Source organism: Bos javanicus, chromosome 14, assembly GCF_032452875.1.
Source record: "Bos javanicus breed banteng chromosome 14, ARS-OSU_banteng_1.0, whole genome shotgun sequence".
NCBI lineage: Eukaryota > Metazoa > Chordata > Mammalia > Artiodactyla > Bovidae > Bos > Bos javanicus.
Window position 1 is genome coordinate 14,949,659 of NC_083881.1, and position 576,716 is coordinate 15,526,374.

Below are 576,716 nucleotides of genomic sequence, written 5' to 3' on the forward strand. Positions count from 1 at the left end.
GGTAGCTCTGCTGACCAGAGACACTTTCTTCTCTTCTGCTGGCATCCACATGAGCCGAGCTGACAGGAAGGAAGGCATTTTCTCAAAACTCAGATAATTGCCCCATAGTCTCCTTGAGCATCTCCCAGGATTTGGGGAAGCCCCCTGTCCTCAGACCTTGCTAGCTCTGCCTCACAGTGAGTCATCTCAATATGTAAAAATTCATCACACATACACACGCCTCCTTTGGGCTGCCTTTTCCCTTTTCTCATTAAAAAAAAAAAACAAAACTCTACCCTACCCTGATCTGATCTGAGATCTTCAGGCTATCTTGAGGTAATTCATCTTGCCTCTTCAAACACTCTCCCCCACTCTGGTGGCAGCCAGCCAAGCCCATCTCCCTTCATTCTCAAAGGAAGCCTGGCCCCGAGCAGAGGACTGTTTGGTTTCTGAGATTTTCATTAAAAAAAAAAAAAAGCCTCTTCTGCAGCGTTTCTGAGGAAGGCTGCAGGCAAGAACTGAAGGGTGGAGGAAGCGGGGTGCAGATCACATTGGGTCACGGGAACTGCAGGGGTTGGGAATGCTATTTCAGCCCTGTGGTTGAAAGGCCCCCAGCTCTGGATTCCTGGCTCTCGGTGCGGAGGTCTTTTCCCCTTTGGTCTAAATGGCAGCTGCAAGTTCAGTACGGGCAGCTGTCAAGGGGTCTGCAGACTTTATACCTCTCCTTATGCAAGCCTGGTAGACAAGAGTCAGGCTTTCTGTGGAAGGTTGCGGAGGGATGGTCCATACAGCCTGTGGATTCGGGCAGCCTCCTTCACCGGGACGCTGTCAGTAAAAGGCGATTTGCCTTTCTCGAGGAAGGAGGCCCACCTCTCCTGAATCCCCACTCTGTGTGCTTTGCCTATGTTGGGTCATTTATCCTCACAACAGCGCTACAGATTGGTAAGATCATCGCCACTTGTCAGCTGAGGCAAGAGAGGCCCAGAGAGGCTAAGTAACTTGCCCAGAGTCACACAGCTAGAGACATTAGGAGCCAGGGTTCAGTCCAAGGTTGGACACTCCTCCAGGCATTTGTTCCTCCCTCATTCCTTTGCTCCTCCATCTCTCCCTCCCTCCCTCCCTCCCTCACACTCTCTTTCCACTTCTTTTGAGGAAACCATAGAGTAAGTACTTCTGCTTAACCTATATAGGGTGAGACTACTACGGTTTCACCTGTATGGGTTCGAGGGAGAGCTTACCTAGTGCATGGAAAACACAATCCAACTTCAAACTTGTTTAAATACCTTTGGAGAATATTCCTGTTTGGGGCCTTGAACCTGGACTGGGGCTCGGGAAGGGACCTTTGTCCTTGGTCAGAGTCAGTCTTCAATCGGCCCATTCTTACTGAGCTCCGGCTGGGCACCAGGCATCACATTAGACACCTACAGTGGAGCACAGCGCAGTCCTCCGGGAGCTCCCAGTGGGAGGAATGGGGAGGAAGGCGGCGGCATGGAGACCGCGGTCTGAGCGGAATGAAATAGATACCAGAAGAGGGGCACAGAGGAAGGAGAGGTCAGTCCTGCCAGAGGGCTCCTCACGGACCAGGCTGGAACCTGACGTTGTCCTGGGCAGGGTCTGAATACACGTCAGAGGCAGATTCACTCGGACCGGCTTCCAGGAACTTGATACACAGCGAGAACTACGTTGATAAAAGCAGGCATCCGGCAGGAGGTACTCATCTGCAGATCAATGAAAGCATTCCTTTGCCTGACAATGCACCCACAGGAAGCCACTTTATCGGAAAGTTACTTGCACAAATGGATTCCATAAAGGGCACCTGGCAGATATTAAGACATCTATTTCAGCCTGGGTAGCTTGAAGCCATCTCTGACCCTAAAAGAAAAGTCTTCTGCAGGAAACATTCGCCATCAACTTTGCTCTGGTAAAACTCTCTCCACCCTTAGAATAAAGACGAGGTATTATTATTAAAGCAAAGCTCTACTGCTCTACCAAAGATCTCCCGAAAGCAGCAGCATGAAGAACACATAACCTGTGTGTCTCCCCTGTGACCATTCTGGATTGACAGATTTTAGGGGCCCAGGTTCCCTCCATGCTGGGGCTCTAGCACGTCATCCACGTGATCAAGGCCAGGTCCCAGCCACACCAGGTCCCCTCTGGCTGGCAGGGGAGGAGCCAGTGAAGTAGCCAAACCCCTTCAGCCTGGAGATGGCCGGTGTCCTGCGCTCATGTTCATTCCCATGCCTTTTGGTAGAACTTGGTCACATGGTCCCACCCAACTCCAGGGGAAGCCGGGAAATGAAATGTGTCCCACCGTGAGCGCAGGGAGGTGGAGAGAGGAGGTGTAGGTGGAACCCTAACTATCTCTGCTTCAAATGGCAGTTAGGGTGGTTTCCAGGTGTAACCAAAACCTTAACTTAAACCAGCTTCAACCCACAGGACAGCTTTGGGCTGACTTCAGGGCTGGCTGATATACCACCTCAACCCTGTAGAGTTCCCAGTACCCACCCTGGGCACCCCCAGGCCTGGGTATCACATTCTAACATGACAGTTTTTAAAGGAAGAAGAGAGCATCTCTCCCTGTGTTCTGCCTTAGGTGAGAAGAGAGTTTCCCGAGACTCCACTCTACCTCCAGCGAGTATCCATCCATATACCATTGACTTGAATTGGGCCACATGCCCGTTTCGGAACAATGATTGCTGTTAGAGGCTGAACTGCAGCCTCCCCGCCCCCCATTTACATGTTGAAGTCCTCAATCCCCAGTACCTAAGACTGTACCCATATTTGGAGATGGGGCCTTAAAAAAGGCAATATTTTACGTTTATTTATTTATTGGCCACACTGAGTCTTCACTGCTGCATGAGGGACTCTTTCCAGATGCAGTGAGTTGGGGCTACTCTCTAGCTGTGGCGCAATGGCTTTTCACCACAGTGACATCTCACGGCGCAGAGCGCAGGCTCTAGTGTGCGGGCTTCAGTAGTTGCGGCTCACAGGCTTAGTTGCTCCTCAGCACGTGGAATCTTTCCAGACCAGGGATTGACCTTCTCTCCTCTGCATTGGAAGGTGAATTCTTAACCACTGGACCACTAGCAAAGTCCTTAAAAGAGGTAATTAAGTGAAAATGAGGTTCTGTGGGTGAGCCCTAATCCAATATGCCTGATGTCCTTTTAAGAAAAGATTAGGACACAGATAACACACATTCCAAGGGATGACCATATGCAGACACAGTGGCCATCCACAGGACAAGGAGAAAGGTCTCAAAACAAACCAAACTTGCCAACACCTTGAACTTGGACTCTGAACTCCAGAACAGTGAGAAAATAAGATTCTGTCATTTAAACTACCCAGTCTGTGGTGTTTTGTCAAGTAGCCCTAGCTAGCTGGTACAGCTGGCAATCAGAATGGATCAATCTGGTCCACTCCTGGGGCGCAGTCAGTGTGAGACGCAGCTTGTGGGAGAGGGAGGTCTGGGTTCTGGAGAAGAAAGCTGATGGGAGGAGGCTGGGCGCTCGCGGGACAACGCCTGTGACAGATGCCAAGGTTGACCTCCACCCCCACGGCTGCGGCTTGACCCCTCTTCTCAGACCAGCTCCCTTTCTGTGCACACCAGCCCCCTGCTGATTTTCTCCGACAGACATCAGTACAACCGTCTTGTTAGACTTCTGCTTCCCCCTTATCATCACTCTCCAGTTCTCTTTCTAACAGCTGCTCCAGGCAATTTTGCTAGCAGTTTGGCAGGCTGGGGTGGGGAGGGTGTCTCCCAGCTCCTCCCCCACGTCGCTATGCTCTGCCACCTGGTTCCCTCCACTGAAGACCAGTCCTACTTTTACTCTACAACAGCCTCACGTCCCAGTTGTTGGGGGACACAGGGATGCTGGTGAATGTCTAACAACCTGTTTAGTGTTGCTGTATTTGCCAATTTCCGTGGTGTAAACACCCACCGTGGTCCATTCTAAAGGACCCACAAGAGGCCACTGAGCACAGATTTGGGAAGAGATGGCACACGGTGGCAACCCCAGTCCAGCGGTACCCAGGGAGACCTCCCTGTCACCTTCAGGGAGGACAATAAGGAGTTCTGGTATCATCCGAGTGTCAATCCTTGATGATTGGAAAACATCTCCTGGGGCAGGAGAGGGTTAAAAACGTTTTATGAGCCCCTGTGGGAACCTGCGAGCATGAGGAGGGCATGAGAAAATCCTGAGGGTTCCTGGTGCCGTGTCCTGCAAGGGCTCCCTCCCTCGATGTCCCCAGGCTGCGAGGATGAATGCCACCGTAGAGAATCAAGTGGAAGTAGGGCTCAGCCAGGCTCGAGCGCCCAGGACTGTCACTGCCCGCCCCCGGGGAGGCCCCTTCCCCCACTCACCTCTGTACAATTGCTTCCTCTGTTCCCCAGCCCCGCTTCCCTCAGGGTCCCATGCAAACCAGACTCGTGATAAAGGCCACCATTGATGGGCACTTCCTCTGCACCAGGCACTGCGCCGGGCCCTCCAGACCCATTTTCTCATCGAGTTCATAGCACCACCCCCACAGACTTGGTAGGCGTAGTCCTGTCCCCAAAATGAGGTTCACAGAGGTCAGAGGAATGATCTCAAGGTCATGGCGGCAGAGCCGAGGTGAGTGAAAAGCGGTGGGTTTTCCATGGTGCTTCTGGGGTCAAGCAGGCCAGGCCGAGTCATAGAGTAATACTGACAACAACGATGGCTAGAGCTTACCGAGAACTTCATTTCAAGAGTGCATATACGCACTGACTTCACCGTGCGATCGAGGTGAATTATGGCTCCCATTCTGCAGATAAGGAACCCAAGGCCCAGAGAGGGTGTGCGGCTTGCCCTGTGTCACAGCTGGTTAGTGGCTGGGCAGGACTTTGGACTCTTTGGAGTAGGGTGGGGCGGGGGCTGCCGCCCAGTCCATCTGTGTTCCCTGCTCCCCAGGCCAGCTTTGGTTCTCATGATATCCCTCCCAGAGGACCAGCATTTTCCTGGGGGTATTTGGGCTCGATCCAAGGTCTGGCAGGCACTGTCTGGGTAGGGGGAAAGGAAATACGTATCCTTCCCCCTGGTGTCTGACCTCCAGCTGGCTGAGCCAGCACCTGGGCGGGGAAGAGGGTAGAATGGCGCTATTCAGAGTTTTCCTGATGCAATAACTGATTGCAAAACCTTTGCCATCCCTGAGCATTTTATGAAGGGTGGTAATTTTGCACAGCAGCAGGAAACCCCAAACTCACCCGGCTGCCAGAACAAGGCACTGCAGGTCAAATGCCAGTCCAGGAATACAGTAACCCTGAGGCTGGGGTGTTAGAAACACCAACCAGACCACCACCAATAACCGCACAGTGGATCCAATTCTTCCAGCACTCCTAATCACATTTGATCAACAAAGTTCGCTCAGGTGGGAGCGGCAAACCCAAGTCTCAATTTACTGCCACAATATGGGTTCACTCAAGGTCAGCAGATGTGGACAGGACAGAAGTAAGACTCAGACCTGACCTCCAAACTCCAGCTCTAGCGCTCATTTCTCCATAGTTGGGGACGATGGGTAATGCTGTCAGGAGAGTTCAGAGGCAAACAGAGGTGTCAGGGTGAGAGCAAGTACGGGAAGCTGTAGCCAGACTGACCCAAGTGCAAATCTTGGCTCTGCAAATCAGGCAGATTACTTAACCTCTCTGAACCTTAAGTTTCCTCCTCTGTGGGTGAGAGAGGGTTGTGGTTAAGGGTTTGAGCTGTGGAGTCAGAGTGCCTGGATTTTAATCCTGGTTGCGCTACTTATGACTTCGCTGGTGGCTCAGATGGTAACGCATCTGCCTACAATGCGGGAGACCCAGGTTCAATCCCTGGGTCGGGAAGCTCCTGGAGAAGGAAATAGCAACCAACTCCAGTACTCTTGCCTGGAAAATCCCATAGACAGAGGAGCCTGGTAGGCTGCAGTCCATGGGGTTGCAAAGAGTTGGACACAACTGAGTGTAACCTGTGTGACTTTGGACAAGTCACTTAACCTCTCTGTGTTCGTTTCCTTGTCTGTCAAATGAACATTTTTAAACCCACCTATAGGCTTGAGGATTTGCTTAGCTAATATTAGTGAGGCTTTTAGCACAGGCCCAGGTTATGGTAAGCAGTCAAAAATAATGAGCCATTATTGTTATCTACAAGATGGAGAAGAAAAGAGCTTTTGGGATGGAAGGAGATAACCCATTCCTGGTGTATGTGTGTGTGGTATGTGTGTGGGGAGGTGTTTGAAAGGAAGTGCATTCTTCACAGATGGAACTGGGGCCTTCTAGAAAGGAAGAAGAAACAGAAGAACGGGACCTGGGCTGGCCCTGGGCCTGCTTTGAGATGTTTCCTGCTGAACAACCACCTGGCCTTCACCTCTGTGTTTCATCGACTTCTTGCTGTGAATCAAGTGCAGCCTCTTTCCAGCCACTCCCCAGTCCCAGCAACAATTCCTTTGAGAGAACAACCTCAGGCCAGAAATCTTCCTGCCCAGAGCAGTGAAAGGGCCCAAATGTAAATACATGCAGGCCTCAGAGTTTCACAACTGCCCTGAGTCACTTCTCTTCACAGAATACAGGGCCAAGGCCTAAGAGTTCCCAATCTTATCAGTGAGGCTGAACCCAGGTGTCTTTCAGACTTTTTTCATTTGGTCATTTCCAAGTTCTCTCTATTGGAAGGAGGTTCTCTGGATGTTTATGCTGATGGCAGAAAAGGAAATAGAACACAGCTGGGACCCAGGTTTCAAATTTCCCCCATGAAACATGATTTCTGTCTTAATTCTTAATTATCTCTGACCCTTTCCCAGCTGCCTCAGAGGCCTGGCACCTTGCCATGTATTAGTTAGACGCTCTTTCGTTTGCAAGTAGCTAGAATTATAGTATTACATAAATAGGAGGAGTTATTTTCTCACATAAAAAGAAATTCAAAACTGAATAAAGACTGTTGTTATTTTGGCAGCTCAGTGATGTCAAAGCCAGACACACCATGATTCTGCTGGTCTTTTTGTCAAGTTGCAAGATGGTTGCTGCGGCTCCAGATGTCACATCTGCCCTCCAGGCTGAAAAAGGAGGGAAGAGGACAAATCAGTGGCACTACTGGTGTTGAATAGTTCTTTATCAGTCATTTATTGTTGCTTAAAATACTGTCGTAAAACTTAGTGGCTCAAAACAACAATTATTTATTGGTTCATGTTTCTTGGCATCAGAGTTTGGGCAGGGGTCAGCTGGCAGTTCTTCCTCTGGTCTGATGGGTTCACTCAGCGACAGCAGTTGGTGACTCAGTAGGCGCTATATTGTCCAAGAGAGCCTAAGTTGTGTATCGCATATCTGGTATTTGCTGCTGGCTTTTAAGATGTGATGACAGAAGCAGAGGTCAGAGTGATGCCATTGCTAGAAGGGGACCACTACCCAAGGAATGTAGGTAGCCTCTGCCAGCTGGAAAAGGCAAGAAGTGGACTCCTTCCCTGAAACTTCCAGAAAGATCAAACTCTGCCAACACCTTGGTTTTACCCCAATAAGACCAGTTTTGGACTTCAGACATCAAGAACTATAAGAGAATAAATGTGCTATGTCACTTATTACAGCAGCAATAAGAAACTATCTCCCTCCATTGCTCTCTCATTCTCTAAGGTAGAGGTTAGCCAACTATGGCCTCATTGCCTGATTTTGTAAATAACTTGTATTGGAACATACATGTCCTTCCCTATTATCTATGTCTGCTTTCATGCTGCAGCAGCACAGGAATTGTGACAGAGACTGAATGGCCCACAAAGTCTAAAATATTTACTATCTGGCCCTTTGTAAGAATAGCTTGCCAGCCCCTGCCTGCTCTAAGAGGCTAGCTGAGGCTTCCTTGCATGGTGGTTTCAGGATAGCAAGAGTACAAGAATTTGCTTCAAAGTTCTGGGAAACAGCCAACAGTTTCAGAGCCTCCTTTTATCAGGAAAGCAAAGCCTTCCCACGGATTCCCAACCAGACATCCTTTCAATCTCATTGGCTAGAACCCAGTCACATGGCCACTCCCAGCCACTGGGGGAGCTGGGAAAGCAGGAACAGGATTCTCATGATTGGCTTAGGCTACTGGTGATCCAGTGTCATAGTCATACTTTTTGCATTTTCATACTGGCATGGGGAAAAAGTGAAAACAGTGACACTATTTTGGGGGGCTCCAAAATCACTGCAGATGGTGACTGCAGCCATTAAATTAAAAGACACTTGTTCCTTGGAAGAAGACCTATGACACACCTAGACGGTGCATTAAAGAGCAGAGTCATCCCTTTGCCAACAAAATTCTGTATAGTCAAACCATGTATGGATGTGAGAGTTGGACCATAAAGAAAGCTGAGTGCCGAAGAATTGATGCTTTTGCACTGTGGTGCTGGAGAAGACTCTTGAGAGTCCCTTGGACTGCAAGGAGATCCAACCGGTCAATCCTAAAGGAAATCAGTCCTGAATATTCATTAGAAGGACTGATACTGAAGCTGAAGCTCCAGTACTTTGGCCACCTGATACAAAGAGCCAACTCATTGGAAAAGATCCTGATGCTGGGAAAGATTGAGGGCAGGAGGAGAAGGGGCTGACAGAGGATGAGATGGTTGAATGGCATCACTGATTCAGTGAACATAAGTTTGAGCAAGCTCTGGGAGACCGTGAAGGACAGGAAAGACTGCATGCTGCAGTCCATGGGCTCTCAAAGAGTTGAACATGGCTTAGTGACTGAACAACATCAAGAATGGCAATCCTCTAATTGGCGGGTGTGTTCCATTAGCAAGGAAAGGAAAAGGGATTTAAAGAGGCAGTTAGCAAAGTTTTCCCTTGATGTGTTGTCTGGGTGGCTCTGAACTTCTTGAATTTATTCGTTCAACAAATAAACATCCAGATATCAAAATCAGCTATGTGCCCACTTCTGGACAAGGTTGGGGGAGGGAAGGGCTATAATTTCTGTCCTCAAGGAGGCTGCAAGACCCTGGAGAAACTCTTCCCAACAAACAAGAGAAGGTGTGTACAAAGATTTTTCACTAAAGCCCTATTTTCATAGGGAGTTAGTAGAAGCAAGAATGCCTCCATCAGGAATGGATAAACTCTAGTTATATGATGAGCATGTTAATAGCAACTAAAATAAATGAACTAAGTCCTCACACATCAACCCAAATAATTCACCAACACATCTTAAGTAAAAAAAAGAAGGAAAATGCAAAGTAATGTGTGCTCAACTTATTGATGTGAATTACAAAACATAAAACAATGGTATAAATTGCTTATAGATAAATACTGTCTTTTCATACTGTTCATGGGGTTCTCAAGGCAAGAATACTGAAGTGGTTTGCCATTCCCTTCTCCAGAGGACCACGTCTTGTCAGAACTCTCCACCATGACCTGTCCGTCTTGGGTGGCCCTACACGGCATGGCCTATAGTTTTAAGTTATTTTCATGAGTTTGAGTAAACTTCCGAAGTTGGTGATGGACAGAGAGGCCTGGTGTGCTGGGATCGCAAAGAGCCAGACATGACTGAGCAACTGAACTGAACTGAAATACTGTCTAGTAAAAGAAGATAAACATAGGGGAAGAGGGAAGGGGTATATAGCTGAAACTCTAATAATGTATTTCCTTAAAGAATAGATAAAGGATTAAAATAAACAATAAATTTAAATAACAAGGCAAAATAAAATCTGAAAAGGTTTTTTTTAAAAAGTGGAAAGACACACAGATGGCAAACAGGAACACGAAAAGATGCTCAGCATCACTAATGATCAGGGAAATGCAAATCAAAACCACAATGAGATACCACCCCACACCTGTCAGAATGACAACTATCAAAAGAACAACAAATAACAAGTGCTGGGGCTCATGTGAGGAAAAGGGAGCCCTGGTAATGTGACCGAGAAGGGCACGGCAGCCCACTCCAGTGTTCTTGCCTGGAGAAGCCCAGGGATGGGGGAGCCTGCTGGGCTGCCGTCTATGGGGTCGCAGAGTTGTACACGACTGAAGCGACTTAGCAGCAGCAGCAGTAATGTAATGTGGGAATGTAAGTTGGTGTAGCTGCAATGAAAAACAGTATGGAGATTCCTCAAAAATTTAAAAATAAAACTGCTATACAATCCAGCAATTCCACCTTTGGGTATTTATCTGAAGAAAATGAAAACACTAATTCCTAAAGATATATGCACCCCTATCTTCATTGCAGCATTCTTTACAATAGCCAAGATATGGGAGCAACCTAGATAGATCTGTCAATAGATAACTGGATAAAGAGGATGTCGTATGTACATGCAATGGAATATCAACCATAAAAAAGAGTAACATCTTACCATTAATGACAACATAGTTTGACCTGGAGGATATTATGTTGAGTGAAATAAGTCAAGTAAAGATAAATACTGTATGATTTCACTTACACATGAAATCTGAGAAACAAAACATATGAACAAACGTAATTAAACAGAAACAGTCATAGATACTGAGAACAAACAGGTGGTTGCCAGAGGAGTGTTGGATGGGGGAGTGAGAAATAGGTGAGGGAGGTTAGAAGGTACATTTCAGTCACAAAATAAATGAGTCACAGATATGAAATGAATAGTGGGGGATTATGTTCAATAACAATGTAAGATTTTGTATGGTGGCAGATGACAACTAGACTTAACCATGGTGGTAATTTTGAAATGTGTAGAAATATTGAATCACTATGCTGTGTACCCGGAGAACGCAGTGGTACCCCACTCCAGTACTCTTGCCTGGAAAATCCCATGGACAGAGGAGCCTGGTGGGCTGCACTCCATGGGGTTGCTAAGAGTCGGACACGACTGAGCGACTTCACTTTCACTTTTCACTTTCATGCTTTGGAGGAGGAAATGGCAAGCCACTCCAGTGTTCTTGCCTGGAGAATCCCAGGGACGGGGGAGCCTGGTGGGCTGCCGTCTATGGGGTCGCACAGAGTCGGACACGACTGAAGCAACTTAGCAGCAGCAGTAGCAGCAGCATGCTTGTGTTCCAGGAGCTAACATAGTGTCGTTGGTCAGTTGTACTTCAAAAACAAACAAACTTGTTACAGAAAGAAAAAAATACCAGACTTGTCAGTACTGGAGGCGGAATGTGGGGGAGGGGGAATTGGATGAAGGTGGTCAAAAGGTATAAACTTGCAGCTGTAAGATAAATAAGAACTAGGAATATAATGTACAACCTGATAAATGTAACACTGCTGTACATTATAATTGAAAACTGTTGAGGGAGTAAATCCTAAGAGTTCTCATCACAAGGAAAAAAATCTTTTCTCTCTATTTGATGTTAAATGTATATGAGATGATAGGTGTTCACTAAACCCATTGTAGTAATTATTCCTTGATGTATGTCAGTAGAATCGTTATGTTATAGGCCTCAGACTTATACAGTGCTGTATGTCAATGATGTCTCAATAAAACAGGAAGAAAAAATAAACAAAATTTTAAATTTTTTAAAGAAAATTTAAAAAATAAAAACCTAAATTATTTAAGAAAAAACAAATTACCAGGATTTCAAAGGGACAGCTCCAATGACTATGAGGGTTTCTGGGTTTTGGTTTTTGAATTTTCTTTGTTTTTTTCTGTCATTTCATTGAAGATTGAAGCTGGAGTTCAATTTCTCCATCAACACTAACGTAGGGAAAATCAGAAGTCAGCCCAAATTCTGTCACTGGTGCAAATCCTTACTTCTAAGCCTCAATATCCTCTTCTGTAAAATGGGCTTGTGGCAGAGCTGTCTAAATGACCAACTGGACACAATAAACATTTTTTATAGAGCTGCTCAAATGCACACCTTCTTGCCAATTTCTCTTTCCCTCTCCATGCCCTAAGCCTACAGTCAGGGACAGGGAACCCTGAGGTAGAATAAGGCATCTCCTGTCTTCATGCAAAATACACCCTCTGAGTTGAGAGTCAACTATCATTACCTCAGGGAGGGAATAAGCGACATCACCAGGGTCAGCAGGTGCTTCAGTGGGAACTGGGGGAGTCTGTGGACGCCCTGAGTAGATGGCGGAGGAGGCACCCCTGCACTTTCTCTTTTGGGGCTACAGCAGGGATTTCCCTCGAGAAGAGCCTCCTTCCTCCTTGCCTTCTGACCAGCCCGTGGAGTCCACTTGCCCGGTGTTTCACATCCCCTGGGCGGGTTCTGTCCCTTCCAAGGAAGGTACTCAGGGTGCCCAAGTCACCTCCCCCAGAGCAGCCACTGTTTCCGTGGTGACCCTGAGCCTGTGCAGAAACCAGATGTGGGGAGAGAGCAAGCCCAGCCGTCCCTCGGGCATCTGGTGGCCTCCCACGTCCACAGGGCATGGCCCCAAGCACCACCATCATCGTTGTTTGCGTTGTCATCATCCTTGCCAGTGTCTGCACGGCCTTCCTGTTCTGAGTGCCCTGGATGCGGCACGTCCTTTGTGGGCATGAAGACATGTAGACCTCGCTGAGCCCCCTGAGCTGGACTCAGTGGTCCCTTCTTCCTGAGCAGCCGCAGAGTAGTGAAGCTAAGCGGCCCAGCTCACACAGCTGTTCGGTAACAGAGTTAGAACTTTCCCTGAAAGTGAAAGTGAAAGTCACTCAGTCGTGTCCGACTCTTTGTGATCCCATAGACTATACAGTCCACGGAATTCTCCAGGCCAGAGTACTGGAGTGGGTAGCTTTTCCCTTCTCCAGGAGATCTTCCCAACCCAGGGATTGAACCCAGGTCTCCCGCATTGCAGGTGGTTTTTTTTACCAGCTGAGCCACAAGGGAAGCTCAAGAATACTGGAGTGGGTAGCTTATCCCTGCTCCAGGGAATCTTCCTGACCCAGGAATCGAACCGGGGTCTCCTGCATTGCAGGCAGATTCTGTACCAACTGAGCTGTGAGGGAAGCCCAGAATTTGGCCTGGAGTGTCAGTATCCATCTGGCTGCAAAGCCCGAGCTTTTACCTCTTACAGTCCCCATACCCTGTTGCCTCTCTTCCCAGGGAGAGGCAGGATGTGGGATCTGAACACGCTCCCCACCTTCATCCCCTGCGAGGCAGCAGGGGAGGCTGAGCATTCTCTGGAATTGCCCTGAGGATGACTCATGGCCCTCAGCCATCTCCTCTCAGGAAACACTAGGTTAATTGTGGTCCATTGTTGCTCTCCCCGCTCGCATGTGAGTGAGTGTGAGTGACTGTGGAACAGAGAGGAGGCAGTTCCTGGGCAGGGGGCACAGAGAGAGGAGGGGGCATTCTTGGGAGCATGAGGTGTCCCTTTCCGGAGCCGGAGGTCTGAGCGCCACCTCATCAGGGGCAGGGAGAAGAAGAGAGTCGGGGACCTCTGCCCAGCTCTCAAGGATGCCCTGCAAATTGTATTACCAACTGCCCTCCATGTGCCAGGCATGGGGACATGGTGCAAGAGTGGGAGAATGGGGCAGAGATGATTCAGAAGCCTGACAGGCAGGAGAGAGATTTGAAATCGCTTCTGTGGGCAGAAGAGAGCGGACTTGGGAAACCGAGGAGGTTGCCGGGCAGGGTTGAGAAGCAGGTGTGATGGAGACCACAGATCTCTGGGGCAAGCGAGGGCCTGTGGGGATGGATATACTGGGAAAGGAAGGAATAATTCCAGATTTACAGGTGTTCCCGACACCCTGCCAGCCTGTTCCTGTTCCTGCCCCCACAAGGCGGGAACATTTGTGAGTGGCCACCGGGATTAAATGAGGCGGCCTAGGTTCCGGTGAGAAGAACTGACTCATTGGAAAAGACCCTGATGCTGGGCAAGATTGAAGGTGGGAGGAGAAGGGGACGCCAGAGGATGAGATGGTTGGATGGCATCACCGACTCAATGAACATGAGTTTGAGCAAGCTCCGGGAGTTGGTGATGGACAGGGAAACCTGGCGTGCTGCAGTCCATGGGTTTGCAGAGTCAGATACGACTGAGCGATTGAATTGAGCTGAGGTTTCAGTGCAGGGGCTGCCACTTGCCAGGAGTGGGAGAACTTGAATGAGTCAGTGCACCTTCTGTAAGCACAGAAAACACAGACATCAAGGGCGGCACGCCTGGCTGGATCCCCATGGCTGGGTCCATGGCTCAGAGTGAAGCCAGGGGAGGGACAGTGGATGGTCTGTGGGTTGGCCCAGTACTACTTCCTAGAACATCCACCAAAACGTGTAAGATCTTTGTCAAGCATAACAAAGTCCACTGTTTTGTAGACGTCTTTCCATTTGAATAAATGTAGATCTACACAATTGAAAAATAAAACAAAATACAAGGACTTCCCTAACAGTCCAGTGGTCAAGACTCCATGCTCCCACTGCAGGGGCCACGAGTTCCATCCCTCGTCAGGAAACTAAAATCCCCATGTGCCATGCAGTGCGGCCAAAAAATAAATAAATAACATTTTAAAATACAATACAAATAATAAAAATTAATCTCCCTGGTTTCTTTGTACTTTTAATAGTATGTTGCCTATTGAATTTAAAATTACACACATACCAGAGTCTAAAAAATGATATAAATGAACTTATTAACCAAACAGAAACAGACTCATAGAAACAGGCATAGAAAGCAAACTTATGGTTACCAAAGGGGAAAGGAAGGGGTGAGGGAGGGATAAATTAGGAGTTTGGGATTAACAGGCTTCCCTGGTGGCTCAGATGGTAAAGAGTCTACCTGTAATGCAAGAGACCTGGGTTCAATCCCTGGGTCAGGAAGGTACCCTGGAGAAGGAATGGCTAACCCACTCCAGAAATTCTTGCCTGGAAAATTCCATGGACAGAGGAGCCCGGTGGGCTACAGTCCATGGGATCACAAAGAGTCAGACACGACTGAGTGACTAACAGACACATACTGCTGCTGCTGCTGCTAAGTCACTTCAGTGGTGTCCGACTCTGTGTGACTCCACAGAAGGCAGCCCACCAGGCTCCCCCATCCCTGGGATCCTCCAGGCAAGAACACTGGAGTGGGTTACCATTTCCTTCTCCAATGCATGCACGCATTCAGTCGTGTCCAACTCTGTGCGACCCTATGGACAGCAACCCACCAGGCTCCTCTGTCCACAGGATTCTCTAGGCAAGAACACTGGAGTGGGTTGCCATTTCCTTCTCCAACAGATACACACTACTATATATAAAATAGATGACCAAAAAGGACCTACCATTTAGCACAGGGAACTATATTCACTATCTTGTAATAAACTGTAGTGGAAAAGAATCTGAAAAGGAATATCTATATCCATATCTATATCTATGTCTATATTGCTTGTTGCTAAGTCGCTTCAGTCGTGTCTGACTCTGTGTGACCCCATAGACGGCAGCCCACCAGGCTCCCCGGTCCCTGGGATTCTCCAAGCAAGAACACTGGAGTGGGTTGCCATTTCCTTCTCCAATGCATGAAAGTGAGAAGTGAAAGTGAAGTCGCTCAGTCGTGTCCGACTTTTCAAGACCCCATGGACTGCAGCCCACCAGGCTCCTCCATCCATGGGATTTTCCAGGCAAGAGTACTGGAGTAGGGTGCCATTGCCTTCTCCATAGCGACCCCATGGATTGCAGCCTAACAGGCTCCTCCGTCCATGGGATTTTCCAAGCAAGAGTACTGGAGTGGGGTGCCATTGCCTTCTCCGTATGTCTATATATATGTATGTATATAACCGATTCACTCTCATATGTATATATATAACTGTACACCTGAAAATAACATCACATTGTAAGTCAACTATACTTCAATTAAAAAAAGGAAACTCCCCAAGATAAGATAAAATTGCATGCACACTCACATCTGTGGCTTGTCTGTCACTTCCTTTGGACAACACTGGTCTAGCTGACTCCTTAGGTCTAGTCCCACTTAGATTAGAAGATGGAATGACAGCCCATCCCTCCTCATTTAAAAGTCCTTCCTTAGGGCAGAGGCAGCTGCATTAATTAGGCTTTTGTTGCATAACAAACCACCGCAAAATGTAGTGGCTTCCAACACGTGTTTACTTAGCTAACAGTTCTGTGAGCCTGCAACTTGGGCCAGGCTCAGCTGGTCCATTCTTCTCTCAATCTTGGCTGGCTATACTCAGTGTTCACAGTCAGTTGGGCAGCTCTGATTCCGGGGTTTGGCTGGCCATGGCCAGGGTGACAGAGAAACAAAGTCTGTGTCCCTTGTCACCCACCAGGCAAGCCCAAGATTATTCACACAGTGGGTCTGAGACTCCAAAAGCTACAGAATACAAGCTGCAGGACGTTTGGCAGCCTAGATCAGAACTCAGCCCAGGGCACCAGAGGCATAGCTGTTGTCCAAAGCTAGTGTGAGGCTCAGCCTAAACTCAAGGGCTGGGAAAACAGACTGCCTCTGTAGTGAGAAGCCCTGCCAAGAATTGGGGCCATTTTTGCAATCCACTTTCACCAGCTGAGTGGCTCCAAACAAGGAAAGGACTCACCTTGTTCCCTGGTCCCGCTGTCTGTCAGGACTTTACTGGTGACTTTCATGGGCCTTAGGCACTTGGCCCCCATGGGCTCCTTCCTCCATAAAATGAATGAACATTTGAATAAAAGTTGGGACTTTCCTGGTGGTCCAGTGGCTAAGGTGCAGAGGGGCTGGGTTTGATTCCTGGTCAGGGAATCAGATCCCACATGCTACAACTGAAGATCCTGCATGCTGCAGCTAAGACCTTATGCAGACAAATTAATTACATTTTTTTTTAAATTAAAAATTACTAAATAAAAGTTATATTTTATGACTACATTGATACAATGATGAACATATTCATTTTTTTTTCTTCAGATTTTTAAAAGAAAAGAAAATTGAACCATTTTCATGGGCACCTAGAAGTCTCCTGGGCCCGAGGTATTGGGTGTCCTGCGCCAGGCAGATGAGTTGGTCCTGCTCTTGGTGGCTGCGTGGGCACAGGGCACAGGGCACCTGAGTGGCTCAGAGGCCCAGCAATTGCTCAGCCACCTGGGAGTCATTCAGGGTGCCAAAGGGTGGGGCAGGTGTCCTCTGACTGAGTTACATATTTCCCCAATTAACTGTGTTTCTAATACCCTATGAGAACCTCAGTGCTTTGTCCTTCATTTAAGCGATGAACCATTGTTAGGCTCCCAGGGAACCTCCCGGAAGTCAGGTGAAACCAGGAAGTGCATTCAGGGCTTCAGAGGGTGATACTGACATCAGGGCCCTTCCCCTTTGTCCATCACTTTCCATCTGCCAAGGGCTTTCCCACGCTTCCCTGCCTTTGAACCTCACACCCACTGTTTGAGGTGGATGCAACAGATGGTCCTCCCCCGCTTTTCAAAGATGCAGAAACTGAGGCTTGGAGATATCACAGGACCTGCCAGTTTAGAGGCAGAGTCACCAAGGAGCCCCGGTTCCAAGATAGGAAGTGCTGGGTTTCCACATGCCAGGTGATGTGGCCCTCGCGGTCACTGGTGTGGCCGCCGGCCCTGGTAACTGGAGCCTCCCCTTACACCTGAAGGAGGCCGGCCACAGAGTGCAGGCCTTCACTGATGACCTGTGTGGAGATTTCCTGACGGGCCAGAGGTGTAGGCCACATGAATTTGGGGTGGGATAGGCTGGGCGGTTCTTTCAGCTTCTTGAGGAAGTAATTTATGGCAGCTCTTCAAAATCAAAGCCTGCTTTTTGCTTCTTCTCAGATATGCATACTAGTCTGTTGTTTTTTACAAGGCTATATTACCACACGTCCTATTTATTTAAAAAGCCTATTAAAAACTAAAACTAGAGCTACTGTATGACCCTATAATCCCACTCTTGTGCGTATATCCAGAGAAAAACATGGTCCAAAAGGATACATGCGCCCCAATGTTCAGAGCAGCACTATTTACAATAGCCAAGACATGAAAGCAACCTTGGGCTTCCCTGGTGGCTCAGACGGTAAAGTGTCTGCCTGCAATGCGGGAGACCCAGTTTCGATCCCTGGGTTGGGAAGATCCCCTGGAGAAGGAAATGGCAACCTACTCCAGTACTCTTGCCTGGAAAATCCCATGGACAGAGGAGCCTGGTAGGCTACAGTCCATGGAGTTGCAAAGAGTCAGAAGTGACTGAGTGATTTTACTTTCCTTTCCTGCCCACAGTGCAAGAGACCCAGATTCGATCCCTGGGTTGGGAAGATTCCCTGGAGAAGGAAATAGCAACCCACTCCAGTATTTTTGCCTGGAAAATCCCATGGACAGAGGAGACTTGCAGGGCTACAGTCCATGGGGTTGCAAAGAGTCGGACACAACTTAGTGACTAAACCACCACCATAGGAAGCAACCTAAATGTCCATCAACAGAGGAATGAATAAAGAAGATGTGTTACATATATATCATGAAATACTAATCAACCATTAAAAAGAACGAAATAATGCCATTTGCAGCAACATGGATGGGCCTAGAGATTTTCACACTGCTGCTGCTGCTGCTGCTTCTAAGTCGCTTCAGTCGTGTCCGACTCTGTGCAACCCCATAGACGGCAGCCCACCAGGCTCCACCGTCCCTGGGATTCTCCAGGCAAGAACACTGGAGTGGGTTGCCATTTCTCCAATGTATACTGAGTGAAGTAAATCAGACAGAGAAGGAGAAACATCGTATGACATCCCTTATGTGAGGAATATAAAGAGAAGTGATACAAATGAACTTACAAAACAGAAAGACTAACGGTCTTAGAGAAAGAACTTTTGGTTGCCTGGGGGAAGGGATAGTTAGGGAGTTTGGATGGACATGTACACACTCCTGTATTTAAAACGGATAACCAACAGGACCCACTGTACAGCACAGGGAACTCTGCTCAATGTTATGTGGCGGCCTGGATGCCAGTGTGGTTTGGGAGAGAATGGATACATGTATATGTTGGCTGACTCTCTTTACTGTTCACCTGAAACTATCACAGCATTGTTAATCGGCTATAACCCAATACAAAATAAAGTTTTTTAAAAAGGAAAAAAGCATATTAAAAAGGACAGAACTTAAAAGTCAAGTGGCCCTGTCTTTTCTACCATCTTCCAGCAGGGCAGCTGACCTAACCTCTCTGACCTAGCCTCCTGTATCTGAAATGATCAGCCAACACCTGGAACTCCTTTGTGAGGTTTAAGGAAGAAGGATGCAGCAAGTCCCTAGCCCAGAGCTCAGAGGCTAGCTCCAGGCCTCCTGGAAGCACTCACGGTCAGGACTCTCTGCTGCTGCTGCTGCTAAGTCGCTTTAGTCATGTCCGACTCTGTGCGACCCCATAGACAGCAGCCCACCAGACTCCCCCATCCCCGGGATTCTCCAGGCAAGAACACTGGAGTGGGTTGCCATTTCCTTCTCCAATGCATGAAACTGAAAAGTGAAAGTGAAGTCGCTCAGTCGTGTCCAACTCTTCGCAGCCCCCTGGACTACAGCCTACCAGGCTCTTCCATCCATGGGATTTTCAAGGCAAGAGTACTGGAGTGGTTGCCATTGCCCTCTCCGTCATTACTCCTAGACATAACCAATTAGATCATATCTTCTTATTTTCAATAAGCAGTCAGCACTTCTCAAATAAAGCAGGACATTGATTTTCAGGTACTTTTCTCTGTATGCTATTTATCCAAATAGATTTACATTGGAATTGAGCACTTTAGAAATGTATTAACAGCAAAAATATATTAAACACTCATAATTGGACCACGTATGGCTTTCCTTGTCTTCTATATAGATATACTTACTCATTCATTAATTCACTTATAGTAATACCATCCAGACCTATGAATATTAATAGCCTGAGAACAAAATCCTGAGCATTAACTTCTGTTGTATAGGCATTAACTAGGTCTCTGACCTCAGAGTTACAGGGTTTAACCAAATCATTTATTCACACACATCTCTAGTCTCTGTTTAATTTGCCCAAGGCCTTGCATCCAGCATCCATAGGGGCAGAGAGGACCCCGCCCCTCGCCAGGCAGTCTTAAAACCCCTGTTGGCTCCCCTGTTCCTGGCCATTCCCATGCGGCCTCTGTGGATGAAACACGCAGTTCATCACCGCGGACCAAAGTAGCCTAAATGCTCTAAGCGTCATGGACATTTTTCTGTGACAACATGAAAAATCGGAACTCCCTCACAGTGCCTGTCAGGGAGTGTGGGGTCCAGCCCTGCCTGCCCCCCCAGAGCCAGACCGGTGTAAACTGAGATGCAGGAGGTGGGGGGGGGGAAGCCTGGAGCCTGCATACCAGTCATATTTCCCACATGCGCCCGCCCGCCCAAAGCCATTCCAGTTAGCTGGCTGCTAAGGATGCCCTCCCTGCTGGCCCTGAGAAACCACCCTGTGCCTGGCTGGCCCCTGTGTCCCTCAGGCGGTGGTGACAACATGTTTCCTGCTCTAGCTTTGGAGCCCTACGTAAGGTCAGATCCCAGAGCGGAGGAGAGGGCTTCAGCTCTCAATTCAGTGCTGCCACATACATGCTGGACTCAACATGCCAGACTTGGGACATAGAGACAGCCTGGACAGCCAGAATGCCTGGAGTAATTTGCCGATGAGTTTAGTGGACTGTGGAGAGGAGCAGGGGGCCCTGAAGGTACAGAGCAGGGGGTACCTAATATACCTAGTTGAGATGGGTCTAGGAAAGGTGAGATCAGGGCAGGCTTCCCAGAGAAGGTGATAGCTGAGCTGTATTCTGGATACCACACAGAGATGGGAAGGGCATTCCAGGCAAAGGGTTCAATCAGGGCAGAGGCTTGGAGGCACGTGAGCCTGGTGAGGGGGAGGGGATTAGGAGAAATGGGGACACCCACACTTGGAGGGGCCTGAGTATAAGTTGTAGACTTTGTCCCGGGGCCCTGGGGAGCAGGCCGGGAGGGAGGGATGGCCAGCTCTGTGATTCTAGGTCTAACTCTAGCTACCTTGCAGGCATGGACAATGGACAGAAAAGGGTAGGACACTTGGAGGCAGAGGTCCCTTCGGAGCTGCTGCAGAGGCCAGCTAGGAGGGGAGGGCAAGGGTCCTATGAAGACCGTGGCACTGGCAAGGTGGAAGTCAGAGAGGAGGGGACCCAGATCTGGGTGCCTCGTGTGAGAAGGGGTGAGTGAGGAGCAGGGGACCCAGGAGAGCACAGCTCCCAGCCTGTGGCGCCAAGAGCCTGGCCCACTAACAGGAGGACAAGCCCATTTTCCAGATTGTGTCAGGAGACAGGGCTGGAGATAAAAGATCTCAAGATACTAGCATACCTCAATCTATTGCACTTTGTTTTGTTGTCCTTTGCAGATACTACGTTTGTTTTTGTTTTACAAATTGAAGGTTTGTGGCAACTCTGCATCGAGTAAGTCCATTTGTGCTATTTTTCCAGCAGCATTTGCTCATTTCATGTCTGTGTCTCAGATTTTGGTTATTCTTGCAGTATTTCATCTTTTTCCTTGTTATGTTTGTCATGGTGATCTGTGATCAGTGATCTTTGATGTTACTATTACAATTGTTTTGTTGTTGTTATTGTTTTGTATTTTTAGATTAAGATATATACTTTTTTTTAGACACAGTGCTATTGTACATGTAATAGACCACAGAAGAGTATAAGCATAGCTTTTATATGCACTGGAAAACCAAAAGCTTGTGTGACCTGCTTTATTGCAATATTCATTTTACTGCGGCAGTCTAGACTCGAATCCACATCCTCAAGGTCTACATGTGTTTGTGCAGGGCTGGGCCACTAGTTCCCAAGTGTCCACTATGAGAGGTAAAGCTCGGCAAAGCCTGGGTTATCGGATGTGAACAGCCATTGGAAAAGACCTGAATGCTGGGAAAGATTGAAGGCAGAAGGAGAAGAGGGCACCAGAGGATGAGACGGCTGGATGGCATCACCAATGCAATGGACATGAACTTGGGCAAACTTTGGGAGATGACTAGGGACTGGGAGGCCTGGCATGTTGCAGTCCATGGGGTCGCAGAGACTTGGCCAAGACTGGGCGGCTGAACAACAACGACAAAGGGAAGCGAAAGGGAAGATCAATGTCATCCCTGATGAGGATGTGGGGCGGTGTAGATGAGCATTCATTGAAGACAAGGGGACAGCTTAGGAAAGCCATCTGGCAATATCTACTGATGTCAAGCTCATTTCAACATGTGGTGGATGCCCAGCAAATGCAGAGCCGGTGAATGAATGAAGAAGGCGAGCGGCAGCCACAGGGCAGACAGAGAGGGGCGATCAGAGAGGTGGGTGGAGAGCAGCCACACTCTGACGGGGGCGGGAAGATTCTGGGACACAGTGATCATGCCGCAGAGGGCCTGTGGCTTAGACACCCTTTGGACATATTGAACGATTTGCATTCCTTCTTTTAATCCTCTTTCCCACAGTCATTCACTTTTCTTTTCTTCCCAGATATTTCTGTATCACCCACTACTTGCCAGGCACCTTGCCAGGCTGAACATCCAGTAATGACCAAGAAAGACCCAGTCCTCACCCTCATGGAGCCTACAGACTGGACATGGAGATGCAGAAACGAATAGGTACATGGAACCATCACGTTTCCTGGGCACAGATGTCTTCCTGGGCACTTCTCTGGGAGGTGGAGTCTTAGCAAAGATGGCAATTACAGGCTCTAAGGCCCTTTTACTCTGTGATCCCATCCGCTGGTGACCACCTTCCTGAGGGTTGACACAGCCATGACTGTTTCCATTTTACAGATGAGAAATGGAGAGGTGACCTGCCCAAGTTCACACAGGCTCCACACTATAACCCAACCCTGGGCCCCTTATATAAACCTTGGGGAAAAAGTATGTTAGGAAACTGCAGGGGAGCAAGCCCTGGTTCTGTAGATTTGCTTATTCTGGACATTTTAAATGAATGGAATCATATCATATGTTGTGGTCTTTGTAGCTGGTTTCTCGTACTTAGCCCAGTGTTTTCAAGGTTCACCCGTGCTCTAGAATGCATCCGTACCTCATTTGTTTTCGTTGCTGAGTAATATTCTGTTGTATGGATAGACTGTTTCATTTATCCATTCACCCACTGATGCACATTTGTGTTGTTTCCACCTTTCACATGTTACAAACGATGCTGCTGGGAACATTGTGTATGAGTTTTTGTGTGAACACATTTCTCATGGGTCAACACCCAGGAATTTCTGGGTCAGATATAATTCTATGTTCACACTGCCACTGTTTGGCAGGAAGCAAAATCAGTCCCAATTTTCAGATAAGAAATAGAGACTCCAAAAAGTCCAGTGACCCTCCCAGTTGTATAGAGAAAGTGACCGAGGAGGTTTTCTGTATAGTATCAGTTTAGTTTAGTCGCTTAGTCGTGTCTGACTTTTGCGACCCCATGAATCGCAGCACACCAGGCCTCCCTGTCCATCACCAACTCCCGGAGTACGCTCAAACTCATGTCCATCAGGTCAGTGATGCCATCCAGCCATCTCATCCTCTGTCGTCCCCTTCTCCTCCTGCCCCTAATCCCTCCCAGCATCAGGGTCTTTTCCAATGAGTCAACTCTTTGCATGAGGTGGCCAAAGTATTGGAGTTTCAGCTTCAGCATTAGTCCTTCCAATGAACACTCAGGACTGATCTCCTTTAGAATGGACTGGTTGGATCTTCTTGCAGTCCAAGGAACTCTCGAGTCTTCTCCAACACCACAGTTCAAAAGCATCAATTCTTCAGCGCTCAGCTTTCTTCACAGTCCAACTCTCACATCCATACATGATCACTGGAAAAACCATAGCCTTAACTAGACAGACCTTTGTTGGCAAAGTAATGTCTCTGCTTTTGAATATGCTGTCTAGGTTGGTCATAATTTTCCTTCCAAGGAGTAAACATCTTTTAATTTCATGGCTGCAATGACCATCTGCAGTGATTTTGGAGCCCAAAAAAATAAAGTCTGACACTGTTTCCACTGTTTCCCCATCTATTTCCCATGAAGTGATGGGACCAGATGCCATGATCTTCATTTTCTGAATGTTGAGCTTTAAGCCAACTTTTTTGACTCTCTTCTTTCATTTTCATCAAGAGGCTTTTTAGTTCCTCTTCACTTTCTGCCATAAGGGTGGTGTCATCTTCATATCTGAGGTTATTGATATTTCTCCCAGCAATCTTGATTCCAGCTTGTGCTTCTTCCAGCCCAGCGTTTCTCATGATGTACTCTGCATATAAGTTAAATAAGCAGGGTGACAGTATATGTGATTTTAAAAGCCAAGATCTTTCAAGCCACTCTGCTGTGCCTTGTAAGGGCTCAATTCCTATACCTTTAAGATATATGGTGGGTCTGGGGGGAGAAGATGCTGTCAGAATTAAACCAATGAAGTAAGCAGGGTCTCTGCCTCTGAGTGACTTACTATGTCACTCACATGATGAAACTTAACCAGCAGCTGCTTTATGCGAGGCTTCGTGCTTGGTGTGGCGATGGCCACAGAGGTAAAGGGTGTGCTCTTCTGACTCCCAAGGGGCTCTTGCTCATTTGAGGGATGCCGTGGGCAGGTCAGTGGATGATGCTGCTGGGCGACAAGTGCTGTGGCCCAAAAGAGTGCTCAGGGCACGTGGCGGGAATGGAGGAGGCCATCCCGAGCTTCTGGCTAGCCAGGTGCGCACTGAGCAATAAGCAAAAGCAAGACATTTTAAGGTGAGAGGACAGTTTGCTTAAAGGCATTACCGTGTTAGTGGGTCAGAGTGGAAGGTGCAGGCAGAGACCTGGACAAGAAGCTGAGGGCTGGTCAAGGCGTCTAGCACTGCACCGAGGAGACTGGCGTTGGCCTTTTGAAGTGTCTGAAACAAGAATAATACAGAATAATTTGAGGGTTGGAAAAATCCCCTGGGGCAATGGAGAGACTGAGAGGCAGAGGTGAAAATGGGGCAGGTTAGAAGTCTATTGCACCTGTCTCAGCAATAGAAGAGAGAGCCTGAACAGGACAGCAATGATGGAGTGGAGAGGAAGTGACTAATGAGAAACACATCTAGCAAGGGGGAAGCGTCTGTGCCATTAACTGTCTCTGACAGAGGTGACCTCTGGGATGGAGTGGATTGAATGGGGCCCCCCCGAAACCATTTGTCTACTCGGGACCTGCCTATATGGCCTTATTAGGAAAAAGGGTCTTTAGAGATGTTATTAAACATCTTCAAATGAAATTGTCTTGGATTATCCCAATAGGTCCTTAAATCCAATGACAGGAATCCTCATAAGTGATAGAGAAGAAGAGACACAGATGAACATATTTATAAAACAGAAACAGAATCACAGACACAGAAAAAAAATGTATGGTTACCAAAGGGGAAAGGTAGAGTGGGAGAGTGATAAATTAGAAGTTTGGGATTAGCAGATACATACTGCATGCATGCGTATATGCTTAAGTCGCTTCAGTCGTGTCCAGCTCTTTGTGATCCTATAGGCTGTAGCCCACCAGGCTCCTCTGCCCATGGGATTTTCCAGTAAGTATACTGGAGTGGCTTGCCATGCCCTCCTCCAGGGGATCTTCCCCACCCAGAGATCAAACCCAAGTCTCCTGTACCTCCTGCAGTGCAGGCGGGTTCTGTATCACTGAACCACCAGGGAAGCCCAACAGATACATACTACTATATATAAAACAGATAACCAACATGGTCATACTGTATAGCATAGGGGACTATATTCAGTATCTTGTTATAACCTATAATGGAAAAGAATCTGACAAAGAATATATATATTTGAATATATATGTATATATCTGAATCACTCTGCTGTATACCTGGAACTAACACAACCTTGTAAATCAACTATACTTCAATAATAAAAAATAAATGGAAAATAAGACAAGAGAGAGCGAGAGGAGAAGGCCATGTGAAGATGGAGGTGACACAGCCATAGGCCAAGAATACCTGGAGCCCCCAGAAGCTGGAAAAGCTAAGGAGGGATTCTCTGAGAGCCCTGCTGGAACCTTGAATGTGCACTTCTGGACTCCAGAGTAGTGAGATAAACCATTTCTGTTGTTTTGAGCCACCATGTTTGTAGCAATCTGTTAGAGCTGCCCTGGGAACGCTGAATATTCATTGGAAGGACTGATGCTGAAGCTGAAACTCCAGTACTTTGGCCATCTGATGCGAAGAGTTGACTCATTGGAAAAGACCCTGATGCTGGGAGAGACTGAAGGCAGGAGGAGAAGGGGACGACAGAGGATGAGATGGCTGGATGGCATCACTGACTCGACGGACACGAGTTTGAGCAAGCTCCAGGAGTCGGTGATGGACAGGGAAGCCTGGTGTGCTGCAGTCCATGGGGTCACAGGGAGTGGGACACGACTAAGCGACTGAACAACAACAGGAAGACTAATACGCGGGGCAATGCGGGTTTCAGACGAAGAGGGAGGAAGCGCCCTACTCCCAGCCTGCAGACCCAGAGGCTGCAAGGAGAAGCTCTCACCCGGGCCATGCCTCCTGCTAAAAAAACAATGGCCAGTGTTGCCACATGAGGATTAGTCAAATAAGGATGAGCTCTGACTTTCCTTGGGTAATGCAGTCGGGCTGGAGGCCAAGGCTTCTGGAGGGGTGAGTGGAGTCGTCACCCGGTCAGCCAGCAAGGAAGAGCCGCATCAGATACTTCCCAGAAAAAGCCAAGCTCCGTGGGAACCTTCGAGAAACCCAACCAGGCTCGCAAGTGGCACACCCGAACATGAACCAGTTCAGCAAACTCTAGGTCACCAGCCCTCCACACCCCTCTCCATATAGTGAGCTCACCCCCTGTCGGCCACAGAGCTCTCTTGGGATCAACCCTGCTTGGGGTGAGGTGATCCTGGCCAAGCACTCTCTAGACTCTGGCTCATGGGGTCCAGACAGCTCAGAGACAGGACAGGAAAGGTCGTATCCTCACTGGCCCCTCATCAGAGGCTGGGGGAGCCCCATGTGGCTCGAGAGCTTTGGAATCTGATAAGCTGGGGTTCACATTTCCAGCACCACCTCTTCATACCCCTGTGTCTCTGGATAACTTCAGTCATTTTACTCAGCCTCAGTTTTCTCGTCTCTAAAATGGGGACGGTGAGACCCTCATCACAAGACTGTTTAGAAAATTAAACAAGCTGTCATATGCCAAGTGCCCTGCACAGAGGCTATTTCTATCAATTGGCAAACACGTGTTGAACACCTACTGTGTGCCAGCTCCTGGGGAGGCTGCTGGTGAACAAGCAGGTCACTGCCCTCATGGAGCCACTTGGTAGCAAGGCAGACAGAGTCCAGAGTTCAGTAGAAAGGCAGAAACAGTCCAGAGTGGGAAGGCTCTGATGAGAGGGTCAGGGGGTCAAGGGGAATCCCAGAGGAAGGTAGGCTGAGTTAGAATCACATTTCTGATGTGCTAGAAAGACTCATGGATCAGCTTGGGATCATAAAGCAAGTAATGGCCAGGTCAGTATTCAGATCCACGCTTCAAGCCTCCACCAACTGCCACCTCTGTTCTAGGGCCTGGCAGTCCCTGAGGTCCAGGCGTGTAAGATTGGACCAACTCAACATCAGAGAGTCAGCCTGCCTGGAACATCACTGGCCAGAGGCCCTGAGGCTTCCACCCTGAGCACGGCCTCTGACCCACTGCCCAGGGGGATGTGGATGAATAATTGGGTTGTTTCCCTTTTGTGGTGATTACTAGTATATTTTCGATGAGTATGTGTGGACAGGTCTTTGTGTGGGCACCTGTTTTCATTTCTCCCGGGCAAATTCCTAGGAGAGAGTGGCTGGATCGTGATGCATATAATTGAACTTTGCAGAGAGAGAGAGCGCACCTCAGTCACTTTCCTCTATAAGGGCACCAACCCCACTGTGGGGGCTCCACCCTCAAGACTTTAAATACCTCCCAAAAGGCCCCACCTCCACATATCTTCACGTTGGAAGTTAGGTCTTCAACATATGAATTTGCAGGGGACTCAAACAAATATTCAGACCATGACAGCCATTCTGATATATGAGTCATGGTATCTTACTGTGGTTTTAACTTGCATTTCTCTGATGACTAATGACATTGTGCATCTTTCAACGTGCTCATTTGGCATCTGTTTATCTTCCTTGGTGATAAAAGATCTGTTCAAATCTTCTGCCCATTTTTTTTTTTCTAATTACTGAGTTTGAGAGTTCTTTATGTGTTCTGGATACAAGTCCTTTATCAGATCCATAATTTGCAAATATTTTCTCCTGGTCTGTGGTTTAGCTTACCACCATTTTCTTAATAGTATCTTGAACTCGATGAAGTTCAATTTATCCATTTATTTCATGGGTTACACCTTTTCTTTTCTTTTTTTTTTTGGCCAGCTGGCATATGGGATCTTAGTTCCCCAACCAGGGATCAAAACCCCCGCCCCCTGCACTGGAAAAGCAGAGTCTTAACCACTGGACCACCAGGGAAATTCCTGATGGATTCTACTTTTGAAATACCAACTAAGAAATCTTTGTCTTATACAAGGACACAAAGGTTTTCTCCCACATATTTTACTCTAAAAAGTTTATCATTTAGGTTTCACTTTGAGACCTATGATACATTCTGAGTTAGCTCTTCTATATGGCACTGCTGCTAAGTCGCTTCAGTTGTGTCCGACTCTGTGTGACCCCATAGACGGCAGCCCACCAGGCTCCCCCGTCCCTGGGATTCTCCAGGCAAGAACACTGGAGTGGGTTGCCATTTCCTTCTCCAATGCATGAAAGTGAAAAGTGAAAGCAAAGTCGCTCAGTTGTGTCTGACTCTTAGGGACCCTATGGACTGCAGCCTACCAGGCTCCACCGTCCATGGGATTTTCCAGGCAAGAGTACTGGAGTGAGATGCCATTGCCTTCTCTGCCTGTATGGCACAGGTATGGTCAAGTTCATTTTCCAGCATATGGATACCCAATTGTCCCCAAAAGACTATTCAGTCTCCACAGAATTGCCTTTGCACCCTTATTTTTTAAAATCATTTATTCATCTATGTGTAGGTATGTTTCTCTTTCAGTTCCATTGAGCTATTTGTCTATCGTTAGGCCAATCCTAATCTGCCCTGACTATTGTAGCTTTTTTAAAAAATTTATTTGATTGAAGGATAATTGCTTTACAGAATTCTGTTGCTTTCTGTCAAGCCTCAACATGAATCAGCCATAGGTATATATATATCCCCTCACTTTTGAACCTCCCTCCCATCTCCCACCCCTTCCGACCCCTCTAGGTTGATACAGAGCCCTTGTTTGAGTTTCCTGAGCCACAGAGCAAATCCCCTTTGGCTATCTATTTTACATGTGGTAATGTAAGTTTCCGTTTTACTCTTTCCATACATCTCACCCTCTCCAGCATTTATTGCTTGTAGACTTTTTGATGATGGCCATTCTGACCGGTGTGAAGTGATACCTCATTGTAGTTTTGATTTGCGTTTCTCTAATAATGAGCGATGTTGCACATCCTTTCCTGTGTTTGTTGGACATCTGTATGTCTTCTTTGGAGAAATGTCTGTTTAGGTCTTTTTCCCACTTTTTGATTGGCTTGTTTGGTTTTCTGGCATCGAGTTGTGTGAGCTGCATGTATATTCTGGAAATTAATCCTTTGTCAGTTGTTTCATCTGCTATTGTTTTCTCCCATTCTGAGGGTTGTCTTTTCACCTTGCTTATGGTTTCCTTTGCTGTTCAAAATCTTTTAAGTTTAATCAGGTCCCACTTGTTTACTTTTGTTTTTATTCCTGTTACTCTAGAAGGTGAGTCATAGAGGATCTTGTTTTGATTTATGTCATCGAGTGTTCTGCCTATGTTTTCCTCTAAGAGTTTTATAGTTTTTGGTCATTTATGTCCTTAATCCACTTTGAGTTTATCTTTGTGTATGGTGTTAGGAAGTGTTCTACTTTCATTCTTTAACATGCAGCTGTCCAGTTTTCCCAGCACCATTTATTGAAGAAGCTGTCTTTGCCCCATTGTATATTCTTGCCTCCTTTGTCAAAAATAGGTACCCATAGGTGCATGGGTTTATTTCTGGGCTTTCCATCTTGTTCCATTGGTCTATATTTCTGTTTTTGTGCTAGTACCATACTGCCTTGATGAATGTAGCTTTGTAGTATAATCTGAAGTCAGGAAGGTTGATTCCTCCAGCTCCATTCTTCTTTATCAAGACTGACTTTGGCTATTCAAGGTCTTTTGTGTTTCCATATGAATTGTGAAATTTTTTGTTCTAGTTCTGTAAAAAATGCCATTGGTAATTTTATAGGGGTCACATTGAATCTGTAGACTACATTTGGTAGTATAGCCATTTTCACAATATTGAGTCTTCCTACCCAGGAACATGGAATATCTCTCCATCTGTTTATGTCATCTTTGATTTCTTTCATTAGTATCTTATAATTTTCTGTGTACAGACCTTTTGTCTCTTTAGATAAGTTTATTCCTAGATATTTAATTATTTTTGTTGCAATGGTGAATGGGATTGAATCCTTAATTTCTCTTTATGATTTTTCATTGTTAGTATATAGAAATACAAGTGATTTCTCTGTATTGATTTTGTATCCTGCAACTTTGCTAAATTCACTCGTTACCTTTAGTAATTTTCTGATACTATTTTTAGGGTTTTCTATGTACAGTGTCATGTCATCTGCAAACAGTGAGTGCTTTGCTTCTTCTTTTCCGATCTGGATTCCTTTTATTTCTTTTTCTTCTCTGATTGCTGTAGCTAAGACTTCCAAAACTATGCAGAATAATAGTGGTGAAAGTGATCACCCTTGTCTTGTTCCTGATCTTTGGGGGAATGCTTTCAGTTTTTCACCATTGAGAATAATGTTTGCTGTAAGCTTATCACATATGGCCTTTACATGTCAAGGTAAGTTCCTTCTATGCCTATTTTTTGAAGAGTTTTAATCATAAATGGGTGCTGAACTTTGTCAAAGGCTTTTTCTGCATCTATTGAGATTATCATATGATTTTTATCTTTCAATTTGTTAATATGGTGTATCACATAGATTGATTTGCATATATTGAAGAATCCTTGCATTCCTGGAATAAACCCAACTTGATCATGGTGTATGAGCTTTTTAATGTGTTGCTGGATTCTGTTTGCTAAAATTTTGTTGAGGATTTTTGCTTCTTCTCAAGTGCACATGGAACATTCTCCAGGATAGACCACATCTTGGGTCACAAATCAAACCTCAGTAAATTTAGAAAACTGAAATCGTATCAAGCATCTTCTCCAACCACAACACTATGAGACTAGATATAAATTACAAGGAAAAAAAACTGTAAGAAACACAAACACATGGAGATTAAACAACATGCTTCTAAATAACAGGTTATTGAAGAAATCAAAAGGGAAATAAAAAAAATTTCTAGAAACAAATGACAATGAAAACACAACTCAAAACCTATGGGATGCAGCAAAAGCAGTTCTAAGAGGGAAGTTTATAGCAATACAATCCTACCTCAAGAAACAAGGAAAACATCAAATAGACAACCTAACTTTACACCTAAAAAAACTGGAAAAAAGAAGAACAAAAAAACCCCCAAAATTAGTAGAAGGAAAGAAATCATAAAGACTGTTGTAGCTTTATAATAGGACTTGAAATCAGAACGTATTAGTCCAACTTTGCTCTTTTTCAAAATTGTTTGACTGTTCTAGGTCCTTTCCATTTCCGTATGAATTTTAGTATCAGTTCGTCAATTTCTCAAAAAGAAAACAAGATGTGGACAGACTTTGTATCAAGTTGTTGCTCTAGAAATTGTTCTAGATTTCAGTCTTTGACTCTTCACACTATGATAGTGCCTCTTGGTTTACCGGGCTCTTTGACGCCTTCAGCTGAACTCTCTTAACAAGCCTGTTACCCAGGTGTGACTGGTATACAGTAAGGAAAACTGAGGCTCGAAGGCAAAGAGCCTTTCCCACGGTCACACTGCTATCAGGTGGCAAATAGGCAAATACGGCAAGTAGGTTTTCAAGCATGATGTCATCGTCTCAGATTCCAAATCCACAACTCTCTGTACCACACCACCACTGAGTAAGGTCTCAGTAAGGATTCTTAATATTGTGTTCTTAGTGGCTCAGTCCAACTCTATGCGACCCCATGGACTGTAGCCCACCAGGCTCCATTGTCCATGGAATTGTCTAGACTAGAATACTGGAGTGGGTAGCCATTCCCTTCTCTAGGGGATCTTCTCAACCCAGGGATGGAACCCTGGTCTCCTTCACTGCAACCAGATTCTTCACAGTCTGAGTCACCAGGGAGGTATTCTTAATACTCCAGAATTTAACAAACCGGACAAAAAGCGGCATTCACTGTTTTGATACCTTTAAAAAAAAAAGCCAGTTTCAGACGCTGGTGCCATCCATGCAAATGCATTTCTGTTGCCCTATGCTGAACTCTTTCCTCTGACTCTCTAAACCATGGGTGTCAGTCTTAATAGGAAAACCGTATGTCTCTGTTCCCTTTAAAGTTTCTTTCTTGGCAAGAACAGAGCTCCATGGAGGAAAAGGGAGAGGAAATGGGGATACATCACAGAACGAGGTATTCCGGTTTGAATGAAGGAAGAACTTCCAGATGGTGAAGGCTGTCGATCACTGCATAGAAATGCCAGAAAAGAAAAAAAAAGAAAAAGAAAAAGAGAGGAAGAGAGAATTTTTCCAGCTTGGAAATTCTGGGGTTCACATGTGCCCAGGGAATAGTGATGATCTGGACCCTCTTTGTCCTCAAAGGCCATTAGAAGTCAGTTGTGTGGCCCTTCCCCAAGGTACACAAAGACATTCCCATGGTTTCTTAGGCCAACCCACAGTGCCCGTGGGACCCCCTCAGAGAATCCAGTGTGCCTGATGGTTCTGAGGTGCACATTTTGCTTTGCGTCAGGTTCCCTGCAAACAGTTTCTGAGATGGAGATTTGCATGTGGGTAGGTTGTGGGGAGCGCTCTTGGGAGCCACACCTGTTGGCAGTGGGTTGGGGTGGGGGGGAACAAAGGGAGCAGATTGGGCTGAGGGAGATGAGCAAGCCCCTGCAGCAGAGGCTCTGGAGGTGGGGTGGGTCTACAGAGCTGGTCCCTGTGTGATCCCGTCAACCAGTCCTTAGATGACAGCTGCCTGGGGGAAGACAGACGGCCTCAGCTGTGTGGCTCCAGCTCCTGGCAGCTGGGGAAATGACTGCTTTGGTCCTGGAGGGGCCTGTGGTTGGCGCCTCACCCAGTCACCAAGGTCTAAGATGGTTCTGAACATTCCTTGGTCCCTCAGCATTTCCTGGAGTAAGACCCCTGAGGTTTGAACTTAGAACCCCAGCAACACCCTCTCAGAAGCCATTTCTGAGGCCACAAGTCCATCACTGGCTCCTCCTCCTACCAAGAAGGATGGAGTATATTGTGACCCTTTGCACTGTAGCCCGCCAGGCTCCTCTGTCCAGGGAATTTTCCAGGCAGGGATACTGGAGTGGGTTGCCATTCCCTTCTCCAGGGGATCTTCCCAACCCAGGGATTGAACCTGGGTTTCCTGCACTGCAGGCAGATTCTTTACCATTTGAGCCACCAGGGAAGCCCCATGAAAATCACATCAATGCCTAAGTATCACCAAGAAGCACTGCTTCTGGGCCCGTCACAGGGCTCATTGCACCCACTTGGATCCTTGCCTCACCCTCCTGCTCGGGTAGGGTCCTCTCAAGCCCTCCCTGTTCGGGACCTCACAGCAGCTGGCCCGAGGCAGGTCCCCAGCCTATGTCTGAAGGTGAAGTAAACCGCAGCTCTCTGCTCACAGAGCTGTGTCCCATGGCTTCATTTCTTTTCCTCTCTCACAGTCTCTCACTAGATTTTTTCCATTTTCACTCATCTCAGGGCTCCTCTTGATATTAATGAAAGACAAGATAATTCTAAAACTCCGTAATTTCCTTCACGTCACCCATGGTGATTAAAGAAAATCCCTTGACTCGTTCATGGACCAGATAACAGTACTCATGGTTTCTGCTGTAGTGGACTCAAACAACCAAGGATTGAAAATGTTTGGGGGAAAAAAATCATTCCAGAAAGTTATAAAAAGCAAAACTTGAATTTGCCACCACTGCCAAATATTTATATGGCATTTACATTGTATTCACAACTACTTACATAGTATTAAATTGTATTAGGTATTATAAGTAATCTAGAGTTGATTTAAAGTGTATGGGAAGATATGTGTAGGTTATATGCAAATTCTACCCCGTGTGTGTGTGTGTATATATATACACACACACATACATATGCATATATATATATATATATATATATAGGATTCCCTGGGGGTCCTGGAACCAGTTCCCCAATACTGATGGAGTGTAATTGATTAACCACCCCAGGAAGGTCCCTCTCCATACCCCCATTGGGGAAGGTGGCACTTCTACCTCAACCCACACTATCAGGAAGCTCCTGGAGGAAAAAGGAAACACTCCTTACAGAATGCTACCCAAAAGGGAGAAGTTTTACCTAAGACCTAGAGGGGGTTGGTCCTGATAGAGCTCCCAAGAGAGGCTGGAGGGGACAGTGCTCCGGGGGAAGACACACTTTTCTGGACTCCTTTCACAAACACCCTTCCATGTGGCAGCGCCAGACCCTGCTCAGAAGGAACCCACCTTCTGGCGCATCCTTGTGTCTGCTCTGGGGTGGAGAAACAGCCCAGGATGCAGTGGAACCTGGAGACAAAATACTCCACGCAGACTGTGGGTGGGGCTTGCAGGGCCAGAGAGGGTCCACAGAGGAGAGGACAGCCAGGCTGAGACCTGGGGGAGGAGAGGGAGCTAGCAGGTGAGAAGGAGAGGAGGTGAGGGTGCGAGGAAGGGTCCAGGCTAATAGGGTGGCACCTGTACAGGTCACAGACAGGCGAGGGCTGCGGAGCTTTGGGGAAGGAGGAACATTCTGTCTGGCAGAGTGATGCACTGGGCAGGGCCTGAGGGGAACAGCTGGTTCTGAGACAAAGCCCTTGGGGAAGCATCCCAGGCAGCACCCAGTCTTCCCTCCCCCGACCCCAGTGGGAATGGAGGCCTGGGTTGCAGCATCACCATTGATGCGGTGGGTGGGGCTCTCCCTCCCTGGACCACGCTTCCCCCACATTCGCATCCTCAAGGTTAGGGCTTCCTCACATTTTCCCAGTCTTTGTCAAAACATCACGGTCTCCCATGGCCTGTCCTAATTAGTCTATTTGCAACTTCGACACTTTCCCCAGCCCTGCTCTGCTTTTCTCCACCCTTGCCATCATTCACACACTATACATTTTGCTCCTCTACCTGCTTACTGTCCAGCTCTCTCATTTCTTGTCTGTTTTGTTCACAGCCCAGATGCTGGGCACGTAGAAGGCACTCAAGAAACATTAGTGGGATGAAAACTGCTCACAACAGCTCCTATATACTGAGGACTTACCATGTGCCAGACTCTGCCTTCACACTTTACATACGTTCCCTTATTTATCCTCACAACCAACCTACCCCCATTTTACAGATGTGAAAACAGGCTGAGGGACGGAAAGTAACTTGCTCCAAGTACACATCTAGTCAGTGGTAGAGCTGGGATTCAGACTGTTAGGTCTGGGATCTGCAATTTTACTGTTGGGTTCCCTCAGGAGACAGCTTCAGCATTTCCAAGAATAGACGAGATCCAAGAAGTGTGTGTGCTTGCACATCCCTCCTCATCGTGCGCACATGCACAGAGCTCAGTAAACAAATTCCTACGACTGCATGTTCAAATTCAGAGGGCCGATTAGCAAATCCAAAGCGGTGGTGTTGGCTAAGTCATTGGCATGAAGCTTTAACTTGGGGATGTGTGTCAAGAGTTTTGCAGTAAATCTCTAGGGTGGAACTCCTGGAAATGGGGATGCGCTTTCCCATAGCCTGTGGTTCCCAGGCTACCCTGGGAGTCTGCTAACTCATGCATCCTTCCCAGAGCTTCATACTTTGCCTTGGCGCCTGGAGTCCAGACAGGAGGCTGCCTGCGGGTGATCTTATAGAAAAAGCATTCTTTTTCCCTATGAAACACAGCATAGCCATGCCCAAGTGTCTTATCTGAACTGTGAATAAACAACAAGGACAGAGAGCAGTATCCTGACTCATTTCACCCTTTCAACCTCTGCTCGAGGGTGTGAGGGGCTCTTGTCCTTTTATCTCAGGGATGGAGGCTGAGAGATCAGGGACTCACGTCAAATCCCCCAAAAGCCAGGCTTGGGGCCCTGAAGGGGACTCCAGCCCAGGACACTAGCCCTCAGTCCCCTGCATGTCCCTTGAAAGGTGCTGGTCAACTTGGTTTCCACTGTGAGGTCTAGGTCCATCTCCTGCACAGCCCCTGGGTCTGAGAGGGGAGTTATCAGGTTTTATCTCTGCTCCCCCTCCGCTGCCTCCATCAGCCAAAGCCCACATTTTGAGTAGTTCTAGGTTGGTTTCCTTGGGGGAGAAAAGGATGACACAAATGACTCTGTCTTTCACTTCCCAGACCCCACCCAGTGAACTTTTAAGATGTGGAAATTTTATTAAATCCCTCAGCATAGCTTCTGTCTACATGTTCTGTGGTTTAACTCTCCCTGGGTCTTTTCACTTATGATTTTAGCTTTTCCCCCACCCTCTTTAAACCTGAGCTGCCTCTTAACTGCACCCAAGTGCTAACACTTCCAGTCTTTGTATTCATATTGCTAGTATTTGCTAATGGCCTTGAACAGAGTCAATAGGTAGGGACCCATATCCAGTGAGTGGCTCACTCTGTGGGCTCACGTCCTCTTGGGATGAACCTGAACTCTCATCTGTCCAACCTCCCCTCCCTCGGACCAGTCACTGCGTATTTCCTCCTGCTGGTGCCCATGACCTTCGCTTCCTCCCGTCCATCCAGATTGGTCCCTTCCTCATTGGAGACAGCCCTAGGCGAGTCTCCTGGGTCCACAAAGTCTTTTCTGACCACTGTGATGCCCACAAGGTTTTCTCAGTCCTCTTATATCCTGAAGGATTATGTCAGCCTCACCGAGCTGGTGGCACATTCGATTCTAGAATTATCCTTAGAAAAGACAAAATGAATTATAAAGACACAAATCTGTATTTTATTATTATTTTTTAAATTTAACTTTTATTTTTTTTTATTTTTGGCTGTGCTGGGTCTTTGTCGCTGCGCTCAAGCTTTCTGTAGTTGCAGACGGCAGGGGCCACTCTCTAGTTGAGGTGTGTGGGCTTCTCATTATTGAGGAATCTCTTGCTGTGGAGCACAGGCTCTAGGAAAGGCGGGCTCCAGTAGCTTCAGCACATGGGCTGCGTAGTTGTGGCTCACGGGCTTAATTGCTCCAAGGCAGATGGGATCCTGCCAGACCAGGGATTGAACCGGTGTCCTCTGCATGGCGAGATGGATTCTTAACCACTGGACCGCCAGAGAAGCCCAGGAAAGTGTATTTTAGAAAAATGAACTACTCCACCCTCAAACCTGGTCTCTCCCCAGTCCAAGCCCCCAGACAACCTACTATAAATTTGGTTGGTATTTTGCATTATTTAATTTTCATACATTCACATGCATACAAACTGTCTTGAAAGCAGGAACAGGGGTTGAGGCAGGCATCCAGGCTCCCCAAGCAGCATCCAGCCAGGCTTTTGCCATTATCATTTAATTGCTCCTACACGGGTTGTGCCACTGACTCTGGACAGCCAAACCCAAGAGCAGAGGGTAAAAACCTCCTCCTCACAGGTGAAGCCACCAAGACGCAGTGGACTTCAGAGTCACCTGAGGTCACACAGCTAGTGAGAAAGAGAGTGAAATTGGAACTGGCGTCTTCTGACAAGCCCAGCTGTTCTGGGAAAAACACTGAAGGACGCTTGACTTCCCTAAACCTCACTCCCCGAGTACCCAGCCCTGCAGAGCTGAGGTTAGCGAAAAAACGTGTCGCAATCCTTTATTGCTCTGGGGGCAGCCAGACGGGGCTTCTCATCTGCGACTCAATACGGGCCCTGGGTGGCAGTTCCTTTCAGGCCACTGGTTCAGCGTCCACCTGGGTGAATCATCAACCATCGGCCAGCTGTCGCCTCACCTTTAGCTCCATGCGGCGTGAAGCTTGTTTTCTTTTGCTGGCATCAAACAGTCACCTCTGACACGTGGTGAGATGCAGGACATTGCCTCCAAGTCAAACACAGACCTGCAGGAAAAACAGATTTGTGGAATACAAGTGCTCTAGGGTACCAGGAGCTGGCTTCTCCCTACCAAGCTCCCACGGCTGGTGGGGATGTCACCTGCCTCCAGGAAACAGATGGAATAGGAGGGTTAGCTGGGAGCGTGAACCAGGCCAGGCAGTCCTGGGGGCCCAGAAAGCCCTGTTCCCGGGCTCACATTTCTCACGTGAAACTCAGATCTGTGGGTCAGCGTGGCCTTGGTCCCTGCCCTCCATTCTGCAGTCCCTGCTGAAATCCCAACCGCAGTGGGTGGGCGGGCGGGTGCGGTGCCATGATTAATTGCCAGAGCTTCATGCTGGTGTCAATGTCCTGTCAAGGGATTTGATTTCAGCACTGGCAGCCAGTAAAAGAAGGTTCTTAGGAGGTCTTTGGTGACTGTGGGAAGGCTCTGGGCCCTGGCGTGGACCCCTTGCCCTGCTCTGTGCAAGAATTTCCCAGGGAGTCCCTCAGGATAATTATAGATGCTTCAAGACACCTATTTCTTTTACTTCAAGAATTACATATTTATTTTAATACATTTTAAAGTATACTCAGCACATCAAACTGCAATTTCATGTATATTATTGCTTAGGAGGAGGCTGAATATTTTTTTAAAGTGACTTGGTTAAAACTTAAGCAAATGATAATCCAGGTTATGAGGATATAGCAAAACTCTAATGGAGGAGCTAGAACAACTAGAGTTTGGAAAACACCACTACTTTCCTGGAGAATCCACTATTCATGCCAAAAATATGGACCAGGCTGAGATCCAACTGAGGATAGTTAGAGATTTCTGTCTCTGGAACTACCTCAGTCCATTTCCAAACTTTCAGTTTGTATGAAACTTAGACTGGTAACAAAGAGTGAGGAGGAGGACTTTTTTGTTTGTTTTGATTTGTTTTAATTGAGACTTTACCATATATGGGGCCCTAGGGGATAGAGATGAACAGATGCCACCACGTAGCGCAATTAAAAATAGTCTGTGCAGGGCTTTCCTGCTGTCTCAGTGGTAAGGAATCCGCCTGCCAATGCAGGAGACACGGGTTAAATGCCTGGTCCGGGAAGATCCCACATGCCACGGAGCAACTAAGCCCCTGCACCGAAAGTATTGAGCCCATGCTCTAGAGCCCAGGAGCTACAATTACTGAGCCCAAGTGCCACAACTACTGAAGCCCATGCACCTGAAAGCCTGTGCTCCCCAGCAAGAGAAGCTACTGCAATGAAAAGCCCATGCACAGCAACTAGAGAGTAGCCCCACTCGCTGTAACTAGAGAGAAGCCCCATGCAGCAACGAAGACCCAGCACAGCCAAAAAAAAAGAGGAGTCTTCGTAGTGAAATCTAAAATGGCTGGGAGGGTGTGACACGTGGAATTGGAATGAAGCAGGTCACCAGGCCTTCACCTCAGCAGATGATATTCAAAAAAAAAGAAAGAAAGAAAGAAAAATACGCACAACTCTTTGTATTTACTTATGATCTTCTTCTGCCCACATGGCTCAGAGGGTAAAGAATCTGCCTGCAGTGCAGGAGACCCAGGTTCTATCCCTGGGTTGGGAAGATCCTTTGGAGGAGGGCATAGCAACCCACTCCAGTATTCTTGCCTGGAGAGTCCCATGGACAGAGGAGCTGGGGGGCTACAGTCCATGGGGTTGCAAAGAGTCGGACATGACTGAGCGACCAACCCTCTCTCTCACTCTTTTGAGTGTTTGACATAAAAATGTGATGTTTAGATAGCTGTAACTCCAGTGTATATATACACGTCGCTCTGTTTGGCTTTACTAATCCAACATGGTTTCATTTGGGTCTGTCCTTGTATGTCAGGTGCCTCTTGTCCTCACAAGGAGTGTGAATCACACTCAGCTGGAGAACTGGTAAAAACGAAGATTCCTGGACCTGCCTCCCAGGATTCTGACTCAGTTGCCATCTGCATTTTCAACAAGCTCTTCAGATCCTCGGATAAAGATGTTCCTGGACCTCACTTGGAGAAACCTTGAAGCTTGGGGACTACACGTGGTTCAGATGTGGAGTCCACCCTCAGAACCCAGTCAAGAGAGGCATATAAGACACTACAATCAGTCACAAGGTAGAAGGTAGCCAGTGCAGCGGGACAGCATGAGCCAAAGTGCCAGGGAACTCTCACCACCATCCCCGACACCCAGGGGTGCTGAAGCTTGAGCCTCTGTTCCCAGAGGTTTCCACACTTTTGCTGTATTGTATTCCAGCAAACCTTGACTTATATATTCATAGTATTACTTCTACATCTAGTGGAAGATTCACTTCAGCGATGTAGGAACTTATTTTTCATATTGGGTGAAGGATAGCAGATAGGAAAACCCTTACTTGTCTTAGACAGAAGTAGTTTTTGGGTGGCAAGAACTGGGTGCTCTTCTGAAGCTGTGTGGTAGTGAGGTGTTGCTTAAAACACAGCTTCCCAAAACCCCATCCTCTACTGCTTATCAACAGAATCAAGAAAGAGGCCCCGAGGGATCCTTGGAAGGAAGCTGACGATCTTGTGAGAAGCTGAGGCAGGCCCAAAAGCTGGGACCTCCTCTCATGGTATCCGGTTCCTCACCACCCACCATCCCTCCTGGAGGGCTCACAGTGGCTTCACCTTAATGAAAAGTCATTAGACCCACGTCTTAGAAGAATCTGGGGACTCCATCTGAGAGGATGTGGTTTTCTCAGGGATTTCACACACCGGCTTCCTGGTTTGTTCCAAGATTGGATCTTCCTTCACCCAACAGTTCTCGCCTGTCAAGCCACAGCCACGACAGAGGAGAATGTGCTTTGGAGGCTCTGGTTCCAACCCTGGCCCCATCACTCACAATCTCAGAGACCTGGGAAACGATTTTATCTTTGGTCATCAGTTTCCTTATCTGAATCCAGGGCAGTTGGGAGGATTAACGGGGATAACGTATGTGAAATGTGTCAGATGAACTCTGACAGATGCTAACTCTCATGAGTCTGGGAGAAACTTTAATCTGCATTAACTTATGCATATTTCTTACTTAATCTTCCAAGGACATAGAGAGCATTCATTTTCCCCCCCCATGCCCTCTTTACTAATCAGTGAGCATCTGTGAGGTGACAAGGCTCTGTGTTAGGGGCTAGGGATGTGGAATACAGCAGACCTGGCCAGAGGGTGCCCCAGAACCATGGGAGGGGCCCACAACAGAGGTGATTACATTTGCCCACAGGGCTGCACGCCTTCACTGGGCCCTGGGATCTTGGCTGGTGAGTGAAATATTCCACCCCTGTTCAGAACAATGCTATTAAAAGCATAAGATTACAAAGGAAACCGGTTGTATTGAAATAAAGTGTTACTCAGTCGTGTCTGACTCTTTGTGATCCCATGAACTGTAGCCCACCAGGCTCCTCTGTCCATGGGATTCTCCAGGCAAGAATACTGGAGTGGGTTGTCATTTCCTTCTCCAGGAAATATAGTTATGGTGCCATTTAAAAACTGAATTTGTGGACTTCCCTGGTGGTACTGAGGATGGGAATTCACCTGCCAATGCAGGGGACAGGGTTTGATCCCTGGTCCAGGGGATTCCTCACGTCGTGGAGCAACTGAGTCTGTGCGCTGTAACTACGGAAGCTTGTGCGCCCAGAGCCTGTGCTCCACAAGAGAAGCCACCGCAATGAGAAGCCTGTGCTCCACAGCTGGAGAGTAGCCCCTGCTCGCCACAGTTAGAGAAAGCCCATGTGAAGCAGTGAAGACTCAGTGCAACCAAAAAAAAATTTTTTTGTGATCTAGTTGATATGGTGTTCTTTTAACACAGTAAATGAGATCTAACAGCAGATTTAGTAGTTACCGTTTTTTTTTTTTTCCAGAGACTTTTTCTGTTTCTTTCTTATCTGCTTTCCTTCCTTTGGGGCTCCAAATACATGTGTGTCAGGCTGCTTGATGCTGTCCCCTCAACTCACTGATGCCTTGTTTTTTCTGTTTTCTCCCTGTGTTTCCACTGAATCATCTGTATTGCTATATCTTCAGCCCCACTAGTCTTTTCTACTACAGTATCTAATCTGCTATTAAGCCCACCCAGTGTAATTTTCATTGCAGATATATTCTTTACTTCTAGGAATTTGATTTAGTACTTTTTCTAACTCCCATGTCTCCCCACAACATTCTGTCCTTTCCTTTACCTTTTATACACATGGAATAAATTTTCAACTGCTGTTTTAATGTCCTTGTCTACTAATTCTACCATCTGTATCATTTCTGGGTCTCTTTCAATTAAATAACTTCTCTCCTCGTTATGGATCATACTTTTCTGCCTCCTTGTACACCTGGAACTTTTTCATTGGATACCAGACATTGTGAATTTGACATTGTTGGGTGCTGCGTCTTAATTTCTTTCATAATACTCTTTTAAATATCTTTGAGCCTTGTTCTGGGACACAGTTAATTAGAGACAGTTCAATCTTTTCGATCAGACGTCAGCAAACTACAGTCCAGAGACCAAATCTGGTCTCTTGTCTGCTTTTGTATGGCTCATGAGCAAAGAATGGTTTTTCCATTTTGAAATGGTTGAAAAAAATCAAAAGAATAATATTTTGTGGCCTGTGAAAATTGTATTAAATTTTCAGTATTTGTAAATAAAGTTTTATTGGCACTCAGCCACTAGCATTCATGTCCACACTGAACATGGATATAAACTTTTATTGGCACACAGCCACTAGCATTCATTTCCATACCAAACGTGGCTGCTTTCATGTTACCATGGTAGAGTTGAGTGATTGCAACAGAAACCAAGTGATCCGCGAAGCTGAGACTATTTACTGTCTGGCCCTTCACACAAAAAGTTGCCTACCCTTGTTTTTGAGGCATGCATATAAACACTGCTAAGCAGGATGAAGGCATCCTTTGGTCCAGGGCTAACTTTGCCCTACTCTGGCTGGTGGGAGAAGGGACATTCTGGGGCCTATGTGAACTCTGGGGCCTATGTGAGCTCTGGTTTTTGTCCCTGCTGATCCTCTGGGAGGTTCTTTCCCAGCCTCAGGTAGTTTCCTCACAGGCCTGAGCTGATGATGACTCAGCTGGAGGCTCCAGGGGGACCCTCTATGTCTCCCGAGCTCAACCTCTGAGCAGCTCTCCGCTCTGCAGACTCTAGCTGCCCCACCCCCCTGATTTTCAACTCTGTCTCCTCAACCCAGACAGACCGCCAGGCTCCAGCTGGATCCCTCTCGCCTGACAGTGGCCTGGGAACTCTTCAGGCAGGAAGCAAGAGCAGCATCCAATGTCTGAAAACCAAGATTTCATCCATATATTGTCCAGATTTTTAACTGTTAAAGTGAAAAGTGAAAGTGTTAGTTACCCAATGGTGTCCGGCTCTTTGCGACCCCGTGAACGGTAGGCTCCTCTGTCCATGGGATTCTCCAGGCAACAGTACTAGAGTGGGTTGTCATTTCCTCCTCCAGGGGATCTTTCCGACTCAGGGACCAATCCCAGGTCTCCTGCATTGCAAGTGGATTATTTACCACTGAGCCACCTGGAAAGCCTTAATTGTTAAAAGTCAAGTCAAGTCACTCAGTCGTGTTCGATTCTTTGCGACCCCATGGACTGTAGCCTACCAGGTTTCTCTGTCCATGGGATTTTCCAGGCAAGAATACTGGAGTGGATTGCCATTTCCTTCTCCAGGAGATCTTCCTGACCCAGGGATTGAACCCGGGTCTCCCACACTGTAGGCAGACACTTTTACCGTAAAAGTGGGAGTTAAATCCAATTTCTGTTAGTCCATTATTGATAGAAGCAAATTAACTACTGTATTTTAAGAGAAGAGATATGTGTAAATTCATCTTGACGGCAATAGGAATGCTATGTGGACACGTCATTTTTATTGGTGATGAAGTCACAGATACCAATAATTCTATTGGAGTTCATTGCCTACATTAAGATTGTAGAAAGCCTTAAATTCCTAGTAGAGGTCAGTAAAAGTAAAGATGCCATTTTTCTTCCCATACTAATTCATATACCTTCTGAATTTTTCACAGTCTCCTGGGGCATCCATGGTTCCCTGGATAAGAGCTCTTTTGCTGAGATGCTAACAGTTAAGTTTTTCTTCTGAGTACCAAAGAAACTTTTAATAGGCTCTCTCATGGAGTTTATTGTCAATTGCCTTGCAATCCTTTTTTAAAATCCCATGTTTTGTATAAAACAGAGGACCTCAGTTGTTTTTTTTTTTTTCCTCTCTATGGGCAAAAACATCCCAACACCTTCCAGCACAGCATCTATGTTTCATCATCCTGGGCCTTGTTTGTGCTGTTCTGTGAATTCACCAGAGTCTCCGAATTCCTTGTGAACTGTGGTGACCGTAACCAGCTCAGGGTCCCATGCAAAACCCAATGGCCAGTCACTCTGAAACTCTGAATGACAGACAGCTTTTCCGTACATCCCAGCGGCCTTCTGACTTCTTTTTTAACAGCACTGCACTTCTGGTTTGTATTCTGGTTTTGACGGAGGATGGTCTTTGGGCTGCTTCCTTACATAAGAATATCTTGCTTTTCCTTTTTGTTTTAAAACAAATTCTGTATTTCTTCATGAAAAAAAAAATCCCACCCACTAAATGTTCCTTTTTATGGTCATAAATTTTTATCTTGTTATACGTTTGGATCATCCTGCCATTCCCCAAGTGCTTATAGGGGGTCATCTTTCAGTTCAGTTCAGTCGCTCAGTTGTGTCCGACTCTTTGTGACCCCATGAATCGCAGCACACCAGGCCTCCCTGTCCATCACCAACTCCCGGAGTTCACTCAGACTCACGTCCATCTAGTCAGTGATGCCATCCAGCCATCTCATCCTCTGTCGTCCCCTTCTTCTCCTGCCCCCAATCCCTCCTAGCATCAGAGTCTTTTCCAATGAGTCAACTCTTCGCATGAGGTGGCCAAAGTACTGGAGTTTCAGCTTTAGCATCATTCCTTCCAAAGAAATCCCAGGGCTGATCTCCTTCAGAATGGACTGGTTGGATCTCCTTGCAGTCCAAGGGACTCTCAAGAGTCTTCTCCAACACCACAGTTCAAAAGCATCAATTCTTTGGTGCTCAGCCTTCTTCACAGTCCAACTCTTACATCCATACATGACCACAGGAAAAACCATAGCCTTGACTAGACGAACCTTTGTTGGCAAAGTAATGTCTCTGCTTTTGAATATGCTATCTAGGTTGGTCATAACTTTCCTTCCAAGGAGTAAGCATCTTTTAATTTCATGGCTGAAGTCACCATATGCAGTGATTTTGGAGCCCAGAAAAATAAAGTCTGACATTGTTTCCACTGTTTCCCCATCTATTTCCCATGAAGTGGTGGGACCGGATGCCATGATCTTAGTTTTCTGAATGTTGAGCTTTAAGCCAACTTTTTCACTCTCCACTTTCACTTTCATCAAGAGGCTTTTTAGTTCCTCTTCACTTTCTGCCATAAGGGTGGTGTCATCTGCGTATCTGAGGTTATTGATATTTCTCCCAGCAATCTTGATTCCAGCTTGTGTTTCTTCCAGTCCAGCGTTTCTCATGATGTACTCTGCATATAAGTTAAATAAACAGGGTGACAATATACAGCCTTGACGAACTTCTTTTCCTATTTGGAACCAGTCTGTTGTTCCATGTCCAGTTCTCTCTGTTGCTTCCTGACCTGCATACAAATTTCTCAAGAGGCAGATCAGGTGGTCTGGTATTCTCATCTCTTTCAGAATTTTCCACATTTATTGTGATCCACACAGTCAAAGGCTTTGGCATAGTCAATAAAGCAGAAATAGATGCTTCTCTGGAACTCTCTTGCTTTTTCCATGATCCAGCGGATGTTGGCAATTTGATCTCTGGTTCCTCTGCCTTTTCTAAAACCAGCTTGAACATCGGGAAGTTCATGGTTCACATATTGCTGAAGCCTGGCTTGGAGAATTTTGAGCATGACTTTACTAGTGTGTGAGATGAGTGCAATTGTGCGGTAGGTTGAGCATTCTTTGGTATTGCCTTTCTTTGGGATTGGAATGAAAACTGACCTTTTCCAGTCCTGTGGTCACTGCTGAGTTTTCCAAATTTGCTGGCATATTGAGTGCAGAACTTTCACAGCATCATCTTTCAGGATTTGGAATAGCTCAACTGGAATTCCATCACCTCCACTAGCTCTGTTTATAGTGATGCTTTCTAAGGCCCACTTGACTTCACACTCCAGGATGTCTGGCTCTAGGTCAGTGATTACACCATCGTGATTATTTGGGTCATGAAGATCTTTTTGTACAGTTCTTCTGTGTATTCTTGCCACCTCTTCTTAATATCTTCTGCTTCTGTTAGGTCCATACCATTTCTGTCCTTTATTGAGCCCATCTTTGCATGAAATGTTCCCTTACTATCTCTAATTTTCTTGAAGAGATCTGTAGTCTTTCCCATTCTGTTGTTTTCCTCTATTTCTTTGCATTGATCGCTGAGGAAGGCTTTCTTATCTCTTCTTGCTATTCTTTGGAACTCTTTATTCAGATGCTTATATCTTTCCTTTTCTCCTTTGCTTTTCGCTTCTCTTCTTTTCACAGCTATTTGTAAGGCCTCCCCAGACAGCCATTTTGTTTTTTTGCATTTCTTTTCCATGGGGATGGTCTTGATCCCTGTCTCCTGTACAATGTCACGAACCTCAGTCCATGGTTCATCAGGCACTCTATCTATCAGATCTAGGCCCTTCAATCTATTTCTCACTTCCACTGTATAATCATAAGGGATTTGATTTAGGTCATACCTGAATGGTCTAGTGGTTTTCCCTACTTTCTTCAATTTAAGTCTGAATTTGGCAATAAGGAGTTCATGATCTGAGCCACAGTCAGCTCCTGGTCTTGTTTTTGTTGACTGTATAGAGCTTCTCCATCTTTGGCTGCAAAGAATATAATCAATCTGATTTCGATGTTGACCATCTGGTGATGTCCATGTGTAGAGTCTTCTCTTGCGTTGTTGGAAGAGGGTGTTTGCTATGACCAGTGCATTTTCTTGGCAAAACTCTATTAGTCTTTGCCCTGCTTCATTCCATATTCCAAGGCCAAATTTGCCTGTTACTCCAGGTGTTCCTTGACTTCCTACTTTTGCATTCCAGTCCCCTATAATGAAAAGGACATATTTTTTGGGTGTTCTAAAAGACGTGGGGTCATCTTTACAAGACTGAATTTCATCCTCCCCAATGGCAGGATGAACAGAGGAAAGAACTAGCCTGGGTTTTCACTCCATTATACTTAAAAAATCCGACCAGTCCATTCTGAAGGAGATCAGCCCTGGGATTTCTTTGGAAGGAATGATGCTAAAGCTGAAACTCCAGTACTTTGGCCACCTCATGCGAAGAATTGACTCATTGGAAAAGACTCTGATGCTGGGAGGGATTGGGGGCTGGAGGAGAAGGGGACGACAGAGGATGAGATGGCTGGATGGCATCACTGACTCGATGGATGTGAGTCTGAGTGAACTCCGGGTGTTGGTGATGGACAGGGGGCCTGGCGTGCTGCGATTCATGGGGTCGCAGAGTCGGACACGACTGAGTGAGTGATCTGATCTGATCTGATACTTAAAAAATATTTTAAAAAGTAGCTCATTTGAACTATTGATTACTATTAGTGATCATTGCAGATAAAATGAATCTACAATTGGGAGATTCAGGCATACAGATGGATAAAATCAAGTTCCTTTTTGTTATCAATCATTGTTTAATCTTATCTTCTCATTAAACCTTAACAGATTTTTTTTAAAGCATTGCTTCTTTTAATCTTGGATTCCATGAAGCTTTGAATACAACACTTTTTTATTTCCATCTAACCTTTGAGATTCAAAAATGTTTCCTAGAATATTGATAGACATGTGGTTCCGAGCTGAACTGGGGTTCCCAGTAGCTGTTCTAGCTGCCCAGTCATTTCAAATAACCAGAAAGAAAGCCCTCCTCTCCCTCTCCTGTAAAGCAATCCCCTCTTCAGTTTATTTAATCATTTATACATAGTAAAATATACCAAATATCAATAACCTCAGATATGCAGATGACACCACCCTTATGGCAGAAAGTGAAGAGGAACTCAAAAGCCTCTTGATGAAAGTGAAAGTGGAGAGTGAAAAAGTTGGCTTAAAGCTCAACATTCAGAAAACTAAGATCATGGCATCCGGTCCCACCACTTCATGGGAAATAGATGGGGAAACAGTGGAAACAATGTCAGACTTTATTTTTCTGGGCTCCAAAATCACTGCATATGGTGACTTCAGCCATGAAATTAAAAGATGCTTACTCCTTGGAAGGAAAGTTATGACCAACCTAGATAGCATATTCAAAAGCAGAGACATTACTTTGCCAACAAAGATCCGTTTAGTCAAGGCTATGATTTTTCCTGTGGTCATGTATGGATGTAAGAGTTGGACTGTGAAGAAGGCTGAGCACCGAAGAATTGATGCTTTTGAACTGTGGTGTTGGAGAAGACTCTTGAGAGTCCCTTGGACTGCAAGGAGATCCAGCCAGTCCACTCTGAAGGAGATCAGCCCTGGGATTTCTTTGGAAGGAATGATGCTAAAGCTGAAACTCCAGTACTTTGGCCACCTCATGCGAAGAGTTGACTCATTGGAAAAGACCCTGATGCTGGGAGGGATTGAGGGCAGGAGAAGAAGGGGACGACAGAGGATGAGATGGCTGGATGGCACCAGTGACTTGATGGATGTGAGTCTGAGTGAACTCCGGGAGTTGGTGATGGACAGGGAGGCCTGGCGTGCTGCGATTCATGGGGTCGCAAAGAGTTGGACACGACTCAGCGACTGATCTGATCTGATCAGTGACTTAGTAAGTCTAGAGCTGTGCAACCCTCATCACATGACAGTTTTTAAAAAATTGATTGATTTATTTGACCTCGCTGGGTCTTGGTTGGGGCTTCCCAGGTGGCGCTGGTGGTAAAGAACCTGCCTGCCAATGCAGAAAACCTAAGAGACGCGGGTTCGATTCCTGGGTCGGGAAGATCCCCTGGAGGAGGGCATAGGGGCATTCGGAATCTAGATCCCTGACCAGAGATGGAACCCAGGCCCCCTGCATCGGGGGCTCGGAGTCTCAGCCATTGGACCACCCGGGAAGTCCCCACAACCCAATTTCAGAATTTTTCCTTCACTCCAAAGCAATTCCATTCTCACCTCCAGCCTCAGGCTACCAATAATCTCCTTTCTGTGCTTACAGAGCTGTCTTTTTGGACATTTCATGTAAGTGGATTCACACACTATTCGATCTTTGTGACTGGCTCCTGTTCAACCACGTTCCAAGCATTGATACTTTATTCCCTTTAATCACAAGTAGTATTTCCTTGTATGGCTCCACGGCTTCTGTTTAGCCATTCACCAGCTGGACATACAGATCACTTTCACTTTTTTGCTATTATAAAGCATGTTGCTTGTGAATATTCATACACAAGACTTTGTATGAACATAGTTTTGACTTCTTTTGGGTGGATCCCTAGGACTGGAATTAATGTGTTGTGTGGTAAATTCATGTGTAACCTTTTTTTTAAAAAAGCCGAACTTTTCAGTGACTGCACCAATTTGCATTTCCACAAGCAATGTTGAGAATTCCTGTCCCCAGATTTAACTGCCTTCTTTCCAGAACAGTTAACCCCCTTCATGAAGTTTCACATGAGCTTGAAGCCAGATTTCCACAACATAGCAGATTTCCCGTACCGCTGGGTAATCCACACTCAGGATTTACCCTCACCCCATCTCCCAGCTGCAAGGTTTCACAGGCTTTTGATAAACTTGTTTTGAATTTTGTTACCTGATTTACTAAAACTCAATTTTTACTCGATAATTTTCCTGTATTTCCTGTCTTTGTCCTGCTGTCCCCTAGACATGACATTAATATAACCTTTTATGGAGTTTATTTTTGTGCATATCTGTCTAGTCCAACTGAACAAGAAGCCCTCTCAGAAGGACTTTTTATATCCAAAGAGACTAACACATAACACATCACAAAGTACCTCAAAAAGCGTTTCTTTAAATACTTAAAGATGCAATATACACATTGGGTTCAAATATATTCTAATTTCAGAGTCAGCTTGTTTTCCTTCTAATGGGCCATAGTCTTTGCATAGGACCAATTCATCAAACAGGAATCTTAGGAATCTTAAAGAAACCCTGGGGAGAAGTCCAGATCTTTTAGTTTATGAGACACGTCTGAGGCCTGGAGCAGTAAAGCGACTTGCCCAAGGTCAATTGTATGTGCTGGTCAGGAATATGCCATTACTTCTGGAAGAAACCCTGCCATAAAGAGAGCAGGTGAGCTGAAGCTGGGGAGGTAAGAGTGGGGCTGCAGTATGGTAGAATCCTGAATGCCAGGCCTAAAGTTCACTTGGTAGGAAAGGATGCAGGATTATCCAATCAGCATTCTTGTAGATCAACATGGGAGGCGGCAGATGCGAGGTGGGAGACCAGTCTAAGTGGAAGCTGGGAGGGAGGGCCTGGACTTGGTGGGGTGTGTTTGCAGAAGGAAGGAAGGGAGAAGCACTGGGCTATGCAAAATGCACCAACGCCTGGAAAATGGGACTCACCTGGGACACAGCGGTCTCAGGATTTAAGCTAGGTGGGATAGAAATGCAGGTCCGCTGACCATTCGGACATCCTCCACGGCCCCAGAGCAGGGAGCTTAGTGGGTTGGAGTGCTCCCTCTGCACTCTTGGTTATGTCCCAGTATAAGCTCTACCAGCACCACTCAAGCCAGTGACCTCAGGCTAATGACTGACTGACTCTGAGCCTTAGTTTCCTCATCTGTAAAATGGGGCGATAACACTTCCCTCCAGGGTTACAGGGAGGATTCGGTTAGGTGATATGTTTAAGGCACTTAGCCCTGAGCCTGGTGTGTGGCCAGCCATCAGTTCCCGGAGGCCTCGGTTCCCCTGAGCCCTGCAATTTCTCTCTCCTCACAGGAAACTTCAGCTGGGAGCAGTGCAGGAGTTGCTTCAGGCTGGACACTCCATGTTTGAAGTTCTATATATGGTGAGTGAGAAATTATCTTATTGTTTGGAGCTTGTGGTCATGTTTTAAACTTACTCAATTGGAAATTTCTTAAAGGAACTAGCACTTTTTAAAAAATGCCATGTTCACACAATTGTCCCAGTCCTAAACCAGTCATATATGAAATGATTTCGCTACAATGTCTGGTGCAGTTTTCAAATGCTACTCACAGGCTCTTGGGTGATCTCAGATTAGGCTGGGGCTCCTGGGACTTCCCTAAGACTCTGCACTTCCAATACAGAGGGCACCGGTTCAATCCATGGTCTGGGAACTAAGATACCATTTGCTTGGCAGTGTGGCCAAAAGATACAAAAAAGAAAGAAAAAAAGGCAGCCACAAAGACTCAGAGCAGCCAAAAATAAAATAAATACAGCAGTGAAAAAAAAAAAGGACTGGGGTCCTCTAGGAAAAAGGGATGGAACCCTCACCATCTGTTTGCTCCCCTTTCATTTTTTGTATATTATTGGGTTTCTCAATAAGGCAAATAAAATTTCATTTCAAGAAAAGGCTTCACTTTTTGGGAAAATTCTTATAAAGGAAATTTAACAAATATACGAGATTGATCATGACAACCAAGCAGTGAAAGATAAAAATAAGTTTTATATACAAAACTTCAAATTCGTTAATTGGTTGGACAAGTATATATGTTTCTGAGGAATAAAGAAGGAAAAAATGTTACAGGCTACAAATACTTTTCCATAGCAGGATGGTGTTTGCATTTTTCTAACTGGTATAAATGTCTACACCAATTTTCTGGAATTCTCTTTAGAGTTGGGGAAAATGCAAATTGAACCTTAGGCAAACACTTCATGCTTGTCTCTATCTGTTTAGGAAACAAATTATTTCACAAAAGAACCACATTCCACGAGAAGTATGTTTGTTCTGGCTGAAACATCATCATTTCCTCAGGAAGTCTGATTCAGATAAAGCATCTAAGAAACTCAAAATTACTTAGTTTGTAGACAACTCAATGTCATACTCCTTTCTGAATTCCATGAGTGTTTCCAAAATTAATCCTGCCATTTTAGACTATGCTTTGAAATTCAAACATATGTTATTATTTCATGGCCATTACTGTCTATTAGATATCAAATCCAGTTATTACCTGCATTTTAGTGAATTTCTTTTTCACAAATGCATGTATCTTGTTTCTTTACAAAGGTTTCATTTTTATTTTTTCTTTTTAGTTTTAAAAGATTTCATTTTTAAATGTGGACTTGGAGTATATTTTTAGAACCTAAATAAATCAATAGAGAGGAGGAGAGGATGTGATTAAGAACTCTGAGCTTCTGGAAGCTCAGCGGTAAAGAATCCACCAGCCAATGCAGGAGATGCGGGTTCGATCCCTGATCCAGGAAAACCCCACAGACTGTGGAGCAACTAAGCCCATGTGCCACAACGGCGTGCAAGCCTGTGCTCTCCAAGAGAAGCCACAAAGAGAGAGCAGCCCCCGCTCGCTGCAACTAGAGAAAAGCCAGCAACGAAGGAAGACCCAGCACAGCCATTAAATTAAAAGGGAAAACCCCCCACCCCAAGAATCCAGACTCTGGACCCAGATGACTGAACTATCCCAGCTCAGTCACTTACTATGATTTTCCACAGGCCACTTCACTTCTGTGCCTCATTTTACTTATTTGTAAAGTGGGAATAATAACTGTATCTCTCTCATCAGGCTGAGAAAATTATGAGTTAATATTTTCATATATGTGAAGTGCTTGAAATAGTACCTGGTACACAGTATGTGCTCAATAAATGCTAGCCGTTGTTAGCTCTTCTGGGTTTTCTAGTGTAGTAGCAGCATGCTTCGTAGGGTTTCATTGATTATTCTAGTTGATAAAAGGCTGCTGCTGTTGTTCAGTTGCCAAGACGCGTCTGACTCTTTGGGACCCCACGATCTGCAGCATGCCAGGTTTCCCTGTCCCGCCACTGTGAATAGACTAGTCCTTTTCACATAAATAGAATATAATCAATGACACTCAATTTAAAGACCCTGCTGCTCATAAGTCTACAGATTTTCAGGGCTGAAGGGACGACAGAGAACATCTTATTTAATATCTTTATTTTGTGGTTGAAGACCCCCAGGCCCAGGGGGCCGAAGGCACTTATGAAAGCCAGGCACGGAGCAAGGCAGAGAGCAGCCAGGATGTGGTTCCTTCCGACAGCGCTTTAGGCTCTCAGAAGGCTGAAGCAAAGTTTCCATTATGGCATCACTTATCATCGCACTGATAAGCCAGCTACTGGAGCAGTCCGTGCTCATCAGAATGACAAATAAGAGCATTTACATATTTGGAACTGTCAATACACAAAGTAAAGATAGGTAAGGAAACTGGTTTTGCTTTATACCTTCATGCTATTCTTTACTATCCTGATAGAAATTCCTTGCAACTGGGTTGTTTTTATGTGTTTCCATTTCAAACATCCCTTGCAAAAAACATTTTTTTCTGTTTGTTAAAACTGTAATAAAAAATAGTCTGAAGGATTAGAAATAAGCCTGGCACCACCCAGCCAATACCACTGGAACCATTTACACCTCAGGTGGCACACACATACGACACACACAGATAATCAAAGTTTTATTTAAAATTACAGAACACTTAAAAATAAACAATATAATAGACTTGAATGTTTATTGGAACATAGAAAAATGCTTTCAAATACACTAAAACCTTCAAATTTACCCCAAAGTATGCTATGCAGCCAGTCGAAGTGCTTTGACAAGCATCACTCTCCATGGATGGCTGGGGTAGGAGGTAGGCTGCGGAGTCCCCTGCAGGGAGGGGGGTGTCCTAGTTGGACTGGCGACGTCTCTTCTTGTGGCTCTCAATCGCTCTTCTCAGCGCCTCATCCTGGATGAGGTCTGACATTCTCATGTCTACGTGGCTACAGCCGATTTTCGGGCAACTGTGAGAGATGAGAAAATCAAGTCAGGCCGCGTCACCTTAATGCATTCAGAATCAACTTCTCTCCGTGCAAGAATGTAAGCGCACACTTAAAAAAAAAAAAATGAAAAATTCTTTCAATTCTATAGGGTTTTACAATTGTCAAAAGTTTCACACAGATGATTTCTCATAATCCCATAATAACCCCTCCCCCTCACCTTTTTCCCTCCAACCATGCCAGCCCCCACAACTGGTAACCACTGGTCTGTCCTCTCTCTGACTTTGCTTCTTTTTTGTTTTATTCACTAGTTTGTTCTATTTTTAGACTCTACAGATAAATGATATCACACAGTGTTTGTCTTTCTCTGACTAATTCCACTTAGCAGAATTACCCTCCAAGTCCATCCACGTTACCGCAAATGGCAAAATTTCATTCTTTTTTTATGGCTGAGTAGTATTTAAGTGTGGCAACCCACTCCAGTACTCTTGCCTGGAAAATCCCATGGATGGAGGAGCCTGGTAGGCTGCAGTCCATGGGGTCGCGGGGAGTCAGACACGACTGAGCGACTTCACTTTCACTTTTCACTTTCATGCACTGGAGGAGGAAATGGCAACCCACTCCAGTGTTCTTGCCTGGAGAATCCCAGGGACGGGGGAGCCTGGTGGGCTGCCGTCTATGGGGTTGCACAGAGTCGGACACTGCTGAAGCGACTTAGCAGCAGCAGCAGCAGTATTTAAGTGTGGACATTTTACCAAAAAGGGGGTACATTTAAAAAATCAGGACTGATGTGCACTCATTCACTAGTTCAGAGTGCCTACCTAAGCCAGGGTCTGTCCAGCACTGGGGCGGGGGCAATGCCCACTTCATGGCACTCACTCTCCAGTGGAGGAGAGAAACCATTGCTAACCCACTGCATAGCGTCTTTAAGTGCCACAATGACTAAAAAAGCAGGGTCAAGGGAGAGAGTGTGAGCTGAGGGGCTTATCTAGCAGGGGTCAGGCATGGCTCGCTGGGGAGGGCTTATCTATTAATAGAACAAAGGCTGCATGTGGCCGGGGCTGGGGCAGCGGCATGTGTAGAAGTTGAGGAGGCAGCTGCTTGGTATAAGAGCAAGGTCAATGTGGCTGGAATGCCCAGGGCAAGAGGGAGGGCATTTGGAGATTTGACTGAAAGTGCGTGGGACTTTGGATTTTATTTTAAATATGAAAACCCTGGAGGGGTTAAGATAGGGGAGTGATGAAATTTAGCTTACATTTAGAAAACATGATTCTGGCTGCTTAATGCGGACACAGGCAGAGAGGAAGCAGGGAAGTGAGGGGGTCATGCAGCAGCTGGGAGAGAAAGGGAAGCTTGGATGAGGGTGTAGCTTCTGGATACAGCCGGAAGTAGAACCCAGGGGGCTTGCTGACGGACCCAATGTAGAGGGTAAAGCAAAGAGCTGAGCTTTGTTCAGAGTTTGGCTGGAGCTGAAGGGCCTTGGTGGTACCCTTTATCTCCATGGAAACAACTGGAAAACTAGGTTGGGATGGAATCAGGCAGGAGTCCTGGCTGCTACATATTCTCTCTGAAATGCCCACCAGTCCTCTCAGTGGAGAGGCTGAGTGGGCTGATGGAGACTCGGGGGAAGAGCTGCGGCTGAAGAAATCAGTGGGTGAGTCATGGTTCTGTTTAGATGTGGTCTCCTCTGAAGGCAGTGGGCTGGATGAAGTCACCTGATTTCTTCTCAACATGAACCAGACTTGGGTAGAGTAGAGCACCCAGTTTTGAAGTCAAAACCGACCTAGGTCTCCACCGCTTACTTGCTTGTTATGAGACCACCAGCAGCTCACTTTGACTTTTGGAGCCTCTGCATCCTCAGATTTACAGGGCTCCAGGCAACACAGTGCTCAGTAGCAGTCATTCCCTTCCCTGCCTATAGCTTGCGTACCTCCAACACAGACACGTGTGCATTCGTGCGCTCATCTGACCCTCTTATGCGAGTGGCCCTATGAAGGGTTCGAAGCATCCAGCTGTAAAATACAAATACAGGTTCCTGCCCTACACAGAGCTCTGGCCCAGTGATCTGAGACAACCCTCCAAAAAGCACAGATCAAAAATAACAAAAACAAGACAAAAGCTATAAACCAGAAGGGGAAGAAAGCCGATCATGTGAGGTCTAATCTGTCCAGTAGTAGAGGGCTCAACTGTGTAACACAGAAGAGAAACTTTTTCTTGGTCTTGATTTCTGGACCAAGGCATCTTTCTATGAGAAGAGCATGAATCAATGTAATGAATAATATGCCTGCTAACAATATTTATATTTACTGAAATGGGTCCTGTATGGTCAGGTACTTGTAAAATGTGAGGCTAGAAAGGTGACCATGTGAAAGAGGATGGGGGTGACTGGACCAGGTATGATGACTTGGCTTTGTGTCAGGGGGTGGCTTGGAGGTGCTTGAGAAGAGCTTTACACTGGTTTAAAACACCCTGAGGTCTCAGAGTGAGTTTTTTCTTTCAGTATGAAAGTCAATAAGCTGAGATTATGAAAAGACGCTTTCCTGACTTTGGAAAAGGCGTTTCTCACCACTTGATCTTCTGCGACATGGAGATGCAGCTTGAACTCAGTGCCTGAGATGACCCTTAAGCTGATGCTTATAACCCATCTGATCATCTGCTCTGACTGCCCTGCCTGGCTGGAGTCTCCCCCCACCCCACCCCCGCCCCCCTCCCCAGGACAAAGTCTTTAACACCAATAGCCAGACAGTGAATAAGCTGCTTTAGGGAAGTGGAGAGTGAGGTGGGGAGGACTTCCTGATGACATCAGTGGTTTTAGTCAGTAAATGAGAGCATTCTGAGAATGTGTGATGGGATTAACCACACCACTCAGCTGCAGAGCTGGCTGCACATCATCCCAGGGCTACCCTTGTCAGACAAAGAGGTCTGAGCTCATTTAGGGGATTAACTCGGGGGACAGAGGCATTAACCCAAAAATCCTCTTGAGGGGAGCCAGACGGCCTAGAGACACAAATACAGGCTCAGGAGTAAATGAGAGCTGGGCTCCAGCCTCCTGGCTGTGACACTCTGGGCAAGTGACACCAGTAATGGGCCTCAGGTTCTTCCTCTAAGAAGGTGGAGCATATAGGGCTGTCATGAGGAATGAGTGGGACGCCGCGTGACAAGGGTCCAGGAATCCACTCAGGTGCTTGGTAAGCCGGTTCCTGCTCTAGGACACTACTTCTGTTCTCAAGAAGCTTGCGGAGCAGAGCCAGACCCACCTACAGTGCTGGTGGGAGGCCGACATGCCACAACGCAGAGGTGCCGTGGGAGCATGGGGACAGGGCACTCTGCAGCAAGAATGGGGGTCCTGGGAAGGCTTCTTGGAGGAGAGGTTGATACAGGAGAACCTTGTTTCTCACCCCATCTCAAATAAACACACACCAGTTTCTAAACTGAAGAGGAAAAGACAAGGTTCATAATCACATGATACTGAATCAAGGCGCTCCTCTGGAGAGAGAACACTCTAAGCACAGTGCATCCGTCCCCACGACATCCTGGTGAGCTAGATAGGTGTGGCCACACCAGTCTAAGCCCTCGCGTCATCACTGTGCAGGAGTCAAGCCCACAGGCCTGGGAGGAGACGCTGGGTCCTGAACTTGGGTCACTGACAGGGCAGAACATTCCAGCGCAGCAGCGGGCAAGCGTGTGTCTACTGAACAAAGGGCCTGGGTCTCAGGGGTCCCAGAGGCTGTGGGGAACCTTGACCTCAGCATTAGCACACACGTACAGGATTCTGGGTCTTACGAGTTCCTGGATTTGGGCCCAAGCATTCCAGGGTCCACCCAGCTCTAGAAAGCAGGTCTGGAAATCTGAGCAGGATGGATTCTCATCATACCTAAACCCAGAGGGTAACTCGAGCCTACATCCTCTGCGTCTGAAACGATGTGTCACTAAGCAGTGAGGTAAGTAATACAAACATGAACAGTCTCGACCTCAGTAACCCGGCTGCTATTTGTTTAGCGCTCTGTAAGCCAAAAAAAGAGCTTTCTTCTAAGTGGTTTGCTTCTCCACTGCCAAGAAATATGCTGGTGCAGACCTAGACTGGAATTCCCCACTGTTCCTTTGATCCTCAAATACTGTGAGATGTTGCTCTTTTCATTTTACAGATGAAGAAACTGAGACTCTGAGAGGTCAATGGTTGGTTCATGGTTAAAATAGGGCCTCTAAGCACATTGCTGGAGTTCTGCTACTCAACGACACCTTTCTGTTCAACCTAACTGTCCTCTCCACACTCTTAAATGTGACTGTTTGCTAATACAGTCTCTGTTCTTAAATCAGAAAGCAAAGAAATGACTATGGATAACTGGAAGTATCTCATATATGTGAAAATCATGTGAAGATAATAAACAGACTGATTATTCAGAGATCTGCTTTAGGAAATTATTTTAACTAACAGTATTTAGTTAGGGCTAAAGTCTCAGCCGTTTTATTCTGACTTAAGCCCATGCAGAGAGATGTATTAAGAGGCCTCATGGACAGGAAAAGGGAGTCAGTGCTAGTAACACAGTGTACCTGGGACTCCTGTCTAACAAATCAGAGTTGGAACCAACAAGGAGGAAGAACTGAGAAACTGGGATTTCTCAAACCGGATGTGTCACGGACATTTTCAAACAAAGGGAACCCAGACGTGCTCATCGCCCAAACATGCGTCCTGGGAGATGACACTAATTCATACTTCATCAGGAACCTCTGGGGTAGGCTTTGAAGAGGCCCTGGATTCCAACCTGCTGCCAAATGCAGTGTAGCTCATCCTCAAGGCCCTGTCAACCACCCCCCTCCCCACTGGCTCCTGTGAAGCTCAACTCTCTAGTCTCTCTTCCCCTCTCTCCCAGCTACGTCTCAGACTGCTTTGTTGGAATCTTCTTCCTCTGACTGCCCTTTTAGAATGGCAGAATGCTTTTTTTTGTGGGCCTCCATCAGGTGCTCTGGGAATATAGTAAGCAGAGCAGAGCTGCATCCTGGCTTCGCGTTGCTCAGAGCCAGGCCAAGGTCCCATCCTTGGGGGCTCTCGGTTGCCTGTCACATCTGGTCCAGAGCTGCACCTGGCAGATGTGTGGGTCTGACTCTTCTGTATCAATAACCTGTCAATCAACATCCCACTCAGAGTTTCTCCAGAGGTCAAACACCCACATTTTCTGCACCTCCTGGATACTTCCAAACGGCTGCGTTGCTAGGGACCTCAAACTTAGCATGACCCTCTTATCGTCCTTCCTAAATGCATTCCTCTTACAGGCTCTCCGTTGGCTAATGACATCACCATCCTTCTAGACACCCCATTTAGGCATGTCAGTCATTCTTCCACTTGTTCCCTCCAGCTTTTGTTTTCTGTCCATCGTACCTCCACAATCATCTTCTCCTCAATGCCCTTCCACCTATGACTCTGGTCTCAATCCCAGCTCTCATGACCTATAACTTAACTACTGCCACAGCATCCTAACTGACATCTTCACCCCAGGCCTTTGTTCATTCATCCCTTAAATTGCTACTGGAGTAACTTCCTAAAACCCGGGTTGACTCGCATATTCCCTCAAAACCCTACAGAACAATGATGGCAAGAAAGACGAGGAGGACGGGATAATGTTTACTTACCACATGACAAGTGCTCTCAGTGCTTTCTGTATATCTTATCCAAATTTCAAACACACACTGAGGCAATTTACAGCTATGACCATCAATTTATACATGAGAAAACTAATGAAATCATAACATTTAACGTCCTCTGAGATGAGTACAGAATGGAGAGAATTTACATACACCACTCCCCTCTTACTAGAGCCCAGAGCATCCTTCCCATCACCCTCTAACAAACAATAATTGCACCTGTATCTACTTTTCCCCAAGTGGAACAGACTCTGAATGTGGTGAGCCTCTTGGCTGGAAAGACTCTTCTTCACCCTTTCTGAAATCCTTTTCATTTTTCAAGGCCCAGCAAAAATACTACCTTTGCTGTAAACCTCTCAGACGTCCTCCTCTTGGACTTCACTGTATTACTAAGCTATGAGGATCTGCAGTGTTCACGGAATCTGTGTCCAACTTATAGAAAAGCACGGCAGGAAAATACCCACACTTTCCAAACGCCGGGTGTTGCTCAAGTGCTTCCGAATGTCATTTACAATTCAGAAAAGGCAAAGGACATTAGAAAGTCAAAGTATGTAATCAAGAAGATGTGTTTCAGTGCAAGCCTGTTCTGGAGTCGCTCCCATCCCTCCTGGGACTTGGGAAAAATGTGCTTTGTTATCAGTACCTGTCCTTTCCAAATCTGACTTGAGGAGAATATCACAGACTTTAAGGAAGAAGAGCTGTGAAACAGAACTATCTGGGAAGGCCTATTCTTAGCAGTTATGTTAACAAATTAAACTTTTGCTTTTCAGAGAATAAACATAGGGAAAAAAAAAAAAAAGAAGACACAGAAGGCTTAGACATCCAAAAACAAGGAAAATTACACTCACAGGGAAAATGGAAGGTTCCCTGGGGAAATGGGACGTTTCAATTGTAAGGTGGAAAGTCAAAACAGACAAAAATGTACTCAGACAATCTCGATTTTGCAACCATTAGGCAGGTTTTCTAGAATAAATAGGGCAAATAACTTGACTGAATAACCATTAAGATATCTACAGTCACAAATGCCCTATCTCTAAGTCCACACCCAGATGAGGAGTGGTGGGGAATTCCAATTTAGGTCTGGACCAGCAAATTTCTAGATGATGGAGAAGCAAAGCCACACATCAAAGGGACTGTTATCAAAGGTCCATTGAGAACTGGTCACACCTGCAATTCCATTCCTTCAACAAATCTGTGATAAGAGCACAAGAAATGCCAACCAAGTCAAAGCCAGGCTAGCCAACTCAGGCTTCTATGTCATTGCAGGAACAGAGCTGTGTGTGTGTTTGTGCGTGAAAGGGGTTAAAAAAAATACATATATATATGTATATATACATATATATATATACATGTAAAAGATTCTCTAAACATTCCAATTAAAAAGAAAATTTCTCATTGAAGTCATCCATGAATTTACTTAAACTATTCGTGAAGTTATTGATGTAATTAAAGATATGAAAGCTTTTCCCAGACAATCAAATCTTGATCATCAAGACCAACAGAAACCAAGACTTCTCTGGTGGTCCAATGGTTAAGACATCACACTGCCACAGCAGGTGGCACGGGGTCTGGGAACTAAGATCCCACATGCCATGAGGCACAGCACCCCCCCCCCAAAAAAAAGACCAGTGGATATGAATTCTTAGAATGACAACTTGATACTTTTTTAAACAAACTATCTGTATTGCAGAATGCAAAAAAAAATTTTTTTTTAAACCATTCCTTCTCATTTGAGTTAGGACATAATAGAAAGGGGAAAAGAAATCTCTCAGCATCACAATTCTCCTTTATTTCTTTCAGGCTACAGCACACACAGGGCTTTCCAAGTGGTGCTAGTAGTAAAGAACCTGCCTGCCAATGCAGGAGATATAAGAGATGCGGGTTCAATCCTGGGGTTGGGAAGATCCCCTGGAGGAGGGCATGGCAACCCACTCCAGTATTCTTGCCTGGAGAACCCCAAGGACAGAGGAGCCTGGCACGCTGAGGCCCATAGGGTCACAGAGTCGGACATGACTGAAGTGACTTAGAACACACAGCACACACAAAATTATAAAAATTCCTGTTACCTAATGATGAGAATTACATCCAGCTCCCTTTTCTTGTATTTTGAAGGTGTGTTTGAAGCTCCTTCAGCTTCTTCCCAAACAGATTACTAATTTTTCCCCTCATGTGTTGTGTTTCCTGAAAACCGGCTTCCATGTTTACACTATCCCCCTGGGCGAATGGACTTCAGGGGAGGTTTAAGCAGCTTTCCCTCCAGCATGAACACACTGCTTGGGACTGACCACCCCTGGGAAGGGCCACTTCCCTTCCTGCAGCAACTCACCAGGCCTTTTTCTTCCGCTTGTTCTTGGACTCAATCATGCGAACAATGGCTTCCTCTTCATAGGTGTGGCCACACACTTTATTTTTCACTGGTTTCTTCATTTCCAACTGTAATCAAGAAGACATTAGACTTTCAGGAATGATGATGACCAGCTTCCAGTAACTTCTTCAAGTCACCAATTATTTGGCACTGCTGTCGCCTAGACCTGGGGCTTCCGAGGTTTAACCTCCCCATCTCGTGGCTCTACGTAACTCAGGGCAGAGGGCCATAGCAGAAAATGCAGGGAGACCAGAGGCCTCAAAGGCACCTGGCCAGTGGGGCAGGAATATACTCGTAGATGCCTAAGGATATCGTGGACTGCAAACTCTTTCCCAGGTCTCCTCCTGGACCCTCATCACTTTCCTTTCCTCCCTCGTCAACTCCAGACAGGAAATAAAGTCAGAAAGCAAATGGGAACTTTTTGCCTCCATGAAGCAAAGTGCTTACAGTACCTGTGTAATGGGGCAGATGAAGTTGGTCTGACTTTGAGTCACAATCATATCTTCATCAACTCCTTCTGTGATGTCAACCTCTCTGTCTGATTGAAGACCATCTAGAGGGGAGAAGGGAAGCTGGTGAGTCTTGTTGCTCTAATGTGCCAAAGACAGGAAGGGTGGGAGGAAGGAGATTGACAGATTTTCAGGGTCTCTTTGATGTGCACCCTGTGTTAGGCGCTAGGATGCATATTAACTCTTTTGCAGCGGGAGGTGGGGCTCTGCCCATGTTTGGTAAGGAAATAAACTTGGAGCAATGAAATAACTTTTTCAGAGTCACCGAGAATGATTCTGTCGGGGAGGACTGTTCAGTCATCAGGAATGTGGCTTTGGAGTCAGAAGGACTTGATTATCTCTGTCACTTCCAGCTGTGAGACCTCGGGCTAGAAGGTCTTTGTTTTTTAACTTCTCTACTTTATAACTTTATTGCAAAGATTAAGAGGTGAAGAATTCCGTGTGTTCTGCACAGCTCAAAGACACATTCAATAAATGGTAATTACTGTTGGATAGTACAAGGATTCTCAAATTTTGAGCTTAGAACCCTTCTGTACTTTTAGAAATTACTGAGGACGCCAACACACTTTTAAAATGTAGGTTATGTTTATCAAGATTTGCCATGTTAGACATTATTAAGACTGAGGAATTTTAAAATACATATTTATTAATTCATTTAAAAATAACAACCACATGACAAGCTAACATAAATGATATCTAAAAAAATTAAAAATAATTGTATTTTCCAGGGTAACAAAAAAGTTAGAGATATTTTTGAAAATATCTTTAATGTGTGACTTAATAGAAGACAGCTGGGCTTTGATACCTGGGCATACATCTAGTCTGTTGTGACATTGCATCACGCAGCCTTGGGAAAAATTCACTTATGAAAAGAAAGAGGGTGAAAAGGGCACATGACATCTTAGTATTATTATGAAGATAGTGTTGACCTCATGGGTACCCTGAAAGGCTCCCCGAGTACCCACAGGGCTCCTGGCCCACACTTTGGGAACTGCTGAGCGAGCGCGTGGTAGGGTTGACTTTGAGTGTCCCGTATGTGATTCTGAAATGTATGTACTTTTCATGGCCCTTGCCCTTCAGCAAGGGAAACTAGGTAATACGTGACATTTGACTGGGGGTGCTGACAGAATCTCACATGAAAGCCTTTCTTTTTGGAGAAGGGAACTTGTCATTTTGCACAGAAATCAAAGATCAGTAGTGTTTTAAACACAAGTATGACAGTGTAGTCGTTCTTCCTCCTTTTCTCCTTTTTCCCTTCCTTTCCTCCTTTCATTCTGGGAAAATAATACAGATGTTAAAAATTGCCTTGCTTTTAACGTGTGAGGGAAATCCTTTTCTTAAGCTGAGATGGTTCTGCACAACTTTTAGTTCCTAGAACTGCGGGCCCTGGCCTTCCCCTTCTGCCAGATACAGTATCTGCTGGAAAAGCACCCCTGGGGACAGGAGAGGGCTGCAGAGCCCCTGCTCAAAGTCACCCAGTGAACTCACGGCTGAAACCCAGGCATTCTGCCCCCAATTATTCTGGTTTTTCTGGTGGGGGTTTCTCTTTGCTTTAGTGACTGCTGCTATTTATATGCCAGCTTGTTGTATTTTCTTAGACAGATGTCCCCCAAACAGCTCTTACTCCTTGAAGAAGGCAAGAGGGACGCCCTCGGAGCTTAGGACTTCCTGGACGGAACATTTTCTTTTAACCATTGGTGGTTAAGGTACAGTGCCTGGCGCCTCTCAGCTTTTCAAGAGGCTATAAAAATGTCTGAGACCTTGAAAACCACATATTGGATTCAAAACAGGATTACTACAAAAAAAAACTGAAATTAATCAGTTTTAAAGGTCTACAAAATGTAATGTTGGGTTAGCTTCATTAACAGTTGATTTGGTCATCAAAAATATTTCATTTGAGAGCAATATGTAGGCTGGATTTCGGTATTAATTTAATAACTCCCAAGTATGCGGAGATAATTGCTGAGAAATTAATAGCCAATTATAGGCTAAATCACTTATTTGGAGCCAAACTTTTTCCAAACCAAAGCTGTATGGATAGAAATATGTTCAAAAATGTTGCCAGCAATAAAATTATATTGAATGTGAGGTTGCCAAAGTTTAGTATGCTTGCTGTGATATGAGCTGGGGCTTCTGAAATAATTTTCCTTAGATCTATGAAGGGTTTCTGTGCTTCCCAGGACATATCATTAGTATTAAGAGCACAAGAGTCAGACTCTTAAAAGAGGCCTATTATCGACCCAGTGATTCTTCAGGTTGTCTCAAGAAAGCTGGGCAGGTAAGGAGAAAAGTCAAGGGGCAGGATTGGGAGCTGTTCTGATTCTTTGATTTACTTTCCAAAGCCTCCTCTGGGGGCTGCTGGAGTCCCTTTTGGATTATGCATTTGACAGTCAAAATAGAAGCACCTCTTTGTCCATTTCTTACAGGGCTTATTCTGAACGGATAGCACATTTCTGACTATAGATGTTACACTGTAAACTCACCAGAAAATCTGTTGGGTGAATCACAGAGTTCAGACAATGTGAAAGACTGCAGGTTCTCTTTTTCTTTCTATTTTTAAATTTCAAAAGGTAGAGGAAGCAAGAAAGCACAACTCAGATGCAAAACCAACCACCAGGGAAGGCTGAGCAGGGAACTCAGAAGCTGTAGGTGGCTATCAACAGCAGTGATCATGAAAGAAGAGGTGACAAAGTGAGACTGCGGAAGAATGCCAGCAGTGAGTAATAGCCCATGGACTGAGAGTCTAAAAAGAGAAAGAGCCTCAAGAGCTAAACTTCTCTTGAGTTAGAACATTTCCTCACCCGAAATCTGTATTTATAGAAAGTGATATCAACGTTGGGATTCTACAATGTGCTGAACAAAAGGTCACATCTGGCAATAAGTATCACTTACACTAATCTCAGATGGTAAAGAATCTGCTGGCAGTGCAGGAGACCTGGGTTCGATCCCTGGGTCGGGAAGATCCCCTGGAGAAGGGAATGGCAACCCCTTCCAGTATTCTTGCCTGGAGAATTTCATGGACAGAGGAGCCTGGAGGGCTACAGTCCATGGGGTCACAAAGAGTTGAACGTGACCGAGCAACTAAGACACATACACACACACTGATCTACACACACACACACACACACTGCCTACACAAAAAGACACAACTTTTTTGATAAGCCCACTGAAAGGAAGATTGGAGAGAAAAAATAGAGATCGTCTACTAGAATCACAAAAGTTTTTAAATTGAGGTTTAATTTTGAACCTCAAATAAGGTTTTTAAATTAGAAAATAAGGATTGTCTCATTTACTTGAGAAAACGGAGATCCAAAGACATTACAGGTTTTGTCCAAAGTCATGGAGGGAGTTAGTAAATCAACACATGGCTCTATTTTCTTGGTGTGGTTAACTGGAATACTAAAACCAGTGTAGGTTCTGGAAGCCATCCCTCCCTCCCCCAGATAATTATTTTATTAATAATCATACCTCATTTATTGACTGCTACATACAGCTACTGTGCTCAGCACTTTATATACATTTCACTTAATCCTCACCAAACACCCATGAACAACAACTCTACTGCTATCCCCACTGTAGAGACAAGAAAACTGAAGGCCCACAATATTTTTAAGACAAAAGTAGAAAATGTCAGCATTATAATAAAGAAATAAGTGGATTAAATGAGTTTGTTACTCAAGAGAGCTCAAAAAATTTTTCTGATTAAAAAGAGAAAGACAAGATGATGAGTCACAGTCTATGTACATCAACAAGGCATGTTTTCAGAAGCATATGTGCCAGCTGTTAGCTTCTGATCAGATGGGCAGATCTCAGACCCACACCCGACATCCATGCCTGGGCCCAGGGCACCCAGATGAAGTGCTGAGGAGGGAAAGTTGGGTATGAACTAACATTTATAGAGCACCCACGAGGGATGTAACAGGGTTGATTTAGTTAACTTGAATGGGATTTTTTTGATGTCATAAAATAAAAACCAAAAGGAGAAGACACAAAAAATGCTGTAGTAGTAATGAAGTAAACAAGCAAGGATTTCCAAAGGTCTGTGAATATTCCCCAGTGATGCAAGGTGAGGGGCTTGGTGAGGGCACTGATTGGATCCCCAAGACAGGGGTTCACAGTTGGCCAGCTGTGACGTCAGTGAACAGCTGGATCGTCGTGTCTGTCGTCCCCCCTCCTGGTTCTCCAAGCCCAAACCTTTGGACTCATTCTTGATCACTGTATTCCTCTCCCTTCATTCCTAACATCCAAACCACAGGCAAGTTCTGGTGACTGGTTCTAAACTATATTCCCTAAATCAAAGCCTAGCCTTCTCTTGTGATTTCTACTACATCTTAGTCCAAACCACGATGGCTTCCTGCCCAGACCTCTTCAGAAGCCTCCTAACTAGAAGCCCTCCTTCAACAAGGACCACCATCTACACGCGCACACCGCCCCCGCCCCGCCACTCCGACCTGCTTCTCACAGGGGCCTGCATGGCCAGCATCTTGGACCAGTCCCCTTCTTGCCCACCTGCTCAGGTCACACTGGTCTTTTCTCTATTTCTGGAACATGCTATGCTCCTTCCCATCTTTGACTTCTATACTAACTGCCTGGAATGTTCTTCCTCCTGATCTTTGTTTGTCCTACTTCTTCCTGTCATTTTAAAATGCCAGTTTAAATACTGTCCCTCTGGAGAGGCCATCTCTGACATCGTGAGCTAATAAAGAAGGCACCCAGGCCTTCGCTACCCCGTGACCCTGCTGTGACGGCACAGCACATCTCTGTAAGTGCGACCTTCTTGTCCGTCTCCCCCTCTTCTTCTTTCCCCCTCCCCTGTTCTCTTCCAGGAAAGCAGGGACTTGACTGACTTGTTCACTGACCTGCTTTCTGGGAAGAGAACAGGGGAGGGGAAAAGAGAAGAAAGGGAGACAGACAAGAAAGACGCACTTACAGAGATGTGCTGTGCGGTCCTAACAGAGAGATGGGGCAGAGAAGGGCTGGCTGTCTTCTTTAGCTTACGATGTCAGAGGAGGCCTTCCCAGATTCTACAATGTCCTTGGGCTTCCCAGGTGACTCAGTGGCAAAGAATCCACGAGCCAGTGCAGGAGACTCAGGAGACATGGGTTCGATCCCTGGGTTGAGATCTCCTGGAGAAGGAAATGGCAACCCACTCCAGTATTCCTGCCTGGGGAATCCCATGGACAGAGGAGCCTGGTGGGCTGCAGTCTATGGGTCACAAAGAGCTTGACAGGACTAGGAGACTGAGCATGCACGCACAAAATGTCCTTGGCATGCAGTGGTAGGTGTTCAATAAACATCTCATTAGTGAAGTGCTTCATCCAGCAAGGTAGGAGTGGGAGTATTTTACACAAGGATATACTTTACATATTTAACAGATGTGGCCACACACACACACACACACACACGTTTCACACAATGATGATTTCATAGGTTTTAGGCAAATAACAGAGGACCTCACTCTAGCTCAGGGTACAGCCTTGGACCCTGAATTCCATGTCAAAGGCAGGAAGTAAATGTAAGTGTTACAATTATAGTAGGCTGTGTGGTAATTACAAAGGAGAATCCAGACATGGTTTTGTGGTCAGAAAATACACTTGGGCCTGGCCACACACAGCCCTAGTATTAGTCACTTGTCTGTCTTCAGGCAACCCAAATTTGGCTGACAGTTAGACAGTTTTATGCCAGCTGGGAATAAAAGTTGATTGCTATGTGCTTTTTCAATTAAGTCTGAACATTTTTGTAAAAGCACTTTTCTCCTGAAAGTTAGTAGCAAATATTCTACAAACATTTGCTGCCCCCTTGAAATGCTTATTGGACTGCCCAGATTATTTTACTTGCGCTATTCTGGGACGGCATATTTAGAGAGGTTGAGTTGGTACACGGAAGATCCCCTCCCTACCCTGCAAAAGAAGACTGAGTTCAAGTTGGAAACTCTATAGTTACAGTGTCTGCATATGTGTCTGCGCCAACTCCTGACTTGTTTCTCCCACCCAGCAACCCACAGCTTGGGCTACGAGCGGCTGCCTCTGTGAACTTGGACATACCTTAGACTCTGAATGGAAAGGGGTATGTCAGCAGGCTCAGTCCCTTTGGCTTGGAACTGAGGAGGGGTGTGTGTGTGTGTGTGTTGGACACTCTATACTAATGGGTGTCTAGCTTTGTTCTTGTGGCTTCCCTGGTGGCTCAGATGGTAAAGAACCTGCCTATAATGTAAGAGACCGGGGTTCAATCACTTGGTCAGGAAGATCCCCTGGAGAAGGAACTGGCTACCCACTCCAGTATTCTTGACTTGAGAATTCCATGGACGGAGAAGCCTGGCGAGCTACAGTCCATGGGGTCTCAAAGGGTCAGACATGACTGAGCAACTGATACTTTCACTTTTCAGCTCTGTTCTTAGTTTCTTCCTGGGACAAGTGGCCTGCCTTGAATGCTAGCGCTTCGGCTTGGCCAAGCTGCCCTTGAGGGAATCCTAGCTTTGGTAACTCTGACACAGGTTAAGAGATAAGACTCTTCTGTCTGTGAACGGCTTTTGCAGAATTAAAATGCAGATGATGTCCAGATAGGGCCTACATAATTAAAAATTTCCTAGGAGTTATAACCTTCATAGGAGAGCAAAATTCAACTGACACAATTTCAACAGGAAAATATTCAACAAAGGTAGATTGAGTTAATAATCAAAACAATGAATAGAACATAATAAGGATCCAATAAGTGTTATTTATCATATATGTATATATATATACACACACTTCTATTTTATTATAAACCAATGTTATATGATTGTAAATTGTTGTTGCTATTGTTATTTTTTGTCTTCCCTGGTGGCTCAGATGATAAAAGATCCACCTGCAATGTGGGAGACCTGGGCTCGATCCCTGGGTTGGGAAGATCCCCTGGAGAAGGGAAAGGCTACCCACTCCAGTATTCTTGTCTGGAGAATCCTCATGGACAGTGGAGCCTGGTGGGCTACAGTCCATGGGGTCGCAAACAGTCGGACACAACTGAGTAACTAAGCACACACGTGGTGTTATTTTTATCACTACTTTGTGCCAGGCACTATGCTTGATATTGGCAAAAAATAATCCTTGCCCTCAGGGAGCTCAGTCACACAGGACAGATATAAACAATGCAAAGCAGTCTTGTGTGGGCTACGCACATACGAGATATTGTGGAAGGAAGCTCCCAGGAGGGAACAGGGTCAGTCTCTCTGAGGAGCTCATAGTTGATCTGTGTCAAAGAGGAGGCTCTTTCAGCCACATTGTCTGATACAACTCTGCCGCCCCCTTAAATGTGAGCATTTCACTCACACCTGCCTCAGGTCAGCATTCTGATCAATATTCTTCCTTCTTTGGCTAGCTATAATCTTTACTCATCCCAGATTCTACATATTTCAAAGAAGCTATATATATCCAATGCTACTCAGTCCAATCCAATCCAGTCCATCCAAATCCAATACAACCCAACCCAATTCAACCCAACCCAATCCCTACAATCAATCTCTTTTCTTTGAAATCCGTTAACATCTACTGTATATACCATACTCTTTTAGCTTAAACTTCCTCATTATTCAGTTGTTTTATGTGGATGAAACTTCTTTTTTGGGTAGACTGAAAGCTCCTCGAGGATAAGCTGTGTGTGTTCAAGTCAAGCCAGCTCAAGTCAAGTTGCATGAATTTAAACACCTGCTCTGTGCCAAACACTACACAAAAGAGGGTTAAAATCAGGTGTGGCAAGAGGACAAATACTAACATTTTGTGCAATGAGTGAAATAACAAATCTGTTTTGTACAAAGTACAAAAGTAACCTAGAGGCTCTTGCAAGGTGGGGTGAGGAATCGAGGTGAACCTCCCTGAGAGAGTGATGACTAAGCCAGGCTCTCCAGGGAGGTGTGATAAGAAGAGGTAAGGACACTCAGGCAGTGAGGATTAGTGTTTAGGAATGTGGGTTTGGGGACAGCCCGCCTGGGTTTGCAATCTGGTCCTATTACTTTATTAGCTGGGTGCTCTTGGGTGAGTGACTCTACCTTTCTTTGTATCTTCTCAGCTGTGAGATGGAGCTTATAACCGTACCTACTTCATAGAGCTGTATGAGGATTAAATGAATTAATGTGTGAAAAGTTCTTAGAAGAGTGTCAGGCAAAGAGCAGGTGATCAATAAATGTTGTTATGATGATTAGTATTATTACTCAGAATTTGCATGGAGCTAGCATAGAGTGGGTACCAGGAACATATATACTCTGTTCATTAAAAATGATATGCTGAGGAATCACCCAAAGAGAAACCACAACATTGTTCAAACTGGAGTTCTGAATGGGATGAGCCTCCCATGCCCAGGGCAGAGGGAGACCTAAATTAGCCCTGTTGTATTAGCTGACCCAGCACTAGCAGCATCTTAGGTTTCCCAGCCATGTTCACCTCCACGGCTCTTTCAACAAACCCCTCTGAAGATCTTGAAAGTACACGGATGAAGAGTTTCAGCTTACATCCTCCAAAGGAGCTGACTTTCATAGATGTACCCTTTCATGTTATCATGCACTTGTTAAGTTATCTACTGTTGTTTTAGACACATTCTTTGTCCTCAGCTGATGTACTAATTTGCTCCCATTTCTTTCTTTATTATTTTTTGTCATGCCGTACAGCATGTGAGACCTTAGATCCCCAGCTAGGGATTGAACCTGTGCCCCTTACCATGGAAGTGCCAAGTCCTAACCACTGGACAGCCAGGGAATTCCCCCTCCATGTCTTTAAATACTGTCAAAATACGTCATATGTCAAAACATGAGGGTTTTAAAGTAACCAGAACCCAATGCATTTTACTGGTGGGACAAAAAAACCAATCCTTTGAGATATGGTCATACAATATCCATGTTAAGTCAATAAATACTGAAAATATCCTCAAATTCAGTACATGCATTCAGTATGTCTTATGCAAGTACAGAGAAGGTTTGATGCTCATCTCTAAGTTTCTAAGCAAAAGCAGACAGTCAAATGCACACATTCTATTTCTTTGCTTTGGTTAAGTAACTAGAAAATCACATGATAGGAAAACTGATTAGCTAGCATGGAGATGGTCTACAACTCTCAACTGTTTAGAGCCATAGAAGAGTATGAAGCAAGTAAACATCAGAAGATGAGAAATCCCATTCGGGTTCATCTTACGTTTTCTTATTTCAGAGGGCTGTAAATACCACCCATCCAGGGACCCAACACAGTACAGGGGACTTATTCCTATATGCTTTCCAACCTCTGTCTATAAACTATCTTGACTCTGTCTCCTTTTCATGCTCACTGGTGCTGTCCTAATTCAAGTCCCCAGCATGTCCTATTTAGAACTTCGCAAAAGTTCTTTATCTCTCTGCCTCAGTCCCTCCCCGATCTTTACCAACACTCTAGCTAGTCACCTTTTTAAACCCATGGCCTCCCATGTGGGTTTGATCCCTGGTCAGGGAACTAAGATGGCACACACCATGGGACAGCTAAGCTTGTGTGCTTCAACTGGAGAGCCTGTGCACCGCAATGAAGACACAGGACAGCCAAACAAACAAACAAACAAACAAAACCCAAACAACAACAACAAAAACCAACCATGGCCTCCTCAGCAAGACAAGACTTTTCACTACTTGGCCCAGAGTATATTCACCTCCCTCCTCAATCCCTTTCCCCATATCCATTTCAAACTAATTATAGTTAGCTCACAGGTGCCAGGCTGCTCTGCACCTCTGCCAGCCCTTCACCTAGCAGTCTGTGACCACCCTTCAAGATTCAGTTAATTTCAGTATTTCCTCTGTGAAGTCCCAAAGCAGAGGTGATTCCTCCTTTAGCCTCCGGAGCACCTTTGTAGATGCTGAAATCGTTTGTTTACGTCTCCATCTTCCCTACTAGACTGTGAATTCCACGAGGGGAGGAACTCTGCCTTATTTATCTTCACATCCTCAGGGTGCCAGGCAAGGTGCAAGAACTTAATAAATGTCCATTAAATGACTGGTTGCCAAAAATAGAGAATGTTTTGAACATTGTTATATATATGAACTGACTGTGAAAATAAGACGAAAACAGTAAAGAAGACTGTTTTGAAGGCAAATATTTTAGATCTTTAGATATGGTCTTTGATCTAATTACCTTTTTCCCCCCTGAAAGGGAGCCGTTTTACACTGTCAGGTCATTCCATTCTCCATTCTCTGTTCCACGTCTGTGCAAAAGCAAACTACCAAAAAGCAAGATGACAGGGGCTGTATTCTAAGAAACAAACTCTTCTACATTATGTCTTTATATCATCTCTGATTCTGTCATTCCCTTGCCCCAAGTCCTCTATGTCCAGAGGAAAGTACAATAATCGTCAGTTGTGAAAAATGTGTAAATCATCTTAAGTTCCCTGAGGCTTAGAGAGAGAGTGTACACACAGTGACATCCAGCTACAACAGTTTTTAGAACAGAAACACTGGGGAAATCTAGATATTTGACAGACTGAGAATTTACATGAACTGTGACATCACCACTCAAAATCTGAAATTAAAAACAATCTTTGTCATCAGAAAATGAGGTGGGAAAAAATGAAATGAAAACTATATAGGTTGTATGGTTAATTTATCTTAAAAAACGGTATCTAGAAAAATGACTGAAAGGAAATAGGACAAAACCCTGCAGCCCGCTGTGCCCTGGTGACATCACTGTACATGTGCACTGGCAGTAAACGAGGAGTCAAGGACATTGGTTACCTTTTGAAGAGTAATTACTTCGCTTGCACTTCTTATATCTAGTACTCTTTATGAGGCCAAGTAATATTTAAGAAGTAAGTAGGGCTGATGGCAATGCAGATGGATGGATTTGTTTATTCAATTTGTCAAACTGAAACACATTATGAAACCAAGTCTAGAGATCATAATATTTCAAAAGGGAACTTTAAAATTTATAATTGCTCAACTTGAAAACTGCAACACTTCAGGTTTGGGTAAGACAGGGGCTATGACACCATTTTCATCCCTGATACATTGGAGATTTATTATCCTAACGGCAGTTACAATATTTCAAACTTATCTGCTCCATCACAGATAATCCATCACAATGTAATTTAAATAACATCATGTCTTCCATCTCTAATTTCAAAACTCTACAGAAAACAAGAATGAAATTCTTCTAGTAAATGTAAGACTTCAACAGAGTAAAGCCAGTACCGATATCATACTTTGTTTTGTAAAGCTTCTCAAAATAAATGATATATTTAAGCCTCAGAGGATAAAAGGTAAGAGGCACAGAAGACATCCGCTGTGGGATAAAGCACAGGGAAGGGGAAGTATTTGTCTTACTAACCGAGAGCAGGCCTCAAGTCTAATCAGATACGTTCCTCCATACGATTTATCCAGCACAGTAGTTACGAAATGCCCCGGATCTGGCATTAATTAAATATGCTTATTTTTCCTTTTCCCATGTATCTGATGAAGCATATCAAGGTTTTTTTTTTTTTCAAGGTTTATTTTTGATCCATTTAAAAATTCTCCTTTATGGTGGCACAATGTAGTCATGTTTAAAAAAGAAAAAAAAAAAAAGAACAAAAAAAAGAAAGGGGAACAATCTCCAAAGTATATTACCATATGGAAGAAATTAAAAGAGGTCAGAGCCCGAGGGACCAAATCGAGCGAGGCTTAACAAGCCTGTCAGCAGCAAAGTCAGCGAAGCCACCCAAAACGCAGACCAGCTCCCCAGCCTGCAGAGAGCGCGGAGCCAATCAGGGCTTCCAAGAGCCGTGGACCCGCAGACAGACGCTCTGGGCCACCTCGACATCTGTTTTCAGTTTGCAGGGTCTTGTCTGAAGTTAGCCTAACAGAAAACATACCAGAGTTGGGGGAGAAAATCCCTGCCAACTAGAAGGAAGAGGAAAAATGAGAAAGAGAGTGAGAGGGAATGGGAGAGAGAGATGGAGAAAGAGAAGGGAGAAGATGGGGAGGAGGAAGCGGGGAGGAGGAGGGGGAGGACAGGAGCAAGGGCTGAGGGCCCTGGGGCATCGTCCACACCAGGGCTCACACACCGGGAACCAAGTCCCTGTCGCCAAGCCTGCCTTCCACGCCCCCATCCCCTCCCTCCTCCTCCACTTTCCACCTTCTAGAAAATCCTCCCGACATGCAAAGGAAGACACATGACTTCAAAATCGGGATCAGCTTAGGACACAGCTCTTGTGAATGTGTACAATAGATCTGAGTCACTGGTTCATTTTGTAAACATGAAGAAATCACACTTTTAAAACTTCCTCCTCCATGACATTCACAGTGCTTGACAATACGCTTAGCTTGGAACATTGACTCTTCCTTATCCACACCCAGGGATGTCAGGAGGGACGGATTTTCTTTCCCACTGAAAGCTCACAGATTCCAGGGCAGGTGGCAGATTCAGAGGGAGCTCGCGAGGGAGGCAGAAGTGGAGCTGAGGTGGCTGTGAACCTGGGCTGGGCCATGTAGAAACACACAGAACTTAGCAGCAGCCCAGGACAGCCTTTCACCAGTGGCACTGCCTTCCTCGGGGAAACCTTCCCACTCAGGGGCTCCCCCATCCACACTGTCCCCTCCCCATTTAAGTCATTGGTATCTGTTTCTGCCACTGTCTTCCTGGTTCATCCATAAGCAACTCATGGAAAGGGACGACCTGTGCTCATCATCTCTAACACAGTGCGTGGCCCATGCTGGGGGCTCAGTGTTGATACCTGGGATCCAATCTTAAGGGGGGCTTACAAGTCACTCTGTTCACTCCTGAGTTCTTCTGCAGAAAAGTGGTTCAGCTGGGGACCCAGAGAAGAGCTCTGTAAGGTGGAATATGTTAAGACTAGGTCGAGGTACCACATGGTTCCACCATAATTTGGGGAAAGAGGTGTTAAATTTCCTGTAGACGATCACTCTCTCTTCTCAGCTGTTTCATTAGGATACAGTGAAGATGAGATAAAATATTTTGCCCTCATTAGAGAAAAGGACCTGATAAACATCCAGGCAGGAAGAGAAACATCATGAGGAAGGGGAACCCTGGAGACAGTTTCTGAAAGGGCAGAGCAGAATGACTGGCTGATCATGTTCATTTTCAAAGTGTTTGGGGCTCCAAGTTCTAGTGCTGCTATTTAGAGTCTGTGAACATTCTCATGCTTCAGAAGGGAGCACTAATGGGGGTGAAAGAGCAGATGGGAAGAAGGGACAAAACCAAGGAAGAAAGGAAGGAGAAAAAGAGAAGAAAAAAGGATCTCAGAACTTGCTTTACAAACTCGATAGGAAAAGGAAACAATCTCAAATAACTACCTTCCTGAGCTTCTAATGACGATGATGCGGTCTGTTGGAGGCACCATCTCCAGGCTACAGTGTGGCCCTCATCTGGATGGCAGGGAGTAGTGAGAGGTACCGAACCACTAGCACACACACCCCAACACTGCAGGTCGACAAGGCTACACCACAGCTCTCTGATTTCTCTGAGGACAATTCTCTTTGTTAGCGAAAAATTCTCTTGAGACAAAAGGCAAACCTGGGGTGGGATGAATTGGGAGATTAGGATTGACATATATACACTGTTGATATTACGTATAATGACAAACCTAGACAGTGTGTTAAAAGTCAGAGATGTTAGTTTACCGACAAAGGTTCGTGTAGTCAGAGCTCTGGCTTTTCCAGTAGTCATGTATAGATGTGAGAGTTGGACCATAAAGAAGGCTCAGCACCAAAGAATTGATGCTTTTGAACTGTGGTGTTGGATAAGATTCTTCAGAGTCCTTTGGACTGCATGGAGATCAAACCAGTCAATCCTAAAGGGAATCAATCCTGAATATTCATTGGAAGCACTGATGCTAAAGCTGAAACTCCAATACTTTGACCACCTGATGCGAAGGGCCGACTCATTGGAAAAGACCCTGATGCTGGGAAAGATTGAAGGTGGGAGGAGAAGGGGACGACAGAGGATGAAATTGTTGGATGGAATCACCAATTCGATGGACATGAGTTTGAACAAGCTCCGGGAGATGGTGAAGGACAGGGAAGTGTGGCATGCTGCAGTCCATGTGGTCAGAAAGAGTTGGACACAACTGAGTGACTGAACAACAACTATTATAAAATAGATAACTAATGGGGACCTACCGTATAGCTAAATCACTTCAGTCGTGACTGACTCTTTGTGACCCTACAGGCCCACAGCAAGCTAGGCTCCTCTGTCCATGGGGATTCTCCGGGCAAGATTACCCAACAGAGTGGGTTGCCATGCCCTCCTCCAGGGGATCTTCCTGACCCAGGGATTGAACCTGTATCTCTTATGTCTCTGGCATTGGCAGGCAGGTTCTTTACCACTAGTGCTACCTGGGAAGCCATATCTCAAGGAACTCTTACTCAATTCTCTGTGATGACCTAAATGGAAAGGAGGGGGCTACATGTATGTGTATATACACATATAGTTGAATCACTTTGCTTTACAGCACAACACTATAAAATAACCATAAAGTAATAAAAATTAATTAAAAAAAAAAAAAAGCCAAATATAGTGAGGCAGCTGGCTAAGACTCGCTTTGAGGCCCTCCCCCAGCAGCCCCGGGAAGGAAAAGGCAGCAGGGTGTTCAGGACCTGACAGAGGAGGCAGGCTAAAAATACACAAAGGGCGAACAGCAAGGAGGAAGGGAATTGCACAGGGGAGGCAACCGGCACACTAATTATAGGGTCATAATTAGGAGCGATGGAATGAAATGAAGAAAGGGAAAATGTTAATTGTCAGGAAAAACTTGGTTGGGCCCTCAGTGAGGGAGAGATGGGTTTCTCCTAGTCTTCAGAGTCTGAAGGCCATTCATCTCTCCAGAGCTGGTTCAGAATGAGCTAGAAATTATTTAAAGGCAATTTTATTTTTGTTACCAAAAGTAGATGAGGTTACTTGATGACACACACAAGGCGTCTCATATTTAATTTTATCATTCTGTTCTCTCTTCTAAATTAAATTGTAAAATAGTTAATGATGAAAAAAGTCTATGACTATTTCATTCCAAAAATATGATTCAACATCTAAGGAGACTGAAACCGGCAAAGTGAGAACAAGTGAGGAGAATGGAAAACAGTCAAACGGGCTTCAATTGACAACAGATTTACATATGACAGTGAACTAGAGAAAAAAAGTACTGAAAATACGACGGGTTTCTCGAGTTCAGTTACTTTATTTTTCAGAATTAATACAGAGATGGCAATTAAACTTAACTGACCATCGTCAAGACACCATAAAGAGCCTTAGCTTTCAAATTCTAACCCAGTTTCAGTCTGGTAGCTGTCTCACAGCTGTTAGATTACTGAAACTTGCAGCCCTAAATAGGTTAAACTTTAGGTCATAAGAAGAGACTACAGTATTGAAAGCTCATAGATTGGGAGTCAAATGGCAAGAAAATCTATTTTCTCTTCCTCATTTAGGAGCCCAAGGAATGATTCATGTAACTTTCATTCAGTAAACGTCTGCTGACAAAGCCTGTTTCCTAGGCGCGGAGGATGCAAAGGTCAGGGGTTGAAATGAACCAGAAAACATAAAACTTTATACTGGGGGGCTGAGTAGCAGGATGGACATGAGTTTAGCGGGGTGGGGAAGCTTACAGTGAGGCTTCTAAACATGACTACAGCAGGGACAGTGGCACTGGAAAGAACCCTGAAGGAAGAGGAGGTGAGATGAGCAAAGGCAAAAAGGTGAGAGAAAGCAACGTTGGCTGTTCCACCATCCTCGGCGGTTGAGTTTAAGAGCAGCAACTCCAGCGATGGGCACAGGTTCCCTATTACGTACATTACAATAAAGGAAGCAGTACAAGCATCTTAAAGTCAGGCTTTCTGATATTACTGATACTTCTCCAGTATTATTACTCTAGAAAAAGGAATAAGTTTGAAAACACGATGGGTTTCTCTTATTTTTCAGAACAAATTCAGTTACTTTATTTTTCAGAATTAATACAGAGATGGCAATTAAATTTAAGTGATCATTGTCAGGACACCATAAAGAGCAGTGTAAGAATATAAATATTCTTATATTTGGCTGTGCCAGGTCTTGAGTCTTAGTTGAGGCATGCGGGATCTATTTTCCTGACCAGGGATTGAACCTTGGCCCCCTGTATTGGGAGCCTGGAGTCTTAACCACTGGACTGCCAGGAAAGTCCCCCTAGTATTATTATTATTACTTTACAATATCCTAATAAGTAAGCTGGGGCTTCCCTGGTGGCTCAGTGTAAAATATCCGCCTGCCAATACAGGAGACACAGGAGTGGCAGGTTTGGTCCCTGGGTCAGGAAGATCTCCTGGAGAAGGAAACGGCAACCCACTGCAGTATTCTTGCCTGGGAAATCCCATGGACAGAGGAGCCTGGTGAGCTACAGTCCATAGCGTCTGAGTTGGACACGACTTGGTGACTAAACAACAACAACAGCAAAATGTAAGCTACCCAGCAGACTGTCTGCTTGCTTCTTCCTCTTCCACCGGCCCACCCACCCACCACCATGGACTGAGGGCCTGCCATCTTGGTAGGTCCTCCACGCACCAAGATCAGCCGGGCCGCGCACAGCCCTTGACCTAAATGACTCACTGTCAGGCGTCAGGGGAGAGAGTGCCTTTAAAACACAGTGGGGTAAGTTCTATGAGCTTCAGCAATGGTTTCCAGAGAAGAAAGGGGATTCCAAGCAGGGTGGGGAGCTCCTGCTCCCCCCAGAGGCAAGAGAGATCCAGATGCATTTTGGGAGAGGAAGCTGGGAGTAGATGGGACGTAAGGAGGCCTGATGACACCAGATACTGCCAAGCAGTGACCCTTGCAGAGCAGCAAGGCGTCGGGGAGCTTGTTAAAAATTTTCCTCTCCCTATGTGAATTATCTACATGTAACATTTTGGACAAGATTTCTCAGGATAAGTTATGTCTGATGAGGTACTCTGTGTTCTCCCCAGCGTGTCTACTCATTCTTGCCCTTCAGGTCATTTGCAAATTCAGGGCTAAAGCTATAAATAAGTTTTCAGAGACTCTCTTAAAAACCTTTGGTCTGATTTCAAATCCAAAGATGTCTTAAGCATTGTGATGGCCTGATTCTGTCCTTATCAAAAAACCTGTTCCATATACATTCAATTTCACCATCCATACTATATTTATGACTCCTGTAACAAGTTTTATTTCAAATCCTACTTCTGACAAGAGGCATTTCATTTTGAAAGGACAGACAGCCTGCAGGCAGATTCAAAAGTTGAGTTTACAACACTCAGGATTTTCTAATTCAGGCTTTCATCTTGTATAATGTTAACTATGTAATTGCTAACTTGATTTTTCTTTTCTTCTCTGTATAGCTTCTGAGGTTCTGATGAAATGTTGGCTGCCATTGCTAATGAGATTCAGAAAAGGAGTATTCATTTTTTTCTCCGCTTGGGAACTTTGATGCAATGGATGTTTGCACACTGCTGTCAGAACAAATAAGATTCGCTATTCCTAAGCGCAAAGGGAACACAGCTTTTCAAAAGAAAAGTGAGAAGAAAATTCAAGCAGAGGGGACTTGGGGAAATTTGGCAGGCAGAAACTTTTGTGTTCTGCTGATCTGATTGTTTGAGAAACATTTTGAAGAGCTTTAATGTAAAAGGCAGTTGTTTCTTTTTTTCTCCCAACCAACATCTAGGGTAGAAAAACACAGTGTCTTCAAAAGAACTATTTGCCAATTAGAAGAAAGCAGTACTTTGGCAGATAGTGAAAGGGAAGTGACTGAAAGTTCTGGGTTCTGCCACTGGGAGGTCATGCCACTTAATGTTCTTAACCTTGTTTTTTTTCCAATCTGAAAAATAAAGGACTGAGAGTAGGTAGGAAGGTAGATTCTACAGTTTCTAAAATCCATTCTAGTTTAAAATCCCTCATCCTTATAACCATTATCAAACCTTAACAGTATCTGAAAACCAGAAAAACAAAGATTTGCATGAATATTTAGGTAGTCAACTCAAAGGATTCCTTGCACTAATTTTAAGGTAAACGTTGCCTTCAAGAGTCAACCTACTTGTAAACCAAACTTGCACAACATCCTAATTTATGTTACAGAGAAATAAGTGGCCATTAGTAACCTAGCAAATAAAATTTGGATTTCAAGTGATGAAAATATGTTTCGCTATGACCAATGTTAAGTATAAATTGAGCAACAGAGATGGTTACCCAAGTACAGCAGGTAGGTGCAATGTGGTTATTACTAACATTTTGAAAACTGTGTTCAGGAAGCCTTATAATCACAGCATTATTTTACAAGAGTCAGTGGACTACAAAGAAGAATTATGTTCAGACCTGACACATACTAAGAGGGGGAGTAGGGCTATAAGTCAACAACAATAACAGAAATTAAATCAGGGGCTGAAATACATTTTCCCAGACTTACTGTGCCATGGACACTTAGATCTTTTTATTAATTTTTTAATATTTAAAAAAATTTTATTGAAGTATAGTTGCTTTACAGTATTGTGTTAGTTTCTGCTGTACAGCAAAGTGAATCAACCCTACATAGAGTATATTGGGCTTCCCTGATAGCTCAGTTGGTAAAGAATCCGCTGCAAGGAGGGAGACCTGGGTTCAATCCCTGCGTTAGGAAGATCCCCTGAAGAAGGCAAAGACTACCCACTCCAGTATTCTGGCCTGGAGAATTCCATGGTGGACTGTATAGTCTATGGGGTTGCAAACAGCTGGACACGACTGAGCGACTTTGAATCATACATACATGCCCTCTTTTTTTGATTTCCTTCTCATTTAAATCACCACAGAGCACTGAGTAGAGGTTCCTATGCTATTCAGCAGGTTCTTGTTAGTCATCTATTTTATACATAGTGGTGTAAGTATGTCAATCCCAATCTCTCGAGTCATCCCGCCACCACCCTTTTCTCTCTTTGGTGTCTACGTTTTTTCTCTATGTCTGTGTCTCTATTTCTGCTTTGCAACCTAAAAAATTAGGTACTTTTAAAATAAGACATTTGCCCAGTCTTTTTTTTTCATACTTCAAGATTACAAAATCCGCCTACAGATTAATCCTATTTCCCCAAATTATAATCATTTTTTCACCAATCATTACAATTTACATAAACCTGTAATCTCACAAACATGAAGTGGCCCTTCAGTCACTGAAAAGGGCAAGGAGGTCAGACTTGGGGACATTACTGAACACATATGGCCAAATCTCTGGATGAGCCGGGGTAGACGATTCCCATAACTTCCAGATGTCCTGCTCGTGTGAATGTATAGGTAGCCAACAGGACTATTAGTTCAAAAATATGAAAACCACACGCTGGAGCCAGTATTTTTCTTGGAAGTATTATTTGAAGAGGCATTGATCTGGAAGCCCAACCTTATTCCCATGTAGACTAAAATGTGGCTTGCAAAGAATTTGCAAACAAGCAACTCACATTCATTTACTCTTCCATGTTTCAGACAGTAAAATGCCACACATGGCAAATGAATCATGAACTCGACCATGTGAATTTCCTTGTGGTCAACGTCTCCCATTTCTGCTCCTCGGCAGTCTCACTCAGTGAGACCACCAGCATCCTTGTCACTTCTCTGAACCCACTCTGATCCTCGTCATCCTTTCACAGCTTACGACTCTGCACATAACCAGTTCCCCTCTCCCCACCCTACAAGCCCCATCTCCCACCCAACCTGTGACTGGGGCAGTAGGGAGGAGCAAGGTCTTCAGAGTCAGATCTAGGTGGAACTTGCCTCCACTAGCCCTCTGATTGCAGGAAAGGCACCACCTGGCAGAGCCTCGCCTGTAAAACGGAACAACACTCAATTGGCGGGACTATTGCGTGGACTGAGAATTTAACTGAAGACCCGATTTAATTTGAGCAAATGGATTATCAAGCACACATCAGCTCTTCTCTCCCTCTCTCCCCTTGGATTCCAGGGGACTGGATGTGTTTGCTTTGGTTTCTGTCTCAATTTTTTCATATCTTCTTCAATGATCCCTTCTTACTGGGACTGGGGTCCTGCCAGGGCTTAACATGCCCTCTCCTAGTTTGTTATTTTCCTAGTCCTGACTATTCACTTCCTTGTTATAGTGTCTTAGTACAGTGTCATATGCACACAGGGCCACAAATAGTGTTTTCTGAGGATCTAGCTCACTCAGTGCCACTACCTTATGTGTTTAGATGATACATCAACCAGTATCCACTCTGAACTTTTCCCTTCAGTTGAGCAATGCCTAGTTCTCAATCTTAAACACCCCAAGTCATTAGTAACTCTTTTTTTATATGACATATGCTCATCTTTTTTCTGAGTCTTCCTCTGCTTTGTCTCAGTTGATCAGGCCCCAGGTCAGTGATCTGTCAAATCAGTAACCTCTAGCCGTGTTCCACTTGTCCTCTCCAGGGCATGATTCAGGCTACTGGAAGGGCCTGTATCAGTCTCCCACCTCGCAGTCTGTGCAAAATCCCCTCTATTGGTCCTGTCTTTGTTCACAGGCAAAAAGGGATAATTTTAGTTACTTTCTGGCTGGATATCCATAATTTTCCTCCCAATATTCTCAGACAGACTTCATAGAAGGAGACAACATGAGCTTAACTTCTGCCTCCCTCAGTACCTCTGTGTTTTTGAGCTGGTTATCCAATCTTTTCTGAGTGTTTTTCCTCATCTGTAGATGGGAAAACCTCACCTGTGGGGTAGGGCTGCTCTGAGGATAAAAACATTTGGGGTAAAATGTTAAATATGGGCCTTGGCATGTGACAGCTGTCAAGAAAAGAGGGAAAAGATTCTTCTTAAACATCCAGAGCTGCTTCCTACCACCCAACCGCTCCATTGTGCTCCATCCCTGTCCTCTCATTGGCAGTAATTTTGAGTGTCTGGCTTCCCTTTCAGGGTCCCACTGTGACTTTCTTCTGAGGTACAAATCATGCCCAAGAACTTGATCCACTGCTTCAAGGCTTCTTTCTAGATTGTTTCAAGACATTTCACGATCCTTTTTGGCTCCAAATCCTCTCACACACTCTGCCCACCATCCCCTAAGCCACATTCTGAGCTCTCTCATCTCGAGATGTCCTTGAGATGCCAACTCCAAGATGGTGGTCCAGTGGCTAAGACTTCACCTTCCAGTGCAGGGGGTCAAGGAGTTGAGATCCCACATGCCTCATGGCCAAAAACCCAAACATAAAACAGAAGAAGTAATATTGTAACAAACTCAATTAAGACTTTAAAAGTGGTCCACAGCATAAAAAAAAAAAAAAAGAGAAATGCCAACTCCCAACTTTCCTGATTAAAATATAATGGACACTGCTACCTTCCAACCCTTGAGAAAAACAACTCTGCTCCAGCATGGGGAGGTGGGAAGAAGGCTGGTCAGATCAGGCAATCTGCTCCCAACTTGCTATATGACCTGGGCTAAGGCACTTTGCTTCCCTAAGCCAGGGAGGAAGACCGGAATGTTTCCCAGCTCCTTCCATGCTGGAAGATTAGACTCTCTGAATTTGGTATACTTGGATGCGTAGTCTCGTCCTCTTATCTGTGTTGTTCTGCTGCTGTGTGAATAACCTTTAGGCCCCTCAGCCTCAGCGTTGTTCTCAAGGGCAGAGACTATTATCTGGGTAACTCACTTAGCACAGCCTGGAGCGCGGTGCCACAGATAGTGTAATACTTAATGCACGCATTTAGATGACAATGATCAAAGCACCTCCAGTGAGGCACAGACAGCTGCCACTAGATGACTCAGACCTCTCTGCAAAATGGCTTAATTTAGCACCCTTTCACTCATCTACAGAACAGACTCTGAGCGAAGAACGAAGTGAACTGAATACCCTTTAACTAATTTAACTTTGCGATGGCCCTGTAAGGTCAGGAGTTTCTATCTCTAGAACACAGATGAGAATGCACAGACACAGACAGCTCCGTCCATGTCTCCTGAGTCAACGGTGCACCCAGGGGCCTGAGGGAGTCGTGGAGAAATCCTGGACTGACGGGGAGGTAGACCTGAGCTCCAGGCAGGCTTCCGCCACTAGCCATGTGTGTGACCTGGTAGGTGGTACTTTGAGGGTCTGACTTTCTTCACCTTGAGCAGTGGTTCTCAAGCCTGGCAGGGGATTGGGACCACAAAGGAGATGATATTAGAAACAAATCTAGACTCTCAGGTCCACTCCATGGGTCTGGAGGAGGCCCAGTCCACTTGACCTTCTGTATGTGCTTCCATATGTGAACAAAAGTCACAGGCATCGAGAAATGAACACTAAGTTTCAGCTTAGTGTTCCATTCAGACAACTTGGGAACCAAGTTCCCAAACCCATTAGATCATCTAATCCTTCTTTCTTTCTGAAGAACCCAAACTGGACCACTTCCAAGCGTATTGCATGGGAGCTTACCACATGCATGAGAACCCAAAGAATTTTGAAATCAAATGTTGGTTCATGGGACTCACAGGGTCAAGTCAAGAAGTAACCTTGTTTTGACAGAAATCCAAGCTAAAGTGCAGTAACTCCTCTCTGAGCAAGTTTCTTGTAATCAGCGTGGAAGGCTGAAGAAGAAAGGGAAAAGGCAGCAGGCTTGTGGGAGCAGCCTAAGAAGCTTCTTTTCAAAACAAATTCCTGTAATACATCTGGATTTGCTTGACTAAATCTTAAAGATTTAGTGAAAGTCTGATTAACAAGGGAAGAAGGAACCTAAGTATTGGTTTGCTTCAGAGTCTGAGCACTCTTATCCATTGAAGGCTTACTGTGGGTGTCAGGCCCCATGCTAAACATTTTACACACATTATTGCATTTCATTGAACCAACTCTGATTCAAGTAACTTGCTAGTCGCTCAGTTGTGTCTGACTCTTTGTGACCCCTTGGACTGTAGCCCGTCAGGCTCCTCTTGTCCAGGGAATTCTTAAGGCCAAGAATACTGGAGTGGGTTGCCATTCCCTTCTTCAGAGGAAACTTTCTAACCCAGGGATAGAACCTGGGTCTCCTGGATTGCAGGCAGATTCTTTACCATTGAAGCAACAGGGAAGTCCTCAAATACCTTATTCACATTTTATTGAAAACTGAAGTTCACAGAGCTAGCCAAACCCAGGTATAATTTGACGCCATAAACCATGCAATACTACAATAGGTCAAAATTTCTTGAATATCTAACACTGAATGGCAAAGCTCAACAAACTGGTCAGGTTTCTAGGAATCTATGAATTGGAGAAAAAAGTATATCTTTTCTGGAATTCACAAATGTGCTTTACTTAGAGGAAGTTGGACAAACATAAAGAAAATAATAAAACATAATTTAGAAAATTTGAATCCAACTCCCATTCTTGATGTTGGTTTGATTGTGAATGTACCCTTGAAAAGACAGTTTTCATATCTTGCTGTGGGTTCCATATCATCAGACTGAGGGTGATAGGAGCTACTTACATGGCGGGGATGTTGTGAGAATTAAACAAATTAAGTCCACAAAGCAGCTTTGATCTCTTTAGAGAAAGGTGCCAAATAAATGAAATATGGAATTATTATTTGTCCTTCTGAATGCTGTAGCTGATTGAAGCTTATAAGAAACACCCCAGAGACCAGACTCCTGAGAGTCCCTTGGACTGCAAGGAGGTCAAACCAGTTAATCCTAAAGGAAATCAGTCCTGACTATTCACTGGAAGGACTGATGGTGAAGCTCCAATACTTTGGCCACCTGATGCGAAGAACTGACTCATTGGAAAAGACCCTGATACTGGGAAAGATTGAGGGCAGGAGGAGAAGGGGATGACAGAGGATGAGATGGTTGGATGGCATCACTGACTTGATGGACATGAGTTTGAGCAAGCTCAGGGAGTTGGTGATGGACAGGGAAGCCTGGCATGCTGTAGTCCATGGGGTCACAAAGAGTTGGATATGACTGTGAGACTGAACTGAAATGAGAGACCAGACTTCCTCCATCATTTTCTAAACTTTCCAAATCTTACCCCACAAATAAATCTGTGACAGCAAGAGGTGGAGCAAGCTAAATAGGCTGCCAGTTCATTGTTGACTGGAATTTGAAATACAGTAACAAACCAGGAGGGAGGAGGGGCAGGGAGGGATAGGGGATAAAGAGGGACAAACTATTATGTATAAAATAAGCTATAACACGAAGAATACAGCCAATATGTTTTAATAACTGTAAGTGGAATGTAACCTTAAAAACTGTGAATCACTACACTGTACACCTATATATAATATTGTACATCACCTATATTTCAATTTAAAAAAGCACAATAAGCCTGTCTTAAATTCTTTCCAAATTCTTTCCCCTTTCCAAGGGGATTTGGGTTCTGAAACTCCATTTGGGTTCTGTTGAAGTAACCTCTTACAACAGGTCTGATTTTGAAGGTAGTCCCTCAAACTGTGCTATTAAAAAGTATTAGTAGAAAAGTGTACAAAAAGCATTCAGTTGTTTTCTGTTAAAAAGCAGAGAGGAAAGCATGTGTTTTTTAAACCTCAGGAAGAAGAAAAGTTATGGTGTTCATCTTTCGCATGCTGTTTTCCTACCCTGTTTGAGGTTACTCTTTCCCATGACACAGTTCCTGACATTTACACAGTGTTTTACAATCTTTTTATTATCTCATGTTCATAGACACCCTATGGGGGAGGGCCTGGGGACTGATAACCCTTTCACAGGTGAGGAAACAGTCATAGAACCCTCATGACGTGTTCAAAATTGGGAGGAAACCTTTCTTCCTTAATATACAGCATTGTACCACCTGTTTGAGAGGGTCTGCATGAAGTCAAAAACTGAACATGATGAAATTCAAAAGTCAGATATATTCCTATTACATGAAGGCATCATGAAAGCTTGGAGCTTACCCTCTTCCTTTGCTTGAGGATTCAATTAAATTAATGTCATCAACTACTTATTGGACATTATGAAAGACTGTTTTTCATAAAACCGATCACAACAATATTTTCCATTCCTCATGCTTTTCTGTAAGGTAAACTTAGATTTCCCCACAAAGGGAGGGGTCTAATTTCCTTCTCTTTGAGTAGTTTTTAGTGATTCAGCTGTAACCCATAGAATCCAGAGGCAGTGACAGTGCATGCTTTCTGAAGGCAAGTCAGACAAATGACCAAGCTTCTACCTTGGTCACTGTCAGGACTCTTCCTCTCACAGGGGCCATGCTTTGAGAAGCCAAAGACACAACAAGTCAGGTAGGGTCTCAGGTCTGGAGTCAGAGCTTAGCCCATACTTTGAGTCATCCCATCTCAGATGCAAGAGACATGAGTGCAGTAGCTTCTGATGATTTCAGCCTCCGGTCACTTCTGTCAGTCACTGGTGTCTGTGTTACCAGTCAAGTCCCTGGACAACATGCAGGAAGGAGAAGCCATCCCCACTACAATCTACACAAATTCTTAGCCACAGTACACGTGAGCATAATAAAATGGTTGCAGCTTTTTGCTACTGAAAAAAATAATACCTAAACACATAAAGGGAACAAGGTTTGGGTTTCTCTTTTAGTGGAATCAGTATTACATTAAAACCGAAAGGAGCCTGTGGTCATCTAGGTCAAACCTCGAACTTTACAGATGGGACCAAGAGAGGCGAGTGCTCAGGCCTCACGCTCTTTAGAACCTGTGTCAGGACGCCCATTGCTCCTCAAACCTGAGACTTGCAGGCTTCCCACATGGACCATCCTTTCTTTTTGGGATGTGAAATTCTAAAAGGTTAGATCTAAATTGTTTTATTTAGCACATAGTATACATTCAAGCAGAGAAGGCAATGGCACCCCACTCGCGTACTCTTGCCTGGAAAATCCCATGGAAGGAGAAGCCTGGTGGGCTGCAGTCCATGGGCTTGCTAAGAGTCGGACACAACTGAGTGACCTCACTTTCACTTTTCACTTTCCTGCATTGGAGAAGGAAATGGCAACCCACTCCAGTGTTCTTGCCTGGAGAATCCCAGGGACGGGAGAGCCTGGTGGGCTGCCGTCTATGGGGTCACACAGTCGGACACAACAACTGTGTCCGAAGCAGCAGCAGCAGCAGCACACATTCAAGGCTGAAGAAATGAATGTCATTAGGTGTGGAATTTAAATCTAGAGTCTTCCAGGTGTCAGTTTAGCACTTGTCTGTGAATTCCTCAAACCTGTGGAGTAGATCTGTGTTCCTCTGAGACCAGCCTCCTCCCTGAGGTTGGATATTATCAAAAGGGCAGTGGAGCTGACCGCCATGCTTCTCACTGTGGGTCACATTGTGAGCTCTGTTTTCCCCAAGCAAGTGAAGTGAAAGTCTCTCAGTCATGTCCAGCTCTTTTCGACCCAATGGACTATAGTGTCCATGGAATTCTTTAGGTCAGAATACTGGAGTGGGTGACCTTTCCCTTCTCCAGGGGATCTTCTCAACCCAGGGATAGAATGCAGGTCCCCCACATTGCAGGCGGATTCTTTACTAGCTGAGCCACAAGGGAAGACCAAAAATACTGGAGTGGGTAGCCTATCCCTTCTCCAGCAGATATTCCAGACCCAGGAATTGAACCTGGGTCTCCTTCATTGCAGGCGGATTCTTTACCAACTGAAGAGAACTGCTTTATTTCCATCCCTCTGAAAGCTACATGCTTTTAAAGCTACCCATTCCCTCCTGTTCTTACATCATCATCACCCACCCTTCAGCTAACCTACTTTTGACTCTAACTCCCAACCTCACTGGCCCCAAAGTCAACAGTTTAGGTAACTGTGGATCTTTTGGAGGGGTCTGGAGAGTAGCAGCAATAATGACCATTCTTATTACTAATATCACCGCTATCACTGCCTCTGCCACCCATTACTTTTGGAAGGCTCACCGCTTTCCAGGCCCTGTGCTAAGACAACACTGTGTATTAACCTAATTCTTTATGTGTTTCACTACAACACTCTGATGCAGGTTACAGACAAGGAAACTGAGGCACAGAGAGGTAAAGTGGCTCAGTGTCCCACTGCAAAGTCTGGCCCCAGAGGCTGTACTCGCTACCACTCTCTATACCGCAGTGGGGTCAAAAGATAAAGAAGGGCCTCCAGACTCTGCGTTTATCCAGGGATACTGGAACAAGCTCGACAGGTGTGCTGCTGGTGAATAAGATAATCTAGCAATGAAGCTGTCTATAATCGAATGCTGATGTGGATTCCAAGCGGAAATCCACATAAATCCCTAACGCTGAATGTAAACAAAGCACAGTATTTGTTCCAAAGGAAATGTTTTTGTTAACTAAAAAGAAAGGAAACAGGATATCAAAAAACAATGGCAATTCAAAGGTTCTGTGGCAGCTTTGAAGGAAGAGCCAAGCTGAGTAGCCCTGCTCACAGCTGAGGGCTCCTGCAACACTGAGCTGCTGCTGGTTCCTGGGCTGAATGAACCCAAGTTGCAACAGCAAGGCTGTGCTGGGTTTTCAAACTCTTCGAAGAATATCTTTATCGTCTCAGGGAGAGAACCTGTTAAGAAAGGATGTCCTGCTGTGGACTGAGGTCAGCCTGATCTCGCTATACTTGAGACTTGGTTTCCCAGGTAGTGACATCACTGGGAATATGCTTGATGCTGCAACGTGATTCAAGAGTAAAGTTTTCTCTGCATCTAAACTCACAGCTTAATCTTGGATGAGTCTGAACAACGCTCCTCACTTTTCTTTAGTCTGCAGACTGTTTGTTGGAGGGGACACGTGTGACGTAAAAGGCACTGAGCTGGGGTCAGGAGATCGGACTTCGGGTCCCACTTGATGTACTAGCCAGACATTTCCTCATCTATGAGAGGATTAGAACTAGATGACCTGGGATATGGGAGAAGGCAATGGCACCCCACTCCAGTACTCTTGCCTGGAAAATCCCATGGATGGAGGAGTCTGGTACGCTGCAGTCCATGGGGTCGCTAGGAGTCGGACATGACTGAGCAACTTCACTTTCACTTTTCATTTTCCTGCATTGAAGAAGGAAATGGCAACCCACTCCAGTACTCTTGCCTGGAGAATCCCAGGGACGGCGGAGCCTGGTGGGCTGCCATCTATGGGGTCGTGCAGAGTCAGACACGACTGAAGCAACTTAGCAGCAGCGGCAGCAACAGACCTGGGATATTATTGCTGTTGTTAACTATAACATTTGAAGACTCTAACTCCCTGGCCACTAAAAAGGAAAATCACCAGAAAGTGGAAACCCAGCTGACCAGAATTAATGGAAAGGTTGATGCTGTATCTGATGAAACAGTGATGATGGATATCCTATCACTGATTCACACGAGAAAACAAATAAGGTCACAACTGTGTGCACCAACCTCTGAATCATATGGAGGATCCTCAAGACCACATGTTGAAAATCCCTGAGCTGGGCTTTCACGAGAGAACTACTCATCACCCACTTCTGGCTTGGCATCTAATCAAGTTTCCAAACCAACGGGGCTCAGCATCTCGATTTTCTCCAATGAAAATGTGCACCAAGATACCACTTTGCCTGGCACAGACCAGTCCTGGCTCTTGATATGCTCAGTCACAGGTTCACAGCCCTCAATGTGCTTTTTAAAAAAAATTATTACTTATTTTTATTGGAGGATAATTGCTTTACCATATTGTGCTGGTTTCCTGCACACATTAACATGAATCAGCCACAGGTGTAAACTCCATGTGCTTGTATACACATGTATGTTACTCTCTTTTCACTAGACGCTGATAAGACAGGCATGGAAACTGGAAACTGATCTTTAAATGGGGAGTATCATTATTACACTTGGCTCCACTTCACCTTGTGTTAATGCATGATATGATAAATGAACACTTGTAAAGAGAGATACATCATGAAGGTCTCTAACATCAGGTTTAGAACCTGCTACTTGCAGACAGGATTCTCATAGTCAATTTCAATGTATTTTTTTTTAAAAGGTCAAAGAATCTGTAAAAAGGGCCAGTCTTTGGGGGATGTCTGCCTCTTGGAAGTGATTAACAAACTTGAAAAAAATGTTCACTGCTATTTCCTTAAAAGTCAGTTTTACTAAAGCAAACAGTTAAAAAGTGTTTTTCCTTGGGCTGGAAAACCTCACCCATAATTATGACAGTTCTCAAATATGGCAATCTTTCATTGAGGAGGAACTCTTTAATTCATACTAATCTCAAAAGATTCAAAGGGAGTTCCCAGATTACCTATTTATAATCCATTCGGACCCATTTAGAGATGTTGAGAAACTCTGTTAACCCTATTCATGATAATCTCCATGATAATTAATTACCTAATACAGTTTTGCCTTTAAGTCCTTCAACAATTATGTACATGAATTTTGTGGTTACTTACCCATATTGGAGAAATGACTCCTTCAGGTCAAACATTCAAATCTATACTCCTACAGAAAGGTTACTTTCAACAGCTTTTATTTCTGGACATTCTGTGCCCAATACCTATATAAAAAGTACTTGTTGTTGTTTAGTTGCTAAGTTGTGTCCGACTCTTGCAATTCCATGGACTATAGCCTGCCAGGCTCCTTTGTCTATGGGATTCTCCAGGCAAGAATACTGGGGTGGGTTGCCATTTCCTTTCCAGGGGATCTTTTCAACCCAAGGCATCTCCTACTTGGAGGGTGGATTCTTTACTACTGAGCCACCTGAGAATTCCAATCTCCTTAATTCTGCACCTGAGTTCTTATAATATAGCTGTCCCTTGCACACAACACCAAGAAGTTCATTTTTTAGTTCAATATAAAGGGCAATGGCACCCCACTCCAGTACTTTTGCCTGGAAAATCCCATGGATGGAGGAGCCTGGTAGGCTGCAGTCCATGGGGTCGCTGGAGTCGGACATGACTGAGCGACTTCACTTTCACTTTTCATTTTCATGCATTGGAGAAGGAAATGGTAACCCACTCCAGTGTTCTTGCCTGGAGAATCCCAGGGATGGGGAAGCCTGGTGGGCTGCCGTCTATGGGGTCGCATGGAGTCGGACTGAAGCGACTTAGCAGCAGCAGCAGCAGCAAAGGGCCTTTTGAAATACAATATTCACTTGCTTCAACTTGACCAGGAAATAAGGCAAAAAATTTAAGCTATTTTGGACAAACCCATAAAATCAATTTCTTAACTCAGAATAATCTTTAAAAATCTCCTTTAAAGAAAACATCCTATAATGATTCAAAAGAATAAAAAACAAGCACTTTTCAATTGGTGACTATATTCATTTGATGATTATATTTCAATCAGTAATTCCCATTTTTTTGTTTTTCCTTCTTTTTTTAAAACCACAGTTTTCTTTTTAAACTTATTAAAAAAATTATGCACACATATGGTTAAAAACTCAACACAAGTGAACAAAATGAGAAGTAAAACCTCCCTCACTGTCCACAACCCACAATCCCAATCCTCAGAAATAACTACTGTTAGGTTTTTGTGTATGCTTCGAGAAGTGCCTTACACACACACACACACAAGGTCTATTTTTCATTCAAAAGAGATCCTATGTTAATATATATTGTTTTGCATCTTGCTTTTTATATCCAATAATATATTTGGGTGATTATTTCCTCCAGAATACTGGAGTGGGTTGCCATGCCCTTCTCCAGGGGATCCTCCTGACCCAGGAACCAAACCCAGATCTCCCGCATTGCAGGCAGATTCTTTACTGTCTGAGCCACCAGGGAAGCCAAGAATTCACTTAATGAGTCCCCTAATAAATAACATTTAAGTAGTTTCCTTTCCCTTCTTTAACTGAGGTATAAATTGACATACAATGAACTAGTATATAATTTGATATACTTGACATAGGTATGTATCCATGAAACCAATACCACAATCTAGACAGGGCACCCCCAATTTCCTTGTGTCCTGGGTGATCCCCTCCCTTCCACTCCTTCCCATCCCTACTTCTAGGCAAGAGCTGATCCATTTTCTGCCATTTGAGGTCAATTTGTAAAGAATTTCATTTAAAGAATCATATAGCATGTGTTGTCTTTTTTTGTTTTGTTTTGTTTTCTGGTTCCTTGCTGCATGTATCAAAAGTTTGTTCCTGTTTTTTTTTTCTTGCTGAGCAGTCCATGGCTATATCATAGAATGTTTATCCATTCATCAGTTGATGGACATTTGTTTCATTTTGAATGACTATAAATAAAGCTGTTGTGAACATCTGTGTGGGAGAAGTCTTTGCATGGACATGTGTTTCCAGTGCTTCTGTATATACCTAAAAATGGGATGGCTGAATCATATGGCTGCTGTGTCATGTCTGACTCTTTTGCGACCCCATGAACTGTAGTCTGCCAGGCTCCTCTGTCCATGGGATTTCCCAGGCAAGAATACTGGAGTGGGTTGCCATTTCCTTTTCCAGGGGGTCTTCCGGACCCAGGGATCGAACCCGAGTTCCTTGTGTTTCTTGCACGGGAAGGTGGATTCTGTACCACTGAGCCACCAGGAAAGCTACCATATTACACTTGATCTTGGCCAAAAGGCTGAGAAGTGATTCACAGGTTTTTCACAAACACCCTTTTTAGGTTTAAGTAGGTTCCTTCTTTTCTTGGGGCTTCCTAGGTAGCCTGACAATGCAGGAGAACTAAGAGATGTGGGTTAGATTTCTGGGTTGGGAAGATCCCCTGGAGGAGGGCATGGCAACCCACTCCAGTATTCTTGCCTGGAAAATCCCATGGACGCCCAGGGAGGGCTCCCACACTCCCAGGGAACGTCAAGACAACCTCCACACGTTTGCTCGGTCACATTTGCTCTGCAGGAGAGAGCTTCTGAGCCTAGGAGGGCTACAGTCCACGGGGTCGCAATGAGTCAGATAAGACAAAAGCGACTTAGCGTAGTACTTCTATTCTTAGTTTACTGAGAGCTTTAATCAAGAATCAATACTGGATTTTGTCAAATGCTTTTTCTGCATCTACTGAGATGATTATATGATCTTCTTTGACCAATTAATATGGTAAATTACACTGATCAATTTTCAAACTTTAAATTTACTTTGCATTTGTGAAATAAATCCCACTTGGTCATGATGTGTATCTTTTATAGATACACAGATTCCATTTGCTAAAAATCTGCTTAGAATTTTTACATGTATGTTTATGAGGGATATTGGATTAGTACCTTTCCTATAATAACTGGTTTTGGTATCCGAGTAATGCTGACCTCAAAGAATATGTTGGGTAGTAGTTTCTCTTTCTGATTTTCTATAAAAGTTTGTGTAAAATTGGCATTATCTCCTTCTTAAATACTTGGTGGAATTCATCATAAAGCCACCTTGGACTGGAGTTTTCTTTGTGGAAACGATGTTTTTCTTTTTAAGCACAATTATATTTCATTAAGAGATACAGCACTATTTTTGATAGCACTATTTATCCATTTCTAAGGGAGATCTGGTAGTCTGAGGCATTAAAGGCAATTGTTCATTTTATCTATGGTGTTGGATTAATTTGCATGAAGTTGTTCACAATATTATCTTATCCTCTGTTATGTGCAGTATCTATGTTGATGTAACATCTCTCATTCCAGATGCTGGTAATTAATATACTCTTTTTGTTTTGCTTTGTTTTTTTTTCCCCTTGGTCTGGCTAGAGGTTTATCCATCTTCTCAAACAAGCTGCTTTTAGTTTCACTGAGTTTTTATGCTGATTATCTAATTTCTATCTAGCACTGCTCTTATAATTTCCACTCTGCGCTTTTTCTTTCATTTGCTTACCTTTGATTTCACCTGTTCTTCTTTTCCAGTTTTTAACATGGAAACTGAGGTGATTCATTTGAGAACTTCCTTCTTTTCTAATACAGGCAGGTGTTTAAAGCTACACTTTTCTATTGCTTTCAGATCAGATCAGATCAGTCGCTCAGTCGTGTCCAACTCTTTGCGACCCCATGAATCACAGCACACCAGGCCGCCCTGTCCATCACCAACTCCCGGAGTTCACTCAGACTCACGTCCATCGAGTCAGCGATGCCACCCAGCCATCTCATTCTCTGTCGTCCCCTTCTCCTCCTGCCCCCAATCCCTCCCAGCATCAGGGTCTTTTCCAATGAGTCAACTCTTTGCATGAGGTGGCCAAAGTACTGGAGTTTCAGCTTTAGCATCATTCCTTCCAAAGAAATGCCAGGGCTGATCTCCTTCAGAATGGACTGGTTGGATCTCCTTGCAGTCCAAGGGACTCTCAAGCGTCTTCTCCAACACCACAGTTCAAAAGCATCAATTCTTCGGCGCTCAGCCTTCTTCACAGTCCAACTCTCACATTCATATATGACCACTGGAAAAACTATAGCCTTGACTAGACGAACCTTTGTTGGCAAAGTAATGTCTCTGCTTTTGAATATGCTATCTAGGTTGGTCATAACTTTCCTTCCAAGGAGTAAGCGTCTTTTAATTTCATGGCTGCAGTCACCATCTGCAGTGATTTTGGAGCCCAGAAAAATTAAGTCTGACACTGTTTCCCCACCTATTTCCCATGAAGTGGTGGGACCGGATGCCATGATCTTTGTTTTCTGAATGTTGAGCTTTAAGCCAACTTTTTCACTTTTCACTTTCACTTTCATCAAGAGGCTTTTTAGTTCCTCTTCACTTTCTGCTATAAGGGTGGTGTCATCTGCATATCTGAGGTTATTGATATTTCTCCCAGCAATCTTGATTCCAGCTTGTGTTTCTTCCAGTCCAGCGTTTCTCATGATGTACTCTGCATGGAAGTTAAATAAGCAGGGTGACAATATACAGCCTTGACGAACTCCTTTTCCTATTTGGAACCAGTCTGTTGTTCCATGTCCAGTTCTAACTGTTGCTTCCTGACCTGCATACAAATTTCTCAAGAGGCAGATCAGGTGATCTGGTATTCCCATCTCTTTCAGAATTTTCCACAGTTTATTGTGATCCACACAGTCAAAGGCTTTGGCATAGTCAATAAAGCAGAAATAGATGTTTTTCTGGAACTCTCTTGCTTTTTCCATGATCCAGCGGATGTTGGCAATTTGATCTCTGGTTCTTCTGACTTTTCTAAAACCGGCTTGAACATCAGGAAGTTCACGGTTCACATATTGCTGAAGCCTGGCTTGGAGAATTTTGAGCATTACTTTACTAGAGTGTGAGATGAGTGCAATTGTGCGGTAGGTTGAGCATTCTTTGGCATGGCCTTTTTTGGGGATTGGAATGAAAACTGACCTTTTCCAGTTCTGTGGCCACTGCTGAGTTTTCCAAATTTGCTGGCATATTGAGTGCAGCACTTTCACAGCATCATCTTTCAGGATTTGGAATAGCTCAACTGGAATTCCATCACCTCCACTAGCTCTGTTTATAGTGATGCTTTCTAAGGCCCACTTGACTTCTATTGCTTTAGCTGTACTCAATTTATTTTGATATGTTAGATTTTCATTTTATTTTAAATGAAATATTCAAAATACTTTTAAAATTCCCTTTGATATCTCTTTGACTACAGGTTATTTAGAAGTATTTAGTTTCCAAATATTTAGAAATACTCCAGATATCTTTCTGTTATTGATTTCTAACTTAATTCCATTGTGGTCAGAGAACATTAGATAACTTGAATCCTTCAAATTCACTGAGACATGGTCTATTTTAGTAAATACTGCATATGCACTTGAAAAGAATGTGTTTTCTGCTCTTGTTAGGTGAAGTTTGGTGTTATTTTCCTATATCCTCACTGATTTTTGGAGCACTTGGCCATCAATTGTTGAAATCTCTAACTATAATTGCAAATGTGTCTATTTTCCCTGGCAGTTCTATCAATTTTTTGTTTCAGTAATTTTGAAGCTTTGTTATTAGAAGCATTAATGTATTTTATGTTCTCTTGAGTAAGTGACTTCACATTATAAAATGACTCTCTTTATCCCTGGGAACAGTCTTTGCTGTGAAATCTACTTTCTCTAATATCAGCTTTCTCTTGTTTGGTGTCAGCATGTGCTTCCGTTCTTTTACTTTTAGTCTGTCTGTGCCTTTATATTTAATGTGGCTTTCTCACAGGTCCATACAGTTGGAGTTTGCTTCTATATAAAGTCTGATAATCCCTATTAACCGTGAACCTTAGACCACTTACATTTAATGAGTATTGAGAAATTTGTATGCAGGTCAGAAAGCAACAGTTAGAACTGGACATGGAACAACAGACTGGTTCCAAATAGGAAAAGGAGTACGTCAAGGCTGTATATTGTCACCCTGCTTATTACTTCCATGCAGAGTACATCATGAGAAACGCTGGGATGGATGAAGCACAAGCTGGAATCGAGATTGCCGGGAGAAATATCAATAATCTCAGATATGCAGATGACACCACCCTTATGGCAGAAAGTGAAGAGGAACCAAAAAGCCTCTTGATGAAGGTAAAAGAGGAGAGTGAAAAAGTTGGCTTAAAAGTCAACATTCAGAAAACGAAGATCATGGCATCTGGTCCCATCACTTCATGGGAAACAGATGGGGAAACAGTGGAAACAGTGTCAGACTTTATTTTTTGGAGTTCCAAAATCACTGCAGATGGTGACTGCAGCCATGAAATTAAAAGACGCTTACTCCTTGGAAGAAAAGTTATGACCAACCTAGACAGCATATTCAAAAGCAGAGACATTACTTTGCCAATACAGGTCCATCTAGTTAAGGCTATCGTTTTTCCTGTGGTCATGTATGGATGTGAGAGTTGGACTGTGAAGAAAGCTGAGCGCTGAAGAATTGATGTTTTTGAACTGTGGTGTTGGAGAAGACTCTTGAGAGTCCCTTGGACTGCAAGGAGATCCAACCAGTCCATTCTGAAGATCAGCCCTGGGATTTCTTTGGAAGGAATGATGCTAAAGCTGAAACTCCAGTACTTTGGCCACCTCATGCGAAGAGTTGACTCATTGGAAAAGACTCTGATGCTGGGAGGGATTGGGGGCTGGAGGAGAAGGGGACGACAGAGGATGAGATGGCTGGATGGCATCACTGACTCGATGGACGTGAGTGTGAGTGAACTCTGGGAGTTGGTGATGGACAGGGAGGCCTGGCGTGCTGCGATTCATGGGGTTGCAAAGAGTTGGACACGACTGAGCGACTGAACTAAACTGAACTGACATGATTGAGTTCAAACTTACCATCTTACTATTTGTTTTCTATTTGTCCCATCCACTGTTTATTCCTTTTTTCCTCTTTTTTGGGGGGAGGGGTGGTGCTAGTAACTTTTAGATTAATTGAGTATTCCTTATGATTCCACTTTATCTTCTTTGTTGGCTTATTAGCTATAATACTTTGTTGCAGCATTTTAGTGACTACTTTAGATTACAGTACATATCTTTAACTTATCACAGTCCACCTTCAAATGATATTGTTATACTATTATATTATCCTATGCATATTGTAAGAGAATTAAAACAATATACTTCCATTTTCCCCTGCCTGGACTTTGTGCTATTATCATATATTTTACTTCTACAGCTGATATAAACATTGTTATTATTTCCCCTTTTAAAAGTTAATAATTAAAGAGGCCAAAATAATAAGGAAAAATATTGACATATACCTATATAGTTATCATTTTTGGTGCTCTTCATTTTTTTGTGTAGAACCAGTTTTATATCTGGTATCATTTACTTTTCTCTTGAAGGACTTCCTTTAATATTTCTTGTAATACAGGTTTGCTGATGAATTCTTTCACATTTTATGTGTCTGAGAAAGTCTTCATCTCATCACTTTTTAAAGATATTTTAAGAATTTCTGATTGATAGTTTTGTTCCTTGCAGTACTTTAAATATTTTGCTCTACTGTTTTCTAGCCTGTATTTTTCTTTTTTAAAATGAGAAATGTACTGTTATCTTTATATCTGTCATCTTGTATGTAATGCATCTTTTCCCCCTCTGGTTGCTTTTAAGATTTTTCTCTTTATTACTTGTTTTAAGCAATTTGATTATAATATGCTTTGGTGTAGTTTCTTTCATGTGTTCTTATGTTTGGGGTTTGCTGAATTTGGATCTATGCGTTTAAAGTTTTCAACAAATTTGGAAAATTTCAGCCATTATGTCTTAAAATATTTTTTCAGCCTTCCTATCTCTCTCTTTTCCTTTGGGAACCTCAGTGATACATATGTATGATTCCAATGATACATATGTATGATTCCAATGATACATATGTATGACTCCTTGAAATTCCATAGTTCATTGGTGCCCTTTTCATTTTTTAAAGTCCTTTTTTGTGTGTGTGCATGTTTGATTTTGGATAGTTTTTATGGCTATGTCATCCGGTTCATTAGTCTTTTTTCCTGCAATGTCTGTGTTGTTGTTAATCCTATGCAGTGATTTTTTTTCTTTTTAAAAATTCAGCCATTGTAGGTTTCATCTCTAGAAGTTTAACCTGTGTCTTTAAAAAGATATGAAAAGATCTATTTCCTTACTTAATACGGGCAATCTTTCCAGTAGCTCTCTGAACATACGAAATGCAGTCATAACAATTATAACATCCTTGCCTACCTATTTTTATATCCATGTCATTTCTGAGTCAGTTTCAATGAGTTTTCTTCCCCTCATTATGGGTTGTATTGTTTTGCTTCTATGCTAACCTGGTAATTTCTGACTGGATGCCAGGCATGGTGGAGTGATGTTTATTTCTGTCTTCTCACAAACATTCTTGAGTTTTGTCCTGGGATATAGTTAAATTAATTGGAAATAGTTTGGTCCTTTTGGGCCTTGTTTTTAAGATTTGTTCACGGTCAGAGCTGTGTATAATCTACGGTTAATTTTACTCTGAGGCAAGACTTTAATATTTCTGAATTATGAAATTTTGTTGTTTTTGCTGTTGAGAACAGACATTACCCCCATCCTTCCACAGAGTTCCAGGCGCTGTTCTCTCTAGTCCTTTACATAGTTCTTTCTCTGACCTTGGGTCACCGAGCCATACGCATGCACTCCTCTGAACTCAAGTCAACACACAAGGGAGACAGCTGTTCAGTGCTCCAGATTTCTGTCTTTGTGCAGCTTTCTACTCTAGACTAACTATCTTGGCTTCCTTGGACTTTTAGCTGCACCTCCTTCAACTACGGAGACAAATAGGAATCTGCCTGTGTTCTGTTCACTGTACTCTGGCCTGGAGACTCTCTCCAAGCAGTAAACTGGAGCATTCGGGGGCTCATTTTCTTTTCTTGTCTTCAAAAATCATTGCTTTCTGATGCATGATGTCCAACATCCTGGAAGATATTGTTTCACATAATTTATTCTTTTTTTTTTTTCTTTTTTAAAGCTTCAAGTGGAGGTAAATGTGGTCTGTGCTACCTAATCTTAATCAGAAGCTAAAGTCTCCTATTTTTTGACTGATATAATAAATGTGGCAATATACCTCACTGCATACACACCATTGATTTTGTGTATGGATCTATTTGTCAAATAAATTATCTAAGGTGTCTTTGTCAGATTAAACAGTAAGTGCATTTTAAGTGCAAATGATTTTGCCAACTGCCCTCCAAAAAGCTTTCACAGTCAGTCTCCTACTAACAGTTTTTTAGTATGCCTACTTTTCCATATACTCTGAACACTAATATTATCAAATGTGTTAATCTTAATGACTTTGATAGCTAAAACAGTTATTTTATCTTCATTTCTTTTGTAAGGTTAAACATCTTCTTACATGCTTACTGATGACCAGTACTGCTTTTTTCTGGAACTATTTGTCCTTTGAATTTTTAGAAAATTGATTTTTCATTTTCCTATTGATTTGTAAGAAACTGTGCAGGAAATTAATCCTCTATCATATGAATTACAATTTTCCCCTTTGGTCAGTTGATGATTTCTTATGACTTTCCTCAGGTTTTTTTTTTTTTTTTTGCCATGAGTAATTTTTAATTAAAAAAAAAATGTAGTCCAAGTTATCAATCTTTTTCTAGACTTCTCATAGCTCCTGGATATATACATGTATACAATAGTAACAGGAGTTTATATATTAAACTCATAATTAAGTGAGACAGTTTACTTGTTTTTGTTTTTGTTTTTTTTCAATAAACTGAAATTAGGTAACAGGCTGCTATGCTGAATTCATGTTTTTTATGCTGATCAAGATCTCTGTTGGGCAATTGTCTTTGATTAATAAAACACAGAAGATACAAATTATTACTTGTAAATACAGTTTGGCAAACAAGAATTTCAAAGCATAGAGGAGAGTAGTGGTATAATACAGGGATCTTTTGGGGAATCACTGACTTTAAATCACAGTCTTATTTTCCCCAAGATGGACTCATCTTTAGTTTGCTGGGAAGACTGAGCGATGATATGAAACCAAAAGTGATGATTATTTTAAGACATGTTGGTTGGTTACAAGACAGTTCCTAAATTTTGGAGCCTCCCCTAAAAACTCCAGCAATGTCTCCCCTGCTCCCTCTCCCATCGACCAATATAATTACTGCTGGTGTCATAAACATAGTGAGAAAAGACTTTGTACCTTGTCACACTTTCTTCATAAAATTGCCTAACTGTAAGTTTTCTGTAAGTTCTATTTTCCCAACCAGGCAGTCAGCCACTTGAAAGCAGGGCCTTGGCAATACGCTTTCCCAATACTGAGCTTAGAAATCTATCGCTGAGCGGTACTGAGCTTAAAGCATGTGCTGTTGAAGGTAGTAAAACTGTATAGAAACTACCAAACTAGGAGAACAGAATCCTAGAAGAAAGTATGCTATTTATTTGCCTGGGGACGACACTTGTCATCATCAGGCATTTGACAAAAATGACACTACTGTCCAACAAAGGAAAATAAATGCGTGAGGCCTGGAAGGAGGCCCCTCCAAGGAGAAAATGCAATTGCTAGAAAGGCCAGTTCTCTCTTAGCATAGTCGGAGTGAATAAATTACCAAGGAACTGAAAAACTGCATACATCGTATTTTCTTAGGGGAAAGGAACTAACTTTCGGTGAGGGTCTGTGCTATGTGATGGAGAAGGAAGAGGATGGCTAACATTTAATACTTATCATGTACCCAGCACTGTCCTAATAAACACTTTACATGAATTAGCTAATTGAATCCTCTTAAGTCCATGAAAAGGATACTACTATTCCCATTGCACAGGTGAGAAAACCAAGGTTCAAGGAGACGCACAATTAGTTGGGTAATATAAGAAGGCAGGTCTATCTGACTTCAAGTCCAGCCCTGACTATGCTATAGACTATCCACCTCATGTCATCCTCAAAAGCAACCTCAGTAGAAGCTTTTCCACACTGCTGATGTGGAAACTGGAGTGCTGAGGCAACCACCGACTGGCTCTCTGGGTCCTTCTGACTCTAAAGCTTAAATATTCCTCGCTTGCTATATGGAGTCTTCTGACCCCCGCTTCTCCACCTGATTGTCCCAGTCCCTCTATCCCTGTAACTCTCCTTCCATCTGCTCCCAACACACACACTAAAAGGAAAAAGCAAAAACGTTTTAGTCACACTAGAATAGTCAATGATGAAGGAACATGCTCTCCATGGTCATTTGTCTGCATCTGCCTTGGCTCATGTTATTTTCTGTACTTATTTATACTTCTTCCTTTAAACCCATCCATGTGAGTTATTTACTCCTTGGAGGCCCTCCTTGATTTTCACCTCCCTTCCTGAATCAGTTGTTCTGACTCTGCCCTTACATAAAACTTTCCTTACAACTCTGCCCCTACAGTCCTTCTCATACTCTGACCATTTCCCCACCTAGACCTCACTAGCATCTTAACTGTGGTATCATCAATGGCTGGTGCAGGGCTCAGGCATGGTGCACAATGAAGGAACCCAATAGCTTAAGAGAGAGCCTGCAGGTCCCTATAGAGCACTTGCTCTGGAAAAGAAAGCAACCACCAGGTTTACAACCCCACGTCCAAAGTTGGACAGACATTCACTACCTGGACAGACAACCCACCTAGCCTTGGTTATTTTCAGGGAGGATTGAGTAAGGCTACTTGAAAGGAAACTGTAAGCCTAGAAAAGCACGTTACTGATGTATGGGATCTGTGTGAGCTTTTAATGGCACAGAAGAGTTGGCCTGCTGCTCTGACATCCACTCAGTCATTAAGACTTTGCTCCTAGTTGCGAAATTATTTTGAACAAATCATCTCCTACACCCATCCAACTCAAATCTCTGTGTTTGCTACCCTATTCAATTACCAGTCTTTGAAGACCTCATGCCTTTAAATACCACAAGGCAATCTTAGTCACTTTCCACTATACTAAATAACTGGAAATGCTCTATAGTAAGTGACCCTTAGGAAGCATCACCATGAACAAAGCTAGTGGAGGTGATGGAATTCCAGTTGAGCTATTCCAAATCCTGAAAAATGATGCTGCGAAAGTGCTGCACTCAATATGCCAGCAAATTTGTAAAACTCAGCAGTGGCCACAGGACTGGAAAAGGTCAGTTTTCCTTCCAATCCCAAAGAAAGGCAATGCCAAAGAATGCTCAGACTATGAACAATTGCACTCATCTCACACGCTAGTGTGAGATGCTCAAAATTCTCCAAGCCAGGCTTCAACAGTACCTGAACTATGAACTTCCAGATGTTCAAGCTGTATTTAGAAAAGGCAGAGGAACCAGAGATCAAATTGCCAACATCCGCTGGATCATCGGAAAAGCAAGAGAGTTCCAGAAAAACATCAACTGTTTATTGACTATGCCAAAGCCTTTGACTGTGTGAAACACAACAAACTGTGGAAAATTCTTAAAGAGATGGGAATACCAGACCACCTGACCTGCCTCCTGAGAAACCTGTATTCAGGTCAAGAAGCAACAGTTAGAACTGGACATGGAACAACAGACTGGGTCCAAATCAGAAAAGGAGTACGTCAAGGCTGTATACTGTCACCCTGCTTAACTTTTATGCAGAGTACATTATGAGAAATGCTGGACTGGATGAAGCACAAGCCGAAATCAAGATTACCGAGAGAAATATCAGTAACCTCAGACATGCAGATAACACTACCCTTACAGCAGAAAGTGAAGAACTAATGAGCCTCTTGATGAAAGTGAAAGAGGAGAGTGAAAAAGTTGGCTTAAAACTCAACATTCAGAAAACTAAGATCATGGCATCTGGTCCCATCATTTGATGACAAATAGTTGGGGTAACAGTGAAAACAGTGACAGACTTTATTGTGGGGGGCTCCAAAATCACTGCAGATGGTGATTGCAGCCATGAAATTAAAAGAAGTTTGCTCCTTGGAAGAAAAGTTATGACCAACCTAGACAGCTTATTAAAAAGCAGAGACATTACTTTGCCAACAAAGGTCTGTCTAATCAAAGCGATGATTCTTCCAGTAGTCATGTATGGATGTGAGAGTTGGACTATAAAGAAAGCTGAGTGCCGAAGAATTGATGCTTTTGAACTGTGGTGTTGGAGAAGACTCTTGAGAGTCCCTTGGACTGCAAGGAGATCCAACCAGTCCATCCTAAAGGAAATCAGTCCTGAATATTCATTGGAAGGACTGATGTTGAAGCTGAAACTCCAATACTTTGGCCACCTGATGTGAAGAACTGACTCATTTGAAAAGACCCTGATGCTGGGAAAGATTGAAGGTGGGAGGAGAAGGGGACGACAGAGGATGAGATGGTTGGATGGCATTACTGATTCAATGGGCATGAGTTTGAGTAAACTCTGAGAGTTGGTGATGGACAGGGAGGCCTGGCATGCTGCAGTCCATGGGGTTGCAAAGAGTTGGCCATGACTGAGCTACTGAACTGAACTGAACTGAAGTTGCTCACACAGGGCTACATGGGAGATCTCAGTAAGAAGGTAAGTAAGAAAGCATCAGTCACTTCCTGCCACGATTTGGTTGTGGTAATTTCTGGTAAACTGTTGTTCCCTCATTTTGGGTCCCTTGGATTTTTCATTTTGTCCTGCAAAACCAGTATCTCTTATCTGAGGGAAGGACAGTTAAGTTGTGGGGGTTTTCCCTTTCTTTGTCATCAGACTTAGCTATGTCACACTTTGTCCATGAAGGAATGGGGGACACTAGGAAACTATCAGAACACGCGTAGCATGAATGCTGGGGTTAAGGGCTGATGCAGAAGAGCGGTCATAAGGCAAAACATTCTGAGGATTTGTTTCAGTGTCCTTAGTTTATATGAAAGTTGACAAAAAGAGAGGTGTAGCTGGGAAGTCATGAGGTCCTGCACTTTACAGCTAAGAGTATAGCCTATCTGTTATCAAATACAAATTAGGAAGTTGCAGTTGGTTCAGTCTTGGCATACAGGCCCTTACTATTTCTTCAAAGTGTTTTTCACATGCCATATTTAGACTTGGAATAATTCTGAAACACACGAGTGAGAAGCTTTCATAAAATGAACCCAACTGCTAATTCTTTTCACCCAGTAATGGACTGTTTTTTGTTTTTGTTTTTTTTTTCCATCAGGGCTGCCTCTTCCTACCTTTCAGGTCTTACCCCACCCTTCCTGCCTTATGTTCCAACTGCATCTGTCTCCTCATTGTTTCTGGAAGAAGTCATCCCAGCCCCAGGGCCCTTGAATATGCTCTTCCTTTCCTACGTACCTGCTGAGTTCTTCCCTGTGCTCTATCCGTGATGATTCCTTCTGCTTCAGTTCCAGTCACTTCCTCTGAGAGGCTTTCTCAAACCGCTCTTCTCAAAGAGGCCCCCCACTCTTTATCACATCCACCAGCTGTCTCCTACTTACTCCACCCCATCCTGTCACTGGGCAGAAAGCTCATTACATAATCCCTGCACCTGAAATAGATCTCTTTCCTTTCATCCTGTCTAGTATACATAATGCTACCCCAGTCACCATCTTTGTTCTGATGGCACTAGGGATGCGACATGGATCATCAGAAGGTTTTCTAACAGTGCCTTAAAAAAGGCTTCTGTTAACTCTAAGGATATCAAGAAATTAAATTAAAAAAATCCCTTTCCAAGCATCTGAAACGTTATTTTAATGTTTCTCTTTCAGTTGAGCTCCTAGTGTAATACGTGCATCGTCTGAAAGGCACAGAACAGAGACACTGAGGTTTATTAAACGTTTGAAAGACTTTATTATCGCTGAGATTTCTCTAATTCCGTCTGCAACTCTCTAATGCTCTCATTTTCAAGAAAAAGTCACCTTGATTCTATTTCACCACTAAGATTCACACAAACTATTTCACATTTCTTAATTTCCAAGCAACACTTAAGTTCTTCGGACTTCTTTCAAAACAGCTACAGGGAAATCCCTGATGATTTCAGCTGACAATTCCTTAATCAGGAAAAGACTTTAAATGCCAATCACCAGAAAAGTTACAATTTACAGGAAAGAAAGGGGAAATGCTGACATATTGTGCAACACAGCACGGATAAAGCATGGTTTATGAATTGCATGGCATACTCATGCTGACCGTTTTATAAAGAATTTCTGGTGACATCATAAACTATGTTAGAGCAAATGAACTGTTTCTATTGTCCATGCTTCTGAGAGTCTAAGGTGAAAATAGGATTCCCTTCTTTGGAGATTTTATGGGTAAAATGAGGTAACAATTTGTGCACTTTTTCCCTGCCCCTAGACTTCTACAAAGATTCTGGGTTTTCAATGAAGCAAAGGACTGAGCTAAAGCGAATTCTTATCAAATATCTAATTTCATCCAGAATGATGAGAGTGCTTTTCTTCTACATTTCTATTACTTGGTAGAGGAAAGGCATGATCTGCTTCTGCCTCTAGCTCTGGGTGTTCAGATCCAAGTTCTCTGCAAGGGCAAATGCTACAGTAGGGTCCCCAGGACAAAATCCTCCCCAAGTTACAAAAAGAAGATAGTCTGAAGGCAGTAACTACCAGGATGTAACTGTGACCCCTGATTAATCTGGTAATAAAATCAATTAGGTTTCAGTTGTAGTGATTATGTAACATCTTAGAGATGAGATCACCATGAGCAGTGGGTTTTCCTCCTTGGAGTCTATATAAATTCATCAATAAACTATATTCTTTATTAACTTTATTTTAAGTGATTACAAACATAAGGCATTTCATAAACATATTTTGTCATTTGTTACATTGTAATTCAGCAGTATGACACAAAAATTTTAATCTTCAGTAAATGAACAGGAAGTAAACAAACATAAAAAAAGAAAACCTCCAGAAGGCTAAAATAATAGATCAGTGACTCAGTCCCAGACTCAGCCTAAACCTCCATTCAGATTGGGTCTTAAGCATTTACTCATTAGAATGGTATCGTCAGAGAGTGAAAAGCGACTGGAGAATGAACAAGACACTGGTAAGTATACATAAGACTAAGAAAAGGGGCAGAGAGCAACTGAGGATTTAAACATAACTATGGAAAACTTAGAAGTAAACTATGATATCGGCCTTTATTTCGAAAACCATTACTGAATATCCAAAATAACAAGTAATTACAAATTTCTGTTTAACCGAATAGCGATGACCATCACTTATTGGCCATTCATAGGCTAGGTACTGCTCCAAGAATTCTCCACACATTATCTCTTTTTAATCCCCATGATATTTCCATAATGTTCCAATTCCCATTTTAGGGATAAAAAAAATTGAGGAGCAAAAAGGTTAAATAACTTGCTTCAAATCTCACAGTGGAAGCCTGGGAATGGAACTCACTTCTGACTCCAATCTGAGTTATTAACCAATGATGTATCTTCTCTATTTGGGCGTTTTGGAGCTAGTCTCTCTGAGTACCCTTTGGGGCTCGAACAAAACGTTTCAAGTATTTTCAGATGCTTCATCTTACTGATTACACAAGCAATTAGAGTTTCCCAATAGAAAGATACTATCTATTGTTTCTGTGGACTCACACTTCATTCCACTGCAGTTTTGCTGCTTGAATAGGCGGATGTCCCACCTATCAGAATAGACATGAAAAAGAAACTGGCTTCCAACCTGTTTTATTATCTTTCTGAGGTTCTCACAGCAGAGTTTTAACATTTTCTTTGTAAAAATCTTGTAATCACAGACTAGTGCTTCTTGTTTTGACAGTCCAATCTTATTAGATCATGTTCTAGCTCAGGCCTTGCTCAATATTCTGAAATTTCAGACCTACCAAAGCTACTAAAAAGCTTTTCAATTGAGGAGTCTACGACCTCATGTGAAACTGGAGTCATGGGAATTTGAACGAACTAATAAAACATCTCTATGGTAGACCGAAACAGTGATGACAATGGAATGGATGACTAATACGCACATATGACTTTTTTATCCAAAGCCCCCAGTGTTCAACGCATTTTTGTAAACTGATTAAACTTCTGCACAGTAATAACCACGCTTTGTACTTTCATGACACGATTCTTTCATGAACAGCTGTGCGCTGGCCTCATGTTAGCACACTCTAATTGCCCTCAGGTGGCTGGCAGGTGGTATGAGAAATGTACTCTTCCACCTTCAGAATAAAGAAAAGGTACAAAGGAAGAATTTGAACTGGGCAGATTTCAGGAACTGAGGTATGCCTGCCTGAATGGGGGGGCCTGTAGAACCTTGTGGGCGAGGCTTGGCCATGCAGCTCAGCAAGAAAGGCGAATGAAATTCCCAAGGCAAGCAATTAACAAATACTTGGGCACACAGTACCTTTGTGTCCTGTGGCCCCATGACTCAGTGGAAGTGAAACATGTATCTTATTTCCCTTCTAGACCTCCACCCTCCCTTCCCCAGAGCCAGCCCATAACCTCAAATCTCTCTGCAGCCAAAAGCAGATGACTAAAGACAAGGCCAGAGGGTTCACCTTTGGGTAGTCGTTTAGCCTGTATTACTGGTACTAACCAGAACAGCATAAAATTTTACCATGAAAAAGGTTAAAGGACAAAAACTGCTCTCTGACTCAGGGAAAACATCAGGCAAGGATAATGTTCAAATGTGTGATTTTTAAATAAATGACACAAAGAATGTTTTACTTGAGATTCTGTCTTAAATCAGAGAGCAAAGGCCCGAGACTCATTATTTAGCATCTTGTTACATCTGGGTCACCAAGTGTAATGAGGTTTTCACTTTTCATTTGGGGTTATATTGTAAAGACAATGGCACCAGGCTCTAAGAGATTTATATATTTTAGCTCCTCTGGGGTTAGGCAATGAGCTGGTGTAAAGGATGTGGGCCAGGTGGGGACTATGCAAAGTGGAGGGGCTGCTCCCCGACTCAGGCAGACTGTTTCCCATGGGAGGGAAGGGAGACCCAGTGTTGTCAGATCTGGCATATTTAAAATAAAAAGTTGGAAATGTGGATCGTTATGTGGAATCTCCCAACTGTTGTACATTGCAACTAACTGATATATGTGTACACAACCACATGGGCCAAAGCAAACACAACGTGGGCTGGACCCAGCGCACAGACTCTGGGGTCTGACCTCTGTAACCACAGTCATGGTTTTTAACCTGTAAGCAGTTAAAAGGAAACAAGATCTGACACATCCTCCAGGGAATAAATTACACCACTGCTTAGTCAAATGGCCCTTTATAACTCTACCGTTTGGGGTTTAGAAGTTAAGTCCAAAAGTTGATGATCTACTAACTATATTAAAGTCTCCAACTTTGCAGGTTCTTGTAAGGAGGGAGGTATCAGAGGATTTTAGGGCAAGTGAGGGAAGAGGTTTAGAAGGGAGATGTTCGGTGGCATCACAATGAGGTCTGACTAGCTGACTCCAAGCTGGAGCTCATTCCACCTGTCTAAACATCTAGAATTTATTCTCTGCTGCTCTTAGAGGCAAATTAGCCCAAGAAATGTGCTAACCGGGGGCTTGAAGTTGGCAGCTGAATAGGACTGACAGAAAGGTTTGGCTACAGAGAAGAGTCACATTCCCCTTCTGATCTGAGAAAGTGCTACGGAAAAGACAAGGCAAGATGGAGAACTGGCGGGCTGCCCATCTTCCTTATCATCCACAAGGCATCATGCCATACACCGTGCTTTCAGCTATATTCCCATACTGCTCCTCGAGGATTTCTAAACATAACCGTTGCACATGTGTTTGGAAGGAAGGAGGTTTCTATTTTAAAGAAGAGAAAGTTCCTTGTCTCTGGCTATGGGTCTTGCAATCAACTAGCTGCTGTGTTCTGCCATGGCCCAGTGGTCCTCAGTGTTAAAAGTGAAGAGGGCAATATATGCTGGACTCTTCCCTCCACGCTAAGTGCCAGGGGAGCTGACCTGTGACTGATTTGCAGTGGGTTGGGGAGACTGATCCTCACTGGCCTGGCTACCATCTTCATGTGCTGTTTCATCCACTAGCATCATACAGCAGTAACACCCACACCTAACCTTTACGGTTTGTTCGCTACATACGCCAGGTACACATGCTTACTACGGACATGCCAGATACGGTTCTAAGTGCTTTAGACAGATTAACATATTCCTCACATAACCCTAAGGATGGAGGTACTATTATTACCCTCATTTTACACACGTGGAAACTGAAGCACAGAGAGGTTAAGTATTTTGCCCAAGGTCACACAGTCAGTGACTGGTGGACTAGGAATTCAAACCCAGACAGTCTGGCTCCAGGGCTGGGCTAGATAACCTCTCAAAAGGAGGAATGGCTCTCAAGGTAAAAGCTTTGAGACTGAGCTACTTACAGTACAATATGAAGGTTTGGCAATTTTCTATTCTGATGGCAAAGAAATTTTCTGTTTCCCCATTTTATGCAAGTGTCAGAGCAATTCAGGAAAAGAAATCTAAGAAATTTCAGGGTGCACATTTGACTCTTCATATTTGCTACAGTGGAGTGCCTCATATCATTTTATATGCAGAGATTCAAGCATGGTAGGGGGAGAAGGAGACACGGACAGGATTCAGACAGAGCACTGGGGTCCCAGAAGGGGCATGGGGTGGGCGCCGAAGCAGCTCTCTCTTGGTGGTCCTAGTCCCCCGCGCGCCTCTCTTACTGTGCAGCTCCGGTTGTGTGGAGTGCAAGGCTGTGATTAAAAGATAAGTTTTTTTTTGTTTTTTTTTTTTTTTTAGTATAACGTGGCTCCTCACAGCAAGCCAACTACTTCATCTGGTACACAACTGAAAAAATTGCAACACTTGAGAAAAAACTGTTTGTGGGAGACTGACTTAGAGACCATGCCTCTGCCTGCCTCAAGGACTTACAGAATCATCTTCCGTAGATTTAATTTTTGCCTTACCTCAAAAACCCAGCTTCCTGCATAACCTGTAGGCAAATTAATTTCAGTATATATTACAAGAAAAGATTTTCTTGTAATCATTCTCAAGCATTTCTTCAGAAACAGAATCTATAGTTATTTTTAGGTCCAGCAATTGTTTTCCAAGTCTAGCTTCAGAGTCGACCTTTTATAGGACCCTCAGAGAACATCCTATGATAACCCAGAAGCCTACACTGTAATTGACAATGACTCGCTACTGTTTCATTGCTTTCTTATTTACGGCTCTCCACTAGACTACAAGTTCTATGAAGGCAGGGGCCAATTTTTCATGATGACTGGCATGCAAGAACACTCAATATCTAACCACTGAAAAATAAAAGCATTCAAATTTATATACCAAAGCACAGGGCTATACTTTGGTCAGAAAAAAATTCCACTGCATATAGCTGTATGGGTGTTTCTAAATTCCTAAACTAGGTGAATATTCATCTTCTAACCTTCATTTTCTTAGGGTCTGTTTCTCTTTAATTAATACACCCCTTGCTGGGTGATCTCATTCATTCCTCCATGCCAACCATATGCCAACAATGCCCACATTTTTATATCTCCCCCAACCCCTCCCCAGAGCTACAGGCCTGGTTTTCTAACTGCCCTCAAGATATCTCTGCCTGACATAAGTGACTCAAGGCTAACGTTTCCAGAACTACATTTTATCTGCACCCTCCCAACCCTACTCCATTTCCCCTTCTCTGGAGTAAAGGCTTGTTTCTTGCTGCCGTTTTAAGTGAGGTTTTGGGGTCAGAAAAATCTATATCCAAATCCTTGGGAGACACTGACTGGCTGCACGGCATCGGACTTCTCTGAGTTAAAATTGTTCCAACAGTAAAATGGCCCAACATAACTGACTCCATAGAGTTGGCATGATGACTAAATCAAATGATCCATTAATGCCTTAGCTCAGTGCCAAGTATAAAGCTTCAGCCTGCAATAAAATAGTTCCTTCTACTATTCTTTGTTCTGGTTAATTCGGTATCTCCATAAGCTGGAAAACTTAAAAGTCATCCTTTACTTCTGATCATCCTTTTACTCTCTCTTAACTCAACTAGACCTCAGATTCTCTCAATTCTACTTTTAAAACCTCCTCAACCTGGATTCGTCCTGCATCTCCACTGTCACAGCCTTCACTCGGGCCCTTGTCTTTGTCACCATTTATTTGATTATTCTTTCCTTGTTTCAGGTCTCTCTACATTTAGCCCACACATTACAGTGACCCCAAAATCATTGTTCTTAAAACCTGTATGAATCATGTCATTCCCCTGCCTAAAAACCTTCACTGGCTCCCAGAGGTGCAGTCCACATCCACGTTTCTTAGGAATGGGGCGGAAGTACCACTTATATAAAATGACCTGTCAGGATCTTTATATACACATTTTCACTTACTCATCACAACAATGCCAATGAAAAAAATAAATTTGTAAAATGAGGCTATTCAGTAGCTACTAACGGAAGTCCAACAACTTGCCTGTGTCTGAATCAGTCAGAGAAACTGAAGTTTACAATCAGGCTTGATGCTAGCTTGTACATCTGTCAGTACAATGAATCCACATCTTATCTCAAGAATGAACTCTAAAGTCAAACATAAAATAAAAGTTTCATATGACTCGAAGCCAACTTGACCATTTCTTAGAAAAGTTGAGCAATATCTCTTTCCACGTTAGAAAGAACACTGTTTCTTTGGCTGACACAAGATGAAGCAGTTGACAGGCATCACCTGTACTGTTTCATTGTAGTCATTGTCTCTCTCCATTTTTGCTGGGTACTAACAGCTGGATTTATGTACAGCAACTGGAATACACAGCTAACAGAGCACCTAGGGTGTACCACGACTGAACATTACCTATCCCTCACAAACAGCTAGAGGAGGCAGAGACCATATAATCTGCACATATTAGGCAGCTAGTTTACATACTTGTTGGAAAATTAATCCCCTCTATTCATCATGGGGTATCCCTGGTGGCTCAGATGGTAGAGAATCTGCCTGCAATGCAGGAGATCTGGGTTTGATTTCAGGGTTGGGAAGATACTCCAGAGAAGGAAATGGCAACCCACTCCAGTATTCTTGCCTGGAGATTTCCATGGACCCGAGGAGCCTGGCAGGCTACAGTCCATGGGGTCACGAAGAGTCGGACACGACTGAGTGACTGATGCTTGTCTGCTTGCTTCTTTATCTTACAGTTCAGCTCCTTCAACAATCATCACAGATTTCAAAATAACTTAGTATGGATTAAGAGGCTTCTGGCTAGGTCCTTACTTAGTCCCACAATTTGCAAAACAAATGATCTTATTCCCAGCAAAACTTCTGTCCTTCACGTTCTGCACTACAGTTCGGTCTGGAACACTCAACCTGACTTTGGGGTGTCCATTCAGTTGAGAATAACTTTTTTCAGGGTAAGGAGTCTGAGTTCCCATGGGTTCCTGTGAGTCAAAGCTGAACTACAGGTTCACAGGTGGGGACAGCTGCTCTGAAAACTGCCTCATTTTCTGGTCTAGTGTGGTCAGGAACAGGAAGTTGAACCCTTGGTATTTTGGGCTTTGATTCTACCCTGCCCTGAAAAAGCATTCACCCATACTGGGGTCTTTAAATATGGAGTGAGCACATTTATAGTGTCTGTTGGAAAAACAGAAGATGCTCGGAGGTGTGAGGTTAAGGCTTCAACCCCGTGTCCTACTGCTTGGTGTCCCTGGAAAGCATGTCTGTGTGGTGAGCGCTGTGCACTCTGAGTCTCTGTCTCTGATGTCCAGAGTCCTTTGGAAGCAAGGGCACCCAGTTTCTAACCATTCCTGGGCAGTGGCCAAGGAGATTCTGAAGTTAGTTCCACTCCAATCCATTTGGTGGCAAGCAAGTCCATATGTGTGTGCATATGTGCTCACTAGTGTCAGATTCTGCAACCCTAAGGGCTGTGTAGCCCACCAGGCTCCTCTGTCCATGGGGTTTTCCAGGTAGGAATGATGGAATGGGTTGCCATTTCCTCCTCCAGGGGATCTTCCCGACCCAGGGATTGAACTCACGTCTCTTGGGTCTCCTGCACTGGCAGGCAGAGTCTTTACCACTGCGCAACCTGGGAAGCCCCAAACATATCCGTATGCTCATTCAATTACAGTCCACAGATCTGGGTTTGAACACTGCCCCAGGCAGCCTCCCTAACCCCTCTATCTCAGCTTCCTCCCTGGGGACAGTGTCGTTTGCCTTACATCATCATTCTAATCTGTTCTCTCTCTCTGATCCAAACCAGATAACTCAGGTGAAGCAATTCTACAAGCTCCCTAATCAGTAGTAGTTGCTAGAATTCCTCTCACTCCATACTGACCTCAAAGTCAAAGTCTTTATAAAGGTCTATGAGGCTCTGTGAGATCTGTCCCTTGTTGCCACTCTGATCTCATTTCCTGTATTTCCTCCCCCTGCTCATTCTACACAGACCTCTTGGTCATTCCTGGAACATTCTAGGGCTCTTCCTCTGTGTGGACTGATTTCTCTCATTTTTTTCCAGGTGCTCAGATCGGTGCCCAACACCTAGGAAACACCCAACAGACATGCGTTGAATAAGTAATGAATGAATAAATTGCCTTGTGTGGTCAACTAACAGCTCACAGATCATTCGAAAGTATGAAAATGAAAGTCACTCAGTCTTGTCCGACTCTTTGCTACCCCTTGCTCTATACAGTCCATGGAATTCTCCAGGCCAGAATACTGGAGTGGGGTAGCCAGGAGATCTTCCCAACCCAGGGATCGAGCCCGTCTCCCGCATTGCAGGTGGATTCTTTACCAGCTGAGCTACCAGGGAAGCCCCCAGAGCATTCAAGCTTGGTACTAAACACCTCACGCAACTGCACAGGTCTTGGTATGTTTATTTAGGTTCCTTTCTGAGAGAACTGGACTCCGTCTGCTAACACTTAACAAGAAACTCTTCCAAGTGCTTTCTATGAATTAGTTCATTGAATCCCCACCTTCATTTCTAGTCCTTACTCTAAAGAAGACAAAGCACTGAAAAGCGAAGCAATTTGCTGAAAGTCACCAAGTTAATAAATGATGTAAGCTGGCTGGTGAGAGCCATTGGCTACTCTTACTTTTGGCCAAGGGACCAACCTTTTGGGCTGATGACTGCTGTGAATGATGCTTACTGTCCGGCTCTCGCTGATTTTACAATCCCCTTGGGCTGCCAGCCAAGCAGGCGGGTGATCTTCCTCAGGGCCCCCTCTCTCCCCCGCCCGTGCACACTCCCCAGCCAATTCTGCTCAGGTTACAATGGAGAAGGTCAGGCCAGATGGGTAAAGCAGACAGCTTGTTTCAGGGACACAAAGGCCCACAGGGTTTTGTAGTTTTTTTCTTATAGCTTCTACTTCACAAAATCAGCTAATCAAGGAGACCCAGAAATGAACTTTTTCTTTAACAGTCAAATAAGGATGGGGTTTGAAGTCAGCAAGTCAGGACATTATTTGCAGCTGATGCTGCTGGTTAGGTAAGAAAGAACTGCTCACAGGGCAACAGAGGCCGCGGGAAGGTCCCATTCCCCTTCACCTCACTGGTGTCGATCCATCCTTGAGACTCATCTCAGCACTCCAGGCCTCAGGAAGCCTTCTTGGATAAGCCCCATGCTCATCCCATGCCCGCTTTCCCAAGCGAGCCTCTTCTCTACTCTCCAAGCACCAGTATCTCCCTCCACCGTAACGCCTGCTGACCTGTACTGAAACCACCTGCTCCTGCCACCCCACAGGCTGGACACATGAGTGTGGGGACAGTGTCCACTGCACGTGTGTCTCCTCTGTGCCTTGTGAAAAATGTTCCGCAGATGACTGCTGAACTGAACGGCATCACTCTGCTGAGGTAAACTTCTGACATTTTCCAAATCGTCCCTGTTATCTTTGATCTGGCTCAGACCGAGACCTGAATGACAAAGCCCTTGAAGTGACCCAGTTACAGCCCATGAGAGGCAAAACTATGGGGTCAAAGGAACAATCCTCAAACTCTATGGCACTGTCCTGCCATGCACTCAAAAGTCCTCCCCTTTGTTCTCAATGAAATTAACTAGCCCCTGAGTCTCCTTAAATAAATGTGTGAAAGGAGTTGTGACATTTTCTCTAGGGGTCCTCCTTTCTCTTTCAAAAGGCAGCACAGGGATAAAAGATCTCTGGATTTTGCACTTTTGATGAGAAGCCACATCAATCAAAATACCTATAACCTCTTGAGTCTCACCATATACAGATTAAAAACTGCAAAATGTTTGCAGGTGATGCTATTCGTATTTTTAAGGGTTTACTTTCAGAATAGTTCATTGGGTCAGAGTAAAGAAGCCATCAAAAAGAGGGAAGAAATGTCACACTCCTTGTGACTAGCACCAGCTATTCATGAAATATACTGCCTTGAATATCCATGCAGATAAATATTTCAGCAATAAATGGAGAAAGGAACAACCCCGTTGGGATTATGAAGTCAGATTCTTTAATATCAGCCCAAACTGAATCCTACAGCTGACTAATGCTGTAATGAATTTTGCAGTTATCAGGAAGATTAATTAAGAAAAAACCCACCCTGTTTATTCTTAAGCAATGTTGACATGAGTCTCAAATCGGTGACAGCAAACCACATACCACAAAGTATTTAAATGAATCAGAAGTTCCGGGTGGGGCTTAAACTTAAAAAAAAAAAAAAAGGCAAAACGAAACCCTCAGATGTTAAGAGCCACTGGTCATGTTCAATGGCATTCCCTTTAACTCTTACAATAAACTGGCCCATTTTTACAGGTGAGGAAACTAAAGTGAAGGCAGTTTAAGGAAACTCTACACCCGCTGGCTTAGAAGGTGCAGCCGCAGGACTGGATGCTCTGACTGAGTCAACAGAGTCTAGGGGTGGGAGTGGGGTCTCTGCCGGCTCCGACACCTACTAGTCTGGTGACTTTGAGCAAGTTTCTTAACTTTGTGTCTCAATTTTCTCATCTGTAGAAACGGAGATATCAGTAGTACGTATTTCAGAGGGCTGTGGTCAGGATTAATGAGCTAAATTATAGAAAGTGCTTACAACAGTGCCTGGCATACAGTCAGCATTATTTTTGCTCTTATCTGACTTCAAAGCCCATGCCTCTTCTCCCTCATCAACGGTTAAGCATACATACTACTGTTTTGAAACATTTCGCAACTGCCCACCGTGAGTAACAAATACATGTTTATTAATTAAAATATTCCACCGTGTTTCATTCCAGAAAGGGTCAGTGTTGAGAAAAGCAGGCATCAGAGAACACAACATATGGCTCAACAAAGGAAATCCATTTTCACTGTTGAGAACTTCCTGAAAATGGAAGGAGCTCAGTTCCCAGGAAGTGCCTCAATCAAAGATGACTACTTAGTGAAGGTTTTATAGAGCAGATTAAAAAAGGGCTACCTTGATAGCACAGGGGAAGGACTGAGGGAGATAAACTCCAGGGAGTCTGTTTTACACTGGAGAAGATTATTGGCTTAAAGAGCTGCTTTTTGGCAAGGCTCTCTTACAGGAATGTTACTTCAGCTATGGTATACTCAGACACTTACCTTGACTAAAAAGCATGAATGGTATGAAATAGAGGCTGTTAAAAATGGTGTGTGGGAAGCGTGTGTGTGTGTGTGTGTGTGTGTGTGTGAGAGAGAGAGAGAGAGAGAGAGAATGTAAGACTTAATTCATTGATTTTAGTATATCTCACAGTAAAATGGCCCAGTGAAGTGATCACAGTAATTCAACTGAATAAGTGACTATAAAAACTTTATGCTTACAATCAGAAAGAAAACACTTTCTGAGTTTCTACATCTGCTCTATATTTCTATGCAAAATAGGTAATCAGAGGTGCTTGGCTTTCTGAAGGAAAACCAGTATAATATTCTTTTTTTATTCTGATTTCTTAACAGAAAAAAACAAGAAAAAATCTCTGATCTGTTTTTGTTTCATCAAAGATACACCTTGGCCTTTTCCTATAGGAATAACCAGCCTTGAGTGTGCCTCTCCTAAGCAGTTATTGCTTTATGTTTATATGCAAGAATATAAGAGGGAAAAGAAATCATAAAAGCTTTGGTAAAAATTACCATGACAAAAATAAAAACAAAAACACAAACTCTACTATAGCAAAACTCATCAATTTGCTTCCCTCTTTGAGGTCTGCTATCTCATTCATTCATTTATATCTCTCTCGCATTTCCCCACTGCCCATCCCTCCACTCCCTCCACTATTTCTAGAATGTGATTTGGGGGAGAAAAGGGGAGGCCGTAGTACTCAATATGACATGTACATAAGGGAAGTTGCTTGTTGGAGAGCTCAGGGCACACAAGCTCTGGATAAGGCAAGCACTACATTTCATTAAACTTTGGTTTGTAAAATGGGGATATGATAACAGTACCTATTTCAGAGAACTATGGAAAGAATTAAATGAGATGATCTATGTAAAGTAATTAGTATAACCCCTAGCACATAGTCAATGCTCAATAAGTGCTAGGCAGTATTATTTTTTATACTCAACAGCTAATCATTACAAAACTAAGAATCTGAACTGTAATTCCTACTTTTATAAACACACTTCAGGTCTTCTTTGATAGTTCTAAAGGCACATGGGCAGGGTTATGGGGTAGTTGGAGATCTTCATTAGAGGCAACAATTATCATTGTGTCACGACATGCTTGAGTTTTAGCCAAAATAATATTTTAGGTAACAGAATGCTCAAAATAGAATTTACTAAAGCGTCAAAAAACAAATGCAGCTCTGTAAATGTATAAAGTTATTGCTTCCCTTTCCCTTGTGGGAGACAAAAGTCAAGCTCTGCCCATAAGCCTGACTCATATACTTCCAATCTCCCAGGCCTCCCTCAACCTCACCCCAAACTACAAAAAATGCATATTAAAAGTTGAGGAACAAAGAAGGCAGAACATATGATGATACATTATGAAAGGATTAATTATCCACTGAGTTATTTTTCCTTCCCTCTTTGATTCCTTCCTGACCTACTCTGAACTGTGCTAACTGGACACAGACATGCAGAGACTGGGGGAGAATCTGAATCTCTGTGGTCATCCCCTCTATGGTCAGGAAACATGATCAGGCTACCATCAGGATCTCTTTTTTGGGGGTGCTTTCTGAGAAATCTCAGGACCTTCTCTGAAGAAAGCATCCTCTCAATTTTGACCAACTTTTCATTTTTTTCTTCTCTCATCAAATGGCCTTTGTGGACACTCTTTCTACGCATCTGCCAACTGGCGAAATCAAGATGGTGAAACTCTGATACCTTCTAAGCTCCACAATTTTTTTTTCTTTGACAGAGATACAAAGATAAGCACAGTAGGAGCCTCAGTCTGTAACGAGAAGAAATGTACAACAGGTACATATAAAGTCTAGGCATATAAGCAAAGGCTAAAAAATCAGTGCTTTTACTGGAAACGAGGGATACGGAGGCAACCACAAGTTATAAAACAGTGCTTTCCCTTCTTGTGCAGCCAAACCCCGATGTCATCACAGCAACACGATAGTCAAGAAAGCCCAACCTATTTTAAGTAGTTTCAGGTGACAGATTATTGGCCCGCAATGAGACGCAGGCTGATGGATCACAGAGGAGAAAAGTTCACTGTGCTGTGAAGCACTGCTAATCTAGACTGATAAAACCAGAAGAGACATGCATCTCCACTTTCAAGTGTTTACTGGATGACATCACACTGTGGATTTAACCAAAGTGCTGTCTAGATTATCTAGCAAATGTCACATAAGAGTACTTGAGTAGCTTAGATAAAGGTCTCAGAACACTGTGAATGAATTCATCCTGCAAAACAAATTTCCCAGATGAGTTCATAATCTTAACTTCATGTCATTTCACTTTGTATTCTTTCAGGCATAACTCTAACCCCATAAATGACATTCATCTTGTATAGAACAACTGTGTTGTTTGAGAAAGTCAACCCAGTAATGTAAGGCAGTTTCCATTATGTGCATAAGAAAGCATAAAGGTTGAAGCTCTTGCCTTAGGTTGGTAAAATAAATATTACAATATTAATTCATCAGGGAAACACACATCAAAACAATGAGATACCAATTCACAACCACTAGGATGGCTACAATCAGAGAGACAGATAGTGACAAGTGTCGGCGAGGACGTGGAGCAATTGGAACCCTCACACACTGCTGGTGGGAATGTAAAATGGTGCAGTCGCTTTGGAAAACAGTCTGGAAGTTCCTAAAAAGGATAAACATAGAGTTACCATATGACCCAGCAATTACACTCCCAAATACCACAAGAAATGAAAATGAAAACATAAGTCCACTTGTACATGAATGTTCATAGCAGGATTATCCAAAACAGTAAAAAAATAGATACAACCCAAATGACCATCAGTTGATGAAAGGATAAATAAAATGTGGTCTATCCATACAATGAAACGTTATTCAGCACTGAAAAGAATGGAGCTCTGATTCATGCTACAGCATGGATGAAACTTGAAAACATTATGTTAAGTAAAAGAAGCCAGTCGCAAAAGACCGCATATGCATATTTATATGAAATGTCCAGAAGAAGTAAATCTTTTAAAGACAGAATGTAGATTAGTGGTTGCCTAGAGCTGGGGGGATGGGGGGTAGGGGTTGGAGGAAAATGGGAAGTGAATGCTAATGGATACAGGGTTTCTTTCTGAAAATGTTCTAAAATTGATTGTGGTGCTTGGTTTCACAACTCTGTGAATATACTAAAAGCCACTGCATTGTGTACTTTAAATGGCTGGACTGTATGATATGTGAATTATGTCCAATAAAGCTGTTATAAAAAGTAATAATAACATATCAGATAGAAGGAGAAATGGTCATCTAACTACAGCAAGGATCACTTCTGTCACAACATTAAGTATGAAACCTATCAGCTAAAGGCTCAAGACCTAAATAATGGCTTTCAAATGTTCGTGACCTCACTAATGTTTAAAGTAATCCTGCCATGTCTACTAATCAGTACCCTTGGTAATTAAGCATTCCTCCTGTTTGGATTCCCTATGATAATTAATTAATTCCCTGCATAAAGCTTTCCACATAGGAGATGCTCAATGTTTATTGATTTCAAGTACATTTAAAAAATAATCAACTGAAATCAGTAAATAAAAATCAAACCAAATCTGGGGAAAGCTGACTGGCACTACTATAGCTGCTTGCCAAGTTAAACCTGGGGCATCTAAAATGCAGTCTCCTCTCCCAAATTTTAGTCAGTCATTACTGGCTACAAAAAGATCGATGCCCTTCATTTGCCTGGGTTGCATCTCCCTGGATAAAATCTGGAACTTTCTAGGCAGGGGTTACTTCTGATGTATATTAATACACAAGATCCCTTAAGAGAACAGACTCAATGATTTCAATACCTTTAGACCGTGAAATTTTTGCACCTTATTTTATGTCCCTGGATATGTTCCAGTGTCTCCTAGTTTACAGGAGAATAGAATTTGTATCCTACTGCTGTATGAGAACTGGAAAAATCTTAATTATGCTGAATTGATTCACAGTGCTTTTCAGGTCTACTATATCCTTCTACTTCTCTGTATATTCATTCTATTAACTTTTGAGATTTTGATATTGAAACTCCAATTAAAAATCTTAATTTACCTATTTAAAAAAATATAGTGGAATTATATGTAACCTTATTCTGTATTTTCTAAGTCTCTTACAAATGCGTTATTATACTCCCATAATTAAAGAAATATTTTTTAAAAATATACAAGATCCCTGAGCACACAAGGTGAGACAGTACTGTTATTTCCTACTTATTGTCAGAAAATCCCCAGGTATTTATTTGTGGTTGTTGTTATTTTGTGTTTTGTTTTTTCCTTCTAATCTAACCTGATGTTTAAAAGCATGATCTCTGGAGCTAGTCTGCCTGGGTTTAAATTTGAGCTCTGGTCTTTATCAATATCTCTGGACCTCAGTTTACAGGGCACAGGGCTTTCTGTGAAGATGTAAAGAACTTTGAAGGATGACTAGAATATAGTAAATCTCAACAGTGTAATGCTATTACTATATTTAGATTTGCAGAATCCCTGAAACAGAATTTGGGGATAGCTATTGTTATCACAGAGAGGAGCATATGATATCAGATATAAACCAGCCCCTTCCTGAGTCAAAGGTAAAACTATAGAATCTCATTCTTTCCCAAATTTCTGGTTGGGAAATGCCACTCCAAACCAAAGGAGGTTTTTAGCAAGTATGACAATTAAATTTTGTTTTTCACGATGTAAAACCCTCCTGGAGGCGGAGATGATATTCTTGGCTAGGTATGTCACTATTACAGTTGTGTTGGACAGGAAGATGAGAACTACTGCCATTGTGATTAGATATGGTACTTTTTAGAATCTGTCTGCATTTAATTTTCTTCTGGATTTTCATCACTGAGAGGGAAGCACACAAGTAGCCTATAGAAGCCAATGATAATACCAGTGGTAAAAGCCTTCTGATAGACAGTTCCTAAATCCCTAATTTTTTAAAAGACAATTTGAAAAACTTTTTAAGTTTTTCAACAAAATTCTTTTGGAGATACAAAGGGCTTTGTCATGATATTTTCCTTTGCCCATGTTTTCCACAGCTTCTTGAACCTTCACATTGTTAGTGTGGTAGACACTAGGAATATTCACCTATATCCACATTTTCCTCTTCTTCCTGGGTTCCTAACTACATGTTTTCCCAGCCTTCCCATAGGCAGGTGTGGCACATGTGACTCAGTCCAGGCCAATGAAGTGTGAGTGTTATGAGATGTGCACTTCGTTGTCGAGACCTGGCCCAATCTCGCACTTTCTCCATGGACTAGCTTGAATGGAGGGGACTCAGGAGGAGGGAGCCACAAGATGGAAAGAGCCTGGGTCCTTGAATAACTTTATGGACCAGACCTGCTCCACCCCAACACAATGTGCAATGAACTTTATATAGGGAAAAATATACAATAATAAGCCACTGGGGATCTGTAGCTGTTTATACAGAAGCACCTGTAGGTTATTCTTAATTAATACAGGCAGGTAAAGGTTTTGTTAACTATTGTTCAGGGGAGTTGGTTTTCTTCCAGAATAGTTCTTTCTCTGTTAGATATTGGCAACAAGTATACTAATAAAACACATTTATTTGATCCCTTCTCCTTTAGTCTCTCTTACTAAGATCACCAGATAGAATCTTTCAATCATGTCCATAAAGCACATCTAGGTGTATCATCTAATCTCACCAGATTCTTCTTTAGAGAACATGTCTCTTTCATTGGATTATTTGTAATCTTAATCTAGTTCTCTTTGTAGAGTTTGCCAAAGTGTATCTCTAATTGTGCATTTGATTAATTGTGTACCATTCCAGAGAATCAATTTAAAATTATATCAAGTTCTGAGTTAGGAGCTGAACAATTACAAATTATCAGATAAAAATTAAAAGCTATCAATGAACACTAATCACATTTATTTATAATTCTTCATATAGCAATCTATTTATTTATAATTCTTTATAGCAATCTTTTTGTAGCCCATGTGATTTAATGTAAATCACATTTTCTTTTTGGTATTAAAGTTATAAATGGAACGAAATGTAAATGGTATCTTTTATGATTATTGTCTCTGGCCTCTTTGGATGAATAAAAAAAGACAGTATAGCTACCCTGGGTTTGTAGCTTAAACCCAGTAATGACCTTCTGGAAGTTTCTATTCTTGCTAACTCCTCCTTTCTCTCTCTCCCCTTTAAAAAATGTTTTTAATGCTTACTATATATAGGTTTTTATTTTCTTGTTTACTCCCTTTCATTACCAGACTGTAATTCCCATAGAAGGCAGAACTTACATCTGTTTCTGTTCATCTAATAAATATTTACTGAATACCAATTACCAGGCATTACTCCAAGTATTAGGATTAAACATAGTTGAAGATTAAGATTAAGCAAAATTAAGATATGGTGCCTGGCCTTGAGGCACATATACTTAGGTGGAAGAAGTATATGCTTATTGCCTGTAAGCTCTTAAATGTTACATACTGAGATAAGAGCTACTATGTTGTACTTTTCACTTCAAGCTTTCTTGATGTTGGGTGGTAGTCAGGGTTGTCTGTCTAGCCCATCCCATCTGTCCCCTTGACCACACTGGATTTCTGGCCTATACTATTAACATATAGAACGACTTCTCTCTTCTGAGAGGTTGGAATTGGAACTGAGAGATTCTAATTCAATCTGAATTCTTCAGCTGAAAGGAAAGAGGGTATACAGCTTAGAGGGCTATGCCATGGGCATCTTCCCACTAGATGGAAAGGGAAACTGAGAAAGCTAGTCTAGAGACAGAAAAGAAAGAAGCACAAATCATAAACAGAGATGGAAGATTTATGGTCTGAGAAAGACCTAAAAATCCACTTCATATTTTGTTTCTAGTCCCTTTCCCATAAGAACCCTTACTTCCTTATAGCTTTTTTTTTTTTTTTTGCTAAGGTTAGCTCATGTTATATTCTTTTGCTTTCAATCATACTGAGACATTTCTATTTAATATGAAATATTAATAGAGCCTACTGAATCTCATTCATTTTCATAGCATCAAGTATAGGTGCTATTCTCCAGAAAAGTACCTTTCCCCTCTGTGTTATAAACAATCCATCTGTTGGATTTTAATACTTAGGAATGCTAACAATGCTTCTAAGGTGCTTGCCTCGAAGTTTCCCATTTTCCTCACCGGTGATTTTAAAAAGCAGGCTCATTTCCATTCAAGGGCAGAACATCAAAGGCCAACATTCTTTAAACTCTGTGAAAAACACTATCACATGTGTCCACCAGCTTTTGTGGCTAGTTAACATGCAAGGCAAAAAATAATTCTTCTTATAAACATCAATGGTGTATTTGTACTCATAAACAAAAAGGCTTTGATAATGAATGCTTTGATTAAAGCTCAGTAGTTGATCAGCTACTCTGATTAACAACTCTTAACTGGAGACACCAGAATCTGAACACACCTAAAATGCATGGCTTTATGAGGTCCTACTCAAGAAAAAGAAACTTAAGCTTTTTGTTTGTGGGGTGGGAGGTGGGGGCAGGGAGAGGCATGGATATACTTGAGAGATTTCAACAGCAGCACACCCACAAACATCTGCTACTTTTAAAGTGTCTTCTCTCATTATTCCTCAGAGATCTGTCAGGCACCGTGAACGTAAGAGGAGTAAGACTTCGTCTCTGTCCTAAAACGAGCTCACCGTTTACGGGCAAAGACAGACAAGGAGACAGGAAACCGTAATGCCCTCTGCTAAGTGCCACTGCTACCAGCATGGAGGAGACACATCTCATCCAATCCGGGGCTCTATGAGCTCAGTCCGAGAAAATAAGCAGGAGTCAGGCAGATTGCGAGCAGAGGTAGGGAGGGCTGTGCTAAGAGAAAGGAGTGTGTAAACAGTATGTTCAAGGCAAAGATGTGAGGAAGAGGGTCTAGGTGTTAAAAGCCAGTTGTCCTATAAGAGGGGCTTTCCAGGTGGCTCAGTGGGTTAAGAATCTGCCTGGAATGCAGGAGACACGGGTTTGATTCCTGGGTTGAGAAGATGCCCTGGAAGAGGGCATGGCAACCCACTCCAGTATTCTTGCCTGGAGAATCCCATGGACCCAGGAGCCTGTTGGGCTACAGTCCAGAGGGTCGCCAAGAGTCGGACACGACTGAAGCAACTGACCACGCATGCATGTGCACACGGTCCTATGCGTGAACAAGGTGCTTAGGATGACTGCCTATACTGTCCTCCAAAGCTCCTGTTCCCAATGTTTTTCATGCGCTCCAACTACTTTATTGATTTAGTTCCACAAATATTTACTCAAGTCTTGGTAAGTTTTAGGTTGTAGGCTCTGGGAGCACAAAGATGAGTAAGACCAGGGAATAGTAGGGAATAGTATTTGTACTGAAGCAGCTCAGCCTGGTGGGGAAGAGAGATCCGGGGTATCTGGAGAGCATTAAGAAAGACATGAGCATAAAGTAAAGAGGCAGTAAAGCTCATGATGAGTCTTTAAAAACGAATAAGAAGAAACTGGCCATGTCAGAGACAACGAGTCAAAAGTGAGGGAAGCACTTCAGACAAGGAAGAGCATAAGACAAATGCCAGGATAAAGGAAGGGCCAGGGCATAGGGAGAGAGCAGATTTGAGAAATTACCTAGGAGGCTAAAGAACTGAGATGTGATTACTGGGAGTGAAGGAGGCAAGTCAATCTATTAAGACTATAGGTTTTGTTTTACTTGAGTGGTGTTCAGTCGCGTCCGACTCTGCGGCCCCATGGACTGTAGCCTGCCAGGCTTCTCTGTCCATGGAATTCTCCAGGCAAGAATATTGGAGTGGGGTGCCATTCCCTTCTCCAGGGGATCTTTCCAACCCAGGGATTGAACCCCTGTCTCTTATGTCTCCTGCACTGGCAGGTGGGTTCTGTACCACTAGCGCCACCTGGATTGGACGACCCAATAACTGGGATTGCCGGAGGAAAAGCTGATTTTCTAAGAAAAGAGGGCACGTGGAAGCTGCAGTGCTCCACACCCAATGGGTAAGAAGGATAATAGGGAGGACTTTGGCTGGAGATGTCACCCAGCAGCAAAAAGGTGGGGCTGGGGCAATAACTGACACGATACAAGGAGAGTCAGTATAGTAGAAAAGAGGGCAAGTGGCCAGATGCACAATCCTACAAAGCATCATTTAGGTGCAGGCAGAGGAGTCAGGAAACCCAACAAAGGAGATGGAATAGAAAGCAGTGTCTAGCAGCATTAAGTCGTCAAAGATTTGAAATGAAGCAAAGAAACTCAGTAAGAAACAGACTAAAAATCTGTGCCAGCTGCAGGTAGCTGGAGATTTGTTCCAGGGAGGTTTTCTCTGGTGCAAGGGAAGAGACCAGGCTGCCGTGATGGAGGAGTGAATGGAAGAGAGGAAGTGGTCCCTGGGTATTCAGACCACTCTTTGAAGCAGCCCGCTGGAAAAGGGGAAGCGAGGGAAGAGGCATCAGCAAATGTGGGATGATCTCAACCTCTCTCTTTATGATCCATCAATCATTCTAAAAGGAAAGATGGAAAGACCTGAGTGGGCCCCCAGGCTGAGAGGAAAGCCGCAGAGATGGAGACTGAGGATGTTGGGGAAGAGACATAACTGAAGGAAAGGCTCCCAGAGGAGAAAGCTGTCCTAATTACGTAATCAATGTGAACAAATTTTAGCTTCTAATTGTCTTCAGCCAGGAGAGTTGTCAAGCCATACATGTCACAGGATCAGGCATCTGTGGGAAGCAGTAGCAGAGTGAAACGGTGACACTGGGCTTGAAGCAACATCAGAGAGCAGGAGACAAATTCTAAATCTTATCAATCTGAAGATTTCTTACATGCTCAATAAAGCCCCACAGAGAACACTGCTAGTGGGATTAGAAAAAGTTTATCATCTCATCAGTGTCTCCTGAAGTTCTGGAATAAACAATGAAAACTACATTCCTCAATCCAGTGGATTACAATCTCTATACAAACGTGATTTTGAGGGCAGCAAAGGAGTCAGACTGAGCTGGAGTCTCGGCTTTGCTAGAAAATACTGACTTTGGGACAATTTCTGTGCTCTAGGCCTGGTTTATGCTATAGCCCAGAATGTGAGGTTTAAGCAAGTTCTTAGACATGAAAGTGTTTAGTAAAATATAATGCTCTCTGCAAATATATGGTGCAATATGGTGCATGATGCACTTTTAATCATGTTATTTGGAGTCTCTGAAAATTGGGAAAATCTGAAAGAGATCGCTGATTGAATAGGTTTTGTCATTATCACTGCAAAGTCACATCAATACAAAGGAAAGAAATTGTTAAAGCAAAGACCTTCAACTTTTGGTGATGATTAATTCCTTTTGATTTTCAGGTAGCTTTGTGATTCTGAGAAGAAACCAGGAGATTAGACATTGATAAGGAAGTACACATTAGTTACTCCAGGCACTGGGAGGTGAGTGTTGACAGTGGCAGAGTGGAGATTGGCCAAGTAAGATTTCAAAGTCTATCCTAAAGGTTAAGAGCTCACGTTTTAGTCAAGAGAGATCTGGGTTTGAATCCTGGCTAAGTTACATATTAACCATATATAATCTTGGACATTCCAATCTCATTCACTGAGCTTCAGTTTCCTCATCTGTAAATTGGGATAATAACATCCACCTTCAGAATGTTAGGGGAGTCCCTGGTGGCTCAGAGGTTAAAGTATCTGCCTGCAATGTGGGAGATCTGGGTTTGATCCCTGGGTGGGGAAGATCCCCTGGAGAAGGAAATGGCAATCCACTCCAGTATTCTTGCCTGGAGAATCCCATGGATGGAGGAGCCTGGTAGGCTACAGTCCACGGGGTCGCAAAGAGTCGGACACGACTGAGCGACTTCACTTTCAGAACGTTAGGGCTTCCAGGTGGCGCTAGTGGCAAAGAACTCACCTGCCAATGCAGGAGACTAAGAGACATGGGTTCAATTCCTGGGTCGGGAAGATCCCCTGGAGAAGGGCAAGGCAACCCCCTCCAGTATTCTTGCCTGGAGAATCCCATGGACAGAGGAGCCTGGTGGACTACAGTCCATGGGGTTGCAAAGAGTCAGACATGACTGAAGCAACTTAGCATGTACAGCACTGGGTAATTATGTAAGAGTGTGTGTGTGTGTGTGTGTGTGTGTGTCTGTGTGTATGGAATTCCTGGCATATTATAAGTGCTCAATAAATAGTACCTATTATATTGGACCTGTGGTTACAGACTTCCCAGAATCTTGTATTCTTTTCACATATAGGTGTTATTTACTTCTATTTATTAAGAGCTTTGTTACAGTGTTATCTAAGCCTCCATGTTTAAAGCATAAAATCCACTATGTCACTTAAATACTCTGTTGAGAGTAAAAAACTGTATCTACTTTATTTTTCTCTGGATCCCCAGGGTGTAATAAAGTACTAAGCACAGAGTGTGTATTTAAGAAATATCTGTTGAAGGAAGGAAGGAAAGAAAGGAAGAAGAAACGAAGGGAGGGGAAAAGAGAGGGAAGGAATTTGGGATGTCAAGAGCTGCTAACTCAGGTGCTATGAAATTCAAGGGCTGAGAAAAATAGAAAAAGGCCTTCCTGAGGTATCAAATGTGACGGAAGACTTCTTATAAAAAGCTATTTTCTTGGACCTGTGTGATTATTTTTGCTTCTCTGAGCTCTGGTATTTCTCCCCATCTGGCAAGTGGGAATGGACCAATTAATGTTCAAGTTTGCTAACAGAGATTACTTAAGGTAAATATTTGGTGCTTTCCAGAGCAAATCACACCATTTTAGTTTTAGGTTATTTTAATGATAAGCTCCTTCAGATCTAGCTCCATTGATACCCTGTAGCACAGAGGTACATTGGACTCCAATTCCAACTATATTTAGAATCTTTTTCACATGGCATCATTCAAGCACATGTGGGGCCAGCTGTTGCTATTCTTTCCTAGAATCTTACCGAGATAGAGATTTCAGTAAGATTTTTAAAAATAAATCACACAGGTGTTATCTCTGGGCCAATTAGCACATTAGCTATAAAAAGAATACACACAAACGAGCTCTCTCTCCACAAGCTCAAGAGGGGAACAGGGTTTTCACTGTTTGGATCAACCTATTTTCATCTGGTTGTATTAAGCTATTTTTTTTTCACCAAACAAAAAGAAAGTGCTGCCCGGACTGTGGTACTACACCTTTTGCTGCTGTTGTTGTTAGTAGTTATGCTAATATTACCACAGAATACAGTGATGCAGTAAATTCTTTAGATTCAGATTCAAGTATTTAAGCCCGGCCCAGAAGCTCTGTGGGTGCTCCTATACCCATGACATCATTTTCCTCCTCAAAACATTTAAAGATACCAAAACTCACTGGAATGCTGTCTTCAAAAAACATGGGAAGTCAGAGAGGCAGCTGAAATCCTAACAATGACAGAATCTAAGTATCTTGAGGTGGTGCAAAGATCACTGGTTCAACAGTGCTGGATCTGGGTGGAATCTCTCTCATCCTGTTTGCTCATTTCTAACTAATGCATTGGTTGGTGTCAAGATCCTGGGCTGCTCTGCTGGGTGTCTCACACTCTGAAGTAGATTACAGCCTTAGCTCGGCACCTGCGTGTCATCTTGAGTCTTAGCCACAGCTTGGAACTCTTCTAAAGCAAGCTGAATAAAGGAGTTGTGAGAGTTGAGGAGATACTCTCTCCTTAAGGGAGTTTTTTTTTTTTTTTTAAACAAAGTGGAAGTGTCCCAAAATAAAAAAAAATTTTTTTCAGAAATAGGCAAAAATCAGCCTTGGGTTTCCCCTGTGATCAATATATTGATCATGTGATGTCATTAGGATCCTGCCCCCTCCCCATGCTATTATGTTGACAGCCTTTTTCTATTATCAAATAATACTTTTCATCTATGTATCCCTTTATGTGTTATAATACATAATCACATTTAATCTTCACATTATCCTAATCTTAGTGATATTCACTTAGAGGCTAAGTGATTTCTAGTTGGTCATAGCTACTGAAAGAGGCAGAATGGGTGCCCAAAATCAGTTCTCTTGATTCTGAGAACAATAGTAGCAGAAGCTAATAACTGACCATGTGCTAGGCATTGTGCTCAGAGCTTCAAATATAACATTACTTTATTTCATCATCATCATAATTCTACAACAGACATTATTACTGTCCTCACTTACAGAACATGTACCTTGGGACCACAGACAGATTACATAGTATACCCACCAGGGAAGCCCATAGTATGCCCAGTGAATCAGTGAAGTTTCTCAGTCATGTCCAACTCTTTGCAATCCCATGTAGTGTAGCCTACCAGGCTCTTCCATCCATGGAATTTTCCAGGCAAGAGTACTAGAGTGGGTTGCCATTTCCTTCTCCAGGGGATCTTTCTGACCCAGGGATCAAACCCAGGTCTCCTGCATTGCAGGCAATCCCTTTAATGTCTGAGCTACCAGGGAAGCCCTAGTATAGTATGCCCAAGGTCCTACAATTATCAAGACGTACAATCCAGATTCTAATTCAGGCAGTTTGCTTTATGACATGCTCTTTCAACATCTATGCTAAAGAGCCTTCTTCTTATGATAGTATAGCTGCCTCCATCAAGTGTTTTCATAATTTCCATCTACTATGTAGGCAAAATTTGTGCAAGAAGGAGAGTCCAAGGTTGCCTAATACAGCTCTGCACTGGAGCTCCAAGTCCTGTGTAACACAGGGCATCCTGCTCTGGCACAGCAGACAGATGCTTTGAAGGCGTGGGCTGTAGGGTATCACTGTCATCGCTGTGCCCGAGCTCAGTGTATGATCCACAGATGATGCATAGTAACCGTGTGCTGAGCCGAACTCAACAGAAACTACCAAGTCTTCACGGACATACTGAAAGGCTGACTTTCTTAGGGTTACAGTTGCTTTTTAAAGTTTTATTTATTTTAAAAAAATTTTTGGCTGTACTCGCTCTTTGCTGTTGTGTGGTTTTTCTCTAGTTCCAGCGAGCAGGGGCTACTCTTCATTGCAGTGCGCGGGCTTCTCACTGTGGTGGTTTCTGCTGCAGAGCATGGGCTCTAGACAGCAGGCACAGTAGTTGTGGTACACAGGCTTAGCTGCTCCATGTTATGTAGGACATTCCCAATCCAGGGATCGAAGCATGTCTCCTGCATTGGCAGGCAGAGTCTTTACCACTGAGCCACCAGGGAAGCCCCTATAGCTGTGTTTTAAAGTTAACAGACAAAAGCCCGAAATCAAAAGGATAAATTCTGACTCTCAAATCAAGGAAATCAGTGAAGCAGGTATAATATGCACCAATCACATGCAGGCTGCAGACAAATTTTGTTTGGCTACATATTGCTTTTAAATTTCCACCTGACAGCTAGTATTTAAAAACTAAGAGATTTCATTCAAAAGTCCCAATTTTCAAATTCTCTAGAAAAACTGCAAGATATGCTACTAGACAGGGCATCTGCTCTCTAGTTAACCAATTTTCATGGGACCAGACTTATCCATTTATTTTCTTCTGTGGCCCCTACCCGATTCTGAGTTTGTAAACTATGAGCTAAATAAGAGTATAAAGAAGATTTGGAAGGGCATTAGAGCCTTCTAAGATTCTTAAATCACCATTTCGATATACCAAATATACTACTCGGCCAGCCTTTCTGTAAAGTACATTAACATTTTTAGTCATTTAGTGACTGAGATTTCCTCTTTACTACAGATAAACCAACAGCTTGCTCTCAACACGGCTTAGTTGTCTCCAAACTTAGAATGTCTCCAGCATTACGGCATTATCATAAAAATTACACATTGGGCCAGCATCCTTTCACTGGCTCCAGGTTAAATGGCCTGTGCTGTTGTGCGGTCCTCTGCATAGTTTGGGCAAAGAGCGAACTATATCTCACCCACGTGCTTTAAGGAAGAAAGGCTGTTACTGGTGGAAACTGATTCTCTTTTAATGCCATCCTAATCTGCTTATAATTGTCACATGTGTCGTAGGCAAAAAGTTGACACTGGCATTCACTGACCCCTTCTGGGTGGGTAGGATTTTCTTTCCCCCAAATTCTGTGGTCTCTGCAGTTGTGCTACTATTTTGGTAGCCTGGAGCCCAGGAGAGCAGCAGCTAGGGAGGCAACTATGCTTTTGAAAAAGGCTTAAACATGTCTATTTGATCCAAATACAGTTATAGATAAACTACACCAGTATAAAAAGAGATTTCCCTTACCGAGTTTTGAATTTTATAATGTAATAAGAATATTTCCTCAATTAGTCAGTGAACTGCTACTGAATTCTGTGCCTTAAATAAAGAATCTATAGACACAGAAGGACTTTCTTCTGTTTAGGGCCCCAACAAAAACCTAAAAACATTTAAGGAGCCAAAAGGATAGCTAAAATTACACATTCAGTATCATTTTTTATTAAAACCCACCAGACTTCAAATAGTAACTTTCTTTTTCTTAAGGAGGTTAACAGAATCTTTTCTGAATTTCTTTTTTTTTGTTGTTTTATTATTATATATAATGATAGGAAATATACAGTTTCTTTCACTATTAAAAAAAAATCATGCTTTTTAGAAAGTCTGCAGTCAACTCAGCTTTATTGCTTTGAATAGGCAGTTTGCACACAGAACAGTAAAACTGTTTAATAAGAGAACATAATAGGCTTAGCAGATGTTGCAATCAGAACATTTTAGGTAAATGGTTTTAAAAGGACATTTTGTCAATTTAGAAATACTCTTTGGAAAATCAAATTCAGTTACTGAATTTATGCAGGCTCTCACTGAGGCAATGCTTGGACCTATTTTTCTCTAGCAGAAACACAAGACTAAATTTAGAATACACCAACTTCTATTCAGTCCCCTCTGGATGAGGACATAAAGATGCTTCCTGCATCGAGGAATTTATACCCCAGCAGGAAAACAAAAAGTGACAGATGAAATACATGCTCAGTGGTTAGAGTTCAAGGTGCTGCTTGCTAACTCATGAGGCGTGTAGAAGACTGTGCTCGGTGTACCCTGCCACTTCTCTGCAAATAACAATGCCACCTTCACAAGGGCACATTTTTTTAAGGCTGATGAAAGACAAGACTAGCTCAAAGGAAAAACAAGTGTTACAATTTTAAAATGTTATTTAATGCAACCGATCTGCCAGAAGACAGGCAAGCAGTCACCATTTTAAATGTGCATGTTTATTTGCTAACAACTAAGTTGGATGATGTACTTGATTATTTTAATACATTATAAGTTATGATTTAACTCTGCTTAGTGTTCCAACTCTAAGCTTGGAAAAACATTAAAAAAAAAAAGAGAAAAATCAAAGTAGCAATCTACCCCTCTTAATGCATCTTTCTGGCCATATGGCTGGTAAATGTTCCAGCCCTAAACACTTAGGTTTATCTGGTCTAAATTTAGCAGTTCTTATTATTCCAGTCCAGCACCTTGATTCTAATGACTGTAGGTCTCTTACCTAAAATGTTTGTATTTGTCATCTACGCTGTTGTAAATTCACTTGACAGAAGTCTTAGTATGGTCATTATCATTTTAAATAACAAGACCATTTTTCATTAGGAAGCTGCTTTGCTGACAGTGGCAAAGAAAATGTTAATAGTCACGCCACCACAATCCACCATTTGCGATATACATGGGGAGAAAAAAACAACCCTTGGTCTGTCTCAGTGCGGCATCTGCATGAACTGCCTCGGCTCGGCCATGGCTCCCTCAGCCCCCAGGTGCACAAAGCCACATCTATCAAAATATTTACCCCCAAATTAGCTTTGTAATAAGAGTGGAATGTCCTTTCTGATGATTTCCTTAGAAAAAAACATGCGTATCTAACTGGCAACTATAAACTTTTGGAAATCGTAGATCACAGGAATCCACTTATTTAAAAATGAAAACAACTCCCTTCATGGTGGTTACAGTTGATGCATTTGACTTAGCGACTGAACAACAACCAAATAACTATATAAACGCATAATGCAAGTAACAGACTTTACACTTTCACCCTGGACTATGGCTCTGACCTCCACCTGACTGTTCCTCAACTCCAATCCCAGCCTGCTTCTCTCGGGGAGCTGAATACTTGCTGGACAGTTAGTAAGGAGGTAGCATTAGGTATGAACCTCCAGCATCAAGAACATATGAACATTAGGCAGAATGAGTGGAAGCTGGTGAAATCTACAGCAGTTTTCGAACAGGTTAAAGCAAACATCATCTTCTGGGATGGCAATTTATATTATGAAATGAAAAGAGTACATTCACAAGAAAGGGGGGAACCCTCCTGATTGAAGCAAAAGCGTGTGAAAATACATGTTCCTTTTAAATATTCAACACTCACTGCTGAGGAAATATCTCTACCATACTGTCCACAGGGTCGCCGAATAATCAGCAACCAAAACAATGGTTCAGGAACTTCGCTGGTGGTCCAGTGGTTAAGATTCCACTTGCCAGTGCAGAGGACATGGGGTTGATCCCTGGTAGGGGAAGATTCCACATGCCTGGGAGCAAGTAAGTCTGTGCGCCACAACTACTGAGCCCACGTGCTGCAAATACTGAAGCTCATGTGCCTAGAGCCTGAGCTCTGCAAAGGGGAAGCCACTGCACTTTGAGTACCCCCTACAGTGAAGGGGGAAGAGGTCCGTTCCCACATTTATGAGCTCATGTGCCTTTGCTCTCATGCTGCTCCCAGGTCCTGGACTCAGCATCCCTTGGCTGCACTGGCTCCACCCTTATGCCCTCAAGTCTTGTGTGCCTCCCTCAACGTCCTATACTCACAGAAGGAACTAGAAGGATGGCAAGTAAACCCGAGACCAGGGCTATGACACAACATTCATGAAGTCTCAAGGGCCCAAAGATTGCTCAGTATGCATGTAGGAATGTGGCACTCATTCCTCCCAAGGAGGGAGAATTCCCTTCGTTCTTTCTTTTTTTTTATCAGTAAGATAAAGTAAAACACAACAGAATAAAAGATAAAATATTCATGCTTCCTTCCTTCCGTAACAAAAAAATCACCATCATTTAACGGCAACCAATTAAAATCCAGCAAATACTCCCTGGTCTATGTGCACAGCATTGCAAACCTAGACAATTTATTTTTAAAATCTCAAGTATGTTTAGTTTTTTGGAACCCCCTCCCACCAAAACATCATATCAAACACACTAAGAGCTGTATTCAGAACCCAAACTGAAAATAATTTTACGGCCAAAACAGTTATGCAAGAAGTTTTGTAGATTTGTTTTTTAAGTTATTTGGCCATCAGCTACTCAATTAATTTCCAGTTTGCTGACTTCTCAGTAAATCACCACTAAATTTAACATTTTATGAAGAAGATAAAATATTTGGTTTTGTTTGCTTATTTTTGACACTGTACTTTTTTGTGTTTTGGAGCTAATAGTTTTTCTTTCGAGATTGCTAACATTTTTGAGGTTCTTGCAAAATACAATAGCATTTAGTCATTGTGCCTCTCCTGGCTAATGAATAGAGTGATGGCCTTGACCGGAACAGCTAGGGAGAGGCCATCTGAGGAGGAGATGCCTTCCTCTGGAACTGGCGGGAAAGATACAGGCTGGGCGTAGAGGAGGGGGCACAGAGGGGGTAAGAGTGGCTAGCAGAGCTCATGTCACAAAGGTGCAAACTCAGTAAACGGGAGACAGGATGGCTGACACTCAGTGTCATTCAACAGCCACTCAGTGAACTTCCCACAGGAGACACAGACGCAGGGCTTCCCTGGTGGCTCAGCGGTAAGGAATTCGCCTGCCATGCAGGAGACAAGGGTTCAAACCCTGGTTCAGGAAGATCCTGTGCGCCACAACTATTGAGCTTGCACTCTACAGCCTGGGAGCCACAACTCCTGAAGCCTGTGTTGCCCTAGAGACCGAGCTCTGCAACAAGAGAAGTCACCACAGTGGGAAGGAATTCACCTGCCATGCAGGAGACAAGGGTTCAAACCCTGGTTCAGGAAGATCCCGTGCGCCACAACTATTGAGCTTGCACTCTACAGCCTGAGAGCCACAACTCCTGAAGCCTGTGTTGCCCTAGAGACCGAGCTCTGCAACAAGAGAAGTCACCACAGTGGGAAGCCTGCACGCTGCAAACCAGAGGAAAGCTCGTTCAGCGAAGAAGACCTAGCACAGAGGAAAAAAATTAAAATTAAATAAATAAAATTATTAAAAAAGAGAGAGAGACACGGATGCAGAAAGCACTTTTCTGCCCCTCAAGAGTTTTATAACCTTGAGGTTAGGGGATATAGGTAGGGGATACAGCACTTTAATACAGGATGTAAGGCAAAGCGTGAAAACTGCTGGAAGCAAGACCTCAAGTACCATGTACTTTCCCCCCAGGAGTCAATGTAACGGATGTGAGAGTTGGACCATAAAGAAGGCTGAGCGCCAAAGAACTGATGCTTTTGAACTATGGTGCTGGAGAAGACTCTTGAGAGTCCCTGGGACAGCAAGGAGATCAAACCAGTCAATCCTAACAGAAATCAGTCCTGAATATTTGTTGGAAGGACTGATGCTGAAGCTGAAGCTCCAATACTTTGGCCACTTGATGTGAACAGCTGACTCACTGGAAAACACCCTGAAGCTGGGAAAGATTGAAGGCAGGAGGAGAAGGGGACGACAGAGGATGAGATGGTAGGATGGCATCATCAACTCAATGGACACGAGTATGAACAAACTCTAGGAGATAATGAAGGACAGAGAAGCCTGGTGTATTGCAGTCCATGGGGTCGTGAAGGGTCAGAATGACAGCAATTGAATAACAAGCACCGTGAAAACAGAGGGAGCTGCCACGAGAGCCACCAAATGGCATGACTCCAGGGGGTGCCAGTCACAGTGCCACTTATGTGAATGGGGTCCCCCACAGGTGTGTGGTGCTGCAGTCCTGGCTGAGGGAATAACTAAAGGCTTTCCAGAAGAGATGACATTTGGGCAGGTCTGTGAGAGATGTGTCACAGGCTCTTCCATTTACTGGCAGAGTCACTTCTATGGGCTTCCATTTGCTCATCTGGAATAGAGATGATAACACTGAGTTTTTGGGGTCATTAGGAGGAAATGAAAAGATATATGTGCAGTATATATGTGCCAAATATATCCTTCCTTCCATTTTTCTTTCCTTCTTTCTTTATTCAGATGCTTGCTGAGTTTCTACCATGTGTCAGATACTCTATAAGGCACTGTATATACAATGAGGAACAATACATGCACATTTGCCTTCAATGAAACTTACAATAAAGTGGGACTACAATTACGAATTAGCTTACAGATAGGATGACATGAGGAAGGTGGGCCACATGGTGGGCCATGTGGAAGAATCAGCGAAAGCAAAAGCCAAGCAAAGTTGTGTCCAGAAAACAATCAGGCACCCAATTTTTCAGGAGTAAGGAAGAGGGTTCTAGGGTGTTAAGTTCCTTTGTTAGTGGTAAGACTAACAGAGTCGGAAAATGACTCAGCAGCAGCAAGTCAGGGAGTAGATCAAAGTGGCAAGTAGGTTTTATTTCCTATCTCAACCCTCATTGGTTAGTAAGGGCTTCCTGGAAGGCTGCACTGAGAAGGCACGCATGACTGTCAGAGTCCACCACGGCACTGCAGGGGCTGGGGGGTTAGGCGTTCTTTGTCTAAATGCAACTGGGCAGCCTGTCTCTGTAAAAAGTCATGTCTGGAAGAATCTGTGTGACTTCTTTAGCAAAGATCTAGAGCACTAGAGCAGGACAGGAGACTCAAAGCGGGTGGAGACCTCTGGTTGGCTGATAGCACAGCAGAAGGCCAAGAGATCAAAGGAATACAGGGTGGCGGAGACTGCTTTAATGAATTGGCTTAGTGCAGAATTCATGTTGGGATGAGTCATCAAAATGGAGCCAATGGATTAGAAAAAGTGAAAGAGGTTGGGTTTTGGAGACAGTGAGTCCTCTGTTCAAATACTAGGTCTTCCAATAAAATTAGCTTCTTATGCCACTTAATCTTTCTGAACCTTAGTTTCTCATACAAAAAATGTGGATATTAAAACTTACCTCACATGGTTGTGGGAATGACTAAAACACACTGCACAGGACCTAAAACACATGGGGTGCTCTATAAACTGAACGTCCCTTCCTCTTTTCCTGAAGTGACTGGAGGTTGATACATAGGAAATTCTGTAGGTCTAGAGAAAAGAAGGTAAAAATTTGAGAATTCGGAAGGTAAACATCCAGTGCATGTGTGTGCGCTCAGTTGTGTCTGCCTCTCTGCGACCCCATGGACTGCAACCCGCCAGGCTCCTCTGTCCATGGGGTCTCCAGGCAAGAGTACTGGAGTAGGCTGTCATTTCCTCCCCCAGGGGATCTTCCTGACCCAGGGATCCAACCCGAGTCCTTAGTCTCCTGCACTGAAAGGTGGGTTCTTCACCACTAGTACCACCTGGAAAGTGAAAGCGAAAGTTGCTCAGTTGTGTCCGACTCTCTGTGACCCCGTGGGCTATACATGGAATTCTCTAGGCCAGAATACTGGAATGGGTAGCCCTTCCCTTCTCCAGGGAATCTTCCCAACCCAGGGATCGAACCAGAGTCTCCTGCATTGCAGATGGATTATTTACCAACTGAGCTATCAGGAGTACCACCTGGGCTTGGCAACAAGAGAAAATACAGATGACCAGGGTTTAGGAAGTCAGGGAGTGATGAGACGGAGCCAATACACTGGCTGGCTGGCCATGGGCATGGTCTTACATGCTGGATCCCATGGGAAGATATGGGGAGGAATACAGAGTGGTTTATCTCTGGAGGAGTTCATTGTTAACACAAAGGATGATTGTTTTCACCCAAAGTTATAATGTACAATGTTAAGTATGCCCAAGAATTTGGGTACAAATGACATGGGAGAGTCAGGGAACAGAGTGGGAGAGAAACTGGGGAAAGTTTCATAGAAGCCGCAATGAGAGCTGCAAAGGACATCGTATTTTTTCTAAATGGGGTGAGAGATATTACTCTTTGAAGAAGGAACCATATGTAAAAGAGAACAGAGGTGTAACAAGTCGTATCCAGCTTAGATGCTCAAATCATATAGGATAAAGAAATGGGGAAGAAGAGGAAAAAATAAAGAGTTAGGTGGTCAAGCCACCAGGGATAACTTATCATTCTATTATTATTTTAACTAATTAATTCATTTATTTTTGCCTGCCCCAGGTCTTAGCTGCAGCCCTCCAACTCTCTGTTGCCCGAGGACTCAGTAGTTGCAGCACGTGGGCTTCGTTGCTGGGAGGCAGATGAGATCTTGGTTCTCTGACCAAGGATTGAACCTGAGTCCCCTACATTGCAGGGCAGATTCTTAACCACTGGACTACCAGGGAAGTCCCTTATTTTTCTGTTTTCAGATTGGCCAAAGAAATTTCAAGAACAACTAAGCACAAGCAGATTTTTATCATTAGAATTCTAACCCTAGTTGGCAAAACTAAAGCTGCATTTATCCTACCTAGAAATCAATCTAATGAGGCAAATAAATAGGCATAGAACTGGAATAGTCACGGCCCCTGAAACATGTGCCCAGTGGAAAAGTGTAGGTGACATCCAGTTAATTGAGAGAAGAAGAGCTTGCCTCACGACTCAGAAAGCACCGATTTTTAAAAGCCAGTCTTGTCTTTAAAAAAAGTTAGGTGAACTAAAAAATAAAATCACTAAGTTGACAGGAACTAAAATGAAGTTAATACAAATTTACTTTGGAACTCTCTCAGTTTTAGTAAGTTATAACATTTTTGGGGGTTTCGGTTTCATTATCTTTGTTTTGAAATCTCGAGCGCTCAAAGCTTCCTTTGTACTGAGGGTCTCTCACCTGCCAAACGGTTTGGCTTATGTCCTGCCTGGAGACCGGGGGTGAGCAGGGAGGGACGGAGAGTAGGTACGCCTTTTTGGAACGCAGTTTGAGAGGGCCTGTAAGAGCCCTGGAGTCCTCTGAGAATGACATCATCACTTCGGTGACTCATCTGTGGTACAATCTATCTTGCAAAAGGAGAGGAACCTGAACGCAGCATGAGTTATGCTGAGCAGGGCAGAAGAGGCCGTGGGGAGGGGTTGCCTGAGAAAAGCTGGGCATCTACCTTCTCCAGGTCCCACTGGAGGACCCGCAGGCCATCAGGAAATGAGCACCTTCATGAGATCTCAGGGTTTTAACACTCGAAACGCAGCACTTCAATTTCACAGGTACAGAAACTCGGTCATAAGGGCACCAGCTGACCCCAAACCACAGTCTGAGTCAGAAACAGGGCCAGAATTCAGAAGCTGGTCTGCAACATCACACCATGTCCTAGCCCACTCTACTAAACTGAAAGACACACTTGAGAGGATAAACTGATGAATCATAATCACACTGTGGAATAAAGAAAGAATTAAATAAAAACCAGTTGCAACCTCAAACATGTCCATAAACTCTAAGTTGGAAAGGTAGTCTTAAAATACACTTTCCAACTCTTTGGAACTAAAATCAAATTTAGGACGCTGTAGCAAGGCAGTTCAAACAAAAGCTAATTTTGTTTAATGAACTAACCAGGAAGGCATTGTGAAAGTATTGTGCAACTAAATGCTTAGCTAATTACTGTGAGATCAAATAACTGTTACCATAGTTACTGCACACTGTTTTCCATAATAACTTTTATCACTTCAATAAATCTTTGTGACGCAACAAATATAAAAAGTTTACTGTAACATGACTATAATGTTTTGGAAGGCACCACTGATGACTGACCTACCAAAATTACCTTCCCATATTTGTCAGTGAACAAGGGCTGATACTGTGTCTAGTTGACTCAAGATCAAAATGTTTCCCTGGCTTCTTTAAGAGGCTGTCATTCCTCAAAAGTTGACTTTACCTGGTCCAGTCATTCAACAGGGGAAAAAAAAAAAAATCAAAGGGCCTTTAGAGCATTACCTCTTGTTTCTGAATGAGGATAAAAATAACAGCAAGCATTAATGAAGCCCTAATTGTCAGGTTCCATGCCAGGCAGTTGACATACATCATCATCCAATTCTTCCTACCTGCTGTGGGACAAGGATCTGGCCCAGAGTCATTCAGCTCCACCTTGGGAGAGGTTTCAACCCAGGTCTGTCTTGCTCTAGGTGAAAAGTCTGTTTTCTTTTGACCAGACCACACAGTTCTATATTTATATTAAAAAGGTGATTTCCGTAACTGTTTTCTTGCTCTGCGTATTGCTAAAGTTGCACCCAAAGTGCCACAGGAGACTCCCCGACATAACGCCTGGCTGGTCTGTTTGCTGAAAATGTCACTTCGTTGGATGTCACTGGAAAATGAAAATTCTGTCCCTGGCTATACCAGAGTTGAGACTTGGTTATAATTACTATTCCCAGCAACCCCTCCACCCCCGCCTGCTCCCCCCATGCAGGGCTTAGTCATTTTGTCACTTTCACTCTTTCCTGTATCCTACCCTTTTTGAGAGCTAAATGCTGAGATTCTTGAATAAGTGAAGCAACAAACATGATGATCTAATAAGTTAAGACTGACAGTAAATTTATTAGTACAATGAGTACGATAAGATAAAGGCAGCTACAGGCTCAAAGTTCAGTCCTGTGCATGTGAGCCTGCGTTGCCTTGGGCAAGTCCCCGAGTAACTCTCTGGGTTTTCCCATCTGGAAAATGGGGTAGTAGTCCCCAGTAACTCACAGGGATATCATGCAGATCATTTAATGTGCTTGAATTCCCTGAAGATGCAAAGTGCTAAGTACCATAATCATTATCAAGGTGAAATGTGAAACATACAATTACAGAGTATTAAAAAGCAGGACTGAACTGATGAACCTATTTCAGAGCAGCAATGGAGATGCAGAAGGACAGAACAGACTTGCGGACAGCGTGGGAGAGGGTGGGACGGATCAAGAGTGGAAACATACATACTACCACATGTCAAACAGCCAGCGGGAACTGCCGTGTGACACAGGGAGCTCAACCCAGCGCCCTGTGACAACCTACAGGGGTGGGTGCGAGGCTCAAGAGGGAGGGGACATTTGTATACCTGTGGCTGATGCAAATATCTTGCAATTAAAAAAAAAAAAAAAGGCAGGCCCAAAAGCCACTATCAGAAGGGTATCCCACTGCAATAAAATAAAGCATTTTTATATGTTCTGCAGAACCCTGATGCAGGAACTCCAGGGTTCCCACCTATGAAACCTGATTCATACCTATTCAGCACTATTCCAAAGGTCTCAGTGTTAAGAGGCCAAAGCCATTTCATCGTTGGTTTCAAAGATGAACAGGTAGGATTCGTGTCATGGGCTGAATCAGCCTAGTGTGACTCAGCGGCTGTCATCCCCCTCCTGTTAGAGATAGCCAAAGGCTGACACCTCTGTCTTTTGTCCACCCTCTCCCCCTGCCATCCCAGGGAATTTAAGTTGGAAACTTGTCCTTGACTTTACACTGTCTCTCTATCTCCTCCATCCAAGCAGTTACTGCTACCTCCAAATCTCTCCCAAATTCTTTCTCTTTGCCCATCCTGATAGAGCCTTAGATGAGACCCTCCTCACTTACTCCAATGACTGCAACAGTCTTAGATCAGCTTCCTGCTTCAGTTTCCCCTCCCCGCTTAAACAGACTGGTCATCATCCGACCCCTGCACATAGCATAATGATGGCCAGGACTTGATTTTGTTTAAAACAGTTCAGTGCAGGCCATTGCTTTCAGGATAAAATTCAGATTCTTTTGCAAGTGATAAAGGAATTTTTCTACACTGTCTCCAACTTCATTTTTTTTTTTAATCACTCTCCTTATCATCCTCCAGTCACTCTCTCTCTCTCTCTCTTTGCTTACCACTACTACTATAATATCTACTACACTATATTGATATTCTTGTTACTTGTAAAGATACTAGTCCTGAAGAACCCTAAGGGCAGTGACTGGCCTTTCTTTCAACCTGCCATAAACCACATACATACCCAATAAATGTTAAGTGAATGAATGAATGAATGAATGCATGTACATAAGCTTCCAGAAGACACGGTAACCAGTTACGTCTTTTTTGTTGTTGTTACACTCTCAGCTTGGTAAAGGGCTCTTGAGCAATTAATTTGATGGATATTTTTAAATACAGTTGATGATAATGATAACTGGTGCAGAATGTCTTGTTATTAAGACTCAAGTGAACTAAGTTATACTTTGTAATGCAGACCTCAACCATGCAAGTTTGCCCTTTAAGCGTTTAGATTTGGTCAGATTCCATGAACTATTGCCAAAAAGTAAACACTTGAAACATAATACAAGAGCCTTAATGATTCTGTAAAAAGCTGTGATCACAGAATGTTTACACCTATCAGAACCCCTGCTGTAAAGAAAAATTCTGCATCAAAGTTATGACAGGGACAGGAAATAAATCAAACAGTGAGTGGCATACAGAGGAGTGCCATTTTAAAGGTTTTGTCTGCTCCCCAGATACAGGAGAAAAAATGAAAGAAAAAACAGTATTTTACTTCCCTGCTTGGGCATGCTTTGGGACACAGAAAACCCAAATCAGTCCTATAGAAACCAGCTTCTCTTACTCAAAGTAGGAGTACCAAATTCTGTCGTAAATCATTTTGGAGGATGAGCAAAGACAGCTGTGAACAAGAATCTCATATTTTGTGGAAATAAAAAAGAGAATTATGAAGCTTAAAAATACATAAAAATAAGACATGATCTCTACCCTGATATCTGCCAATTTTAAAAAAGTCTTTGAAAGTGGTAAAATGTGAGCGATTTAAATGTCCACCAGTCATCCAGGAATAACATCATCTATTGAGTTAACTTCAGTTATAGTTCACGCAGTGGTCATCCAAGAGAACCATCTCTTATTTTAGCTTCCTACTTTTCGACACTCTTCCTCCTCCTGGATCTCAATTTTCATCTTCTAAGCTTAAGACAGCTCCTGTGATTACTCATTAGTTTTGATCTGCAGGCTCTGGCACTGCTGGCCACATCATTCTTCCTGAATTCACTTCCTCCCCTGGCTCCTGCGCTGCTATGGAACCCTGCACCTCCTCCATCTCAGACCATCCCTCCTTATGGCCCTTTTTCCTCTTTTTAGCCAATGGATGTTGTCCATCTTAGTCCTCAGTGTTGTTCCTGCTAAAACACCAACATTATATCTGGATATGCAACTTCCAAATAATTCACTTTTAGCCTTGATCTGTTTTCCCAGTTCCAGGTCTGTGCCCTCAACAACCTAAGGGATATTTCAATTGCTCATCACACCACTGCATCAAAGAAAACATGTTTGAAACTGTGCCTTCGTAGCCCAAACAGTTCTTTTTGCATTTTTTGGAAATGGACTGACATTCTCTATGGTACTCATGCTAAAACCTTGAGGTGATTTTTTTTTAACCTCATACTCCTTCTAACAACCAGTGCAAGCTCCAGTGCCTAATTTCCGGTGTCCTCTGCCACATCTAGCAACCCTTTACTTACAGTTCTAGTCTTACCAACCAAAAAATACTGCTCAAAGATATTTAACTGTTTTAACACAAAAGTAATCACTCTTCCTATCTCCAGTTTCTTTTCTCCAAAATGCCACCAGGTTGAACATTTTAAAATATTAATCCAATTAGGCCCTCCCCGACTCAAAAGTTCTTCTATAGTTCAATATCACCTTTGTAACATAAAAGTATTGATTTCTTAGCCTAGCTTTCACCTACCCTGGGAGTCTGGTCCTGAACTTCTGGTCTCATTTCTCACAATCTTCCATTAAAATACCATAAGGATGAAAGCCTCTACATAGATCTATTCTCATTAAAGAAAAGCAATAAAAAGAACATATGCTTAGGAAAGGAACCTTGTCCTGCTTCTATGTCTGTTCTTCAAAGAAAATATTCACTGTCTTTTATTTATGAATCTGAGTTTTTAATCTTATGATATCCCCAAAGACATTTCTCCTAATCCTTCTGAATAAATATCAGAATATAATTCCAACGTCTGTTTCCTTGCCCTCAATTCCCTTTACACCTGCTAAGACTCAGTAGGGAAGAAAAAAAAATCTACTGTTGTTCTTTTTCTTTTTTCTCCTTCTACTTCTAATCTTAAACTTCTAGCACTTTCTTTTTATGTGTATCCCCAACTGTGGACCTGAAATTCTCAAGGATGCCCATAAATTGTTCAGAAACCAAGTGTAAGGAAAATGATTAGTTAGAGAGAGTTTTCTTTTTCTGTTCTTCCCAACTATATAAAAAGACCCAGCGATACATCAGAAAAACAAAATCTTAATAAAGGGATCATTTATACCTCCATACAGTTCTATTAAGTATATATCAATACTTTGGCCACCTGATGCGAAGAACTGACTACTGGAAAAGACCTTGATGCTGGGAAAGATTGAAGGCAGGATGAGAAGGGGATGACAGAGGATGAGACGGTTGGATGGCATCACCAACTCAATGGACATAAGTCTGAGCAAGCTCCGGGAGTTGGTGATGGACAGGGAAAGCCTGGCGTGCTACAGTCCATGGGGTTGCAAAGAGTTGGACATGACTGAGCGACTGAACTGAACTGATAGTTCTATGAACTCTCTTCCCATGGATGGTAAACATAGATGATACTGTTTGTCCTTATGATCATGTATTGCTTTCATTATTTAAGAAACTTCACTGAAGAGCAAAGTCTGTACAGAAGATAGATGGATAAAGTCTACAATAAACAGAAAAATGAAGAGAAACTTCAATGACAATAATTGCAGCAGGTCACTGGGCTCTGACTCAGACTTTCTGGGACTAAGTTCCACTCTTCCTTTCAGGGCAAACTCAAGGGAGAAACTGGGAAGTCCTGATTTTGCAGCAACCATCATGGTCCTTGTCCAGGACTGTGAACCTGTTCTTTGACCAGCATCCAGGACACCAATTACGGGCTAGACACTGCAAAACCAGAGACAAAGTATAGCTCCTGTCTTCAAAAAGCCATCTAACTGGGGGTATCAGAGTATCAGAATGCTACATGGTAGGCAGATGGAGGCTTTCATTTATTAAGGATATCTTTAGTGAATAGGCCACCCTTGTGGTAAACAGTCTGCCTGCAATGAGAGCCAAGTTTGATTCCTGGGTTGGGAAGATCCCCTGGAGAAGGAAATGGCAACCCACTCCAGTGTTCATGCCTGGAGAGTTACATGGACAGAAGAGCTTGGCCGGCTACAGTCCATGGGCTCGCAAAGAGTCAAACATGACTGAGCAACTAACACTTCAGTGAGTAAAAGTTGTTAAGCACTGGTTTAGGCACTGAACCAGGGGACACAGCAATGAGTAAAGCATTATACTCTAGAGCCAATATCTGAGAGGGATCCTTGAGTGAATCTAGGATTGGGTTTGCTCTAGGAAAGATGGGACCTCTTATGGCATTCTAGAACATAAACACGGTAGACCTAAAACCTAACAGTAAATCAAATAAGAAGCCAGAAGTAATTTTTTAGTTTCCTTATATGATCATCTATTCCATGATCCAACAGGGATTACTGGGCACTCCAATGTCTAAGAGAAAAGACCCCCCAAAACATTACAGAACCAAGTGGACATTCCTGTACAGACCCTTTTTGCAACCCAGTGGACTGTAGCCCACCTGGCTCCTCCGTACATGGGGGTTCTTCAGGCAAGAATACTGGAGTGGGTTGCCATGCCCTCCTCCAGGGGATCTTCCCAACCCAGGGATCAAACCCAGGTCTCCCGCATTGCTGGTGGATTCTTTACCATCTGAGCCACCCGGGAAGCTTGGCAAACTGCAACTAAGGTAATGATTTACATTTGGCCATGTTGAATTTTGAAACCCAAGTCTAGGCTTTTTGAAGATGGATGCCACTTCATATCTTATTGCCCTTTCTCTGCTCACTTAGTCTTAACACTTGCTGACTTAATACAGTACCATGGACTGAATAATATTTTCAAATAAGCTTTACCAGCTGTAGATATCATTCCTCCAGTTACCTCATTATGAAGTCTCCACCCCATGGACAGAAAGGAGGGTGGTTATGTGTGTAAAGGAAATTGCTAAGGCTGACTATCATAAACATACAGCTCTAGTTCCAGAGAATAACAAACACGTACTCATCCTCAGCCCTTTTCGGAGAGGCAAGGAAATGACCATAACCACTACCGTGGTCTCAAAATTACTACTTGTCTTTATATAATGCCTGAAACTTTTCAAAGTTCTTTCAAAATCACTATTTTATTTGACTTTTACATCAAAGCTACAAAGTGAATAGGGTGTGCACTATCATTTCAGAGATGAAGAAATGGACACAGAATGGGTCCCACCTAAAGTCAGACAGCTTACCAGAGAGTTTAGGAAAACAACCGATCCTTGGTCTAAGACTCATCACATTACACCAGACTGTGCAGCTATGAGTATTGAGTCCTCAAGTTTCTAAGTGCCTGGCATAGACTGGCACTTGGTAAACCCTGGCTGTCTTATTTATCTCTGTTATCATTATCCCTGCATCTAAAGCGGTATTTGGTGAAGGAAGGAATAAACAATGGATGGATGGGAACTTTCCTGGCGGTCCAGTGGTTAAGACGCCACACTTCCACTGTAGGGGACATGAATTCAACCCCTGGTCAGGGAACTAAGATCCTGTATGCTATGCTGCACGGCCAAAAATTCAAACAAACTAAAAATGGATGGATGAATGATAATAGATGGATGGAGGAGGAGTGGCCAAACTAAATGAAGGTTTAACTTATACTCAGCTATATAGGCAGCAGCTTTCATAAAGTTACATAAAACTGATTTTACAAATGCTTTTCCAAAGCTTCTAAATTGCTTTTTTAAAACTTCCTGACCTGATTAGCTTTAAACCAAAGTAGACGGTTTTTTTTCTCTGACCTATTTCAAAGCTAATCTTTAAATCCCTTGGTTACAAAATTGTAAGGATTAAATAAATATTTGCTCTGTTAAAACGCATAATGGGTAAGGCAAGAAAAAATCCACAAGTGAGAGTAAACTGACTAAATTTCCAGAATTCAAGATAAAAACAAAGGAGTTCAGTGCAATGAATCTCCAACAAGAGTTTAGGTGCCATTATTTCAAAAGTTACTAAAGTCATAAACCCAATTACATGAAAAGAGTTCACAGCAGAACACAGCAGCCAAACTGAAAACGTGAAAAATAGATGCTTTCTGAAACAAAGAAGGCTTTAAGATGTTGGATATAGACTACACTTGAGCACCTGATGCCATTTTCAGATAGATAACCAGAAGGGATGCATTTCCAACCTTATGAACTGGGTCACCCTTGCATGCCCTCCCCAGATAACAAAGCAGAGGCACAGCTTACATACATTTGCTCCACACAGTATCCAGTGCAATGGTGACTGTCAATAAACGTCAAACAATGGAGTGGGGTAACTACACACAAAAATCGCAGGTAAGGACCTAATTCTGCAATGACTATGGAGTGCTTGTTGTTGTTTAGTTGCTAAGTTGCGTCCGACTCTTTCGCAACCCCGTGGACCTACAGCCTGCCAGGCCCCTCTGTCCATGGGATTTCCCAGGCAAGAATACTGGAGTGGGTGCCATTTCCTTCTCCAGGGATCTTCCCAACCCAAGGATCAAACCTGGGTCTCCTGTACTGGCAGGCAGATTCTTCACCATTGAGCCATCTGCGAAGCCCATGAAGTACTTGGGCTGACAAATAAACACAGGTTTTTCTCCCCTTCTTCACTGAAACGTAAATATCAGGACTTCTTTGCAAGCTCTTTGTCTACAGGCGTCCTTCCACACCTTGTGCTCCTTGGCACACATGAAATGAGTGAGACCTCACATGTGGGCTAATACAGCCCTGCTCTGACGCAGCATTATCTGTGTGGTATGGTATACTTGAAAGGAAAGAATTAAACTGTGTGAGAATAGTAAAGGGCTCTCCTAGATCCAAATTCTCATTTTATACAGGAAAACTCCAGCCCAGAGAAGGGGAGTGAATTATCCCTGGTCCAGGATCCAGTAAGTGAGGGAGCCCACAGGACTGGAATCCAGATCTACTGGGGATGCACAAAAATGCAGTCGTATATATTTTTGTTGTTCAGTCATTATATATGTATGCAGATATACATTAAATATATATATATGTGTGTCTGTGTATGCGTGTCTGCGCTTAAACGCGTAAACACTTAGTTCTGGCCAACTCTTTGCGACACTTTGAACTTCAATCTGCCAGACTTCCCAATCCATGGGAGGCAATAAGATTATAGTTTGTTTACTTTGATTCACTGGGGCTAAATATAATAGTATATAATATAGAGTATATGCATGCATGCTAAGTTGCTTCAGTCATGTCCAACTCTTTGTGACCCTATGGACTATAGCCCCCCAGGCTCCTCTGTCCATGGGATTCTCCAGGCAAGAATCCTGGAGTGGGTTGCCATGTCCTCCTCCAGGGGATCTTCCTGACCCAGGGATCAAACCTGGGTTTCTTTATGTCTCCTGCATTGGCAGGCTGGTTCTTTCCCACTAGCACCACTTGGGAAGCCCTAGTATGTAGCATATTTTATATATATTTATACATATTATATGGGCTTCCCTGGTGGCTCGGATGGTAAAGAATCTGCTTGCAATGTGGGAAGACCCAGGTTCAATCCCTGGATCAGGAAGATCTCCTGGAGAAGGGAACAGCAGCCCACTGCAGTAAACTTGCCTGGAGAATTCCACGGACAGAGGAGCCTGGTGGGCTGCAATCCATGTGGTTGCAAACAGTCACGTGTGACTGAGTGACTCCGTAACAACACAGCACACGTATTACACACTGTTGCACTTACCCCAGTGAGTCAAAGTGAACTGTAATCTTCTTGCCAGAGCTATTTTAGTGCAGCGCTGCCACTCAGTCGACTCCATCTTTCACCTTATCTTCCTGCTTCCATTCTGAGGCACACATTTGCACACTGGGCTCCCACCAGTGACTAGCCTAAGGAATGACTCTCCAGGTGAAGTCACATTCAAGGGCCCACTCCCTTACACTACACTCTTGACTCACCACACCGAGACCTCCTCCTGTTTGTGGACTTGAAGCCTGAACTCGAGAGTATGATGCATTCCAACTCTGGCTCTGGTACAGACTTTGGCCTCTAGGAAGTCACTGCGTCTTTCTGGAACATTTTTAAATAAAATATTTATGGAGTAACTTTCATGGCAAGTATTATGTATCTGCCACCCAACTACGGTGTGATAATAACACCCAATTTTCTAAAAGTGACCAGTACTCTGGTAACTTTATGACCTCGCTGGATCCTCTTAACAAGCTCCCCTCAAAGGATGGTCCGATTATTTTTCCTGTTTCACAAATAAGGAAATCAAGGCTTGGTGAGTTCTCACATTATTTCTTCTATTTTCCAGGAGAGGATGCTGAGACTTAAAGACACTACCCAGAATCCACCTCACAGTAACTAGCTAACTGAGCAGCTCAGAAGCAGCAGAGACAGGATTCAAAGCCTTGTGGGGCTGATTTCAAAGACGCTCCTTAGGAATGAGGCGGCTGAGAGACCACTGACAGAGAGCCCTCTGCTCTCAGCCTCCTCTGGGGACCACTTTAGCAGAAGAGAGTCTCCTTGCTCAAGCTCATGCTCTTGTCCTGGGGTGACCGGCATCCAATGGCTGGTCCACAAGGTGATAAATGCCTGGCCCCACGTCCCCAGCTCAGGACAGCTCTGAAGGGTCCTCCATCTTCAGAGCTCCCTGCAGCTTCTGCTGAGGCCATGTCCTCCCAGCCTGACTTTTTCCTCTGCCCAGTCCTCCTTCCCTCCTCTCCCTTCCAGGGGTGCCGGGCCCCAGAGCACTCCCTGACAGGCTTCTTCATCCTCATCTCCACCTCAGAGCTGGCCTCCCAGAAAACCTGACTGCAATATCCACATTCTCTTTACTGTGCTGCCTCAGTTGCTTCATCTCTAAAAGGGGAGGTTGGATTCAGTGAACCCAACCTAGGTTTAGTTTTAAGATTGCAGTTGGCACAGGTGAAAAAGGTTAGGAGTCAGAAGAATCTGATTTCTAGGATCATCTCAGCCACTTACTAGCTGCATGAGCTTGACCTCTGAGATTCCCACTTTCTAGACTATTAACTGGAATGACATGATGTACCTATCCTTCTATCAGCATTGTTGAGAGCACCAGATTAAAAACTACAAAGCCCGTAATAACATAAGTTACTACTTTCATGATACAGCTTCTCAGGTGGTGCGGTGATAAAGAATCTGCTTGCCGATACAAGAGATGCTAGAGAAAAGGGTTCGGCCCCGGGGTTGGGAAGATCCCTGGAGTAGGAGATGGCAACCCACTCTAGGATTCTTGCTTGAAAAATTCCATGGACAGAGGAGCCTGGCAGTCTACAGTCCATGGGGTCGCAGAGAGTCAGACAATGACTGCATGTTTAAAATAGCTATTACTGTTAAGTTTGTGGAAGCTGCCATAACAGGAACAGACCAGCAAGGACTAAAATGCTGCTATCCTACAATTCTCTGGGGAGACCCAGCCAAGGTTCTTGGCACTCCAACCGCAAAGCCTGTGGCATCCCTGTCCCATCTGTGTATCACGACGTACATCTCTGTTTATGGTATTCCTCCAGTCTCAAAGAACTGTCCTTGACCCTCTGCCCGTATATCTCCAACTGGAGGTTACTGCATGGATCACAAGTTCTTCTTCTTCTTTTTAATTTTTATTGGCGTATAGTTGATTTACAATGTTGTGTTAGTTTCAGGTGTATGGGAAAGTGAATCAGTTATACATACATCCACTTTTTTTTAGATCCTTTTCCCATATAGGCCATTACAGAGTATTGAGTTTCCTGGGCTATACAGTAGGTCCTTATTGTTTATTTTATACATAGTAGTATGTATCTGTTAGTCCCAATCTCCCAATCTTCTTCCAATAAGGCCTCATGCCTTCTTCTTCATCACTCTTCTATTTTTTCCCCTTTACTGGCATGAATTCCTTGGGAATTTATCTATTTTCTGTCCCCCTAAAACAGAGGATGAGATGGTTGGATGGCATTACCAACTCAATGGACATGAGTTTGAGCACGCTCCGGGAGTTGGTGATGGACAGGGAGACCTGGCATGCTGCATGCAGTCCATGGGGCTGCAAAGAGTTGGACACGACTGAGCTAGAGAACTGAACTGAAAACCACCACCAGCCCCAGTACCAAATCTTCTCATGCCCCTGTGTTCTTCTCCAGTTACTTCTCATCCCTTCCCTGTGCCATCTGTGTCTATCTTCTTACTTCCCATTCCTCTATCCACTGATAACAGGCTTTGCCCCGCCTGGTTAAAGTCACTATTGACTTCTCATTTATGCTCATCTTACTGGACTGGTTGATTACATTTGACACACAAGATCACCTTATCCTTGAAGCTCTACTCATTTGGTTTCTGAGTCAACTCTTTCTTGGAACTTCTTGAATCTGTTGTGAGCTCCTTTTCCTTTCATCATTTTTTTTTTTTTTTGGCTATGCCATGTGGCATGTGGCATCTTGGTTCCCTGACCAGGGATTGAAACCATGCCTCCTGCGATGGAAGCATGGAGTCTTAACCACTGAACCACCAGGAAAGTCCCTGACCATCTTTTAAACCTCAAAGTACCCCTAGGGCGTCACCCCTGGAGCTCATCAGTTAATAATTTCTAGTGCCACCTTTGTGACAGTGACTGGCAAATCTTTATGGCTTGAATCTCTTTTAATTTTTGACTTGTATACTCTCCCTTACACTGTCCTGCCCTCCCTGCTGTTGGCACTGGCATCCAGCCAGTCATCTTAGCATTCTAAGTCTTCCTCTGCTCTTTCTCTCCATAGTTACTAAGTATTATCCTTTCTGCCTCCTAAATACGCCCTTATCTTTTAACCCCCTAAATATTTCTTGAATCCATTTTTCCTTTCCCACTCCAACCACTGTAGTGTCAATTCAGGCTCCCACTGTCCTTGTCTATACTTCTTCCATGACCATCTAGCTGGTCTTCCTGCTCCCAGTTTTAAAACCCTTGAATCTACTTTCTTAAGAGTGGTAGAAGGATCTGTCTAAAACACAAATCTGATTAGATTGCTCCAGTATTACTTAGGACAATAACAGAAACGCCAAATTGTCTAGTTACAGTATGCCTTCTCTGGTGGCCCGTCACGTTCCAATCCTGGCCCACCTCTCTGGCTACATTATCAGTAACTTCCTACCCCCAGCTTTATGCTGCAGTAACTACTACGTACTCATAATCCCCGTGCTCACCATGCTGCTCCGTGCCTCCACTCCTGGCCACACTGTTGTCCCTTCCATCCAGAACACTGCTCTTTCCCCCCTGACCTGGCTAACCCTTCCTCACTCAAGACTCAGTTGACTTGTCATCTCCCTGAGGAAGTCTTCCTTGATGGTGCAGGAAGGATTAGGTGTCTCTCCTGAGTGAGCCTGTGACAGTGCATGTTGCCATCACTGCAAATCTAAATTGCTTCAAAATCGCTAACCTCCTTGTTCTGATAAAAAAATCTTGGTGGCTTAACACATTAGTCACATATTTTGCTCACAAATCTTCAACCTGGGCAGGGCTTGGTGAGAAGGGCTTGTCTTTGCTCCACGCAGTGTCAGCCAGGGCAGCTCTCCTGATGCTGGGGAAGCTACTCCCTCGATGGTTCATTCACAGAGCTGACAAGCGGGTGTTGGCTGTTAGTTTCTCTCCACCTGGGTGTTTGATTGGGGCCATTCAGACTTCTTCATGACATGGTAGCTGGGTTCCAGGAGTAAGTGTTCCAAGAGACAGGAAGTGGAAGCTGCTAGGTTCTTAAGGCCTGAGTCCAGAAACTGATACAGTTTCTGGGTGGAAATGGAATGTATGCATGCCTGTGGGCTAAGTCTCTTCAGTTATGTCTGACTCTTTGTGACTCCATAAACTGCAGCCTGCCAGGCTCTTCTGTCCATGGGATTTCCCAGGCCAGGATACTGGAATGGGTTGCCATGTATCCAGGGGATCCTCCTGACCCGGGAATGGAACCCATGTCTTCTGTGGCTCCTCCACTGCAGGCGATTCTTTACTGCTGAGCCAGTGGCAAAGCCCAGAAATGGAACAAACTTCTGCTATAATGTATGGTCACCCAGGCACAGGGCCCAGATTCAAGGGGAGGAGGGTTCGAGTCCTACCTTCTGACGAGAGGCGTGTCAGAGACTTTGGGGGGGTCAGAGACTTTGGGGGGCCATGTTTTAAAACCACCATACTCTTCTATTGGACCATGAGCTCCTTCAGGAACTCATGGTCAGGCTACATGTTTGCTGAACAAAGTTATTCATTTCTGGACCAAACTACCATCATAGAACTTCACATTAACTTGCACCAAGGAGGCTGATTCCAGACAACCCACTTATCATTTAGCAAGAGGATTAAGGCTCAAAGGAAATTAGGCTGAAAGTCTTACAGCACTTCAGAAGTTGGAGGTATTTATTATAAGCTAATCAAATTATAGTCTTTCATTTTACCAAATCAAACCAAACAAAAACCCTGAGGTGCACAGATAAAAGAATACAGCAAAGACTCCATGTGGGTCAGTTACATAAAAAAGCGATTCATTATTTACTATATATAGGAAGTATATGCTATTTATTTGCTCACTTTCTTTCCTTTAACAAGTCAGTTAATTAAACCTCAGAGTCTGAATGATAAGCATTGTTCATTTTCTTTCTTTTAAAGGGGAACACTATTTACTTTTGTGAGCTGGGTCCCATTTACAACTATCATCGTAACTCAATCATCTGATGATGCACTATGTGTCTGAGAAAAATGTTCTGTGGCACATCAGTGACTCAAATACTATGCACTGACATGCATCCAGCCATTAAATAGAACAGGGGAGGATGCATAAGATCTCAGTTATGAGGCATCTTTAAACATGACTGACTCAAACACAAGTGTTAACAATAGAGGAATTTGAGTTTGAATCATTAAATTAACAAAGTCAAAGGAAATGAAATAATCTGACATTTTAAGGTTCAAATTACAAACCTAATTCTAAAAGTTGAATTCTGAACAAATTGTTAAAAAATCAGCTTACTGAATATAGAGAGAAAACTACTTATAGCTTTAGAAACACACATTTAGACTTGAAAATATTTAATTTAGTCTAAGCTTTCTGAGGAGTTTTCAAAACATTAGATAATCTTATAGGAGAAGTTATAATGACTATAAATACCCCCACCCTCCCAAATTGGTGGGGACTGTCAATTCACTGAACACACAGAAGCATTCTACCAAGAAAGTAAAATCAGTTTTCCCCTAGGGAATAAACTCCACCCCCCTCCCCCCACCTCAGAATTCTTTCCTGTGTGGCAGAATGCTGAGGAAAGGTAACTTTCTAAATAGTTACTTTACAAATCAGACTGCCTATACAACTTTATTTTAAGCTATCAGAAGGAAGGGCACAACACTAATTGAGCAATTCTCTAGTAAAGGTAAGTCACATGGGATGCTGGTTTCACTAGACAAACTAAGAGGTATATTTATAACATTATCTGCATTCCCTACCCAATGTTTATGCAGTGACTACGTCTTGCCCAATATAACAACTGAGAAAAAACAAGATCCTTAGTAACAGATCAGAGATAAACTGGAAAGAAAAAGAAAAAATCCAAAACTCTTGCAATCCATCTGAAACACACTGTAGGAATTTCCAAACACCCATCCACAAAGCCTGCACCTTTATTGTTTACAGCAGAAAGACAGACTGTCCCGAGGGGTTAATCATTATCACAGTACTTTATGTACCAACTAGAAGCAAGACATTGAGCACAAAACGGTTTAGAATCTGTGTGTGCTCATGTGTGCATGCTCAGTTGTGTCTGACTCTTTGTAACCCCATGGACTGTAGCCCACAAGGCTCCTCCGTCCATGGGATTTTCCCAGCAAGAATACTGGAGTGGGCTGCCATGCCCTACTCCAGGGGTTCTTCCAGACCCAGGGATCGAAGCTCCGTCTCCTGCACCTCCTACATTGCACGTGGATTCTTTACACCTGAGCCACTGGAGAAGACCATTCAGAATCTGTGTACACCTGCTAATTCAGATTCTCTTAATAGATAATAGTTCAACATCCTTCAAAACAAGGCAACACGGAGTTCACATAAGCTTAAATAATCTACAACATATTTGCCTCTTTCAGATGGAACCTGGCTTAAAGAGATGTGGCAGTACCCTGGTGTGGAAAGGGAAGGACAGTTACCACTCTGCCATCAGAAATAGCAATACAAAAAACCCCAGTAATAATAGCTACAGCTGACAGACAGTCTACCATTTGCCAGGCACAATATTAGGTGCTATATGTGTACTTTTATTCCCCACCCCAGTCTTTAGATATAAGTTCCACTTGTGAATCCTTGTAGTACAGTAGAGAAAAGCAAGGTTCAAGGCAGTAAAGAGATCTGCTCAAGGGACAGGTGAGGGTGATCTGAACAGCCCAGCTCTGCTCCCAGAGCTTGAGTCCTGAATTTATGAACTGCTCACTCCACATGTAATTGTTCATTTAATTTAGGTACTGCTTACATAAACCATACAGGTGAAACATGTGCTTTTATTATAAAATAATTTAGAAACAGATTCATACAATTGATTTTCAAACCATTAATGACATTAAAATACAGCTGACCCTTGAACGACATGGGGGTTAGGGGCACTGACCCCTCTACCCAGGTGAAAATCTGAGTATAGGTGAATCCATGTAGTTCAAAAATGTGTTGTTTGAGGGTCAACTGTGTTTCTTCAGTTATAAAATGCACCATTATTTTCCACACTAAGCAGAAAAAAAAAATTGCTGCCAGTTACAAGATGATAGTAAGACATGTACCAATTTTAGAAATACTAAATATTAAATATTAAAACTTGTCTTAAAAACTGATGAGGGACTTCCCTGATGGTCCAGGGGTTAAGTATCCACCTTCCGATGAAGGGGACACAGGTTCAGTTTCTTGTTGGGGAACTAAGATCCCGCATGCCATGGGGCAACTAAGCCTGAGCACCTCAACTAAAAAGAAGCCCAGACACAGCAACCAAAGGTCCCACGTGGACAGCTAAGACCCAACACAGCCACATCAATGAATATATATATACTGATGAGATACACACGCTGATGAAACGCAGTGTGTTTATCTTGCCCACTTGTTCCTATTCACCGTCCCTTTCCAGTTTCATACATTAGCTTCTCTTTACTTACTTAATGGTTGGTGTTCCCAGAATTAGTTCTGGCCTTTTTCTGCTGATTACTCTCTCCCCCTGGGCAATCTCATCTATTTGCAAGGTTTCAACCACCACCTGGTAAGGATATTGTAGCTGTCTTTCCCCAGATCACATTTGCAATGGTTTACCTCCAAACTGATATTGTGTTAATCTCTTAAACTTAATACGTTAAAAAGTCAAACTCACTGTCCTTATCTAAAGCCTGCTTCTCCTTCCAGGGTCTATCTGGTAGTGATGGCATAACGGAGTATATACTGAAGAAAAGACTTTAGACTACACGTCCAAGTTCAAATCTCAAGCTCTGACACAGCCCCCTGTCAGACTTTAGTCAAATGATCTACTGTTACTCAAAAAGTCTGCTTCTTTATCTAAAAAGTGGGGCTAATAACTTTCAGATAGCAGTAAAGATGAATTCAGCTAATTTATGGAAATAACTATCACATGGTCTAATACATAATAGACCCTCAATAAACAGTTGCTATTCAGCTATTATTAATGAGACCCTCTTCTGCCTAGGAACCTAAGTTGAGAAAGATCCCAGGGAGAAGGGAAAGGCTACCCACTTCAATATTCTGGCCTGGAGAGTTTGATTGACTGTATAGGCCCTGGGATCTTTCTAACCCAGGGATCAAACCCAGGTCTCCTGCATTGCAGGTGGATTCTTTACCAGCTGAGCCACAAGGAAAGCTCAAGAATACCGAAATGGGTATCCCATCCCTTTTCCAGTGGATCTTCCCAACCCAGGAATCACACTGAGCTATGAGGGAAGCCTATTCATAAACATTTATAAGTAACATTATTATCAACATAAGCCTCACTATTTAAAGATCAAGATTCAGATTGATTTAAAATATAAAAACTAATAAATGTTTGGAAGTAACATGACAAGTAAGTGATAATCAGAAGAAATTATATCTATAATAATTTCAGGTGAACCTGAATGCTTGAGCGTAAAAATGAAACAAGTGGGTTATTTTAAATTAATGACTTCACCTGTAAGGAAATAACAGACTCATGCTATAAACATTTCAACAGCTATCAATTGAGATATACCACGTTTACTTTCAAAAAGAGAAGGATAAAAAGAAATTCAAGAGTACTACAAGATTCCAGCATCTCAGTTTTCTGATTAGTTAGAGGGATAGAAAAACCTGAGAGGATGCAGAAGGCATGCTGTTTTGGGAAAATCCACTGTGAGCATCTTTACATTTCCATACCAACAGGCATACATATAAAGTAGTTTTCCTCAATGTTTTTAGAAGTCCATGCCACCTTTAAAGAAACTTAAAAAAAAGAAAAAAAAAAAACAAAACCCAAAAACCTCAATCCTGCCTTTAATGCTTAAAGTATTTTTTTTTTAATCCCAAATTTAAAATATTAAAACAATGGCAGATTTTGGAGGAAAAAAAAATTTAATTGAAGTAGAACTGCCCTACAACACTGTTGTCCAGGTGTACAACGCAGTGATTCACGACTTCTACACATTACAAAAGCACCACCGCAGTCAGTCTAGTTACCATCTGTCACCATACAAAGTTATTACAGTATTATTGCCTGGATTCCCTATGCTGTACATTTCATTCCCGTGACTCATTCATTTTGTACGTGGAAGTTTCTACCCCTTAATCTCCCTTACCTATTTCACTCATCCCCTCATACCCCAGCCCTCTAGCAACCACCTGTTTGTTCTCTGTATCTATGAGTCTGTTTCTGTTTAGTTACGTTTGTTCATTTGTTTTCTTTTTTAGATTCTACATATAAGTGAAATCACACGGTATTTATCTTTTTCAGTCTGACTTATTTCACTTGGTTCATCTATGTTGTTGCAAATGGCAAGATTTCATTCTTTTTATGGCTAATAGTCCATTATATGTGTGTTTATATATATATATATATATATATATATATATATAATTTCTTTATTATTCATTCATTTACCAGTGGACATTTAGTTTGCTTCCATATCTTGGATATTGTAAAAAAATGCTTCAATAAACATAGGGGTTTATATATCTTTTCAAACTACTGTTTTTATTTTCTTGAGAAAAATACCCTGAAGTGGAATTGCTGGATTGTATGGTAGTTTTATTTTCAACTTTATTAAAAACCTCCATACTGTTTTCCATAATAGTTGCACCAATTTACCTTCCCACCAACAATGCACAGGCTTCCCTTTTCTCCACATCCTCGCCAACACTTATTATTGGTTGTCTTCTTGAGATCAGCCATTCTGGCAGGTGTGAGGTGTTGTCTTGCTGTGGTTTTGATTTGCATTTCTCTGATGATTAGTGACGATCATCTTTTCATGTGCCTCTTGGCCATCCGTATGTCTTTGGAAAAATGTATCCTCAGTCTCTGCCCATTTTATAATTGGTTTGGGTGTTTTTGATGTTGAGGCAAACAATTTTTTTGCTTAAAATCTTTGATCAACATAAGCACTGAGTATTCTTGCTTGATGAAAACGTTTGCCTTCCAGCCTAAGTGGTGTACAAAACAAGAATTCGACGTGGACCACGCTGATCAAACCGCTTTGCTTTTTTAGTCACAGATGGAGAAAAACCAGCCTTGTAGATGGAATGAGGGCCATTCAAAGTCCACTAATTTGTTTTGGAGTAAACAGAGAAATATTTTATTTAAAATTCTTCAAAGTGACTTTTCTAGAAGTTATTTTGGCAACAGAATAAAACTTCAGCTATAAACACTTGCCACAAGGACCTTCCAGCAAAGACTGAATGCAGGTGAGAAAAGTATTCCTCACAAACTCTCAATGGATTTTCAGCTGAGTTGAAAAGCTATCATCCAAATTTGTTCTTCACACAGATTAAGCTAAATTTATCCCCTCCCTGAGCCTTTTTTGTTTTCTTTTTTTTTTTTGAGAAATTCAGTAAGTCAGAAAATTAAGAGGCTTGGTACAACTTAATGCTTAGCAAAGTGGACTCTGGCACTAGACTGAGTTGCAAAGCTGGTTCTGCCAATTATTAGCTGGGTGCCCTGGGGCAAGCTACTAAGACTTCCTGTACCTCGGTAGCCATATCTGTAAAATATGTAAAATACTATCTGTACCTATTTCAGATGACTGTTTTGAGCAGTATAGGAGATAGTACACGTAAGGCATCAGAAAAACATCAAGTGCTTGCAAGAAGCACTTGAAAAATGTTTGTGAGCCTTATTAGTACAGCTGAATTTTGACTGCAAACACTTAATGTATGAAGTACTGTAATGAAGTTGGGTTTCACCCCTTGAAGTTTCAGTTCTTGGTATATAAAACTTTGAAAAACATCTTCCAAATGTTATGCTTTGCTGAATGCTTGCAAATTTGAAGCAGTTGCTTTTGTCTTTATTGTCTCAGAAACAGAGTGACGTTATCCTTCAGTTCATAAATCTTTCCAAGCACTTTTCCTTTTGACACGACTGAAAAGGTCTAACAGAATATGTTGTTGTTTTCAGTCACTAAGACGTGTCCAACTCTTTTGATTGTAGCCCGCCAGGCTCCTCTGTCTACGGGATTTCCCAGGAAAGAATACGGGACTGGGTTGCCATTTCCTTCTCCAAGGGATCTTCCCAACCCAGAGATCAAACCCGCATCTCCTGCATTGGCAATCGGACTCTTTACCACTCAGCCGCCAGGGAAACAGAATATGAGGCAATATAAATATTCACTGATTATTTCTTCTCATAGGTTGATTTCAATTTTTAACATTAAAACCTTCAATTCATTTGGAATGTATTTTAATGTGGAATATAAGGGCTTCCCTGGTGGCTCAGACGATAAAGAATCAGCCTGCAATGTGGGAGACCTGGATTTGATCCCTGGGTTAGGAAGATCCCCTGGAGAAAATTCAGATTTAAGTAGTGTCATTAAAGCATTAGTCAATGGTTCCAAATATTTTTTTCCTTGAATAAATCAACTTTCCCCTATAATCTGAAAATCTATACACAATGGAGTATTACTCAGCCATTAAAAAGAATACATTTGAATCAGTTCTAATGAGGTGGATGAAACTGGAGCCTATTATACAGAGTGAAGTAAGCCAGAAGGAAAAACATAAATACAGTATACTAACGCATATATATGGAATTTAGAAAGATGGTAACAATAACCCAGTGTACGAGACAGCAAAAGAGACACTGATGTATAGAACAGTCTTATGGACTCTGTGGGAGAGGGAGAGGGTGGGAAGATTTGGGAGAATGGCAAGGAAACATGTAAAATATCATGTAGGAAACGAGTTGCCAGTCCAGGTTCGATGCACGATGCTGGATGCTTGGGGCTGGTGCACTGGGACGGCCCAGAGGGATGGTATGGGGAGGGAGGAGGGAGGAGGGTTCGGGATGGGGAACACATGTATACCTGTGGCGGATTCATTTTGATATTTGGCAAAACTAATACAATTATGTAAAGTTTAAAAATAAAATAAAATTAGAAGAAAAAAAAATTTCACATGTGCTTATTACAGTATTTGTCTATTTCTTATTGTTTTCTCAGTGGAAAAAGTGGCTTGATTACATTGGTTAGTCACTGAATCACCAGAGTAATGCCTTGGTGATAGAAATAAATGGCTGGAAGAGGTTTCCTCTCCCAGCTTCAACAGGTTTAATGGATTTTCTAATGATAAAAGGTACATTATTGAAACAAACGCAAATTTATCATAGGTACAATTCTTTCAATATGCTGGAAGATTTTACTTGCTAATATTTGACTTAAGATTTCATAAGTGTAGATTTATGTGAAAGTGTTCTTAACTTTTAAAGAAAAGACAAAACATGGAATTTGGTCATAAGTCACCCAAGTTTCTTAAAATAAACTAGGAAATGGTCCCAATTTTCCCAAGGTGTAGAACAGATTAGCTAATACAGAAAATATCCATTCCTTTAAGATCAGACAAAATTTAACAATTAATATGTCTAGGATTTTTATGTTTGGGAATGAAAGGACCTTTCTTTTAATCTTATTTTTGTGTCATTCACAGTTTTGACCATTCTGAGTCCATTTTGGTTATTTTTGCTTTAAATCTACTTTTGGCCATTCATTTTGCAGATTTAATTCATTGTTGTAATCTTAAACATATTACTCTTTTCAAATCCATTAAAAAAAATTCCCTTTGCATCTATGGTTACAAACCTCTTTCTTTTTTTTTTTCTTTTAAAGGTGTGTCTCAGGATAATATTATGGTTAGATTAAAAAAAAAAGTCAAATCCTTGCCTTTTAACAGAACAGTGTAGTCACTGTGTGAAAAGTTCAGGTTTAATTTTAATCTGTATCCTGTTTTTTATGCTTCCAAAACCTCTGCTTTCCCCCTCATTCTTAGCCAACTGATTAGGAAGTTATTCATTCTATTTCTACTCAAGCATTGCTTGACTTGACTTTCTTGATCCTGTCACTTCTTAATTAATGTCAATAAGAAAATAACATTTTTTAAAAATTTCCTTGCACTCTTCCATCTTCCCTCTGCATGCCAAACTACTGAAACATTTTATAATCACAGATTCCCATTACTGTAAGTCTGTCTCAGTATTCTTTTTTGAGAACTCATTTATCATTAGTCTTATGAGTGAGTGAGTGAAGTTGCTCAGTCGTGTCCGACTCTTTGCGATCCCATGTACTGTAGCCCGCCAGGCTCATCCGTCCGTGGAATTTTCCAGGCAAGAATACTGGAGTGGATTGCCATTTCATTCTCCAGGGATCTTCCCCACCCAGGGATCGAACCCACGTCTCCCACATTGCGGGCAGACTCCTTATTGTCTGAGCCACCAGGGAAGTCCTATGACTTATGACTTAGTACTATATTAACAATTCTTATTCACAATTAATTGCATACCACTTAAAAAAAAACCAAACAAACAAAACCACCCTACTATCATTTCTTCCCCTTATCAGGTTCTTTATTCTTACTACTTATTTGGCTCTTGCAAGTCTTTGCATAATTTCCCCCCTCCAGGGCAAGCACATGACTGGGATATTTTGCAAGTCATTCACTGTCAATGATGATCTCTGTGGTGCTCTTTCAAGATGCCTCAGCTGGCTGTGAAATCTGAGTAACAACCTTTTCCTGTTGATATCTAAAGTGATGCTCTGTTGCTTTTAGCATATAGTGCTACCACTTAACTGGATACAAATTTATTCTCCTTCTTTCATATGGATAACTTCTCCCTCACTTCACTCTATGCCACCCCCACATGATGTTTAGAGTTTATTCATTTTTAAAATACAACAATTTTGTTAGAATACATTTAAAGAGTGAATTCTTTCATCATTATTATTCTCTTAGTAACAGCTTTCTTGAGATATAATTCACATAGCATAGAATTTCCTCATTATTTATTGCTGGCCACCGTTGATGTCAAGATTCACGATTCCCTTCAGCTAAAGTGGTGGTGAACCTGAGACATTTAATATGTAAGCTCGGGTTATCAGAGGCCTATCTGATAGGCCCTGAAGCTGACTGTTGCTGCCACACGGTGCCTCCTCCCTTCGGTTCCACTGGCTCCATCTTGGAACACACTTTGCATTCTTCACATACTCCTGGCTTTCTCACCAGGTTCCTCTTCTTTCTCCATTGTTTTGCCAGGTCCAATCCTCACCCTTCCCCTCTCATTCTATACACTCTTCCTGGGTAATCTCATCCACTTTGGGGCTCCACCTGTCATCTCTATCAGTGGTTCTCAAGCCCCTCCCAAATACTGTTTCTGCAGAAGCATTCTTCCATCAGTAGCATCTCTCATCAGACACAGCAATTCACAACTGCAGGGACATTCTGAAATCTCAGGAGGTACATTTATAGCTTCAAGAAGCACTTTTCTGGGAACCTTTAGTTGGAGACACATGTTTGCTCCATCTGTGGAGGACACTGTCCAGTCCAGGGGCCTGGGGGTCACGACCACTAGACCTGAAGATACAGATGGTACAGTTCACCACCACATCTCATAGAGCGTCTAACTCAAAGCAGCACAACGAATATCTGCTGAAGGAATGAATTCAATCACTAATTGCTGTGGTTTCCAATTCATACCCTTTCGACTCATCCTCTTCTCTTCATTTGCACTGTCAGAATTTGAGTTAATGTCACGATTACTGTCTACTGACTACTAGTGAAGTCTCCCAGCCTCGAATCCTGCTTCTCCCAACCCATTCTTCATGCTAGAGTCAGTTATCTTTTTCAGTTATAAATTAGTTCTTACCATCCCTCAACTTAAGGTCCTTTAAAATCAAACCTAAATTTCTCAACAGATATATAAGTCTCTAATTCTTTTGACTTTGTACACAGCATTTCTTCTACTTAGAACAACAACTCAGATATTAATGTAAAGAGAATTTCTTGATGCCCCAAAGCTGAATTAAACACTCATCTTTTGTGCTCTCTGAAGTACCCTGTTCTTTTCCTACTACTGTACATATACTGTATTACAACTGTGTGTTTACTTGTCTGTCTCCTCAACTACACTATACATTTTGCTAGGTGGGCTAATGTCCTTTTCACTGAATCTCAATGCCCTGCCTGGAACAGAGACGGCATTCGATGAGTGTCTGGTGAATGAATATCACTAGTGACCACGGAAGTAGGTAACTTTGGAATTTCATCACAGGGACTCTGAACCCAGTGGGATCCATAAATAAATACTAAGAGGCCATAAACACCATGAAATTGTACCCAGCATTTTTTGAGAGTAGTTTTCAGACTGTGTGAAGAGTCAATAATCCTAAAAACTTAAAAAAAATATATCCCTGTTGGAGTTTATTTGGTTAGACAGAAACTTGCTAAAGTGTATTACAAATGAACAAAAACAAAACGTAAATACATAAACACAACACGCAGACACACTAATATACACACACAGAGACTGACTGAATTATATCGAGCCTTACGGTAAATCTTTTATTGGAAAGGGACAAGAGTCAGAAAGTTAAGAGGGCTGTAGCAGGACTGAAGAAAACCAGACGATGCCAGAAAAAGAATTTAGAAAGACAGAACAGAGAATGAAAGGGAAATTTGGTCTACTCTGTCATTTCATATAGGCTCCTTATGTAGCCGGCCTGTGAAAGGTTAGGGCTTTACAAAGGATGTCCCAAGTCTGAAGATATCTGTATAGTTTGGAAAACTGCATCTTCAGCTTGCTGAAATGCTGCCCAACTTCAGCGTAATTCTGTCTCACCAGTCTAGTTGTCTTTTCAGTTCTGTCCAGTGAATCTCTGTCTCGACACTGACCTTTGACAGAAGGAAAGAAGGAAAAAAGGCAGGCACTCGCCTGGGCTCGTGAGAAAAGAGACACAGGGAGAAGAGTAAGTCACATGCTCATTACTTTTCAGCTTAATCTTTCTCTGGCTCACTCTATTCCTTTGTCTTTGCTTAGGGTAAACTTTATGTACTTCTTTATTTGCAAGAATCTTGACAAGATACCATGTACTTTGGTAAAGTAAGGAAATATACTTAAATTCTGAAAAAATACAGGCAGTTTTGAGAGTTGTGGTTTTTTTAAAATAAATGTTGACCATGGTTAGCCTCTACTCACTAATTAAACATTTAATGAAACTAGGAAACATGATTTTTCTTTCTTTTTTGGCAGAGGGGAGGTTATTTCCATATAGAATGTAGCATATTATACAGCCCGGTTTGCTTTAGAAGATGCTAACTTCTGTATCCTAAGATTCTGTTACTGATTCACTAAAGTAGGACAAGTACTTCAGAGGTGGGGACAGGCTTGGCTTTGAGAGTTTTGATGCTACCCAGGCTAACTTCCACTATGGACCTCCTGTCGGGTCCTCAGTATAGCTACTGTCTTACTTACATTCAGGCTGTCTCTGGCTGTGAAACACATCCTGTTCACATGGGAATGAAAAATGGACCCTTTCCTCCTCCTCCTCATCTTTTATCCAAAGGAAATAAAAGCCAGAGGATGGTAAATCTGGTCAAAAAGCCTGAAAAATTTACTGACTGGTTAAACAGCATCTAAATAATCAGGAATGGCCCACAAACCTATAAAGCAATTCATTCCCATAGTATTCATTTAACATCAGTCTACAAGAATAACTCTGATATACAGAGATAGCAGTCTCATGAATTTTACATGTGCCTTATTTTGCGGCAGAACTCCACTGTATAAAATAGACAAAATTGTGATTGCCAAAACAATAGTTTTAAAGAACCAAGTAAGTCTTAAAGATTCTATATTTTTCTGTCCTATTTGAGATCTTTTTGTCTTAATCTACCAATAAAATATAGATTTTAAATCAAATTGATAACTGAGGATTGCTCTAGGTACCTTCTTGCTAAATTTATAGTGAAATGTAGTGATCAATTATTCTGGCTGGAAGTTGGAGTGACAGGGGAGGAATAGGAGAGAAAGAGGAAAAATTTCCATTTACCAAAGTCCCACCTGATAGTGTACTTATGTAATACAAGAATCAATTTTTAAAAAATTCCAGGATACACTTGAGAGTTGTAGTGAGTTTTGCCCTGTTATCTACTCTGATATCCTTTTTGACAAGGTACTGCTGTTAATGATTTATTGAAATCTGGTTTACATTCCGTTACAGGTAAGCAGAACATGGCGTTGAGAACTTGTGCTTTATTTTTTCCATAGCAGTGTGTGGAATTTTGAAACCCTTTCAAATGCTACTGGGACTGTTTGGAGGAAAGAGAAAGATGAGAGTGGAAGAAAAAAAAATTCTATAACCTCGTTCATTGCCTGCTCTACTTCCATCCTTATCCTTAATCTTGTCGAACTCATTGTGTCCTCCATCTTCTTTGGGTTTCACTGCTGCAAGAGAGACCCAGGTTAGGAAGTGACTTGAGTATGACACCAGGATCGATGCTGACAATGAGATGGGAGCCAGAAGTGAAGCCACAAGGGGCTGTGAAGCCAGAACTGGAAATGAGTTGTTGGGGGTTCTCAGCATGTGGCATCTACATAACATCATACATTCCATTTACCCAAATGGGTGTGAAATTCACCAAACCAATAATACTCACCCAGAGGATAAGGGTCTATTATCATTGATACAGTATTATTTGGTACTCTTCAGCTAAAATGCACACATTATTAAGATGTCCTAACATACTACTTCTGGGAAGACCTTTTCTGGTGAAGTGTGGAATGGAAAGGGAACATGGAACAAGATGACACAGATGGGCATCACCTGGGAAATCCAGCAGTCCGCTCCAACGGATGCCCACAAGGTAGTATTTACCTTGATGAGCCTTGCAGACTCTGATACCCGATCTCACTGACTGGACCCAGGAATGCAGACTCATGCTAACAAAACTCACAAGACACTGATGTATACAAAAAAAAAGAAGGCGACTTTATTATTTACAGTGAACAACAGAAGAATCAGGCATACTGACTCTGCATCAGTCTGATAGTGATGACTCTGCATCAGCCTGATAGTGCATTATCTCCTTGGGAAGGCAAATCACCAGAGGGAAGCTTGGTGCACACAGAAGCAGAACAAGTGGAGTTAATTACACAGGATTCCAGTGCAGAATGGCATGAGGCTCTGCAGCTCTGTACCACAGGGCTATCCACCTGCCACCACAGGTTGGATGCTTTCCTCCACCTGGCAGGTGCTATTGGTCAGACAGTGCTTTGTTAGGTATCGTGACAATTTCATTAAGAGTTTTTCTTTTCTTCTGTTTTGGAGAGAGAGAAAATGCTCTCCTGAGCATTCTTCTATGTTTGTGTATTTTAAAGATGTCAGTACCATCAATCAGGTTAATCAAATCTCTGTGCCCAGGGTCCTTATGTCTCGTAAGATCATGTTGCCTTTCTTGACTTTAATCACTTAGACGTTCATTTCTTAGTTTAATTTTCAGAGAGTATTTGCATTTTTCTGCTTTCTGGGATCAAGAGGGGCACCACATGGTGGACTCCACATTTGCCTACAGGTTCCACAAAGTGTCAGTTAAATTCAAATCAACCTGTATTCACTGTGCCAACTTTACTCCCACTGCTGTGCCAGATACAAAATAATACTCAAAAGCATAAAGAGAGACTCTAAAGAGACAGTGTATCTACTGGATACCTACAGTCCTAAATTCTTTTAAAGGTACATTTATTCATTCATTTTTTACTAGCATTTATAGACCCTATCCTATATATGAGGATTAATTAGATACAAGAAATATAAAGATAAAAATTGTCTTGTTCCCTTTAAGAGCTTACAGTCTAGCAAAGGAACAAGACATTTAAACAAAAAAAAAAGGTACTGTGCCAAATGGTATGGAACCTGGTGGAAGAACACTTTTTTTAATCTAAGGGCAGAAACAGAAGCCATCCTTTTTAATCTGTTTTTTAAAATAAGGCTGTCCTCAGTAGTTGAATACTCTTTCACATCTTTTTTTGTGTATATGAAACACACATAAACTTCTGCATTCCCAAACACATGTATTTTAAAATTTCTGTATCTTATCAATACGTGGAATTTATATATTACACATTCTATTCATAGAACATAGACACACATGCACATATACATTTATATAATGCACATATGTGTGAGATATTATCGTTATCTCACATCTAACTTTTTGTTTTAAATTTTAACACGTACACAGAAAAGTACACAAAACAAAAATGCCTTGTTTAGAAAATAAATTGCCCTACTGAGCTCCCACTAGGTCCATAAACAGAGGATTCTGAGTACCCCAGAAACTCTGCACCACCCCCAAATCACTATGCTAATCTTAATATTAATCATTTACTAGCTTTCTATGTAGTGTTACTACCCAATGCAGGCAAAGTCCAAATTTGCCTGCAGGAGAAGGCAATGGCACCCCACTCCAGTACTCTTGCTTGGCAAATCCCATGGACGGAGGAGCCTGGTAGGCTGCAGTCCATGGGGTCGCTAAGAGTCGGACACGACTGAGTGACTTCCCTTTCACTTTTCACTTTCATGCATTGGAGAAGGAAATGGCAACCCACTCCAGTGTTCTTGCCTGGAGAATCCCAGGGACGGGGGAGCCTGGTGGGCTGCCGTCTATGGGGTCACATAGGGTCGGACACGACTGAAGTGACTTAGCAGCAGCAAATGCCCTCAAGGGAAAAGCAGCGTTAGTTCTGAATTTTCATTCCTTTTGATGCAATGGTAAGTGGAACTGCTTCTTGAATTTCTCTTTCTGATCTTTTGTTGTTAATGTATAGAAATGCAACAGATTTCTGTGTATTAATTTTGGAACCTGCAACTTTACCAAGTTCGCTGATGAGTACTAGCAGTTTCCTGGTAGCAGCTTTAGGATCTTCTATGTATAATGTCATCTGTAAACAGTGACAGCTTAACTTCTTCTTTTCCAATTTGGATTCCCTTCTTTTTCTTCTCTGACTGCTGTAGCTAGGACTTCCAAAACTATGTTGAACAAAAGTGGTGAGAGTGGACATCCTTGTCTTGTTCCTGATCTTAGAGGGAATGCTTTCAGCTTTTCACCATGGAGTATGATGCTAGCTGTAGGTTTGTCATACATGGCCTTTATTATGTTGGAAATATGCACCTCTATGCCCACTTTCTGGAGGGTTTTTATCATAAATAGGTGCTGAATTTTGTCAAAAGCTTTTTCTGTCTAAGCTTCTCTGAATTCTTGTTTTTCCTTACAGTTCCTTAAGAGTTTCAGGACTTCGCTCCTCTGAGGATGTTTTCTTGTACATATTCAACAACTTCAATAATTTTCAGCAAGAAAATTGTTCAAATAACTTAATCAGCCATATTTCCAGTAACAAAAATTGGTGACACTTCTCAATTTCTTCCTGTGTTACAGTTCTAAAAATAAATATAGATTCTTATCTACTAGATCCTGACCCCTTAGGGATTATGAGAAGTAAACATCTTTGATTTCCCACAGCATAAAGTGTGAAACACGCAATAAATGCACAAGGACTAAAGAATAAGCGAATGGAAAAGAGAAGGAATATGTAATTATCCTGCCCTTGAAGAGTTTCCATTTTCCTTCTGCGAAGGAAGATGAGATATATATGTATACAACATTTTAACATAATAAAGAGACATGTTTAAAGGAAATCACTTATATTCACTGACATGGACAAATTTCCAAGATACATCATCAGATGGAAAAAGAAAGTTATAAGATGGTGTATGTGTGTAAAATATATCTAAATCTATAGCTATCTCCATGTGGATAAACATGTATGTGTGTACTGTGTGCCATGTATATTCTTGCTTATATGCAAGAATATATATTGCTTATATGCAGAAATATGACAGTAAAGACACATAATGGTGGTTATCTCTGCAGATTGGAATTGGGAAGCCAGGAGCAATCTTTTCACTTTCAAATATCCTATGAAATAATTTTACATGAAGCGTATATTACTTTTATAGTTAGGGGGAAATTTTCAAATTATATTCAAAGGCAAACATACCTGACACAGGAAATCAAGAACTAAAAACAGCCAGAAACCAGATCCCAATAAAATGGTTATTTTGAGACATTAGTCTGCCATCTTCTCAGTCTGTCAGCTTTCCGAATAAAGTCATACTTCTTCCCTCAAAAAATAAAAATAGCCAGGAAGACAGATATTACTGGGGAAGGCTTATTTGAAAAGGTAGGACTTGAAATGGATCCTGCAGGATTGGCAGAACATAAGTTAGAGAAGAGGAATGGGGGGAAGTGGCCTTAATGAACAAGAGTTGTGCTGTGATCAGACAGCAGGGAAAGAGTTAGAGTGGCACCCAGAGAGGCCATGAAGAAGTGCATTCACCTGGCTAAAGTTAACTCCAGTTTACACTGAGAGGCAGGATTAAATGGACATAAAGTCAAGGTCTAAAATGGTGAAATGTCATCAATATTGAGTTTATAATTGGGTTGATAGGAAATAGAAGTCAATACAAGACACTACTCGTCAAATGGAGTAGTTTGTGCAGAATGAGATCAAAGGAGAAAGACCCCTGGTAATTTGCAGTGTTAGATTAATAACAATTGGTTGAGAAATGCACAGTTTTGGACTATTCAATTGTTGCAGTGGGTAAAACTTAGCAATACCTTGTTCAAAATCAAAAATGTCTCTACATTTGACTTTAAGGAAGAAAAATTCTAAATAAGTAAAATTTGGCAGAATTAAGTATCTTTAGGGTTTCAAATTGTTTGGATCTATATATTTATCACATTAAGGCCCAAATCACAAAATTATGAGAATCAAAAAAAGATTACTATAAATTCATAATACAAGTGATACTTAAAAATTTTTTCTTCCAAGTAGATTTTAACTTCTGAGTGACATATTACAGCCTGGGGCTATAGTCTTAAAGTGGAGTTTATTATAGTTTTACAGTATTTCAAAAGTTTCAGTCAGATACTTTTCTTGCCTAGCTAGAGGTCAAAAGCTTGACGATTCTTACATGATAGAAAACAAACTTCAAAAAGCTTAAAAAGTGACCTGTCATACTTCAGACTCTTTACTTTTCTGTAAGGTCACATTTCTGAGGAAGATGACAGAGTTGGTGATTGTGTAACTAAGCCTCCAGAGCTACTTACGACTCTGGAATGTGATCATTGTTTTGCAATGGAGTTGGTCACCATCATATGAAAATCTTGGGAAATAAAATATCTTGTTTACCTGCTAGTTCCTGTCATAGAATAGCTCATTCACACACAGCATTGTATTACTTTAGTCTAAATTCCCAGCCTACCTTGCTTGGCACTAGTGATTCTATCTTAAAAGAATGTTAAGAATATTTCTACATACTTGGAAAGGTAAGCAAAAGAGGGAAGAGGGTCAGGGGATAGAGAAGAGTGGGAGAGAAGAAAAGAAACGCTTCACAGTAAGGAAGCAGGAGATAGGAGAGGACACAGATGAAACTTGGCTCTGAGTTGCTACCTGTTGGTAGAAGGTGGAGCTGAGTACACAGCAGTCCATCTTATACTGTGTCTACTTTGTATGTTCTATAATTAACTGTTCCATAATTTAAAATGTAAAAATGAAAAAGAAAAAGCACATACTTAATTTTTCAAGACTGTCTCCTAACTTGTAACCTAAAAAGGGATAATACAGTACTATTAATAGTACTGCAATAAATAAGTCATCTTTAGAACACTGATTTAAGGGTTTAAGAGTTTCTGAAGCTCATCTGCCCAGCAACAATAACAAAATTTATGCTGGATGATAATCCTTATTCTGCACATCATCCTTACAATAAAGCACTTTCACATTCATATCTCAACCACTCTACACATGAACACTGTGAGATCTGGTGGGTGACATTCTAATTTAGGAAAAACATGAGGTTCAGAGAAGTTAAGTAGATTTCAGTTCTTTCATTCATTCCACAAACACTTACTAAACACCTGTGTTAGGCAAATCTATTCTAGCTATTAGAAATTAAGAGACAAAGAAAATGTGATTCCTTTTTTCAAGAGGTGCATAGTCTAGCAGAGGGGACGGATTTATAAAACAATTACATGGTGATATGGTTTATACTACAACAAAGTGTTTTTCAAGAAAAAAATGTTTAATTATGACCTAAAGTAAGAAATACATTGTATACTGCAACCCAGGATAAACAAACAAGTTTAAGTGAAACAGAAGTTTTATGAAACACAACTCTTTCTATACATGATTCACTCTGTGGTATTTTCTAATCTACCCTATTCTGTATCTTTTCTTTTTTTAATAAAATGCTGGTCACAACCTTTTACAACTGGATTGCTGCTTACAACATCTCATTATTCACTACTGGGTGTGACCTACAGTGTACAAAAGTGTCAGGATGAGTATGATTGGAGTTCTGCGGCAACACAAAAAGAAATATAGACTGTTTCAGGGAATGAGAAAGGTCTGAAAGAGGTCAGTCTCTGAGTACTCATAATACTAAAATGGCAGAACCAGAACAAAGTCTTAAGAGACTTTTTGCTCTTGGAATTATTGTACTGTTGCACGCTGGCCAAAGACACGGCAGCGACAGACTGTGAACTCACTGAAAAGCTACCAAAACAAGTTGTTTTCCTGAAGGGATGTCGGCAATCATTCGTTCACATTTACTACCTCTTTACTATGCGGCACAGCACTTCCTGTCTACTGGCTCATCCTGCTACTACCTGTGAGACAACTGTAAACATCCTGAGACCATGAGGTTTACTCTATGACTAACAGTCCCAGATATTTGTTTCCTCAAATCTCTGGAAGACCTAAAAACAAGAGATCAGGCCAATATGTGTTAGATGTAAAATCAGATACTGTAATTTTTATCAACCACTGATCTAATCTGTGATTTTGTTCAAGGCCTTGATCTTCTATTTCAGCCTCAAAAGTTTGCTGTCCACGCAGCCAGCTGTGGCTGCTGTGTACAGGGCGCAGGGAACAGAAAGGGTAGCAACCATTCATATCTTATGCCGCTGCCCCCTGCCGTCGAAGAAAGAGAGGGGCAAGATTACAGGGACCTGTAGATTTGATTTTGCTTTGTCATTTTGTCCAATAGGAAGGTTTCCATTTTCAGGTACTTGTTCTGAGAATCTATTTTGCACGAAAGACTCATTTTGTGAACCTGACATAGTTCTTTGGGCCTTTTATCCAGTAAGCAATAAAAGAGAAAAGGTGCTTTTCCACATCAACATGTGCTCAGCTTACAACACTGCTACTATTCCTTGGGCATTCAATAAATATTCATCAAGGATACGGATACTGACACTGAACAGAAAATAGACAAAAGGAAGAAAGTTAATTGAACTTCATGAAATATAGAGGAACTACAGCTGTTTCTCATCCCTACTTCCCCAAAGGGAAACATGGTTTGAATATCAAGATAAAAGATTTTGTGGGCTGAAGTACCCTTAATTAAAATAAAATCAAACTGAACTGAACCAAACCAAAAACATCAACCAGCATTTGTGCCTTTAATCATATAATTGTAGGGTCTCAGTAAATTGAAAGTATTCTGGGTTAGGTTTTATAGGTATTAACTCAGTAACGGAGGGTTGGCCAGAAGGAAATGAAAATTATAGTTTTGAGAAAGTCACTGAAAAACAAGCCATTTGTAAGACACTCTGAGCTTTGGAGAATCTCTTGCTTTGGAAGACCTGTTTAGGGCTGATACCTCTGAATATTCTAAGACGTCTAAACAGGTGAATGAACTACAATCTAAAAGACTTTCATGTTTTAGGCTATACAAAAGATTTATTTTAAGAATATTCACTCTTTAATTTAGACCGCCAAGTATAACATTTTCAAAATGCTGTAAATATTTAGTTGAGAATCAAATGATAAAACATTAAAACAACCAACATAAGCTTGGTATCGTTTTCCTTCTACAATCTTTAGGACTCACTTCCAACTTTGTATGAAGCATCTTCAAATGACTGCACTGCTTTAGGTATCCTGGACCCATCATGTCCAAAACCAACTCTAATTCAATTCTACTCTTTTTTCCTGCCAACCTCCCAGAACACCCATTCTTCTTCATTAATTCCAGTAATCCCTATAATGAGTATTCACAGGAAAAATCCACAGGATAAGGAATTAAATACGAAAACTTTCATATTGGATTCATGCTCAAAAGTATTTATTAAGGGTATGTGATTTTTACTTTTTCTATTTCATATTCAGTGCTCCCATTTCACTTAGTTTATGTCTTCCAATTTCTCTGTCTCTTTTTGTTATTGTTGTTCTTTCTTAAGCCTTTACCAAGCCAAGTTAAAAAGCTTTTGTATACATATATGTATATAGTACAGAGAAGACAATGGCACCCCACTCCAGTACGCTTGCCTGGAAAATCCCATGGACGGAGGAGCCTTGTAGGCTGCAGTCCATGGGGTCGTGAAGAGTCGGACATGACTGAGCGACTTGACTTTCACTTGTCACTTTCAAGCATTGGAGAAGGAAATGGCAACCCACTCCAGTGTTCTTGCCTGGAGAATCCCAGGGACGGGGAGCCTGGTGGCTGCCGTTATGGGGTCGCACAGAGTCGGACACGACTGACGCGACTTAGCAGCAGCAGCATGTATACAGTATGTATAATATGCATATTTTAGAAAATGTATGAATTTTTGCCTAACTAAAAAAATTATGACATTTTGAGTCCACTTGTTTGACTTCTCATGAACAGAATGCTAGACTTCTTTCTAATTTATATTCACTCAAAACTTTTATATAGCTTCATGTATTTTGGCATCTAGCATTACTGCTAAATGTCTAGAAAATTTATAATCTTAGTGATTATAAAAGTTCTTTCTGAATGAGGAGTGAAACTAATTCAATTCTGAGAATATAAAGAAATATTATGTTGTAAAAAAACCAGGAAATTAACAAGTCATACAGTATCATTAACTAAAGTACAGATTTTGCTCAAATTTCATAAAATTTTATGCTGCTGCTGCTGCTAAGTCGCTTCAGTCGTGTCCAACTCTGTGCGACCCCACAGACGGCAGCCCACCAGGCTCCCCCGTCCCTGGGATTCTCCAGGCAAGAACACTGGAGTGGGTTGCCATTTCCTTCTCCAATGCATGAAAGTGAAAAGTAAAAGTGAAGTCGCTCAGTCGTGTCTCGTGTCCGACTCTTAGCGACCCCATGGACTGCAGCCTACCAGGCTTCTCTGTCCATGGGAGTTTCCAGGCGAGAGTACTGGAGTGGGGTGCCATTGCCTTCTCCAAATTTTATGCTAGTGACTATTATTAGCTTTCAAACTATATTCAAGACTCCACATTGTATTTAATTGCATTAAGCAGCTTCAGCTGTATGCAACAAATTCTGGTAAATTCTCTTTTCATTTTTATTCTATTACAAATACTTTCTAAGTTTCCTTGTTACGGCTTCTTAGACACAGCTATATAACCATCATCTAAAACTGGAAATTTAATTTTCAAATACATGGGATTTTGTTTAAAGTAAAACAAACAAAAAAAAGAGTACGTGATTTTTAAAAAGTCGAGACGACTAATCTAGACCTCCTAACTGCCTTCAGATCATCAGTCTACTAAGGGCTTCCATTCTACGCCTCTTCCACCTCTTTCTCTTCCATTCCTACCACTTCTGCAGTAGCTCAGTTTCTCCATGTCCTGCTTGGATTTCTGCAAGAGTCTTCCATCTTGTCTCACTTCTTGCAATATCCTTTTTCAATTCCTCTTTGCTCTGCCACTAGAAGTACCTTCATTAGTCAGATAACATCACTCATACAAAAAAAGATATCAAAGGGGCAAGGGGGGTGGTGGTGGGATGAACTGGAAGATTGGGCTTGACACACACACACTATTGGCACTATGTAGAGAAGAGATAACTAGTGAGAACCTACTGAATAGCACAGGGAACTCTGCTTGGTGCTCTGTGGTGACTTGAGTGGGAAGGAAATCCAAAAAAGATGGGACACATGTGCATGTATGGCTGAGGCACTTTGCTGTACAGTAGAAACTAACACAACATAGTAAAGCAACCACACTCCATTCAAAAAAAAAAACAAAGGCACTACCTACACAATAATCCAAACACTGGAAAGTGGTTTTTATGACTCTCTACACTTGTAGTGGGGAAAAAGCATGACCTTCAGGCCTAGGTTTGAGTTTTGGTCCTGCCTCTGATAAAGCTTTGTGATTTTGGGGGAAATCACTTAGGCTTCTTGAGCTTTTTATTTCCATCTTCCAAAGTGGTGATATTAATAGCTCACAAAATTGTTACATAAATCAAATGAGACCATCTATGAATGAGAAGGAACGTAGCACAGTCAGACACACACTACCAGGGAAGTTGCTCAGTCATGTCCGACTCTTTGTGATCCCATGGACTGTAGCCTACCAGGATCCTCCATCCATGGAATTTTCCAGGCAAGAATTCTGGAGTGGGTTGCCATTTCCTTCTCCAGGGGATGTTCCTGACCCAGGGACTACACCCAGGTCTCCCGCATTGCAGGCAGACGTGTTACCATCTGAGCCTCCAGACACACACTAACTGATCATCAACTGTTTGATCCCTTCTTGCTCTAGCCTTGATGCTACTACTGCTCTCTGTCTCACTCCCATTACACCAGACCCCACGACTCTGGCACATAAAACACCAGCCCACCTAGGAGACGTGACTTCCTCAAATGTGACACGTGCTCTCAGGCCTCTGTGGTTCTACGTTTTATGCCCTTGCTTCACAGGTCCTTCAACTGCCATCTCAAATGAAATTCTACCCACGCCTCAAGGCCCAGCTCAAATGTCAACTCTTCCAGGAAGTCTTCTACCAACCAGAATTAACCGCTTTTCCTTCATGTTCTCCATGCACACTGCTTACAGCTTTATTTTTGTATTTATTTCTGTTATATTACTATTATATTTGTATTAAATATAAAATTATGCTTACATATGTTACCTGTGTGAATTACAAGCTTCTTGAAGGCAGAAAGCATGCTTCTTCTCAGCAACTAGCACCTTGTACTGGGAGGGATTTAATAAAAGTCTGCTGGTTGAATAAATGTATCAAAACATTTTCAAAATGAGTAAATTTTTACCAAAATGAAACACCAATTACTTGTTTCAACTACTGAAATAATTTTTAGAAAACAACTTCTACTTGAAAAATATACTATTAATCTTTCTAATATGTAAATTAAAAACAACAAAGAAATGACCTGAAAATGGTAAATTTTTGATATTTCAGACTCAGTGCAAAGAAAAAGATATTACTTTTAAACTATTAAACTGATAATATCAATTATCATCCACTGATAGACTACTCGTGAGTGAATATTAATAGAGAGTAATGACTCAAAGAAGAAAATCATGCTACATAAATGTATTATTAGATATCAATTTAAAATCATATTTTCAGATACTTTATGAACTCACACTATAGTAAGGGAAATAATCAGAACACAAAACTGATCCCAATCTTGCAAGGATATGTTTTATAAGAAAAAAGACTATGGAAATATAGAAGCTATTACTATGTGGTGCGACTAGAGGTGATTTTTATCTTTTGTCTTTTGTATTATTTCAATTTTCTATGACATAAACATTTGCATACTTAGAAAAGTAATTTTAAAAAGGATTGAATATCAAGAAATTCTAATTAAAACTTAACCTGATTTGCAAATACTAAAGAAGTTTTATGAGCCCAGTAAAAGACTTTCTGATTCTTAATATTAATTGCAATCTATTTGTGTAGACATCATTCAACACCAAGAGTTAATGCTACAGTTTAAAAGATGTTAATAAAAGCTTTCCTGAATTCTAAATAGAGTAAGTAAACCTTTGACCAGTTATTCAGCCAGCAGCAAAGCACCAGCTCTGGAGGCGCAGAGACTGAACTGGCATCCAGGTCAGCTGCTTGTCAGCTGTGTGACTTGCCCTGTCTGAGCAGCACAGATGCGGGAAAACCCCCAAGCTCCCTCACTGTTCTCCACACGACCAATGAGGATGCCGTTAACGAGAACCCCACATAATGTCTAGGACATGGCAGGTCCTCTCCTATCTTGTGTCTCAGATCTGGAGACGGTCCAAGCTTACTGGAAGATGGACAAAGATGAGCACAGGGTTTCATTCCGAGTTGAAGGGAACCTGAAAGGCTGGTTATGCTTGCTGGGTTGTCAAGGCTGATTCTAAGAAAACAGATCCTAAGTGATTCCAGCTGCACCAGCCTGGCTGTGACCATGGCACTCCCAGGTGGACCCCTCTGCAAAGTGGGGCAGGGCCACTAACAGGAAGCTGATGGAGGTGGATGAGTGGGCTGGAGACAGGGGATTGAGAGGACACAAACAGATGAGGGAGAAGGAGGAGAGAACAAGTCTTGGAGGGCAGTGCCATCGAAGGGGCAGGGAAAAGAGGAAGCTAAGGGAGAAAGCGGAAACAACCAGATTGTCAAACAGGGAGGAGCAAGTGGGGAGAAAGTTGTCTCTTCCTCTCCACTGTCTTCCTCCCCAAAGTTTCTCCCCCATTTGCGTCTATTCCTCTGCTTCTCCCTCTTTTATACATACCCACCCCAACTCCACTTCCAAAACCATACTCTTATTCTCAAGATTCATTCCTACTCCCTCTCCGACAAGTGGCATTCCTTTCTCCAGAAGTCAGAAAGTGAAAACCTAGAAAAACACTAATCGAGAGTTGCCTGCAAGGCCTAAACTGGCTTCCCAAACCCTCAAGGTCCCCAAACATCGAGGGTAAGATCTAGAACTGATTCCAGCTGCAGGCATTGGTCGGGGTGGAGGGAACACAGCACAGAGCAGCTGTTCACCTCTCTATCCTCTGTTTCCGGCCACCCCATGTCCTCATTTGCACTATCTTCAATTACAATGGATGCACTGTCTTCAATTACAAAAGACCCATGCGAATGTCCCATGATTAGAATTTACCATCTGATAATTGTATGGTCACCTTCCCTTCCTGGCAAATTTATAAAATGTTATTTTAAAATGTCAGGATTGGACATGTTTAAAAGAAAGAGCACACAGAGACTGGGCCACAAGAATATTTAGTCAAAAATGATAATGCACCTGGGGTAGAACTGCCTTTATTTCCCAAGTACAGGATCTTGACTCCCAATATATCAGTTTAATGTGCCAAGGAAAAGCTCAGGACGAAATGCTTGATTCTGGTTGTCTTGAAGGAAGTTTATGTATTCTTTTTTACAAATAAATATAAAGGTTGCATTGACTCAAAAGTGCCAATAAAGTGCTACATAGGTGGGTGCTGAGTGGGGGCAATTTGGACAGAAGGATATACTTGGATTAAAAACTAACAACTCTATTAAAAAATCATCTTTTAGAAATCATCACATGAAGAATAAGAAAACGCTAATACTGTACTGGGAAATGCATTCAACCTCGAGTTAAAGTGTGTTATTTTATACCTTACCAAAAAAATATGATAATTTGTTTACAACTGCCAAAAGCAGTGCTGCCTGAAGTGAAAACTCGAGCATCTGTGCAAACAACTCTGTTCAGCAAATAAGTGTAATCTGCTCCCAATGTTAAGAGAATACTTCCCTGTAAAAATGAACCAAGAAATAAAAAAGGGAGCATCTTACTAAATAAAAACAAATGTACCCAAATGCACAATAAGAACAAATAAACTATCAGGGACCTCCCTGGAGAAGCGTCTTCACTCACTGTACCTTTAGACCCTGCATTGCAGGGAGATGCTGGCGGAAGACTGGATGTGGAACAGGGTGAACTCTTCCTCCCCTTCTGAAGCTCTCAGGAACTTGGACAAAGCGAAGGAAGAAACAAGAGCTATGGGGCTCTGAATAACTGTTTAATAGTGTTGACTATAAAAAAAAACAATCAGAGGGTTTGAAATGAATGGAGTTGAAAGGGCAAGAAAGAGGATGTCAGAGAGCTTAAAAGAGCCACAAGATGAGGAGTGGCTCTGCCTTCTGTTGACGGAAGAGGCTTCACTGTTAGCCAGGTTGTTTCCAGAACCCAGCACTGGTTTAAGAGCTGGTTTTTGTCTCTGAGGTAATGTAAAAGAACATAAAGTTTTCAGATTCTGCTCCTTTTAGGGATGAGCACACATGGCCTAAGATATGCTGGATATGCGATCAGTCTCTCTCAAAGATGTAGCCCACTTAAGAGGCCACTTCATTTCAGCAAGAGAACTCCAAAATTATCATTAATTAAAAAAAAAAAACAACTCATGTCTCACAAAAGAGATCATATTATCACTGGTGTGTTGACTTCCCCCTTTTCTCCTACTTTTAAAGAGTCCTTTCTTTTTCCTCAACAAAGGCAGTCACCAAGGGGCAGTTTACGTAATGGCTAAGGGCATGGACTCTGCAGCCAGATTTCCTGGGTTTGAATCATGAATATGAAGTTGGACGAGTTCCTCAACTTCTGTGAGGCTCCATATCGCCTTCTGTAAAATGGAGATGATACCACGACCCAGCTCACAGCACCTTGAACAGAGCTGGCTGCACAGGAAGTGGGCAAAGAAGGGCAATGACTGTCACTGTGTTTGTTTGTTTTAAGTTAACTGCAAGGTAACAAAACCTTGTAACCAAACTTAAAAAGAAAGAACAAAAGAAAGCATATGACTAATGTACTTAATAACTTGCCTTTCCAAGTTAAGAATATACTTCTTGAAGACTTACTAATTTTTTTTCTCAAATATCTCATAGTTTCTGGCATATAATAAGAGTTCATAAACGTTTTGAGAACAGGAATGAGTGAAAGGAAAAGAACAAAGCTTTGTGGATCAAATAAGGCTGTAATATTTGCCACATAAATAAATTCAGATTTAATGAGCTTTTATTAAGTGCCTACTTTGTGCTAGGCCCTGTGTGAAGTCTTTATGTTGTTTTAATTAATACATTTCTATGGACAAAGCACGTCTACGTAACTGCATAACAGAGTGGCTACTAGGCTATGCTGAGTCCCATTTACAACAGGCCCCCTCAGTTTGCAACCCAGAAAAGGCTGGTTAACTAAAACTTGTTAATTTTCAAGCCATACAAATTCCTAACTCATTTACATGCTGCCAAAATGTAGCAGCAGAGAGACCACATGACTGAGACACAAGCGAAGGCTATACCTGGACTGGCACCCTCTCTTCTAGATCTACAGCAGGGTGATGGTACCCCTTTGGGGGTACAGAAAGCACCTTGGGATATTTTTAACACCCAGCAGGCCCAAATCAGAAAGCCCAGCTTTACAGGATCTCTTTAACCACAGAATAAGGAACCACATATTACATTCAAGATTTGGCAGCAACTCAATTTCCAAATGTTAGTTCTTCATGAAACCATCCTATATCTCAGAGAAACTTCACATCGATCTCAGCTCTTCTACTTTTTATTTTACTGGGAAGAAAATTCTAAGCCAGCATAAATGAATAAGTGGATTTCAGTCTTATGAAAGGGTTTTTTGGGTGTGGTCGAGATAGCTAACTTTGAAAACTTAGCAACACAGGATACATTATGAGTAAGTCCTTTCCTTTTTTTTTAAAATAATGATGCTAACTCACCAGATCCTTCTGAAAGAGTCCTTTTATTAATTTCAATGAAGTCAAGCAGAGAACAAGTTGTAATATGAAACACCATTTATGCAACTATGTTGAAATTCTCTGCCAGAGTTACATCTCTTCATGTAAGAATTTTATGGTAAAACAATTTCAAAATAATATCAAGCATTAGCTTAGGCTCATTTTGGTTTTAGGCTGTCTTTCCATATAAATCACTGAATTCTACTGCAAAATGATAGTGCCCTTAAATAGAAAAAAAGAAAAGAAAGAAATCCTCTTCCTCCACAGTTCATATTATAATAAAAGAGCTGAAACTAAGCTTCAATTGAAATTATATTGTTAGGCAACTCCAGAAACTAAACACAAAAACATGTTAAAGATTGCAACATCAAGGGAAAACCATCCTCATATATGCACTTTTCGATTCCTAGCTGTTTCTGACCCCAGCCCAGATGAGATCAGCTGGAACCTTCGGAGGCTTTCCTGCAGTCAGCCAAAAAGCCACTCACTCCTTCCTCAACCACAGGGGTTACCCAGGGAAAGACACGCAATGCATTTAAAGGGCCAATAGAAATCCTGTGGGTGGGTTTGGTCTGCCTTTCAAAACCAATGAACGTCCCATTATATAACCTTTATAATAAGAGAGAAGTTTACAGTCATACACCCAACTAAACCCAAGGCAAGCTATGCTGCGTGCCTCAATGTACTTTTTTTTCTTAAAGAAGTGGTAAGAAAAAGTAAAAGAAAAAGCTGTCTGAATGGCACAATCCATCTTGTCAGGTAATGTTGGAAAATTAATGAATCAGACTTGGTAGTAAAGCTTAGGCTTGTTTTTTGCAGTGGGTTTCGTGGCAGTCTGATGTTTTTGATCAGAAAAGACCAAGCATCTAAAACAAAATCTCCATGACATCTGATTAATTCTTTATAAAATAAAGTCCTTAACCACAAGAGAATTCTGAGAATCTGGCTTTTCCAGAAAGCCCAAGAAAAATACTTTAGTTTCACCATTCTCAAATTCATTTGACTTTGAAACAAAATAAACATATTACTCTATTTAATATCTTGCACAAGCGAATTCACAAGAATGAAATGTGTTCAGAGTTCCTAGAAAAAATGTAGCAATACAGGCTGCCAACTCGTTCAATGTCAAGCTCTAGGCAGTATAGCCCCACTAGCAGTAAATGACTCAGAGTGAGTCACGCTGAAGCTATTTTTGCTTTTAAAGTACTGCCAGGCACTGTGCTAATATTCAACCCAGAGTAAATTTAGCCCAACAAGAAAACAAGTGTTTCCATGGTTGCTTCTTCACAGTGTTTATGGTATATATGCAGCCATTAGGCACAGGAATCTAGCCAGATAAATTAAATAGAAATAATCATCTTTCATTTATATCCAAGCTTTGGAACACTGGAAACACTAAGTGCAACTTATTCTTTCATCTCCTGACTGTCTGCCCCTCCAGACCCCAAACAGCAACTACATAGAGAGGATCCTCTTAATGATGCATATAAAGGTTTGTACCATTAAAGTACCTTTAGTGCATTGTTGTTCATGGATTTTATTTGGCTTTGTATTAAGAGTCACAAGCTGCTGATGGTGCAGACACAGGGAACTAAAGTGCTTAAAAAGTATCCAGCAAAACCAGCAGGAAATGTGGACTACGGATACTAAACGCATCATTAGGCAGTATCATACCCAGTGAATGGTCAGAGTCTGCGAATACAAACACTCACAGGGTGTCTGAAGAATATTAGTTGTTCTAATTCAAAAAGATATATACAAGCCAATAGCAGCACTATTAACAACAGTCAAGATATAGAAGCACCCTAAGTGTCCATCAACAGATGAATGGATGAAGAAGATACAGTATATACACACAATGGAATATTACTCAGCCATTAAAAAAAGAATGATACAATGTCATCTGAAGCAACATGAATGGATCTGGAGATACCATATTAAGTAAAGTAAGTCAGATAGAGAAAGACAAACATCATATATCACTTGTATGTAGAATCTAAAAAAATGATACAAATGAACTTAATTTACAAAACAGACTCTCAGATAAAGAAAACAAACGCATGGTTAGCAAAGGGAAAAGTGCAACAGCTACTCACTTGAGTAGCACAGTGACTACAGAATAGATGGTAGGCCTTTCCTCTAATTAAAGCTACCTGTCTATTTAAAGCTGTTAGAAGTCTAAGTCTAGATAAAGCTGTTAGAATCCTTAGCTTTATCTACAGAGTCAATGATACAGTTGTATACAGTGGTTAGCTGTTATGCTCAGCAAAGAAATATTACAGCTAGCTGTCCCAGTCCAGGTTTTCAGAGTAAGAAGCATGCGCTCCAGGATGCAAACTCTTGTAATTTTTATTTAAAATGAACTTTTGTCTAAACAATGAGGGGGAGTAAGACTAGGTTTCACTAGTAATGTACATATGGACGTTATGCAGACCATGCATAAAAATGAATAAATAAGATATCACAAGGGCGTGCTCCTCCCCACAGGAGAAAACAATCAAAAACGTGGAGACCACTGCTATCACAAGCACAGCCACCTGAAGCACGGACCCCTCTCTTCTTCACATGTATCTCAGTAAACGCTTGCTCTTTTCCCCACCTACACTTTAATGGGGCACCAGCACAAAGGAAGAGCAGTGGAAAAGCCTAGGTCAGCAAGCCCCTGGAGAAGACAGAGAAACGGCAATCCGAGCAAGGCAAGTCTGGGAAACAGCCACACAGAGCACCTCAGCACAGCTGTAACGACAGCACTGGGCACAAGGACAGTCACTCTGAGTCAGAAAGCTGACCAGTCAACTCTCCTATCAAGATGCCAAGAACACGCGGACTCCCTGAAAATTATAATGGGGGCTCAAAAGCTATTGAGAATGAACTGAAAAAAGCCTAGTGCAAGTGTAGTTACATAACAGACATCTTTCGCAACACAATTCTTGGGGAACAACTGTGAAGGGGTTGCTCAGTCAATGCAAAAGGTGGAAATTCCTAACATCGCCTCTGACTTGCATGAATGGCATCTTAACTTTCACAGAAAGCATCTAGCTCAAGGCTTGACATACAGCAGATGATTAATATAGCTCTCTGAAATAAACAGGTAAATTATAAAACTATCTCCCCAAAAAACATCTTATTTGAAACCCATGCATTCTAAAGCTCTGTATTTGTTACCCGTGTGTTTATTGTATAGGTAAGTTTCACAATCAAAAGCCTAAGGGATGAAAAATAATCTATCAGAATTTCTTGCTTTCTGACTCCCTTGCTCCCCAATTTCACTAATTCTATTAATCCCAGGGATTCTACTCTTCTTTACCTGAAAGTTCCACATTAAGAGAAGTATAAATAGTAATTAAATCTTCACAGAGGGAACATTTTAAAATTTAAGCAGAGACAAAGATGGGGAGGGACGAAGAACTGAAGTAGATTTTCAGATCAATGAAACTATTCTTTATATTACACTGGTGGATACATGACATTATGCATCAAACACCCACAGACCATTTGATTCAGCAGTTCCACTTCTAGTTGTGAACTGAAAGCAGGAGTTAAAAACATATTTGTACACCAAAGTCCATTAGTAGCATTAGCGCTCTTAGGTGGTATTTGTTGATGGCTGAATGGATAAACAAAATGTGGTATATACAGGCAATGGAATAATATTCAGCCTTCAAAAGGAATGAAATTTGGATACATGCTACAGCATGGACCTTGAAGACACTGTGCTAAATGAAATAAGCCAGACACAAAAGGACAAGTATTGTATAATTCTACTTACATGAGGTATCTAACAGAGTGAACAGTGGTTACCAGGAGTTAGGAGTGCGAAGGGGCACATTTCATGGGTATAGTTTCAGTGTGGGATAATGATGAGGTGTGAGAGAGGGACAGTCATGATGGCTGTACAACAAGATGAACACACCTGATGCCACTGAACTGTAGGCTGAAAAAAGGCTGCAATGATAGGTTTCATGTTACATATATTTTACCACCAAAATGCCCCATAGAACAGTATAATACAAAGACTAAGTTCTAATGGAAATGATGGACTTTAAGACCCTGATGCTGGGAAAGATTGAGGGCAGTGGGAGAAGGGGATGGCAGAGGATGAGATGGTTGGATGGCATCACCGACTCAATGGACATGGGTTTGGGTGGACTCTGGGAGTTGGTGATGGACAGGGAGGCCTGGCGTGCTGCGGTTCATGGGGTGGCAAAGAGTCGGACACGACTGAGTGGCTGAACTGAACTGAATGTGTTAACACTGGTTCCTCAGCTGTAACTGATATAACACACAAATACACAATGTGTTAAAAATGGCAGCTTCAGGGGCTGGGCATATCAAAAAATCTCGGCACTATAGGCTCAAGTTTTCTGTAAACCTAAATCTGCTTTTTTTAAAAATGTCTATTAATTAAAAAGAAAAATCTAAACAAACGAGGCTGCTCTGTGGCAGACTCCTTTCTTTGATACCATGCCCTGTACTGACTCCCCCGGTGATCTGTTTCCTTATCAAGGACCCTTAGTCCCTTTGTCTGGACCGTAGGCCCCCAACACTTAGCTGCCTTGCTCAGTTCCAGCCTCCTTTTCTGCCAACTCTGATCTCATCCCTTTCATGTTCGTGTATTTCCTGGTGTCCTTAGAGGCCCAGAATCTGGGTTCTCCTTTTCCCATGAGCCCTGGAGGCTATTACAATTTTCTAGTCTGTCTACCTTGCTCTGACCTATGACTTGTCTTGACCTCACTGTTTGTATATATTCTGGTTGGAAGTGACTGGGCTACTACTGACCCTTGGTACTCTAAACCTTGATACAGTATTCTAATATTGTCTACCAACCTGATGTTTATCTTGCTATAAGGCCCAATCCAGGTTAATGGTAATTCAGTATGAGGAATGCTTGGGGTATGATATCAGTGTGAAATGATAATATTTAAGAACATTTCAAAACTGGAAGTAAAAATATTATTTATTCAATGTAAAATCTTCTCTAAATAACTCTCAGGGGCAGAATTTTATTCTATCTTCCGGTTTCCTGCTGTAACTCTATGATCACAGGGAATCCTAAATGTAAAGTAAGGATGGCAAACTTACATCCTACTAAGGATTTTAAATTGCAAACTTAAAAACCTACCAAGGTAACACAGTTAAAATATACCAGATACAAGACAAAAGGGAATGGTCAGAATAGTGACTAAAAAGCACAACTCTTATCTAAATGCATTTAAAAACAACACTGTGTGTCAAATCACAACAGTGAGTGAGCCAAACCAAACTCATATTTCAGGCTAATGTGGCCTACAGACCTCCAGAGCTATGTGATTTGGAACATTTTATACAGAGAGAGAGAGAAAGAGAAAAGAAAGGGAGAGTATGAAGGCCTTATGTAGACTCTCTTGTTTATGCCACTAAATGTAAGCCAAATCAATCCATAAAAATGTTTATTTATCAAAATACCAGAGAGATGCTTAGGCCTGGGAAGGATATAGACATTCAAATCACTTTTCAGAATGGCTAACCCTTTGGCCAAATGAGAATGCAATTAATAACAGGAAGAGTTTCGTCACGCTGTTGGGATGGAGATAATTCAATAAAGGCTGAAAAGACATTCTTCTAAGGCCCCATGCACTCTGCTGTCACTGTTCTCAAAACAGAAAACAATATGGATGAGAACAGAGTCTTAAAAAGAAAAGAGAACACAAATGTCCAAGACTTGTTTTTCATAAAAGAGTCTACTCTTTCAAAGCCAAATACTTACGTTCTCTTCTTTCGTATTCTCATTTCATAAAAGTGAACTGAACTAAGACCGGTTGTAATCATTTCCTGCTGAATGCAATTTCTGGACCAGAAAATATTATTACATTTTAATCCCAGGATTTTAAAAACAGATCAGAGAATGTTCTTCACATAAAGTCCATGACATGAGATAAATGGAACAAAGCCTCTGCTTGCCTACCCTGAGCATTTGAATGAGCAGGTGAATTACCAAAAGGCACCCTTTCCTCCAGGCACTCTGGGTGCATGCCTTGGCGATTAGAACACAGGCTGGTGTTTAGTCACCCCTTGCAACCTCAGCCAGGTGCTTTTGTGTAGTGTATAATAAACTGTACAACTGTACACAGCAGACCTCTCCTATCGCATGGTTAGAAATGCCATTTTAATAAAGGAATTATTTCGATTCTGAGTCAGTACTTTCTAGCTCACTGTGTCTCTTACCTGATTAACAATCCCAAATTTCCAAACTACCTAAAGTATCAAAATAATTCATACCCTGGCAATGACTTTCAATGGTTTGATTCTAAGCCACTTACCTGAATCCCCTCACACCTGCCCCCCTCAATCTTCAGCCTGGCTAACAATGTCACTGCCCACTCTGCTTTTCTCATCCTGTTCCCTGGAGGAGTGCACATGACCATCTGATTAAGAACTAGACCTCCCTGCACAGCTGTCTGGATCTCATGGCCTCAGCTCTGCAGGGCACTCCACTGGCTCAGCTAAGTCCATGAGCTTCTTCGTTACCCAAGACAGCCATCTTTTAAGAGATTCTTCCCACTTAACTCATGCAGCCTGTAGAGCAGACCCAGAAAGGCTCTCTCTGGGGTTACTAGGAAATAAGTCATAACATCTTATTGATATCTTTAAGTGAATTTGTGTTAGCATCTCTGACAAGGTAAAAGCCAGAACTAGCAAACAGGCTGGGTTGGAGTACTCAGAATGAGTCATTTATACATAGTAACAAACACTGGCCATATTTGTTAAAATATTTATGGAATTCTGCAGGCCAGAATATGGGAGTGAGTACCCTTTCCCTTCCCCAGGGGATCCTCCCGACTCAGGGATCGAACCTAGGTCTCCCGCATTGCAAGCAGATTCTTTACCAGCTGAGCTACCAGGGAATCCCAACTAGTATAAAACAAATTACAAAAACAGATTCTGCCCATTGAGGACAATGACAGAGCACTACGACATGGAAGTAACTGAGAGGGAAAACAACGCAAAGATGCATAAAAGGGCACGTGTACTTTCCATGTTGGAACTTGGGCTGTATGGTCTGTCAAGCAAATGTCAATGGAAAAGAACATCAGAAAATAGAATGCTCCTAAAAGTTAAGGAACATAGTCAATGAAAATATGAGATTATTCAAGATTGCAAAGGGCTGATAACGTATGTAAGATAGAAATATTCTAAGGATAACAATAAGAAGTGGAATAAAATCAGTTTCCCTGGGTTATGTACACAGCAAAGACCAAAAAGGTTTAGTAACACCTGAGTTGGCCAGTATGTAGGAAATGGGCTCTCCCATACATTTTTGATGGGAATCAAAATTAATATAATCTTTATGAAGGACAATTTGTCCTCCAAACTAAAACATTTTTAATTCACATATCCTTTAACTCAGCAACTCCCCAGGATTTATCTCACAGATACAGGCCTACTGGTGTGGAGTTTTATATACATTAAGAATATTCATTGCAGTAACGCTGGCGACAAAAAACAGTCATTCCCACCATCAGGGAACTGGTTAACAGATGAGCTGCCATGTAGCCATTAACACGAATGAGAGCACCCTAACGTACTGATGTGGACGAACACCCAAAATCTATTAAGTGAATTAAAAATAAAAAAGTCAAGTAAAACAGCGCGCACACACACACACACACACACACACACTTTAAACAAGGGCACATGAGAAAGCAGCAACAGTAACTGCCTCTTAGGGAGGCAAAGACCCTTCTTTTTACCACATAGTCTTTTGTACTTTGTGAATTTTACACTATGTGCATATATCCCCTAATCAAAAGATAAAAACATTAAAGAGGGCCAGGGAATGTGTGTGTGTGTGTGTGTATTTGTACAGCACACAGAAAAAAAGAGTTTATCTTGGGTGGCAGTGGTCAACAAAGCTTTCCTACAGAAGGCACCAGAGTGGTTACTTTGAGGCTGGGGAGGTTTCCAGGAGGACAGGTTGGACAGGCAGAAAGGAACAAGAGGAAACCATTTTTTCTCTGCAAAGAAAAGGTAGATCAGAAAGAGAGACTAACCGTGTGCAGACACCGAATGCTACCAACTTTCTCACGCTTCTCCTAGAGTACCTCTCTCTGAAAAAGTCATGTGTGTGATTATATAATATAATCCATTCAGTTCCTGAATGTCTATTATAAGCCAGGAACTATGCTCAATGCTGAGGACATGAAAATGGATGAAACTCAGTCCTTGACCTCAATAAACTCTCTGATGAAAATGCAAGTCACAGAGTAGAAGGAAAACTCCACAAAGAAAAACCTGATTAGCCTGTATCTAAGAGCAGTTACTAATATCTACCCATTCTACATGATGGGGTGATAATGATGTTGGTGATGAAAATAAGACCTAACATGTAACATTTACTATGCGCAAGATACTCTTCTAAGGGACTTTCATATATTAATTCATTTAATCTTCACAACAACCCTATGAAGTGGGTATACTCTTTCTGTACCACTTTAATAGAGAAACTGAGGCACAGAGTTTTTTTGTTTGTTTTTAACTTACCTATAGTTACACAAGTAAACCCAGACTTGAACTCAAAAAGTGTGACTCTAGAACTCAGCTATGAACTACTAGTGTGACCCTGAAAGAATTAGTGCTGATCTCAAAATAATAATACCATCTCATACGTACATCTATCTGCATAGGACTTTGCAGCTTACAAAGTACTTTCACGTGCTATCTCATTTTCAATATAGAATAGCCCTCTGATACATTCTTTTTGAAATGAACACACATTTCAGCTATTAAATGCAATAATAAAAGCTATTATAAATTCTCAAAATTCTCATCACTGAAAAATAACTGAAGAGGTAGAAAAGTTTTAAAGACATCTATATGAATTCATCATGTGGTAATGTTAATGTTAGACAGTATTAGTCAACCATCACTGCTCTCATAGGACAAGGCAATGACAGACTAAACAATGGGATTTATATATTTCAAGTACCATTTAAACAGTGAAACACTGGCTTTGATTTACTAAAATAAAAATTATTATTTTTAAATTCTATTATTAATTATATAAATTATGTTGACCACTTTGGTGATTGGTTTAGATATGATACTATTCAATTAGCATTGAATAAAAGGCATTTTTTAAACATAGTAGGATTCTGACTTAGAGGCATTCAGTCATAATTCCAATAAAATGCATTTTAATCAATCCTCCTCCAAATAGTTGAAGTTGTTTAAATAGAATAAACTAGAACAGAAAGTTTGTCAAATTTAGGAAAGGAAATTCCCCAATTAATTTCTACCAACATAGATCTTAAATAGATCCAGGCATGCTTGTAGAAAGTACCAGTCTGACATCAGTCAATGGGGGTTTCCTTACTTTTGTTAATTTTGGATTTCCTTGTCAGTGGGGACACACAATATTTATTTCTATTTTTCAAATCAATATATAAGTAAAGTGTGCATTACTAAGTGAAAATGAAGTGCACACAGCACTTATAAAGTAAGATAAATATTCGTTGCTCAGTTTTCCAACCAAAGTACACAAAATCTGATGAAAGAAAACTGAACCTAGGCACAACTGGAGGGGAAAAAAAACTGCCGGCCATCCTGCCAGTACAATGTTTTCTACAGAGTCTTTCTACAGTGTTATCTCATGCTCTTTAATATCTGCCACTTTGAAAGGTTCTCTTTAATTACCTACTTTCTTGGGAAAACACAACTCAATCCTAAGCTGAAAACAGAATTCTCACCTCTCCACTTAATTCAAATTCTACCTCTTCTTCAAAGTCTTATTCAAAACTCATTTTCTCCATGAAGCCATCACCCTCGGATTTCAAAGATCTCTCCCTTCTCAGGTGTTAATTATATGAATCACATGTCCTGGCAGCAGATCATCTGCCTGCTCTTATTCTTTTTGTAATTCAGCAGCACTCAGTTTATATTTCTCTTATAGCACTTATTATTTTGTTTTGAGTGACAGTGATTTTAAATATCTAGTTCTCGTTCCACCAAAAGAACTAAGCCATAGTCATCTGTGCACAGTCTCTGATAAAAGCCCAGTCCCTGACACATCAGCAACAAATGCTTGCTGGTTTGAATGCATATAAATTTTGCCCGTTCCGTAAGAATACAAACTTCTTGAAAGAAAAGAATATGTCACATTTCTTTCTTTTCTATTCCCAGACACTAAGCCTAATGTGAAAGTACGTGTGTTAGTTGCTCAGTCGTGTCCGACTCTGCGGCCCCGTGGACTATAGCCGCCAGGCTCCTCTGTCCATGGGATTCCCAGATAAGAATACTGGAGTGGGTAGCCACTCCCTTCTCCATGGGATCTCTGTGACCCAGGTTTCGAACCCAGGTCTCCTGCACTGCAGGCAGATTCTTTACCAGGGCACTAAGCAGCCATTTTCTAACATATATTTGTTGAATGTATATTCAACATGCTATTGTTGTTTAGTTGCTAAGTTGTGTCCAACTCTTTTGGGACCTCCAAGGACTGTAGCCTGCCAGGCGTCTCAGTCCATGAGATTTTCTAGGTAAGAATACTGGAGTAGGCTGCCATTTCCTCTGCCAAGGCATCCTCCTGACCCAGGGATTGAACCTGCATCTCCCGCATTGGCAGGCAGATTATTCACCAGAGCCACCTAGGAAGCCCATATTCAACCAGTTGTAGTTTAATGTTACTTATGCTAAATTATCTCTTCAGTTGGTTTGATATCCGAATAAACATGTCCTTGATCAAAGGGATGACTCAAAAAGATGAGCCTACTTCAATAATCCCTTATTTTGAGGGTTGCATATTAAAGAGAGGTTAGTAAACACACGGACACACACACACACACACACACACACACACACACACACACACTGTTGTTTCAGTAGTTAAAAACTGTTATTTCATTGAAAACCTGGCCATAGTATCAATACTTTCTATCTCCTCCCACCAAAACAGCAGGGTCCACTCTACTATCCCTTGAGTCTAGGCTACTTGGCAACCACTTGGACCAACAGCCTAGCAAAAGTTACACTGCATGATTTCCAAGCTGAAATCTCAAGAGCTCTTCTGTTTCTGTTCTTTCTCCCTTTTGCCACCATGTGGAAAACCCTAAACTAGTCTGCTGGAGGCTCAGACCACATGGAGTAGGGACAAGCTGTTCTAACTCAGGGCGCCCTAGATCATGAAGCTCCAAGTCAGCCAGGCAGCTGGCTGCGACTGTGTGAGGAAGCCCAGCCACACCAGCAGCAGGATCACCAAGCTAAGGGATCCAGCCCATGTCTCCCACATTGCAGGCAGATTCTTTACCATCTAAGCCACCAGGGAAGCCCCCAATCCAGAGAAGCACAAGCCAAATATATGGTTAGTTAAGTCACTAAGTTCTGGGGTGGCTCATTTCACAAGGTGACTGAGTTGGAAACCCAACACTAATTTAAAACTGAACACTTGGATGATGTCACAATGCCAACTGCTATCCCACAGCAGTTTTGAACTTCAGAACCAACACAAATCATTTCTGTATATCTAATTATAACTGAATAAAGTATTCCAATTATCAATAAAGCACAATTTCTAAATAAAAAGTAATTGCTGGCTTTTTCATGGGAAATAGATGGGGAAACAGTGGAAACAGTGTCAGACTTCATTTTTTGGGGCTCCAAAATCACTGCAGATGGTGACTGCAGCCATGAAATTAAAAGACGCATGCTCCTTGGAAGGAAAGTTATGACCATCTAGATAGCATACTGAAAAGCAGAGAGATTACTTTGCCAACAAAGGTCAGTCTAGTCAAGGCTATGGTTTTTCCAGTGGTCATGTATGGATGTTGAGAGTTGGACTGTGAAGAAAGCTGAGTGCTGAAGAATTGATGCTTTTGAACTGTAGTGTTGGAGAAGACTCTTGAGAGTCCCTTGGACTGCAAGGAGATCCAACCAGTCCATTCTAAAGGAGACCAGCCCTGGGTGTTCTTTGGAAGGAACGATGCTAAAGCTGAAACTCCAGTACTTTGGCCACCTCATGCAAAGAGTTGACTCACTGGAAAAGACTCTGATGCTGGGAGGGATTGGGGGCAGGAGGAGAAGGGGATGACAGAGGATGAGATGGCTGGATGGCATCACTGACTAGATGGACGTGAGTTTGAGTGAACTCCAGGAGTTGGTGATGGACAGGGAGGCCTGGCGTGCTGTGATTCTGGGGTCGCAAAGAGTCGGACATGACTGAACGACTGAACTGAACTGACTTAAAAAATCTATTCTCTAACAAATGAGTACCTGTCATCTCTATTCCCTTATGCACCATGAGAATTTTTTTTAATCTACACAGTGGATTTCTTGCTTCAAAACTGGATAGGGGAAGTCTGGTGTGACTTCTGTACTTTATTGCAAAAGAAGTGAAGCAAACTCTCAATCAATACTACCTACAAGGAGAAACACAGAAAATCAAAAGTTATAGCTAACTCCATACCCCTATCTTATTATTTTATGGAATTTAGTTTATGAATTTTGAAATATGGCTAATTTTTGGATTAAGACTGAGAAGTTTGTGCATACGTGAAAAAAGAAAGTGGAAGTTGCTCAGTCATGTCCAACTCTTTGCAACCCCATGGACTTTACAGTCCATGGGATTCTCCGGGCCAGAATACTGGAGTGGGTAGCTTTTCCCTGCTCCAGGGGATCTTCCTAACCCAGGGATCGAACCCAGGTCTCCTGCATGTAATAGGAAATTCAACTAAAATAAGCAAACAACTCTTTCTCCCTTTAATATTTTGACCTATATGTCTCTTGGACCTTTTTCTACTTCTATTTATGGCTTCTTACCCACTAACGGTGATCAGAATCCATATACAATACTTATACTGCTTTAAAATTCAATATTATATGATAAAACATTTTCTAAACATCTCTTTGTCTCCAAATTTTCCTACTAAATATCACTGAGAAATATCTTTGTTACAGTTGATTTGCCCAAAGCACAATTACCAGGAAAACATTTTAAAGAATCTCATTATATACTCTGTACCTTTAATATTCAGTTATTATAATTATCTTAAATTATCATTGTATTATCAAAGCCGAAGCTTGATCCTCACATACAGTTTGCATATTTTATTAACAACAACGTTGGTGTTTATAACCTATAATTTTAACATGCTTCTCCCAAACTTCTGCCCCTCTGGGGCCTCCATCTCTCTTCCAACTTCAAACTCCAGTCTCTAGCTCATGTGACTATCAGAATTCAGCTGTAGGCCAATGGCCATCAGAACAAAACAGAGTAGCTTACTGCTTCTCAAAGCCTGGAATTCTGAAAACATAATAATATACTTTCTATTTTTAGAGGTGGGGTCATAGGGGAACTTGCTATTCGAGTCAAATGAGTCACTCAAGATGAGAAAGTTAATATATTTCAGTCAGTATGTCTGTGCTGGCATGTGCCATCGCCTAAAGCAGTGGACAAAGAACATTTTAAAGGATGGTATGCATAGATGTTGAAATATCAGATTATAAATAAGGTATCTCAGTATTGGTTTCCACTGTGCACATTATTTAAACAAAAGAGCCTATTTTAAAGCCACTATAAACCTTACTTCAAATTCCTCTTCTTGTCAAATAATCTCACATGCTGATCTTCGCCATTAGATATCCCTCACCAGATTAAAGTTCCTTTAAAGGTCCTAATACTTTGGCCACCTGATGCAAAAAACTGACTCACTGGAAAAGACCCTGATGCTGGGAAAGACTGAAGGTGGGAGGGGAAGGGGATGACAAAGGATGAGATGGTTGGATGGCATCACCAACCTGATGGACACGAGTTTGAGTAGGCTCTTGGAGTTGGTGATGGACAGGGAAGCCTAGCATGCTGCAGTCCATGGAGTGGCAAAGAGTCAGACATGATTGAGCGACTGAACTGAACTGACTGAAAGGTCCCACGTAATAGCTGTGCACTTATTCTACCTTGGGGAGGACTCCACAAAGTCCATGATATCTGTATCAAGGCAGATGGGTAAACTTTTTCATAACCAAGTGAAGAGAGGGGTGGGTACAAAGAATATTTCATGAAGAGATTACTAAGTGTGAAAGCCTGGAGGTGAAGGAGAACACAATACTTTCTGGGAACTGCAAGTGTCTGGATCAAAGGGCTAGAGAGAAAAGTGGTGAGAAAGTGAAAAAAGAAAAGAAAAAAGAAGTCTGGTTGCCAGAACAATCTTTATTCCAGGAGGGTTGGGAGGGCCTTTGAAAGACACACAGTGGACAACCATGACCAGACCTATACTTTTAGAACCATCACTCACTCCAGCAAAAACTGACAAGAAGCAACTCCTGGGACAGGACACATAAGAGACTGAGAGTAGTGGAGCAGCAGGAGCAGAAAGAAATGGAGAAAGGCTTGGCAGAGGGTTTTAGGAATGGGACTAGACAGTACGTCTTGGTGACTGGCTGAACATTTCTACACATCTCTTGGTAGGAATAATTTTTTGCTTTTAGTAAATGTAAAAATAAAATCATTATGCTCTGAAGCAGAGCATAATACCTACATAAGCAACTACTATATTTTCTTAACTCTGTAATACTCTAAAATGTAAGAAGCATAGTCAATTTAATGCTTTGTGTGTGGGTGGAAAAATCAATGCTACTGTATAACAGGAGAGATGGAGGTTACTTAAGCCTGATGGTTGGGGAAGGAATTAAAAACTCTTAAGGGTAACTTGTAAGTTTCCTGCTAAAGCAGTTGAAGTGAAGTCACAGAACAGTGTCCCCCTAGGGAAAGAGGAAGGAAGTACTTTCCACCAGTAAGCAGCCAATGGTCAAACGGGGCAAGGAAGGTTGCCAGAAAGTCTGGGAACACCTCCAGCCAATTGGCAGCCACACTTTGTACTTAGTGCACAGTTCTGCCTGAGTCTGCCAAAGGGCTTGGATGAAAAGGGACACGACGCCTGACCCTATGCTCTCATTCCAAGGACAAGTGTGCGTCAGAGGAGCTGCCACGGAATATTTGTCCTGTGGGAGAAAAAAAGGTTCCCTCCCCTTAACCCTTTCCCTTATAGGTCTTCACTCACTTCCCAAATATACAGGAAGCACTGTTGCCATGCCAAGGTGCTGTCCTAGGTGCCACAGACAATGCGCGGTGCCTGCCCTCACTCAGTAGATGCTCCGACCAAACGCAAACTTCCTGATAAACACCAAGCACCCCACAACTAAAGCAAACTGATTCTTCTGCCCCAGAAAACTTCAGTATTTTATTTTAAAAAATTAGCTAGATTTATCTTGGAAAGCTCTACTCAACATCTTTCATCAACGTCCCTACCCCACTCTCATCTCTCCAAGTTTTCTGAGTCAAGTTCTAGGGCCCGTCATCTCAAGAGGCCAGTTCGCTTTTTGTCTCACTCTCCAAAACATGGATTACTTGCCTGCGGTCCTGGTGTCTAGCCTTGTGTTCTGCATTATCAGAGGTGCTAATTCACTAAAAAATGTAATTTGAAATAAGTCACTGGGGGATTTAAAAAAAAGAAAGAAAAGCTAAATAGCCAGATTCAGACACAAAGGGGGTCCTCCGCAGTTAAATGCTGATCTGTAAGAGAATCCCTAACACAGTGAAGGCCCACGCACAGCAGTAATGAACAGCGGCAGCTCCAGCGCATCTGCTCATAATGAACACACGTCAACAGGGGCAGCATGGCTCGCTATGTGACTAGGGCTGTTCTTGACACTTTACTCTCTGCCTCCTATCAAGAAAAGGTTGCCAAAACCAATACTGTACTGAAAAATGATTTGTCACCTTATCAACATTTTTGGTTCACACTCTTGTCAATGACAGAACATTCCTTAACTACTTGACAGTCTATTTTATCCTTCTTTATGATCTCTTAACACTTTTACAAAAGGACTAAACATTTTGTCTCCTTGTACTTAAGGACGTATGCCAACTGCTAATCAAGTATAAAATATTTAACTTTTGAAATAAAAATTATTAAAGTTAATGCCTTTAAGCAACTTTAAAAAAGATTAGGAAACTAATATTTGAGAGAGTATATTACAGTTTATAAAAGCACTTTCACTTTTCATTTTAAAATATCTGGTTTAATCCCTATACAACTCTGGGGGGCTAAGAAGCATTATTATTATATTACCTATACTTTACAGAAATGTAAAATTCTATTTATTTGATCAAAAACACAAACTATTATTTAGAATCTCAATACATATTTTCTGATCCCAAATTCTAGGATCTTTCCATGGGTTGGACAGTCTCTGCCCTTAACAGTGTTATTAATGGAGATGATTAAATACATGGCTTAAAAAAGTTACCAAGAAAATAGATTTCATGACTAAAATATTAACAAATACAAGGCAAATAACTCTGCAGGACAATACTTGAATATAAAAAAATATGATCATTATTAAAGTTATCAATTTTACATATGAACAGACTACTTTGTTTTAGAGCTAGTAAGATGTGTACTATATTCCACTTAAAGACTGTAAAGTGAGTAGAGGCTACCTAGGTGCCAAAGACCAGAATGTAAGCTCCAATGTAAACTAGGGATTTGTCTAGTTTATTCACAACTATATTCCCAGCATACTCAATAAATACTGCCTGAACGAATGAATGTGAAGTACAACATGGAATACAAAAATGAGGCTCTCAGAGAGTTATATATAAAGGTAGTTTACATTCAAACCCAGGACACCAAGTACAGTTTAATTTATTGGGTAACTGCTGAGCAATTTTGGAGAAGGCAATGGCAACCCACTTCAGTACTCTCGCCTGGAAAATCCAATGGATGGAGGAGCCTGGTAGGCTGCAGTCCATGGGGTCGCTAAGAGTCGGACACGACTGAGAGACTTCACTTTCACTTTCATGCATTGGAGAAGGAAATGGCAACCCACTCCAGTGTTCTTGCCTGGAGAATCCCAGGGACGGGGGAGCCTGGTGGGCTGCCGTCTATGGGGTCGCACAGAGTCGGACACGACTAAAGCGACTTAGCAGCAGCAGCTGAGTAATTTATATATGCCTGTAACTATGCTGTGTATTTTTGGACCTTCCCTTTTATATAATAAGCTACATGAGACATGGAATTAGAAGTCAGATTTGTGTCCTCTACAATGCCTAGCTAAACAACCTTTGGTAGACAAGCTACTTTCAACCTTGATTGTACATTAGCACCACCCAGAGAACTTAAAAAAAAAAAAAAATGCCTAGAGCCCCATGAGACACCAACTAATTAATTCTGAATCTCTGGGGGTTGGAATTGGACTTTTTTAAAGGTTCACAGCTGATACTGATATCCAGTGATAGGTAAGCACCACTACTGCAAACCAATGGTCCTCAAACTCTGGCTTAGAGGAGATCACCTGGAGGGCTTGTTAAAATTCAGCCCCATCCCCAGAGTTTCCGATTCAGTTGCTCTTATGTGCATCTGAAAAATCTGTATTTTCAGTAAGTTTCCAGGTGATGCTTATGGCTGCTGGTGTGGGAACAGACTGGGTGAGAACCACTGCCACAAACTGTCTAAAATGATTCTTGAATAAACTAAATAATAAATGTAGGAGATACACGAATAGAAAAACATGAACATTATATGAAAAATTTAAGTACAAAAAAGGAACTTCATGTTCAGCATCACTGTCATTAGAAAAGCACAAACTAAGTCTACAATGAGCTAACGTTACAGACTTACTAGAATGGCTAAAATTAAAAACAAAACCAAAATAATCCAAGGGCTGGTGAGGGTACACAGCAACTAGTAATACAACGCTCACGGAAATATAAGATGGGACCATGGAAAACAGTCTATCAGTGTCTTGTAAGTTAAATGCGTACTCACCACATAAGTCAGCAGTCGCACACCTTGATATTTATCCAAGAGAAATTAAAACTTACATTCACATTAAAGCCTATACATGACACTTGGAACAGCTTTAAACATAACGGCTCCAAGCTGGAAACCACGGAAACGACCTTGAGTTGGTGACTGAACAGAAGAGCATATAACTATGGTACATCTATATGATGGACTATTATAGCAACACGATGCAACAAACTGTGGATGAAACTCACACGCATTCTGCTTCAGTGGAAAAAAGCCACTTACAAGGCTACACCCTGTATGATTCCATGTATGCAGCAATCTGGAAAAGCCAAAACTATACGGAGGGGAAAAAAAAAAAAACAGTGGTTCCCAGGGGCTGGTAGGAGCCAGATGTCAACTACAAATGGGTACCCATTATATACATCTAATAATTACAAACTAGATGCTTCCAATCCAACAAGATAATTCTTAAGCGTGATGTGCATCTCTCCAGGACACTTACTCGTGTTCTGGGGTCAGGCTGCTTTCTGGGCACGGATGACATCACACTCTCTCAAAATAAGCCACCAGGAGAGAAACACCCGCAGTCCACAGTTTGTTTAAACTTGGTGCTGACTCACTGCTCCCTTGATACCTGAACCTAATAACTTTAATTATAGTCATCTCTCATTCTAAAGCTTCCCCTCTCCTCAGAGATGTATTTGTTATCCTTCTGACCTCCTGATGGTGAGACACTGGGTAAATACGTCACCTCTAGGAACCAGTCTGCTAAAAACAGAACCTGCATTTTCCACGCATTCCTCTCCGGCACGTGGATGCTGCAAAGATTAAAAGAGATGATGGACGTGCATGGGATTACTGCTGTTATGCTTGAAGTACATTTCATGGAATTTGTTCTAAACTTGAGGTGTAATAAACATCCTATTCCTTTCTCCCTAGCACAGCAACTATTCACACCGTAAAAGGCATTCTCATGCACTATTTACTGAATGTATTGCCAAAACCATGGGATCGGGAAAAGGAGGACTCAGTTTCACTCTGTAACTTACTTTGTGACCTTGACCAAACTACTTGCCTTTTGAGTCTCACTTCTCTATAAAATGGGCTCAGCTACAACGTGATTCTCTAGGGGCTGCTTTGAAAGCAATATCAGCACAGACAAAGTACTATATAAGGCCTGATATGAACCCTACACCCTGATCTCTATACACAAGTGACTAAGCAAGAGCTTCTCAGCCAGATGAAGCAGATTCCACCAGAGTCACCAGAGGGCATCAACAGAGATCCATAATCTGGGTTCACTGTTCACTACTTGACAGTCCCAGGACACATCAATTTTTAAAGAGATGCACGAAATGCTTGAATTGAGAGAAAAGAGAGAGAGAGAAAAAAAAAAAAGGAAAGGTTTTCAAGAGTTGATGTGGTATACAAGGGAAAGAACATGAACTCTGGTGTCACCTAAACCTGGGTTTGAATTTCAGCACTTATGACCTTCGGAAAGCCATCTCACCTCTCTCTGCACATTTTCTATTCTATAATATGGGTACAGTTGTAGAACTGTGAGAAGTAAACAATAATGTATATAAAGTATACAAATACCTTTTATAGGCAAGCCCTCAAACAATGCCTGTGCATTAATAATTCAACTAGCACTGATTAAGTACCACATGTAGTAGTCATCGTACAAAGCCTGGTTATTACTTCTATTAATACAGTAATGTTCAAAATTCTCCAAGCCAGACTTCAGCAGTACATGAACTGTGAACTTCCTGACGTCCTGGTTTTAGAAAACGCAGAGGAACCAGAGATCAAATGGCCAACATCCACTGCTGGATCATAGAAACAGCAAGAGAGTTCCAGAAAAACATCTATTTCTGCTTTATTGACTATGCCAAAGCCTTTGACTGTGTGGATTACAATAAACTGTGGAAAATCCCGAAAGAGATGGGAATACGAGACCACCTGACCTGTCTCCTGAGAAACCTGTATACAGGTCAGGAAGCAACAGTTAACAGACTGGTTCCAAATAGGAAAAGGAGTACATCAAGGCTATATATTGTCACCCTGTTTATTTAACTTATATGCAGAGTACATCATGAGAAAGGCTGGGCTGGAAGAAGCACAAGCTGGAATCAAGACTGCCGGGAGAAATATCAATAACCTCAGATATGGAGATGACACCACCCTGCAGAAAGTGAAGAGGAACTAAAAAGCCTCTTGATGAAAGTAAAGGAGGAGAGTGAAAAAGTTGGCCTAAAGCTCAACATTCAGAAAACGAAGATCATGGCATCCGGTCCCATCACTTCATGGGAACTAGATGGGGAAACAGTGTTAATAGTGTCAGACTTTATTTTTGGGGGCTCCAGAATCACTGCAGATGGTGACTGCAGCCATGAAATTAAAAGACGCTTACTCCTTGGAAGGAAAGGTATGACCAACCTAGATAGCATATTGAAAAGACATTACTTTGCCAACAAAGGTCTGTCTAGTCAAGGCTATGGTTTTCCAGTGGTCATGTATGGATGTGAGAGTTGGACTGTGAAGAAAGCTGAGCACCGAAGAATTGATGCTTTTGAACTGTGGTGTTGGAAAAGACTCTTGAGAGTCCCTTGGACTGCAAGGAGATCCAACCAGTCCATCCTAAAGGAGCTCAGTCCTGGGTGTTCATTGGAAGGACTGATGTTGAAGCCGAAACTCCAATATTTTGGCCACCTCATGCGAAGAGTTGACTCACTGGAAAAGAGACCCTGATGCTGGCAGAGATTGGGGGCAGGAGGAGAAGGGGATGACAGAGGATGAGATGGCTGGATGGCATCACCGACTCAATGGACATGAGTTTGGGTAAACTCCAGGAGTTGGTAATGGACAGGGAGGCCTGGTGTGCTGTGATTCATGGGGTCGCAAAGAGTTGGACACGACTGAGGGACTGAACTGAACTGCATACTATTTTCCTAAAAGACTAGGGGAAACTCTGGAGTGAAGGTGGAGTATACGGGCATCTTTTATTGCTTATTACAACACACATGTAGAAAAGCCAATTTTTCACTCCCAAAGAGCTCCCTGATAGCTTAATGCCCTGATTAAAACTCCACCACAAGAGAATCAATCTGATCGGAATTAGTTTCACTAGCTCTTGAGAGTCCCCTGGACTGCAAAGAGATCAAACCAGTCAACCCTAAAGGAAATCAGTCCTGAATACTTATTGGAAAGACTGATGCTGAAGCTGAAGCTCCAATACTTTGGCCACCTGATGCGAAGGACTGACTCCTTAGAAGAGATCCTGATGCTGGGAAAGATTGAAGGCAGGAGGAGAAGGGGACGAGGACGAGATGGTTGGATGGTTTCTCCGACTCGATGGACATGAATTTGAGCAAGCTTCGGGAGCTGGTGATGGACAGGGAAGCCCGGTGTCCTGCAGTCCATGAGGTCGCAAAGAGTTGGACACAACTGAGCAACTCAACTGAACCCCAAATCTGCTTTAAAGTGTAAAACTTCCTAGGAAATAACTGTATGAAACAGAAGAGAGAGGATAGTTACATCTCTTTCTAATACTCTCTCTCCCCTTGGCATCTCCTGTCATCTGGTTCCACTGTTTATGAACTTTGTAACCCTGGGCATATCACTTAATCTCTCGGAAGCTGCTTCATCATTAAGATGGGAATGGTAGCACTTAGCTACCCCTGATGTAAGTAAAGACCTACGGGAAAGAGAAACCATCTGGGTGAGAAACACAAAGAAAGCAGAAGGGAGGAAAGAGCCACAAAAGAATCAGACAGAATGACTCAAAGAGGAAGAAGGAGAGAGGCAAATACACAAAGAATAAAACATTTGCACAGGGCGTAAATTTCACTCAATGAGCATGAGTCCTCAGGATATAATCCACTGTGGAAAAATCAATCTCTGTTGTGAAACTTATGACTTTTAGCATTTCCCAACCGTTAGTGGTCATCCAGCAAATGAATGGTGATGGTATCATCAATATTAAAGAAAAAATGAAGATCAACTAAGGGCCACAGAGATGAAAAATTGTCTATAGAAGAGAGAGCAAGCCTAAACTTTTATAAGTTTGCTTAAATGTTCTAAGTAAGTGAGCATCAATTCCTGAGTATGCTGCTGCTGTGGTGTTAAAAACTATGTGTTGCTACATATATGATACATTTACACCAACATATCACTATAACAGGTTATAACACAGGATCATGCATGCTGTCTTTTCTGAATAATTAAAAAAATAAAGGACTGTCAAAGGCAATATAGTTATTAACCCTCTGCTGCTGATTTTAGATCCCAAAGCCATGTATGCCAATTTTCTTCCTCTTCTTTTCTTCTCTACTGATGGCACAGTATCGAAGGGAAAAGACGTTTTACCATCAGACTACCTTAACTAGATTCTGACCCTCTTTTTCTAGTTGAATAATTCTGTTCTATAAATATTACCTGAGCTCTAACTAGATAAGGAACAAAAGGAACACAGAGATGAATGAGAAACTATTCCTACCTTAAAGGGTCTTGGGCTTTGGTTAATTGCAGCCCAGCAATATATGTTGTTTGGATAGACAGTTATATTGCACGACAAAGACATTTATAGGTTGAAGGGGATCAGCATTAACTCAGGTTGGCCAACACCTGGTGTAGTTTAAACACATCCAATGTGTATCTAAGCACCTCCTTTGCTTCTTCCTCACCTCTCTCCTTCTAGTAGGCTTCAAAACTCACATACACATTTCCAATCCTCAAAAGAGCTCATCTTCCCTAAAACTCTACTGTTCATCTGCAACTGGTGTAGGGATTCCCCTATTTGGCCCCTCAACATAAAATCTCCACCTGCTTTTCAACAGAATCCACTGGGTTCCTACTCCACATTCCCAAATGGCAGGAAATGCACAATCTGGCCTTACTTTGAAGTATCTTTAAATAAAAGCATCCCTTTCCTTGAAGAAATCATAATCTACTGTTAATTGGCCAAATTAATACTGATGTCCCATTAAGTGCTTAGCAAGGCAGTGAAAAATGGTATTACAAGGAGGCAAAATCAAAGCTCACAAACTGACAGTTCTGTTCATACAGTGTTTCAAAAATTTAGTAACTGAAAAATAATCAGCTAAACTTCTGGGTTTTCCCAAAAACCTGAAGATCTGGTAACACTGTGTCCACCCTCCCTCATAGCAGCAGGGATTGGCCAGGTTGCAGGCATCTCCTTTAGGTAGGGCATAAGCTCTTGTGTGGGCTTCCTAGAATCTGCTTGCCAATGCAGGAGACGCGGGTTCAATCCCTGGGTCGGGAAGATTCCCTGGAATAGGAAACGGCAACCCGCTCTAGCATCCTTGTCTGGGAAATTCCGTGGACAGAGGAGCCTGGTGGGCTACAGTCCATGGGGTTGCAAAGAGACACGACTGAGCAACTAAGCACAAGCTCTCAAGTATATGGCAGTTCTCCTGAAGACTCTTGTGACCATCAAGGATCTGTGCATTACATACCAGGTACCTAGACCTCAAGGAATACAGCAGTAGGCAAAATACAGAAGGCCCTGCTCACGTGGAATGACACTGTGGCTTTGAACAGATGATGAAGGATGGGGTAAGCAACCCACAAGGAACAGTAAAGTTATTCTAGTATTCCTAAGGAACTCCCTATCTAACAGAATCTGTGAGCAAATCTTTTGTGAAGTGAATGGCCACTCCCTATTTTATCAGTTTTGAGCCCTATAATGAGCATGTTTCAAGTGATGGCACACAGTTATTTTCTAAACCCATATAATTTACAAGATTATAGTGTGAATTCCTATGTTGTGTGTGTGGTATTATGAGAAGTGATAATGATTTCTGTGTCCAGATATATGTATCACTTAAATTGATTTCTGAGTTTCACACATGGATTCAATTATCTCTGTATCTCGTATTCTGCATATCTCATATATGACCTAAGTATACTGTTAAATTTGTGGTGAACACCTTCAGATTAGCAAATATGCATTAAAAAAGACATGCTCTTTTAACATTTAAAGGTACCATCAAAATTACATTTCCTATTATTTAATACTAAAGCTCTCAGATTTAGAGTAAATTCTATTTTGACAACAAAGTGATGCCCTTAAATTGTAAAGGTTCCTAAGTATGAACTATTGTAAAATTCCCTCGATTTCTGCCTTGCTGACCTATACTAAAACTTTCAATGCCTCCTAATTATATAATTATATAATGAATAAGGAACACCAGAAAGATTACTTGAAAACTTGAGAAAGTGTTTATACAGAAAGTGAAAGTTGTGTCCGACTCTTTGGGACCCCATGGAATTCTCCAGGCCAGAATACTGGAGGGGGTTGGCATTTCCTTCTCCAGGGGATCTTTCCAACCCAGGGATCGAACTCAGGTCTCCCGCATTACAGGTGGATTCTTTACCATCTGAGCACCAGGGAAACCCAAGAATACTGGAGTGGGTGGCTGATCCCTTCTCCAGCGATCTTCCCAACCCAGGAATTGAACTGGGGTCTCTGGCATTGCAGGCAGATTCTATACCAGCTGAGCTACCAGAGAAGCCCATTTATACAGAGGCGTCTGTCTGCCTATTCTAATTAAGTTCTCCTGACGTTAAAATCACAGGAAACCATGAGTTGCAATACTGTAAACTGTTTAAGTAAAAGAGACAAGGAAGAGAGAATATTACAATATGAATATACTGTTCAGGTATATTAAAATAATTTTATCCAACTTGGTCTGGTTCTGTCTGCCCTAAACCAAGTCATATTGTTTATTTTACAACTTGGGTTAGTAAGACCATGATTACCATTTAGGGGAACAGAATTCTCTTCTGTGAAAACTGTTTCCTGGCTCATTTATCATCACTGCCACCAAATATAAAAATTATCTTCAATCACAATCTTGATTTGTATGACTCTAAGAATTAGCCCTAAGAAAAATGGGTGGTACTGGTACAGAGATCAGGCTACTTATTTATTGACTCAAACCCAGGTCTTCTGGCTGCTAAACTCACATTCTTTCCACTATGCTTTACTAGCTCTTTCTCAATAATAACTTAAATGTAAAGTTTCAGAGTTTGCAAAGATCTACTATCTCATTTAACCTTGGTAATAATCCTAGGAAGTTGAGGCAGACATAATATCTCTAATACTTAGGACACTGGGTACCCACACAGAAAACAATTTGCCCAAAGAAGATGGATTGAATGCCTGGCAATATCTGCAAGACACAAATAACTACTAAAAAACCTTACTGTGTACAACTGAAGTATGTGACCTTCAGAGTAAGCATAGCCTCAAATGAGTATAATTCATCTGCTGCTGTTATATTCTAGAGATGGTAAATACCAGATATCTGCACTGCTTCTCTTCTTTTCCCACAATCCTTCAGCACACCCTTTCTTGCAAGGCCTGAACCCAGCCTCCGAAGCATTTTGAACACATAGTTCCAGGCAACCCCTATCAACCAACGCAGATAAAATCTGCATTCCTGTTCTTCCTCCATTAAGGCCCACTTGTATAATATTTGTTTTTGACATTTTGTCTTTGCTTTTGCTTGGATATTTGCTTTCATGGCTCTACCAGAATTGTATATATTATCTTCTCCAGGTCCTGGAACTCTGCCTTATTTTGATCTCAGAGCACCAGCTGCAAAGATTCATATACAGCAGGCACACAAGGTGTTCTGAATATACCTGAGACAAATGCATGGTACTTAGGAAAAAGTCTTGGAGAAGGAAATGGCAACCCACTCCAGTACTCTTGCCTAGAGAATCCCGTGGACAGAGGAGCCTGGTGGGCTGCTGTCCATGAGGTCGCACAGAGTCGGACACAACTGAAGCGACTTAGCATGCATGCATGCGTTGGAGAAGGAAATAGCAACTCCCTCCAGTATTCTTGCCTGGAGAATCCCAGGGACAGAGTAGATGGTGGGCTGCCATCTATGGGGTCACACAGAATCGGACACGACTGAAGAGACTTAGCAGCAGCAGCAGGAAAAAAATCTAAAGTTAACAACAACAAAAATACCTTCCCTTATTTCTAATTACCATTCAGGAAAGAGTCAGATAGTAAAAACAAGTTTTGTGGGTCAGATGGTCTCTGATGCAACCACTCAACTCTGCCATTATGATGTAAAGCACCTATAGACAACATGTAAATGAATGAATGTGTCTAGATTCTCATAAAAATTTACATATGAACACTAAAATCTGAATAATTTAATTTTCACATCACATTCTTCTCTTGACTTTTTTCCGCCCAACAATTGAAAAATATTAAAGAAAAATCTTAGGTTGCAGGTCACAGAGAAACAGGGTGTAGGCTGGATTTGGCCAATGGGGCCATACGTACTGACCCTTGGCCTAAATCTGTGGTTTTCAAAATGAGAATTTCAGGGGGTCTGCAAGATCCTTTCAGCAAGTCCAACTACCTATGTGTGAAGCTGGACTTTCTTTGGTTCAACCCAAACACTTAAAAAAAAATCAATCATCAATCAAAACAATGCACAACAGATTAAATGCATGAGCAAATATGAAGACCCAGCTGCATTCTATTAAGCCAGAAATTGAAAAGACTTGCAAAAATGTAAAATAATGCCACTCTTCCCACTAATTTTTCTTTGTTTGGAAAATACCTAGTTATATGTCATCAGTCAGTTCAGTTCAGTCACTTAGTCGTGTCCAACTCTTTGCAACCCCATGAATCGCAGCATGCCAGGCCTCCCTGTGTTCTTTTTATTAACATGTAATGGACTTATGATTGATTTTTTTAAGTGCATTAATATTTTTTAAGTTCCTCAGTTTTGATTTCTATTTAGATACCAACAGCTACAACCTATGAAAAGTTAAAAAGCTGTCTGGGGGACCTAAATAAAAAATAATTTTAAAAAATATGCTGTTTATACACAGACACACACACACGTAAACTGGCCACACCCCATGGCACGTGGGACCTTAGTTCCCTAATCAACCAGGGGTCAAACCTGCATCCTCAGCATTGGAAGCAGAGTCTTAACCACTGGACCACCACGGGAGTCCCTGGCCCTCAGTGAGTTTAAGAATGTAAGGGGTTCTTGACACCAGTCACTTTGAGAACCAGCCGCTGAGCTGCAGCAGGATTAACTGCTGTAGGCAGAGCTGCCTTGAGAAATGAGGGCACCTCCTCAGGTCAGGGCACCAGATAGACCTCCTCATTTCAGTCTCCTTGATTCCCCCCCCGCCTAAGAGCTTCCTGGTATTTCTTTCATTAAATCCTTATCTGGTAAAATGTAATCCCATGCAATTTATGTTCTTGAATAATAAAGTTGGTGAAAATGTGGGGTGATTTTCATTGGAAGAACTCTTCTACTATGTGCAGACCATAAAAATGCTTTAGCCTTCGTCAAAATAGGTAACTAGATTCAAGTATCTCTCCCTGGCTTGTCTTTTCCAATCTTAAAAAAAAAATCCACAAAATTACTATTGTAATTCCTTGCCTTCAGAAAATCTCTCAAAATAAATAGATTCACCAGCTTCTTTATAAATCATAGTTTCTTTGACTTGGCTCCACAAAACTGCACAAGCCTCGTGCTAACCAACATCCTCACTAGCGTTACATTAAAAGAAATGAAATCCAGGAGGCATGGCATCAGTTTAACTGATAGCGCTAATAATAATGCACTAAAAATCACATTTCTGCAAGTAAAGTATATACATCTTACAGAGTATCTTAAAAGAGTATTAATATTTTGCTTGTTTCACCATTTGATATTTTAAAATTTTTAAAAAGATTACTTCAGGAGACATAAAAGGAAAGTTCTCTTAATTCTAGTGTTACCATATGTAAGGAAACCCTATATAAGGAAGTTTTCTTAAATATAAATTTACTCTGTAGTAAGGTTTAACTGTCCAGACAAATGATGTATACTGCTGGCCTGGGGAAACCTCTCCCTCATTCCTCATTTTAGAGAGAATTAAAGAAATGATACTATAATTCCAATAATTATAATTCTGTTGAATACACACTGTTAATTAGAAGGCACTTCCACATGAGTATATGATTCTAAAGATTTTTATAGTTTTCTCTTATGGAATAATAACTTTGTAAACAATAACAAAGTGGGAAGAAATTTCTGTTTTTGAATATTTGTCCTTTAATCTGTATTATAAAATATCTAAAAAAAAAATCAAGAATTATGATCAGATGCTAAATCTGCCATAATTTGTGATTATTGTCTCCAAGAAGAAAAATAAAATGATTTGGTTATTTTGACCAAAGCAAAAACTTCAATTCACTAGCATCTAGACCAGAAAGGCACTAGCAAATTATTACCTATTTGGAGAATTGTTATCCATCTGGGGAAACAGTACAAATTAATTTAGAGAGATTTGGTAGCTGTGCTGTTCAATGAAGAACAACCACCACCAAAAAAACACATAGATTTGAAATGTGGGGAAAATGCTTACTATTTAAATTTACAGTAAAAGAAAAGTCTCATCATGATTGCAAAACATTCCAAATTGTGAAACTTAAGTTATTTGTAAAATAGACAAAAGTAAAGCTGCTTCCTCAGTTATTTTTTGAGATCTCAGCATCAATTTAAAGAAAATGCTTATATTTAAAAGAAGGCCTATTTAAAAATAGGAATCCTTCTGCTAAATACAAATATGAACATGAAGTAAATTTATCTTGTATCATGCATTCCTGTCCCATGTATATGCAAATGAAGGTGATATGAAACCAAAGTTTGAAAAAAAAATTACTTTCTTCAATTCTCTAAGGAATAAAAGAGCCTCAAACCTAAAGAACAACGACTGATGCTAGTGTAAAAACAATAAAATTACATAAAATTGGTATGTGGATTATATGGGGAAAAAGGGAGGAAAAAAAGGAAATGTACTTCACTGTACAAAAAACATACATTTCTGCCAATACTGTCTTCAAGACTTCTGGGGTACAACTAATAATTTTTATACTCTCATTTTTAAATTAAAATTATGTGCATTAAAACCCTGAGTATAATAAAGTTTCCTGGGAAGGCAAAAAAAAAAAAAAAAAAATGAAAATCACATGGAATTTATACTACCACCAAGACAGAAGAGATCAAGAGAATTTTGGTCTCACATTTGAGAAAACATTGCTCCTGCTACTCTAAAACAGAAAAACTAGAATCAAGATACAGTTATTTTAAAGCTTGGCACAGCAGTTTAAAATTTGAAAACTACCTTTGCTATTTTAATAAAACAGCTTTTAGTTTTATTTTCCCAATTTCTTTCTCAGCAGTGGGACAATAACAGTGTACCTTTCTCTACCTGCTGGGGAATTTTCTTAGCACTTTGTGGAAACCGTTGGCTTTCAGAAATGGATAGCTGATTTGAACCAAAAGTTAGACAAAATACAGAATTGCAACAACAATAAAAAAGCGATTTAGAAAGATCAAGCCAAGCAGATAAGCAAACTCTATAAAAATCAGTTTCTGGGACTGTTAATCCAGTCAGTTCCCTAATTTAAAAAAGCCAAACCAAAGCAAAGCATGCTGACTTACATTGCTTCTTTAGTTCTTTCAGCTGTTGTTTAAATTGGACAAATTTTTCATTATTTTGAAAGTCTGCATCGGAATTCTTATTCTGTAAAGCCAAAAACTTCTTCTCCACTAATAATTTTAGATCAGGTATTTTCTCTGAACGTTCTTCTTTTACCTGAGGAGGACAATAAAATTACTGTAGTTGAATGTTAACAATGACACAGTCTTGTAACAGTATTTTTCTTGCATTTTATTCAAAAAACATAGTGGTAGAAAACAGAATTTCCTTCAACAGAGAACCAGGGGGGCAGGGCCCTGTTTCAGAAACAGACTGCTAGCGGACAGCAGAGAAACTCATTTACCCCACCTACCCTTTGGTTTCTTACACTATCCCCTCGTTGCCCTGCTGACTTGCCGTGTCCAGACAAGTACCGCGCAACTGTGTCCTCCACCTTCACCAGAACCTGAGCGTGACGGCGCCTTCTTTTCATTTAGGTCTATGCGGTCCCCTCTCCTTCCTCTCGAGTCTGTCCTGCATTCTCTCCAGCACTCCTCTTCTCTGGTCCTCGGCCCCGGCAGGTGAGGCTGGCTCCTCCTTCACAAAATGAGTGGAGACTTTAACCTTGAACTTCCACCATCTGCGGTCACCAGGAGTAAGTGCCCCTAGTCTGTTCAAGGCTAACCTCTCAATCTTTATTCTCCCCTCCCCCAATATTTTATTATAAAATTTTCAAACATGCAAAAATGTTGAAAGCATCATATTTTACCATTCAAAGTCAAAAGATTATCTGTAAGTCCTCTGCTTTGATTATCTTCTGTCATGGAGCAAAGAATTAGATAATATTCTTTTGTTTAATTGCTATGCATGCTATGCATTAGCCAAATCAAAAATGAAAATTAAGCATGAAATCAAAATACCTAAATCTATATGAAATCAAAATACCTAAATCTACATGTAAAGTACAGAGTATAGGAAATGACTGTCTTCTCATTGCACTGATGAAGCTCAACCAGTGCCGGATCCATCATCAAAGAGAGGTGTGAAAAACATGGCGAGGCTTTAGTGACAAGTTATATGTAATTAAAAATTTAAAATAAGTCCTATAAGGCTAAAGAAACAATAAAGCTCAGTTTGGAAACAAGAAGGTACAAAGACAATCAATCGAATAACGCCTAATACCACAAAAATAACTGCTTCTACCCAGTGCATAGTTATTCTCTGTCTCTACACTGGAGAGAACAAGATGAAACAAGTTCAAGGCTGTAGCAAGAAGAGGGCACAGAGCAGACACAGAAAATAAATGAGTTCTCAAAAAAGAATAAGGGGCTCCCTTTCTGGATTTGTAAAATAAAAGCATACATATGAAGCTTCTCAAGGTCTTTGATTAGTATGAAATTATTATTTAATCTTCCATGATCAGAAAAGAGCTAATCTGAGCAGATATCAGTAACTGCAGATGTCCTTTTCCAACAAAGTCTCTAACCCACTCAACATACTTCATCTCCCCAAATCAAATACAACCACTGCTGAGGAGTTGGGTAGAAAAGTGTTGGGGCAGGGGGTGGAGGCATTTTGGAGTTGACAATGTAGCAATTTGAAGTATGACAAGGAAAACCCGAATACATCAAACTTAGCGATTCAGAGTACTTTCTTCCCCCACAGCTAGAACCTCCAGAGAACTGCTGTAAAGCACACAATTTCACTGCAGCAAATACCTTCTCTGGAAACTTGATGCTGCAGTTGGCATAGCTATCTGTTGCAAAGAGAACTTACTGTACTCCAGCTCTCAAAATGAGAGCCTGGAAAATATTAAACTCATTATCTGTTTAAATCAATGCAATAAATAGGGATTAATTCTATTTTTTAATGGTTTCTTGCATTGTTTGTATTCTCAAGATAAAGAGACACAGAATCCCAAATGAGGAAAGAAAAAAGCCATTCTTTGAGTTGTTAGTTGACCATAAGTGTTACCTAGTCTGAAAAAGTAAGGATGGCCCTCTTTTCCTAAGACAAACACAAAAATACCTCCAAGAAGTCTGAGGGGGAGGAGAGGATCTATTAGAGCCTTAGTCCATCCTTTTCCTAAGGATAAACTGCCTGGATACAAGACTTAAAACCTGAGTTTTAAGTCACTGGGTGTACTAGTCTGGTAAGACTGTCATAGCAAAGTAACACAAACTAGATGGCTTAAACCACAAAAATGTATTTTCTCATAGTTCTGGAGACTAGGAATCTGAGACCAAGGTGACAGCAGAGTTGGTTTGTAGATGGCCATCTTCTCCCTGTTATACGGTCTTCTCTCTGTACATGTCTGTGTCCAAATATTCTTCTCTTGAAAGGACACCAGTCACCACATTAAAAGGAAGCACTCCAATGACCTCATTTTACCTTTGATTATCTCTATGTCCAAACACATTCTGAGATACTAGAGGTTAGGCCTTCAACATATGAATGTTGGGAGAACACAATTCAGTTCATACACTGGGTTAAAGAAATTTTAAGAGAGAATTTTAAAAATAGCCTACAGACTGTTAATCTTTATGCCATTATAATTTTTAAATGATAGAAACTAACCGAGAAGTAAACTTAGCAGACACCACAGTTAACAGAATGGGAATTTAATATTGTCCTGGAAAGAAAAGGTCATGTTTTTGAGTAGCACCCACTTATCAAGTGAGTGCCTTCTCTGTGTAGCTAAACAGGAGAGAAGACCAGAAAAGCTGATCAGGAGTAGGTAGTGAACAGCTTTGGGAGCCAGGCTGTGAAAGTGAGGCTTGATCTGATAGGCAGCAGGGAAAGACATTAAAATACTGTAACGAATAAAGTGATAACACCATGACAATTTTCTTTCTCTAAAAAAGAAAAAGATTGCTGTAGTTAAAGCATCGAGGATGCACTAAGACAGGAAAGGAAAAAGAAGTTACTGGCCTATGCTAACTAATGGCAGAGGGGCTGGCAACTTGATCAAATTCTATTGCTATTTTTGAAGCAGAATTACTGAGTCATTTTGTGAGAGGAAGACATGAAACTGATGATGACTTCAAGATTTTTAATATGAGCAACTAATTACATAAAATTTTCTTGAGGAAAGAGAGGGCAATCCTGAACGTCTGGACAACATCTAAATGGAAAGATCTAGTAAGCAGCTGGAGAGACATTTAAAATGACAGCATATGAAGAAAAAGAAGAGAAATGCAAAAGGAATTCTTTAAAAAAAAAAAAAGTGAAGAAGAAAACCAGGAGTTAAGGCCAGTCCAAGAAGAAAAGAAAAGAGAAAATTTCCTTAAGAGACGCTTGTCCTTTGGAAAAAACGATGCAGGAGAGCTCGAGTAAGATAAGGGCTAAAAAGAAACCACTGGATTTAATTACCAGGCACTGGTACACTGCACTGGAACTACTTATCTGTTTCAACCTACTAGCCTGCAAAGCTTCTCTCAGGCAAGGATCATTTCATGGTGCCCAGTATACTCTATGTTTCAGCAGCTGCTCAAATGACACTGATGAACAAGTGAATTACAGAGACGGCAAATTCTACTCTAGTGATGTGAGAAGAGGGACTAAGGGGTACCGTATCAGCAAGTGAATCAAGTTTGGCAGCAAGGGAAGGAGAAAGAGATGGGAAGCAGATCGCGGGAGAGAGCAAAGGACACTTGTTTATTCGTAGAGCAGTCAATAGTAGCTTTAAGTGAAGTTGACATGATGGTGGAGAAAGAACATGGACCCCAAGGTCAGACAGGTCTGGGCCCCTAAGTTGTGGATTTGGGGACAATCCTTCTAGGCCTTGGGTTTCTCTCACTTCTTAATCAGAAATCTGGAACGCTGTCAATGCCATGAAGACTTAAATATGCCACGTTTGTGTTTAACTTTGGCGCACAGAACATATTTTTTTTTTCTTTCCTTCCAACTTTAGCACAGAGTCTTCAACATGTTTGCGGACTGAGAAGGAACCAGTGGGGGAACATAAATCAGAAACACTAAGAGAAAGCAAGTAGCAGATTTCATTTGAGGAAATCCTTCAAGTACTTGGGGCTTCCCTGGTGACTCAGCTGGTAAAGAACCCACCCGCAATGCAGAAGACCTGGGTTCAACTCTTGGATTGGGAAAATCCCCTAGAGAAGGGGACCGCTACCTACTCCAGGATCCTGGCCTGGAGAATTCCATGGACTGTATGTATAGTCCATGGGGTCGCAAAGAGTCAGACACGACTGAGCAACTTTCACTTTAAGTACTAGGGCAAAAACTAGAGAGGGAAGAAGACTACCTGCACAAGCATAGGAGTCTTTACCAGGGGTCCTAACTGCCCATGGGGCTGCACATGCACGGACCTGAGGAAACCCCCAAGAAGCAAGGACAACAGGGAGTGGTGAGCACCATGCGGAAGCAGCCAGCAGCAGCCCCAGGTGAGATGAAGCTGCCCCACAGCTCTGGGGGACCAATGCCATGTGACAGCAAGTCCAGGTTTCTAAGGAAAAGGTACAAATCTAGACTTCGGTGAGATCTTTTTTTCTTTTGGTCTTTAAAACAACATATAGACCAAACAATACATTATCAGCCTGAAGCCAGGAATTTGAAACCTAACCTTATTAATGCAAACAAGATGTCAATATTGTGAACACAAAAAAGCAAAGTACTACTGTGATCCACAGTCTGGGTCAAGTGCAATCCCTAGACATCTACCTTAGGGATGAAATATGGTCCTTCCAAACAGGACAGAGAATAACAGGGAAAGGAGAGTGTGGGGAAGAGAGGGGAAAGTAAAGGATTCCATTCTGACATGCTAATCCCCAGTATTAATGAAAACCTTGGGCTCTAGACTTGAGATTAAAAATGAGGCTCTTCTGCTAACTGAATGACATTAGAAAAGTTACTAAATGCATCTAACCTTAGTTTCCTCACTTGTAGACAGAAAATAGTAACAGGATTTCCCTCCCAATGTTGCGGACAGGAATAGCTGGGATGAAGCAATACAGCTCTGGTGAGCTATTTGTCATAGAGAACAGTCAGTGAGGCGTAGGTGTTATTGTTGTGATTATCATTATATGTATCTCCAGGGTAGCTGGATACCCAGGCCTGCAGCTCCACAGACTGACATGAACACCCACGTAGAGAAATCAGGGCATGGATTTTAATGGAAATCTGGAAATGAATGGGATTACCAAGGAGAGGAAATAAACAGAAACCAAAAAAAAAAAAAAGAGTAAGGCAAGAACTCTGAAGAATACTGAATTTATGGGGTAGTTTGAAGGATCAAGAAATAAAAAGTGCAAGAATTAACAGGATAACCAAAAGACAACGTCCCAAACGTCTAGGATATTTCAAGATCTGTCAAATGCTGCACAGAAGTCAAGCTAAAGAAGGACTGAGAAGTGTCCGTTGGACTCAGTGACTGGGTCACTGGAGACTTTACCAAGAGCCAGATAGGCACAAAGTGCTGACTTCAAAATACACAGATTTTTGTTGAATGAAGTGTTTCAAAATGATGGAGCAGTGAAGACAAAATACATATTGCCAAATCTTCCAGAGACTCTCCAACTAACTGCTCAGTTTGAGTTCAAAAGCACTTGAGAATGTCTAGCTACATTTAATGGGAACCCAACATTCCTGTGACTTTAGTATTTGTCTTATGTCAGCCAGGGAAGGCAATTAAGGAGCTGACTGTAACAATGAAGTCAGATCTCTGGTGGCTTGTCCCTATGAACAGAGGCTCGTTGTTTCAGAAAAAGAAATAAAGGTAGGAACAAAAGGCAAACTCGTGGTCTTTACCCATACTGAAACTATGTATTATTTTTAGCATACTTTAAACTAAAATCTGTAATATTTATATGATGATCACACACTTCATTTCTTTCAAACAATACTGTACACATATGCAGTTACTCAGTGTGTCATTTTATTGCCACAGGACAAAGTCAAGGTCTCCTCCTCCAATCATCATTACTGCCTTATAGCTATTATTTCACTGGGAGAGAAGATCACAGGAGTGAAGGATATTAATGGGCTGAGTCATTTACACACTTTTGAATCATGTGAGAATCTAGTATAAAATTAGTCATTCTTGTAACTGGACCAAGACTCAAGATGGATTTACTCTCTCCAAAACAGCCACTGTTAGATGTTTGGCTCCCAAAAGAACATACACCTAATGATTTATATTTTGGATATCACACAGCCTTGAGAAGTTTATTATGGGTACACAGTGGTGATAAGCAATATGCTTTGTGTTCTGCTCAGTATGCTTAGTATCCCAAGTTCCAATTCATGATCTAAGGCTGTGGGACCTACTTTCATGCTGGGAATCCAGACAGAATTGTCTCAACTGGTCCTAGAACATTCATTCAACAATATTTACAGAGTCCCAACTGGATACCAGGCAGCATAATGCATTTAGCATAATTGCTGAGACATTTATGGAGGTTGGCCCAAACTTATGACACACCACCAACCCAACTGGTCATGCACTGGGTAAATTTATATAGGCCAACACTATCTCCACCTATATATAGCAAAAAAGCTTGCAGAAGTTTTCACTGAAAGGCACATCCAGGCTACAAATCACTACGCTTTCACTGACTACAACCTAATTGCAATGGAGACACATTATATTTTCTAGAGACTTTACTATACTATCCATGACCTTTAAAAAAAAAAAAAAAAGGACAAAAACACATATGTCACACACACGAATGATGACCAGCATGGATTATACCCTTCATCTCAGGCCAGTTTCTGTTGTCAATTGCACAATCTGCACTGAACTCTGTTGGACTCAATTATTTGCAGTTGAGTGAGTTTCCTAGTGCCATTATTTAGTTTGACTCTTGACAGAAACACGTAATAGGGAAGGAACACTTCCTTGTTGAACATTATGACACACTGAATGGACGTCTCAGTTTGCCCAGGTGTTGTAATACACCATTATTGGACATGGAAACATCTTTCCCTCTTCAAGCCTTTCAGAAAATTTTTGAAAATGAATAAATTTAAACCTGTGGGAAACTGCCACTGGTCTAGTTCTAATGGACATGTCCTATTGGAATAGAGTTGTCCCACAGATAGCAGTTGAATGAGGCAACCTCATCTTGTGTACATCTGTTACTAAACATTTCTGCTGTTGAAAATTACTCCGATCATTCCTCATGGCACCAATCCCACTATAAGACTATGACCAAAGGAATGACACATTTGTTACAGAATTCCAATATGGTGGGGGAGTGGCGGGAGACGGGTAAAGGAACCAAACTGCTGATTTGCCTTCTGGGCTTTGTTGTTGTTTGCTTTATTTTCTTCTCTATTTTCCTTTTCTTTGTTTCTTAGGCAGAACTTATAGAAATAACCATTATTTACCTCTTCTATTTATTCACCCATTCAATAAATATTTACCAAATGCCTACTGCATGCAGGCACTGTGCTAGGCATTGGAGATTCCTTAGTAAACAGACTATCCTAGTCCCTGTTGGTCTCTTGGGGTTTGGGGTTTGGTGGAGGAAAACAGTACTATTCAAAGAGTCAAATACACTATCATCAGCTGTGAGAAGTGCTGTGAAGGAAATGTATTAGATGCTAGGAGAGCATGCGACAGCATAAATGCCGAGAACATCATTTCACAGGCAATCTTTTTATGTACTGCTCGATTTAAACACAGGTCAGGCTGAGAGGAGAGTGAGAGGAAGATTTTTACTGTTGTTATTAACAAACACGTTGCAATTGCACAAAACCTTTCATCTGAGTGGTTCAAAGCCTTCTATACACAAGTATCATTATCCCAATTTGACAGATGTGAGAAATGGGCAGTTCACAGTGATTAAGCATCTTGCCCAAGGTCATACTGAGTCAGTGACAAACGACTGCAACTCATTCAGATCTCCTTTCAACTTAATTTTGCTTTGCATGTGCCTCCAAGTGCCAACTCAAAATGAACTTTCATAACTCATCTTAACTTTATGAAAACATACCTGATTTCAGGCAGATATCCTTCACCTTCAGTGGCCATTTGTTAGTTCTCATACGAAAAGACGTTAATTCTGATTTTAATAAAATTGCATTCCTATCCACTAAGCCTGTCAAAATCTACAGAATTATTCAATGCCTTATTTATCACTACAGTATCTCACTCAAGATTTCAGAATAAAAAAAGGACAGAAATGGGTTGACACTAATGGGATATACTGGGCTTCCCAAGTACCCCATTATCCAGAAAGATGATCTCCTAAAAATGCTAGATCATCTGCTGAAGATCCAGTTCCAGTGCTGCTGGAGAAACAATACCCATGAGGTTAATGTCACCCAGCATGAGGGTAACCAGTGAATAATACATGAGAGTGTTTCTCCAATAGCCAGAAAACCAACCAAGGGACAAAAGTTGAATTAGCTGTGAATCTTGCCCTCCCTCACTTACACCTAACGACCAACTTGCATTTTTTTTTCTGCCATGATTGCAACTCGAGCTCTGCAGGTCTAACAGTCTTAGTATCCAAGAGAAGACTGATTTCACCCAGAGACTCAACAATGCCTTCAGTGATTTTGGGAGCTTAAACGGGCTTCCCTGGTGGCTCAGACGGTAAAGCGTCTGCCTGCAATGCAGGAGACCCGGGTTCGATCCCTGGGTTGGGAAGATCCTCTAGAGAAGGAAATGGCAACCCACTCCAGTATTCTTGCCTGGAAAATCTCATGGATGGAGCCTGGTAGGCTACTGTCCATGGGGTCGCAAAGAGTCGGACACGACTGAGTGACTTCACTTCACTTCAAACAGCAACCTAGCAATTTTGAGCTTCTCATGACACTGACCAGACAGACAAAAATTGAGGTTACAGATTTGGTTGGGGCAATGAACCTTAATTACCAAGGGTAAACAGGATTACTGCTACAGAGTGAGGAAAAGGAGGTATGTGTCTGGAACCTGGACTACCTCCTAGGTTTGCCACATCATTATCTAAAGATAATGAGAGTCAAAAGCAACTCCATACAAACAGGATCACTAAGAACACATATACCCCAATAACTGCTGTTGTAGTCAGGTAAAAACCTACATCATTTGAGAGTCTATTGAGGGCAAAGAGAATATACAACAGGTACTAGAGAAGGGAGTTAAAATACCAACTATGGGTTCAGAATAAATAACAAAAGCTGAGTATCCAATATTTCTTCCTTGGTCTGACATGTACACATTTATGTTTCTAAATAATTTCTTCCTTTCTTTTCCTGCTCCTGCTCTGGAGAAAGCGATGGCACCCCACTCCAGTACTCTTGCCTGGAAAATCCCATGGACGGAGGAGCCTGGTAGGCTGCAGTCCATGGCGTCGCCAAGAGTCGGACTGAAGCGACTTAGTAGCTTAGCAAGCTGGTGGCTCACTAGTTACAAAGGACCATAATGGAACAGGAGGCACGTAAAGGAGTAAGTGTGTCCCAAATATCCTAGATTTGGAAACAGACACTTAAGATGTTGTATGGGGGAAAGACAGAGCATATTTTCACTTTTATCAGAGAGCTGCAACATGTTAGAATGGAGCAATTTCCTATTGTTGCACTGTTAGCAAGTTTAAGTCTGGAAAGGAAGTGCATACAAAGGCTGAGTGGCCGAGCTTAGTGGTTGAGAATCTAGGAACCTTTCCTTTGGGGAATTTTCCACTTTATGAGTGATACCTCACTGGGACAGGAACAGAAATTCACTTTCTCAGTTTCCATGCAAGAAGAACACAGACATGTCAGCTTGACCCCTGGCCTGTGGGACTTCAGTTATTGAGACTGACACAAATGAGGTGCCAGTAGAGCCCCTGCAGCCAGATTACCCAAGGATTTAACATTTCAATCCCAGCTCTGCTTCAGACAAGCTGTGAAGTCTTAGGCAACCTCTGAGAAACCTGATCTCTTCATCTCTAACTCTACAAAAGTCTCTGCATTGTCATGAATACTAAATGAATTAATGCATTTAAAGATTGTAGGGCTTTGGAATTCAAATACAGTAGCCACCAGCTACATGTGGTTATTCAAATCTAAAGTATTTAAAATTAAATACAATTAAAAATTTATGAGGTTGGTGCAAAGGTAATTACAGTTTTGGACTGTGAATTTTAAATCATTGTAACTAGGCTCAAACACATCTTTATTAATCAAAATATGAACCATTATAGTCAACACATTTTTGCCAATAAGTTTGTCTATTCCTGTAGCAAAAAAATCTCTGCTTCGGGATTTGACAAACTCTTGGAAAGCATTTTCTGCATCATGCTGGTTGCAGAAGTGTTTTCCCTGCAAAAAGTTGTTGAGATGCTTGAAGAAGTAGTAGCCAGTTGGTGAGAGGTCAGTGAACATGGCGGATGAGGCAAAACTTCATAGCACGATTCATTCAATTTTTGAAGAGTTGGTTGTGCAACATGCAGTCGGGCATTGTTGTGGAGAATAGGGCCAATGCCCTATTCTGCTGACCAATGCCAGCTGCAGGCATTGCAGTTTTCAGTATATGTCACTGATTTGCTAAGCATCCTTCTCAGATGTACTGGTTTCATTAGGATTCAGACCAGCCACATACCACCAAACAGTGGCCATGACCTTTTTTGGTGCAAGTTTAGCTTTGGGAAGTGCTTTGGAGCTTCTTCTTGGTTCAACCACTGAGCTGGTCATCAGTGGTCCACTTTCACCATACATCACAATCTGAATGAGAATGGTTCATTGCTGTTGCATAGAATAAGAGAAGACACTACAAAACGAGATTTTTTTTTTTAAATTTCCAGTCAGTTCATGAGGTACCATTTATTGAGCTTTTTCACCTTTCCAATGTGCTCCAAAGGCCAAAAGACTGTAGAATGGTCAACACTGAGTTCTTCAGCAAATTCCATGTAGTTGTAAGAGGATCAGCTTCGATGACAGCTCACAATGGTTGTTTTTACCTTCTGATGGCCGGCCACTATGCTCCTCTTTTTCAAGGCTCCATCTCCTTTGCAAAACTTCTTGAACCACCCCCGCACTGTATGTTCGTTAGCTGTTTCTGGGCCAAACATGCTGTTGATGTTGCGAGTTGTCTCCGCTGCTTTCCCACCCATTTTGAACTAAATACGAAAATTGTTCCAATATGCTTTTTGTCTAACATCATTTCGTACTCTAAAATAAATATAAAATAAGCAGCAAGTAATAAGTCATTCACAAAAAAAAAAAACATAAAATGAGAAATGTGTGTTAAAATGATATATAACATAACTACATTTATTCAGAATATATTCCAATATCAAATGGCAAATTTCAACAGTGCAGAAACCACAATTACTTCTATACCAACCTAATAGTTCTTCAGTCACACTGTCACATTTCAAGAGCTCAAAAGCCACAGGTAGCTAGTGGCTCTTTCTACAGTGCTTATACAGAATACTTCCTTTACTGCAGAAAGTTCTACTGAAAAGCACTGACTCACAGAAGAATTCCTGGCACTCAGTAAGCACTATTATTATTAACCAGTACTGTCACCATTGTTATTATTTTACAATACATCCCCAGAACTTCTTCATCTCACATCTAAAAGTTTGTACTTTTTGAGTACTTTCACCCGATCCCCCTCCTTCATCCCTTCCCCTCAACTCTGGCAAGCACATTATCATTACTGTCACAAAAGCAAGTTTAAGATACACTTGAATTTAAAACCTGGTGGACATGCAATTAAATGATGTCTTCTGACAAGAATCAGCAGAGTATCAGTTGCAACAATTTCTCTCAATTTACAGCTTATTATGGGCAACGTATTGAGCTAAGCACTTCACAGAGCTATTTTATTTAATCTTCCTAAACAAATAAACAACCTGAGAAGTAAGCACATCCCTATATTACAGATTGGGAAGTTGAGGCCAAGGAGTGGTATAACTACGAGCACTCAAAATGCTCATCAGTACGGGATGTGCGATTGCCAGGTCTGCAAAACTACTAAATCCATGACAACTTCAGTTTCATTTCCCTACAGATTTACTGAGTGTCCACTAGGGGCCTTGCACTGCATAAATGCTGGGAATACAGCGGAAACAAAAGAGACCAAGACTCTCCCCTCATGGACTCCGCGTTCTAGTTAAGAAGAACAGTCAGAAAAGATATAATTAGCCGGATGGTAATAAGTGCTATGGAGAACAATTAAAGAGGGTGGGTGAGCTCCTCTATGATGGATGGTTATGGAAGGCCTCACTGAAAAGATGACATCTGAACAGAGACCTGATGAAAATTTAAAAGGGCAGGGAGGGAGTAGAAGGAGACAGAATCAGAAGTGAAGATGGAGTTGTGGGGTGGGGCAGACCAGGGAGGCCAATGCGCGGCCTTTGGCCCCTGCTCTGAGAGAGATGGGAAGGACTGAGCAGAGGACTGAGAAGATCTGGTTTGCTTTTTTAGAGGATCACTCCGGCTACTGTGATGAGATCAGATTTTAGGGGAGGAAGGGCTGCAGCAGGAGACCGCTTAGCAGCAGACCAGTCAGTAGGCGTCCGCTGGCCCAGGAGACCCTGGCCCAGACCAGGGTGGCAGCAGAAGTAGCAACAGGCGGTCAGATTCTAACCACATTCTGAAGGTAGAGAAACAGGGTTTATTGATGAACCCTGCGGATGCGGGCTGTGGAACATTAATGAACTGAGGACAACTTTGGGTTTGGCCTGACTAGATGAAATGGTACAGATGCCATTTCCTGAGAAGGGGAAGCTGGGAGGAACAGCTGGTTTGGAGGAAAAAACAAACAAAAAAACAAGAGTTTAGTTTTAGAAAGTTAAATGTGAAATGCCTATGGGAATGAATTGAAGTGGGAACGAAAAGGAGACAGTTGTACGTCTGAGACATGGTTTTGGAGAAAAGACAGGGTTATAGCTATAAACGCTATGAAAGATGACTAAGTGTGTGGTGTTATGAGAACACAAGATACATCTGGCGGACAGAGGCTGGGTGATGTCAGGGAGGGCCGTGAAGGAGCCAGACTAAGTTTATGAAGGGCAGGAAGGCGACAGTGATCTGAAAGGGAGAGAAGAGCACCTCTACCAGAAAGAATAATGTGTATTCAGCCCAGAAGCAAGAGAACATTCCTGGAACTAGCATAAAAGAATGGTAAAAAATGAGGCTACCAACTTAAGCAGGGGTATATGAATTTAATCCTGAGGGTAATCAGGAATAACTTAAAAAGGCAGGTAAAATAATCAAATCTGCAATTTAGACAGAGTTCTCAAGCTACTAGATAGGAAGCAATATTTGTTGTGTTGTTTAGTCACCAAGTCGAGTCTGCCTTTGTGACCCCATGGACTGTAGCCTGCCAGGCCCCTCTGTCCGTGGGATTTCCCAGGCAAGAATACTGGAGTGGGTTGCCATTTCCTTCTCTAGGGCATCTTCCCAACAAAGGGACCAAACCCGTGTCTCCTTCACTGGCAGGCGGTTCTTCACCACTGAGCCACCTGGCAAGGCCAGAAAGCACGTTAGAAGAGAACAAAACTCCCTGTAGCAAACTCTCCATGGGAGACTAGAGATTATGAAAATGGCGATGAAAATCATTTGAGAGTCAGTAAATGCTGGTGATGGAATGAGCGCTATGAGGAAGTAGGAGGAGTGAGGATGATAATCAGGTTTCTGATGTGGGCCACTGGGTGTAGGATGTTGCCATTTCCTAAGTTACAGAATCTCCGAAGAAAATCAAGGGGAAAACTCTATGGGCCATGCCAAATTTAAGGGGTACACTGAAGCAGAAAGATCAAACAGATGACATGTGTGATTCTCAGACATGTGATCTGGAATGGAAATAAGGAAATAATGGAAATGGAAGTCGGCAGCACAGAGATGGGCTTCCCAGGTGGCGCAGTGGTAAAGGACCTGCTTGCCAAAGCAGGAGATGAGAGAGCCATGGATTTCATCCCCAGGTTGGGAAGATCCCCTGGAGGAGGAAATGCCAACCCACTCCAGTATTCTTGCCTGGAAAAACCCAGGAACAGAGGAGTTTGGCGGGCTGCAGTCTATGGGGTCATGAAAAATCGGACCCAAATGAGTGCATACACACAGCACAAAGATAGTAATTTAAGTTGAAAGCTCAGGAAGAGAGTGCAAAGGAGAGAGTCTAAGAACAGGTAGGAACACCAAGATTTCATGGCTGGAGAGGTAAAGCTGGGTCTACCAGGAGACTATGGAGGCGTGGCTGAAAGCAAGAAGAAACGTCAGACGTGTTGTCATGAAATTTAAGAGCGCATAACAATTCAGGGAGGAGTGAGTCCTCCACAGTAGCAAAGTCAAAGTCAAAGAAGAGAACAATGTCCTCTGAATTTTTCACCAGGTGTGGAATCTCGGGCCATTTCTGCAATTCTTCTAACCTCAGCATCCTCATCTATGTAAGAACGTTAAAGTTCCCACTGTACGCAGTTTTTGTGAGGCTACACGGTGATGCAGACCAAGTACTTAGTGCACTGTCAGACATACAAGGCACTGAGAAAGGTGCTCTATTCTCAGTGCCCCACATTTCACGGGATGTCAGACAGGCCAAGGCAACAAGGAGAAAGGGGGCTGAAAGCACGAAACCACACGGAACCAATGGCCTGGGAGCACACTATGCATTTTGAAAATTCGCAATGGAGAGAGAAAAAAAAAAACAAACTACAGACTTTGTCCTTTTCTTCCTCCCCTCTCCCAATGTTCCCGTCAGTTCAGTTCAGTTCAGTTCACTCAGTTGTGTCCGACTCTTTGCAACCCCATGAATCGTAGCACGCCAGGCCTCCCTGTCCATCACCAACTCCCAGAGTTCACTCAAACGCATGTCCATCGAGTCAGTGATGCCATCCAGCCATCTCATCTTCTGGCGTCCCCTTCTCCTCCTGCCCCCAATCCCTCCCAGCATCAGTCTTTTCCAATGAGTCAACTCTTCGCATGAGGTGGCCAAAGTACTGGAGTTTCAGCTTTAGCATCATTCCTTCCAAAGAACACCCAGGGCTGGTCTCCTTCAGAATGGACTGGTTGGATCTCCTTGCAGTCCAAGGGACTCTCAAGAGTCTTCTCCAACACCACAGTTCAGAAGCATCAATTCTTCAGCGCTCAGCTTTCTTCACAGTCCAACTCTCACATCCATACATGACCACTGGAAAAACCATAGCCTTGACTAGACAGATCTTTGTTGGCAAAGTAATGTCTCTGCTTTTCAATATGCTATCTAGGTTGGTCATAACTTTCCTTCCAAGGAGTAAGTGTCTTTTAATTTCATAGCTGCAGTTATGTTCCCTTTCTCCCCATTTAAATGCAGTTTATAATGCAGAAATTCCCCAGAACCTGTCAAAGGAACCTTTTAAGCATATCTTGGGCTTCCCAGATGGCTCAGTGGGTAAAGAACCTGTCTGAATGCAGGAGATGCAGGAGTCACAAGTTGGAGTCCCAGGTCAGGAGATCCCCTGGAGGAAGGATGGCAACCCACTCCAATATTGTTGCCTGGAGAATCCCATGGACAAAGGACCCTGGTGGGCTACAGTCCACAGGGTCAAAGAGAGTCAGACACGAATAAAGTGACTGAGTGTGCACGAACAAGCATATCTTAATAATTACACAAAAAATTGTGTCAGTAAGATATTTACCACAGTCGTCATAAGTTGGTGATAACAGATGTTACGTTAAGAAGGGCAGCTTAAACTCAGGAGCAGTCCTCAAATAAATAAATGTTCTGTAGAAACCAATTCTATCGACCAGTGATTTCAAAATTTTTTCCAACCGTTTTTAACACGATAACCCAGGTAATGTTTATCAAATGAAACATTCTAACTACATGATTAAGGAGACCTTTGGACACCCTAACTTACTTTCAGGTTAGTTTTGACACTGACAAAATGATAGTTATCAAGAAGTTTCCCAGATGGCATAGACTTTCCTGTCCAGGATTAATGCTCTCACCTCCTCAAGGACACAGGGGCAGGTGGAACTGGGAAAACTGTATCCAACTTGCTTGCTTTTCTAATGGAAAAAAATACAGTGCTTTACAAAAACAAATACCACTGATTTTTTTTTTCATATCTAAACTATTTCCATCCTTCTAGCATAATTTCGTTCAAAGCCTCCTTGCTTTAGGAATTCTCTTGATGAAGTTCTCAATGCATGAAGCCTATATTATAGTCCCTTCCCTATCTGCTTATTTTTTTGTTGTTATTGTTGTTAGTTGCTAAGTCGTCTCAGATTTTTTGCAACTCCATAAGCTGTAACCTGCTAGGCTCCTCTGTCCATGGGATTTCCCAAGCAAGAATACTGGAGCAGGTTGCCATTTTCTCCTCCAGGGGATCTATCCAACCCAAGGATCAAACCTTTGTCTTATTGAATTGGCAGGCGAATTCTTTACTGCTGAGCCACCTGGGAAGCCTCATTGCTGCTATGTTGCTTCAGTCGTGTCCAACTCTGTGCGACCCCATAGACGGCAGCCCACCAGGCTCCCCCATCCCTGGGATTCTCCAGGCAAGAACACTGGAGTGGGTTGCCATTTCCTTCTCCAATGCATGAAAGTGAAAAGTCAAAGTGAAGTCGCTCAGTTGTGTCCAACTCTTAGCGACCCCATGGACTGCGGCCCACCAGGCTCCTCCGTCCATGGGATTTTCCAGGCAAGAGTGCTGGAGTGGGGTGCCATTGCCTTCTCCAGGAAGCCTCATTATTTTGTGTTATATCCAACAAAATCAAGGCTCCAAAGAAAGTCCTAACTAATGGGGAACTTGATTTTCTTATACTCATTTAGATAAACTTTTCCATTCAACTCAGCAGTGGTTGGTGATACAGAAGCTTATCCTGCTTTAGAATCTGAACAATGAAAGAAGTTATTTCTTGCTCCAGCCTGTATGTGTGAGTGCGTGTGAAGGGGAGATGCTAGGGGGCGGGACATACACATGTGGTGCTTTCTCTCCTGATGAAAGGAAAAGACCCGGGAGGACACAGGGACAATGCTCAGTATCATGGAACATTCGAGACCAGAAAGACCAGCCTTCACCACCTAGGCCATTGGAGAGTGCCCCCAGCCACTACATGGTTGCTGATGTAAGGATGGTGAGGACTTCCTGCTCATGTCCCATGTCTTTCCTGGGTCCTCCAGTCACCCACCATGAGCTTGAAGATCTGAATAACCAAAGGAACAAATTTACCATTTCCGTCTTAACCAAACAGAAAGAGACACGCTCATTGTTCTTTCCTCTGTTCTTGCCAAGCATCCATCGGAAAACCTAGTTTATGTGACTATAGGGTCTGAAAAAGAAGCAAAATATCTATTTTGTGAATACTACATTTTTTAAAAAATCCGTAAGTTATCGTCTAACATTCTGATAGACAGTAAGTCTGATTTCAGGGCCCTTGTCTTTATATCATGGCATGTGTCTATAGCACAGAATAAGGGTAATTCAAGGATACCAGCTGGCTGTTTCTCTCATTTGTATCTTATCCAACACAATAAAGACCGTGGAATTATGAACAATCCAGTGGTTCATTAAGCTCCTTCTGCTTAGGTTGGTCCATTCAATCTCATCTAGAAGCCTATCAAATTCTCTGTTCTTGCTTTCTCTGTAATTCATACAGCTTCCTGTTGTTTGAAATGACTTCCTATTATTACAGCTATCAAACTGACTTTCACCTTACATTTTGTCACTTATGAGAAAAATTTTCTGAGCACATGACAATGACTTCTAATTTAATCTAATCGAAAGCCACTGTACCACAAGCAAATAAACAAAACAAAAATCAGTTAGGTGATTCACAGCATACAGAGCACTTTTTACAATAACTTATATAATTTGATTCTCACTGCCCAGAGAGATTAAGTAACTTCCTTGAACCAAACACCGAACAGGTGATAAAGCTAAAACTACAAGGTGGCTACCAAGTCTGAAAGCATACAATTTCATACAACTTACAATTTCATATTGTAAAGCATACAATACAATTTCATAACAGAGGATACCATTAAGCCATTTATCGTGTATCCACCTATTCACCTATGGCCACCCTGTAAAATCCAGATTCTCCAGCCATAGTCTGTTTTCCTTGATTCCCTGTATGTTTACTCTGAAGCACTCAAGAAGGCAGCAGTCAATGGAAAATACCATCTTTAAATTGTATGATATTTTAAACAAAATTATAAACTAGGTTTAATAGTCCATTCTCCAATTTAATTTCTCAACCACCTTGTGCATGGAGATTAAAAGAAGCAATTGGGACTTCTGGGTGTGCCAGTGGTTGAGACTCTACGCTTCCACTTCCAGGACAGAGGTTCTTATTTCCCCAAATCAGGGGCGGGGGGGTGGGGGAAGAACTAAGATCCTGGATGCTGTATGAAGTGGCCAAATTTTTTTTTTTTTTAATTAAAAAAAAAAAAAGAAACAATTAACATTCTCTCATGAAGCCTCACGTCCTGTGAGGGCATGAAATTAAGTGCTTTACCTACATTACTGCACTTAATCTGTGCAAAAGCCCCATGAAGTATCATTATCCTCTTTCTTACAAATAAGAAAACTGAAGATTTTAGAGGATATGTCAGAGGACCAATGTCACAGTTAGGCAGTGGAAGAGCAAGGATGAACCTGTAACTCCTGATTCCAACTGGTATTCTTTCCACTACCCCAGAGAGATACCCTTTACATGTTCCCTGAAATGCCACTTATTGACCATTTCTCTGCCTTCTTCCATGCAGAGACTTCCCCCTCACTGCTTCTAAAAACTGATCATGAGCAAATCTGTAGTCTAAGCTGGCAAGACGGAGAAAGCGATGGCATCTCACTCCAGTACTCTTGCCTGGAAAATCCCATGGACGGAGGAGCCTGGTAGGCTGCAGTCCATGGGGTCGCGAAGAGTCGGACACGACTGAGCGACTTCCCTTTCACTTTTCACTTTCATGCATTGGAGAAGGAAATGGCAACCCACTCCAGTGTTCTTGCCTGGAGAATCCCAGGGACAGCGGAGGCTGGTGGGCTGCCATCTATGGGGTTGCACAGAGTCGGACACGACTGAAGCAACTTAGCAGCAGCAGCAGCAGCAAGCTGGCAAGAAGGAAAATGTTTCTCAACCTGAATTAACCAACACCACTTAAGAGTACTGCCTGGCAGCAAGCACTACAGAAATGTTAACTAGGCTTACTGTTACTATGGAAAGACTGAGTATCCCATCTTTTTAATATAACAGTTCCATATAATAATATTCCTCAAGCAGTTCTTTAATACTAACAGAATCCTGCCCTGTGCATGTCAAGGCAGTGTGAAGAGTCACTACTCATTTAGACTAAAATTTTACATTTAGGAAATTTACAGTAAGATGTGTAAGATCATAAGCATATTTTATAATGAAGATTAGATAAAAACACTCCTACTCCCAAATGAAACTGAATTCAATGAACTACATCTGTCCTGAGGCACAGAGACATCATGAAAAGAGCCCTGAATGACACATCAAAAAACCAAGGTTCAAGTCTCAACTCTTGAGACTGAGCATGCAACCTGAGCATGCCCCTTAACCTTGCAGAGGCTCAGAGTCCATCACATCCACCTTACCTAACTTGGAAGGTTTCTGTGATCATTAAAGAGGGCAGGGATTCCAGAGGGCTCCTCACCCATTGCCTGGGGCAAAATAAGTTGGCTTCAGACTCTTTTAGTCAAAGTGCCAGGGGACTGAAGAAAAGAAACTGATTATTTCTAAATCTGGTTTAAGTAAACCATCAACAGCCTGTAGACAAATATCAAATAACTGGGGAAGTCAGAAGAGAAGTTAATTTGCTTTCATCCACTAGGCTAAGTTCTCCAGAACATCTGAAACACCAAACTGACACCAAGAGCACAAATGGGTTTTGTTACTGTTTTATGGAAATTGAATTACAAAGAACCGTTTATGATTAAATCATTTAAAAAAAAACTGGCTAGCCTGGAAACCTAGCCACTGAATGTTCTATGGGAAACTGTATTCCATGAGTCGATTCAGAAATCCAAACACTGGGAATGTGTCTTGTCTCTTTCAAGCTCCAACAGCTAACAGAGACTCCCTTCTGATCCTCTGAGGCAGATTCAGGAAGTCTCTTTCACTCTTAGGGCCTGTGGCCATTCAGATATGAGATGTCAGATGGGGACAGTCAGGATATAATAACTATATACCAACTTTCACTTTTTGGGGGGAGGGAGGGCCAAAACATATTCCTATTTATAATAACACATCCTTATTTATAAACTCATTTTATCCACAATTGCCCAGTGAAGTATGTAGGGCAAATATTGTGATAACTCCCATTTTAGAAACGAGGAAGCTGAAGCACAGAAGTTTCCGTGACTTGTCCAAGGTCACAGCCTGGCAGAACAAGGATGAGAAGTCAGATCTTTACTTCCCAGCCCAACACTCTTATCAACGAAATGCCAACTGCTGAGAAAGGGGGAGAAAGTAGTACAGGTGCCTGTGCTGTACTGAGACTTGACTTTTAGACTAATTTCATCTGGCTTTGTGAATTTTCATTAATTTCCTTCTTTGGTGTTGCCTGATGAGTTAGTCACTAAAACCATCAGATCAGAAAGTATAAATTGTCTCATATTATTTCCTCATTGTTACCAATCGATGTTCAACTTTAAGTGTTTCATAATAAAGTGACTCAGAGACTATGCAAGCCCAATCTGCATTAGTCACTTGTTGAACTGTTACATGAGATTTCTGCAGAAATAAGCATTTACCAAAAAGATGACTAAATTAAGGACAAAAAGTGAATGTAAAACTTACACATTTTTTCCTTCCAGTTTAAGCTGTGGCATGAGAAAATAAATGTGAGGAAACAAAGCACAAGCCACCTATAAATGGCAATACATTTATTCTGAGTTTAGGGGGTTTAGAAGAGTGTACCAATTTAAACAGCATGTAGCAGACATTTTCATGATGAGAAAAGAAGTTAAAAGTTAACAGGCCAGAGTGCTGAGCCCTCGCCTTTATACAGCACTTTTACCTCTCAAGTGCTTTCGCACAGGTTATCTCATTTCTTAATCAAGAAATCACTCTGTGAGAGGTAGCAGCAGATATTACTGAGTTCATTTTGCAAACCTGCTTAAGGTCAACACAACTTTTCAGTAGATAGGTATAGACAAAAACACAATAATTAACCCGAACAGTAACACCAAACAATTTACTACTGCAATGGGGACACAGTTCACAAAGGCAAAACATGTTAATTCCATATTTTGGCTGAGCAATACCATTCCTATTATAGACAATATCGCATGACATTCTAACTTCACCTATATTATTTATGGGTGCTTTAAGTAATACGGTAAGAACTTATTCCAAGAAAAAAATTGAGGCTTTTTTCTGTTTTTGCTGAAGCATTTTAAGACACAGTGTAACCACACCTCATGAGCCATATTTATTTTCTGATTTTGTAAGAGGGATGCTCTGAATACACCCAGGATTTAGTTCATTTAGGGCTCCGATTTAGTACTTCATGTGGCTTTACTGGCTTCTGTGTCATGGTGGAGGCTAAAATAATCCTCAGGGTGACAGAGAGTAACCTGATGGGTGGAGTGGGTTTGCTGCTTGGTAGCAGTGAGATTCCAAGAATCACAAATAAATGAGGCAACTGAACGGCACTTGAAGCATGTGAGACCCTTGGGTGTCTGTCAAGGGGAAAGTTAAAAGCAAGCAAGTCAAGGCATCTGGAAATCAATTGTGTGATGCAATCATATTAAATTTATTCTCGGTTTTGCTTCCAATTTTAAGTAACAATGACTTGGTCTTTTTGGGGGGTCAGGGGAGGTGGTGGAGCTCCTTTGCACAACATGAAGGATCCTAGTTCCCGGACAAGGGATGGAAACCTCACCCCCTACAGTGGATCTGCAGTGGGAATGTGGTGACAACAACTGGACCAGCAGGAAAGTCTCTCCTCCCCCCCCCAATTTATTTTGGCACCTGGACAGGGACTTGAACTCTGGGCCTTCATATTAAAAGTCTGATGCTCTGCCAGTTGAGCTACCTGGGCATGGTCCTTATAAAGATCGTTTTCAATTAGAAGATAATTAAAATTTTTTTTAAGATCAAATAAAGAGAAGAAATAATTAAACTGGTGTATTTACTCTAGCCTATGAGAAGTGTGCATAAAGATTTTCACTATTTTTAAAGAATCTTATAATATGTGACACTAATTTTCCTTTAAAAAAAAAAGCCTCAAAAGAAATAAAAATCCAAAAGCTCAAGTGATTAAAATATCAGGCTGGTCATGATACAAAAGAATGAAAGTCACTATTGCTAGAAGCTTGATGCTTTAAGAGAGAAACAGTAAAAAGAAATTCTCACTGTTTTCTCAATGACAATTCACCAGGCACTGGCTCACTGCAGGATCAAAGAGCTCTCCTCACCAGCACAACTGCTAACTCCCATGCATTTACATTCTCTCCACTTATGGACTTTCTTTCTTTCATCTGTCAACAATTTATATAGACTGCATATTTGAAATAGAGCTGATAACCCATACATAATGATACTTCAGAGGAATAAAGCCAACACATTTTTCTCTCCCAACGATTTGTTCAAATGGGCACTAATTAACAAACACTACTTAATGGTGGAAATGTAACTGAAGAAATATTTATCTCTGTGCACATGGGTATATAATTATGCTGTTTATTGAACTATCTTGCTTACATGGTTAAGTAATTTTTGTTTACTTTAGGAAACATCAAACGTTAATCCTGAATTACCAAAGTTTTTACTTAGCTGTCTGGTCCTTGCTATAGCATCTTCATACTATTTGGGCTTCCCAGGGCGGGCACAGTGGTAAAGAATCTGCCTGCCAAGCAGGAGACACAGGTTTGATCTCTGGGTTGGGAAGATCCCCTGGAGAAGGAAATGGCAACCCACTCCGGTATTCTTGTTTGGGAATTCCATGGACAGAGAAGCCTGGCAGCCTGAAGTTCATGGGGTCACAAAGAGGCATGACTGAGCACAGAACACACAGCTGGTCCTTATACCTAGTAGGGCCCCCTCTGCCATTAACTAGCATATGTTAAGGGGCACAATCTCTTCTTCACTGCTGCAGACAAAAGTAGACTTACTGACCAAGGGACTTCACATCCAATTGGCCAAATGCCATGCTTCTCACTGGCCTGGTCCCCCAGATTCCACCCCATCCTTTCCGCTTACAACACTATGAGCACCAAGTTCCCCCCAACATTCTCACCGCCCCCATTACCAGAAAACTCCTCCTAAGGAAAGAGGGCCTTCCTTCAACGTCTCAAGGACATAATCAACTCTGGCCTTTCCCAATGGTTTCCTGCTGCCTACTCTGCTCTCTAAATGTTAACTCAAATTTCCTCTTCAGATACTGTTTAAACTTGATCAAAAGAAATGACTTCTCCTTTACAGAACTCTCTGAGCAACTTTATAAATGAGCCTTGACAGAACTGTTTTCGCTGCTTTCACGCTATCACTTTTCATTGTTTCCAGAACTCTCTGACCTGTATTTGATCACCCTCACTTAAAAAGAGATTGAGGCTTAAAGGGTAGAAAAGCCAGAATTTAAGCAAAGGCTCTTTTCCCTTACTCTGAATTTCTTAAGCATGTTTATTTTATCTGTGTCAAACTATTTCATTGTTAATATTATTTTGTAGCCTACTTTATATACACATGTCAAGAGGCTTTTATATCTTCATTAAACTAAGCATTCTATTGGCACTAACTGAACAACTTAATTATGAGATTAATAAACAAGCAGCTGTTTCAACTCCACACTTGGCAAATGCATTCATTTTATAGTGAGTCTTAGCATTTGGTGATCAATTCCGTGGCTCAGTCTATTCTCCCATCTCTCTTCCACAGTGAGCCCATGCTCACAAGCACCAAATAGTGGGGAAAGGCCAACATCTCAAGATCTGTAATACTTACCAAGTATGGTGAAAAGTCTGATGTGGAAGAAGGCTCAAGTGATTATCTAAAATAAGGGTTTGATGCTAAATGTGGACTATGCCCAATGTCATACATGAGCAAGAGCTTGCTGTATTAAAGAATATTCACATCATTTAAAGAATTCAAGTGATTAGCTGTCAGCATTGCCCAGTACCACCAAGGCCAAGGTGTTCAATAAGCACTGAGAGCTGTGCTGAACCAAGTTTTCAGAGTCTATGTGCTTTTCCTGTCCACACCACTGCTGTGTCCTTTCTGCCTATATTATCCCTTCCTCTCTTCCTTTCCTTCCCCCCACTTTTCTGAATCAATACCCCACACATGGGGTCTTATTTGCTTCAAAGAGAGGCTCTGATGGCCAAGCAACCATTGCGTGTTTTTAAAAAGAGCTGTTCCTTCCTCTTTTTACTGCTGGAATAATGCAGATTCTTTTCAGAGGTCTGGCCCGTTCCTGATTTTATGCACAGAAACATCCTGTAGGTCCACTTCAGGTAGGGAGTTTGAGTACTTCCTAGATCCCTGGATGCCATGAAATTTGTACCCACATTGCTGGATCCATCATCTCTCAGCCTCCTCTGTAAGGAACGGGGATTGAGACAATAGAAGCATTTTCCAAAGTGGGTTCTGTAAAGTATCAGTTCTTCCCCAAAGAGATTTTCAAACAAGTTTAGGAAATAACTAAATACTCTCCTTTGGAGAATCACAATGCACAAAAGCATCTTAAAGGCTTTGGAGTCTTGAAGGAAATTCTTTTAATCAAGCATTCCCCAAACTTATTTGACCACAAAATCCTTTTTTTCCTATTATATTTATTCACATCCTGATTAATTAGCATTATGGAATGAACTTAAAATGTGCACGAGAGGCACGTTAAGGCCCAGTAGAGTGTAACTATTTTAGAACTCTGAATAAAATCCAGCATTTGATACCTACAAAACACAAAGATTTCTATAAACCACCCATGATAACCAGTCTTAATACAACACAGACCAGAAATTTCACCAATTAGCAGCTACATTACTTGGGAATCTAAGAGTTTTATATCTCGATTCCTTTCTATAAAGGCAACTCAATTAGTGAAATACTATACCCAGATCTACTCCTTCTGTGTATTAGACACAATGCTAAAGACAACCTTAATTTAGGAAGAACTGCAGAGGGAGTTCTACAGTAATGGAATAGAAATTAATTACCAGTAATCACAGAAAGAGACACATTCTGGGGCCAAAAGGCTGAACAGTGAATATATACATCAACTTTTTTTTTTTTTGGTGGCTGTGCTGGGTCTTCGTTGTCGCTCAGGGGCTTTCTCTAGTTGCAGTGAGCAGGGACAACTCTCTAGTTGCGGTGTGCAGTGAGTGACTTCTCTTGTTGCAGAGCATGGGCTCTACAGCACATGGTTATCAGTAGCTGAGGCTCCCAGGCTCTAGAGCAGAGGCTCAACAGTTGTGGTGCTTGGGCTTAGCTGCTCCACGGCACGTGGGATCTTCCCAGACCAGGGATTGAACCTGTGTCTCCTGCTTTGGCAGGCGGATTCTTCAACACTGAGCCAAGAGGGAAGCCCTCTACATCAACCTTTCTCCCCTGGTTAATTACCACATCTGGGCAATATCCCTCGAGATAAAAGGAGCATTTGTTAACATGGACGGAAAGGCACCACACGCTGTTCTGGAGGGCTAGTGGAGGGTTTCACAGTACTTTCCCACCTGGTTCTAGGAGCTCTTCACTAATTCCATTGTCATCCCTTACCTGACAAGAGGCATTTCTCCCATGCTCGGGAATCTTCTGTCCCCAGTGTCACAATCCCGCCTTCTATCCTTGTCAATGAGTCACAGTGCAAGGTGTGCTACTACATCCAGTCACCACATGGTCATAGCCAATAAATCACATCCTCTGCCCTGGAAGTTTCTTCAGATACTATAAATCATTAGTTTTCTCTGTGAGAAAGGCTCCCCAAATCTGGTATAACTAAAAAAGTAACTCCCAACTTACAAGATACCCCATAAGATTTCATGTTAAAGGAGAAGACGTTAAAGTAATTTTAAAATAAGATCTATAAAAGGCAAAGTTTACCAGGTGATGAAGGGTGAAGGGTGAGGAGGCAGTGGGAAGTGATATGTCAAAAACATTCTAAACTAGTTGCATAATGTCAAGGCTGAGGTAAGCTATACCTTTGACCCACCTTGTTCTTTTATTATATCTAAGATTGTGTTGGTTTCAACAACTTACACGAGGTATATTTCCACTCTTCTAACTCTCAACATACTAGCTTTCAAAGGCAGATAAAATGTTCGTGTTAGCTTATCAAGTAAAAAAGCCACAGTGCACAGGGCATATCCATGAACAGATTTATAAGGAACAACCCAAGTAAGCTGATCCAGCAACTAACTACCCCTCTAGTTAGAAGAAAAATAGCCTCCTCCTTTATACTTGGTAGGAACTGTTATAAAAAACTAATTTTAAAAACTGCAAGAAATACGTGGTAGCATCTTTAAGATGCAGGTAGCACAAAAGAGAGCAGCTGGGGAAGGTGAAGAAAATACAAATGCTCTGGGTTTTCCATAAGGTAAGATGTTCAAGCAGCACATACTGAAAGAACCATACACGAGTAAAATCTGACATTTCCTTTAAGATATGAAGTTTGTTACAGTAAAACCACACAATTAACTATCATGATAAAAAAAATGCAAAGTATAACGTGAATCTCAAGCTTTAGTTATTTTTACTAAACTCTAGGGTTAGATTGCTCATCAAAAAAGCACAGAAAATGAATATTTCACCACTGACTGTTAATAATATCAGTAACTAATAGGAACCTCTTGGGCCATTTGTTATTTAGCTTGGCGGGGGTGAGGGGCATCCTTTTTCACTGTGAGAATTAAGGTTATAAAAAAGTTACAAAGACCACCCCCATGATAGCAGCTGGACTCTTTATCATCTCTTATTTGAAAAAAAACGTACCTGAGACTCAATCTGAGGACTCTCTGGATCAAGCTGTTACCCACCTTCTGGACTCGAAGCCCACAAGACGGACTCCAGGTTTAGTTTAAAACCATCACACAAATCCAGAACCAGAAGGACACAGTACACAGTATCACTACTGCTTATCTGACAGATGGAATAAGGCCTCCTGATCATGCAATCAGCTTCCCTGATAGCTCAGTTGGTAAAGAAACCACCTGCAATGCAGGAGACCCTGGTTCGATTCCTGGGTCAGGAAGATTCCCCTGGAGAAGGGATAGGCTACCCAGTCCAGTACTCTTGGGCTTCCCTTGTCACTCAATTGGTAAAAAATCCGCTTACAATGCGGGAGACCTGGGATCGATTCCTGGGTTGGGAAGAGCCCCTGGAGAAGAAAAAGGCTACAAACTCCAGTATTTTGGCCTGAAGAATTCCATGGACTGTATAGTCCTTGAGATAGCAAAGAGTCAGACATGACTGAGCGACTTTCACTTTCACTTTTCGATACATGGTAAGAGTCTCACTTCAAGAGGGATAATCCAGGTGACCAGTAAAATGGCTTGAGAAGCAGAGTATCAGTAATGAAATTATTCTTATTAATAAATCAACTACTGTCATAACTGGCTTTACTAATAAGTGCAGTTCCTGGCTCATGGCAGGCACTCACATCTGCAGATGAATGAACCCTTGACCAACCTTAGGTAGGTTACTCGGCTACTCTACAGACTTTAACCTTTCTGTGTATAAAAGCAGGCTTTCTCTGACAATTTTCTCAAATTAAGTCTTCGGATTGATCAAGGCACTTTGAAACTCTGACATAAAGGAGAAGGAAAAAAAAAAAAAGATGCTTCCATTTCATGCAAAAAGTCACATAGACAGGGGAAGTTATACATCATGATCCCCACGTTGAAGCTCATCAGACTTTCATCTTAGATTAAATATCACTTTATCAGGAAGAAGTCCCCTAACCACCAACCTACTGCCCAGAGGATATTATGCCCCCTGAGTTAATAACTCTCCTTAAAAACTTTATTTTCCCTTTGCAGTACACAGCACAACAATCATTAAATAATGACTGTACTGCTCTTTGTTAAACATTTGTCTCCCTCTCTAGACTTCAGACATTCTGAAAGTGAGGTCATGTGGGCTTTGCTGATTGACCTCCAGATTCTAGCACCAAGAAATATCTGGCATATAGGTGTTTAGAAAACGTGTTCAGTGAACGTTTGAGAACAAAAAGCCAGTCAATGGTGCCCTTCAAGATACTCAAATAATAAAAGCTTAGAAATCAAGAAAGGGAACATTAGGTCATCAAAAGCTAATGTTCAGAACATCACTCTGTTCTCAACATGAAACCGAGAAAAGTTTTTCCTTAGCAGTCACAGCGATAAAAGAAGTAAATGGATCATAGTATATCTATTTGCCATTTTATAGCTTTCAAAACACTTTCATCACATGTGTGGTCTCATGACTGAAAATCTCCATAGAGTTCCTACTGAATTGTTTGTGATTTAACATGTTTCAAAGAGCTGTGACAGGTATATAACCCATTTACCCTGAAGGCTTTTATAAATGACTTACAGCCTGTCTGTGAATTTTGTTTTTTTTTAGTGTTCACTGCATAATATTCCCTCTACAAAACAGCTGGGACAACGTCTTTACTTCTTTTCTTTTTTTAAGTTTCAGAACACTGAAATAAATACTGATTCCAAATAAAAACTTCAAGCATTGTAGAAAATAGCAGCTCTATTTTCTCAAAGGACAAAGAAAGGCGATCTGAGTGCTTTGTTAAAAGCCAAAGGGACTTCCCAGCGATGGCTGGGAAATTGAGCCACGCCTTTAAGGTTCCAAAGTACACTTAGAAAACATTTTCAGAGGTTTATAACCTGCAGAATTCTGTGAAGATGACAGCAGATGAGAGATCTTCATTTAAATAAGAAACTCCAAAGCTCTTTGATGATTAAAAAAATTTTTTTAAACAGAAAAGACCAGAGAGTAGACCAGAATCTTGGCAAAGGATATAGGAATGGCAGTACTGCAATTCCTAAAAGTCTATGACAGAGAAGTGAAACAGGACTCATAGGGGTTCCTATTATCTGTATTCTTTCTTAATTGTTGTCGTTGCTTAGTCGCTAAGTTGTATCCAACTCTTCTGTGACCCAGTATCCCACCAGGCTTCTCTGTCCATGGAATTCTCCAGACAAGAATACCGCAGTGGGTTGCCATTTCCTTCTCCAGGGGATCTTCCCGACCCAGGGATCAAACTTGCATCTCCTAAATTGGCAAGTGGATTCTTTACCACTGAGCTACCAGGGAAGTCCATTCTTTCTTAATAATTTGATTTAAAACAATATCTTTGTTTTAGAGATCATAAACACCTCATATTGCAACTCAATCAGCTAAAATCTAATCCTATATGATTCTTGGATTCCAAAGGAGGACAGGTTAAAGCCAATAAAAGTTTTAATTCAAAGCCCTGAAATAAAGTGAGCAAAGGACTTGTTTTTAAGAAAGATCCTGTTCCACCTTTCTCAGGAGTGTGTTTGGAAATCCACGTTTGTAATAACACAGTATCTTTACCTCTATCAAATTTTATGAATGTCAAAGTGTTTGATACACAGTATCTAATCTGATTAACACAATAATCTTATGAAACAGGCAGGCTAAGACTTTTATAGATGAAGACCATGAGGTTCCAAGAGGTTAAGTTTCTTGACCCATGATCATAACTTGGAAAGTGGGAGCTCCAGAGTTGTAACAGTTTCTGATCCCTAGACCCTTTCTCTCCAGTACTCTTGCCTGGAAAATCCTATGGACGGAGGACCCTGGTGGGCTGCAGTCCATGGGGTCGCTGACAGTCTGATATGACTGAGCGACTTCACTTTCACTTTTCACTTTCATGCGCTGGAGAAGGAAATGGCAACCCACTCACTCCAGTGTTCTTGCCTGGAGAATCCCAGGGACGGGGGAGCCTGGTGGGCTGCCATCTACGGGGTCGCACAGAGTCAGACACGACTGAAGCGACTTAGCAGCAGCAGACCCTTTCTATTCCTAAAGAACTATACCATTCTGACCCCTTTCAAGCTGCTGTTCATTCTTTATCCCTCACCAAAACAAGAAATAAAATGGCAGTAAGACAGTACTCCATACTGTGTAAAGAGTGAATAGTATATAAAGAGGATAAAATATTTCCCTCAAAATAATGGTCATATCCCCACTATGTCTCTATATGGTTTTAGGTCTTAGAAATCTTACAAAACTATGATTTGCTATTCTTGGTCTCATATCAAGCTTATACAGTGAGCACAACTTTGCATAAGAAAAAACTGCAACTAAACATGCTTTCTCCTCTTATGAAAGATCAGGGACCTTCCTGACAAGCATTAGAATCACTGAATCCAAGTTGCTCCATAGTGCAGGGTGAGGTTAGGGCTGAAAAGCTGGATAAAACTCCAAGCACCATCTTTCTTGTTTAGTAGGGTGGGGGTAATGGAATGAAGTCTCAAGATGAAAGAAATGCTGTTAACTCCTGAGGGGAGAGTTGCTTTTCCTTTTTTTCCCTTTATGAGTGACTCAGTTTTTTGAAAGTAGGAAAGTCCAATTCTTTCTATAAAAATATCATGTGTATCTGTGAATGCTAAGGTTCAACAGGAAAAAAATCCACATTAAGTTCTTCAACTTTCAAAATCTGTTTTCTTATCTATAATGTACACTGTGCTGTTTCCTTTGCAAAACATCAAGGTTAAAGCAGAAAAGCCTATCAAATAACCTCCATAGAATGTAAGGGTCAATGCTGGACCAGCCCATATCATAGGTCTAACTCTGATCTTTGGTAGCGAATATACTTTATTCTTGGGCTTCCCTGGTGACTCAGTCAGTGAAGAATTCGCCTGCAATGCAGGAGACCTAGTTTCGATCCCTGGGTTGGGAAGCTCCCCTGCAGAAGGGAACAGCTGCCCATTCTAGTATCTGGCCTGGAGAATTCCACAGACAGAGGAGCCTGGCGGGCTACAGTCCATGGAGTCACAAAGAGTCGGACATGACTGAGCGACTGTCACTTCACTTCACACTTTATTCTATAAAAACAGCCTTGTTCTTCTAAGGCAGTGACTGTCAACCTTGGATACATAATAGAATGGGTTTTAAAAATACAGGTGCCCCAATCCTGCTCCAGACAGACTGGTGAAATCAGAGTCTCTTTAGTGTAGGGTAGGGACTGACTGGCTGGTTCTAGAGGTCAGCTGGAGTTGAAAATCATTGCTATTAGTTTCAAAGACCAGACACGATACCATTTTCATATCTTCCTATGGAAGAAATATTCACAGGCCAAAGACAGTCATGATGGTTAGAAACACCAGAACTGAATGAGCGTATTACTTGGATATAAGCAGACATTCTTAAGATAGTCACAAATGCTACACTTAGTAAATATTAACCATCAAAAGAAAAAAAGGAGAAAACAAAATTTTAAAGACGAAAAAACTCAGAAAACAGCATATAATCAGAAACATAACTATGTAATACTCACTTAAATATGGCTTAAGCATTAGATCATATTCAAAAATTTCTCTTCCACTGAATAGCAGCTAATCTTGTAAAATATTTGAGTTTTAGAATTTTCCCATAGATATAAGTAAGAAAAAGCAAATAAAGAAACCAGAAGTACAAGACATCCTATTACACAGGTATATGAAATCAGTTCAAAGGGGAGTTTCCACTGCTCAGAGGACAAAGCACTTCTCAGAAACATTACTGCAATCATATTGCTCATTTCTTACTCAACACAGTACTGCTGAAAAGGATGTTGCTATGTTCCCACCTTAACTGCTTTATGTGTTGTTCCTGTGATAGCTGGAGCCAACAAAGTTTGGCTTCTGGAAAAAACGAAATGCCAAGCTGCTTTATTTTTAAACTTTCTCTAAAACTCTTCCCTATTATCTGATTCTATGAATTTTGCAATAGCTACATATTAGTTACAGCTGGAGAATGAGTAACCAAACCCGGTCTAAATTGTATGCTTAAACAAATGTAACAATAAAAACAAGTTCTATGCAGTTTTTAGTTTTTTATAAAAAACTACTCACATTCATAGGGGGCTTAGACTAATAAAATCTGAGACCAAAAAATGCAAGGAAATCTAAACTGTAATATCCTAATTAAATCTAGGTGACCTATTTAGGAAAATAATTAAGATTCCTATTCTATGAACTTCCTGATTAAGAAGAGATTAATAGTTACCACAGAAAGGATAAGAAACTATTAAAGGTTAGAGAAGAATTTTGATTTTGTGTTTCTATTTCTAAGTCAGTCATTTGTAACCAAATATAACCAGGTGAGTGGTGTAAACTTACATGGTTTATTGTAGATTGCACAGCCTTTAAATAATGGTTTAGTTCCCGATCCATCATTGCAAATTCAACCATTGCCTTATCCATACTGTATTCACTACTCACTTCAGCTGAAAAATAAAAGGGAAACAAATTATTGTTTTTCACTTAAAATGCCATAGCTGGGAAAAGCTACACCAACATAATTATTAGTCAATGATATATGTAAATGATTTTGCAAAAGTATTACATCTTTTAAAATGTCTTCAATATACACCTGGTTCATTCTAAATTTGAAGAAGATGGCCAACAGAAAAAGGCTCAAAGGTGGAAATGTAGACTCAGACACACGAGTCTCAGCTATGCCACCTGCCTGGACAGTCTGAAATCAACCACTACACTTTTCTCAGCCTCAGTTCCATCATCCATTAAAGCAGTGCAGTTATATGTCTGCACATGAACCCCACAGTATCATTAAAGATCAAATAAGGAAGATTTTTCACTTCTGGTAATGGTAGACTGGGTTATGCAGACCAATCCTCCTACTGAAGACAACTAAAATCATAGGGTAAAACAGAAAAAAAAAGAGATCTCCTTAAAAACAAAAGTCACAAGATAGTAAGAAATACCAGGGCCAAATCAGAAGCAGAACGCAGGATCCAAAGTTACATACATTCCCCTAGTAACTTGAGGGTCCCCACTTCTCAGAATAAAGATGAACTAGAGTAATAAGCCCACTCTGCTCCTCCAGGCTGTAGGGAGGTGGGCCTTGGCCACTGAGCAGAAAAGAGGGCAGAGAGAAAGAAAGAACAAATGTGTTTCTGAAAAACTGCAACAACAAGCCACAGCGGAAACAGATCCCCAAACGTTTCAGGTGTCGGTCAGAGCAGGAAACAACCGTCCTGACTGTATTTAAAAATTAAAAACCCTCAGGGAACAAGAGGGTTACAAAAAGTGACTAGTAGACTAGAAAAGTGAGATAATATTAAAAGCGCTTAAAAGAAACATTTTCCCCAAGCTCTAGACACACAATTTAACAGATCAGGAGAAGATAGAGAACACAGATTAATAAAAAACGTTAGCATTTAAAAACCTGAAGTGAAGTGAAGTGACATTGCTCAGTTGTGTCTGACTCTTTGCGACCCCATGGACTGTAGCCTACTACGCTCCTCTGTCCGTGGGATTTTCCAGGCAAGAGTACTGGAGTGGGTTGCCATTTCCAAAACTGGTGTCCTTAAATCACATTTGGAGATGCACACAAAGACTCTTCATTCAAATACCCTAACTCAGACGAATGTCAGTATTCCTTGTCTCCCCTGAAGAACAATACAACTGTCTAGCTCAAAGTTATAAAATAATGTAAAACCCACTTACATTTGGCTTTTAAGAAATTATTTCCTAGACTTCTAAATTATGCTTTAGTTTTACAGTAGTCAATAATAAACACATTCCTTAAAATATCTCCTGGGCTAACATGTTTTTAGTAGAGTATCTCTTGGCTTGTAACACCCAGACTTCACAAAATATATACATACCTCTACATAAGTTTTTTGTTTTTCTTTTTGAGGAGTGGGAAGGAGCAGGGTTTACATAATAAAAAAATTGTATTTACATTCACAAAATTAAATACAAATTTTAAACAAAATGGTATAAGAGAAAGGTCTCAAGTCATATACCAAATAAAATAGTAAGACTATTCAAAAATGTCCAAACATCAATGAAAGAGACATGTTGCTTAGCTGTTGCTGGTACCAACGTGTCTCTATTGCCATAATATAGCAACTGTTTGTTAAAAATCATATTAACTGCTTGATGATCAGAAAGAGAATTTTAAACAATCTATATCCTAATGATGATGGGTTGTGACTTACTAAGTATTTTACTGTATATATTTACATTTCAGCAAATTGGTTAGGAGTTTGGAATTGACCTATAATTTAGGTTTTTTTAGTTTTTAAATTTTTTTTTTAGTTTTTTCTCATTTAAAATAATGAAAAATATAAAAAAAGAAAATCTTTTTAAAAAGGGAGAAGTAGGCCCCTGGTTTCACACAAGTTTTATCTAATTAAAGGAAATAATGGTGCAGGTTTTTTTGTTTGTTTTCTTAAAGAAATCAGTGTATTTTATGTGTAACGGATTCTTATTTTGGGACCACTGAAAAAAGTGGGTAAAGCTGGTAACCTGAGCAAAGACTAACAGCATAAACTGCTTTCTAAAAAAATTCAATAATTAATGGAAACTTCAACCTAAGTAGAAACTTTCTAAAGGATGTATCAGGGGCAAATATAAGAAATAAAAATCTAACAGGGGCTTAAAGCAGCAGGAATTGACATAACGTTGGCAACCTTCCTCTGGAATTGAGTTAATTTTTGAAAGCACTTAGAAATGTGCTTTTGACATTCAAGTTTGCAAAGTAAGCAGGATGATGCTCTTATCATCAAGGGCCCATGGATAATAGTAAGACTTGAATTAGATAACAATTTAAAATATAAGGTGAAGGAGACCTTCCCTGCAAAGGCGAACCTAAGCAATGATGGCTAGGCCAGGATTTGATGGCATGAAGCCTAGGGGAAGCATCTAAGGAGGCCAACTGGGCACACACAGCCTCCACTAAGGCGCAAGAATGCTGGGACAAGCTAAAGAACCTAAGTGATGAATAGTGCAGCCCAAGGCAACAAAGAGAAAGCACGGGAAGAGAGGAGGAAACTACTCCTGAAAAGAACTGAGAGCCACACCACAGCTGGAAGTGATGCTCAGTCAGATAACCTCAGCCCCAAGTCAATGTTTTGACCTGCTGGAGAAAAGGGCTTGGAGAGACCAGAGACAGTAGATAAGAACTAGAAGAGACTCCCACAACGGCATCTGGAGGGGAGGCCATGAGAAACATCCATATCAGGCAGCTGTTAACCACCATTTCCCTCATTATTACAATAATAACCTCTTTTTTATTTGTGTTCAGGCTTCAGAAATACCAGGCAAAGAAAGGTATACGGAATGTGTCTTGTTCTACAAGGAACTGGGGTGGGGAAAGAGCATAGTGTTTTATGTAAAAGGCTAAATAAAGTCCGGAAGAACTCAGGAGGAAAAGAGGGATAAGCACATGACAGGGAGTGGGCTGTTGACCAAAAAGTGGCTGGGGAATGGAGAGGGGCAGAGGGGCTGAGTAGCTAGAGGTCCCTTGATCCTTTACTCCACGGTATATAATTCTGCTATCCAAATTCTCCCACTCTTACAGGGACAGCCCTTCGTAAAAACCCACACCAACCAAATCCAAACCACCCTTCAAGGGCTGAGCTCAAGCCCTGCCAACTTTTAAACTCTACCAGCCTAGAAGGATCTTGTTTAATTTATCTTAACGACTGTATTTATCTATACTTGACACTTTGGCACTTTGAACCAAAAGCAATCTTGTTTTCCTATATGAAATTGTCTCATTTTTCCAAACAGATTTTAATCCATTTGAGGGTACGAACAATGCCTTAGTGTTCTTGGGAACCAACAAAGAAATATAACAACATTCTTATACAACCATCATATATAAATTTGAAAATTAAACTTTTGCCAAACTAAAAATTGTCCTGACCTGATATTCAATTGAATTCAAATGTAAAGATACGTAATAAATGTATTTGCCTATTCTATTTTCATTGTGATTTTTCCATAGGAAAAAGGCTGGCCCCAAAGCAGGGTGGGGAGCAGGGGCATTACAAAAATGATGTTAAAATTCACTGAATGACATAGCTCGGAGAGGAAAATATTACTGTACCACACCTCTGCAAGCCTGGAAAGTAACTGCAATGATAAAAATATATGTAATAATAATAGCTGTAGCTAATAATTAGTAAGCACTTATATTATGAGCCAAGATGCACTCAGCACACTGTGTTTATATTAAACCTCACAGCAACATTAAGAGAAAGGTAGTTTTATCTCTACTTTATATGAGAAAACTGGAGCACCATGCAGTTGAAGTAATAACTCACTCAAGGACACATGGTGGTGAGCGGCAGTCAGGCCTCGGCATGCAGGCCTTCCAGCTGCAACGTATGTACACTAGCCTCCCTGTGCTAAAAGATGCTTCAACACGAGAAGGACCAAGCGCCTCTAACCTCTCCATGAATATCTAGGGAACAAATCCTGGGGGCGGGTGACTGGAGAAAAAGTCATGGCCTCCAGCTAGCTTCATCTCAGCTCTGGGTGGCCTGTTCCAAGGAGGACACTGGCCAAGGTCATTCAAATGTGACTGGGCCTGGTGGGGAAAGCTTTCCCAAATTCCTTGGAAGAGGAAATCAGTAACAAAGAGAAAATCATCTTCCCCTTACGAAGTTTTACCACTGGTGAAGAGTGATCTTTCCCATCAGCAAGGCTAATTGGAGAGGCTTTATAAAAGCAATCAAGTCACCCCTGAATGCTCAGAGAGTAAGTCAGCTCTTCCAGCAGCTGCTAAGTCCACCAGAACCAAGCCAAGAGCACCAGCGACAACAGAGCAGGAAGCAGCAGCCACGCCAGGGCAGCAGCAGAGAACTGTTTCAGGGGAGGGAAGAGCCTGGGAAGGCTTCACATGCAGACATACTTCTGAGTGGAGCCCAGGGTCAAAACTATTTCTACTCCAAGCCTTTGACGGGGATTCCCTGGTGGCTCAGACAGTAAAGTGTCTGACTGCAATGTCGATCCCTGGGTTGGGAAGATCCCCTACAGAAGGAAATCGCAACCCAATCCAGTACTCTTGCCACCGTCCTCCCTAGCCAAGCAGAGGTCTGGGAGTCTAGGATTTCTTAGATGTGCCACTGAAAGAGCATCAATGTATTAAAATCAACTCTTGCTTGTGTTAATCAAGTGAACCTAAGCAATACACTTGAACATTCATTTACAAGTTAATAAATAGGTGGGGAGGTCTCCTGGAGACTTGGTGAGTCCCGTGTAACACGTCTGGCACACCAACTAAGAAGCTGCTCCAAGAAATTACTTCAAGAACTGGCTGAAATATGTCCCCCTAACCCTGCCCCTGCAAATTAAGTCCAGAGGGCACAGATAATTATAACTGTTCCTGTAAGTACGCCAGTACAGTGGCTGGCCTCCTGCAAATCCGCCTTGTTCATACCCAGTGATCCAGCTTAGCATCCCAAACACTATGGACTGCTAATAAGTACTATGAACTGCTAATAGAACTCGAAGAACTGACCAAGTATTTGTAGACCAGGAAGGACCATAGAATGAAGCCCATTCTTTAAAGACAGCTTCTGTTTCATTTTCCTGTTCATTGGCAAACCCTAGAAAAATAGTGACAATTGCTGAAGGAGGGCTTCTTTTTAGGCTGAAGTGCTCTGGTATTTATCTAATGTTTATCTGAATGGAGGCAGGTGCCCTGTATATGATTCCCCTAAAGTCACACAAACCTGTAATTATGCAATCTCGGCAGCTGCGCTAATCATTAGACACGTCACCTGTTACCCAATGTCAGAATGCACTAACAGCAATATTATAACCATACTATTCTCTCTTGAAGTGTTGGATAAGACACTGAAGTTACATGTTACATAAAGTACATTAAGCAGAAATGGGTGATGTAGTATTGCAATCAAATTCAACTTAAAATTCATGAAATTTCAATGAGAAGAAGATGATGACCAAGACAGCAACCAAGTATGAAAGCAAAATAATGTATGAAAACTAGCAATCAATGAGGGTTGTCTCAAAAGTGAAAGACTGGGGCAAAATGAGGGAGAAGAGAGAGGTGTCAGGGAGGACAGGAAGGGAGGAGACGGACTGGCTATTTTTACAGATGTCAGCAGACTCAGGTGAGACAAATTCCAGGTCCTCTGTAGCTAAACAATGTAGGTTGCAAGCCTTTAACAATACGGTAATTCTTGATGTGGCACAATACGGACTCATGAGAGTTTATCCAGGGTGAGTTCCAGGATTGTCTGGTGTCTATTCCCACCTTATTCCTCCATATAATACCACTTTCTTGGCCACTGGTGAAAAAACAGGGATAGAGAAGATTCTCTGTCTTGGCTTCCCCAAGTCCAGATGGGCATTGTCAACAGACCGGTCAAGCTTTCCTTCTACACCAGCAACCAGTTCAGCAAGAATGGAAGGTGAAGTGATGCCACTAAGAGATGCAGCTTCGTGATCAATTACTCTAAACAATGCCCCTCCCAAGCCACAGCCGTCCTCAGCAGCAGCCTAAGGAACGCACTGGAGAGAAGTTAACTTCTCTTCCCAGAGGCCTAGCCCCAAGGTTTGGGAAGCACAGCTGGAAAAAGTCTGATAGCACACAGCACCCAGAGTCAAATAAGTTTCCTCATTGTCCTTCAAGTCTTCAGTAGAAGTGCCTTCAGTGAAACAGACACGAAAAAGCGACTCCTGCCCTCCTCCCTCCCCTAGCACATCCATCCCAGCTCATCTCTAGGCCACCTCCCCACACCACCAGATATCTCTTCTATGATTCCAGCCCCAGGGTCCTCTTCCAGAATCCTCCCTAGTCTCCAGAACAGGACCAAATGCTTAATGCCTTCTTGGTCCATAAGACCCCTTTACCTTTACAACAGGGACACATGTGTGTGGGGGGCACAGGTGTTTTTGGGAGGCACACCCTCAAGACAAATTTCACCTACTTATCCCTTCCAACGTTCTGCCCATGATTCAACAGCACTTTTGCCCATGCTCAAGTTGTTTGCTGAAGTTTTGTCCTAAACAAACAAATACTGCAGAATCAGGTGGTTTTCTATTCTACCAAGTCATGTATAGGCATGTCTGAATAGCAACAAGACCAATTATACAGAGTTGAATAAAATTCAACGCCATGCATTTTATTAGTAAAATACCAAGACAAAGCAGCCATTCAGTGTTTTACGGGGGTTGCTGACTCCAGTTCAACATGAAGCACACACTCAGAACGATCTGATCAACATTCAGTGCCATAAAGTACATGCGTCCATTTGGTGAGGAGGAAGGAAGGAAAGGAGGCAGAGAATAGCCTGGTTTCTGTTTTAAATTTCCTAGAACAGGTGGCACATACAGTAGGGAGATTTTACTTTCTGAAACAGGAAATAAGGAATAAATATTTCCTAATCTCTTCAAATTAAAATTGATTCTTCCATTATTTTGTAAGCAAGAAATATCTTCTTTTTGAATAAACTCAAATAAACGACAGTATAAACCAGACTGCCTCTTCCTCCCTCTGTGGGAAAAAAAAAAAAAGCCCCTTCCTCTTTTAAAATACAGCTTCAACTATCTCCAGCAACATAGTAATATATGACACACACACCTACCTCTATGAGTGGGTGTGTGTGTGTGTTTTTCCTGGCAGCCTAGTATTAAGCAATCATTATATATTCATCAAAAGTCGAATTTAATGACTTACTCACTGCTTGAGCAATATTTAATAGAAACCTGGTTACTTCTCACTGCACTGTACTTTATTCACCATTATTCCTCCTCACAGATATTCCCGTGGTAAAATTAAAACGGAATGCACATTACATAACTGCTTCCCACCAGAAATTATAGTGAAGAGTATAACAGTATATGACACCAACTGGTAAGCAACTGCTTCTTTCACAAGCTTAGGAAATACTGGGGAAATCTTTGTGAAATACTGACCTCTACAATCATCTATACCCATCTATACAATTTTCTTATCATAGTAATACAGAAGAGGGAAGCTGTATAATACAGTAACTCAAAGAGACAGTTCTGGAGTCACTTGACATTCAAATCCAGGTTATGTTGCTTGCTAGCTGTGTAGTCTTTGGCACGTAACGCTGAGTCTCAGTTTCCTCTTCTGTCTAATGGGTACAATAATAGCACATAACTCATAAAGCTAATGTGAGGACTACGTGGGAAAATGTAACTAAACTGATTAGCACAGGGCCTGGCCCACAGTATGCACTCACCAAATATTATCTATCATTATAATAATTACAGAATGGGCAACTACACTACAAATGTAGTTAGTCTAAATGCTGAAAGCACTTTGCCTTTAGAACTAAACAGTATCCAGTGAAGTTCACTGCTTCAACTCTCTCAGCGGTTTGGATAATGTGAGACCAAAGCACTAATATAAACCCACAAGACTACAACGTGCTATGAGAAGCTTTATCAACAATCCCCCATCCCCACACACCCACCCACTCACCCACTCACACACTACTGTCCAGAAAACTCACTCACCTAGCAAATGCTTATTAAGCACTTACTACAAGCCAGGCAGAGGTGGATGTACTCTGAAGGAATGGCTAACACTGCTCATGTGAGGCAGGAAAGGCTTAACACGTAAGGGGGTAAATGTGACTTGTGTCTGGAAGCGTTAGTGTACATCAGGTGTTCACCGGTTTGTATAGAGGCTAAACAAATGCCCTCGGTCCTCTCCACCTCCATAGCGTTTAAATGGTCACATAAAACCCTGAGAATGAACAGAGAAGACATAGATTAACTCTTCACTGACCACTGACCACATGCCAGGCACTTTGAACACATTCCTCATCCTCTGTCACAACAGAGTAAATGCGGTCTTGGTAAATATCATTTCAAGACAAGGAAACTGATGCTCACTCAGGCTAAGTCATTTGTCCCAAGTCACACAGTTAATAAACAGTAGAGTTAGGATCTGACCTCAGGTCTGACTAAGAGCATGGAAGGCATGTGCAATAGTGTCTGAACTACTACACACAAATAAGTAAAACACACTTCATGTAAAAGTCATGGAATAATGAAAAATCGGTTCTCTGGTCTAAGAAATTCTCCTAAACATTACCTTCTTCTAAGAGTGAGAGAAAGTCAAAGAGAGACTGACTTAAATAATTCTACCCCAAAGCAATGGCAACCACCTTTCATTATATAGATAAATATTCCTTAGGATGTGTAGTTAGTATACATAAACCACCACGATAAAGGTATAACTCAAAATATTGCTTGAAGTAAATTCTATGGAGAATAAAATTTAGAACTCAATCTCTGGATACAATCTTAGTCTTTACCAGTCAACAAGAGCCCTATGAATCCCAGGCTATGGGCATCTATCATTTTAAAACATATCCACAGACCTCTTTTGGCTAGCTATTATAAGGTACTTGAATCAGATATGCAGATGACACCACCCTTATGGCAGAAAGTGAAGAGGAACTAAAAAGTCTCTTGATCAAAGTGAAAGAGGAGAGTGAAAAAGTTGGCTTAAAGCTCAACATTCAGAAAACAAAGATTATGGCATCTGGTCCCATCACTTCATGGGAAATAGATGGGGAAACAGTGGAAACAGTGTCAGACTTTATTTTTGGGGGCTCCAAAATCACTGCAGATGGTGATTGCAGCCATGAAATTAAAAGACGCTTACTCCTTGGAAGGAAAGTTATGACCAACCTAGATAGCATATTCAAAAGCCGAGACATTACTTTGCCAACAAAGGTCCGTCTAGTCAAGGCTATGGTTTTTCCAGTGGTCATGTATGGATGTGAGAGTTGGACTGTGAAGAAAGCTGAGCACTGAAGAATTGATGCTTTTGAACTGTGGTGTTGGAGAAGACTCTTGAGAGTCCCTTGGACTGCAAGGAGATACAACCAGTCCATTCTAAAGGAGACCAGCCCTGGGTGTTCTTTGGAAGGAATGATGCTAAAGCTGAAACTCCAGTACTTTGGCCACCTCATGCGAAGAGTTGACTCATTGGAAAAGACTCTGATGCTGGGAGGGATTGCAGGCAGGAGGAAAAGGGGACGACAGAGGATGAGATGGCTGGATGGCATCACTGATTCGATGGACGTGAGTTGAGTGAACTCCGGGAGTTGGTGATGGACAGGGAGGCCTGGCGTGCTGCAATTCATGGGGTCACAAAGAGTCGGACACGACTAAGTGACTGAACTGAACTGAACTGAATCTTTAAGGTCAAGTCTGTCTTTTACATGGTTGAGATCCTTTTCCTATACCCTTCCTGTCCATTTGTTCCTATCTAATCCCCAGCAGACTGGAAAGAAACAGTGAACTCAAGGCAGTATGTAATATTTACAGCAGCATCCCAGCCAACATAGTTTCAGTGACTGCCATTTCTCGCTGGTTTTCAAGTCCTTGGCTGTGCCCAAGTTTTAGATAATAGTGTGGGGGCTGAAGAAGGCTCGGGAGGCTTAAAGAACAAAGCCTGGCTTTGACTTCTGGTTCAACATCAAAGCTCTTGCATGAATTTATGGCAGCAAAGACAAAAAAGGGAGTGGGGCTTAGACCTCATGTTGAACACTGAAAAAATGTAGGTAAAGCATCCACAGGATGTCTTAAACATAGTGGACTCTAAATAAACGAAGGTTACTTTACAGTTAACTTTTGTGTATTTTACAATATTCCCCAAGTGAAATCTTCTATTTCACTTAAACCAGTATCTATTTGAAAAAAAAAAATTGTTTTTTAATACAATGTAGCAAGAAAAAGACAAACTGTCCCATGAAAAACTCAGCAAACAGATATAAGCAGAAATTCTCTGAAAAGCTTATTCAAATGGCCTAGTATCTACTGAATTATGTATCACTGGGTTATCTCCTGGCTTCCCTGGTGGCTCAGATGGTAAAGTGTCTGCCCGCAATGAGGGAGACCTGGGTTTGATCCCTGGGTCAGGAAGATCCCCTGGAAAAGGAAATGGCAACCCACTCCAGTACTCTTGCCTGAAAGACCCCAGGGACGGAGCAGCCTGGTAGGCTACAGTCCATGGGGTCGCAAAGAGTCAGACATGACTGAGCGACTCTCTCTCTTTCTCTCTCTCTGGGTCATTTCACTTTTTCAAAGCAATAAAGTATATAGTTAAGAAATTAACTAAACATATGGTTGAAAAATTCAACCAGTACAGTAACGTGGTGTCTCCAAACCTCCAAATTCCCTCCTCAGAGGCAACCATTATTATGAGGTTCTTGGGAATTTAATCCCATGGAAATATTTTATGCATAAGGTTGCAGATTCTTAAGAGAGGATGTATAAGTCGTCCTCTCTTAAAAGTGTCTATATATACTTACAGAAACAGATACTTACGGAAAACACTTACAGAAGTAGAGAAATAAGAAATTTTATTAAATGGCCAAACTTGTAGAAAAACAGCTCTCACAATGCCTCACACTGACAATTACATCAATATTTTCTCTCTGCCCTAGTCTTTGGTAAATGTGCCTGAACAGAAAGAACTATGAGTGGCTGCTTCAGTTTACTGTCAAAATATCCATTTTAAAATATGTAAAGGTAAACAAGAACATCTGGGAGAAGAACATGAACATTAAATACAAGGAAAGAGTGATGCTAAACAAAGAACACATGTGAATGTCATGGGGAAATTTCCATTCACTCAGCGAACAAACACCTACCAAACACAGACCATGTGCCTGGCGCAGTGTTGGGTGCCCTGGAGAGAGCAATCAACAAGGTAACCACCCTATATCTGCTCAAAGGATTCTTACAAATTTCCATTCTACACGGAAGTTTCTAAAAAGCCCTCATATGACGATGTGGCCTTGGCATTAGGTGAAAGCTTGTTTCTCCATCGAATGGCTCTAATTATTAGAATCATTCCAAAGAGAGAGCTGATTCAGCACCTTCTAGAACAATTCGAGGCAATGACAACCATAAATCTGAATTGCTCTTTCACACACATTAACTCATTGACACCTCATAACCTCCTTATGGAGTGATTTTACTCTCTGTTTTATATGGTTGAGGAAATTGAGGTTCAGAGAGGTTAAGTGATGCCACTGAAGTCATGCCTCAGTGTTAGATGTAGAACTTGAACCCCGGTCCTCAACTCCAGAGCTGCAGAAGAGCCACCTGCTGGGGCCACACAGAGTCAACTCTCCCAGATTACAGTCCTTCAAAGACAGGAAGGACTACTGAAGGTGGCTGCTCAGTATCTCCCACTCTGCAAGTCTTTGCTTCATCAGAATAATTGAGCCCCAAGTTCCTGCCTTCATGTACCCATGTTCCTTTTTTAAAGATGGACTCCAGAATTAAAAAAAAAAAAAAAAAAAAAACAGTAATTACAATGACACGTTAACCAATTAAGACTATGATAATACTATTATTCCATGTGTACCACTTTGATCCTGGGTTGACTTTGTTAAAAACAAAACAAAACAAAACCTCAACAGGAACTGCTATTAAAGTAGACCTCTCCCTTCCTACATTAGTACCACTGAATTTTTCAATCTAATATTCAAAATTTAAGATTGTCAGATTTCATGTTTCTGAAATCTGGCATTCTATTTCATTCAGGAGGTGGAGGTCTTTCTGAATTTTAAAATGCCATCTAACAGGTAGCCTCCCCTATCTTCTATGATCCATAAATCCAAACCCTCTTTCTTTCTTAGTATTTTTTCAAGAAGTTAAATGAAATAATAGCTAACATTTATTGAGCACTGTGTATGTCAGACATTATGCTAAGCAACTTACATGCCTCATTTCATTCAACCCTTGCAATAACTGTGTAGAAGACACTGTCATTCCTCTTTTGATGGAAGGAAAAAACTTAAAAAAAAAAAAAAAAGAGCTCAAGAGAGGTAAAGAACCTTAAGCCAACATCATACAAATAACAAACTGCAAAGAGAAGACTCAAATCAGGGTTAAGTAACAGAGTCCATTTTCCTAACTACCTCAATAATCATCAACCTTTGGGCATAACCTATTTCCATGTCATAAGACTTTGTCTAATGTCTTCCTAAGATCTATGCACGTTAGATTAGAAACCATCTCTACCGTACCAGAGCAGTCACTCTAGTCCAAAAAAAAAACCCACAAAAAATCCACAGAGGAAGGAGGAGTGGAGAAAAACTAGAATGATTAAGAACAAAAACATCTAGTAAGTTCATAAAATGAGATGGCTACTCAAAATGAGGTTAATGAACAGCAACTACCTTAGACCAGCCTATCGCCATACTCACTTCAAATAAATTTAAACCAAGAAAAAATATACGAATGGGGTCAGCCTACTTTAAAATAGAAAGTTAATTAAGGAACACTTTAATTAAACAAAAATTAAGTTCACAAAAACTATAAATGTAAGTTTGAGGAGATAAGAAGTTATTAGATCATAAGACCTATGAAGACAGGAACTATATTCTCTCTCATTTACCTATCAAGTGTTGGTCTAAATGAGAAGTATTTTCTTCTGAGAAACATTTCTTCAAGAGTGGAAGGGCCACCATTACAGAAGGAGAGAACAACTATATTCCATAATCCTATCTGTTGGAGGATAAATTCTATGCTAATTACTTTCAGAAAATAAAATATATTTGATTTCATAAAACAAAGGCAAATCAATCTGTTAAACTTCAATCAGTGACAGCTCCAAAAAATAAGTCTATCATAACTTACCATACACATTTTAATAACTGTACCAGCTAATCAGCATTTTTCCTTATGTCTGTAACTCCGAATAATGCAAGATCTTGAAAAGATGTCTCTGAGATTTTTATACCATGATTCCTATTTTTCTCACTACTTATCTCATCATTTCTAAGATTTCTTTTATTTCACTTCACTTTACCTGACTTAAATCAGTAGTGACTCTGAATACTGTCTCTGTCTTGCCTTCTTTAAAGGCCTCTTTATCAAAGAAAGAATCATCTATAAACACTTAAACTGACTAGAAGTGTCTTAGAGAACTCTGCTGGATGAAGTAGACTACTTCTGTAATAGGAATTATCACCCTAATGTATCAGCTTCTGGATGACAGCAGTGAACTGCAAAGTAAGAAATAAAGAACTATTAATATTAAATGAGTAACTAACTGGTTCTAGAACACTGCAGTAGTATTTATAAAATGGGAGGGCCCAATCAATCACATCCCACACACAGGCACCCGGTCTCTGCACCGCAACAGAAATAAACATTATACAAGACCTAACCCCTGGAGTCATCTTGACTTCTCCCTTTAGCATCCTCCATACTGAACTTCCATATTGGGCTTCCCTGGTGGCTCAGCTGGTAAAGAATCTGCCTGCAATGCAAGAGACCCCAGGTTGATCCCTGGGTCAGGAAGATCCCCTGGAGAAGGGAATGGCAACCCACTCTTGTATTCTTGCCTGGAGAATTCCACGGACAGAGGAGCCTAGTGGGCTCCAGTCTGCGGGGTCACAAAGAGTTGCACACAATTGAGCGACTAACACACACACATTGAACTAGTTACCGAGTTCTATCAGCTCTGCCTGCTTAACTATTATCTCCTTCCCAATTACAGCTGCCTTAATTTCAATCTTTCCTGTTTCTTTCTCATATTAGCAGTTTGCTTCCTTAATGACGTCCCTTTCCAATATCTTTTCTGCTCTAATCCTCCTTCTATGTTGTTATCAATTCTCCTTCTCAAGAGACGTTACTCTTATTTATCAAAAGCCTACCATAGTATTTGCACTTCTGGCCAAGGTAGAATCATGGGAACCACATTTATTATTCTGCTTAAGACACCCCAAAAATTCAAAGTGAAAATAAATGAAAAGCTGTTTGCAAGACAACAGACATATGCAAGAAGGAAGGAAGGACAGTGACTGGAAACACATAAGGTCCCATAATGGCCCATCTTACTATCATGAGGGAGTTTCCGGGCTGCAGGGCACATAATACCAATCAAAACAAGCAAACAAAAATTTTCAGCAGACTTTTTATAGATGTTGTACAGTTCTTCTGTGTATTCTTGCCACCTTTTCTTAATATCTTCTGATTCTGTTAGGTTCATATCATTTCTGTCCTTTATTGCGCCCATCTTTGCATGAAATGTTCCCTTGGTATCTCTAATTTTCATGAAGAGATCTCTGTCTTTCCCATTCTATTGTTTTCATCTATTTCTTTGCATTGATCACTGAGGAAGGCTTTCTTATCGCTCCTTGCTATTCTTTGGAACTCTGCATTCAGATGAGTATATCTTTCTTTTTCTCTTTCGTCTTCTTTTCTCAGCTATTTGTAAGGCCTCCTCAGACAACCATTTTTGCCTTTTTGCATTTCTTTTTCTTGGGGATGGCCTCCTAAACAATGTCACAAACCTCCGTCCACAGCTCTTCAGGTACTCTGTCTATCGGATCTAACCCTTGAATCTATTTGTCACTTCCACTGTATAATCATAATGGATTTAAGTCATACCTGAATAGTCTAGTGGTTTTCCCTACTTTCTTCAATTCAAGTCTGAATTTGGCAATAAGGAGGTTCATGATCTGAGCCACAGTCAGCTCCCAGTCTTGTTTTTCCTGACTGTATAAAGCTTTTCCATCTTTGGCCGCAAAAAATATAATCAATCTAATTTCAGTGTTGACCATCTGGTGATGTCCATATGCAGAATCTTCTCTTATGTCATTGGAAGAGGGTGTTTGCTATGACCAGTGCAATCTCTTGCCAAAACTCTGTTAGCCTTTCCCTTGCTCATTTGTATATAAAACTATAGAACTATACAAAAAAGAGCTTAATGAACCAGATAAGCACAATGGTGTGATCACTCACCTAGAGCCAGACATCCTGGAGTCCAAAGTCAAGAGTGCCTTAGGAAGCATCACTATGAACAAAGCTAGTGGAGGGGATGGAATTCCAGTTGAGCTATTTCAAGTCCTAAAAGGTGATGCTGTGAAAATGCTGAACTCAGTATGCCAGCAAATTTGGAAAACTCAGCAGTGGCCAAGGACTGGAAAATAATACTGGAAAATCTGTATCAATAACCTCAGATATGCAGATTACACCACCCTAATGGCAGAAAGCGAAGAGAAACTGAAGAGCCTCTTGATGAAAGTTAAAGAAGATTGTGAAAAAGCTGGTTTAAAACTCAACAATCAAAAAAACTAAGATCCCGGCATCTGGTCCCATCACCTCATGGCAAATAGATGGGGAAAATAGATGGGGAAAAGGTCAGTTTTCATTCCAATCCCAAAGGCAATGCCAAAGAATGCTCAAACTACCTCACAATTGCACTCATCTCACACACCAGCAAAGTAATGCTCAAAATTCTCCAAGCAAGGCTTCAACAGTATGTGAAGTGAGAACTTCCAGATGTTCAAACTGGATTTAGAAAAGGCAGAGGAAACAGAGATCAAATGGCCAACATCCATTGATCATAGAAAAAGCAAGAGAGTCCCCCCAAAACATCTATTTCTGCTTTATTGACTATACCAAAGTCTTTGACTGTGTGGATCACGACAAACTGTGGAAAATTCTGAGAGAGGTGGGAACACCAGACCACCTGACCTGCCTCCTAAGAAATCTGTATGCAGGTCAAGAAGCAACATTTAGAACTGAACATGGAACAACGGACTGGTTCCAAATCAGGAAAGAAGTACATCAAGGCTGTATGTTGTCACCCTGCTTATTTAACTTATATGCAGAGTACATCATGCAAAATGCTGGGCTGGATGAAGCACAAGCTGGAATCAAGATTGCTGGGAGAAATATCAATAACCTCAGATATGCAGATTACACCACCCTTATGGCAGAAAGCGAAGAGGAACTGAAGAGCCTCTTGATGAAAGTTAAAGAAGATTGTGAAAAAGCTGGTTTAAAACTCAACATTCAAAAAACTAAGATCCTGGCATCCGGTCCCACGGCAAATAGATGGGGAAACAGTGGAAACAGTGACAGACTTTATTTTCTTGGGCTCCAAAATCAGTGCAGATGGTGAATGCAGCCATGAAATTAAAAGACGTTTGCTCATTGGAAGGAAGCTATGACCAACCTAGATAGCATATTCAAAAGCAGAGATATTACTTTCCTGACAAAGGTCCATCTAGTCAAAGCTATGGTTTTTCCAGTAGCCATGTATGGATGTGAGAGTTGGACTGTAAAGAAAGCTGAGTGCCAAAGAACTAATGCTTTGAACTGTGGTGTTGGAGAAGACTCTTGAGAGTCCCTTGGACTGCAAGGAGATCCAATCAGTTCATCCTGAAGGAAATCAGTCCTGAAAATTCATTGGAAGGACTGATGATGAAGCTGAAACTCCAATACTTTGGCCACCTGATGCGAAGAACTGACTCACTGGAAAAGACCCTGATGCTGGGAAAGATTGAAGACAGGAGGAGAAGGGGAAGACAGAGGATGAGATGGTTGGATGATATCACCGACTTGATGGACATGAGTTCGAGCATGCTCTGGGAGTTGGTGATGGACAGGGAGGCCTGGCACACTGCAGTCCATGGGGTCACACGACACGAGTCAGACACGACTGAGTGACTGCACTGAAATGGCCTTTTGTAGAAACTGACAGACTGATTCTAAAATTCATGTGGAAATACAAAGGACCTAGAACAGCTGAAAGAACTGTGAAAATGACAAAGATGGAAGACTGACACTAGCCAACTTCAAGACTTGTAATAAATCCTTTGTAATCCGGGTTGCATGGTATTGGGATAAAGACAGGCCAAAAGAACAAAATAGAGTCAAGAAGTTAACAACACACAACATATATGCACAACTGATCTGACAAAAAAGCAAAGAGAAATGGAGAAAGGATAGTCATTTCAACAAGTGATGCTGGGACAACGATCTATCATATGCAAAAAGAAAAAAACAATAATCTTTGTTTTTGATCTATACCTCCTACATTGCACCATACACAAAAATTTAATCCGAATGGATTGCAGACTTAAATGTAAAACATAAAACCATAAACCTTCTAGAAAAAATTAGAAAATTTTTGTGAACTTGGGTTAGACAAAGATTTCTTGGATACAAAACCAAAAGCACAATCCATAAAGAAACAAATGGATAAGTTGGAGTCATCAAAATGAACAACTTTTGCCCCTGAAATACTGTTAGGAGTGCAGATAGGGAGAAGATATTCACAATCATATATCTGATAGAGAACTGTACTCAGAATACAAAAAGAACTCTCAAAACAAACAAAAACAGCCCCAAACAACTGGAAACAATATTTGAATAGACACTTCAGGAGAGGTAGGACATCCCTAATAGCTCAGTTAGTAAAGTATCTGCCTGTAATGCAGGAGACCCCGGTTCAATTCCTAGGTCGGGAAGATCCGCTGGAGAGGCAATAGGCTACCCACTCCAGTATTCTTGGGCTTCCCTTGTGGCTCAGCTGGTCAAGAATCCACTTGCAATGCCGAAGACCTAGGTTCGATCCCTGGATTGGGAAGATCCCCTGGAGAAGGGAAAGACTACCCACTCCAGTATTCTGGTTGGGATAATTCCATGGACTGAATTGTCCATGGGGTTGCAAAGAGTTGGACATGACTAAGCAACTTTCACTTTCATGAGAGATGCATGCCAAAAAAAAGCACATGAAAAGGTACTTGACAGTATTGGTTATCCAGGAAATGCAAATTAAAACACTGTTGATGGCACAGTGGCTAAGAATACACCTGCCAATGCAGAGGACACAGGGGTTTGATCTCTGGTCCAGGAAGATCCCACATCTTGGGCTTCCTTAGAGCAACTAAGCCCATGCGCCACAACTATTGAGTCCTCTTGCTGAAAGGCCTGAGAGTAACAAGTACTGAGAGCCCACGTGCCTAGAGCCCGTGCTCCACAAGAGAAGCCACCACAATGAGAAGTCCCCACTCTCTGCAATGAGAGAAAGCCCGAGCAAAGCAACGAAGACCCAGTGTACCCCAAAATAAATAAAGGTAAATATTCCCTTAATGTACTCCACACACGAACTCCTAATTTTCAGACAACTACATTACCAAAAAAGTACATTTAACCATATAATGTAAACCACATTTAATATAATTTAATTTTACCATAGTGACTCAGATGGGACTTCACAACATTTTAATGTCTCTCACTGTCATCATGGTTTTACTAGTAAAGTATGGAAACATGAATCAACAGAAATCTTTTATGTAACAGATACCAAAGAAACCAGCTTTTAGTCTATAATTACCTCACCAGAGTATGATTGCTTTTCATTATAAATCGTTTTCTTGAATTCGGTGTTCTCAGAGTGTGGTTGTCTGACAAGCAGCATCAGCAATTCCCCAGAAAACTTGCTAGAAACACAAACTCTCAGGTCCGACACCAGATAACTAGCTGAATTGGAAATGCTGAGGTGGGGACCAGCAATCTGTATTTTAACAAGTCCTCAGGCTTCCCTGGTGGCTCAGGGGTGAAGGTGGCTTCACTGGGTCATGAAGATCCCTTGGAGAAGGGCATGGCAACCCACTCCAGTATTCTTGCCTGCAGAATTCCATGGACAGAGCAGCCTGGCAGGTTACAGTCCATAGGGTCACAAAGTGTCGGACACAACTGAGTCATTAACACTATACACAAAGGGCATTCTGAAGTTCGATAAACTTTGAGGGACATTGTTCTTATAAATCTCTTTTTGGCTGCACACAGCAGCATGTAGGATCTTAGGTCCCTGAACAGGGATTGAACCCACACCTCTGGCAGTGGAGGCGCAGAGTCTTAACCACTGGACCACCAGGGAAGTCCCAGAGGTGTACTGTTTAATATATGTTTTACAGTTAAAATGGTAAGTTGCTCTTCTCTGAGATACTTTCTGAATTCAAAGAATTTTCAGACAAAAAAGGATTACTTCAAATCTATGTTTTCAACAAATGCAGAACTCAGCCAGCTATTTTCCTATTTTTATACTCTTGAATTATTTTAGGCCTCTTTATTAGGCTAGAAAACCAGAACTGAATATAAGATCGCATAAATAATACCTTCCACAAAAGCCTTTGTTTTAAAACAAACTTTCTGGCTTAAGTATCCTAGTCATTTACTCAAATGTCTATTTTTGCAAATGTATCCAACGTTCCTTCCCAATTTACTAGATATGCTTCTCATTTCAGCCTTAAATTGTCTTCCCCCAGTGAACATCTATGTAACTTTTAATCAGGTTCAACTAAATGGAATGGATTTTAAAAACAATTCCAGTTACAATTTTTTTAACTGTTTCATAAAGATACTTAAGAAACAGAATGAAAGTAGAAATGGTCTTGAACTCAATCAGGACAACTGGGGCTCTTGGTAATTAGCTCAGAGACTTGGAGTTAACAACTTAATCTTCTGGGACTCAGTTCCCTTGTTGTAAGAGGGAATTGATGACCTTAAAGTTCATTTCAGGTCTAGAAGCCTATACATCTGTGATCTTACTCTTATGCTCCATACTTTTACATTAATGGGACACTGTCATATTATTTTAAGTATCTTTTAACAGTTTAAAAATTTTTTTAGGATACATGCCTCTTCTCAGGGTTCAGGAATATCACTATAACACCGCTTCCTTGAGAGCTGAATATGAACAATAAAATATGAACATATGTAAACTTTTAGTTGTTGAAGCACCAAAATAGCAGTGTAACTTTAACAGTCTCTTCTTTCTTAGATGGGCTAATTTATCTCCGAAACTATAAAGATGCATGGCATGAACCCCCAAAAGCAAAGATTGCAAACATAATTAACAACATGGGCTCTGTGGGTAGAATGCCTGGGTTTGAACTGAACCTACCAGTAAAGAATTATTTGTCAAAGTTATTCAAACTTTCTAAACTTTAAGAGGATAATCATAGTATCTTCTTCACAGAAACTAAACGAGCTACTCTACTAAAAGCACTCATCATGGAATGGACACTCAATAAGCATTAGGCATTTTTCTAATATTATTTGCAAAACCAGCTTTCTGATCAAAAGGCACATGTGGGATTCACTTAGTAAACACAAGCGTACAGCTGCTTCCTTCAAGGCATCCCACTCTCACTACAAGGGGCAGAGGTTTTCAAACTTCAGGAGCAATCAGAACTACTTGGGCTGCTTTTCTAAAACACAGATTCCTGGGCTTGGCTTCTAGAACTCCAATTCTGCAATTTTAAATGAGCATCCCAGTTGTTTCTATGACAGGCTGCTGAGGACGGCAGTTTGAGAAACATTTCTGTAGGGGTTTCGAAGAGACAGAACCTTTCCCTTCAAGTCCTTACAACCCCCAAGCGTTTTTTCCACTTCAGAACTTACTGCAGCTACTGCCATGTTGCTCCTGTTGGCTGTGTACGCATACACCTATGTCCTTTTATGCAGATTTCATTTGCCGTCACTTCTAAGTTCCAATACCTATGTCCTGATTGAGTGATATAACATAACTCTTTACCTTGTATTTGATCCTAATACCCCTAAACCTAATCCTCTAAACCCCAACACCTCCAAACATGTGATGACTGAAAGCTCCTGATACATGGACTATTTCCTGACCTCTGACCACAGAAGATCCATTAACCCTGACTGCCGACCTACAAAACTAACCACGGTCTCATTCACCGTCTTGCTCTCAGAATAACACTTCCAACACTGCTGCTAGTAAACATGTCTTCAGTATAGTATACATTTTCAGAAAGAGAGTGGAATGTCAAAACCCATACAAATTTAACTCACAAAACCTTCATGTATACAAAACAACGTGAACCACAACACAGCAACAATCAGGGACCTGATGGATCCTGGGATGGAATGTGGATTATGACAGAGGAATTTACCTGCATCACAGATACCTGACATAAGCTCACTGAAGGAAGCTGGAGGGGAAAGGAGCTGACTTAAGCAACCCTGAGTGGTGTTTTAACTGAAAACTGTTAATACTAAAGACAAAAAGAACTGTACATAAACACTGTATGCTAGCTTATAATGTTGTCCATCATGGAGGTATGGGCTAACAATTCTGAAACTGCTTTACAAAATAAAGTATCTGGGTGGTGGACAGTGGGAACCAAGTCTCTTAATGTTGAAGAGGGAAGTTACAGATAAGCAAAGGAAGAAGACTACAATTTTAGCATGTGATACTAGATAAGAGTTCAAGACATCAGCATGAACACATGGATACTTCAATGCAGATACAGATGGACAGATACAGAAACAATGACAGCTATGTGTTCATATCTATTAGTATACATGCATACACTTCCTATCTCTGACTGCTGAAAGGGCCTAGAAGCAGTGACATTCTGGTGCATGCTAAGTCGCTTCAGTTGTGTCCGACTCTTTTGCGACCCCAGGGACTGTAGCCTACCAGGATCCTCTGTCCATCGGATTCTCCAGGCAAGGATACTGGAGTGGGTTGCCATGCCTCATCCAGGGGATCTTCCCAACCCAGGGATCAAACCCGAGTCTCCTGCACTGGCAGGCAGATTCTTTACCACTAGTGCCACCAACAAGCATACCTAGAACCCAGATCTTAGTTTCTAAATATCAGTTTCTGGTAAGTGGAACCAGAATGCCTTGGAGAAACAGATGAATTAGGAACTGGGACAGGGGAAATACAATTCTTTACAAAAGAATTCCCAATAGTGTATGTTGATATTTGTCCCTCTAAGAGGCGGAGCTTAACTCTCCTCACTTGTATGGGTAGATTTAATGACTTGTTTCCAAAGAACAGTAGGTAGAGGGAGAAAAACGTAACTTCACAGTATATAAACCTGATAAACACTCCTGGGGCCAGGTGCCAAGAATCCATATCACAGCAAATCATGCTGATGGCGGGCACCCCCTCGTTTCATGCGATGAGAAGGGCTCTTGACTTTCATGGTCTTCTTGCCAAAACCACATCATCTCACTCTAACTACGACAAACCCAAATTCAGGGACATTCTACAGAATATCTAACCAGGATTCCTCAAAGTTGTCAAGGTTATAAAAACCAAGGAAAAAAAAATGGGGAAAAAAAGAAACAGACTAAGATGCAACAAGAGATGGTGACTAAATTCAATGTGACAGCCAGGGCTGGATCCTGGACAACATCTTGAAAAAAGACATTAGTGAAACCTGAAAAGTCTGGCGTGCACCATTTGGTTTAGTCAATAGTAAAGCACCAATGTTGTTTTTAGTTCTGACAAACGTACCATGGGAATGCAAGATCTCAACAAGTAGGGGATCTGCGTGAGCGTATATGGAAACTCTTTTGAGTTTTCTACAACTTTCTGTAAAACCAATATTATTCCAAAATAAAAAGTTTATTTAAAAGAGAGAGACAGCACAGAACAACCAAATGAGGAGAAATGGAGACTGCAAAAAGAGATGAAGCTGCATTTAGAAAAGTCTACATGATTTAAAAAAAATAATTCTTAACTGCTATTTGCTGTAAAGAATTTTACTTGCATGTAAGTAAGGCACTAGCCAGATAACATTATTACTACAACTTATTTTCTTGGTATTCAGAACACCTACAAAACACACACACACATGAAATCTTTTCTCAACACCATCTTCAAATTGAAAAGATTAAATGGACTTGGATGCAGTGTGGCAGACAAACTGAAGCAGGAAATCAAGAAGTACACCTGTTAACTAGTTCAACTATCTTAGACAAGTTATTTCGTCTTTCTGGGCCTCAGTTTCCTGATTTGTAATAGAAGGAGGTTTAAAAAGATGCTTTAGGATCCTTTCTGGGTGAAGACAGAACCACCTCCCTGAAACCAGATCCTGCTAGATGTGCTCCTATCCCCCGGCAGCCCCTCCTCTATCTCATCTGCCTGTAGCTTCACCCAGAACCCAGGATGCTGGCCCAGACCCTCTGCTCATTTCACATATTCTAAGTAACAAATACACATTGCATGGTTTCAATTCCCTTGGGCAGGCTATTCCCAAATACTTACCTTTTTGACCCTGAACTCAAAGACCAACTGCTTAGTGGTCATCTCCACTTGAAGACATGTCTAAAGCTGAATTCATTTCCCCTCAAAACACTAGTCCTTGAGTTCCCATTTGTGGTAGGCAGAATAAAAGCACCCCAAAGGTTCCATTTCCTAATCCACAGAACCTGTGAGTATGTACGTTACACGGAGAGAGAGAATTAAGGTTGCTAATCAACTGACCTTAAGAAGGGGAAATAAATTATCCTGGGTTACTCTGGGTACACTTATTAACAATATAATCACGAGGGCCTCTATTAGTGAAGGAGAGCACGAGGGTCAATGTCACAGTGATGCAGGATGAGAAAGACCAGACTGGCCACCGCTACGCTGGAAGACGGAAGAAATGTGAGCAGCCTCCAGGAGCTGAGAAAGGCAAGAGAACAACTCTCCCCCAGAGGCTCCACCAAGGAACACAGCCCATCTGACGTGGAGATTTTAGCCCAGGGAGACCCACTTCAGACCTCTGACCTCCAGCTCTGTCAGAGAATAAGATTGTGCTGTTTTAAGCCACTAAGTCTCTGGTAAGCTGTTCCACAGAAATAGCAAAATAATACACCAGGCTCTTAACGGGGAATGCTTCAGTCAGAAACGAGTATCAGCGCTGACTTCTTCCTTTTCCCTCAATTTCCACATTCAGTAGATCACTAAGTGTCCTCAATTATCCCGCCTTTGTCTCTTATGAATCTGTCTACTTCTCACCAACCTCACACCACCTTTCTCGTCTAAGTCACTACTACCTAATGCCTGGGACCGAACAGCCTCCTGACTGGTTGGTCTACCTTCAGCTCATTCCTAGGAAACCACTTCCCACATTCTAGCCAGAGAATTAGAGCAAATACCAATTATAATACTCAACGCCTCTAATAAACGTATGAATACCTATCCTAGCTCTTAAAACTTCACTTCTTTTCTAGATCCAGAGTTAAAATGCAGTCTTAATGAAAAAGAGAAGTTAAATCAGTCACCTCTTAAACACTGACAGGAAATTCAGATTTTGGCAAGTATACTTTCTAAAAGGTTCTTGAGAAATCCATTCCCATGGTGCTCATTGGTTGGGACCAATTAAATCCATTAAATAAACACAGAACAAAAGTTTATTAAAATCCCTGTTCATAAGGCAGTCATCTGCTTCACTTGTGCTCTAACTGTATTAAAATGTGAAGGATTTTGCTTATGTTTTGCGAAGTTCCCCAACTGGTGAGAACAGTAAGGATGAGAAGCAAAAACAAGATCACTGGAGTGAAAATGCAAATATTAATATCATTAAATAACTGGATGAATGGGAAATTACAGTAACATGCCATTAGTTAATCAAAAGGGAAAAGAATAAAGAAGAGAAACTGTTTCACAGTCAATCATCTGAAACAACTCTTGGACTCGCATGATAATCTCTAAGTTCACCTGGATCTATGAGAGGGCTTCTAGGTATTATTAGGGATTTGATATATGAATTTAGTAGGGTTCATTACTAAACTATTATTGGTATTTTCCTTCCCAATTATTAACTATCTAAACACAAGTACATAGTACACCTTGGAAAAATAAGGCAGATACAGGGAAATTCTTTGAAATTCAACAAATTCCAAAATAATCCAAGGACTCTGGAAGGCTCCATTGTAAGTGAGTAGACTAACAAGAAGTGCATCTTCTGTGTAACATACCACATAATCCTTTTTTGCAACCAGTTTAAATATCTATTTTAGTCTGTCCCAAAGGCACCCTGATCCTCTGTGCTTGAAATTAAATCCCATACTAATTTTTCTGAAACTAGAACACGCTTCTGCTTCAGAAACCATCATAGATGTCATTTTGTTCCTACTGAGAAGATAATGCTCACCTCCATCCGTTTCCCCCACATACACTTGGCCATCACAACACATTTTCTGTGTAATTCTCCATTCCAATGGGAAGGTATATACTTTACAGTTATTTATCCACTAATTCTCTTTATTATCAAGGTAAGTGTTTACAGGCTGACAAGCCAAGGTGAAAAGTACATCCAGCATGACAAAGTGCATAAACTGTTTCAAACTAGGAACACCTGTGAAAAGGAGATATTGGCCATATTTTACCCACAAAGAAAAAGGAGCTCAAAGAACTGAAGTAACTGGTTTAAAGAAACACAGATAGTAGATAACAGAACTTGCATTTTAACTCAGGGCTATTTGTACAATATTAAATTTGTACAGTATTTACTTTATACAATACTAATTCTCAACCAAGAGCTCCAAAGGATCATTCCCCTCTGCAAAGGGCCCAAATAACTATTAACTTTTTTTTTTTTTTTACCTCCAGTGGTCAAAAAGTAATTGACCTGAAACTAACAACGATTTTTCAATTAAAAAAAAAAATCTAATGAAAACAGCTCTGTGGACTCTTTGGAGACTGAATAAAAACTATAACTGACAGTAAAACAACCAAACAAATAAATGAGAGGATGTGTTCAAAAATTTGGGAAAAAAGGTAACTGACCAATAAAATGTGAGTGCTTTGTGCCAAGTATTGTGAAGGGCATTTTATACATGTTATTCAATTCTCACATCAACCCTAAATAAGGTAGGAATAAAGGAGCTGTTTGTGGGCCCACAATCAAATACTCATTAGATATGAGGACAATATTATCCCCTATTTTACAGATGAAGAAGCCAAAACCTCAAGTCTCCATGCTATTAACTTTCAGACCTGGTTCTTAAAAGTCCTAAATTATTCTACCTAGCCAACCAAAGTATTTTGCTGCCCTATTGGGCAAAAAGGAAAAGAAGGAAGGAAAGTGCCAGTAACCGAGGCCTTACTACTGCAGGATGAAATGTGCCAGGTCATCTTGATGTAACGGTACTGAAGCTCTAACACATGGTGCTAAAAATCTGAGAAGCGCCAAACTGCAGCTAGCCTTCAAGGTGGACTACTCGCACCTCCCTGGATCTGTCAGGTGTCGGGAAGCAATTCTTCTTATGCCTCACACAGCTCTGCACAATGTGCGGAAGCATGATCTGCCCTTTTGTCCCAGACTATCTCTCAAGGATGTTTGTATAATGAACAAAGCTTTGGAAGACTAAGACAGAGCAAGAGTCTCACTCCAGAGCAAAAGTCAGGCAGGCTTACTGCCTATTCAAAACATCTGAGTTCCCCAAGCTTAAGGTTCCTCAACTCCAACACAAGCCCACTGCAGTATCTCCCTGGAGCTCTTCCCTATCAACCCTGAAAGGACTCAGATTGGGAGTGAACCTACAGGAGGTAGGCAGAATCACAAGGCTTGATGTACCACGGGAAAGGCCTTTGTCTCAGACTCAGGAGTCTCCTGCCCTCTGCCAGCATCCATCCACTCGTGCAGGCTAACTGGATAGCATCCACTTAAGGTAAAACCCCAGACCCTCCACAGACCTTGACACCAAACTCTTTGGACCACCTCTCACCTTCACTTTCCTCAGAGATACCCTCTCCCACTCTACAGAAGCCACTGTTCATCTTTTGGTCAGCATCTTCTACATGAAATTCCTCCTCAAGGCCCTCAGCTAGAATGTACTAACCCCACAATGCCCCCACTGTTTACTATACATAGTGTACTCTCACAGCGCTTTTAAAGTTTTATTCTACTTGTTTATGTGCTGTGCCAGTTAATCAATTTATTGCCTCTCCCAGCTCAAAGCTTATCTTTTTATACATGCTCTGTGGTAATGAATGAAATGGCTTTAAGCATTTCTCCTTACAGTGAGCAGAATGTTAAACTTTCTCAACGGGGGTAGTGCTGGAGGACACTGCAAGAGGAAGGGAGCTCTGCAGAGAACATCACATTTAATGATGAAAGACTGAATGTTTCTGTCCTAAGATAAGGAACACAATAAGGATGCCTGTTGTGCTTCCCAAATGGCTCAGTCGTAAAGCATCCACATACCAATGCAGGAGATGCGGGTTCAAGCCCTGGGTCAGGAAGATCCCCTGGAGAAGGAAATAGCAACCCACTCTAGTATTCTTGCCTGGAAAATTCCAGGGACAGAGAGAGGAGCCTGAGAAGCTAGAGTCCATGGGGTTGCCTAAACAACAAGGATGCCTGTTCCTGCCACTTCTATTCAACACTGCATTTACCACAGGTTCTAGCATCGAGCAAGAAAAAGAAATACAAGGACTGGAAAGGAAGACATAAAACTATCTCTATTCACAGATGACATGAATGATCTTGCATAAAGAAAATCCTACCACATCCATTAAAAATACACACATATACACACAATATACATATATATAGAGAGAGACTAATAAGTGAGTTCAGCAAGGTTGCGGGATACAAGATCAACAAATAAAAATAAATTGTATTTTCATAATTTGCAATGAACAATTTGAAAATGAAATTAAGAAAATAATTCCATTTACAATAGCACCAAAAAGAATAAGACGCTTTAGAATAAATTAACAAAAGAAGTGTAAGACTAATACTCTGAGAACACTGTTGACAGAAATTAAATAAGATCTAAATAAATGCAATCCCATCAGAATCCCAGCTGTCTTCTTTGTAGAAACTGATAGACTTATCCTTAAATTCAACTGGAATTACAAGAGACCCCAAAGACCCAAAACAATTTTGAAGAAGAAGAGCAAAGTTGGAGGACTATACTTTCCAACTTCAACTCTTACTACAAAGCTACAAGACGCTGCAGTACAGGCACAAGGACAGGACTACAGAATTCTATCAATGGAACAGAATTAATTGAGAGACCAAAAATAATCATGTATGCCAATGGTCAACTGAATTTCAACAGAGGAACGAAGACTATTCATTGGAGAAGGAATGGTGCTGTAACAACTGGACAGTTACATGCGAAAGAATGAAACTGGACCACTAACTCAAACCACATACAAAATTCATTCAGAATTTAATAGAGTAGCTAGAGCTATAAAACTCCTGGGGAAAAACTAGGTATAAATTTGCAAGACCTTCAATTTGGCAATGAATTCTTAGGTATGACACCAAAACCACAGGCAACAAAAGAAAAAACAGATAATTGCACTTCATCAAATAAACTTCTATGCTTCAAAGACTACTATCAAGAAAGTAAAAAGACAACGTGCAGAATGGGAAAAAAATTACACATCATTTATTTGATAATGGACTGATACCTAGAAAACATAAAGAATTCTTATAACTCAGAAACAAATAACTCAATACAAAAATGGGCAATGGATGTGAGTAGACAGTTCTCCAAAGAAGATGCACAAATGTCCAGAAAGAACATGAAAAGAAGTTTCGTATCACTGCTCATCAGGGAAATGCAAATCAAATGTGCAAAACAGCATTTCTTAATAATATACAAATAACAATTTATTAATAACCACAATGTGATGTCTATCAGTGCACATAGAAAATGTATACCCAAAGAGTGGAATACTATTTAGCCATAAAAAATAGGGCAATTAACTGGGAGGGGGTTAAAAGAAAGCTAGGTTAGTTATCCTAAGTAAAATCCCATCAAGAGCAATAATGAAACAGCAGTGAGATCATTTTTTAATCAATCTCATTATGGCCCAGATGCTGCTAGAATCAGGGGAAGAGCAGATCCACACGGTAATGAAGCCTCTCAACTTCAGTCTAGGCTTAAGTGCCAACTCAAAAATGCCTTTAGAGAAATTCATGCAAGGAATGCCTCTTGCGAGCTGGTCACATGCAAAAGTGAAGCAAGAAGCACATCTGTTTGGAACTTGCCCCAAGGGCCTCCAGTTCTTCTCCAAATTGGGTTCATAACTCCCACCCACAGAGAGAAAGCCAGTGCCTGGAGCAGCACCCAGGGAGAAGCAAATTAGCATTTCCAAGGTCAATTGCTGACAGGCCTAATGGTTTACAGCAACCAGAATATTCTGGCTGCTGAAGTTAAGAGGCTTAGCCTCTCGAGCTTGCTCAACACCAGCAAGAAACTAATTTAACACATCAACTACAAATATGAAAATATTGTAGGTGTGGAGTCAAATCAGCATGTGACATTTCAAACAAACAAATATTAATAGGATCTGCAGAAGTAAGTGATTTTAAGCTAGTTAAACAATTTTGGGAAAAACCTAAAATACCAATCTCACCAGTGGTAGAGGACTGGTAAGAATTAAAAAAAAAAACGAGAAAGAAAGAAAAAAAAAAATCAACAGATAATATATTATCCTATTTTACCAACTGGTTTAACGTGAATATTCACCAAAACCACTTTAAAAAATCTCAAAACTAACTGATTTAACTACCATTAAAATTTTCTGCCCTCCTCTGAGAGTCAGTGGAAACTAAAATGCCCTCTGTACTTGCTGCTATTACAACTGCCATTTCTAACATGGAACTATTAAGCATCTGAAACATTGCTAGTCCAGACTAAGAAAAGAATGTGGGTACAAAAATAACTCAATTGTCATATTGATTATATGTTGAGATAATATTTTAGACAACATTAGATTAAATAAAATATTACTAAATTATTGCCTCCTCTTTTTTCTTACTTCTTGTAATGAGGATACTAGAAAATTTTTAATTAAACATGTGGCTCACATATTTTTACTGGACAGTGCTGCTACATATAAATAATACTTTACATTTATGTAGCACACACATACGTAATTTCAGGTGTAGAGAAACAGGGAGAAATGGATCTGGATAATAAATATTTTCTGTAGAATAATCAAATTGGTTTCATCTTTTAATCACCAATCTAATAAAACCTCCTTTCTGCTTACTGAGAGACACTTTTATGTCCTTTAAAAAGGACCTGATATTTCAAAAATGATTCTAAAGTCTGTTCTACTTCTGCTATGAACTGTCTCCTTTTCCTAAAATTAAAATAGTCTTAATTCTTTTCAGTGATCAAAGATACATGATAAAGTGCCAATCTAATTTTAAAATCTGATCAAGTGACTCCATTTCGGTTTTTTCTGTGGTAGTCATTTTCATACCTGTTAGGTCTTTGCTTCAAAGATTTTTTAAAAAGTAGAATCAACACAAAGATTGTTCTCCAGCGTCTAGAAAAACCCAGGCAGTATTGAGGTACTATACAAACTCTGTTTTAAAAACTAAAATATGACTCATTCACTATTTCAAAAAGTAACATCCCAATGTGGATGGGAGAGCTTAGCAAACAGGAGAGCACAGCAAGCAATCATTTCCACACATTCCATCATGTGCAGAAACCATGCCAACTCTCAGGTTGTTAGAGTCAGGGGAAGAAAGAGAATCTGGAGGTGTTGGAATGGCTGGAAATTTATGGAGTGAGAGTGCAGAGTAACACGAGGTGAGGTGAGGCCAACGACAGCCCAGACTTTCCTCTCTGTGGGCCTTAAAAAGGAAACAGCCCGGCTTTCTGACTAAGGAAGGCAGCAGGAAAGGAAAACACACTTCACACTTTCTAACGTCCCCAAACTGTCCCCACCACAGCTGGCCCACCGATAGAGTTATACCTACTGTTCATATTTGTGTGAACAGTACATATAAATCTTTTAAAAGTGGTTTTTAAATGTTATCGACAACAACAAGATTCACTAAGGTAGAATGGTAAGTAATAAATATGAGATGTACATTTCTATTTTGTGACAGGGCCAGCATCTATCTCTGGTAAATGAACTGAGTAACCTGGATAGATAGAAATAAAGCCAGTGGAAAGGACAGGTATTTAGTCCTCATTCCTTCCTGGAAGAGGTGACCTTAACCTTAATAGCCCTACCTTTCTGTTGTTCTGATAGAATCAACACATTTTTTGTATCCTTAGATATACAGAATAACTCAGGTTCCAAGTTATGAAATTTCAGTAACTTAGCGATTATACCTTTTAAACAATCTTGAACCTGCAGTTAACGCACACAGTAAGGGCGCAACAGCTACTGATTAACAAGTGTTCTGGTGCCACCTAGTGGTGTATGCTTCCCGCCAAAGGGGAAACAGTGATTAGACCAGGGTTCTTGGCCCACGGAGGAGCAACATCAGCTTGACCCAGACCTATTGAAACTTTAGAACTAGGGCCCAGGAATCTGTTTTAACAAGCCCTCTAAGTTAATTCCTCTCATGTTTGAGCACTACTGGATTAATCAGTACCGACACAAAAATTAACTGCAAAGTCTTAAAAAATTAGGTTCAACAATGAACAAAAGTGCTCAATTTCTAATTTTGGAAAGCAATTTAGTTTTCTGCATTTTGAATCCAAATATCTGTATTTAAGGAACTGCGTTAAAAGCCATTTACTAACACATTAATATACATCCAACATTTGAAAGTCCCAGGCTCTGAAAATATCCCAAGTGCACCCTGAGGTCTGTGCCCCGAGGAAATCCAGTTCAAAGGAAAGGCCAAACACAAAACAAAACAAAAATACAATGAAAGTGAAAGTTGCTCAGTCGTGTCCGACTCTTTGCGACCCTATGGACTATATAGTACATGGAATTCTCCAGGCCAGAATCCTGGAATGGGTAGCAGCTGTTCCCTTTTCAAGGGAATCTTCCCAAACCCAGAGATCGAACCAATATCTCCCACACTGCGGGTGGATTCTTTACCGGCTGAGCCACCAAGAATACCGGAGAGGGTAACCTATTCCTCCTCCATCATATCTTCCCAACCCATGAATCAAATCGAGGTCTCCTGCATTTCAGGTGGATTCTTTACCAGATGAGCTACCAAGGAAGCCAAGCCCAAGAAAGTGAAAGCGTTAGTTGCTCAGGCTCTTTGCAATCTCATGGACTGTAGCCCACCAGGCTCCTTAGTCCATGGAATTCAGTTGCAATTCCCTCCTCCAGGGGATCTTCCCAATCCAGGGATCAAACCCAGATCTCCTGTATTGCAGACAGGTTCTTCACCACATGAGCCACCTTAAGAAAAAGCATTAATTGTTATCAGGATATCAGGTTATGGCCTCTCAAGGGGGCCCACCTGAAAAAGGGGAACACATGAAAAGCCAAGGTGGTAGAACACTGGTGATTTTTAAATAAAGAGTCACCAAAGAGCTTCCCAAGTGGCACAGTGGTAAAGAACCCACCTGCCAATGCAGGAGATGCACGAGACACGGATTCCATCTCTGGGTTGGGAAGATCCCTTGGAGAAGGGAATGGCAACCTGCTCCAGTATTACTGCCTGGAAAATTCCATGAACAGAGGAGCCTGGGCTGCTACAGTCTGTGGGGTTGTAAAGAGTCGGACATGACTGAGTGACGGAGAGCACACTGATGATAACACCCCCTAATGATAGCAGACATTGCAAAAAAGGCCCACTGTTTATATCTGCTCCTAATAAAGTAATCAAGAGAAAAGCAGGTCTGATGAAGCCTTGCTGAACTGTTTATTTTCTATGTAGGTCTTAGAGGAGAACTTGGTTACTTTAAATAACTTAAGACAACTGGGATTCATTAAGAGGAGTTCCACAATGCATCTAGTTGTTTGCATTCCCTTAAATTCAGCTTGCTATTATGCTCTTCTTGGCGGGGGGGGGGGACTAATTTTTAATAAGTATGTTTATTTATAATTTAAAAGTTATATGCTTGAAATAAAAAAACTGGATCAAGAGATACATGCCAATATGACTACTGGTCCACAGAGTCACAATTAAGTATATATACCATCCTTTACTCCATGGCTTAGATGACAAACCTATCACTTAAAAGAAAAAACCTCTTTAAAGGCTAACCATACAAAACCAAGCCTCAAATATGACAGGTAACATAACAGACATTAATATCAATGGCATATAATATAAAGGAACTGCAATAAGAGATAGAGAAAATATACCCCCAAAATGCCTCTGACATCACTAACAGCTGGTAAGAATTACTGCCATCCACTGAGGGTCATCAGAAAGAGAAAGTGGCACCAGAAAATCTAGGTCAAGGGGCTGAAATCAGGCCAAATTGGTTTTAAATTCAAATCCCCTAGCTGTCACTTAGGTGTGTGCCCTGTGCTGTTATTTCAACTCAGTGAGCCTCATTTCCCCGTCTATAGAGTGAGGATAAGACTACCCCGTTCAGTGATTTTCACCACCCTGCCTGTCTGTGTGCCTTCTCAGTCGTGTCCAACTCTTTACATCCCTATAGACTGTAGCCTGCCAGGCTCCTCTGTCTATGGGACTTCCCAGGCAAGAATACTAGAGAGGGTTGTCGTTTCCTTCTCCAGGAGATCTTCCAGACCCAGGGATCGAACCAGCGTCTCCTCCATTGGCAGGCCAGGTTCTTTACCACTGCACCATGTGGGATTTTCACTGCATGCACATTTAATAGTATCGGCCCACAGTCAGCTCTCCCAGCTCGCTTTTCTTCACCCGCTACAACTCTTACATCAGGAGGTGAGGCATGTTCCCAGATCAAGACTAAACAATACAATAACGGTGGTGATACATTTAATAGTATCTCATATGTATCTCCAGGACACCAGTCAACAGTACAGGGAACTTTAACAGCTGAGGAAAAGGCTTACATACAGGACAGACAGATAACAAATAAAGTGACTACACCAGTGATAGAAGTATGCTTCCCCCTGAGTTTGCTCAGGTTCATGTCCACTGAGTCAGTGATACTATCTAACCATCTCATCCTCTGCTGTGCTCTTTTTCTTTTACCTTCGATCTTTCCCAGCATCAGGATCTTTTTCAATGAGTCGGTTCTTTGCATCTGTTGACCAAAGTCTTGATGCTTCAGCTTCAGTCGTTCCAATGAATATCCAGGGTTGATTTCCTTTAGCATTGGCTGGTTTGATCTCCTCGCAGTCCAAGGGACTCTCAAGAGTCTTCTCCAGCACCACAGTTCAAAAGCATCAGTTCTTCAGTGCTCAGCCTTCTTTATGGTCCAACTCTCACACCCATACATGAAAAACGCTACTGGAAAAACCATAGCCTTTGACTCTACAGGCCTTTGTTGGGTATGTAATGAAGCCTCCATAAAAACCCAAAAGGGTGGGGCTCAGAGAGCTTCTGGGTTGGTAAACACACAGAGGTGCTGGGCAGGTGGTGGGCTTGGGGAGGGCACAGGAGGTCTGTGCCCTTTCCCTCTCACCTTGCCCTTGGCATCTCTTCCACCTGGCTGTTCCTGAGATGTACCCTTTTATAATAAATCAGCAATCAAGGATGTAACTGCTTTCCTGAGTTCTGTGAGCTGCTCCAGCTAATTCTATCAATAGAACCCAAAGGGCAGACTTACAGGACTGAGTCCATAGCTTGTGAGATCTGACACTAACTCCAGGTATAGTGTCAGAACCGAACTGAACAGCAGGACACCCAGCTGGTGGTCACAGAGATTTGGAGAACTGCTTAGAGTGGGGGAAACACCCAGACATTCGACAGCTAGAAGTGTCGTGAGTGGCAGAGGAGAAACAGTGCAGTTTTCCCTACACCTGGGAACTACGAAGACACAGGCAAAGTGACTGAGCTCTTCTAGAGACCTGGATTTTTCATATTCTGTAGGCCACGCTTTTATACTTTTAACACTACAGATACCGTAACTCTCAATAGTCTTCATTTATTTAAGTTATAATAATCTCTTGCTTTTATAATTGGCTCCAGTTACAAAAGCGATATAAGACACACAAACATTGGCTTCTTACGGTTACTGTTATTTTTATTGTCTTTTGGCCACCACCCCACTATCATTACTTCCTTCTAATTACTGCTTCTACTCAATAATATAATTATGGAATACAGTGTAAGAGTGAGGCCCAAAAGAAACCTTCCCCGTAACTAGAGTCCTGGCCGTAAGAAGCAGTTCTTAAGACAGAGAAATTTATTACAATATAATGAAAATCCAGATCTGCCTAAGAAAATAAGTCTTGAGAATGTGACATCAGTATGTGCTGGCTTCTCAAACCATTAAGTAATTCTGAAAATAAACTTAACATAAAGGATTTAAGTAAAATAATCACTCCTTTTTCACAAAATTAGATGATGAGTGAGAGGGTTATGGGTGCTCATAACTTTCTTTTTCTTTCTACTCATCAAATGTTTAGATTTAGGAATGCCTTATTTCAGGAGGAAACTAGAATACTACCTCCAAAAGCATTCAAATTAAGAAGTATGCACTCAACGAAATGCTTAATGTTTGTAAAACTTCAGTTATTCATCAAGAGCACAAACTTCCAAGACCACGCAAGTTTTTAACTCTGACCGCTGTTCTTTATGGAGAAGGCAATGGCACCCCACTCCAGTACTCTTGCCTGGAGAATCCCATGGGTGGAGGAGCCTGGTAGGCTGAAGTCCACGGGGTCACTAGGAGTTGGACACAACTGAGTGGCTTCACTTCCCTTTTCACTTTCATGCACTGGAGAAGGAAATGGCAACCCACTCCAGTGTTCTTGCCTGGAGAATCTCAGGGACGGGGGAGCCTGGCGGGCTGCCATCTATGAGGTCGCACAGAGTTGGACACGACTGAAGCGACTTAGCAGCAGCAGCAGCAGCAGCTGTTCTTTATTCATCATTAACTCTCAAGTAACTGTCACAAAGTGAAAACTCTGTTTCTTGCCTGGATGGAGTAAGGTGTGAAAAAGAAAAGGAATCAGGTTTAAAAGGTGATGATTCTTAGCTGGAATACAAATTCTGGATACAAGAGAGAAAACTAATTATCATTCAGTCAATTCACCGTATTGCTTCTATCAGCCAAGATGTACTCGCTGCAGGGGAGGAAACCTGCCCACCATCAGTTACCCAAAAAGGAACTGACTTTCCTGCCATGATGAGTCTAGAAATAGACAGCCAGGGTCAGCACAATGACCCCAAAAGATCCCAGCTTCTTCCTTCCACAACCAGACTCAACTCTGCCTTTGTAAACAGAAGACGCTAAAGCCCAGGAAACGCACAAATGTCCAAGGGAAGTAGTTGAAAACTCCACCTGCAGAAAAGGACAAAAGCTGATGGGCTGTTTCAGAAAAAGCCTTGCAACCTCACTTTGGAATTTCAAAGGGAAAAGGAAAAGAAGAAGAAAAGGGAGAGGGAGAAGAAAGGAAAATCAGATACTGTCAATCTCAACAAAATAACCAAAACTTTCTGAGCTAAATATCACTAAATGTTACTTCAATATTATCCAACTACTGCAAATGCCACTTGAAGGACAAAATCAATTTTCAATAAAGTGTAACGGTTAAGGGCAGAAACTCTGCAGTCAAATCGCTTATGCGCAAATCTCAACTCCCACTGCCGAGTAACTGTGTGACCTTAGGAAGGTACTCAGCTTCACTAAGCCTCAGTGGTTCACAGCGGGGATTAACAATAGTCCTTACTTGGCAGGATCACAGGTCGGACCAAGTGAGACAGCACCTGTAGAAACAGCACAGACCTGCACACGTTTGCTGCGTGTACCACACCCAGCTCTTACCTTTGGAGCAGGACGGCCATCACCATCACCGCTGTACCTTGGCATAGTTCAACAGACATCCAGTCCCTGCCTGACCTCAATAACTGAAGTCTTTCTGCTCTGCTTCTTTCAGTAAGGCATAGAAAGAAAGCAGTATAGAGCAGTAAAATACAAAAGCTCTCCATCAAAATTTTCTCATCTACTGAACCCTTAGGCAATTTAAATATGCATCTTTTTATTCTTTTCGTCCAAGTGTTCCTCACATATTCAGCAAGAATCAGATATTTCGCAGATAAAAAATTATAAGTTCAAAATCCAAAGAAAATTACCTATCTTTGAGCAAGTTACAGAACGAAGGCTGTAACTGGGACTAAAGCCCAGATCAGACTGATTTTAAGTCCTCCATTTAAGGGGCAATTTTGGCTCTGTCTCTTAAAGTCTTTCATCTACTGTTGCAGACTGCTGCTAACTGCTAAGTCACTTCAGTCTTGTCCGACTCTGTGTGACCCCATAGACGGCAGCCCACCAGGCTCCCCCGTCCCTGGGATTCTCCAGGCAAGAACACTGGAGTGGGTTGCCATCAGACTGAGTTAGCATCAAATTTACTTAAATGACGGGTGTTCTTCTACTCTCTGGGTCCTTGGAGACGGCACCTCAGTCTGGTGCCACACGAAGACTGCTCTCCAACAAGCGTTTGCTCAATTACTCCAGTGGGGGTCATTCTAGGCCTCCTCTCTGTATAGAGCTTCTCCCGTCACCTAAATCCTGCTCATAGGCACTCCAGTTCAGGTTCATAACCAGCTGTTCTCAGGGTGTGGTCCCCGAGACCCTTCCACAAGGTCCACAGGATCAAAACTATTTTCATAATAACTGTCAGACCTGCAACGGAGTAGCTGCAGCAGAGACCACATGGCCCACAGAGTTTAAGATATTTGTTATCTGACCCCTGATGGAAAAACTCTGCCAATCTCTGCTTTAGAGCATGAATCTTTCAAAAAGTGATGCTTATGTTTCCTCTTAAATAACACAGAAGAAGTTGCATTTTGTATCAAAATATACATCTTATTAAAAAAAAAAAAATGAAGTTTGTATTAAAAACACTCAGAAATCTTCAAACCAAATCCTGAAAAAAAACTGATACAACCCTCCAGGAGGTTATGTAACAGCTCTTCTCTCATGGTTTAAGATTTTATTATGAGTTTCCCCAGGACTACCTACCAAAGCCAAATCTCCATCAGTGTCAAAAAGAGACTACAAATCAGGCTGGACAGGGGTAAGACCTTTAGAGAATACCCACTAAAGATGGGTGACTTCTGCTGCCTTCTGTGAATGAATATCTAGTATGGAACTCACCTTCCTACCATGAGTAACCGTAAGGCTGGGCAAAATATAGGAAACAACTGCTTTCAGACATTGAGACAACAGGCAGAGCAGAATTGGGATTCCTGTGAAATCAGGTGAGGTAAGTCCTCTAATTGCTCTCCTTCCTGCAGAGAGGAGGAAGAATCTAAGTGGAGCACAGCAGTCTGGAAGGACCAAAGAGACAGAGACTGGAGTTCAAGTTGCTGAGCATTAGGGGTTTTGCAAGACAGAGCACAGTGAGGGAGGTATGCAGAGAAAGCCCTTCAGGAATCTATACAGAGCCTCCTCCTAAGAGCTAAGTCAGCCCTAAGTGAAGCCACACTGTGCGCGTGCTCAGTCGCTACGTCAAGTCCAACTCTTTGAGAAGCCATGAACTCTAGCCTGCCAGGCTCCTCTGTCCATGGATTTCCCTGGCAAGAATACAGGAGCACTTTGCCATTTCCTTCTCCAGAGGATCTTCCCCACCTAAGGACTAAACCTGTGTCTCCTGCATTGTAGGCAGATTCTTTACCACTGAGCCACCCAAGAAGAGAAAACTACACTAGACCTGTCCTAATGAAGTTTAATAACAACCCTGGAATGGATCAACCTAATCCACAAATTACTTAGCTGCCAACCAAAACAAAGGTCAATACTCTTCAAAGGAAGATGACAAAATTCAGAAACTCCACAACATAATGTACTCAAGCAGCAATGGACAGAGCTAACAGAATCAGCAGACAAGGATATTAAAACAGACAAGGATATTAAAAATACACTTCATGTGCTCAAGAATACAAAAGAAAACATGAGCATAATGAAGAGAAAAATAAGATTCCATTTAATTCTTTTTTATGTTTTCTAAAGCTCAAAAAAGTCTCTGAAATTAAAAGTCCCCTGGATAGACTTAGCATATTAGACCCTTGAAAAGACAGGACTAACGAACTTGAAGACACTGCAAAAGAAACTATTCATACTGAAGCCAAGGAGAAAAAAAAGACTTGAAAAAAATCACCCAAGCCTCAGTGACTTATGGAACATTACCAAGCAGTCTTACATACATGTGATTGGAGCCCCAGAAGGAGAAGGGAGAGAAATAGTAGCAGAAATTTTTTTCCAAATTTGATCAAAACCATAAGTCTACAAATCCATAAAGCTCAAAGAACACCAGAAAGAATAAACAAAGAAAATCACATCAAGGCATATCACAATCAAATTGCTAAAAAACAGCGATAGTAAAACAAAAGAAGAAACATGTTGCTCCCGTGCTTCTATATGTGATAGATATAAAATAAAAATAAATCTAAACTAAACAAAGAAAATAACATCTTCCTAGATCTTCTGATCAAAAAATTGTGATCAAGTTCAGGAAAACTGAACTTTTCTCATTTTATTGTAGAGGCCTTCCTTTACCAGTACCCCTAGCATCAGCTTAGGCTGTCTACTGAGTAATTAATCAAGAACAAAATATAGTTAAATTACTGAAAAATAACTATCACAATGCTATATACCATACAGTTCACAAATATCACATACTTTTGATTGTATGCTCCTTGAGATCAGAAACCTTCATGTTTCAGCACATAAATTTCTAGTGCAGTTTCTAGTGGTTTGAACACAAGGGTCTGAACACATACAAATGAATCAATCTCATCTCACCCTCTGTACATTACTATGCGGTATACATACAACAAGATGAGAGAACAGATGCCCAAAGGGTTAAATGAGCGCCCCAAGCTCACCCAAAAGGTGAGTGGTATCTCACATCCCTAGAGCAATGCCACCGCACAGGGTCACCTCAAAACAGACACTAAAGAAAGACGTTTTCATTATTACTTACTCTGAGTTTCCACGAGATCCAAAGCCACACTAGAAGCTGTGTCCATTCCGGAGCTGATACAGGATTGGAAGTTTTTCAAGGAGGAGAGTGCAGATTCTACACCACTGAAGGATATAAAACCAGTTGAACCTGAACTTGAACTTGAAGTGGAACGCCCCGGCATCTTGAAATTATTACCTAAGTTTTCAAATACAGTGAAATGAGATTTATGAATAAGAATAATAACTGCATAGAAAAACAGAACCACTAGAAATATCCATATGACTGTATTCAGTATCTCTACAAATGCTACCTATTCTATATCCCTTGAAAGGATATCAAAGCATTGTGCCATTATCTGGGCCACCAAACACATATGCCCGGTAATATACAGGGAAGGTAAGTGTTTTCCTTTTTTAAAGGAGGGATAATACTCTCTTCCAAAAGATTCCCTGATTCTCTAAAGAATTCAACAAGAGCTCAGTTCCTGAAAACCTAAAACAAAAATGGGTCAGAAAGAGTAGACTGCTCATATGATGCATTTTTCCAAAAAAAGAAAATAGTGGCAATAAAACAGTTTAATAAGGGAGAATTTTAAAAACCTGCAATTTTTAACTTATCTGACGTATAAATACTGATTTCAAGGCAGTGAATTAGAAGCCACCTCCAGGCCCTGGCATAAAAACCGAACTCTCTCTCTACACCATCCAATTTTACAGCTTGAAACAGACAAGCAATGATCTTAGAAGTCACATACTGAAGATGGAGAATCACCAAAAGGAAGGAGCCTAGGTTCCCACATCACTGCTTGGAGGAAAACTGCCCACCAGTCAGGTTCCATGCATGAAAGAAATTGAAATGAACTTCAGTTTTGCAGTCATTTAGATTTGGGGGTACATCTATTATTATAACACCAACTGTTGTTCAAAAAGCACAACCCTGCAAGGACCAAATGATATGGTTCAAGTATTCAGTTATCTGGGGGGTCAATCTTGATTCTAGTGTAAGTCTAAATTGTCCAGAACAGCACTATCTAAAAAAACTTCTTTCTTCCATGACAAAAATGTTCTTCCTATAGTCTGCATTGTCCAATATGGAAGCCACCGTGCGAGTGTGATTATTATTTAGCAGTGATTACTGATGGTCACAATAGCATCAATACCCAACTCCAGTACTCTTGCCTGGAAAATCCCATGGACGGAGGAGCCTGGTAGGCTGCAGTCCATGGGGTTGCGAAGAGTCGGACACGACTGAGTGACTTCCCTTTCACTTTTCACTTTCATGCATTGGAGAAGGAAATGGCAACCCACTCCAGTGTTCTTACCTGGAGAATCCCAGGGACGGGGGTGCCTGGTGGGCTGCCGTCTATGGGGTGGCACAGAATCGGACACAACTGAAGCGACTTAGCAGCAGCAGCAGCAGCAGCCTGCAAAAGAACTGAGTTTTAAATTTTATTTCATTATAACCAATTTAAATTTAAATAGCCATACTATAAGTCAACTACACTTTAAAAAAATTAGTAACATATCCGCATTGAAACAGAGTTCAGTTCAGTTCAGTTACTCAGTTCTGTCTGACTCTTTGCCACCCCATGAATTGCAGCACACCAGGCCTCCCTGTCCATCACCAACTCCCGGAGTTCACTCAAAATCATGTCCATTGAGTCGGTGATGCCATCCAGCCATCTCATCCTGTCGTCCCCTTCTCCTCCTGCCCCCAATCCCTCCCAGCATCAGAGTCTTTTCCAATGAGTCAACTCTTCACATGAGGTGGCCAAAGTACTGGAGTTTCAGTTTCAGCATCAGTCCTTCCAATGAACACCCAGGACTGATCTCCTTTAGAATGGACTGGTTGGATCTCCTTGCAGTCCAAGGGACTCTCAAGAGTCTTCTCCAACACCACAGGTCAAAAGCATCAATTCTTTGGCGCTCAGCCTTCTTTATGGTCCAACTCTCACATCCATATATGACTACTGGAAAAACCATAGCCTTGACTAGACGGACCTTTGTTGGCAAAGTAATGTCTCTGCTTTTCAATATGCTATCTAGGTTGGTCATAACTTTCCTTCCAAGGAGTAAGTGTCTTTTAATTTCATGGCTGCAATCACCATCTGCAGTGATTTTGGAGCCCCCAAAATTAAAGTCTGACACTGTTTCCACTGTTTCCCCACCTATTTCCCATGAAGTGATGGGACCAGATGCCATGATCTTCGTTTTCTGAATGTTGAGCTTTAAGCCAACTTTTTCACTTTCCTCTTTCACTTTGATCAAGAGGCTTTTTAGTTCCTCTTCACATTCTGCCATAAGGGTGGTATCATCTGCATATCTGAGGTTATTGATATTTCTCCCGGCAATCTTGATTCCAGCTTGTGCTTCTTCCAGCCCAGCGTTTCTCTTGATGTACTCTGCATAGGAGTTAAATAAGCAGGGTGACAATATACAGCCTTGATGTACTCCTTTTCTTATTTGGAACCAGTCTGTTGTTCCATGTTCAGTTCTAACTGTTGCTTCCTGACCTGCATATAGGTTTCTCAAGAGGCAGGTCAGGTGGTCTGGTATTCCCATCTCTTTCAGAATTTTCCACAGTTTATTGTGATCCACAAAGGCTTTGGCATAGTCAATAAAGCAGAAATAGATGTTTTTCTGGAACTCTCTTGCTTTTTCGATGATCCAGCGGATGTTGGCAATTTGATCTCCAGTTCCTCTGCCTTTTCTAACGCGGCTTGAACATCTAGAAGTTCACGGTTCACCTATTGCTGAAGCCTGGCTTGGAGAATTTTGAGCATTACTATACTAGCGTGTGAGATGAGTGCAATTGTGCAGTAGTTTGAGAATTATTTGGCAGTGCCTTTCTTCTAAACAGATTTAGAAGTCTTTTTATATCAATACCAAAACTTAAAAAAAAATAAAATCATTATTCTTGGTACACAGTCATATTCTTTAATCAGTTTATTAGCCATCTGTCTTTAATACTATGACATGGGTGTTTCTGAAGATGTATTATCTCAGTGTGCTCTTATTATTTTTTCATAGGATTTCCTGAAATTCTCTTCAAAACTGCATGTCATGCTTATGAATGTGAAGCTGTTGACACCTTCAAATGAGTCTTTTCTGAAGACCATTTTTTTTTAAACTGTAAAATACTACAAGTAACCTACTGTGAAGCTCAGAAGTAATACTTCTAAATGGAAAATGTTTTCTATTCTATTCTCATTTTTCCAATAGATATATGCAAATATTTCACCACTAATATTTTTACCTATTTCTGCCTCTATTCAGAGGATCTCTGTTCAACAAATATCTTTTATAAAACCAAACTTATCAACTAAGTAACCTTATTATTTTTGTCAATGCTCTGCTATGTAGAAACAATGCAAAAAATATATATTAAATAACCACATGTGTCTAGTGGCTACTGCACTCGACAGCACTGTTCTAGAAATACCATTATCAAAGTATTATATATATATACACACACACTATCACACACATACATACACACTAGGGGTTAGGCTAGTCACAGTATGAACAGGACATATGTTCCTAGAATATTAATTTTACTTAAAGAAAACATGAAACACATTTATATTAAAACAAACATTAGTTATGTTATAGAGTAAAACGTGGGGGCAATACTAGTAGGAGTTAACTTCTAAAAACTCCAGTGGGGGGTCAACAAGTAGCCTCTGGAGCCAGACTATGTGAGTTCTAAGCCTGATTTTGCCATTAAAGTTGCTGAGTAACTTGCGACAAATTATTTAACCTGTCAATGCCCTCCCTTCCCTTTCTGTAACATGAGGATGATCCAGCGCCAGTATCAAGGGTTACTGGGAGGACCAAATGAGTTCACTTGTTTAACACAACACTCAGAATAATGCCTGGTAAACCATCTTTTAAAATGAGAATAAATATCACCACTGACTTAATCATCACTGTGAGCAGCAATACAGAATAGTGCATAAGTGAAATGGACCCTGGTCACCAATGCCTGGAAATTCCACCTGTCCACATCACTCAAAACTGCATCACTCTGGTTGAACAGCTTAACTTCTCTATCTTCGGTTCTCACCCTCCCCCCCAACCCCGTTTAAAAAGGAGATAAGCCATTATTGTAAGGATAAATTAAATTTTATAGTTTTCTCAAACTTGTCTGATCTTAAGAATCAGTTGAAATACTTTCTAAAAATACAGATTAATGGATACTATCTCAGACCTACTGAATCAGTCTCTAGTGGACATTCTGAGGAAATGATATTTTTATGAAGCACCCCAAATAATTCAGGTATGGTGAACACTGAGATAATTGTGCCCTCCAAAATTCATGTTTACCCTAATTTCCAATGTGATGACATATGGAGATAGAGCCTGTGGGAGATGATTAGGTTTAAATGAGGCGGGAGCCCTCATGATGGGATTGGCATCGTTAGAAGAGGAAGAGACACAGGGCTCACTCTCTCTGTCCTTCATGTAAAGATACAGGAAGGTGGCCATCTGCAAACAAGGAGGAGAGCCCACCAGTACTCAACCACAGCAACAACTTTTAGTCTTCAAAACTGTGAGAAATAAATTTCTGTTGCTTAAACCACCAGTTTATGATAATTTTTAACAGGAGCCTGAAGTAAGACACAATGTATATAAGGATTAAGGGCTTTCCTGATAGCTCAGCTGGTAAAGAATCCGCAATGCAGGAGGCCCCAGTTCGATTCCTGGGCCTGGAAGATCCGCTGGAGAAGGGATAGGCTACCCACTCCAGTATTCTTGGGCTTCCCCGTGGTTCAGCTGGTAAAGAATCCGCCTGTAATCCAGGAGCCCCAGGTTTGATTGCTGGGTTGGGAAGATCCCCTGAAGAAGGGAAAAGCTACCCACTCCAATATTCTGGCCTAGAGAATTCCATGGGCTGTATAGTCCATGGGGTCGCAAAGAGTTGGACACGACTGAGCGACTTTCACTTTCACTTCTTCACCTTCATATAAGGATTAATATAATCCTGGACAAACGGAAAGCCATCCTTTTTATATGAATGCAAAATTCACATTACTCCAATGAAACTTTACACTTGCAGACAGGTGAGGGAAACATCTTTCTGTAATTCGGAAATACCAAGAGGAACGATTCAGATCCAAAAGTAAGAGAAATGGCTTTTCCCTATCTCTGACAGAGGAGCCTGGCAGGCAATAGTTCATAGGGTCGCAGAGTTGGACACGACTCAAGTGACTTAGCATGTAAGTACAGCTAAGTACGTAAGTCACAGGGCAGCCTGCCACAACAAAGAATTATTTGGTCCCAAATGTCAGTGCAGTAGTTGAGAAACCTTGGTTCAAACTGACCACTTCTTGAAGCCTTCCTGGGGGAACAGTAATTATTTTGTTCTCTATACCTATGGTCTCAAAGAAAGCTTAAAACACGATTACCCACTTCCTGAGTTTTTCCCCTAGCATATTCTGTTGCTTTCCCTACAGGCCTTGTCTTCATCAGTTGGTGCTGCTGCAACAAAATACCACAGACACAGTAACATATAAACAACAGAAACATTTCTACAGTTCTGGAGGTTATGAAGTCCAAGATCAAGGCACCAGTACAGTCGCATTCTGCTGAAGGCCCTCTTCCTGTGGTTCATGGCCAAGGCCTTCTAGTTCTGTGTCTTTACATGGTAGAAGGGGTAAGAGACCTCTCCAGAGCCTCTTTTATAAAGGTATCAAGCCTACTTGGAGGGCTCCATCCTCACAATCTAAGCACTTCCCAAAGGCTCTAGCGCCTAATTGCCATTTCTTGGCTTTGGGAATTCGACATATGATCTGGGAGTGGGGTAGGAGAGGATATAAACATTCAGACCACAGCAGGTCTTTAAGATTCTCTGTAGATGGGGTGGCCAATAATCAGCTAATGTAAAAATAAAAATACCCCTCTCATCTTTGGGTACAGCAAGTGGTAAGCACACAAATAACCTAGATACTGTGCTGACCACCTTTAAATCCATAGGGCCCTATACAAATTCAGCCACCAGAGCTGTACCTTCTTTTTCAATATGCAAGGTTACATCTTTATGAAGCGTTCTCTTATCCATACAAACAATTGCTTGTTTTCTTCTTCATGCTACTACTATCCCCCTCCCCCAACCACACACACATATTCTACTTTAAAGTGAAAGTGAAAGTGAAGTCACTCAGTCCTGTCCGACTCTTTGCAACCCCATGCACTATAGCCTACCAGGCTCCTCTGTCCACGGGATTTTCCAGGCAATAGTACTGCAGTGGGTTGCCATTTCCTTCTCCAAGGGATCTTCCCAACCCAGGGATCGAACCCAGGTCCACTTGCTCACATGTCTGCCACTCTTTCACCTTGTCAGCAACTTAAACTAGAATTCTGACATATTTCACACTACATAAAACAGCCCCTCACACAAAATAGGCAACCAATAAAAATTTGGAAGAGTTACATCAATAACAGAAACCATTTCTATGTCCCCTATAGCATGCCATGAACTGGCATCCCTAAGCTTTGCTCTCATTATAGTTAATCCTCACAACCATTTACAGGAGAGAAGAGAAAAGGAAACTGACGCCCTGAGAGTTTATTTCAAATATGTGCCCAAGGCCCTGCTTTGAAAGCCAGCTCAAACCAGATTTATTTAGATCAAGAATTCGGGACCTCACACTACTGTATATAAACAGATAAACAATAGAGTCCTACTGTAAAGCACTGGGAACTATATTCAATATCTTAATAATCTATAATGGAAAAGAACCTGAAATATATACATATACACATATATGTCCGAATCACTTTGCTGTACACCTGAAACTAACACACTGTAAGTGAACAATATTTCAATAAAACATAATTCATGATCCACATATTTAGAGCCAAAGGATGGAGAGATGGCGTCTTGGAGAGTGCGGTCAACGGCCCCAGCCTCCCCGCTGTGACCGTGAAAAGAACCACGACCATAACCCAGGTCCACAGATCGCAGCTCCGGGCACCCGCCGAGCGCCCGAGAAGGAGGCGACACCCCTCGTCACCCTCCCATCGCTATCCCTCGCTCCTGCCTTACCTGGCTGCCGGATGTAGCTCTGGTCTGGCTGCGCCCGGATTCCCCGCGCCCGGACCCCAACTCCTTCCTTCACTCCCTTCCTCTGTCGCTGAAACGGCGAGCGCGGGCTCGGACGTCATCAGTAGTCGCCGGCGAGCGGTCACATGACGCCCCGCCGCCGCTCCCCGCCCCTCTGTCATGTGACAGCCGAGGGACCAGTGGCGGAAGCCGGGGTCTGGCCGGCTCAGGATAAGGGAAGGGCTGGGGGTAAAAGTGGAAGGACCCTTACGGAGACGGAGGGTGGGGGCCGGCGTGCAGACTCCGCGCACGACCGCGGGCCCTGCGCGTGCGCCCTGGCGCGGTCCGGGTGACAGGTGAGTCGGGGCAGTGTGCGCGCGCCGCCTCCTTCACGTCCCCCGTCCCCTCCCCCGCCCGGGGCTGGGCCGCGCTGGCCCAGGCGCGGGGCTGGGGAGATTTTGCGGCGTGGGGTGGGGTCTGGATGGGGGAGCCTGGCGTTAGAGGACTGGGGGTTTTCCTGGAACCGCGGCTGCAGTTCAGACTCCGCATCTCCACTCAGGTGGAAACAGTTTTACACCCTGCTTTGGCGCTTTAGAAGCGATGATGTTCAGCTCCTTGGTCCGCATCTGATCCTTCCAGGTTTCCGGGAGTAAGGCTTTGTGGACGTCGTGATTCCTCCATTTACTCTCGAGAAACCTGAGTGGTTGGTGGAAGCTTTTACAGTCTGACGGACTTCAGTTTGAATTCTCGTTTTGCCATGGGCTGAGTTTGGACAAGTCATTGCTGCTCTCTGCACCTTGATTGCCTCACCTGTGACACGCCAAAGTCCTTTGCATTAAAAAAAAAGAAAAAATTCTGAGGGTCCTGATTTGTCTGTGGTAGTAAAGTAGTGAAGTGAAAGTCGCTCATTCGTGTCCGACTCTTTGCGACCCCATGGACTATACAGTCCATGGAATTCTCCAGGCCAGAATACTGGAGTGGGTAGCCTTTCCTTTCTCCGGGGGGTCTTCTCAACCCAGGGATCGAGCCCAGGTCTCTCGCATTGCAGGCGGATTCTTTACCAACTGACCCACAAAGGGAAGCCCAAGAATACCGGAGTGGGTACAGTTAGAAAAACAGAAAACACAGAGCCTGGAAGGGAACTGGGTCTCCGGATAGATTGCAAGTGCGTGGAACTTCCTCCAACCTTGATGGTTGCCGGAAGGAGGGAGATTCTTCACTGCCTTTGTCCGCTACAAGGAACACCTTCCGATTTTTTTAATTCTGTTTCAGGATCCATGAATCAAACTAAAGTGATTAGTCTCATTTTAGAACTTTCCTGTAAGAGATGCGCCCGTGGTTTTTATCTCGATCAACAACCGCTACAGTTTATTCCTGGTAATGGATGGGTGGGGACTAGTGCTCCGTTCTTTATGTAACTGAGGTTTTTATGAAAGGATTAAACTAGATCAGTCTTCTTTTGTCCTCTGTGTAGGATAAAGAATGATTCTTCCCAGGGAACTTTAATTTTCATAATTCAGTTCTGGACTCCTTGGGCAGTTGGTATAATGCTGCCATGCTTCATTCTTGAAAGCATGTTGTCTTTTGTCTACAATTACTTTCCAAACTAAAAATCACAGTTCCATATCAGTTCTTTAAAATTAAGTTACAGCCACTTTTCTGGGTGCCTTGTAAAAAGAAACAGGAAATTGAGTGGAATTTCTGGTTTCATTTCATGGCAAATAATAAGACAACCTACACTGAGATGAGTGGTCATTATGAATTGTCTTCATTCCTAGCACCAGGAGAACCTCTAAAAGGAAGATTTAATATATTATAATTTCTTCTACCATGCTTATTCATACCTCATTCTAGAGTGATTTTTTTTTTTTTAAGTCTCAACCAAGTCTTAACATCTGTAAAGCCACCTACCTCTGAGATCACTGCAACATGATTAGGCGTATTTAATGATGCTTCTTAAATTCTATTCTTTAGGACCAGTTTTTCAGCCAACAATGGGGCTATTTACCAAAGACTGTTGTCGTTGAGTCACAAAGTCAAATCTGACTCTTTGAGGCCCCATGGACTGTAGCCCACCAGGTTCCTCTGTCCATGGAATTTTCCAGGCAAGAATACTGAAGCGGGTTGCCATTTCCTTCTCCAGCGGATCTTTCCAACTCAGGGATTGAACCCATGCCTCCTATCTTGGCAGATGGGTTCCTTACCACTGAGCCACCAGGGAGGCCCACAAAAACTTTAGTCAAATTTGAAGTTGCCTTGAAGTTGCCTACAGTGTAACTCATTGGGTAAAAAGGATTTAAATAAGACACAGGCACACCAGAGTTTTGACTTATGTCATTATCCCAGGCCTAAGCCTCCTTGACCACATGCATGCATGTGCCCAGTGTGTCTGTTTCTTGGGAAAGAAGGCAGGTCATGTTGCTTTGCTTTAAGCTGTTTTCTCTTGGCCACACTGTCCTGTCTTGGTATCCAAATGGTAGCAGTTAGACCTGTTTATCCTAGGCTCCCCACTTCTGAATTGAGTCTAGAATTTCATCCTGCTGAAACCTGGGTTAGTTTGGTGTTCTTCAGAGGACTTCAAGTGACTTTTGTTCCCATTTTCCTTTATTTTCTCCTTGTCTCATTTTCCAAGCCAGACCATTTCAGTAGGAGAAGTGGAATGAAATTATCTGAAATTCAGCCTACTAGGGATCAGTGTGACTCAACAAGCAAGCTTCACAGAGAAAACTGAAGGGACTTGTTAATAATTTATGCCTTAAAGTATATTATAGACAACCCTTGCACGAGAGAGTTCTGGATAACTGTAGTGGCCCCTCTGTAATCCCTGCTATGGGCCCCAGCTCCACCTCCCCCAGCTCACTCCCCACCAGCCACATCAACTAAGTGTTCTTCCTTGCACATTCCTACCCCGGGGCCTTACTTGAACTTCCTTGTAACTCCTTCCTGGAATGCCCTTCTCCTAGATCATCATCTAAAATTACCTTCAAACCTAGTGGCTTTAAAACAGTATAAACATTTTTTTTCTTTTTTTTTAAATTTGTATTGGTGTATAATTGATTTACAATGTTGTATTAGTTTCAGGTGTACAGCAAAGTGAATCTGTTATACAAATACATATATCCACTCTTTTTTCTATTCTTTTCCCATATAAGCCATTACAGAGGTAAAAAAAAAAAAAAAAGTAAGCATTTATTGTCTAATTAATGTTTGTGGTCAGGAGTCAGCTGTGTGACTTAGCTGGTGCCTTTGGCTCAGGGGCTCTTGGGACGTTGCAGTCAAACTGTGAACACAAACAGATCCGTTGCAGTCAAACTGTGAACACAAACAGATCCGTTGCAGTCAAACTGTGAACACAAACAGATCCGGGGCGGAGGGTGGGGGTTGGGGGGATCCATTTCCCAGCCTACTCAAGTGGTGAGTGACAGACTTCTCCATCATCCTATGGGCTCCCTCCACAGGGCTCTCTTACACCCTGACAACTTGCTTTTCCCAGGACACATAAGCTGGAAAGGGTTCTCAAGCCAGAAGTCACAGTCTTTTTTGCAGTCTGATCTCAGAAATGGCGTTTTCACATCCTCCATATTCTTTTCTTTAGAAGGAAATCAGGAAAAGCACACTCAGGGAAAGAGGCCTACACAGAGCATGAACAGGGAGGACCATCTTAGAGACCTCAGATACCCTTACAGCTTGCTCCCTCACTTGCTTCTGATCTCTGCTCAAATACCGTCTTATCAAAGACACTTTTACAAACTGTGTAACATCACACACACTCCATCCCTTTACCATGCTTTTCTTTACACGTCGTCACAGCCTGATACATGATTTACTTATTTATCTCTTTCCCACTCCCAGTAGTATGTAGGCTTCATGAGAGCAGGAACTCAGTTATGTTCACTACAATAGTCGCAGGTCCTAAAACAGTGTTTCGCACATAGAAGGCACCGGATAAATATTTGTTGAACAAGTGAATCTATATTATTAAGAATGCTTTCATCTACAAATAATGCAAAACCCAGTTAACAGTAGATAAACCATAAAAGTGGTCCATTTAACAAGGATTACAAGGTGAGGTAATGCCACAGTTGAATCAAGGAATCAGTAACATCAATAAGAATTTAGATTCTTTCCTACCACAGCACTTGGTCTACTTTGCACTCATTCTTGGTTTGTCCATTGAGTACAAAGTTACTGCAGTTTCACTCTCAATTTTGTTGGGCATAAAACTTAACTTTGATAAGTTTTTCTTGATGATAATCATTTCAAGATACATTGCTAATCAGAACCTCTCCACTGCTTAGTGTGAAATAGTTGTCCTTCCTTTAGAATCACCCTATCACAATTCTCAGACATGTGTTAGTCTCAATAGCAGGACCTCCCAAACTTGACGTATGAAAAAAAGCATTTTTAAAGATTGTTCCCTCACCTAATTCTAGTAAATTTTAGGATATAGTTACCTTTTCCCTTGGATCCACACATGCCCTATGTTCCCTCACCTAATTCTAGTAAATTTTAGGATATAGTTACCTTTTCCCTTGGATCCACACATGCCCTATGACACCTTCTCCCAAGCTCTGGGATCAGCCGCATCATGTCTTTTCTCATGGAGAGAAATGAATAAAGTGTTGAGAAAGAGACCAAGAGTAATAATGTAGCAAAGTCCCTCCACAAGGAAAACATGCAGAGTGGGAAATAAATGCTCTCCCTCCATATCAGAAGTCATTATGTATTATAGTCTTTTTCAGTGAATTTGGAAGAAAAATATTGTGTATATGTTTCACATCCTTCCTTCAAAGCACTGGAGATTGTTCATACTTTTTTTGTTGTTGTTGCAGGTCCTTTAATGGAGTGGCCAATGTATCAACAGACCTGGTTTCATCTGATGACTTACAGACCCCAGCTCTGAAGCCAGTCACATATTCCCTGTGGCCAGGCCCAGAGTAGCTGATTTTCCTCAAGATGGTAGACTTTTTGGCTGAGAATAACCTGTGTGGCCAGGCAATCCTAAGGATTGTTTCCTGTGGCAATGCCATCATTGCTGAACTTTTGAGGCTCTCTGAGTTTATTCCTCCTGTATTTAGATTAAAAGACCGAGCTGATCAACAGAAATATGGAGATATCATTTTTGATTTCAGCTATTTTAAGGTAATCTTCCTCGAAGCTTTTCTTACCAATCTTTTCTACAAAAGCGTGCTTTCTCTGGAAACCAGGAGACTGGGATGTTAAGTAATTATGGAGAAAGAGTTAAAAAGAAAAGCTTTGCAACAAAATTTAATATCAGCTAATTTGAAAAGTAATATAAACGTACTGTGCAGAAGCTCTAATGTAACACAATATAATCAAATTTTTAAAAGATAACTTTGGTATGCTATATTTCACATTGAAGTCTGCCACATTTAAAAGCATGCAAATTGTGGGTTCAGTTCAAGACCATCTCCTTCAAGGGGATTTTATATCTAGGCTTCTGTTATCTACTTTCTATTCTCTGCTTTCAATTTTTTATATCCCTTTAGAGGCATAAATAACACATTTTTCAAAGATACTTTAGAAATTGTTACTGGCAATTGTATTGTTTTTTTGACTCTTTCTTTGATGTGTTTTTCTTCTTAGGGTCCAGAATTATGTGAAAGCAAACTGGAATCTAAGCCAGAGCTACAGGATTTAGATGAAGAATTTCGGGAAAACAACATAGAAATTGTGACCAGATTTTATTTAGCATTTCAAAGTGTGCATAAATATATTGTAGACTTAAACAGGTATTGACTAATTTAGTAATAGCTAATTTTGATAGTAAATAGTGGAGAGGGAGAAGGGACATACTAGAACATGTATATCTTTCTGAGTTACTAAGAAATTTACTAACTTATACCCTAGGTAATTTTCTTTTCCTTCCTGTGGCACTAGTCATCTTAAGTGTGGTAGAGTTTCATTATCACGTCCTCCTCTTGTGTAGTATTATAATCATCTTGCTTTATACCAAGTCTTTGGCTTTCAGTCTTGATCCTAATTTAGTTTATTAAATATGAGAAGTGGGAAAGAAAAAAAAAAACTTAATTTTTGTAGCATTGGTAGCCATAACCTTCCTTCGTATCTGTGACCATACAATATTGTCTTCCTTCTAGCCCTTCAGTGTTCATTATTCATTAGCTCTTAAGCTAACTACTCCATGTTCTTATGCCATTATTTCCAAGATTTCTGTAATTCATAAATCAGGACTAAGGAGTGTTCCTTTTACTTGGAGTGGCCATAAATAACCTGTGGCCCTAATCATGAGTTTCTACTCACAAACCTATTCTTAAAGCACATGAATGGAAACAAATGATTTGAAGGCCAGAATATGTGGTATATTGCCTAATCTTTTAAACATCTTTACTGTCCTTCTTCAATGATATTAACCTTTCATTTTCAATGGATAACTTGCTCTGGGGTTTCTTTTCTAGGTATCTAGATGATCTCAATGAAGGTGTTTATATTCAGCAAACCTTAGAAACAGTGCTTCTCAATGAAGATGGCAAACAACTTCTAGTAAGTAGTAGTGACCATTTAAAATAAAAAATTCAGGAATGTCAAACTTACTTTTTTCCCTGTAAGTCACCAATACATACAGTGTATCCTTCTTTAAAGAGAAGCTAAATAAACTGGTAACTGTCACCTAACTGGTAGGTCTTTGTCTGAACTTAGAACATAGTAGACTTTGAACAGAATTACAAGTAAATGAAGATTATGTGGACTATGTGTACTTCCTTGGTGTAACAGTTCTATCTTCTTTATCTTTTGCATCCTAGACATCTAGCCTGGTACCTAGTACATGGTGATCACTTAGGAAATGTTTGTAAAATAAATGAATGGTCTAGAGGTACTCATAATCTTGGGATTCTATTTTGGTATCCCAAGCAAAATACGAAAAATAGACCAGCTGAAAGATAGTCATTGTAAATTAAACTTTGCATAAATGTTTTAAAGCCCATTCTGTACAGAAGATGAGACCCTTTGAGGGGAGGATCCTGCATTCTCCTTGCAATATAAAGCTTTTAGGAGAAATGAGAGCAAAGGGCTCCTTTTACCCATCATCAGCTGTGCTGCATAAGCTTGTGTGAACATGGCTCCTCTCTTTTTCTTTTACAGTGTGAAGCGCTGTACTTATACGGAGTTATGCTTCTGGTCATCGACCAAAAGATTGAAGGAGAAACTAGAGAGAGAATGCTGGTCTCTTACTATCGATACAGGTATCCCTGAGCTAAGACCATGCCCTCCAAAAGCACTGCTCTTGGTAAAGTGCAGTGTAGATTTCCTATCCTCCTTTTATTATGAACAACAGCAATATCATCTAGAATGCAGAAGATAAGACTCTTATCACTGCTGAACATAATACATGATGTGGAAATATAACACTCTGTGTTTTATATCATCATAATAGACTATACATCATATAATCTGTGTATTATGTGTGGAATAATTTATCTATTATAGATTTTAGAGATATATGGATTATCATGTCCGTGATGGTACCTCAGTTTTTTAAAAGAGGAATCTGAATTTCTGTTACCTTAAAGATAAAATTTGGGAAGTCTAATGAATTTTTTTTTTTTTTAAGTTTTCAAACATTAGTCCTTGGCAGATGTAAGGATACAAATGAGCCTTCTGTTGCCATTTTCAGATTGATACATTTTGAAAAGTTATCATTCAGGGCCAGGTTGAAAGTGAATTCTCACTCATAAATACTGTATTGGGTTGGCCAAAAAGTTCATTTGGGTTTTTCAGTGAGATGTGACTTCAAGAAGTAAGGGCTTAAAAACAGGACCTACCTTAACTAATTGTGATTTCAGTCCCTAACACACATTTTTCAGTTTGTTGAAATAATGAGTCAAAATCTGGACACCAGGTCAATGTCAGAAATAGTTAAGATTCAGGAAAGAAATAGCCAAGAGGCAGGAATCATTTAGGAACTTGGGCTACAGAAGCATGGGCTAGAATGAACATTTTCAAACTTACAAATTAGGACAGGATAAACAGGGCAGAGAGTCAGAGCCTCAACAGAGAGGGATTGTCTGGGCGGTGTTGTATTAGCAGCCACGCTTCGTACTCTGCCTTCTCAGCAGTAAATCAGGCTACTCAGCTCTCCTGTTCCGTCTCAGCTCTATCAGGGTGTGAGGCTGCGTAATTCAGTCACATCAGTGTGACCATGAGCTTCTTTACTATCCCTATTTTTTTAAATGAGCTTCAAATGGTCTTGCCTCTGTTTCTGAAAGTACATGAAAAAACAAAAACAGTAACATGAAGAAGAAGAAAGAGGTTTGCTCATCAAGCCCAGCTTTGACAATCCAGCTTTGTCCCTTTGGGCACAACAGCTAGTTGATTAGAATGTGAGGATCCATTATTGAAGAGACACCAGTCAGTTTCAAGTCAGAGCTGCAGTAAAGGAGATTCTCACATCAGATAGGAGGTCATCTTCAAGTCTAAGATTGAGTCTCTTTGGAGATTTGCTACTTCAAACCACCAGGAAAATCACAGATGTTTTGATTAAATCTCTGTAGAAGGTACACCTTGCCAAGAAAAACCAGTTGGTATATCCCACTTGAAATTGACTTTATTTTTTTAAGTTATTTTTAAATATATGAAATGTTGGTGTAGGTTCACATTCTTTATCCACAATTCTGAAATCCAAAGAGCTCCAACAGAAATATATGCATATACACACACGCACACAGAGTAACCACTTTGGCAGCAAGACCTAACCTAATCCAAAATTTGGAGTCAGAACCTGATCCGCACCTATATGAGGCTATGGACTGTCTTTCTTTATCTCATTTGTGTGAATGTTCATAGATTTTACTGTAGAAACATCAATGTGTCTTGATCATGGGATGCCATCTGCCACCCTGCTGCAGTATTATTTATAATGTATGTATCATGTTACTTTCTTATATTTGAGAAATGCTGTCTTCCAAAACAAATCCTGCCCCTTGGGAAAGGGGTCGTGGACCTTTACATAAAACTGTACATACGTACAAGAACCCATCTTAAAAGTTTGCTATATTACAGGCTTTTTGAAAACATAGTTTTGAATCTTAAGGATATAAATTGATCCACTCATACCTAAAACTATATAAAGTCAATTTATACTGAAATTCTGCTTTGCTGGACTTCTTATTTGTAATATATGCGGTTTGTTTGGCCCTTTATTTCCCATTGTGAACATGGCTCAGTGCTGCCCGATCTTCTGCTGATTCGAATATGGATGATATTTGTAAGCTGCTTCGAAGTACAGGTTATTCCAGCCAACCAGGGGCCAAAAGACCACCCAACTATCCTGAGAGTTACTTCCAGAGGGTGCCTATCAACGAGACCTTCATCAGCATGGTTATTGGTCGGCTGAGATCTGATGATATTTACAACCAGGTAGGGATTTAATCTATTATTAAACCTATCTTTATAGCTTAAAAGTATAGTTTAAAAATCTTATAGATTTTACCTTCCTCCTCAATTATTTCTTTCCTTCTTGCTCAGAAGAGTAAAAACAGCAAGAAACCTTTTAAAACCTCTGGGCTGTGCTTTGGAATTGTATAGAAAAGAGGAATATTATTTTGGGATTAAGAGATTAATATCTCTTGGAATAGAGATTTCAAGAAGGAAATGAGTTCTGAACAATATTTGGAGAGAAGATGCATTGTTTTAGGTGTCAGTTCAGAAATGATTGCCTAGTGTGCCCTCTGTGGCTGTCATGCGTTCAATAATGGGGATCCACGGCTGATGAAGGCAGGCCCTGGTTCCTACTCATAATGAGCTTGTAGCTGAGGAAAGAAGGCAGACAAAGGAATTAGAGTAAAGCAAGATGGGGATTATCTTAGGGGAAGCACAGAGTGCCACGAAGCATGTTAACAGGCAGCAAGATTGCAGCAGATGACTCAGGGGTGTTTGGGCCACCCCGGTAAAGGAAGGGGCATGAGCAGGGTTGAAAGGTCTCACTTTCCTCTCAGGTGTGTGTGTTGTTCATGGATCTAAGAGAATACCACAGAAAGTTACCATTTGACTTCTTTTTCCTGAAGAAAACGCAATTTCATATATTTGTTTCCTCTTTTACTAGAGAGAGTAAAGAGTTGGACCTGTAATGACTGGATACCGTCTATTACAGAGCCCACCTGTTCTATACAGTTCTTAGGTAGACTGCTAGTTTTTTGTATGAATATGTTAAGTGTACATAAAGAGTTTTTAGTTAGTTTGTTTTTTTTTAAGACAGCTCAAATCAGGAGCTACCTGCAGATGCCAGGTCTCCATAATATTTGATGCCATCTTCCCATGGACGGAGGAGCCTGTTAGGCTGCAATCCATGGGGTCGCTAAGAGTCGGACATGACTGAGTGACTTCACTTTCACTTTTCACTTTCATGCATTGGAGAAGGAAATGGCAACCCACTCCAGTGTTCATGCCTGGAGAATCCCGGGGACGGGGAGCCTGGTGGGCTGCCGTCTATGGGGTCGCACAGAGTCAGACACGACTGAAGTGACTTAGCATAGCATAGCATTGAGAATTCAGTATGAGCCAGAATCATAGGTTTTTTCCATATACGATTTTCTTTGTTGTTCATAATAATCTTGCAAAAGAGCATTATCCTTATGTTGCTGTGGAGAAAAATAAGGCTTAGAGAGCTTAAATAATTTTCACAAGGTCACATAAGTAGGTAGCAGAACCATAATTTGAATTCCAGCCTGTATGACTTCAAAGCCCATGCTGTTTCTTCAACTATCTGTCATTAACCCTTCTGTTAACCCTTCTGCCTCCTGGGTGGTCCGTTTTGTCAGTGTTTCAAGGCAGCGTATTTCGATTCTCTCCCTGCCCTGTGACCTTTATTAACACAGGGATTGAGCTGTAGTTGTGCTGTGAATCCACCCCTCTCCCTGCCCTGCACCTCCCCTGTGCCGGGCTGATTGGACCAGGGCAGGTCACTTGACCCAAGAGAGATCAGATTCTCTGTCTCCAGGTAATATGGAATTGGGCCTGAAAAACGATTTTGGGACGCGGATTTACCCACAGCATGCAAAACTTGGAGTTTGGGGCCACATCAGTCTGCCATATGGACAATAGTCTGAAGAAACAGTTGAGCATCACATTCCGGGGAGAAATAATGAAGGCTTTCTGGTTCACAGCTCCAGGCCCTTCCTGAAACCTGACCACATTCCTCCCTCCAGATTCCATGGGACATTGCTGTATCTATCCTTAATAACTGCCTCCCTTTCTCCTGGTCCTCAAGGTGATGTATACTATGTGGAGCCAAAGATTCCTAATGCTTGAGGCAATGGAGCCCTGGGACTCAGCAGCATTTCACAGGCAGGGAGAACACCCAGCAAAGCAGTCTGAGAAGAGAGACTGGTGTCTGGGAAACCAGAGGAGGAGAGAATTTCAGTCCTCAGGAAATTTAAGTGAGAGTGCTAGAAAGAGGTCATTGAAATGGATGACTGTGAGGCTATGTGTGACCTGAGGAAATTCCACTGAAGTGATAGGTGTTGTTCAGTCACTAAGTCATGTCCGACTCTTTGTGACCCCATGGACTGGCTCAGCAGGGTCCTCTGTCCTCTGCTGTCTCCCGGCATTCGCTCACATTTCATGTCCATTGAGTCAGTGATGGCATCTAACCATTTCATCCTCTGCCGCCCCCTTCTCCTTTCGTCTTCAGTCTTTCCCAGCATCAGGGTCTTTAACCCCATTGAGGTGATGGTGGAGGTCAAATGCCAATGAGCTGAAGAATAAACAGAACGTAAAAGATAGCACCAGTGAGTGTGGAATCGGTCAGCTCTATAAGAGTTTCTCTGTGATGGAAGAGACACGAAATTGGACAGTAAGAGATATAGGATTTTTTTTTTTTTTTTTTTTAAGGGAAAAGAGTTAGAATTGCAGCAAAGTCAGGGACAGTCAAGAGACCGTCGTGAGGCTAGAGATGGGAAGAAGGTCCTAGTGACTGGCGCCATAATCTGAGAATTGCTTCCAGTGCCCAGGATCCTCAAAGAGATGGACTTTTGAGAGGTTCATGTATCTTAGAACTGGTCATTTACTTGGCACATGTAAATTCAGCTGTCACTAATATCTGTCTCTCCTGGGTCTGGTCTCTGCCTTGCAGGTCTCAGCGTACCCATTGCCAGAACATCGCAGCACAGCTCTGGCGAATCAGGCTGCCATGCTGTATGTGATTCTCTACTTTGAACCTTCCATTCTTCATACCCATCAAGCAAAAATGAGAGAGATAGTGGACAAATACTTTCCAGACAATTGGGCAAGTATTGCTGTTAGTCTTTTATTCTCTATAATAAACTTGTTGGAAAACTGATTTTTTTCTATCCTTTTGCCTATAAACCTAATGTTGAAATAATGAGACATAAACTCCCTTAAGTAAAATTACTTTAAGTATGCTGAGAATATCACAAATCATAGCATGAAGGAATGAATCAGTAAAATTTCCTGAAGCACCTATTTGTGTTTTTTTTCTTAAATGAATACTCTCAAGGTAGAACAACCATGTGTTAAAATGGATCTTGCTTTAGCCACTGAGAGTGCAACTAAGTTACGTAAGCATTTGTCTTACAAATCTAAACCAGCAGAATTTATCTAATGTCACTTTGTGAATAGGGATTGCGCTTTTATAAGTTTCATCTGTAAGCTAATGTGGGCCCTTAAGGTTGACGTTACTGTAGGGATGAGCTTATAACTTTTTAAACATATTTGGCTTAAAAATGTTAATTCTTAAAAGTTTAAAACTGACAGTGTACTTAATATGTATGAAACATTTTCTTTGCACATAGAGGTTTGAACAAAGCATAGTGAGTTGGATCACATTTTCAGGGCCCAGATTTTATTTCACTCCTTACCAACTATTGAGCCACAGGCTGTCTGTAATGAGGGACCTGACTGAGGAGCTTTACTGTCGAGAAGAACAGCCTACAATTAGAAGATGATGCTTCCTGTCCACAAATGAATCATACCCATGAGCTGGGAGATGAGTAGCCAAGAGGAAAACTTTTGAGAGAGTCTGGCTTCATTTGCCTAAGTTTTAACAAAGAAGTTCTGACTGTGATACTATACTGAGAAACACTTTTAGCATTAAAGAAGGTCAAAGTCCAATTACATGATATTTACAAGATACATTCCTGATAAGACACCCTGGCACACTGAAAATAAAGCAATTTTTAAAAATATGCCCATAAAAAGCCAAAAAGATTAATACTATACTGCAAAGAATTTTAAAGAAAAATATTAATAGAGATAAAGAGGGGTTGTATATAATTTTTAAAAGAAATGTGAAACATAATGCCACTCTTCTCACAAAAATTTCTGAGACAAGTTTAGTTTAATGAGAGTATAAAGGTGAGATGAAAATAATTGGGAAAACCACTACTCTGGTCAGAGTCTCTGCTTTTCCCTCCCTTTTCATTTTTCTTCATCTAGGAATCTTACAAACCAGCAGTTGGAAAAGAAAACCTTGTTTTCGTTGTTTTTCCATGAATAGCGGCATGTAATAGTCACTCTTGTTTCCAAGCACTCAGAAGTAAAATCACTTCCCTGTATATTTGAAAAGTCTTGGTTTTTCACTGGAATGGCATTTAAACTTGAAAGAGTGGGTGATGTCTCCTATAACTTTGTATTTTCCCAGCCCCTTGCCTTGGAATGAGTAGGTGTTTAACAAATACTGAATAAAGGTCTCCTCTTTCAGGTAATTAGTATTTACATGGGGATCACGGTTAATCTAGCAGATGCTTGGGAACCTTACAAAGCTGCAAAAACTGCTTTAAACAACACCCTGGACCTTTCAAATGTCAGAGAACAGGTAGGTTCTGATTAATCAGGAGGGTTCTCAACTACATGCTTGATGTAATGGGGTGGGAAATGAGCTAAGTAGATTTCCCAAGCGATTTGGAAGATGCCTGCATAGACATTTTAGTGCAATGATTAATGAAAGCGGAATTTTGAACATTGAAGTAACAGATAATTATAGATTTTTAACTTTATGAGCTGTATAAATGGGAGTTGGCTTCTAAGGAAAATTCAACACCCTGAGGTGACTACTGTGACATTTGGCCCCAGGTGACTACATTTACTCTTCTTAAAGACTGTCCTCGTGGACGGAGCTCCCTTCCTGAGAAGCTAGAATTTTAATGTTTTCATCAGTAGGATTGAGTGTTGAACATGGTAACTGGACGTAGACAGTCAACCCTTTCACTGTAATTTACACTCATCATTCTGGTGTGTGAAGCACCAAGACCAAAATAAAGACAGTTATCTCCTTAAATTTGAAATGGCTACATTCTGTCTCTCTGATGAGAACCAAGGCAGAAGGAAATACCTAAGTAAACAGAAGAATCAAAATCTTTTTCTTGGGGCACATACTTGATACTTCTCAACAGTGATGGTCTTCCTCAACCTCGCTGTCTGAGTTTTTGAGTTTCCAAGTGTGGGTAGAATGACACTGACTCAAGGAACTTCAGCATGTTTTATTCAGACAAATCGAATTCCATAAATAATGCACAAAATAATTTCAATTTTGGCATATTTCCCAGAAATATATTAGAGAAAGTGGTGCTTCCATGCTTTCCGGCCTCAGAGCATTAATTTTTCATGACTAAAAATCCTTTCCAAAATCACATCTTCTCACCCGTGACATTGCGATTTCTTAAGAGGCTTCTAATGACGCATCTTGTGCTTATTTTAAACTAACCTGACTAGGTTGATGGTGTTTGCCATTCAACTCTTGCTTTAGGAAAGCAGAGTGACCAGATTTCCACATAAGGCCAGTCAATTTTGATGCGCTGAGGTGTATTTCATTAAGCTCTTGTGTGTACAGATTCATCTTTTGAGTGTTTCTGCTCTGCTCTAACTCCTTTGTCAATAATAATAGGTAGAACAAGCAATTTAGCTAGTGCCTTTGTGTCTCTTTACATCCAAGTTAAGAGAAGCAATGCCAAGAAAAAAATGCTCCAGTTTTCCAGTTTACATTTGAAGAAGCCAATACTCAGAGGTTAAATCCAAAGTCACACCAGTATTTCTAGATGTTTGCCTCTCAATTCTAAGTCCAGGGCTTTTTTCAAAAATGTCCAGTAGGGACTTTCCTGGTGGTCCTGGTGGCTCCCAATATCGGAGGTCTGGTCTTGGAATTAGGTCCTGCTTGCCCCACACCAGAGCATGCCATAAATAAGACCCAGTGCAGCCAAATAAAAACAAATTTTGAAAAAATAAAGAAGAAAGAAACCCCAGATGTTCAATAAACCACTTGCCTTTGTTGTTGTTGTTCAGTCGCTCAGTCGTGTCCAACTCTTTGTGACCCCATGGACTGCAGCACACCAGGCTTCCCTGTCCTTCACTATCACCAGAGCTTGCTCAGACTCATGTCCATTGAGTCAGTGATGCCATCCAATCATCTCGTCCTTTGTCATGCCCTTCTCTTGCTTTCAATCTTTCCCAGCATCAGGGTCTTTTCTAATGAGTCAGCTCTTTGCATCAGGTGGTTAAAGTATTGGAGCTTCATTTTCAGCATCAGTCCTTCGAATGAATATTCAGGATTGATTTCCTGTAGGATTGATTGGTTTGATCTCCTTGCTGTCCACGGGACTCTCAAGGGTCTTCTCCAATACCACAGTTCAGAAGTATCAATTCTTTGGCGCTCAGCCTTCTTTATGGTCCAACTCTCACATCCATATATGACTACTGGAAAAACCATAGCTTTAACTAGACAGACCTTTGTTGGCAAAATGATGTCTCTGCTTTTTAATACACTGTCTAGGTTGGTCATAGCTTTTCTTCCAAGGAGCAAGTGCCTTTTAATTTCATGGCTGCAGTCACCATCTGCAGTGATTTTGGAGCCTGTATGTTATTTGTCTCATATAGAAATATTATTATTTATCCAGGGATTCATTTGAATATAATTCACTTTCAAGGTGATTCTTTCTTTGAAATGTTATTCAAGTTTTCTTTTCCTTTTCGCAGGCAAGCAGATACGCTACTGTCAGCGAAAGGGTGCACGCACAAGTGCAGCAGTTCCTGAAAGAAGGTTACTTGAGGGAGGAGCTGGTTCTGGACAACATCCCGAGGCTTCTCAACTGCCTGAGGGATGGCAACGTCGCCATCCGATGGCTGATGCTTCATACAGCGGACTCTGGTAACACACAAAAGGCGTGACCATGTGTGTCGCTTGGTATATAGGCGTGCCAAACCCTGATCTGCCGCGTGATGCCAAGTGGTTTAGCTCTTGAATGAGAATCAAGTTGCTTTTGTAAAATGGTCACTTTTGTGTCAATTTGGTCAAAGCAGTGGCCCACCTGAACAGCCCTTGTGCCAAGTCCTGTTAGGTGTTTATGAGTATGAGGACACCTACCTCCCAGGTTCGAGGAGCTCGTCACTGGTCAGACTGGGAAGATCAGATGTCTACCCATGAAAAAGTTTAGCTGTGGATACAGGTAGAATAAAGCCTTCCCACCTCATCCTTCCAAAGATGTCCATGGCCAAGTCCCTGGACCCTGCGGGCATGTTATATTACAGGGCAAAGTAGATTCAAGTTGCAGATGGAATTGATGTTTCTATAATCAGCTGACCTTCAAGTAAAGAGATTATCCCAGTGGGCCCAGCATAATTACAAGTATCCTTAAATTGGGAAGAGGGAAGCAGAAGAGTCAGAACTAGACAGGTGGCATCATGAAAGAGACTCAGAAGGTCCCTGCTGGCTTTCAAGATGGAAAGGGCTACAAGCCAAGGAGTACAGGCAGCTTCTAGATTCTGAAAAAGACCAGGAAACAGTTTCCCCCATGGAGCCTCCAGAAAGCACACAGTCCCCCTGATGCCTTGATTTTAGCCCGGTGAAGGCCAGTCAGATTTCTCACCTCTGGACTATAAGAGAATAAATTTGTATCATGTTAAGCCACTAAATTTGTGGTAATTTGTTACAGCAGCAATAAGAAGCAGATACAAGGGCCAGGCCAGCACCTAAGAGCCAGATGTGTAAAACAGACGGTGGCATTTGAGTCCAGAGTCCAGAACAGGAGAGAAACATTGCTTGGGGTAGAAGAGTGGAGGAAGGCTCTTCACGGAAGGCAGGAGCTGACCAGCCCTTGGTACGATTTAACAGTAAAAAGCAGAAAAAATTCTAGACTGGAGAAATGACCAAAGAAAGGACAGAAGGAAGGGCAGAAAAATGCGGGCCCACTTTGCTGAGGAACTGGCTAGATCAGGGTGCTTAATTAAGATAGATGAGATTTTAACTTTTTCTGGGTCATGGTTAGCCCTGTTTGATACCCTTTTGTCTGTCAAGGGAGTTCCATGGATCATGTAAAACACTTCCACAGAGTCCTTAGGCCCACGACTTTGAAACCGCTGGTTTACCGGTCCTACTTGGGTTGGACCAACACCTGAGCTTATTCAGGGCCGACACAGTTCCTTATACTTAGTATTAATAAATGCTTGATCAATATTAATTACTAATGAGTTCCCTCATCCGGAGTTGCACACTCCTTCGCCTAAGAGTGATGTCATTCAGCAGTCCTAGAAAGCCAAGGCTCTCGTTTTTATTTTTCACACAACAGATTTTTGTAGAGCATCTACCCGAGTCCTACTTTCAATATCTCCTGGTTTTTTTCAGGTGAGATTGTCTCTCAAAAAAAAAAACAAAACTATCCACACCAGATAATCCTGCATCCTCCCTGGGTAACACGGTAGATCCGTCTCCCAACCCCTCTGGGCAAGATGCCCTTGACACTGCCTCTAGCTGCCACCTGTCTCTGCTTCCTGTGAGTGGTCAGCAGTGAGACTAGCAGGTGGACTTCCTCATCCTTCGGCTCTTTGAAAACATGGGGAGTTTCTCCTCAGCCTTGCCTCTTCACACTAGAAATGACCAGCTTCTTAAATCCTTCACATGAATGCTGCTTTCCAGTTTTATTTTTGTTTTTATCATTTTGCTTCTTGGCCTAGACCTCTCTCCATTTACTGTTTAATCACAGCATGAATATCAGGGCCAAAGTTTTTAATCATCTCATGGACTAATCTTTAAGTAGTCAAGTTTATGTTTTACTTAAAATCCAGTCCTAATTTGAGAATTTTACTACATTGACTCAGCTTATAATCTTCTTTACCATAAATCTTACATTCAGAAGCATGTAAACAACTCAAGCCCTTACTTTATCCCATCATAAAGCCAACTGTGGGTTTCTAGTGACTCAGCCTCCTCTTTGTCTTCTGGATGACTGTGCCTAATAGCCGTGCCTGTGTTCTGGAAGCCAGTGGTCTCCTGGATTTGTGCCCCTGCCAGGGACCAGCTCAGCTTGCCAGAGTTCTATACTTTTATCTTCAGCCACATCTGTTTTCCATTTCTGAGCTGGCAATTATCTGATCTGATTGCACAAGGTCAGAATTTACCAGAAACAAATGATTTGCCTATCTGGTTGTGAGTCATATGTGGGAGAAGTAACTGCTTCTTTAGCTTTTATGCTGTTTTGGTCATGGTGTGCAGAAAGGAAGACGTATTTCTCATATTCCCTCCTGTTAACCCACTGGAGCTAATTGTTAATGCGCAGTGATATTCCCTTCCAAAAATGAAAGGAAATTAATCTCAGATTTTGTGTTGAATTAGAATTAATATAAAAACAAATGGAAAAACAAACAAACAAATGGAACTCCTTACAGGTTGGGTTGGTTTTTGTTTTTTTTTTTTTCCTGTTCTGTTTTTGTTTTTTAAGGTAGGCAAACCTGAAGCTGAAAAATGCTTTCTGTGTGATCAATGTCATCAGTTCCAATATATTTCTTCCTAGGGACTTCTGGAGAATGCTTGGTAAATCAGAACTCTGCAGTTTCCCCTGAAAACTGAGCCCTTCTCCAGGTTGTCATGAGTCTCTTCCTGATGGAGTAACTTGGAAATCAATATATAAAATAACCTCGCTCAAGCTTCACCATAACTGAAGCAGCAAAAACACCTGTGATACGTGCTTGTAAAGCGTGGTCATTCTGTACATGCCGGACATCCTGAGATGCTGGTGGGAGGGCTCAGAAAGCCTGAAAAGCACGGTGATACTAGAACAACTGTGAGGGACCTGGTACCTTCATGGCTATGAACTTTCTGACAATGTTTATTGTCTTAAAGACTTTTATTTTGACTTTATTTGCAGTCTGAGTAGCTTTTACGTGTAAATATCTTGCCCTATTCTATTTTTTCTTTTTCTTTCTTATGTAAATAATTGACCCCATAAATCAGTTTCAGCAAATACCATTATTTTTTATTCTATATATTTTTTAACATGTTTTTTATTTGAAATGATTTATCTTGGCAACTGATACACTGACCAGGAAATCAAAACATCTGGTGACTTATGCCTGGGTCAATCACTGCCTAATTTTGTGACCTTAGCCTAGTAGCCATACACTCTCCAGGTCTAGGTGGTGGATAATCCAGAAAGCTCTGAGCATCAGTCATGCCTTTACAAAGAGCATGAGGATGGTGTCAGGCCTGGTTCTTCTGGTTTGGAAGTGCCACAGCTTTGTGTGGTGACCCTGCTCCCCTTGTGTCAGTGGTCCCCAAGGACATCCCAAGCTCCATGCTTTACTAGGCCCAGCGTATGTACTTATGGCCATGATTTGCAACAGCAGAAAGATAGCACAATCGGCACAGGACAGAGGTGCCTGGGTGAAGTCTAGAGGAAACGAGGCACAGCTTTTAAGAGTTCTCTCCAAGTGGGGTCACACAGGGTCCATTTAGTCCCCCTCGCAATGAGTCATGACAGCATGTGTAAAATGTCAACCAGGGGAGCCCATTAGAAACTGTGTGTCCATGGTTTTTGTTGGGGGCAGGGGGCGCTCATTAAGACAGCCTCTACCTGGCAGGTACCAGCATTCCAGACTCCCGGAAGGAAAGCAGGTACACATCATAAAGCACATTGTTTTTACAAAGAGTTAAAGCATGGTGGACCATTCTTATCAGTTCTCAGAATAGTGGGAACCCTTCCAAAATCCAAATTCCCAAATGCCAGCCAAGAGCCAACCTTGCAAACAGGCCTTTTTGAAGATGGCGGTCTCAGGCCTGCTGTGTTAAATCCTTTCTGCACACTTGTCCATAGCTGAATGGCAGAGATCAGTGCCCAACACAAAGCAACTTCAAACAGACAGGACACAAGGAGGCTACCTACTTAGGAAATAGTGCCAAAAAGTTCAACCTATCATTAGTGCCAAAGGCACTGACCCATGGACAGTCGATAACAAACCAACCACAGGATACTTACAAAATTTGGAAACCCTATTCTCACTTTGCTTTTTTTCATTCAACAGTATATCACGGTGACATTCTGTGTCAGATTCAATGTTATATTTAGCAGTTCAATTGTACTTCATCTAGCGTAGATGTAATATAATTTATTTTACCATCCATCATTGGTACGCATTTTGCTTATTACTTTTTAAATGCTTAAAATAAGGGAAATGAAAGTATTTTGGAATCCATCTTACTTATTATAGGTATTTTCTACACATTTAGTAAATTGGAAACTCTTTTCTCCCTATGTCTAGCCTGTGACCCAAACAACAAACGCCTTCGTCAAATCAAGGACCAGATTCTAACAGACTTGAGGTACAATCCCAAGATCCTCTTTCAATTGCTGTTGGATACTGCACAATTTGAGTTTATACTCAAAGAGGTAAAAATACTGAATAAGTAACCACCAAAATCTTTTCTTAATGGTTAAATTTTTTTTTTTTTTTAGAAATTAGGATTTTGTAGCCGTGTCTTTGATTCAAGCTAAAGATTCTAGCTGTCTGAGATCATTCTTATATTCAAAGGATGGTATTACACATTTAACAGGCATTTAGTCTCTACTGTTATTTAGGGATACAGTGATGGTGAAAAAATGCCCCAGTTCTGGAGGTTATGGTCTAATGAGGAATGTGGATAGTAAACAGAGAATTACACAAATGAAAATGTAAATAAAAGCTGAGGTGTATGCTCTAAAGGAGAGGAACATAGTTCTCCACCTAAAAGAAAGGATCCTGTCCTAGCTTTCATGACTTCCCTGAGAAGGGCAGCAGGAGCTTTTGAAAGATGCTGAGAAAGGGACCTGCCAGAGTTAGCTAAGACAGAGATGGGGAGCATTATGGAGACCATTGCACAGGGAAGACAGACTCTTCTCAGTCCTCTCAGGTAGGGAAGAGCCTGGCCAGTTCAGGCCTGAAAGATCAGCTGGCTGGAGGGGAGAGAATACAACAGAAAGGTATTAGGAAGCGAGGTTGACAGGTGGACAGGAGCCAGCCTGTGCTGGGTGTTGCAGGATAGTCGTCTTCATCTTAAAAGCCATGAAAACCTATTGCTGCTGCTGCTGCTAAGTCGCTTCAGTCGTGTCCAACTCTGTGCGACCCCATAGACGGCAGCCCACCAGGCTCTGCCGTCCCTGGGATTCTCCAGGCAAGAACACTGGAGTCAGTAGCCATTTCCTTCTTCAATGCATGAAAGTGAAAAGGGAAAGTGAAGTCGTGGAAAGGCCTAAATAAGGTGGTAGTTTGCATTTAAACAAACTTGACCTAAGGACTTTAAGGGATTTGAGTTCACAAAAGGAAATTCTGTGCTGGTTTTACTCCTTAAAAAGGCTCCATGGCATAATTGGGTTTCCTTGGTGGCTCAGATGGTAAAGAATCTGCCTGCAATACAGGAGACCTGGGTTCGATCCCTGGATTATGAAGATCCCCTGGAGGAGTGCATGGCAGTGCACTCAAGTATTCTTACCTGGAGAATCAGAGGGCCCTGATGGGCTACAGTCCATGGGATTGCAAACAGTTAGACATGACTGAGTGACTAAGCATAGCACATGGGCATGATAAGAATGGCAGACACCTGGGGGTGTCCAGGTTGTACAGAAACTTTGGGAGTTTGGATCAGATGGCCTCTGGAACTAGCCGCAGACCTTGAAGCTCATTCAGAACCAACACTCACTTTGCCTTAATTAGTCTGAGAGCCACCATCTGAGAGATGGTGTAGCTTTTTTACCCCCCAGTTTGTATAAAGTAGTGATGCTTAAGAGATGGCATCAGAATGATGTTGATTTTAGGTACCTATTTTTATAATAAACTGGGTTTGACTCAGGCTTTCTTAGTGAACTGCCTAAGCTGGATTTTCTCTTAAAATCAGTAAATCTCGTCTGTCTCTTCAACAGATGTTCAAGCAAATGCTTTCAGAAAAGCAAGCCAAATGGGAGCATCATAAGAAGGAGGGCTCAGAGCGGATGATGGAGCTTGCTGATGTCTTTTCAGGAGTCAAACCCCTAACCAGAGTGGAGAAAAATGGTAATTGCTGGAGAGGAAACATCAGTGTTTTTGAAATGTGTACACAGTTTATTAGAAACCAGCAGAGTAAAAAGTCATTATTGTGTTGTTACTGTGTGCTGGGGTATTGCTGATGAAGATTGGAAGTTTAGTTTTGGCTGCCCTAGCCTTGTGCTCCCTTGGGAAATCTCATATGCTCTCTCAACTTCAGGTTTCTTACATATGAAATAAGAAATTGGGGGCTAAATTGGGGCTTAAAGTCATAATCCTCCACCTACCACCACAGTATCCAAAGCTAGTGCCTTTAGTGTGTCAGTTTATGTGCATTGGGGGAGGTAATAACTTTCATCATCCTCTCAGAAGGATACTTCTCCCAAGAATATTAATACCACTAAATAGATGATACCTAGGAGTCTTGTGTGCCAGTCCTGTTTGCTGCTTCTTCACTGACGCACCTGCCATCTAGTGGCACAGAGGGGACCTGCAGACTGTCTTTGCAGCCCCAGGGACTGTAGCCTGCCAGGCTCCTCGGTCCATGGGATTTTCCAGGAAAGAATACTGGAATGGGTTGCCATTTCCTACTCCAGGGGATCTTCCTGACTCAGGGATTGAACCTGTCTCCTGCATTGGCAGGTGGGTTCTTTACCATTGTGCCACCTGAGAAGCCCAACATAGCCACAGCTTAGGTTTAACTTTGACAATTTTGATCTTGCTTTTTTAGGAAATTATACCTATAGGAATATTGTGGTATCACTTCAAACTTTTGTATAGGTAGGATCCTTTCAAATTGCCCCTGAAAGAACCATTCTGAGTTTTAAGGTGACAAATTAAACTATTTTTTCTGAGGCTTGATATTTGTTTTAACTGTCAAATTTATTTCTGATAAAGTTAATTATACAGTAGAATTGGTTAATAGTATAGATTTTTATTAAAAAATGTAACTCTGCTATTCATAGTCAGTATAAACTTGGGATTACTGTATTTGGCTCTTGTTGATTTATTTGATGCTGAATGGTCGATCCAAAATATATTTCCAAATTATATTATTATTCCTACTGAAGCTTCCCTGGTAACTCAGATAGTAAAGAATCTGCCTGCAGTGCAGACCTGGCTTTGATCCCGGGTCAGGAAGATCCCAAGGAGCAGGAAATGGCAACTGACTCCAGTATTCTTCCCTGAAAAACTTTATGGACAGAGGAGCCTAGCAGGCTACAGTCCATGGGGTCATGAAGATTCAGTAACTGAATTCACACACGCACGGGTTGTTTCAAAGCAGTCTGCAGGTCCCCTCTTGTGCCACTAGATGGCAGGTGTGTCAGTGAAGAAAACCAAACAGGATTGGAACACAAGACTCTTGGATCTCATCTGTGTTAGTGGTTATTAATTTTCTTGGGAGAAGTAGCCTTCTGAGAAGATCATGAAAGTTATTCCCTCCTATTGAAAAAAGTTGACCAGTTTTTGATGATATGATATATATTGGCAACAGGTTTCACAGATCACCATATTGTATCTTAAAACAAAGAACCTCTGGTACCAATCTAACCAGATAAGTTGTCTAAAATCAGGCACATTTATCTCTATTCTAGTCTTTTTTAAATTCAGTTCAGTTCAGTCATGTCCGACTCTGCGACTCCATGAATCGCAGCACGCCAGGCCTCCCTGTCCATCACCAACTCCCGGAGTTCACTCAAACTCATGTCCATTGAGTCAGTGATGCCATCCAGCCATCTCATCCTCTGGCGTCCCCTTCTCCTCCTGTCCCCAATCCCTCCCAGCATCAGAGTCTTTTCCAATGAGTCAACTCTTCGCATGAGGTAGCCAAAGTATTGGAGTTTCAGCTTTAGCATCAGTCCTTCCAAAGAACACCCAGGACTGATCTTTAGGATGGACTGGCTGGATCTCCTTGCAGTCCAAGGGACTCTCAAGAGTCTTCTCCAACACCACAGTTCAAAAGCATCAATTCTTCGGCGCTCAGCTTTCTTCACAGTCCAACTCTCACATCTATACATGACCACTGGAAAAACCATAGCCTTGACTAGATGGACCTTTGTTGGCAAAGTAATGTCTCTGCTTTTGAATATGCTATCTAGGTTGGTCATAACTTTCCTTCCAAGGAGTAAGCGTCTTTTAATTTCATGGCTGCAGGTTCTTACAAATATAAGCATTGTTCCAAAGATCATTCAAAACAATATACTGTATTTTTTCTGGCTGTATAGCATATTTCAGCTTAGAAAGTACTTTCACAAATATTTCTTGTTTGATCCTTACAACCCTGTGAGATAAGCATCTTTATCCTTATTTTGTATATACAGAGACCAAAGCTTTAAAAAGTAATCACCAGCCAAAAGTAACAAAGGTATAAAGCCTAGATCTCAACCATCACCTCAGACTCCAAATTCTTTGTACTTTCTTCTATAGCATAGCTGTCCTTTGGTCCTACAAAAAAAAAAAAAAGTTTAAAATTGCAACTAGTTTTCTTCATGTCAGTTTTTTTTTATTAGACTGTAATTTCTTTACAATGTTGTGTTAGTTTATGCTATACAACAAAGTGAATCGGCTATATGTGTCCCTATATCCCCTCCCTCTGTGACCTCCCTCCCACCCTATGTCAATTCTTTTTTTTTTTTAATACTTTTATTTGCTTATTTCTGACTATGCTGGGTCTTTGTTGCTGCACAGGCTTTTCTCCAGTTTGGCGAGTGGAGGCTACTCTCTAGTAGCTGTGGTGTATGGGCTTAGCTGCTCAGTATGTGGGATCTTCCCGGATCAAGGGTCAAACCCACATCTCTAGAATTGGCAGGTGGATCCTTAACCACTGAGCAACCAGGGAACCCAGATATCAGTTCTTAAAATAACTTAGATTATAAGCTTTTAAGTGCTTTTATTAAAGTAAAATTATCCCATTGATGACACACAAAAAAAACTTTAGCTTTTTTAACTTGGTGAGGTGAGAAGAGCAAAGGCTTTGACTCTGAACAGTTTGCATACCCTGGCTCCTCCATTAAGTGACTAAGTCACAGAGGCTCTTAGTATCTCCAGGTATCAGCATTCTTATCTGAGAAACGGCTTTTAATTCCACTCCATAGATTTTTGTGAAGGTAAGATGAAATGAAGCTTAAACCCTTCCCTGATACACTGAGGGTCTCAGAGCATGTTAACAGTACTCACCATCTCTGCCTTTAGAAATGCCAACTGGTTTGTGAGTGCAGATGGCACCCCCTAATCCATTCAGACTCCCCACAGCTCACTGCTCACACGTCACTCTCTTACACGTTGGTCCCACTTTGCCCTCTGAAGTGTGCCATTGCCCTTTCGCCCCAAAGTTTCTGCTGTATCCGTCTCCTCATCTAGGGACAGTTAATCCCTCTCCCCGCTCTGCCCCTGCAGACCCTCACCCACCGTCCCAGCTCTGTGAAAATCTGCAGTTCCTCCCCGACTCCTCCCCTCCCCGACTGCCATCTTTGCACACATCAGTTTACATGTACCCTTTCTGCCAGGTGTTATAAACTCTTTGTGTACAAAGTTTCATCACTTTTACTAGGTCACATGCCTCAGGCATTTTTGTTGTTACAATTTGGAGAATTCCTGAGAAAAATTGATAGATACATAGTAAAAGCTTTGTAAGAACTGGACTTGCGAAAGATGATTAAAGTCATAGCCACTGCTACAGTTCTGGGATTTCAGTAGTCTTTTCTTGTTTCTATACTAATAGAAAATCTTCAAGCTTGGTTCAGAGAGATTTCAAAACAAATATTATCACTAAATTATGATGATTCTACCGCTGCGGGCAGAAAAACTGTGCAGCTAATACAGGCTTTGGAAGAGGTAAGGAAAGTCTTTAAATGACAGTTCTTGGATCGTGAACCATACTTTTGACCTACACAGCAGTCCTGGAAACATATTTAAGAGACTGTTTCATCAGAAGTAAAAGCAGTGTAAGTGAATATGTTCACTGTTGTATACAGTGCCCTAAAATTGGGAAAATAATTAAATGATAATAATAAAGAGAATGGTAGTGAAATTTATGATATTTCAACTTGCAGAAACATGCATGTAATCTTAAAAAACTAATCATGAAGACAATATAGAGACATTGGGAAAACTATGATAAGGAGGTAAAAGCAAAAGCAAATTCCCATTATATGCACCATTTTTAGGTTTGTAAAAAATGTATGCCTTGGGGGAAAACCTAGAAAAAGATACACAAAAATAAAAATAGTTGTATAATGATCATATGCTTAAAAATAATGTGTTTTCTTTCCTGGAAAAGAAAAGTTTGTTTTTTATCTACTGAAAAATGATTCTCAAAAGAGCATCTTACCTCCACACTCTTAAAACTTGTATGTTTAACCAGGAAAATAAACAAAAGCATCAAAACAATAAGCATACACTCTATTATCTAAAAACAAAAATCATCCATCCTCACCTGGAACCCTGTCCAATTGATATGTATGCATTAATCCTTTTCTTATAAGCTTTTTCTTATTTTTGCAAGGGTTTTAGGATGGCCACTATTATGGCAGCACAGTATAATGCTCCATTGTTAGCATGCCAGTTTCCATAACCATTCCAAAACAATCGCTCCCTTGTGCTGTTTCTTTTTTGGTTGTATTTGGATTTTCTAGTCGATAGTACAACTATAAACAATGTTATAAATCTGGGGTGCTTTTTCTCTTTTGCATTATTTATTTTGGCATGTAGCCCATGCCCATTGAATTATATACTTTAAAATGTCAGAACACTATGGAATCATTATTTGTTAAAGAGTTCATCAGAAGAACTTAAAAATGTACAAGTGCCCACTCCTTGTTGTGGCATGACTTATTTTGTTTTTTAGCAAGCCAGCAAATCCGTGGAATTAGAATTTTCCAATATATGTTTATTGATATTGAAATGGAAAATGGGAGTATTTGCTTATTATGTTATATATGTATGGAATAAGAAATAGTGGAACATTTTCTAATTCTAGAAATATATGCATTGTTTTCTGACTTGGCTTGTACATTTCTGAAATTATATTTTGAAATTAAAATTTTGCCAAGAATGTTAGTTAAGTAGTGTGCTTTATTTGAAGTGTTTTCAAAGAAAAATGAACACCACACAGGCCGTTCAGAATTTTAAAATCCAGTGTGTTTATGTGCTCCAGGTTCAAGAATTTCACCAGCTCGAATCGAATCTGCAAGTGTGTCAGTTTCTTGCTGATACTCGCAAGTTTCTCCACCAAATGATCCGAACCATTAACATCAAAGAGGAGGTCCTGATCACAATGCAGATCATTGGGGACCTTTCTTTTGCTTGGCAGTTAATTGACAGGTAATATGGACAACCTGACATTAGTCCTTGGTGGCAGCCACTGTGAACATCATCTTACACTGATGTCTGTTTGCAGCTTCACGTCTATCATGCAGGAGAGCATAAGGGTGAACCCATCCATGGTCACTAAACTCAGGGCTACATTCCTCAAGGTAAGCAAGTAACAGTAAGATCACATTTGCAGTTTCTGAGCAAGCGTTGACGTTCATTTTTACCTCATTCATTAATTCAGTCCAGGATCTCATCCTTTTAGAAAGTTGGACAATTTTAAGTATTTTTATAGACTGAAAACTTTTAGCAAATTTTTCATGAGAGTGTAGTTGGCAAAAGATGTGAGAAATAAAGTTTAAATTCAAAATAGATGTTGGGATGTCTTACAAAAATTGTTTTTAATGAAGAAATTGATTTTTTATAGGTTTTACCAAGATACTAAAAATGTACATTCTTTATTCCCTAGACATGAATAAAATCCTTTTCCTTATTCACTTAAAAAAATTCTTGTTGAGCTTCTGCTATATTCTAAGATGTCCTCTAAAGATTAGGGAAGGGGACTTCCTTGGTGATTCAGTGATTAAGACTCCAAGCTTCCAATGCTGGGGACATGGGTTCAATCCCTGGTCAAGGAACTAAGATCTCACATGCCACATGGTTCAGCCAAGAAATAAAATTAAAAAATAAGAAGGTTACGTAATAATGGTGAACAAAACAGGCATGGATTGACCCTTCTCTCAAGGTAATTTCATTTAGTGATAAATGAACAAATAATTTACTCAGTGTCTTCTGATGAAACTACCTGTGAAGATGTGTCACAACCCAGATTGCCGGGGCCCACCCCCGGAGCTTCTGATGAAGTAAACCTATGTGGGGTTCAAGAATCAGCATCTCTAACAAGATGTCAGGTGATGCTGACGCTGCTGGTCCAGCGACCACAACTTGAGAGCCACTGCCGTAGCAGATACCTGTCATTTTACATTATATCCTTGTCAGAAACTGAACTGATGAAGTTCAGTCATTGTCGCTGTCTTTTGAGCAAAGCCTAGGAGCTTCGTTGTATGTTACTCCTTCTAGAAAGAGAGATTTCTAGGACTTTTTGAAACAGAGAAACAGTGGTGTCTTATTTTCCTTCTAGCTTGCCTCTGCCCTTGACCTGCCCCTTCTCCGTATTAATCAAGCAAATAGCCCTGACCTTCTCAGCGTGTCTCAATATTATTCTGGTGAATTGGTGTCCTATGTGAGAAAGGTAAGAAATGCATCAAGGTGATACTTATTTTAATGGCAAACTAACTGCTATTTTGGGATGGTATGGGGAGGGAGGAGGGAGGAGGGTTCAGGATGGAGAACACATGTATACCTGTGGCGGATTCATTTTGATATTTGGCAAAACTAATACAATTATGTAAAGTTTAAAAATAAAATAAAATTTAAAAATAAATAAATAAATAAATAAATACAAATGATATGCTTGGGGCCCTGAGAAAAAGTACACCTGTTATTCCTTTCCCTCACTCCTTTTTTTTTTTTTTATTGACGTGTACTTAATTTATGATGTATTAGCTTCAAGTGTGCAGCAAAGTGATTCAGTTATACATATATATAGGTTATTACAAGACCATGCTCTGTAGTAGGTGCTTGTTCATCTGTTGTATACATAGTAGTTGTATATACTTTTCCTTAATTCTTAATTTGATTCCTGAAATTGTCAATACCTGAAAATAAATTTATTCTTACTGGTACTGTGGGTGTGCAGATACGTTTTTACTTTCTTTTTTTTTTTTTGTCAAATATATATATTTTTTAAATTTACTTATTTTAATTAGAGGCTAATTACTTTACAATATTGTATTGGTTTTGCCATGCATCAACATGAATCCGCCACAGGTGCACACGTGTTCCCCATCTTGAACCCCCTCCCACCTCCCTCCCCATACCATCCCTCTGGGTCATCCCAGTGCACCAGCCCCAAGCATCCTGTATCGTGCATCAAACCTGGACTAGCGATTCGTTTCTTATATGATATTATACATGTTTCAATGCCATTCTTCCAAATCATCCCCCCTTCCTCTCCCACAGAGTCCAAAAGACTGTTCTATACATCTGTGTCTCTTTTGCTTATTTTTTAAATGCTGATGGTATTAACCCCCATTTTATAGGTATAGAGATTGAGAAACATAGATCTTGGTAGCTTCTTCAAAGTCACAGTTGGTAACTGTCACTAATTGGAACTTAAAGTTTTCAGGAGAATTGTGGTCCTTGTTTGAATAACTTACGGTGTGACTTAGAGCCACACAGGCCTGGCTTAAATTGTCCTGTGTCACGTACTAGCTGAGGGCTCTACAGCCATGTTACTTAACATCTCTGAATCTTAGCTTTTGAAAAATTTATAATGTGGGAGTGATACATCTTTTACAGCATTTCTAGGAGAATTAGCTTAATCTCTTGTGAGCAGTTCGTGTTTGAAGGAACGTAGCCCTGTGCCTGGGAGCAGTTACTAAAAGAATGTTTGTGAGAGCCTCCCCAGCCCTTTCCTGCAGATGAAGGGCTTTTTTTTTTTTTTTCTTAATAAATGGACACCCTTTTTACTGTTGTCCTAGCATCTGTCAAACTAAGAGAGAGAAAATAGGAGGTTCACTTGTTTTTCCTCTTTTCCCTTTCACTAAAGGTGTTGCAGATTATTCCAGAAAGCATGTTTACTTCCCTTCTAAAGATCATAAAGCTTCAGACCCACGATATCATTGAAGTGCCCACCCGGCTGGACAAAGACAAGCTGAGGGACTATGCTCAGCTCGGCCCACGATATGAGGTGGTGTGTCCCTTTAACATCTGCCTTTTGATGTTTAACCCCCAAAACCATGAAGTAGCACAACTCTGTGTCACCTGCCGTGTCCCCAAGATCCCCGGATCAGTTCTGATTTATTTTTCTACACTCTCAATGGTAACCAGGTTTTGTTATTTTAGTGCAATCTTACCTTCATTCTTCACAATGTCCTGGTATCATTCAAGGCCTCACCTGCCTGAATGTTCTCAGAGGGAGTGGAACTCAGTTGGTCACTTTTCTTTTGAACCATCTTGGTTCATGACTCAGTGGTTCAAAATAATCCATATTCCATGAATAAAGTAATCCATACTCCATAAACCACTTCAAATAGGCAGATATTTAAGGCCATTCCACAATTAAGCAGTCTCAGAAGTAGTTCTTCCCAAATGCCTCTGCTTTTCTTTCTTCCTGAACTTAGAGACCTGAAAAGTAAAATCAAGTAAAATTTGAAAATGTGATAACCAGCATCAATTTCACATCCTTTGACATAACTCCAGAAGTTTCATTAGGCATTGAGATCATCAAGCTCAGAATTTCCACATTGATTCTAACTCAAGAATATAGCCTCGGTCAACCTTTTCAGTGTCTCCCAGCATTGTTTGAAAAGAATGTGGACTGCAGTAAAAGGGAGATTGCCTTTTCAGTGTCTCCATGAGCCTTTTGATTTTGGGAGGTATCATCTATATCACTGAGTCCTGCTTTCATCTAATGTGTGAAATACTGAGGCCCAAAGAAGGGCAAATGATCCATCAAAGGGTAGAGAATAATAGAACATCTGACTCAGTCTCCTGGTAGGTCTGACAGTGGTCAACACCACAGAGCCTCATTTCTGACCAGGACATGTACACGCAGGTGCCTTCAAGCTACATGCTGTTCTCTTGGCTTTGCCTTTCAGAACTATTACCAATTATTTTAGCTTCCCATAGAAGTGATGGGTCTTTTATGAGAAGTGCTTCATTAACCTCTTTTTCTTTGTTGAAGGTTGCCAAGCTTACTCATGCTATTTCCATTTTTACTGAAGGCATCTTAATGATGAAGACAACTTTAGTCGGCATCATCAAGGTAATGGTCTTAATGCTAGTCTCTGTGGCTTCATAATAAGCCTCTCTGTCATTTGGATTTTTGTGGAATTTATCCTGTGGGGGTAGTGTCATCATCGTATGCCCCTCACTATTTCACATGTAGCGTATGATTTTCATTTTAGTCACTTATGAACAAAGAAAGAGAAAGCATTATTATCCCCATTTTTCGTAACACCCAGGAATTCCTAAACACTAAGAAAAAAATTTTTATTGAATTTTTGTAATAACAAAACAATAATTCAATTCCCTTAGGCAAAGAAGCTTGCTTACTTGATCACTTACTGTCTCTTTCCGCCTTGCCTGCAACCTTTCTTTCTCTTGATGTTTTTGTACTGCACCCCAGGTGCAGAGAGCTGAGATCATAATGGTAACCTCTGACCACAGGCCATTGCCATCACCAGTACATGCCAGCTCCTGTCTTATTTTTCTCTTTCCCTTCTCCTGATACCCACCCCCAGACCCTATAGCACCCACTCTGTTCGATTTCTGTCCATAAATATGCAAGTCTCCTTATTTTTAGCAAGTAGTAGTATTTTATGTGTGCACATTTTTTATTTCTCTAAATCATATTCTGCTCCAAAGCCTCATTCTTTTTCTAACATTTCTCACTAGTTATTGCTTTCAGGATTTATTTATGTTGTAGTGAGGTGGTTGGTTACTTCTAACTGCTGCAGAGAATTCCACATTTTACTTAACTGTTCCCCAGGGCACCGATGCTGCTCATTTTCATACCTGTGCTTCCTGTTATCATCAGCAATGTCTAGATTAGCATCTCTGAACATGTCCCCACGTAGGCCTGTGCAAGAATTGCACTGAAGTCTGCCTGCCCAGGAGTGGGTCGGAGTCTTAGGGCACATTTGTACTTAATTTGTCTCAGTACAGCCAGATTGCCTCCTCACATGACTTGTTTCCTGTGTATCTACCCCCATTTTGGCCAACACTAGCCATGATCCGCTTCCTAATTTTTGTTCTCCAAACGGGTCTAAAGTGGTATATTGTTGCTGTTTTATTATAATTTGTAATCCTTAGATGACTATGATACACCCACTCAGTTCGTGGTGCTCTTAAATATTTTTCCATTTATCTGACATCAGTAGAATCTTAACATTTCTAATTTTCTAAAGAATTTTCATTGAATTGCTGGATATAACATTTGTGTTAATGAAATCCAAGAAAATATAGGAAATGAACCTAAATAGAAATAGAACTTTACTATGTTGTTTCTAGAAATGTAGTAAAGAAATACCATTCTAGCCCTGTAGTATTAATAGGCTCTATTAAACTTGCTTTAGGCCTGATGCCAGTTTAAGTCAGTTGATATTCAGAAAGTACACAGACAAGCTATCACTTCTCACTCATCTTTATGTGATGATACATCCTAGGACCAGATTAGTCTTAAATGCAAAGTGACTAGTTGGATGTAATAAAACCTAGTAATTAGCAATAATTATCAAAGGAAAGACTGCCTAAGAAAAATGTAAATCTCTTACCAGAATCTTTCACTTAATAAGCGCAAGTATGTTAGTGTTAGTTGCTCAGTCATGTCAGACTCTTTGCAGCCCTATGGACTGTAGTCTGCCAGGTTCCTCTTACATGGGATTTCCCAGGTAAGAATACTGGAGTGGGTTGCCGTTCCTCAAGGGTCTCCCTCATTACAGGCAGATTCTTTATCATCTGAGTCACCAGGGAAGCACCAGTAAGTGCACAGGGAATGTCATCTTGACATCCTTTAAGCTTACATTGTCTCTGCCAGTTTAACAACTCAGGGCTTTATGTGGGATCCCATGGCCTTCACTAATCTGTAATCTTTGAATGCTATGGATCTATTTCAAACCCTTTCAAAGAGTTTTAATTCATTTCAGTTAATATGAGTTAAAACAAGTGAAATATACACAGATACACATAAAATGTCCATTGTTAGATGTAGCCAAAGTAATAGAAATAGCCTAAGCATTTTATGAGTGAAAGAATGGCTGAATATATCATGGTGCAGTCACACTGTGGATTACTTTCCTGCCATTCAAAAATAACTTACCACCAGGAAATTTCCAAAATGTAAAGTGGAAAGGCAATTGCAGAACAACATGTAGTATATATATGTTCATATTGGATTAACCAAAAATTTCATTCAGAGTTTTCATAACCTCTTAAATAAATAAATCCTAGGACTAGATTGGTCCAGATGAACTTTTTGGCCAACCCAATATTTTGATCCCATTTAGACTTTTTTTTTCTTGGAGGATAATTGCTTTACAATATTGTGTTGGTTTCTGCCATACATCAACATGAATCAGTCACAGGTATACATCTATCCCCTCCCTTCTGAACCCCCTTCCCATCTCCCAACCCCTTAGGTTGTCACAGAGCCATGGGTTGAGCTCCCAGTGTCACACAGCTAATTCCCTCTTGCTGTTTTACGTATAGTAAGGTATATGTTTCCAGACTGTTCTCTCCATTCATCCCACCCCTCCTTCCTGCACTGTGTCCCCAAGTCTGCTCTCCACCCCTGCCTCTCCATTGCTCCCCTGCAGATGCGTAGACTGTACAGCCACCGTGGAGAACACAGTGGAGATTCCGTAAAACGCTAGACATAGAACTACCACGTGACCATTTAGATTTCTTAATGAATATGTTTAAGAACAAATACACATCTAAATTAGTAGAGGAGGGTCTGGGGGACCCATGTGAAAACTGTTAACTGCTGTTAACCACAGGAGGTAGACAGAACTGTAAGGAAGCAGCTGTGTGACAGGGTCTTTCCCTTCCCCGTGAGCACTCCGCAGATTGATTGGTGGAAGTCTGGGGAGAATGGGAAGGGCCCTTTAAGACCATGAGATTCATGAAAACATTGAACTCTTTTTCATGAAATGTGTTTTTATAAGGGCTGTTTCTTTGGAAATTTCATTTTATCTGCTTGAATTTGTTTTCATTGACTGTATTTGTTTATAATTTACCCTTTTCTTGTGAAATACAGCATAGATGCCTAAAGCTATCGAAACAATTGTGTAGCTTGATAGGTTAGTGTGAGATAAAGACCACTCACTCTCAGCACCTCTCAAACCCAGAGGTACAGTTCAGCCAGCTCCCACCCCAGGATCCTCCTTGTGGGCCCTGACCTAATCCCAGTCTCTCTGTTTGTAGTTTTATTACCCAGAAGTAAATCTCTAGACACTTTAGTTCAGATTTGCCCATTTTAAAAAAATGTATGTCTTTTAAGACTGATTTACTCCTCAGATCCCTCCTTCATTCCTTTCTTTCCTTACAATTTGCCTGTTGAAGAACTCAAGGTCTTCACCTGTTGTTTCTCCTCAGTCTGGCTTTCAATGACTACCTGATCACAGTGTAGTCCGACAAGTTCCTCTGGCTTCTGTATTTTCAGAAACTCTTTCATTGCAGTTATCTTCCTTAAAGTTTAAATATCATCAAATCCAGATGGAACCCATCTTTATGACTTTTTAAAATAATAAGTCTTGACAAATTAAAAGAAACATGTCTTAGAGAATTCAAAGGACTGTATTAAAACTATTTCATGTTTTATAGATTTGACAGACTTTTAGGGAATAACAAAAGCTTTCTCATTATAGAAAAAAAGAATCAGCAAAATAAGCTATAGAGTTAAATAGCAGATTTCTTTCCTATTTTATCTCCCTAATTACAAACAGCATCCTGAGAATGCTGAAAGAAGAAAGAAGTGTTGAATCTGTCAACCCCAAGCTTGACTTTGCTCGTATGATTATAGATGCCCTTAGATGACTTCCAGATGAGAGACGTGCACTGAATTCCAGTGCAAGCCATTCAGCCCACTGCCTCCTGGTGAGAAAAGGCACTTTTAATGAGATGATCAAAATGTGAGGCCATTTAAACTTTCCATACCCAACATCTTTGAAATGACGTAAAATTATCATGAATGTTGCTGAGATAAACTAAGTTCTGCCGAGGTGACAGGTTTTAATAATTCTATCCGAGCTGTACAAGATCAAAGAGGGGCAGGAAACGGGAAGGAAAAATCGTAATCATTTAGGATTGAGGTAGGGAAGTGCTCCCCTACAGATTCTGGAGACTGTCTTTCCTCTGGGTTTCTCCCAGACTGAGCTTTTCCTCACTGACATTTAATGCTTTTCAATTTGCATTTAGGTGGATCCGAAACAACTGCTAGAGGATGGAATCAGGAAGGAGCTGGTTAAGCGTGTTGCTTTTGCCCTTCACAGGGGTTTGATCTTCAACCCCCGAGCCAAGGTACCCAGTCACCAGAATGAATCTGTCCTTGCCCTCGACTCAGCTTGCAGAATGTCCTAGAACGTCATTTTGAACACGAACAAGACCTTTTTTCTTATCTAACATGTATCTACTGTATCATGTTCAGTACAATCAGCTGATGTGCTTTTTGATCCTATCTTTTTTTTTAATTTTGGTGGGGTTTTTTATTAATTTATTTAATTGAAGGATAATTGCTTTACAGAATTGTGTTGGTTTCCAAACATCAATGTAAATCAGCCATAGATAGACATATGTTCCCTCCCTGTTGAACCTCCCTCCTGCCTCCCGCCCCATCCCACCCTTGATCCTATCTTATAAGCATTCATATTATAAGAAAATCCTTTTTAAAATCAGCCCTTTCCTTCACTTCAAGTTTAAGAATTAAACTGATGTTTATGATTCCAGGTTCCTTCTTGTAGTGAAAAGAATTTGTTAAGCCTAAAGCAGACTGGAACTACAAAGGCTATAATTTTTTTCTTTTGCTTGATCATATTCTAGAGAATATGATCATTTTTCTCAGGAGAGAAAGAGAAGTTTAGAAATCACATCAGTAAATTCAATTTAAAATTAAGATTAGAGTTGTCAAATGATGAGAGAAATCACTGATATTCATTTTTTATATTCTTTTATATGAGGCTTTCTTCCCCAATGAATGAAATATATTCTTTATTGGATGCCTGGCATAAATCACCACCCACTGTAAATGAGGTAGGAATAAGTATTTCCAGAGCTGTCTTCAGCTGTCACGGTGGTCTCTCATTGGGATTTCCTTGACAGTCTCATGTAGGCATTAGTGGTTGACAGACTATGCCAGTCTAACAGGTTTCTGCTTCTTCTTTCACACAGCCGAGTGAACTGATGCCCAAGCTGAAAGAGCTGGGAGCCACCATGGATGGATTCCATCGTTCTTTTGAATATATTCAGGACTATGTCAATATTTATGGTCTGAAAATCTGGCAGGAAGAAGTATCTCGTATCATAAATTACAATGTGGAACAAGAGTGTAATAACTTCTTAAGAACAAAGGTATCTAAACAGATTTTAATATTCGTGACTATATATCACTTCTGACATGTCCCAAACCTCAGAAATGCCAACAACAAAGTTTGTTTAAATAATTACTAAAATTCCGTAACCACTATAGAGTCACAAATACCTTCAGAGTAACTTCAGGAGCTGTGAGGGTTGCAGAAAGGTTTCTGTGACCCCTGACCTCTCCAAGTTTACTGTCCTTAGGAGAAAGCAGGCTTAATTACATGGCTACAAAATGAAACCATCTGGTATAGTCATTTTAAATCAGGTACACAGGAGTTCCAAAGACTTAAGAGCTCATCTGGGTTTGATCAGAGTATATACCTAAGAGTATATACCTAAATGCTGGGTCATTTAGTAGTTCTGCATTTAACTTGCAAACCACCAACCTGTTTCCCACAGTGCCTGCACCATTTGTTCATTCCCACCAGCAGTGTCTGAGGGTTCTAGGTGTTCCACATCCTCGCCAACACTTGTTAATTTCCTCTTTTTTTCTTTTTAATTATAACCATCCTAGTGAGTCTGAATGGTATTTCATTGTGGCTTTGATTTGCATTTCCATCATGACTAATGATGTTGAGCATCTTTTCATGTGCTTATCAACCATGTTATATCTTTGGAGAAATGTCAAGTCCTTTCCTATTTTCTGTTGGATTATTTGAGCACCACATTCTTAAGTGTCACAGCTGAGAAGACTGATGTTAGTAATTTAACAAGGAGTCACTCGCAAGTTTTTAATTAGGGAACTGACGTGATTCAGGTGACATTTTCAAAAGATTATGTATCTTCCAGCCCTATATTTTGGATGTATATTATTACATTGTCAACTTGTAAGACAGAAAGTAAGAAATTCCTGTGTCTTTTTCCACTTCTCCTCAATCACTTCACTTTTTCACAGTTATTTCTTTTTTTAATAAACATTGTATGTGGTATTTCTGGGAGGCTGGTACTACAGTTTTTAAAATTTCTTCTTCAAAATCGAGGAGCCATTTGTGTTCACTATTCATGCAATGTTATCTTTGTAAAGCTATGTAAGAAAAGGACAATTAGGTTAACTTATCCAAGATGCACTAGATATTTATGTCCTTGGGGGTCTTTTTTTTTTTTTTTCTAGATTCAAGATTGGCAAAGTATGTACCAGTCCACTCATATTCCAATACCAAAGTTTACCCCTGTGGACGAGTCTGTAACATTTATTGGTCGACTCTGCAGAGAGATCTTGCGAATCACAGACCCGAAGTAAGTGTACATCAATTCCGCTGGGCCTTGAACATCATGGACAGCAAGTCTCTAAACATATCGATCATATCCTTGACCTCTACTCAGATCATATCCTTGTTCCTGCCATCGTTGGAGCCTTTCTCATGGGTTGATTAAGTTTACTTTTTCTGGGACTGCATGTTTTCCTCAGTGTGACTGAGGTCACCCCAGTCCAAAGACATATAAATGAAAACAATTAGAAGGTCTGTTCTTCAGTTGAGCCTCTGATGAAACAAACAGCGGGTACTAAGCCCTACTAAGGGGAGAGCAGGCTCCTGTCTGCTCTCGTGTTCACCCTGGGCCTGTGCCTGCTCAGTGGAATGACCAGTGTGGTTTCCCAGGAAACGGTGGTATCTCTCCTTTCTCAGTCCAGCTATGCGGGTGAAGTCGACTTTGTGCAAGGTAAATGTCCTCATGAAATGTCTTCTCTGTACTGCCTTCACGCTCAGGCTGATTTTGTCTGTCAGAACTTAAGAAACTTGACAAACCGTATGTCACCTTCAGCAGAAATGAGTTTGGTCTGTGACTTATGGGCCAAAAAGATTAAGTGATCCAAAACGTTTTGGGACTTCTCCTTTCTCAGTCCCCATGGGTTGATCTCAGAAGCCCTCCTAGAAACCTGTCTGCCTCACTCACCTAGTGCCAGCTTAATACTGGCAGACAGGATTAAGCCTGACTGGGATTTCCCTGTCATGTATGGCATCAAAATTGGGAGCCTCTCAGGTGACACAAAGTGCCCACACTGAATGGTGGAAGCAGGATGCTTTGAAGCCTGAAAGTAGACTGCCGCTCTGGGAGCCATCTTGTTCTTCCATTTAGTTCCAAATTTAAAATTCCCTGGCTCCTGAGTCTCTTAATTCCCTCCCAAGCTTCATTTCAGTAAAGATATGTATTGGTTCTGAGGATTGGGGCCATATCATTTTGTGGGGGCTGTTGAAAGTAGAGGCTAAAATTCTACCCCAGACATACCCAATCCAACCCTCCAGAAATGGGATCTTGACATCTGTTTTTTTAAACATGTTCTACCATTGACTTAGGGCTTCCCAGGTGGCTCAGTGGGTAAAGAATCCACCTGCAATGCAAGAGACACAAAAGGTGGGGGTTTGATCCCTGGGTTGGAAGACCCCCTGGAGGAGGACATGGCAACCACTCCAGTATTTTTGCTTGGGAAATCCCATGGACAGAGGAGCCTGGCGGACTGCAGTCCATAGGGTTGCAAAGAGTTATGCACGACTGAAGTGACTGAAAACACACACTTGCACCATTGATTTAAGGTCCCCATGCGAACATTTGAGACTCTTGGTGGTTGTGGGTGTGGTGTTAGAATCAGGCCTGTCCAAGACTCAGTTATTTCATGTATAAAGTGAAAGTCAAACAGCTTGTACATCACAGCGCTATTCTGAGGATGAAGAGAGAGCACTCGGAAAAGTCTGGCCCAGGGCCTGACACGTAGGCAGTCCTCAGTAAATGTTGTCAGTTTCTATCATCACCATCGTCACACTCCTGAGTCTCAAAGGGAATCGTTGGTCGATGACCAGGACTAGGAGGAAAGAGGAAATGGCCTCAGACGTGAGGGTATGAGGATTCAAAGTTCCTTTCTTACCCAAGTGGAAATGGCACAAGACACTGTTTCATCCACAGTCTCTGGATATTTACAGAAGACCCTCCAGAGAGGCAGTGGGGCCCTGAAGTCTTCCAGCCTGATGACTGAATCTAGCCTTGTCCTTGAGACATGACTCAACTACCCAACCCAGTGGAAACGCATCATTCAAACTGGTGACATAGCAAGGGCAGGAAGAGGTGACTTCACTGAATTTCGCCTTCCTGGCCCATTGGACATTCACTGTGAGGTGTCTTGGGTGCCCAGATGCAGGGGTTATTAAAACACAGATCATGAAACCATTGTTCTTCCTATCCGATGCCCCTAATCCTCTTGCATCCCTCATCCTTTCAGGGTGAATTCTGAGCTGCTTTTGGGTTTTGAGTGTGTTTTATTTATGTTTTAGAATGACGTGTCACATTGACCAGCTGAACACTTGGTATGATATGAAAACCCATCAAGAAGTGACCAGCAGCCGCCTTTTCTCAGAAATCCAAAACACCTTGGGGACTTTCGGTCTGAACGGGTTAGACAGGCTTCTGTGCTTTATGATTGTGAAAGAGTTACAGGTGAGCCTTCAGGTGTCCGGGTGTGTTCTGCTGTCCTGAGGAGGAAGGGAGTAGATGGTTTAGCTTTTCTTTTGTGCTTTCCTATACTGACATCAGCCATATTTATGTAATTCCTGTTAAATAGAGAAGAGCTGAGAATAAACTAGAATCTCTTTGGCCAGCATAGTATTTTTACCGGTAGACAGTTTTTGTGAATTTCATCTTGGAAACCAGCAACTCCCCCCAGCAGGGGATGTTTCTGATGGGAACCGGAAGTTGTGTCTTCCCCGTCGTCTTATTTGTAGCTTTGTGTGAATGAGGCTTGTCTGTGTTCTGTGTAGCCTTTGAGTTAACTGGAGTGTTTCTTCATTTTATTCATTATATTTGATTCTTTGATCATGCCTTCTCGTTTTAGAATTTCCTCAGCATGTTTCAGAAAATTATCTTGCGAGACAGAACTGTGCAGGAGACTTTAAAAACCCTCATGAATGCTGTCAGCCCCCTAAAAAGCATTGTAGGTAAGTGTTGTAAAACAGGCCTGAGGTAGAGAGAACACTGTAGCCTTTCCAAATTTACTAAATAGAAACTCGTATTTTAACCTTTCAGCAAACTCGAATAAAATTTACTTTTCTGCTATTGCCAAAACCCAGAAGATTTGGACTGCTTATCTCGAGGCTATCATGAAGGTACGTTGTGAGAGAAGCAATGCTATGTTTTTTTTTTATTATTTCTTGTAACTTGGTTACCCCAAGAAAGCCACTCTTCTTTCTTTGGCCATCAAACCAAAAATACATCATTTCGAGTTTATCATTATTTCTAAATGAGTCTGTTCTTTGGCTGTTCTGGACAGTGCTTTTCATTGGCCCATTTATCATGCTTCTTTCACTGAAGAAAGCTTTCATTCTAAAATGCCTTTTAGCAAGAGGTGCTTTCACTCAAGGAAATGGGAGTTTTCCTCCCTCAGTCATCCCTGTCCTCATGTGACAGGTTCATTAATGAGCTGCTGTCGGTTTGCCGCCCTGATCTCAGCCTTTAGAGTAGTGAAGTAGCTGCACAAAAACTAGAAGGCCAGGTTCCTTTGGACATGTTATCCTTACACGGACTAGAACGTGTGTCTTTGGAAATGAGTGAGAAAGTAAGACGGGGAGATGATAGGTACATGTCGTCTTGTTGTACTTCACTTTACTGCACTTTGCAGGTATTGCATTTTGTACAGATTGAAAATTTGTGACAACCCTGTGTCGAGCAAATCTGTCACCACCATTTTTCCAACAACTGTTGCTCACTTGGTGTCGCGTTTCAGGAATTCTCGCAGCACTGCAGGTTTTTCACTGTTGTTGTCTTTGTGACAGTGACTGGGATCGGTGACCTTTGTTACAACTCTGAAGGATGGCTAGCTTTTTTGGCAATAAAGTATTTTTAAATTATTTTTTAGACACAATGCTTTTATACACTTAATAGACTACAATATAATGTAAACATAACTTTTATATGTGCTGGAAAACCAGAAAATTCATGTGGCTCACTTTATTGCAATATTTGCTTTATTATGGTGATCTGGAGCCAAACTCAGTATTTCCAAGGTGTGCCTGTGATTTGTCGGATGGAAATCCAGGTTGCTTTAGAATCCACGCATCTGCCTTTACACTGTGCGTTGACTTCCAGAGACACCCTGTATCTTCTGCATATCCTTCTCTCATCCCTTGATGATCTGAGACAGTCAGTAACCCTTTGTTGAACACCCTTATGTGGGTGCAGAACATTGTCAGTTGCTGTAAGAGTTCAAGGAAGCTGGCTGTCTCCCTGGAAAGCCTACTCACAGTACAGTAGGAAAGAGTAGATTTCCTGGTGGAAAACTGACTGATGGTTAAAAGCGTCAGATACCAAAGGAGAAGTCTAGACTCCTCACAGAATTTGGAGCAGTCCCGTTCTCTTGTTCCCAATTACGTAAGTTGCTCATTGAAACAGGAGTTGTTGGTGTCTCAGCCCAATTCACAGTATATTTTTCATCATTTCATTGAGTTTTTGTTCTAATTTGGAAACTTAAAATTGAATAGAAGCCTTCGGCTCTGCTAGATGGCCTCTTGTTATATAGGTCTGACTTGCCCTAAGCCAGGATAACAAGGGAAGGAAGTTATAATAAATCTGTTCTTTTAATTGCTTGAGAATTACATTTTGTTACAGTTGGCTTCCATTGTTATCCTATATGTTATATTTCATACATTCAAAAGAACTATGCTGAGACAGCATCCATAGACTTCTCCAACTTTCTAAAGATGTCCAAAGTGCCAACAAAACGTGAAGAACCCCTGGTTTCAGGGTTATCATTGTTAGAAGGGCCTTCTTGGAAGATTGTGTGTAGGTTATTTTATCACCTTGATTATTTCATGATCTGTAATCGTGAGGGATGTAGACAGACTGATACTGACCAAATGTTAGAGTGAAATGGCACCCTTAGGACTTGAGAAAGTTCAATTTAGGACAGATAAAGAAAGTAGCGCTTCTCATTAGTGGTTACTGAACATGAGAACTTATTCTAAAAGATCAAAAATAGAGCTTCAGAACACATACCTTTAATCCACGGACAACAAGAACATTAATGGTTCACTTTTAGACTATTAGGTTCAGTATTAGACTTCAGGGTTCTGTTGAGGTTGGCACACAGAATCTCTGCAGGCATTTCTTGAAGGGTCCCTTGTGCTCCATCAGGGGTGATGCTGGTCTTAGGCATGACACCAGTCCAGGAAATCCTTGAATTTTTCTGTAGAATGTTGTGAACCTTTCAATAAAAACTTGTCATCTTTTTGTTCATCAGCTTGTCCCTGTTCTTTCTCTTGCTTGTTCACAGGTTGGGCAGATGCAGATTCTGAGACAACAGATCGCCAATGAATTAAATTATTCTTGTCGGTTTGACTCCAAACACCTGGCAGCTGCTCTGGAGAACCTCAATAAGTAAGTGCTGGCATTTGAAGCAGCCACCTCTGGGCCTAGACTGTTCATCAGCAGTCAGCATCCAGTGTCTTCAGCGCATACTCTTTTTTTATTGGAGGATAGTTGCTTTACAGTGTTGTGCTAGTTTCTCCTGTACGGCACAGTGAAGAAGCTGCACGTCATACCTGAATCCCCTCTTTTTTTGGATTTCTTTTCCATTTAGGTCGCCACAGAGCATTGAGTAGAGTTCCCTGTGCTCTATAGTAGGTTTTCATTAGTTATCTGTTTTATATATTCAGTATCTGGGTGGCTGAGTGGTAAAGAATCCACCTGCAAGACAGGAGACATGGGCCCAATTCCTGGGTCAGGAAGATCCTCTGGAGGAGGGCATGGCAACCCACTCCAGTATTCTTGCCTGGAGAATCCCATGGACAGAGGAGCCTGGTGGGCTACAGTCCATGGGGTCACAAAGAGTCAGGAATGAAGCAACTGAGCATGCATGCAGGCACCTACTCATTTAAGTTCTTTTTGAGTGAGAACGCTCTCTGAATTTATAGGCTTCCTTCCCATAGGTAATCACATCTATCTTCAGAAGCCTCTCGCTTCAGTATTGTCTGTTTTTTTTGATGGAATCATTTCAGCCAACACGTATTGATCACTTAACACACATCAGACAGTTCGCTAGATTCTTGCCCAGACTGAGAAAGCAATTGTCACCAAAATCCGCACTTGACTTTCCATGGAACTGAATCACTGATTCTCCTGAGCGGAATTAGAAGCACCTTGATGACCAGGCATGGCTGTGGACACATATCCTAGCATCCAGTCACACTCTCCACCTGACCAGCAGCTTGCTCTCATTTTGAGCCTCGTGCTTAAAGATAAACAATCCACACTTCTTGGTCACAAAGTCAGTGTGCTTTTGACAAAGTAGGTATTGAAACTAGTTCAGTCAACTCATAAAAATTTAAGTGGTGAAAGCATTTGATTTGGGTGAACTCTAAAAGAAAACATAATTCAAGTTCAGATTTCCCACTTATCACCAATCACAGGTGTGGAAATTGGGAATTCAAAGGGAGCAAGCCCTTGTTACACAGATGAGGACACTGAATCCCTGGAAGATTGTATCATGGCTTGTGTTAACTGTTGTCTATATTCATTTTATCTCTAACATTTATCACTATTGTTGTTGTTTTTCTTCATTCAGGGCACTCCTAGCAGATATCGAAGCCCACTATCAGGACCCTTCACTTCCTTACCCCAAAGAAGATAACACACTCTTATATGAAATCACTGCCTATCTGGAGGCAGCTGGCATCCACAACCCACTGAACAAGGTTCATGATTACTAACATGTAATATAATGGTGTGGTGGGAGACAGGGTGGGACCAAAGGCCATCTGGCCCAGGCAGCAGATCCCCACATTCCATCTGATATTGGAAGACCTGGTTCCAATCCCAGAAACTCTGTTCTCGTGATCCTCTGCCCTTTCTGGGTTCCCATTCCCTATGTGTAATATGAGGATGATCACGCCTCCCCTGCCTGACTCAGGGCTGTGGGAGTCAACAGTGATAACAGTGTTTGTCAGAACTGAGTGACAAGTGCTGTATCGGTAAGAGATGAGTTTTAGGTTTCTCTGGGGTTTGATATTTGAACTGCACCTAAATGGTGGCATCGATCCTTCTTGCCCAAAGACTCTTCCCTCCTTGGCTGACAGTAATGACAGTCAGAATCTGGGGAGACAGGCTGTCTTCTGCTGTTCTGATCTCCATAAACCTCTGAGAACTGGAAGCGTTTTTCACAAGTTAGTGCCAGATCGCATGTAGTGCCAGAACCTGTCCCAGACTGACTTGAGGCTGTTGATACTCCTGTGAATTGTCATGTTTTTGCAGAAATACAGATAACTTTGCTTATAGTCTACACTGTATTGCCTACCTAAAATCTTTATTGTAATATGAAATTCTGAAATCTGTATGATCCCCTGGGTTTGAGGTAAGATTATGAACATAAAAAGCACCTAACATTTTACTAGGAATTATGTGCCAAGCACTGTGGTAACCCTGAATAGGTGCTCTCACTTAATCTCACAGCAGTCTCATGAAATGTGCCCTTACCGGGGGAGGAACCTGAGGCTCAGAGGTTGATAACTTCCCAGGGCCCCACAGTAGCCAGCGATGGAGCCAGGCTGTCTGACCAGAGTTGGTGCTGCTGGCCAGGATTCCACCTGCCTCCCAGGGAATCAGGATGACTAGAGCGGGGAGATGGCTGGGTGTGGCCTCGTGAACTGGGCAGGAGACTGTTCTGTGGCATTGCCCAGGGAAAAGAAAGTGGCAGTGGGAGCCGCGCTTGCTTTCCTTACGCATGGCCATGCAGTGCCATGTGGCTCTTCCTTCTTTCTGCCTCTTTTCTCTCTCCCTCTCTTTGTCCTCCTTCCGGCTTGGCCTTGACTTTCTTGCTCATCTCCCTCCCCCCAACCCCCTCATTTTGTTACTGACATTAAGAGGATTGGAAGGAGAAAAATAGGATTGTGGGTAGCTGGGAGTGACTGCTAATCTCTACGCAAAATTGTTCCTTTCCCAAGAGGGCTAATTGTCAAGTAGGTGTCTGTGTTTGGAGGGAGAGGGGGTCAGTGGTATTAAATAAAACTCTGAAGGCAGCGAATTAATGGAACCACCCTAGTTTTCAGTAGTCAGAAGAGCAAACTGAAATTAAATGGCAGCTTTCCGTTTGAAACTGTGTTTTCTCTTTCCAGATATACATCACGACAAAGCGCTTACCCTACTTCCCGGTGGTCAACTTTCTGTTTTTGATCGCCCAGCTGCCAAAGCTTCAGTACAACAAAAATCTAGGTGCTGTATGACATTTATTCTTTACAGTAAGGAACAATGGTGGTAGATTAACATCTAACCAAACATCCCTTGGTAGAGAATGCTGTGTCACATATGAGGTCTTTCTTAGTAATTGCATGTTTATAAAATTCCACGTCCTTGGGCCTCTGAAATATCATGAAGACGGTGGATTTAATATCAACCAAGTATAACCCATCTTTAACTTACAGTGGTTGATTATCCAACTTGTAAAATGTGTGGGACCTTTGCTTCTCTCTTTTCTTTAAAGGAGCTGATTTTGGTGGGAAAGAAGTTTCTTTTGGTTAATGTCCTATTCTTTCAGTAGCTGTCATGTGCTTACTGTGGAGCTTTGGTATGAAGAGTAACAATACAGTTACAGAGAGGAGACTAATCCTCTGTTACTTTACCTTGGGATATCTGTTACTTTAGTTTTGAAAATACTTGATACAAACAATAGTTACCAAAGGCTATCAGTATATTTGTCCTATCCAGCATTATAGCCCAACTTTTTGTGTGTCGTTGACTTTATCTTAAACATTTTTGTAAGATTCCCAGGTATTTCCTCTGTCTCCAAACTTGGTAGAGTTTTTTAAAGTCTGCTATAGAGTTTAATTTACTTTAAAAGTATTTTCTATAAATGTAACCGTATACTTTTTTAACCAGCAATTCTAAAATGTTTTTCTTCTTTGAAGTATTTCCCTTCCTATTTCAAAAGTTTTTTAGGATAAAGATGTGGATTCTCTTTAAGGTTTTTAATTTCCTCATTCAAAAAAATTCCTTTATTCCAGACACAGCCCCCATAACAATATTTGTCACAGCCGCAGAATGCAGGGCCTGGTTCTCAGTCACTTAATGTTAGTCACTCAGCCGTGTCCGACTCTTTGCAACCCCGTGGACTATAGTCTCTGTCCGTGGATTTCCAAGGAAGAATACTGGAGGGCGTTGCCATTCCCTTCTCCAGCGTATCTTCCCAGCCCAGGGATCGAACCCAGGTCTCCTGCATTGCAGGCGGATTCTTACCAGCTGAGCCACAGGGAAGCTCAGTCCCTTAGTCATGTGTAACTCTTTGTGGCCCCATGGACAGTGACCCACCAGTCTCCTCTGTCCAGGAGATCCTGCCAGCAAGAATGCTAGAACGGGGTGCCATGTCCTTCTCCAGTGCAGGGCATGGCGGCACCCAGTAAGCCTTGGCTGTAGGGTGGAGGGAACAAAGGTGTGTCTGGATTCTGACTTCACAACTTGCCACTTGTGTGACATTGGCCAAGATACTTAAACTTGTGGGCCAGTTAGAACTTAAAAATGCCTGTGACGGTACCTCTCACAAAGCAAGTGCTTACCTGATGCTAAATCCTTTTCTGGATGTTGGTCAGAATCAATATAAAGAACTATCCCAAGATGGAGTTAAAAGTTCATCTCAAGATTGAGATCCATGACCTCTCTCCCTTATGACTAAATAAGAATGTATGCTTCTTTATAATAAGGTGTTCTCAGCACATGAAGATACCTTGTTTTCATTAAGACTGTTTGCTCACTGGTCTCATCCTTTGTTACCATTTCATTGCATGTGGTTAAGGTCAGGCTCCTTGATTGCACAGCTGCTTATGAGAAGCATGTCACTATGCCACAGAATTCCCAGATCTTAGAATAAACTGTGAAGTGTCTTAGAAAGTTCCTATACCTGACTACAGTCCTTTTCATTAATCAGGTCAGTGTGTTAAGTTGGGGATTAAATTAAAGAAAAAGCAGACTGAGGAAGGAGCATCAGCATGTAGTGTACCCTGAAAGCTTTTATATAAACCTTATGAGCATTGTTCTCAAGACTGATCTAAGAAACACACAACTGCTTTTGTCAGTCTTTTAAAAAGGAATCTCAGTGGTACTCCATTCAGAGAAATCTTTGTTGTAAACATCCCCTTTGCTATCTATCTGGGAAGGATTCTCTCTCCATATTCTGAGTACAGCTAGTGTCTTACAGTGGGCATTGAGTAATTTGGAATTACTAGGTTATGTAATGGAGAAGGCAATGGCACCCCACTCCAGTACTCTTGCCTGGCAAATCCCATGGACGGAGGAGCCTGGTGGGCTGCAGTCCATGGGGTCGAGAAGAGTCGGACACGACTGAGAGACTTCACTTTCACTTTTCACTTTCATGCCTTGGAGAAGGAAATGGCAACCCACTCCAGTGCTCTTGCCTGGAGAATCCCAGGGATGGGGGAGCCTGGTGGGCTGCTGTCTATGGGGCCACACACAGTCGGACATGACTGAAGTGACTTAGCAGTAGCAGCAGCAGGTTATGTAAATCAAGATAGCTTGTTTTGGCATCTTAAATAAGTTTTCTCAGTCTTCACAAGAACCCACATGTGGGAACTGATTAACTTTCTAATCAACTGCCAATCCTTTTCCCAAAGTGGTTGTACCATTTTTACAACTTACCATAATTTGGCCATCTCAATCTTTTTAAACATTATAATGGGTATGTAGGGTATCTCATTATAGTTTTAACTTGCCTTTCCCTGATGAGTTATGATATTGAGCACTTTTTCAAATGCTTTTTGGCCGTTCTTTATATATTTTTTGTTTGTTTATCCTTCTTTGTTAAGTGTCTGTTCAAGTCTTTTGCCTGTTTTTAAATTGAATTGATAGCTTTTTTATCACTGAGTTATAGGAGTTATTTATTTTATGGATACAAGTCCTTTTTTTGATATACATGCTGTAAATTTTTTTTTCTTGCAAAATGGTTTACTTATTCATTTTCTTACTTGTGACCATAATGAGCAGAAGTTTTATTGCTGATGATGTCCAATTTATCCATTTTTTTATCCATTTTCCTTTATCATTAGTCCTTTCTATCCTCTAATAAACCTTTGCCTATCCCAAGGGCACAGATTGTCCTTTTTTTTTTTTTCTAGAAACTATACTTGTAGCTTTACATTGAGGTCTGTGGTCTATTTCAAATTACTTTTTATGTGAAATAGGGCTCAAGGTTCATTTTTCTTCCCCATAAAGATATCTATTTTTAGCATCAGTTATTGAGAAGATTTCTCTTTCTCCATTAAATAGTGTGAATATCCATGGAAATCCAATTGCTCCTTTAAGGGTATGACTATTTCTGTATTTTCTTATCCGTTCCATTGATCTGTTTACCTGTCCTTATGCCAGTACTGTCTTGATTACTGTAACTTTATGCTAAGTCTTGAAATCTGGCAATGAAAGTTTCCAACTTTGTGGGGGTTTTTTTTCCCAACACTGTGCTCTGTCTTCTGTTCCCCAAGCAGCCATTCAGGCGGGTCAAGGTCTCCATATTGGGGCAGAAGTCCTTAGTGACAAGGCCAGCTTTGGCACTCACTCACTTGGCATAGTTCCTTCCTCTCCTGTCCTGACTTCTGCACATTCTTTTCTCGTGTAACTTTTTATCCATCTCTTTTTTTCTTTTTAATTGGAGGATAACTGCTTTACAATATGGTGTTGACTTCCGCCATACAACAACATGAATCAGCCCTAAGTATACATATGACCCTCCCTCTTGATTGAACCTCCTCCCCACCCCACCAGGTTATCACAAAGTACCACGTTGAGCTCCCTGTATTATACAGCAGCTTCCCATCAGCTATCTATTTTACATATGGTAATGTATATGTTTAAACGCTACTCTCTATAATACTTTCTACCATTGCATCCATTAATTACAAAATCCTAAAGAAACAATGATGGTAATTATAAAAATTAGTACCCATTTTAGGGTGTTGAATCCTTCAGACCACTAGAAGCCTCCACCAATCCTGGATCCAATTCGAAACGTAGTCCTGGATTGTCATTCCCTCCAGATAATCCTCTGCCAGAGATCACGTGGGCCCCAGCATCTTGACATTCATGAACATTCATCCTGAATGAATGCTGCGAAAGGCCAGCACGTCCCTTGGTGGTGTAATCTGTGGTCTGTCGGTCCTCGCAGGAATGGTCTGCCGAAAGCCCGCCGACCCCGTGGACTGGCCGCCCCTGGTGCTGGGGCTCCTCACCCTGCTGAAGCAGTTTCATTCCCGGTACACGGAACAGTTCCTGGCGCTGATCGGCCAGTTTATCCGCTCCACAGTGGAGCAGTGCGTAAGGTACAGAAGGCCAACCAGGAAAAAGTGGAATCAGTGTTCCAGAATGGGCTGGAAACCACACACGCCAGACTCCTCCCCTTATTATCCCCCTAGTAGAGCAGAGAATCGGCTGCTCACCCTGCTCTGTACAGCAGGTTCGGGCACATCTCCTGTTTGGGCAATTAAAGGCGTGCCCATCCTTAGTCACACCACTGAGGAGTCGCTGGGAGTCCCCTGGGAGCACCCACTGTGAATGAGTCATGAGCACCATGAGCGAGCCCCACGGGGAAAAAAGTAGAGGCCTGCCCCCCTGCCATCGTGGGTGCTGTGCCCAGACCACAGTGAGCCCATGTCCTCCCCCGGACCACTTACCCAGGGACGGCTCCACCCTTCAGTGGGAGTCAGGGAGCTACCCACTGTTAGCACAGCCCGAGGTCCTGGTGTGAAATCAAACAAATGAGACACGGAAGCTCCTACCTGATACAAAGTTTGTAAACCTTTACTTTTTCCTCTCTTCCACCCCAAATGCGGCTTTTCTGGGATAGAACAAGTTATGTATTTGCATGGGATGCTGGGTCCTGAGTCTCCTTCTCTGTTACCCTAAAGGGTCAGCAGGGGCCACGTCGTAAAGACCCATGTAGACCATTCAGAGAAGTTTCGATTCCCTCCTCCAGGCTGTGTGCTGAAGATCGGCCAGCAAGATATGGCTCAATGTAATAATCAAGAGGAGATTCTGTAGATGTGTCTCTTCTTTGGCTTCATTTAGTCATCTGTCATTTTTTTCAGTCTTTCACTGTTTTGACTAAGGGTCTACGTACGAAAGCAGTTCATTGATCCAGATTGTTCTGTGTTGCAGCCAGAAGATACCAGAAATGCCTGCCGATGTTGTGGGCGCCCTTCTGTTTCTGGAGGATTATGTTCGGTACACAAAGCTACCCCGGAGGGTAAGCAATAGATAAAAAACACTTATCGATGCCCCTTTGGGACTTCCCTGGAGAACCAGTGGTTAAGACTCCGCACTTCTATCACAGGAGGAGCCATGGGTTCCATCCTTGGTTGGGAGACTAAGATTCCCCATGCCACACAATGCAACCAAAAAAAAAAAAAAAATTAATGCCCTTTTTGTAGGAAGATGGTTTGAAGAAAGGCCCTGGACTCATGAGGAATGAAGTCCAGAAGCTCATTCCCTGTGGACACCTCTGAGCCCCTTGCCCTGCTCTGCCCCAGGGCTCGGCTTGGAGATGTTCCTCCCTCTTCTGAATGTCCAGTGCTTTGCGAGAAGGCATGATTGAGCACAACTTCCCTCCTCATCTTCTCACCCTCTGCCATGCCCTCCTCCAGTCTGCAGGTCACCCTGATCAGGAGTTAAGATGGGCACTCCAGGAGAGAATTCCTTAAGCCAGGATAGCGAATGATTGTGTGGTTTGTTTCTTCATCTCCACAATAACCCAGTTCCTGCAGCCCATTTGGCTAAGTTCCCTCCATGGTTGAAGTGTTGTACAACCATGTTTCCAAAAATGACAAACGTTCACCAAGATACCTGTGTAAGGGTGTTCAGAACATAAAATTTAGCAGAGGTAAAGGACACAAGATTATGTGATTCTAGTTTTAAATGTAAGCGTTTTAAGTGTATGTGTGTGTATAGATTGCAAGAATTTGATACAAAACAATGATCACTTTTAGTTTTCTTTAGGGAATTAAGATCGGATATTGTTCCTTTTTATACTCCTCTCCATTTTCTAATTTTCCTCGAATTAGCAAGTGATACAAAGGTCTGTCTAGTCAAAGCTATGGTTTTTCCAGTGGTCATGTATGGATGTGAGAGTTGGTCTATAAAGAAAGCTCAGCACTGAAGAATTGATGCTTTTGAACTGTGGTGTTGGAGGAGACTCTTGAGAGTCCCCTGGACTGCAAGGAGATCCAACTGGTCCATCCTAAAGGAAATACTCATGAATATTTATTGGAAGGACTGAAGGTGAAGTTTCAGCTGAAGCTGAAACTCCAATACTTTGGCCACATGATGTGAAGAACTGACTTGTTTGAAAAGACCCTGATGCTGGGAAAGACTGTAAGCGGGAGGAGAAGGAGATGACAGAGGATGAGATGGCTGGATGGCATCACCAACTCAATGGACATGAGTTTGAGTAAACTCCGGCAGTTGGTGATGGACAGGGAGGCCTGGCGTGCTGCAGTCCATGGGTTCACAAAGAGTCGGACAGGACGGAGCGACTGAACTGAACTGAACTGAACTGAACTTTATAGTCAGAAAAAAATTAAACATTGCTTTTAAAGACTACCAATTTCCAGCACTAGATGTCCTGTTCTTCCTAGTTGGTCATTAGTTAATTATGAGATGACCTGAGACCAGTCTTAGTACTTCCCAGAGGCATGTGCATGTTTGCAGATCCAAGTGCCTTTAAGGGCCAGGGGACCTTCTCGTCTAGGGGTAGGGCAGTGGAGGGCTGGGGAAGGGACTGTACTGCATCCCTTCAGGTGTCAGCAGTGCCAAGAAATTAAACATCAGTGGTAGAAATGCCAGAGAAAGAAGGTGGTGGTTTCAATTAGTGGTTCATTATTTCCCAGTGATTCACCTTGCTCCAAAGGATGTCTTCCTCTGTTTAATTTTCATATGGAAAATTTTAAATTTTTTTATACCATACCAATATAATAGCATGTAATAGGTATCATATGTTAATATATTCATGTTACTCTGCATTTCATTTTCATTTTAAAACTATGCCACTCCATGTTATTTTTGTCTAGGACAGATTACCAGAGACTACTGCTGAATTTGGTCTTCTTACACTATGACACCGTTAACTCTTTTGTTTTCATATTTTTAGGTTGCTGAAGCACATGTGCCTAATTTCATTTTTGATGAGTTCAGAACAGTCCTGTAACTTTTTTTGACTTCTGCTTCTTCAGTGAAAGGATTATCCTTAAATCTTCCCACCATCACTAAAATCAACTTGGAAATGAAAAGAAACCCACCTGCTCGGAGAACTGCATTTTTTCCCTTATGGGAAACATCAGACGTTCTGAGTAAGATGTATCCACTGAACGAGTTAATATAACTAATATTGTTTAAATCATGTTATTATGTACAATTTATATCATGTAGAAGCAGAACACATTTTTGTACTGCCTCTTATAAATGCTGACTATAATTGTTATGTATAAATCCACTTAGTTTTATGTTCTAAAGAACTATTTGTGCAACTCCAGATTTTCAGTAAAATAGTATTGCCAGTACCCGAAGTCATTTTTCTGCCTGTTATTCAAACACAACATATTCACCCAGCAAAAAACCTTGCCTGGAAGGTAAGAAAGGAGCCTGGTAGGTCCGCTCTTGTGTCCATGGTCACGTCTGGGACAAGCTGGCAGGCACATAGTAATAGCAAGACTGGAACCAGGTGTAGAGGTCACACCATCCACGGGCCATGGACCACGGAAGTTTATTCAGGTCTGAGGCTCAGTGTCCTCGTCCAACCCCAGATACCTCAGGGGTTCCCTGCTTCCCTTCTGTAGGACTCCCCAACTTCAGCTGCTCCTTCCTCAACAACCCCTGAGGAACCCCACCCCAAGTCCCCACAACACGCCCCCCCCCCTATTTTTATAACAGCCATTATTACCTTTTAACTCCTCCAAAATCCTAAATGACTTCTGCATGAAAATTACCCTGAGAGGGGAGCGGCCACCCTCTTGTGGCAGTTTGGCTAAGAGTAAGGAAGGCATTTTAACTCTGACCATGTAGTTAGCTCTGTCCTCTGGAGCAGAGAGGAACAAGCGAAACAAAAAAAATCTGAAATGTGGAGCTTATCGGTCATTTAGCAAGTGCAGAAAAAGCAGCATTAACTTGCAGTCAGGAGGCAGAGTTTGAGTCCCGACTCCACCACTAGTTAAACTGTCTCAAGACAGCCTACTGGCATCATCTGTAAAATCAGGGCTAATGATTTCCTCTGGTTCCCTTCAGTTTTTTGAATTTATGGTAAGTTATTTCTTCAGTCAGAAAGTCTCAAATCCTAAGATACTGAAGAGAAAAAAAGGACACACTGTATTTCACCATCATAGTAGAAAGGATTTTTGAAAAGCATCTAGTCGGCCGAGGCGGAGAAGGCAATGGCAACCCACTCCAGTGTTCTTGCCTGGAAAATCCCAGGGACGGGGAGCCTGGTAGGCTGCAGTCCATGGGATCGCACAGAGTCGGACACGACTGAAGCAGCAGTTGGCCAAGGGAAGTGGGAGCTTCATCAGCCCAACCTGGTGAGAGCCCAGGGAGGAATCTTGAAGGTGAACTGTTGCCCGGCGTGTAAGGAGTCTAGGCATCTCACCCACGAGGCTGGCACACGGGAGCTCAGCCAGTCCACGGCCATCCTGTGTTCCCTTCTCAAAACCACCTTGTGTACGTGTGTCTTCATCGTGTCCACCTCTGCGACCCCATGGACTGTACAGCCCGCCAGGCTCCTCTGTCCATGAAGTTTTCTGAGCAAAAATCCTGGAGTGTGGGTTGCCACTTCCTACTCTGGGGATCTTCCCAACCCAGGGGTTGAACCACATCTCTCGTGTCTCCAGCTCTGGCCCTGAGCCACCTGGGACGCCCCTTGCTGGTTTTCATTTTAATCACAGTAACCACATGAAGTGAGATTTTTAGTTCTTCATGAAAAACTCCCCCCAAAGAAAGACAGTTGATAATAAAAAGGCCAGTTCTAAGAAAGTGTATTTTTAACCAGAAAATAGAAGTATAGGATTAGTAAGAGGGAAATTTTACAAAACTTAATGAGCCCACATACACTGTGCTAAAACAAGGCAAAGTGAAAATTTTCCTCAACTGAGAAAATTGCAACTTATAAAAGGTGAAAAAGAAATGTTAATTATAAAAGTTTTAAAAGTCATTTTAGCCCTTATCATTAGAATCTGCAGTAGTTAATATTTCCGGTACTCTTTTACTGCTCTTTTAAGGGAAACAATTTACCTTAATGGTATTTGGGTGTTTACTTAAGTCTCATGATACTCTTCTGAATGTGCATAACCTCTTCCAACATAGTGTAAACTCAGTAAAGCAAACTCTGGGAGACAGTGAACGACAGAGAAGCCTGGCGTGCAGCTGTCCGTGGGGTCACAAAGAGTCTGACACAACTGAGTCGCTGAACAACAGCATCAGTAAAGTCCGACCGAGTTTAAGGCATTATGCCAGATACTGCACGTGCTTATTTGTTCACTCACTGTTTCTTTTTTTAGATGAACATAAAGTATCTCTTCATTGTTAACTAGTTTTGACATCATCTGTTTCCCAATGGCTTTAGTTTGGGGCCATGTTTTGGAAAATTGATAGAAACACAAGGGATTCAAAAGTATTGTTACTTGTATGAGAACTTCTTTACAACTGTTTAAACTCTCTCCTTGGAAAATATTAGTTATGCGTAGAAAACGTACATCTATACCAAGTTCAGTTGTGAGGTGTTTGGGTTTTGAACCATGCAGTATATAATTTAGAATTAGTTACTTTTTGATTGTAATAAAATGAAAGCAAGTTAACCTTTGAATTTTATTGGCATCTTGAAATTGAACACAGACTGATGTTGTCTACCTGGACCTCAAGGAAAAGTCAGAAGGCAGATTCATGTTGATGTATGGCAAAACCAATACAATATTAAGTAATTAGCCTCCAATTAAATATATATTTTAAAAAAAGAAACTAAATCCCAAAATCATTAGAGCTTGGCATTTTGCATATGTATGTTTAAAGGATGTGTGCCCATGATGTACCAGAAAACATCATGCTGGTACTTGTTTTAGTTTCTTTACAATCCGGTTTACAGTCCAGTGTATATCCGGTATATAGTCTAATATACACCAGTCTATGTCCAGTGTATAGTGTACAGTACACATCTGGAACACAGCTGGATACATCTGGTGTACAGTCCACATGCACAGCTGAAGCACATCTGGAAACACCTGGGACACAGTGGGATGCATCTGGACATACCTAGTGTACAGTCCAAGGGTACCTCCCAGTATTCAGTACAGTCTACCATCCTGGGCACAGCCTGTGTGCCACCCATCCTGTGTACAGTTGAGGGTACTCTCGGGTGTGCATCCCATGTACAATCCATGTACAGTTCAGTGACCACTCTTATACATCATGTACAATCCAGTACACACTCATGTATGTCCTGTGTACAGTCCAGTATACACTTGTTTACATCCAATGTACAGCCCAATGTACAGTCCAGTATATGGTCTAGTATACACTTGTGTGTGTTCAGTGTACAGTCTAGTATACACTCCAGTGTACAGTCCAATAGTCATATACATCCAGTGTACAGTCTAGTGTATACTCCAGGGTACAGTCCAATATACACTCGTGTACATCCAGTGTACATCCAGTGTACAGCCCAGTGTTGAGTCCAGTGTACCATCCAATATACAGTCTGGTATACACTCCCAGTCATGTATGTGACATGACATGTATCCCAGTCATGTATGTCCAGTGTACCATCCAATATACAGTCTGGTATACACTCCAGTGTACAGCCCTGTTCGCTGTTCCTTGAAATAAGCCTAGCCTGGCTTATTAATGTTACACAGTGGAATTTATATAAAGCCCTTGATTCCCTTTTTATATGAGTGTGACATTTTCTTTCCAGGAAGTCAGAACCTTATCCAATTGGATAAGTGAGGGGAGATAGAGGGATACATGAGGAAAATAAGGTCCAGATATATTAAGGCAACTTCCCCAACATCAAGAGCTATTTAACAGAAAAGGCTTCCCTCTGCATTTTCCCATTCCACTTTGGTTTTCTTTTTCATGAAGTTATATAAAGAAGCCCACAGCAACAGACAAAAAGACTTCCCTGGTGAGTGGTTAAGACTCTGTGTTTCCAATGGAGGGAGGGGGCTCAGGTTGGATCCCTGGTCAGGGAATTAAGATACCACATGCCTCAGGGTGTGGCCAAAAAAAAAAGACATGAGAGTTCATTCTTCATTTTATTTGCATGTCCCACAGTGACTCATCCCAAATACTGAATTCAAAAGACAAACCGCAGCTCCTCAATGTTAGCACTAATTTATGGTAACAATCATTTCTTTTAAATATCTATCTTATTTTACCCTTCATTTGAAATTGCAAACTAAAGTATATATTTACATGTATGTTTATATACAAAATAACTTCAAAAACAAATCAATCCCAATCTTGGTCCAAGAATTCCCACTTTAGAAGCAGGAGGAGTACTGTGCTATATACACTCTCTTCCAAGTCACTGCAGGCTTGGCGAGTTCCCAGTATTCATTCACAAATGGTTCCCCTTTAAGCTTAATGAACCAAGTACTTCATTTCTGAGTAAATGAGAGGAAATATTACAGAACACGCTCTGTACAATACAGCACCGCTACTGAAAATGGCTCGGGGTTTTGTAATCCAAGGTTCCGATTTAAAGCAAAAATAGGTGGCATAGACTGCAACGCCAAAGAAGTGTCCAATTAAAACCAGAGGATTGGGAGATAATCTGTAATGGGAAAAAATACATATACATATAATTAAGACCCCAAAATTAAAACTGACTGATAAAGAGATTCCAATTGTGTATCATCTATAAAGGTAAATATACACTCAACATTTTAGGGGACTTTACAAGCTTGTATCTGCTGGTCAAGGGACAAATTAAAAAATTTTTTCTTACAAGAAACTACTTAGACTTTACTCCTGTCAGAGAAGCCAGTCACTTATCTTAGTTTATATGAATTGTACGTCCTGAGCTGCTTTCTTTCATTAATCTTGAGATCTCAGCCTGAAGTAGCCTGGCCTATGGAGTCTAGATTTTTCAAAAGGTAACAATATTGACACTCAGAAAGTGGACAAAGGAGAAAAGCCATAAGGAATCTCACTTTGCAGATTTTCTAAGAGTAATTCTACATATGTCTGCACCGTCAGGGCTGAGTTTCATGAGTTCCACACTTCAATAAAATTCAATGTTAAATATAAACTTCTCTATTTTTCATGGTTCCCATGTATCAGGTCAGGGCTATAAGCCCACAGGCATAAAAGCAAGCTGCTCTTTTAATCAAGGGTTTTAGCCTCATCTACTCACCAACTCAGGATCAACACTGTTGCCCAGAACTAAATAAAATGCAGGATTGAATACTGCCTTTTTTCATTTCTCTGGGAACATTTTGATTGGGATACTAATCAATAATAAAATGATGACATGCAGCAGGTAGAGCAATTAGCAGTGGTTCATAAATCAAACTTCCCAGGTGGCACTAGTGGTAAAGAACCTGCCTGCCGATCCAGGAGACATAAGATAAGCAGGTTTGATCCCTGGGTCGGGAAGATCCCCTGGAGAAGGAAATGGCAACCCACTCCAGTGTGCTTGCCTGGAGGATCCCCATGGACAGAGGAGCCTGGTGGGCTACAGGCCATAGGGTTGCAAACAGCCGGACATGACTGAGCGACCAAGCAGCACAGCATAAACCAAACAGTCCTAAGAAAATCTGGAGTATCTGTTTCCTCTGTGTCATCAGAGCAACTTACACGGAAAGCAGCCCAACCGGACCTGCAACACATTTTCCACCAAGTTTGAAATAAAAAAAACAGGCTTTTCTCAGTTGATGTAGGGAATCTAAAATAAAAGTTTAGAATTACTCTCAATCAAAATACTCATACATTTACGTGGGATGCTAATGATACGTCAGAAAAAAATGAATATGTAACATTTATTACACCTCATAGATTTCTTAAAAATCTAGTGTTAGCATTTTAGCCACCCAAGATTTCTTTTAAATTTCATAATGAAGACTACATAGTAATTCACAAATAAATAAACTTTTTTCTGCTAGTAAATAATTACTAAACATGTAGGCCTTGGAAGTTACAAGTTATTTAAAAGCTATCTCCTTGATTGTGTTGTAAATTCATTTAAGTGATGCCAAATATTTTGTACATTCTTTTCTTACAAAAACACAATTCTAGAAACCAGAATCACAGTCTCTAAGATGCCTGGGGCATATCTCTGAGCAGTAAATTATCAAATGAATAATAATGTCTTATATCTGTACAATTTTATTATACTTTTCAAAATCATTAAACCCTCACAACATAGTATAATCAATAACTGTTTTTTAATAGTATAGAATTAACGTTCTTCAAGTATACCTCGATTACTCTTTACAACAGATAAAAAAGATTACAACAGGTAAACTTTTACTCCAATAAAGCCTATTCCTCCTTCAGTATCTCACAGCTCTGTTGTTTTGTGGGTAGATTCAAACTCTAAGAAACTCGAGAGCTGAGAAAAGCTTAGAAAGAAGAGCTTAGAAAAACTCCAAAGTTAGTTCTCTTCTTGCTCAGCCAGCCACTGTAACTTTCATGCTCAACTAGCAAGAGAGATTTGCTTGGCAAATCACAACACGCTGTCTTTTCTTTTAGCAAGAATGACGGTTAGAGGGGCTGCACGAAGTATCTGTACTGTGTCATCCTCGGTAATCAGATCACCAAAGCAAGGAGCACTAGCACCCCAGCCAGGTCACAGAAATAGCTTTCTTGTATTACAAATACCAGAGACAATGGGATTAGAGTTATGTTCTTTTTAAAAAAAAAAGACTTTTTATTTTGTATTGGGACTTACATTTATTTTTGAAAACCTAAAGGTCTCATTTCACTAGCCCACCGCTCACTAATGTGTACGTGACATGGCCACGGCTGGGAAGTGGCACGGGTGACTTTTCCTCCATCTCTAGCCCTGTTTCTGCTAAGTCATGTTTTCCTTCATGTTAGACTGACCATCAGCCTCTACCATACGGAAACAGAAACAAAAGGCTTATAGTAAAGTGGGAATATTTCACACGAGTAAAAGGTGGATACCTTCTGCTTATACATTTTAACAGGAGACAAAAATCTAGGTTTGACACGAAGCTCATTTTCATTTTACAAAATACTGTTTCGAAAAGTTAATTGAAACTACTGTCTGGGAAGAAAAAGGATTAACACTACCTTGCCCTTTAACTCACGGTCAGAAAGATCTTCCATCACAATCTTCTGCATTTGGGGAACGCGTGATGTGATGTGGACCAGAGGAATAAACAGTGGCACATGACTGAGGTACTGGTACTAAGGTTGTCTAAGGAGGGAACAGTTTCCTACACACAGTGGTGGATACATGATGATTAGCCAAAATTGTGCTCGAGGATGGAGTTAAAAAGGACTTATTGACTTGGAAGTTGGCAAACTCAGGAAACATTTCTATTTCTGGCCTAATTACTAATTTTTTGTAATTCAGTTCCCTTCTTGTGCTAAAAATCTATAATTTAGTAACAGTCATTCAAAAATAGCAGCACTTACCATCTGTGGCAGAAAATAATTCATAAAGAGCCTGAGCAAGGACATTCACAACAAAGGAATGAGACTTTTTTCTTGCCCAATAAAATGATTTTTTGGCCTGAAAAAGAGAAAGATCACCTATTATATGGTAAGGGTTTAAAAAAAAAACACAAACTTATGTTTATAATCCCCTAAACTGATACCCTGAGGACTATCTACTAGAAATTATGTCTTGTTCAACATTTACACTCCCATCAAAAAAAAAAAAAAAATCTCCAGAGGAACGAGTTACATCTCTGAGGCTAAGTGGCCCATGTAACCTCCAAACCAGAAATTCTAGAAGATTCACAAGTTGCAAGTCACGTTCTTAATCCTGAACAAGACTATTTAAGAATCACTACTAAGGACCATGCTCCCAAGTACAGATCTTCTCTGCAAAGCCCCATTCATCTTAGGCCCCAGAAAGAAATCTATTTTGAGATATTTTTGTCAAAGAATATCTTACCTGGAAAACAGCGGCATCATCATAAAGGTCAGGGATACCCTTCAGCAATTTTCTCCACAATTTTATATCATTAAAAACAACAGTCATTCCTCCACCAGTAAGAGGATGCCTCATATTATATGCATCTCCCAAAAGAAGAACACCTGTAAAAAGAGAACTTAGATCATGACGTCATCCTGGAGCATCCTTTAAGATCCAAACAAACCCCCCCCCCAAAAAAACCTACTCTGTTAATAATTTATAAACATTATGAATGTCAGCTAGTAAATAAGAATACTAAAATACTAAATACTGAAAAATTTACTCAGGCAAAAAATTCAAGAGTTGATTCAATTACTATTTATTGGGTAACTAATATGTGCCAGATGCTAGGGATACAGTGAGGACAGGAACGTGATCCCTGCCCTCAAAAAACTCACATGTGAATATAAGGTTCAATCAGACAATGTCAAAATATGTGTAAGGCCTCTTTCATGAAAAAATAACACAACAGGCATCATGCATAAAAAGCAAGTCTTTTACAAGGGAAAAAAATCAAGAATTCGTTGGCATTTCACAGTAATACTTGCTGCCTGCATATTATAGAGATCTATATGGTTCTAAGGGAATATGCAGATATTCCAAACACATCAGAAGTTAATTTAGAAGAAACCTTGAGTGAACCAGCCCCTTGAATCAAAACCACAGAAGCAGAAAGCTCTGCAATCTGACTCAAGGTACAGCACCTCCTCACTGCGGTCCTGACTCTAAGATTCCCGCCCATTGTCAGCCTGGTTCATGACCCATGACTTAGAGGGACAGTTAAACAAAGCATGTATTTAATTTTCTCTCTTAGGGAAATAAAACAATCATAATAAAAGTGGTAAGGTGGCAGAATTATGGATCATTTTTTTCTGTAATGTCACAATATACTATATAATTATAGAATACACATATATTAATTTATGAAAAAGTAGCTTGTAAATTTCAATCCAAGTTTTTTTATGTATTAGTGTAATACCTTCACTAGAAACCACTAGCTATAACCAGCTTTTATTCCTCCTCCTCCACGGAACATTCCCAATTCCACAAACCGGGGTATGTTCCCAAAGCATGCTCTTTGTATCAGTTCGGCACTGGCTTTCATTCTGCTTTGTATTATAGTTAATTTCTATGACTGGAACATTGTGATGCATGTCTCTCCATGGCAAACAACAGCTGTTTATGTTCAGGAAGCACAGTATATCAATAGCTCTCGTTCACACCTCTTCTCCAGGCCCCACACTCCTGTTTTCAATGGGCCTCCACTTGGCCACTCAAATGACCTCCCATCCGTCACATCACTGTGTCCAAAAATGAACTCATTATCTCCCCACACTTCCCTAAGTCCAATGTCAGCAAATAGCTGGCAAAGTACCTAAGCCTGAAACCTGAAATCCATCAAGAGACCTCGCTCTCTCCTATTACCATTAATCACTGAGTTATGTATTCTACATCCTAGATGTTACCGAAATCCTTTCTCTACCTTCTGCTTTTATTGTTACTTTACACCTTCTAGGATGGCTACGGCAAAAGGACAGATACTAATAAATGTTGTCGAGGATGTGGAGAAATTGGAACCCTCATATATCGTTAATGGAAATGGACGATGGATCAGCCACTTTGGAAAACAGTTTGGCAGTTGCTCAAAGCATTAGAGAGAGTTGCTGCTGCTGCTAAGTCGCTTCAGTTGTGTCCAACTCTGTGCGACCCCATAGACTGCAGCCCACCAGGCTCCCCCGTCCCTGGGGCTTGCCATTTCCTTCTCCAATGCATGAAAGTGAAAAGTGAAAGTGACGTCGCTCAGTCGTGTCCAACTCCCAGTGACCCCATGGACTGTAGCCTACCAGGCTCCTCTGTCCGTGGGATTTTCCAGGCAAGAGTACTGGAGGAGGGTGCCATTGCCTTCTCCTTAGAGAGAGTTAGGACCCAGCAAGTCTATTCTAAGGAATATAACCAAGAAAAGTGAAAATAAAAGTCCACACAATAACTCATACACAGGTATGAACTAAAAGTGGAAATAATCCAAATGTCTATCAGTTGATGAATAGTCAAGATGTAGTATATCCACGCCTGGAGTAGTAGTTGGCAGTAAAACTAAATGAAAGACTGATACATGTTACAACATGGATGAACCTCAAAGAAGCCAGTTACAAAGGACCACATTGTATGATTACGTTTATAGGCAATGTCCAGATCAGGCAAATCTATAGAGACAGAAAGTAAATTAATGGTGGTCTGGGGTTCGGGAGGAAATGAGCAGTGACTACTAATGGTTACATGCTTTCATTCCAGCATGATAAAAACGTTCTGAAATTGTGGTGATGGTTCCACCAACCTATGAATATACCAAAAACCAATGAACTGTACACTTTAAATGGGTGAACTATGTGATCTGTGAATTATCTCTCAATAAAGATATTATAAACAATAAAGAACTTTTCAATGACTTTGCACTGTCTATAGGATTAAAGCTAACTATCTTACCTTTCTACCACTCTGCCACCTCTCCTATGCCCCAGGGGTCTAGGGAGCTACTTAAGTGCCACCATTTCTCAGCCATCCTGGGGTCTGCAGATGTTGTTCTGCCTACTCAGAAGTCCCTCATCTCACTGTCCAGCTTTGTCTCCAGAGCAACATCTCCCCTAATTACCCTTCCTGGTTCACAGGCTCGCTCCCTGCCTTGTACACCCCACTCCTTCACAGTGAATCTGGGGCACCAAGAGTGGGCTTTCATTACAGCATGTATCAGCACTGTTCTGAAATTATTTACATCTCTCACTGGAAAACTGCCTTCTCTAGATTAAGGACTGTATTTAATTAACTTTTATTTTCAATAACTCAAACAGTGACCTATGTATACTCAATACTAAATAAAAAATATCATAAAACTAATTAGTATGCACTAATTGCAATAATCTATTTTCTGTACCACGTTATAGACTGTACCACATACATGTCATTTGGAATACTGAATTAGAATACTTGGAATATCTTTTATAAAATTGGTCCAGTAAGATAATACCTCGTTTGTTTACTGGTGAAGAAGGGAGGAAGCTTGCTGGCATTGATCTCAAACGTGAATTCTGAGAGGCTTCTAGGAATGGTCCTTTCAGGTGATCTGCAACAAAGCCCACCCCACCAAATAAATGGTGTATAACATTCCAATTTCAAATTATCACATTTTCTTATCAAGCATCACAAATACATTCTACACATCTGTGATGGTTGTTACAAATATCCCTTGTGAAAAGTCGAGAACTAATTATTAACGAACTGTTCATTAAGCAGATAGTTGTTCCTGCTAAAAGATGGCTATGGAATCTAAGCAAAAATTAATGTAAATAGATACAGAGCTGTATGATCAAAAACCTAGAGGAAGAAATCCAGATGAGATGATAAGACAAGGAAAAAAACCACCCACCTTTCTTCCAAATGATTACCAACAGGTATATATTTAACACCTATTTTATTGTCACCACCATATTCTATAAGAACAGATGAAATATACCACCAATTCACAAACAACAGGAGGGTATGTGTACAGTAAAAAAAAAAAAAAAGGGTTAGATGTAGACAGTACTATCTCTTGAGGAGCTTTAGTGTCTTCATCTAGAATGAAACAGATTAGTTCATCTCTGTGATACTTCCCAGTTTCAAAGTTTCGTGCTTCCACTTTATAGAAAATGAACTTGCTTTTCATACAATTCCCATTGTAATCTGGGAAAACAAGAGCAGAATGACTGTGTTGAAACTATTCCCTTCCTCCAATGAATAGAATTTCCATAACCTATATGAACATAAAACCTGCGAACGTTTCTCTCCCTGATCACAGGGCAGTCTTCTCCAGCTATGCTTTGGACTGGGGGGAAAAAACAATCTACAGTAAAAGAAAAAGATGCTAAAAATACCACATTATTATCCTCTTCCTAAATACACATAACTCATTCTTTCCATCTGAAAGCTTCAAAATGGCTTAACTGAGTGAAAATGCATTGAAGTACTGAAAATGTCATTATTAAAAATCTAAATTGGTCCATGTGTACCTTAATTTCTATCGATATTCTGTTGGTAAACGGTGCTTTTGCTTAGTTTAAAAAATAATGTTCCTTATTTTAAAAACTAACTTGAAAACCCAGAATATTTAAACAAATATACTCACATCCAGGATAATCTGCTATTACTGTAATCATAATTTGGGCAGAGTTTTCCTTTCAATTTTATCAATTTCTCAATAATTTTTGTTACCTGTCTTTCTTACATCTTCCCATTCTCAAAAAAATAATTTTAGTGAGAGTTTAACAAAGACGTTAAATCTCATGAAGGCTTTCTGTACTCAACTCGAAACTGAAAGATCTTTATGACCCCTCATAGCGCTCACGTTCCCAGGGCAGGGACGTATGAGCACACAGGCCTGCTTCCAACCTCGGCTCTGCCCCTTACTAAAGGGTTATGTTTGGAGCAGCTAATTAACTTCTCTGAATCTTAGTCTCCTCATCTGCTAAATGGGGACCATGATAATGCCTACCTCGGGTGGTTGTGTAGATTAAATTATGTTTGTAAAACACCTCTTACATAGTAGACAATCAATAGATGGCAGCTATCATTTCTACAAAAACCAACCACAAAAATTACGTATAAGAGATATTTCAAGAATTCAGATATCTAGATTGCTATCCAGACTACCTTAAAAAATACCATATATGCCACCATTAATGATTACTCACCATTAATGATTACTTTTATTACTACTATGAAAAAATACATTGAAACTGTTTTATTTTCTGTGGAGATTTTTTTATGTGCTAGTTTAAGTAGTTTATTCAGCTCCACTGTATCTGACTGATTAGATGAAATTTTTCAGCTGCCATTCTCATCTTTCAGCCTAGTTTAGACAAAGCTTTAGTGAGAATTGGAGATGGAGAGTCTTTTGTGAGACTGACTTACAGACTAGATTACAATGCAGTGAAATACTATTCTTACCAGGTAACTGTGGGTAGATATTTTCAGTCATGTATTCTCTCAAATTCCTTGGCATGTCTCCTCGGACGTCCACAAGCACTCGAGTTTCATTAGGTGAAATTTGGTAGATGAGAACTGGACTTGGGTTAGCTAAAATCAGTTCGGCATGATTTGCTTTAAACTGCGGTGCATTCTAGGAAAATAAATAAATAAAATATTTTTAATAACTTGCAAATTTCAAGTTGCTTTTATCTTCTACAATTGCATTTCTATAATACCTCCATAAGGAAGCCAACAAAATGTGAAGAAATGGAAACTTTATTGGAGATCAGGTTTTTCCTGAACTTGGAGAAAAGTCCATCTGCAACAACAGTCAATGGAGCATGGAGTTCCTACAACAAAAACAAAGACCACTCAGCTAAATGGTGAGAAATACACAGTGAAAAGACTGTTCTTTTAAAGTGTACATAAGCAAATTTAAACACATTATGGGACATTACAGAGTACCTGAAGATAATGCTCTCATGAAGGAGCTCTCATGTGGGCTGAGGTTAATGAATGACCCATCTTTAGAGACACTTCCCCTTGAGATCACCTTCCACCAAAGTCCTACCATTCCAAACCACCTGGGATTAAGTCACTTCGATGGACACTGGGGGAAACTGGGACAAGCAAGCACAGCCCATAGAAAACTGAATCATATTACAAATCCCAAGGACCAGCCACATTCTAGAATTTTTTAACCCCACATAGTGCTTTCAATCAATGGCTACGGCGCAGAAGAATTTCTGTACACATGGATGTATATACTTATATTACCTTGCAATTGCCCCATTAGAGTGTATTCCTAGGAGGTAGCTACCCTATGTAAGAATCAACAGATAGGCTTTTGACTTTCTCCTCTGTTCTAAACCAACATGAGCAAATACTGGAAACTATTTTATTCAACTATTTCCCCAGAGAGTCTCTTAGTTTTTATCTTTCTTATTTCAACAATAGTTTATTTTATTATAATTATTTCTCTCATGCTTGAATCCTTCCTTTTTGCATCTTCCAGTTCCCCTCTACCTCTCCGCTAGGGTACATTTCTCATTTGTTTTTAATACAGTTAACATCGTGGAGTTTGTTTCCAAAGTTATTTGAACAGCATTCTGCAGCCTCTAAAGAACAACGTGTTGCAATCTAGTGCAGAGAGTTTGGAGAGATCTCAGTCCATTTGATGAATAATAAATTTGTGGGCCTACTCTTCTTAAAGGAGTAGGAGAAAAAGAAAATAAAAATCTCTCAGGAAAAGCTAATATCTGCTACATCTCACCTTGATGTCTCCAGTCTCTTTATCCTTGTACTGAACTCCCATCACAGCATCATCTTCTTCTAGTAACTGCAGCACAGTGCCCTCGATAAACTTTGCACTAAAAGATAAACAAACAAATTCTCTGGTAGCACAACTAAAAAATTTAAATAAGGAATGAAATATTCTTTTTTCCTATCTCCAGTTTACCCTAAAATGGACACACATGTACATAGAAAAAGGGCTGGAATGACGAAAAGCAAAAACATCAATGGGTTATAGAATTAGGTGGGGTTATAACTTTCTAATTTTTTAAGACAGAATATATGTAACTAATGTAATGACTTTTCAGAGAAGCATTTTAAAAAGTAACATGAGGTTTTATCTCAATTCATTAAAAAATAAAATACACGCAGAAAAATTTTACACACCCACAAGAGTTTTGTTGTGTTGATGAATATATACAACAAATATATCATGGATAATTTTTACAATCTCCTCTATATTTTTAAGTATTTTTCTATTTTTCTAAAATGAATATATTCTACTTTCATAGATATCAAATTCTTCAAGTTCTAAGAATAATCAATTCATTTCTCCTTTTGCTTTGTCAACATTTAAGCCAACATTAAGCATTTAAGCCTTTATCAGGGCTTCCCCAATAGCTCAATTGGTAAAGAATCTGCCTACAATGCAGGAGACCCCAGTTTAATTCCTGCGTCAGGCAGATCCGCTGGAGAAGGAATAGGCTACCCACTCCAGTATTTTTGGGCTTCCCTTGTGGCTCAGCTGGTAAAGAATCTGCCTGCAATGCAGGAGACCCCAGTTTAATTCCTGCGTCAGGCAGATCCGCTGGAGAAGGAATAGGCTACCCACTCCAGTATTTTTGGGCTTCCCTTGTGGCTCAGCTGGTAAAGAATCTGCCTGCAATGCAGGAGACCTGGGTTTGAACCCTGTGTTGGGAAGATCCCCTGGAGAAGGGAAAGGCTACCCACTCCAGTATTCTGGCATGGAGAATTCCATGGACTATATAGTCCATGAGGTCGCAAAAAGTTGGACACGATTGAGTGACTTGCACTTTCACTTTCAAGCCTTTGTCGATGACATGAAGATTCTCATGTTTAAAACTTAAACCGCAATTATAGTGTACAGGGCTAGAAGTAAATATAAGCTAATAATTAAAAGAAGAAGCCCTTTAAAACTGTCAATCACTATACTGTACATCTGTAATTTACATACTATTGTACATCAATTATAATTCAGAGAGAGAGAGAGGGACACCCAGCCAGTCCTGTCAGTCCAGGTCCTTAGTATGAATGCAACAGGGATTTTCCCTTTAAACTCCTCTGTCCTGACTTTTAATAAAAAGCACCATAACCACAAACTCCAACTCCCAAATGGGCACATATCCCACAACTTCCAAATATGAACTTAATTACAATGACTACATCCTCTCATTTCGAACCACATAAAAATCACACATTGAATCATAGGAAAATTCTCTATAGTTATAATCATTCAAACAATCTATATGATATTCTGAACAAAGGCTGAAGAATTAACATTCTTCTAACTTATGGTTTATTCTAGTAGAGCAGCTATGCTCTAACCTATACCCAAACACTTATGAAAATGCATAAAACAGTATTTGTACAAAGGCCAAGTTAAACATGTTTAACAGCAAAATCGGAAGCTGAGCCTTACTTGGGCTCTGCCATGGCTGCCTTCCGGAGACGCATGATGAATCTTCCATGATGGAAAGCTCTTCCACTCTGCACATGATTGTTCTCTGACAGAGGGAAAGGAATCTGAACCTCTGTTTTGCTTTCCTGATCATGAATTATGTAGCCATTTACAACCTGGGCATCAATACCTTCCACTGTATCTGCAAAACAATAGTTTTTTTAAAAAGTCAGTTTTTTGTTATATGCCCAGAGTTACACTAACCACCAACAGGACACAGATGTGGAAAATGAGTTTCTGCGTTCATAAAGCTATGACGCCATTTGGAGGACTGGACAGTAACAGAACTATTTCAGAACCTTAATGCTTCTGGAAGATAATTGTCTTAGCAAATTTGTAATATCATAAAAGATAAATATATACATATAAAATGTATTCATTAAAATTCATAGGAAAAATATTCAGACCCTAATAATAACAGGGAAAATGTACAGATGATTCATACTACGGAGAAACATTGAACATGTCAGGAAAACAATGTTCAAAACTTGATTTAAAAAAAAAAACAAATCAATGAAATAAAACTGAAACAAGAAGACACCAAATCTATCAAAGTTGCTGGTGAAATAATGATAAAATGGATAAATTATATATATTACTGGTCATATCATAAACTAGTAACATTTTAGAAAATAAGTACAGCAAAACTATCAAGAACCAAGAAGTTAGCACCCTTTAATGTAACAATATTAGCCTTGTAATCCATCTAAGATATTCATCCTAAAGATACAATTCATATTTTTAGTAATTATTGAAACTATATACAAAAACAGATTCATGTTACCTATAATAAAGAATAAATGTAAAGAATAACTGTAAATAACCTAAATATGAATATAAAGTAGGTAAAGTACATTATAAAATATTAACTGAGAAAATACTATGAACAGGCTTAAAATTATGATAAAGAATGGATAAGAGTATTAGAAATGTTTGTGAGCAAGGTGACTTTAGCATGTATTTTAAAAGTCACATAATACAAATATATTTAAATACATTAAAATACAATATTGAGGATTAAGTCTATTAAAATAATTTCATTTCTGACGAAAGAAAAACTTTATAATACACAATTTTACCACATATCTATGCCAAGATCAAAATAAATCAGCTTTTTTCTGATATGCTTTTTAGTTACATTTAAAGTCCAGTCAGGGACAAGCTGGATGAATACTTGTCAAACATCCCACCTACGAGCCAAGTTAGTTTTTTGGTTTGGCTTCTAAATTATTCCAGCTAAAATTCAGTCAGAGAAAAGTACACAGGTATCATAGAAGCTGCCAATTAGCAGTGTATTCAATTTGGATCTCGGCAAACTGCCAATCTTTACCGGCCTACATGTTTGAAATCCATCTAGTATTTCCACTTTTGTTTTGTCCAGCTACTGAAATAAACTTATTTTTCTTAACTCATATTATGCAAGAACTTCTAAGTGCTGCTACTGCTAAGTCGCTTCAGTCGTGTCCGACTCTGCGTGATCCCATAGACGGCAGCCCACCAGGCTCCCCCGTCCCTGGGGTTCTCCAGGCAAGAACACTGGAGTGGGTTGCCATTTTCTTCTCCATTTCCTTCTTAGAAGTTCTGCAAGAACTTCTAAGTGCTAAAACTAGCCAGTTGATAACACACCAGAACATGTAAAAAGTATACAGTAGTGGCATAGTAAAATTTTTCCTTGGGTTAGCTATCTTAAGACAAAGTATATAAATAAGGTCTACTTTAAGATTTGAAACATCTGCCTTTCACAATTTGATTGGTAAAATCAAATATGATAGACTTTGGCACTTTCACTTTCTTAACCAGGCAGTCAGGAAGATGGCATCCTAAACCTCAATCAAATTCACACCTGATGTTCAATGATAAAGGTGACACAATCCTGCCTCAGGGTTCTGTCCCACCTGTCTCTGGTGACCCTCTCATGGAGGGTGGTGGTCAGGGAAAGGGCAGAGGCCGGGGGCCTGCCTTCTTCGCAGTCCACCCTCTCCGCTGGGGCCAGGGCCCTGCTGTCTCTTGCCTTTCCTCTCTGTCTGCCCCTTCTCAGTCTCAGCCCTCTTATTCAACTCCTGCTCTCACTGACCTGCTCTCTACCTTAGAGTACCCCAGGAGTCGTCCTGCACCTCTTCTTGGCAACGCCATCTAGCCTTCTTTAAATACCACGACTCTTCCTTCTCATACCCCTCACCATCTCATCCATCAGCAGCAGGTCCTACTGACTCTCCCTTCCAAATATATTCCCAGAATGTGACCAAGTCCCCCACCACTACGGCCATGACCCTGGTCCAAGCCATCAACTCTCAGTTTCCACAATAACTTTCTAACAGGTCTCCCTGCTTCTGACTTGCCAATTCATGATCTAGTCTTTTTCTTCTACACATTAACAAGAATACATTAAATTGATACTTCTAATCATACTTCTAAGAGGTGAAATCTAGTAACTTCCTCTTCTTGAAATTCTCCAATGGCCTCCCTTTGGAATAAAAATCTAATCCATATAGTGGGCCACCAGGGAATCCAGTCTCCATTCTCCATCTGACCTTTTCTCTAATTCAAACCACTCAATTCAACACAATTCTCCTTTCCTGCTCTTCAAAGAGGCCACAGGCTCACTCCTCCCCATCAGGCTTCATCCCATGATGCTCTCTCTGCCTGGAAAGAGCTTCTCTGCCTCCAGACAGCCCTAGGGCTCTCCTTTCCCTTCCTTCAGTCCTTCCCTCAAACATCACCTTCTCAGTAAGGCTTTCCCTTCCCCCGCCCGCTGCATCATTTAGAAGTACACTCCCTATCTCTCTTTTCTGAGTCTTCTCTGAAGGGCTTATAACCATAATATATCCTCTAAATTTTATTTATTCATCTTTTATCACCATCTTCTACACGAGCACCTAGAATATATGCTCTGTGAGGGCTGGAACCTGTTTTGTTCACTTCTGTAGCCTCGGCGCCTAGAACAGTACTTACAATATAGCCGATGCTTAATAAATGTTAAATGAAAGAGTGAATGTCGCCCCTTTAGTCACCTCCCCGCCAGCCTGATCTTCTCCTACCCCACGGACACGCTCTATCTAGTGCCGAAATACCCCTCCCGTACCCTCGCATCTACACTTCACCTCTGCCCTGTTTCTGCTTTCTGTTAGAGAAAAACTCCTCGAGAGTAGTTTGCTAGCCTCAAGTTTTTTCATCTCCCGTTCACTTCAGTCCAGGTTTTGTCTACACAACTCCACCGAAACACCTTGTCAGTCTCACGGCAACCTCCAAATGGCCGAATCCCACGGCACTTTCTATGCACTGTTCTGACCTGACCCTTCATTAGCAAACCATGATATGGCTGCTTTCCTTTCTGGATATGTACCCATCCCTTCCTGCGAGAAACACTTTCCTCTGTTGGATTAAGGACACCAAACACTCCTGGCTCTTTCCTGTCATTTTACAGGCTCCTTCTCAGTCCTCCAGCAAGCTTCTCTTCTTCCACCCAAATTCTAAATGTCAGTTTCCCAGGACTTGGTTTATTCTGTCTTCTCTTTTTTCTCTGCACACTCTCAGCTGGTCTCCATCACTGCTGTGGCTTTTAAGTACTTCAAACATGCTGACATCTCTGAAATACCTACCCCAGCCAGCTCAAAGCACTCATTCCTCTGCACTTGAGATTAATATTCTCAACTAAATAGTCCACTTGTCTATCTCCATGGGTCCCCCAACTTCCTCCCAGAGCTGGTCCTCTCCAGGTTTTCTTATCAGCAAATGGCATTGCATCTACCAGCTGTTCAAATCAAAACGTTAAGAATAATTTTTTAATATCCTGTCTTCTCATACTTCACACCAATCCTTTACTAAGTCAAGCCATTCCTGTCTCTTAATTTGGTCACGAACCTGTCCACTTCTCTTTACATGCTCTGCTAATGTGTTAGTCAAAACCACCATCATATGCCATTTGGACTTGGCAATAAGCTCCCGCTAGAGAAGGAAATGGCAACCCACTCCAGTGTTCTTGCCTGGAGAATCCCAGGGACAGGGGAGCCTGGTGGGCTGCTGTCTGTGGGGTCACACAGAGTCAGACACAACTGAAGCAACTTAGCAGCAGCAGACAACATATTAAAAAGCACAGACATTACTTTCCCAACAAAGGTCTGTCTCGTCAAGGCTATGGTTTTTCCAGTAGTCATGTATGGATGTGAGAGTTGGACTGTAAAGAAAGCTAAGTGCCGAAGAATTGACATTTTTGAACTGTGGTGTTGGAGAAGACTCTTGAGAGTCCCTTGGACTGCAAGGAGATCCAACCAGTCCATCCTAAAGGAGATCAGTCCTGGGTGTTCATTGGAGGGACTGATGTTGAAGCTGAAACTCCAATACTTTGGCCACCTGATGCGGAGAGCTGACTCATTTGAAAAGACCCTGATGCTGGGAAACATTGAAGGCAGGAGGAGAAGGGTATGACAGAGGATGAGATGGTTGGATGGCATCACCGACACAATGGACATGGGTTTGGGTGAACTCTGGGAGTTGGTGATGGACAGGGAGGCCTGGCATGCTGTGGTTCATGGGGTCGTAAAAAGTTGGACACGACTGAGCGACTGAACTGAAGTGCAGAATGTGATTCAATGGTAAACTGTGAAATGAAATTTCAAGCTGTGAATTGCAGACTTGGGTCAAATCATGCAAGTATTTAAAAAGTAAAATAAATCTCAGATTTAGGAATGTATGTAGGTACTGAGCAGCTTCTCAGGTGGCTCAGTGGGTAAAGAATCCTTCTGCAATGCAGGAGACATGGGTTCAATCCCTGGGTCAGGAAGATCCCTTGGAACAGGAAATGGCAACCCACTCTAGTATTCTTGCCTGGAGAATCCCATAGACAGAGAAGCCTGGCGGGCTACAGCCCACAGTGTCTCAAAGAGTTGGACATGTCTGAGCATGCACACACATGCTGAGTGGTACTGAGTCGGGATATAAGAAGTGTTCATCATTGGGAAGAGCTCTCAAGTTCTGAAGCCTTTAGAGGCATAAACAGGACCCTGTCATACTCCTGTTCCACTGCCTTCAAAGTCCTGCAGGACCAGCAGCTGCCTAACTCTCCAATCTCAATCTCAAGTCCCACTCCTTTCCCCATTACCCAGTGGTCTCCTCTTCAGTACACTGAATAAAATAGCAAACATTTACATAGTGCTTACTACATACCAGGAATTGTTCTGACTGCTTTATCTTTATGCTTGAATTCAATTAATCCTCTTAATAACCTATGAGTCAAGGACCCTAAATGTGCCTCTTTTACAGATGAGTAAACTAATACAGAGATTTCCCTGGTGGCTCAGAGGTAAAGAATCTACCTGCCAAAGCAGGAGACACATGTTCTGTCCTGGGTCAGGAAGATCCCCTAGAGGAAGAAATGGCAACTCACTCAGGTACTCTCGCCTGGGAAATCCCATGGACAGAGGAGCCTGGTGGGCGACAGTCCATGCACGAACAGTCAGATTTAAAGACTAAACAACAGCAACAAACTTAACACACAGGTGGTTAAGTAATTTATCCAAGATCACACAGCTTTTTAAGTGCCTAAGCTGTATTCAAACCCAGGCAATCTAGTGCCAGAATCAATGCTGGTAATTACTACAACATCATGCCCACCCTAAATGCCAAGCAAGCTCTCTCTCAATTTCCAGACCTATTTTGCACTCTGAACCCCAAGACAGGATTACTGATCTTATTAGCCAATTTATCCTTGGCACCCAGTATAGCACCTCATACAAAGCAAACAGCAAAAATACTTTCTAAATGAAGAGTATTTAAAAAGCACTGGATTAATGGATGAATGATCCTTAAATAAAAGGATACATAACAGATACATCACATGCACTCTACAAATGATAGTTCACTTCACCTTTCACTAAATTTCATTCCTCATTCCAAGTTGAAGTTTTCCAGTCTTCAACTTTAACCATTACAATTTTTTAGCCACTTTTATCTCACAAAGGCTACTTCATGTTTCCTCATGCTTATCCTCTCCTTTGCCTTCATTTTCATGCAAATTTGTTGATAAATGTGTAACCTTTATACATGAAGATAAAATGGAATACCCTTTTACCAGTCATAGCAGAGTGCTTGCTTATGCCACATTAACTCCTAAAAATCACTATGAACCTACCTTCAAGACCAAGGTCTTTCAGGACATAATAACCACCTGGCTGCAAAAATTCTCCAAGGATCCGGTCAGGCTCTTTTAAATCTCTCTCAATTACCGTCACCTTTCTTCCATCTCTGGAAAGCACTGCGGCCAAAGCAGAGCCGAGGACGCCAGATCCCACGATGATTACTTCTGGATCATTTTGAGAAGAGGTCAGTGCAGAGGCAGCTGTTCCTATTAAGGTTGTTTCTGAAATACTGGTCCCTTTTTTGCACTGTTAAAAAAAAAATGAATTATGTAGTCACATTTGTTGTCTTTAAATCATACTACTACTATACAGGCACAGTGAACACTTGCATCTTAGGTAAAAACTAAATGGGCTTCCCTGGTGGCTCAGAGGTTAAAGTGTCTGCCTCCAATGCGGGAGACCCGGGTTCGATCCCTGGGTTGGGAAGATCCCCTGGAGAAGGAAATGGCAACCCACTCCAGTATTCTTGCCTAAGAAATCCCATGGACGGAGGAGCCTGGTAGGCTACAGTCTACGGGGTCGGAGGAGCCTGGTAGGCTACAGTCTACGGGGTCTACGGGGTCGCAAAGAGTCGGACACGACTGAGCGACTTCACTTCACATACCCTAAATATTATCAAACCAAATGAACAGTTATGTTTTTAAATCCAGATCATATATAAAAAACAATAATATCTAAATACTGGTTAAACAAAAATGGATAACAATACCCCAGTAAAATTAAACTTATGTTCCATCTTCCAAATATATTTAGAAAATGCTGTCACATATTTAGAAATATAAATAGGCCAATTATAAGATATGGTTACAAGGGACTTCTAAGTCTTACAGGGAAAATTCTATCCTATTTACTCAATTCTTCATATACATACTGAGCATCCACCAGATACAAATCATGTACAGCTTCTGATATGATTTCATGCACCCTTTAGATATTTCCACTATTTGTCTTCATTTTCTCCCTCTTGATTTTCATCTGAAAAATCTATCTTAATCTAAAATCACTTTTTATATAACAAAAAGACTGTAAAATTCTGACCAGGGATCTATTAATTGAGAATACATACCTTACAATTCCAAGAGAATAACTCATTCTGTCCCTTGGAGTTCAACCTGTTCGCAATTTTAGTCCTTGACATATAAGAACATATTTACCTTCCTTTTCCCCCATCCTGATACTCTTAAGGGAACTTGGTCAAACAAGTGACCCTCCAGTTTAAGAATAAGAACAAACATTAAAGATATCACTGGTTGGGCTGACAGTAAAAACCATACCTTTGATTACAAGATGAAAAAGGGCTGTTTTGAGAGATTTATGCCCATTGAGCATAGCAGTACCTATTACAGTTTTTTTTTTAATGAATAATTCAGTATTATAGTAAGCATTTTTTGTTGGTATGTGGAGTCACAAATATGAATACATTCATACACAGAATTGCAAGGAACCATCTTCCTGGGGTTCTCTGACCTTAACAATTAAGATAAGGTTAAATGTCATTTTGAAAGGGTTTTAATAAAAGACCTCAAGCAAAAAAGTGAAAGTTACTCAGTCATGTCCAATTGAGCTATCAGGGAAGCCCTCAGGCAAAAAGTTCTGTTCAGTTCAGTCGCTCAGTCATGTGACCCCAGGGACTGTAGCACGCCAGGCTTCCCTGTCCATTGCCAACTCCTGGAGCTTACTCAAACTCATGTCCATAGAGTCGGTGATGTCATCTAACTACCTTATCCTCTGTCGTCCAAAAGGAAGAACACATTTACCTTCCTTTTTCCCCCATTCTGATACTGTTAAGGGAACTTGGTCAAACAAGTGGCCCTCCAGTTTAGGAATAAGAACAAACATTTTTGTCAGTCAAAAAGGAGAGAAAACCTAAAATCCTTTAGAATTTTAAACCTCTATGATCTAATATTCATCTGGCCTCTATAATGACCTGGGCCCTGTCCACTGTTTTCTTTTTTAATCATTTCTCTTAGAAAAATTACATTTTCACAACAGAACCTACTATTTCAGTATTAATAGCCAGAACAACTGACTATATTGAAAACCCCTTCTGTCATTTTGGTGGCTCAGATGGTAAAGAATCTACCTGCAATGCAGAAGACCCAGGTTTGATCCCTGGGTCAGGAAGACCCCCTGGAGAAGGAAATATCAACTCACTCCAGTATTCTTACCTGGAGAATCCCTGGACAGAAGAGCCTACAGGGCTACAGTCCACGGAGTCAGAAAGAGTCAGACACACCTGAGCCACTTTCACTTGTCATTTTAGCCATCATTTATTAGCCTTTCCAAACACACATACACAATCCTGGAAGGAGGACTCTGGAGCAAGTTGCCTTTCAGAGCCTGGTCAGTAGACGAAGCACTAATGGGAACTTAATACAGTCTACCGACTCCCAGGAATTAAGGAAACAAGCAGAGAGCCTGGGGTGTTTGCAAAATGGAACCAATACTGACTGCTGTAATTCAACTTCCAACCGCCAAATTTCTCTTCAGTATGATGGCATTCCAACCTCCTGGACTAGTGCTCAGTGGCCCTGAGGAACATCATCTCAGGTAACAGTAGCAAAGACTTCAAACTGAAGATTAAAGATTCCCTTATCCTCCCATTCCTCCAACCCACACCCACCCCATCACTGAATTCAGCACCATTCCAAAGGTTCCTAACAGATGGAGACTAATACGAATAACTACTATTTACCAGACAGTTATGTACCAGGCATTTTGCAAACATTAAATCAATCAATTCGCTAACTACCAGCAAGGTTAGTGCCGTTTCCACCTAACAGAAGAGGTAACTGATTCTTCCAGAAAGTTAGTAACTTGCCCAAAGTCTCACAGTCAGCAGTGGTAGAGCAAACCTTCTAAACCAAACCCCCTCTCTTCTTAAACTGTGTTGATCTATATGGCTCAGGAACCCTGAAGGAGTAAATGACTGTGTAGGCCACACTCACTCCCGTCAAGTCACCAGCATCCCTTACTTGGCCTACTGCAAGAGTCTCTCAGCACACATCCCTGCTTCCATTCTTAGCCTCCTACAGTCCATTCTCCACACAGAAACTAGAATGTTCTTTTTAAAAAGTGAAAGTCAGGGACTCTCCTGGCAGTCCAGTGGTTAAGACTTCGCCTTCCGATGCAGGGGATGTGGGTTTGATCCCTGGTCGGGGAACTAAATTCCACATGCCTCATGGCCAAAACCAGAACACAATATGGAAGCAATATTGTAACAAATTGGATAAAGACTTAAAAAAATAATAAATAAATAACAAGTAAAAATCAAATATCATTACTCACATACTTTAATCCTCCAGTGCTCTTGGGGAAAAGTATAAACATCCAAAGCCAACAGGCCCTAAATATTCTGGCCTCAACTATCTGTTCCCCCTCTTATATCTCTCACCATTGTCCTCCTCTACTGTCTCCTCAGGGACCAAACATTAATTATTCACCTAACCTAGGACACTGATTTACTCAAGGCTCCACTGATGTGGGGAGAGGAGGGTGTTTTGCCTAAGACTTTAAAACACCAAACATTTTACTCTGCCAGTTCTTCCAGCTGTTCTGTGACTTTCCCCAGGCAGCTGTCCCTTCTTGTTAGCAACAGGCTTACCTGCAGCAGCTTTCTTCTTTCTTCCCAAGTTCAAACACAATCCTTACCAAAGGATTTAAATAAAACTATTTTTCCATCAGAGTGATTCAGTCCTACTGACCTGAACATTTCACCTTTCCTTAATCAAACCCAGTTCGTTTAGCTCCGCACCAACACTAAATGAAACAAAGGTTTCCCATCATTTCTGAGAGAGCCAAGGATGTGGTCAAGAACAGTCAAGAGCTTAAACAAAACAAAAATACCAAAACCATCTATGTCAGAATTCGTACCAGAAAATCTAACTTGTAGCCTTTCACCCTTTAAATTACCCTATTTACATCTGGGTGATCGCAGTCCTGATTTTAATACAAGACACTCATACATGTGCCCACTTCGAATTCAACCTACCCTCCTAGACCCCAGCTTCTCTTTATTTTCTGATCCAGCGGGGGACTTGGCCCAGAAGAAGCCAATGAAAGGCAAGGCTGACAGAATATAGGAGAAGCCCGCCAACTGGGAGCCGCTCTGCCGGCGCCCGAGGAGGGCCCCGCTCCGGTAGCGATAAGACAGCACGAGCCCCAGCGACAGGAACACCAGCACGCACAGCAACAGCTCCTTGTTGGCCAGAGAGACAAAGTCTCCGCATTTCTTATAAAAATAGGTGAAAGTGGCGATGCCGAGAAAAGTCCACATGGTTTAAAGGCTTCTTCGGTGACTCCGGGTCAACGTCAGGAGATCCTTTTTTTTTTTCCCCTGGTAGGGTTTTGGTGTTTAGATGCTCTCCCCAAAATGTTTTGCCAAAAAGGAGCGCGGGGGACCGGCTAAAGTCCAGGAAACACCGTCACGAGGTTACAATTCAAATCAGAGGAATTTACAAAATCATACAAAGTTGGTATAAAAGTACGTGAAGACGGGAACGTTCTCCAGGATTTAAAGAAGAGTATTTAAAAATCTCCAACAGCTCCCGATCAGACTCTCCCCTTTCAAGCAATCCATCTATGGGGGGTGGGGGGGTGCTGGGAGGGCTGGGGGTCCTGGGGGGTTAATTCCGGATAATGTATTAAATTTTGTTGTTGGTTTGTTGTGCAGTGAAATTGCTCTTTTGCTCTCACTAGCAGCAGGTGTCCTTCTGGAAGAGCAACAGGGAGACAAACATCAAAGAAATATCTTGCGCTGGGGAACTGCGGCCTCACCGGGTCGGAAAGCTCGAGGGCTGAGACAGCGCGGAGAAAGCTCCTTCTCTTGCCCGGGACCTCCACGCTCAGAGGCAAACGTCGGACGGGGCAGCCTTCTCCCACCAAAGATGGCCTCGGACTCGAGACTGCGGCACCAGGACTGGGAAGCGTAGCCCCCACCTCCAGACTTCCTCCTCCCCGCGGCTCCCGAGGCACCGGTCCCCGAACCTTCACTCAGCTGAACGGCACTTTCCAGGGCGCTCCTCACTCAGAGAGCAGCTGCGGCGGCGGCTCCCGACCGACTCATCACCAGCATCCCTCGCGGGCGGCGGCAGCCCTCCCAGCGCAGCGCTTCCACAGTAACCAGAGTAACCGCCGAGCGCCTAGTTATTCGCCCGGCCGCGTGAGCCTCGCCGGCGTTTGGGCTCGACCCCGGCGAGGGACCAGAGGGGCGGGGCTCCGCCCACCGTCACCGCCCCCTGCCGTCACCAGCCAATGAGGGCGAGCGCCGCTTGTAGGCCGAGATGGCGCTATGCCGTGTTTGGCCAATCGCAGGTGGCGCAGCTCGCGCGGTGACGCCCAGAGAGGCGCTAGGACGAGGTTGCGTGGTGTCGGGTGGGGGCGTGGGGATGGGGGCCTGCAGCCGGATGGGCGGATGGGAAGGCACTGGCTGGCTCTGGAGGGAGTGGGGCTGGTGGGCGTCTTGCCCTGAGTGTCACGGGCCCAGCAACTGGGATCCTACCCAGAAAGAGGTGGGGCTGGTTCCGAGGAAACCCCGCGGTGCTTTCGCGACCTCGGCAAGTCATTCTTCTGGCCCCTCTGTGGACGGGTCGCTACGTGCGGGGCCCAGGTGTCATAGAGAGGAATCAGACACAGCCTTTCTGGCCTATGCCTACATGCCTAGGGGGCGGTAGAAAGAGCTACAGGTGCGTGGAGAACGTGACGTTCACTGCTGAATCTGCAAGAAGGTTGTGGGCAGGCGTCTGGCAGAGGAAGAAAGAGGATATGCCAGGTGTTCCCTTCCTTTACCCCAAATTGTCAGGCAACTGTGCACTTTGTCACTGTACCCAGGCTGAAGATACACTTATGCGCGTTGCCCTGTTTTTTTTTTTTTTTCTCAAAATCAGAAACGGTGAAGGGTGCGGGGCAAAGAAGTAAAATAAACAGAGATGTGTCATTAAGTGCCCTGAAAAAGTGGGTGGGCGAGGAGGGAACCATGGAAACAGGAGGCAGTCCTTCACTCTGCCTGGAGTGAATCAAGCAAGGCCTTCCGGCAAGTTACATGAATTTTGTCCAGGACAGGCATTCTAGAGGGAACAGTAGAAGTCTGCGAGATTCACAGGTGAAAGATGGACCTTGTTACGAAAAAAAAAAAACAACCTGAAACTTCCTAGAATTTATTGAGGGCTAAGACCAGTGCGTTTGTTCACCTTACTGTAACCCTGGACTGCATGTTTTAAACTCTAAGACTTATGTACAAATCCTTTCTGCCTTTTGGAGCAGAATTGAATTGTCACCTCTTCTACCAAGGGTCCACTGATCCTCACCAGATCACATAATAGTTTATTCATACCTTATCGTTCCAGCTTCTGACTATACATTTATGGCTATTACCACTAGTTTCTGTGTTCCTTGAGAGGAGAATCTGAGTCTGATAAATCAGAATCACCTACAGCGACTAGCACAATATTTTTGTATTTATCGTCCATAAAGCTGTATTGAATGAATGATGAATGACAGTGGTGTAGTAGGAAAGACTAGGTGATTAGAAATCAGAAGACCTAGACTCTGGCTGACACTAACCAGGCTCAGGACCTTGAACAAGTCAAAAGTCAGTCAAATCTCTGAAGGGATAGGGCAATGTCTTCATGAAATTTAAAGTTCCTGGCAGTTTGCTGAGTTTATACAAGTACAGTACTTGTCACCATTTTTCAACCTAAATATGTTTTATCTGTTAATGAAATAATTATGTGTCAAAACACTTTCACAGGCATCATTTGACACTCAAAACTACCTGGATTTTAAAAATAACAAATATGAAACTTAAAGAGGTTAAGTGGCTTGGCCAAATCACAGTTTATAAGTGATGAAACCAAAAGCTAAACTCCTGGTCTCCAAATCTTGTTTCCCCAATACTCTTGAATGATCAGAGTAAATATACAAGGTAAATATACTTAACCTTTCTTCCATTATAAAACCAAGACTTTCCTGGACATTCCTCCCTGCTATCAACAAATTCAGCTGCTTGAAAGACACATCGAATTAGAAAGAACTCAAGAAAATCAGTTTAATACGTGGGAGATTGCTTTCCTGAAGATAGTTCTTCACTTAACTGCTTATAGGTAACTATGAGTTCCTATATTGCTAAAATGACAGAAGGCTTGGTCAGCTGACTCTTGTAGAAGCAAATTGTTATCATCAGAATGATTGCTACTTGATTAGAAATTACCATGAGGATTTTTTTTTCCTTATTAAGTAGGTAAATTTTTTTAAGTAGGTAATTTTTAATTAATCTTTTGAAAGTCACCTTATCTGTATGTGTACAGTCCAAAACCCACTTCCAACCTGAAGGCAAAAAGAGCATTTGTGATCCTCGCATAGGGCACATTCTGAATACCCATGCTTTCCAAGCTTAAATGTTACATAACCATCACTTAGGTATGTTTGAATCTAGGCCTGACTGCTGCTTCCTGTTTAGTCGCCAAGTCGTGTCCAACTCTTTTGCACCCCCATGGACTGCAGCCCACCAGGTTCTTCTGTCCTTGGGATTTCCCAGGCAAGATACTGGAGTGGGTTGCCATTTCCTTCTCTAGATCTTCCTGACCAGGGATCGAAGCCACATCTCCTACATTCACCCGCAGGTTCTCTACCACTGAGCTGCCTGGGAAGTCCTTGGCCTGGCTGTACTTATTCAGAAACAAAAATCTGTCACTCAAGCCTGAGGCGAAACATGACAAAATCACCCCCTGACTGGCAGAAAGTAATACTACTTCCGTAATCACAAGAGACACTTTTACAGTCTGGGCAGCATTCTACAATTTTTTTCATATAGTACCTAATTTTGTCCTCACAACCACACTATCAAGCAGGTGCTATATTTAACCCTATTTTACAAACAAGCAAACTGAGGTACAAAGAAGTGTCACACAGCTAATAGGAGGCAGAGCCTGAAACCAAGCCCAGGAAGTCTGGCTCAAGAACCTAGGGATGTTTGACCAGAATGCATTTTTTTCTCTTTTATTTTAAGGTAAAGATCTAGTTAACCTTTAAAACAAACAAAAAGCACACTTGGTCTTTTCATTTCATTGCTTAATCACCTCCGAAATCTCCGTTGGCACCATCTGGCCTGACAGGCTTATTACACTTTTGCCTTTTCAAATGCTATTCTTATTGCAGGAAAAAGCCTTTTCCTCCTCTCTTCAATTATCCATTGTTTAAGACCCACATTAATTAATATCTCTTTCTCTTCAAGTTTTCATAATTACCTCTTTGTCACAACAGTCACTAATTTGTATTGCAGTTATTGACTTACACCTTTTCAAGAGATTTAGCTCTTAAGGCAAGGACCATGTCTTATTCACAGTGGTATTCTCTGCACCTGGTGTGTAATACACATTTTTCAATGCATTGAATACAACCTTTCCTTCATCTTTTTTTTTTTTTTGGTACCAAACTGAACAACTCCCTTTTCACTAATGTTTTGGTTTGTAACACATAAGATCAAAACTTTCTTGCTCACCATGCACCTTGTCCAAAAAGACTTTGGCCACTCACTTAACTGTTCTGCATTCCCTCAGCACTTAGGTAATCTTTTGCAAATTCTAGTTGCAAATGATGGAGCCAATTATATTAACTTGGAATTTTGTCTTCATCTTCTTTCTCTCCTTGAATACAGCTCATACAGCCATAATTAGAGTACAGGTCAAGCCAATTCAATGTAGTAAAATGTATCAAGTAGCTAAATTGTGTCAGGCACTATGCTTGGTGTAAGTAAAGTAGTGAGCACAGCGTAGGATTTAATGGCGATAACAGCAGCAAATGTAACAAAAGATGTCAGGCGTGTGGGCATGCTCAGTCACGTCTGACTCTTTTGCAGCCCCATGGACTGTAGCCCACTAGGCTCCTCTATCCATGGGATTATTGTGGCAGGAATATTGGAATGGATTGCCATTTCCTCCTCCAGGGGATCTTCCTGACTCAGGGACTGAACTTGCCTCCCCGGATGCCTTGCCTGCGGAGCCACCTTGGGGTGGCTTAAAGATGTCAGTATGTATCCAAAAAAAGGGAAGTACATGTTGCTCTGGAGGGTAAGAAGATATAAACTAACCTAGGGGTCAAGGAAGGTTTGACAGAAGTTACTTTTAAGCTGAAGTTTGAAAGTTAGTAAGAATGGGATTTCCCTGGTGATCCAGTGGAGAATCCACCATGCAGTGCAGGGGACGTGGGTTTGATTTCTGGTCCAGAGACTAAGATCCCACATGCTGTGGGACATGTGACACAACGAAAGATCGCCCATGATGCTATGAAGATCCCTCATGCCACAACCTATACTTGACACAGCCAAATAAACATAAGGAAGAAAGAATGGTTGACCTCTAACCGTAAGTGGCAATAACCACACCTTACATTTCTTTTCTCCTTTTCTCACTGTCTTTTTTTTTTTTCTTTTCTTCTCTTAGTAAAATACTAATGCCTGCAGTGGACAATACAAGTGTTTCACTGATTGGTTGACGGCAGTAGGATGGTAAAATGAGGAGTCTATTATTCTGAATAGTCTGACTGGTATCTTCATAAGCCTCCATTCTGCTTTTTCCTCAATATCAATTTTAGAAACAAAGGGATCCTCATCAATGTGCTGAAACTGAATTGACCTTAACATACTGGATCTGGAATGCACTTCATCTTCTGAATCGGGGGAAAATAGGGAACTAACTGAGCTAGCCCTTTCGGCAACCATTCTTCCTCTTGGGACTTACTTCCAGGCTTTGGGCCCTTCCTTATGGATGGAGAAGCCTGTAGGCTAGAGTCTATGGTAGGCTACAGTCTGTGGGGTCGCAGAGTCGGACACGACTGAGCGACTTCACTTTCACTTTACTTCTTAGAACAGCTTCTAGTAACAAGTGCTGGAATTGTGCCTAGGGCTGCATAAGGGAAAATTCGGATAGTTCTTTTTTATTCTTGAATTATAATTCACATATATATTAGCTTCAGGTGTACAACCTACAATGGAACAATCACCATAAGGCTAGTTACCATCAGTCACCATACAAAGTTACTACATTATTGACTTTATTCCCTATACTGCACATTCCTACTTCATGGTGGTGGGTTAGTCACTAAGTCATGTCCAACTCTTGTGGCTTCATGGACTGTAGCCAGCCAGGCTCCTCTGTCCATGGGATTTTCCAGGCAAGAATACTGGAGTGGGTTGCCATTTCCTTCTCCAGGGAATCTTCCCAACCCAGGAGATGAACCCCAGTCTCCTGCATTGCAGGCAGATTCTTTACCAACTGAGATACAAGGGAAGCCCATAGTTCTTTGTGTATTTTACAATTAGCAAGTATTAATTTAATGATCAGAAGGTAAGCTATTTTTTAACAGGAAATTTTTTTATCAGTGTTTTCCAGTCTCATCAGCTAATATTTTCTTTAACCATATATTTGTATGACTTAGCATGGGTCAAAATTAATCATGATCACTTTGCACCCAAGGCTTCCACTTAATCCTTCACTGTGTCAAATCCTAGAATATCTACTGATTTTACCAGTCAAGCAATATTAGATCAGCAACTTAGCTGTCTTGGAACCCATAAGCTACCTCTGTTTGTAAGTGACTGCATGTCCACAATGTCACGATTACCAAGATTCTGTTTCCATCTGTTATCTTTATAACCAAACATTTCAACCACCCTTAGCCTTGACTTGATTTCTACTTCACTAGGAAGGGAAGGAGGAAAAAGGAAGGGGAATAAAATAAAGGGCAGGAAAAAGCCTAAGTTTGAGTTAGAATATGGATGGACAAGGCAGGAGAGATTAGGGCCAGAGAAAGGTAAAAGAGAACAAAGATGAAGTGAAAGAGATAGGGGAGTGAAAGGAAGGATAATTTTTAAACAGAAAAGGCAGCAGTTGCCCAAGTATCTGCCTTATTATAAGAATGATGGAGAAGGATAAGAGGCTTATGGAAAGTGAAAGTCGCTCAGTCGTGTCCAACTCTTTGAGACCCCATGGACTGTATAATCCATGGAATTCTCCAGGCCAGAATACTGGAGTGGGTAGCCGTTTCCTTCTCCAGGGGATCTTCTCAACCCAGGGATAGAACCCGGGTCTCCCACATTGCAGGTGGATTCTTTACCACCTGAACCACAAGGGAAGCCCAAGAATACTGGAGTGGGTAGCCTATCCCTTCTCCAAGGGATCTTCCCAACCTAGGAATTGAACTGGGGTCTCCTACATTGCAGGCGGATTCTTTACCAACTGAACTATCAGGCAAGAAGCTTAAGGAAGCTTCCTGATGGGAGAGACTGTCTGAAGGGGAAACTGGGTCTTCTTCTGATGGGCGGGGTCATGCTCAGTAAATCTTTAATCCAGTTTTCTGTTGATGGGCGGGGATGTGTTCCCTCCCTGTTTTTTGACCTGAAGCCAAACAATGGTGGAGGTAATAACAATAAAGGTGACCTCCTTCAAAAGCTCCCATGCATGGACTGCTGTACTCAGTGCCCCCAATCTGATCTAAGGACCACAGCCATGTCTAACTCAATGAAGCAAAGCCATGCCATGTAGGGCCACCTGAGATGGATGGGTCATGATGGAGATGTCAACTAAAAATTGGTACTTACCAAGGGCATTGCCCCTTTGAACTATGGACGGAGGTTCATGACATTGTACAGGAGACAGGGATCAAGAGCATCCCCATGGAAAAGAAATGCAAAAAAGCAAAATGACTGTCTGAGGAGGCCTTACAAATAGCTGTGAAAAGAAGAGAAGCGAAATGGAGAAAAGAAAAGATATAAGCATCTGAATGCAGAGTTCCAAAGAATTGCAAGGAGAGATAAGAAAGCCTTCCTCAGCAATCAATGCAAAGAAATAGAGGAAAACAACAGAATGGGAAAGACTAGAGAACTCTTCAAGAAAATTAGAGATACCAAGGGACAATGTCATGCAAAGATGGATTCAATAAAGGACAGAAATGGTATGGACCTAAGAGAAGCAGAAGATATTAAGAAGTGGTGGCAAGAATACACAGAAGAACTGTACAAAAAAGATCTTCACGACCCAGATAATCACGATGGTGTGATCACCCACCTAGAGCCAGAAATCCTGGAATGTGAAGTCAAGTGGGCCTTAGGAAGCATCACTACAAACAAAGCTAGTGGAGGTGATGGCATTCCAGTTGAGCTATTTCAAATCCTGAAAGATGATGCTGTGAAAGTGCTGCACTCAATATGCCAGCAAATTTGGAAAACTCAGCAGTGGCCACAGGACTGGAAAAGGTCAGTTATCATTCCAGTCCCAAAGTAAGGCAATGCCAAAGAATGCTCAAACTACTGCACAATCACACTCATCTCACATGCTTGTAAAGTAATGCTCAAAATTCTCCAAGCCAGGTTTCAGCAATACGTGAACCGTGAACTTCCAGATGTTCAAGCCAGATTTAGAAAAGGCAGAGGAACCAGAGATCAAATTGCCAACATCTGCTGGATCATTGAGAAAGCAAAAGAGTTCCAGAAAAACATCTACTAATGCTTTATTGACTATGCCAAAGCCTTTGACTGTGTGGATCACAATAAACTGTGGAAAATTCTGAAAGAGATGGGAATACCAGACCACCTGACCTGCTTCCTAAGAAATCTGTATGCAGGTCAAGAAAAATCAGTTAGAACTGGACATGGAACAACAGACTGGTTCCAAATAGGGAAAGGAGTATGTCAAGGCTGTATATTTTCACCCTGCTTATTTAACTAATATGCAGAGTATATCATGAGAAATGCTGGGCTGGATTAAGCAGAAGCTAGAATCAAGATTGCCATGAGAAATATCAGTAACATCGATATGTAGATGACACCATCCTTATGGCAGAAAGCAAAGAAGAACTGAAGAGCCTCTTGATGAAAGTGAAAGAGGAGAGTGGAAAGTTGGCTTAAAACTCAACATTCAGAAAACTAAGATCACAGCATCTGGTCCCATCACTTCATGGCAAATAGATGGGGAAACAGTGGAAACAGTAACAGACTTTATTTTCTTGGGTTCTGAAATCACTGCAGATGGTGACTGCAGCCATGAAATTAAAAGACGCTTGCTCCTTGGAAGAAAAGGTATAACCAACCTAGACGCATATTAAAAAGCAGAGACATTACTTTGCCGACAAAGGTCCGTCTAGTCAAAGCTATAGCTTTTCCAATAGTCATGTATGGATGTGAGAGTTGGACTATAAAGAAAGTTGAGCACCAAAGAATTGATGCTTTTGAACTATGGTGTTGGAAAAGACTCTTGAGAGTCCCTTGGACTGCAAGGACATCCAACAAGTCCATCCTAAAGGAAATGGGTCCTGAATATTCATTGAAAGGACTGATGCTGAAGCTGAAACTCCAATTCTTTGGCCACCTGATGGGAAGAACTGACTTATTTGAAAAGACCCCAATGCTGGGAAAGACTGAAGGAAAGAGAAGGAGACAACAGAGGATGAAGTAGTTGGATGGCATCACCAGCTCGATGGACATGAGTTTGAATAGGCTCTGGGAGTTGGTGATGGATAGGGAAGCCTGGCGTGCTGCAGTCCATGGGGTCGCAAAGAGTTAAGACACGAAGAGCAACTGAACTGAACTGAACTGATAATAATGATGTGCTACTTTATTAGCCTACATACTCAGCTTACTATATACACTCCCAGTTTTGCCCCTTCATGTTCATGGTGTAAACAAAACCAAAAGGACTGCACCATTTTACTGGCTCGAGGGGACACCCATGTCTCTGAGATAATCCTTCAAAGATAATCCAAAGACCCATGGTGGTCTCGAGCCACTTTATGAAGGTAACAACAGCTAATGTTGAGTGATTACTAGGTATCAGCAATGCTAAGAAGGAAATGGCAACCCACTCCAGTATTCTTAGCTGGGAAATCTCATGGACAGAGGAGCCTGACTGGCTACAGTCCAGGGGGTCACATGAGTTGGACATGACTTAGCAACTAAACCACCACCAAGCGTATTACATCCATCATCTCAGATCCTTGTAACAAACCCATGAACTAAATGTTCTTAATATCTTTATTTTAGAAACGAGAAACAGTCAATCCAAGAAATGATTAAACATTTCCATGATCAGAGCCTATACCTGGCAGAATTATGAGCAATTAAGGGTGATCAGGGAAGGAAAACATGTCCTTAACATTCGTGATATGCCATGTACCTCACCTCATTCACTGCTTACCATGTCTTACAGGTAAAGATAGTACAAAGATAGTAAGTAACTGAAACATGAAGCTGAAACAAACTTTAAACCTCTCCTGCTAAGTCACTTCAGTCATGTCCGACTCTGTGCGACCCCACAGATGGCAGCCCACCAGGCTCCCCCGTCCCTGGGATTCTCCAGGCAATATCACTGGAGTGGGTTGCCATTTCCTTCTCCAATGCATGAAAGTGAAAAGTGAAAGTGAAGTCGCTCAGTCGTGTCTGACTCTTCACAACCCCATGGACTGCAGCCTACCAGGCTCCTCCGTCCATAGGATTTTCCAGGCAAGAGTACTGGAGTGGGGTGCCATCGCCTTCTCTGTAAACCTCTCCTAGACAGTATGAAACAGAAGCCCAAGGTCTTACAGGATTCTGAATGATTGGGACATTTTAGGGTCCTCTAGGGTTAGCGTCATGACAGACCCAGCCTCCCAAGGCAGTCACTTTCATTTCCAAGCCAGCCCAGCTTCTGTGGACTGGATAAGCAACGGTGTTAAAGGGACGGGGGGCATGCTGAGCACGTACAGCCTAACTCAGTAGACTTTATCCATTGGTAAAGGTTTGGTTGAGCTTTATCCCTCAACCAAAACCAATCAATAAACACTTCACATGCCAGGTTTTGTGTCAGGCTTTAGGATTACAAAAATGAAATCCTTCTGATTCAAGGAATTCAGTCCAGTAGAAACATGTATCCTGGAAGGACATACTCTAGGACATTAGCATAAAACATAAAAGCACATGACAACTACTCAGTAATAAGCACTACTACATGCAAAACAAGTATTGTGTCAAACTTCACCAAGCTTGTATTTTCAGAGCAAATCTAACCCACTTTGATCTATAGTTATCTCAAGGTCATCAGACTATCCAATTATTAAATCTGATGATGGGTCAACATAATAAGCATAAAGAACTGCCAAGGAGAAAGGAGTTATCCAAAAGGCTGTACATTTTCCTTCTATTAGTCCATCCTTACCTCTGCTTTCCACTGCTATATGACCTCTGATAAACACATATTAGGTATCGGGTAAATTTTTGTTGAACAAATGATTATGCTGCTTGAAAGGAATTACACAAACTCAAATACAGAATACAAAGCAATGAGTTTGTCATTACAATGATTACTGGCAAAGGTGGGGATTAATGTATAGGAGCAATTGTCACATAGACTATAATCCTCTCTTTCTCATCATCAGTAAGGAAACTTCTACAGCAACAAGGAGAAGACCATCTGGTAGATTAAACTTGAATGGCTTAGAACAATGAAAGCAAACTTTTCTCTCAGGTACTATAACAGAGATTTACACCTGCATATTTCTGGTAGGCTGTAAAGCAACCGGGGAGCGAGCTCCCTGCTACATCTCTGAATATAAGCATCAACATGACCTTCCCCATCCCACTGTAGGGCTAAAATACCTAAGCCCCTACTTTGAGTAGGAAAAAATGAATACAGGAAGTAGTCTTCTCTTTAATTAAAAAGAAACTATGAAACATCACTTGTTAATAAGAATGCTTTATTTATTCAGGTGCTGAATCCTTTGTGCTGGCAAGAAAAACAGAAAATACAGAGAATATTTACTTTTGGGGGAGCTAAACAAAGAACCTATTTGCTGACTCATTAAAGTGAGGCAAAGGTATTAAATAGGATTACATCTGACTACATTAAATTCTCCATTGTTAAGTGACAAATCTCTCTTCGGTTTTCTAAATTTTCAACTCAAAGAGATTCTTGCCAAATTACTAATGAAGCCCATCTAAATCCATCTAAAATGTGAACATATATGCCTCTACAGGTATCAAGGTTTGTGAAGCAGGTTTTGTATAATTGTGGGCAGTCGTAAAACACAGTGTGGGACAGTAATAGGACACAAGTTACACAGTTGTTAATCTTCAGATGCAAATTAACTAAAACTGAACTTGCTGTTTTGTTCTTTCTTGATTTAAACTTAGTCCTTTGTTTCATGAACAACAACAAAATTCAATAAGCCAAATCAAATAAAAGTGCTTTCAACAGTCTGCAGACTTAAAACACATTAATCTTGTGCTTTTATAATACCTTATTCCTTGGGGTTCCTGAGGTTGATCATAAAGAATCCACAAGCAGGAAAGTTTGGGACTGTACTGTTGCTTCTGAAAATGTATGGAGGATATTTTTCAATTTGTTTCAATTAATAATAACTAATTACCATTTATTTAGACCCATATTTTAAGCACTGTGCTAGCTGCTTTGCAAACATTCATTTAACACTTACCAAAACCGTGCAATGTAGACATTATCTCTTTTTTACAGATGAGGAACCAGGTTCAGAGTGGTTACTTGCCACACATAATGGGCTCCACGATTGTGAACCACCCCAACAGCTACTTCTTTGCAATTGATCATTAATCAGACTCTCATCAAACATCAAACTCTCAGTTGTCTGCGATAAAGAATACTGTATGTATACCTATGGCTGATTCATTTTGAGGTTTGACAGACAATAACAAAATTCTGTAAACCAATTATCCTTCAATTAAAAAACAAATAAATTAAAAAAGAAAAAGAATACTGTAAACACTTATCCTCAGATACCACAGTTTAAGACAACTGGGGTAACACTGCCTAACATATAAAGGTAACAGGATGCTTGAGTCAGAGGTCACACTAAAGCCAAAGATGCTCAAAATGTTTTCCCCCTTTCTAAAAGCAGAAAATCACCCCCAAAGACTTCTTGAATACCATTAACTATCAGCTTTGATTCATTTTTAAATCCCAAACAATATAAAAAGACACAGTTGCCTTGCCAGTACCAGGTGCATCACAGTCACGGAAGAAAATCCCCATGGACTTCTGCTACCCACCAGCCACAGAGAGCCCTCTGCCCCAGCTGTAACTGGCCCCTTCTGGCTCCACATTCCTAATATACACTTCTACTTATTCTTCAAAAAATATATTTTTGACTCACAAAAAAACAAGAGATGAAATCCTGGGCAAGTCCTGACCTTCCTATACACATCTACCTTTTTACAGTGGCAGGAAAAAATGGAGGTGGGGACAGAGGAAATATCTTAATCCTTTACAACACACCATTCCCACTGAACAAATGAACAGGGAGAATAGTGTCTTGGTTACCAGATCCACACACCATGTACGTCAAGAGGCAAAAGCAAACTGCCGAGACTGGAACTTAGGAATCTGGGGCCCCAGCGGCAAACTGTCCCTGGACACTGGCTCAGACTCAATGAGTTAATTAATAGAAAAAGAACCCAGTGACTTTGATCTGATGAAGAATTATATAATAGGAAAACTGAGGGAAAAGGACCACTTGACAGAAAAATTCAAAACAGAATTATGAATCCTACCTCTTAATCTGACTTTGGCCAAGACAATGGGATCATATCTCTAGATAACTGAGATGGTTGAATCTAAAACATACAATCATCAAAACAGTGAACCGTTAGACCTAGTGCCTTCAAAACTCTATCTACTCCTAGACTATACTGTAATTCCTCTTGGAGAACAGAATCCCCAGAGCACATTTCCTACAAGAACCATCAAGAATGATGATCTTGAAAGAATTTTTTGTGATATTTAAAACAGTAGCCCCCAGTGGCTACTGAGCATTCAGCAAGGGGTTTACATGACTAAAGAACTCAATTTTAAATTTCATCTTAATCAATTTAAACTTAACTATCCACATATGGCTAGTGGCTGTTGCACCGAACAATGCAGTTCTAAAAGCTAATTTTCAGCAAATAACATATTTGAAAAAAAATTAGTCTTCTCTTCCTTAAGACTCAACAAAACAGCCAGGAGATCACATTATCTGTTCAAAAAAAATCTCTCTCTGGGCAAACCCGTAGGACAGCAATGATCTGTCACCACCCAGTCAGGCAACAGGAAATAAGATTCAATGACAATCTCATCTTTAGTCTCTCAGGATTTCTCTCCATGTTTTCCTTTGAAACTATTACTGTCTTACCTTAAATAAAAAATATTCTTCTTTCTCTCCATCACTGGCAGTATCTCTCACTGGGCAAATCTGGTGACCTGGTAATTGGGGTCTTCCCAACCTTTAAGCTGGGAAGTTGACTTTTCCCACATGTTTTGGCAAACAAACCAAACAAATTTTACAACAGTGTGATCTGAGAACATCTTAATTGTAATTTTTGATAAAAAGAAACAGACTTTAGGACTCAGGAGGGAGATGAACTTGGGACTGAAAATGAAGGGATGAGTGCTATTTCCCCAGAATAGTTTTTCCAAGTCCATTCATGAGGAAAATCTTCCACTTCAGGAGACTCAAAAGATTTTCCTACATGAATTTTCCGATGCTGACTGAGATAGGCACTTCGGCTGAAGCATTTCTCACAGTCAGTACATTTGTAAGGTTTTTCTCCCATGTGGGTCCTCCGGTGCCTGATAAGGTTAAAGCTCTGACTGAAGCACTCACCACAGTCAGGACATTTATAAGGTTTCTCTCCTGTGTGTGTCCTTTGGTGAATCACCAGGGTGGAACTCTGACTAAAAGTTTTCCAACACTCAGAACATCTGTAAGGTTTTTCTCCTGTATGCGTTCTCTGATGTCTTATGAGATGAGAGCTGAGGCCAAAACTCTTTCCACATTCACAACATTTATATGGCTTCTCTCCTGGCTGGATTCTGCATTCTTCTATCAGGCTATAGTTCTGACTCAAACTTTCTTCATACTCAGAACTTTGATAGGTTTTGTCATCTGTGTGCATTTTCTGATGTGTAACCAGGTTCGAACTTCGACTGAAATTCTTCCCACATTCTATACACTGATAGGGTTTTTCTCCTGTATGTATTCTCTGATGCTTGATTAGAGTAGAATTACAACCAAAGCCTTTTCCACATTCAGGACATTTATAGGGTTTCTCACCAGTGTGTGTCCGCTGGTGACGAATCAAACTAGAGCTCTGACTAAAACTCTTCCCACAGTCGGGGCACTTATAAGGTTTTTCTCCAGTGTGGGTCCTCTGATGTTCTACAAGCACATAACTATGGCTGAAGCATTTCCCACAAACCGGACATTCATATGGTTTTTCACCTGTATGCGATCGGTGATGCTGAATAAGGTGAGAGCTGCTGCTGAAACTCTTCGCACACTCGGGACATTTATAGGGTTTCTCTCCCGTGTGAGTTCTTTCATGGATAATAAGATGGGAAGTGTTGCTGAAGCTTTTCCCACATTCACCACATTGGTAGGGCTTCTCGCCTGTGTGTGTTCTCAGGTGCTGAATCAAGTGAGAGCTGTTACTGAAGCACTTTCCACACTCAGAACATCTGTAAGGTTTTTCTCCTGAGTGGGTCCTCTGGTGAATTCGAAGATGAGAACTATTACTGAAGCTTTTCCAACATTCAGAACATTTGTAGGGTTTGTCCCCAAAGGATGGGTTCTGCTGGCCAGCAGGCCCGGTATGGTCTCCTGGGCTCCATCCCCAGTGATTGGGTTGTTCCTCCTCTTTTTCTGTACAATTTCTCTGACTCCCCAAGTTGCTATCATTCTCATAGGAATCATCACGTTCAGTTTTACCTCCTTGGGACCCTGTCAACAGTATTTCTTTTGTGTCTTCATCCTTACAATTTTCTGGGCCATCACTTCTAGACCATTTTGAGGCTCTCTCTTTATCTGCCTTGGAGTTACTGAACTGAACAGTTTTCAAATTATTCTTACTTTCATCTCCTGCAGGAATAAACAAATACCCTGAAATTCTGAATTACAGGGGAAGACAGGGAATAACAAACTCAAACCTTGTAAAATGTTTTAGATTTTTAAAGTGTTTCCAGAAGAATATTAAACAATTATTAGTTGGGGGGAGAAAAAAGTGTTTACAGCTAGTTTTACTTCTTTTATTCAATGTGTTCATCAGAAGCAGGTGAATTTTTCGTATTTATAACAACAGTAATGAAGTGTCTGGTCAGTTCTCACCAATTGCCATGGTGGATATCAAAATATTAATAAAAATAAGTTCACTGAATTTTATTCTAGAAGACTTTAAAGAGAGAAAGTGAATAGAACACTATCTGAGGTAAAAATTAGACAAAAAAATTAGTTAAAATCTGAGCAAACAAAGAAATAGCAATGATACCCACTACTTATTCAGAATGGTAGTTTTGCATATAGTGTATCAGTATCTTAAAAAATATGCCAGACAGATATTATCATTCACTTTTCTTAAAGATGAGAAAACTGAGGCTAAAAGAGTTTTCATAGCTTGTGACAGACCAGGGAAATCAAAGTCTGTCTCATTCTAATGCCCTGATTTTTCTATACATTCTACAGCATGTCTTAAAACAAATTCCTAAAGGATTCAGATCTTCTTGATGTCTCACCTGTAATAGTGTTTTTCAAACTCTCCTTCTTTGTGAGGCCATTAGAATCTAAGACCAATAGTTTTTGCTCTTGTTCCATCACAATGATCAGTCAGATTAGGGATCAGAAATCCTGTAGAAGGAAACAAGTTATGTTTAAAGGCATTTGTTAACATTTCTCCTTCCTTCCTTCCAACCATTGCAACACAACGGCTGTTAAGCACTTAATATTCTGCAGACCATACTGAACATAAGAAACATGGGCTTTTGAAAATCCTTTCAGATAATCTAACCTCAGATTCAAGTTATTTAGGATTAAGCATTAATCCAATTTACCTTTCCCAGGGAAATAATTTAAAAATTAAACCTTTGCAATAAAGTCTGAGGATCAAGGTTTAAAAATAGAATAAATATTAATACTGTCCACTTGGAACTCAGAAACACTTGTGGTTGAAAAACTGAAGTAGTTTTTTGGAAAAGGCATCAATAGTAAGACTTTACGAATTGATATGCAGGTATAAAAAACAGCTAAAGAGAAACTGTTTCATTTACAAAGAATAAGTGGATCCTTGACAGAAGGATGAAACCTTTGAAGTTAATTTTAAACAAAAGTTAGGATTTACTTGACTAGTAACAATAAATTAAGACAAAGTAGAGCTAAAATAATTACAGCCAATAATCTCTAAATATAAAAGGGAGGCTAACAAGGGACCTCTTCCTTATCTCTTACTATCATAATCACAAAATCCCTTTCAGCCTAAGCTTTATCTTCTGGACCCAATTACAACCCCTGACCTACTTGAGGGACTGGAAGGCAATTATATATGGACTCGGCATCCATTTCAGGATTATTAAAAAATAGCACAATTCAAGAAAAATGAGAGTTTAAAAGAAGGCACACACATAGAAAATAAAAGACTTATACTTTTCAATCTGTTACTGCCTATTATGTCATGCAGTGAACCAGATACCTTACACATAACGTTTCTCATGTAATTCTTTCAAGAGCTCCCTGAAGTGTATAAAAATATTGCTGTTGTTGTTCCTAAGTCATGTCCAACTCTTTTGCAACCCCATGGACTGTAGCCCATCAGTCTCCTCTGCCCATGGAATTTCCCAAGCAAGAATACTGGAGTGGGTTGCCATTTCCTTCTATAGGGGATCTTCCCAACCCAGCGATAGAACCCGCATCTCCTCCATTAGCAAGTGGATTCTTTACCACTGAGCCCTCAGGAAAGCCTTGTATAAACAGGTACCAGCATGTTATAGGTGAACAAAAGAGACATTAAGAAACTTTCCCAAGGTCACACAACCAGAACATGGTAGAGCAGGATTCAGTCCCAAATTCGTTGGACACTGAATTTAATACTCTTGTCTATTATAGTAAACAACTAGAGAAGAAAGCAGAAACTGGGCATAATTCCAACCAGCAAATGATCAGGCCTTTTATTTTGTAATATATTGACTTCCATCACCAGCACCTCCCCTAATGCCTGCACCACAAACCTTCGAGGGATCTTAGTTCTCCAAACAGGGATTGAACCCCAGGCCCTGCAATGAGAGTGCCAAGCCCTAATCACTGGCCTGCCAGGGAATTCCTATATTGACTGCATTTTTAGAAAACCAATTTATATCCCTAGACCTTATATCAAAAGAAGCTGGTATTCTCTAAGCACCTTCTATATATATATGAAACTTGTCTAAATTACAAGTATGTCCAATGTTTGTGTAGGGAAAAAAAGCATACACCTGAACGAAAAAAAAAGTTGTTCAAATGGAATAGTATGTTTTACCATCGGAGTTACATACTTCTATCGCAGTCCTCACAAAAGAAGCATTAGTCTACCTAAGATACCCGTGCTACCATTTTCCCTGCTAAGAAACTTATTAATTTTGGTAACAGAGGAGCCCTCAGGAACACTGGCTCAGCAAAACGGTAGCAAACTTAAGGCCACAGTTGGTATTAAAAGGCTGTCCCTAAGATGTCACGCCGCAGAGAAAGGCTGTTTTTACTGCCTAGAGCAAAAAGGTGATTAGGCACGGGGCAGTGCTTCGGCTTGACTCCCAAAGAAAATGCAATTTCTGAAGCTTAGCTTTAAAAAGCGTCGGCTGGGAGCACAGGTCGGGTACACTGCGGGTGAGTCCCAGGGGAACAGATCGTCTCCAGTCGACACGGTCCTTTCAGGGACGTCTCAGGGGAGGGAGGCGCGGTGGCCCGAGCTGCTGGAGATGCTGGGCCTTCGCCCTTCACAGCAGCGGCAGTCCTTTGCAGGATGAACATTGCAGCCTGGGCGACGCAGCTTCCGCTCCTCCTGCCCGAAACCCTCGGCTCCGTCCCTCTCCCCGAGAAGGAACTCACTGTTCTGGGGGCTACATACAAGGCGCCCCGCACAACCAGCAGGCCCGGAATTAGGAGCCCACTCTACTTCTGACCCCACCAACCTAAGGTCCTAACCTCTCAAACCCGGAAGTCAGAAACAGGAAGTTCCCTCTTCTCCCACAGTGGGCTTGATGGAGCCTCTCTAGAAAACAGTGGTGGCTGGCTCTCGTTGATCTTAACCCTTAGGGTCCCGGACAAGAAGGAGTGTGCCGGTGGTATTCCTCTTCTTTGTGGACACGTTTGCCGACTCTGATTCTCATCCCTCACATTTATCAGGTACCTTATAACAGGGGACCAGATGGAGCTGATACTTTTCCTTGCCATCGGGGCATCATCAGATTCTCATCATCACTGGAATTAAAATGAAGCGAGTATTTGTTAAGCGCCGACTCTGTTTCCCACCGCTGTGAACTGGGAGGTATATATTTAAGCCATCTGTGAAACAGGGCGCGAAGGCATCCATCCACATATAAAACAACTAGTTTACGTTGTTGTTTTATATGTTTTATAGAGGCAACGTTATGAATAATATTTGGTGAAACAGACTCTCCTCTTTCATTACAGAGAAACTAGAAATCAATCCCTTCATCTCCCCGCATCAATCTAAGTCTGCACTGCAACCATCTCTTCCTTCCCTCCAATTACAACAGCGGATTGGTCCTTCGCATTTTAAAGGAGCCCTCCAGTACCGGTCACTTTTCTTCCTACCTTCATGGGATCCTTACACTATCAACTAAACTCCTGACTCTCCCACCACCATCCCCAAATAGTCCTTCAGTTTTTCTTTCTTATTTTTTAACGCCTGACGTTTCCATTTTATCATTTCCAACTCGTCTTTTAACTCATTTCTCCTGTAGTGAAAAACAATAAATCACTAAGATCATCAATGACCTCTGCGTTCTTAGCACATTAGTATTTTTTGGTTCCCAAGTCCCCTTTCAGGAGTTTTGACACTGCTTTCTTCTAGAAACACTCTTTTGAGGGGGCACTGCACTCTCCTCACTGTCCTCCAACAACTCTAGTAAGTCCTGTCTTTCACAAGCCTGTGTGTGTGCGTGTGCTCAGTCATGTCTGACTCTGCAACCCCATGGATGGTAGCCCGCCAGGCTCCTCTCTCCATGGGATTTCCCAGGCAAGAATATTGAAGTGGGTTGCCATTTCCTTCTCCAGGGTACCTTCCCAACCCAGGAACTGAACCCATGTCTCCCAAGTCTCTTTCATTGGTAGGTGGATTCTTCACCACTGAGCCACCTGGGAAGCCCCTCACTTCCAGGACCCAGGGACAAAGACCAGACAAATTCTTGTTATACAACAGGAACCAATCCAGTCCTTCTTCCCTGCACCCTTCCAATCGCCTCAGACGGTGAAAAGAGCCCCACCACTGCTGATTCTCTGCCACTATCACCATCACCACCACCACAACCACCAGAGGAAGAAACTCCTCTCTGCTCTTTTCCACAGCCCAGGAATACTCATGTGACTGAGAGATAAACTTGGTACTTGCTATGGTGTGAATTGTGCCCCTCCCTACCAACTCATATGTTGAAACCCTAAACACCCAATGTGATGGTATTAGGAGGTGGGGCCTTTGGGAAGTAATTGGGTCTAGATGAGGTCATAAGAATGGGACCCTCATGATGGGATTAATGCCTTTATAAGAAAAGACACCAAAGATTGATATTCCCCTCTCCCCTCATCACACATCCTCTCTCTCCATTCCATGTGAGGGCACATATTGGCACCCTGATCTCAGACTTTCAACTTTCAGAACCATAAAGAAGTAAATTTCTGTTGTTTAAGCCACCCAGGATATATGGTATTTTGCTGATCTGATAATATGAGCAGAGCAGCTCATATGTACATTGTCAGGTTTTATCCTTTGCAGGGTTATTTAAAACAGAAGGTGGTTTATAAGATGGAATCCCTGATTGGCAGATGGGGCAAGGCCATGTCATGAGAAGCAGCATGATGTCCTAATCAGCAAGTTCTTTGCCTCACATACAAGATTTGTGACTCTTAACTAAGAGATCAAACCTCAGCCACAGTGACTTGGGTATGATGGGCATCTTCCCAGGTCTGAGGATTACTTATTTTTAGTGGTGGGCTTTCCAGTGCTTTGAGCAGATCTTTGGCTCTTTTTTTCCCCCCATCATCTCTCCTCCCTCTTCTCCCTCCATTATTTGGCCTGAGAATATGTGCCAAGAATTTCTACTGAAATAATCCCTGCTCCAAATGCCCATGACTCAGCACCTCCAAGATGGATTCTAATGGAATACAGACTCAGTTTAAGGAATATGTATGAGCTGGCACAGAGCGCCAAAGATATCGGAAACCAAAAACCATAAATTTCCAAGGCAGAGGACCATTTTATTGAAACAGATGTCAAAGAAAATGCAACATCTTTTTTCAAAATGGGTGGGAGGGATGGGTGTTTGGGTTGGGAAGGAAAAGAAATGTCTGTATGGATTTTATTCTGGTACAGCAAGTAAAAGGGATCAACAGCTCAGAGTCTAGATTGTCCCTTTCTCATACTAGCCTGGAATGCTCTTTCCTTAGTCAGGTTAAATGCTCAGAATTCTAAACTGTGTCAGCAGGTGGCTCCAGAGGCAGCTGTTTGGTGAGACTGCCACAAAATTAAAATAATGCTGCAGAGTAACGCATCCCAGTATAATCTTAAAACAAACGTGATATTTGTAGCAATGAGACTTAACAAAAGTAAAATCTGAATGTAATAAAGGGTTATAAGCATGGATATTCTCTAACAGGAACCATATGGAATTAAATACAAGACAGAGAAAGAATTTTGCTGGGTGCCAAACACCAGTCTCCATAATATTAAGGGTCCCTTCTCCTTTTTGGCCAGATTTTCTCTACAGTTAGTTGTCCCCAATGTTCCCATTCTGGCTCCTACCCCACTGCAAGCCAGTCACCCTCCAGCAGACAGAGGATCAATTTGGAGCAGGCCTCAATCTGGCTGTAGATGAGAATGCCAGTTCTTAGGGCCAGTTCTGTTTTAGAGCCACAGAGCTGAATGATGTAGAAAGTTACAAAACCGGTGTCAAGATTTTCAGGAACCCAGAAGGACATCATCTGGAAATCTGAGGTGTGAGTACACATTATGAAGCCTGGACTATGGCAAAGGGCACCTGATGCATTTCTAAATACACCAAATGCTAGAAGGCACAGTGGTTACCAGTCAGAACTATGAAAACAGGGGAATTTCTTCAGGACATTTTTCCACTTGCTCTCTTGGATACCAGTCTCCTATCTCCAACTGTGCACCTGCCCTCTTAACTTCAGACCAATCTACCAATCGTCAGCACCCCTCCTAGATATTGGGGCTTCCTTGGTGGCTCAGATGGTAAAGAATCCGTCTGCCAATGCAGGAGACACGGGTTTCGTCCCTGAGTCAAGACGATCCCCTGGAGAAGGAAATGGCAACCCACTCTAGCATTCTTGCCTGGAAACAGTAGGCTACTGTCCATGGGCAAAGAGTTAGACACGACTTATCAAATGAACCACCACCACCTACAAGATGTTACCTCCTCCAGCCTCTTCATTTTATCCTTTGTCTCTCAGCCCATCCCTAGAGGTGTTGATATACTCACGGGTCAGGATGAGTAGCATCTGTAGAATCACAGACCCAGAGTTGGCAGGAGGAAGGAAGGTGGAGAATAATATTTGTGCGAGGCTTTCTGTGGCCCAGACACTGGCTATCCGTTCTCTCACCTCATCCTCACAGCCATCCTGCATGATGAAGGGGCCAGTTGTCCAGCTCTTTGCATATTGAGGAAACTGACACAAAGAGCTTAAGATAAAAGGAAGCAGAGGGAATGGAGGCCCTCAACAAAACCTGTCCCGCCCAATGGCAGCCCTATAGATCTCTTTCGAAGTCATGAACCCATGCCTTCTCCTGGATATTCTTCTGCAGTGAATGCCACCCCCAGGCAGAAAGTTGCTCCCAGCACCAACTTAGACTATTCATTTCCCTTAGCTCGTAACCAACCCAAAGTCACTAAATTCTGCTGATCCTGCCCCTGAACAGCTCTCAAATGTGTCCACACCTCAGCTCTCCCACCATCACTTCCCTAGGCCAGGGCATCATCATTTCTTATTCTTGGTATTTCTATTTCCTAGCTGGCTCAAGAGGTGTGTGTATGGAAGGTGAAGGGGGGAGGTTGAGGAAGAGTTGAGGAGCTGTAGAAATATCCCATTTTAGTTGATTTTTACAATATTAAATCAAATAATAACATATGTGGAATACTCATATTACCATACTTGGCACTATAACTACTCAGTCTGTGAGTGCGTGTGGGTGTGTATTCAGTCACTCAGGACTCTGCAACTCCAGGAACTACAGGTTCCTCTGTCCATGGAATTCTCCAGGCTAGAATTCTGGAGTGGGTTTCCATTTCCTACTCCAATACATGGTATTAATATGTAAATCACATGCAAAAGACTTCCTGGTTACCATGTTTAATATCTTAACTGCAGCTCAGCTGAAGGGTCATGCTTTTTTTTCTCCTTCTATCTAGAAATCACTTTTTAATCCCCCTGAGACTTCTTCCCTCTACATTCCTCATTAAATCCTATTCATTTTAGATCTTAGAACAGATGCTATTGACTTTTATGATATTCATTTGTCAAAAAAAGTCTATTCAATCTAAGGAGGACTATATAGATAGTCTTAAGTCTCTCTGCCTGTGCTTCACAGTGTATTAATTTAGGATAAGCTAAGCTAAGCTAAGCTAAGTCACTTCAGTTGTGTCCGACTCTGTGCGACCCCATAGACAGCAGCCCACCAGGTGCCCCCGTCCCTGGGATTCTCCAGGCAGGAACACTGGAGTGGGTTGCCATTTCCTTCTCCAATGCATGAAAGTGAAAAGTGAAAGTGAAATCGCTCAGTCGTGTCCGACTCTTAGCGACCCCATGGACTGCAGCCTACCAGGCTCCCCTGCCCATGAGATTTTCAGGCAAGAGTACTGGAGTGGGGTGCCATTGCAAACTCTGAAAGAGAGGTGATATCACCAGCTTTGCCTCATGAAAGAAGTACTGCACTGGATTTCTCTTGGAGTTGGTTCAGAAAGTACTTTTTGGGGTTTCCCTTGTGGTCCAGTGGTTAGGACTCAGTGTTTTCATCGTCAAGGGCCTGGGTTCAATCCCTGCTTGGGGAACTAAGATGCCAGAAGCCATGCAGCAAGGCCAAAAAATAAAAAGCACTTTTTGCAAAGAATCATCTCGCACAACATCAGATGATAGCCAAAACTGGTAGGTAAACAGGCATTCATAATCAAGTAAAGTAGCTATGAAAATACTCAATATTTTAGACCATCCTCTTAGGATCCATTTGTGAATAGATCCGAATATCTTTGGTTATCTTTGATTGGCAGTACCGGTAGTCAGTTAGGCAAGTGCTATGAACTGAATTGTCTCCCCTCGAAGTTTGTATATTGAAATCTTAACCCCTCAGTGTGACTATATTTGAATACAGAGCTTTTAAGTAGCTAATTTGGGTTAAATGAGTTCATAAAGGTGGGGTCCTGACTCAATAGGACTGATGTCCTTATAAGAAGGGACAAACACCAGGGTCCTTACAAGAAGGGACAAACACCAGGGATGTGAGCATACAAAGAAAAGGCCATGGGAGGACCCAGCAAGAAGACGACCATCTGTAAGCTAAGGAGAGGGGCCTCAGGATAAATCAAACTGTCGACACCTTGGTGTTGTACTTCTAGATTCTAGAACGCTGAGAATTACATTTCTGATGTTTAAGCCATCCAGCCTGAGAGATTTTGTTATGGAGGCCCTAGCGAGGAAGACAGCAAGGAACAGGAATGCTAAATTCCCTATCAAGTGCAGGATGGCTTGGTATTACCTAGACAGCATATTAAAAAGCAGAGACATTACTTTGCCGACAAAGGTCCATCTAGTCAAAGCTATGGTTTTTCTAATAGTCATGTAATGATGTGAGAGTTGGACTATAAAGAAAGCTAAGCACCGAAGAATTGATGTTTTTGAACTGTGGTGCTGGAGAAGACTCTTGAGAGTCCCTTGGACTGCAAGGACATCCAACCAGTCCATCCTAAAGGAAATCAGTCCTGAATACTCATTGACAAGATGGATGCTGAAGCTGAAACTCCAATACTTTGGTCACCTGATGGGAAGAACTGACTCATTGGAAAAGACCCTGATGCTGGGAAAGATTGAAGGCGGGAGGAGAAGGGGATGACAGAGGATAAGATGGTTGGATGGCATCACCGACTTAATGGGCATGAGTTTGAGTAAGCTCCGGGAGTTGGTGATGGACAGGGAAGCCTGGCATGCTTCAGCCCATGGGGTTGCAAAGAGTTGGATATGACTGAGCAACTCAACTGACACTAAAATACTGTCCTGTCTCAAATGCAAATAACACTGAGAAACACCAATCTGGTCCCATCTGTTCATCTTACAGGTGACTCCATTACACTTGTGTCTGAGGCAAAGCACCTTGTTTTGTTTGCATTGATCTGTCAGGTGTTGGCACAGTGTCTGGCACTCAGTATGAGCTTAGTAATCATGAGGGTGTGAGATCTTTCAAAGTATTCATGTGCTTATTGCATTTTACCTTTCTTTATTGCAGTTCACCTGAGCCATTCTTCTGCTTGAGGGTGATATACAACTTATTATTGAGAGACTAAAAAGATAGACTGGGATAATATTTAGCTTTTGACATTCAAAAATAAGATTTTGCTGCAAGACAACAATTGTGTTCCTTGCTAAGCGCCTGTCTTGAGAGAGGGTTTTTAAAAGTCCTTTAGTGTATCAAGGGCCTGGTCTGGGACTCAGGCAAAGGAGTTCTACCTCAGAAGTTCCAGAAAGAATATGAAGCCCTTTGGCTGAAGGCCAAGAACTTTAGTTTGAAAAGAGTCACACTAGAAGCAGGGAGCTATTACCCACTCTGTCCTTTCCTGGCCCGACCTCCCATCTAAAAATTGCAGTCCAGTCACTTATGATCATTCTATTCTATGCTTGTTTCTTTGCTTATCATTTTTCTCTATGATTAGAATGTCAACTGCAAGAGGCAACTGCAAGTTGTCTATTTAACTACTGCTGTATTCCCAGCATCAGAAACATACCTGGAACCTCAATAAATATTTACTGAACAGAATGAATGTGTCTTCTTTTCTCTTCATTTCCCTTTCACATCTAAAGAAGGAGAAGAAGAAATAATTTGAGAGGATATTTTTTAAAGCTTTTGAATTCATTCACTGAATTGCTCTGCTTGCTGAGAAAATCCTAAGAACTTCATAAAACCATACTGAAAGATCTAAAGAAGAAGCATCTCTTAACAGCTCTTTGTTCTTCTCTTCATTCTGCTTCCTTGTGTTCCTTTGCAGTTTATACTGTGACAAATGACATCTCTAATGGCACTGGGCCACTAATTGTTGAGAAAGTACAGATTTTTTTTAAAAAGCTGATGTTCTGGGTGCCTGCCTGTTTCTGGCAAGCAAACCTGGGGATATTTTCCATGAATGGTGAAAGGTTTCCTTTCTCAGTAGTGGAACCTCATGGGTCCTAAATCCTAGTGGAGCTGCCCAGAGAAGCATGTCATGTCCCTGAAGGACATCACACCTCCTTGTTCATCATCTCTGTGGGGAGCATGTATGGGTAAAAAAATGAAGATAGGATTCTGAACTAGAAAGCAATTTTTTCAGGAAATCCTGTGTTCAGATCACCAACTTTGGGCAATGAATGTTGGGACTTTTCGTTGCCACAAAAGAATAAATGTTTTAGGAAACATCAAGCCAAATGATCAAGAATGTGGATTCAGACAAAGGATGTGGACCATCAGATTCTTTATTAGTAGCCAGAAAAATCAACTTCAGGAAGCAACATAAATAAAGTAACCATATGATTTATCACCCAAACCCGCACGCTTCAGATAGTGAAAGCAGCTCTATGAAGGATTACTCTGAGACAATAACTGGAAACCAGGACTGTCTCGGGAATACTTGGGTGAATGGTGGCCTTAATCATAGGGAGAGGCAGACCCCTCTTCCTGTGCAGAGTACCCTGGACTTTTCCCTGCTCATCTTTTTTCTTTGGCAGGAGACATAAATCTTCATCTCTTTTTTTGAACACAAGTGTCTTTTCAGTTCTGAACAACACAGTTCAGAAAAAAACAGACCTGGTTGGGTCAAGTAATGAAGAACCAGTTCTTTCTTGTTTTGTGCCACTATGTCTAATCAGTTTGGACCCCAAAGCTCGAGAAAGGTAATCAGTACTTGGAAGATGCAATGGAGAAGGAAGAAAAAAAAAAAAAAAGATAATATGGCTTCTGCAGGACAGAGAGTTCAAGAGGCTGATGAAAAAAGAGAGGACAACACGGACAATGTATAGTCTGAGAGCTGGGCAGCGAACAGCTTGGGTATTATCAGTGTCCATGTCCTTCACCTGGGAAAGGCAGGTTTTTGTCATGTGGAGAAGACCATGGGGCTTCCTAGAGTAAGCACAGATTGCCCCATCTGGCTGGCTAGATCATTTGTTTCCTGGTCACCGTCAGTATCTCAGTGGTCACTGCAATATCTGTTATGGCAAGAACTTGCTTCCGGATATAGTTACTTATACAAAAGTGTATGACAAGGACTTCGCTGGTGGTCCAGTGGCTAAGACTCTGCACTCGCAATGCAAGGGGCCTGAGTTTGATCCCTGGTCAGGGAACAAACTAGATCCCACATGCCACAACTAAGAGCTTATGTGCTGCAACTAAAGACTCTGCCTGTTACAACTAAGACCCGGTGCAGCCAAATAAATATTTTTTAGAGTACATGATAATAGTGATTAGTAATTACATTTCTAATACCAACACATAACCTTTGCTGAATGCTTTTATAATTTTTACATTTTTTACTACTATTTTAAGTTCATACATGTAAAAGTGCTTAAAACAATGTCTGCTGCTGCTGCTGCGTCGCTTCAGTCGTGTCCAACTCTGTGTGACCCCATAGACGGCAGCCAACCAGGCTTCCCCTCCCTGGGATTCTCCAGGCAAGAACACTGGAGTGGGTTGCCATTTCCTTCTCCAATGCATGAAAGTGAAAAGTGAAAGTGAAGTCACTCAGTCGTGTCCGGCTCTAGCGACCCCATGAACTGCAGCCTACCAGGCTCCTCCGTCCATGGGATTTTCTAGGCAAAAGTACTGGAGTGGGGTGCCATTGCCTTCTCCGAAAACAATGTCTAGCATGTAATAAATACTACTTAAGTATTTTCTTTTATCATTGTCATTACTATTTCATTTGATTCTCACTAACACCCTGCAGAATAGGTTGGCCAGATATGACAGAGAAGAAAATTAAGCATGGCTTGGCTAAGTTTATTTTCCACTGTTACCCAGCCTATCAGTTTCAGCAGCACAACCCTGGTCAGAATTCTTTGGGTTCAGCTAAGAACAGAGGAGCCCGGTAGGCTGCAGTCCATGAGGTTGCTCAGAGTCGGACAGGACTGAGCGACTTCACTTTCACTTTTCACCTTCGTGCATTGGAGAAGGAAATGGCAACCCACTCCAGTATTCTTGCCTGGAGAATCCCAGGGATGGCGGAGCCTGGTGGGCTGCCGTCTATGGGGTCGCACAGAGTCGGACACGACTGAAGTGACTTAGCAGCAGTAGCAGCAGCAAGAACAGTATCTTCCGTCCTCTGAGCCCATAATTTTAGCATACGAGTACAGAGTCTGAAATCATATCCCATACAGTTAACAGAAGCTGGTGCCTTAATAGAAGTCCTTGCGTGTGTCTTACAGAATAGCAGATAATGGAACAGCATGTTAAAACCCCTCTGCTTGTAACCTGTCTTTACTTAGTCAAGCCTGCTTTAGATGTTTTTCCTTTCTTAACTGCACTCCCTCCAAGCTTCATGTAGCCCAGGTAGTGTATCACCAGACTTCTTAACCACCCTTATAGACAATGCCTCTTGACAAATGGTTCACTATAATAATGGGCAGGAGAAGGCTTAAGTTGTTTTCCAGGAAACTGGAATCACCTTCTGCCCCAGCTCAAGCCAGCTAAGATTCGTTGGGACCACCAACCCCACAGCTGGGCCTGTGTAGTCGTCCAGTGAGTGAACTTTTGACGTCAAAAGGCTTAAAACTCCACCCTCAGATCATGCTAGGTGTCTCTATTTTTGAACACGCATCCCAGAAAGAAAGCTGTAACCAGGTATGTCTACACAGAACACCAATCACCTCTCCTTTCCCTTCTTCCAACCCACTCTCCCTATGTCAAAGACCAGCCTGCTTCTTTAGCCCACAAAAATCTCAAGCTCCTCACCTTTCAGGAGGTGGATTTGTGACTTGTTCTCCTGTCTCCTTGCTTGGCTGCCTTGTGAATAAACTCTTTTTCATCTAGAAACCTCAGGGTTTGGCTTGCTGTGAGGTGGGCAAAGGAGCCTGGTTCGGTAACAACTTCCTCCTGTTTCCCAAAGTAACATACTCTGGGGACGCTTAGCTATTTGGAACCTTGAAGCAAGCTTGCTTCAAAAGCTCAGGGGCATCCTGAGGCCACAGTGTGACGGATCTTGTTGTGGGCTTCTCTGGAAAGGTCCAGTTTGGACCTGGAGGTGAAACTTTGCCAGTGTCTTAGGGTTTTCCAGAGGAACAGAACCAACAGAGTGTGTGTGTGTGTGTGTGTGTGTGTGTGTATGCATGTTGTTGTTGTTTAGTCGCTAAGTCGTGTCTGACTCTTGCGACCCCATGGACTGCAGCCCACCAGCTCCTCTGTCCGTGGGATTTCCCAAGCAAGAATACTGGAATGGGTTGCCATTTCCTTCTCCAGGGCATCTTCCCAACCCAGGAATCAAACCTGCGTCTCCTGCACTGGCAAGTGGATTCTTTACCACTGAGACACCAGGGAAGACCATATATATACATACATATATATATATATACACACACGCATTCCTTTTATTATAATAACTATATATGTATGTATGTATGTATCTACCTACCTATCTATCTCCTGTTGGTCCTGAAGGCTGACAAGTCCCAAGATCTGCAAACAGATTCAGCAAACTGGAGACCCGGAAGAGCCGATGGTTTAGTTTCAGTCTCAGTCTAAAGTCCTGGAACACAGGAACAGCGAAGTTTGGGTCCAAGTTTCAGTTTGGGTCCAAGATGGGAAAAAGCACCACTGTTCTAGTGCAAGGCTGTCAGGTAGAAGAATCCTCTCTTTTTCTTCTCTTTTTTTTTGTGCTGTGTCTTCATTGTGATGTGTGAGATTCTCTTATTGCGCAGCACAGGCTCTAGAGCGCACAGGCTTCAGTAGCTGTGACACATGGGCTCTCTGGTTGCGGTGTGTGGGCTTAGTTGTCCAGCAGCATGTGGGATCTTAGTTCCCCGATCAGGGACTGAACCCACGGTCCCCTGCATTGGAAGCTGGATTCTAAACCACTGGACCACCAAGGAAGTCCCAGAAGAGACAACTCCTACTCAGGTGAGGGTCAGCCCTGTTGTTCTCTTCAGGCCTTCAACTGATTGGATGAGGCCCACACATATTACAGAGAAAAATCTGCTTCACTCAGTCTATTGATTTAAATGTTAAACTTATCCAAATCACCCTAACAGAAACCCCCAGAATAAAGTTTGGCTAAATATCTAGACACCCGGTAGTGCAATCAAGTCACATGTAAAACTAACCATCACAGTTGGTATCATAGACAAAGAGAGTCATTTGGGAATCTCTAAGCAGAAATCAGTGCTCCTGAAACACACATTCAGGGAGACCTATAGCTAGCCAAGGCGTTTTTGTGGAGGGCTAGAGCTCAGGGGATATGTAAGGGAAATGAGGGCCACACATCAGCCCACCAAGGGGAACCAGCACTGCCACAGAGTACTGCTGATGTTCCTGAGCTGAAAGTTCTTCTTAAATCTGTTTAAAAGTTTCATCTTAAAAATGGGCTATATTTACTGCTAAAATAATTAGAAAATCTGAGAAAAGAAATTGCAATCAGAATTCTATCAATAATCATAGCAAATACTAAACCTTCGTTTCTTCCATTTTTTATTCGCTTATTTATAGTGTTTTTTTTTTAACATATAGGTTTTTATATATTGTTGTTGTTGAGTCACTGAGTTGTGTCTCACTCTTTTGTGACCCCATGGACTGTGTAGCCCGCCACTCTCCTCTGTCCATGGGATTTCCCAGGCAAGAATATTGGAGCAGGTTGCCATTTTCTTCACCAGGGGATCTTCCCAAACCAGGGATTGAACCCATGTCTCCTGCACTGGCAGGTGGATTCTTCACCACTGAGCCGCAAGGGAAGCCCAGGGTTTTATATAGTTGTAGACAAAACTGTATAGGGAAAGTTGTGTTCTGTGTTGAGAATGTATTACACTTGACTACAGGCAGATTTGTTCCCTGGGAGACATGTGGCATGTGTGTCTCTGTTGGTTTTCAAAACAAGGCAGGAGGGCGTGCTTCAGGCCCACTGGTACAGGCCGGGGATGCTGCTAAACACGCTGCAATGCACAGGACAAAACCACGTCCCCGCCCCCAAGCGCTCTCCAATACAAATGTTGAGAAACTCTCTTATACTTTATCAGATCAGATCAGTCGCTCAGTCGGGTCCGACTCTTTGCGACCCCATGAATAGCAGCACGCCAGGCCTCCCTGTCCATCACCAACCCCCGGAGTTCACCGAGACTCACGTCCATCAAGTCTACTGTAATACAGTGTTCAATATTACTACATTGTCTCTGAACTAATTTAGCCTATGTGTTAGGTTTTTGGCACATTGTGGGTACTGAATGAAACATTAATGAATGAGTAATATTCCATTGAGTTAATATGAAGAAATTTCCATAACTATCCCCCTATTATTGGACATTAAGGTTAAGAAATTTTGCTACTAAAAACTTATACTGCAATGAATATTATGCAAATATCTTAAGTTGAAATACATTTTTTAGATTAATTCTCAGTTGTGAAATCAAAGGTTCATTTGTACAAGAGGAGACTGGTAATGTTTTGTGATCAATAGTACATGCTTTAGGTTCCTGAAAGCAGAAACTTGCCTTATTTAATGTTTTATGGTCCATAAAACTTAATGCAGTGCCTTGCATACACAATATCTCAGTAAGTGTTCATTTAATATTAATTTTTATCATGTTAAGGAAGCATTCCTCAAGATACAGTTTACTAAGAAATTTTTTTTTAATTAGGAGATCATATTTTCTTCTTTGATCTATAAAACATTAACATTAACCAATTCCAGTGCTATGTTACCCTTGTATTCTTGAAATTAATCCTATTGGGTCCTAAGTATTAGTCCGTTTACATACTGATTGAGTTGAGCTGTTGGTATTTCATCTCAGTTTTACTCCAAGAGAGACTGGTTTATAATCTTATTTTTGTGCTATCTTTTCTTAGACATGTACAAAGGGAGAGGGATGGTGGCAAAATGTCCACACAGAATGGGGAAGTTACAGAAGGAAGCAGATGAGAAAATCACATGGAGAGACAAATGTACTGTGGAGAAAAGAATAAATCATATCTTAAATGCATGCCTCACTTTTTGGTGTCTTTAAGCTCCTTTAAAAGGGTCTTTTAAAGAGAGCATACAGCTATATTAAAAAAAAAAAAAAGCATTATGCCAAACTACCATAAATCTCTCTAAGTAAATAAATGGATGAATAAACAGTCTTTCATCCTGGAAGAATTTATTCAATGTACTCCCATGCATCAATTATTCAATAAATGAGAGGCACCTAATGTACCCACCATTGTGTTAGATGCTATGGCTATCATGGGGAGTAAGTCATTCTGTCTAGCGGATGCCGCCGCATCTTGGGACGTTCACTAGGTAATGCTACTCTTAACCTAAAGTGCTAGGGGGGAATAAGTGGTTTCTTTAATTACAAAATTAACATATGCTTAATGCAAAAGAGAGAGAGAGAAACATCAAGAAATTTACATACATCATGGTTCCATCACCATTCAAAAGTAACTACTGTTCTTGTTATATAAAAATGTGTAACAGGCTTCCTTGGTGGCTCAGTGGTGAAGGATCTCCCTGACAATGCATGGGACAGGGGTTCAATTCCTGGTCTGGGACGATCCCACATGCCACAGGACAACTAAGCCTCAGCGCCACAACTACTGAGACCTGCGAGCCTAGAGCCTGCGCTCCGCAGGAGAAACACTGCAATGAGAAGCCCGCGTATGCAACCTCCTCCTCGTCACGACCAGAGAAGGCCTGCAACAGCAGCAAAAACCCAGCACAGCAAAGAATAAATAAACCTTTTAAAAAAATCTATAACAAATCTACAACGCAGTGGCTAAAACAATTTATCATTATTTCTCGAGTTCTGGGCCTGAAGGGCTCAGTGCGGCAGTTCTTGGTGTGCCTCAGATACTGGTGGTCAGACGACATCTTTTCCTTCCTGATCCTTCCATGTGACTAGCCTGGGTTTCCTCACAGCATGGTGGTTTCAGGGTCCTCGCACTTCTTACACAGCAGATGGCTTCTCTATGAGCAAGCACTCTGAGAGATACAAGCAGAGGCGGCAAGGCTCCTTGGGACCTAGCCTCAGAACTCACACAGCCTGACTTCAGTAGAATTCTGTTAATCAGTGCAGTCATAAGTCAGGCCACGTGAGGGGGCAGTGGAACAGACTGCAACTCTGGCTCGTGTGTAGAGGGGAGAAGGAAACCATTGTGCTCAGCCGTGTTGGAGACAAGCCACCGTAATCACCTCTCCTTGTCAGGATGACTTTAGTAATTTTCTACATAACCAAAATATAGGTGTTTAAATCAGGACATTAACATTTGATGATGGCAGCTATCTAATTCTCAGAACTCTACTCAAGTCATGCCAGTGATGCCAACAAAAGAACCCAGTTCAGAATCACGTGCTACATTTAGCTGAGACCCATAGATGAGGAGGGGTTCCAAAGAGAAGCACTGGCCAGCGCAAAGCTCCTGCCATGGACAGACTTGGAGGTGTTCAAAGCACAGCTAGAGGATCAGACTGGGCTGGAGCACAGGATGAAGAGGACAGTAGAAAAGATGAGGGTGGAGAGATGGAGTCCAGCCCAAATCATGAAAGGCCAGGAGGCACTGGTAAAGGAGCACAGAGCTTGCTCTAAGCACAGGGAATCCAGGGGAGAGTTTCCAGCAGGAGGAGTAAGAGATATGAATGTTGAAATCCCAGGGTTGGAGTCAGGCCAGGAGAGACTATAGGTGAGCCCCAGCTTCAGAGCTGAGTCCTATTCCAATGGGGCTTCCAGTCCACATTTGCGAGGGAGCCAGGAGCGAATGACAAGGAGTCACGTCCATTAGGAATCTGTGGGATTTTTAAGGTCCCTATGCTTGCTGTTTTTGCAACCTCCATAAAATCCTAAGACTCATGGATTTCTCTTTGGAGAATGAGGCAATAAGGTGGAGCTGGAGATAAGATATGTTGAGGAATGGAGTAGCAGGCAGCTAGCCAAGGGGAGGAAAAGCAGCTAAGGTCCCAGAGTCTGCAGTCAAAAAAAAAAAAAAAAAGGAAACACCAGAACCAGCAGGTTTGGGCTTGAGAAACAGAAAGGCAAGGAGACCAAAAGGGAACTTTTATATCTAATTACACCCACTCAGTTTTATAGGCAGCCCTTTTGTCAGAGCACCTTAGCCAAGCTCTTCCAATAGTATCTGATCACACTGTCAAATTAACACTTCTACATCACTTACTCACATTTGACTCACTCTTTGCTTGATTTTGGCAGCAGGATCTGACAGGGACAGCGGGTTTTATTGGTGACAGGGAACCAACTTGAGGTACTTAAAATGCAGTGCTGAAAACCGGAGTGGAGAATGATTTTATCCTAATAGGCTGTGGAGATTTCTGAATGCAGAGGGACCAACTGAAAAGTGGGTCGAGCAAGCCAGGCCCCAGTCGCTGATGACTTGGGTCAGTTGGTATAAAAAGGAAACCAAGCTGAATGCAAGGGAAAGAGCAAGGTTCGAGTCTTCTTAATTTTCCTACTGGTTTTTCTGCCTGGATTGTGAATATTACTCCCTGTCCTCTGAAGGCACATTTTGTTTTCATCTCCAAGTTCATGAATGCTATGCTCAGCATGTGAAACTTACTCAGCGGAGGTTATGAAATAATTCTTCAGGAAAGAAATAGACCAGAGAATTAAGTGGGTGAACAAAAATAGGTCATGGCATGACGATGGAAGGGCTGCTAGCCAAAGCTCTGGCGCCCGAGGGCAGCCATCTGCTGGGGCACCAGGCAGTGCCCACCTCCACCGTCCAGGCTCACTCCCACTTCTGGCCACGAGCCTGTCCTAGAACGGTGGTGCAGAAAACAGCCACTGCCTCTCATCGCCTTGGGAAAGCAGGATCTTTCTGTTGTTTAGCCACCTGACAGGGTGGAATTCCACCTCAGCATTCAAATCCTGGCTTGCTAGTTCTATGACACTGTGACACTGAATCTTTTTTTTTTTTTTTTGAGTCTCAGCTTTCTTCTCTGTAAAACAGAAGGTGATAATTCTTACCTAGGATTTTGAGAGTAGGTACTCAATTGACAATGTATTTTGCACACAGAAAAATAGTGATAGCATGTGACACCCGCTTTGCCACTCTGCAACCATCTGGGCAAGCTATTTAAAACACCGTGTGCCTCCGTTTCCCCACTAGCCATGTAGGGGAATGATCAAATAAAAGCTATCTCACACAGTGTTAGGAGATTTAAAGGGATTAACATGGGGAAAGTGCTGAGAATGGTCTGGCATGTATGTATCAGGTTTCTTCCTCCTGCACCCACTTTAACATCCATGTTGGCGACTTCCCCATGTTTCTAAGAATGAAACCAACTGAAAATGTGCAGGTAGAAACAAGTCATGGAATTCCCATCCTGACAATTGCCTCTTGGATTTGTATTTCTGTTTCTTAGAAGAACATTGTCGTCATCAGAACTTCCAATGAAGTTCCTGAACATTTAAGTTGAATAAGCTTTATAAGAACAGTCTTGTGGGAATTTCCCTGGTGTTCCAGTGGTTAAGACTTCGTCTTCCAACGCAGGGGATGCAGGTTCGATCCCCAGTCAGGAAACTGAGATCTCACAGGGCAACTAAGCCCACATACCTCAACTAAAGAGAGAAGCCTGTGCACCGCAATGAAAGATCCCATGTGCTGCAACTAAGACTCAACGCTGTGTGCGCTGTGCTTAGTTGCTCAGTCGTGTCTGACTCTTTATGACTCCATGGACTGTAGCCCGCCAGGCTCCTCTGCCCATAGGATTCTCCAGGCAAGAATATTTGAGTGGGCTGCCATTTTCTCCCTCAGCGAATCTTTCCAGGGATCGAACCCACATCTCTTACTTACTTACATCTCTCCTGCATTGGCAGGCAGGTTCTTTACCACTAGAGCCACCTGGGAAGCCCAAGAACCAATGCAGCTAAAAATAAATATAAATATATAGATATACTTTAAAAAAAAAAAATAGACTTGTTTTAGGCCAGTGGTCATTACCTTCTATGCTTTCCTACTTTTCACCAGCCCATCCCCCCTGCCACTTGCTAACATGTGGCATGATTCCTCATGGCTTCCAGGGAGGGTGGTGGTCACTGGTGAGGCTTGAGCCTCTCCCTCATTCAGCTGCTAGAATGTCCGCCTGCAGTAGATGTAACAGGTGAGAGGGATCCGGAGAGACACCAGATCCAGTAGTGGACAACCTCTGAGGGGCTTTGCATGAACAGCTTCCTCATACAACTCTGTGGAACCATCAAAGAAAAAAGGCAAAGTCTGAGGAACTTAATGCCAACTTTAGGTCAAGGTGTCAACCATGAGGAACACCTGGTCACTGTGCATTAGGGTGCATCGTCTTGTACACAATCTGTCAACAAGATTCCTCAGAGCAAAGGGGTGGATGAATGCACAGGTGTTGGCCGTGACCTGGAACAATGCTCCAGAGGAGAAAAACATGCTGCAAATTGATCTTTTGCGGATGGGAAGGAAAAGAACTGGATGAATTGTTGCTTCTCCTTCCCCTGGGAACGGCAGAGTTGTCTGGGTTGTAATTTAGGAGGCAGGTGTCAGGGAAGAAAAGTTCCTTATGACTCTAAAGGACTTTGATAGGACTCTAAAGAACTACAATACAGCAGGTGACAGCTGACATATCCTGACAGCTTCAGGTCAGGTTTTTCATAGCAGATTCTGGAGAAATGCATTGGTCTATTGTCAGAACTAGAGGAGGAGCAAGAAGAGAAGTCTCCTAAAAAATTCTTTCAGCTTGCATATTCAGGCTCCCAGACTATGGTGCAGCCACATTTCTGAGCTCAGAGTCACGGCAATCAGGCTGAATGGCTACAAATGTGACAGTGGGTTTGGAGAAGAAAGAAAGGGTTCAAGAAATGGATCTCTCTACACTAGTCTGCTCATCTTGGTTGAACTCAGGACAACCCTGAAGGGTCATTCTAGTTCCAGAATTCCAAATGGCATCAATGCCATGTGAATAGTGTAATTAAGGTTTAATCAAGGCCTTTCTGATTCTATCAAGACTATTCTCTGAACTACTGTGCTCTACTGTTAGCATGGAGTCATGCAGAAAACAGCAGGGAGTGAAAGAAACAGGAACCATCACTGTCTACTTGGCCAGTACCTGGGCCAAGAGCTGCTTCCTGAACCTGCCTGTCCCCCACTCACAGTGGCATGGTGGGTGGGAGGTCACGGTAGATAGCTACTTTGTCATGTTTCCTATTGAGTTTTACTGCTTAGTCAACAGAAGCTGCTAACTCATGGAGTCACAGACAGCACGATCTAGAGATGAAGTTTTAGGAAATGCAGATTTGGATGGTAAGAGCTAGAATATTACGATTCAAGGTAATCAGCTATGTCCTACATGATTATTTTGGATAGCAGTGGAATTGATGAAATCAGAGCTGACATCGGTATCCATGGGAGTTTTATTAGTGCGTGGTTCTGGCCTGAGGAACCTGTGCTCCATTTTGAACTCTTAGGATCATACTAAGATCCTACTGGTCATCCATCCCTCCTTCCACCCATTCATCTGTCATCAAAGATTCATTTATCACCTATCATACATCAGGCACTCTGCTGGACCCTGAGACTGAAAGATGGTTAACGAATAGCATCTGCTGGAGGAGCCTAGTGTCCCTTGGAGGTGACAATTATTTGCAATACAATGGCATCAATGCTTGAACCTGTCGGCTTAGAGTAAATTATGCTGCAATAACAAATGGTGTCCAAAATCCCAGTAGTTGACAACCATGAAGGTTTATCACATTACTTGGTCTCTACAGGTTCCCTGAAACTCTGCTCCACATCTTCATTAGGGAACCAAGTTAGTAGGACTAGCCTGTTTCTGGAAGATGCTGATCTCATGACACGGGGGGAAAAAGAGAGAGTGGAAATAAGAGAGTAGCTAGCTCTTCAAAGCTTCTTCTGGTCCCAGGCACATGTCACTTCTGCTCACATTTCATTGGCCAAAGCAAGTCACATGACCAGGCATGACATCACCAAGGCAACCTTGGTCAGTTATCCGTTAACAGCTGGCAGTTAACAGTTGGGAGGGAAAAAACGCACTCCTCCATGGTGTTATACCAGAGTTAAGCGCCAGGCACAGACAGAAGGAAGAAAGGCATCAACAGTTTTTGGAGCTCCTCTTAGTTCTCTTTATTGATTGATACATTTTAATGGAAACCATGGGCGTTTTCCCCCTTCTATCCAGCGTTTAAAGTCAATCTTGGCTAAGAACGAATATAGTGGAGAGGGGGTACTGGAATCAGTGTTACTCAGTGTTTCTATTTTCCCAAGTGGGAAAACAACTTTCATGACCACCCTGTATGGTACACAGATGTTGCTTTCACTTGGGCTATTTTTATGGAAAAGCCATTGTGCTTAAAGTCAGACATACCTGGGTGTGAGCCCTGCCCTGCTACTTACTAGCCATGTGATTTTGAGGAGTCATTTTGCCTTCTTCAAGTTTTAGTTCTAAATCTATAAAACGAGGGTAATTGTGAGAAACAGAAGTTGCTCTGTAAACAGCCAAGCACTATTCAAATGTTTGACCTTTGCAAAAATGTGATGGAAAATGTCATAAGTGGGCAGTGCAGTCTGCTCTCTTCCATTGCTGTGGGGAGCTTGTGCACAGCACAAGAAAACTGAAAGCAGCCAGGATGTGCTGAAGCTGGTAATTATCTGTGAGATGGGCTGGGTTTTGAGTGTAAGTGTGCCTGGCAAACCTATCAATGAGACATGTGCCTTGATGAAATGCTGACAGTCTATTTACCCAGAGGCAGCTGTGATATAAAAGAATGAAAAGCATGCTGGCGTTATAAGCTGTTATGGAGGATCTGACTTTCATTTACCTGTGTTGTTGATTTTTCTGAGATGGCAAAAAAAAAAAAAAAATCTGGTATAAACATGAACAAAAGAGTTTCTGAATTTTAATAACCCGGTATCTTAGAGATGGATAAAACCTTAGCAATGATGGGAGTCCAACCCCTTGTCTGTATAGATAAGGAAACTGAAATTCATAAAAGTTAACAAACTAGCTTTTATATCCCTTATTCTTGACTAGGCATAGCATTAATGTCTTAAGTGACTATTAATAGAAAGTTTCACCTGTCTTTCATTTAGTGCATGTACTACCTCATTAACCTCTAAAACAATATTTCTTTTAATATTTAGCATTCACATTTCTAAATATTTATTCACTATTTACACATAATCAACCAAAACCTAAAAACTTAACATTACACTTCCCCGGAATTTTAAACACTGACTACAAATTTGTAATCAAGCTGTTATATAAACAGATGATTAAGACTGCGAATCTAATAAATGAGATTCTTTCACACGCTCTAAACACCTTACGTAGGAGACAACACATGCACGGCAGGTCGCTTTGATTACAGAAACCATTATACTCCAGGGAAATGTTTCCTGAGATACTGGGAAGCCAAGGGGCAGATACTGGTCATAGATGTGAGGGAAACTACTCTGCTTTCTCCTCCTCTGTGTGAGGAGAGGATGTACTGGTGATGCACACCTCAAAAACTTAGGTCTATGAACGTATCTGTGACTTCCCAGGTGGCATAATGGTAAAGTATCTACCTGCCACGCAGGAGACTCGGGTTCCATCCCCTGGGTCGGGAATGTCCCCTGGAGAAGGAAATGGCAACCCACTCTAGTATTCTTGTCTGGACAATCCCATGGACAGAGGGTTGCAAAGTGTTGAACAAGACTTAGCACGCATGTACTGGAACAGGTGGCACTAGTGGTAAAGACCTGCCTGCCAATTCAGGAGGACTTAAGAGACCCAAGTTCGATTTCTGGGTTGGGAAGATCCCCTAGAGGAGGGCACGGCAACCCACTCCAGTATTCTTGCCTGGAGAATCCCATGGACAGAGGAGCCTGGTGGGCCACAGTTCATAGGGCCGTAAAGAGTCAGACAAGGCTGAGGCAACTTAGCACACATGCATGCATGAGCATATTTTCAACTGAGTGCATAGATGGTTGGCATAGATTCTTCCTGAAATAATGATATAATCTCATAGCAAGATATTCGCACAGCAGAGACTATGGAAATGACCTCCTCAACTCTGTTAACAGTCTCCTACCCTGAACACAGTATAGGGACACGTTTTCTGGGGGTGTGGGGGTCGGGGGTAAGAGCTGCATTACAGATATGTTTAGATATGTATCCAACTCTTTATGACCCCGGACTTCCGATAACATGCTGCATCTTTGGCTAACTCTATGAGGACCTTCAGAGATGGGCAGCAAGAGTGAGAACAAGAAAGGTCTCCTAAGCCTCCCTGGTGGCTCAGCTGGTAAAGAATCTGCCTGCAATGTGGTAGACCTGGGTTTGATCCCTGGGTTGGGAAGATACCCTGGAGAAGGGAAAGGCTACCCACTCCAGTATTCTGGCCTGGAGAATTCCATGGACTGTATAGTCCATGGGGTCGCAAAGAGTCAGACACGACTGAGCAACTTTCACTTTCACTGGTCGCCCATCAGTGTAGCCCACCTGAAAAGCTAATACACTTACATTATTAAAATCAGCAGTAAAAGAGCTAATACCAGGAATTTAAGTTTGTTTCTTTACTTTCTTCATTCTCATCTTTTAATTTTATAACTTCCTAAGGTTAACACTTTTATACCTTTCCAGTATTACAGTAATTTTTTAAAAACTTAATTTCTTTTAACACCAAAAAAATTTTGTATTGGGATACAGCCAATTAACAATGCTGTGAGTTTCAGGTGAACAGAGAAGGGACTCAGCCATACATTTACATGGATCCATTCTCCCCCACATGTATCCATTACCCCCACAGTAATTTTTATAGGATACAATTTCTGTACTTTGCCAGAGTTACTGCATTTATAAAAGCCTCAAAAATGAAAAGAAGATGACTTCTGGTCAGCTGAGTTTTGATAGGTTCTGAAGTTTTGACACAGATTGGCCACTCCTAGGATCACCCTTAGATTGCATGGTCCATAATGGTTCCCAGACACTTCTGAATGCCAGTAGCAGGGTGGGGGGAAGGGAGGCGAGGGCAGATAAGCCCCTTCCCTTTAAGGGCATGACCCTGAGGTTGCTCCGCTCATTTTCATTCGGGTACTTGCATGCATCTAGCAGCAAAAGAGGCTGGAAACATGCTGGCCAGGCACCCAGACAAAAATCAAGTGCCTTATAGTCTAAAAGAAGGGGAGACCTAGCACTGGTCTAGGTCTTAGCCTAAGATCTAGACCTAGTCCAAGGATGTCTGCCACCATCCAAGCTTTTGGTACCAAGTGTTTGCAGGCACTCCTCACACACAGACACATCTCCCCTGTGCTCCAAGAAAGACAAGCCCAAATCCCAAGTGCTTTGATTCAGCTCAAAGACCAGGAGCTTCTGATCCAACAAACAGTGAGAGCCAGGTGTAGCTCGTGGTGTACCTCCACTTGAAGAGACAAGTGGTCCCCACCCCCCAGCTCTTCTACACCCAATATACAACGGCTGCATAGGAACAGGAAAACTGCAGTAATAAGTCCCATTCAAAACGGGTGAAAAGAAAACACACGCTGGGCTGCAGCAAAGATCAAATTGTACCAGGCAAGGACTGGAAAGACTTTTCGTCTCTGTCAGTAAACTGCTTGGTGGGTCCATCTGGCCACCCTGGCTCTGCCCTCCAGGGAAACCACCCTTGGCTGACACACTCTATGGCTTCTGACTTTTCCCTTTGAAGGGTTCTGCCTGCTGCTACTGCTAAGTCACTTCAGTCGTGTCCAACTCTGTGAGACCCCAGAGACGGCAGCCCACCAGGCTCCCCCATCCCTGGGATTCTCCAGGCAAGAACACTGGAGTGGGTTGCCATTTCCTTCTCCAATGCATAAAAGTGAAAAGTGAAAGTGAAGTCGCTTAGTCGTGTCTGACTCCTAGCGACCCCATGGACTGCAGTCTACCAGGCTCCTCCATCCATGGGATTTGCCAGGCAAGAGTACTGGAGTGGGTTGCCAGGGTTCTGCCTGGTTCATCTCAAATAGCTTTCAAGGTCAAATCCCTCTTGGAGACACAGTTTCCTCCCGCAGGTCTAGGCTCCATCGTATAGACCTGCAGGGTCAAGGACCCCTTCTGGGTCAAGGGCTTTAAAAGGGCAGAATTGTAGTTTTCCAGGCAATAAAATTCCCCAGGAAACCAAAGTAGACTTCTATTTCCTTCCAATTCATTTCATGTGCAAAGAACTACAGCCACTATCTGGTCTGGCATAGGTTTAGCCTACAAACTTCACTTACTGACCCCCACCCCCACCCCCCGCAATGCTCTGCCTAGCCCTTGTGTCTCAAACCTCAGTGCAGCTGTCTGCAGCCCAGCCAGATAAACAGGCTTAAGTGGAAAGGCAACATCCTTAGTTCTGGCAGAGGAACTCTGAACAGTGGTGCCTGAGACAGGCTTGGGACAAAGTCTGAGTTTTTTTTTGCTAAAGCTCCTTAGGGGCCCCACTAGGGGCTCATACATGTTGTTGTCAAATCCCTCTCCCCTAGTCTCTCTCCATCAGTCGGCTCTGCAGTCCTCTGGGTTTATTCTAACCCAGGCATGTTTCACCAGCATTCCTACTATCATGGAGTCCTGGCAGCTTTTGGAAATGAGGGAACTGGTCAAGTAGGTTGGGAACCTGCTGTTCCTTGAGGTGCCTGGACCCAGAAGCCCTGTTTGTAGCCACCAGTGGGGGGAGTCTGAGCCCTGCGGGTTATCATCTACCAACTTACTGTGACTAATCGTGGTTTTCAAAGTTGGCCACGCAGCATCTCCCATCCTGCACACTCTTCTGTACCACCATCATGCCACCCCCCTCCATCAAGAGCTGGGGCATGTTTCATCACCCACCCCTTTGAAGCCAGGAGGCTTGGGGACTGCTTTGACTACTATAACACAGCGGAAGCAATGCTGTGCCATGCTCAGACACAGTCCTTAACTGGGCTGGGGGCCTTGTTTTCTGCCCCTTGGATGCCAGCCACTTTGTAAGAAGCTCATCTACACCCTGAGACCACCCTGCTGTGAGCAGCCCAAAACCCACTATGGAGGATGAACTGCCCAGTGGGGAGAGAGAGGCCAAGGACCACTGAGCCACCAGGCATAGGAACATGGAAGATTATAGAATCTGGGGGCTCCCCTGGTAGTCCAGTGGATAAGACTACCCTGGTCCCAATGCAGGAAGTCTGGGATCCTTCCCTGGTCAGAGAACTAGATCCCACATGCTGTATTCCATGTGCCACAAGTAACACTCAAAATTAAATATGTGTTTTTTAAGACTAGAGGGTTTTAACTTAATATCTTTGATTTTGTACTTGTATCTCTTTTATGCTCAAAATCTTGAATCTTAATGACAAATGACAATCAGTTACATGCTTTATAGGTACCTTTAGAATGAAATAACCATTTCAATGCCTATATTGTCAGTAGAACATTGATAGTGTGATCTTGGAAAGGTAACTTCTGGTTCTTCTTGCCTTTATGATATATTCTTTATTTAGGAATATCCCTGTGCATTGTAGCTTCTACCTTCTACCCCTCAAGAGGCCAGTAGCAACCTTCCAGTTCTGACAAGAAATGCCCCCAGATGTAGCCAAATATCCACTGGGGAAGGGGGGATTACCCCAGGCTAAAGACTCCTGTTCATGGGATATATAGTCAAAACACTGAGTTTAACATCTTTTCAAGTTAGATTCTTTTCTCTGTGTGACTATGTCACCGACTTGGTATATAGTTAGGGTTGTTTCTTTCAGTGGTTTTCAGGTTTTAGAGACTGCTTTTTACTTGTTTAATAGTTTTTAGACTTGTGTAAATTGGAAAAGACCCTGATGCTGGGAAAGACAGAAGGTAAAAGGAGAAGAGGGTGGGAGAGGATGAGATGGTTAGATAGCATCACCGACTCAAAGGACGATGAGTTTGAGCAAACTCCGATGTTTAATTTTGTTTCTTAATCATGTAATAAAACATAATACTGAATAGCTGGTACTGCCAAAGAAGTTTCAATTTCATCCCTCCATCCTGTTCCCTCCCTCCCTCTGTGATAACCATTTTCATTAGTTTGGAGGTTATCCTTTCATTCTTTTTGAAAATACATTTGTGTTTATACATGTTTATATATATATTTACTAATATTTATTACCCCGTTTATTATACAAAAGCTGCCATACTATAAACACCGTTGCGTATATTTAAAATCAAGGACTTCATCTGCAGTAACTGGAGCGGCTGAGTGACTATTGCACGCTTCTGCCGAAGGCACTAAGAACGTCTGCCCTCGATGAAGAAGAAAGGCCATTGCAAGACATGGCTCAGTGCTGAGTTTTCAAGGTCTCCAGTCCTATGGCTAACTCCCATGTGACTGAGGGCCATCCTAAATTTGATTTCTGATGAAGGGGTTATCTCAGGGGATAATGTATCTGCCAAGAAGCCTTCATGTCACCGTGAATGAGGATGTGCTTGACAAGGAAATAATGGGTGGGGCAGTTTGCTTGAGATAAAGTTCCTTTAGAGAATGCTCCCTGACCTGCCTGGGATGTGTTCATAAAATGCCTCAAGTGAGATTTAAGCAAGTGTAGATGTGAGTGTAGGAGTGATCTAGACCCAAACCTCTGCCTTTTACCTTTGTTGGTAACTGGAGTCTATTAAATGAAGCATTAAGAAATCTCAGCATCAAATTTAGCCACTTGACCTATCTTCCTTAACTGTCAAAATATCTATTGGTAAAAATTACACATGAATACCGTTGTTCCTTTTTATTACAAAAAGCTTCCAAACGAAGATATATAGACTACAGGACACTATGAGTCATCACCCAGTTTCAACCATCAACCTTTTGCCACACTTGTTTCATCCAGCCAACCTATTTTTTCAGAAGTATTTTAAAGCAAACTCAACGTAGTAAGTTATCTCAATTTTTTTTAAAGTACACCTTTAAAAAAAAAAGTATGTGAGGTTGGACAGAGCATTTTCTCACATAACTGCAATGTTATCATCACACCTATTAAACAATAAGATAAATTTGTTATTACCCAATATCATTCCTAAGTTTATATTTTTCTGGTTATCTAAAACAAAAACAAACAGAAAAAAGATCCCAATGACTATGTTTACTGTTAGTTCAAAATCAGGGACTAAATTAAACAAAGTCTGCCCATTGTATCTGGGGAGACTGCAATGGGACATGAACTGATCAAGCACAACCCAAAGCACCCTGGGTGGCTGAGGACGAACCGGCAAGTATCAGGAGAGCCCAACTCCCAGTTGGTTTGACCCCAGGTCCTGAGGGTTGTTGAAAACATCTGTGTTCCCTTCAGATTTCTCCAAGGTGAACATTCTCAATTCCTTCCATTATTCCTCTATGACTTGGATTCTCCCCTTACTATGCTACAGATGGCTAACGTCTCTGGTAGACATATTACAAGGCGTTGCTAAGCTCAATTACTAAGCCTCAGATCAGCACTGATGTCCCTGTTATGTATCAAATCGCTTTGTCTCCGGCTCTGTGACCCCATGGACTGTATCCTGCCAGGCTCCTCTGTCCATAGACATAGAAGATCCTTCAGGGGATCTTCCCAACCAACCCAGGGATCGAACCAGGTCTCCTGCATTGCAGGAGGATGGATTCTTTACCATCTGAGCCACCAGAGAAGCTCTGGCAAAGGTTAACTTCAAGTTTTTTCCTCGGCAGGCATTTTTAACAGGCTCCTCTGTCCATGGGATTCTCCAGGCAAGAATACTGGAGTGGGTTGCCATTTCCTTCTCCAGGTGATTGAACCCAAATCTCCCGCATTGCAGGCAGATTCTTTACCATCTGGGCTACCAGGAAAGCCCATTTTAACAAGCTGCTGCTGCTGCTGCTAAGTCGCGTCAGTCATGTCCAACTCTGTGCGACCCCATAGACAGCAGCCCACCAGGCTCCGCCATCCCTGGGATTCTCCAGGCAAGAACACTGGAGTGGGTTGCCATTTCCTTCTCCAATGCATGAAAGTGAAAAGTGAAAGTGAAGTCGCTCAGTCGTGTCTGACTCTTTGCGACCCCATGGACGGTAGCCTACCAGGCTCCTCCGTCCATGGGATTTTCCAGGCAAGAGTACTGGAGTGGGGTGCCATTGCCTTCTCCGATTTTAACAAGCTAGCTGTTTTTAATTGCATATGTAAAAAGAACCGGTTTTGCAGTTTCAAAGGAAAACAAAATAAATTTCATTTTAACCAATTTTCTCCAGAGTCTAAAGAATATCATGGCCATTCTGTACATAGATATAGACAACTAATGACTTGATGATTGGGTGCCATGATCTCCAGTTCAGTATTATTTGAAAATTCCAGAGCTCAGCCAATAACTCAAAGCTTCGCTTGATTCTTCTTGTTGGAACATAAGACATATTGGTTCTAACCACCCTCTGATTCTTCCCCAAAAGCCTGTTTAAACACTTGATCATTTGTGAATATCCAGGTGCCCACCCAGCAGCGTACAGTTAAGAGTTAAGGGCTTGCATTCTTCTGGGAGTTTCAGAAGCACTACGTTAGGATTGGACACACAACTTTGCACCCAGACTTTCCAAGTTCAAATTCAGAGTCTGCCAAATATGAGCTGAGACTCATATGAGCTTAGTGGGCAAACTAATCTATTTTTCCATTTGTTCTCTATAAAATGGGAGTGGTGGTAATACCTACCTCCCTAGGGTGTTGTAAAGATTAAGTAAATCACCTCATGTAAAGCTCATGATATGGCACCAAACACATTAAGTGTTACATGTGTTTGCTATTGTTACTACATATCCTGCCTCCACCACGCAGAGCTAAACCTTGGAGCAAGCTGTCCAGCTAGACTATATCACCAATGCCTCATCCCTCAATTGGTGATTACAGTGGAACCTACTAATAGGAATACACTGAAAATTAAAAGAGGACGCATGCATGCATGCTAGGTCGCTTCAGTCCTATCTGACTCTTTGGGACCCTATGCGCTGTAGCCCGCCAGGCTCCTCTGTCCATGGAATTCTCCAGGCAAGAATACTGGAGTGGGTTGCAATGCCTTCCTCCAGGGGATCTTCCAGACTCAGGGATCGAACCCTCGTCTCTGTCTCCTGCATTGGCAGGCAGGTTCTTTACTACTAGAACCATCTGGAATGCCCCGAAAATTAAAAAGAGACAATTCACCAAAACCTGAAAGAACCATGTCTGGTACATATTAAGCACTCAATAAATATTAGCTATTATTATTTTGTCCCTTCACACTTAGTACAAAAACCAAGCCAGAAGGTCCAATGTGTCAGAAATAGTGGCATCTTTTTGTTTTCAATAAATCAACTTGATTTCATCTCCAGTTTCACACTGCCACAGTGATTTTCAGTTTCTGTTCCCTGAGTCCTCCAGAGTTCGTGCCAGGGATCTGAGATCTTACACAATGCTCAGGTATCCAGAGGGTCCCACCGGTCACCAGTACCCCCAGCTCCCCCTCAGATGTCCATTATCTCAGGTCAGGTGGGCTCTGCCACTTCTGTGCCCATACCTAGAACCCAAAGTCATGGCCGAGCCCATGGGTCCCTACCTAGGATCACATCTCTTGGTTCACGATTTCCAGCCACAGCCTTGGGACTCACAGACTTTTCTCTTACCTCCTGTCCAAGCCTCTGGAAATCTCTTCTAAATGCAGAGGAAAGGATCTCCCTGGTGGTCCAGTATGTAAGGATCTGCCTTGCCAGGGATGTGCCTGATCTGCCTCTGATGGGGGAACTAAGATCCCACAGGCCGAGGAGCAACTAAGCCCACAGGCTCCAACTACCTGTGTCCCACAACTAGAAAGTCCATGCACCCCGATGAAAAGAGCCCACAGGAGGCACCGAAGATCCCACCTGCCACAACTAAGACCCACTGCAGTCAAATAATTCAAAAGAAGGAAATCTAGAGGAAAATCATTTTATTCTCAAACCCTGTTGACCTTCATCGACTTTTGGAAACAAGAGTTGCTCAAGTCTTTGCAGCGACAGAGAAGCCCAGGGCCTGCTACGCACTTGCGTGGGAGGAAGAGAAGTAGAGGGAGACATTCTACATTCCCATCTCACGAAGCTCTCCGTCCCCTGAACCTACAAACATGAACCACCACACAGTAAGTTCATATCAGTCACCGAGCGAACACTGATCAGGTGCCCGGCATTGTGCAAGGCACTGGAAGAGATAAGAAGCCAAGCTAGATATGAACCCCGCCCTCAAAGACTCACAAGCAGTGGAGACTGTCCAGGGCACATTAGGCAATGGCAGGAGTTATGTTTGGTTGTCACAACTGGAGGGGGTGGTACCACTGGCATCTACTGGGTAGAGACAGAAATGCTGCTAAATAGCCTATAATGCCCAGGTCAGTCCCGACAGCAAAAAATGATCCGGCCCAAAATGTCAACAGAGACAAGGGGAGAGCAGGAAAACTACCGGCAAGGTAGAAGGAAGTGCTAGCGGCTCATTCGCCAAAGCCCACCAGAGGAAAACTAGTCAGAAGGAACATTCCTGAGAGGTTTCCATCACAGCAGGATGTTATCGATATGTTACCTGGTTATCGATAAGGAAGAGCTGGGACTTGAGCTCATAGCCCCTTTCCACGCAATTTCAGACAGCTGTGGTCTAGAAAACACACGGAGACCTAACAAGAGCCAGCTCCATCCCGCCTGGCAAATGGAGCTACTGAGGGCCCGCCATGGGGCCAGAGACGGAGTTGCCCTTCACCACCAGGCTCTGTGGTGCTGTTACCGCCCCAGGGATCAGTGACCAGGACAGTTAGATGAGGTCCCTGGTGACTCTCCATCCTGGCCTCACAGCATGTCTCCCCAGGGATGCTGACAGCTCCAGGGAAGGGCCCAGACAGGGGTTTTGTTTTTTAACTCCAAAAGTTAAAAAATAACAACAAAAGATATATTTCACATATGTGGAAACTGAGGCACGAAGAGGTTAAGTATCTTATCTGGAGTCACAGGTCATTGAAAGGGAAAGCCTGCTCCCATGTTACTCTCTGGTTCAGAACCCTAAAATAAGTCCCCGAATCTTGACCTTTCGGGCAGAGTGCACACTCTCGTACTGGCCGCGGGGTCCTCTGTGACTCAGGCTCTGCCTCAGTCTGCATTTACCACTACCCGTGCTCTACTCTGACCCGCCCTAGAGGCTCCCACGGCTACTCAAAGGTGCCAGTGGGTCTTGCTGCTCTTTGTTCAAGCTTATTCCTTCCCCAAGACCCTTCCCCATCTGGTCTGTCTGGCAGACACATCTCCCAAGGTTCAACTTAAAGGACACCTCTGCCATGAAGCCTTTCCAGAGTGATCTCACTCCCACCCCTCGGAGAACTGACTTCCTTCTCATGCTTTGCTGACGCCAGGTCCTGTTTGTCACCAGGGGTGACGGCAGGGACAGAATGTGCTCTATGGCGATTATCACTATGGGGGCTGTGGCTTGACCAATTCGTGCGGCCTGGAAAGGAGGTTTCTCAGTGTCTTGGAGGTGTGGGCCATCGTGGTTAGGGTGAAGTTAATGTCCCTTAGTGTAAAGAAGAGATTGTGGATGGTCACCTGATGTCCTTGGGCTGTGCAAGGTTGGTGGGGGTGGGGGGCGGGAGGGGAGCCTCAGAGCCTGGGGAGTGGCTGCCCTGAGGCCATGGGGAGCTCAGGGAAGGTGGGAAGAACTAGCTGCAGTCCTCTGGGTTCTAAATTCCTTGTGGGGACTTCCCTTATGGTCCAGTGGCTAAGACTGAGCTTCCAATTCCAATGCAAGGGGACTGGGTTCAATGCCTGGTCAGGGAACTAAGATTCCACATGTTACAAGTAAAGACTAAAGGTCCCATGTGCCACAACTAAGACTGGAGAAGCTAAATGAAGAAATATTCTAAATAAATAAGTAGATAAACTTCTCGAATCCTCAGGAGTCTGTGAGACTAGAATCTGTCCATGATGCAGTGGGACATGCCATATGGGACACCCGTGCTAAGTCCCTTGGGTCATGTCTGACTCTTTTCAACCCTACAGTCTTTTCAACCCCACAGTCTTTTCAACCCTACAGCCTTTTCAACCCAGGACTGTAGCCTGCCAGGCTTCTCTGTCTGTGGAATTCTCCAGGCAAGAATACTGGAGTGGGCTGCCATGCCCCACTCCAGGGAATCTTCCCGACCTAAGGATCGAACCCAGGTCTTTTAAGTCTCCTGCATTAGCAGGAGTGTTCTGTACCACTACTGCCACCTGGGAAATGCAATGGGATGTCCAGACCCCCACACAACTCTCCTGCCACAAACCACCTTCCCAGCCCATCTTTCCCCTGAACCCCTTGGGGGTGGGGGGTGATGAAGGCATGCAGGAAAGGTGTTGCAAGAGACTGAATCAGTCTGGAAAAAAAAACGGTATCTTTCTTGACCGTGGGATCAGGTTGGTCTCAGATTTTCTCAGTGGGTTCTTCCTCCAAACGTCTATAATAGCAAGCCCTTTTAGCCCTCCAAGTCCTTGCCACATGCCTCTAGGAATTTATACTACTCTGAAACACATCATAATACTTACAAACTATTGTACTTTCAAAGGCACATGCCTTTGCCCTGTCCTTTCACATCCTTAGTTGCTCACAAACCAGAGCCATCCACATTATTAGTCTTTGCATTCCCTGCACTTAGCACAGAGCCTGCTCCCTGGGTGGTGCTTCACACGTGGATTAGAAGCGCGCACACAATGCTGTATATTATTACTATAGGCAAGGGGACTAAATGAAAGTCTGATGGATATAAAAGGGGAATAAGCATGACTCTCCTGATGTATCTGTTTTCACCCTCCATCTCCCTTTCTTTCTTTGGCATTTCCTTTCATTTCTCCCCTGCATACTTCAATTCATGCTTCAGAACTCTGCCCACGCCACCCACTCCAGGAACTCTTCCTCATTTCAGCCTGCAGCAGACTAAGACACCTTCCTGGAATTTTTAGACCATCTCCCACTGCGGAACACAGAGTCATACAGGTCTCTTTATGCATCTCATCTCCTCCACTAGGAGGCCAGTTCCTTGAAGGCAGAATCTGAGTTCCTTGTGATGCTTAGCACTGCAACACACATGTCCCTTCAGATTCAACTCTTGCTTTTTGAATGCCGACCAGGTATCCAGGCACGGGTGTCACACTGACAAACTATCCCTGTGGTAGCCAGCCTCCAGATGGCTCCAATGACCTTTCCTTCCTGGTACTCACACCTTCATATGGTTTCCTCCCAAGTGAATTGAGACTGGGCTGTGTGACCAACAGAGTGTGGCAGTATGACGTGGGCCTCAATGCCCTGGAGTATATAGATTTGATCATAGAGGCATTTTCAGCTTCCTTCATGGTCTCTTGGATTGCATGCTCTAGGGGAAGCCAGCTGCCATGTCAGGAAGGCAGTCAACGCCGGCCTGACAAATATTCACGGCGAGAGGAAACAGCAGCAACCACCATCAGCCACATGAGCGGGCGACCTTGGAGATGGGTCCTCCAGACTCTGTTAGGCCATCAGATGACCATAACCTTGATGGCATCTGAGGTTCAACCTTATGAGAGACCCTGAGTTGACCTGCCCTCCCATTCTGAGTTTAGTCGCTTAGTCGTATCTGACTCTTTGTGAGCCCCCCTCAAATTCCCAATCCACAGATAGCATGATTCTTGTTGTTTTAAACCACTAAGTCTTGGGGCAATTTATTTTAACACAATAAATAACATAGAATCCTACTGTCAGGAAGTTTACATTCTATTTGGTGTTTAGTCACTGAGTCGTGTCTGACTCTTTTTGTGACCCCATGGACTGTGGCCCACCAGGCTCCTCTGTCCATGGGATTTCCCAGACAAGAATACTGGAGTGGGTTGCCATTTCCTTAGCTGGGGAATCTTCCCGACCCAGGGATCGAAGCTGTGTCTCCTGCATTGGCAGGTGGGATCTTCACCACTGAGTCACTGGGAAGCCCCCTTGCATTCTAGTGGAAGAGATTAAATGAATAGAATTCATTTGTTCATTTATTCAATCCAGACATTGCTGGGGTGCTGGGATTACAGTGGCAAACAAGACGCTGAACAAAGTCCCTGCTTTCCTGAAGTTGATGTTCTCTTGTAGACAGAAATGAGAATAAACAAGTAAATTCTACAAAATACTAGGTCAGGGTGCTAAGACTAAACGAAAACTAAGCAAGCTGGATGAGAGGGAGGGAATTACGATTTAGACTATTTTGCGCTAAACATTTTCCATCTTTATCTCAACCCTTAAATCTTTCAAAGTAGGTAGTTTATCCCCATTTTACAGATGAGCAAACTGAAGATCAGAAAAGTTGAATGAGGAGGCTGATGTTACACAGCTGATAATGGGTTCACCCAGAGTGTAACCCAGGCTGAATCCAGGGCTCTTTACAGGCCCCAGACTGACCTCTGAGGACTTCCCTTTCAGCACTCACCCTTCAGCGCAGCAGGGCTGAGCGTCAGTCAGGTGCTTGTAATGTCTTGGTGGAAGGAGGACAGGGAAAGGGCCTTCAGATAGAATGGCCACAAGATGGAGATGAGCCTAACCCTCCCTCCACTTTTTCTAACTCTGGAAAATACCGCAGTGCTCTCAGCTCCACTGGCAGGCTAGGAATATTATCCAGTCCCCTCAATCTCAGCTGCTCTAGTTGTTCACAAAAGGTGGCATCCACCCCCTCAAGCTGCCTCCTGCCCTCTTCCCTTTCTGCTCTTCAGACCAAGACCTCACTCTGTCCACTCTCTCATTCATCCTCACTCCCCTGGTGCATCTTGATTCTCTTTTTTTTTTCCTCCTTTTCTTGTGCTAAGACCACTAGAGGGAGCTATACTATATACTAATATACTATACTGGCCGCTTACTATGTGCCAAGCTTCGTTGTCTCTGTGCTGCTTGTGCTTGATTTCCTTGAATGCTCATGACAACACTTTGTAGAAGTCCTATTATTTTCCTCGTTGAGGTTAAGGCTCAAGGTCATTTGCCTAGTAGGTGGCAGGGTTGGGATGCGATCCCACGACTCTGAATCCAGACTTCATTCTTTGGCCAAGAACACCCACTGGGTTGGAAGAGCTCTGAAAATGGGTGATTTTTTGCATTTAATATTAATTGCACGTAATATTCTTTATAATTCTTATTAACTAATGACTCATTTGGAAAACATTTATTAAGGGCCTGCTGTGTGTTAAGCCCTGTGCTGTGAGCGAGTCAGGTGTGGGTTATCATGGAAGTGGAGAGGAATGCTGAGCAGACCGGCAAGTCAGGGCTGCCACCAGGTGATGCTAAGCTGAGCCCTGACAGTCTTGGAAGTGCCAGGCAGCAGAGAGAAGGAATAACATGAGCAAAGCCAGGGAGAGGGGACTGAGAAGGGCTTGTTTCAGCAAGTGATTGGAGCTTACAGGAAGTGTTTGGGAGGGAAGGGCAATGAGCAGTGCTAGATCAGTGCTAAGGTAAAGGATCTGCTCTCTATCAGAAAGTGATGGAGCATGACTCAAGGGTTTTAGATAAGGTACTGATATAATCAGATTTGCTATTTCGTCAGTGGTATGGATGATAAGGGGAAGACCAATTAGGGAGGACACTGCAATGGTTTGGGCAAGAGATGATGACTAGAGAAAAGACAGCAGTGGAAGAATGGTGGGAGAGGTTTACGAGAAGACTAGTTAAGACCTGGCAACTGCTTGGGTGTAGGGGCAGTGAAAAAGGCAGGCACGGAGACTGAGTCAGCCAGGTTCCTGCTTGGGCGAGTAGGTGGACGATGGTATCATGTGCTGAGACGGAAACCAGGAGGAGGTGCAGGTTTAGGAGAGAGATACTGCCATCGTATTATCCCCAGGCTCCTTAGGGCCATCCTCATTTCAGATGCAGTAAGGAGACACAAAAGGCTGATGTGATTTGCTCAGATCTACATGGCCACCCTCATGGCAGAGTGAGACTCAAACCTAGCTCTATTTATGGAAAAATTAGTCCCCCCGGCCTCAGGAGATTTGCTTTGCAAGGAATGTAAGGAGAGCTCAGTACAGAGTAATGTGTGGCAAAGCAAACATTTACCTACATCAATTCTCCATTTTATATTCATTCATTCACTTGACGGATTTACTGAGCAGCTCCCATGTGCCATGCCTGTAGGGTTGCAGTGGGAAATATAACAGGCAAGAACCCTACCCTAACCTACCACATTCGAGCCTGAAGTCTAGTTGGGGAGACAGGAAACATGCAAACAAGTAAATCTATACATAATAAACTGTCAAGGGAAAAATGAGAAAGAGACTATGGGTGCTATTTTGGGCAGAGTAGTTGATAAAGGATTTTCTAAGGCATGGTATTTGATCAGATCGGATCAAGATTTGAGTGATGATGGGAAATCAAGCAAATATGGGGAAAGTGGGCTCCCAGCAGAGGAAACATCAAGTGTAATGGCCCTGAGGCAGGAACAAGCTTGGACACTCAAAGGATCATATGCCTGTGTTCCAAGAAAAGAGTAAGGAAGAGAATAAGGTAGCAAGTAAAATTGGAGGCAGGGGGCCAAACCCTGTAGGGCTTGTTAGACATGATCATTAGTCTGGATTTATTCTAGGTATGACAGGAAACTCTTTAATGTCTAGAGCTGGGCTGTGACATCATCTATCCATTTTTTTTTTTAAGTAAATAATTTACTTTTTCCATTCCTGGGTCACATTATTCTTTTTTTTAATTTATTTTTTAATTGAAGGATAATTGCTTTTGCCGAATTTTGCTGTTTTCTGTTAAACCTCAACATGAGTCAGCCATAGGTATACATATATCCCCTCCCTCTTGAACCTCCCTCCCATCTCCCTCCCCATCCCACCCCTATGTTTCAAGATACTTGTGGAGTTACACGCAGCTGCGAGAAAATAATACAGAGAGATCTTGTTTACCCATTTCCCCTCAATTGTAACATCTTGCCAAACTATAAAACGTCACAACCAAGATATCTCATCATGGTCTTAATTTGTGTTTTCCTACTGGTAACAATGTGTACTAAGTCACTTCAGTCATGTCCGACTCTGCAAAGCTATGGACTGTAGCCCACCAGCCACCAGGCTCCTCTGTCCATGGGATTCTCCAGGCAAGAATACTGGAGTGGGTTGCCATTTTCTCCTCCAAGGGATCTTCCCGACCCAGGGATGGAACCCTCATCTCTTACTTCTGCACTGGCAGGAGGGTTCTTTACCACTAGCCCCACCTGGGAGTGATGCTGAACATCTTTTCGTATTCCTGCTTATCATCTATATGCCCTCTTTTGTGAAATTTTGAGTGATTTTTGCTCATTTTCTGCTCTGTTTTCTGTTTTTACTGTTCATTTTTGAAAGTTCTTTATATATTCTAGACACAAGCTTTTTGTCAGATAAACGACTTGCAAATATTTTCTCCCAAGGTGCAGCTTGTCTTTTCATCCGAATAGGGTCTTTCACAGAGCAAACTCTTTTTAACTTCGATGAGGTCCGATTGATCAGCTTTTCCTCTTAAGGATTGTGCTTTTTAGTGTCAAGTCCAAGAATTCTTTGCTTAGCTCTGGAGCCTGTAATGTTTCTCCTGTGGTTGTCTTGGACTGTGGAAGAGCAAACCGATGAAATAAATGTAGGGTTGCTGGGTAAACCTGAGGGCCCACTTGAGATTCGAGGGTTGGGGGGAGGCAAAGGAGTAGGAAAGAGGAGAGGCTTCAAGGTCCTTTCCACTCCCTGGAGGGTGCAGTATGGGGAGAAGTTCCTTCCCCTTCTAGCTTGACTGACGCGGGCATAGTAGAGTCATCTTGGCAACGTGACTTGAGGCCTGGCTTCTCTCTTCCCTAAGGATGCTCAGAGACTCCGAAAGAACCTAGTTCTTTTTCTTTTCCCAGAACTTTATCCACAAAAATGCACTTTCACTGCATTATCATGATTGACTTCTCACAACAACTCTGTAAGGAAGACATTATTATCCCCTTTTATGAAGATACAACTGAGACCCAGAGAAGGGCTGGGACTAGACACGAATCTCCTGGGATCAAGAGGAATGATTATTTTTCTCTACCAGCTGACTCTGGATTTCCACTGCTAATTGTTGCTTGAGGGTGGTGGTTCTCAACCATCAAAGGACATTTCATGGGCTCCCAGGACCCCCAAGACATTTTTCAGAGGGTCTTCAAGGTCAAAGCTATTTCCTTAAGAAAACCACATTGTTAATTGCCTTTTTGCTGTGTTGACATTTGAGCTAATGGTACAAAAGCAAAGGGGGACAAAACTGCTGGTACCTTAGCACGAATCAAAGCAGTGGCACCAACTATACTGGTTATCATTGTATCCTTCACCCCCATGCACTCACAGAGGAAAAAACAGCCAGTTTCACACTAATGTGTGATTGAATGGAAACTACACAGAAAGCATTTCTGCTGTGTATCAAAGTAAGATGGTTATCTTATGCAAAAGACAATCCTCCACAAATATTTGAGTTGCAAGATAAACTGTTCTCTCTTTTCTCCTTCCATGGAATGCAATTTTGTACTTGAGAGAATGCCTAACAAGGTATAGTTAATTCAGATGTAGGTATCTGGCAGACAATTTCTTAACAAATAAAGTAAACCTGTCACACAAAAGAAAGCAACTGACAATTTTTGTTGCTGATAAAGCTTGAGCTTTTGAGTGAAAATTAGGATGGGGGTGTGCGGAAATTCACTTGCCACTATGAGCAGCATGACACCTTTCCAAAACTTAAAGACTTTACTGATGATATCAGCAATGACCACATGAACTGTAGCCTGCCAAGCTCCCCTGTCCATGGGATTTTGCAGGCAGGAATACTGGAGTGGGTTGCCATTTTCTTTCTCCAGGTAATATTAATAGATGTGATTTTTCGATATTTCATAAAGAAATGTGCTTCCATGTAGAGAGTGGTATAAATCAATACACTAATAGCTTCCCAGAGACCAGTGCACAATGGTACATACAGCATTGGTCAAAGATCAATGAGTTTTAATACAACGGAGTATGAACATTTCACTGATACAATTTCAGGTTCCACATTGCAACTGATCTTTAGGAAACTTCCTCTTGTCAAGTTTTGTGGGTATCAAAGAGGAACAGCAACAGTTATTTGAAGAGGCTGTTAAAACACTCCTCCCTTTTCCTACTACCTAGCTGCAAGAGGTTGCACATCCACATGTTCTGCAACTAAAAAAAAAAAAACCTGGAAGAGACTAAATGCTAAGGTTGTCCAGCAGTCTTCCATTAAGCCAGAGCGTAATGGACAGTTGAATCCCAGTCAGCCCTGGGCCCTCACCTGCAGCTCTGGTCTGGGGGTCTCAGACTGTCTCTTCAATCTCTTAACCACTCCCTCCCCAGGCTGGGGTCCAACCCTGCTGACCTCAGCAAACCTCTAACATTTCCCAGGGATGAGGATCAGCCTTCTTCAATCTCTACCGGCTCCCAGAGGACGTCTCCAAACTTCTGTCCTGGGATAGGGGTCCCGGGGCCCCCACGCTCCCTCCTGCTTCCATGGTCCTGTGGCCAAGCAGACCTACCTACCCTCCAATATATCTCACACCCAGTGGGGAAGTCTGAGCTTGAGGACTTCCCAAATCTCTACCTACAACTCCCAAAGTGGGTTCTGAGCCCCCTTTCATCTGGGACTCACCTCCCATCAAGGATGGGAAGATGAAGTTTGTTGGAGACAATTTAAAAAACAAACAATAATAACAACAACCTCTTTTACATTAAAGATGTAAAAATGTAAAATTAACTTTATGCTAAATTTTAATCTTCAATAAACATTTTTAAAATTACTCAGCTTCAATTCTTCAATTGCTGAAAATATCGATAGGTACAACCTATATAAACAAAAGCTCTTTTAGGTATTCAACAATTTTTAAGAATGTTGAATAAGGGAATCAAGCAGTAGGAGAACTGCTTTAGGCCAAAGTGGCAAAGGCACCTATTGGCCGCTCTGACCAAGGGGTGCGTTATTCAGCCTGAGCATCCTTTTCTAGATTATTCTCTGACCCCAGGCTTCAACCTGACCCTGAGGTAAGGGGCTTATTTCAGAGGACAGCTGAGCAGGCTAACAGGGGTCCCAGGGTTCCAATAACGGCCCACACCCTTTGTCTCCCGTTTCCTGTTTTTATCCTACGGAGAGAGAAAATGGGCCTTGAAGCAAGCAGAACTTGGTCTCAGTCTCAGCCTTGCTTTTAGCCAACAAGGGGACCCTAGGCCAAGTCTTTTAATTCTCTGGTCTCCATAAGGTAAGGAATAATAGTGCCCACTTTTCCTTACTAAGATTGTCTTGAGGATAACACAAAGTAATGAAGACATCTGGAGAGTGTTTACAAATATAAGTGATGACCACTTTCCAACAAAGAACTGTCATATAGATTTAAGACTGTTCACTGAATATTTACCAAAAATGTGCCCTAACACAGGCCTTGAATGTGCAAACAATAATGCACAGTTCCGGCCTGCATCCTGCGTCTTCCATTCTAGCGAGGGAGATGAGCACGAACAATAGCAAGACAGCTGGAGGAGAGAGACGACCACTGACGTCTTAACCTGAATTTGCCCCCAAGCACCCACTCCTGCTTCTTGCTGCCTTGCGTCCCCTTCTCCTTCAGACAAATGAACAGGGCTTCATCTCTGCCTCAACACAGGGATGATATAGACCAAGAGAGAAAGGTTCTGAGTGTTTGGTCAAAAGCCTGTGCTTGTGGAGACTGGAGGCTTAGAAATCCAGAGTGAGACAGGGTAAGGCTTCTTCCTCCTCCTCGGAGCCCGGAATTGAGTCTTGGGGTACGTTTGAAGGGGGACGTCAGTGGAGCCCATGGAGCCCAAAGTGAAAGCTCTCAACCTAGACGGACCATGTAGAAGAGCCAGGGTTCTAGAACCGGCTGTCTTATCCCAGCACACAGTATCCAGCATCAGAACCAGGGGGCTCCTAGAAACCTGAGCAGTCTCTTCAGCCTGTTCCCGCTCTGTTCCTCTGAGCATCACGGACGGCCAGTGCTGGGGACCAATACTCTTTGTCCTTCTCCTTGGCCTCTGAACTTACTAGCAACCAGCATATTCTGTTAATCAGCAAAAATGGCACCCGTGTGTGCCCTCAAGACTTAACTCAACTGCACTCTGACTAATCATGAAGACAACTCTCTTTAAAATTTATCTTTGGCGGCGCTGGTCTTCACTGCTGCACGTGTGAGCAGGGGCTGCTCGCCTGTTGTGGTGGCTTCTCGTGTTGCGGAGCATGAACCCTAGGGCACGCAGGCTCAGTCGTTGTGGCTCACAGGCTTAGCTGCCCTGCGGCATGTGGGATCCTCCCAGCCCAGGGATCGAACCCATGCCCCCTGCACTGGCAGGCGGATTCTCAACCACTGGATTGCCAGGGAAGTCCAAGAGATGACCCTCCTCTAATGGTGGAAGGCTCCCAGGAGTTGAGGGTACAAGGACAAGCCTCATAGGCTGATGCCTGGGTGACACCAAATGGAACCAGCCCAAGCTTTCCCCCTGTTTCCAGTGGGATAAAAGCTCAAACAGAAACGGGCAGGGAGCAGCGAGAGTACAGAGGAAGTGATTCATTCTTCCAGGCCTTCCTGGGCAGGAAGCGAGTGGGAGGAAGAGGGTCAGGGAAGGCTTCACAGAAGAGGTGACATTTGAACTGGGTGTGGGTGCTGGACTTTTGAAAATCAGCCGCCAGTAGCCTTACAGGCCTCAGCCTGTCCACTCCAGGAAGACGAGACCGTTTTCTGGGAAAGAGGAGGCCACAGAGTAGGAACCAGAAGTCGGAAGGAGAACCAGCAGACACCAGTTCTTTGGAAAATGCTCTGCGGCTTTTTTGGAGCATACGTATTGCCCTGTGTCCGTAGGGATCCACTAACACGTGGTGACTGACACTCTCTGCGATGGGTTCCAGGATGGCAAAGGCATGACAGGGCCGTATCAGGACCAAGGGCAATTTATTGGACGCTCAATATACGTCGGGCACTGTGCCCCAGCCCTTAAAGGGAAAGGGCATCACTGCCCCTTCCCCTCCCATCCCCCCACTGGCAGGAATGAGGATACTACTATGAGCTATTGGAGCCACATAAATGAGGGGACAGACACCCTAGGGATGGCAAAACAGGTGACTCTGTGGAGCAGAGCCACTGTACCAACTGCAGGTTTTACCTGAGTGAAAACTAAACTTCTGTTATGTCATGTGGAGTCTCTTACCTATAACACATCTCTAAATCTTAACGTATTATAGCCTAACAAATATAGGGGAAGAAAACCTTGACCAAATGCATAGTAAATATGTATAAATATATATAATAATAAGTGCAGTGAAAAAGCACATATAGAATACTTCCTGAGGGAATATAATTGAGGGGGAGGCTCTTAATTGTGACTCAGGAAAGCTTTTGTCTTAGTTCAGGCTACTGTAACAAAACATCAAGAGATCGGGTGGCTTAACCAACCAGCATTGCTTTCTCACAGTTCCAGAGTCTGGGAAATTCACAATCAAGGTGCCAGCAGATTCGCTGTCTGATGAGGGCCCTCGTGACCTCGTGTGTGGGTGCTAAGTCGCTTCAGTTGTGTCCGACTCTTTGTGACCCTGTGGACCGCAGCCCAGCTGGCTCCTCCGTCCATGGGATTCTCCAGGCAAGAATACTGGAGTGGGCTGCCTTGCTCTCCAGGGGATCTTCCTGACACAGGGATCAAACCTGAGTCTCTTTAAGTCTCCTGCATTGCCAGGCAGGCTCTTCACCACTAGCGCCACCTGGGAAGATGCCCTCATGTCGTCTAAACCTAATTACATCCCAAAGGTTCCACCCCCAAATAGCACTACCTTGTGGGTTAGGGCTTCAAGATATGAATTTGGGGAGTGGGGGACACAAATATTCATTCATAGCAGCTGCTCTGGGAAATGGATTTTGCTGAGACCAGTGGCATGGTTAGGGTGTGGTCAGGAAAGAAGAGCAAGGAGAGAGCATCTGTGAAGACTGTGAGCCACAGAGAACTGGCCACGTGAGCACAGGCCCTCAATGCCGACCCTTCAGTCCATTTCCCCATCTCACAGTCCTGTCCCCACCCGTGGGTGGATGTGCCTGGGCACCTCAGAACTCAGGAGGTAGCACAGCTGATTCAGGCCCAGATACCTCTTGAAAGAATGGCTGAGGTGCCTCTAGGGAGATCTGAAGGGCAAATACAAACCTTCTTCCAGGAGGGAGCCCCAAGTCCAGCCAAGAAGCTGAACCTACAGCTGGAGCCCAGGAGCAAGTGTGAGCCCGGGAGGAAAAGGAAGCTGGGGAGCTTGCAGTGGGAGAGACCCAAGAATGGGTCAGGAGGTGAGGAGACAGACAGGTGTGCAAACTGAGGTTCTGAGGCTGACCTCAGACGTGACCTGGCTAGACATGATGCTGGTGTGTATCGATGTGTGGACATGGCTCGTGGGCTCACTGCCCCTTCTAAGTGTGTGCCAGACACAAAGGCGAACACTCTTAGTACAGAGTTTCACCTCGTCCTCACACACTGAATTTATAAGGTAGGCCTTGCTTCCATTTTACAAATGAAGAGACTGAGGTTTAGAGACAAGGGAATTGTCCAAAGTCACTGACTGGGTTGTGAGCCATGCGGTGGGGGCACAACGAAACCTGGTTGCAGTGAAAGATCCCATATGCCACAACTAAGAACCGACACAGCCAAATAATATTAAAAAATAAACAGATGCTGAAAGCGAACCCTGTGGACAGCGAACGGACTGCATTTGTCACAATCTCCCTCACTTATCGTCTCGTGCATTGCCTGCCTGGTCCCAAAGTCAGTGGAGTGTTACTGTGGCTTCCCTCCTAGGAAAACCTTTCTTTAGCACCAGAAGCCAGCTGAGCAAGTTTTCCTGAGCCCTTCTCCAGTCACTCTGGGATGCATCAGAGACTGGGAGCCTGAGTACTGATCTAAACTACTATATTAGTAAGTTTAGTGCCCCCTAAAACGCACAGACCTTCCTCCTACGCAAGACGATAACATGTGTAGGCAAGGACCCTGTTTGTAAACTAGCCATGACGTGCACCCTGCAAACAAGAATGACCGAAAGGGCTGAGTTTCTCCTGGCGTTCTTCAGGAACAGGAGGCAATTACATTTTCCAGAGCTAGAATGCAGAAGGCAGGCACCCGGTTTGTGTTGAGATAGAAGGTTCAAGAAAGTGGATGGAAAATTCCTCTCTGTGTCTTCTTCTTGTCCTAGCTCCCTGGTGGCCAGGCACTTGGGTTTCCCACTGTAGACCCAATCTGTTTGTACTGAAGTTCAGCTAGATACCACCAGCAGGTCCACAGTTTCCTTTGCAAAGCTTTGGCCTCTGAACCCCTGGAGTGTTTGGAGGCACAATCTGCAGACCCCATCTTGTGATCCAGGGGTAGCAACCACCTAGCTCACACGACAGCTAAAGAACTCCTGAGTTCTTCTGGTTGCAAGAGTCCATGGGCAAGACGAGTAATTTTCCTGAACTCAAAATAGCTGTGTGTTAACTGGATGAACACAATTACTAGATGAAAGCAATTACTTTTTTTCTAGATGAAAGTAATTACTTTAAAAATAAATATAAGTAAATAAATTTTAAGTTGTCCATGGTATGTCTACTGAAAAGCTATAATTGAAGGTTTTATGTACCATAAATGCCTTTAAAATTAAAGTTTAGCAAAAAAAAAAAAAAAAAGATGGGATGGGGGACTGGGGTCACTGAGAACAAAGACAGAACTCGCCTCTGTTAATTTGGGCTTATGATGAAGGAGCATTTAGCCTTAACCCAAGACTCACCCCTTGAAAACTACTAGTTCATGCTCCAACGAAATAGTCAGGAAGGGCTGGGGCTTCTGGGCTTATGAAATTTCATCTCACTTGAACAATAACAGTAAAGTGAAGCATGATTTGCCCTGGGTCATAGTCTAATTGCCTCTGAGTAAGCAGGTCCTGACCGTGCTATTTTTCAAAATCTCGAACCTGTTTCCCTGTGTCTCTCTTGAATTTCCTCTTCTATAACATGTATTTATATCCTGCCTGTTCTAAGCTGACAAGAACAATCACTAGCATTATCTGCTTCCTCTCATATCCTGGTGTAACTAACTTACCTTCTTCCCACGGTTTTTGTTTTTTTTTTTTTCTCTCTCTCCTTGCCATCAAACTCTTATGATGATGAAGGGAGGACAGGGATCACACCTTTGGACTCTATTAAATGAACAAAAACAAAACTATTTGGTCCTGAGTACCTGGAAGGACCTTAGTAAATTCATTCATTCATATGTTCATCCCATTAAGAACTTACTCAGAGGCGATTATGTATGCCAGGTAATAGGAATGAAATGGAAAACAAGCTACAGTCACTTTCCCCGAAGTAACTCACACACTACTGGAGCATACAAAAACAAGTACTCCAGGTATTTATGAAAGAGGGTGGTGTGAGTACGTTTGACTGTTAGTGCTGGTTTTAAAGAAGAGGGCTGATTTATGTTGATCTGATTGAAGCTGTCAAGACATTCTCACTACTAACAGTAACGTATTCAGATCAGATCAGATCAGTCGCTCAGTCGTGTCCGACTCTTTGCAACCCCATGAATCGCAGCACGCCAGGCCTCCCTGTCCCTCACCAACTCCTGGAGTTCACTCAAACTCACGTCCATTGAGTCAGTGATGCCATCCAGCCATCTCACCCTCTGTCGTCCCCATCTCCTCCTGCCCCCAATCCCTCCCAGCATCAGAGTCTTTTCCAATGAGTCAACTCTTCGCATGAGGTGGCCAAAGTACTGGACTTTCAGCTTTAGCATCATTCCTTCCAAAGAAATAAGGACCCTCTAAAGGCAAAGCAACACTTTGATATACAGTCATGGTTTGCCCAAAGATCACCAGAGCCTTCAGTTTTAGCTCTAGGGATGTGATCTTTGTTTGATTCTTTCTACTAACACTAGAACTAACACCCCCAAAAGATGTTCTCTTCTTTATAGGGGACTGGAATGCAAAATGAGGAAGTCAAGAGCTGCCTGGATTAACAGGCAAATTTAGCCTTGGAGTACAAAATGAAGCAGGTCAAAGGCTAACAGAGTTTTGCCAAGAGAACGCATGGGTCATAGCAAACACCCTCTTCCAACAACACAAGAGAAGACTCTATACATGGACATCATCAGATGGTCAATACCAAAATCAGACTGATTATATTCTTTCCAGCCAAAGATGGAGAAGCTCTATACAGTCAGCAAAAACAAGACCAGGAGCTGACTGTGGCTCAGATTATGAACTCCTTATTGCCAAATTTGGACTTAAATTGAAGAAAGTAGGGAAAACCACTAGACCATACAGGTATGACCTAAATCAAATCCCTTACAATTATACAGTGGAAGTAACAAATAGATTCAAGGGATTAGATCTGATAGAGTGCTTGAAGAACTATGGATGGAGGTTCATGACATTGTACAGGAGGCAGTGATCAAGACCATCCCCCCTGCTAAAAATGCAAAAAAGCAAAATGGTTTTCTGACAAGGCCTTACGAATAGCTAAGAAAAGAGAAGCTAGAGGCAAAGGAGAAAAGGAAAGATATACCCATTCCAATGCAGAGTTCCAAAGAACAGCAAGGAGAGATAAGAAAGCCTTCCCCAGTGATCAATGCAAAGAAACAGGAAATAATAGAATGGGAAAGACTAGAGATCTCTTCAAGAAAATTAGAGATACCAAGGGAACATTTCATGCAAAGATGAGCATAATAAAAGACAGGAATGGTATCTACCTAACAGAAGCAGAAGACATTAAGAAGAGGTGGTAAGAATACAAAGAAATGATGTTGCTCAGTCGTGTCTGACTCTTTGTGACCCCTTGGATTGTAGCCTACCACACTCCTCCATCCATGGGATTTTCCAGGCAAGAGTACTGGAGTGGGTTGCCACTTCCTTCACCAGAGGATCTTCCCAACCCAGGGACTGAACGCGGGTCCTCCACATTGTAGGCAGACGCTTTACCATCTGAGCTACCAGGGAAGTCCAAATAAGATCTTCACGACCCAGATAACCACAGTGGTGTGATCACTCACCTAGAGCCAGACATCCTGGAACGTGAAGTCCAGTGGGCCTTAGGAAGCATCACTATGAACAAAGCTAGTGGAGGTGATGGAATTCCAGTTGAGCTATTTCAAATCCTAAAAGATGATGCTGTGAAAGTGCTACACTCAATATGCCAGCAAACTTGGAAAACTCAGCAGTGGCCACAGGACTGGAAAAGGTCAGTGTTCATTGCAATCCCTAAGAAAGGCAATGCCAAAGAATGCTCAAGTTCAGTTCAGTCACTCAGTAGTGTCTGATTCTTTGCAACCCCATGAATCGCAGCACGCCAGGCCTCCCTGTCCATCACCAACTCCCAGAGTTCACTCAAACTCATGTCCATCGAGTCGGTGATGCCATCCAGCCATCTCATCCTCTGTTGTTCCCTTCTCCTCCTGCCCCCAAGCCCTCCCAGCACCAGGGTCTTTTCCAATGAGTCAACTCTTCGCATGAGGTGGCCAAAACACTGGAGTTTCAGCTTTAGCATCAGTCCTTCCAATGAACACCCAGGACTGATCTCCTTTAGGATGGACTGGTTGGACCTCCTTGCAGTCCAAGGGACTCTCAAGAGTCTTCTCCAACACCACAGTTCAAAAGCATCAATTCTTCGGTGCTCAGCTTTCTTCACAGTCCAACTCTCACATCCATGCCTGACCACTGGAGAAACCATAGCCTTGACTAGACAGATCTTTGTTGGCAAAGTAATGTCTCTGCTTTTTAATATGCTATCTAGGTACCACACAATTGCACTCATCTCACACCCTAGTAAAGTAATGCTCAAAATTCTCCAAGCTGGGCTTCAATAGTACATGAACTGTGAACTTCCAGATGTTCAAGCTGGATTTAGAAAAGGCAGAGGAACCAGAGATCAAATGGCCAACATCCTCTGGATCACTGAAAAAGCAAGAGAGTTCCAGAAAAGAACCATCTAGTTTTGCTTTATTAACTACGCCAAAGCCTTTGACTATGTGGATCACAACAAACTGTGGAAAATTCAAGAGATGGGAATACCAGACCACCTGACCTGCCTCCTGAGAAATCTGTATGCAGGTCAAGGAGCAACAGTTAGAACCAGACATGGAAGAACAGACTGGTTCCAAATTGGGAAAGGAGGATGTCAAGGCTGTATATTGATTTATGCTGATTTAACTTATATGCAGAGTACATCATGAGAAATGCCAGTCTGGGTGAAGCACAAGCTGGAATCAAGATTGCCAGGAGAAATATCAATAACATCAGATACACAGATGACACCACACTTATGGCAGAGAGCGAAGAAGAACTAAAGAGCCTCTTGATGAAAGTGAAAGGAGAGTGAAAAAGCTGGGTTAAAGCTCAACATTCAGAAAACGAAGATTATGGCATCTGGTCCCATCACTTCATGGCAAATAGATGGGGAAAGAATGGAAACAGTGACAGACTTTATTTTCTTAGGTTCCAAAATCACTGCAGATGGTGACTGCAGCCATGAAATTAAAAGATGCTTGCTCTTGGAAGTAAAGCTATGGCCAACCTAGACAGACTATTAAAAACCAGAGACATTACTTTACCAACAAAGGCCCATCTAGTCATCTATGGTTTTCCCAGTAGTCATGTAGAGATGTGAGAGTTGGACTTTAAAGAAAGTTGAGCACTGAAGAATTGATGCTTTTGAACTGTGGTGTTGGAGAAGACTCTTGAGAGTCCCTTGGACTGCAAGGAGATCCAACCAGTCCATCCTAAAGGAAATCAGTCCTCAATATTCATTGGAAGGACTGATGCTGAAGCTGAAACTTCAATACTTTGGCCACCTGATGCAAACAGCTGACTCATTTGAAAAGACCCTGATGCTGGGAAACATTGAAGGTAGAAGGAGAAGGGGACGACAGAGGATGAGATGGTTGGATGGCATCACCGACTCAATGGACATGAGTTTGCGTAAACTGTGTGAGTTGGTGATGGACAGGGAGGCCTGGCATGAGGTCGCAAAGAGTCAGACACAACTGAGTGACTGAACTGAACTGAAAGTTAGAAAGCGAATGCAAGGTGTGTGTGGGGTGGGGGGAGGGGGGAGCAGATGCTTCCTAGGTCATCAATTATTAGAAGGACCCTCTCTCTAATGCACTGCATTGAAGGTCTCAGAATCAACCACTGGGAGATATTGAAGGAGAGGGCTGACCTGCAGTGGTGATGCACCAAATCTTGCAGGCAGGAAGGCAGAGATGGCAAATTCAGGGCACCCACGCTCTTACTCCCCTCACCAGCACCCACGGCAACCACCAGCAACTGATCAGGCCACCCGATCTCAACCACAGCTGCCCATCAGAACCAACTTTCCTCCGATTCTGATGGGGATTCTCATTATTCTAGTAAGCATGGTACATAACTGGTCCCACCCTAGACGCACAAGAGAAAAGTGAATCCGTTACAACCAGTGTGTCGGGGCATTTGGGCTTAATTATCTGAGGAACCCCTGGCTGCCAACACTTGGATTTGTTTCGTGAGATTTTGAGTTGAGAAACCCAGGTGAGTCGACAGGAACTGTGAGGGGATAAATGGGCATTGTTTTAAGCTTCTTTATTGTGGTCCACAGTGATAGAAAATTAACAGATTGTATCTACTGTAAAACACGCCATTGATTCTAAGACATGCCAATGGCTTCATAATATCTGAGGTAACAACAAAAACTACAGCATTAAATGTTGGCATCAATTCTGAGGCGTAAATGGAAAGATATTCTGATTTAAAAGTAGTAAAATGGCAAAAACCACTACAATATTGTAATTAGCCTCCAATTAAAATTATAATTAAAAAAATAAAAATAAAGTAGTAAAATTTTAAAAAGTGTATCTTGTAATGTATTAAAGAAACATATCAGTATTATTATATTTGTGAGGCACTGAAAAATTTTCCAATCCTTATCACATATGATTTGACTTAGTTCTCCTAAAAGCTCTGTGATTGTTGAGAGGGGAGGTATCATGATAAGAAAACTGAGATACAGAGAAGTTAATGAAATTCAAAGTGATAACGCTAGACAGAGCCTGGAGCAGAATCTAGACTTGCACTTTCCATTATACCAGGACCAGACCATCACTTCTCATTTTGCCAACATAATAACATCCCTTCAAGGAGAAACTGTGCCACCAACAGCCTTGCTCAGGGGAGAGCCACAGAGACTGTATTTTCTTCTAAGTGAGGCTGTCACTTCTTTTTTATTTTTTAAATTTATTTTTTACAATTTATTTTTGGCTGCTCTGGGTCTTTGTCGCTATGCACAGGCTTTCTCTAATTGCGGTGAGCGGGGGCTCCTCTGTAGTTGCAGTGTCCGTCTGGGCTTCTCACTGTGGTGGTTTCTCTTGTTGCAGAGCATGGGCTTTAGGGTGCATAGGCTTCAGCAGTTATGGCTCCCAGGCTCTAGGGCACAAGTTTAATAGTTGTGGCACATGGGCTTAGTTGCTCCATGGCATGTGGGATCTTCCCAGACCAGGGAGGGGTCGAACCTGTGTCTCCCGCACTGGCAGGCGGATTCTTTACCACTGAGCCACCAGGGAAGCCCAAGGCTGTCACTCCTGAAAGAACCTGATTAGAAGTATATACCCAAGGCCGCCAATCCATACTCAGTTATCACATACGGAATGGGCCAACTCACAAAGATGAGCTGGGGCTCATCAGATTTCCCCGTGTAAGGCATTAATTCAGTATTAGAGCAGGACCATCATATGAGCCATGGACAAACAGAGGCTATGTGGGAGCACAAGCCAGGTACAATGAGAGGAAGCCATCCAATGGCGTGAGGAAAATGGAACAACAGAGGAAGCAGAGGAGCCCTATGAATGAGACCGTGGAGCCCGTCAGAAGATTGTCCCTGGAGCTGTTTCTGTTCCAGACATGCCCCATACCAATTACAGCCCTTCGGTGTCCTTAACCTCCTCTCCCAGCTTTACTGAGAAACTGGCATAAATCTTTGTTCATTGCAACTGTATCATTTATAGAGTCATGATCCATGTTGTCCAGTTTAGAAGTCCAGTTAAAGAAACACTGTTCATTCAAAAAGAGAATGTCACAATAACCTGTATTAGACACAGCTACCTTTTCTCCCCTAAAGCCCACTGTCTTCACACACCACAGTTGCACGTGTTCTCAACAATCCCCCATGAATGACTCCTAGCTCTTCTTCCCGTGTGCATCTTACTATCTTCCTATCTTTTCCATCATCTTAAAATTACCCAAGAACTGGTCTAGCAAGACAAGGTCCATCCTTGAAGGATGGAGGAGGATAAGAGCCTAAGTACTCCAAGTTAGAAGAATCCTCTTTAATGAGCAGAGGGTGGGAAAACAAATGAGAACACTCATCATATTTCAATCATTATTTACACTGTCATCACACAGTCAAGGAAAAAAACCATAATAAAAATAACCTCATTTTGAAATCATGGTCACTGTAAGCTTATGCCATGAATATCTAGGGACTGTGTTTATGGGTTGCACACAGACTTATTCTGAATTTTCTAGGGGTAACACTTGTCAAATGATCTGGTGAAAAGAAGTAGATGGACTAAATGACCATGTTATCCAACTCACACAGCTAGTGAATATGCAACAGGACTGGGGTGGGTGGGAGAGGTGTCTCTGAGTGTGAGTTCCTGTTTATCTTAGGAGGCTCAGAATATCAATTCAAATGCTACCACCAAAGATATGGTCACTAGAAGCAGCTAAAGCAGTTTTTGTAGTTATTTTTGTCCTTAGAGTATATCTCACACATGATGTATAATCAAATCAGTGAGCTGTAAAGAACTAGCTCCTGTCTGATTATACCACCAACTAGACGCTCATTAGGTTCACCTAGTTCACTGCACTTTTCACATTTATGAATTGCTTTTTACATTGTTTTATATCAAATGAAATATCAAAATTTAATTTCCTAATATAAAATGTTTACAAGGTCCCAAAGTCAAATGTGCAAAACTTATTTTGCATTTATTTTATACTTGGTTTCATGTGACCACACATTGGTGCTTTTAACAGCTTCCTTCCACCCAGCAGTGTGGTTACCGATGTCTTATAAAAAGCCTCTTTAGCAACTCACACATCGATGCTTCTGTTATGTTCTCCAGCTGCCAGCCCCCTACATCTGGTTCAAACACTGTTCTCGTAGGAGGGAAAGGGGAGGAGTGATGATGAGGGCAATGGCAATAATAACAATAGCAAAACCTTAAGGAAGTGTTTTCTGTTTGCTAGCTACTGTGCTAAGCTTTTCCTTGGATTAATCTATTTTATCTTCCTATTTATTTGCTGGATAGTGTTATTCTCCCTATTTTACAGAGAAGAACACTGAGGAATTGGAGATAGTAAGTGGCAGTATCAGGATGAAGCCCAGGTCTCCAAGGACTTCCGTATTTCTTAGAAAAGATCTGATGTGTTATTTCTCAAATTATAAAAACAATATATTAAAATTTGCATACTTCTTGTAATCAGTAAAACAAAACAGATGTTGGCATTCTGACAGGTGTGAGGTGATATCTCATTGTGGTTTTGCTTTGCATCTCCCTGACAATTCGCAATGTTGAGCACATTTTCATGTGCCTGTTGGCCATCTGCATTAACTCTGTAAAAAAATGTCTTCTCAGGTCTTCTGTCCATTTTTTAATCAGTTTTTTTTTTTTGAGTTATATGAGCTATTCATATATGTTGGTATTAATTCCTTCTGGGTCATATCATTTGCAAATATTTTTTTCCATTCAGTAGGTTGTCTTTTCATTTTATGGATGGCTTCCTTGGCTATGCAAAAGCTTTTAAGTTTAACTGAGTCCCAAGTGTTTATTTTTGCTTTTATTTCCTTTGCTTTAAGGGACAGATCCCCCAAAATCCTGCTGCTATTTATATCAAAGAGTGTTCTGCCTATGTTTTCCTCTAAGAGTTTTGGAGTATCCAGTCTTACATTTTGATAATCCATTTTGAGTTGGGTTTTTTTTTGGTTTTGTTTTGGCCATACCCTGTGGCATGTGGGATCTTAGTTCCCCAGCCAGGGATCTAACCTGTGTCCCACCTCAATGAAAGCATAGAGTCTTAACCACTGGACCACAAGAGAAGTCCCATTTTGAGTTTATTTTTGTATATGGTGTTAGAGAACGCTCTAATTTTATTCTTTTACATGTTGCTGTCCAGTTTTCCCAGCACCATTTATTGAAGAGACTGTATTTTCTCTATTGTGTGTTCTTGCCTCCTTTGTCATAGATTAATTGGCCATAAGTGGGTGGGTTTATTTCTGGGTGCTCTATCCTCTTCCATTGATGAAATAACAAATGTTGGCAATGTTGGCAAGAATACAGAGAAAAGGGAACCTGTGTACACTGTCAGTGGGAAGGTATTAATAAATTGGTTCTGTCACTGTAGAAAACATTATGGCATTGTCACAAAAAACTAAAAATAGAACTACCATCAGATCAGATCAGATCAGTCGCTCAGTCGTGTCCGACTCTTTGCGACCCCATGAATCACAGCACGCCAGGCCTCCCTGTCCATCACCAACTCCCGGAGTTCACTGAGACTCACGTCCATCAAGTCAGTAATGCCATCCAGCCATCTCATTCTCTGTCGTCCCCTTCTCCTCCTGCCCCCAAGCCCTCCCAGCATCAGAGTCTTTTCCAATGAGTCAACTCTTCGCATCAGGTGGTCAAAGTACTGGAGTTTCAGCTTTAGCATCATTCCTTCCAAAGAAATGCCAGGGCTGATCTCCTTCAGAATGGACTGGTTGGATCTCCTTGTAGTCCAAGGGGCTCTCAAGAGTCTTCTCCAACACCACAGTTCAAAAGCATCATATGACCCAGAAATTCCGCTCTGGGGTATATATCTGAAAAAAAACAAAAACACTAATTCAAAAAGACACATGTACCCTAATGTTCATAGCACCATTATTTATAATTCACAAGATATGAAAGCAACCTAAGTGTCCGTCAACAGATGAATGGACAGTTGTTTCATATATATGTATATATAAATATAGAGAATAGAATACGACTCAGTAATAAAAAAGAATGAAACTTTGCCATTTGCAGCAACGTGGATGGACTTGGAGGGCATTATGCTAATTAAATAAGAGAAAGACAAATACTCTAAGATATCATTTATCTATGGAATCTGAAAAAAATACAACAAACCAGTGAATATAAAAAAAAAAAAAGCAGACTCTCAGATATAGAGAACAAACTACTGGTTACCAGTGGGAGGAGGGAAGGGACAAGATAAAGGACTAAGAGGTTCAAAGTATTAGGTATAATATGAGCTATACTGTAAAGGTGGGGGATATAACCAATATTTTATAATAACTATAAGTGGAGTATAACCTTTAAAAATTGTGAGTCACTATATTTTACATCTGTAACATATTATACAGCAACTACAATAAACAAACAAAAAGTGAAGTGAAAGTCATTCAGTCATGTCCAACTCTTTGCGACCCCATGGACTATACAGTCCAGGGAATTCTCTAGGCCAGGATACTGGAGTGGGTAGCCTTTCCCTTCTCCAGGGGATCTTCAAAACACAGGGATCAAACTCAGGTCTCCCACATTGCAGGTGGATTCTTTACCAGCTGAGACACAAGGGATGCCTAAGAATACTGGAGTGGGTAGTCTATCCCTTCTCCAGCAGATCTTCCCAACCCAGAAATTGAACCAGGGTCTCCTGCATTGCAGGTGGATTCTTTACCAGCTGAGCCACCAGGGAAGCCCAAGTTGCTCAGTTGTGTCTGACTCTTTGTGACCCCATGGACTGTATAGTCTGGCCTTAATTTGCCAGGCCAGAATACTGGAGTGGGTAGCCTTTCCCTTCTCCAGGGGATCTTCCTAACCTAAGGATTAAACCCAGGTCTCCCACATTGCTGGTGGATTTTTACCAGCTGAGCCACCGGGGAAGCCCAAGAATACTGGAGTGAGTAGCTTATCCCTTCTCCAGGGGATCTTCCTGAACCTAGGGATCAAACTGGGGTCTCCTGCATTGCAGGTGGATTCTTTACCAGCTGTGCTGGTAAAGAAAAAACTCCCTTTTTCCTGCTGTCCTTTAGTCCCTGGTACAAGTCCCATGGCCAGGCACATGTCTTTCCACATCTCTCTCCTTGTTCATCCATCTAAAAGCATAGACACATGTAGGCAGGGTTTTTACTTTATTTGCTGTGAATGAAATAGAAGGATATCACAGAATTTTCTGGACAATTACATATCTATTATACCTACATATCAGTAAATATAGATGTAAAATTTCCCCTGATGTCCTATCTTCCATACAAACACATACAGAAATTTGAAAAATGGAGATCAAATCAAGCATGGAGCATTTTCTCAGCCAGATTTTACTTTTTCTTTTCATGAAAGTGAAAGTGAAGCTGAAAGCTGCTCAGTCGTGTCCGACTCTTTGTGACCCCATGGACTCTACAGTCCATGGGAATTCTCCAGATACTGGAGTGGGTAGCCTTTCCCTTCTCAATCCAGGAATCAAACCCAGGTCTCCCATATTTCAGACATATTCTTTACCAACTGAGCTATCAAGGAAGTCCATATCTGCACCCATTTCACATGTGCATCACCACCCCCTCCCACATACGTATAAAAAATCCAGATTAACTATTAATGTGATTCCTTCTATAGTCTCCATTTCAACTAAACCATATATATATATGTAAAAATATACATACATGCATAGCTTTTTGTCATTGTCTATTTTATAGAAATAAGATGAATATACACATTTCTTTACATATGGCTTTCCCTGGGAATATCTCATGGAAATCCCTCCAAGTCAACTAGTATGACTCATTTATTTCTTCAAGTGGCTATATTACATGTTTAGCTATGCCAAAATCTATTCAACCATTCCCATGGTGATGGGCCCATTTGTTTTCTATTTTTGTCACTGTAAACCACTAACTGCAATATACTATTGCTGGACAGAATATCCTTGTACATAAAACTTTGTGCTTCTCTAAGGTGAAATTAATTTCTGTATAAAAATTAACTTTATATAAGGAAGATTTTTTTAAATGCCATCTGCCCTTATTGTCAATAGAACATACATTATGTGATACTTAATTATAACAACAAAAAAAACCCCAGTGCTTTTATTTTTTAACCCCAGTGTTTTTATTTTTTAACCCCAATGCTTTTGCAGAAATGAAGGCAAGAAAAATAAATGGTATAGACCAGCTGTATAAGAATTTATGAATTATGTATATGCCTTTATTTTATTATCTCAACACCATCAGCCCCTCAACATAATACCTGAACATTTGCAATATTAATTATAGTTAGACATCTTTGATATTTTGCCTTCTTTTAGTCACACAAAATGCACAACTTTTCATGTATATTTTGACTTTTCATTGTAAAGATGTATTTGCCAATGGAAAAAGAGACAGCATTTTATTTAACAGTTTGCTGGCTAGCTTGTTTTGTGACTTGAATTATTTAGACATATGGTAAGTGGGCCTCAACTTGTCCTCCTGCCCAGGCCCTGCAAATGTTCCTGAGGGGCGGCTCTGCTTTCAGCCCAGACTATGTTCATTTATTAATTTGTTCCTTCTTCATTCATTCAACATGTGTTTGCTTAACCTTTTTAATGAGCCAAGCAGTGTGCTAACTTCATATATTCCACAAAACTCTACTGAGTGTCATTAGAGTTCTGAGGACTTAGGACTCAGCTGGTACTAAGGGTAATCTGATTGAAATGATACAATTGTAATTGGAAAGAGTTTGGCCCAGTGATAAAAAGATGGAAAAACAAGGAAATGATTCAAAGACTGTGATAAGTGCTCAGGAAGGTGCATACATAGTGCATTGAGCACAGAGAGGAGAGGATACCTTAACCTGGGGACATTGGGGACAACTTCATAGAGGAGGAAGTGACATTTTGGGTGGGACTTAATGCATGAGTTCAGCTACATGCAGTCGCTGGGTCAAAAATAAATATGATACAGGATATATAGATATTTATAACATGTTCTTTATAATAATAACAGCATTTATTTATAACAATGTATATCTGTTGTTTGGAGAAGGCACTGGCAACCCACTCTGGTACTCTTGCCTGGAGAATCCCATGCCGGAGGAGCCTGGTAGGCTGCAGTCCATGGGGTCGCTAAGAGTTGGACACGACTGAGCGACTTCACTTTCACTTTTCACTTTCATGCGTTGGAGAAGGAAATGGCAACCCACTCCAGTGTTCTTGCCTGGAGAATCCCAGGGATGGGGGAGCCTGGTGGCTGGCATCTATGGGGTCGCACAGAGTCGGACACGACTGAAGCGATTTGGTGGCAGCAGCAGCATATCTGTTGTTTAGTTGCCAAGCTGTGCCTGATTCTTTTGAGACCCCATGGACTATGTAGCCTGCCAGGCTTCTCTGTCCACGGGATTTCCCAGACAAGAATACTAGAGTGGGTTGCCATTTCCTACTCCAGGGGATCTTCCCCACCCAGGAATCCAAACTGCATCTCCTACATTGGCAGGTGGTTTCTTTACTACTGAGCCACAACTTACGTATATTTAAAATTATGACGTAATACTATATAAATATGTTTACTATAAGACAGTATACAAATACATAGCAAATGTGTGTAACATATAGTCTATATAAATGTGGGGCCATAGAAAAAATATCAGCAGAAAATTAAGCCTAACATGGGGAAGCATTTCCTCTTTAGAATCTTGTCACTCTATGTCGATGAGACCTGTGGAGAAGGGCAGGGATCCGTGAGGGTGAAGGAAGGACACAGATGAAGAAATCAACAGCTTGAGGAAAGGGACAGTAGCTGGTGGGACTGATTGCAGTAGGGGCTGAATCTCTTGGGTGTGAAGCAAAGTTCTGTCCACATCGGCAAAATGATAAAGATGGAGCAACTGGCGGGTGAACGAGGCTCTTGTTTGTTTCAGCCACTGAGATGATTCACCCCAAAGCCCACCTCAAGAGCAGGCTGATGGGACCCACATGTCACGTACCGGCGCTGGCCTGCTGAGCTAGCTAAGGCTCTCCACGCTCCACCCTACCCCCCGGGTGATTCCAGATGCTGCAGCACACCCACGACAGGGCGTTTGCCTGTGGGTGTTTTTCTGACCCCATTACCTCAACCCAGGATATTCTCCAAAGCTATTATTGCCCAGAGCACCTATGTCTCACGCCCCCATGGTTCAGCGATCTCACCTCTCCAAGATGGCCACCAAGGTGGACCAGGGAAACCCCTGCCCTGGGAAATCCAAATGGAGTCAATGCTGACTCCAGATAGAAAATTGCAACCAACAACTGCATTTTCCTCAATTGCAATATGGAATCCTCCCCATTCTGGCTTTATTTTCCACATTTACATTTGCAAATGAGACTGACCTTAAACAATTTCCAAGCAAATTAACAGGGACAATGTTGGGCAGGGGTGATGAGGATGTAGTTTTTTCACTTTTACATCCACGGTGACCAAATAAACGTTAGTGCAAGTAGATGAACCTGGAAGCCCCATCCAGTTGAGAACCCATCCACTTTCACGTTTCATAGATTTCCTCAACATGCCACCCAATCCTCAGCACATTTGGTAAACAGGGAGGCCATGACACTCCATCCTGGTCTCCCTTATGGACTGAGACCCTCCCTCCCAGAGATATGGCGAGTGCTGAGAGCCCCTCCTGCATAAAAAGGGGTCGCCATTCTGGTGGCAGCTTACATCCTGTGACTGGTCAATTCACGGAGATGAATCATGCCTGTTGCTCTTGTCCCAGTGCCGAGACCCTTTGGTCCTGAGAGTCCCATGGGATTCACTGAGGCTTGTGTGGTGACTGCATGTACACAGACCAGCAACTCCTTTTGCCCAATGCCACTTTTTTCTCTTCCTTTTGGAAGCCCTTGACCCTCAGAGCTCTCTTCAATTTGTTTCCATTTTAGAGTCTGCTTCCCAAGGAACCCAACCTGGGACAACCTGTGGCAGGACAGTCTGAGGAGTGGTCTTAGAAAACAGCCTCTGAGAGCCCCATCCTGGGAAAAGGTGGAGCCATGACCCCCTGGCACATGTGTACCAATGCAACTGTTAACACAGTCCCAGCTGCGAACTGGGATGGTTCACCACATGGGGACGACATATCAGGCTGAGAAATATGTGGAAATAGTAATATAAACACAATAAGGTAGAACTGTATGGCTGTTGATAGAGAAAATGAATGCTTTAGAAAAAAAAAAGATAAAATACGAAAGGTCGTTTATTAGCGATTAAAGGCTAAGTGTGAAAGCCAGAGGGCCTCTTGCCAGCAAATAAGAAACTCTCATCTCTCGCAGCCGAGAGGAAGATGGAGATGAGGATAAGGACCAGGGCTTAATCATAAGAGAAGTCAAGCTCCCAAGAAGGCCAAACTCCCAAATAAGGTAGGTCTACTATGGCAAAGTCAGGCTCTGATATGAAAGAATGGGACCCAGAGATAGGAACATTGATGTTGATGTATTTGAAAACATGGAATCCTCAGATACCCCAGAACCCTCTGGCCTGCTCAGAAGTTGCCCATTCCTCCCTATTCAAGACAATCCCTCAACCCAGGAGATGACTCAGAGGCCTCCCCGTTGTGTAACCTTCCCTCCTCTGGGTCTACCTCCACCTCCCTCCTGGCACAAGACCAGCAGCTGTTAGGGTAAGGTCACAACATAAACCAGACAGGGGAGTCCTGCATCAACTAAGGGAGAAGTGGAATTATCCACTCAGTGAACTGGCTGATGATGCAAGACAGTGGGGACTGGATTCTGAGGCTGCTGGATATAAGGGGTCAGAATATCAGGTTGGGTAAGGTGGAGTTTATCACTGTGAGCACACCCTATCATGATATATGATTTAATAATCCATCAAGGGCTAGAAAAGATGGTACCAGCATACCACTAGAATGGCCTTTGGAAACTTGGGAAAAGCAACAGCCAACACAAGTCACACAGAAATGCCAGACTGCCATGGCAGATATGAAAGAAAGAATCAAAATCTCACAGAAGTGATCATGCTAGAAGGGATCCACTTTTAAGATCTGAAGACTTGCTGCATATAGGAAGCTCCGGCAAAGTGACAGGAAATGCTCTGGTGTAAGGATCACTGGCATTTCTGAGAAGCTCAGGGGTGACCCTCATCTGAAGACCCAAGCTGACCATAGGAGATGCTGTAACAGAACCAGGCTCCCAGGGGATAAGAGATTCTAAAATAATAAAGGTCAGGTAATGCTTAGCCAACAAAAAATGGATGCAATTATTATAATTAGTGGCAAAGTGGCAGTGCCTCCTAGGGAGTTGGGGGAGTCTAGGGTGACTGTTTTACCCAAGGACTAAGGGATGTGCAGGAATGCAGGGTGCTCGGTGTTGAAACAGAGACAGCCCTGGGAAAACCAGGATGGTTGGCCAGGCTAAGGGTGACCTATATAGAGCTATGGACACCTATGGCCATTTACTCAAGTAATCCTACCCTGAAGAAAGGCAAACATCAAAATATTTCAAGGACTGTTGGACACAGGGTCTAAGTTAATAGTATCTGAGACCCGAACTATCAGCTGATCCCTCATGAGATTCGGGGCTTATGGGGACCAGGTAATAAATTGAGTCCAGCTCAGTGTGGGTCCAGCGGATTCATAGACAAACCTAGTGGTCAGTTCCCAGATATGTAATTTTAATAGCTATACTTGGGAACTTCCCTGGTGGTCCAGTTGTTAAGAATCTGCCTGCCAATGCAGGGGACACCGGTTTGATTCCTGTTCTGAGAACACTCCACATGCCGTGCGGCAACTAAACCCATGAATCACAATTACTGAGCCTGATTGCCTAGAGCCCGTGCTCAGCAACAAGAGGAGCCACTGCGATGAGAAGCCAATGCACCGCAACTAGAGAGTAACCCCCACTCACCAAAACTAGAGAAACCCACAAGCAGCAACGAAGACCCAGAGCAGCCAAAAATAAACATAAATTTTAAAAATAAGTAATGAAAAAAATTGCTATACTTGGCAGTTCACTGAGCATCCGCAGTGATTCCTTGGTTTGTGGAGTAAGAGCTATTATAGTGGGAAAGATCCAGTGGAAGCTTTTGAAATTGACCCTCCCCCACAGCCAACATGGTTAATCCAAAATAACATTGTGTCCTTGGGAGGAGAGCAGAGATTACTGCCTTCTTAAAGACCCAAAGGCTGAGAGGCAGTGACCCTCACCATGACACCTCCAAAGCCAGATATGTCCCGGAGGACACCAGTGGCCTCCTGCAGAATAGCAACCTCAACTGCAACCGCCACATCAGAAGCAGGAGCTTAATTAGATTAGACTACATGCTCTCAGGCGCACAGTATGTTGCCACTGATCTAGCGAACGAGTTCTTTTTGATCCTTACTAGAAAGGAGAATGAAAAGTAGTTTGTATTCACTTGAAATGGACACCAGTCTCCATTTACAATCTGGTCTCACAGGAAGGAATGAAACAAGCATGAGGACAGAGCTAACATACACCAAAGTGACCTGGGCTGTCCGGACGTTTCAGTGCGTCACCCTGATTCATGGTATTGACGACATCATGTAAATCAAACCAGGTGAGGAGGAAGTGGCAAAAAATGTGGGAGATGCTGGTAAGTCACAGGTGCTCACAAAGGCAGGAAATGAGTTCTGTCACGATGAAGGGGCCTATCCCATCAGTAAAGGCTTCCCAGTTTGGAAGGCATGTGGACAGATACAACTGTCACAGCCTGAGAAGGGCAGGGTGTCCAGGGGCTCAGCCCATTTGCACAAGGGTCTGTTTCTCTGCCAGGTAAGCCAATCAGACCAGCAGAGTTGTTAGTGGAGGACAAGGGTGGTCTGGGATGGAGGGAGAGGACTAGTGGAGGAATGGCTTAGGGGTGTGAGGATTAGGTGCTATCTTGGGACAGGTGACAGTGGCAGGGGCTGCAATTCACCCCATTCACTATTCCTTTATATTAAATAGACTCTAAGTGGCACAGGGCAGACTGTGGGGCCCTCTGAGGTGTACCAGTTGATAAGAGCTCGGCTGGGCTCCCCACTCCCCAACCCTATCGCCACAATGGTCCTTAGGTGGGGAGGGTTCCTCACCTGCAGACACAGCTCCTTCCCCGAGCAGCCTGCATGCCACGACTGCTTAACACAGGGCTCTCACTGTCCACCCTCTCTGGCTGGGCTGAGGTCATGTCATGGACCACAGCCCCACTTCTCCCCTCACCCAGTTCTGCTCCTTTCACTCCCCTACAGGCACTCATCCCCAAAACACCCCACATGCAAATGTCCATCTCAGACTCTGCTTCCCATGGAACATAACCTCCAACACAGCCTCGCTCATCTAATTTTTTGTGAGAAAAGATACATTTAAAAAATATCTGAAACTTCAGCTTTTTCAATCCCCAAACATCACGTATGAAAGAGAAGCCTCTGATGCCATCATGCAGTCATACAGCACACCGTTACTGGCACTTAAAGAACAAAGAAAAACTAGGGGTGGGCTGAGTGCTTCGAGTTATGTCATCGCCAGTGTGTTACCAGGCAAGGGAAACCGTCCTGTTACCCATGAAACAAGGAAAAGCAATGCATGATTGATAGGATCCTGAAACCATAAACGTGCTTCAAAGGAAAATTACAGCAACACAGGCTTCATATGGGAAACAACCAATTCCTCTTTTCCAAATCATCTCACTTAGTCTGCAATTACCCTTGGAGGTGGGTAAGACAATCACTGTCACTTTGCAGATGAGAAAACTAAGGCTTAGCCATTTGTCCAAGATTATACAACCAATCAATCAATGGTGGAGCCGGTGAACCCAAGACATTGATTTCTGATCCTGAGGGCTCCAAGAGTCTCTCCTGTCTCCACACAGGTAAACGCCAGGACACCTGGATGCTAAGCACTGCACTAATTCCGAGCAAAACTCTATTGAATTATTTATACCCTAGAAACACATACCTTATTTTTATTAGATGCTACTAATGGGAAAAGAAAAGGAATTCATTACAGAAATTACTATGCATTCTTGTTTACTGGAACATCAATTCTGTGTTTTTAAAAAAAAAAGCCATTTCTATGAATCTGGCTCAACTACTCAAACTGCCTTGACAGAGACATGACAACCATGATGGGCTTTTATATTATCCCACTCAGTGATCTTCATATAGTGAAGATCTTGTATTCAGGAGCTACTGGCTTACAGTGTTTTATTACATTTAAAGAAGATGTTTTATTGCATTTAAAAAAATACCTTGTAGTGATTTACACTCTTATCAGAAGTATGTGTTTATAGGGACTGTAATTAGTGAAGCACAAAAATTTATGCAGATAATAGCAATACCCAGGGACTCATGAGATTTGTCATTGTCTTATTGCTTTCTAAGCAAAAGTTTTCTACCAAATTATTTTCCCCTTAAAACATATACTTTATTTTTTTGTAATGGAAGCTGATCTTAAAAAAGATTTACTTCACAGAAATATACTTTGTACAAATATATGTAGAACATATAAATTTTCATGATAAATGATATTTCTATAAATATAAAAGTAAGTAAAAGTAAGTGTTAGTCGCTCAGTCGTGTCCAACTTTTTGTGACCCCATGGATCATAGCCCACTGGGCTCCTCTGTCCCTGGAACTCTCCAGGCCAGAAGACTGCAGCAGGTAGCCATTCTCTTCTCCAGGGGATCTTCCTGACCCAGGGATGGAACCCAAGTCTCCTACACTGCAGGAAGATTCTTCACCACCTGAGCCACCAGGGAAACCTTAAAATTAATATGTAATTTACATATAAACATATAAACACTATATAATACATATATATACGTTAACAGTTATTAAGTGTTTACTATGTGCGAGGCACTGCTCTAAAGTGTTAATTCATTTAATCTTCATTCATGAATAACTCATAAATAAATAAAACCCATGAATAACTCAACAGACAGTAACTCATAAATTCTGAAATGAGAATGTATTACATTTCATAGACAAAGAGAATACAGTGCTTTGTACAACGAGGAAACTGAGGCACAGCCAACTTAATGAACTTGACCGAGAGCAAACAGACAATGACTGGTAAGGCTGGGTTTCAAGGTCACACACTGACTCCACTCTGTTCTCTGGGTGTAGAATTAAACGACTGAAGGAAAACAGGGCATCATTTCCCTAGTTGGTCTTCTCCTCAAGTCCTTCACTTTTGCTTCCAACCCAAAAATGTTTATTAGTGTGTGTATTACAGGATGAACCGTCCAGGATTTTGAACTTGACTCTTCATAGCCCCAGGGAATTATTTTATCAACAATAGTGAAATTAACCCAGAAGCAAGTGTTCAGCCAAATCGAAGGGTCAGGGAGAATTTGAGATATTTCCAATGAATCAATATGCTTACAGGTGTCAGGCAGGTGCCCTAAGTGAACAGAGCAGCTGGGTGGAGCCTGTGGCAAACAGCGGCCCTCCCAGTGACTGAATGGGGCAACTGCTCCCCCAGCCAGCCTGGAGCTGCCAGCGGCAAAAATGGGTCCAGTGTGCAGAGACTTTCCCACTTTTTTCAAGAGAATCCAGAAATGTAAAGTCTCTCGACTTTTAAACATTAGTGAATTTCTCTCTTTTTTTTTGCAGTATTTTGTAAGCCAAACAATGCATCTGTAGGCCAGCTATGGATCACGGGCCACCATTTTGCAACTTCTGACCTGAATGAAAATAGAGAGGGAGGGTCTCCCAAGTGCGATGAATTGAGGAGCACTGGGAGAGTGATGTCATTCTCTATCTCCCTCCAGTGGCTTGAATTTCCAGTTATTAATGCATTCCCATGTTAACACTGAGTTTTCCATGTTCGTTAAAAGAATATGGCAGTGAAAGATAACCTGCTGAAATCCATCACATACTATGAAAAAAGCAACTAGACACTTCAAGCACCCCTTTTAGAAGGTGACATAAACTGTTTTCTAAACTATCTAGGGACTTCCCTGGCAGTTCCGTGGTTATGACCCCACCCTTCCAGTGCAGGCAGTGTGAGCTGATCCTTGGTTCCCTGGTCAGGGAACTAAGATCCCACAAACTCTGTGGCCAAAAAAAGCTATCTAAATGCCCAAGACTGAGGGGCCGAACGAACCAGATTCTGCATTTGGCTATGGTGCCTCAGACGTCTGTCTCCTGGGCTCAGCCAGTCTTTAGGACTCCCTCCTTCACTCACCTGACTCCATCCCTTTTTTGTGTGAGAGATAATTCTATGAATTCAGGGTTTTTTTAGTCACAAGTAACAACAACAATAACAAAAAATACTCCAAGTGGCCTCATTGAGAGAGAAATGAGAGAAAGATAGAAGGAGAAGGAGCTAGAAAGAATGCGTTGGTTCCAGAAACTGGAAACTGATCTCTGGGGAATCTAGGTCAGGTATGTCTGGATCCAGAATTCTAGCAATCTCTGTCTCCATCCCAGCCCCATGCTCCTCTGTATTGGCTTCAATATTTGGCAGAGTCTCCCAGTGAGGTGGGCCTGGCGGCCAGCTACAGCTCCACTGTAACGTATACCCACTTAGCAACTCTACAGAAAGAGGTCCTCTCTTTTCCAACGCACGCCAAGTGACTGCAGCTGACACTGTGGACTTGGGCCACGGGTCTGTGCCTAAGCCAATCACATGGTGGGATGGGAGTAGGATACCCTGACTTGGCTAAACCTGGGTTTCATGCCCCTCCACCCCATCCCCAGAGGCCAGAATGCAGGACCAGCTACTAAAAATTCATGAATTTAGAGTCTGATGGGTAGGGGATTCCACTGGCTGCGATGCTTCATTTTCTTCCAAGTTCTCCTGCAGTTTTTGCTGCTACTGTTACAGTGCAGTCAGCACAATGCAAGCAGGCAGAGAACGCAGATTAGAAACACAGCCTCAATCTAATCTTCTCTTCCAGGCATGTCTGCCTATTTTCTCAAGAGACGTCTGCCCCCTGAGCCTGGCCTTAGCATAAGGTTCAACTTTTTATTGTGGCTTTTATGAGACTTTCTGTGATTTGAGCTCAAGCTATCTACCTCTGTCGTCTACTGAACTCTTAACAGCATCGCACCCAATGCAGCCTGATGGCACTGAAGCGCCTCCCAGTCCCTCCACAGCCCTGAACTTTTCTCCTCCCTGCCCTCTGCAGACTCTGCTATGTTCCTGGCCTGCCTCTCCTTCCCTGCCACCTCCTGTTGCAATCCGAGCTCCCATAAAGGACCTTTGTCTTTGTCTGCTATCTGGCTCCCAGCATCACTTACTGTCATAATGCTGATCTCCCCAGGGGAATTCTCCATATGGTGGCTTGATGGAAAGGAATGACCAACTCCGGCTTCAGTCAAAGGTACCAGAACTTTCTCTATCGCCATCTTGGCTTGGCCAGCGGCTGATCGGGTGACTCTGCTGGCCTGTCATACATGCTGTCCTGGGCCTTTGATCTTGAGAGAGTGACCAAAGGACCTTCTCAGCAGCATCAAAGCCAGAGGAGCCCATTCCTTCTGAGTGATCTCTGCTGGCAGTCATATTCTTCATCTCCACAGCTCCTTTGATTCTGACTATTTTCCAAATCTGGTCATGTCAGCCACCTGACATTTCTGGGAGTCCCTGATCTCCTTCCTACACTTTCCTCTTTTTTGTCTGAGATAGCTAGAGAAGCTTTCTGTTGCTTGCAACCAAGAACTCTGACATACTCCCCATAAGGCCCAATTTAAACCTGAATTTCCCACATAAAGCTTTTCTTCAAGATAGCCCTTCTTCTACATTCCCATAAATTCTCTAAACATTTTCTAAAAGGAATTTTATAAAAGAAAATCCTTGGAATTGGCTCTGATTTTGAGCTATTCACTTACATGTCAGACCCCACACCAGACAGGAAAGGAGTTCCTTGGGGACAGGGTCTATATCTCTGGTGGCTCTGTATCTCCAAACCTAGCTCAGTACCTGGCATATAGTGGATACTTTGTAACTGTGCATTAAATGAGTAAATACAGTCTTAACTGAATTTATGCAATTGTTTCTTTCAGGAACACTGCACTGCTGCAGATATTTTCCTCCCATTTCTATTTAGTTAAGAAGGAACTGAAGATGGCAAGGGGAAAGAAAAGTCTTTATTATGGCCGCTTTCATTTTGACCAACCATCTTCACTTTATACTCCTTCACCCTTTTTCCAGAGCGTTAAGAAGCATATCAGAGACTTCGGCTTCTTTTCCTTTCTCCTGGTGCTGCTAGCCAAGCCATGGAGTTAATTATGACAACAGTCAACATTTACGCAGTTTTTACTATCAACCAAGCCCTGGGCCAGCTGCGTTACATGCAGTGTCAGGCCACTAGGTATAATTCTGACCTAAGTAAGATTCAGGAAGCTCAAGTGATGTCTATGGCCATACCACCCTGAAGGTGCCCGATCTCATCTGATCTCAGGAGCTAAGTAGGGTCAGGCCTGGTTAGTACTTGGATGGGAGGAACCTCAAATGACTTTTTCAAAGTCACAGAACTGGCAAGAATGGAGCTGCCATGACTTGAAGTGTTTTCATCTCTCTCTGTCTCCTTATGGGTGATTCTCTCATAGCATGACATGTCTAGAAGACTGGAAGAAATGGATGGAAAAGCAAGATGATGAATAATCCTCAAAAGAAAATAATCAGCTCTTGAATGGATGAGAATTATGAAATTTTTTTGTGCTTAAGTTAAACTTTTTATGGACACATCTTTCAAGGATTTAGCCCTTATGGGACCTTCCAATTCACTAAATTTCATTTCATTTTAGCTCACATGAATAGCACATCTCCAATGTTTAAAAAACACCTGGAAAGGATCTTGAAGTAAGAATGTCATGGATACCAAGATTGACGCACCAAATTCCAGTCCTTACAAAGCTCTCTGCTGGTAGGGCACCAAGGCTACTAAAAACCCTGTCCAAAGGCCAGGGAATCCTTGAGGCACCAGCAAAGTGCTCTGGAAGCACCGAGCAGGATGAGGGCAATTCCCAAAACATGGATCAGGGCAACTTCACAGGGCCGGAGGCTGAGAGCATCTGTAGGAGAGGAGCAAAGCAGGGTGGTTAAGAGAGTGGACTCTGGAGCCAGCTGCCTGGATTCAGATTCTGTCTCCAGCACTTGCTAGCTCTGGATCGTGAGCAAGTTTCTGTGCTTCTGTTTCTTCAACTGTAAAATGGGATAATAATAATGGTACCAGCATCATTAAGTTTCTGTGAGGAGTCAACATTTGTCAAGCCTTAGAACAGCAACGTGACACCAAGTGAACACTCTGTAACTGAGAAGCTTAAGTGTAGGATGACCAGGTAGAGAAGAGCCCAGGACAGTGTCCCAGGCATGGAATCACCACTTGGCATTAGGAGGTGTGCATGGCAAGGGGCTGGAGCATCGTGCACAGAGAGGAGGGATGAGTGACAGCAGTGGGTTGAGATGGGGATGGGGGAGATGCCCAGGATGGAGATGAGCTAAACCATCAGGGAAAGGCTCACCACGCCCCCAAAATGTGAACCCTCCTCCACATGCACAATGTAGCAACTTCTCCAGGCAGTAATCCCAATTTGGAGTCAGAGACATTTGCAGGCATGTGAGAATCTAGCTTTCTTAGTTAGGGCATAGACAGGAATAGACTCTAAGAGAGAACGTGAGTGCTCCTAAAAGGAAAACCCAGAGAAAACTATTTTGACATGAATTTTTTAAATACACTCACAGGAGGCGAGGGAGGGAGATCTGTCCTGTCTGAGGCAGCCTGCACATGTCTGAGGCATCCCATAAAGAAAAAGATTGGCACGCAGACAGGGCATGGAATCAAGAACACTAAATCACAATTCAGTTCTTGCTGTGCACCCTCAATGAGTCACTTGAGATGTCTGGATCCTGAGCATCTCCACCCTCAAGGTGTGAGCAAAACCATCTTTCCCTGCTAGGAAATTGATGACATACAAGATTTAGCAGTGAAGAGGCCTCAGAGCGCCTGTGGATAATAATACCACATGTAAATATCCCCAAAGCCCCCCTCCCACGACTACATTCAACTCGCAAAGCACAATTAATTCCTTTTGAAAGCTCTGTACATATATCCCTCTGTTCGCCCCTTTCCCGAGAGGACACAGTTGATTAATTCAGAATTTCTCAACTTCTCTGAGACCATTTAAACTTGTAAATGGTGTTTCTGTGACTCTAATCGGTTCAAGGTTATAAGGCCTGGCACACCCAGGAGCAACAAACCCACAGAACAGGTTCACCTAGTCCCAGACACCCTGAAGGATCCTGAGAGAGGCCCCTAGGACAGGCAGAATTTAATGCTCTGATTGCAGGTGTGGCAAGAAAGGGCTGTTTTTTCTCTCCTTTGGGAAACTTCCTTTTAACAAATTGACAAATAATCTATGTACACTGTTAAAACATTATATAATACAGGGGAAAAAAAGAAGAGAAAATAAAAATTACCTACAGCTCCACCATCCATAGTTAAGCTACATAGCATATGTAACTGTTAACACAAATCTTTTGCTCACCTATTGTCATAGAGCCTTCCAGACTTCTATATAGTTATGTAAACATTTACAAGATGGAATCTCACTGACTCTCATTGATATCTTATTATTCTCTAAGTTGGCTTTTTTCAATTAAAACTATTTAATAAGCATTTCTCTGTGTCCCAGTGTGGCTTAATGTCATCATTTTTGATGGAGACTGGTGCTTCACTATAAAATCTAATAGTCAGAACTCTGAGGGAGGCAGAAGCCCAGTTCAAATTGGCTTAGGCACCATCAAGGGAATTTATTGCTCCATGTAACAAAGTCCAGAGGCAGATTCTTAACATGGCTGGACTAAGATCTCAGCTTCCCCCTCAGTCCCTCTCTTCCATGTGTCTCTATTAATAGGCCACTCTCAGGTGGGCTTTGCTTAGGTCTTCCCAGCCCCACGTCCAGTGGAGGGCCTCTCTGTCCCAACTGTTCCAACCAAAAAGTCCCTGAAGATTCTCTAACTGCCAGAGCTTAGCCATGTGCCCATCCCTGAATTCATCACCATGCACTACGGTCAGGGGCCGGAAGGCTCCCACTGGCCAGGACTGTGTTCACATGGCTTCCTGTGGAGCTGGGTTAGGGATTAGCCCCTTCCAGTGCCAAGAAAACAGCTGATTCTCAAGTAAAATTGGGTTGCTATTCCTGTAGGGAAAAGAACAATTGCGAGACTGACCAAAACAGGTAATGTTTACTATAAAATCACTCTCGTTTATTGAGAATTTCATATAGGTCTAGCACTATGCTAGACACTTTATAGTATTTAATATAATCTTCAAAAAATCTTATGAGTCTGGGGTCATTGTTGTCATCATTGTTTTATGAAATTAGATGCTCAGCAAGGTTAAACAGTTATCCCAAGGTCACAGAGTGAGCAGGAGTAGGGTAAGGTCCTAGGTTGTCTGACCCTGGAGCCAGTCTTTGCAAATGCTCTCTTTTCAGCAGACTATGGTATATTTGACCAGTCCCTATCTGAACAGGGCTTCCCTGGTGGCTCAGATGGTAAAGTATCTGCCTGCAATGCAGGAGACCCAGGTTCAGTCTCTGGGTTGGGAAGATCCTCTGGAGAAGGGAATGGCTACCCACTCCAGTATTCTGGTCTGGAGAATTCCATGGGCAGAGGAGCCTGGCAGGCTACGGTCCATGGGGTCGCAAAAAGTCAGACATGACTGAGTGACTAACAGTACCCCGACAATGCCGAAAAGCTGTTGACACTGAATACCAGACAGAGTAAGCTGGAAAGATCAGAGAGGTGATCAGGGAGAGGGATGGATAAAATGAAGATTGTAGTTGAGCTGCAAATACTGACGATTAAGTTCTAGGGTATGATTATGGCCGTGGATAACTGAGATATAAGGTCCTTGGAGGAGGGGCGATCAAGAAACTGAGAGGCTAGGGCACTGAAAGCATTATTTATCAACCGGGACACTGAACTCACCTCAAGTTAGGCTAGGAGCAGTGGCGGAGGGGATGACAGTGGGCTAAGAATTAGAATCCTCAGGAAATTATGGGAAGTCACCTGGGTCTGGTGAAGACTACAACCAGGAGGGTGGTGACTGGTGTTATCTCTTCACATGACCTTCAGATGGTTGGTCCCCGGGGAATCACCAGGTCATGGTTAGAGAAAGAGGATAAGAAAAAGAGAGAAAAGGTTTGATGATACAAAAGATTTTGCTGATTATGATTCTGCTGGATTTCAGAAGATGCACTGAGAAGTGGGAAGATGGCAGATGGGGCAAAATCAAGGACTATACCGAGTGTGGGCGATACCTGGGAATTTGGATCTTTGTGGAGGGCATCTTATAAGTAGGGCTAAGAACAAGATACATGATGGGTGAGTCCTAACGATCTTCAGGTCGTGAGCATGAGGCTGCAAGTGCTGCTGGGGAGGAGATGATGAGAGCTCTAGATCTCCCTTCGACTCCTTCCAACAGAGGTGCCTTATTTTTCTTATTTATGGACTACTCAACAGCCCTTCATTACAGCTGTCTCCCATTTCTCTAGACCTAACGCATCCTCAGTACAGCAAGACTGCATTAGAAAGTCTTGACCAAAAGTCAAAATCCTAGCATCAAGCTTTGGTCAAAATAGGTAATGATATGAGAATCTATATAGCATATAAAAATATAAAGTATCAGGCTTTTCGCACTTAAGAACTTTTAAACACTGAGGCATAATTCACAATAATAAAATTCAGCCTTTAAAGCATGTGATTAAGTGGGTTTTAGTATACTTGTAAGGTTGTGCAAGCATTCCCGCCATCTAATTCCAGAACCTTTTCATCATGCCAAAGAGAAACCCCATACTCACGGTCCCTCCTCATCTCTGCTCCTCTTAGCCCCTGGCAACCTCTAATCTACTTTCTGTCTCTGTGGATTTGTCTATTCTGGTCAGTTTCTAAAAATAGGATCACGTAACTCATGCGACTGCCTTCTCTGGCCTACCATCGTGTTTTCAAGGTTCATCCGCGTTCTGGCAGTGTCGGTACTTCGTTCCCCTTGAGGCTGAGTAATACTACACAGTACAGGTATACCACACTCTGCTTACCCACTCATCAGCTGACGGCCACTGGGCTGTCTCCACTTTAGGGCTGATGTGAATAACGGTGCTATGAACATTCACATGCAGCTTTTCACGTGGGCATGTGTTTCCAGTTCACTTGGGCATATGCCTACCCTGAGAACTTGGTGCCTAGCTGGAGAAGGAGTCTAAGGAACTAAACTCAAGTCTCACAAATAACGTGAGATTCCCTTCCCTCAAGAAATATATTCTTGAGATAATGACTGATCATTATGGAGGGAAGTTCAAGGTTCCAATCCACTACCAGAAAGAAAGTCTTACCTTGAGCTGATCACTTGTTTACACAGAGTACAGAAGAGGATGAGGCAGGTCCTTCTTTTGTTACTGAATCATGTACCTGTCAATGCAAAGTCCAGCTTGGATGGGCCTCTTGGAGCCCATCTGGTGGGCTGTAACACCCCTCTACCCTTCCTCCACAGACCTCCCCTTCAATTAATAAATATTAATTTAGGTGCTGGAGAGACAGTGAAGAACATAATAAATATAGTTCTGCACTCATGGAGCCTACAGTCTAGTGGAGAAGAGAAAGATTAACCACATGCTTACATCTGATGAAGGTTCATGGACTAGAAAGGAGAATTAAGCAAGGAAGCCTGGCATCAACTGGAAACCTGAGCCAGAGAGTCCAGGGCTGTGTGAAGGACTTGCTCCCGGTATCTTGTTTCTACTTGTCTCTCTTGAGTTGTTATCTTTACTTTCACAGGGTGTAACATGGGCAGCTCTGAGCTCTAAACCTTGCATTCAACTCCACTTTGAAAATCTCAAGAAAGCCTCTCACTGGACTGTGTCCTGGGGAAGACAGTAAAGTCCTCTAATTGTCTGTAGCTCACATGCCACCTATGTTCTTAGAAGGGTAGGAAATGCTACCCAAAGAAGGAAAGGAGGAATGAGGAGACAAAACAATAAATGCCTACTGCATGGCTGATCCTATTTTTCTAAGCAGGGTTGGGAAGGAATGCATGACCAGAAAAAGTATAGATCCTGAAAGACATCAAAACCACAGAAATGGGTGAAGCTAGATTATGTAGAACTCTTTTTGCCATGAAAGAAGCTTGAACTTTACCTCATTGGCCTTGGGAATTTACTGAAAAGTTTTAAGTTTTAGGGAGGGATATGTATTTCAGAATTACCAACATTGAAGACAGGAAGAAGTGTTTAGGGGGCTTTTGTAACTGCCCATGTGAGAGATGATAGGGTTGGAGCCAAGGGAGAAGAAATTATGAAGAGAGAACAAATGCAGAATATGTTGGGGGAGGTGGCTTAAAGCCCCCTAGATGTGATGGATGAAGGAGAGGGAGGAGCCAGGCAAACACTTGCTCCCATTTGATAGGCCGTCAAGTCCACCTGTGATGAACTTCCATCTCAAGACAATTCAAACCTGTGCCAGAAGGAGTTGTGGCTGCAAATAAAAAACAAAGACATGCTCTCTGCCCGCCCCCCCCCCCCAAAGAGCTCCCTAAACTATTAGGAAGCTAAAGTAAGTTATGGGAAATGCACAATGCAAGGCTGATTAAGTCAAATGTAGTCAGTGAGACTGGGAGGAAAGGATTCTCTCATTTTGTTCGCTGATGGGATCAGACATAAAAGAAGCACAGCTGAGATGAGTTTTAAAGCATGGAAGCATTCCTACAGGTGGGGAGTTGGTAGGGGGCCTTTCTAACAGGAAATAGCGTGAGCAAAGACATGGGGATGGAAAAGCACATGGCATGTTTGGAGAGCATGCAATGACTCATTTGACTGGCTGTCAAGAAATTGTGAAACAGAAACCAGTAGGGTGAGGATACAGGGTAGGGTGGTTGTTAGGTTTTCTTCAATCATCCACACGTGGTTAAGCTATTAGTGGAAAGAGGAATTTAAGTACTGTAAAGGAGACCACTTAGGGGAAAGATAAATTTTGTTTGGAACATGTTGCATTTGAGGTACCTGTAGGACATCCAGTGGAGATACCCAGTGAGCAATTACTGTGGTCTCTTCTGAGGGGTGAAGGCTGAACTATTGGATCTGTGGGATGTGTGGCATGGTGCATGTGTGGTATGCTGTATGCATATGTTGTAGGTGTGTGTGCATTCATCTGTTTTTATCCTGATTCATTCAAATTGTGATTTGAGTGGCATATGCACATTTGCACAACAAAATTGTTAAAAATTCTATAGCAGATAAAGGAAAACACAAGAACACAAATTAAAATTAAAGCCACAAGGTTAACATATAACTTTTATGTCATAGTTCCTATAGAGGGAAAGAGCAAATTCGGCTTTGAACTTCCTAGCAGCCAAAGCAAAGCAGGAAACATAATTAGTTGTAAGATTTCTAATGGACAAGAAATACATATTTGTAAATCTTCTAGGCAGAAGCAGAGTCGAGGACTCTGATGCATTTATAACACAACTCCAAAAGAGATACCCGATGCTCTCTTCTCCTGGGGCTCCTCTCATTCTAGGGCACATCTATCTTGAAGTTATATGTGGACCAGAGCTTTGCTCTGTCCAATGAAAAATGACCACAAGCAGCATGTCATTTAAATGGAAAATTAAAGGGCCAGTGTGCAAGTCTCTCTTTGCTCTTTCCCATACCACAGTGACTGAGACTGTGAAAGAGGAGGGAATATAGACAAAAAGGGAAGAAAAGAGGAAGGAAAATGGACTGACAACATCCAATGTATGAGAGGAGAAGCAAACAAAAAAGAACGGAAAGAACAACGAGATATCCAGAAGGAAGACCATGAGAATCACAGTATCCCAAGAACTAAGATGAAGGCTTTTTCCAAAGGGAGAGCCATAGAGAGATCAAAATCTTGCTGACAATCCAAAAGTGATAGAACTAGAATTTGATTCCCATTCTTAACAGCATGAAGATCCTACTTGCTACATTCAGTTTCCTTCTGAGGAGACGGGAACTACAGGCTCTACCATGTCCCAGCTGTACCACCTCATGCACAGCGAACCCACAGCTGACTCACCTGTAGGTACCCCTCATGCAATATTCTGAGGACAAGATCAGATAATGCCCACAATGTACAGAGTTTCTGTTTCTGTGCTTTGAAGATCTGGGATTTGCAAATGTGATTTGAATATTCTTTTTTTTTTTTTTTTTTTTTTTTACCTTCTGAGCCCTAGGAAAGGGAAAGCAAGGTTCAGATGCCCCTTCCCAGAAACCACATCACCAGACTGGAATCCACAGAAGGCCTGGGACCATGGCCTCTGGCAATGCTCACTTAACCTACATGAGGAAGATGGAATGAAATCACAGCACTTGCCAAGATCCACCCCTGCAAGAGCCGAAGGACAATCTCTTGGCAGGAGAGGAAAATAATCTTTAATTCCTCAACCCCTTAGGTACCAGTTCGACCAAATGCCCTGCTTTATGAAATAAAAGCGATGATCTGGCAAAAAGCAATTTTAAAAGACCGAGTGACAAATACGAAGAAAAACAATCACCTACTGAATGCACTGTCCCAGGAACTCCCAAGCACCTCTTCTGTCTAGGGCTGTGATTTGAAAGTCATCTGATATTCAAGTGATAGCTGTCTTTCCTCATGTCTGTCACACTGTCTGGTTTCCTTCAGTGGCTGCAAACTCACCCTCCTACCTGTGTTCAACTTAGGTTTTCACTTAGGCAAGAGGCTTTGGGAACTGGTGCATTTGAGGTACAGAATACTACTTATGTTAGATCAGCCTGAGAATGGAAATATGTATGAAAGATAATCTAGATCTACTATATTTTCAGAGGTAGTCAAAGTGCTCATCCAGTCTGCACTTGAATACTTCTAATGACCAAAGAGCTCACTACCTATCAAAGAAGAGAAGTCCTCCAGGCGGCGTCCCCACTCGAGCCGTATCGCCACCTGCAGGCTCTGCCGTTGAAATTCCTTCCTCCTGAAACCTCAGCCCTCGGCCAGCATACTGTGCAGTCATGCTTCTCCCCAACATGGGAGCCTTTCTTTCCCCTCAATATAATGCTACTCAGTTTAGCATTTATATGACAGCATTTATTGACATCTACTACATGCCAGGCAAAATTCTAGGCTTTAGATACAAAGACAATTCTGCCCTCAAAGTTAATAGCCCAAGCACTGCAGTTAAAATTGAATTTAAATCCTGCTTATAAGATGTGTGACTTTGCCATCGGTTACTGGACCCCTGAGTCCTACTTTCCACTTCGGTAAAATGGGTGGGACAATAGTTTCTATTTCAAAGGGCTGATGTGACATCTAGATGAAATAACAACATGAAGTTACTACCAGAGTGCCCGACACAAGGTCAGTGCTCTGTGTGCTCAGTCACTCGGTCATAGCGTTTTGTTAGTGATGGTTAATGGATGCTAGGACACCGCTTGGAACCTTCCTAACTTCCCAGCTAACACACGTGTATCTGAGACTTGGCTCAGGCATCACCTGCTCGGGGAAGCTCTGCCCCAGGTCAGGGTGTTGCCTAATTTCACAGGTTTACAGTGCTGTCTGCCTTTCTTAAAGCATCTGCAACTGTGGCTTCACCTGCATCCATCTGACTCTTCTAACTTATGTCTGTCCCACACCTGCTCCCACCGCCCCCATCCCAATCAGACTGTCAACTCTGTGAGGACAAGGATCCGGCCTATTTTTACTGACAATTCTATCCCTCAGACATTGATTTCTAAGCGCTAATAGATGCCCAGTAAGTATTTAAAGAAAGAAAAATAAATGAACAAATAATCTGTAATATTAAACACATTCTAATGACACTGAAGTATTATACTGGAAAAAAAAACTTTCAGCCTCCAAGAAAAACATTAACAGCTATTAAGGAGATGGAATAGATGGAATGGGATCAGTAACTTCATCCTGACCCCCTGGAAGAGACAGTTCACAGCAACACATAGAGCAGGAAGAAGTTTATAGCTCATTAGAGTAGGCCTTTTAAGAGAAGGTAATAATGGCTTGTATCTATGTGTACTAAAGGCTTTATACGTATTAATTTATTTAATACTTACAATTCAATAAGATGGTAACTATGCAGAGGGGTTAAGTAATCTGTCCGAGGTTAGCGTGACATGATTATGCTCCCTTCAGGGTCTCTCCATGTACTTGGGTCTTCTCCATGACCTCCCAAATTCTGACTATTAGTAACCAGAGACTCAGCCACTTCGGTAAAAAGTGGTTTCATTTCCTATGCTCATGAGGGCATCAGTGCTCAGATGGCCCTGGACTATTTCTATCTCATTGCTTCTCACATCCTAGTAGGGAAGACCTCCAATATCCTCTTTTCACTCAAAGACCCTTTTCTAACTTCAACAGAGTTGCTTCCATCACTCCATTGTCATTCTTTACAGATACTCATGGAATTAGATGATTTTAGATGATGTCTTCAAGATCATTTAAGGTAACCCTCCCCACCCCACCCCCATTGAATTCAGTGGTCTACTGAATGGTAAGAGTGGTTATCAACCTCTATTTGTATACTGCCAGTGATGGATAATTCATCAAACCCAAGATGATATATTCCGTTACTGTCTGTTGGAAAGATCTTTCTTTACCAGAGTTAAAACTTGACTCTCTATAATTTCTCCTGTTTGGCAGTCATGAATCAAGCAGTAGAGAATATTTTATCACTAAAATTGCTTAGGATTTCTCTTGTGCAATGCTAATAAAAACATATCAACTTTTCATGAGTTTTCATCATTAAGTTCTCCGCAGACAACCCCCCACCTTGTTGCCTGTGCTTAGAGGCCCTAACCCACCAGGGCTCACCAGTCCTAGTCCCACCTCCAGGGGCCACACTGTAAGTCTCTCTACCTTCCTCACGACAGCTCTTTACGTGTGGAAGGTAGCTGTGTGGCCCCCTAGTCTTTTACTTGGTTCTTCCTGATAAGTGGTGATCTGGGCTCCACTGCTTAGGAGCTGGGCAAACTCAGCAAGTTGCTTAATCTTTCTGGGCCTCAGTTTCCTCATTTAAAAAGGAGGCACAGGTCAAATCAGCCACGCGCTGCATGGAAAATGGGAAAGTGCTGTGCGCACGCTTGTGACTGTTCTCGTGCCGACCATCTGGGGCTCCAAAAGGAAGTGGCCTTGGGAGTGCCAGCAATGAGGGTGGATGCCCAACCCAGAAGGCGACATAGCAGGGGCTGATCAGGAAATTATGAACCCAAGATCATCAGGCCAATAAACAAAGGCAGGATCTGACCCACGGGGACTTTCTTGTGCCCACGGTCACACAAGCTGACAGGCGTTCGGCACTGTGCTGTAAACACTTTGCGTGCATTAGTTCACCAATGCCTCGCAACAGCTAAGAGGGAGGGTGACTGTTACCCCATGAAGCAGATGGGGAAACGGAAGTGAAAACAGGCTAAGTGCTTTGCCAAGGCTGCACACTCTGTGTTAGACTAAGGATTGGAGCCCAGGCTGTCTGGTTCTGGAACTTGGGCTCTTTAAGTACTTGGCTCTGATATTTCACGGGAGCAGAGACAAGGTGAGGCAGCAACTGGGCGGTAGGTGGGATCAGGTCCTGAGACCTCACCTAACCAGGGTTTGGAGAGGCTGTGAAGCCGGTGGGTTTCCTAGAAGGGAAAGGAGGACGTTCCCAGTGAGGGAGAAAAAGGTCAAGAGAAGAAGCACAGGCACTGGAGCTCAGGTTGACTGGTGGCAGAATTTCCAAGGTCAAACCCTCCCAGAAGGCCACCTGCTGCATTGTAATTCTGAACACGTGCCGGGCCTTGTGCTAAACACTGTGTTCACATGTACACCCTGCCCAACATTCCAGTGAAAGAGGTACGAGTGGCCCCATATTACAGTTGAGAAAACTGTCAAATAATTTGCCCTTGGTCACAAAGGTAGAAACAGGGCTGGGGCAGGAATATAATTTAGTCCAATGCTACCTGTCCCAGATCCCTTTGACTCTGTGTTACAGCCTCTGGACGTCTCCCAGCTTCCATCCCCTTTTTCTGTTGTCTGGACCAAGGCTCTTGTCCAGGCCTACCCTTGGGCTACTGGGGCTACTTTGCCCACAGGAAGTGCTTGCAAGTTCATATCCTGAGGCAGCCTTTAGCCAAGGCCTAAGTGTGGGTGTGTGAGGGCCCTGCTCTCCTGTGGCACAGATTCTGGAGACATAACTTATACTCCAGAGCTCCCATTCTGGGAGCAAGAAGAGCCTGGGACTTCACGAGAAATCGCTCCATCCTTCCAAAAGATACAGGTCCTTTCTGTTCAAGTTCAGCCTCTCCTTGTTTAGCTTCTTCCTCTTCCCTGTCCCACATCTTCCATTTCCATTGTGGTTTTTCCTGGGAGCACTTTCTTAATGAGTCTCCTGCACTTGAACCCTCTTCTCAAGATTTGCTTCAGAGACCCTCACACAGGATGCCTCTTAACCACCAGCCTGGGCCACGTATTTGCTCAGCACCCTCACTTTCTAAGAGCCGCTCACACTCCCTCAAGGAGCGAAGACAAACTTTCTTTTCTCACCTCTCTCCTGCTGCCTGTACGCACCACGGGCTGAGGCTCGTGCCCAGTTTCTGAGGGTTTGAGCTGAGCAGGCTCTGTCTGCCCAGATTCTGCAGTTCCCAGACTCGAGCGAGCCCAGACGCAGCCCACCTCCCAGGGTGTGGGACACCGGGATGTGAGGTCAGAGGCGGTTTGCAGGGCTCTGCTGAGACTTGTGGGTGGTGCTGAGCCAGATGTGTGAGGGATCAACCCTGGTGTGTCTGGAGTGAAAGAACCAGACAGACCACTCCCCGGGGAAGGAAGCCAAACCAGTAAATAAAGGCCCTGCATGAAAGAATAGGTCTTGGATTGACGATTTCCCGGGGAATGTATAACATGAAATTAGGCATGTCCACCTAAGACTGAGTCAAATTTCTCCCATCATCTGGCGGCAGTTCATGGGAGAAAAATGCTAGGAACCTAGTGGTCCCTTTAAGACAACTGACTCAGTGGTTCCTGTATCTTGGTCCAAATGGAATCAGGATTCAAGACTTTTAAACTACCAGGCGTTCTTTGCAACCACCATGTTTGACTTCCCAACTAGTCTACTTTCTTTCTTTCCTTTTGTTAAAAAATATTTTTTTAAATTTTATTTATTTTTAATTTGTCCTTCCAGTTTTTATTGAGAATATAAGGTGGGCTTCCCTGGTGATTCAGTAGTAAAGAATGTGCCTGCCAATGTAGTACATGTGGTTTAGATCCCTGGGTTGGGAAGATCCCCTGAAGAAGGGAATGGTAACCCATTCCAGTATTCTCACCTGGGAAATCTCATGGACCGAGGAGCCTGGCTACAGTCCACAGGCTCAAAAAAGAGTCAGACACGATTTAGCGACTAAACATCAACAACAATGTATGTTAGTTCCTGTTACGTGGCTCAATGGTTTGATGATTCTTTTTTTTAAATCCATTTTCCTCCTATGCTCCCTTTCTTTCTCCCCATGTCTTCCTCCAAGAGCATAAAGCCTTTCACTGTCCAAGGTGAACTAGCTCCCTGATTTTGCCTGATTATGTCCTATTCACCTTTTCAGTCTCAATTCAGACCACATTTTGCCTGGAAATCTCTTCTGATCTTTTCCCCGCCATTTGGATTGGTTGGGTGCCCTTCTCGGGGCTCCCACATCATCTCGTACATATTTCCTTAATTGCACACCTGCTTGTATGTTGGTCTCTGTGATTAGAGGAGACCTTTTGCCATGACCACAGCCACGTCATTTTATCTCTGAAATATCAGGACTTAGCACAGCACCTTGGACATGATGGGTGCTCAGTGAGTGATGAACAAATACCTACCTTATGGGGTGTCTGAAGATCAAATGAGATAAAGGATGTGAAAACAAACAAAATTACTACTACTATGTCTGTTATTACTTTCTATGGATATACAGTATCCATGAATTTTTTGCAAACTCATATCATATGTATTAATGATATTATTACAATAGTAATATGTGCCCAAGCCTGGGCATAAAGATGTGTACAAGGTCAAATGCTGAGAAAACGACCAAATATATACATCTATACATACAACTTTGTATTCAGCTCCAAATTCATACTATCAATGACAAGAAATTATTATAATGCCTAGACAACAGTCAAATCTCTATTCATGCAAGAGAGCAGAGGGGTGCTGACTTGGGGAATGGATATTACCATCTCTGCCTTTCCCGCATTTAAGACTTTCTGGTTTCTGGAAAATGCTGTACATTGGCTCTTACATTTGCCATGTTAACTAATTTAAGAAATCAGGCAATGAGAGGGAAAACGTGGCAGCAGTTTCCTCCTTTCCTGCCTGCGCTCTTTTCTCAGGAGAGAGGGAGTGCCAACAGGCTAGGCCTGTATTTTCTTCTCTGGGAGCGGGTAGGGACCTCAGGAGGGGGCCGTGAGAGTGTAGGCGGCTGCTGAAAACAAGGGCGAGCCACAGCACTGTTGTCGAGAGACAGCCTGCCTGTAGGGCCACAGGACTTCTCCCAGCACCAGGTTCTACCTGGTAAGTCTGTGTCCCCTTCTTATCATAATCGTCGCTCAAGCTCAGCCAGCCCCAGGGAGCCGTGATCTGCAGCACGTCGGGCCCCTCCTCGGCTGGGCTGGGCCTGCTCTTCTCCAGTCCTACCTGATGACTCTACTCTGCCCAGGATCCGGGCGACAGCTTCCTCTCCCTCCTTCCCTCTCCCTCATCCCCTCCTTTCCCTCCCACCCTCCTCTCCTCCCTCCCTTCCTATTTTCTTTCCTTAATAAAATTTCACTCTGCTTAATTTTTTGAATAGTGAATAATTTTTTGAATTTTTTGAATATAGTGAAAATTCACTCTCTTATCTCTCAGGAATTCAGTACTTGCTGTGTAGCTTTCCACAGATTTTTGTTTTCTTTTTAACATTCATTCAAGCATTTACTCATTGGAAGGACTTATGCTGAAGCTGAAGCTCCAATACTCTGACCACCTGATGTGAAGAGCCAACTCATTGGAAAAGACCCTGATGCTGGGAAAGATTGAAGGCAAAAGGAGAAGAGGGCAGCAGAGGATGAGATGGTTGGATGGCATCACCATTTCAATGGACATGAACTTGAGCAAACTCAGGGAGATGGTGAGGGACAGGGAGGCCTGACGTGCTGAAGTTCATGGGGTCACAGAGTCAGGCACGACTTAGCAACTAAACAACATAAGCATTTATGTGCTTGTACAATTACACACTCCCCCTCACTCCTTTCCATACAAGTGGTAAGCCTTGCATGGGGATGCATAGTGTTCTGCTCCTTAAGTTTCTCAACTAACAATCTCAGAGATCTTTTCATATTCAAACAAGAAGAACTGCGTCTATCATTTTCATGACTGTATGTAATTTTCCAACCCATAACATTTTAACTTATTTCCAGCCCTAAACTGATGGACATTTATAACCGGTGCTGCGATGGATAACCTTGGACATATATAATTTCCTGACCATTTTATGCAATTAGAAGTGGTGTTGCTGGATCAAGGAGCAGACAGACTTGTAGTTTTGAAAGCTGCTGCTCAAATGTCCTTCATAGGTGTTACATCTATTTACATGTGTCCCAACAATTTATGAGAGGAATCAGGTTTCTAAACCTTTAAAATAGGAATAATCCTACCACCAATATCCATTGATTAATCCCTCACTATGCACATGGACAGAGAAGCCTGGTGGGCTACAGTCCATGGGGCCAAAAAAGGTCGGACACAACGCAGTGACCAAACCACCCAAAACCATCATGTGCCAGGAACTGTGCTGGGCATGTTACAGTCATAACCTCATTAAATATCCATCACAACCTTTCAAGGTAGGTGATATTGTTCCTGCTCTCAGGGGGAAACCCGAGGTTCACAGGTGAGGTACCTTCGACTCCACCATACCCTTTATCACTACCCTTGGGCTCTCATCTAGAAGTCAGGAAGCCAACAAGCATTCATTCCCATGATCATAAGAAGAAACTAAAAGCCAGCATTTAGTGAGCATTTAATTATGCCAGGTACACAATCTCACCTAATCCTCACTGCAGCCGATGATGCAAGCTCTGTTAGTATACTCCATTCTCAGTAGTGAGAAAACCAGAGTCTGGAGAGGTAACAAGCCCCAGGTTCAAGGTCACGACTGGGCAGTCTCAGGGTTTGAGCCCAGACATTCTGACCGCTCAACTCAAAGCCTTCACAACATCACACTGAGGTCACAGCTTAGATGTTTCCAAGACCCGCTGACCACGTAAATCAAAGTAAAACCCTTGATCTACAGGTAAGGAAACAAAAACCCAGAGGAGAGGGGAAGAGGTCTGTTTAGTGGCTGTGCTAGGTTAGGAACCCCTTCTCCTGACTCCTGGACTTCCCTGGTCATTCATTGGGTATAGAATTCACCTGCAATGCAGGAGTTGCAGGAGACGTGGGTTCGATCCCTGGGTCAGGAAGATCCCCTGGCGGAGGGCATGGCAACCCACTCCAGGATTCTTGCCTGGAGAATCCCATGGACAGAGGAGCCTGGCAGGTTACAGTCCATAGCATTCAATAGAGTGAGACTGAGCATGCACACACTCCTGACTCCCAGACACTTCTTTTTTGCACCTGCTGTTACACAAATGCCATGACATCCTCAGCCCTGGGCTGGTACAGCGTGTGGGTGGCAGGTCCAGGATGCAGCCCTGGCTTGTCCCTGGTGGGAGGTAACAAAAGTGGCCGAGGCATGACACACAACTAGGCTGGCAAGAGCCAGCACCTGGCCAGGAGACCCACAGCCCACCTGGCAGGTTCCAGCCAAGGGATCCAAGGGCGTGGGTTTGCATTGGCTCTTCTGCATACTTGCTACATGTTGTTACAGTGACGACAAAAGACAATATTTATTCAGCACCTACTATGTGACAAGCGCTGTAACTAGCAAATCATTTCACGTCCTCCTTACAACAACATCCTTACAACTGAGCTCAGAGAGTCTAAGTGACTTGCTCAATGTCATATCAGTCAATGTCAAATCATGGAATTTGAACTCAGATTTTTTTTTTTAGTAATTTTATTTACTTATTTGGCTGCACTGGGTCTTAGGGTTAGGGTTAGGTCTTCCCAGGTGGCATTAGTGATAACAAACCCCCCTGCCAGTGTGCAGACTTAAGAGACTGAGGTTCACTCCCTGGGTCAGGAAGATCCCCTGGACAAGGGCATGGCCACCCACTCCAGTATTCTTGCCTGGAGAATCCCACGGACAGAGGAGCCTGGCGGGCTACAGTCCATGCAGTCGCAAACAACTGGACACAACTAAGCGACTTTCACTTTCACTTAAAAAGGAAAGTAATTCAGACACATGCTACAACATAAGTGGGCCTTGAGGACATTATGCTAAGTGAAATAAGCTGCTCACAAAAAGATAAAAACTGGGAGGTGAGAGGGATGAGAGCTGTTGAATGGACATAGAAGTTCGGTTTTGCAAAATAAAAAAAGTGCTGTGGACAGATATGGTAATGGTAGCACAACAATGTGGATGTACTTAATACAGTATGTACTTAATACAATATGTACTTAATAAGACAGTTAAAATGGTGAATTTTACCATAGGAGTATTTTATTGCAATTTAAAAAAAAAAAAAGAAAAGAAACAAGACTTGTTTTATACAATTGTGAGAATTAAGAGAGAGCACGGTTTTCAAGGGCTCAGCACAGACCTGGCACCAGGGGTAGGGGTGGGGGTGGGAGGGGGTACTTAATCGATGGAAGGGATGCTTATCACGTGACTATTAGTATCCCTCTGCATCTCCTGTAGGAGCACCCCTGGTGAGACTTTAGCCTCCCCCTGTAACAGGAGGAGAAAGCAGTTGCTGTCTGTCTGCTTCCCTGAAGGCTTGTGAGGAACAAATGAGCTCTTATGTGTGGGGAAAAAACTTCATAAACTGCCAAAAAAGAAAAAAGAGTTGAGAAATGATCGATAAAGGCGTTATGGGCACACTTTTTAGCTGAGCCTCTTGCATGCCTTCTCTTAGCACTTTGTCTTTATCCAATTGCGTCTTGTCGCCTTCTGTGGAGGCAGATTCTTCTGCCTCCCCCAGTGGGAACTGTCTTCTTTTTGCCACGACCCAGCACCTGCACGTGGAGGTAGCTTTTCATTTTCTCCGACCTCAATTGAGTTTGGGAGGCTTGCAACAGCCCTTTGGAGAGTTCCAGCCAGGAGACCTGCTTCTGACGTCCACGGCCAGGGGTTCCGTCCTGCTTTATAAGCAGGGTCCTCTCCCCCTTGCAGTGTCACACAAGGGTCTGACCTCATTCCCCGTGCCAACCGGGCTCTGCAAAGCAGGGGGCATGGCCCTGTGGGCAAGGCAGGAAGCAGAGTTCAGGGAAAGTGGAAGGGATGCTCCCGGACCTCCCAGGAAGAGGTGACTTCAGGACACAGGCTGCCTGGTTGTTTTTGATGGTTTTCATTACTTGGTGTGAGCTCCTGTGGAGTAAATGTTTCTCAGGCGTATTTGGGGATCTAATTCTAGAGTCCTTAAGCACAAAAGAATGCAATAAAATACCTGCTCTGAGAAGTGGAGACAGCTGCCCAGCAGGCTACCTGAGCTGTCCGTACTCAGCCTTCACAGACAGGGAGGCCCCCAAGTGGGTAAGTGACTGGCCCAGGGTCTCACAGGAAGATGTCAGGACAGGGACCACAGCTCAGTTCCTGGCCAGCATGGGTCCTACAACCCCCTTGCAGTCTGAAGAGGCTGACGGTTGAGGGAAATTGAAGAACAGAGGCAGTTTCTCCTCAGCAGGCAGACAATTTTCATATTAAAAGACTAAGTGTTTCCAGCTAAGAGCCTCTTCACCTTTCTTTTCTTTTTAAAGTTTACCTACTTTCTCCTCATCTTTCAAGGGTTGGATTAGCTCCCTTTGGGGGTGAATTTTCTCTCTAAATACCAGACCAGAAAAATCACTGATTTGTCATTCTTCCTTTTGACTCATAATCATTTCTCAGCATGTCAGACAGAAGGGAGTGTTGGTAAGCCACAGAGAAGAGGAAGAAAATGTGATGAGAGAGCACGAGGGGCATTCTCAGCCATCAGATGCCAAGGCACATGCTTACTCAGGACTGTCTCCATGACTAACAGGGGACTGTCTCCTCAAGGAAGGAGAGAAAATGGAGGCCACGGGGCTTCCCACTCACATAGCAAGTTCCAAGCGTCTCCACGGAAATGTCATCCTGTTTCTTCTGGTAGGGTTTGGTGGGGGTCGAGGGGGATGGTAACTCCTGTTAGGTGGGTACACTGAAGTGAGGCCTGGAGAGGTTATGCAGGTTGTTCAAGAGCATGTGGCAAACCCGTGAAGTCAAACTCAAGCAGCCTCACGCTGAGCTCAGGCTCCTTCCTGCTTCTAGAAGATTTCACAAGGCCAGGAAGCCAGCAGTCCTGGGGTCAAGGGAAGGGGAGGGAGCTCAAGGACACACCCAAGAGCAGCTTCTGGTCAGGCATTCCTGGCAGCATGGGTGACCGCGGCCTGCCTGTGCCCCGCCTGGGGTGAAAGCTGATAGGCCGGGCCCACTGAATGCTGAGGCAGGGCAGTGCCTCCCACGTGTTTTAGGGGCACTGAGAGGTCTCCCTGCTAAAAATACCTCCCTCCCCTTTCCTGTGGTGCAAGCTGAAATGGTCATATAAAGTCTTACTCCCTTGGTTTAAGGCACCACAAAATTCCTGGTAGATCTGATGTTAAAATTAAATACCATAATGTGTAGAACAAACTGAGGGCTGACCACACTATGACACTTTGCTTGGCATTTATATATCCCTGCATAAATCCAGAGAAGGATTTGAAAGCATTAAAAATTTACTTCTCAGATTAGCCAGTGGACGGAACCAGATTTTGTTCCAGTGAATCTGTGGAGCAGCTGGAGAGAACTTTAGCTCTGCCTTGGACATTTTGTTTTTCAGTTCAAAACATTTCCAAGAGCAGCCCACTGGACTTTAAGGACCACCCTTGGCCCATAACATTCATGCATCCACCTCACTTAATTGCACTGAGCTTTTTCATGCCCAAGACTTCCTACCAGCAGCCCCTTCTGCTGGCCCGTCCTTCCCTCTTCTCCTGGCTCCCCTCGACCTCAGGCCTTAGCTTAAAAAGTCACCACTTATCTGACTATGCCAGCTAAGCACAACCTCTCAAACACTCTCTTCTTTTCCTTTCCAGTGTTTCTTATAATTTGAATGTGTCTGTGTGTGTAGCTTCCCTCGTAGCTCAGCTGGTAAAGAATCCACCTGCAATGCAAGAGACCCCAGTTCGATGCCTGGATCAGGAAGATCCGCTGGAGAAGGGATAGGCTACCCACTCCAGTATTTTTGGGCTTCCCTGGTGGCTCGGCTGGTAAAGAATCTGCCTATAATGCAGGAGACCTGGGTTCGATCCCTGGGTTGGGAAGATCCCCTGGAGAAGGGAATGGCTCCCCACTACGGTATTCTGGCCTGGAGAACTTCATGGACCGTGTAGTCCATGGACAGCCTTCCCAGGTGGCTTAGTGGTAAAGAACCCACCTGCCAATGCAGGAGCAGCAGGAGACTTGGGTTTGATCCCTGGGTCAGGAAGATCCCCTGGAAGAGGAAATGGCAACTCACTCCAATATTCTTGCCTGGGAAATCCCATGGACAGAGGAGCCTGGCAGGCTACTGTCCGTGGGCTTGCAAAGAGTCACACAACTGAGCACACGCACACGTATGCCTGTGTGTGTTCACAGTCCATCCTCACTATTTGCAGATTCTGTATTTGTAAATTTGCCTTCTTCCTAAAATATATTTGCAACCCTCAGCTCAATAGTTCCAGTGCTTTTGATATCATTTGTAGGCATGTGCAGAGCAGCAAAAAATTTGAGTCCCCCAATGCACATCTTCCCAGCTGAAGTCCAACCAGGTGGCACTCTGCTTCTTGTTTCAGACTCTAAGCACGGGTCCTTTCTGCAGTCAGTTTTGTGCCATGTTCTTGGCATTTGAGGGCTTTCAGCTGGTGGTTTCCCTGTTGAAAATGCCCCCAAGCACAATACCAAAGTGCTGTTTAGTGTCCCAAGCACAGAAGGCCATGAAGTGCCTTATAAAAAAAGATGCCTGTGAGATAAGATTCACTCAGTTAAGAGTTGTGTTGCTACTGGTGTGAGTTCAAAGTCAATGACTCAATGTGTGTGCATGAGAGCTAAGTTGCTTCAGTAGTGTCCGACTCTTTGTGACCCCAGGGATGGTAGCCCACCAGGCTCCTCTGTCCATGGAATTCTCCAAGCACAAATACTGGAGCGGGTTGCCATTTCCTCCCCCAGAGTATCTTCCAGACCCAGGGACTGAACCCACATTTCTTATGTCTCCTGAACTGAAAGCCAAGTTCTCTACCACTAGAACCTCCTGGGAAGCCCCAATGACTCAACAGTACTTATTAAATAAGACGTCTTTGAACGGAAGCACACATAAAACAAGATTATGTATTGATTGGCTGAGAAAATGTTGTGACCCAGAGACTCACAGGAGCCTACCCCACAACACTTGCAAGAGCAGTGGTTCAGGATTCATCAATTTGGCGCTTATGGTGACTTTATAACACATAGCTACTGCATAGAATACGAATCAACTGTATTTGTATTAGTTTCTTTAGGGCTGTTATAACAAATTCCACAAACTAGGTGGCTTAAAACAACAGAATTTTATTCTCTTACAGTTCCGGAAGCCAGAGGTCCAAAATCAAGGAGTCAGCAGCTCCTCCAAGGCTCTAGGGGAGAGTCCTTCTTGCCTCTTCGGAGTTCCCTGATTGCCAACAATCCTTGGCTTGCAGCTGCATCTCTGCTTCGGTCATCACAGGTCGTTATCCTGTGTGTCTTCCCCTCTTTTTGTAAGGAGGACACCGATCATATTGGATTCAGGGCTCAAATTACTTCAGTACAATCTCCTCTTAACCAATTCTATCTGCGAAGAGTCTATTTCCAAATGATATCACATTCAGAAGGTTTGGGAACAACATCAATTTTGAGAAGAGGACACCACTAAACCCGGATATATATCTATTTTGTATATTACATGTACATGTATATACATATAACTTAAACATATATATTTAATCAATATCAATATTGACTAAATTATTTTATTAACCAATATCTAAACTCCTTGACTAGATTGCAAGCTTCATGAGGAAGAACGTGGCTTTTTTTTCAATTTTTTAAAAATACTTATTTACTTGGCTGTGCTGGGTCTTAGCTACGGCAGGCAGCATCTCTTAGTTGCAGCATGCAAGTTCTGAGTTGTGGCATATGTGATCTAGTTGCCTGACCAGTGATGGAACTCAGGCCACCTGCATCAGGAGTGTAGAGTCTTAGCCACCGGACCACCAGGTAAGTCCCATGGCTTTCTTATTCATCTTTTTATCCCCAACACCAAGTCCAGCCTGATATGTTGCAGGAGCTCAGTAAGTATTTGTGTAGAATGAATGAATGAGTGAGTTTCAAAGCTTACAATGTAAGAGACCACCAAACAAGCAATGGTCACACTCATTTGGAACCCTAAGCTCCTGACGTTCTTCATCCATCACGTCAGACTGAGAAGGAGCCTAAGTGAGTGGGCTTCCAGTCTCAACTTCCCCTCCCCCATCCACTTCAACCAGTTACCCTACTTGTATCTGTCTTATATATTCCACTTCTACACAATACTGCTTTATAAATGAGCTTTCTTTAAAAGTGTGAAAAACATGGAGCCTAGCCCCCTATTTTATAGATGAGGTAACCAGGGTTCAGAGACACGAAGCGCTTTGCCTCAGGTCGCCAGGCAGTCACTCCGAGGTAGGACTAGGAGCAGGTCTTTTGAGACCCATTCCCGAACTTTTGCCTCTACACTCATTCTCCTGCCAAGACATACAATGGGAGTGCTTTGGAATTTGCTTTCCCTGGAGAAACCTGTTTTTCTATCTGGAGCCAATTCTGGGAGAAGGAAGCAGAGTCCGGGGCATGTACCCCTTCCCCAAAGCTCTGAAAGGCCCTTTGTGCCAAGTTCCATGGACATTCCGCAGGCTTGTTCTAGGCAAATCCATCTGCCAGCGGGTTACAATCCTTGCCTTCATCTCTGAGCCAAGGTATTCTGGCCTTTTTGCTTTTAAATGCACTCCTTTGCTTTCTTGGAAACTGAAGCCGAGAAAGGGAGGCCGGGCTGGGGAGGCCCAGGGCAGATGGGGTGGGTGGGCTACTGGAGGAGAAACGAGTCTGTTTTGCAGACCTGGCTTGAGAAGAAAACTGTGCTGATTATCTCCCGGGCCCAGCTGCAAAAATGCCTTAGCTCGGCAGCAGATTATAAATAGCCCAAAATGCCCTCCCAGCCGCTTGAAAACAAGGATATTTTTTTTTCCCCTGGGTTGGAAGAACAGCTCTTCACAGCTATCCTGGGCCCCCTCTTCAACCCCATCCGCAAAGAGTTGTGATTTATGTCTTAGCACCATTACTGGGACCAAGGCTCACACAGCCCAGATGAACAATGACTTATTCATTGCCAAGTTCTATGAAAAAAGGAGGCATTCCTTTGGAAGCTCTCTCGTTCATTTAGGAAGAGACACACCAACCCAGGAGACCAGAGGGCCAGTTCTGCTGGGATTTCGTTGCCCTGGGCTTCATCTGGCTCCTTCTGCCTTTGCATGCAGTGGGAGCCAGGGAAAGGCTGGTGGGTCGCTGACCTGAGGGCAGGAAGAGACAGAGAAAAGCTGCTCTAAAACTGTTTGCTGAGCTGCTCCAAAATGAAAGATCCAGGGATGTTGGCCTGGTCCATCCATATTCTAGTACTTGTCTCTAGAGGGAAATCTGTCTCTCTCTGGAGGAAAGTCTCAACACAAATCTCCTAGATATCTTTGCACCCATGGTCACACTCACGGCACTTGAAGACTGAGCAGCAGCTCCCAACGTACAAAGCATTTTTCAGGTTCTGCTCTTATCTGACCTTTAGGACAACTGTTTCTTTTGCTCATTTGTTTCTCTGGAGTCAAAGATAATGCCTGCCTATTCTAGAAAAGCTTAAAAATTTCTGAAAAGTATAAAGAAGAAAAAAATCCCACCACACGGAGATGACAGTGTTTTTAAGGATCTCCTTTCAGACTTCCCTTATTGGAGTATGAAAGTGAAAGTGTTAGTTGCTCAGTCGTGTCTGACTCTTTGCAACTCCATGGACTATAGCCTGCCAGGATCCTCTGTCCATGGAAGTCCAGGCAAGAATACTAGAGTGGGTAGCCATTCCCTTCACCAAGGCATCTTCCCGATCCAGAGATCGAACCTGGGTGTCCTGCATTGCAAGTAGATTCTTTACCATCTGAGCCACCAGGGATGTTGGAGTATAAATGGATACAATTTTATTTACATGGGATTATATTACTGTGTTAGTTAGGCTCTTGGTAGAAATAGATGAAGCATCCACATTGAGTAACTGAAGAGAGTTTTTTAATAAAGGGACAGAGGTTAAGAACACTAGCAAGGAACAGTGCAGTATATCAGGGCCAGCAACAGGAGAGACCTATTATCACCACTAGGTCTGAAGGTCAAGGGAAGGACTAGTTATTGCATGGAGAGTTATTGTATGGAGAGTGTTGCCTGTTAGGAAATGTACCCGTCAGTAGTGAAAAAGCTGGCTTAAATCTCAACATTCAAAAACCTAAGATCATTGCATCCAGTCCCATCACTTCATAGAAAATAGATGGGGAAAAAGTGGAAACAGGTGCAGATTTTATTTTCTTGGGCTCCAAAATCACTGCAGAAGGTGACTGCAGCCACAAAATTAAAAGATGCTTTCTCCTTGGAAGAAAAGCTATGACAAATACAGACAGCATATTAAAAAGCAGAGACATCACTTTGCCAGCAAAGGTCTGTATAGTCAAAGCTATGATTTTTCCAGTAGTCATGTACAGACTTGAGAACTGGACCATAAAAAAGGTTGAACACCAAAGAATTGATGTTTTCAAACTGTTGTGCTGGCAAAGATCTTGAGAGTTTCTTGGACAGCAAGGATCAAACCAGTCAATCCTAAAGAAAATCAACCCTGAATATTCATTGGAAGGACTGATGCTGAAGCTAAAGCTCCAATACATTGGCTACCTTATGCGAAGAGTTAACTCATTGGAAAAGACCCGGATGCTCGGAAAGACTGACAGCAGGAGAAGGGAGCAACAGAGGATGAGACGGCTGGATAGCATTACCAACTCAATGGACATGAGTTTAAGCAAACTCCGGAAGATAGTGAAGGACAGAGAAGCCTGGCGTGCTGCAGTCCATGGGTCTTTGTTGTGTCCGACAAAGTGTCAGACACAACTTATGGGCTGAACAACAACAGCCTGCCAGTACAGACCTGTCAGCCCTGGAAAACCAACAGCGATGAAGCAAGAGGAATAAATACCCTGATCTCCTGCCCCCCCCCCCCCCCCCCGCCCAAGCTGTCAGTGCCTCAAGTGACCCACCAAGCCAGAGCTAGAAGGCATGGAAGCACATTGACAGCAGCCTAAAGAGGCCAACAGTCCAGGGCACAGAGCGGGGTGGAGACAAGTGGAGAGTAGATGGAAGAAGCAAGCAGAAAATATCCATTACGTCTACTATAATGCTGCTTTTATTCACTCCATGGTAAGCCAAGAATTTTTTAAATCAACAAATATACACTGACATCATACTTTTTCATGGACCTTGAATGAATATACCACATTTAACTAATCCCCTATCGATGAACATGCAATTAGTATCTGATTTCTCAAGAACACAGACAATGTTGCAGTAATATGTATGTATATAAACTGTGCACTCCAGATACACATTTTTGATTCCCCTTTGACACTTTCTAGAAACTGAGGCTCATTGCCAATGTGGCTTACCCCCAGTCACATAATGGGAAGGGGACTTTTCTGATTCTTCTAATTTTTTCAACAATGAAACAGAGCACTTTGAAATAGAGGAAAAATAAACTTTTGGGGGGAAAAAGGCTTATTCCCTTGAAAGTCCTATCACCCACATGGCTTTGAAAGGAAGAGGACTATTAGGTCCCAGTGACACAGGAAGGAATGGGGCAGGCACAATCCTAAAAGAATGTCCTAAAAAATGCACAATCCTAAAAAAATGTATGTTATTTAACGTACACTAATGTATCATAATGAGCATATAATGAGGTTCAAGGTCTATTGCAAATTGAATGGTAGGAGATTCAATTTGCAATAGACCTTGAACCTCATTATATGCTCATTATGATACATTAGTGTATGTTATATAACACACCCTCAGATGCCATGACAGTTACAAGGTTGACCACAAAAGGCCAAAAAGTAGGCAGTGTCCCAGTTCTTGGAAATCTCTCCCCTTGCCCAACATGGTTGGAATAATCTTCCCACTCCTTAGCTTATGAAATCACCCAGCCCATAAAAACTAACCCCAAGTCATATTTGGGGGCTTTCTGCCTTCTGAAATGCACTGCATTCTGCCTATGGAATGTGTATCTCTCTCCATCAACCTGCTTTCACTTGACTATGGCTTGATCTTATATTCTTTCCTCACTTGGTGGCCCTATCCAGGAAGCTGTCTGAGACCTGAGACATGACCATCTTCTGGTGTCCCATTTTCCTGCAACATCTTTACTTAGGAAGAGGAAGAGGAAGAGGTGGTCTTCTCCCCCTCCCCACTTTTCATTATAAAAGTATAGCCCACTCAGTTCTCAGGGCAGAGCACTCTGCCTGTCCACTTCTTTCCTTCACAAGTGTTCTAATTATATAAATAAATCAATTACTTCTTACCTATCACTTTGCCTCCGACTAAATTTCTTCTGCTCGGAGCATCACTGAGTCCTGCGAGGAACCGTGTGGCTTTACCAAGAGATCAGGGTCTTGGTGGGTCAAGGGGAAGGAGGGGAGGGGCCGGAACTGCTCTGGAGGAAAAAGCGATGATGTCACGGGACACCTCTGTGCTGGCTTCACAGTTGCCACCTCCAAAGGTAAAAGCAGCTCCAAGGCCTTCGTACCACAAACACGCCGTAAACTGGGTTCGGAAGATGGACGGAAGTGAGTGGGAGGCACACCGCTGTACTTCCTGTTTGTGCCTCAGTCTCCTGCTCACCACGCAGGCCTGTCCTGAGGCTTGAGTGACGTGGACTCGTGGAAAGGCGTGGCCCGAGCAAGTGCTCAACAAACGTACGGTTCTTTTTTTCCTCCTCGGTTTCTCTCAAAAAAGCTAGGAGCCAAGCCAGAGGGAAACCTTAATTTTAAAAAATTCAACAGATATTTTTTGCCAAGTGGATAAGCACAAAGGTAACCAAGACCTCCATCTTACCTCCAAGGCGCTTACAAGCGATCGTGTGTATGAAGGTACTCCGTACCGTTAGGCCTGCGTGCGTTTGTTTGGACGTTTGTGTTTCTCTTGAATGTCCTTGTCTCTCTAGTGAAGTCCCTCACATCCTTCGTCGTCCCCTCATGTGAAAGACGCTCAGTCATGTCCGACTCTTTGCGACCCCATGGACTCTTTGAGACGCCATGGTCCACATGTACAGTCCATGGAATTCTCCAGGCCAGAATCCTGGAGTGGGTAGCCTTTCCCTTCTCCAGGGGATCTTCCCAACCCAGGGATTGAACCCAGGTCTCCCGCATTGCAGGCGGATTCTCTACCAGCTGAACCACAAGGGAAGCCCAAGAATACTGGAGTGAGTAGCCTATCCCTTCTCCAGCGGATCTTCCCGACCCAGGAATTGAAGAACTGGGGTCTCCTGCATCGCAGGCGGATTCTTTACCAACTGAGCTATCAGGGAAGCTCCATCGTGGGGACTTTGCTAAACGTGTTACTCCCCCCTCCGTATCCCCACAGCCCTGTGTTCATTCCTCTTTCTCAGGCCTCATCACTTGGTACAGACCAATGATGAAGAGTTTAGGATGGGTTTGGTTTGTGTCCCAGCTCTGCCACTCGCTAACCTGGTGCATCCCAGTCCCCCTCATCTGAAAAACGGGGACAAGGACGTCTCCTACCCCAGAGGGTCATTGTGAGAAGTGAAAGGGTCTGTACATGCAGAGCACATCGAACAGAACCTGGCATGGAGAAAACGCTTCTCAGTAAGCAGTGGATTTATTATTATTCATTGCTGCCCACCTGGCACAGAGTAGGGGCTCCAGGGACCTGCGTCAAAAGAATTAATGATGTGTATTCATTACCAAAATAACAACCAAAATATAATTCCAAAATGGCCCAGAATCAACAGCACACAAAGGAGAAGGTGCGAAGTGGAACACGCTGCTTGGGAAAAAATGGTTTCTGTTATAAGTAGCTTGAGGAGAGGGTGCAGGTGGGGTCCCCTACCTGATTACCCCATAGGGATCTGTGTGCTGGGAACAAAAGAGGAACAGGAGGAGAAGGGACACTGAGCCCCAGTTCCAGCACTTCTGGCCTGGGTGACTCTGGAGAAGTGCCTTCACCTCTCTGGCCTTCAGGTCCCAGTTTTAAAATGAGGATAAGTAGTCCGTTCTTCCTTGGGTTCTTGTGAGGCTGAGGTGGGGTAAGCTAAGTAATGCTCCTGGCAGACAGTGAGGGGCCAGCTGGGGGCTGTGATTTGACTGTTCTTGTTTCTACTTCCGGCTGCATGGTTATTGTACCCTCAACTACAACCTGACTATATGGTGGGGTTCCTTTGAGCTTCCCTAGACAGGATTCCATGGTTCTGGGCGCCTGTGTTACAGGAGAGCAGAAGCCAGGGCAGTTGTCCTACACCAGCAGAGCCTGTGCCGTGCTGAGATGCAGGCCCCTGCTGGGAGCCCATCTGCTGGGTCTGCCGAGGCCAGAGCAGTGAGGCAGAAGGGGAAGGAGTCTTGCTGTCTGAGCTGGATGCCAGCCTGGGCACCGACTCTCTGCTTCTTCTGGGGTCCCCCAGACCATCAGCTCGCCAGCCTCCTCTGGCCTTCCCCCAAGAGCAGCCACTGGCCTGCTTCTGTTGCCATGGAGACAGCCTCCCTCAGAGGCCTTGCCTCCATCTCTGACTCGTGCATGTTGACAGGGAGCCTTCCCCATGCAAGTGCCTTGTTCCTCCCCAAGGGAAGTCTCTCTTTTCATTCATTCACTCACTCAGGTAACAAACATATTGGGTGCCTACTGTATGCTGGGTTCTGTTTTAGGTGCTGCAAGCACAGAACTGAGTAAGAAATTGAAGCACCTTCCTTCATGGAGATTATATTCTAGTGAGGAAGAGAGATAGTGGACATACGATACAAAGAAAGTAATTCAAGAAAAGCCTCTCCTTGGAGATGATGTTTGAGCAGAGGCCTGAATGCAATAAGATAACAGCCACATGGAAATCTGAGAAAAGAGGCTTCCAAGTAAAGGAAGAGCCATGTAAAGGCTCTGCATCAGTAACACACAGGATGATGTGTGATGAGTTTGAGATGCAGAAAATGAGAGGATCATGGATATGAGAAGAGATCAGACTGATGTAGGGGTCACATGTCACACAGACTATGAAAAGATACCAAAGATGTTGCATTTTATTTGAAAGGAAGGGAAGCTGTTGCCACCAGAGGATTTGAGTAAAGGAAAGGGATGCTTTTATTCCATTTTAAAAGTTTCACTCTGGATGCTATGTGGAGAATCAGTGGTGGGGATGGCAGGAAATGGGTGATGTGGGTGGAAGCAGGGCTCTTAGTTAGAAGCTTGTTGCAGTAATCCAGGTGAGAAGAGGTGGCTTAGACTAGCAAGCTGATGGTGACAGTGATGACAGATGGGTGGACTCCAGCCTTGTATTAAAGGAATAGTCAATAGGACTCGCTGTTAACCTAGAAAGAGTGCGAGAAAGTACACTTTCTCAAGAATAGCTCCTGACTTTTGGCCTGAGCTAAATAGTGGTGTCTTAAGATGAGGAGGCTAAGAAGGGAGAAGCTATTTGGAAAACATTTAGGGTTGAACTTGGGATATGTTAAGTTTGAGGTGCCTTTGAGCCAGGAAAGGAGATGTCAAGCACATATGTTAATGGTCTCCAAATCTGGAGCTCATGAGAGAAAATAGAATTGGATGTAAGAGGCTGAGGACATGTGGAAGGCAAGTAGCCTGAGTGAGATCCCTGGAAAGTGAATCTGACAGAGGTCTGAGGAATGAGCCCTGGGCTCCTCAGGCATTGAAGAGCTGAGATGAGAAGGAAGATCCAAAAGATGGCTGAAACCACTTTAACATGGGGAGAAACAAGGTAAGAGTGAAGTTCTAGAAGTTAAGTGAAGATAATTTTTAAGAATCAGGAATTCCCTGGTGGTCCAGTGATTAAGACTCTGCACTGCCACTGCAGGGGGCGTGGGTTTGATCCCTGGTTGGGGAACTGAGATCCCATGAACTGTGTGGTATGGCCAAAAGAAGGAGGAAGAGAAGGATCAGTGTGGGTAGGTAGGATAATGGCTCCAGACAGACATCCATATCCTAATCTCTGGATTCTGTGAGAATAATTCCTAACCTGGCAGAGAGACATCACAGATGTGATTCAGGTTTGGCCTTTGAGATGGGGAGATAATTCTCTACTGTACAAGCGGGCATTTAAAAGCAGAGAATGCTTCCTGGCTGAGGTCAGAGGGAGATATGGCTTCAGAAGAATGGTTGATGAAATTTAGTGGCTCTGGTTTTGGAGATGGAGGAAAGGGGCCACAAATCAAGGAATATGAGAGCCTAGAGAACCTTCTAGAATCTGAAAATTAAGGAAGTAGATTCTGCATTAAAGCTTCCAGACAAGTGTGCAGCCCTAACTGTATTTTAGCCTGAGACCCCCCCTAAATGGTGAAGAATCTGCCTGCAATGCAGGAGACCCAGGTTCAATTCCTGGGTAGGGAAGATGCCCTGAGAAGGGAATGTCTACTCAGTGCAGTATTCTTGCCTGGAGAATTCCATGAACAGAGGAGCCTGGCAGGCTATAGTCCATAGGGGTCACAAAGAGTTGGACATGATTGAGCGACTAACACACTTCCAACCTCTAACCTACAGAGCTACATGGGCGTTGTTTTCAGCCACTAAGTCTTTGGTGATTTGCTATGGTAGTCATAGAAAACCAGTACAATAAGGATGTGATCAGCTGGTCAAATCACAATTCAAGCTTTAGTGAAATGAGAATGCATGTTTTCCAGTGATTTGAGCAAAGTGGAGATCATGGGGAATTTGATTATGTCAGTTTAGTGGGGATGAAAGGAGTCTGGAGAGGGTTGAAGGGAACATGGGAGGAGAAGAGGCAGGGTCTGGGGATAGGCCAGTCTTTGGAGGAAACTTTCTAGAAGAGGAAGAGGAGACCATGGGGTATAGATGGGTGTGGCCTCAAGAGAAAGTTTCTGTTCTTGGTTTGTCTATTTCTTCTTAGTCTACGAATTATACTATTGAAGTATAGTTGATTTACAATGTGTCAGGTATACAGCAGAATGATTCAGTTTTATATATATAGATTCTTTTTTAGATTCTTTTCCATTATAGGTTATAACAAGATATTGAACATAGTTCCCTGTGCTATGCTAAAGGACTTTGTTGTTTATCTAGTTTATATATAGTAGTATATATCTGTTAATCCTAAATCCCTAATTTTTCCCTCCCTCCTGCTTTCCCATTTGGCAACCATAAGTTTGTTATCTATGTCTGTGAGTCTATTTCTGTTTTATAAATAAGTTCATTTGTATCATGTTTTTAGATTTCACATTTAAGTGGTATCATATGGTGTTTGTCTTTCTCAGTCTGACTTAACTTGTGAAGGCAATGGTACCCCAGTCCAGTATTCTTGCCTGGAAAATCCCATGGACGGATGTGCCTGGTGGGCTGCAGTCCATGGGGTCGCTAAGAGTCAGACATGACTGAGCGACTTCACTTTCACTTTTCACTTTCATGCATTGAGAAGGAAATGGCAACCCACTCCAGTGTTCTTGCCTGGAGAATCCCAGGGACGGGGGAGCCTGGTGGGCTGCCATCTATGGGGTCCCACAGAGTTGGATACGACTGAAGCGACGCAGCAGCAGCAGCAGCATGACACTCTAGGTCAATCCATGTTGCTACAAATTGCAACGTGGATTCATTCATTCATTCATGTTATTTCATTCTCCCAAGGCCTGTGCTCCAGGCGCTGAGGTCTCCCAGGTTCCTGTTTTGCATGTTTCCCTGAGCAACACAACCGCATCTCTCTTGTTCTCCTTTGTATCTCCAGCAGCCAAGACTAAATACCAATACACAGAGGGCGTGGAACCCATGCTTTGTTGCATGATGGTAACAGCCATATGTACTCAGTGCTCATCAGTGCCACGGGCTTTACTGACCACAGGTGTGATCTCACACCATCCTGACAGCAGCCCGATCATCCCCATTTCATAGGCAAGTAAGCTGAGGCCCAGGGAGGCTCAATGACTTGCCCAAGGCCACACTGCTGGTAAGTGGCAAGGTTGGGAGCTGACCCAAGAGGCCTCTCTTGCAACCAGCACACCACATCACCCATGGTATGCAGCAGTGGAAGTGAGTGAACTACAGAAAAGGTGCTATAGAAATGCAGGGGGAGGAGCCTGGTGAAAACTGTGCAGAGTGCCAGACCCCCCACCAGGCCTGGGGTCGAGATTTGGGCATGTGCTAGAGTGGGGCACCAGAGCATCCCAAGACTGGACCCGGTTCATCACCTGCACAGATGATGGTGGTCTCTCTAAGTCTCCTGAGGATTCAAGTGCACTGCAGAAAAGCAGTGGCCAGGGTTCAAAGCCTGAAGAGAGCTAGGGCAGTGTCAGAGAAGGGAGCAGAGGCCAAGCTTCTGTGTCCCCACAGACAAAGGAAGAAAGCAGACTGAGAGATGGGGACAGCATGTGACACCTGGGCCACAGGCCTGGGCAGCCGCCGCAGCAGCCCTGGGTATAATGGCTCCTTTTGTCCTGCACGTAAATTCTCCAGAAAAGAAAGGATTCCAGGGCTGGCTTCTCCTGCTTGCACAATGCTGGCCTCTGGGGCTCCACTGTGAGGGCCTGCCATGGGCCTGCCATGGCATTCAGTGAGCATTTGGCCCTTGCACTGCCTCTTTCCTCCCAGGCTTGCAGAAGTGAGAAGTCGAAGCTGTGTGCCAGACGTTCTGCAGGAGGTTGGGAGTCTGGCCTGAGCTACGAACTTTATTTCACAGCCTGGAGGAAATCAAAGTGTCTGCAAGCTGAATTAAAGACTTAGAGGGCATCTGCGCCAATACCTCCTGTTTGCCCTCCCCAGTTCTTACACCCCTCTCCCTGCCCTCCTCTACCTTCAGCAGACTTAGAATGGTACCACAAACTGTGGAGTCGGAGGAAGCTGGGCGCAAATTCTGACACTGCCTCTTAGCAAGCTATTTAACCTCAATGAGCCTTCCCCTTCAGTAAAATGATGAGTTTCCCCATCAGTAAAATGGATGTAATGATGCCTAATTCGTAAGACTGCGAATGGGAATAGGTGAGAAAATGTATATAACACACTTAGCTTGGAACATAGCCTTCCAGAAGGCCTCGGTGAGGGTAGACAGTCCAGAGGGCATCCAGCCTGTGCTTGAATTCCTCCAAGAACAGGGTGCTCACTGCCTGTATTCCATGTTCAGACCTAATGCATATCTGGTTCTTATACCTTCATTGGTGCCGAGGCAGGGGGCCTGTGCTTATTAAGCTCTTGCTGTGTGCCAGGTATTATCATAAGTGACTCGGGGAAATTAGGGCCCTTGTCCAGGCTCTCATAGAGGACGTGACCAGGGTTTGAACCTAAGTCCATCCAACCCTCTGCACTATGACACCACAAGGGAGCTCTTCACATATATGGAAACAGCTTCCATGACCCCTCAATGTCTTCTCTTCTCCAGGGAAAACATCTCCCCTACCTCAGGGAATATGCTTTTTGTTCCCCCACCATCTTGGCGTCTCTCCTCTGGGCACGTTTAATTTTGTCACTTGCCCTTCTTTTAAAAAAATAGCCTCTAGACCTAATATTCCTACTGTCTTCTGATCAGTACAAAATAGAAATAGACACTCATTTCCTTTATTCTGGTGCTGTGTTTATGCCAGTAAAGCCTCAGGCGATGTGGTACTGGGGTCATCACCTTTCACTGATGTCCCCTCATACTCACTATAACCAGCCTACAAGAATGACATGCCCCCTGCACTCAGAACTGTTTATAACAGTCAGTGCAAGTCCTAGAACCCTCTCCACCTAGTTTAGCAGTCGAGTGTATTATATTTAGTAGCTCACAGAATCTCCAGCAGGGCCAGAAAGACTGGCTTGGAAGTGACAGAGCCAGGAACAATTCATGCACCACCCCTGACCGGGCCTCTTCACTGGAGGCCTTGCTACCATTTGACAAAGGGTCACCGCACTCACCTGCTGATGCTGGCCTGGAGTGCTGCCTCTAGGACCTCTGAAAGTTGGGTCTCCTCCCCGCAGCACCTCCTTCTTCACCTGTCTCTTCTAACTAACGAAGCCTTCCTGAACCCGTCTCTGGGGTTAAATGAGTTAATAGATGCACGGCAAGTTTCCAAGATGGTCCCAGGGATCCTTGCCTCCTGGTATTCACGTCTTTAGTCTCCTCCCATGCTGGATGAGCTGACTGCGTAACCAGTAGGATCCTGCAGAAATGAGAGCGTGACCTCCAACACTAGGTCATCAAAGACATGGCAGCTTCCAGCTCTCTTGGGGCTCTTGCTCTAAGGAAACGAGATGTCACGTGGTAAAGATACTTGAGCAGAACTCGAGATGTCTACAGGGCAAGGAACCGAGGCTTCAGCAACCAGAACCAAGTCAGAGGTGGGAGGGAGCTGTCTTAGAAACAGACCCTGCAAACCCAGTCAAGCCTTCAGATGACACAGCCCCAGCTGACATCCCAGCTGCAACATCACGAGAGACCCTGAGCCAGAGCCACGCAGCTAAGCTGCTCCCAGACACCTAATCCACAAAAACTGCATGAGTGAAATACAATAAAATAATGTCTAATATCTACTGCTGCATTTGGGGGGAATTTGTTACAGAGCACTGGATAGCTAATACAAGCCATGTGAGGACTTAGGACTCTCCTAGCATGTGGTCCGCCTCCCTCCAATGCTGTCATTATTTTTACCTCTGTGCCCAGTGTCAGCAGCTGTCACCTCAGCAACCTGGGAAGTCTAGAACATGAAAAACAGTGACAATTTCACTTAACCCACACAGCAGTCCTGTGACCAGGTTTATTGTCGTCCCCGTTTTGTGGATGATGAGAGGCTGAGTCTCTCACCTTAGATTCCAAAGACAAATGTGCAGGATTTGAGCCCTGGCTGTCTGACTTCAGCCCCTCATCCCAAACTACACAGCGTACAGAGGGTCAGCTTCACCGTGGGAGGCCCCCAGCGTCGTGTCTCCATGAGGATGGCACGTGGAAGGCTGGGTGGCGGTGGGGGGCTTGGTTAACGAGCAGAAGGGGAGAGAAGCCAGCAAGGGTAACTGAACCCACCGGACTCAGGACACATGCTTTTGACACCAGCACTCAGGTTCTTCATCACCACCACTCTGGGCAGAGATGTCGGAAAGACCCCAGGTAAGCCAGCGGATAGGAAGGAGGTGGAGCTGACCGCCCCTTTCCTGGATGAAGGTGCTGGATGTCTGGGACCTTCCAGTTCTCCTGGTAAGCCTCCAGGGTGCTCTCTCTCTTTTTTAACTTTTTATTTTATATTGATTACAATGCTATGTTACTTTTAGGTGTACTGCAGAGTGATTCAGTTATATTAATACACATATGGACTGATGTTGAAGCTGAAACTCGAAGACTTTGGCCACCTGATGCGAAGAGCTGACTCATTTGAAAAGACCCTGATGCTGGGAAAGATTGAGGGCAGGAAGAGAAGGGGACGACAGAGGATATAATGGTTGGATGGCATCACCGACTCGATAGACATGGGTTTGGGTGGACTCTGGGAGTTGGTGATGGACAGGGAGGCCTGGCATGCTGCGATTCATGGGGTCGCAAAGAATCAGACATGACTGAGCAACTGAACTGAGTACACATGTACCTATTCCTTTTCAAATTCTCCCATTTAGGTTGTTATATAACATTGAACAGAGTTCCCTGTGCTATACAGTAGGTCCTTGTTGTTTATGCATTTTAAATACAGCAGTGTAGACATGTCCAGGGCCTCCTTTTAGGCTGGGCTGCCTTCCTCATCTCAGAGACTCAGGTTTCTTCATCGTATTTACGCTACCACCCTGGCTTTTGTCTTGGGAGGTGCCTTGTCCCCCTCCCCATGCCAACCCTAGAGAGGAACTTCAGCCCTCCCACCTCCACCCCCAGCCCGTTTCTTTTCTGTCTCCCAAACAGGTGTCTTTCATTGTAAGATTTTTTTTCTTGCTGGTTGTTCTGGGGTGAGGGAGTGAAAAATAAATTTGGTGAGTCATAATGGAAAGTGCTTTAGGCATTGATGGCATAGACTAATGGAAAGAAGAGAGGTTTGAAGACTGACCCACCTAGACTCAAATTCTGACAAAATCTTGTCATTGATATAGCTCAGGAACAAGTGACATAGCTTCCCTGCAGCTCACTTTATTTTTCTTATTTTTAAAAAATATTTATTTGTGTATTCATCTGTACCAAGCCTTAGTTGTTGTATACTGCTACTGTTGCTGCTGAGTCGCGTCAGTCGTGTCCGACTCTGTGCGACCCCATAGACGGCAGCCCACCAGGCTCCCCCATCCCTGGGATTCTCCAGGCAAGAACACTGGAGTGGGTTGCCATTTCCTTCTCAATGCATGAAAGTGAAAAGTGAAAGTGAAGTCGCTCAGTCGTGCCCGACTCTTAGCGACCCCGTGGACTGCAGCCTACCAGGCTCCTCTGTCCATGGGATTTTCCAGGCAAGAGTACTGGAGTAGGGTGCCATTGCCTTCTCCAGTTGTGGTATAAGGGATCTGCAACTCACTTTAGTCCTTGGAATAATAAGGAGAACCCCATGAGGAGGACAGTTGAGCAAAAGCCGTCACAGTCTGAAGCAGAAGTGTGCTCACCGGCACTCAAGATCCAATGCACAGGGTTCCATGGCAACGGTGTTTATAACAAAACTTTGCACATGTTCATTCATCAGGAAATAAGTAAACAAATTACGGAGGCCTCCTAAGATGGATTTGCTTGGCAGCTGTCAGAATGAAGGCAAAAAAGAAGAGACTACTTCAACAGCTCATCTCTTCTCCGACAGTACTTGGCGTGCCATTGCCATCACCCCTGCTGCCTTCCTCACTGTTTGTCCCCACACCTAGAGGAGCTGTGGCTCAGCGGGTAAGGAACTGCCTGCAATGCAGGAGACATGGGTTCGACCCCTGGGTTGGGAAGCTCTCCTGGAGAAGGAAATGACAAACCACTTGAGGATTCTTGCTGGAGAATTCCATGGACTACATGGCGGGCTACAGTCCATGGGGTCATAAAGAGTCGGACATGACTGAGCACGAATGAACTGGAGGAGGGCCTTGAGACCAGCGGATGTTCCACAAAACTCTGGGGATTGGTGGCATGATGTAGAGCAGGGTTGAGTGCTGCTGAGACATGGTCTTCTGACCCTTCTGAAAGCCCCTCCCTTTATATTAATAGACAAGCTGGAGGTAGAGTGAGAGGTGGAGACCACTTCCTCTGACCCCCAAGCCAGTGCTATCCAGGATAGCAGGATAATTCAGGCTCTCCTCATCTCTCACCTTTGATATCGCAACAGCCTTCTGCCCCTGTCTCTTTCCCCACAACATGTCATCCATACTGCTGCCAGAATCCTCTTCCTAAGGACAGCTCTGCCCTATCCCAGCTCCCAAGTGGTGGTTACCTGACAAAATCCACATGCAATAGCACAGCAGACACACCACTGTCCCAACCCCTTATTACTCCCTCTGATTGCCTTTAAGGAGCACCCTTGCTCCAGCCACCTTCTTGCCAGTCTTAAGTTCCTGCCTTTGTCTTTGTCTCGTTTTCTCCTCCTGTGAAGTTCTCCCTTCCCTCATTCTGCTTCCCTGCTGGGATCCTTTCTCCATCTTCCCACACACCGTGTTCTAATCCTCTAATGCCACCTCTGGGAGGACCTCCCAGATTACAGCCTTTCCCACCGTTCTTTCCACTCTGCTGGTGTGGAATTCCTAAGGCATCATTTGCAGGACTGATGTCCCCATTAGGCAGGAAGAATTGTCACCACAGCAGATTTCCCTGGGTTTCCCCAGGGGGTCTGGCATTTCAAGGGCAGCAGATGCTCAATATCTACTTGAAAAAATGATTAATGAGTAAACCAGAGCAATGGATGACTACAGAAATAATTTCCAAGTGAATGAAAGAGTAAATAAATGAATTGTCCGGAATTGATAAAGGAATGATTGCAACTGACCTCTGAATCTGATGGTCACTGTTCCCTTTTCCCCAGATAGTTGAAAGCCTACAATGCAAAGATCTCCATCTTAATAATACAAGCTAAGGTTATAATTTCCTCAAGGTCCCATGAGTATACCACAGTAGAAAAACAGTACCACCAGCAACAACAGGAAAATACAGATGGCCAAAATTTTAAGAATAAAAAATAAAAAGGAAGAAAATATGGTCAACCTCATTCATGATTTTTAAAAATGTAATTTAAAATACCACACAGATGTACAATGTACAATGCTTAGTGGGCAGAGGAGAAGAAGCAAGTTGTCTCAAATCGGGTTGGTGTGTATATTACCATATCTAAAACTTACAGAGGTCAACCTGGAAATAGATATTTACCCATTGAAATTTTTGTTTTAAATATGTTTATCCTTTGACCCAGCAACTCCACTTTTTTTAAAATCGAAGTATAGTTGATTTATAATATTGTGTTAATTTCAGGTGTACAGCAAAATGAGTCATATATATATATATATGTATTCTTTATCAGGTTCTTTTGCATTATTGGTTATTACAAGATACTGAATGTAGTTTCCTGTGCTATACAGTAGGTCTTTGTTGTTTATTTTATATACAGTGGTACGTATCTGTTTATCCCAAACTCCTAATTTATCCCTCCCTCCCTCCTTTTCCTTTTGGTGACTGTAACTTTGTTTTCTACAAATAAATTTGTATCATTTGTAAATAAATTCATTTGTATCATTCTTTTCTATTCCACATGTAAGTGATATCATGTGATACTTGTCTTTCTCTTTCTGACTTACTTAATATCATCTCTAGGTTCATGCATGTTGCTGAAAATAAAATTATTTTATTCTATGGTTGAGTAGTAGTCCACTGTGTATCACACACATATATACCACAGCTTCTTTATCCATTCATCTGTGGATGGACATTGATGTTGCTTCCATGTCTTGGCTATTGTGAACAGTGCTTTTATGATCATTGGGGTATGTGTATCTTTTAAATTAGAATTTTCGTCTTTTCTGGATACATAGCAACTCCACTTTTAAGACTTAATCCCAATGGAATAATTGAGCAAGAAGACAAAGACTTAATGTACAAGAATTTTTATTTCAATATTATTAGTAAGAATCACAAATAGGTAACAATATAAAAGTCTATAAATTCCAGGTAAATAAACTATGCTTTTCTACACAATGAAACAACACTATATAGCCATTAAACCAAATTGCATTCTATATAGACAAAGCATAATGTACCCATACCATTAAACAGCAAAGTAGGTGGAGAATGATATGATCCTTTTTATTGGACTATGTGCTGTGCTGTGCTTAGTTGCTCAGTCATGTCCAACTCTTTGCGACCCCAGGGACTGTAGCCCGCCAGGCTCCTCTGTCCATGGGGATTCTGCAGGCAAGAATACTGGAGTAGGTTGCCATGACCTCCAGGGGATACTCCTGACCCAGGGATCGAACCCAGGGCTTCCACATTGCAGGTGGATTCTCGACCATCTGAGCCACCAGGGAAGCCCTTTATTGACTATCAGTTCAGTTCAGTTGCTCAGTCGTGTACGACTCTTTGTGACCCCATGGACTGCAGCACACCAGGCTTCCATCCATCACCAACTCCTGGAGCTTGCTCAAACTCATGTCCATCAAGTCAGTGATGCCTTCCAACCATCTCATCCTCTGTCGTCCCCTTCTGCCCTCCATCTTTCCCAACATCAGGGTCTTTGCCAATGAGTCAGTTCTTTGCATCAGGTGGCCAAGGTGTATATAATTTTTATTTGTGGACAGAATTGTGGAAATTTATACCAGAAGGACTAGGATTGTGAAAACTGTTGTTTTTTCTTTTATACACTTGTATGTGTGTTAGTTGCTCAGTCGTGTCTGACTCTCTGAGACCCCATGGACTGGGGCTCGCCAGGCTCTTCTGTCCATGGGATTCTCCAAGCAAGAATACTGGAGTGGGTTGCCATTTCCTTCTCCAATACACTTGTATAGGTTTTAAAAATTAATAATTGATGAAGTTACTTTTCTAATCAGAAGAATGTTTGGAGAGCCTCAGAGGCAGCCCGAGGGCCCTGGCTTGGGTCCCTCCAGCCCGGGCCCTCCTCCTGCTGCCCTCTGGCCTCTGTTCTGTCCCTCCCCAAGGACTCAGTCCCTGGGAAAGGTTGTCCCAGCCCACTTTCTGGAACAATTAAAACAATGGTGTTTTCTTCAGCAACATCAGAAGCAACCTCCAGAATAAAACCTTGGGCTTACTGCAGACCTACCCAGGGAGCGGACTATGTGAAGGTCCCACAGCTTCAGGGAAAACTGCACAGGGCCAGCCCTCATGTACAGGCTTCCTCTTCCGTGGCCCTGCCCAGCTTTGTTCCAAAGGCACATAGCCTATGGCTACTGTCCTTGTAATTCATCCTCCGCCCCAGGGTATGAACTAATCAGGCCCAGGCAGGGTTCTGAATCAACCAGAATAGAGGGAAGAGGAAAAGGGTATTATTTAAACCCAAAAAGCTCCATGGGAAAGGAGGCCATGTAGTAAAATAATATTTACTAATGTTTCATAATTGTTAAATGCCAGACACCGTGTTGATTAAGTGTTGGGGTCAGTGGCTTTGAACAAGAACCTAATCTCTATGAATCTAGGTTTTTTCATCTAAGAAATGATAAGCTAATGCCTGTCTCCTAAGGTTGCTATGCAGAATAAATAGATTATGCGTGCAAAATACTTAGTGCCTAGAGTATAATAATTGATCAATCAGTAACCACAGTTTTATTGTTCTTGTTGAAGTCACACTTTGATACGCAGAAGGTGACCTGTCTCCATACAGCTCATGCATCCAAATGGGGAAAGTGGCTGGCACCCCCAGGACTTTCCTCTGCAGCACAGAGCAGATTCTTACAGCCCACCTGAGAAACCAGCCCCACTGACACTTTGATCGTGGGCTTCCAGCCTCCAGAACTGTGAGACGTCACATTTCTGTTGTTTAAGTGACCCATCTGTGGTACTTTATAAAGGGAAAAGTGAAGTCTCTCAGTCGTATCCGACTCTTTACCACCCCATGGACTGTAACCTGCCAGGCTTCTCCGTCCATGGGATTCACAGGCAGGAATACTGGAGTGGGTTTCCATTTCCTTCTCCAGGGCATCTTCCCAACCCAGGGATCGAACCCAGGTCTACTGCATTGCAGGCAGACTCTTTACAGGCTGAGCCACCAGAGAAGTCTTTATAAAGACAGCCCCAGCAAATGGACACAAATGGATGCCAATGGATAAGATGAGAAAAGACAGACCTCTGCCTCTTGCCAGCTGTGTGATCCTTGAGAAATCTCTTAGTCTCTCTCTCTTCCTTTCCCTGTGAAACGAGGCTAGCCCTAGTTGACTGCCTCATGAGGCTGAATGAGGTCCTGCATGGAAAGCTTTAGATCCCGACCCTCGCACACACAGGCTCAGCACTTACTGCAAATGTACAAACTGGTCACCACTGGGGATCATAGGAGGCCCTGAAATTCACTTTAGGTTGCTTCACAAGTATGTGTTTTTCCTTCCCTTCAAAATTCTAAACTGTGGGTGGGAAATGACTCACCCTATTGAATCCCCAGTGACACCAGGACAGTTCTCTGAATTCCATAAATGCTCTACAGATATTTCTTACTCGGTAAGGTGTGTTCTGCATTAAGATTGTATCAGACTGAATTCTAGAGTAAGATCTTGATGTCTTTGCATCCTCAGTCCAGGATGCCATACCTAAGACACTCAATGACTATTGATCAATTGGTATTGAATGAATGAATGAACTTTACAGGGCACATGATTTGGCCTGTAGTATAATTGAATCTTGGGACTTCCCAGGTAGCTCAGTGGTAAAGAATCCACCTGCAATGCAGGAAACGAGGGTTGATCTCTGAGTCAAGAAGATCCCCCTGAGAAGGAAACGGCAACCTGCTCCAGTATTCTTGCCTGGGAAATCACATGGACAGAGGAGCCTGGTGGGCTGCAGTCCATGGGGTTGCAATGAAATGGACATGACTTAGCAACTGAACACACACACACAATTGAATCTCTGGTAGGTAAGATGTGATGTTTTTATCTAGAAATAATTTTAGCCAATACCTGCTATGATCTTGGTACCATAATAGACCAGAAAAATACAAAATAATAAGCTAAAGATTGTTGAACATTTACAGTGTCTAGCTCTGTGCTTCACGGGGATTCTCTCTTACATTCCTCATGATGACATTATAATTACAATTCTTACCTTCATTTTGCCAATGTGGAAACTGAGGCTCAGAGAGATTGAAAACCTCATCTCCAAAGTCACAGTGTGGAAAGGAGTGACAGGATTTAAACTCAGGGAGTCTGATCCCAGGGGCCACACACTTCAGCATTATAGCTCACTCCCTTTTTCTTACTAAGTAAGCAGAACTCTATCGAGGTTCTTACAGTCTAGAGCTAGAGTCACTGATAGGCCTGGCAGAGACCTTAAAAAGTAGCTAATCCAATACGCTGTGTAAAAAAAAAAAAAAGAAAGGAAAAAGAAACTGAGAACCAGGGAAAAATATGTGACTAACCTCACAATAAGAAAGTGATCCACCTGGGACATGAACCCAGGTCTCCTGACCCCCAGACTGGTGTGCCCTGGTGGGAGTGGGGACTTGGGCTCTAACTGGTCATTCACCCAGGTGCCTAGCTCCCCATCCCACAAATGGGCAGGTATGAAATGCTGGCTTCTGTCCACATTTCACATTTCAGGAGAAGACTTGGGCCAGGAAGGAATCCTACTGAATGAATGGCCCTGCACATCTGTCTTTCCCTCCTCCAGGACTCCAGTCCCTCTGTTCCCACCTCGTCTGATTTGGGGGTCAATCTAGGCCAGATTTGAATAGAATCCCATGAGCACAAGGCCCAGGCTTTACTCTGAGTGATGAGTGAGTCATTATAACTTGGGACATGAACGGGACCGTCCCTGGGCTCTAATGATGCAGAGAACTGCAGGGCTCCAGCCCTGTTTCCAAAGGAGACAAAATGATCCTTATCATACCATTTCCAGCCAGAGGAGGCTGGAGTCAAGTCCACAGAGTCGAGATGGCGCCTTTCAGACCTGGGGAAGGACACTGAGGAGCCTGCCTCATATTTCACAGCGTGGTGTGTATTGCACCTGACCCCTCTTCTCGCCCCTTCTCTTTCCTCTGCGGCCTCGTCTTCCTGCTGCCATCTCAAAGCCGTAGCTCTGGGTCAGGGGCTGGGGCTGGGGCTGGAGGGGTCTGTGCACCAAAACCTAGGACTTGATTCCCCTGAAAAACAACCATGGATGGTTCTTGCAATGACCCAGGGGTCCTTACAGAACTGTCTAGAAACAGTAATGGTTTCCTTGGAGCCCGAACAGTTCCTGAGCTATCATACAGCTTCCAGAGTGTGGGCTTAAGGCTCAGGGAAATATTTTGCTAGAGTTACACGTGCGCTTTTGTGGGTCACTTCAAATCGCCCAGTTATCTTCCACTCACTTGAGAGGTAGCACAGGTGTGACGGGTGGATTTGGCTCCCTGCATTCAACCAGAGTCCGAGAACGTCAGCCCTGAAAGGAATCCGGGGCACAAATGGTTGGTTTGATTGATACTTGGGGCTTCTACACATAAGAATGCATTTGCAAAAACACCGATGCTTGGAAATTAGTAATAAAAATGTTTAACAATTGGTATTCTAGCTCACCCTCATCATTACAAGAGGAGACTAAGGCCCAGGGAACCAAAGCAGTTTGTCCAAAGTCACACAGCTAGTGGCCGAGGCAGCAGTAGAACCAACAGAACCCAGAGAGCTGCGGTCCCAGTGGATATGGACCAGCTCATTTATTGGTGCCTGAAATTTCACATTTAGGTGATTGTTTTGGTACTATTTGATAGCTTTATTTGGGTGTACAAGTAGTAAACAAATACATTATCACTATAAAATTTTTTAAAGACCGATGTATTTACAAAGTCTTTAAGAGTTCTCTTTTGCCCCTCCTTGTCCTCCCCCCAATCCCATTCCCTGCCCCAGAGACACCCTATGTTAGCAAATGGATGTCAAGTCCTTGTATATCACTCTATTCATAAGGACAAATCATACTGTTTTGAGACCTCCTCTGTTCATTTAACCCTGTATCTTGGAGCTCTTTTCTTGTTGGCCCTTCTAGAACCTTGGCATTTTGTCACTGGCTCCGCAGTATTCCCCTGTATGGCGGTACCATGACATGTATTAAATATTTAGTCATTCGTCTGTCTTGGGACATTCAGGTTGTTTCCCATCTTTTTCTATCACAGTCACAACTGCAATGAACTTCCCTGTGTATAAAACCTCTGGGCCATGAGCCAATATTTCTGCAGAAGACATATCTAGAAGTGAAAGGTATGAGATCATTTGTCTAGAGAAGATCTCACTTTGAGTCGTAATGAGTCACCTTAATGTTGTCTGAAGCTTTCCCTTCTGAACCTTCTTTGAGGAACTTCAACAGCTGTAAGTTTTCATCTAGAATCATCATAGCAACCCTGTGAAAACCAAGTATGGTCCTTGTTTTACAACTTGACATTTCAACTGGGATTTAACTAAATCCATAGCACAGCTCTTATCATCGTGCCAGACTGGCCATGCTGGGGGATGTCCCCTCAGCCTGGGTCAGTCCTCTTATGGCAGGCCCTTGCCCAAGAGAAGGCCCTTGCCAGGCTGAATCACCAAAATAGTGAGACTGAAGGAGTGAAGGGGCCACAGCCCACTGTCTGAAATGTGGGCCGAGAGGAAGCGGCTAGCCCAGGAGCCCTGGGGGGAGAGTCCCACCACCAGAACAATGGAGAGGTTAAGGGCACAAAGTCTGAAGCTGGGGACTTGGATTCAAATTACAGCTCTGTGATTTTCCAAAGGTGTTTTCTTGGAAATCCAGGTTTCAGGTTTCTCGTCTGTATGATGGAAATAATACTAGAATTTACCTCCTAGTGCGTGTAACAAGGGTGAGTTGATTCAAAGCGTCATTATAAGAGATCAGTTTGTCACTGAGGCTTAGTAACCTGGTGTTTCCAAACCAGTTCATTCTAAGAGAACAGAATTGCCAAATTCAGACTAAAATTGAAGAAAGTAGGGAAAACCACTAGACCATTCAGGTATGACCTAAATCAATTCCTAACAACTATACAGTGGAAGTAAGAAATAGATTTAAGGGACTAGATCTGATAGACAGAGTGCCTGATGAACTATGGATGAAGGCTTATGACCTTGTAAAGGAGACAGGGAGCAAGACCATCCCCAAGAAAAGGAAATGCAAAAAAGCAAAATGGCTGTCTAAGGAGGCCTTACAAATATCTGAGAAAAGAAGAGAAGCAAAAACCAAGGGGAAAAGGAAAGATACACCCGTTTGAATGCAGAGTTCCAAAGAACAGCAAGGACAGATAAGAAAGCCTTCCTCGGCAATCAATGCAAAGAAATAGAGGAAAACAGTAGAATGGGAAAGACTAGAGATCTCTTCAAAGAAAATTAGCAACACCAAGGGAACACTTCATGCAAAGATGGGCTCAATAAAGGACAGAAATGGTATGGACCTAACAGAAGAAGAAGATATTAAGAAGAGTTGGCAAGAATACATAGAAGAACTGTACAAAAAGATCTTCAAGACCCAAACAATCACTATGGTGTGATCACTCACCTAGAGCCAGATATCCTGGAATGTAAAGTCAAGTGGCCCTAGGAAGCATCATTACGAACAAAGCTAGTGGAGGTAATGGAATTCCAATTGAGCTATTTCAAATCCTAAAAGATGATGCTGTCAAAGTGCTGCACTCAATATGCCAGCAAATTTGGAAAACTCAGCAGTGGCCACAGGACTGGAAAAGGTCAGTTTTCATTCCAATCCCAAAGAAAGGCATGCCAAAGAATGCTCAAACTACCACACAATTGCACTCATCTCACATGCTGGTAAAGTAACACTCAAAATTCTCCAAGCCAGGCTTCAGCAATACGTGAACCATGAACTTCCAGATGTTCAAGCTGGTTTTAGAAAAGGCAGAGGAACCAGAGATCAAATTGCCAACATCTGCTGGATCATGGAAAAAGCGAGAGTGTTCCAGAAAAACATCTATTTCTGCATTATTGACTACGCCAAAGCCTTTGTCTGTAGGGATCACAATAAACTGTGGAAAATTCAAGAGATGGTAATACCAGACCATCTGACCTGCCTCTTGAGAAATCTGTATGCAAGTCAGGAAGCAACAGTTAGAACTGGACATGGAACAACAGACTGGTTCCAAATAAGGAAAGGAATACGTCAAGGCTGTATTTTGTCACCCCAATGGCACCCCACTCCAGTACTCTTGCCTGGAAAATCCCATGGATGGAGGAGCCTGGTGGGCTGCAGTCCATGGGGTCGCTAGGAATCAGACACGACTGAGTGACTTCACTTTCACTTTTCACTTTCATGAATTGGAGAAGGAAATGGCAACCCACTCCAGTGTTCTTGCCTGGAAAATCCCAGGGATGGGGGAGCCTGGTGGGCTGCCGTCTATGGGGTCGCACAGAGTCGGACACGACTGAAGCGACTTAGCAGTAGCAGCAGTTATTTAACTTATATGCAAAGTACATCATGAGAAACGCTGGGTTGGATGAAGCACAAGCTGGAATCAAGATTGCCAGGAGAAATATAAAAAACCTCAGATATGCAGATGACACCACCCTTATGGCAGAAAGTGAAGAAGAACTAAAGAGCCTCTTGATGAAAGTTAAAGAGGAGAGTGAAAAAGTTGGCTTAAAGCTCAACATTCGGAAAACTAAGATCATGGCATCCAGTCCCATCACTTCATGGCAAATAGATGGGGAAACAGCGGAAATAGTGACAGACTTCGTTTTCTTGGGCTCCCAAATCACTGCAGATGGTGATTGCAGCCATGAAATTAAAAGATGCTTACTTCTTGGAAGGAAAGTTATGACCAACTTAGACAGCATATTAAAAAGCAGAGACACTAATTGCCAACAAAGGTCCATCTAGTCAAGGCTATGGTTTTTCTAGTCATGTATGGATGTAAGAGTTGAACTATAAAGAAAGCTGAGGGCCAAAGAATTGATACTTTTGAATTGTGGTGTTGGAGAAGACTCTTGAGAGTCCCTTGGACTGCAAGGAGATCCAACCAGTCCATCCTAAAGGAGATCAGTCCTGGATGTTCATTGGAAGGACTGATTTTGAAGCTGCAACTCTAGTACTTTGGCCACCTGATGCAAAGAGCTGACTCATTTGAGAAGACCCTGATGCTGGGAAAGATTGAGGGCAGGAGGAGAGGGGGACGACAGAGGATGAGATGGTTGGATGGTATCACCAACTCAATGGACATGAGTTTGGGTAAACTTCGGTAGTTGGTGATGGACAGGGAGGCCTGGTGTGCTGTGGTCCATGGGGTTGCAAAGAGTTGGACACGACTGAGCAACTGAACTGAACTGAACTGAAGAGAATAGAATTGTTCCCTTTTCTTTTGCTTTTTTTCATTACCTTCCCACCTCCAACAAATCAATCTCACACGGATATTTAGTTGAAATATCATGTCAAGAAACTTAGCTTATGGTCCAGTGATCCAGAATCTGCCCACCAGTGCAGGGGACATGGGTTCGATCCCTGGTCCAGAAAGATCTCACATGCCACTGGACAACTAAGCCTGTGCACCGCAACTCCTGAGCCTGCGCTCTGGAGCCCGTGCTCTGCAACAGGAGGAGCCACCACAATGAGAAACCCTGCAGCATGACTAGAGGGTGGCCCCCACTCTCTGCAACCAAAGAAAGTCCATGTGCAACAAAGAAGACCCAGTACAGCCAAAAATAAGTAAATAAATAGTTTAAAAATATGTCACTGCTTTGAGGAGGGAGACTGGAGTCCTGGGGCTCTGAAGATCAGTATTATAGTTTCATGACAGGAGAGATGTTAGAGAATGAGAACATCTTAGATTGTGTAGCAGAGAAAGTATGAACCTCAGAGTCAAGCACACCTGGAGAGAAGACAGGTGCCTCTCTGATTCGCTGTGTAACTTTGGCAAGTTTCTTAACTTCTCTCAATCTCCATTCTCTCCATCTGTGAAATGAGGGTTGTTTGTTTGTTTAAATAGTTTGCTAGCTAGCTGTGAAGTTTACAGATATTGAAGTAATGCTCCTAGCATAGCGTTCAACTCTCAAAGTTGGTGAAAGAAAGTGAAAGTGAAAGTCGCTCGCTCAGTCATGTCCAACTCTTTGCGACCCCATGGACTATACAGTCCATGGAATTCTCTAGGCCAGAATACTGGAGTGGGTAGCCTTTCCCTTGTCAAGGAGATCTTCCTAACCCAGGGATTGAAGCCAGGTCTCCCAAATTGCAGGTGGATTCTTTTACCAGCTGAGCCACAAGGGAAGCCCAACTCAGAGTTGGTAGCTATTATTATATATTACTTTCAGTTGGCAGTCTTGTTTCTAATCTACTGAGAACACTGAAGCAACCAGAGCATGGCCACAAATTCCAGCCACCAATCTGCTACCCTTTCTGTGCCTGTTTCCACAGACTCTGCCTTGCCACCTGTAGCCCCAAGCTTTTCTATTTGTACATGAAATCCAGTCCCCTTCACTGCCCCTAGAACACTGCTCCAGCAGTTCTCCATTTCAATTTTTCTCTCTCTACTGCATCAGTCCCATCAACTGAAAACATGCTGATATTTTTCCTGTATTAAACCAAACAAAAACAAACCTCTTCTTGTGACCCTACTTCTGCTGCCAGCTACACACCCCCACTTCTTTTTTATGCTTCCCTTTGCAACAAAACTTTTCTCTGCCTCATTCAGCATTTCCAATTCTGGGTATACACCCAAAAGAATTGAAAGCAAGTTCTCGAAGAGATATTTGCACACTCATGTTCATAGCAGCATTATTCACAGTGCCCAAAAGTGGAAGCAACCCAGATGGCCACTGATGAATGCAAGGATAAAAAAAATGTGGTATATACATCTGATGGAATATTATTCAGCCCTAAAAGGGAAGAATTTGATTCATACTACAACATGGCCGAACACTGAGGACATTATGCTAAGTGAAAGAAGCCAGGACTGTATGATTCCAAAGACAAATACTGTATGATTATGTAGAGTGGTCGAATTCATAGAGAAAGTAGAATGCTGGTTGCCAGGGGCTGGGAGACAGGTGGAATGGGAAGTTGCTGTTTAATGTGTGAAGATGAAAAAGAGTTTAGAGATCAGCTGCACAGCAATGCGAATGTACTTAACACTCCTGAGTTGTACACTCAAGTATGGTTTAAATGGTCATTTCAGGGCAATTCCCCAGTGGTCCAGTGGTTAGGACACCATGCTTTCACTGCTGAGAGTGCAGGTTGGATCCTTGGCTGGGGAACTAAAAAAAAAAAAGATGATAAATTTTATTTTTTGTATATTTTGTCACAGCTAAAAATTTTGTTAAAAATTTTTAAACATTTCTCTTCTCCCATTCTTCCTTCAAGCCACTGCAGTCAACTTTCAGGCCCATCACTCTGCTAAGACAGCCCTTGTCAAGGTCCCCGGCCACCTCCACACTGCCAGGTCTCACGGGCGGTCACGGTGCTGGACCGACTGACCTGTCTGTAGTGTTTGCTGTGCGTGGTCTCCATCTCATCTCTGATCCCCTTTCCCCACCTGGCTTCTGTGACACCCTCAGTCCATTTCTTCGAAGAGTATCCAGAAGGGGACACTTCTGGGCTCACTTCTGGATTACTGGAATAGCCCGCTAACTAGTCTCACATTCCCACTTCTGCCATCACCACCTACATCCCTTCTCAACCCAGCAGCCAGCGTGATCCCTCTAAACCACGCCAGGCTGTGTCACTCCTCCGAGTCAATCCCTCCAGGCATGTCCATTTCTTTCGCTGTGACAATCCACATGCAGACAAGACCCTGAGACTCCCCGACCCCACCCCACATCAAGTCCCTAATCGCCTCTCCCACCGCTTTCCTTGGTCCCCCTGGGACACAGCGAGCACAACTCCACTTTACCACCCGTCACACATGTCACCCAGGAGCCTGCAGAGCCAACGCCTTCACCTCAAAATGTCAACACGGTGTCACCTTTCAGTGAGGTCCACTCTGAACACCTGATTTTAAATTGCAACTTGTCCTCACCCCAATCACCCCTACCCCTGTCTACTCTTTGTTTTTTCCATAGCTCTTATCGCCTACATGTATATACTGTGATGGCCTACTTTAGAATTTGTTTTTTTCAGTTTTCTGGCTGTGCCTCAGTCTGTGGGATCTTAGTTTTCCAACCAGGTATCATCGGACCTAATAGGGTCCACATGGGGTCTCGCCGATAAGATGGCTCATTATGTTGACCTTCCAGTGTCCCTTTATGCCACAGCTGGGACGTGGACCTGGAAGGGGCCTTGGCTTTAGGCATGAGCGGGCCCAGTGGCCTTCTGTGCCACATTTGAAGCAGGGCCAAGGTGGCTTCCTGTCTTTGAAGACCCCACTTCAGCAGAGGGCACCATTGTCCTTAACACCCATTTTATCTCCCAGTCATCCCTAGATATCTGAAAGAAACTAAAAAAGGCAGAAGAAGGCCCTCAAACCCCTCAATGAGACCTTTTAAATTTAGCCTTTCAGATTTTCAATAACTTGGAAGAAAAGGCAAAGCTAGAGAAGGCCCAATGAGATCAGGCCAAATATCACCTTCATGTAGCCACCGCCCTACATGGCTCCTAACCTCCATCAACCAACAAAGACAGGCACCTGGACCCTGCTTCAAATGCAGCAAAGAAGGCCACTGGACCCACTCATGCCCAAAGCCAAGGCCCCCTCCAGGTCCACGTCCCAGCTGTGGCATAAAGGGACATTGGAAGGTCAACAATGAGCCATCTTATCAGTGAGACCTCATGTGGACCCTTATCAGAACCCATGCATCCTGTACTGGATGCTCAGAGTCTTAACCACTGAGCCACAGGGAAGTCCCTAGAATTTTTACCTCCTCACTAGTTTTCCTGTGTATTTCCATCTCTCCCTGATAGAAAATAAGCAGGGACTTTACTTATTTCACGTACTGATGCACTTACTTCAGCACCTACAGTAGTGTCTGCTTAATGGTAAGTGCTCAGCAACCATTGGTTGAATTAACTGCTAAACAGTTTTCCAGAGTATTAAACTACTTTCAGTAGTCCATTATCTCATTTGATCTTTTCACAGCAATTTTGTGAAGGCAGCCAAACGATATTATTATATCCATTTTACAGGTGAAGAATTGGAGTTTCAAACAGGTTAAGGGTCTTCGTTCATTTGTTTAAAATGCAGTCATTCGTTTACTGAGCACTTATTGAGTGGCATCATGGTAGAGTTGATGCTTAGAATAGAGATTTGTTCATGTTAATTCTTGGCTTTTTCTTCTTTTAAACATGCATGCTCCCTTTGGAGAAACATTAAAATCGTATGCATCCCCAGTGAAAGGCAGTCCAGAGCAATGACTATGAGTGGGGGCTCTGGAGTCTGTGCTGCGACCCTGCCTCCCTCACTCCCTGCTCTGTGACCAGGAACTGATCCCCCAACAGTTCCTTTCCTCAGTTTTCACACCTGTAAGATGGGAATGGTGATATCATGTCCAGAGAGAACTGTCCATAAAGCACTACTTGCCAACGCCTTTTCTGCCTATTCCTACTGGCCAAGAGGATTTTATCCCATCTGCTTCCTGTCATTTACATGAAAAAACCAATAGGCTTATTTTTTTTCATTTCCAAATATAAAGATATATCATAATATTGAATAGGTTTTTTCAGACCCAAGAGTTTATTTAGTTCACCCACTCTCCACTACCCTAGCGCCTCTCAGCATTCACAGAGCCCAGTGTGACCTCGAGTCAAGAGAGGGTCCTGGACCATTCCTTCCTCCTTTTCCATCTGTTCCCAGCAGAGGAAGAGCTCGCGGTTTCCAGCTGCAAGGCTGAAATGGAAACCGGCAAAAGTGCAAGCAAAGGGCTCCGTTTCCCAATAGCTGCAGCTGTCTGGTGCCCTGAGCTATTTTTAAACCCCTTTTCAGAAACCCCAGTGCTTGCAATGGATCTATTTTCTTAACTGCCAAGAGATAATGCTTAAAAGGGATAGCTTGAAAATATTCCACGGCACTTATAAAAATGACTGAAATAGATGGTGCATAAGACGGCCTTTGTCTGGAGCGGCAGAGGAAAGCGAGATGAAGTCTTTCAGACCCCAGGGCGGCCGTGCCACTGGATCTGCTGCTGACAACTACGGCTTTGTGTCTTGAATGTGCACCACGACCGTGGCAAGAAAACCAAACGGTAATTGTGGGGACATCAGAGACCTGGCATTTAAATGGGTCATCCATTCCAGGAAACAGAGGACCTCAAAATAACTCCCCAAGAATCCCCTTCAATGTGAGTGCCGCTTATCTGGTCAACCTGTCCACACTGTCTAAACCAGTCTTCTGCCCTTGCCCTGAACTCCTGAACGTTCCCTGCCTCACCGGGTGGAACCACCAGCCATACAGTCATGTGTATTAGAAACTTAGGAATCATCCTCAAGTCTACTTCTCTTCAACCCCTACATCCAGAAAGGCTTACTAGTATCATCTCTTAAATAGTTCTGAAGTCGTATTCTCTTTATATCCCCACCACCATGCCCTGATTCAGTCCTTCATCATCTCTTATCTGGATTTTTGCAAAAGCATCTTATCTAGTCTCCCTGCACCTATTTTTGTCCCTCTTTGCCAATTCACATTAGGATTCTTTTAAAATTCCAAATCTTATATGTCACTTCTTGCTTAGACTCTTCCAGGCTTTAATTGACCTTGGAAGACAGTCCACACTCTTGCGGGGCATTAAACTGCCATGGTAACATCTTCCCCAAACCCACTATAACCTACCTCACATTTTATGCTCCAACAGCATCTGGCCACCTGTAATTTTCCACACACCACATGGTTGATTCCTCTACACCTTTGCTTACACTCTCTCCCCTGCCTGGAATGTCATTCATCCCATTTTTTTTTTTTTAAACAGGTAACATTTTATTGACATATGCTATGAATACAACAAAGTGGACAAGTTCTAAATTTACAGCTTGATGCGTTTTTACAGAATTGACATATTCAAGAAATGACTGTCCATAGAAAGGGTTAGAATATCATCAGCAGTCCCAGAAGCCTCCCTCCTGCCTTCTCCCAGGTCCCAGCCCCTAACAGGCAGCCAATATTCTGACTTCATTCCAAATGGATTCATTTTGCCCAGTTTTGAACTTTATTTATACAGAATCATACAGTATAGGCTTCTTTATCTGGGCTTCTTCTTCTTTTATATGTATATATAATTTCATTTATTTACTTTTGGCTGTGCTGGATCTCTGCTGCTGCATGGGCTTTCTCTAACTGCAGCAAGGAGAGGCTACTCTGCTCTAGTTGCAGCAAGTGGGGGCTGCTCTAGTTGTGGTGTGCAGACTTCATTGCAGGGCTTCTCTTGTTGCAGAGCACAAGCTCTGGAGCACGTGGGCTCAGCAGTGCGGCTCCCGAGCTCTAGAGCACAAGCTCAATAGTTGTGGCTCATGGGCTCTGTTGCTCCACAGCTTGTGGGATCTTCCCGGATCAGGGATGAAACCTGCGTCTCCCGCACTGGCAGGCAGATTCTTCATCACTGAGCCACCAGAGAAGCCCTGTCTGGGCTTCTTTCACTTAATATTATTTTGTGAGATTCACCCATGTTGTTGCATATGGCTGCTGTTTGGTTTTTTGTTGTCATGTAATATTCCATTGTGTAAACGTTCCACAGTTTATTCAGTCTAATGTTGATGAAAATATGAATACTGTCCAGGTTTTGGCTATCACACAAGTGCTGTTATAAGCTTTTTTTTTTTTTAACATTTTTTGGTGAACATATGTATGCATTTCTGCTGAGTAGAATTGCTGGATTGCGTGGAATACATATATTTAACTTTAATCGGTATTGCCAAGCAGTTTTCCAAAGTGGTACCACTTCCCACTGACAATAGATGAGAATTCTAGCTGCTCCATATTTTGCCTATACTTGGAATTATCAGGGTTTTTTTTTTTTTTCTTAAATTTATCCCATTTTGCTGAATTTTTAAAATTATGACTGACAATGTCTGCCTTTGAATTAGAGTGTTTGGATCATTTACACTTAATGTAAGCATTGATATAGTTGGGTTTAAGTCAACCACTTATTCATATTCCATTCGTTCCATCAGTTCCTTGTTTCTTTCTTCCTCCTTTCTTGCTTTTTTTTTTTTGATTATTCAATATATGTTGTGTGGTTGAGCTAGGTTTTGTATTATGTATCTTTGACTTACATTCTGTCTTTAAATAGTGTTATAAAACTTCACGTATAGCGTAAGTATCTGATAAGAGTGTACTTTCATTTCTCTCCCTTCTGTCTTCTGTGCTCTCATTGTTGTCACACTAAAGCTTCCACATGTATTTTAGAAATCTATATTTTTGGTTTTAAATGGTTTATTCTTTTTTAATTAAAAATAAGAAAAATTCATTTACATTTACTCACACATTATTATTTCTAAAGCTGTTTGTTGCTTTGTGTAACAAGCTTACAAATTATGGCAGTTAATAAATGTTTGCTGAGTAAATGAAAGACTTCATTTTAAATAAATGAGTAAAGAACCTTAGCCTCTCTGAGATATAATAATAAATGTAAAATGAGTAAATAATATCCTTTGGCAAGCTTCACAAAATTGCCATGAAGATCGAATGAGATAATGGACCTAAAGTAATTAATATCCCATAAAATCGTTCAGCCTGTATCCCTTCAAATATCTCTTTCCCTTTTCTCTCCCTTCTTCTGTGGCACTTCAGCAGCTTACATTTTAGGTATTTTTACCACATCTTATATGTTTCTTTCTCGCTTTTCTGTAGTTTACATGGTTTTCCTTTGTGCTTAAGGCTGGATACTTCCTACTATTATCCCTGCAGGTTCTCTTCTGTCATATCAAATCTGCTATTAAATCCATCTATTAGGTTTTTGATTTCATTTATTGGACTTTTCAGTTCTAGATTTTCTATTTGTCTGTTCTTGTAGATCTAATTCTTCACCTTGTCATCATTCTCTTGAAATAATTTCAGTTATTTTAAAGACTGTGCTTGTTAATCTCAGTATCTGGATCATCTGTGGGTCCATTTTATTGTCTTATTTTTTTTCTCTAGGCTTTGACCTTTTGATGCTCTTTTATTGGAATATCTGGTAACTTTTTAATTAAAAGTTGGGCATTCTCTTGAAGACGTGTAGAGAACCTTCTCCAGAGAGGCTTTATTGCCCTTCTTGGATGCAGTAAGAACAGAACAATTACCTTAATCCAATAAGAAATTGAGCTGGTTTGAGTGTGAGTTTGTTTTTGTAAGGCTTGATCTAGTTCCAATTGCCCTTACTCTTAGGACATGGACCTTCAATGGTCTTGTTAAAAATCTGGTCTATTTACCAGCGCCTTTCCTTTTTGGCAGAACTCAAATTTCCTTAGTATTAAGATGGACAAAATTTTTGCTTAGATTTTTAGATCTCTAGCTCCCATCTGCTAATTGACTTTCCTGATGAACTGCAAATGCCTTAAAGGTAAAAGTGGTATAGAATGTCAATCATTTCTCTACAGTTCCCTTCTGTCTATAATCTCGTTCTCTAGAGTCCCGATTATCTTGGTTGCTCTCTGGTCCTTTTGAATAGCTATTTTTGCTTGATTGCTTGATTTGTAATCTAGCATTTCCAGTTATTCTTGGAAGGAGAATTGATACATTATTTTTAAAATGCATGGAAACAGATGTACTTCCACCTTATTTTCAACTGGCAAACTCACCCTTTAAGCCTTAGTGCCACTTTGCTAGAAAATCTCCCCTTAGTATGTTCCCCCAACTGCACCATTCTCTCTCGATTCTTCACACCTCCTCATCTGTTATCTTACAGCATCTTCTTATAATTTCCACTCAACACGTTAAACCATCATTAATAATGACCTGATTTTCTCTATCTTGCTCTTCCCCACTAAACCAGGAGCATCTTGAAGGAAGGGGCCAGGATTTGTTCATTTCAGTATCCTGTATGCCTAGTTCAATATCTGGCTTTCAAAAGTATCAATTAGTATAAACTTAACTGCTTCTCAGTGTCTGCCTGCAATGCAGGAGACCAGGGTTCAATCCCCAGGTCAGGAAGATTCCCCTGGAGAAGGAAATGGCAACCCACTCCAGTACTCTTACCTAGAAAATTCCATGGATGGAAGAACCTGGTGGGCTACAGTCCATGGGGTCGCAAAGAGTCAGACACAACTGAGTGACTTCACTCACTCACTCACTAACTGCTTCTCAATAGATGCTCAGAAAAGCATCAGAATGCCAGCCAAATGAACAAGAAATGGGATTTCCTTGACTCGGGAAATTACCACCAGGATTTCCAGACCCACTCTCATGATGCTCTTCAACCTTTTAGGCATTTCCCCATTGGCCTTAAGAACACAACCACTAAAACTCAGATGATGTGCCCTATACATCCCAAGCCACCACCTTAAAAAAGGGCAGCAGTGATTCTCCCAGACAAGTCACTTCACCTCTTTCATCTTCAGATCCCTCATATAAAATAATTAAAATGTACCTTCCAGGGTTGATATGAGTCAGTTATAGCTTGGTCATTAAAGACAGAGTTTGAAGCAATCCTAGCTAGGCCACTCACAAGCTGTCTGACTGTGGGCAAGTTTATTAACCTCCCTGTGTTAGTATGGAATTAACATACATAAAAGTCATAGAATGGTACCTGGCACAAAGTAACTAACTATTAGCCAATAGTATTCTATGAGGCTCAAATGAAATACAATATAAGTAACCTGTAAAATACCATGTTGGTTATTACTGTGATAACTTAAGATCATTATAGTTACAGTACCCTGACGCATTGGTGGGTAGCACCAGATGACATATTTAAAAGACTAACATTCAACCTTTTACTGTTGACTTCTTTAACTTGCTTTAAAAAAAAAAAAAAAAAGCTTTTTCAGCCTTAACATTTACTCTGAGTGATTCACATATGAGAATTGAGGGTTTCCCACTAGTTCCTAAAATCTATAAACCAGAAACCCAAAACATTACATATTTTCCCAACCACAGGCTGCGGGCAGCAGGCCTGGGTCAGAGACAGCAAAGAAAAGGTACCGGTAGGTGGGTGTCAGGGGGTAGGGAGATGCGAGAGACCTCCCCAGACAGGGTGGCATTCTCTGCCACTCTTCTTATGCCCCGGGCATCCACACTCAGGGCCACGGTGCACTCTGAGAGTGAGTCACAGAGATGGGGACAGTGAGATGGAGTGTGTGGCCAAGGAGGTTGACCAGGCCAGAGGGGACTTGGAAATGAAGTTCTAGAAGAGTTAGCAGGATCCAGGGGCTTAGACAGGCAAGAGCCAAGGCCTGTGGTGGGCCAGTGCCTGCATCACCCCAGAGCCAGGTGCCACCTGAAGCAGCGAGTTGCAAAGGTGCCCGCTGCATGGAGAGTCCCAAAGCTAAAACCAGGCTTCCAACTCAGGCCAGACGGGACACCCACCAAGCATGGAGGACAGGAAAGGCCACAGAAAGGTCAGGACAGGAGAGCCCAGGGTTAGTTTAAAATTAGGAAGCCATGGCCTCGGAGCTAGAGCAGTTAGCGGGAAGCATGGAAGAAATCTGCTAGGGTAGGGAGGGTAGGTACTCTACATGGTTCCAACACAAACTCACCATGAGGAGGCATGTTACAACGAAAGCCAATAAGAGATGACATTCTGCCATAAATAAACTTAATTAGCAGACAGGCCAGAGAAGGAGATGGCACCCCACTCCAGTTCTCTTGCCTGGAAAATCCCATGGACGGAGGAGCCTGGTGGGTGCAGTCCATGGGGTCGCTAAGAGTCGGACACGACTGAGCAGTTTCACTTTCACTTTTCACTTTCATGCATTGGAGAAGGAAATGGCAACCCACTCCAGTGTTCTTGCCTGGAGAATCCCAGGGACAGGGGAGCCTGGTGCGCTGCTGTCTATGGGGTTACGCAGAGTCGGACACGACTGAAGCGACTTAGCAAGCAAGCAAGCAGACAGGTGCAAAATACGGCTGTTTCTGAAAGTGCGGTGACGATGAAGCTGTCTATCCTTAAGCATTCTACCAAGCCTAGGCAAGAAAGTTCTCTTCAAGGCACACAAGGTCTGCTCCAAAGATGCCAAAGGCAGAAAAAAAGTAGAGAAACCAGAAGCCGAGTAGATTCAAAATGAGTTGCCTACTTCTGTATCCCCAATGATGTGAAAGAAAACTCAAACTATTGCTAATGCTAAAACTTTTTCATTTGTCTTTAATAACTATCGTATTAAGAAATTCAGTGATATGTTAGATGTATCAGTGATCTGATATGAAGCTTCCTCCAAAAACAGGTTTGGTTGCACACGGAAGACTGCCTGTCTCTCAGATTCACTAGGAAGGTTTTGCTTTGAAAGAAAGTGATGAGCGGTGATCACCCATCCTAGACAGGGCCAGCTACGTAATTCATGGAACCCCATGCAAAATGAAAACACTAGGCCATCTTGTTCAAAAAGCAAGAGACAAAACTTTTAACTTTCTTCCACTGTCTCTTTTTCTCTCAACCTGTCATGGTGTCTTAGTCTGCTCAGGCCTATTACAAGAAAATATCATAGACTGGGTGCCTTCAATAACAGAAATGGATTTTATCCCAGATTTGGAAACTGGGAAATCCAAGATCAAGGTGCCAGCAGATTTGGTTCCTGGCGAGAACCCCCTTCCTGGTTCTCACACGTTCTTGCTCTTTCCTGACATGGCAGAGAAAGTGAGCTCTGGTCCCCCTTCCTCTTCTTATAAGGACACAAATCCAGTCCTGGGGACCCCACCCTCATGCCCTCATCGAAACTTCATTAGCTCCCAAAGGCCCCACCTTGGGGAATTAGGACTTCAGCATGCAAATTTTGGGGAGACACAATATTCAGTCCATAACACATGGTGGCTCTTGTTTGCCATTTAATGTCACATTCTTTTGGGTGTGTCACGTTCTGGCACATTGTAGATCCTCACAGGCCCCCAGGGTCCTGCCCCTGACTTGGAGTGTGGAGTGCACACACCCCACCCAACTCCATGTGCCCTCATCCCCTACCAGGGACAAAGGGCAGCAGTGGTCACTAGGTGGAGTCAGAAGATCTGGCATCCAGGCAGGTGCGAGGTACCAGGCCCCAGTGTGGGCTGAGTCTCCACCCTGGGGCACATATCATTGTCCCATCAGACTTCACTACCAAAACACAACTCCAAAACGAAAGTCTTAAGAATTTCAAGACAACCACTGCAGAGTGTTAAGCCCCAAGCACAGGATGCCCTACTAGGTGCAGGGCCCTGTGCGAGATTGCACTGGTCACTTGCCCCAGTGATGGGATTCAGAAAACTCAGATGCAGAGAATTCAACATCCCTAAGTGAATCACAGTTTTACTAACGGTCGTACAAAACAAGTCAATACGAGAGCACCTGGAATAGCATTTCAGTTGTAATTGATGCTCAAAAATATTCAAACACTGGGATTTGAAAAGCTCAAAATGACTGAAAATAGGCCTGCTGTGTGCTGTGCTTAGTCGCTCAGTCATGTCCAACTCTGCAACCCCCTGGACTGTAGCCAGCCAGGCTCCTCTGTCCATGGGGATTTTCCAGGCAAGAATACTGGAGTGGGTTGCCATGCCCTCCTCCAAGGGATCTTCCCAAACCAAGGATCGAACCCAGGTCTCCCACATTGCAGGCAGATTCTTTACTGTCTGAACCACCAGGCCTAGATGGAGGGAATCAGTGCAAAATTCACATGAAATAAAACAGTCCAGGACTTCCCTGGGGGTCCAGTGGATAAGCATCCACCTGCTAGTGTAGGGGACACTGTTCAATCTCTGGTCCGGGAAGATTCCACATGCCTCGGGGCAGCTAACCACATGCACTGCAACTCTTGAAGCACTCTCACCTGGCCCATGCTTCTCAACAAGTAGAAGCCACCGCAGTGAGAAGCCCTCGAACCATAACTAGAGAAAGCCCGGGCAGCAACAAAAACCCAGAGCAGCCAAAAACAAACAAATAAATGAAACGGGACTTTCAGTCTCTTTAAAAATAAAATAAAGAAAACAGTCCAAATCAGGGTTTCTCGGCCTCAGCACTGGTGACATCTGGGACTGGGTTCTTCTCTGTCGCGGGAGCTGTTCTGGGCGTTGTTTCGCAGCAACACTGGTCTCTGCCCATTCGTGCCTGCAGCACACCCCCCCCGCACCCCCGCAACTTTATGACAAGCACAGCTGTCTCCAGGTGTCAGCATGTGTCCCCTGGGGGGCAAAACTGCCCCAAGTGGAAAACCACTGGTCTAAAAATTTGGCCCTTTTGGGGTTAATTTATGTTTGACGAGTAAATTGTAAATTGCACTCCCACACTGAAAAATTTAATTCTGATGGGCTATTTACATGGCATTTAAAAATTTTTAACCTAAAAGCTGTCCATGCCTGAACTGTGCCTTCTTTAGAATCCTGCATCAGCTATTGACAGTGAGTAGAAAGAGGCTGTCTTTTTGAGGAGGAAGTGAGGAGTACCTTTCAAAATATTCAACAAAGACCCACTGATGGGACTGCTGTATAATCAGCACTTGATTACTAAGGTTTGGAGGGAAGCAGATGTGCCAATATCCAGAAAAAAAAACAGATTATGCAAAAATCATTTCTATTTGGCTTAGGGAAGCATGCTGTGCTTTTGTGTTTGTTTTTGCTGTAGATCAATCTAGCTGGGTTTTGTTCAGTCCGACACTGAAATGAAAGAGGAAACCATCTGGGCTGGTCAGTATCTGAAATTCAGAAGCAAGACAGAAGGTCAGCAATTTGGATTTTACCAAAGAAACATTGGTCAAACTTTGGCCTCCTGATGTGAAGAGCTGACTCATTAGAAAAGACCCTGATGCTGGGGAAAGATTGGAGGCAGGAGGACAAGGGGACGACAGAGAATAAAATGGTTGGATGGCATCACCAACTCGATGGACATGAGTTTGAGCAAGCTCCAGGAGATGTTGGAGGACAGGGAAGCCTAGTGTGCTGCAATCCATGGGGTCTCAAAGAGTCAGACACGACTGAGCAACTGAACAACAATAGCAAAAGAAACATTCAGTTCAGTTCAGTCACTCAGTCATTCCTTTTCCTCAACTCTTTGCATGAGGTGGCCAAAGTATTGGGGTTTCAGCTTTACATCAGTTCTTCCAGTGAACACCCAGGACTGGTCTCCTTTAGCATGGACTGGTTGGATCTCCTTGCAGTCCAAGGGACTCTCAAGAGTCTTCTCCAACACCACAGTTCAAAAGTATCAATTCTTCGGCCCTCAGCTTTCTTTATACTCCAACTCTCACATCCATACATGACCACTGGAAAAACCATAGCCTTGACTAGACGGACCTTTGTTGGCAAAGTAATGTCTCCGCTTTTCAATATGCTGTCTAGGTTGGTCATAACTTTCCTTCCAAGGAGTAAGCATCTTTTAATTTCATGGCTGCAGTCACCATCTGCAGTGATTTTGGAGCCCCAAAAATTAAGTCAGCCACTGTTTCCCCATCTGTTTCCCGTGAAGAGATGGTGCCAGGTGCCATGATCTTAGTTTTCTGAATGTTGAGCTTTAAGCCAATTTTTTCACTCTCCTCTTTCACTTTTCATCAAGAGGCTTTTTAGTTCCTCTTCACTTTCTGCCATTAAGGTGGTGTCATCTGCTTATCTGAGGTTATTGATATTTCTCCCGGCAACCTTGATTCCAGTTTGGGCTTCTTCCAGCACAGCATTTCCCGTAATGTACTTTGCATATAAGTTAAATAAGCAGTGTGACAATATACAGCCTTGACATACTCCTTTTTCTATTTGGAACCAGTCTGTTGTTCCATGTCCAGTTCTAACTGTTGCTTCCTGACTTGCATACAGGTTTCTCAAGAGGCAGGCCAGGTGGTCTGGTATTCTCATCTCTTTCAGAATTTTCCACAGTTTATTGTGATCCACACAGTCAAAGGCTTTGGCATAGTCAATAAAGCAGAAATAGATGCTTTTCTGGAACTCTCTTGCTTTTTCCATGATCCAGCGGATGTTGGCAATTTGGTCTCTGGTTCCTCTGCCTTTTCTAAAACCAGCTTGAACATCTGGAAGTGCAACGGTTCACGTATTGCTGAAGCCCGGCTTAGACAATTTTGAGCATTATTTTACCAGCGTGTGAGATGAGTGCAATTGTGCAGTAGTTTGAGCATTCTTTGGCATTGCCTTTCTTTGGGATTGGAATGAAAACACCTTTTCCAGTCCTGTGGCCACTGCTGAGTTTTCTAAATTTGCTGGCATATTGAGTGCAGAACTTTCACTGCATCATCTTTTAGGATTTGAAATAGCTCAACTGGAATTCCATCACCTCCACTAGCTTTGTTCGTAGTGATGCTTTCTAAGGCCCACTTGACTTCACATTCCAGGATGTCTGGCTCTAGGTGAGTGATCACACCATCGTGATTATCTGGGTCATGAAGATCTTTTTTGTATAGTTTCGTGTATTCTTGCCACCCCTTCTTAATATCTTCTGCTTCTGTTAGGTCCATGCCATATCTGTTCTTTATTGTGCTCATCTTGGCATGAAATGTTCCCTTGGTATCTCTAATTTTCTTGAAGAGATCTCTAGTCTTTCCCATTCTATTATTTTCCTCTATTTCTTTGCATTGATCACTTAGGAAGGCTTTTTTATCTCTCCTTGCTATTCTTTGGAACTCTGCATTCAGATGTTTATATCTTTCCTTTTCTCCTTTGCTTTTCGCTTCTCTTCTTTTCACACCTATTTGTAAGGCCTCCTCAGACAGCCATTTTGCTTTTTTGCATTTCTTTTCCATGGGGATGGTCTTGATCCCTGTCTTCTGTACAATGTCACGAACCTCCGTCCATAGTTCATCAGGCACTCTGTCTATCAGATCTAGTCCCTTAAATCTATTTCTCACTTCCACTGTATAATCATAAGGGATTTGATTTAGGTCATACCTGAATGGTCTAGTGGTTTTCCCTACTTTCTTCAATTTTAGTCTGAATTTGGCAATAAGGAGTTCATGATCTGAGCCACAGTCAGCTCCAAGTCTTGTTTTTGCTGACTGTATAGAGCTTCTCCATCTTTGGCTGCAAAGAATATAATCAATCTGATTTCAGTGTTGACCACCTGGTAATGTCCATGTGTAGAGTCTTCTCTTGTGTTGTTGGAAGAGGGTGTTTGCTATGACCAGTATGGACCAAGGCCTAGTGAACTAAATTCTCTACTCTCCTACTTTTTGAAACTTCGTGGTGATCACTTTTTGGAATGAGAGATTGTTGTTGTTTTGTTTCTAAATTGCATCTGACTCTTTTTGTGACCCCCATCAACTCTAGCTTGCCAGCCTCCTCTGTCCATGGAATTTCCCAGGCAAGAATACTGGAGTGGGTTGCCATTTTCTTCTTCTCCAGGGGACCTTCCAGACCCAGGGATGGATCTCCTGCATTAAGAGGTGGATTCTTTACTACTGAGCCACCAGGGATGCCCTTTCAAGAGAAGGTTAACAGATGGAAATGGGGATGGACACTGGTGGTGCCCCGCCCACAGCCCCAGGTGGACCTGGACCTGCACATTCTTGTGCTCCTCCCCCACCGCTGTAGGCAAACTGATCACACCTGTGACATTGTTCACAGACCTGCCCTCGGGTAATGGGCGGACATCATCAGGGCACAAGGGCAGGGCTCCTTTTTCTGTAGCTGGAACAAAGTCTGAGGTGTAATTTATGCTCAAGTCCCCCCCACCGCGGGATGTGGGTGAGGCTGGGACTTCAGCTGAAATCACACCCTTTCCTACCTTCTTCCTCTTTCCTGTCCCGTTTCCACCACTCCCTTTCTCGTTTCTCCTGGGAGCTCCTCCCTGATGAACTGGTTACACTCGAGTCCTTGGCTCAGGGTCTGCTTCTGGAAAAAATTGACCTAAGATATTTTCCTTTTACCCACAAGATTGTGAAGGAAAAATGACCTGTGTGGGCCCACCCAGTTGGGTCTGGGCCATACAACCAAACCCGGAAAATGTGCTTTGATTACAGGGCACCAGTAAGACCTTAGGGTTTCTCAGGTGCTCACAGTACAAAGCCAGAGTCAGAGAAGGGGCTTGAAACAGACCCAAAAGGGCTACCCAGAGAAGGATGCTGGGGTCAGACTGAAAAACCAGATTACATGGAGTTCAGGCTGAATCTCATACTGAGGGCAGAAGACAAGCTTGACCAGGCAGCCAAGGAACCCGCCTAACTTGAACCCAAACTGAGGAGCCTGGCTGGGGTCAGAGCCAGCCTGTACAACCAGCACTCTAACCTCAAGCTCAGTGCTCTTTCTCTCATGCCCCCTCCAGCCTGTTCTGGACTGTTACCTTTCCTTCGCTTGGTTTTCCCAATAAATGAGCTCAAGCCTCTTTGAGAGCAGAGACAAAAGGCGCCCACAGGGCCTAGGGCAGCCTCCCAGGACATCCATTTTGGTGGATGGATAACTGACTTGCAATGCTCTTCTGGCCTCTGCATTTCTATGAGGCGGCTGTCGGGCTGCCATTCACAGTCACAAGAGTGCTGTTCACACATCCTACACAGTGGATGGTCTACACCAGAGCCTGCAGTGGATGACACGCTCAACTCCGCATGGAGCCCTGGGCAGAGGCTCTGTCTCCTCAAGAACCCAGAATTTCCTCTCTCAACAGCCCCACCTGATCCTCCAGGGAATTCTGACCCATAAAATTTCACTTCAGCATCTATCCTGTCTTCAGGCAAAGGAGATGGACTTTGCTGAAAGCTCTGTTGATTGAATGAGTATACAGGCGGCACAGCACAGTGTGGTACAGTGAAGAAAAAGGACAGGCTTTCGGTTTTTGCAATCAGCTAGAGCTTGGGCTGACGGAGAAGGCAATGGCACCCCACTCCAATACTCTTGCCTGGAAAATCCCATGGACGGAGGAGCCTGGTAGGCTGCAGTCCATGGGGTCGCTAAGAGTCGGACACGACTGAGCAACTTCACTTTCACTTTTCACTTTCATGCATTGGAGAAGGAAATGGCACCCCACTCCAGTGTTCTTGCCTGGAGAATCCCAGGGATGGGGGAGCCTGGTGGGCTGCCGTCTATGGGGTCGCACAGAGTCGGACACGACTGAAGTGATTTAGTAGCAGCAGTAGCAGTAGAGCTTGGGCTGAGACCTGACTCTTCTACCTGTGTGACTGTGAGCGAGTTATTTACCACATGCCTGCCTCCACCTCACTTTTAATCTTCACCACCCTCAAACAGCCAAATTGTTGGTGGGAAAGAAGATACAAACAGTTGAGAACCACTATCCAATAGACAATCTTGGTAACAAGAGCATTACAGCATCACAGTGAAAAACACTAGCTTTGGGGCCAGACATGTGGTTTTGAATCCAGGCTCTGCTTGGGCAGCAACAGTCAAGGTACTTGTGTCATCTATACCCCTGATCACAGAGTTGTAACCATGGAGATCATAACAGCACCTACCATGGTGTGTGGTGTTGGGAGAGCTGAGGTCATGCATGTATTGTGCTCAGCACTAGATTGGCACAAGATAAGTGCTGAATGAATCAGTGTATGAAGAAACAGAAAGCTGCAGGATAGTTGGCTGCGTGGCACAGAATATCCAGGTTCAAAGACGGTGGACAGCTAACTCCCATTCCCCAGCCCAGGTGGTGGCCAGTGAATGCTGTTTACTGTCCAAGTCACCATCCGTTTTTCTCCTCATGTGTCATGTGGATCCAGAGGAGGGGGAGAAGGGAAGCGGCCCTAGTGAATAATCACAGGATGACAGATAATGAGTGACACAACATGGGAATTTGCTTCTTGTGTCCCTGTTCAAGCCAAGTCTTGGAAATATTTGCTCTTCCCATCCCGACAACCATATTGAGCTTTCTTCTGAGTACTCCATACATAGGTCAGACTCTGGGTAAGAAGATGGAAACCATCCCAGTATTTCAACCAGAAGGAATTTAATACAGGGGGTATGGTTATACAGATGTTATAGGACTGAAGGAGCAAAAAGAGATACTGAGGCACCCCAGGGATAAAAATGGCAGAATGCAATTGCCAACCTCAGAACTAGGGATCACAGGAAAGAGATGAATTTCCCAGAATCTAGATGCATGGAGCTACTGTTAGTATATCTGAATACACACGACAGGCTGGCCCTGAGGAGCAGCTACTGCTATGGTGGAGAGCGGGTGGTGGAGAGCAGGCTCTGCAGAACTCGGTCCTCTGAAAGGGGGACTTCCCCCAGATGCAAAGATTGGCAAAAACAAGAGCACTCAGGAAGTGAATTCTTCTCCATTCCTTCTGCCTTCCAGTTTCCTCCTGGTCCCTTTTATTAGCTGCTGCTGCTGCTAAGTTGCTTCAGTCGTGCCCAACTCTGTGCAACCCCATAGACGGCAGCCCACCAGGCTCCTCTGTCCCTGGGATTCTCCAGGCAAGAATACTGGAGTGGGTTGCCATTGCCTTCCCCACTTTTATTAGCTGAACCTAGCAAAAAGATAGCGAGCAAAGCACATGGGAAATGTATCAGTATTTCTCAGAGTCCCAGGCCCAGCATTGTAGAGCAAAGCATAGGAGCTGAGAGACAGTAGGTAAATTACTAGAGCTTTCCAATCATATTTACTCATAACTGTATACTTTTGTTGTTGTTGGACAGCTGCTAAGCTGTGTCCAACTCTTTGCGATCCCATGGACTTCAGCATGCCAGTTTCCTCTGTCCTCCACCATCTCCCTGAATTTGTTCAAATTCATGTCCGCTGAGTTGGTGATGCTATCTAACTGTCTCATCCTCTGCTGTCTTCTTCTCCTTTTGCCTTCAATCTTTCCCAGCATCAGGGTCTTTTCCAATAAGTCATCTGTTCTCATCAGGTGACCATAGTATTGGAGGTTCAGCTTCAGCATCAGTCCTTTCTTTGAATATACAGGGGTGATTTCCTTTAGGATTGACTTGTTTGATCTCCTTGCTGCCCAAGGGACTCTCAAGAGTCTTCTCCAGTACCACAATTCAAAAGCATCAATTCTTCAGTGCTCAGCATTCTTTATGGTCCAATTCTCACATCAGTACATGACTATTGGAAAAACCATAGCTTTGATAATACGGACCTTTGTCAGCAAAGTGATGTCTCTGCTTTTTAATACACTGTCTAGATTTTTCACAGCTCCGAAAGAGCAAGCATCTTTTAATTTCATGGCTATAGTCACCATCTGCAGGGATTTTGGAGTCCAAGAAAATAAAATCTTCCACGTTTTTTCCCTTCTATTTGCCATGAAGTGATGGGACCGGATGTCACAATCTTAGTCTTTTTAATTTTGAGTTTCAAGCCGGATTTTTCACTCTCCTCTTTCACCTTCATACTTTTGATACATAATACTAATTACAGTCGTAATTGTGTTTTTTGTGTGTGTGATTGTTCAGTATGTGTCTCCTATCACTAAACCATATAAGCCCATGGAAGGCAAAGCCACGATTCTTTGGTTCACACCTGTATTCCCTGCACCTACAAACGTATCTATAACATGGTAGATCTTCAGTACCTTGTTTACAGAAATAAACTAATGAAAGAAGGGTGTCTGAGCTCAGGTTTTCTAGAATTAGAATTTAATACGGGGATTCTCGTGCACGAGATTTGTAAAGGAAGGAGACTCAGAAGAATGGTGGTGAAAGAAGCAAGAGAGGTCAGGGAACGAGCTGGGTAAGGATGTGGTCTCAGTCAGCCCAGCCTCGGCCTGATCCCAGAGCCAGCTCTAGAGCATGAACTGATCCACAGCCTGGGGCCCTTGAGACCCTGCGTCAGTCACTGACTACAAGCGGCTGGGAGGGTGGAGGGCTGGGGGAGGGTAACCTCCAGGGAAAGACGGTCCCTGATGGCTGAAGGCAATTCTGCAGAGAAGGGGGCAGGTATGAGCATGAGCAACCAACACGCATAGCAACAGGCAGGGACTGCGCCCACCTGAGAAGGCAATCAGGCCGGCATCCACCGCAAACGGTGACTGTGCACCAAGCGGAGACGCAGAAGAGGAGACTTCTAAAACAGGAACTCTCTTCCTGCTAGAGAGGTCGGTGAGCTCAACTCACTGGTGTTTTTTCTTTTTAATGAAACCTGTTAAGGAAGGAATGGATTTCTTTCCTCTTGTTGGGACTTTAATTAGCCATAACAAAGACTGAAACGTGAATTGTCCACGTCTCTGGGCAGTGGGAGTCCAGGTCTTGGCTTCTCTTTTCAAGCCTGAAGCACCTGCTGGCACAACCTCAGCACCCCAGGAGCCCTCAAGCAGCAGATTCTGCCCTCTGATCCTCACCCCAAGCTCTCCTCTCTCTGGAAGAAAGATGGGCCTCTCGCTCCTTCCCTCCCTGGCCTGCAGGTGCCCCTCTCAGCAGTGGCCTGGCAGCCTCCACCGAAGAATGTCACTCTGGCCCAGGGCCCAGCTTCAGACAAAAGCCCTTTGGAGCTGGGCCTGCCTCCTCTGGCTGACAGGACCCTGCCCGCCTCCCCGCTGCCAACTAGGGAGGGCAGCTAAATTCATCCCCCTCGAACTGATGGTTTCCACAGAGCTAGGCCACTTCCCTGCTCAGGAAGTAAAACGGGTCTGAGCCCTTGATAGGCTGTCCTTGGCTCCAGGACAAATAGCTGACTATCCTCACACCAAGGAGGGAAGGAAGATGAGACAACCCCTCTGTCCCAGACCAGAGGCGGGGCGGCCTTCAGACACGTGTGCATGGGGACCGAGAAGAAGGGAGTCCAGTGCCCAAAACCGACAAAGCGCTGAGCCCCAACCAAAGCTTCACACCCATCGCTGACTGCCTGGGGCTGCGAATTGACCCGACCTGAGTCTAAATTCCTAGCTCTGCCATTTACTAATAGTGCAACCCCAGCAAGTCATGCTCTGAACCTCAGTTTTCACAACCTCTAAATGGATTGTGAAATGGGTTCTAAATGACCAGATAAATAAAAGTCATATCAGTTTTCTGATCATAAAAAGAAATAAATGGAGAGAATTTAGAAAATAAAAAGATGGAAGGAAAAAGTTAAATGGTTAAAATTTTGTATACACCTTTCCAGTCTTTTTTGCATTTGTGCATCTAAGTGTGAATGTTGGAAGTCACAAACATGAAGCCCCTTAGAGTATTTTGTTTGGTCCTCACACAATTCATGTTCAATATGTACATACATACATATATACATAAGGAGAATATGACTTATCTTTTAATTTCTTGTTTTGAAGATTAAATGAGATAATATAAGATCCTAGCACATTACCTACCATTTTCTTGGCAAGCCCCCTTCTAATGTCATGCTATCACACTGCATGTCTAAAGCCTCTTGTTGGGGTCCAGGATTTAACCTATTTGGAATCTTCTTGACGTACCCACATACCTTCCTTAAGCAAGACCACTCTTATCCTTCCACCTCAGGCCAAGTCTCAATCTTTTTGTGATTCTAACTATTCCTTTTGAAAATTTTCCTGGTTTTTCCTGGGAGGCCATCAGCTATGGTCTCATCTGGACCAAAAACAATGGGTCCCACCCATTGCCCTTCTGATGAGGCCACTGAAAGTACTAGCATCGTGTTGGAGGAGCTTTTTGTTGATTGTAGACTCATACAGTCAACAAAGTCGATAAACCTTTAGCCAGGTTTACCAAGAAGAAAAGAGAGAGGACCGAAATAAACAAAATAAGAGGTGAAAAAGGAGAAAAGACAGCCATACTATAGGGATACAAAAACCATGAGCAAAGACTACCAACGTTTATATGTCAACAAATTGGATAACCTAGAAGAAATGGACAAATTTCTAGAAACATATAACCTGCCAGGAGTGAATCAAGAAGAAACAGACAATTTGAAGAGACTGATCACTAGCAGAGAAATTGAGTTTGTAAGGAAGACTTGAATTTAAATCCCTTCTCTGCCACTTCTTGGCTGTGAAACATGAGCAAGACAACTTTTCTGAGCCTCTCCTTATACAGTGGGAATCATCACTGTCCCTCTGTCAATGTAAAGTGGTAAAGAGCAAACAAGATTATGTCTGCAAAGCGTCAAGCCCAGAGGAAACACCTGGATTCAATAAATTAATGCTGCTCTGATAATGGCAATGGAGAACATGAGGCTAAAGCCCACACAGAGGGTAAACGCAGGAGACAGCGGCCTTCCTCACAACGCCTGGGAAGCTCCCCAGAGCTGGGCCTGGGACGGGAAATTCGATGAACAGACGTCCAGCCCTTCAAATCCATTTGTAAATTCCTGGTTCTAATGGATGTTGGCAAATCCCTTCAATTTTGTTTCCCAGGGAAATGCTATTTAAGTTCTGCGGGGTGAAACTCCCCAGTTGATGCATGAAAGACCTCCTCTGAGAAGGTTGATCCTAAAACCAGCATGTCCGGTAAACACGGCCCTGTTGTGTGAGATGCTAACAATTACTGCAGTTCTTTGTTCTGTGTCTTTTGGCTGACTTTCAGTTCATGAGAAAGTGTCTGTATTGAAGCCAATTTGAATTGATTTTGCAAGTAAAATTTCAGGGGACAATGTGCCAGGTGCCTCGGAGAGCTGGAGTCTGGTGGATTCTCTGTCATCTGCTCATAATTACCCTAACTCACGTTTGTTTGATGAGCCACATCTTCCAAAGCTCTAAATTTTCACATGTGGCATTTTTATTCCATCTTCACAATAACCCTGTGGGACTAATATTGTTTTCTCAGTTTTCCCATTTAATAGATGAAACAGTAAGAGCTCAAATGATGTGCCCAGGCTATATATGCGGTACCTGGCTGGTCTGGGAGTTGGACCCAGGATCTTATTTAAAAACACTATTTCAGCAAGTTAGTGAGCATCTACTATGTGTCAGGGCTTCCCCAATGGCTCAGCGGTAAAGAATCTGCCTGCAGTGCAGGAGCCACCGGACACGTGGGTTTGATCCTCGGGTCGGTAAGGTGTCCCGGAGGAGAGAATGGCAACCGACTCTAGTATTCTTGCCTGGACAATCCCATGGACAGAGGAGCCTGGTGGGCTACAGTCCATGGGGTCGCAAAAAGTCGGACACGACTGGAGGGACTTGGCACTCGTGCAGGCTACTACTACTTGTCAGGTGTGTTGCATGAAACACTGTAAATGCAGGGATGAATAAGGCATAGTGAGCTGCCTGGTTGGAAGGGGAGACAGGCATGGCCACCACAAGGTGATTTACATTATAATATACACACAGGTATTCCCCTCATAGCTCAGTCAGTAAAGAATCTGCCTGCAATGTAGGAGACCCGGGTTCAATGCAGGATTCCTGGGTTGGGAAGATCCCCTGGAGAAGGAAATGGCAACCCACTCCAGTATTCTTGCCTGGAGAATCCCATGGGTGGAGGAGCCTGGCGGGCTACAGTCCATGGGGTCTCAAGAGTCAGACATGACTTAGTGACTAAACCACCACCAAGAGGTAAGCCACTTGCTCCTTACTCCAAGTCTCTCTTCAACATGTTCTCGACTGGCCTCCATTCAGTTGAAAAATCATTCCCACTCCCACCCCAACCCCTCAAAAAAACCCTGCTCTTATCAAAGTACCAACAACCTAAGGCTGCCAAATTCAAGGATCAGTTCTTCATTCTCACTGAAAACTCGAGCTCTCAAAAACAAAATTGACAGAGTTGGTTATTCTCTTCCCCTAACACTTTCTCCTTGGGCTTTCATAGAACCAAACACTCTTAAGTTTTTCCTTTACAGAGAGCCAAACTTCTCAGTCTCCTTTGCTGAGATTTTGCTTTTCCTCTGATCAGTTTTTAAATGTTGAGGAACCTGGGGCTCAGGCTGGGCCTGTCCAGCCACATTCTCCCTAAGTTGTCTTCTGGTCCTGTAGCTACAAACACTATCCATATGCTGACAGCTCTCAAGTCCTCTCCAGCCCCAATCCCTTCCCGAGTTCAGGGTCATGTATCCATTTAGCTTATTGATATCGCCACTTGGATAAGTAATAGTCATCTGAAAGTTCATCATAAAGTTCAGTTCAGTCACTCGGTCATGTCCGACTCTTTGCAACCCCATGGACTGCAGCACACCAGGCTTCCCTATCTGTCACCAACTCCCGGAGCTTGCTCAAACTCAGGTCCATTGAGTCAGTGATGCCATCCAACCATCTCATTCTCTGTAATCCCCTTCTCCTCCTGCCTTCAGTCTTTCCCAGCATCAGGATCTTTTCTAATGAGTTAACTCTTCACAACAGGTGGCCAAAATTACCAGGCTTAAAACTCCTGATTTTCTCCCCCAAACCTGTTCCTCTGCCAGTTAGTGGCAGCATCATTCACCCAGTAATTCAGATCATAAATAGTCATGCTTGATCCCTCTGTTTCCTCATAAACCACACCCAATCTGTCAATAAGTCCTGGTGGTACAGACCCCAAATTATGTCTTGAATCCAAGACAGTGTAGGGGCTCCATAAGTATTGAATGAAGTGTCAGGAGTGCTCGGAGAAGGCAATGGCACCCCACTCCAAAACTCTTGCCTGGAAAATCCCATGGACGGAGGAGCCTGGTAGGCTGCAGTCCATGGGGTCGCTAGGAGCCGGACATGACAGAGCGACTTCACTTTCCCTTTTCACTTTCATGCATTGGAGAAGGAAATGGCAACCCACTCCAGTGTTCTTGCCTGGAGAATCCCAGGGACAGGGGAGCCTGGTGGGCTGCCGTCTATGGGGTTGCACAGAGTCGGACACGACTGAAGCGACTTAGCAGCAGCAGCAGAGGCTGGGGGTTTTCTCTGGTGGCTCAGTGGTAAATCCACCTGCAGTGCAGGTGACGTGGGTTCAATCCCTGGATCAGAAAGATCCCTGGAGAAGGAAATAGCAACCCACTCCAGAGCCTTGCCTAGGAAATCCCAAGGACAGAGGAACCTGACAGGCTATAGTCCATGGGATCGCAAGAGTCCAGCATGACTCAGCGACTAAACCACTGCCAGAGGGCTGGGACCATACCCTGAGCTACGTCAAACCAACCACCCACCGCACCCCCTGGCCCAGAGAGGTCAAGTAACTGTCTCAGGATCACAAGCCAGGAACTGCTAGAGTCCCACTATCCTTGTTTTGCTTACAGTAATGGGGCTGAGCAGGAAGATCATTACCCTTGGTATGAATGTGTGTCTTCTCCTACTCCATCCTGAGCCAGGATGACCTGCTCAGGGGTCTGTTTCTCCAACTGGTCAGTGGGCTTCCCCGCCTCAGAAGGAGCCACGTTTTATTCATGTTACACCTCCTGGGTACCCAGTGCAGCCTGGCATGGGCCTGGCATGTTGCATTAAATATTTTATTTTAAAAGATACCAACGTCCACTAGAATGGTTAAAAGGGAAAATACCACATGTTGGTGATCAGAGAGAGCAAAGCAGAACGCTCAAACACTGCTGATGAAAGTGTAAATTGATACAACTACTTTGAAAGTCTTGGGCAGAACCTACAATAGCTGAGTATACACTTCCCCTGTAATTCAGTACTTCCACTCCTGGGTGGATAGTCAGCAGAGGCATGGGCATAGATTACAGAAAGACACGTGCAAGAGTATTAACAGCAGCACCGTTTATAGTAGCAAAAAACAAAACAGAAACAGCCCAAATATCCATCAACAGTAAATGTGGAACAGTCACATAATGGCATCTTCAGAGCCATCAGAATTGAACAAACTATTACTACACATGACATGGATGAATCTCACAAATACAAGGCAGAGTGAAAGAAACCAGACACACAACAGCAGACTCTACATTATTTCACATGTGTTAAGTTCAGAAATAGGCACACTGCCTCTGTGCTGTTGGGGACAAAGGAGGGGACGAGAGGGAGACTTCTGCAGAGGGTCACGTTCTGCTTCCTGGTCTAGGAGCTGATTAGATGGGTGGGTTGCTTTTTGACAATTCATGGAGCTGAACACATGATTTCTGCACTTCCCTGTATTATACTATACTTCAATGAGGAGTTTTAAAGTATTCCTGATTATTTCATCAGGAAAGTTCCCAAGAATGAATTTTCTCTGTTAAGGCAATTTATGAATTTTTGGCAAGTCACACTATTGTGGGTTGGATTGAATTGGGTCCCACTAAAATGTTGACATCTTAATTCTGGCTACCTGTAATATGGTCTTTATTTGGAATTGGGGTCTTTATAAGTGTAACCAAGCTAAATTATATCATACTGGATAAGGATGGGCCCTAAAATCCAATGAGTGCTGAAGAAGAGGGGAGGGACTTCCCTGTGGCCCAGTGGTTAAGAGTCTGCCCTCCAATGCAGGGGACACAGGTTTGATCCCCGGTCAGGGAACTAAGGTCCCACATGCCACAGGGCAACTAAGCCTGCGAGTTGCAACTGCTGAACCTGAGGGCTCTGGAGCCCATACTCCACAACTCAAGAGAAGTCTGCACACCGCAACTGAGACCTGATGCAATCAAATAAATAGAGGTTAAAAAAAGAAAAGAGGAGGGGAGCCTGGAGACACATAGACACACAGGGAAGAAAGCCATGTCATGTGGGGCAGAGAGATCAAAGTTGTGCAGCTGTACACAAGGAAGGCCTAGTCCTGCTGCCAGCGAGAAGCTACGAGAAAAGCGTGGAACAGATTCTCCTTCAGAGCCCCCAGGAGGAACCCAACCAGCCAGTACCTTGCCTCCTGAACTGTGAGACGTTTCTGTCGTCTTAAGTCTCTAGGCTTGTGGTAACGTGTTAGGGCAGCCCCAGGAATCTAATATAAGGACCAGATTCTAAGCAGGATTACCTTTTGATCCCTACTCAGCGTCTTGGTAGAAGGCAGGAAATGTTCCCAAGTGGCAGTTATTATTTAATCATTTTGATAACTCTCCTGTCGACTGAGTCACCTCCCTGACCTTGCCCTGCAAATGGCTGAATCGGTCCATTCCCCCGAGCAGGAAAGATGCATACTGAACCTGGAGGCTCAGGAAGGAGGAGAGAGAGAGAGCAGAGGAAAGAAATGCGGCACAATTTTCAAATATCATCAATCCCAATCCTCAACTATTAAGTTTATAAAAAGATATTATTACCCTTTCTACTTATCTCCTTTCTCATTACACAATAATTCAGGTTTGCTTTACAAAAATCAGGAAATAGAGGAAAGAAAGAAGTGATTCATAATCCACACCCCAAAACATCCACTGCTTACATTTGAATGTATTGCTGCAAGATATTTTCCTTTTGCACGTATTTATATTTTCTTTTTTTTTTTTACAAGAGAAATACCATGCCTTCCTAATTGCCTCCATGGCTTCTCTCCCTTTTTCTTGATAAACACGGGTTTTAAAAAATACCCCTGAGACCCATTCTGCTGCCCACACACACATTTCTGCTTTTGTTTTCCATCACACAGTCCTCGCCCTGGGCCCCTTCCTGGACCAACCCATTCTTTCACACAAGGAGTCAATTCTCTCTCCAGCCCTGAGTTCACATGGGGAGGCCTGGATTACAGTGCAAATGGCACCAGGGAAAGGGGTGTTTTCCAGAGGCTTCTTTATTATGGTTGTTACCTTTCCCCAAATACCAGATTTGCTTTTGCTTGGAGACCTCAGGTGCGAAGAGTTGAGTTAATTATGCTCCTCCATGCAAGACATAATTATCCTCAACACCAGGACGGAGAACTCCTATATTCTTTTACACGCCAAGTCCCCACTCCCCGGCCCCTTCCCCTGTTCATATCCATCCTGGAAGATAATGCTGGGCGGCTTCCTTTTCCACCTCCAGACTCACTCCACATTTCTTTCCGTCCGCTCCAGGCCCCTGGAGGCTCATCTGTAGGGTGAACATTAACAGCTTGCTTGCCCCCTGGCTTCTCTTTTGGGTTTGGCCAGTGAACAGCACCATCAGGAGAGTCAGAAAGTGGCAGGAAAGAGAAGCTGGAGTATTTGTCCCCTTAAACTACGAGGGAGTAAGGTCCTCTGGTGGGAGCAGATGTTGGCCGCGCCCCACAGCTTCTATGGGGTGCTCCTCTCCAGGGAGCTCTCTCAATTCATTTGGCCCCTCAAGTCTAGGGCGCAGCGAGGTCCCAGGGCTCTCCATAGCTCCTGGACACTTTACCATTGAGGATTGCTTTTCGTAACACTGCTCCCACCTCTGTAAATAGTTCTTGTGTTAACTCCCCTATTATATAATATGTATATGCCCATCTATTCCTTGCCTGGATCTTGGCAGATATACATATGTAGGTATCATCGTAAATTATGGAATGTTCCTTTGTGTGTACATGTGTGTGTTCCTATGCATTTAATGCGTAGAATATTACCATCTTCCAGATCTCACCCTGTTTCTTATTCATTTAGCAGAACGCTGTTTGTATGGCCTGCATTCCCTTGACACTCCAGGTTATTGCTTCTAACTGCACACGGCATTGCTCCAGGCATCTCTCCTCTTACTTCTCCAGCCCCTATTGAGGAACTGCCTCCAGCTTCCGGTGGTCACATGCAACGTCATGATAAATCCAAATTTTCATCAACTTTTTAACCCAGTATTTTTCAGTTCTTTTCTTGGTCTCAGTTCTGTATTTATGCCAAGCACAGCCATTTCATGAGTAAATCACAGTGCTCAAACCTCAGGTCTATGTTGCTTCACTAAACAAAGTGACCTTCAGTTCACAAAAGGTGCTTTTGAAATGTGTTTTCTCTGATTTTTCCAGAGAAAAAAAATTTTCCAGTCTTAGGTTGTGTAATAAAAGAACTGAGAAGAATCACATAGGCTACCATTTATTGAGCACTTCCTATGTGCTGGGTTCTCTTCTAAGCCCATTCTGCGCTGTAGCTTGTTAAAAGCCTGGGAGAGGAGGCAGCTTGGACTCACTCCCAGGGCTGATTGTTAAATTTTCAAGACTTTTGCAATCCAGCTACTAAACACAACAATTATTAAAAATTAAATTATGTTAACCCATAATTATTAAATAAGTTTACATTAATGACAAACGAGCTAAAAATCGAAGACTCATCAGTTCCTATTTATTTTACTACCTTAACTATTCTCCAGGCCGAATTATATCTATTGTATCTGGACAGTGGAAATATCATATAACAAAGCACACCTCTTTCCAACTCCCCATTCAAAGATGCTACACCGGTATCTTAAAATCGGCTGTGGTGGGAATATTTGTGGAAATCAGCAAGTGCTACAAATCAGGAGCTCCCCCATCCCCACAGCTGGTGAAGCGCTTATCAGCAGTGTGACAGCCTTATGAGAATGGTACATTTTCATTTTACAGATGAAAAAGTGAGGTTTAAAGGGGTTAAAGAGATATCTCGTATCCTAAAGCTACTGAAAGGTAGACTTGGGATTCCAGTGAGAACTCATATAACTCCAGGCCACAGCCACCCAAGGGACTCATAGACCAGTGGGGCAGACATGGTGACTGAAAGGTAGGGTTTTGTTGTATGGCACCTGCAGGCAGAGCAGGAAGCTAGGCACGGGGGGGTTAAGCTACTTGTCCAAGATTATATTCTTAGCAAAAAGAAAGAGGTGGGCAGTTTCAAATCAAAGACTCCTGGCCCTAGAACCATCCCCTTACCCACCAGCCTCAGATCCTCTAAGGCACCAGGAAGGACAGGGCCAAAGTACCATTTTCTCTGTCCCTGCGTGTCCCTCCTGCCTTTCCCTCTCTCTTGCCATGTGGTATCCTCTTTATGTTTCTCCATGCACTGGCTTTATTTCCCTCTCTCTGCTTTTGTGCATCTATTTCTGCCCTCAGTTCCCAAGTCCTGGATTCAAGAACCTGCCCAGGCTGATGACTGTTCCGGAAAATACCGAGTTCCCAAGACAAGGTCTTCCTGGCCCAGCCTGGGTCACATAGCTGTCCCTGGTTTAATCTATGAGTGCAGCAGGGCTGCTGGGTGTGCACCCCACCCCCACAGGGAAGGAAAGCAATGCTCGGGGTGGGGGGTGGGCTGAGCAGACACCCAGGTTGTGGGTACAGCCTTCTTCCCGGGTACCCAGTCAGTAGGACCACCGGGATGCTCACTTGGGCAAGAAGAAGGATAGTGATGATATTAATCATGCTTCTAGTTCTTAGAATGCACTTTCCATGCCCTGACTCAGCTAATACAACAACCCCATGAAATGCATCTTATTATCATCATTGTCAACCTCATTTTACAGAGGAGTTAACTGAGGCACAGAGAGGGTCAAAGTGAGGAGCAAGGCCAGGATTCCTGTCCAGCTGAGTGTCCTTAAGGCCGGCCTGCTTATCTGCTACACCTATAATCACTGCTTGCATCTGCCAGACCTACCTTTCAGGGCTGTTGGGAGGACCGAATTAGATAACAGTGCCTTGGGGAGCCTCCTAAGCTCTCTAAAAGCGAGAGTCCCTCCTCGGTTTCTGTGTCGTCCTTCATGCTAGAATCAAGGCAGAGATACAGAAGCAGATGTGGGGCACATTTTAGGTCAGCCTGCCCTACCTAGCTCTCCTTCCATGTTCCCACCAGGAGACTCACCCGCGGGCCTTAAACCATGTCTGCCAAAGGACTCCAGTAAACCCTAAACATGTAACTCAGGAGAGGCAATTAGACCACTAGTCATGGCTAAGATTTCTCCAGTGGGGGCTTCAGGGGAGCAGGAGGGAAGGTGAGTGGAGCGTGCACATTTAATTCAGAATAGCTGGGAGAAGCAGGATTCAGGTGGAGAGGAGCAGGGCCCAGAGAGGAGCCTGGTGGAAGGCAGGGGACTGTAGAGTGGATGCTGGACTCTGCAGCAGGGTAAGGGTGCTCTGCAAGCAAAGGCATCCAGACCCAGCCGTGTCTTTTTGGGGTCTTAGCCATCAGCATCACCGTGAGCTGGAAGAGGCCCAGCATTGTACAGGTGGGGAAACCAAGGCCCAGACCTACTGAGGACCAGGCCATCATGGTCTCTTTTCTGGTTCACCATGTGACCTCTGTCAGCCCTTGAACAAAGCCCTGGATATGTTCTTCCAGGAAGGCTCTCCCTGCCTGGGGCAGACCCCAGAGCGTCACCCCCAGGGATACACAGGCAGAGAGACAAGGGGCCCCCAACCTGAGCTTCCTCAAGCCCCTCCACTTCCATTGTTCTTGTTGGATCAGAAGTTGTGCCCGTGGGGCAAGAACCTTCCTTCTCCCCGTCACTTTACAAAAGAACTCCCAACCCTTCTGCCTGGCAGTCAAGGTCTCCCCCGCCCCTGTTCATCAGCCTTCCTTTCCTTTCCTTGCCAATAATGGGCAACACCTCCCACCACCCTGGCACCCAGAGCTGCATTCACGGTGGCTGAAGTTCCATGTTTTATATCCTGTCTTCACAATGAGTTCGTCAGCCTGAGGATGGCTCCCAGGTAAGTCTTTTCTGTGCCAGTCAATGAGGCTTTTATTTATCCACAGTCACGTCATCTTCTCTCCTCCTCCATGTCTGTTCCAAACCTCTATTCTTTTCACCCCAACAGTAACAACGGGGAGAGCTGCCCAGCATGGAGCCTCGGCCTGTTAGGTACTTTTATCCACAGTTTCTTAAGGAATCCCCAGCAGGGGGGAGCATGGTCTCTTGTTTTGCAGAAGAGAAACCTGAGGCTCAGGGCTCCTAACTGGCAGCTGGCAGGGGGTGAGCAGCAGATAAAAGTTCCAGTCCTTGTCTGCCTGCCTCTAAAGCCCCTGCTATTGCAACCTCCACCCACTCACTTTGGTGAAGAACATTGAGACCACCAGGTGCCTACCATCTTCACTTCCTGCCTTGAAAGGCATCTGTGTCCACATTCATGGTCACCTCCCTTCCTGTCTCAGGGGATGACTATCCCAGCTCCCCAGTGAGTCCAATCTCTCCTCCTGCGCTCTTATCCCACTTAGAGTTTAATTTCATCCCACTTGCTCCAAGTTTAAGTTTAAGTGAAGTCGTCAGTCGTGTCCAACTCTTTACAACCCCATGGACTGGAGCCTACCAGGCTCCTCCGTCTATGGAATTTTCCAGGCAAGAGTACTGGAGTGGGTTGCCATTTCCTTCTCAAGAGGATCTTCCCAACCAGGGAACTTGCTCCAACTTGCTCTAAGATCCTACCCCATAAACAGCTCCCCTTTCTGCGTCCTCCTCTTCAGGGCGCCCCACCCCCCAGCCCCTTAACATGCTCAAGTCTCTTCCATTATTCTTCAAAACCAACAGAGGAAAAAAACTTGATCTGATTCCTCAAAAAGTTAACAATAGAATCACCATAGACCCAGTGTTTCCACTTCTAGGTGTATACCAGAAAGAATTAAAAACAGTTTAACACTTGTACACAAATGTTCATAGCAGCTCTACTCACAATTCCCAAAAGGCAGGGGGGGAAAAAATCCAGATGTTTTGAAACTAGAAAGAGGTGATGGTTGCACAACACTGTGAAAGAACTAAATCCCACTGAACTGTCGACTCTAAAATGGTTAATATTTTTTATGTCCTGTGAATTTCATCTAGATAGAGAGGGAAAAAAATCTTGAGCCGTGTGAACCCCTCTAGCTATCACCCATCTTTCTCCTCCTGAGTCACCAACTGTCTTGAACATTAGTCCGTATCCACCATCTGGGCTTTCTTGTTCCTGATTCACTCCTGAACCCACTTCAATCTGGCTTCTCTGCCTCCTTTGCCTCCCTGAGGCTGTCCTGTCAAAAGCTACTAATAACTTTGTAATCATCAGCTTCAATGACTACTTTTCAGCTCTTACCATAATAGTCCCTGACTATGAGACTAATACACCCTACTGTGCTATGGGTGTCTGGTGGGCAACTCACACTTAAAATGTCTACACCTAAACCCCACCACCCCCTTAGTCAAACAACCTGCCTGTGCAGCCACTGCATCTGTTGGCATCGAGAAAAGAACACCTAACTGAAAGGGATTTAACCAGAGGACTGCATTATTGCATGTATCTAGAAATTCAGAGGAATGCATTTAGAATTAGTTAATTCAGTGTCTGATGGACCCAGGCATGTAATTTCCATCTTTTGATTCAGTCATCTGCAGAATAGTGACTTCCTTGTTTCCTTACCACCTCTACCTCATGTTTGCAAGACGGCTGCACAGTTCCAGACATCACATTGTTGACATTTTAATAGTCACAAACAGCAGAAGGAGAGGTATATTTCCTAGCAGTTTTCTTACTCCATTGGTGAGGATCACTGATTTAGGACCTAGCTTCAAAAGAGACTGACCAAGCACATATTTAACTTTCTTTTAAACCTTTGCTATGGGAAAGAAGGCTTCCCTGGTGGCTCGGTGGTAAAGAATCTGCCTGCCAAAGCAGGAGACATGGGTTCAATGCCTGGGTCAGGAAGATCCCCTATAAAAGGAAACGGCAACCCACTCTAGTATTCTTGCCTGGGAAATCCCATAGACATGGACAGAGGAGCCTGGGGGCTGGAGTCCATGGGGCTGCAGAAGAGTCGGACAGAACTTAGCAACTAAACAACAACAATAACAACAATGTGGGGAAGAAGTCTGTGCCATTTACAACAAATGTTGGAGACTACTGCCCGAGCCCACCACTAAATCCTGCATATTTTATCTTCTAAGTAATTCTCCAATCTGCTTCTTTCTCTCCATACTTTCATTGCTCTGTTGAGGCCTTATCTATCATCTCTAACTTGGCTGATGAGAAAGACCACTCTTAACTGGCCTCCCTGCCTCCAATCTTGTTGCCTCAGCACCCCCGCCTCCAGCAATTCCTTCCCCAACAAAGCTACTGAAATGCAAATATGATCATGTCACACTCCTTAAAGTCTCCTTTGCCATCAAAACCAAGTCCAAGCACTTGGCAGTCCACACTAAGTCCTTCATGGCTTGGTGCCCCGTTGATGCCCGCAGCATTCATAAGGCTTTGGAATACCAAATATAGTTCGTTCTCTGCTCACCCCATGGCCTTCATACCCCCTTGCCTTTGCCTGAAACACGTTCCTCCATCCCTCCCTACTCCTCTCATCTGGCAAACTTTATACTCATTTTGTTGAATTCTGTTCAACTGTCACCTCCTCCAGAAAGCCTTCTCAGAATTCACCACCTTCTGTGTACCCAGATTTTCCCCTGCCTGCCTTTATCTCTGTACTTTGCACATTACATATAAATTACCACTCCACCTGCTTAGATTGGGTAACAGGAGGGTGAAGATAGTTTCTTTTTTGACTTGATATTGCTAGCCTCTAGGAGGGGGGCTGGCACCCAGCTCCTCAGTAGAAGTTCACTGAACTGAACAGAGACTGTCAGTCACCTCTAGCTTACCGATCTCTCTAGCTCAACCTCCACAACTTGTAAGTGTAACAGGTAGTTACTAATGTTGCCTTATCTCCTTTGGAACAAGGACCATGTTTTATACCCTGTGCACCCTTCATAGCAGGAGCCTTGTACATGGTAGGGACCCAATAGGTATTATTAAAGGATATAGGAATGATTCTGTAAAATTATTTACATTTGACCCTTAAACAGTGCAGGAGTTAGGGGCATCCATCCTCCACACAGCCAAAAATCCAGGAATTTACACATACACATGGTTCTTCCACATCTACAATTCCTCATGCCTGGATTCAACTAAGCTTGGATTGTGTGGTGGTGGTGGCTTAGTCACTAAGTCATGTCTGACTCTTGCGACCCCATGGACTGCAGCCCACCAGGCTCCTCTGTCCTGGAATTTTCCAGTCAAGAATACTGGAGTGGGTTGGCATTTCCTTTTCCAGGGGATCTTCCTGACCCAGAGATCGAACTCACGCCTCCTGCATTGCAGGCAGTCTCTTGTATCGCAAGCAGATTCTTTACCACTGCAAGTCCTTGCGCTGTGTAGTGCTGCAGTAATTACTACTGGAAAAAAATTCACAAGGACATAGACCCGTGCAGTTCAGACCCCTGCTGGGCAAGGGTCAACTGCATATATTTTTAAGTTGAGTTTTATTTTTACTTTTCCTTTTAATTTTAAAATTAGAAATTATGACATTGTAGAAAATGTACAAAAGATTAAAAAAGCCTGAAGGAAAAGGTAGAATTCACTTATGACCTTTCAACTTACATTAATGTTGGAATGAATGTCCTCTCTGTCTTTTTTATGTGTAAGATCTTAGGGAGCGGGGAGAGCAGCTGTACACCGTGTGTGTTTAAAGCCCACTGTTCTCTGGGTCTCCTGTGGGCTAATGGACTATTAGGATGGCCACTTTAGCTGGGTCTCACTTTTTCACACTGCGGGCAAACACTGGAGATCAGCAGTAAAGGCCCCTTGATTTCTGAAAATCAACCCTCTGTCCCTCCAGGTTCTTCTGTTAGTGGGAAAGCAGATGGAATGCCTCGTGTATGCATCAGAGATCCTACATTTAAGAACAATTTGCTGAGAATCAGCCATATGAAGCCTCCGGCAAAGGAGACATGTATCTTGCCTCTTGGGAAAGGAAGTTTGCTCCTCTGGGGCAAGGCTTAAGGAGGTCCCCCAACAAGGAGGGGTCCCCAAGTGACCACCTGGGCTCACGCCATTTCGCTAGGAAAAGCCTGGGATGAGTGGGAAGGAGCGTGAGCTGAGGGGTGAGGAGGATGCCTAAGAATATAGACGAAGCAGAGTCAGCACTGCGAGTGGGAGGAGAGGGTTCTTGTTGTAAATCAGCTCCCATTTATTGATCACTATATGCAGAAGGTGTTGAGATTAGCGCAGGCTTCTGAGTGACACCCACTGGAGTTTGATTTGTGGACAACTTGCTTTTTGCCTCTCATGATTCTTTGGATCATCAGCTCAGAACCCCTTGGTTTTTTAAAAAATAAACAAATTATTTGTATTCATCTGGCTGTGCCAGGTCCTAGTTGCAGCATATGCACTCTTCGTTTCGGCCAGTGAGATCTAGTTCCCTGACCAGGGATGGAACCCAGGCCCCCTGCATTGGGAGCACAGAGTCTTAGCCTCCGGACCACCAGGGAAGTCCCCCTCCTTGCTCTCATGTGTGTAAACTTCTGAGTATTGGTTTAAGTTTTTGTTCCACCCTCAATTATCTGGGGCAGGTTTCTTACTTTTTCTGAGTTTGAGTGTCTTCATCTGTAAAATGTGATTGTGGTAAAGACTAAATTAGATAAGTCCGTGAAAGTTCTTGGGTCTCAGCCCCGTTAAACTATTTCCGCTCCATCTCTCTTGATTTTGAGTCATTTTTCATTGCCGCTTTTAGCAAACCCTGCTGCATGTTCATTTTTGGAGGCTTCCCTGACTTGGATGCTACCTGATTTTGACCTGGAATTCCTAGATACCTGCCCCAGGGCCCTCACTTAAAACCTTGTTTCCAGCCCTTGCACAGATGTTATCTCCCTTCTTACAAGGGCAGAGGCGAGTTGTCTTGATCTGATTCTTCATGGACACCCGCTGTTCTGTACAATGAAGCACGGAGTTGGTGACACTGTAGAGCTGAAGTCAGCAATGGGATGGCCCTGGGTTCCCTGAGTTCCCCACACATGACCATTTGGGTCTGCCAATCCCCGGGTTAGAGGATGAAACAGGCTGACCAAGGCTTCCTACCATCAGAGCTGGGTGCACATGCGTGCGTGCATATATAGATGTGTGTGTGAGTGAAGGTTTTGTCCTTGTTTAGGGGTTTTGAAGTGACCCCAGGAGATCCTGGACCATCTTAGATCCACCTAGCTTTCCAAATGATTCCTCAGTTTCCAAAAATGGCTTCCAGAATTGATTCCATCTTCTAAGGTTGTTCGCCTCTTATGCTTAACAGATAGCTGCTCTTCCCTCTTTCCCTCCCACCGCTGAACCCCCCTCCCTCCAAATGAGGCCACACTCATTTTGACAATAGAGACTATGTTTGTTTCATTTTCATACCCCCTGCCTATTGTTGGCCCATCCTCTCCACACACAGGTACACTCCACAAGTAGCATTTTGACCGACACATAAGAGGTGCCCATTCAATATGTGATAAAGGAATAAAACCAGGGTAAGCTTTAGGGGGTGGGGTCCTGATCTCTCGCTGAACTCAAGGAGTCCAGGCAGAAGTTGGAAGATCTTGTATCCTAGCCCAGCTCTGCCAGTATGTAGTAATGATGATGATACAAATAATAGAATAAGAGCTAACATTTATTCACCAAATTCTACATTGCTGTACGTGCAAGCTCTTTCCAGCCTTTGTTACCTAACTCAGTCCTTCCTACAACCCTTAAAATAATAATCCTTACCTCCATGTTGGTTTTTATCTGGAGGCTCAGATAGTAAAGAATCTGCCCGCCATGCAGGAGACCTGAGTTTAATCCCTGGGACAGAAGATTCCCTGAAGACAGGAATGACTACCTTTTCCAGTATTCTTGAGTGGATAATTCCATGGACAGAGGAGCCTGGCAGTCAGCAACTAACACACACACCCCTCCATTTTACAGAGGAAGAATCTGATGCTTAGAGGAGTCAGTTCACTTGCCCAAGCCACCACTCCTCCACCCTAGCTAATAATTGGCAATTTGACCCAGCTGGGCTAGCGTGGCATCTGAGCTTCTTTACTCATGTGCCACCTCTCCTGCACCTCCTTGCCCCTGGGTGACTTTGGCCAAATCACTTCTCTCTGGGCTGTGCTGGCCTCATCTGTGAATGGAAGGCCAGGGGACAGATGACACGATGACTAAGGTACCTATTAAAACTCTCTTTCCACGAAATCAGTAGTAAAGCCAACTGGTAACCACTCCTGTTTGCACAAGCTTTTACAGTTCATAAAGCCCTTACTCATCCTTCTCATTAAGCAGATTGCCTTGGAAACAAGATTTGCCTACATGGTTGGACCAGCTCCCCAGAGTCACTGCTCGAGAAGTCTTGGCAGGAGGGGGCACTTGCAGGAGCATGGCTGCCTGTGCTTACCCTGAGATCCAAGGAGGCACTGGCTGTCCTTCCCAATCAGGTTGTCTTCCCAGAAGCAGGGGTTCTTATCAAGAGCGAGAGTGGTTAAACCAGTGAAGCCACCTCCTTACACAACCTGGGCAAGGAGGGATGGGCAACTGGGCAGTGAGGTTTTTAGAAAATACCTCATTCTGGACAGAAATGCTGTAAACAGCTCCAGGAGGCTAGGCTCACCCAGCCCCAGGGGCTATGGGAAGGGGTTTGTCATCCATTCTGTGTGGTTCACGCCATTCATTCACTCATTCATTCATCCAACAAACAGATATTGAACATCCATGATGGGACTTCATTGTACTAGGAACTTGGAATAAACGATGATGACTCCTTCTCTTAAGGACCTCATCACTGGGGAAAGATGATTTATCCAGACAAACAGATAAATTCAACAATGCAGCATTCTGGCTGAGTGACCCTAGAACAACATTGCATGCCTTCTCTGAAACTGTTTCCTCACCAACCAAATAGGGAAAATAATATCCTATCTCCTGCTTCATGTCCTGCACCAGCATCCCACATCCTAGGGGGGGCTTCCCAGGTGGTTCAGTGGTAGAGAATCCCCCTGCCAATGCAGGAGACTCAGGTTCGATCCCTGGGTTGGGAAGATCCCCTGGAAGAGGAAATGGCAACCCACTCCAGTATTCTTGCCAGGATAATCCCACAGCCAGAGGAGCCTGACATGGGGTCGCAGGGAGTTGGACACGACTGAGCAACTGAGCAGGCACACACATCCTATGGATCACTTCTTGTTTCTGAAATGCACCAGACACTTCTATTCCCATCCCTTTGCCTCACCATTCCTGCTGCTCTCTCTGCCTGGGATGCCCCTTTCCCATTCCTGTCTTATAAACTCCTACTCTACCCCAGCATCTAGCATAGTTAGAAGATGAATAAATATTTGCTCAGTGAATAAATCCCTCAAAATCCAGTTTCTCTCTCCCCAACCCCCACCCCATTCCTTTTCTCCCTCCCACCACCCTCCTTCCTCTCCCTCAGTCAGACCTGATTCCCCCAGGCAGAGCAATTATTTGCTTGTCTCCCCATTAAAATGCAAGCTTCTCATGTGCAGACACCATGAATGACACAGAACCTTAGCGGTTAGTAAACATGAGTAAAAGTGAAAAACAAGTTGGTTGGGAAAGGTATTATTATCTCCATTTAATAATGACTCTTAGGTTTTGAAAAGTCCCAAAGAACTTGCAAATCATCCTGGAAGGTTAAGTAACTCGCCCATCACCCAGGGCCCCAGCAGCCTCATTTTCTGACCTGAATCTGAGCCATCAGATCACAGTTCTCCTTGGCATATAAGAAAAAGGACTTACTTCACAAATCCTAAAGCACGTTTTCCAACATCTCAGAAACTGGGATGTGGTTTTCTTTCTTAAATGATCCTTAAAATAACAATAATATATTTTATAAGCAACGTGTCCTTAGATATGATAATATCTGTTCATATAACTCAATAACAGGGAAAGCTGGAAGCAACCTGCACTTGGCAGCTGTTGATTAAAGAAGTGAAGCACTTTTATGTAATTGAATAATACAAAAAATGATAAATATGTCCATAATTATGATTAATTATAAATTGTGTGTGTATCAAGGAAAACCACTGTGATACTTTGCTTTACTAACAAATCTTTGCTTAAATCTGATTTTTTCTTCTGTTTTTTTTGATGGCTTAGGTGCATTTTGAAAAACAATTCTGTATTGATAGCCACCATTTGGCCATCTCATGCGAAGAGTTGACTCATTGGAAAAGACTCTGATGCTGGGAGGGATTGGGGGCAAGAGGAGAAGGGGACAACAGAGGATGAGATGGCTGGATGGCATCACTGACTCGATGGACGTGAGTCTGAGTGAACTCCGGGAGTTGGTGATGGACAGGGAGGCCTGGCGTGCTGTGATTCATGGGATCGCAAAGAAACAGACACGACTGAGGGACTAATCTGATCTGATCTGATGGTGTAAGCAAGAATCACCTGAGATTAATAAAGTTGCAGGTATCCTTTCTTTGCAGCTGAGCTTTAATTACTTCAAAATAGATAATTACAATGTTATTTATTTTTGGTCATAAAATTTAAAAAACATACTATATTGAAATAGTTTCTACCTTACAGGAAAGTTCCAAGAATAGTACAAAGAACTCGTGTATATGGGGAGCTGGGTGGGGAGCTGGGCAGGGAGCTGGGTGGGGAGCTGGGTGGGGAGCAGCCCGCATTCTCAGCCTAGGGGGAGTCATAGAGGGGACTGCTCTCTGGGTCTCTGCTCCTCTTTCTAGATCCTTTGAGAAGAAAGGCAATTCCTAGACACTTTCTCTCTCTCTCTTTTTTCTTTTTTTCATTATATCATGAACTCTTAGCCTCAGGCCCACATTTCCTCCATGAAAACCTTCACTGCAGGCTTCCTTCCACCCCAAACCCTCCACCTTCGTCACACTACCTGGGCTCCTTACAGCTCAGGTCACAGGACTTTGCCATCGGGTATCACCTTGCCCCTCCATTCAGAGACCAGAATGAATGCTGTTTCATTCTTGTAGCCTCAGCGCCAAGCATGGTCTCTGACAGCAGAGTTCAAGGAAGCCTAGAATGAATGAATGAGAGAAGTCGAGATGGTACAGTTGAGGCTGACCCAGACAGACAGAGGCAAAATGGGGTATTGGGATTCAGGGATTTGGTCTGAGGCAGAGGAGTGGCTGACCACCTGGTCCAGACCATCCGCGGGCTCCTGCCTGGCTGCTCACTGGCACATCACCCTGCCTGGTTTTCTCCATGGCATTTCTCACTGTCTGCTCTGTTATCTGTTGACTTGCTCGTCCTCTGTCGCCCCCACCCTGACCCCTCCCTCAGCTGCTCCATGACAGCACCCATGCTCCATGGCCTGCTGCCTTGCTCACCACTCTCCCCCAGCCCTGGCACAGCCAGAGGCACATGGTGGGCACTCTGTAGCTCTTCACTGCGCGATGGATGGATGAATCCCTGCTCCTGTTGAAGGCCTAGGTTCTGCTCTCAAGGCCTTGTTTTTTGCCTGTCTTATAAATGCCCTTTAAATTTCAAATGTACCGTTTCCTAAAGGCCTCCTGGGGATAGTAATAACTTCAAGGTCTCTCTTCTTTTTCTCTCATCCGAGTTACTGCTGTGAGCTGCACACTGTTCTGGACGCTAGGAATACAGGCACGACTCCGGTACACGGTCCCGATGAGATCTCTGATGGAGGGTGTCAGGAGAGACCTGGAGGCCTGTGGGCACCTGAGATGTGCTTCCTTGTGCTCTGAGCCCTATCTGCCTTGACTCGGGACCAGGCAACTATGCCTTTTAAAACTACTTGGGAGGTTGGTTAAACGTAAGCACTGTTTACACAGCGGCATCCAGCGTCGTGATTTCTAGTTCAGGATGTTTTATTTAAACATGATTAGTTGAAATTCTCACAGCAAAAATGCTAAAGCTTTTCTAGGTAAAAGGCTTGCAAATCTGTGCCACCATCTATGAGACACATGGAGGGAAATGGGGGAAGGGAGGGTCCCTCCTTTAAATATTTTTTAAAATATTTTTACTGAAGTATAGTCGATTTACTATGTTGTATTAATTTCTTTTATACAATGAAGTGATTCAGTTTTATATATATATGTATATACACATACACACTTTTTAATTTCCATTACGGTTTATCATAGGATATTGAATATAGCTTCCTGTGCTATACAATAGGACCTTGTTGTTTATCCATTCTATACCTAAAAGCTTACATCTGCTAATCCCCACCTCCAACTCCATCTCTCCCCCAACCCCCTCCCCCTTGGCAACAAGTCTGTTCTCTATGTTTCTACTCCATAGATAGATTCATTTGTGGCATGTTTTAGATTCCACATATAAGTGATATTGTGTGGTATTTGTCTTTCTCTTTCTAACTTATACTTTGCTTAGTATGATGATCTCTTTGCATCCATGTTGCTGCAAGGGGCTTTATTTCATTCCTTTCTCTGAGTGGTTCAGTTTAGTTGCTCAGTCTTGTCTGACTCTTTGCGACCCAATAGACTGCAGCATGCCAGGCTCCCTATCTATCACCAGCTCCAGGAGCTTGCTCAAACTCATGTCCATTGAGTCGGTGATGCCATCCAACCATCTCATCCTCTGTCATCCCCTTCTCCTGCCTTCAATCTTTCCCAGCATCAGGGTCTTTTCCAGTGAGTCAGTTCTTCGCATCAGGTGGCCAAATTACTGGAGTTTCAGCTTCATCTTCAGTCCTTCCAATGAATATTCAGGACTGATTTCCTTTAGGATGGACTGGTTGGATCTCCTTGCAGTCCAAGAGACTCTCAAGAGTCTTCTCCAACACCACAGTTCAAAAGCATCAATTCTTCAGCGCTCAGCTTTCTTTGTGGTCCAACTCTCACATCTATACGTGACTACTGGAAAAACCATAGCTTTGACTAGGCAGACCTTTGTCGGCAAAGTAATGTCTCCGCTGGTTGAGTAATAGTCCATTGTATATACGTACCACATCTTTATCCATTCGTTTGTTGATAACATTTAGGTTGTTTCCATGTCTTGGCTATTTTAAATAGTGCTGCAGTGAACATAAGAGGGCATGTATCTTTTTTAATTATAGTTTTGTCTAGAAGTCTTCCCAGAAGTGGGGTTGCTGATCATGGTAATACTGTTTTTAGTTTCTGAGGAACCTCCATATTGTTTTCCAAAATGGCTGTACCACCTTATGTGCCCACCAACAGTGTAGGAGGGTTCATTTTCTCCACACCCTCTCCAGCATTCATTATCTGTAAACTTTTTAACGATGGCATTCTGACAGGTGTGAAGTAGTACCTCACTGCAGTTTTGATTTGCATTTTTCTAATAATTAGCAATGCTGAGCATCTTTTCATGTGCCTATTGGCCATCTGTATTTCACCTTTGGAGAAATGTCTGTTTAGATCTTCTGCTCATTTTTCAGTTGGTTTGTTTGGTTTTTTGTTGTTGAGTTTTAGAGTTGTTTGTAAATGTTGGAAATTAAACCCTTGTCATTTATATCCTTTGCAATATTTTCTCCCATTCTGTAGGTCATCTTTTTGTTTTATTTATAGTTTCCTTTGCTGTGCAAGAGCTTGTAGGTTTGATTAGATCCTATTTGCTCATTTTTGTTTTTATTTCTATTACCTTGGGAGACTGACCCAAAAAAACGGTGCTATATGTCAGAGAATGTTTTGCCTATAATCTCTTCTAGGAGTTTTGTGGCATCATGTTTTATATTTCCTTCTCTTCTTGAAAATAAAGTGGAAAAATTCTTCCATGGATGTGGGGGAGATGGGTTAAGGAACATTTTTGATCCATTATATATTTTTTTCATGGGATTTCCCTGGTGGCTCAGTGGTAAAGAATCCACCTACCAATGCAGGAGATATGAGTTCTATCCCAGGTCTGAGAAGATCTCTTGGAGAATGAAATGCAACCCACTGCAATAGCCTTCCTGGGAAACCACATGGACAGAGGAGCCTGGTAGGCTGTAGCCCATGGGCTCACAAAAGAATCTGAGGTTAATTAGTGACTAAACAACAACAACATGTTTTTCATAACTTTATTCTGATTATAAAATTAATCTGTGCTAAATTTGAGGGAAGAAAACAGACCAATATAAAGAAAAAAACAATTTCTCTAAATCCCAACCCCCTGCTAGATAATAAACTACTAATGTTTTTGGCACATTCTCTTTAGTCTCTTCTTTAAGCATCAGGTCAGGTGTAGATCCTTGAGATTGTGCTGCTTGTATAATACCATCCTTTGTTTTTCCACTTGGTATGCCGCAAGTATTTTCCCACATAATTAAAAACACATTATCAGGAAGGGAAGCAAGTTGCAGCGTTACACATTTAGCCTGCTAAGTCACTTCAGTCGTGTCCGACTCTGTGCGACCCCATAGACCGCAGCCCACCAGGCTCCCCGGTCCCTGGGATTCTCCAGGCAAGAACACTGGAGTGAGTTGCCATTTCCTTTTCCAATACATGAAAGTGAAAAGTGAAAGTGAAGTCGCTCAGTCATGTCCGACTCTTAGTGACCCCATAGACTGCAGCCTACCAGGCTCCTCCATCCACGGGATTTTCCAGGCAAGAGTACTGGAGTGGGGTGCCATTGTCTTCTCTGACACATTTAGCCTAGTACCAGGAAAAACAGTACCCAAAATAATGATGTGTGTTTTCTATGCACACATGGAAAGTGTTTTTGTAAAGCTCTGATGGACACACTTCAAACTCAAAGTAGTGGTTACTCTGGAGAGGAGGAAGAAAGAGACAGATGTAGGAAAACAGGGGACGTTAGCTATACCAGCAATGCTCAAGCTGAAAGAAGAGAGAGAATTTTAAGTTTTTAAGTATAACATATATAATTGAAATTATTTTTCAGTTAAACTTTATTATGTGCTCAGCTGCTCACTTATGTCCAACTCTTTGCAACCTGTGGACTGTAGCTCACCAGGCTCCTCTGTCCATGGGATTTTCCAGGCAAGAATATTGGAGTGGGTTGCTGTTTCCTTCTCCAAATTCTACGGTTCAGTTCAGTTCAGTCACTCAGTCGTGTCCAACTCTTTGCGACCCCATGAACCATAGCATGCCAGGCCTCCCTGTCCATCACCAACTCCTGGAGTCCACCCAAAACCATCTCCATTGAGTCAGTGATGCCATCCAACCATCTCATCCTCTGTCATCCCCCTCTCCTCCTGCCCTCAATCTTTCCCAGCATCAGGGTCGTTTCAAATGAGTCAGCTCTTCGCATCAGGTGGCCAAAGTATTGGAGTTTCAGCTTCAGAGTCAGTCCTTCCAATGAACACCCAGGACTGATCTCCTTTAGGATGGACTGGTTGGATCTCCTTGAAGTCCAAGGGGCTCTTAAAAGTCTTCTCCAACACCACAGTTCAAAAGCATCAATTCTTCAGCACTCAACTTTCTTCACAGTCCAACTCTCACATCCATACATGACCACTGAAAAAACCACAGCCTTGACTATATGGACCTTTGTTGACAAAGTAATGTCTCTGCTTTTGAATATGCTATCTAGGTTGGTCATAACTTTCCTTCCAAGGAGTAAGCATCTTTTAATTTCATGGCTGCAGTCACCATCTGCAGTGATTTTGGAACCCAGAAAAATAAACTCAGCCACTGTTTCCACTGTTTCCCCATCTGTTTCCCATGCAGCGGTGGGACCGGATGGTAGTCTTCATTATATTGTTTAATTTTATGTGGCAGCACCTTGTTTTACTGAAACTTTCTTTTCAGATGAGACATCAGAATTGTGTCAAATTCTAGGGACTCCTCTGGTGGCTCAGTGGTTAAGACTCCATGCTCTCGATGCAGGGGGCCCAAGTTTGATCCCTGGTCAGGGAACCAAGATCCTGCCATGCTGTGTGGCCAAAAAAAAAAGTATTGTATCAAATTCTTAACTATTTTCAATAATTTTGTGATGAACCTCTCTGTGTACAAATCTGTCTTAATGTTTGGTGATTTGCTTTGCATGAATTCCTGCAAGTGGAATTCTCAATGTCCATCAATTTACAACCTGCCAAGCATGGCATGCTAGCATCCACCTCACATCTTCACAAAACTGAGTATTATCAGCTTTAAAAGTCATTAGTAATTTGGTGCTAACTTGCTTGATTTTAATTAGCATTTCTCTATTACTAGTGGATCTAAACATTTTTTTTGGTACACTCATTAGCCATTTCCCCTAAGGAAGGATGTTCCTTCCTCAACTTAAAGGGGAGAGTGAGAGACAGACACTGTTCAAGGAGGGAGCAGTGGGGATCCACGTTGAACAGCATTTGTTTTCATCCTTGGAGGTTTCTTCCTTTCCCTGCCTGGGAGAAAGAGAAGCTGAGAAAAAGCAGCTTGGAGGCCAAAACAGCAGAAGTAACATCAGCTATGAGTCAGCCTGTAGCTCATAAAGTTAATGTTCTGAAAACTCAGCTCTAACATCACTAACTTGCCCACGCCTTCATCTCCACAGCACCTGTCAAGAGAAAGTCCTCCTAATGGAACCCAGCCACCTTCGTAAGCGTTTTCCTTCATCTGCACGTCACATCTTCCCTTCAATGGACCACGTGCCACCCTTCAAACACACAGCCCGAGTTCTACTCTTTCCTTTGCTCACATCATTATTCCCTCCACTGCTGTGTCTTCTCTCCTTGATCCCCTCGTCAGTCTTCCCTTCCCTTAAGAATGATTCCAAAGGTCATTTCTTCTTCAATTGTGATTTTGCTCATCCCCTAAAATTCAAGGGCCTTTTTTCATTTCTTGCAGCTTCCGTTTTTTTTTTGAGGCAAGAGTTAGAGAGAAAGATTTTTTCAAACCCTGGTTTGTCGGGGTCTCCCACTTTCTACATGTGTTCCTTGGTTAAGTTATCAAGGAGTCTGAGTCTTTAATCAGGAAATTAAATGAGATCATGCAAATAAAGTATCCACAGCTCCTGGCATATAGCAGAATGTTCACCTGCTGTTAATTTATACCTTGGATCATTTTGTCTTGCACTAAAGTAATATAGACCATTTTCATACCATCTTCAGCTTCTTTCTAGAGACTTTGCAGGAAGGAGCCCAGTTCTTGCATTTTATATGCCCTCTGCACCATATCTGACACAACGCTTTGTACTCAGTAGCTATTCAATGCATAGATGTTGAATTTGGATGAGATTAAAGGCAAATCATTTAAAATTTACTTTTGACCAAAATTTGGTAAGTGAATGGTCTGTACACAGTTTCTATAATAAATAAACCAAGGAAATAAAGAGAAATGATTGAGCGTGACCTAGGGTTCCAAGGCTGGATTTTCCACTCTTTAGCTGTAAGATGCTGGAAAAGCCAGCATCTTTATTTCATGTAGAAGTCCTAGTTCCTGTGTCTCTGAAGGGAGATCTTATTAGAACCTACTTCATGGGAAATCTCCTAGGGAAAGGATCATACATAGACAGTGCAGGGCACATAGCAAAGCTATCATTTTATGGGCATAAAAGAAGGCAAAGGCAAAGAATTAAGAGAACTAGAGTTACTGATAAGAGATTGAAATACGTGTCTCACTAGTCATATTTTCAAGTCCCTAAGAATGTTATAGTGTTTGTTTAAACTTTGCCTGTCTAGTGTTTTTTGGGAGAGAAATATTTTATTAAGGAATGAAATGTTTTAAATAATATGAATTTTCTGGACTTTTCTGAACCTTGATGCCACCATCTTAAGTCTTACAGAAAGCTTATATCCTGTAGCTAGGATGACGAGACCGTAGCACAGTTTCGTTGTCTTCATTCATTATTGAGCGTATACCATGTGTCAGGCATGTAACAAAGCATTTAACAAAGTGCAAGGGCAACACATTTTTTAAAGTTTCAAATTAATCTTTTTGGGTATTAAAGCTATAAAATAAGAGTCATGAGATTTTCAGAGTTACAGTGCTTCTCAATTTGAAGGAAATGGAATATTTCTAAACTGAATAAGAAGCCAATAGGGAAATCTGGCTCTGAATCTTTAAGAAAAAAGGAGAGTTCACACAACTTAACCATCCATTTGGTCTTCCCTGGTGGCTCAGTAGTAAAGAATTCACTTGTCATTGTCAGAGACTGGGTTCGATCCCTGGGTTGGGAAAATCCCCTGGAGAAGGAAATGGCAACCCACTTCAGTATTCTTGTCTGGGATATCCCATGCATAGAGGAGCCTGGTGGGCTACAGTCCATGAGGTCATGTCAGAGTCAGACGTGACTTACTAACTAAATGACAATAAACATCCATTTAGAGAAAGGAAAGGAGGAAGGGGAGGGGGAGGGAGGGAAGAGAGGAAGTGAGAAACGGTTGGTTTGTCCCTACAAGTGAGAAAATCAGGAAACCATCTTTTCCTCCACCACACCATTACTGAGCAAAGATTTGCTCAAAATCCTCCAGGAGCTTTCCACTGAGTGTAGGAAAAATTCAAAATTCTAATATCATGTAGTGGATAGTATTTGTTGCTTACATATTAAATAATATTCATTCTCCCCTTCCCAACAACACCTCTACTTGTTCGTGTAAACACTTACCTCCTAATTTCAGAGGAGATTTGAACTGTCTAATCCTCCAATGCATGGCAATCTCTGGTAATTATCAATGATCCTTAATCAGCAAGGGAGTCTGTTGCTTCAGTTATTGCTGGCAGCCACTTTGTGACCATGAGGAGAAACATGCTGAGAATGACCAAGCAATGAACTAAAGATTCTGGCTCCACTCTGAAGCCACCCAACTTTGAAGCTCTCGTAATGTTAGATCATAAACTTTATTATATAAGTCAGTTTGGGCTTAGCTTTTGTAACCTGCAGCAGCAAAATCACTATAATGGTTATACACACTCTGAGGCCTTCTTACACGGTGCCTGCTTGTCCTGCCACGTGGTGTCTTACCACTTGATCGCGAGGCTTTCATGCCCCATTCTCCTTTTGGTTCCTCAAATATATCCTGCTGTGTCTTTTGTCCAAGCCTTTAAGCATACAATTCTCTCTGTGGCTGGCTAATTCCAACCAATCCTTAGGACTTTGCCTAAATGTTACCTTCTCTGGAATCCCCTGGAGAAGGAAATGGCAACCCACTCCAGGATTCTTGCCTGGGAAATCCCAAGGATAGAGGAGCCTGGTGGGCTACAGACCATGGGGTCCAAAAAAGAGTCGGACTTGACATTGCGACTAAATAACAGCTACTAACTCCTAATCTGAGCTGAGCTGGATGTCATTCTCTGAGAGGTAATTACACATTATTGAACTAACCTATTAACAGGATTAATTTATTGACACAGTATTGTATGGTAGGTTAATCAATAGATTCTAGAACCAGATTGCTTGGGTTCAAATCTAGGTTCTGCCTCTTATTAGCTGGGTGATATTGAGCAAGTTACTCAACCCTCTTTGGTTTGATTTCTTCATATAGCAAATGGAGATAAGAGTACCCTCCCCATATATTTTTGTGGACTAATTCTGAGGATTAAATGCATTAATACATTAAAAGCACATAATGCCAGTACAGAGTTATTTTTGTCATCATCACTGTTGCTAGAGAGGCAGTCTAGTAGAGAGGAAAAGGATCCAAGTCCCAGACCTGGATCACCAAATAATTATCTATTGGCACCTCAACATCTGCCAGGCTTCTCTGGGTCTCTGTTTTTCTCACCTCTGAAAGGAGATTCCATTCTGTCATGTATATTCATTTATTCAATAAATGTTTATTGAGTACCATCCCTTTTATCATTATGAAAGTTCCCTCTTCCAGTGACATTTTTAAAAAGTCTATTTTGTCTGATATCAGTATAGCCACTCTGGTTCTTTTATGATTATTGTTGGCATAATATATCTTTTTCCATCCTTTTCTTTCAGCATTTATGTTGAACTAGTGTTTGTCTCCTATACACAGCATATCATTGAATATTCTTTTTTTTTTAAGTCCTATCTGACAATTTCTGCCTTTTGATTAGATTGATGGGGCTTGCTTTTAAACATTGGAGATACTATAATATAACTGAATGCTGGGAAAAGGGATCCAGCCAAAGGAGGGGTGGGAAATGTAGGGGAACAATGAAAGTGAAGGTAAATGTAGTAGGTTCTTGAGAAGATCAGCAAGGAGAGGATCCAGAGCTCATATGAAGGAAGTTCTTGCAAAAGAGATCCTTCCTCTGTGATGCCAGGAAGGAAATAGAGGATGGGTACAGATGCAGATCCTTTTATAAGTGTGATGGTACAGAGCTCTAAGCATCCACATATGGTGTTTTCTATATTCTCTTGTGGTACGACTCAGGAAATATAATTAGGATGGAAGTACTTCAAAAGCATTCAATATACACAAAGCAGTGTTCTCACTTCTTCAACCCCTTGTCAGCCAGCACAGAGTGGAGCTCTGAATAACAAACTGAGACCTGAAGACAGCTGGGTTTTGAGAGGATGGACGCAGGAAATCAGAGGCAGGCAGGGGAGGTCTGAAGCCCTGAGCTTGACCTGCTCATGACTTGGACCAAAGCCAGGGCTGAGAAGGCAGTGTGAAGAAAAAGAGGCTCCCGTGGATTTGTGCCTGATTCCCTCTTTCATATGGGCCCAACCCTGCTGGCAGCGTTCACTGGTTCTGAGAAAAGAGGGCTCTGGGTTTGCCCAATCATTGCACAACATCCTGTCATGTCCCACAACCAGAGGCTGCTCATCACCCTGGGTCTAGTGATCCGTGCTGATAAGCTCTGGTGAGCAAGCCTCAACTGGGCCACGCCGACTCCTCATCCTGACTGAACTGCACAACCTCACAGGCCCGAAGGCTTTCCCCTCACTCACAGCCCAACCCACTTCTGATTCACCCTGCTGTTCAGTGGAGACGCGGGAGTCTGCTGAGCAGCTGAGCAAGCGCTCTGGCTTAATGCGATTGCGTGACAAATACTCTTCTTCTTAAAATTTTTTTGATAGAAATACAGGTTTATTGTTGAAAAAGCAAAATATACATTAAAAAAAATCAATCAGCCCCAATCCCCACCCAGAGGTAATAATGTTAACTTTTTGGTACATGCCCTCTCTCCATCATGGGCTTCCCAGGTGGCTCAGTGGTCAAGAGTGTGCCTGCCAGGGCAGGAGACATGGGTTCGATCCCTGGATTGGGAAGATCCCCTGCAGAAGGAAATGAGAACCCACTCCAGTATTTGTGTCTGGAGAACCCCATGGACAGAGGAGCCTGGCGGGCTACAGTCCACGGGGTCTGAGAGACTGAGCGGCTACACACACATGCATGTGCTCTGGGTCATGTACGTATGTTTTGATGGAATAATATGAACACAAAGGCGGGGGTGGGGTGGGAAATGGAAATCAAGTGCTTTAAGGTCTTTGTGTTTCCTGGGAAGTGGTAAAATGTGCATTATGTGGAAGTGTCCTTTATATTAACAGTAATAAGTCAAAGATGCACATTGAAATATCTAAGTGACTGTGAAAAGAATGGTAAAAAGATATGTAACTGAACAAGCTGAGATAGAGGGAAAATGAAGTAATAAGGAGGAAGAAAGGAGAGGAAAAAACTGAAAACATGACACAGAAAACAAATAATAGCATAATAGATTTAAAGCTGAACACATCAGAAACCATACTAAAAGAAATAGGTTAAATATATCAATTAAAATGCAAAGACTTTCAGGCTGGATAAAAAGGAAAACAAAATTCAACTTTATGCTACTCCGAGGGCTTCCCTGGTGGCTCAGATAGTAAAGAATCTGCCTGCAATGCTGGAGACCCAGGTTCAATCTCTGGGTCAGGAAGATCCCCTGGAGAAGGGAATGGCCACCCACTCCAGTATACTTACCTGGGAAATCCCATGGATGGAGGAACCTGGCAGGCTACAGTCCATGGGGTCACAAAGAGGTGGACATGACTGAACAACTGAGCACAAGGTATGTAAGGACTCTGAAAAGTTGGAAGGAAATGGATTGGAGAAGATACAACTAAGGAAATCTGGAGCAATGCAAAGGAGACTTCAGATCCAAATGTGTTATTAAAGATAAAGAGGGAAAGGACTTCTAATAACAATAGAGTAAGGAAGCAATCTCCTCCACACAAAGAAGCAATAATAAACTGGGCAAAATGATGAGGGGCACTGGAAGGTGACTAAAGGCAAAAAAAAATGTTGAGAAGTATTTATTCTTGAAAAGCTACTAGCACTACAGATGAAAATGGTAAAAGTCTCTGGCCTTCTTACCCGGGCTACTCCTATTCAAGACACTTTCAGCTCAGTAGGGGGGAAATACAGCTTTATCAGGCCTTCCCTGATAGCTCAGTTGGTAAAGAATCCGCCTGCAATGCAAGAGAGTCCTGGTCGATTCCTGGGTCAGGAAGATCTGCTGGAGAAATGATAGGCTACCTACTCTGGTATTCTTGGGCTTCCCTTGTGTTTCAGCTGCTAAAGAATCTGCCTCTAATCCAGGAGACCTGGGTTTGATCCCTGGGTTGGGAAGATTCCCTGGAGAAGAGATCTGCTGGAGAAATGATAGGCTACCTACTCTGGTATTCTTGGGCTTCCCTTGTGTTTCAGCTGCTAAAGAATCTGCCTCTAATCCAGGAGACCTGGGTTTGATCCCTGGGTTGGGAAGATTCCCTGGAGAAGGGAAAGGCTACCCACTCCAGTATTGTGGCCTAGAGAATTCCATGGACTGTACAGTCCATGGGGTTGCAAAGAGTTGGACTTGACAGAGCAACTTTCACTTTCACAGTTTTATTACCCCAGAACTGGCCACAGAAACCAGCAATTTTGATGCCAGCAGAGGATGGATTTGAATGAGGAGGCAATGCTTTCCCAGCTGAAAGTGGTGGGATTGGGTGAGAGTGGGCCAGGAAAACCCACAGCTTTGTTGTCCCGGCTCAAGGCAAGCAATGGAGCAGCTAGAGGTTTAGTAGGGGAGAACCTGGAAACAAAAGGGTTATAGAAGAGCTGAGATAAGGTCTCCAGACATCCCTGACTGAATGAGGAGCTACTCCTACCTGAAGGAGACAAGAGCCAATCTGGCAGAAAGGAAAAGCATGGTAGATTTAAGCCTGAAAGCCTCCGTAACCGTATTAAAGAAAATGGGTTAAATATTCCAATTAAAATGCAAGGATTTTCAGATTTTGATAAAAAGAAAAACAAAATTCAACTTTATGCTCCTACAAGAGGTATGTAAGAACTCTGAAAGGTTGAAATAAAAGCCAGGGAACCTTGAGAACTGACTTTGACCCAGTAAATACAGGGAGTAACAGAGGGTGGGAGGCTCATAGGCTTCAGGCGTCTGAGCATAACCTCTGCCCAGATTATTGATGATGACTAAATTATGGAGACACAAGGGTGACTTCTCAACAGCCGGGCTAAAAAGAAACCACAGTGAAGTCCAGAGTTTCTAAAACGTATCAGTCACAATGTCAAGGATACTATCCAAAATTAATTCGTACATATAAAACAGAAAGTGTGACCCTGTCTAAAAATTGCTTAAAGAGAAAAGACAATACATACAAACAGTCCTGTAACTCCTGTAGAGCATGCATCTGTTTCGTGCTGGGATCCTCAGATACACCCTTGAAGAAATCTTAATAGCTGTACAATATACCACTTAACAATATGGACTTTGGAGTCAAACAAAACTGTATTTGCATCTTAGCTTCAATACATACAGGTCACTGATCTCAGGTTCCTTCTTTAACTCTTTGAACTACAATTTCTGCACCTGTATGATGAAAATGAGAGTCCGTACTGCATAGGTGGTTATAAAGACTAAATGAAACGATAAACAGGAAATGCTCAGCACACAATAAATGGCAGTGATTAGTGTTGTGATAGGGAAGGGGGTCAAGTTTAAGCTGCAAATGGAGGTAAGTGTGAAAATGCACACAGGCTTGGAGCCTCCTGTAGTGAGAACAGGCTATCAGTGAAGAAAGCCTTCCAGAGACCAGCAGGACGACATCCCAAGCTTCCTTGGCTCCCTTGGAGTGGTTGCAAGACTTTCACAATATTAATAGGAAAGAAAACCAATTGCCTTTCTTCTGTTTATTAGTGTGAGACCCTGGAACTCATCTGCCCAGCATCTTCCTCCTTGCTTCCTCCTGCAAGTCACAGCAGGCAAGTGCTCTCATGCCTGTGCTGAGAACATCATGGAGGAGAGAGCAGGACGTGGCCAGGAAAAGGGCTGGCTTCCTCTCAGACTGCCAAGAGCAAGGGCACCTAAGATAGAAGGGGAGTTGAGCTTGAGGCCAGAGAGAAGCGAAGGCAACATCAGCCCTCTTTCAGCAGCTGCAGAGAGAGAGGAGAGCAGCAGTTACCAGCCCCTGTCTTTAACTTGTCTTTCATCTTCCACTTCCGTTTTCTTTTCTGACTTCTGAGCCTGACTTTGTTACAACTCTATGAATTAATTACCTACATTTACATATTTATTCATTCACTCTTTCATTCATCCTTCCAACCATCTACTTACCGATTTATTCACTCGTTGGTTCATGCATTTATTCAAAGACTCATCCATTTGTTCCTTCATTTGTTCATCCATCCTTCCATTAAAGTAACATTCATTGAGAACCTTCTTATGGCCATTTGTCAGGCACAGTGCGATAGTGTGCGGACAGGAACAACTTCTCTCTTAAATATACCATCGAGTCCCCAGGACTTAGAAAGAGGATTGTGGGTTGCCAAGATGAGAATAAACAATCCATGCAGAGGGAGCAACATTTGGAAATGCACAGTGATGAGAGGGTATGGCTTCCTTGCACAGCAATAAGAAGTTCCCTTTGGCTGAGCACAGGGTCTGTGGTGGAAGAAGACAGAAGATGGGGCCACCTAGTGTGAATGTGGCCTTGGTCCTCCAGGCACCAGGCAGCTCACTGGTTTTCCATCAAGAGAATGAGATGCCCGTGAATTTGGGGAGAACACTTCTGAGAGAGGAGAAACTGAAGGACGGATAATCAGCAAAAAGATTTAGGTTGAGGTCATTCTGATGGAGATGAAGATGCAGTATTGGTGGGATATTTCTCAGGAAGGTTTGACAGGTCATGTCTTCAAATTTCATCTAAAGAAATGGGATTATTTTTAGGGGGGGCAGGTAAAGCACTTTTACCTTGTAGTCTCCATTCACAGGACATATTAAAGCCATTAGCCTATCCAGAACGTTAACTATTGCATGGACCCTTAGATGATAGTGACCAGAATGACTTCCTTGAAGACAGCACAGACTTACCTGCAGTCCTGAGAATAATGAAGGCTTGGATTTAAAGACCTCTTTTTCTGCTCTTTCTTGAAGAATCTTCAAGATGCTCTCATTTTACAAGTGAGAAAGTGAAAGTGTTAGTCCTTCAGTCGTGTCCGACTCTTTTGACCCCATGGACTGTAGTCCACCAGTCTCCTCTGTCCATGGAATTCTCCAGGCAAGAATGCTGAAGTGGGTTGCCACTCCCTTCTCTTAGGATCTCCCCACCCCAGGTATTGAACCCAGGTCTCCCGCATTGCAGGCAGATTCTTCAGTGTCTGAGCCATCAGGGAGATACATACTAAGAGAGGCCCATGAAGATTAACTACCTTCTCAAGATCACACAGCTTGAAAGTGTTGAGTATAGAACTTGCACCTACTGATGACTCCAACCTTTCTACAATATTGTCAACTGTACATTAATGGGCCAACAAAGGTTCGTCTAGTCAAGGCTATGGTTTTTCCTGTGGTCATGTATGGATGTGAGAGTTGGACTGTGAAGAAGGCTGAGTGCCAAAGAATTGATGCTTTTGAACTGTGGTGTTGGAGAAGACTCTTGAGAGTCCCTTGGACTGCAAGGAGATCCAACCAGTCCATTCTGAAGGAGATCAGCCCTGGGATTTCTTTGGAAGGAATGATGCTAAAGCTGAAACTCCAGTACTTTGGCCACCTCATGCGAAGAGTTGATTCATTGGAAAGGACTCTGATGCTGGGAGGGATTGGGGGCAGGAGGAGAAGGGGACGACAGAGGATGAGATGGCTGGATGGCATCACCAACTTGATGGACGTGAGTTCGAGTGAACTCCAGGAGTTGGTGATAGACAGGGAGGCCTGGCGTGCTGTAATTCATGGAGTCGCAAAGAGTCGGACACGACTGAGTGACCAAACTGAACTGAATCAGTAAGATTACTTAGGTAAAAATTATAGACACAGTATACAAAGAAAATAATTGCTGTTATAAGAATCAATTTTCCAAACAGACATTTCTCCAAAGAATACATACAGATGGCTAACAAACACATGAAAAGATGCTCAACATTGCTCATTATTAGGGAAATGCAAATCAAAACTACAATGAGATATCACCTCATACCAATCAGAATGGCCATCATCAAAAAGTCTACAAACAGTAAATGCTAGAGAGGGGTGTGGAGAAAAGTGCTCTTGCACTGTTGGTGGGAATGTAAATTTTTACAGTCACTATGGAAGATGGTATGGAGATTCCTTAAAAACTAGGAATAAAACCACCATATGACACAGAAATCCCACTCCTAGGCATGTGCCCTCAGCAAATCAAAATTGAAAAAGACACATGTATCCCATTGTTCACTGCAGCACTATTTACAAGAGCTAGAATATGGAAGCCACCTAGATGTCCATTGACAGATGAATGGATAAAGAAGCTATGGTACATATACTCAGCCATTAAAAGGAACACATTTGAGTCAGTTCTAAGGAGGTGGTTGAACCTAGAACCTATTATACAGAGTGAAGTAATTCAGAAAGAGAAAGATAAATATCATATTCTAAAGCATATATATGGAGAAGGAAATGGCAACCCACTCCAGTGTTCTTGCCTGGAGAATCCCAGGGACGGGGGAGCCTGGTGGGCTGCCATCAATGGGGTCGCATGGAGTCAGACACGACTGAAGTGACTTAGCAGCAGCAGCAACGCAAATATATGGAATCTAGAAAAATGGTTCTGAAGAATTTATTTTCAGGGCAGCAATGGAGAAACAGACATAGAGGATAGACTTATGGACATGAGGAGATGGGAGGAGAGGGTAAGAATTATGGAGAGAGTCACATGGAAACTTACATTACCATATGTAAAATAGATGGCCAAAGGGAATTTGCTGTATGGCTCAGGAAACTCAAACAGGGGCTCTGTATCAGCCTAGAGGGGTAGGATGGGGAGGGAGGTTCAAAAGGGAGGGGATATATGTATACCTATGGCTGATTCATACTGAGTTTTGACAAAAAACAGCAAAATTCTATGAAGCAATTATCCTTCAATAAAAAATAAATTAATTTTAAAAAAAAGAATCAATTTTCCATAAACTTTCTTTTTTACTGCTTTAAAATGTATTTAAGGATTACACACTTGAGCATATACCTTCAACAAATAAGCTTTGTTGTCAGAGGCATCGAAAGGGGGAAATCTAGGGACTTCCCTGGAGTACCTGGATCATTCTATGCAGTGTCAATGCCATGCTTCTCCTTATGAAGCAATTTTTTAATAAAAGTAGTATTCCTAATAGTAAAATACCTGAAACTGCAGATAAGACAAAAAGAAAACAGAAATCAGTCAGAATCTCTTTACCCACGGGTAACCTCTGTTAACACTTTCGTGTCTATCCTTCCAGTCTTTGTTCTATGCATTTAAATAGCCAGGAAAATGGGACTGTACTACCCCAAGAGATTTATAATCTTTCAAAAAACTTAACAATACAGCATCAATGACTTCTAACGTTATCATCGCCTGATCTTTAATAACCACATGATATTTCATCATATGATCATCTTTCAGTTTATTTAATGAAGTCCCTATTTGTGGGTTTGCAGCTTGGGGTTACTTTTTGAACAATGTTTCAAAGAACCTTCCAGCAGATGTGGTGAGCCACAAGGTATGCCAAAACCTAAGGCTTTGGTTTCCCACATTGATGTTGGTGCTGTATCTCATTGTGCAGAGGTTCAGCTTACACAGAGGGAGACTGTGCTTTCACGACAGACTCTCTCGGGGACGGGGACCTTATCAGGAATACATCACAGACTGAGGACCTGGGACTTCCCTGGTGGTCCAGTGATGAAGACGTTGCCTTCCAGTGCAGGGGGTACCGGTTCAATCCCTAGTCAGGGAGCTAAGACTCCAATTCCTCCTGGCCCAAAAGAACAAAATATAAAACAGAAACAATATTGGAACAAATTCAATAAAGACTTTAAAAATGATCTGCATGTTGATGTATGGCAAAACCAATACAATATTGTAAAGTAATTAGCCTCTAATTAAAATAAATTTAAATTAAAAAAACGATATGAATAAAAAAAAATCTTAATAAAAATAGGGCAGTTCAGTTCAGTTCAGTCGCTCAGTCATGTCCAACTCTTTGCGACCCCATGAATCGCAGCACGCCAGGCCTCCCTGTCCATCACCAACTCCCGGAGTTCACTCAGACTCACGTCCATCGAGTCAGTGATGCCATCCAGCCAGCTCATCCTCTGTCGTCCCCTTCTCCTCCTGCCCCCAATCCCTCCCAGCATCAGAGTCTTTTCCAAAATAGGGCAAGTGCCTACAATTTTAATGTGCATCTAAACACTAGAGAGAATTTAATGTGGATATGTATCGCTTTCAGTACTTGGGTTCAAAAAACAAATAGAAGAAATTCATAATCAAGGAGATGTGATTCAGCTAGTGTGTGTGTGTGTGTTAGGGGACAGTAAGGTCGATGGGGTAACGAGGCTGAGGCAGAAGTAACTTGGGGCGTGTCAGGCTGCCTAGAACAGGAGAACGAACAAGGCGTGGGCAGCATCGGGAGTTCGGCTCTCCTGAGTCAGAACGCTGCGGAGTAGCACAGGCAGTTCTGGGTGCCCTAGTTCTGGAAAGATCCAGCAAGGTAGTGTGAACCGAGAAGAAGAGGGGCAAGGGTAGGAAGGGTCCCCTTGATGGTGCTCCATGGCTGATGGCTAAAGGCATTGACAGTGTCTGGGGGAGACTTGGGGCCTGTGGTCTGAGAATCACTAACCACCCAAAAGGTTGTTGATGAAACCTGTTCTGTGGTTCCCCAAACCCAGGACGTGTACAAATGAATGGGAGCCTTAGGCTGAGAGATTTCAAGTCAGTCCAAGGAAGAACTGTCTAACAATCAGAGCTGCTAATAAATCAAACAGAAATTTTAGAGGGAGCACAAGAAACTTTGGGCCGTGGTTACCTCCAGGGTATGGATGCCATCATCAACTCGATGGACATGAGTTTGAGCAAGCTCTGGGTGTTGGTGATGGACAGGGAAGCCTGGTGTGCTGCAGTCCATGGGGTTGCAAAGAGTTAGACACAACTGAGCAACTGAACTGAACTGAACTGCCTCCAGGGAGGAGGGCCCAGTAGGATGCACCATTTGAAATTACCCTTTTTGCATTTGAAAATGCTTTTAAACCAAGGGCATGGATTACATTTATGATGAAGAAACTAATTTAATAATGCAACATAACAGAAAGGAAAATCAAACAGATTTACCAGCTAAGGCATTTTGGTGCAAGCGTCAAAATCCAACTCTGGCTTCTAAGCAGAACAAGGGAAAAAAGGGATTTAATGGAAGGATGCAGTTGCTCACAGAAATGAAGGGAAGGCTGAAGAAGGTCAGGAGTCCTGGGGCTGCCTGGAGCCCTCATAGGTGGCTTCTCTGTGCTGTGACTCGGCTTCATCAGCTTTCTGGCCCTATGTCTCTTGGTACCAGACACAGATTCCAGCAAGAAGCAGTCACACTGGCCTAGGTGGGGATCATATACCCATCCTCTTGCTGACTGACAGCCTCTAGTAAAATCACTTGAAATGGTGTTGGGCAGATGCCCAAAGGAAACTTGGGGTGCTGTTACCAAAGGAGGAAGGGATGTTGAGCAGGCAAAACCAAGCCATTCATTACATGCATTTATAATGAATGGAGGGCTTCCCTGGTGGCTGAGTGGTCAAGAATCTGCCTGCCAATCCAGGAGACACGGGTTCAATCTCTGGCCTGGAAAGATCCCACATGCTGTGGGACAACTACGCCCATGAGCCGCAATTACTGAGCCTCTGCTCTAGAACCTGGGAGCCGCAATTACTGAGCCTCTGCTCTAGAACCCGGGAGCCGCAAAGACTGAAGCCTGAACACACAAAAGCCTGCACTCTGAAATAACAGAAGCCGCTGCAGTGAGAAGCCCTCACACCACAATTCGAGGGTGGCCCCTGCTCGCTGCAACCAGAGAAAGCCCGAGCAGCAACAGAGCCCCAGCACAGCCAAATAAATACAATTATTTTTTAAAAACGTATAATGAATGGAAGGGCTTCCCAGATGGCACTAGTGGTAAAGAACCCGTCTGCCAATGCAGAAGACATAAGAGATGTGGGTTCGATCCCTGAGTCAGGAAGATCCCCTGGAGGAGGGCATGGCAACCCACTCCAGTATTCTTGCCGGGAGAATCCCATGGACAGAGGAGCCTGGTGGGCTACAGTCCATAGGGTTGCACAGAGTTGGACACGACTGAAGCGCCTTAGAATGCACAATGAATGGACGAAGCGATCTCAGGAAGCAGTGATATCTTCATCCTTGGAGGAATTCTGGACAGACAGGATGAGCACCTGCTGACAAAACTGAAAGGATTCGGCCTCTGGTGGGGTTTGATGATCCCACATCAACATCCCTCCCAGCCCTGAAGATTTTTATTTATTTCTTATTTTTCTTGGCAGCACCACACAGCATATGGGATCATAGTTCCCCAACCAGGGATCAAGCCCGTGCCGCCTGCAGTGGAAGCATGGAGTCTTAACTACTGGCCCACCAGGGAAGTCCCCCAACCCTGAGATTTTACGGCTCTGTGATTTGGGGAAAATTCTATCTTTTGGACAGGACAGATCCAGGACCACTGGGCCAGCATTTCTACAGCCAACGTACATTTCAGACTCCCACAGTCCGGAGCCAACCAGAGTGAACCCATGTTCCCACTGGGTTCTGGTTTCTCATCTCTCCTTTGTCTTCTTGCTTTCAGTCCATTTTCCTTGCACTTCTGTTGCTTCTCATTTCATGGCCTTAAGGTCTCAAAGAGGTTATCAGAGAGGCCTGTCAGATTAGCTCTGGTTTAGCCTTTGCAAACTGTGTGACCTTGAGAAAATTACTCAACTTCTCTGGCCTTACATATCATTACCTGTGAAATGAAAGTAAGAATGGTACCAACCTCATGGGGGTGTGGAAGGAATTAAGCAATACATCCAAAATGATTGTCAGAGGATCTGCCATGGAGAAAAGTTTCACCGTCCCCTCCCCCTCTCCTCCTCTTAGCATCAATGTCCTCATCAACACATATTATTATTATTAAAGGAAGAAGCTCCAGAAGAATCTGCAGGAGTGATCTGGCATCTCTTTACATTCCTTGAGGAAAGAGGCCCTGTCCTGTTGATTTTCTAAATTCTCGTCCCTAGCAGGCTTCCTGGTATGTATGGGTGCTTGAAAGTGAAAGTGTTAGTCGCACAGTAGTGTCCGACTCTTTGTGGCCGCATGGACTGTAGCCCACTAGGCTCCTCTGTCCATGGGGTTCTCCAGGAAAGAATACTGGAGTGGGTTGCCATTCCCTCCTCCAGGGGATCTTTCCAACCCAGGGATCAAACCTGGGTCCTCCTACACTGTGGGTGGATTCTTTTCTGTCTGAGACACCAGGGAAGCCCATAGATGCTTAATAAAGGTCTAGAAATAAGCTAGTAAATGCAAGAATAACTGAATCAATGAATAGAGGTTGAGAATTTCAGACGGGGGGAGGGGGTTCTGTCAAAGTACCAGAAGACATCGGAGGCCAGGAGAAGAGAAAACCTTCACCCTGTCTTAAGGGAAAAAGAATAGATGAGCATGTTAATCTCAGAGTGACTCACACAGAATAAGCCCCCAAACAGGTGTCTCAGGACCCCCTTCCCACCACGAGCTGGTGGTGGAAACGTGATTGTGCACCAGGAGGCCCCAGGGGACCAGCTTGTACTGATCTGGGTTTCAGGGCTGAAGGAACATGATGGAAGTTTTCAGAGTGAGGCACTTGGGTGATCTATTTTGGAGGAATTATCTGGAGAGCAGAAAATGAGAACTGCCTGGTAACCTTTGTGTGACGGCCTTAGGCAGGAAAGGGTGATTCCAGGACACTCATAGCCTGATTTCTCTGGCCCGGTGCGCCGAGGGGCCCCATGGGAATCAATGCTGGAAATATGACAATGTGACAATGTGTGAGATGGACAAGTAGAGGCAACAACGTGCTCGTAGAAAGAGGTGAGATCTTAGACGGGAGGGGCTTTTTTTAAGTAAATTTTTTGTTACGAGATAACAGACATAGAGAAAAGTGATAAATCAGAAATACAACTCCATGAATTTTCTATTTAAAGGGTGAATTTGTTTATTTATATATTTATCGGTTGCACTGTGCCTTCACTGTATTGCAGGCCTTCTCTAATTGTGGTCCATGGGCTCCAGAGCGTGCGGGCTCAGTAGTTGTGGGCTTAGCTACCCCAGGGAGCGTGGGATCTTAATTTCCCAACAGGGGATAGAACCCGAATCCCCTGCACTGAAAGGCGAATACTTAACCACTGGACCACCAGGGCAGTCCCTCCATGAATTTTCAAAAGCGAACATGTTAACAGCACCGAGATAGGGAAATGAGTTTTGAACATAGATGTCCATAAGAAACCCCTGTGACGGGGAATTCCCTGGTGGTTTAGAGGTTAGGACTCTGCACTTTCACAGCTGAGGGCCTGGGTGGGAAACTGAGATTCCACAAGCCAAGTGCCACAGCCAAAAAATTAAAAAATAAAAATTAAGGGGAAAAAACCCAACCCTGGTGTACTTTGTGGGAATGCAGATTTCTGGGCCCCACTGTCAGGGACCCTGGTTCTGTAGGCCTAGCGTGTGGCCTAGGAATTTGCATTTCTGCATGTATTGCCCACGTCCAAGATTTAGATGATGGTGGCCCGTGGACTGTACTTTGAGATCCATTAGCCTTTTGAGTGAAAACATGCTTTAGAGGAGAAGGCGATGGCACCCCACTCCAGTACTCTTGCCTGGAAAATCCCATGGACGGAGGAGCCTGGTAGGCTGCAGTCCATGGGGTCACTCAGAGTCGGACAGGACTGAGCGACTTCACTTTCAGTTTTCACCTTCATGCATTGGAGAAGGAAATGGCAACCCAGTCCAGTATTCTTGCCTGGAGAATCCCAGGACGGGGGAGCCTGGTGGGCTGCCATCTCTGGGGTCACACAGAGTCGGACACAACTGAAGCGACTTAGCAGCAGCAGCAGATCTGGAATTCCACCTTTTCTTTGAATGAATAACTTGACCTCACAAGGAAAGTGGTGGCAATGGTGCTTACTCATAGGTTTGGTTTGAGGATTTAAAGGAAAAGTATGTATATCCATGAGAGCTATTTAGCATGGTGTTGGGCATACAAAAGACACCAATAAATTTAGCCAAGCAAACACACACCTACAAAGGACAGGGTCTTCCCCAGCACCCTAGGATGGTGCACAATCAAACAAGACTGAGGGCAGTGTCACACTAGGGTCAGCAACACAGGCTTGGTGTCAGACACCCTGGGCTGTGAGTTCGAGTCCTGGCTTCACCACTTCCTTGTGTGACCTTGGGCAGGTTACTTAAATCCTCTGACTCTCCATTTCCTCATCTGTAAAATGGGCATCATAATGCCTACTTCACAGGGCTATTGTGGGCATGAGATAAGATGACCCAGTAAAGCCTTGAACCCATGGCCTGGCCCCTGAGAAGAGTTTGATAAAACTTGGCGACTGCTGCTATGTATAGCTGAAGCAGAGAAGGTTCCATTCCTGAGCCATGGAAAGTTTCTCTCCAGGGACAGCCTGGAGAGGAGATTGGTCACTCCTCTGTGATAGCATGGAGCAGTGTAATGTAAAGGCTAAGGAGGGTATGCTTATTACTACCATGATTCTGCCCAGGAACCTTCCTCCAGTGTTTATACATTTCAAAGGGGTGGAGACAGGAATGGAGGGCCAGGGGAGGCTTTGCTCCTGATATGGACACTTTTCTTAGCTTCTGCCAAACACAGAGGATGGAATTTGAATTCTTGAAGGATTGAGGGCATGAGTCGCTTTCTGAGTACACTTCCCATTACTCACATCTGGGGTGGAGAACTATAAATCCGGCCTTTGCAGTGGTTTTCAGGGGTCACCCCAAGGTGCTTTATTTCTGGTGAACTGAATTATACTGGCCGATTCCCTGAGAGATGGAATACAGGCAGCCCACCAGCTTACTGTTTACTCTCTCCTGCATGATACTGCCTGAGGCCTCAGCTAGAATCAGAGGTTCCAGTCCTACTACTGATGAAGCAGGTTCAGTTCAGTTCAGTTGTGCAGTCGTGTCCGACTCTTTGCGACCCCAAGAATTGCAGCACGCCAGGCCTCCCTGTCCATCACCAACTCCTGTAGTTCACTCAGACTCACATCCATCGAGTCAGTGATGCCATCCAGCCATCTCATCCTCTGTCATCCCCTTCTCCTCCTGCCCCCAATCCCTCCCAGCATCAGAGTCTTTTCCAGTGAGTCAACTCTTCGCAGGAGGTGGCCAAAGTACTGGAGTTTCAGCTTTAGCATCATTCCTTCCAAAGAACACCCAGGGCTGATCTCCTTTAGAATGGACTGGTTGGATCTCCTTGCAGTCCAAGGGACTCTCAAGAGTCTTCTCCAACACCACAGTTCAAAAGCATCAATTCTTCGGCACTCAGCCTTCTTCACAGTCCAACTCTCACATCCATACATGACCACAGGAAAAACCATAGCCTTGACTAGATGGACCTTTGTTGGCAAAGTAATGTCTCTGCTTTTGAATATGCTATCTAGGTTGGTCATAACTTTCCTTCCAAGGAGTAAGTGTCTTTTAATTTCATGGCTGCAGTCACCATCTGCAGTGATCCTGGAGCCCAAGAAAACAAAGTCTGACACTGTTTCCACTGTTTCCCCATCTATTTCCCATGAAGTGATGGGACAAGATGCCATGATCTTCATTTTCTGAATGTTGAGCTTTAAGCCAACTTTTTCACTCTCCTCTTTCACTTTCATCAAGAGGCTTTTTAGTTCCTCTTCACTTTCTGCCATAAGGGTGGTGTCATCTGCATATCTGAGGTTATTGATATTTCTCGCGGCAATCTTGATTCCAGCTTGTGCTTCTTCCAGCCCAGCGTTTCTCATGATATACTCTTCATATAAGTTAAATCAGCAGGGTGACAATATACAGCCTTGATGTACTCATTTTCCTATTTGGAACCAGTCTGTTGTTCCATGTCCAGTTCTCACTGTTGCTTCCTGACCTGCATATAGGTTTCTCAAGAGGCAGGTCAGGTGGTCTGTATTCCCATCTCTTTCACAATTTTCCACAGTTTATTGTGATCCACACAGTCAAAGGCTTTGGCATAGTCAATAAAGCAGAAATAAATGTTTTTCTGGAACTCTCTTGCTTTTTCGATGATCCAGCGGATGTTGGCAATTTGATCTCTGGTTCCTCTGCCTTGTACCCTTGAACAAATCAGTCACCTTTCTTCAATGTGTATAAGTCCAGCTCCGTGCTAGATGCTGCGGAGTGCAAAGGAAAATATAAGACAAGTTCCTCTCCTGGAGAGCAGGACTGCCATGCACACTTGTGCAGGTTGGAAACTGCCCAAACCATTTAACCAAGACAGAGTAGGGGCTCAAGTCCAGCCTGCACTCTGTCACATGGGTCAGACCCGTGCCATTGCAAAAAGGTGCTATACAGGCTAGTGGCACCTTCCTTGAGAAGGTCATGTCTGGCTACTGACACAGAAATATAAATAAAAACTGCATTTCCTTCTAACATGAAAGCAAATCATTCCATTTTCTCATATGGAGGGTAGATGAGAAAACCAAATAGGAGAATAGAGATGAAAACACTTTGTGATGACATATAAAACAGAATACAGCTCTAATGATACCACAGTATAATCATCTTTTGCAAACTAGCTGTGTGACCTTGGGGAAATCACTCACCCTCTCTGGGCTTCATTTTTCTCATGTAAAATGAATCAGTATCCCAGGTAATTCTGATGCTTGTAATCAGCAGGCCCGTCGATAAAACACTGGTCCCTTCTAGGTGCAACCTCCTCTGAACCTATACCCCAGCATGCTGTGAGTGGGGGATGATTAGAAGTCCAGGAAATAATGTCATGATCCCAAACCTGAATGCTGTGACCTTACAGGCACTTAGCAGCAGTGGTTTTGTGGTTCTGTCCCTGAGCTGAACCGGCTGGCTCTGGACACTAATTACACCCAAAGCTCATAGGTCATTCTGCCTGGGCTGACACCGCCCCTTATCCTAACTGAAAGCTAGGACCAACAGGCCCTAACAGGTTCCCCCTTGGTCTTGTTGTAAACACAAGTCAGTAAATGTCAAAACAAGCCTCTGGCCAACCTAGAAAGTCTTAGTCATCAATAGGCTATAAACTTGGTCAGAATTCACTGTTTGTACATTGACCTGTTTAGTCCCCGACTTCCTCCTCTGACTCAGTCATCTAACATCTACTAAGCCCGGCCTCTGTGTCAGGTACTGTGCTAGGGGCCTGGAATATGGAAAAGAGTAACAGGAGAGAACAGAAACCCCCCCATCCCCAAACATGCCTTCTAGTGCATAAACCACTGTCTGGAAATCAAGTGGTATTTCAGGCTGGGAATCTTTTTTTGGGCTAGTAGGTTCCAAATGTGCCAACTGCCATCTTCAACTGTGGTCTGCGTCCTAGGAAAAATAAGCCCACTTAGGTAATGGGAAGCATCCAAAGAGAGAAGAAACTCATTAACTTGGGAAAAAATGCAGCAGGGTTTCCCTGCAGGGACTAGCATTGTGTTTCGTGGACATAAGTCAGAACATTCTGCAGCTGCCCAAATATATTTCCCTCCTGTTCCGATTGAAGTTTCGGTCTTACTGTCTGCAGGTTTGTCTGAAAGCCCAGTAGGGTTGACAGCGGTTGAAACAGGAACCACAGAGCCTGGATTGCTCAGTCCGTGATGATCAGATCTCAACCATAATGTCACTCTAAGCCAGGCAGGGTTTCTTTGCCCTAAATTCCTAATTATTTGTAAAACAAACCTTTAGTTTCTCAAAGGCCTCTTCCACGGATGGGAGGGTTGGGAGGAGGGCAGGGCATGCTCTTTCCTTTTCGGTGATGGAATGGGCATGGCTAGAAGTGAACTGGGGAGAACGTTTCATTAACACCTACTGTATGCTCTTTACAATAGCCTTGTAAGGAGGGACGCTTGTACTAGTTTCCCAAATGAAGAAACTGCTGCCATGGGAGATTTTTCTGATTTGCCCAAACTCACACACCCAATTATTTTAAAAAAGGAAAAGCCATCAGTTACTGGCAAATTAACAGCTACCAGTATTGAGCTCATCTCATGAGTTAGGCCTGCATTAAGCACTTTTACAGATATTATTTTATTTAAGCTTCCAAATAACTCTATAAGGTGGCAATACGATTGTCCCCATTTTACAGATGAGAAAACTGGGGTTTAGTCAGGTTGAAAACTTGTCCAAGGTCATACAACTAGCAGTGTGGAAGACAGATTTGAACTTGAGTCATAGAACTGCAATTCAGAGATCCTAGACTCTTGGCAAGCTGAGCTTGAAACTCTTTGTCCTTGCTGTGTGGAGGAGCAAATTTAATTGGATTGAGGAAAATAGAAACAACAAAACAAAACACCTGTTAAATGAAAGCAATTGCTAGACTAACTTAATGCACTTCTCCCTTATTTCTGGTCTAGACTTTTAATACTGGACTGAAGTTCATGGACAGAGGATTGAAGATAGGTTAGTTGTATTGCTAATCAAAGAGCTCTTTCTCACAAACATCAGCTTCCATTACTGGGCCAACTATCAGCTGTGGGTCTGATTCAGAAGAGAGTCCCTTGGTGCCTTGAAGATCACTACTGACATATTCTTCCTAGAACTGGCAAATAAAATAAAGTCAAAGCTTATGACAGAGAGAGAGGAAAAAAAAAAAACCCAAAAAACCTCCACTGAGTACAGGGTTGCACTGAAGAAACGATGTTGGATTTGGTCTGGGGGGAAAATAGACAAGCAACTCTAACAGCAGTGATATAAGTGCTAATATATCAACAAGCAAATCTTGAAAGAGCCCAGAAGAAGAAATGCTAATATTCAAGGGTAAAACTGAAAGGTGTCACTAAAAGATGACGTTAGTTAACATGTAATATTATTTTCTTGTTTTAAATCGAGCAGTGGGCGTGCCTCCCAGCATCCATGACCCTTCCCCACTGGGTATCAGCTCTGAGTTCTGGTTGGTGCCGATCCAATCCCCAGGTCTAGCTTCAGGTCCTGGCCACAGACCCAGGAGATCCCCTGCCCATCACCCCAGTTTAAAGCTGAGTACACAATCAGTGCTGATCTAACCACAGTAAAGCCAGGACTTCTGTTTGCTGGTTTCAAGCTGAGAAGACGCTTCCTCTGTCTTTTTCTGGTGACACTTATCCACAAGGCGGGGAAACTCTGCCACATTTTGCTCCTGGGGAAGCTAGCCTAAAGCAAGACCGCACAAGGAGGACCGCTAAACCAAGAGAGCTACGGAGACGAGCTGGAGCCCAGGTCCGCAGCCTACACACTTCTGGGCATCTTTAAGGCCTTGACTGCTTTAGCTATTTAGGATTGGGTTTTCTTTTGTCACCAAAGCATTCCAGCTGATTCGAAGTTTGTTTTTCAAAATGTACAGATATACTCACAAAGTGTTTTACTCCTAATATAATCAAGATCAAGTATCCGTTGGGAAGGGAGGGGTCCTCTGGTTTTACGACAGAAAAACTAGCCCAAACTAACAAGCAGAGATAGAATTTATTAGCTCAAGAACACAGTCAGTGAAGAAACTGGGCTTCAGGCAAAGCTGAATACAGGAGTTCAGACAAAGTAACGGAGCTCAGTTTATCCGCATTTCTCTGCTCAGCTCTGCCCTCCTCCATGTGACAGCCTTGTCCTCAGGCACCAACTTCCTTTCCAGTTGCAATCTAGCTCTTAGGACCTCTCATGGTCAAGTCCAGTGAGAACTGGAGACCACATCGTTGCAGTTGTCCAAGCAAACTCCTGGTGGGGTGGGGGCAGGGGGTGGTGGTGGTGTCTCTGATTGGGCCTTGGCTTGAGCCCTGTTCCCACTTGTAGACCAAACCCTGTGGCCAGGAGAGTGATCTGCCCTGTGATTCATGGCTGGAGGGTCAACTCCATGCAAAGCATGTGGCCGACAGTGGGAGTGGGTATTTCCCCCGAAACTAAATCAAGCAACTGGGGAAAGAGGCAACAAAACAACAGATGTCCCTGACAGCTCACTTGAAAATGCCTCTCGGCCAACATTCCTAAAATAACGTGGATTCACAACAGGTGGGTTTCACAGAAAAGCTTGTTAGTCATGGCTCAGAAGTCCTCTCCTGCATTTGCTAACCTAAAACCAGACACAGTTTCTGTGAGATTTTTGTTCTTCTTCCATGACGTGCGTTCATTCTTTCAACTAATGTTTTCTTTTCTTTCTTTTTTTAACCTGAGACAAATCTTTTCTTCAACTAATGTTTTCTGAGCACTGATGACAATAAAGGTAACCGTGATCATGCTTCCTAACTATTTACATGTATTACATACCTTATCTCGTTTAATCATTATGTTAGCTCATCAGGTCTTAAGTAGAGACAGTTTTGCCTCCCTGGGAAACACTGGGCACTATCTGGAGACAGTTTTGGTTGTCACAACTCTAGGATTGCTCCTGGCACCCAGTGTGTGGGGGGTCATGGATGCTACCAGACACTCTCTGATGTACAAGACAGTCCCTCACAGGAAAGAGTGATCCTGCTCAGAGTGTCCGCAGAACTAAGGAAGAAAACAAACTCACGATGTTGTCCCTGCTTTATGAATGAAGAAGGAAGATCCGAAAAGCTCAACAAGTTGTCCAGGCTCAAGCAAGTTCAGGAGGGATGGAGCTGGGGTTTTAACCCAAAGAACTTGCTCTTACCTAGTGATTGCCAGTCTTGGAAATGGAACACAGTGTCTCTCCACCCTGCCCTCCCCCACGGTAAATTCTGGTTCAGTGGGCCAGGGCCCCCAGGAATTAGTTTAACAGGATCACAGGTGATGCAAATATAAGCGGCTAACTAAAGAGCATTTGGAAGCCTCTGCAAGGCACTACCAGAGAAGGTGATGGCACCCCACTCCAGTACTCTTGCCTGGAAAATCCTGTGGACGGAGGAGCCTGGTAGGCTGCAGGCCATGGGGTCGCTAAGAGTCAGACATGACTGGGCAACTTCACTTTCACTTTTCACTTTCCTGCATTGGAGAAGAAAATGGCAACACACTCCAGTGTTCTTGCCTGGAGAATCCCAGGGATGGGGGAGCCTGGTGGGCTGCCGTCTATGGGGTCGCACAGAGTCGGACACGACTGAAGCGACTTAGCAGCAGCAGCAAGACACTACACACACCTATGCAACACACAGCAAAGATGTAGCACACAGCTAAGTCAACAGACTCAAGGCAACTCTGACCTGCAGTGTGATGATGCCTAATGATGGGGATTTCATTTCTCATCTTTGCTCCCGCATCCCCTCTGCTCAGAGTCCTTTCTCTCTCTCTTTGCAAGCTGTTCATCCTCTGGTACATGTAGAATGCTTGCCTGACCTCCATCTCCATGGTCCGTTTTAGATGTTCTTCCTCTGTGGTCCCATAGCACCCTGAAGAGAATTCTACTATTCCACTCAGCACATCGTACCATAATGAGGGGTTTACCTGGCTTTCGAATTCCCTAGACTGTAAGCTGCTTGAGAACAGAACCCACATCTATGTACAGAGCCCAGTGCCCGGCTGTAGGCTATTTGTCCACTATTCCTCTTTGCTATTTGTCTATTCCAGGAGTCAGCAAACTTCTGTCAAGTGTCAGATAGTAAATATTTTAGGCTTTGCAGGTCGTGTCTTATCACAAACTCTGTTGTTGTAGCGCAAAAGCAGCTATAGACAATATGTAAAAGATCAAACCTGTGTTCCAGGAAAACTTTATTTTCAAACCAAGGCAGTAGGCCAGATTCGGCTGTGGGCCATAGTTTGATGTTGGTGTTTAGTCGCTAAGTCACGTTTGACTCTTTTCAACCCCATGGACTGTAGCCCTCCAGGTTCCTCTGTCCATGGGATTTCCCACACGAGAATACTGGAGTGGTTTGCCATTTCCTTCTCCAGGGAATCTTCCTGATCTAGAGATCAAACCCACGTCTCCTGCATTGGCAGGCAGATTCTTTACCACTGAGCCACCAGCAAAGCCCTGTAGTTTGCTGATTCCTGGTCTATTATAATAGCTTTTCTTCCATTGGTAAGTCCTCACTTTTAGCCATGCACCTTTCTGTTTAACCATCTCCAAAACACAGCAATACCTCCCAGCCTCCCTGACAGCCACATGTGGCCATGTGAATAGGTTCTAGCAAATGAGATGCAGGTGGAAACATTATTTGGGATTTCTTGGAAGGCTGTTTCAAAGGACTGGTTCATTTGGGAAGGGCCTCCTTCTGCCCCCTGCCCACTCTGCTTTTCCTCCTTCTTCCATCCTACGAAGGGCTCCAGCAGCTGTCCTGGACCATGAGGTGGCCTTGAGGAAGAAGCCACAAGCTAGGAGGGAGGAGCAGAAAGATAGGGACCTGAGCCCCTGATGACACCACAGAGCCGCCATACTTGTCCTGCATGGCCAACGTGTAGATCTGGACACGAGAGAGATAAGCTTCTGTCTTGTGCAAGCTACCACGTATGTTTCTATTACTCTATGCAGTAGAACGTAATCTTATCTGTGTGCTAACCCGTGGAAACACTCAACAAATATTTGATGAGTGAAAGGAATGCCCAAAGCATTAAGGAACACCCCGGAGGAAATTAGTTCCCCGGGGGTGGGTGGGGAGTCATGGAAACAAACAAACACCAGGGCCCCCTCAGGTTTTTCAGAGGTTAAGCACCCGGATGACTCAAGCATCTGGCCAGTTCCTCCTGCTGCCACTCTTCCTCCCACAAGGGACTTTCCTTTTATGGTACCCTCCATCAACTACTTTATCTTCTGGGGCATCCTTCCGCACAAAGATTATCTGTTATGGAGAATTCAGTTTTCCGCAAGAGAAAGCACAATTCATTGTTGTTGGAGAGGGGTTTTTACTACTAGACACCAAGGGGACGCAGCCTGGAGAACCCCCAAAACCACAAGAAGAGGAACGTCTAATAGACTGAGAAAATGTAACAGGCCCTTATGTCATGATTTGTTTGCCTTACAAGTCAGTACTTGGGTGGCACAGAGGGAAAAGCCTGGCTTTGGCATCAGGCGACCTTGAACTTGAGCAATGATTCAGTCACTTAGCAGTATGGCATTGGCCAAGTCATGTCCTTGAGTTCCCTCAACTACAAAGTAAATGAATAACAATGTTCTCACAGCAATCTTCTGAAAATTAAATAATGAAAGAGTGCCTAGCTTAAAGAAGGGGCCCAAATAATAGTTCAGAGACATCTCTGCGTGTCATCCTGGCCATCTAGACAGAGGCGCCAGAATGGCGATTGGGATTTGGGTGGATCCCTGGCTTTGGAAGTGCAAAATCTTCCAGCCTTCAAACCTCACACTTCCTTCCTTTCTGCTATTCTGAACCGGCCCTCAAACAACTGTACTTCCCTTTAACCCCCTTCCCTGCTTTAAAGCGATAGCAGGGGAATTTTTTTTTTTTTAATTCAACTTTTTTTTCCAACATTATTTCAGCCCCACCGAAGTCCCATGTGAATATCCAGTACCCCAAGGACACTTGCAATGTCACACTGGCCTCACGCTTTCACTTTCTGATGAACGTGGCCTTGACACATCTCCAACTGAGTAAGTGGTCACAGGACACTTCGAACCTGGAGGCCCTTTCCATAAAGGTGGCTTACAAATGCAAAATAGTCCACATCCCCAGAGATGTCTGTAAAAGCTATTATAGCCGTGCTGGAGAAATGAGCAATCCAAAAAAAGCTGCCAGCAATGAACAGGATCCCGCTGCATTCACTGTGTGCGAATTGGGTTCCTAGAGCAGCCTGTTCACAAGCCTGTAAACGTAGCACCGCTGCCTGTAAATGGTGTCAAGGAGAAGCGGTGATCTGCAGAGCGAGGGTGGCCAAGGGGACCCTCGGGCGATGGCTGTTTGGAAGCGTTCTCCACAGAGTCACTTACAAGGGGAAATAAAAACAACACACCCAAAGGGAAGGAGGAGTGAATAATGGATATAGGTCTGAGTGGGAAGTAAGAAAATGATCTTTCTTTACTTTTTTTTTCTAGCACCTGTTGAAACAAATGTACCTTTCCATCCTACAGGACATCCACATATAACAAAAGACATGATTACACCGTAGGTAAATACAAACATAAGTCTAGTCGGGGAAGGGTGAACTAACAACTCTTTGTGTGTAGTAGAGTCTTTCTCTTAGATTGTTAATGATAACTTGGAATAAACTCAGTCAGGGACACTGAACAGTATTAACTCCCAGTGTATATGGGGTGTTGTGTTAGGCCCTGTACAGATGAAATATTAATAGAAGCCATTCATCCAATCTTTATGCATTCCATGAAGACCAGTTTAGGCACTCAGCTTTGAAGCAGATGCTGGGAATTCAGTGGGGCACAAATGGCTGTGGCCTCTACCCACATATGATTAT

At 42.8% G+C, this 576,716-nt stretch overlaps 4 protein-coding genes, 2 long non-coding RNA genes and 1 other non-coding gene across 29 annotated transcripts; 2 read left to right on the forward strand and 5 right to left on the reverse strand.

Annotated features, from left to right (window-relative positions):
* Positions 1–36,823: 36,823 nt before the first annotated feature.
* On the reverse strand, positions 36,824–38,377 carry LOC133260207 (uncharacterized). The gene is made up of 3 exons (XR_009740685.1): positions 38,055–38,377; positions 37,759–37,863; positions 36,824–37,097 (listed from the first exon to the last, which is right to left on the reverse strand). It is a non-coding gene; the product is annotated as an uncharacterized LOC133260207 (long non-coding RNA).
* A 15,042-nt stretch (positions 38,378–53,419) lies between these two features.
* On the reverse strand, positions 53,420–291,123 carry NSMCE2 (NSE2 (MMS21) homolog, SMC5-SMC6 complex SUMO ligase). 7 transcript variants are annotated; one of them, XM_061438633.1, is made up of 9 exons: positions 291,032–291,123; positions 285,306–285,418; positions 284,003–284,179; positions 244,012–244,118; positions 211,876–212,029; positions 167,386–167,466; positions 62,194–62,294; positions 61,703–61,809; positions 53,420–53,760 (listed from the first exon to the last, which is right to left on the reverse strand). In XM_061438633.1, the coding sequence occupies exons 3-9, from the start codon at positions 284,163–284,165 to the stop codon at positions 53,646–53,648; spliced, it is 828 nt and encodes a 275-aa protein (XP_061294617.1). In that variant the 5' UTR covers positions 284,166–284,179; positions 285,306–285,418; positions 291,032–291,123; the 3' UTR covers positions 53,420–53,645. The 7 variants fall into 7 exon arrangements, with proteins under 7 accessions (XP_061294617.1, XP_061294612.1, XP_061294615.1 ...); XM_061438628.1 differs by having other exon boundaries at positions 167,386–167,469; XM_061438631.1 differs by having other exon boundaries at positions 167,386–167,469; positions 285,306–285,407; positions 291,032–291,118.
* TRNAC-GCA (transfer RNA cysteine (anticodon GCA)) lies at positions 220,395–220,466 on the forward strand. The gene has a single exon. It is a non-coding gene; the product is annotated as a tRNA-Cys (tRNA).
* A 79-nt stretch (positions 291,124–291,202) lies between the features above and the next one.
* Positions 291,203–344,313, forward strand: WASHC5 (WASH complex subunit 5). Of its 2 annotated transcripts, XM_061438614.1 has the most exons (29): positions 291,203–291,384; positions 295,861–296,170; positions 296,636–296,781; positions 297,466–297,550; positions 298,151–298,251; positions 300,232–300,424; positions 303,138–303,290; positions 304,725–304,838; positions 306,992–307,163; positions 311,546–311,673; positions 313,180–313,309; positions 317,001–317,113; positions 318,435–318,601; positions 318,678–318,753; positions 319,731–319,841; positions 321,261–321,401; positions 322,398–322,478; positions 326,633–326,734; positions 327,602–327,781; positions 328,902–329,026; positions 331,054–331,216; positions 331,611–331,713; positions 331,802–331,881; positions 334,044–334,147; positions 335,334–335,463; positions 336,880–336,976; positions 340,929–341,082; positions 341,918–342,005; positions 343,905–344,313. In XM_061438614.1, exons 2-29 carry the CDS (start codon positions 295,985–295,987, stop codon positions 343,959–343,961), a joined length of 3,480 nt encoding a protein of 1,159 aa, XP_061294598.1. In that variant the 5' UTR covers positions 291,203–291,384; positions 295,861–295,984; the 3' UTR covers positions 343,962–344,313. The 2 variants fall into 2 exon arrangements, with proteins under 2 accessions (XP_061294598.1, XP_061294599.1); XM_061438615.1 differs by lacking the exons at positions 291,203–291,384; positions 295,861–296,170; positions 296,636–296,781; positions 298,151–298,251 and having other exon boundaries at positions 297,464–297,550.
* Positions 344,314–348,035: 3,722 nt separating this feature from the next.
* Positions 348,036–371,230, reverse strand: SQLE (squalene epoxidase). Of its 2 annotated transcripts, XM_061438616.1 has the most exons (11): positions 370,024–371,229; positions 366,026–366,278; positions 359,860–360,040; positions 358,180–358,276; positions 357,143–357,256; positions 356,886–357,057; positions 354,928–355,023; positions 351,885–352,027; positions 351,401–351,497; positions 349,595–349,682; positions 348,036–348,569 (listed from the first exon to the last, which is right to left on the reverse strand). In XM_061438616.1, exons 1-11 carry the CDS (start codon positions 370,306–370,308, stop codon positions 348,377–348,379), a joined length of 1,719 nt encoding a protein of 572 aa, XP_061294600.1. In that variant the 5' UTR covers positions 370,309–371,229; the 3' UTR covers positions 348,036–348,376. The 2 variants fall into 2 exon arrangements, with proteins under 2 accessions (XP_061294600.1, XP_061294601.1); XM_061438617.1 differs by lacking the exon at positions 349,595–349,682 and having other exon boundaries at positions 348,457–348,569; positions 370,024–371,230.
* A 10,502-nt stretch (positions 371,231–381,732) lies between these two features.
* Positions 381,733–408,367, reverse strand: ZNF572 (zinc finger protein 572). 15 transcript variants are annotated; one of them, XR_009740789.1, is made up of 5 exons: positions 388,301–389,188; positions 386,573–386,684; positions 384,198–385,922; positions 383,578–383,640; positions 381,733–382,365 (listed from the first exon to the last, which is right to left on the reverse strand). XR_009740789.1 is itself a non-coding variant. In XM_061438623.1 (5 exons), exons 4-5 carry the CDS (start codon positions 386,649–386,651, stop codon positions 384,412–384,414), a joined length of 1,590 nt encoding a protein of 529 aa, XP_061294607.1. In that variant the 5' UTR covers positions 386,652–386,684; positions 389,212–389,282; positions 396,047–396,116; positions 399,911–404,593; the 3' UTR covers positions 381,733–384,411. The 15 variants fall into 15 exon arrangements, 9 of the variants coding, with proteins under 9 accessions (XP_061294607.1, XP_061294606.1, XP_061294604.1 ...); XR_009740790.1 differs by having other exon boundaries at positions 381,733–381,778; positions 382,292–382,365; positions 383,578–385,922; XM_061438623.1 differs by lacking the exon at positions 388,301–389,188 and adding exons at positions 389,212–389,282; positions 396,047–396,116; positions 399,911–404,593 and having other exon boundaries at positions 381,733–385,922.
* Positions 408,368–439,724: 31,357 nt separating this feature from the next.
* Positions 439,725–465,781, reverse strand: LOC133260367 (uncharacterized). The gene is made up of 2 exons (XR_009740791.1): positions 465,459–465,781; positions 439,725–442,276 (listed from the first exon to the last, which is right to left on the reverse strand). It is a non-coding gene; the product is annotated as an uncharacterized LOC133260367 (long non-coding RNA).
* Between the last annotated feature and the right edge of the window lie 110,935 nt (positions 465,782–576,716).

Coding starts and splice junctions, on each gene's coding strand:
- NSMCE2 (XM_061438628.1), bottom strand. CDS start 284,165: ATGCCGGGGCGTTCCACTTCAAGTTCAAGTTCAGGTTCAACTGGTTTT. Junction 167,470..211,875: donor GAAAGAACTAAAGAAGCAAT/GTAAGTCAGCAT, acceptor TCTCTCTTGCAG/CAGTGAAACCCAAAGAAGAT. Junction 61,810..62,193: donor TCATCTGCCCCATTACACAG/GTACTGTAAGCA, acceptor TCTTGATTACAG/TTGGAAATGAAGAAACCAGT.
- WASHC5 (XM_061438614.1), top strand. CDS start 295,985: ATGGTAGACTTTTTGGCTGAGAATAACCTGTGTGGCCAGGCAATCCTA. Junction 304,839..306,991: donor TTTCAAATGTCAGAGAACAG/GTAGGTTCTGAT, acceptor TCCTTTTCGCAG/GCAAGCAGATACGCTACTGT. Junction 331,714..331,801: donor CCCCCTAAAAAGCATTGTAG/GTAAGTGTTGTA, acceptor TTAACCTTTCAG/CAAACTCGAATAAAATTTAC.
- SQLE (XM_061438616.1), bottom strand. CDS start 370,308: ATGTGGACTTTTCTCGGCATCGCCACTTTCACCTATTTTTATAAGAAA. Junction 357,058..357,142: donor TTGTTGGCTTCCTTATGGAG/GTATTATAGAAA, acceptor TTATTTTCCTAG/AATGCACCGCAGTTTAAAGC. Junction 348,570..349,594: donor CCGGTTGGGCTGCTTTCCGT/GTAAGTTGCTCT, acceptor TTCCCATTACAG/ATTATCTCCCAATCCTCTGG.
- ZNF572 (XM_061438627.1), bottom strand. CDS start 386,651: ATGGAACAAGAGCAAAAACTATTGGTCTTAGATTCTAATGGCCTCACA. Junction 385,923..386,572: donor TTTGAAAAACACTATTACAG/GTGAGACATCAA, acceptor TTATTCCTGCAG/GAGATGAAAGTAAGAATAAT.